This window comes from Mauremys mutica, chromosome 11 (assembly GCF_020497125.1).
Source record: "Mauremys mutica isolate MM-2020 ecotype Southern chromosome 11, ASM2049712v1, whole genome shotgun sequence".
In the NCBI taxonomy this organism is placed as follows: domain Eukaryota; kingdom Metazoa; phylum Chordata; order Testudines; family Geoemydidae; genus Mauremys; species Mauremys mutica.
In genome coordinates, this window is record NC_059082.1 from 69,998,559 (window position 1) to 70,575,274 (window position 576,716).

General features: G+C 42.9%; 18 protein-coding genes and 1 long non-coding RNA gene across 47 annotated transcripts; 11 read left to right on the forward strand and 8 right to left on the reverse strand.

The window, feature by feature from the left end:
• Positions 1-703: 703 nt before the first annotated feature.
• On the forward strand, positions 704-9,672 carry LOC123344651 (acyl-coenzyme A synthetase ACSM3, mitochondrial-like). Its single transcript, XM_044981079.1, has 7 exons — positions 704-801; positions 1,911-1,985; positions 2,794-2,917; positions 6,730-6,810; positions 6,886-6,987; positions 8,036-8,163; positions 8,613-9,672. The coding sequence occupies exons 1-7, from the start codon at positions 704-706 to the stop codon at positions 8,722-8,724; spliced, it is 720 nt and encodes a 239-aa protein (XP_044837014.1). The 3' UTR covers positions 8,725-9,672.
• Positions 9,673-14,144: 4,472 nt separating this feature from the next.
• On the forward strand, positions 14,145-38,588 carry LOC123343904 (acyl-coenzyme A synthetase ACSM3, mitochondrial-like). 3 transcript variants are annotated; one of them, XM_044979443.1, is made up of 17 exons: positions 14,145-14,276; positions 15,162-15,306; positions 19,267-19,383; positions 22,202-22,477; positions 24,609-24,822; positions 26,735-26,942; positions 27,544-27,687; positions 28,357-28,410; positions 28,642-28,798; positions 30,612-30,691; positions 30,934-31,057; positions 32,652-32,732; positions 32,879-32,980; positions 35,122-35,249; positions 35,335-35,434; positions 36,325-36,444; positions 37,982-38,588. In XM_044979443.1, exons 4-17 carry the CDS (start codon positions 22,280-22,282, stop codon positions 38,066-38,068), a joined length of 1,797 nt encoding a protein of 598 aa, XP_044835378.1. In that variant the 5' UTR covers positions 14,145-14,276; positions 15,162-15,306; positions 19,267-19,383; positions 22,202-22,279; the 3' UTR covers positions 38,069-38,588. The 3 variants fall into 3 exon arrangements, with proteins under 3 accessions (XP_044835378.1, XP_044835377.1, XP_044835379.1); XM_044979442.1 differs by having other exon boundaries at positions 14,148-14,540; XM_044979444.1 differs by lacking the exon at positions 28,357-28,410 and having other exon boundaries at positions 14,149-14,540.
• Positions 38,589-52,895: 14,307 nt separating this feature from the next.
• Positions 52,896-58,892, reverse strand: LOC123344464. Of its 2 annotated transcripts, XR_006572561.1 has the most exons (4): positions 58,691-58,892; positions 55,266-55,313; positions 54,496-55,169; positions 52,896-53,890 (listed from the first exon to the last, which is right to left on the reverse strand). It is a non-coding gene; the product is annotated as an uncharacterized LOC123344464 (long non-coding RNA). The 2 variants fall into 2 exon arrangements; XR_006572560.1 differs by having other exon boundaries at positions 52,896-55,169.
• A 13,181-nt stretch (positions 58,893-72,073) lies between these two features.
• Positions 72,074-111,382, reverse strand: LOC123344587 (ERI1 exoribonuclease 2-like). 6 transcript variants are annotated; one of them, XM_044980969.1, is made up of 12 exons: positions 111,238-111,375; positions 110,257-110,327; positions 110,087-110,170; positions 109,352-109,479; positions 108,996-109,152; positions 107,357-107,457; positions 106,491-106,572; positions 105,801-105,889; positions 80,105-80,191; positions 75,370-75,544; positions 74,466-74,714; positions 72,074-73,842 (listed from the first exon to the last, which is right to left on the reverse strand). In XM_044980969.1, exons 1-12 carry the CDS (start codon positions 111,258-111,260, stop codon positions 73,523-73,525), a joined length of 1,566 nt encoding a protein of 521 aa, XP_044836904.1. In that variant the 5' UTR covers positions 111,261-111,375; the 3' UTR covers positions 72,074-73,522. The 6 variants fall into 6 exon arrangements, with proteins under 6 accessions (XP_044836904.1, XP_044836905.1, XP_044836899.1 ...); XM_044980970.1 differs by lacking the exon at positions 80,105-80,191; XM_044980964.1 differs by lacking the exons at positions 72,074-73,842; positions 74,466-74,714; positions 75,370-75,544; positions 80,105-80,191 and adding an exon at positions 103,963-105,592 and having other exon boundaries at positions 111,238-111,382.
• ACSM3 (acyl-CoA synthetase medium chain family member 3) lies at positions 82,036-102,591 on the forward strand. Of its 3 annotated transcripts, XM_044980971.1 has the most exons (14): positions 82,070-82,195; positions 85,598-85,873; positions 89,198-89,408; positions 90,761-90,968; positions 92,209-92,352; positions 93,227-93,383; positions 94,211-94,290; positions 95,736-95,859; positions 96,393-96,473; positions 97,998-98,099; positions 99,377-99,504; positions 99,642-99,741; positions 100,314-100,433; positions 102,445-102,591. In XM_044980971.1, exons 2-14 carry the CDS (start codon positions 85,652-85,654, stop codon positions 102,529-102,531), a joined length of 1,764 nt encoding a protein of 587 aa, XP_044836906.1. In that variant the 5' UTR covers positions 82,070-82,195; positions 85,598-85,651; the 3' UTR covers positions 102,532-102,591. The 3 variants fall into 3 exon arrangements, 2 of the variants coding, with proteins under 2 accessions (XP_044836906.1, XP_044836907.1); XR_006572585.1 differs by lacking the exons at positions 99,377-99,504; positions 102,445-102,591 and having other exon boundaries at positions 82,036-82,195; positions 100,314-100,431; XM_044980972.1 differs by lacking the exons at positions 82,070-82,195; positions 85,598-85,873; positions 90,761-90,968 and having other exon boundaries at positions 89,359-89,408.
• On the forward strand, positions 110,954-136,511 carry REXO5 (RNA exonuclease 5). Of its 3 annotated transcripts, none has more exons than XM_044980961.1 (21): positions 110,954-111,540; positions 113,380-113,486; positions 118,309-118,474; positions 120,400-120,521; positions 120,960-121,086; positions 122,563-122,650; positions 124,417-124,566; positions 124,778-124,866; positions 125,764-125,879; positions 126,509-126,647; positions 127,417-127,511; positions 128,869-128,971; positions 129,640-129,779; positions 130,120-130,228; positions 130,613-130,723; positions 130,834-130,971; positions 131,491-131,583; positions 132,778-132,997; positions 133,681-133,883; positions 134,689-134,798; positions 136,315-136,511. In XM_044980961.1, the coding sequence occupies exons 3-21, from the start codon at positions 118,328-118,330 to the stop codon at positions 136,382-136,384; spliced, it is 2,370 nt and encodes a 789-aa protein (XP_044836896.1). In that variant the 5' UTR covers positions 110,954-111,540; positions 113,380-113,486; positions 118,309-118,327; the 3' UTR covers positions 136,385-136,511. The 3 variants fall into 3 exon arrangements, with proteins under 3 accessions (XP_044836896.1, XP_044836897.1, XP_044836898.1); XM_044980962.1 differs by lacking the exon at positions 110,954-111,540 and adding an exon at positions 111,906-112,149; XM_044980963.1 differs by lacking the exon at positions 110,954-111,540 and adding an exon at positions 112,818-112,836.
• Positions 136,512-137,877: 1,366 nt separating this feature from the next.
• DCUN1D3 (defective in cullin neddylation 1 domain containing 3) lies at positions 137,878-171,049 on the reverse strand. 3 transcript variants are annotated; one of them, XM_044979984.1, is made up of 4 exons: positions 170,846-171,049; positions 155,993-156,066; positions 149,734-150,266; positions 137,878-146,732 (listed from the first exon to the last, which is right to left on the reverse strand). In XM_044979984.1, the coding sequence occupies exons 3-4, from the start codon at positions 150,162-150,164 to the stop codon at positions 146,249-146,251; spliced, it is 915 nt and encodes a 304-aa protein (XP_044835919.1). In that variant the 5' UTR covers positions 150,165-150,266; positions 155,993-156,066; positions 170,846-171,049; the 3' UTR covers positions 137,878-146,248. The 3 variants fall into 3 exon arrangements, with proteins under 3 accessions (XP_044835919.1, XP_044835921.1, XP_044835920.1); XM_044979986.1 differs by lacking the exon at positions 170,846-171,049 and adding an exon at positions 170,768-170,802; XM_044979985.1 differs by lacking the exon at positions 170,846-171,049 and adding an exon at positions 169,849-169,952.
• Positions 170,898-187,695, forward strand: LYRM1 (LYR motif containing 1). Of its 8 annotated transcripts, none has more exons than XM_044979991.1 (5): positions 170,940-171,115; positions 172,735-172,804; positions 179,806-179,964; positions 182,423-182,515; positions 185,363-185,849. In XM_044979991.1, the coding sequence occupies exons 3-5, from the start codon at positions 179,806-179,808 to the stop codon at positions 185,477-185,479; spliced, it is 369 nt and encodes a 122-aa protein (XP_044835926.1). In that variant the 5' UTR covers positions 170,940-171,115; positions 172,735-172,804; the 3' UTR covers positions 185,480-185,849. The 8 variants fall into 8 exon arrangements, with proteins under 8 accessions (XP_044835927.1, XP_044835929.1, XP_044835926.1 ...); XM_044979989.1 differs by lacking the exon at positions 172,735-172,804 and adding an exon at positions 172,203-172,446 and having other exon boundaries at positions 170,942-171,115; positions 185,363-185,847; XM_044979988.1 differs by lacking the exon at positions 172,735-172,804 and adding an exon at positions 172,293-172,446 and having other exon boundaries at positions 170,942-171,115; positions 185,363-185,847.
• Positions 187,696-196,017: 8,322 nt separating this feature from the next.
• On the reverse strand, positions 196,018-304,605 carry DNAH3 (dynein axonemal heavy chain 3). The gene is made up of 62 exons (XM_044981127.1): positions 304,562-304,605; positions 303,834-303,956; positions 301,477-301,578; positions 296,628-296,853; positions 295,148-295,217; positions 293,051-293,240; positions 292,263-292,452; positions 284,316-284,511; positions 283,161-283,286; positions 279,473-279,668; positions 278,271-278,450; positions 277,260-277,396; positions 277,007-277,112; positions 275,967-276,145; positions 274,612-274,796; positions 272,598-272,721; positions 269,569-269,722; positions 268,346-268,490; positions 267,617-267,828; positions 267,253-267,344; positions 265,304-265,418; positions 264,552-264,668; positions 262,309-262,488; positions 260,849-260,985; positions 259,877-260,078; positions 258,356-258,448; positions 257,920-258,030; positions 256,065-256,179; positions 248,199-248,397; positions 244,251-244,359; positions 243,164-243,277; positions 242,072-242,248; positions 235,482-235,573; positions 234,550-234,769; positions 233,137-233,271; positions 232,021-232,132; positions 231,102-231,343; positions 230,592-230,692; positions 230,392-230,497; positions 228,328-228,457; positions 227,591-227,827; positions 227,023-227,126; positions 225,652-225,946; positions 224,585-224,764; positions 221,113-221,236; positions 220,837-220,993; positions 218,891-219,034; positions 217,644-218,310; positions 217,391-217,556; positions 215,406-215,622; positions 214,219-214,401; positions 212,002-212,200; positions 208,686-210,827; positions 207,926-208,151; positions 207,373-207,617; positions 205,627-205,743; positions 202,591-202,745; positions 201,685-201,852; positions 200,545-200,687; positions 199,774-199,978; positions 199,245-199,382; positions 196,018-196,390 (listed from the first exon to the last, which is right to left on the reverse strand). The coding sequence occupies exons 2-62, from the start codon at positions 303,864-303,866 to the stop codon at positions 196,037-196,039; spliced, it is 12,216 nt and encodes a 4,071-aa protein (XP_044837062.1). The 5' UTR covers positions 303,867-303,956; positions 304,562-304,605; the 3' UTR covers positions 196,018-196,036.
• A 4,508-nt stretch (positions 304,606-309,113) lies between these two features.
• On the forward strand, positions 309,114-319,604 carry LDAF1 (lipid droplet assembly factor 1). 2 transcript variants are annotated; one of them, XM_044981147.1, is made up of 5 exons: positions 309,114-309,361; positions 312,104-312,241; positions 313,739-313,907; positions 315,785-315,923; positions 318,361-319,604. In XM_044981147.1, the coding sequence occupies exons 2-5, from the start codon at positions 312,170-312,172 to the stop codon at positions 318,455-318,457; spliced, it is 477 nt and encodes a 158-aa protein (XP_044837082.1). In that variant the 5' UTR covers positions 309,114-309,361; positions 312,104-312,169; the 3' UTR covers positions 318,458-319,604. The 2 variants fall into 2 exon arrangements, with proteins under 2 accessions (XP_044837082.1, XP_044837084.1); XM_044981149.1 differs by lacking the exon at positions 309,114-309,361 and adding an exon at positions 309,849-309,866.
• A 3,298-nt stretch (positions 319,605-322,902) lies between these two features.
• Positions 322,903-324,756, forward strand: MCHR1 (melanin concentrating hormone receptor 1). Its single transcript, XM_044980987.1, has 2 exons — positions 322,903-323,027; positions 323,714-324,756. The coding sequence occupies exons 1-2, from the start codon at positions 322,943-322,945 to the stop codon at positions 324,709-324,711; spliced, it is 1,083 nt and encodes a 360-aa protein (XP_044836922.1). The 5' UTR covers positions 322,903-322,942; the 3' UTR covers positions 324,712-324,756.
• Positions 324,757-339,540: 14,784 nt separating this feature from the next.
• LOC123344698 (zona pellucida sperm-binding protein 2-like) lies at positions 339,541-348,737 on the reverse strand. The gene is made up of 18 exons (XM_044981145.1): positions 348,597-348,737; positions 348,437-348,513; positions 348,146-348,229; positions 347,975-348,069; positions 347,335-347,496; positions 346,365-346,409; positions 345,957-346,121; positions 345,047-345,143; positions 344,773-344,954; positions 343,405-343,534; positions 342,237-342,418; positions 342,069-342,160; positions 341,856-341,980; positions 341,263-341,452; positions 340,597-340,732; positions 340,422-340,518; positions 339,817-339,903; positions 339,541-339,709 (listed from the first exon to the last, which is right to left on the reverse strand). The coding sequence occupies exons 1-18, from the start codon at positions 348,641-348,643 to the stop codon at positions 339,561-339,563; spliced, it is 2,142 nt and encodes a 713-aa protein (XP_044837080.1). The 5' UTR covers positions 348,644-348,737; the 3' UTR covers positions 339,541-339,560.
• A 6,483-nt stretch (positions 348,738-355,220) lies between these two features.
• On the reverse strand, positions 355,221-364,843 carry LOC123344699 (zona pellucida sperm-binding protein 2-like). The gene is made up of 18 exons (XM_044981146.1): positions 364,719-364,843; positions 364,560-364,636; positions 364,119-364,202; positions 363,948-364,042; positions 363,292-363,453; positions 362,669-362,713; positions 361,409-361,573; positions 360,819-360,915; positions 360,546-360,727; positions 359,382-359,511; positions 358,173-358,354; positions 358,005-358,096; positions 357,792-357,916; positions 357,208-357,397; positions 356,312-356,447; positions 356,140-356,236; positions 355,505-355,588; positions 355,221-355,399 (listed from the first exon to the last, which is right to left on the reverse strand). The coding sequence occupies exons 1-18, from the start codon at positions 364,787-364,789 to the stop codon at positions 355,302-355,304; spliced, it is 2,112 nt and encodes a 703-aa protein (XP_044837081.1). The 5' UTR covers positions 364,790-364,843; the 3' UTR covers positions 355,221-355,301.
• A 7,512-nt stretch (positions 364,844-372,355) lies between these two features.
• Positions 372,356-377,759, forward strand: ANKS4B (ankyrin repeat and sterile alpha motif domain containing 4B). The gene is made up of 2 exons (XM_044979378.1): positions 372,356-372,556; positions 376,429-377,759. The coding sequence occupies exons 1-2, from the start codon at positions 372,393-372,395 to the stop codon at positions 377,513-377,515; spliced, it is 1,251 nt and encodes a 416-aa protein (XP_044835313.1). The 5' UTR covers positions 372,356-372,392; the 3' UTR covers positions 377,516-377,759.
• An 11,167-nt stretch (positions 377,760-388,926) lies between these two features.
• Positions 388,927-407,975, reverse strand: CRYM (crystallin mu). Of its 3 annotated transcripts, none has more exons than XM_044979382.1 (9): positions 407,818-407,975; positions 406,872-407,182; positions 405,936-406,086; positions 404,879-404,941; positions 396,759-396,860; positions 396,008-396,191; positions 392,756-392,877; positions 391,966-392,050; positions 388,927-391,284 (listed from the first exon to the last, which is right to left on the reverse strand). In XM_044979382.1, the coding sequence occupies exons 2-9, from the start codon at positions 407,042-407,044 to the stop codon at positions 391,220-391,222; spliced, it is 945 nt and encodes a 314-aa protein (XP_044835317.1). In that variant the 5' UTR covers positions 407,045-407,182; positions 407,818-407,975; the 3' UTR covers positions 388,927-391,219. The 3 variants fall into 3 exon arrangements, with proteins under 3 accessions (XP_044835317.1, XP_044835318.1, XP_044835319.1); XM_044979383.1 differs by having other exon boundaries at positions 407,664-407,975; XM_044979384.1 differs by lacking the exons at positions 406,872-407,182; positions 407,818-407,975 and adding an exon at positions 406,486-406,635.
• An 83-nt stretch (positions 407,976-408,058) lies between these two features.
• On the forward strand, positions 408,059-428,827 carry LOC123343879 (cytochrome b-c1 complex subunit 2, mitochondrial). Its single transcript, XM_044979377.1, has 14 exons — positions 408,059-408,240; positions 414,940-415,032; positions 415,167-415,316; positions 416,190-416,254; positions 417,203-417,259; positions 417,605-417,729; positions 419,991-420,088; positions 421,530-421,587; positions 421,781-421,876; positions 423,107-423,306; positions 423,613-423,693; positions 424,357-424,433; positions 427,309-427,462; positions 428,572-428,827. The coding sequence occupies exons 1-14, from the start codon at positions 408,205-408,207 to the stop codon at positions 428,653-428,655; spliced, it is 1,374 nt and encodes a 457-aa protein (XP_044835312.1). The 5' UTR covers positions 408,059-408,204; the 3' UTR covers positions 428,656-428,827.
• Positions 428,828-429,061: 234 nt separating this feature from the next.
• Positions 429,062-442,046, reverse strand: PDZD9 (PDZ domain containing 9). 2 transcript variants are annotated; one of them, XM_044979379.1, is made up of 6 exons: positions 442,003-442,046; positions 439,970-440,085; positions 439,447-439,503; positions 437,330-437,506; positions 434,763-434,955; positions 429,062-429,838 (listed from the first exon to the last, which is right to left on the reverse strand). In XM_044979379.1, exons 1-6 carry the CDS (start codon positions 442,029-442,031, stop codon positions 429,457-429,459), a joined length of 954 nt encoding a protein of 317 aa, XP_044835314.1. In that variant the 5' UTR covers positions 442,032-442,046; the 3' UTR covers positions 429,062-429,456. The 2 variants fall into 2 exon arrangements, with proteins under 2 accessions (XP_044835314.1, XP_044835315.1); XM_044979380.1 differs by lacking the exon at positions 442,003-442,046 and having other exon boundaries at positions 437,330-437,501; positions 439,970-440,077.
• A 1,990-nt stretch (positions 442,047-444,036) lies between these two features.
• MOSMO (modulator of smoothened) lies at positions 444,037-495,415 on the forward strand. Its single transcript, XM_044981131.1, has 3 exons — positions 444,037-444,300; positions 476,516-476,728; positions 492,086-495,415. Exons 1-3 carry the CDS (start codon positions 444,195-444,197, stop codon positions 492,268-492,270), a joined length of 504 nt encoding a protein of 167 aa, XP_044837066.1. The 5' UTR covers positions 444,037-444,194; the 3' UTR covers positions 492,271-495,415.
• A 1,017-nt stretch (positions 495,416-496,432) lies between these two features.
• Positions 496,433-561,589, forward strand: VWA3A (von Willebrand factor A domain containing 3A). Of its 4 annotated transcripts, none has more exons than XM_044980897.1 (34): positions 496,433-496,719; positions 497,602-497,692; positions 497,962-498,088; positions 500,461-500,585; positions 500,661-500,735; positions 502,239-502,293; positions 503,495-503,593; positions 505,080-505,186; positions 505,481-505,606; positions 508,386-508,494; positions 508,947-509,012; positions 510,040-510,165; positions 514,943-515,081; positions 515,172-515,275; positions 519,723-519,803; positions 530,936-531,030; positions 536,636-536,755; positions 537,566-537,640; positions 538,534-538,678; positions 539,328-539,523; positions 540,784-540,854; positions 543,757-543,915; positions 545,826-545,916; positions 546,460-546,570; positions 547,107-547,204; positions 547,377-547,529; positions 548,333-548,441; positions 553,126-553,270; positions 554,427-554,571; positions 556,068-556,219; positions 558,174-558,300; positions 558,961-559,058; positions 560,379-560,442; positions 561,127-561,589. In XM_044980897.1, exons 2-34 carry the CDS (start codon positions 497,628-497,630, stop codon positions 561,136-561,138), a joined length of 3,570 nt encoding a protein of 1,189 aa, XP_044836832.1. In that variant the 5' UTR covers positions 496,433-496,719; positions 497,602-497,627; the 3' UTR covers positions 561,139-561,589. The 4 variants fall into 4 exon arrangements, with proteins under 4 accessions (XP_044836832.1, XP_044836833.1, XP_044836835.1 ...); XM_044980898.1 differs by having other exon boundaries at positions 496,433-496,626; XM_044980899.1 differs by having other exon boundaries at positions 496,434-496,719; positions 561,442-561,589.
• The last annotated feature ends 15,127 nt before the right edge of the window (positions 561,590-576,716 follow it).

Genomic DNA, 576,716 nt, shown 5'->3' on the forward strand with positions numbered 1-576,716 from the left:
ATCTACCAGCACCAATACATACTGAAACCCCGCGGTGCTTTTTGGGAGGGGCCCCACCAGGTCCATGGCCACACGTTCTTAGGGCATTTCAACAATGGGCATGGGGACCAACGGGGCCTTAGGTGTCCACAGGGGTGCAGCTAGCTGGCACTCTGGACAGGAGTTACAATAGTCCCTTACTTCCCGATGCACGCCGGGCCAGAAGAAGCGTGTCAGTATCCGGGCTAGAGTCTTCTTGTGGCCCAAGTGCCCAGCAGCTGGGATAGTCGATCCTGCCACAGTTCAAAAGGAGGCCACTGCTTTGTCCGGTGCAGGTCAATTACGGCCCCATTGACCATGGCTAGTCGCTCGTAAGTGTGACTGAGGGTGGGATCTGCCCTCTGGTCATGACAAAAGTCAGTGTGAAGCAGGGGCTCAGCAGCAACCCCTGGAGGGGGGGTCCACGGGTTCTTCTTCCAGTCGACTGGGGTCTGGTGCCTCCCCCCCCCTGTGGTTCTCAGGGCCCCCCCCTTCCAGTACTGGGATACCTGCGGCACACTCATCGGCCTGTGAGCGGAGGACTTTCGGGAAGTCAGGCCAGTCCTGTCCCAGGATCACCCGGTAGGCAAGCCTAGGAGCCAGGCCAACCACCATCAACCGCCTGACCCCATCCACGGTCAGCCGGACTTGGACACTGGGGTAGGGTCGTTAACGTTGTAGGCCGATGGCGAAGGACCAAGACCCTCCCTCGCGATGGGAGTATATGGACAAATTGCTCCAGAATAATTTGTTCAATGAGCTCATCCGGGGTTCGCCCTTTGGGTTATAGCCACCAGTTGCAGGCTTCCCTCAAGTCTTGCACTACCATCCGGGGTCGGGCCCTCGTAGGGTAGACCAGGCTCCAGAACCGCTGTCGAAAGGTCTCCGGACTAACATCCAAGGCACATAAGATGGCCGCCTTTACCCAGGTGTAGTCCCATGGCGCATCCGTGGGCAGGCCCCGATATACAGTTTGGGCGGTGCTGGTCAGGTACAGGGCCAAGATAGTAGCTCATTGGTCGTGGGCCTAGCCTGAAACTAACACCACCCTTTCGAAAGCCACAAGAAAGGCTTCTGGGTCATCATTGTGGCCCATCTTGGTCAATGGGATGGGAGGTGCTAGGCTGGGTGGTCCAGTGGCACCCGCAGGCTGGGGCTCCGCAGGACGGAGCAGTAAGGTTGCCAACTGCTGTAGGCATTGCTGCTGGTGGTCCCGGATCTGGTGTCCCAGCTCCAAAATCAGCTGTTGCTGTTGGGTCCCAAGCTGCTGGACCAGCTGCTGCTGCTGCTGGAGCTGAGCAGCTGCCTGCTGCTGCTGCTGCTGCTGCTGGAGCTGGGCGGCCTGCTGTTGCTGTTGGCTTTCGGCTAAGAACTTTATAAGCTTGTCCATATGCATGGTCGCTCGGGCCCACTCCACCACAGATCCCTTCTCACAAGGATCGGGGATCATGACCACATTCTCCACCACGTGTACGGATTCGGCCGGGGCTCTCCCTCCACCTCCCCGGTGTGGCTGGGAACCAGACCACTTCAATACTTGGGTCCAGTGAATCGGGGGAATTAGCCTGGCTGGGCGGCAAACAGTCACCAGCTCAGGTCCTCAGGCAGGGGCTGAGCAAACAGTTCAATAATAGGCCCAAGCCCTGGGTCAGGGCTGGGCAGCAAACAGTCAGGAGCTCAGGCGCTTAGGCAGGCGCTGAGCAAACAGTTCAATAATAGGCCCAAGCCCTGGGTCAGGGCTGGGCAGCAAACAGTCAGGAACTCGGGAACTGTTTTTAGCAGAGAAGGGGGAACTTTTTCCCCCACACACTCTCCCATACTCCCTTAGCTAATGTAATCTTTGCTGCAGTTCACATATAAACTTTGTTCATCTTGCTGTTTTATTTCACTAGCCTCTCTCAAGATTTCAGCACTATCTTTGGTGCTCCGACTTTGTTCCGCATGCTGGTGCAGCATGATCTTACCAGGTACTTCAGGAGAGAGAAGACTTACTAAATTTTCATGAAATCACAGTTCTAGGTGCTTGGCACAATATATTGAGTTTCATCAGTATAACCAGCATTTTCTGAAAAGATAGTTATGAGAAATGTGTGGGTTTTTCATAGTTTCATTATGAAAGATAAAGTATACACAGGATTTTGCACTGTTTCTCTCCAAAATGTTGGGGTCAAAGCTGACATTCTTAGCAAAGCTCAAAGGGGGTGAAGCCAAGTGCATCAAACCCAGAAAAAGTGTTCTCATGAACCCATTTAGAGGTGCTCAGATTCCATGGCGATGGGTGACCTTCTGCCATGACTTCAGTGCTGGGAATACAACCCTCCAAAGATGGTCCTTCTGCACATGCGGTGGCAGGACTCACGAGTACTCTTTTGTAGGAAACTGCTAAATACTAGCAAAATTCTCTACCATACATTTCAGTTACCAAAGGATTTTGTTTTTCATACCTTAGCGATGTGTTTTTCATATTGGCCCATTCATGTGACTGTAACTGAGTAGGAATGTGAGCTGATTTCAGTGGGACTACTGGACAGAGTTTAGCACAGGCATGTGTCCTTGCAGAATCAGGAGCTAAAGTAGCTGAAATCTCTTCCTCTGATTTCTGTACTCGAGTGAATTTAGCTCTTTCAACCAAGAGCTTTCCATTATTGTTTGTTGCCATTTGCAAGCCCTTTAGCTGCTGTGCTTATCACCAATAGCCACTGGAATCCAGCAACAGGCCCCTTTGCCCTCAATGGCCTTTCAGTGACTCTCATGATTTTTTAAATCCTTATTAAGTTCCAAGTTCATGAATCTGCAGCACTGTGTGAGTGGAGGGGAGCCACTCAACCCAGAAGTGATGGAGCAGTGGAAAAGGACGACTGGCCTGACTATCTGTGAAGTATATGGACAAACAGAAACAGTACGTTCAAATGGGTTAATAATGTGTTAGTTTTAATTTGGTTTGCTTTTTTGAGTTGTATGGTTAAAAAAAACCAAGAGGAAACCATTTGTTACTTACTTGAAATGTCAAGGAAGAGTCCATTAAAATACAGTAACTTATACATTTATGACAGGTTTCAGAGTAGCAGCCGTGTTAGTCTGTATCCGCAAAAAAAACAGGAGTACTTGTGGCACCTTAAAGACTAACAAATTTATTTAAGCATGAGCTTTCGTGAGCTACAGCTCACTTCTTCGGATGCATAGAATGGAACACACAGACAGGAGATATTTATACATACAGAGAACATGAAAAGGTGGAAGTATGCATACCAACAGGCAGAGTCTAATCAATTGAGATGAGCTATCGTTAGCAGGAGGAAAAAAACTTTTTGAAGTGATAATTAAGATGGCCCATAGAAGGTGTGAGGAGAACTTAACATAGGGAAATAGATTCAATTGGTGTAATGACCCAACCATTCCCAGTCTTTATTTAGACCACAGTTAATGGTATCTAGTTTGCATATTAATTCAAGTTCAGCAGTCTCTCTTTGGAGTCTGTTTTTGAAGTTTTTTTGTTGCAAAATTGCCACCTTCAAGTCTGTCACTGAGTGGTTAGGAAGGTTGAAGTGTTCTCCCACTGGTTTTTGAATGTTATGATTCCTGATGTCAGATTTGTGTCCATTTATTCTTTTGCGTAGAGACTGTCCGGTTTGGCCAATGTACATGGCAGAGGGGCATTGCTGGCACATGATGGCATATATCACGTTGGTAGATGTGCAGGTGTACGAGCCCCTGATGGTGTGTCTGATGTGATTAGGTCCTGTGATGGTGTCACTTGAATGGATATGTGGACAGAGCTGGCATCGGGCTTTATTGCAAGGATAGGTTCCTGGGTTAGTGTTTATGTTGTATGGTGTGCGGTTGCTGGTGAGTATTTGCTTCAGGTTGGGAGGCTGTCTATAAGCAAGGACTGGCCTGTCTCCCAAGATCTGTGAGAGTGAGGGATCATCTTTAAGGATAGGTTGTAAATCTTTGATGATGCGCTGGAGAGGTTTTAGTTGGGGGCTGTAGGTGATGGCTAGAGGTGTTCTGTTATTTTCTTTTTTAGGCCTGTCCTGTAGTAGGTGGCTTCTGGGTACTCTTCTGGCTCTGTCAATCTGTTTTTTCACTTCAGCAGGTGGGTATTGTAGGTTTAAGAATGCTTGATAGAGATCTTGTAGGTGTTTATCTCTGTCCGAGGGATTGGAGCAAATACGGTTGTATCTTAGAGCTTGGCTGTAGACAATGGATCGTGTGGTGTGTCCGGGATGGAAGCTGGAGGCATGTAAGTAAGTATAGCGGTCAGTGGGTTTCCGGTATAGGGTGGTATTTATGTGACCATCGTTTATTAGCACAGTAGTGTCTAGGAAATGGACCACTTGTGTGGATTGGTCTAGGCTGAGGTTGATGGTGGGATGGAAATTGTTAAAATCTCGGTGGAATTCCTCGAGGGCTTCTTTTCCATGAGTCCAGATGATGAAGATGTCATCAATGTAGCGCAAGTAGAGTAGGGGTGTTAGGGAACGAGAGTTAAGGAAGCGTTGTTCTAAGTCAGCCATAAAGATGTTGGCATACTGAGGGGCCATGCGGGTACCCATAGCAGTGCCACTGACTTGAAGATATATATTGTCCCCAAATGTGAAATAGTTGTGGGTGAGGACAAAGTCACAAAGTTCAGCCACCAGGTTAGCCGTGATATTATCGGGGATACTGTTCCTGATGGCTTGTAGTCCATCTTCGTGTGGAATGTTAGTGTAGAGGGCTTCCACATCCATAGTGGCCAGAATGGTGTTTTCTGGAAGATCATTGATGGATTGTAGTTTCCTCAGGAAGTCAGTGGTGTCTCGAAGATAGCTGGGAGTGCTGGTAGCATAGGGCTACCAGCACTGATTACATCAGGAATCATAACATTCAAAAACCAGTGGGAGAACACTTCAACCTTCCTAACCACTCAGTGACAGACTTGAAGGTGGCAATTTTGCAACAAAAAAACTTCAAAAACAGACTCCAAAGAGAGACTGCTGAACTTGAATTAATATGCAAACTAGATACCATTAACTGTGGTCTAAATAAAGACTGGGAATGGTTGGGTCATTACACCAATTGAATCTATTTCCCTATGTTAAGTTCTCCTCACACCTTCTATGGGCCATCTTAATTATCACTTCAAAAAGTTTTTTTTCCTCCTGCTAACGATAGCTCATCTCAATTGATTAGACTCTGCCTGTTGGTATGCATACTTCCACCTTTTCGTGTTCTCTGTATGTATAAATATCTCCTGTCTGTGTGTTCCATTCTATGCATCCGAAGAAGTGAGCTTTAGCTCACGAAAGCTCATGCTACAATAAATTTGTTAGTCTTTAAGGTGCCACAAGTACTCCTGTTTTTTTTGCGGATACAGACTAACACGGCTGCTACTCTGAAACCCACAGTTAATAGTATCTAGTTTGCATATTAATTCAAGTTCAGCAGTTTCTCTTTGGAGTCTGTTTTTGAAGTTTTTTTGTTGCAAAATTGCCACCTTCAAGTCTGTCACTGAGTGGTTAGAGAGGTTGAAGTGTTCTCCCACTGGTTTTTGAATGTTATGATTCCTGATGTCAGATTTGTGTCCATTTATTCTTTTGCGTAGAGACTGTCCGGTTTGGCCAATGTACATGGCAGAGGGGCATTGCTGGCACATGATGGCATATATCACGTTGGTAGACGTGCAGGTGTACGAGCCCCTGATGGGGCTAATCACATCAGACACGCCATCAGGGGCTCGTACACCTGCACATCTACCAACGTGATATATGCCATCATGTGCCAGCAATGCCCCTCTGCCATGTACATTGGCCAAACCGGACAGTCTCTACGCAAAAGAATAAATGGACACAAATCTGACATCAGGAATCATAACATTCAAAAACCAGTGGGAGAACACTTCAACCTCTCTAACCACTCAGTGACAGACTTGAAGGTGGCAATTTTGCAACAAAAAAACTTCAAAAACAGACTCCAAAGAGAAACTGCTGAACTTGAATTAATATGCAAACTAGATACTATTAACTGTGGGTTAAACAAAGACTGGGAATGGTTGGGTCATTACACCAATTGAATCTATTTCCCTATGTTAAGTTCTCCTCACACCTTCTATGGGCCATCTTAATTATCACTTCAAAAAGTTTTTTTCCTCCTGCTAACGATAGCTCATCTCAATTGATTAGACTCTGCCTGTTGGTATGCATACTTCCACCTTTTCATGTTCTCTGTATGTATAAATATCTCCTGTCTGTGTGTTCCATTCTATTCATCCGAAGAAGTGAGCTTTAGCTCACGAAAGCTCATGCTTAAATAAATTTGTTAGTCTTTAAGGTGCCACAAGTACTCCTGTTTTTTTTATACATTTATGGTGATTTGAAAACATGGCTTTCTTGTAGAGCTCAGGGAAAAGGTGGAGTTTTTGTGCTTTCATCTTTCCGTAAAGATTTCTGAGAAAATCCTGAGTGAAGTGATAGGGAAGAAGGAGGATGTTGTTGCTAAGATATAGGACTGGGGGTCAAGATAACTGGATTCTTTTACAGGTTGTTTCACAGACTTGCTGTGTGACCTCTTGCAAGTTACTCCACCGTCCCAATCTTTAAAATACCTGCCTAGCCCACAGGGGTTTTGTAACCCTTAATTCATAGCAGTTTGGAACTGGAAAATTAATGGCTGTAGAACCTGACTGAATATCTGTAATATTTCTGCAGAAATAAAATTCTCTTTTTACAGGGAATAGTTTGTTCCGTTTTCAAAGGGATGAAGATTAAACCAGGATCAATGGGAAAGGCAGTTCCCCTTTATGATGTTCAGGTTTGTTAATACAACTTCCTGTCTTATATCAGTTTAAGTTATTTGCTTTACTGAAGTAGGTTTTTCTTCTTCTAGATCATAGATGAGAATGCTAATGTTCTGCCTCCTGGACAAGAAGGGGAAATTGCCATCAGAATCAAACCTAAAAGGCCACTTGGTCTTTTCTCTAAGTACATAGTAAGGAACTTGTTTTACCACCCTAGGAAACCCCTATAATTCCATACTAGATACAAAGACCCAGATTTTCATCAGATTTTATGCCTATTCACCAATCTCAAGGTCACTCACTGGACTAACAGTCCTCCCAACTAAGGAGAATCTGAAGGAACTCTCTTCAAAGTAGAGATGGGACCAGGTTAAAAGAATCTAGATCCAGATTCTGAACCTCTGTCTGAACCTTTCCCCGTCAATGAAGTGGAGTTTACAATACCCACCATTGTACAAAACTCTTTGAGATTCTATTACCAAAGGTGCTATTTAAAGACAAAGGATTGTTATTTATTTCTCTTTCATTGCTATACATTAATATGCTTTACAGGTCTCAAATATCAGAGGGGTTGCCGTATTAGTCTGGTTCTGTAGAAGCAGCAAAGAATCCTGTGGCACCTTATAGACTAACAGACGTCTATATACTATGTACATCGGCCAAACTGGACAGTCTCTAAGGAAAAGGATAAATGGACACAAATCAGACATTAGGAATGGCAATATACAAAAACCTGTAGGAGAACACTTCAACCTCCCTGGCCACACAATAGCAGATCTTAAGGTGGCCATCCTACAGCAAAAAAACTTTAGGACCAGACTTCAAAGAGAAACTGCTGAGCTCCAGTTCATCTGCAAATTTGACACCATCAGCTCAGGACTAAACAAAGACTGTGAATGGCTTGCCAATTACAGAACCAGTTTCTCCTCCCTTGGTTTTCACACCTCAACTGCTAGAACAGGGCCTCATCCACCCTGATTGATCTAACCTCGTTATCTCTAGCTTGCTTCTTGCTTGCTTATATATACCTGCCCCAGGAAATTTCCACCACTTGCATCTGAAGAAGTGGGTATTCACCCACGATAGCTCATGCTGCAAAATGTCTGTTAGTCTATAAGGTGCCACAGGATTCTTTGCTGCCTATACAGGTCTGATCACTTTACAGTTGTGTGTAAAACAGGAGAATTTATGATAATACTACACTAAAGATTTTAATTGTCATTTGTGAAATGTTATCAGGATAACCCTGAGAAAACCGCTTCATCAGAACGTGGAAATTATTTTGTCACGGGAGACAGAGGGACTATGGATGAAGAAGGATATTTCTGGTTTCTTGGAAGATCTGATGATGTCATCAATTCTTCAGGGTTAGTTTGTTTTACTGGATTTTCAAGATTTGTATAGTTCTAGCATAATATAACATAAGATTTATAAGAGAGAAACTGGTGATGAGTTTTTTGCATGAAGTAACTTACAATGGGACTTACAAGAATTCAAATGAATCAGACATAGTCTTATTTTGGCAGCATGGTTCAATGACTAGTGCATTAGACTAGGACTCAGGAGAGCTGGATTCTATCCTTGGCTCTGCCACTGTCCTGCTGTGTAACCTTGGTCAAGTCAGTTGCTGCCTTTGTTTCTCCTGACACCCTTTGTCTGTTGGAGGAGGGAGTTTTTTGCAGCACACTTAGCACAACATGGGTCTGATTTTGGTTGGGTCCTTAGGCAATAATCAGTTCTTTCGTACCCCAGTACTGGTTAAAAGACATATTCACAGCAGATCAGTATAATTACATACCTCCTTTTCCTCTCCTAGGTATCGTATTGGACCATCTGAAGTAGAGAATGCCTTGATAGAGCACCCGGCTGTAGTAGAATCCGCTTCAAGCATTTTATTGATAGGGGCCAGCAGCAGAGTTCCGAGCTAAACCTGAACTTTCCCAAACTCCATTGTGTTCAGATCTAGGATCTGGCTGTGTTGCATCTATGTCCTGGAGAGTATTTGAGATCAATGAGACAGTGTTGCAAACTGCATAAAAATACAGAGATGTCCTTTAGAAGTTATAATGATTTACCTTATCCAAACTATAGACCAATACACCCAGCCATGTGAAAACGGAAAGGCCTGCTCAACTGATAACACCTCCAGATACCACACTTTAATATAGGCACAGCTGACAATGTGGGCCATCTGATCCAGCTGATACCATGGCCACGCTTTATCAACAAGCGCTACCCAATACAGAGGAAATCAGCCTAGATTTAGCTCCCCAGCCTCACTTCTAATCTTGGCCAGGAGTAGAGAAAATACTTGCATCACCTCTGCAAGTCACTGACAGAAAGGTCTGAACGGCTTGCTGTTGGACAGGTGAAACCCAGTCAGGTAGAACAAACCCAGGTTCTCTGCCATTTTACCCACATGTGGCAGGACAAGCCCACCAGTGGGCTCCTTTAATGCAATAGTCATCTAGATTGTATTACGGGTCAATGAACAGACTTTCTGAATGTCCTACATGGCTTACTACCTGGCCCCATGTTCCTATAACGTTGTGTCTGTGGGCATATGGCCACAGTTTGTTACAGTAGCATGTGCTGTAGAGTGCTGAGTTCTAAGGATGTACCAATTCTTAACTCTTCATCACCAAGTGTTGCACTTCGCCCACTCAAGAAAGCTTAATTTTCTGGCCTGTGATCTTTCACTAGCTCACAAAATGTCTTTGACAATCAGCTGTCCTTCTCCATTCACTAAACAGCAAGACATTTTTAGAGAGCAGCACCTTCTTGGGAGCTGAGAGAAAAGCTTTTACACTCAGCATCCCTAGAAGTGTGTGTCACACCCCTCTGCAGCTGGGTTTTTGTTGTGATTATAAACCAAGATTTGGAATGTGACTATGTTGAGCAATGAAAAACAACATTTATTTGCTAGGAATAACACCTGTCTATGCCAATGAAATAATTTCTGTGCTAAAGACTGTTGCAATGAATGCAAAAGAAGTTCAATAAACACAATATTTACCTTGCACCCTGTTTTGGTGATGGTTTATTTTTTAAATGTACATCAGTGTGTCACAAAGATTTTAAAATACTGTTCAGTTATCTTGCTCCGATAGCATTTCAGATACATATGTTACAGCCATTCAGTCAAACTAATCATTCCTCTCAACTACCCAATCTTCTTCCTTTCCCTTTTTCTCCAGGTGCCTTGAATGCCTCAAACTCCCTTCTCTACTCCCAGCTGAATCCCCTGGAATCTAGATTCTGAGGCTTGTGTAGTCCCAGACCATCTTTAACCGAGGTCACCTTCTCCTGGTTAAGTGCCAGGACTCCTCCTTGATCTGTCTGCCACTTTCAACACAACTTATCACTCCCTCCGCAATTCTAGCTTCTCTCTCTCTCTCTCTCTCTCCTTACTGATGCAAAGCCTCCTTCAACATTTTCAATGGTTCCACCTCCTTCCCCCTTTTTGGCATCTTGCAAATCTCTCCACTCAGTTCTCTTCTCTTTTTCTCTGACACTTTATCACTGGGTGACATCAGCTGCACTCATGGTTGATGACTCCCAAACCTACCTCTCAATGCTCCTCCTTTCCTCCTCTGTGCAATCTCATGTAGACAAGACACGCACTAGCTCTGCTCGAGCTACAATGCTAAAAATAGCAGCGTGGCAGCAGCAGCATAGGCGGCAGCTCAGGCTAGCTGCCCTAGTATGCACGCACGGAATCAGGCAGGATTGTACTTGAGGGAGGCTAGCTCAAACCACCGCCCTTGCCACTGTGGCCAGTGCTATTTTTAGTGCACTAACTCAGTCAGAGCTAGCAGATGTCTCTCTAGGAGTGCGGGGAAGCACCCTCCCAGCTGGTATGTAGATATACCCTCTACCTGCCAAAATCAATCTCCCCATCTTCCCCTTCAAACTGGCTCCTCTCCTTCCAGTCTCCATAACCACAACAAACTCCACCGGTCTCCCCCTCAGCTTTTATCTTTGGTGCTGCAATCAGGAAGGGTCACTCTCTCTCAATTCCAGGGATATTCTAGGAGCCAGCCCCTTGTACCCCACAATATGTGCACACATGCACACAGAGCGGTAGGCGTAGGAAACATTCTCTTTCTCTCTGCAATGGCTCTGCACTAAGCTGCAGGGGAACACCCCATGAGGCCTAGCACAATAGCTAGGGACCCCCTAACTGCATTAGGAAGTGGAAAACCCTAATTCCTAGATTCCCCCAGGGAAACCTTGGGATTGGAGAGGGTAGTAGCCCTGCTCAACATGCCTGCTGACAGCACAATGGCTTCTCTTCTCCTCTCCCCTCCCCATCCCGTGGGTCTTCTGGGGGCACCAGCTGGCTGTTCTCCTCCTCCCCTACTGACGTCAATGGGAGTTTTGCAGTCAACTTCAGTGAAGGCAGGATTCATTTAGTTTGCTGTTTTTCCAGACTCTAATCCAGTCTGTTAAATATAAAGAGCTTTAATTTTATTTTTTGCAAGCTTGAACTATGGAACTGCCCCAACTATTACCCCTTGTCAAACTGGCCACAGAAGATGCACCACGTGATTTTCCCTTTAGCTCCTGCTCTTTGTACCTTCAGCCAACTCAGCTGAAAAAGTGGGTAAAAGTCAAGAGACCTGTCCGCATGATTCATTCTACAGTAGAACACGGATCATTCTCCTTGCTCACTGTCCTTGTGTGGAATACTGCATTAGACCACACCAGTTATGGGGAGGGATAGCTCAGTGGTTTGAGCCTTGGCCTGCTAAACCTAGGGTTGTGAGTTCAATCATTGAGGGGGCCATTTAGGGAACTGGGGTAAAAATCTGTCTGGGGATTGGTCCTGCTTTGAGCAGGGGGTTGGACTAGATGATCTCCTGAGGTCCCTTCCAGCCTTGATATTCTATGATGATCTCATTATTGTTTATAACAAACTCATGCCTAATGTTCAAATTGGATGACTCATTAATTCAAAACTGTAAATTCTTCCCCTCTCCCCAACTTCGAAGTATTGATGATGGTTGCTGTCCGCTCCATTTGGAATCATTTCTGAAATACACAGAAGCAAAATACGGTTGTCAAGCTCAACTTTCTTTCTGAGCGATAAAGATGGAACTTGGTTAAATGTAACCCTCTCATAAAAAACAGAAAGCATCATTTTGAATACAATGACCTTCCACTTTCCCCCCCATCGGGTCCCAAAGTCATCTTGATATTATTCTCAGAGGCAACAGGAAATCAATTATGGTAATAGATAGAAATGTTTATATCAAAGGTAATTTTTCTTTAAAAATAAATGTTTCCTGTGAACGTAAGGTTTGACCTGCAGCCAGTGCAGTTTCATTTGCTCTTCTCCTGTGTGTGAGAAACAGAGAGAGATTTTTCTAAAATAATGGACCATTATTACGCTGGGGGTTGCAAAAGTAGTAAAACCTTGCAGATATCAATTATGTTAAGGAAAACATGTAGTTGCACTAACCTTTCTAAAAAAACTGCATTCTCCCCTCCCCATATGTGTGAGGCATTAATGCTAGCAGGGCTTTGTATAAATGGAAGGGAGCAAGAGGAGGCTGGGTGGAGGGAGATCGTCCTCACAGACCTCTATAGCCAGTTCTGGGTTTACAATGGCACCAGTGGTGCTGTGACTCTGTACCCACACTGGGAAGGGGCTCATTATGGATCCGGCTAACCCATCCACACAGCCAGGTCTGGCTGCCCTTGCCCAGGGCAGTCCAGCACCCAGGCCTTGCTGGGTGAGTGGCTCCCAGCCAGCAGGTCCCGCTCGCCTGTAGGAGGCTCGCTGTCCTGCAGCTGGGCTTTGCCATGTGAGGGTTGCTGGCCATGGTGTTATAAGAAGCACACGGGATCTTTATAGAGGAGAAGGCAAAAACGCCGCATTTATTGAGAATACAGCAGTTAGCATATGCTTTTTAGTACACACACACACACACACCATACACCCAGTCCTGCCAGTTGATGTTTATAGTTACCAGTCCAGAGTCTGGATCAATCTAGTGGGGAGCCAGGCTCTGTCGGTCACAATCCGATGTTCCTGGAGTGTGGCAAGACGAACCCAAAGTCCCATGGCAAAGCACCCTGTTCTTATAGTCTTTTTTTGTTGTTGAAGTTTATGGATTTTGCTGTGTCAGTCTCTGTTATCTTCTGATGTAAACATTCCAATACACCTCCGAGAGGGTCATTCTGTTCTGGTTTTGATTCAATTAATTTGTTTTGTCCTTAGGGGTGCCAAACTTACCTCAATCTGCCCTTCCTTCATTATGGATGCACGTTGATAATTCTTTGGCGTCGGTAAGTCTCTTCACTCCTCCTTCCGTGACCATTTGGCTATAACAATGGCCTTCACACCTTAGCTGTTCCTGATGCAGACATTCCTCATTTACACAAACAATTTTTTACAGAGCCCTTTAAAGGTATACAGCAGTTTTTATGTTGAGCAAGAAAAGGCATTGTAAATTAAGCCTTCCTAAATCTTATAAGCAAAACAATTTACACTGGGGCCCAGGCCTTTAAGGTTCCTTTAATCTCCTTAACAGAGACACAATACAAGAGCCTGTCTCTTACTTTCTAAACCTTAAAACAAAGAAATGTATATTTAACTAGAGTGCCTAATTTGTAATATATGTAGGAAACCGTAGTAGACATTATAACTTATCCTAAAACAAAAGGGTGACCATAATCAGTCATAAGGATTGTTCTGGTCTGTCATGCCTTTCTGCTGTTCAAAAAGGGTGGCTGGCATGATGAAATCAAATCACACTTTAATTCTCACAGTACGATTATAAAATCCTGCTCCTACATGGGGCTGCCCCGGCTGCCATGTTCCATTGCCCACGGCCAGCCCCTCACTCTGGGAATCGCCCCTCTCCCCCCGCACCATGCCCCATTGCTCCCATGGGGACCCACAAAAAGTTAATCCGGTCCTGTCTATAGCCTTGCTACCTGGGCATCAGCAAGTAATTAGCTCATTGTCTCTGTGTTGTATAAAACAGGTGGCAGCTGCCCTGAACATTTTCCTCAAGGAACTCGCCTGAGGAAACTGGACAGTTTCAATAGCTGTAGTGCTCTTGTGGGGTATTTGAATGTATTAAGAAGTAAACCCTAATATCAGAATTAATCATTAGAAAAGACCAATATATTTAGAGGTGTAGGGGGCTGTTGGCCCCTTGCTGAAGCTTAGCTGGTTGACCCTCTCCCAGTACCAGGAAAAAAGGAGATGGGCCACAGAGGATCCTGAGACTGATAGGTCCCCAGGGCCAATGGGAGAGAGGCCAACACATCATTCAGCCAGATTGACAGGAAGGCAGGCCAATGGGAGAGTCAAGAGCCCAGGTCCCACCCTCCGTGTGAGCTGGGGCTGCCAGGGCAGAGTATGGGCAGCAGGTGAAGCTGGGCTGGGGTGAGAGCGGCAGCAGGCCAGAACCAGAGCAGGAGCCAGGGCCGGGAGCTGGAGCAGCGGAGACCAGCCCGGCTGACGGTGAGCCAGGGCCGAGCTACAGGGGCCGCCGCGGGGTCAGAGCCGGGATAGTGGATGCTAGCCAGGCCTCAAGTAGTACTGGAACCAAGAGAGGCAGGGGAGAGCAAGGGGCCTGGGCGGAGAGCGCCCAGCAGAAGGAGCCATCGCCAGAGAAGAGGGCCTCGTAGGCCGGACTCTGAGGGGGGGACATGACCCCAACAGGAGGCCTGACGCTGGGGAGAAGGGTCCTGCCAGGCAGCCTGAGGGCCTGAAGCCACCAGCAGAGTGAGTGTCTTTCCTGCAGTATCCTTGCAGCAAAGCCAGGGCCTGGGAAGGACGCCTGGGCAGTGTAAGGAACAGACTGTGAATCTTCTCAAGTCCCAGAGACTGTTGTTTGCGGTGTCCCTGTGCCCATCGGGCAGGATTCCTGGATCCGTTAACTTTTTCCATTTTCCCCTTATTTGTGTACAGTTGTCATTTAATAAATTGCATGTGGTTTAAACTCAATATAGCGATCAGTGGGTCAGGGAAGTGGCCGGTGAGACGAGAGCATGTTGGAGTGGGGACATCCTAGCCCCTGTCCCCAGTGACCCACAATAAGACTGGGGGTTAAGCCCCCAGGGATCCTGGGCCCAGTCTTATCGGGGTCACTAGGACTCTAGGGGAAAGTGGAAACGAAGTCCTCAAGGTCATGCAAACATCTAGGTAAAGGAGTTGTGGCCAGGACTTAGATCCTTTCACCAGCCAATTCCACCAGGGTAGTATAGAAGCCAGGAAAATTTCTCACAGTAGCGGGACCATTTCCCCACATACAGAGGCATTACAAAGTGAGAAGAAACATAAAAGGAACAAAAAAATTCTTACATTTTAACTTTAACTTGTATTTTACGATTTACAATTTTTCAGGGCTTCTTTGGACAGTAAACTAATAACTGGCATCACCTTCATCTGGTCATATGGGTACAAGGATGGCCTCATCAAGAACAGCAAGCGGCACTGATTGATAAACCCTCAGAACCTGTGGCAGTCTGCATCAAACCGTTCTGGCAAGGTAATTTCTGGACCACATTCCTGCTATTGGAGGGAGGCATTCTCTAGCTGCAGCTGGACAATTTGGTTCTGGAGGGTCTAGAACAGGGACTCTATCTCAAGGAGGAAGAGGGGTGTGCAGCACTCAAATGTTCCATCAAAGCCCTGCAGTACAATACAGTGGTCTATGCAAACTGTCAGGCGCTGACTCCCCATAGTTAGGCCTGGTGGTTAGAGTGGAGATCAAAGTCAGATGTAGAATCAGGATTGGGCTGAGGGTAATGCTGGAACCAAGATCCGGGGACAGGCTTGGGTCAGAACTGAGATCAGAGTCTGAAAACAAGCCAAAAGCAGTACTATAGCTAGAATCCAAGTGCAGGCCAAAGGTCAAATCTTCATGGTCAGAGTCTGAGGGGGGCAGGAGGCAGAGGCAAGACTGATGCACGGTTCATTAACAAAATTGGAGCAAAGTCCAACTAGGGCAAGGACATGACTGGAACAGGTCTCAGGCAAGGCTGGGGAAGGAACAGGTACTAGATCAGGAGCTGCTTGGGAGTCTATAAAGTCTAATACACTGCGAGGCAGCAGGAGGTTTCCTGGTTGGGTAATGCTATTGCACAGGCTGATCTACATCTCTGGTGGGGTGTGAGAAATACCTGACCCTGGGGATCATCTAATCCAGGGATACGCTACTGCCGCATGCCGGAAGGCTGAGTGATTGCAGCCTCTGAGAAAAGGGTAAATACGTGCAGTGAGATGTTGCTGCAAGCCTGAGTGGTAATTCACAGTGGCTCTGTAAGAGGGGCAGCTGAGAGTAGCCCTGGTTTGGCTGCAGGTTTGGCTCACATAAACCAAGAAAGCCACCAAAACCAAACCAGTATTGATGGAGGCAGTTGCTGAGTTTAGCTACAAATATCGGCATTGCTTTAGCCTTATCATGCCCATAATAGGTGCAGCTGACCAAGACAACGAGAATCAAAACCATTAATCCATTGCCTTTCAGCCTTCCTCAGCATCCACATTTCACTGTTTTGAATGCATGTTGCTAATCTTCCAAGGAGTCCCAAGCAGGGAAATTCCCAAAACAAAGTCAAGAAGAAAAACGATTTTTTAAAATTGTGAGGCAGTTTTTGTACATTATAAAGGAAAAGTAAAGTACACAAACAAAATGTTTACTTGCTGGTATTTGTCAGATGAAATCCAGAGGATTAAGTCAAACTCATAACATTCATATTTATTAAACACTATTCAGCAATATAGATAAACACACAGGACCAGGTTTTCTGTTGGTGCAATCCAGTTAAAGTGAATGGAGTGAGAGCAGCAGTTAATTTGGCTCAAAAAAGCTCTAAATGAGATCTAAACACAAAATGCTATTCAAGATTCTAATCTGTATTATCAGCAGGGCCGCCCAGAGGTGGGGGCAAGTGGGGCAATTTGCCCCAGGCCCCGGGTTCCACAGGGGCCCCCACAAGAATGGCTGAGGCTCCCTCCCCGGCCCCAATCCGACCCGACCCCGCCTCCGCCTCTCTCCCGGAGCCTCAGTGCATCCATGAGCTTCCTGGGACAGTGGCAGCGTTGTTCCGGCAGGGCCCCTGAGCTCCACCCCGCTGAGAGCCACGTGGTAAGGGGGCGGGGCTGCGAGCTCCAGGCTGAGCTCAGCTCCCTCCGGTCGGCCTGGAGTTTACCACGCAGCTCTCAGCAGGGAGGGGCTCAGGCCCCACCAGAGCCACGCTGCCTCTGTCAAGGAAAGCTCCTGGATGCGCTGAGGCTCCGGGTGATGGGGGAGCTGGGGGTAAAGGGCCGGGGGGGTTGGCAAAGGGGCAGGAAGTCCTGGGGACAGTCAGGGCACAGGGAGGGGGCAGAGGTTGGGGGGGCGGTCAGGGCACAGAGAATGGGGGGGTTGGATTGTGGGCCTTCTGGGGGTCTGGTCAGGACCCAGCGGGGGTGTGGATAGGGGTCGGGGCAGTCGGGACAGGGAGCAGGGGTGGGGTCCCAGGTGGTGGGGGGGGGGTCTCTGGTGGACGGTGAGGGGAAAAGGAGCAGGATGGGTTGGGGATTCTGAGGGGGGGCGGGCAGTCGGGGGCAGGAAGTGGGTGGGGGTCAGATAGGGGGCAGGGCCAGGCTGTTTGGGAGGCACAGCCTTCCCTACCCTAAAGCTCATTCAGCAGTTTGAGGCTTGCAGAAGAGCCAAGCTGTTAGCTTTTCCATTAGGGCTACCATCCCTTTCACTTCTCAAATGCCAAATTATAATCTATATTTAATTTCAGTGCCATAGGGAGATTCATGTCAGGGGAGGGGAGCTTCATTTAAAATTAGCCACTGAGGGAGGGTTCACATGAGAAGAGCAATATCCTTCCCAACCCTACCAAGGGAGACCCCCCCCCCGCCCCTGCATTCCCTGAGGCTTCAGAGGGGTTAATTCAGTGGTTCTCAAACTTTTATACTGGTGACCCCTTTCACATAGCAAACCAGTGAGTGTGATCCCCCCCCTTATAAATTAAAAACACTGTTTTATATATTTAACACTATTATAAATGCTGGAGGCAAAGCGGGTTTGAGGTGGAGGCTGACAGCTCGCGACCCCCCAGTAATAACCTTGTGACCCCCTGAGGGGTCCTGACCCCCCGTTTGAGAACCCCTGAGTTAATTTAATTTTAGCACCCTGTGTCCATTCACATGCATGTGCTATTTTGAGCATTTGAGTTTTCACAACATAGGCTCATCCCAGATTCTGGAACAAGCTCAAATGCTCAGTTCGTGGAGTATGTACATAGTCTATACTAAAGACAAACCCACAGTAACCATCTCCAGTTTGTGAAGGACCCCGTGGAGCCAGTCTCTAGGAAACAGATAAATGCATGGAGGTTAAGTCCATTAATGGCTATTAGCCAGGATAGGTAAGGAATGGTGTCCTTAGCCTCTGTTTGTCAGAGGGTGGAGATGGATGGCAGGAGAGAGATCATTTGATCATTACCTGTTAGGTTTACTCCCTCTGGGGCACTTGGGATTGGCCATTGTCAGTAGACAGGATACTGGGCTGGATGAACCTTTGGTTTCACCCAGTATGGCTGTTCTTATATTCTAACCTAAATGAACCCAAAGTTATGGAGACAGATATGAGTCAAGGAAGCCAGCAGAGTATCAGAAACCTGGAAAAATCTCTGACTGGATGGGCTCAGGCGTTTGGTCACAAGCTGAGGTGGTTCAAAAGTTTTGGATTTTTTTTTAGGCAGAATTTTTTATTGTTTCTTTAAACAATCAAACACAGCAAGCAGCAAATATTTGGCCACACACTTCTGAAACCCCAAACCATATTCAGGTTTTGGCAGCCTAATTTCAGCTTTTCAATGAAAAAAACCACAACAAATTTTGAAGGAAAGCAGACATTGTCCGTGATTTTTTTCTGCTTTTTAAAAGCCCCTAGTTTTCGATCCAGAAAAAGTTTTGACGGAAAATATTTGTCCAACCCTTTTAATGAGCTTTAGTGCCTTTTAGCACTAGCTGATGCTGAGAACCAGTGATACTTGTAAAGAAGTTTTCTCAAAACTGGGTTTGTGCCGAGATGCAGAAGGTTTATTTTTCCCAGGGCCGCCTGTGGGTGCGGAGCAAGTGGGGCAATTTGCGCCAGTCCCTGCAGGGGCTCCCACGAGAATATAGAATTGCAATTTTTTTTATGGAAGGAGCCCCCGAAATTGCTTTGCCCCAGGCCCCCTGAATCCTCTGGGTGGCCATGATTATCAGCAATATTTCCTCTGTCTGATACCCACATAAGGTGAGAGAGAAAATATATGTAGAGAACTTTACCTGCTTTAGAACACTGAGAAATGCCCTGTTCACTTATTTAAAAACAGCATTTAGAACAAACTTTATTTTAGCAATAAAGTCCTTGTGTTTCAGAGTGAAAGTTAATATTTACTTCTATGTTCTGAAATCCTTAAGAGGTCCTGCAAGGAGCTCTCTGTGACTTTGTTCTCCCCAGTGTGTTACAGTTCAGCCTGTGGGATGTGAGGAGCTGGCAATTGATCTGCAATTCAACATCTTACCTAAATTCCAGAAAATCAGGAAGAAGATATTACAAAACTGGAGTCACCATTAGGTGAGTTTTTGGTTGCCTGCTCAGTTGGTTGCATTTTTTTTATTTGTTTATAAAACTTTAAAAATCATTGAACCTAAACACGGGACATAAAATAGATAGACTACTATGCTATCTAATTTAAGCCTAATTAGTTCACCTATAAAATAAGTTGTTAAAAAGAGGCAAAGAATCATGTGGCACCTTATAGACTAACAGACGTTTTGCAGCATGAGCTTTCGTGGGTGAATACCCACTTCTTCGGATGCAAGTATTCACTTCTTGCATCCGAAGAAGTGGGTATTCACCCACGATAGCTCATGCTGCAAAACGTCTGTTAGTCTATAAGGTGCCACAGGATTCTTTGCTGCTTTTACAGATCCAGACTAACACGGCTACCCCTCTGATACTTGTTAAAAGGATAAAAAGACAATTCAGTCTTACAAAACGGGAAAGCTGTAAGTAGACCCATGTTAGAAGGATTTCATTATTGAGATGATCAGTTGGAGAAGAGACAGATGAGGATGGGAGAACCTGGTTTGCCAAATTTAGACCTCACTTGTAGCTTGGGGGTCCTAGATTTAGAACAGGAGTAGGCAATCTATGGCACGCATGCCGAAGGTGGCACACGAGCTGATTTTCAGTGACACTCACACTGCCCAGGTCCTGGCCACCGGTTCGGGGGACTCTGCATTTTAATTTAATTTTAAATAAAGCTTCTTAAACATTTAAAAACCTTATTTACTTTACTTGCAATAGTTTACCGTATATACTCGTTCATAAGCCGAATTTTTTTAGTAAAAAAGGGAAGCACCAGAGAAGGGGGTTGGCCTATGAATGGGTATAGAGAGGGAGAGGTGGGACACAGCCCCTCTCCCCAACAGAGGGAGCAAGGAGAGGCAGCAGAGCCAGAAGGGAAGAGGTGGGGCCAGAGTCATTCCGCTTCTGGCCACGCAGAAGCAGCTGCAGCTCTGGGCCTGGCAGGCTGCAGCCGTGCCGCTCGGCCCTGCCCCCCAGAACAGGCTGTGGCCATGCTGCCGGAGCAGCCTGCTGGAGCAGCTCCAGCCAGGCCAGAGACATCCTTCCCTAGCCCTCCCCAGATAAAGTGGGAAGGGATGGGATGGGGAGAGTGTGGGGGTCCCAGGCTAGGGTCAGGGGCGGCAGCTTATATGGGCTCGAGGTGCTCAAGCATCAGGAATATTCAAAGCTGGGGGCTGTGCTCCACCAATATTTGGAGCTGGGTTTCTCCCCTGCCCCCGGCTCGGAGCTTCCCTGCCTGAAAGAAAACAGCCATTGCCTCTCTCCTTTGTGCTGCTTTTGCCTAAGGCTATAGAGATCAGTGGCAGGCAGCCTCTTGGAGCACCGGGGGAGGGGAAGAGGGAGAGAGGAGGGAGAAGGAGGCACACACATGCTTGGGAGCTCTCTTCCCCGCCCCCCGGCACCCAGGGGCAGCAGCAGGGGTGGGGAGGCCACACATGATGGCAACCCCCCGCCCCGGTATCCATCATAGGGGAGGCGAGTGGGCTTTCTGGACCTGAGAGAGTCCCTAGGAGCATGTGCAGTGACCGTGGTGCAGAGTGAGTGTGCTGCAGTGGGGCGGGGGGGGGAGGGGGAGAGGAGGGGTCCCTCCCCTGGAGCTTGCTTCTGCCAGTAAGGATATTGAAGCAGGCAAGTGCTGCTTCTGACTTTCCACTTTTAATTGACCCTTGTAATCTTGTGGTGCCAACGCATTGTAACTTCATTTTATATCGGCTTTCAGAGCCAGAGCCGGGGGGGGGCGGGGGCGGACACCACCATTTTGGGCACCACCAAAAATTATACAAACCTGCCGCCTATGGCTAGGGGTGGGGTCATGTGGGGGGTGGTCACAGGGGTTACTCCCCTGACTCCCAGCTTCTCCCCCCCCAAAAAAATTTTCCCCACCTGTTGCTGTCCCAGCCCATCAGGATAAGCAGCTGGCGCGCCCGGACACTTTGTTTACTTAGGTTTACCTCTGTGCCTGCGGATGCTTGAGGTAAACAGACTATCTCGGCCCACCAGCGGCTTATCCTGATGGCCCGGGAGCCAAAGTTTGCTGTCCCCTGAATTATAGGGTTGGCTAATGAATGGGTTATAAAATTTTTCCATTTTTACTTATCCATCTGGGGAGGGGGTCGGCTTATGAACGAAACAGCTTATGATCGAGTATATATGGTAGTTATAAACTTATAGAAAGAGACCTTCTAACAACATTCAAATGTATTACTAGGACGCGAAACCAAATTAGAGTGCATAAATGAAGACTCAGCACACCACTTCTGAAAGGTTGCCGACCCCTGCTTTAGAACAAAAGTTGAAATTCTAGCATCTTAGTTTCTTTTGGCACCAGCAGAACAAATTCCAAGCTGCTGAATATTTTCTCTTTGATTCTGTTATTGTCCTAGATCAGGGGTGAGCAAACTTTTTGGCTCAATGGCCACATCTAAGTATAGAAATTATATGGCAGGCCATGAGTGCTCACGAAATTGGGGTTGGGGTACAGGAGGGGGTGAGAGCTCTGGCTGGGGGTTTGGGCTCCAGAGTGGGGCCAGAAATGAGGAGTTCAGGGTGCAGACATGGGCTTCGGGCTGGGGGTGCAAGCTCTGGAGTGGGGCTGAGGGGGCTTTCCTCTGGGGCCAGGATTTGGGTCTGTGGGAAACATCATGGCGTTAAGCACACTCCTACTTTTGCCACGTACACCAGTGAGACAAGAATCAGACCTTTGGCATAGTTCATGTAACTGATTTGTATTACTTTGGTCCATCAATATTTGTTTTTTCAGGCAGTTCTCAGTGTAAAGTTTATGTAAATAATTTCATTTCAGGTCAAAAGCACTTCAAAGAATATTCTTCTTAGATGTTTATATAATCTAAACCAGGAACTCTGACAAGGTTTTTGTGCCATGAAGCTTTTATTTAAACTCCAGATTTTTAACTCAATTTGGACTCTGAAGTCACCTTGTAGATTCTTCAGTTTATGTTGCCGAGGATTTGCCCCTCAAAATATCTCTGGCTATGAATCCCCGAGCCTCTATAAAGATTTGCCAGAGCACTTTAATTTTGCAAGTGACGTTTTGGACAAATGGAGTCAAATGGAAAAGGTAACAGGTTTTGTCTCCTTAGTTCCAATATTTTCTTTCATTTTTGTCAGGTGTTATGTTATAGATACTGGTTCCAAAACATGTGATCTCTGTAATGATTCTTTCATAGTAGATGATAACTATTTTGCTGCTATAGGATACTTTCAAGGGTGTCAGATAAATAACTGATCTGTCTGGAAAAACTTTTGTCCCAAGTTTTCCATCTGAAAAATGTTGTTTTGATTAAACCAAAAAATTGCACAAAATCATATCAATGTTGATGAAATTTCCATTAAAATTAAAATTAAAAGTTTCATTTTGAAAAAAATTTAAATTTAATTTCTAAATTAAATTTTGATTTTATGCAGTCTAGTTGTAGCTGTGTCAGTCCCACAGTGTTAGAGAGGCAAGGTGGGTAAGGTAAAATCTTTTATTGGTCCAGCTTCTGTTTGTGAGAGAGAAAGCTTGTCTCTCTCAAAAACTGAAGTTGGTCCAATAAAAGATCTTATCTCACCCACCTTGTCTCTCTCTTTCGATTTTGTCATTTTATATGACATTTATTAATTTTACATTAATACACAGAATCTTATATTATGCACTACTACTGCTCACACGCTGTTATTCAGAATGAAAACAAATTATAGAATGTTGAAATGTGCTATGAAATGGAAATTCCAAATTTCAACCAGCTTTAGTGAATAGTCAAAATGCCACTAAGAGTATTTGCTGCTTCACATGCCAACATATGATCATATTTAGGATCAGGGCATAAGTAGAAAAGACTGAGAAGGGAAATAGTAGTAGTCCCATTTTATTGATAGAGAACTAAGACACAGAGAGATTAAATGACTTGCCCAAGGTCACAACAGAAGTTTGTTGCAGAGCTGGGAAATAAACCTACATTATCGCCTTCATCCCAATCCTCTGATTTAACCACAAGCTTAGCCTTCTGCTCGTGGGCCCTGGGTCAGGAAAGCATCTCTATTCAGGAAAGCACTTACATCCCATTTAAGTCAAATGGCTGAAAATTAAGCATGTATTTAAGAGCTTTCCTGAATTCATGCCTTACCGCCTGATTCTGCAAACATTGACACATGTGCTTAACTTTACACACGGTAGGTAGTGAAATCAGTGGGACTATCATGTTCTTAAAGTTATGCACATGCCTAAGTGTTTTGCAGGATCATTCTACATTTTTTATTCTTAATGATGGTCAATAAATGGAATCAATTAAAGCATTCAGAAAATGTCTGAATTCAGTATTTTTAGCAGGGGATAATATTTAAGAGAAGTAATATATTTAGCTATTTTGCATAAAAATAGATACACGGGGAACTTAGGTTTAAAAATGTCAAAAGAATAATTAATTGTATGTTTTCAATAGGAGAAGCTAAAACCATCATAATTTATGTTAGAAACTTTTTTTGTGCTTTCACTAAGCCTAATCCTGCAGTCACTGACAGTCTTATCTACACAGGGAGTCCGTGATTGGACCTGCTGTACATTTTCACCTGCGTATGTTACTTGTAATGGTCTGTTGTTTAAAGAATCATTATATTTCTTATTAACTTCTCAGTGCAATTTTATATGATGATCATTTCTTGTTTACCAATAAGAGAACTATGGGTTCATCTCACCACTGTGTTGAGTACAGTAGTTCTAAACGCTACTGTAATAGAAATAACAATCATCTTCATTATGCATTCTGGACCATGTTTAAAGGAAGCAGAATAAGGACCTTGTACACTTGGAGTTATACTAATAACATAAAGAGCTCGACAGTTCTTTTCCCATAACCATAATTGTAATCTATGGCAAAACATGTTCACAGGTAAACCTGCCCACAGGCTGGCCTAAACCTGCACATTTCATATGGTAACAAGGCATCGTTATGCATAGCTTGGGCAGCTCAGAAGATGCGAAGCAAATTCTCCAATGTACTTGATTAACAAGTACATATTATATTTGGGATGTAAGCCCACAAGCCTATAAATACTTACACACATGCTTACCTTAAACCACAGGGTTAGTCCTGCTGAAGTCAAGGAGACTGCACCTCTGCTTGAAGTTAAGCAATTGTGTGTTTGAAGCATTGGTCTCCTCTTCATTATTGCATTATTTACACATTTTCCAAATTTCTTGTCTTTGCCAGAATGGAGAGAGAGACTCCTCCATCCCAGCCCTCTGGTGGGTAGGTGATCAAGGCAATGAGGTAAGGTGGAGTTTTGAGGAGCTGGGATTTCTGTCCAGGAAAGCAGCCAATGTACTCTCTGATGCATGTGGTCTGAAAAAGGGAGACAGAGTTATAGTGATGCTACCCCGGATACCAGAATGGTGGTCGATAACAGTGGGCTGCATAAGAACAGGTCAGTACAAAGAATAATAAATGACTAAATTTATTTGTATTTTGGTAATGCTTATAGACCCCAACTGAATTCCAGGCCCCATTAAACTAGGCACTGTACCAACACAGCAAGAAACAGTCTATTGTGGGTGTCCTCCATTCTTATACCTTTCTCCCCTCTTTGAGGATTCTCTCCAGCAGGGGTTCAGGCAACAGCCAGTCTGTTTAAATGGAAACTCCAGCCATTTTCACTGCCAATATGTAAAGTTCTCACTCACACCCTTGTTCTTGCCACAGAATAATCACTTAACTAAGTGATAGCCATTTGACTTTGTTGATAGCTGGCTGAGGTGCCAATATGTCTTTGTCTCTGAAATACTGGTTTAGGCCTGCTTTTCTGACTCTGGAGCATGCTACAGCAATGCTATACCGTAGAATCTTATAACTTTATATACTATGTTGATACACATATTTTACCAGGACAATAATGTTCAGCAGATTATGACATTTCAAATGAGGCATAATTTGTACAAAATTTATCACAGTCTTGTAAAAGTGGTGACTATAATAATATAGATTGTCACAGTGAGGTAATATCTTTTATTGAACCATCTTCTGCTGGTGAGAGAAACAAGCTTTCAAGTTTACCCATAGCTGAAGAAGAGCTCTGTGTAAGCTCAAAAGTTTGTCTCTTTTGCCAACAGAAGTTGGTCCAATACAAGATACTGTCTCACCCACCTTGTCACTCTAAAGGAAGTGTTGTTATTTCCATTTTACAGGTAGGGATCTAAGGCACAGAGAGATTAAATGACTTGTCCAGGGTCACACTTGGAGCTTCTGGTAGACCTGGGAATTGAACCTAGATCATCTTTTTTTTTTAAATGACTTTTCATTTAGAAATTTCCGTCAATGTTTTAAAATTAAAAACATAAAAAATGCTTGAAATCAAGACAGGAGTTTTGTTTTGAATTGAATTAAATGTTTCATTTGACGTGAAGCAATTTTTTTCCATCTTTATGATTTACCGAAACTTTTGAAAATTTTTGGTTTTGGTTTGATCCTAAACAATCTTTTCAGTTTTTCAAATTCCCAGGAAACTGAAAAATGCATTACCCAGATAGCTCTGCTTAAGAGCTTTCCTGAATCTCTGCCTTAGCCCCTGATCCTGCAAACGTTTAGACACATTCTTACTCAGTCCCAGTGAAATCAGTGGGACTATTCATGTGCTTAAAGTTAAGCACAGCTTAAGTGCTTTCAGGATCAGAGTCAATAAGTGACATCAATTAAAGCATTCAAACTATTTCCAAACTTAGTATTTTTATCAGGAGATAATATTTCAGAGGAGTAGTATATTGAGCCATTTTACATTAAAAGATGTTTTGACATTTAAATATTGTATTGATTGTTTATTATTTAAACAAATTCATGACAAAATATTAATAAAAGAGCCCATTTGACAAAGGAGAAAGCTGAGGCACACAGTTTAAATGATATGCAAGCCTCGTGGGGCCACAGGAGGGGGCATCCCCCAGACAGTGTGGCCTTAGTAGTGGCAGCAAAATAACGGTATCTCCCAGAAGATTTTTCTGCAAAGATAAAAAAGGAAGAACCAAGGGTGAAGGATTAGGTTGGGATTTCTGATTCATAATGATGCTTTACTTCAGTCTGATGTAGCTTAACGCTACTCCTGGTAATAGGCTACCACTACGAATAAATCTGAAGAGGCAGTTGCGTGGGAATTAATTCTCAAAGGCTGTGGAAGATAACAGCAGCAGAAGGCATAGCACAGAAGGATAAGTACAAGGGGCCAGATGTCCAACTAATGTAAATTGGCACAGCTCTGTTGAAGCCAATGGCCTTACACTGGCTAGAATCTGGCCCAAATATTTTAAAATGTTCAGCTACCTTTAAACTTCCATTTATTGCACTTCTAGGAATTATCTATATTCCAGCAACAACCCAGCTGACAGCTAATGACATTTTCTATAGACTCCAGGCTTCTAAGGCCAAATGCATCATTACCAATGATACACTGGCACCTGTAGTGGACTCAGTTGTGTCCAAGTGCCAGTTTCTAAAAATCAGGCTAATGGTATCTGAAGGCAGCAGGGATGGCTGGCTGGACTTCAAGGAACTACTCAAGTGAGTATGTCTTGCCTCAGTGAGCTAATCATCCAAATGGAAATTCAGGCATTTCCAGCTTTGTATTGTACCCCTCCTTGTTTAAAAAGCAGTTTCAGAACTGAGATAACTCATATATTCTACGTGTTTTGGGGGAGCCAGCTCTTGCCTCATTTACCTGACAAGTCTGCATTCCAACACTAAATTAAATACAAGTATAAAAAGTTAACGGGGATGGGAGAGGAGATATGCAAATACATTTGGCTTTAAATATATAGAGGGTGAGGGTCAACAGAACAGGGTCATTCTGCTGAAAAAGTGTGCTGAACTCTAGCTTCAGATACACACATAGGGCCATTGAAGTCAACATTGATTTCAATGAGCACTGGATCAGGCCCTTAGCTCCCATTGAATGCAAAGGGAGTTTTGTGTGTATTTCCAAGGCCAGAATTTGGCCTAATAAATCTTACTGGCCAGTGACCATTAAGAATGAGACCATAGGCAGTTTAATTTGGGAAGAGAAAAGGAATGCCTGCACTAGAGCTGTAAACTAGATAGGGATTGAAGTTTCCTTTGTTGGATAGCTTATCCACTCTGATGTACTCTTGTCTTTATTTTGAAGAGCTGCACATGGTGATCATAACCCTGTTAAGACAAAGAGTCAAGAAGCAATGACTATCTACTTTACTAGTGGAACCACAGGTTACCCCAAAATGGTGGAACATTCTCACAGTAGTTTTGGTATTGGAATGACCTCGACTGGAAGGTATGTACTGAAAATATTTTGTCGCTCTGATAATTCATGGTTACAAAATGAATATGTAAAAAATACTGAATATATGATTATTTGTCTGAAAATTCTTACCAGGAATGGATTGATCAATGGATTGTAGAGATGATCAAACCACAGAATTTCTGTTCTGTGGGAAATTCTGATATCCTGAATTGGATGAAAAGTCAAAATATCTAAACTTTTTGTGGGACAAAGTTCCAAAATAATTTGATTTGGCAATTTCTCAATATTTCATTTTTTCACATTTTCAGTTGAAAAAAATGTTTCAACATTCTCAAATCAACATATTTAATGCTGGAGGACATTAATCTCTCCATCTGCCTTCACCACCAGAGTGCCACATGGGAATGTAGTTTCGGGTCTTTCATGTCCCCATTCTTCCCTGGATGGACTACATCTTCCATGATGCACTGCAGGCCCTCCCTGTGGTTGAGGGGCTGCAGCAGATCATGGGTCTCCCAAATAAAAATATTTCATTTGTTTTCCTGATGGAAAATTCAGCCAAAATCGATTCTGCCAAAATAAATCCCTACAGAAAATTTTTAGTTTGATGAAACTCCTTTTCCTGATGAGAAATGTTTCATTCAAAATATTTTGACCAGCTTATTCACTATTTAATATGTCTAGTTACTTTTTAAACAGGAGAATAAGAAATATCTGTTCTCCCATCAAGAAGCTGAAACAAAACCAGGTGAGGTGAGCAATCACACAAGTATAAAGAATAATGAATAGATGTTAGCATTCAACTAATCACAGTATAATTCTGACTAATGAATCCCTCACAGGAATCAGGATTAGTTCATGAACAGAAAAAAGAGCCATGTTCATTCACAACAAATAATTCCATCCACTCCCCATTTGTACATTCATTTTTGTTTTTCTATTCAGTGTTTTTCCATTATGATTTTTTTTTGTCATTACCACCAGGTTTTGGTTGGATTTGAATCCCTCTGACATATTGTGGGGCCTGTCTGACCCAGGCTGGGTAAAATTTGCCTATGGCTGTTTCTTTTCTCCATGGATTCAGGGAGCATGTATCTTTACACACAGCATGCTGCAGTTTGAGGCAACAACCATCCTGAATGTAAGAATAAAAACATCATGATGTGGTTTCGGCCATAACTGATATTTGTAAAGCAGATGGTCAAAAAGGATAGTATCAAAAGTAACTTTAAAATATCATAAAAATCATGAGACTATGAGGGGAGGCAATGTTGTCTAGTAGTGTCATACCTGGGTAGGCTGCCTCTTTTGAGACTTTGTTTCCCCCAAGTGCACCCCTTTCAAGTGACAGGCCTGTGCCTCCACTCCTGTTTGGGGGTGGGACCCCATGATCCAACTAGTCTCTACTGGGTCTCTGGGTTACATCCCCCGGTTGTCAACCGAGATACCTAGCAGTCCCAACAGGGTTGGCACCTGAAAGAGTTTCCCTTCAGGAGCCTGGGGTGGTAAAAGCAGCTTCTTCAATATATAGTATACCTTATTTACCAAAAGGTGCACAGCACTCAGAAAAATTGATTTAAAATAACAGAGATCTATGTGCATACTGTTTTACCTACACTTAGGAGTCCGGTGGCACCTTAAAGGCTAACAGATTTATTTGGGCATAAGTTTTCGTGGGTAAAAAAAACCCTTGTTCGGATGCATGGAGGGAAAATTACAGATGCTGGCATTATATTATTGACACATGAAGAGAAGGGAGTTACCTCACAAGTGGAGAACCAGTGTTGGCAGGGTCAATTCAATCAGGGTGGATGTAGTCCACTCCCAATAACTGATGAGGAGGTGTCAATTCCAGGAGAGGCAAAGTTGCTTTTGTAGTGAGCCAGCCACTCCCAGGTCCTATTCAAGCCCAAAGTAATGGTGTTAAATTTGCAAATGAATTTTAGTTCTGAAGTTTCTCTTTGAAGTCTGTTTCTGAAGTTTTTTTGTTCAAGTATGGCTACTTTTAAATCTGTTCTAGAATGTCTAGGAAGATTGAAATGTTCTCCTACTGGCTTTTGTATGTTACCATTCCTGATGTCCGATTTGTGTCCATTTATTCTTTTACGTAGAGACTGTCTGGTTTGGCCAATGTACATGGCAGAGGGGCATTGCTGGCACATGATGGCATATATCACATTAATAGATGTGCGGGTAAATGAGTTCCTGATAGTGTGGTTGATGTGGTTGGGTCCTCTGATGGTGTCGCTAGTGTAGATATGGGGACAGAGTAGGCAATGAGGTTTGTTACGGGGATTGCGTTAGTGTTTCTGTGGTGTGGTAGCAAGTCACTCATCATAAACGAACACACAAAAGCATGCACCATATTCACAAAAAGTAATACAGCTATTTTCCAGTTCTCTACATAAAGGCAGTGGACTGGGAGTCAGGAAACATAGTTCTGCTCTCAGCTCTATCACTGAGCTTCTGGGTGACCTCGAGCAAGTCACATCTTCTCCCTATCCCACAGTTTCCCCATCTGTAAAGGGACGATAATAAAACTTTACCCTCTTTTGTAAAGTGTATTGAGATCTCTGAGTAGAAAGTGTTAAGAAGTGTTAAATATTTTTATTACTTTCTCTTCACTTGTGCCTTTCACTGTGGGGTTGCATTTGTCTGTCACTGTTGGAGGAAAATGCTTAACTCCAGAACATAAGCAAGTTAACTTTCAAATAAATATAGATAAAAAGAAAGGAACAAGAACTCTTAATAGCCGCGCCAGACCTAGCCCAAGACATTATTCTAGCCCTGTGCCTTTTTAGTATAATGTATTCACTTTATTTATTGTTTGTATTGTGATGATGCCTAGGGCCCATATCATAGACCAGAGCCCAAATGTGCTTGGCACTGTACAACAACCAAAAGACTGTGCCCAAAGGAACTAACAATGTAAATAACTTTTCTTTCATTCATAGTGTCTGTCCAGATTTCCTATAACCTCTTTCTGTGGTACACCAACTGTTTATCGCATGCTGGCGCACCATGATCTTACCAGGTACATCTAGATTGCTTACTAACCATCCCAACTGAACCATGTTCTAGCAGAATCACAGCCCTCGATTTTTCCTTTGCCAGGTTGTATTCTAACAAAATAACCATTTCAGAGGTTGAAATTCTAGTTGAACTCACTCTGTAAGTTCTTTACCAGTTACAGCTGCAGTGAATGAAGCCCAGAACCTAAGTCTCTATAGTAATGTGCATTAGTCATCCTAATCATTGTTTTAAACACTTATTAAGCTACAAGTTCAAGAGCCTGAAGCACTGTCTAAGTGGGGGTGAGCCACTCAACCCTGAAGTGATGGAGAAATGGAAAAGCAAAACAGGGATGGATATCTATGAAGGATACGGCCAGACTGAAACAGTACGTTTGCATTCAATCACACACCTAATAAACTTAATTCTAACTCAAGCTAATGAGGAAAGATATCAAATCCATATGGTAGGTTTCTTGCTTTTTCCAGGAAAACAGGCCCCAAATTTTCAAATATAGGCAACTAACACCAGGCTACTAAATCCATACGTAGGCCCCTGAATAAAAGTAGTCTGATTTTCAAAGGAGCTAAGCACCTGCAGCCCCAATGACTTCATTTGGAGTTTTGGGTTCTCAGCATCTCTGAAAATCAGGCTATATTTATTTATTATTTATCTACACATAGATTTAGGTGTCTAAGTTTGAACATTTTGGCCTAGGAATTTAATTTGGCAGCATGTTTTCCTTCAGCCAAACATCTCAGCAGCAGATTTTAAAGGGGCCATTAGCTATGCAATTAACTCATTAAATGTGTTCCAAAAACACAATAAGGGTGTATCTTGCCACTGAGTGCAGGGGACCCAAAGTGGCCAATCTGGCTGGAGGGAGGGGGCAGTAAGGAGGGCATACTGGCTACACAGCAACATTCCCTTCTTCCTCCAACCCTGTGCAAACTCAGCTGGGAGGAAACAAACCAGGCCAGGTCTGGGAGATAATCATTTTGTGTGACATCATTCCCTCTCAACTCTAGGGGGTTTCAGGTGTAGATAAATGCTGATCCTGACAGTGAACCCCACTCCACAGGTGGGGATGCAATGAGCCAGACCTATGGGCTGGGCTGGGCTGGGGCATGAGGAAGCAGGACAGAGGCACACAGCCTCTGCACTGATGGCCCTGGCTTCAGGTGTGTATTCAGAGATCCATGAGTTTCCAGGGATGAGTCCCAGTCAGTTCTCTGTGGTAGACAATCCTATCTGCCTAATGGAACAACTGGCAGGAAGTTCCATGTGCCTAATTCTGACGTCACACCAGTTTGTTTTTGTTTTTACAGTGACTTAACTCTGTTGATATCAGTGGAGTCGCTTCAGATCTACGCAGGTTTAAGTGAGAGGACACCTAAGCCCCATGTGTCTAAACTTGTAGAATCACCAGCACTCTTGTAGGAAAAATTTGTGCAAGGGAAGATTTGGACATACAGGAATAAAGTCTCCAATTGTATATGCTCACAATCATTATAATGTAGCCAATAGTAAATATCAGCTGCTGGGCCAAATTCTTCTCTCAGGCTGATATTTCTTTGAAGCTAATGGATACTTCTCTCACACAGACATACTTCTTTGTAATTAATGGAGTTAAAGTGGTGTAAAACAAATGCAAATGAGAGAAGGTTGAGGTCCAAGGGATTTAATCTGGATTTTTTCCACTAGTATATTTGAGAGCAGACTTTATCCCACTGAGCCAGATCTTCAGTTGGTGTAAGTTAGGATAACTCCATTGACTTCTTTTGAACAATATTGATTTACACCAACTGAAGATCATGCCTGTTGTGTTTAAAATCACAATTTTTCATTTTTCAAATGAATATTTCTACAAAATGTTTACTAGTAAAATAGATCATGCAAAACGTTTTCAGTTACAAATGTTCATATCTAAATAAAACATCAAGCACTGTATTTTGTTGCACACATACAATTTTATTTTACAGGTTTTGATATGTTCAGTTTGCAAAGGCATGAAAATTAAACCTGGTGCTATGGGAAAGGCATCTCCACCTTATGATGTTCAGGTATTTTCATACTCCTGGTCACTTTCAATCTGAAGAAAGAAAGTTCCCACACAACATAAGATTCTCTCTCAACATTTAATTCAGTACATCTCTCTGTTTAACAGAAAGACATTAAATCATCCAGGAGGGGTTCTCTCTCATTCTAGGTAATAGATGAAAATGCTAACATTCTGCCTCCTGGGAAAGAAGGAGATATTGCCATCAGAATCAAACCAACAAGGCCATTTTGTCTTTTCTCTCACTATGTGGTAAGGAAACTTTGTATGAAATTAATCAGATTTTGAGGCCACATCTTAAATATATGGATAACTTTTTAAAGTATCTTGCTGTGGGTGTCTATATCCTTCCAAAGACAATAGCTCATGTGTCTCATAAACAGGACTTCCACTGCTGCAACCAGAGGCAGAAAGTGTACTTGTGGGTGAGGTTCAGACAGAAAGCCTCTGCAATATTTCCTCCACTGGGGGACTAAGGATATGTCTCTACAGCAGGGGTTGGCAACCTTTCAGAAGTGGTGTGACGAGTCTTCATTTATTCACTCTGATTTAAGGTCTTGTGTGCCAGTAATACACTTTAACCTTTTTAGAAGGTCTCTTTCTATAAGTCTACAATATATAACTAAACTATTGGTGTATGTAAAGTAAATAAGGTTTCAAAATGTTTAAGAAGCTTCATTTAAAATTAAAATGAAATGCAGAGCTCCCTGGACTGGTGGCCAGGACCCGGGCAGTGTGAGTGCCACTGAAAATCAGCTCGCGTGCCGCCTTCGGCACACGTGCCATAGGTTGCCTACCCCTGCTCTACAGCAATCATACAGTGTGACTGTAGCCCAAGTATACATACCTGAGCTAGCTTTAATATAGCTATCTCGGGTCCCAGAGCAGTGAAGCCGGGGCGGCATGAGCTTCAGCGCAGGTTGTACAAACCTGTCTGAAACCCTGGGTAATTACTTGAGGGTATAGCCTGTGCTGAAACCACTGCTGGCACAGCTTCACTCTTCCAGGACCTGAGCTAACTAGACTAAAGCTAGCTTCGGTATGTTGGCTCGAGCTGCAGTCACACTAAGTGACTGCATTCTAGCCACACTCCAAGAAGCAGGTGACTATGGCCAGGGATGCATTGATCCAACTCGGCCTCAACTGATAGGGCTCCTGTGGAAAGCCTGGCAGATTTTTAATACTCTCTCCCCCATGAGATATCTAAGGGAGGTCACACAGCAGGACTGCTGCCTGCCCTTCCTCCAGTGCATATCCTTGGATGGGGGTGGGGCAGGCTGGCCCTGGAAAGTGTGAGTAAAAGCGAGTGTGGCCCAGAGTTCAATGTTTTTAATGGTTCGTTGCAAGGAGGTACATTTAATGAAGAACACAGTTCTCTCATTCTTTGTCTCCTCCTCCACCTCAGTCAGGGGTGGCTCCAGGCCCCAGCACGCCAAGCGCATGCTTGGGGCGGCAAGCCACAGGGGGGCACTCTGCCGGCGCCGTGAGGGTGGCAGGCAGGCTGCCTCCGCGGTTTGCCTGCGGAGGGTCTGCAGGCAAGCTGCGGAAGGCAGCCTGCCTGCTGTGCTTGGGGCGGCAAAATTCCTAGAGCCGCCCCTGACCTCAGTCTTCCAACTTGATTTTTGAATCATGCTATTATGAAGGTGGATTTAAGGGCTGACTTTTCAAAGGAGCAGACGGTGGGAGTGCCCACAAAAATATACATGCCCCTTTTGTATCTGCAAAAGCTGGCTAAAAGGGTAGGTAATGTGTAAAGATATATGCCAGATGTGTTTAACTGACTTTCTTGCACGCGTGATTGCCACCTTCTGACTTGCCTCATGCAGCCTGTCCCAGTGAAGCAGGCTTGAAATGGAGAGACTACGAGCAAGTGCCTGGAAAAGCCTGTGGGCACCTAGCTGGAGCAAAAAGAAATTTGCAAAATGCTTCTGTTGGCATATGGCAAAGATAAATCACTGCTGGTTCACAGGCAAGTTAGACACGTTAGGGCTGCATGCCAGTACTCCTGCAGCTCAAGTGTAATCATTTGCACAGCTCTAATACAAAGTCCCTTGATCTCAGAAATACAGAATGTATTCATAGTAGATTAGATCATGCTAGACTTGTATGAACGACAGCAAGACTGAAAAGGTTCAAAATAAGAAGTTATGAAAAGTTTTGAAAGTTTTAAAAAATCATCTTGTATAAAGATAGGTGAGTTCTCATGAAACCTTTCCTGACAGAGTAACTATGGCCTTCTTCTGTTAAGTAACAATTTATGGTTAAACACCACTGAGGTCCTGATCTGTCTCCCATTGAAGTCTATTGGGATTTTTTCCATTGACTTCAGTGGGAGTTGGATTGGATCCTAAGGGTTCATTACCATTTGTGAGATGTTCCTTTGTTGTTGTCAGGATGATCCAGAGAAAACTGCTGCATCAGAACGTGGGGATTTTTATATCACAGGAGACAGGGGCATTGTGGATGAAGATGGATACTTCTGGTTTGTTGGAAGAGCTGATGATGTCATTTTATCTTCTGGGTAAGTTTGTTTCTATGGGGTTTCCATACTAAGCCGCCAGACATTGAACAGTTTGTAAATACCACGCTCTTATTTCCTCTCCTAGGTATCGTATTGGACCATTTGAAGTAGAAAATGCCTTGATTGAGCACCCGGCAGTAGCAGAAGCAGCTGTTGTCAGCAGCCCAGATCCCATCAGAGGAGAGGTAATAAGGTTGATATTAGTGGTTATGCAAAAACACCTACTGTATATACTTGTTTAGAAATAAACTATAGCTGTCAAGGAAATCTAGGCATGCTAAAGGCCATATTTTCAAATGTATTTAATCACTTAAAAATGCAGAGAGTTGCCTAGTGGGATTTTCAAAAAGCCTAAGCAAGTTAAGGTGGCTAACTCCCATTGATTTTAAAGGGAGTTAGGTGCCTACACAGATTAAGTGCTTTGAAAAAATCTGACCCTACGTTCTAGGGAAAACTGACTAGTGTTATGTTATTTGTTTTGCTGTTTAAAAATAAATTGATTAATTCTACTCCCATATACAACCAAGCAACCACAGTGATTTTGGTGAATTCCAGTGGGTTCCACAGGTGAAACAAATCAGACCCACTGACTTTAATGGGATATTTTGCAAAACAGGCCCTTAGCTGAAAACTGCTTGATGTTTATGCATAGGCATATACTTATAAACAGATAGGGCTCAATCCTTAGTTGTGCTGCAGCATGCCTAAGAGCAGCCACAGGGCTGCTCTAAGTTCCACTAACTTGAAACAGTGCCCTAGAGCTGTTGTGCTAGCCAGGAACCATTGAAGAGCATTGTGCTCAAGCCACACCCCTCCTACCTCCACCTGTGCTGCGTGTTAAGAAGAGGTGTTAAAAAGCTGGCATAGTTGACTGGATGAATCCTCAGATGCCTACTTGGGGCAGTTTTAAAGCCCTGAATGGCACAAAGAGCCTTACTGTATGCCAGCATCTGGCCCATAATCTTATACTCCTCTCTTGAAAGCAATTTTAATGTTGCAAATTATCTTTTTCAGTTTGATCATTGTAAACGTGATTAAATGTTAGATGTTGGCGACATCTGACTATGTCTTATAGGTGGTGAAAGCCTTTGTTATTCTGTCTCCTGACGTTGCATCACATGATCCAGAAAAATTAACTAAGGAGCTGCAAGAGCATGTCAAAAAGGTTACTGCACCATACAAGTATCCCAGAAAGGCAAGTACCTCCAAGTGCTGAATATAAGAGTAACTATTGACAGTGTACCCCAAAATTAAAACTGTTCTGATCAAAACTAGAGTTCAGATTAGAAATGTAAACAGATTTTACTTTTTAGTAAGCAAATATTTTCCTCTGTTTTTCTTCTATTATCCCCACTACCTTTTAGTCAGGTCTTCAATGTAATTTTGAAACATACGACCAGATCTTTAGCTGGCGTAAATCAGTGTAGCTCTGTTGAAGACTATGGAATTATGATATTTTCACCAGGTGGGGATCTGGCCTGTTAGGTGTTTTTATTTTGGAATAGTAGAGACAAATCTTTCTCAGATTTCAGTGGAACTATTCATGGGAGAAAGATAAGCTGCATTCATCATTTAATCAAATTTTATATATGAACCTAAAATTAATCCGATTTTATAGATTAAATATAATTTCACAATATATAATGAAATTCTAAAAACTATTTTCAGGAATTTTCAATAATATAATAGAGAAGAGAAGATGCTTCATGTGGTAGAATAACAAAATGACTGTAATACTGTACATAATGGACCAAGCTCACAGCTGCCGTAAATTGGTGGTTTTCCATTGACTTCAATAATGCTATATTAGTTTCCCCCAGCTGCGGATCAGGTTTAGGGATTATGCTGGGTGGGTGCTGCAGAGTCAAAAAGAGATTGTATCATACTGATCATTATTGATGTATGCAGAATTTATACACATCAAGCTTAGTATTAAGGTTTTTATAGGGAAACTAGAGATAAGAACTAGAATCTACCATCAGTGTCTCTAGGCTGGTATCATCAGTGGAATTTGGTTCTTATCTTTTAGCTTACCTATGAAAAACTTAATACTAAGCTTGGTATGTATAAATTGCTTCCACCCACTGTTCACAGGGCTCTTAGTCCAAACACTGGGCCTGATTCACTACTGCATTACTTCAGTTTACACTGGTGTCATTACATTGGTATCGGCTGTTAGACTTGCATAAAACTGGATAACAGTGCATCAAGCTCACAGTTTATAACTGAAGGGCTTTACATTTCCATTTGGTGTTTGAGTGGGTACTCCAACGTCGGGTGGTTCGTCAGTAGCACTTTACTTAGCTGTTATAGCCATATAGACACCCACTGAAGGCAGGGCAGAGTCTCATTGAAGTCCTAACAGAAGGAAAAGTCTGTACTATCAAATCCCATTGCAGGATCAGGGCCGTAACTGGGACATATCTCTCTCTCATCTATTCAGTTAGTATGTGCTCTGAAAAAGAAACCTCACTTCAGTGGATTACAGGTCCAGTCCTGCTCCCATTGAAGTTAATGGCAAAATTCCCCTAGCTTTCAAGTGAGCAACTGGCTGGTCCATTTCCCTAGCAAGGAGCTCATTCTTTTATGAATGCTGGTGGACTTTCGCTGTGGTTTACCTTGAAGGAATCCCTAACCTTTACAATAGAAGTTTTGTTCCAGAAAGCAAGACAGCACCAAACCACATTTAATTTGCTATTTTTTCATTATTATTTTTATTTTTTATAAATTAGGTGGAATTTGTTCAACAGCTACCAAAGACAATCTCTGGGAAAATCCAAAGGAAGGAATTAAGGAAGAAAGAGTGGGAGAGAATTTAGCTTTGTTGTGGAGTTAAGAGCATACATTTTTATTTCTGCTATAATCATTCATTGCTTCTTCAGGCTATGACCTGTTCTCTGTTGATGTGAGAAGGAGCTAGATAGTATTTGTGATGAGGAGCAGGCATTGTCACTGTTTGCTGTAATTTGCAATGTTCTGGGGCTTTGGGATGGTTATGAAACTCAGTGGACTTGATTCTCCTACTTTTTACACTGATGTAAATCAAGAGAAACTTCGTTGAAGGCAATACTGTGAGAGGAGAATCAGACCCTAAACTCCTCTTTATCTTTCTGTTTGATTATTTTCCATCTATGCCTTATCATTCAATACTGACTGTTACACTGCTGGCAAATGTTGTTTTGTGAAAATATTGTACAATTATTTTTAATGGTCAAATTAGCTTTATAGAATACTAGATAAGTTTTTGAGGTGGTAATTATTGCTATATTGTCTTCTATCAGCCACCATCTTTTTGTGTATGTTAGTTTAAAAAAATAAAAGATTTCCTGGGTTGTGAAATTGTTAGGTCACAAAATGTTGCTGTAACAACCAGATTTTCCTCTCCAGTATTCAAGCTATGATCTACATCAGCATCTTCATTAGTCATTATTAGGAGTTTGGGCCCAGTGCTTGCAGCCATTAATATTATCCTACTGAGTTCCACGGTAGTAGACACTATTCTTGCTCGCAGCATCAGGTCTCACTGCTTCCCTGACATGGTACAAACCACCTTTGAGGTCAATGTTACTTGTGCTCTGTGGGGGAGTACTCTGATTCCAAGATTGCACAGTACTGTATATTAAGAGTAAACCGCATGCTGAAGACACTGTGATATGCTTTTTTTATTACTCTTTTAAAAGAACATGAAAGACAACTGAGCTTTGTGACTAAAGCAGGTTACATGTAGAGGTAATATAAAAACACTGGTAAACCAGCAAGTACAAGAAAAGTGTTATTTTATCTCAGAATCTCTGGTTCTGCTGTGAACTCTCTCTAATTAAGGCTCCATGTCTGTCACGGAGGTCACGGAAGTTACAGATTCTGTGACTTTCCATGACCTCCGTGACTTCTGGAGCAGCCAGTATGGCTGGCTCCGGGGCTGCCCGAGCAGATCAGGCAGCCCCTGGGCCAGTCGCACCAGCCACTTCTGGGGCAGTTTAGGTGGGGAAGGGGGCTCAGAGGTGGGGGTTGGGGAGCAGGGCAGTGCTTACCTCAGGGGAGAGGGGCTCCCTGAAAATGGCCAGCACATCCCTGCAGCTCCTAGGCAGAGGGGTCTGGGGGCTCTGCCCCCCTCTGGCACCACCCCACAGCTCCCATTGGCTGCGGTTCCTGGCCAATGGGAGCTGTGCAGCCAATGGGATCTGCAGAGCCAGAGTTCGAGCTCCTGGCAGGGGTAGCGCGTGGAGTCCCCCTGGCCTTCCCTCCCCCTAGGAGCTACAGGGACATACCGGCTACTTCCGGGGAGCTGCGCGCAGCCCAGTAGGAAGCCTGCCAGCACCACCAACTTTCCTCCTTCTGCCCTCCTCCATTACCCCCCAGCACTAGCAGGGGTCCCAGGACACATGCTGCCCCACCTCCCAGCACCAGTGGGAGTCCTGGGCCACCCCCCACAGTACTTGCAGCACCTCTGGACACCTCCCCAGAGCACCTGTGGCCCAGCCCAAGTTTTAGTCAGGGGTATATAGTACCGGTCATGGACAGGTCACAGGCCATGAATTTTTGTTTATTGCCCATGACCTGTCCAGGACTTTTACTAAAAATACCCGTGCCTAAAATGTAGCCTTAGCTATAATATGGCACTCATGAGCACATCTGTGGTAGTGCTGAGGGCCTGGGAAAATAGCAAATGGTTTATGTAAAGCTGTTGATTACCTTTCAGTAGAATTAATTCAGTTACTAATTGGCAAAGAAACACCGATCCCAGCATAGTCTGTGCCAAGAGGTTTTCTGCAGGTGGAGCTAACCACTTAAACATCCTCAGGCTTTCAAATGTATATTGCTTTGCTTTACTACTAAGTACTTAATTACCACTGGTGGAATACAAAGGACTATTCTCCCCTCACTATATCAGTGTAGATATACACTCTAATGAAGGGCCTGATGCTGCATGATTGAAGCCAATGGGAGTTTTAACATTAACGTCAATGGGAGCAAAATCAGACAGCAAATGAAGACAGACTTGCAAAATATTTACATGCTGTAATCACTACAGTTGTTACAGAAATGGGGGTGAAGCATTTCTGGCAGAGACTAACTGACAAGGAAAGGGGGCTTTCTTTATTAATGAGTCCCTTGGAGTTGTTACATACTCCCCAGATAAGATGTTTGCTGCCTAGCCTGCCACTTATCCAAAGACACTGTATTTTAAGTAAGCAACACAAATGACAGATTTGGAAGCTTCAGCTGCATGGGGCTGTAACATGCACTCAATAGCAGCCCTGTAAAATCCTACTTACCAAGGTCAATAATTATGTTTCAATGAGCAAATTAAAAAACTGTTTCATTATCACAATCATGTCAATAGAGTCTGTGCATGTGCCAGCAAATATTGATGGCAGTTTTACAAAGCTGATGTAGAATGCTCAGTCCAACACCAGGATCATGTTTTTGGTTTTAACTCTTTGGAACAGTGACTGTCTCTTCCTATATGTGTCTGCAGCACATAGCACATTTTGCACTATTGTACTAGTCAGTGAATAAGCATTAATATTTCCTAAATATCACAGCTGGGGTGTGTGTCTCAAAATTTACTTGTCCAATGAAGTGAGGGTCACACAGGTTCTGGTCAATGGACCTTCATGCAACCCCCTGAAAATTATTACAAATCTAACCAATGCCACTCTGGGGATGGAGGCAGGGCAAAGACATAGCTTCCTAAATCCATACTCACTCACGATTTTCAAACACTCCAAGCTGGTTTTGATTCCTGATTTCCACACTATTGCATTTTTATATGTTAGGTATTTCAAGTGGCATGTGAGTGCTTGTGTTACAGCTCAGAATTCACTTAAAGCAACCACTGGGCAGACCCGCTGCAACACACAGTGTGTAGTCTGAAGCAAGTAGGGGACAGAAGAGCAAGAAGATGTGTTTACCCTTTTATGTGGGCATGCGATTCCAGGGGAAGTTTCTCTACCTTATTGTGTTGAGCTAGCCCCTTGAGATCAGCTCCATCTGGATCTCAGAGCACCCTCTCGCCTAATCCAGGCAGGAAACAGAGTCTTTGCATTTAAAGAGCTGGTGCTCATACAATATATTGTTCCAGGCTTTAATTGAATCACAAGATCATCATCTAATATATTTTAATTTCTTTGAAGTCTGTGCCCAAGGGCCTCTAAGCACCTTAACCAAAGTGCTAAAACATAATTAACCTAACTAGGCATCTTGCCCAAATAATGTCAAGAGCAAAAGCAGAACCAATAAAATACACCAGTCAAGCCAAACAATGGGATAATTCACCTTTTCCTTAAGCCAGTTTAACACCAATGTAACTCCAGTGATGCAGCAGAGGTGATTGTGATTTGAACCAGTTTAAGTGAGAGGAGAGTCAGATCTGATATCTTTAGATATGATGAGTCTATAGTTTACTGTAATATTGGATGTACGGAGTTCTCAGAATAAGTATGTCTCATTGGTACTGGCTTTGTGATGAGTTAAAGGGCATAGGAAGAGTCCAAGAGTCATGCCTTACTTGTGCACTTACCTCCTGACATTTTTCAGGTAACATTGTCAAAAGCTTTCATGCCTAAGGGGGCTTGGCTACACTTGAAAGTTGCAGCGCTGGGAGTTACAGCGCTGGTCGTGCAGCTGTGTAGGGACAGCGCTGGTGTGTGGCCACACTGACAGCTAACAGCACTGCAGTGTGGCCACACTTGCAGCATTTGCAGCGCTGTATTGAGAGGTGCATTGTGGGCAGCTATCCCACAGAGCACCTCGTCCCATTTTGGCGCTGTGGGTTGTGGGAAGGGGACGGAAGGGTGTGGGTCATTCCGCTTCCTGTCCCAACGCCCCGTGGTGCATCGCTTCACATCCCAGCAGTCACAGTTTTTCCGGCCACGTTTGGCGCCATTGTGAGTCTCTTGCTGTGTTTTACTATCTCGCTGTGAATCGCGATTTCTGTGGGAAATGGAGCCCGAGCTGCTGAGGACTGTGCTGATGAGTGTCGTCAGCACAACACATTTGGCAGTTGAGCTCTTCCTTCAGCTCCAAAGTGACAGTGAGGAGTCCGACGATGATATCGAGTCGCCTGCCGCATGTGACACTACATTGCTTGTGGCATTCACGGAAATGCCCAGCACTGTGGAACGCCGCTTTTGGGCTCGGGAAACAAGCACTGAGTGGTGGGATCACATTGTCATGGAAGTCTGGGATGACGAGCAGTGGCTGCAGAACTTTCGCATGAGAAAAGCCACTTTCATGGGACTGTGTGCTGAGCTCGCCCCCACCGTGCGGCGCAAGGACACAAGATTGAGAGCTGCCCTGATGGTGGAAAAGCGGGTGGCTATGGCAATCTGGAAGCTGGCAACTCCAGACAGCTACCGGTCAGTCGGGAACCAGTTTGGAGTGGAAAAGTCGACCGTTGGCATCGTGTTGATGCAAGTTTGCAGGGCCATTAATCGCATCCTGCTAAGAAGAACCGTGACTCTGGGGAACGTGCAGGACATTGTGAATGGCTTTGCACAAATGGGTTTCCCTAACTGTGGAGGGGCGATAGATGGGATGCATATTCCTATTCTGGCACCCCCCCACCTAGCATCCGAGTATGTTAATCAGAAGGGGTATTTCTCTATGGTTCTCCAGGCGCTTGTGGATCACCGTGGGCGTTTCATTGACATTTACACAGGCTGGCCTGGAAAGGTGCATGATGCACGCATCTTTCGGAACAGTGGCCTGTTCAGGAAGATGCAGGCAGGGATTTTTTTCCCAGACAGGAAGATCACAGTAGGGGACGTCGAAATGCCCATTGTGATCCTTGGAGACCCCGCTTACCCGTTACTGCCTTGGCTCATGAAACCCTATACAGGGAAGCTTGACAGGAGCAAGGACCGGTTCAACTACAGGCTGAGCCGGTGCCGAATGACTGTGGAGTGTGCTTTTGGCCGTTTAAAAGCTCGCTGGAGATCTCTGTATGGGAAGCTAGACTTGGGGGAAAGCAGCATCCCCGCGGTTATATCCGCATGCTTTACCCTCCATAATATTTGTGAAGGGAAGGGTGAAACATTCAGTCAGGCATGGACCACCGAAGTTCAAGTCCTGGAGGCTGAATTTGCACAGCCAGAGAGCAGGGCTACTAGAGAGGCCCAGCACAGGGCTACAAGGATTAGGGATGCCTTGAGGGAAGAATTTGAGGCTGAAAGCCAACAGTAATGTTTGCTGCCTTGCATGGGAGTGAAGTGCAGTGGTTACACTGTTAGGATTCTATTATCCCTAAAATGATTTGCAGTGCCTGTTTCTTTACTGAGCTAAGGTATCTTTCACTATCTGCAATAATAAAGACTGTTTTCAAAGCCAAGAATTCTTTTATTGAAAATAAAAAAACTTCCTTGACAGACACACAACATTTCAGGAACCTAAAAAAGCAGGGGGTGGTTTGGTGAACTGTACAGTCACAGGTTTGCATATGTCCTGTCTGGAGTGCTGTGCAATGACTGCTGCACTTCAGGGTGCATATACTGCATGGTGATGGGGGTTGAGTGCAGAGGGTAAGGGTCGTAGTTCTCAGGGCTGGTTGGTGAACGTACAGGTGTTGGAGGCAGCTGGTGGTGGTAAGAACCAGGATGCTGGGGAAGGGGGTTTTGAGCTGACATTGGGGCACAAGGGACAAAGCTTTGGGACAGGGCAGGGGAGTAGCACGGTAGTGCTCTGCCTGCATGGCTACGAGTGACTGGATAGAGTCCGCTTGGTGCGCCAGGATGCATAGCAGCTGCTTTGTGCTTTTCCTCCTGGCCACTGCGTTTCTCTGGCGGATCCTGCTTTCCCTTTCTCTCCAGTCCTGCAGGTTTTTACTCTCTCTAGCAGAGTGATCAATAACTGTTTTCAGCATGTCTTCCTCGGTTTTTCGCGGCTTCTTCCTGAGATTTTGTAGTCTCTGTGCAGTGGTGGAGATGGGCAGTCCAGCAGTCAAGGTCGCTTTTGGAAAGGCAAAAATGGCAACAGTTAACAGGTAGCATTGTTCATTATCTCATCCAGACAGTAATTCCCACACACTGAAGGAGTTTACAGTCTTCACTTTAGCATACTTTTCCCATACCCAAACAGAGCACACATAACCCAACAGGAGCCACGAAATGGTGAGTAAAGGGGACGGATTGCTTCAGGGCTGTGCAGGGGTTTCTGTGCATTGGGGACAGCAAACAGCTACAGGGGGGATCTGCACTGAACAGTCTCCCAACATTTTCCACAGGAGTTACTCCTGGAAGATATCTCGCTGCTGCGGGTCACTAGGGAAGAGCGGGAAGATCTTCTACAGCAATGCGGATTCTGCCCTGGCCCCTATGCAGCTTGCCTGTGTGCAGCAATGGTCCCCCCACCCCTCGCGGCACAGTGGCGCGGACGCGTTAGCCTGACTGGGACAAGGACCACAGTGGCTCTCCCTATAAACCTGCGCAGGCACATTGCCCACGCTCTGGCTGAAACTTTTGAGGAGATTACTGCAGCCGATTACCGCGACGTGATAGACCACATCAATGGGCTATTCCACATCTAGGCATGCATGCATGCAGCCCTAACCCCCCCTCCTTTCCCGAAACATTTCCACCCTGAAAATAAAAGCCGCTTACCAGTAACCTGCTCCTCTGCTTGTCCTTCACCAAGTGCTGGCTGCTGCGATTGGCTACCTTCCGCCTGGCTTGAGAAGAGCTCCTGGCTGCATGCCTCCTGGGACTCTGGGGTGTCTTCCCCCAGCCCAGTAGCTTCACTCTCGGTTTCCTCCACCCCCCCCGCTCCTCCTCCTCCTGCTCCTGTCCCCCACCCTGCTCAGAAGTGTCCATCGTGGTCGTCGGATTGGCAGTGGGGTCACCCCCAAGTATCGCATCCATCTCCCTGTAAAAACGGCAGGTCGTGGGGGCAGCGCCGGAGCGGCGGTTTCCCTCGCGGGCTTTGTAATAGGCACTCCGCAGCTCCTTTACTTTAACCCTGCATTGCAGCGCGTCCCGGTCATGGCCCCTATCCAGCATGGACCTTGATACCTGCCCAAAGGTATCATAATTCCTACGGCTGGAGCGCAGCTGGGACTGCACAGCTTCCTCCCCCCAAACACTAATGAGGTCCAGCAACTCGCCATTGCTCCATGCTGGGGCTCGTTTGCCGCATGGAGGCATGGTCACCTGGAAAGATTAACTGATTGCACTCCACACCTTGCTGAGCAAACAGGAAGGGGATTTTTAAAATTCCTGGGGCATTTAAAGGGCGGGTCACCTGAGGCCAGAGCAGTAGAGTGCAAACTGATGAGCAGAGTGGCTGAACAGGAATTCTGGGATATCTCCTAATACCCTGGAGGCCAATAACAGCGCTGGTGTGTGTCCACACCTGACGAGCAGCGCTGGATCACCAGCGCTGCACTCGCTACACCCCAAGCAGACCAGGTGTTCAGCCAGCGCTGCAGCCAGGGAGTTGCAGCGCTGGATGTGCCTTGCAGGTGTGGACGGTTACTAAGTTGCAGCGCTGGAAAGCCTCCACCAGCGCTGCAACTCTCAAGTGTAGCCAAGCCTTAAGCACTTGGCTTACAAGGAAACCGAGGCTCCTACGTGTCTACATCATGTTTGAAAATGAGATTTCACCTCCTTAGGGGCTTTTCAGAATTTGTACCTAGGATCCTTTCAACTAACTATTGAATGAGCCAGTCATCCAGTGTCTAGATGCTGGGTCTCACAAGAACTAGTTAATATATTTGGTTTTTCTAGGGAAATACAGCACTAAGGTCAAGTAGCAAGCCATTTCAGTGACTGCTAATCTTATTAAAAAAACACGAGTACTTGTGGCACCTTAGAGACTAACAAATTTATTTCAGCATAAGCTTTCGTGGGATACAGCTCACTTCTTCGGATGCATAGAATGGAACACACAGACAGGAGATATTTATACATACAGAGAACATGAAAAGATGGAAGTACGCATACCAACTGTAAGAGTCCAATCAATTGAGATGAGCTATCATCAGCAGGACAAAAAAAACTTTTGAAATGATAATTGAGATGACCCATAGAAGGTGTGAGGAGAACTTAACATAGGGAAATAGATTCAATTAGTATAATGACCCAACCATTCCCGGTCTCTGTTTAAACCTAAGTTAATTGTATCTAATTTGCATATTAATTTGAGTTCAGCAGTCTCTCTTTGGAGTCTGTTTTTGAAGTTTTTTTGTTGCAAAATTGCCACCTTCAAGTCTGTCACTGAGTGGTTAGAGAGGTTGAAGTGTTCTCCTACTGGTTTTTGAATATTATGATTCCTGATGTCAGATTTGTGTCCATTTATTCTTTTGCGTAGAGACTGTCCGGTTTGGCCAATGTACATGGCAGAGGGGCATTGCTGGCACATGATGGCATATATCACATTGGTAAAATTGTTAAGCCTGGTCTACACTAGGCGTTTAAATCGGTTTTAGGAGCGTAAAACCGATTTAACGCCACAACCGTCCACACTAGGAGGCACCTTATATCGATTTTAATGGCTCTTTAAATCGGTTTCTGTACTCCTGCCCGACGAGAGGAGTAGCGCTAATATCGGTATTAACATATCGGAATAGGGTTAGTGTGGCCGCAATCGACGGTATTGGCCTCCGGGTGGTATCCCACAGTGCACCACTGACCGCTCTGGACAGCATTCTCAACTCGAATGCACTGGCCAGGTAGACAGGAAAAGCCCCGCGAACTTTTGAAATTCATTTCCTGCTTCCCCAGCGTGGAGAGCTCATCATCACAGGTGACCACGCACAGCTCATCAGCACAGTTAACAATGCAGTCTCCTGAGAATCGAAAAAGAGCCCCAGCATGGACCGCTCGGGAGGTACTGGATCTGATCGCTATATGGGGAGAGGATTCAGTGCTAACAGAACTGCGTTCCAAAAGACGAAATGAAAAAGTATTTGAAAGAATTTCTAAGGCTATGACGGATAAAGGCCACAGCAGGGACTCCGTGCAGTGCAGAGTGAAAGTTAAGGAGCTCAGACAAGCCTACCAGAAAACCAAAGAAGCAAACGGAAGGTCCGGGGCAGGTCGAAAAACATGCCGCTTCTATGATGAGCTGCATGCAATTTTAGGGGGCTGCGCCACAAGTACCCCACCCCTGACCGTGGATTCCGAGGTGGGGGTTGTAATCTCTGCCATGTCTGAGGATTATGCAGACGGGGAAGATGAAGAGGAAGACCTAGCAGAGAGCACACAGCACTCCGTGACCCCCAGCAGCCAGGAGCTTTTTATCACACTGACGGAATTACCCTGCTCCCAGCCCTCACAAGCAACTATTCCAGAGAATGACGCCATGGAAGGGAGCTCTGGTGAGTGTACCTTTGCAAATAGCAAACAGTGTTTTTTAAGCAAGCCTTTTTTAATGATTGATTTGCCCTGAGGACTTGGGATGCATTCGCAGACAGTATAGTTACTTAGAAAAGTTTGTTAACATGTCCGGGGATTGAGAGGAAATCCTCCAGGGACATCTCGATGAAGCGCTCCTGTAGGTACTCCAGAAGCCTTTGCAGAAGGTTTCTGGGCAAGGCATCCTTGTTCCGCCCACCATGGTAGGACACTTTACCATGCCATGCATGTAGCAAGTAATCAGGGATCATTGTGTGGCAAAGCATAGCAGCGTATGGTCCCGGTGACTGCTGGCATTCAAGAAGCATCCGCTCTTTATCTTGTTCTGTTATCCTCAGCAAAGTGATATCGTTCAGGATAACCTGGTTAAAAATCAGGAATTTAAGTAAGGGGGGTGGCCATTTTTCTACTGGGTTCGTGGAATGCAGCAGCTTAAAAAAAACACTTTCCTGCACGTAGCGAAGCGGGGGGAGGGGAGGAGTGAAATGCCGATGATCTTTTCTGTTTGGTCACCGGCGAGGCGATCTTCCCCAAGCTACCGGACAAGCAGTGGGTGGGGGGGAGGGGGAAGGTTGTTGATTAGCAGGGAGCTAGCGTGGTATTAGCCATGCGTTGGGGGGGAGGGGTAAATCACTGAGACAGTGGCTTACCATGGCCGCATGCAAGCTGAATTCTGATGCCTGGACCTGATGTGTCTGTGAGATCTGTAACCCCAGAGCTGCAAGCAGTCACTATTAAGTTGAAAAATGCGACCTTGTAGGGAAATCACATGTGCTAGGTGAATAGTGATGTTCACTGTGAAACAGTATAACCATTGTTCTGTAAAATGTATCTTTCTAAATATTTATCTCCCTCATGCAGCTGCAAATTTTTCAACCATCCCTCCTCCATCCCAAAGGCTAGCACAGATAAGGCGGAGGAAAAAGAAGACGCGAGATGAGATGTTCTCGGATATTATGGAAGTTACACGCAATGAAAGAGCTCATCTGAATGAGTGGAAGGACGTGGTTTCAAATTACAGGAAAGAGGCCAGTGAACGTGAGGACAGGAGGGACAACCGAGATGAGAGGTGGCAGCAGGAAGACCGGCAGGAAAATCAGCGGTTGCGGCAGGAAGATCAGCGGTGGCGGGATGCAACTCTGGGGCTGCTGCGTGATCAAACTGACATGCTCCGGCGTCTTGTGGAGCTTCAGGAACGGCAGCAGGATCACAGAGTGCCGCTGCAGCCCCTGTATAACCACCCTCCCCCCTCACCATGTTCCTTAGCCTCCTCACCCAGACGTGTAAGAACGCGTGGGGGGAGGCTCCGTGCACCCGCCCACTCCACCCCCGTGGACAGCCCAACCAGAAGGATGCCGTTACTCTGAATTTTTTTTTAATGGCCTTCTCCATCCCTCCTTTCCTCCTCCCAAAGCACACCCTTACTTCTCTCCCTCTTTTTATAATGAATCAATAAAGAATTCATGCTTTTTAAATGAGTGACTTTATTTGCATAAGTAAGCTGTACTCGAAGGGGGAGGGGGAGTTGCTTACAGGGACTGAGTCAATCAAGGGGGTTGGGTGTTCATCAACAAACACAGCAGTCACACTGTACCCTGGCCATTGATGAAGCTCGTTTTCAAAGCTTCTCTGATGCGCACCGCTTCCTGGTGTGCTCTTCTAATCTCCCTGGTGTCTGGCTGCGCGTAATCAGCGGCCAGGTGATTTGCCTCAGCCTCCCACCCCGCCATAAAGGTCTCCCCCTTACTCTCACAGAGATTGTGGAGAATACAGCAAGCAGCAATAACATAGGGGACATTGGTTTGGCTGAGGTCTGAGCGAGTCAGTAATGTGCGCCAGCGCGCCTTTAAACGGCCAAATGCACATTCCACCACCATTCTGCACTTGCTCAGCCTGTAATTGAACAGATCCTGACCACTGTCCAGGCTGCCTGTGTATGGCTTCATGAGCCATGGCATCAAGGGGTAGGCTGGGTCCCCCAGGATAACGACAGGCATTTCAACATCCCCAACTGTTATTTTCTGGTCTGGGAAGTAATTCCCTTGCTGCAGCCGTTTAAACAGAGTAGTGCTTCTGAATACGCGAGCGTCATGAACCCTCCCTGGCCATCCCACGTGGATGTTTGTGAAACGTCCCTTGTGATCCACCAGTGCTTGCAGCACCATTGAAAAGTACCCCTTCCGGTTTACGTACTGGGTGCCCTGGTGCTGCGGTGCCAAGATAGGGATATGGGTTCCATCTATCGCCCCCCCACAGTTAGGGAATCCCATTGCAGCAAAGCCATCCACTATGGCCTGCACGTTTCCCAGAGTCACAACCTTTCGTAGCAGCAGCTTAGTGATTGCTTTGGCTACTTGCATCACAGCAGCCCCCACAGTAGATTTTCCAACTCCAAATTGATTCCCGACTGACCGGTAGCTGTCTGGTGTTGCAAGCTTCCACAGGGCTATCGCCACTCGCTTCTCTACTGTGAGGGCTGCTCTCATCTTGGTATTATGGCGTTTCAGGGCAGGGGCAAGCAAGTCACAAAGTTCCATGAAAGTGCCCTTACGCATGCGAAAGTTTCGCAGCCACTGGGAATCGTCCCACACCTGCAACACAATGCGGTCCCATCAGTCAGTGCTTGTTTCCCGGGCCCAAAATCGGCGTTCAATGGATAGAATCTGCCCCATTACCATCAGGATCTCCAAAGCGCCGGGGCCCGCGGTTTGAGAGAATTCTGTGTCTACGTCCTCATCACTGTCATCGCCGCGCTGCCGTATCCGCCTCTTACTCGCCTCGGTTCGAAGGTCCTGGTTCAGCATATACTGCACGAGAGTGCGCGAGGTGTTTAAAACATCCACGATTGCGGTATGGAGCTGAACAGGGTCCATGCTTGCTGTGCTATGGCGTCTGCACGGTTCACCAAGCAAAAAAGGCGCGAAACGGTTGTCTGCCGCTTTCAGGGAGGGAGGGAGGGGTGAGGCTGTACCCAGAACCACCCGCGAAAATGATTTTTGCCCCATCAGGCACTGGGATCTCAACCCGGAAATGCCAAGGGGCGGGGGAGGCTGCGGGAACTATGGGATAGCTACGGGATAGCTACCCACAGTGCAACGCTCCAGAAATCGACGCTAGCCTCGGACCATGGACGCACAACACCGATTTAATGTGTTTAGTGTGGCCGCGCGCACTCGATTTTATAAAATCTGTTTTACAAAACCGGTTTATGCAAATTCGGAATAGTCCCGTAGTGTAGACGTACCCTTAGTCTCTAAGGTGCCACAAGTACTCCTGTTCTTTTTGCGGATACAGACTAACATGGCTGTTACTCTGAAACCTGCTAATATTATTGTGAGCACAATTGCAGCACCGTGCGAGTCATACTGGGTGGCTAGAGCAACATTATCTTTACTCAGGTAGTTTACAGTGCATGATAGACAATGCAAGATGTGGCTGTAAGAAAGCCAATCTCATGTAGTGAGTCTTGCATTCTCAGTCAGCTCATGTTAATATGTCTGAAACTCAAAACTGATCAAACTCAAGGGGCTGGTTCTTGGTTAAAAATAATCACAATCAGTAAATCTCAGACATTTACTGTTACTACTGGAAGGATCATAATTATCTTGGTGCCTGCTTTTCAGGAGAGACAGATCCCCTTAAGAATTAACCAAAGCTTGCGCCTCATTCACAAACTCCCTTAGATTTACAGTGCAATGAGGCTGCTGGGCTCACCAGATTAGTCACTGAAAGGCTTTTGGTATCTTAAAAATGTACCTAAATTGGCTTGATGAGTAGCATATTATCGAATTGTTGTTCTACTGTAAAGTAAGATGTCCCTGACAAATAGCAACTTACAGTACACTGGCACCCATCATGGTATATCTGTACTCGAAAAGACAGGCATCAGTTTAGCAACCATTTGCATAATCCTCAGAATCTGAATGCAGTCTCTTGCAAAGTAAACTGAATGCAAACAGGTTCCAGCTCTGCAAAGCATTTAAGTATATTCTTGAATTAAAAGTGCTATGTTGAGATGGTTTGCTGACTCATGACCACAGAGAAGAAGTCAGAATATTAAATAATGGAGCAATATTTTTAAGGTTAATATACAAACAATAGGCCAGGTTCTGATCTCACTTCCACCAGTGTAAATCTCATGCTGCTGAGGCATATGCTACCTACAGCAATCCTACACACCATTTGGCACATCCAACACCTCATTCAGGGCCTCTGTATGAATATAGGCCATTGATATCTTGTGTTGCTGTACTTGTTATACCAATATAATAAAAACCAGCAGGATCTTAGTAAGAGGGATAAGGCAAAGATGCCACATTTATTGTAAATATAATAGTAAAGCAAAAGACAAAAGCAAACAATGTTGTTTTACTACTTATTTCTTATACACACACATATATTCATTTACACAATCATTCATTCAAGTTCTGTATAGGTGTTATAGTTACCAGCCTAGACGTTGCTCATGCCAAGTTACTGGCCAGGTATCTTGGTCATGAGGATGGAGCCGAGTCTGTGTCAGATGCATCTGATGCTCCTGGAGGCTGGCAGCAGAACCATAGACTCAAAGTCCTCAGTCTTCAGAGTCCAGTTTTATAGGAATTTATTCCTATGTCAGTCCATGAGAGTTGCTTCATTCTGCTGTTGCTAAATCAATCAGCAGGTGGCTGGCTCCATGTTATCAGATGTTTGTTTTTCCTTCCTTTGAGGTGTGGTGGGGTGGATTCCAGTTTGCCCTCCGGGGGGGGTCATCTGGTTGATCCCACTTGACACCTTCTTCAGCCGACACTGAATTCTTCAGGCTGGTAACTTCCTAACCATTCATTCATTATTTAAACTAGGCACTCATTCACATACATTCTCTATCTTAATCACATCTATTTTACTATCTCTTTACCTTTCGGGGTGTTACCAATTTATGTGAGACTCTGTCTTTTAACAATTAAAAATAAAGTGAGATGAAAACTTACAGAGGGTGGGAGGTCTCTATCTATATACTATAACAGACACTGTTTTGGCTTACTTAGAGTTAATTAATGTTTAACAAGTTTTATACAAAGTATTTCTTTGAGCAGGCTTCACACAGACACAGCTGGTGGCTTGCAGGTTAGAGGCTAAATCTTGGTAATCACATTTACTTCTAATATAAACCTTCAATTATAAAGTATCAATTAACAATAAATCATTTCTAACAATAAATTATTTTTCATATAAACCATGTCTAATATTAAACCTTCTTTAATATCCCTACATAATTATGTCCTCTAAATTCATATCCAGCAATTCTTAACACTGGTCTGCAAATTTCTCTCCCTCCAACCTCTCCCCCGACCTCAGGATCATTACACAATCGTGCCTTTCTCACTTACTTAAACACCTAGAGAAATGAGAGCTTTGGGCATAATAGTTAGATTATTTAAGCTTCTCTGGAGTGAAAGAGCACTTCTTGCCTTCTGGTAACATACAAAAAAGTACCCTATAGAAACCATCCCCCTTCCTTATGACTTGGCACATTTATGAAGGATTTAGGGATACTGGGGAGACGCTGTAGTTTTATGTTTGATGAATAGAACACAAGTGGCTTCTCTACAGGTTAATCTAGTCTACGATGTGATGCTCAGCTCAACAGAGGAGGTTAAAAAAAATCAATTTTTAATGAGAATTTATGGTGTGGTCTGAAAGTGAGTTTTGCTGCCTGATTTGTGTGGAACTGAAATAAGAAGCAATATGTTAAGATGATCACACAATTACAAAAAAAGGATAGATTTTTTTTTAAACGTCTAAGGCTGAATGCATAATGTCTCCCATGCTTTCATCCATAGTCACTGCTCTAATTCAATTCATTCTTTGCAACCTGCTTTGAGGAGAACTTGCGTATGAAAGATGACTTATGAAATCAAATTCACCTGTATATTTAGTGCTAAGTGCAGATGTGGCAAAAGCACTAATTCAGTAAGCAAAGAGAAGACATGGAAAAACACCCAAGAGTTATTCATGATACCTTGTCATTGGACAAATAAAATACAGCAAGCATTCGAGGGTCACAGCCTTTTCTTCAGGCCATGCAAAAACAGTGCCAGGGAAAACATGAACTTCTAAATACATTCCCAATTATAACATAATTCACCTTTATAAATGATGCCAGTAACAATAATTATAAGATTCATTTAAATTATATTTATTATTTCTATTTCTGTAGTGCCCAAAGGCTCCAGTCAGGATCAGGGCTCCATTGTACAAAACACTGTACCACCACATAAGATCCAGTCCCTGTCCTGAAGAGTTTTCCACCTATTTAAAGACAAGAGACAATAAAGTAAGTGTAACAAACAATGGGAGGAGATGGGGTCTGGGAGGTGTGGGAACAGTAACAAGACTATGGGGTTTCTCAGGCTAGCTAAGGCCTGGTCTACACCTAAAACTTAGGCTGACCTAGCTACATTGCCCAGGGCTGTGACTAATTCTGCACCTTGTGTGATGTGGTTAGGTCAACCTAACCACCACTGTAGACACAGCTTGGTAGATAGAAGAACTCTTGCCTCAACCCAGCTATGGCCTCTCGGCGAGGTGGATTACCTATGTCAATGGGAAAACTCCTTCCCTCAATGTGGGATGTGTCTACACTACAGTGCTATAGTGGCACCACTGCAGTGCTGTAGCCGTGCCACTGTAGCTGCTATAATGTAGAAGACAGCCCCTAAGTTCACAACTAGATGATTCCAGATCAATTGAACATTTTTTTCTCTTATGAATAATCAAATAGTTTGAGGGCAGTGACCATTTTTTGGTCCATCTTGGTACAGCACCTAGCACACTGAGGGCCAGTCCATGACCGGGGCTCCTAGGTGCTACCACAATACAAATAATAAATACTAAAATTAATAACTTAACGATACCAGCTCTTCCCACGGATGCTCAGTCTAGCTGCAGTCAGCTAGCTACTTTTTTGCCGCCATCACAAAAGCAGTGGGCTAGGTGGAGACATTTGAAGCAGGAGAGGGCAGTATCTATACAGACGAGCTCAGAAAGGCATTCATGCCTAAGGGGCAGCATGAGAGGAAGCACTGGAACATTTGTGGAGGAAGCAGACAAAGGTGAAAGCATTGTACAAATACTAGTAAATTATCTTCACAACCCTTCTGGGAAGCAGGTAAATATTATTATCCTTATTTTACAAATGAGGACACTGACAGATTAAATGCCCTGATCTTGTGCATGTGCTTAATTTTATGCATGTGATGTCAGGGGGCCCACTCACATGTAAAATCAACATTTCAATGCATGTTTGTGCACTCAAGGGCTAAGCGAACTGTTCAAGTCAGTTAACAGAGGCAGGACTGGAACGCTGAACTCTGGGCTCTCAATCCTGTGTCTTTAACACAATTGCATCCTTTCTCCTCTCAAATCTTTGGAGAGACAGTCCTTCTGGAAGCAGATTGCTCTAAGAATCTTAGTTTTCTGTGCAGGGATTTGAAGCATTAGTGCCCATAACAAATTACGTTTCTTTAGCTTGAAGTGAAAAGTTGCAGTCCTCGAATGTGCTGAGCTGTATTGTACTTCATATTGGTGCCTGTAATTTAAATGAGGGATAATGGCAATTTAGCCAATGCATGTCATCCTCCTTTTGTGGGAAGTGAATACAAAGTTTTCAGGAGAAGTTCATTACCTAGTTGGAGTGCAAATCTCTCATTTAAATCTCCTCCTTATTCATAACCTGAAAGCAAAAAACAGCTGGACTTGTCTCAAGCGGAAAACCATTCTGATCTTAGAAATAGCAATATAACAATGTTGCTGCAGGCTTAGCTATTGGAATAACTGTTTTGTTAAACTTCAAAGAGGAAGGAAAGAAAAGTTCATGATTTGTTAATGTGTTGTTCCTTCTGTTTTGGACTTAGTGGTTTGGTACCAATCTTTGTATTGAAGATTTATTAGTACTAGGCAGAAGGAGAGTATAAGGGTTATGGATGGGGCTGCTCAAAGTGATTAAAAATATTCTGAGAAAATCTAAGAGTTTCTTTTAGAGTAATTTCAACTGAAAGACCATAATGTGGGTAATAGAAAATACATGCAGTCAATGTGGTACATGGAGTTTCTGTTCTCATTATCAGTAGGAGCATTCACAGAAATCAGAGGATCTAAGGGGCTGACAATCCGATTGGAACAGAACTGTATTTCAGTTTAAATTGTTAACTCCTGCCCTTAACCCATGGAACTGGGATTTCTCAACACGGACAGAAAATTAGAGGTGCAAATAGAAATCCAAACCATAAACCCAATCTAAAACCACCAAACTCTTATTTAATAGCCATAGAAATATTCATCATTTTACCTAATCCTGTCTTTTTATGCTTCATTCTGTCCAGGGCAGCCAAGTTATTGAGACTTTTGCACCAATTCTCAGTTTTCTATATAAGGGAAGATTGCCACTCCTGGGCTATCCTTGTATGAGGAAGGGGAGCAGCTTTGGCCAGTTATTATTTGATCTTTTTTCAACAGGAAAATTTAACACACAACCTGAGGAACTCATTGCCACAATGTGTCATTGAATTTCATAGGATTCAACAAGGAATTACCCATATATATGGATAATAAGGACATACATTAGATTACATAGACCATAAATCATTTTTCCCCTTAAGAAATTTATAACTCCTTACACTCCAGGGCATAAACCAATCACTACTAAGTGTGTATTAGGGAAAAGTTCCCCTATTGGCAAGTTATTTCATAATTGTCCATGGCTTTATTTCTTCCACCTTTCTCTGAAGCATCAGAGACAGGACACTGGTCTGATCTGGGGATGGCTGCTCCTGCGTTATTAGTGCTGTGGCTACTTTGGATGTTTGTTTTCTCACTTTTCAACTGCTGTTAGTACAGATTCTAACAGACTTTCAGGGATGATCTGTATAGAATTGAAAGGTCATCAGTGCATCAGAACACTTGTATTTCAATGTCTGTGTACAAACTGGCCTTAAAGCTTAACCATATATTAGGACAACTTTAAGCTTTTTAATGCACATCTGAATCATATCAGTTTTCTTCATGTGTAGCTCTCTTTTAGAACAGTCTCCATCTGCTATTACATTGTATCATAAAACAAGACATCAAAAGTAGCTCTGGAAATTAAAACTCCTTTGTCTCTTGAGTACCTGCCTCCAAGCCCGCTGCATGCCACCATAACCTTTAGTGTGCCCCCTCACTATCAGCAGTTACCTGTGACTGAGTGCTGTAAGAGAAGAGAAAAGGGCCGGTAGGAGTGAGGAATAAGATGGAAGATCAACAGCAGTGCTGGGCTGTGTCTGGGTAAGGAGCTGAAGGATGCCATGCGGGAAAAGGAGTGGGAGAAGGAAAAAAAATGCAGAGGAAGGATAGGTACAGCAAAGACGAGGAAGATGCAAGTACAGGGTCACCCAGAGGGGGGGAGCAAGTGGGGCAATTTGCCCCAGGCCCCCACGAGAATATAGTATTCTATAGCATTGCAACCTTTTCTTATGGAAGGGCCCCCCCAAATTGCTTTGCCCCAGGCCCCCTGAATCCTCTGGGCGGCCCTGTGCAGGAAGGAAAAGTCTTTGCAAATCATAGACGCCAACTCCATGGGTGCATCAGGGGGAAAAAATGGTAGGTGCTCAGCATCCACGGGAAGCCCTGCGGATCAGTGCCTTCCCCTCCCCCCACTGCCCAGCAGCCCTGCCAATCAGCTGCTCCCCCTCCCTCTCAGCACCTCCAGCCCACCACAGATCAGCTGTTTAGCGGTGTGCAGGAGGCACTGGTGGGGAGGGGGTGGAGCAAGGGCCGGGCACATGCAGGGGAGGGGATAGAACTGGGAAAAGGCAGCGTGGGGCTTGTGGGAAGGGGTGAAGTGGGGGTGGGGTCTGGGGTGGAGCAGAGGGTTGAGTACCCCCCCCCAGGAGTGCAGGAACTTGGTGCCTATGTTGCAAATAATGTAGCTTTGTACATCAAATACAGAGCAAAATCTTAGGAAGTGAGGTTTAATCAGAAGTTTCAGGTGATAAGGACCAAGAAAAAAGATGGGATGGAGAAAATGGATTACAATGAAAAGTTTATGTGAATTATCAGAATACAATGTAGAGTTGACATAGTGACCACTTGACTTCCATGAGTTTATCCTTGAAACAGCAAACAAGTAGCAAAATTCAAATGCACAGGTGCAAAGTTTATTAACATTCTTAACTTCAAAAATCTAAACTAACATTCTTTAACCTCTAGCTTGTGTTTGTAAGTCTCCGTGTAATCTACAAAACAAGCCAAATTTGAATCTTCTAGTTCAAGGTTTTTTTTGAATAATCCAACCTCAGTATTACCAATCAAAATATTTGTGAAGTGTCCTTGTTTGGTGAAGGTGGTTTTCAGTGTGTTAAGGTGTACATCCCAGACTTTCTCCTCAGAGCACAGATATCCAGGGTTTAAATTCTCAAAGAGTATTTCCCAGAGCCGTGGGACTTGGGGCTTCAACCCTACGGGGAGCGCCGGGGCTCAGGGCTTCTTCCCCACAGGTTTGAAAATATTTACCAGCGTTCTGATCCGGACCGTTTGGGCTGAATGTAAGCCCAGGTGATATCTGAGCACCTGGTTGTAGCTAACAAATATCTTGGTGTGTTTGGGGTGGTTACTGAATGTATTAAGGTAGCTGTAGTGATCTGTGGATTTCTTGTATACAGCTATACATACACACACACAATTATATATATAGTGACAAAACTCCGACCTTCTCTCAGGGGCCCTGCGCTTCCTGTCGGATTACGCTAGCCTCAGGGCTCACTGTGACCCTCCACGTAGCCCTTCTCCCTCTAAAGACAAGGGTCACAGCCTACTGCGTCATTTTCATCATAAGCCAGCAAGGGAGACGAGAAGTTATCCTTCCTCACACAGTCTCTGTTGTCTCTCAGTCTCAGTGATTAGTCAGGGAGGGAAGGGGGGAGTCCGGGCCCACCCTCTACTCTGGGCTCCAGCCCATGGACCCTGGTAGTAGCAGCTCTTGGTAGCTGACTTTTTGGAACCAGGACGAGTACAATTTCCTGGGCCACTTCCCCACAGCAGCCCCCACTTCCTCAATAGCTTCATCACCCTTACCTCAGGGCCTCCTTTCTTATGCCTGATAATGTTTGTACTGCTCCATTTCTCCAGGAGCAGCATGGCTTTCTTCTACAGCTCCACGGACGGACAGACAGGTGGAGGTGCACACACACACATACCACCTGACTAAGTGGGAGGCTTTTAACTAGTTTCAGCCAGCCCCTGATTGGCTTCAGGTGTCCCAATCAACTTAGCTGTCTCCACTGCTTTCTGGAAGGATCTTAATTGGCCCCAGGTGTCTTGATGAACCTGGAGCAACTGCCATTTGGTTACCATGGTAACGGGGATTTGTTTAACCTGGGGCTAACATACCTGTTTTTCACTACTTTCCTATAGCCGTCTGGCCTTGCCCCGTCACACTATATATTCACCAAACAAAGGACACTGTACTAGACAAGAAGGTGACATCATGTAATGGGCCATCCAAATACCCCAAGAGAACCTGCTTCAATACAATAAAACCCTCTCTGACCACACACCCATGTTGTCACCTACCACACCACACTGGAACCCATATGGGATATTATCAAACAACTACAACCCATACTCGATGGGAACCCCACTCTGAAAGAAATCTTCCCTGAACCCTGACGTCTGGTCTTCAGACAACCCTCCAGCCTCTCCAAGCGCATCATCAAACACAAGCTCCCTACAGACCAGGACACACCAACTGAAAGCAGCACCAGATCCTGCCAGAACAACAGGTGTAAAACCTGGAGACATATCTCCACTGCTACAGTGATCAGCCCCTCCTCCCCAAGCCCCACAAACACACCTTTGGAGATGTGTGGGTCCTACACATCCTATTACAACATGTGATGTACCTCATCCAGTGCACTAAATGCCCCAATAACAATTATGTGGGTGAAACCAGACAATCACTCGGCTCTTGAATGAACTCATGGAGGAAAATGATAAAAAACAAAAAATACCCTGTCACTGTGGGTGAACACTTTTCACAGAAAGGGTAAGCAGGGTCTCCAAGGATCACAATGGGCCTTTCGACTTCCCCTACAGTGATCATCTGGTCTAGGAAAAAAGTCCAGGCTTGCAGCTTCCTGAACAGGCCAGTGTTCCGAAAGATGCGTGCGTCATGCATCTTTCTGAGCCAGCCTGCATTAATATCAATGAAACGCCCACGGTGCTCCACAAGCGCTTGACGAACCATAGAGAAATACCTCTTCCAATTAACATACTCGGAGGCTAGGTGGGCTGGTGCCAGAATTGGAATATGCGTCCCATCTATCGCCCCTCCGCAGTTAGGGAAACCCATTTTTGCAAAGCCAGCCACAATGTCATGCACACTACCCAGAGTCACGGGTCTTCTGAGCAGGATGCGATTAATGGCCCTGCAAACTTGCATCAACACGATTCCAACGGTCGACTTTCCCACTCCAAACTGGTTAGCGATTGATCGGTAGCTGTCTGGAGTTGCCAGCTTCCAGACTGCAATAGCCACCCGCTTCTCCACCGGCAGGGCAGCTCTGAATCTTGTGTCCTTGTGCCACAGGGTGGGGGCGAGCTCAGCACACAGTCCCATGAAAGTGGCTTTTCTCATCCGAAAGTTCTGCAGCCACTGCTCGTCATCCCAGACTTGCATGACGATGTGCTCCCCCCCCCCACTCAGTGCTTGTTTCTCGAGCCCGAAAGCGGTGTTCCACGGTGCTGAGCATGTCTGTGAATGCCATAAGCAATCTCGTGTCGTATGAGTTACTCGAATCGATATCGTCGTCGGAGTCCTCACTGTCAGGTTGGCTCTTAAGGAGTAACTCGACTGCCAAGCGTGACGTGCTGGTGAGACTCGTCAGCATATTCCTCAGCAGTTCGGGCTTCATTCCCGCACACCAAAAGGGAAGACAGAGCACACAGTACAAAAACCATTGAAATGTGGACGGAAGCACAGGGATTGCTGGGATGCGAACCAATGCATCATGGGACATTGGGACAGAACCCCGTATGCCCTGCAGCCCCCACCCTCTTCCCACAAGCCACAGCGCCAGAATGGGAAGAGGTGCTCTGTGGGACATCTGCCCATAAGGCACCGCTCCCAATGTCGCTGCAAGTGCCGCAAATGTGGCCACGCCAGTGCGCTTGCAGCTGTCAGTGTGGACAGACTGCAGTGCTTTCCCTACTGCGCGCTCCGAAGGCTGGTTTAACTGAAAGCACTCTACAACTGCAAGTGGAGCCATGCCCTTTGAGAGTTTCCCAGACCTGAAGAAGAGCTCTGTCCAAGCTTGAAAGCTTGTCTCGCTCACCAACAGAGGTTGGGCCAATAAAAGGTATAATCTCAACACCTTCTCTCGCTACTATCCTGAGTCCAGCATGGCTACAACAACACTGCATATAAATATTAATAAGCAAGTGAACGTTTCTGACACACATGCAGCTATTCCATTGCTGGCTGACAGCTTTCCTTGGGTATTGTACTTTCTATTATAACGACTGATTTTATACTCATTTCTCTCCTGGCAGGAGGAGGAGCCAAAAAGAATATTTTTGCTTCATCTCCAAAAGCCTGATACACCTTTCTATGAGCTATGATGATTTTACTCAAATTTCAAATGCCAAGGTCCATTTGGAACCCCAAATCATTCTGCAGATTATTCCACAAAGATCACAGAGTTTTTTCCCCCCTCTGAATCTTTCAGATTATGAAGCCATTAATGGAAGTGAACAGGAATTGCCAGAGTACTTTAATTTTACAAGTGACATGCTGGACATATGGCTTTAAAAGGAAAAGGTAGCTTTTCTTTCACTTTATAGACTAAATATTTTGGGTGAAATCATGGTCCCATTAAGTCAAAGGTAAAACTCTCATTGACTTCAGTGGGGTCAGGATTTCTCCCTTTCGTTTTTAAGTCATTTTCGCTTTAGCAATTGGCTGCAGCTTTGGATGTGCTGAGACATAGCAGAGAAGGCAGTTCTTGTCCTATTACCAGGCCGAACACAAGCAGGAAGCCCTAAGACGTGGGTTCATTAGACTAATGTCCCTTTACAGCACGCTGGCAATGTAAAGGGCTCTTAGTGTAACTGCAAATGAGGCTCTAGGGAAAAAGCCAGATCTCAAAAGAGTTCAACCATTTTGTAGAACTAGGAAATTTGCACAGATCAAAAAGTCCTCCAGACTCAGGGCCGTCCCTAGGGGGGGTGCGAGGCCCGGGACAAATCAGCCTGGATGGGGCCCCCTTAACATTTTTTATACAGGTGAAATCTGGTGTGGGGCGGGGACACCAGTGCTGTGGGGCGAGGGATGATAGAGCATCACAGGGTGGCTCCTGTGCTAGGGGCAAGTGGGTGCCCTGTGCTGGGGGTCCTGGAAAAGGGAGGGGTCCGGGGAGCAAGAAAAAGAAATACAACGCGCGCTTCCTGCTGGTGAGAGCAGGATAACCACTGCTGCTGGCACCAGGTCCCCCACTAACCCTCAGGCCAGTCTGGCCCCCCAAACCTTCAGGTAGATGAAGGTTACTATCAAATCCCCCCTCACTCTTCTCTTTTGCAGACTAAATAAGCCCACATCCCTAGCCAAGTTCCCAGCCCCGTTTGTGGAAAAATACAGGTACCAAAATGGAGTTTAGTATCATGTGATCTGGTCACATGTCCTTGCGTGCCCCCAATGAGTCATAGCAGGTGTAGCCACATTTGAAATACAGATAGTCAATATTCATAATTTCAGATACAAAAATGATACATGAATACAAATAGGATAATCATATTCAGCAAATCATAACTTTTTCACGACATATCTTGTAAAAGATGCATCATAATCAGACCACTATAATGAATATGGGATGCAGTATTACAGTGGGATTATGAGCAACATTCCTTTGCATGTAAGTTGCAAGACCTCTTTTCAGGGTGCAGCTCGCTGGCTGGTGTATAGGGGCATGGAACCATGACTCCAGCTTTCCTTGCCTTGCTCATTCACTTGCTTGTGGGAGGGAGTATTGGGTAAACAGTCCTTCCTTTCCCACTATGCCCCATCCATGAGTCAGGTAACCCTAATACAGACATGGCAGGAGCTGCCTCAGGGCTAGTCAAAATCTAGCCCAAAAACTTTTATACATATTGAACGTAATGAGAAACACAAAGCATATCTCCTTCTGCAGCATAGCTTTATGTGTCTATACTCTACCAGCAAAAAGTAAATGACAAATAATGGTTGATGAACTAAACTAAATGACAAAGTTCATATCTGAATTTCCCCAAAGTTTGTGGATTGGTCAGATCTGGGTTTTTGTCTATGCCCATCATTAATAATGAAAATCCCTGTCTTGAAATATTGAATTAAAAGTGTTTAGCGTGCAAAGGAGGGTGGAATGGGTAGAAGACAGCTATAACCTAATCCAGATTTCTGTAACCTGAACTACACCTCCGACACTCAAAGAGGGTGTATTCACAAATACCACAATATGCAAGACAAGAGGAGTGGCTGACTCAGGAGCCTGGTAACAGAATAATGACTCTTCCAACTCTAAATTGCCCATTCAAATCCAACCCTTACATTGGGGATAGTATGGCTGTAGAAATGGAAGAACCTGGAGCTGGGAAATGGGTTCTCTCCCTGCGTCTGCCATTGACCTGCTGCGTGACTTTGGATTCTATTCCTGGCTCTATTCATTTTCCCTCCCTGAAAAAAACAGAAATAAGCACTTTCTGATCTTCAGATTTGAACTGATGGTTAAGTGCAAGTGGTGGTGTTTGATGAGCTGCGGATGCCTGTAGATCTATATCTGTGCCAGCTAGACAGTATGGCTTTTCAAAGCCTAATACACTTTTATAACTAGTTAAGAAAAATAAACATTTTTAGGGAAGGCAAGAGCGCTTTAGAAAAGTTGAAAAAATGTATTTCTCTTAAGAAAACAGTGCAACCAATAGCTCGGGTAAGAGACTGGTTGACTCAATATATGGATATCTTATTATGCAAATTTTGTTTTGAAAAGCTTACATTTTGTTTCCCTATGATACATTTAACCAAGCTATAGGGGGATTAGATGTGACAATTCTGGAACCATTTATGTGAAATGAGTAGGTGGTCTCACTCCAGGCATCCATACCACTCTCCATATCACCAATAGACACCAGCCAATTGGCACTTTAGTCTCCAGCCCCATTCATGGCTCTTTCCTTCACATGGGGATGGGACTTGGACCATGCTGGCACTATTGGTTCTGGTCCAAATGCACAAAACTATGGATGTGCTCACCAGGGGCGGCTCTAGACATTTCACCACCCCAAGCACAGCGGCATGCCGCGGGGGGCACTCTGCCGGTCGCCAGTCCCGCGGCTTCGGTGGACCTCCCGCAGGCGTGCCTGCGGAGGGTCCGCTGGTCCCGCAGCTTCGGTGGAGCCGCAGGACCAGTGGACCCTCCACAGGCACGCCTGCGGGCGGTCCACCGGAGCCACGGGACCAGCGGACCCTCCGCAGGCATGCCGCCAAAGGCTGCCTGCCTGCCAGCCTCCTGGCAACCGGCAGAGCGTCCCCCGTGGCATGCCGCCCCAAGCACGCGCTTGGCGTGCTGGAGCCTGGAGCCACCCCTGGTGCTCACATGCTGGCGGTTTCATGCCACCAGTACTAAAACATCCTTAGATTTTTCTAAATATTACAGTTGACAACTTCCTAACTCACAAACCATTCCAACCAACACAGGGGAAGTCTATATTAGACCTAGTCCTTACAGATTAACAGGAACTGATCACAGAACTAACATTAGGGTATAAGTGATCATGACTTATAATGTACAAACAGAGTCAAGTCCAGACCAGTAGTGTATATACAGGGTGCTTCACAAGGGCCAGTTTCACAAAGCTAGAAACAATTATGAGCTAAATCAGTTGGGAGGACAACTTTAATCAGACAAATGTAAATGCAATTGGGAATTGTTTAAGACCACTTTACTAGATGTCCAAAAAGCCACACTCAAAGAAGGCTGGATTGATTTAAAAACAAACAAACAACAACAACCTGGGTTTGAGGGGAAGTAGAGGCAGCTATACTATAAACACACAAGGGGAACTTGGTAATATAAATCAAAAGCTAGGCATTATAGAAAATTGATAAGGAAAACAAAGGAACGCAAGGAGAAATCTAGGACTAGCAATGTTAACGACAATAAAGAGGAGGGTTTTTTTAAGTAAACAAAAAGAATCCTGACACTGAATCCCATATGAGATGGCAATGGTAGAATTATCAACAATAATACAGAACAGGCAGAAGAATTCAATAAATAAATCCGTTTTCTAGTTGGGAAAAAAACAGATGTTGGCTCATGATAACACTTTTTTCCACTTCACCAGTCACTCGGGAGGCGCTTAATCAACAGCTACTAAAGTTAGACATTTTAAAAACAGCTGGTTCACATAACTTTCATCCAGGAGTTTTTAAAGAGCTAGTTGAGGAGCTTGCTGAACCGTTAATGTTGTGTTTCAATACGTCTCGGAGCACTGAGCACACTAAGTTCAAGAACACTAGAAAAAAGCTCATGTGACAATTTTTTAAAAAAGTAAACAAGAGGATCCAGATAATGCTAGGTCTGTCAGTCTGACCTTGATCCTGGGCAAGATTATACAAGGCATTGGTGGGACCTCATCTGGAATATCTTGTGCGATTCTCCCATGTTTAAGAAAGATGACTTTAAACTGGAACATGTGTAGAGAAGGGCTATTAGGATGATCAGAGGAATGGAAAAATCTACCTTATGAATAGAGCCTGAAAGCATTTGGCTTGTTTCGCCTAACCAAATGAAGGCTAAGGGGAGCTATGCTTGCTCTCTGTAAATACATCAGAGGGATAAATGCCAGGGAGAGGAGTTATTTAAGTTAGGCACCAATGGTGCCACAAGGACAAAGGGATATAAACTGGCCATCAACATGAAATTAGACAAAGGTTTGAAACCATCAAGAGGAGCGACAGTCTGGAACAGCCTTCCAAGGGGAGCAGCGGGGGCAAAAAAAACCCTAATTGGCTTCAAGACTGAGCTTCGTAAATTTATGGAGGGGATGGTACGATGAGACACTGGCATGTGGCCCATCTACAGCCACTAGTAGTGAATATCACCAATGGCTGGTGATGGGATGCTAGATCAGGAAGAGTCTGACTTCTACAGAGGCTTCTTTCCCAGGTGTTTGTTTGGTGGGTCTTGCCCACATGCTGTCACACCCCAATGACCCCCCTCCCTCAGGGAGTCCCTGGGGAAGGGAGATTAGTATTGTATGTGGTTAATGCTGTTGCAAGCATCGCAAAGCATTTTGGGGAGGGTCAAAGGTGTGTGAGTGGGGAATGGAAGATTCCTTTGCAGGAGTATGAGAAACCAAGAGATGGGGAGAAGAAAGCAGAGAACGGGTTAACTCAACACTGCAGCTAGCAAGCTCAGTCCGAAAATAAGATGCTGGCCCCCGCCCAAGAACACTGCTCACAGCTGAGACTTGGCTGACAGCCGAGAAAGATGGGGACTTGAATGTGCCCGAGCGGCCGTGCAAAGAACTAAGTGAACCACAGAGCTGCAAAGATAACAGTGAGACCAGTGAAGGCCAAGACAGAAAAGAAAACAGTCTCCGGAGCCGGAATGTTTTGGGAAAGGGAAAGAGACAACATAAAGTGGCTTGGACTGGCACAAAGAACACCAGGAACAGAGGTCGTGGAATGGAACACCTCACAAAGGAGCTCAGGACTTAAAACCCTCCTGAGAGCTGGAGCAATTTGGAGATTACAGCGGATCCCCCGGACGACCTGGGACCAGAGCAAGAAGTCCCTTCCCCTCTTCTTCTTACATTACACCCAGGCCTGGCCAGCTTTGGGTAGTGCATGTGTGAGTATGAAAGTGGGTTAGGGCTTGAGGCTCTAATGCTTTCTTTCTTCCCCTGAGTGACATGGGAGCATTCCCAGCACTCTCTGCTGTATTTTTTTATTAATAAAGCTTTAAAATTTGAACACTTGGTGTGTTACGTCATCTCCTCACCAAACAATCCTGCAGCGTCAGCCTGATCACCTGACACTCCAGGCAGATTAGTAACGAAAATCTGTCACAATGCTGAGGCTATAACTGATCACCATATTTGGGGGTCAGGAAGGAATTTTTCCACGAGTCAGATTGGCAGAGACCTTGGGGAACATTGGAAGTTGGAAACACCAACAACTAGATTATCAGGTACAGCAATGAAGAAGCTAGACAGTGCTAATGGCCCAGCAATAAGGACAATGGACTGTGGAAAAGGTTTGGCCTCACCTGGGAATGTTTCAGCCAGCCTATGAATAATGGCTGCTATGACTCAGCAAGGAACGCAAGGGCATGTGACAGCCCACACGATACTGACCTCCATTTTGGTACCTGTACTTTTCCACAAACTGGGCTGGGAGCCTGGCTTGGAACAAAGGGCTCCCCCATTTTGGAAAAACTATATAAGGGGGAAGTGACTTCATGACTGGAACTCACTCCCCTAGAACACCTGGAAACACCAGAGAAATAAAGACTGAACTGGGGAGAGGGTCCCAGGTAGGAAAGAAGCCCTGCCTGTGTAATGAAGCTAAAACTTGCTTGTATCATCAGTCAGGGTGAGCTATTGCTGATTCAAATCCTATGTAGTTTGTGTGAGACTGAGGGTCTGTCTACACTGGAAACTTTCAAAGTGCCTCCATGAAAACGCTCCCGCGGCAGCGCTTTGAAGTGTGAGTGTGGTCGCGCGCAAGCGCTGGGAGAGAGCTCTCCCAGTGCTCCTGGTATTCCACCTCCACGCGGGGATTAGCTCTGGGACCAGTGCTCAGAGCCTGTCTATACTAGCGCTTTAAAGCGCTCAGACTTGCTGCACTCGGGGGTGATTTTTCACCCCCCTGAACCAGCAAGTTAGAGCACTATAAAATATAAGTGTAGACAAGCCCCTAGACTGCAATTTTGTTTAATTTCCTAGGTAATCTGCTTTGATCTGTTTGCTATCACTTAAAATGTATCTGTCTGTAGTTAATAAACTTATTTTATGTTTTATCTTAACCAAGAAGTTTAAGCTTTGTTGTAACGTGCGTTGTTTGCCTGGACTGCTCAAGCCCTGAATGCTTGTGTAGGAGGAACTCTTTGAGTTGGCTTCTTAAATACCTTCATGCTGTTTCACATGAAACATAGGAGCCTTGTCTTATAACAGGCTCAGTCAAAGCGATACAAGCTACGAACGTGAGATCTTGGAAGAGTGTTGCTGTTTTCATAATGTAATAAAAATACTGCAATGATAAATAAATAAATAGTGTGTAATAAGCATGTTGTTAAAAACAAATTTCCAAGATCACTGCTTTTATCATTTATAGTCAGGTAAAGGAGACAATCCCTGGAAATATTCATTTTTAGGAGGGGGGGTTCATGAGATTTGACATTTTAGTGAAAGTTTGGGAACCACTGGTTTGGGGGCACAGTGGTTCCAATGGCTTCCAGACTTCCCTCCAGGGGTGACAACCCGTCACAGTCTGCATGGATCATTTACTGGCTTAATCTAGTGTAAATGGTGGTTTCTCTGTAACCTGAAGTCTTTAAATCATGATTTGAGGACTTCAGTAACTCTGCTGGAGGTTATGGATCTATTACAGAAGTGGGTGGGGAGGTTCTGGCACTTGCCATGCCCACGTGGTCAGATTAGATGCTCACAATGGTCCCTTCTGGCCTTAAAGCTAATGAGTCTAAGATAATGAAGCAGCTGATACAGGATTCAATTAAAGGAGTATAATATAATTAATTCTGATCAACATGGATTTCTGCAAAATATATCCTGTCAAACTAATTTGATCTTTTTAATAAGATTACAAATTTGGTTGATAAAGGTAATCTCGTTGATATAATATACTTTGACTTTGTACTATGACATTTTGATTAAAAAAACTAGAATATAAAATCAATGTGGCACACATTTAAGTGGATTAAAAACTGGCTAATTGATAGGTATCATATTGTAAATGTCAACAGTGAATCAGTGTCAAGTGGGTGTTTCTAGCAAGGGATCCCTTCTAAGCCCTATGCTATTCAACAGTTTTATCAATGACCTGGAAGGAAACAAAATCATTACTGATAAAGTTCACAGCTGACACAAAAACTGGGGAAGTGGTAACGAAGAGGGAGAAGTTACTAATACAGAGCCGTCTGGATCACTTGGTAAACTGAGTGTAAGCAATGTATATTTTAGTACAGCTAAATGTATGTTTATAGGAACAAAGCATGTAGAGCAGGCTAACAGGATGGATGGGGAGGCTCTATTCTGGAAAGCAGCAATTCTAGAAAAAGACTTGGGGTGGGGGGGATGACACATAGATAATCAGCCTAACATGAGCTCCCAGTGGGAAACTGTGGTCAAAAGGACTAGGATGATCTATAGATGCATAAATTGGGGAATCTTAAGTAGGAGTGGAGAGGTTATTTTACCTCTGTATTTGGCATTGCTGTAACTGCTGCTGGAATACCGCGTCCCGTTCTGGTGTCATAGAGTATCAGGGTTGGAAGAGACCTCAGGAGGTCATGTAGTCCAACCCCCTGCTCAAAGCAGGACCAAGCCCCAACTAAATCATCCGAGCCAGTGGATGGGAACCTGGTAGGCAAGGGTCAAGCCTGACCTTAAAAACCACTAAGGAGATTCCACCACTTCCCTAGGTAACCCATTCCAGTGCTTCACCACTCTCTGAGTGAAAAAGTTTTTCCTAATATCCAACCTAAACCTCCCCCACTACAACTTGAGACCATTACTCCTTGTTCTGTCATCTGGTACCACTGAGAACAGTCTAGATCCATCCTCTTTGGAACCCCCTTTCAGGTAGTTGAAAACAGCTATCAAATTCCCCCTCATTCTTCACTTCTGCAGACTAAACAATCCCAGTTCCCTCAGCCTCTCCTCATAAGTCATGTGCTCCAGCCCCCTAATCATTTTTGTTGCCCTCTGCAACAAGGTCTGGGAGCTGACCTTGTTCGTGAAGACAGAGGCAAAAAAAGCATCGACTAAATTAGCTTTCTCCACATCCTCTGTCACTAGGTTGCCTCCCCTATTCAGTAAGGGGCCCACTTTCCTTGACCTTCTTCTTGTTGCTAAAATACCTGAAGAAACCCTTCTTGTTACTCTTAACATCCCTTGCTAGCTGCAACTCCAAGTGTGATTTGGCCTTCCTAATTTCACTCCTGCATGCCTGAGCAATATTTTTATACTACTCCCTGGTCATTTGCCCAGTCTTCCACTTCTTGTAAGCTTCTTTTTTGTGTTTAACATCAGCAAGGATTTCACTGTTAAGCGAAGCTGGTCGCCTGCCATATTTACTATTCTTTCTACACATTGGGATGGTTTGTTTCTGCAACCTCAATAAGGATTAAGAACATAAGAATGGCCATACTGGGTCAGACCAAAGGTCCAGCCAGCCCAGTATCCTGTCTGCCAACAGTTGGCAATGCCAGATGCCCCAGAGGGAGTGAACCTAACAGGTAATGATCAAGTGATCTCTCTCCTGCCATCCATGTCCACCCTCTAACAAACAGAGGCTAGGGACACCATTCCTTACCCATCCTGGCTAATAGCCATTTATGAACTTAATCTCCATGAATTTATCTAATTCTCTTTTAAACCTTGTTATAGTTCTAGCCTTCACAATCTCCTCAGGCAAGGAGTTCCATAGGTTGACTGTGCGCTGTGTGAAGAACTTCCTTTTGTTTTAAACCTGCTGCCCATTATTTTGTTTGATGGCTCCTAGTTCTTATATTATGGGAACAAGTACATAACTTTTCCGTATTCACTTTCTGTACAACACTGCTCTATAACAGTGGTCCCCAACCTTTTCATCTGGTGGGCGCCAGACGAAGGACCATGGCAGGGGTCGAGCATCCACCAAAATGCCGCCGATGCTCGACCGCTGGCCAGGATGTGGGCGGCGCCCACAGGCACCGTATTGGGGACCCCTGCTCTATCATATTTCCCCCCCATCTCTTTTCCAAGCTGAAAAGTATTAGCCTCTTTAATCTCCCCTCATATGGGACCCGTTCCAAACCCCTAATCATTTTAGTTGCCCTTCTCTGAACCTTTTCAGATTTCTTTAAAATCCAGCTCTCCTGGACTCCTTTCCCCCTCATGTTATTCTCTCAGGGGGATCCTGCCCATCAGTTCCCTGAGAGAGTCAGTCTGCTTTTCTGAAGTCCAGGGTCCGTATTCTGCTGCTCTCCTTTCTTCATGTCAGAATCCTGAACTCAACCATCTCATGGTCACGGCTGCCCAGGTTCCCATCCACTTTTGCTTCCCCTACTAACTCTTCCCTGTTTGTGAGCAGCAGGTCAAGAAATGCTCTGCCCCTAGGTGGTTCCTCCAGCACTTGCACCAGGAAATTGTCCCCTACACTTTCCAAAAACTTCCTGGATTGTCTGTGCCCTGCTGTATTGCTCTCCCAGCAGATATCCGGCTGATTGAAGTCCCCCATGGCTACCAGGGCCTGATCTTGTAACTTCTTTTAGTTGCCTGACGAAAGCCTCGTCCGCCTCATCCCACTGGTCTGGTGGTCTATAGCAGACTCTCCCCACTACGTCACCCTTGTTGCTCACACTTCTAAACTTAATCCAGAGAGAGACAGGTTTTTCTGCAGTTTCATACTAGAGCTCTGAGCAGTCATACTGCTCTCTTACATACAGTGCAACTCCCCCACCTTTTCTGCCCTGACTGTCCTTCCTGAACAGCTTATATCCATCCATGACACTACTCCAGTCATGTGAGTTATCCCATCAAGTCTCTGTTATTCCAATTACATCATAATTCCTTGACTGTGCCAGGACTTCCAGTTCTCCCTGCTCGTTTCCCAAGCTTCTTGCATTTGTCCACAATTCAAGAAGGATTTTGATAAACTGGAGAGGGTTGTGTCACAAAAATGATTAAAGGTTTAGAAAACATGCCTTGTAGTGACAGACTCAAGGAGCTCACTCTACGTAGCAAACAAAATATTAAGGGGTGACTTGACTGAAGTGTCTCAGTATCTAAACTGGGAACAAATATTTAATAATAGGCCTCCCACAATAAAACAATCCCCATTCAATCTATCAAAGAAAGATATAACACAATTCAATGGCTAGAAGTTGAAGCCTAGACCGGTTCAGACTGGAAATAATGCATACAATTTGCAAAGTGAGAGCAATTAACCACTGGAACAATTTCCCAAGGGTCATGGTAGGTTCTCCACCATGTTAATTTTTTAAATCAAGATTGGAGGTTTTTCTAAAAGATTTGCTCTAGGAATTATTTTGGGGAAGTTCTATGGCCTATTATACAGGACGTCAGACTAGATGATCACAATGGTCCCTTCAGGCCTTGGAATCTATATTCACATATCAGAAGAACAGCACTGGCTGTGAGAAAGCAGAGCTTAAGTCAGTCAGGATGAGGTGGGGAAAGAAACACAGGACTAGGGAAGGATTTATTTTAATTTTCAAACTTAAAACAGTTTTACAAACACTAGAGATCATAAAACAAAACTCATAAGAGGCTCACCCATGTCCTTTTTTATTAAATCACAATCAAGCCCGCTGGTGTTATGTGGAGCAAATGCTTTTCCATTAGTGACACCAACAGGTTTAAGTTGTAAGTGCATCATGAAACACCTAAGCCATACACTTGAACAAAAAGTGTACAGGAACAATACTATTGGAAAACAAGCTATAGCTGCACTATATTAAAATAGGGGTTTTTTTTAATCTGGGTTTCTAGTCTTTGTAAAAATGATACTATAACTTATCAATGAGACATACTCTTCAAATGTTATAGCAAGAGAAAAAATTCAGATGCTATTTTCAAACTGAGGGAGAACACTCATTTTGTAAAATTGAAACCAGAAAAAGTTTAACTTTTTGTATATTAGATGTTGTGTAATACAGAGAGCCGCTTTCACATGAAGTTTAAAAACCAACTCAAACATGAGCACAGCTAATAAAAAACCAATGAATGAGACTATTTAATAAAAACATCAAACTTAAATAAAGGAGTGCCTTTGGAATAAGTATCCTTAGAAATGGGTTCTTCTCAGATAGTTAATAGATAACTATATATGCTCCTGTCCACTATGTACATTGCTCTTCTTGAGAGACATACCACAGGGTGCTTTTGCCAAGATTATACACGACTTCTGCACTGGCATCTGTCTGTTCTAGAAAATTACAGGACTTTGAGGGAGAAGGGTGAGGGAGAGGTTTGCTCATAATACTGAGCTATTTTGATGGTGGCAATTCCTCTCCCCCCACATATTTCAAAGACATGTTAATATGTTCTAAACTAGACTTTGTAGACATCTGAACAACATACAGAAAATCGGGTGCTTATGGCTCATTCTGTATTTAATAAGACGAGGTTTACATAGTATGTAAAGTCATGTCACCAAAACAAAATGGCACTGTTTTTTTTTTTCAAATAACCCCCCTTTTCCAGACCTCTCAATCCTGCCTCTGCCATTGGCTTCTCAGAATGTCTAGAGGCAAAGGAGTTGAGTCTGCCCAGCACCCTATGGTAGTTATTTACATGTGGTAAGTGGGTGTAAAATGCTACCAGATCAGACTGGTAACAGTTTACATACACGTTGCACAGCTCTATGACCACACAAGATGGAAGGCATTGGAGAATCAGGCTGAAGAGTTAAGTGATAAATATCACCATTCTCTCTGACACTCCGTGCTGCAACATTGACTCCTATAGCAAAGACAGGATGGAGCATTACATTTTTTCTTTTTCTTTTTTAAATACTTGGATATTTAAAATAAAAAATTAAGCTCTCCTTTAAATGTCCATTTCAAAACTCTAAGCCAGTCTATTTTTACAGTGATCTTTAGTGTTTGTCTTCCCCTTCCATCACATTCTCTATGCCTGCTGACTGTCGCTCTCATTGGGCTTAGATTCCTCTTCACTCTGACCTTTGTCTTCCGGTTTCACTTCTTTAGAGTCCTCTTCTGCCAGGTTTATTTCTTTCAACTTCTCCTCCTGTGAAGCACTCAACAGGTTTTGCTGTACCAGCTCTTCCTTGTTGCTCTTCACCACCTCTTGTAGATTATATTTTCTGAACAAAACATAGTCTTTCACCACGCTCAAGCAACAGACATTTTTTATTATTTCTACCACAATGGTATACTGGGGGTTATTAAGATCCACTTTGTTTTCTGGATTTAGGCTGCCCACTATTCCTACAAAATAAAAGGAAACGGTCTGAGAATTGAAACTGGAGGAAATGTTTTTCATAGGAAAGAATGTAAATGAGGTGTCACATTCATCAGTTGAGCCCTCACTTAAAGTGCAAGGACTTTTAATAAGATGGAAATACCGCAAATCAGATAGAGGGGATAAACTTACTGCCAAACAATGAGAGAAACCTGCTGTTGTAGCAACAAGCCAAAATAAGCACCAATTTCACAAGAAAACTGTTTCCAAAACTATTCTGAACACTCAGTTCTGGAAATAAAATCTCAGAGCACAAACTGCACCACAAAGCAGGGGAAAACAAGGCACCTTACTTTAGCTATGGCAACTGCAATCAAGAATTTTCAGTCACTGAATTGGTCAAAATAGCAGGACAGATTGGGACTCTTAGAAACACTCTCTCGAACCAAAGGGCTATTCCACAGCAACTTTCAAGGAGAAAGCTGCCAAGTGAATTTAGAGTTGTTTCATTAAGGCCACGTCTATGCTACAAAACTAAGTTGACCTGATTTACGTTGGCATACAGCTGCCACAGTAATTACATCTCTTGTGCAGTCTTAGGTAGCTTATACACTTGTCTACAATCATGCTGGGTCAGATAAGTACATACCTGCCAATTCTTTGATTACTTCTTCCCTACTCATGTGACTGTTATTACGAGCTTTGTAAACAATCTGAAAAGTACCCTTATTAGGGGCTTTAAACCAAGGCTCAAAGAAGGTCTCTGAATACTTTTTCATATCTTCCACAAAAGCCTTGCAGGTTCCAGAAATGGGCAACATGCGCAGAATCACTCTTGTTTTCTTCTTTTTAGTAGTGTGCAAGTCCTTTAATATATGATGCACAAGGTTCTCAGGTTCTACAAGACAAGAAAACAGAGTAAGAGCAACAAATAGAAAGAATTTCCTTTTAAAAAAGCAATACAGCATCAAATCTTACTTGCTTACAAGTACAAAGAAACTGAATCATCAAATTCTACAGCACCCTACTAAATTCTATAGGGTTCTTACAAAAGGGTAGGGCGTTTGAAAGCATGGAGAGAGTATTTCCACAATTCTGGCTTATGAAGCACAAGAGAGTAGGTGCAACACTGGAGGTCTACTTCTGAAGTTTTTTACTCAGGCAACAGGAGTTTTGCCTGAGCAAGGACTGAAAGATCAGACCCTACTCATGTCTACTGGACTGTCAATACACCGGCTGTTCTTCCAGCTCGTATTTGTTTTTTCACGACAAGGCTGAGGATCTGGGAACATCAGCCTTTTTGCACGCTTTCCAAGTTCAGCAAAATACCAAGCCCTTTTACATTTACAAGGGTCAGATTGGTTCTGCTTGGGCAAAATAACTACCTGGCTGTAGTCACTAGAGTGTTCAATGGGAAAGCCAAAGGAAAAGAGGAAGGTTGCATGAACATTCAGCATGCTTCACTTCTTTGGCAGTCACACCATGACACAGTCTAACAAACTGCAAAGCAGCTAGTGTGTGTTGCATTATGCAGCAGTTATTTCAATACACACCTACACCCAGCGTTCTAATAAAGACCACATTGTTAGCTCCACTCTCCACTGACTGGAATCTTCTCAGCTTCTGTTCAGTCGAAGTGCGAATCTGATCAACTTCTTTCTTTAAGGCAGCTTCAACATCATCTTCCTCCTCTTCACTTCCTGACAACCTGCCATCTTGATCTGTAAACTGTTGGAACAAGAGGATGCATCTTAAATGAGATGTTAGCGAAGGGTTAAGAAATCTCATCTAATGCTCAATAAATGAAAGTCACAACCACCACTATACCCCGGCCTAAAAAACCCAGAATTCAAGCAGTGATACTGTAGACAGTTAATAAGGCATTTTAGGAGTAGGCACACTGCGTTAAGACAAGCACCAGAAATTATTGCAGTGGGAATCATCATTTCATTTTCTCTATCTCTGTGGTGATTTAATTTTAAAGCACGTTACATAAAATTTGTCTCTTGCACCATTAGGTAACAGGTGGATGATCAATCATCTTTAAAAAAAAACAAACCCAAACTCACCACCAGTTTGGAAAGCAAACTTTTCAAGATTATTACCTATAGCAATTTATAAATGGGAGCAGCGAGTAACAGGCAAACCTTAGGCCTGGTCTATACTAGGAAATTAGGTTGGTATAACTACATCACTCAGGGGTGAAACTGACCTAACCCCCAATGTAGACAGCACTAAGTCAATGGAAAAATTCTCCCATCAACCCATTTACCATCTCTCAGGGAGGTGGAGTACCTACACCAACAGAAGAAGCTCTCCTGTTGGCATAGGTAGCATCTTCAGTGAAGCATTAAGTGTAGACAAGCCCTTAATCTGTAGGCAAAAACTTAGAGCAATAAACAGGCCAGCTATGTTAACCAGAAGGAGTTATTTAACCAAGTGTGTATCCATCACTGAAAGAAACACTTATACTGATTTGCAGAGCACTTTAACATTAATTCACTTCTTGCTCTAAAATATCCACAAACCAGAACATTAACATGTTGCCTTTTTTTGTTGCTTAACATCGTTATTTTGGCCAAGAGAGACGCCCAAATTATCCAGCACGGCCATTCTTGGGCATCCTTTAAGGGCGCCAGATCTCAGCAGTGCAGCGCGCAGGAACCACAGCCAATGGCAGGCCTCTGCTGCTTTGGGGTTCACTTTGGTGGGGCCACAAACAAACTGCTTACAGATGACTCTGCCACCACAGGAGCCTGTAAGCTGCTCGGGGCAGGACTAGATTTCTGGTGCGTGCCCAGGGATCAGGAGGGGGGTCCCGAAGTACCATGTTAATAATCGGGCCCCCTGCTGCTGTAGCAGCCCCCGCGGAACGCACCGGGCAGCAGAGCCAGGCCAGCGGCACCCAGCCCCGGAGGGGCCCCGGCCGGCCGGCCGGCCGCACGCACCTTCTCGGGCCCGTAGAGCAGGTCCCCGTACTCGTTGAGCAGGCTGTAGGCCTCCCCCACGCACTTGCGCTCGTTCATGTTGCAGGTGATGAGGATGCCCTGCATGCCGAGCTCCAGCTGCCGCGGCCCGCCGCCGCCGCCCCGGGGCCGCTTGGCCTGCTGCCCCGGCACGTACTGCGCCTTGTGCCGCCGCTTCATCGCCGCAGCCGGCTGCTCCGAGGCGGCCATGGAGGCAGCTGAGCCACGAGTCCGGCCTCCACGCGGGCGCTAGAACCACGCGTTACCTCGCCGACGTGCGGCGCGAGGCGATGACGCCACAGCAGCGCGACGGAAAGGGAGCTGGTCCCAGCAAGTCCGAAGGGCTTTCCGGGTCCTAAAGCCCGGCGGATACAGCGGCTCTCCCGGGTCCTAAAGTCACCCCCGTGCCTGCCGCGTGCCGCCTGTCCCCGTAGCACCGCGCTGCTCGTGCCGCGCCAGCCAGCTCCGGGAGAGGCGCGACCCGGGCCCTGCGTGCGAAATCCCAGTTGTAGCCGATGCCCCGGTGTGTTGTAACGTTTGGCAAAGAGCGGCCACTGGGGTAGAGAGAGAGCCGGGCGGTCAGCCACAGCCACGCAGGGGTGAGCCAGAGCTGGCTGTGTTCACACTAGCGCCTTTACCAGCCCTTATTTATCTGTCGCACTAAAACTTTACCCCCGCCCAAGCAAAGCAGGTAGACAAGAGGGTCCATTTGGTTTAGCCTACAACTTTAGATGACTTTGGGTCAGGGACTGTGTGTTTCATTATTATATAGAGGGAAAATTGCCAACTCCCACATTCAGAAATCGCATCAGGCCTCAAAAATCCTGAGACTAATTCAAAAATCCTGATTTTCCCCCCCCTCAAAATAATATTTTTTGGGGGGAAGGGTGCAATGCTCCCTGGGGTACACAGGCTTGTGAAAAACCTCATCACCATCTGCCTTCACTATGAAACAGTTTTGCCTCATATCTGCTTTACCTCAGCTCCCTGAAACCAACAGCCTCTGGCCATAGATAGACATTGACTTAACTTCCTGGTTTCTGCAGCCCTCATCTTTGTGATACAGGCCAGGGCCGCCCAGAGGATTCCGGGGGCCCGGGGTCTTCGGCGGCGGGGGGCCCTTCCGTTCCTGGACCTGCCGCCGAAGTGCCCCGAAGACCCACGGCGGGCCCCCCCCCCCCGCCAAATTACCGCCGAAGCGGGACCCGCCGCCGAAGCGCAGCCCGGTCTTCGGCGGTAATTCGGCGGAGGGGGGGCCCCGCCGCGGGTCTTCAGGGCACTTCCGCGGCGGGTCCCGGAACGGAAGGGCCCCCCGCCGCCGAATTACCGCCAAAGACCGGGCTGCGCTTCGGCGGCAGGTCCCCCTCCGTCTTCGGCGGTAATTCGCCAGCGGGGGGTCCTTCCGCCCCGGAGCGGAAGGACCCCCCGCCGGTGAAGACCGGGAGCGGCAGAAGCTCCTGCGCCCGGCCCCGCACAAGAGTTTGTCGGGCCCCCCGGAGCGAGTGAGGGACCCCGCTCCAGGGGCCCCGAAAAACTCTGGTGGGGGCCCCCGTGGGGCTCGGGGCCTGGGGCAAATTGCCCCTCTTCCCCCCCCCTCTGGGCGGCCCTGATACAGGCTACTAATAAACACACAGCAACCTCCAAGGATAGGTTGCGATGGTCACGTAAACACCACACTATACCGAAAACCTACTGACTGCTACACTTGCCTCCAGCTTTCATCCAGACCACACCACACAATCCATGTCTACAGCCAGTCTCTATAAAACCGATTTGCTCCAATCCCTCAGACAGAAACAAATACCTACATGATCTCTATCAAGCATTCTTAAAACTACAATACCCATCAGCTGAAGTGAAGAAACAGATTGACAGAGCCAGAAGAATACCCAGAAGCCACCTACTCCAGGACAGGCCCAACAAAGAAAATAACAGAACGCCACTAGTTGTCACCCTCAGCCCCCAACTAAAACCTTTCCAGCGCATCATCAAGGATCTACAACCTAACCTGAAGGACGATCCCTCACTTTCACAGATCTTCGGAGACAGGCCAGTCCTCGCTTATAGACAGCCCCCCCAACCTGAAGCAAATACTTACCAGCAACCACACACCACAGAACAAAAACACTAACCTAGGAACCTATCCTTGCAACAAAGCCCGTTGCCAACTCTGTCCACATATCTATTCACCATCATAGGATACCATCATAGGACCTAATCACATCAGCCACGCCATCCGGGGCTCGTTCACTGGCACATCTACCAATGTGATATATGCCATCATGTGCCAGCAATGCCCCCTGCCATGTACATTGGCCAAACCGGACAGTCTCTCTATGCAAAAGAATAATGGACAGAAATCAGACGTCAAGAATTATAACATTCAAAAACCTGTCAGAGAACACTTCAACCACCCTGGTCACTCAATTACAGACCTAAAAGTTGCAATTCTTCAACAACAAAAAAATTAAAAAACAGACTCCAACGAGAAACTGCAGAGCTGGAATTAATTTGCAAACTGGACACCATTAAATTAGGCTTGAATAAAGACTGGGAGTGGATGGGTCATTACACAAAGTAAAAACTATTTCCCCATGTGAGCAAGACACGAGAAGTCATTCTTCCTCTCTACTCTGTGCTGGCCTCAGCTGGAATATCGTGTCCAGTTCTGGGCACCGCATTTCAAGAAAGATGTGGAGAAATTGGAGAGGGTCCAGAGAAGAGCAACAAGAATGATTAAAGGTCTAGAGAACATGACCTATGAAGGTGTTACTCACACCTTCTTGTCAACTGTTTGAAATGGGCCATCCTGATTATCACTACAAACGTTTTTTTTAATCCTGCTGATAATAGCCCACCTTAATTGATTAGTGTTGTTAGAGTTGATATGGCAACACCCATTTTTTCATGTTCTCTGTGTATCTCTATCTTCCTACTGTATTTTCCACTGCATGCATCCAATGAAGTGGGTTTTAGCCCACAAAAGCTTATGCCCAAATACATTTGTTAGTCTCTAAGGATGCCACAAGTATTCCTCGTTCTTTTTGCTGATACAGACTAACACAGCTACCACTCTGAAATCTTACAGAACAGTGAACACTTTGGCAGTTGGTATTGAGGAGTTCTTAAGGTAACAGGGAGGATTTACCTTCTGGTTTCTGAGCCTTTGGGGTGCGTGCATGTCACATTTTCAAGCTTTTCTCTGCCACCATGGAGGCTAGAAACTCACTTTAAAAAAACCCCAAAAACCTGAGATTCTGAAGTAATCACCAGGCTACAAAGCTAGGACTTTCAGACAAATATTAAATATCAAGATACTCACAATACATCTGTGGCAGTTGGCAATACTTCCTATCTGTAGCGTGTCTAGCACAATGAAGCCGTGCTCCCTGACTGGAGCCTGTATACACTGTAGCAGCACAAATAGTAAATAACAATAATAATTAATAATAGACCTGGCTTCTCTAGGCTTTAGGCTAAACTTATATACACAAGCAAGTGTCTGTTGTAAAAAAAACAAACCCAAGAACCCTTCTCTTATTGATATGAAAAATATTAGGAGAGAAATTGGTCTTTAAAATAGTGATTGATCTGACTATTAATAGTTTGGTCTGAATGTAAAATACTTTATCCTGCTATAGTGATCTGAACACAAAGTGAATTGGCGTTCTGAGAGATTAGAATCTTGTTGATTTATGCTTTTGTAGAACTTTGGCTCTCAGAATTAAAGGTCCAGAATTTGAGTTAATAAATTGCAGAACATAAAGAGAAGCTAACTTGGGGCCTGATCCAAAGCCCATTGAAGTAAATGGAAAGATTCCTAATTGTGCCCATTGGACAGTCTGTATTTTAAAGGCACTTACAAGTAGCCCCATACTACTCAGTGTAAGGATTGCAGAATCAGGCTCTTGGTTTGGAATGTATCCTTATTTTCCTAATTAATCACTTAAAACATTACTAATTTACATTTACAGAGAGGACAAATAGACTTTCTCTATGGTACAGGTACTTTGGGGTATAAAATAAAGGCCATCCCTTGTCAGAAGAAGCAGATGAGCTGTATGATATTTGTGATCGGTTAGGATTGCAGGATCAAGGCCTTAACACGATGCAGCTGTCAAAATGCTGCTATTGCAAGGATTTCAAATGTGCTTAACTTTAAGCATGTGAGTAATCCCCTTGAAGGCAACCAGACTACTCATAGTGCATAAAGTAAAGCAGGTATGTAAGTGTTTGCAAGACAGGTTTTTAATAAAGGAAACGCTTCACTCTGTATCGAAATGCAGCAGCCAGCTACCTCTGGAGTGAATGGTGATAGATGTCTTCTTAGAGCACATAGTAACATTACAAAACAATTGAAAAACACAAAGCGAAGAATAATTTCTCCAGATGCTGCTGCTTGGTGAGTTTTAGGTAGGCAGAATTGAATTAGCCAATCTGAATTTAACTAGGACACTGGGATTCAGGGCCCTACTCTTGTGAAAAGTGCCATGAGATTTCAAAATGACAACATGTAGCCCGGAAACCAGCTTTATGCCTCATCTAAAAGAACGATGCACAGAAACAATTTAAAAGAGATTAGGTTGTCACAGAGAGTATAATTTTATTCCTGAACCATAAAAGCTTCTCATCCAAGTGTTCTCAGCACATTTGCTGACCATGTTGTCAAAAAAAACAAAAAAGAGTTTCTCCATCATTTTCTATTAACTTTCATGCATCTTTTGTGGCAATTTAATCTTTCATTTGAGGATTCCTTAGGACAAAACTTCTATGCCTCCTCAGATGAAGGATTTTTCTGAGTATATTTCAAAGAAACATGTAAAATCTCATTTATGCAGACCTGCTGCATGTCTCACTAACTGTGAGGGAGAGAGCAACTCCCTTATTTGGAGGAATCTTTCTAGAGCCGTTTCTTTTAGACACTGTGGAGGTTTCCGTGCGACAGTTAACATCTATTCTCCCCTGATGCAGGTTGCCCCAGTCTGGCATGGTCAAAAAGCAGGGCAGCTGATAGTTCTTGTGGAGAAAGCACATGACATAAATGCTAAAATGTATAAAAGCGACATCAGTTTTCTTTCCATGTATCCTGCAACCACAGAATCAGACAATCCAAATATTTCTGATGAGTGTTTCTTCACCACTTGGGGGCTGAGGGTTGATCGTCCAGCAGCAGGAGGAGTTTGCAAACCCTGTGTACTCCCTGGGGCTGAAGCGAGAGGCTGTGAGTGCTCCAAGCAGACCAGAGAGGGTGTCCCTTGGCTCTTAGCCGTGCTTTATCAGTGCACAGCCGGAGTCCCTCTGGAGTTGTTGCGTGGGAGGGAACAGGATATCCTGCACTTTCCAGCGCGCTTCGGAGTTGTGCAGAAAAACATCAGCTTCTTTCCTGTGTGTGCAGGATTTGGCAGCCCTTCATGTGAGTCTGGAGCATTCGTGCCACGTTCAGTGTTAGCAGCGCACTGTTATCCATGTGTCTCTGAGGGACATGGTGCGTAGCAGGGACCCCAAACAAGGTGCACTAGGCACAGTAACACAGTATCACACTGTGTCTGATGTTGCGGGAGTCATTACTTTAGCACAGTCAGTGTGGTCTATTACATTAAGTCTAGTTAAAGGCTGATATGGTCTAGTTAAGGTTTCTAATGGAGGTCAGCTAGGACAGCTCTGAGAGGCCCCTCCAACTGTGTGAGGCAGTGGGGCATTTGGGTCTGAAATGACGGGTGTCTCTTATAATGAGGATGATTGAAAGAGGTGCAGATCAGGTTTGGTTCTGGGGATGGCAAAGGGGGACTGAACCCCCTGGGGAGCTGCCAGGGACATTTTTGGTGTAGTGCCAGTATTAGTTTTCCTCTCATCTGTGTTTCTCTGCCTCATTCATGTCGGTCCTCTTTCTCCGGCTATCCCACTCTTTTACATAGGTGTCTCTCTCCTCTGTCTCTTTGTAGCTCAGATTGAACGCCGCAGATCAGTTTTGTCCCAAACCGCTTCCTTTTCCTTAGTTGGTGCCTGTTTATTCAGTACAAACATCATTGAACAAACTTGGCATTGCATACTGTGTTTAGCCGTTGGGTAAATATTTATCCAATTAGAAGCTTATTTCCAGATTTATTGTTAGGTTTTGCTCTTTGGATATTGGCAAGTCCTTCACTTTGGATCGATTATCAGGAAGTTTTTAAAACTTCTCCCTCTTGTGAGGATGAATTTTGCTGCATGTGTTTCAAGGAGACATTTAAATTCTCATTGCTTGACATCTCTGCTGGCCTCATTGAGGAGTTGTGTCCATCAGAAGCATGGCCAAATGTTATTATGCTGTGCCTGGCAAATGGGACAATGCTTCTCCTTGCAGAATACAGGAAAGTTACTAAACATATTGCTGTACCAGGTAATGTTCTGGCTAGGCGGTAACTCACACAAGACTGTTGGTGCACTCTGCAGAACAATGTGTTCCCTGTTATTTTTCAATCTCTTACATTCTGGCTTTGCATTGTCTATTATTTATTCAGATTACACTCAGCCAAAAGCCATGGTTAATGTGACTGGGCTGTAAAGTATGTTCATGCATTTGCAAGAGCATAGCAATACCAGTGCCTCTCGATTATACATTGCAATTGAAATATTAGCAGCTGGAGTATGTTTTTTTAAATGTGAATATTAATACCCATGAATGGTGCCACATTGACAGCTCTGGAGACTAGAGTTTCAGTGCTCAAGGGATGCAGAATCAGGTCCTCAAATGCAAATTCACCAATGAGTATAAACGACTCCTAGACAGTTTTGTATCCAAGGTTTAAACACGTGGTTGTTTCAGATTTTTCATGCTGATATTTTCCTTCTGTCTCTGTATACTGGTCTTTATTAGTCTCTCTGTGATGGTGTCCCATGGGTCCAGGATTTACAAGACACTGCTGTAGCAATCCCAAGGGTGGAGCATGACTATCTCCAGACTGTGCAGCAGACATAAATGAATTAAAAAGTGCATCCTCTGTGGCTAGTCCCCTCTCCCCATTCTAATTCCTTCCTTCTACCTGGTGGTAGAATTGTTTTCATGTGCACGTTGAATCCCCTAATCTATTGCTAGGCATTTTTATTGTGGTTTTCAATTCTAAAGCAGAACCAGAGTTTTCTCTTATCACCACTTTGATTCCAAGTGCAGGGCTTCAAATATATAGACCAGGGGTCGGCAACCTTTTGGAAGTGGTGTGCCGAGTCTTCATTTATTCACTCTGATTTAAGGTTTCGCGTGCCAGTAATACATTTTAACATTTTTAGTAGGTCTCTTTCTATAAGTTTATAATATATAACTAAACTATTGTTGTATGTAAAGTAAATAAGATTTTTTAAATGTTCAAGAAGCTTCGTTTAAAATTAAATTAAAATGCAGAGCCCCAGACCGGTGGCCAGGACCCAGGCAGTGTGAGTGCCACTGAAAATCAGCTCACGTGCTGCCTTCGGCACACATGCCATAGGTTGCCTGCCCCTGATATAGACACATAGCACAATCTAGGGGCAGAGAGAAAGAATGACCACAAGTGACAGATGTTAGTAACATTGCTTACTGCAATACTGGAAGGTGCACTTAGCTACTACAGTGATGAGGGCAGTATATGAACCTGTTTAGAATAGATTTGTTACTTAGTTCTGCTTTCCATGAATAGCTACTTCAGCTTGTGAAATACACCTCTACCCTGATATAACGCCACCCGATACAACACAAATTCGGATATAACGTGGTAAAGCAGCACTCCTGGGGAGGCAGGGCTGCACGCTCTGGTGGATCAAAGCAAGTTCGATATAATACGGTTTCACCTATAACACGGTAAGATTTTTTGGCTCCCGAGGACAGCGTTATATCAGGGTAGAGGTGTACTAAAAAGAACAGTCATTATAGCAAGGATGCATTGATCTTTTTGAGTCATTCCACCTCTAGACACAGGCTGGGGACTGAACACTGATCACATTTATCCTGGAAAGAAGATAGTATTCCAAAATCTTCCCCACTCCACCTGATTTTGTGCTCACTTACACGAGTTTCCCAACAGTGCAGTTACTCATGTACCCTGGTGTGAGATGAAACAGTCCCTCTATTGCTAAAACCTCTTACAAGTGCCATCTTTACTTGAGGTGCCGCTGCCTATGCATTGGGGGTTTTGCCATGACCATATATTCTTCTTGACTCTGAAATACCTATGAATACATGGTTCATTGAGGGGTTACAGGTGTTTTATATAGGTGGCAATGATTTAACCCCTGCTTTGGTGACTAATGCAGAATGCTACTTTATGAATCTTCTCCCACTAAACACTGACACACTTTTTAAACACAACCAGTGCGGTAGGGGGTGGCAGTTATCATGGACAGCTAGAGCCTGTGATAGGTGATCTTCAGCCCTACTTGTTTTCTGGTTGTAGTGAAGCAGAACAGTTGCAGTAAAAGACCCTCATAGCACAACCAGATCATACATTTGTAACAATATTTTAACAGTTCAAAGAGAGGAGCACATGCTAATCCAGGGTTTTTTTAATTAAGAGAGTGCATTATAATGTCCAATTACACCACTACCTCGATATAACGCTACCCGACATAACACGCATTTGGATATAACGCGGTAAAGCAGCGCTCCGGGGGGGCGGGGCTGCGCACTCCCGTGGATCAAAGCAAGTTTGATATAACGCAGTTTCACCTATAACACGGTAAGATTTTTTGGCTCCCAAGGACAGTGTTATATCGAGGTAGAGATGTATTTTATAGCTGACCTATAAGGACATTTTCATTCTATTTTGAAACCACATGGCAATTGTTTATTCTGTGTGTATTTCAGATAGCTGGTCCACAAAGACTATCCTGAATACAGAATAACCCGAAAGGACCCATTATGGCTTGTGCTGTCATGCAGTTTTTACGGAAAACCCAAAGCTTTAAGTTCCTGTGGATTCCCTTGACCACATCCTTCCGATTCTCTAAAAAAGGCTACAGGATATTAGCCCCTCAGAATTTTTTAAACTATGAATCCTTAAAACAACAGTACAAACCAGAAGTGCCAGAGTACTTCAATTTTGCAACCGATGTGCTGGACAAATGGACTGAAATGGAAAAGGTAACATTCCTTTAACTTTCTTCTGTTAAGATTTTCAGGTTGGGTATCAGAGGAAAAACATAGTTGGCAGAAGCAAGTGATATTATTTTCTGGCTACAGATTGGTAACCCTCTCAGTTCAGAGAGGCAATGCCATTGGAGTATAGGACTAACAGCCAGGAATCCCCAAGTTATAAATGCTCCACTGCTTTTGGGCCCACTCATAGCTCTTGCTTACTTGAATAGCCTCCCTGAGTGCAATGAGACTGTGAGCATGAGTAACAGAAGAAAGAGGGTCTTGTGACTGCAACACTGCCCTGAGACTCAGAAGATCTGAGCTCTGACACTGTCTTCCTGTGTGAGTTTGAGTAAATCACAGAGGGCTTGTTGACACTTACAGGCCTGCGCCAGGGCAGCTGCACCGCTGTAGCACTTAGTGAAGATGCTACCTACACTGATGGGATTACTTCTTCTGTCAGCATAGGCACTCCACCTCCCTGAGAGGCGGTAGCTATGTTGACGGGAGAAGACCTCCTGTCAACATAGTGCTGTCCACACCATGAGATAGGTCGGTATAACTGCATCACTCAGGAATCCACACCCCTGAGTGACACACTTATACTAACATAAGTTGGTAGTGTAGACCAAGCCCTAACCTCTCTGTGCCTCAATTCCCATCTGCAAATTTCACTTGCTACCCTTCATCTTTCTTGTCTACTTAGAATGTAAACTCTTCAAGTCAGGAATTATCTCTATGGGTATGTCTACACTACGAAATTAGGTCAATTTTATAGATGTCGATATTTTTAGAATTTGATTTTATACAGTCTATTGCATATGTCCACACTAAGCACATTAAGTCGGCGGAGTGTGTCCTCACTACTGCAGCTAGCATCGACTTACAGAGCGGTGCACTGTGGGTAGCTATCCCACAGTTCCCGCAGTCTCTGCTGCCCATTGGACTTCTGGGTTAAGCTCCCAATGCCTGATGGGGCAAAAACTTTGTCACGGGTGGTTTTGGGTACACGTCGTCAGGCCCCCTCCCTCCCTCCTTCCATGAAAGCAACGGCAGACAATCGTTTTGCACCTTTTTTCCAGGTCCCGTCCTCTGGACCCGCTCAGCCCGCTGCCTGCCTGGATGATCGGAACCCCAGGCAGGCAGTGGGCTGAGCAGAGCTGGCAGACAGAGCCCCAGACTGGCAGGAATGTTTTCTCTAGCTACAGAAGTTACCTAATGCAATGTCTATATCTATGGCCTTCCTGCTCACAAAGCGGTCATGCCCCCGCCCAAGGCTGACACAGCGTGGAGTGCATGTGACACAGTGACCTGCCTTGGGCAGGATCACTAGCAAGGCATGATACTTTTGCCGTTAAGCAAACACAGCAATTCTTTCCTGGCCTCTGCCACTGAATGCCTCCCTGCATTACGCTGTGCCCTATCAGTGCGGGAGAACTGCATGAGCTCGGAAAACAGGTCATCGCGAGTGCGTTTTTTTCACCTTCTAATCTGCGATAACCTCAGGGACGGAGATGATAGGGGGAGCGTAGAAACATTCTAGGGGGACTGCATGGTCACCTGTGCTGCTGAGTTCGCCATGCTGGCCAAACAGGAAATGAAATGCAAAAGTTCCGGGGCTTTTCCTGTGTACCTGGCTAGTGTATCTGAATTCAAAGTGCTGTCCAGAGCGGTCACAATGGAGCACTCTGGGATAGCTCCAGGAGGCCAATACCGTCAAATTGCACCCACACTACTGCAAATTCGACCCGGTGATGTCGATGTCAGCGCTAATCCCCTCATCAGGGAGGAGTACAAAATCGATTTTAAGAGCCCTTTAAGTCGACAAAAATGTCATTGTGTGGATGGGTGCAGGGTTGAATCGATCTAATGTTGCTAAATTCGACCTAAACTCGTAGTGTATACCAGGGCTGTGTGTATGTACAACACCTAGCACAGAAGAACCTCAGTGTGGATTGGGGACATGACTATAATACAGATATTAGTAATAGGTAGAAGAGATGCCGGATTAGACCCATAGACACATCACAAATTGTGTCTCAGTCTTTCTGTCGGAAAAATGGGGGTGAATCATCACTATTGCATAATATGAGGTTATCATTCTTGGGCAGAAAAGACAACTTTTTACAGGATGCAAGCAAAATTTTCAAGGCTCAACATCTGAAGAAAAGGTCTGTGGCCAAGGAAGGAGGCGCAGGATTTCTCCTTAAAATGCACAAATAAAAATCTACTCACCTTGTTACCAGTGCCTGACGATTACACATTATATTGCTTTGAAATGGAACTTGTTCTTAATATGTACAGATCTCTGTCACACCAGTGAAGATCTCAACTAGCATGCTACGCATTACCTACACTCTATTCATAAATAACACTTGGTCCCTCATTACACTAATTGAATCTATTTCCCTATGTTAAGTTCTCCTCACACCTTCTATGGGCCATCTTAATTATCACTTCAAAAAGTTTTTTTTCCTCCTGCTGACGATAGCTCATCTCAATTGATTAGACTTTTCCTGTTGGTATGCATACTTCCACCTATTCATGTTCTCTGTATGTATAAATATCTCCTGTGTGTTCCATTCTATGCATCCGAAGAAGTGAGCTGCAGCTCACGAAAGCTCATGCTAAAATAAATTTGTTAGTCTTTAAGGTGCCACAAGTACTCCTGTTCTTTTTACTTGGTCCCTCAATAGCAAGTTTTAGCCAAGGATTTCAATGCACCTTAGAAGCATCAGTTAATTTATCCACACAACACCCCAACACACACAGTAACCTCTGCTGACAAATGGAGCGTCAGACTCAGAGAGGTTTAGATCTGCATTTTCAAAAGGCGTTTCTGATTTTGGGTGTTTAGATTTTTGGACCTTTGGTCTAATTTTAAGAAGTGCTGAGCACCTCCCACTGCAATTGAAGACAGTATGAACTGCAGGTATTCCACCCGTCTGAAACCCAGGCTGCAGGTATCTATCTGGGTACAACCCCCCAAACTTTGAGGCATCCAAAAATACAGGGCACTTTGGAAAATATAGGCATGGCCGGAGCCAAAGTGACCCTCAGTTTTCTGCCCTAGCCATTGTGCAGCATTTTCTCATTATCTAATGTGTTAGCTTCAGGAAAGGAACTTGACATCTATAGACTATTCTAAATCTGGGGTGAAATCCCAGCTCCGTTGAAGTCAATGGCAAAACTCTACAGATTTCAGTGGGGTGAGGATTTCTGCCTTTGTGTATAAGTAATGAACATTCCTCTGTCTTGGAAAGTTGGACTTGAGGGACGGTTACATGCATATCAAGCTAAGCACTTACAACATACCGTGTCGTTCATTAGGAAGGAAAGAGACCTACAAGGCTAGCCCTGTGGTGGGTAAACGATAAAGGCGATGAGGTGAGGTGGAACTTTGAGGAGCTTGGATTCCACTCCAGAAAAGTGGCCAATGTACTCTCTGAGGTATGTGGTCTGCAGAAAGGAGACAGAGTTATGCTGATGCTACCCCGGATACCAGAATGGTGGCTAATAAATGTGGCTTGTATGCGAACAGGTTAGTAAAAATAATAGGAATTATGAATGAAATCATGAATAATCAATAATTAATGAGATCAAAACTACAAACACATCCATGATGAGAAACACCAATGCTGTACTGCTAAAAAATGCTTGTAACATCAAGATGTGTCTTCATTTGTACTATTGGATTTTCAGCCACACTTTACTTCTCCCATTAACAAAAACCTACTATCCCATGTGCCTGTATCACTGTCCTTCTCCACTGCTCATGACAAACTGCAAATGTACCCGTCATCTGCTTGCAAGAGCAATAGCACACATTTAAATTTGTTTGTCTGGCCAAGTTTTTGCCAATGGGATTTGTTAGATATTTAGGCTTTTCTAAGTCTGAATATTTAATAAAAGCCAAAGTATCTCAGTGCCTCATGGACATAAATAACTTAGCCTCACAACACCTCTGTGAGGCAGAGAAGTAGTATCCATATTTTACAGATGAGGAAGTGGGACACAGAGAGTTTAATTATATCAGTGGGAGGCATGGGTGCTCAGAAAATCAGACCCTAAGTGACTTGCCTAAGGTCATAGAGAAAATCTGTGCTAGAACTGAGGTCTTGTCTACACTACAGGGGAAATTCAATTTAAGTTACACAATTTGAGTTATGTGAATAGTGTAACTTTGTCTGCAGTCAATTTAGTGCGTCTTTACTAGACCCACTAAATCGACCGCCAATGCATTGATTGCCACTCGTTGATCCCCCAGTAAGTGTAGACAAGCCCATCGGATCTCCTGAGTCCAAGGCCAGACCGTTATCCACAAGTCCATCCTCCCTCTCTAGTACAACCAATCATATATCTAATAATCTGTATATATATATACACATATAGACACATGCTGCTTGTAGAATAGGGTCTTTTATATAGGATTTGAAGTTTTCTTATGTTGCTAATTGGCTCCCATAGTAAAACATGAGATATATGATGAAGAGTAGGAATGGAAGCAAGAGACTGTTTGAAGGAGGAAGGTGAAGCTATCAAACTCCTAAGAGACATTAACCCATCGACTCTTATTAATAAATATTCAACCCATCATTCTTACAAGTATATCACTTCCATATGAGAGAAATCTTTCTCTTACTAGTTTCTCTTATCCCACTACGCTAAAGACATTTTGTGTGATAGTACTTGCTAATTTATATTGATCTTAATTTATAATTCAGTCTGTGAAAAAGCAATATATGTACAAACACAGACCCAAAACCTATTCATTTATTCACAAACATAACTTCTGAAGCCAGTGGATCTATTAGTAAGAGTGAGGTGGGAAGAATTTAGTAAATAGATTTGTACAATCCTATTATTAAATTTTAAAGCTGGCTCCTCCTTTAGGAACTATCCTTATTCCTGGGACAACACAGTTGACAGCAAAAGATATTCTCCATAGAGTACAAACATCAAAGGCAAAGTGTATTATCACTGATGATGTTTTGGCACCAGCTGTAGATTGCATTGTGTCCGAATGCCAGTCTTTGAAATTCAAGCTAATTGTGTCAGAGGACCAGAGGGAAGGATGGCTGAACTTTAAAGACCTATTTAGGTGAGTAGCTGCCACTGTCAAAGTGCTGCAGTAACATGAAAGAAAAGCCGGGTGGCTGGTTTGTTAATAATAAGTGTTAATGTCGAATATGGTGAAACATTTTCATCTCTTTAGAAGGGGGAGAAATGAACATTGGAAAAAATACCAATGAGCATGTAATTCTATTGACTGTTAGGAACCAGAAACAGGCCAGTGCCCGTTTTGTTTGTATTTAATGTGTACGAACTAGTATTTAACCACAAAATACATGTTCAGGCAGCATTTCCCCAGGGGTGGAGCACCCCCCCCATGGAGGATGCAAGGGACTAGCTGGGGGTTGTTGACAAAGAACATTGGCAATGCTAGTTTTCCCCATGCTGCCCTGCTAACATAGTGGGGCTAAAATGGGGGCACGATTGGTTTTATTTTCCTAAAAGGGTGGGGCTCGGTTATTAAAGGCTTGGGAAATGCTGTGGTCAGATAATAACATTGATTCCGCGGTCCCAGTTCACAAAGGTGTGAACATACTGATCAAAGGTTCACACTCAGTTCTTCATAATTAGGCTAACGCTTTCCCTGGTATAGCTCACTGCCCCAGCTCAGCTGTGCTTACTGGTGTTGTGGGTGGCTGGAGCCAAGGTACTCTCCCACTTATTTCCTTGGCATATGGCCAGACTCACTACTGGGTGTGTGATCCCCAGCTTGAGGACACATAATCGCGCTAGCTTTCGTCAAGCTAGAGTGCTAAAAATAGAACGCAGCCACTGAGGGACAAGCAGTGAGATGGGCTACCTATCCTAAATAAGTGCTCATCAGAAACCTTAGACACATACTCAGGGCAGCTAGCCTAAAATTCTATTTTTAATTCACAGAGCTGGGAATCACACCCCTAATTCCAAATGTAGACACCCCTTGTAGTTGATTACTATCCCAAGATTTTCTTTTAATGTAGAATTTTAACTGCAGATGGTGAGAGAAAGAAAAAAGTGGAAAATTGAAATGTAAAGTTTGCAGATTGTTTTTTTTTTAAGCCAGATCTCATGCCCTCTGACCTGTTAATATGCAGCCAAGTTCTGCATATTATCCGTGATATGTAGTCACACTTCTCTCAAGATAAACCTGGGAAAAAGCTACTTCCTTCAGTGCAGATAAGCACCGTCTCTTGTAACTCTGCAAGAGTTTTTTTTATTTGATCATCATCTGGGATCCATAAGTTATATTTTTTTTACTTACTTTATTCACCATCTTGTATTTTTTAAAGAAACGCTAATGCTGATCACAGTTGTGTGACCACAAGGAATCAAGATCCAATGACCATCTTTTTTACCAGTGGAACAACAGGGTCTCCAAAAATGACTGAACATTCCCACAGTAGTTATGGCATTGGACTGACTGTAAATGGAAGGTATGGCTCATAACTGCTTTAAACCACATGGGTATTTCTTCAAAATGGTCACATGGCAGAAGTGAAGGAAGCATAGCACTTCACTAATATCCCTCTGTTTCAATAGCTTAGAAAATATCAAAGTTCCATTTAATTCATGACAAGATTATTTTTCCAGGAGACAAGAATTAATTTGAGTAATTCCACTAGCCAGTTATGGTTACCGTGAATCAGAGCACTGGTATGTAGTTGCTTTTCTTATCCTAAAAAAAAAAATCCAACACTCTCTATTAAGAAGGGAACCAACCTCTCCTACTGGATATTCAAAGAAGATCAGATGATTTATAAAGCATCTGTAAGGACCTTTATAAAGAGGTTTTATAAGGTTTATAAAGGCATGGGTTTATCACAGCATATGAGAAATGCACTGAACCCCTCCCACAAAAACAAGATAACTTTATGAAAGCTCAGATTTGCAAATGGGATATTTTATCTTGGGAAAATAACATTGATACTATAGTACATTCCACTATGACTGGCAAGTAATCATAGATAAGAGAACACCAAATAAAAGTAAAGTAAAATGAGAAACTCTTACCCCCTAAAAAGCAAACTAAACAAAATCGCCTCCAAATTCACAAATATGAATTCAAGATGCTCTGTTTTGAGACATCATAAGCCTTTGTACTGGTACAATATTTTAATGATAAAATGCAAAGCTAATCTATAATAATGACACAGTGGCCATGTTTGGTGGCTTACTCTTGTTTGGGGTTTCAGCTGTTCGCTAATCTCAAGACAAGATAGTGACTGTTTGTCCCAGTAATATTTTTGCTGTCATCATTTTTATATTCATTCTGTTTAAAAAAATTGTTCACAGATTTTTCTTTACCAGGTACTGGCTGGATTTAACCTCCTCCGACATACTCTGGAATGCATCAGACACAGGCTGGGCAAAGTCAGCTTGGAGTAGCGTTTTTGCACCCTGGATTCAGGGGGCATGTGTGTTTGTACATAGCATGCCACGTTTTGACCCAACCACTGTCCTAGATGTAAGTTACAAGAACAATGGCATTTTCCTAACAGCCTGGTTTGCCTCCCTTGCTGCTCTAGCCCAGATGTTCACCTCTCCCACTGCACAGCAGATAACATGCTGCAGCTCTTCACTTTAGGATCCTCTGCACGTTTATTATTACACAGTGAACAATAGTAGTGGCTACATGAGCATCTTGTATAGCATTTCAGTCAGGAACTGCAATATTTCAACACTGAAGAGGGAGATGATACAAGACTGAGTTTTTTAACCTTATAAATTGGCATTGGTATTATATTTTATAATATCCTGCACATACAACTTTGGATGCTATGAGAAACAGCCACGCATCATTCACTTTACATGGGATATTCCACATCCCTACTACTATGGTTTCCTTACTGAAGCTACACTTACAAGGTAGCATCCTTAACATTGCATATCCTTTTGTTAATCTGATTGCTGGAAAACACTAGCTAGTGTCAGAATATTTGGGGAATGTTTTACGGATGATACTTTTGTTTCCAATTGTTTTCTGAGTAATAAGAGCTTTAACTGTAAGGAAATGCTTTGAGAATGCAAACCCTTCTGTGACAAGACGCTTGGAATGTGACGCTAACTATAAAAGCTATTTAAAGATGAAAAAATACTTATGACTTCAACACTAGCTGTATTTTCAAGGCTAGTCAACATAATGTTCATGTGTTTCATAAATTGGTTGGAGCCATTACATTCATAAATACATAAATATCTTACATTTAGGTTTCCTTGGGAGTAAAATAACTGTGGGAAACATTGTTATTTTTGGTTGCAACATTTAGACGGTTTTTAATTTAAATTCTTTAGACTCTGTCCAGATTTCCCATCACAACCTTCTGTTCTGCTCCAACTGCTTATCGAATGCTTGTGCAGCATAATCTGACCAGGTAAACAATGATCAAAATATTTTATCATATTAGATCATCGTATTTTACCAAACCAGTAGCCAAATTCTGCTTTTAGTTTGGTTAAGTTACTCAAGGTTTACAATGGTACAACAGAAATTTGGCTGTGTATTTCTCAATGTCTTGAATTTTACGTATTAGAAATAAAGTCAGAGTTCCATAATATGATACACGGGGATAATATAAATCCCACAAATTTAGCAAATTACAGTGAAATGGAGTAAGACTTTGAAAAGCAGTTTAGCAGCACTGACAGTACTTTGAGTTTTAGTATTGGAAATATACTTTTATAATCAGATCTTAAGCTTTGTTTTATAGTCCGAGTTTACAGAAAGACCACTTTGGTAGGGCAATCAAAATATTTTTCCCCATTACTGGTGTTCCTGGAATACAATAACTACAAGGGTATTTTTGTATCAAATCAGTTTGACTGAAATGTACAAGGATTGGTGATTATGACAATGCTACTATGGCATGAATAAGCTTTTGATAATATCATTAGGGCTGAATGCCAATACTCTTCTGTGTTTTAAGATCCTACTGAAAGCTTAGAATAAGACTATTTTACCTTTAACATCTTGTAAAATATGGAACTTGCAGTTTTATGTGCATTCTTTCACAATGAGCCAAATTTATCTTCAGTTTAACTTCATGCAATTACATTAAAATGAACTGGGCTCAATAAATATTTTATGTATATTCTGTAGGAAGGAGACATGATAAAGGGATACAATAGTGAATGGACAAAAAAGGTAGATCAGCTAATTCTAGTTACCCTTTCTAGAAATACAAGACCAAGAAGCCATTTCACGAAACTGGAAGGCAGCAAATTGAGATTCTGATCATGTAGGTGATTCCACACAAGTGCTACACCAACATGGACCCCTACTGACTTCAGAAAAGCTGTGTGTGGGTTTAGGGGTCTGCGTACACAGCTCCAGTGAAGTCAGTGTGGCTCTGCATAGGCACAGGAGTCTGCTCATGTGGAGTCACTTGCAGGACTGGACCATTAAAACTAACAACAGGAACTACTTTTCATGCAGTGAACAATTAGCCTGTGGAACTTATTGCCACAAGGTATCACTGAGGCCAAGCGAAGGAAAAAAAAAAGACTTTATATTGCTATGGATATGAGAGGCTCCACAGCTACAGTAGTGAGGATTTAAAACACACACACAAACAAGAGTTCTGGAAGGATATAAATCCTCATGCTTCAGGGCATAAGCCAACTCAGCAACTCATGTCATTTAAGATCTGATTATTCTCCCCCCGCCCACTCTCAATTCCTCTGCAGAATCAACTCCTTTTGACACATTTCTACTAAAAGAGACACAAAGAATCTAATCTGCCTTTTATATGTATTTTCTTACTGTGGCAGTTTTAACCCCTTTAAAACTCTGATCATCCTTTTTCCCTTTCATGCAAAGCTATAAATTCAAGAGCCTGAAGCACTGTGTGAGTGCAGGGGAGCCAATGAACCCGCAAGTGATGGAGCAGTGGAAAAAGCAAACCGGGCTGGATATCTATGAAGGTTATGGCCAGACAGAAACGGTACAGTCAAATGCTTTAAAAAACACAGAAGTAAATTCCATTCAGACTGCTAAGAAAATACCTTTGAAAAAATAATATACAGTCATGTCATCTTTCAGAGGGAAAAATAAATTGTAATAATAAATGATGATGGAAAAATCTAGTTTTAATAAGTCACTCAGAACACTAAGGCCTTTATCAGAAACCCTTTAAATCAGTGGAAGAACTCCCACTTCAGTGGGCTTTGGATTGGGACTTAATACAGCAGAAGCATATTCCTCTTTATCACAGGTGAAATTCTGCCTGTTAAAGATTTACATTCACAACTCACATTCACTTCAATTGGAGCTATAAGCACAATTCTGAGGGCAGAATTTGGTCCCTAGAAGTTTACTCAGTGAATGTATGATTATAATGAAGCATTCATTGTTGTTTCTCAGAGAAGTTGCTATATACTGTAACTTATTTGTCAGACTAGTTGAGTATATTAAATATAAATTAAAAACTGAATACATGAGATTGCAGAGTTTACTTTTAAAAACCTTTTGGTGTAGGTGCTGGTTTGCGGAACATTCAAGGGAATGAAAATTAAACCAGGTTCAATGGGAATGCCGTCTCCAGCATATGACGTTAAGGTATTGTGCATCAGATCTATCAGTCCTATGGGACCTTTTTCTCCAAGCAAGAAGGTTACTGATTTCTCCTCAGGGAGGCTCAAGAAAGCTTAGGGTAGACAAAGAGAGGATTTCCCCCCCGCTGCTGAATCATTTTCAGTTTAGCTCTCCAGAAAGTCAGATTCCTCTTACATTATACAAATTTTCATTAGATAGTTTGTGAAATTTCTTGCTGGGTCCCAGGTAGAGATAAGTAGGGGAAGATAAGATCAATAGGGGAAACAAAAAACAAAAACAAGCCCAGGCTGCATTCAGTAGTTACATCATAGGGAAGGATGATATGACAATGACTGAGAAACTCTCTCTAGAAAATTGCATACATTGATTGATTGATACATTGAACTCTATATATGTTATCTGAGTGATTCTACTACATCCCTACACTAGTGGTTCTTAACTAGGGGTATGCACCCCTGGAGGTACGCAGAGGTCTTCTAGTGCAGGGGTCCCCAACCTTTTTAGGTCCAGGGACCGGTTTCGTTTGCCGGACCCTCCGCAGGCATGCCTGCGGGAGGTCCAGCTGAGCCGCGGGACGAGCGCTCCCTCCGCAGTCGTGCCTGCGGGAGGTCCGCTGCTCCCGGGGCTCAGCTGGAGCTTCCGCAGGCACGCCTGCGGGAGGTCCACCGGCTCCAGTGGAGCTTCCGCAGGCGTGCCTGCGGAAGCTCCAGCTGAGCCCAGGGAGCAGCGGACCTCCCGCAGGCACGACTGCGGAGGGAGCGCTCGTCCCGCGGCTCAGCTGGACCTCCCGCAGGCATGCCTGCGGAAGCTGCACTGGGTCGGTTCGCGGCCCGGTTTCTAAGAGGCCGCGGACCGGTACCGGGCCGCGGACCGGGGGTTGGGGACCCCTGTTCTAGTGGATACATCAACTCATCTAGATATTTGTCTAGTTTTACAATAGGCTACATAAAGGCACTAGCAAGGTCAGTACAAACATACGACTTGTTTATACTGCTCTATATACTACACACTGAAATGTAAGTACAATATTTATATTCTAGTTGATTTATTTTATAGTTATATGATAGAAATGAGAAAGTAATGAATTTTTCAGTAAACAAGACAAATCAGCCTCCTGAAAAGGGTACAGTAGTCTGGAAAGGTTGAGAGTCACTGCCCTACACCAGTCTCAGTGGAAGAGTTAGTTAGAGGATATTGGAAAGGACTTGCTAATGCAGGCAAATCTTTGGGCAACTTTCTGCACTTCAGTTTTCCCACCCGGTCAATTGCTATATATCTTTTTGCTCAGTTGGGTGTTACTAAGCTTAATTAATGTTTGTATAGTGCTTTGGAATCTTCAGGTGAAAATTTATTCTTTTCTGTTTCATTTAGGAAGGGAAGCTTCTCTTGATGGTTACAGTTACTTCTATTATTGACTTTTTAAATTCAGTATTTCCAAATAAATATGCAGGTTTTATTAGTTTAATGAAAATTATGGCTTAAATTAAACACCAAGGTAACACCACTCTGTATTTTGTCGGGGTTTAGATTATAGATGAACACGGCAATATTCTGCCTCCTGGAGAAGAAGGAAATATCGCCATCAAAGCAAAACCTACGAGACCTTTTTGTCTTTTCACTCAATATATAGTAAGGAACTTCACAAACTTAAATTGCACACTTGTTAAATTCCTTATAAACACACAAAAATTATAAAATTCAATTACTATTCAGCCGCTGAAACTAAACATTATTATTTGTATTGTGGTAACACCTAGAGATTCCATCCCCATTATGCACGGTGCTGTACTAACACATAACAGAACGATGATCCCCGCCTGAAGGAGTTTACAATCTAAATGCCTGCAAAGTCTCTGTAGTACAGACCACACCCCACAAGTTTACAAAGCTAAATACCAGAACTAAATGGATAATAGCAAAAGATGGAAACTAAGATGAATTGGCAAGGGAGATTTGTTTTCAGACCAGATTTTCACTAAAGTGAAAAGCTACAGAAAGGCTGTTACAGATGGCAGGTGCTGCAAAAGTGAAGGCTGTCACACTAACAGAGCCCACACTCTAGAAAAAGTGAATATGATTCATTATATGGTTGAAAGGAAAGTAATACTAGATAAGAAGCAATGCACATGTACTTCCTCTTTACTACTATTGCAGACTAAATTAAAGCTAATAAGTCTTTTCTTTTATTAAAACCAACTGTGACCATGCCATCCCAACAGTGCAATGAGGGAGGGACAGGAAACATCAATGTTTAAATTACCCCCTCTAGCCAATCCAGGAGTCAGTTTAGTTAGCTTTAGAGGGAGCTACATACACCCCCTTTCTTAGCTAGGATTGGTCAACCCAAACACATCTTTTTTTTTTTTTTTTGACAACTAGGGGGTGGAGGGAAAGGGAACAGCAGAGACAAAAAGGAAAATAAGAGCTGGGAAATCTTCCCCCAAATAAACTTAATACTACATAACATAGACATCTCAGCCCATAATCCTCAAAGGTTCCTAATACGATGGGCCAAGATACATATTTTGGGTAGTTCATTATGATTAAAAACAAGTCTAAAACCTAGTCAAAGACATAACCCACAACAACTATATTAACTCCACATCTGTTGAGTTTTGCTGTGTTTATTTCATACATTATGGGCTTTGTATTCAATCCACAATTATGAATATGAACAATGTTTGAAAAAATGTTTTCCATTCATGTTGTTCATATCTGCTGGTATTTTATTATGCATCACTATGATATGGACTACTCAGCAAGGCTGAATTTTTGCATGCTAAATTATGTTGTAATATAAATTAAATGCTGGAATAAAATGAGATCAGTTTCTTGCATACATTAGAGTATAATCTTTTATTTGCAGAAAGGTTAATGTTTGTCAAATACAATTTAATGTTTACTAGGATGATCCAGAGAGAACTGACTCAACATTACAAGGGAATTTCTATATCACTGGGGACAGGGGGATTGTAGATGAAGATGGATACTTCTGGTTTGTTGGAAGAGATGATGATGTCATCAATTCTGCTGGGTAACAATTTATGTGTGCATTCATTACAATGTTAGGACTCAAAAAATGCAGATGATGCCAACACACCGTTGTTTTATATGCACACTTCACCAACTAATAGATGTATATAACAATAAAAGACTTTTCTTCATTTAAAGATATCGTATTGGACCATTTGAAGTAGAAAGTGCACTGATAGAGCACCCAGCAGTAGTAGAATCAGCTGTTGTCAGCAGCCCAGACCCCATCAGAGGAGAGGTAAAGGACTTAAGATATCTTATGTGCTTGGATTTTTTATAGAAATATGTATTTTAAAAAAGCCTTAAACAGAATCCTGAGGCAGCTGGCTACTCCAAACGGTTGTTGAAACATTCCATTCACATCAAAGCCCTCAGCAAATTCTTAATGGTCATCTAGACATAGGGGTGGCTGAAGTGGGGCCATCGCTGCATTGCAAAGTAACTGCAATCTTCGCTACAATGAATATAGAGGTGCAGCCCACAGAGGCCCCACATTCCAACATGCCATATCTTCATTTGAGCATCCATACTGCTTATATAATTTTTCATACTGGGACTTGTTGTCCCTATAGGTTGACATTGCAAATTAAAAGATAAGGATGGCTGCAATTTACTCCACTTTCTGCATATTACACACATAAGCAGCTGCTGGACTCAAATTGGTAATGGGGCATTCACCTTGGTGAAGTTTTTTGTACCTGCACTGTAAATTAGTTACTTTGTAATGGGCCAGCAAGTGAATTTTGTTAAACATTAAGACCTTGTACTGTATTATGTGCATTTTGTTTCATCAGCATTTAATCTTTTAAGGTCGTGAAAGCCTTTGTTGTTTTGGCATCTGATTATGTTTCACATGATCCAGAAAAACTGATTGAAGAGCTACAGGACCACGTTAAAAAGGTCACTGCTCCATACAAGTATCCTAGAAAAGTAAGTGATTAACCATAAGTATTTTAGATAATTACATTACATTTAGTCAACAAGTGGCATAAGAGAACTTTCATGTACAAAAGCTTTATTATACCACCCTCCTCCATACAACTCATAAGCAGGCTTGAGAGGTTTAGATTTGTCGGTAAATGTCAGTAAACACTGATTTTACCGTACACATAAACCAAACCAAAACCAAAATATTTTCCAATGAAAATAATCTAAATTTAAAGACCGGCAAAGAAAGAAAAATGCTGCTTGAGAACGAGTTTGATTTAAGCATATTTATTTTGTATATTTTGACATGTGATGTTGACAGTTTGTTCTTAAGTTATAAAGCTTTAACTTTTTGAATCTCAACATCTACTGTCACTAAATATTGTCCAATCCCCCATTAGTTCCCACAGCTGTGAAAAATGTAAAAAGAAAAAGCTTAAAACCAATACTCTTGTGCCCTGTGAAAACTGAAATTGATAAATATTGAAAAAATGCTTAAAACTAAGCATTGATATTACGTCAAAATTATAAAAAATACAAATAAAATTCTGCCATGATTAATCATAAGAATCTAACAGAGGACAGGTGAATAAATATAATTATTCTAACATCTCACATTTTCAATGTTTATTTTTTGCAAACATATGATGTACTCTTTGAAGATGTTCATATACCAGAGTGATGAGGATAGTACAGAAACCCAGAAAAATGGATAGGAGATGAAGGGAATTGAGAGCAGTAGGACACACAACCCTGAAAAAATATACACTTACTTGGGAGCTGTGGTTTCAATGTTGCCTCAGAATGCATTTCTATCTTAAATAGGTTCTCTTCAAATTATCCTTTTGTCTTCTCCAGACTCACAAGATTTCATTTTTGCTCTACTGTAAGGGCCAATGGATGTTTGAAATAGAAATCCTTGCTCTTTGCCCTCTCTGCTACATTTAATAGCAAGTGAACAGCAAATATGTTTGTTTGAATTTCATAGCTCTACGTGTCTCCACTTTATATTAAAGAATTTATAGCAATGCTAAATTTGATTCTATGATATGGAAATAGTGCAGAGAAACCCTGTGCTCGAATCTTACTTTTCCTGCAGTGTGCATAAGGCTCATCCTTTAGCATTTCTGTTGCATGGAAGGGGCAGAACACTGAAAGCCCACAAAGATTTGCCAAGACTCCTGGATGGTGGCATCAAGTGATCTGTCATAATACAGACTCCCCAACCACAGATGCAGAGAAGCTGCAGAGGTTACTGAAACCTGAGGCTGAAAAGCAGCTATACAATGGCCCACACTGACACTCAGTGACTTGCAGTGGCTAGAAAGAGATCCTGTCCCAAAGAGCTTCCCAACACAAAGTTTAGTTATTCCCTGTACTGAGCCAGAATAAGAGTTGCCCCTCAAAGAGCAAATTACTAAACAAGGAACATTTATAGTAACAGTGTCAGAAAGATGCATAAACTAATTATTTCAAGATGCACTGAAATATAACTGGTTGATGTTTTATAACTATAAAATCTACCGATTGTTAATCCAGTTTTGGAATTTCTTCAAAAAAATTTTCTATGCAAACTATACATTTTTCTATGGTGGAGAACCATCTAGCAAAATGTTTCCAGCATAAAGAATATGACATTGAGAAATTAAGGAACAGAATCTTTAAGAGTTTGACACTAAAGTTTCAGTACATCATGAACATCAGTTTATTTCTCATAGCGATGGGCCTACAGCAGATTTTTAAAAGATAAAGTCAAGGATTTTTAATAATCCAAAAAGAATCTATTTATCCAAAAAGAATGTTTTTCCTTTGCTAAACTTTCTGTTGCTGATACTTTTATCCATTTAAACTCCTTACAATAGATCTCATGGAAAATGTCTTCCTTTTCCATAACTGGATTGATTTAATGTCTTCCATGTCTGTACAAGAGAGCAAATATTGTACACACGTAGAGCAGATTATCTACCTCTTACTATATATTCTATTAGTTGTAATTTCTTCTCTTTTCCAATAGGTGGAGTTTGTTCAACAGTTGCCAAAGACAGTCAGTGGGAAGATCAGAAGAAATGAATTGCGCAAGCAGGAGTGGGGAAAAGCTTAGAGTTATCTAGTGTTTATTTTCCATAATTTGTTCATCCAAAAATATTATATATTACTGATATATGGTGCAATTTTTTGTTCTCTTGACCTATTATACATATTACAAATTTAGAGCATCATCGTGCATTGTATGCACAGCTAAAACTTCATGGACTTTAGTGAACATTTTGGCTATGCAAGCAATGCAGGGTTAGATCCTCAAAGTGCTTATTAAACACTGAAACTTGCTATTCAAGCTAGTCCACATTTCCAGGCCAGGTCACTAAACATGTTAAGTTCTGACAGGATGATACCAGGATCCATGATTGCATGTCTGGCCTAAATCCTACTCCTGTTTAAAAATTACTATCTGTGGTAGTGGCTGGATATAAGAATTTAATAGCAAAGTTTGTGTGTTCTTGTGCATTTCAATATCCAAGATGCTCCTCCAGCTCAGTTATTCAACAGGGTTCATGTCCAAGCTCCTGGAGCAAACAAATTTGAGTGTACTTGCCTGCATTCAGTTCCTCCTGTGTTCTGGGCAATCAAGTGTGGTGCAAGGCTTTCCTCAGTTTAAGTGTTAATATATTTATTAAAAAAAAAATCAAAGAAAATTAACCCGCATAAGTAGTTTTCCGTATCTGTTAGTTTTAAATAATACACATGCAATAAGCATCTCTACTCACCGTTTGCATACTCCTGGTTCACAGCTCTCAGATGTTTTTTGGTTCATCCTTTCCACTACAACCGTTTCTCTTTCTATCATACATTTTTAATGTACCCATAACCCTGGTAAATTGGTAATCTAGGGCTTACGCATAAATTTTCAAGTCAATGACTATGCTTTTGCTTCTCAGCATTCATATTTATGTTCACAGTAAGCAGTGGTTGGAACTGATATATAAAAATATTTTCCCTAAAATTTCCTTTTAGGATAGGAAAATCTTCCCAAAATTGAGTTTTCACTTATGAAAATCCTGGAATTTAAGTATTCATTTTGTGAAAGTGGGTGGAGTTACAAGGTAGTCTCTGTTATTAAATGAAGTACAGGTATCTAAATATCCGCCTTGACACAACATTTGACTGTCCCAGACACTGTGTAATGAACATGGTGTGAGAATAGAGATAGACTGATAGAAAAATAAATGTTACATCAACTGAAGGGTTAACATTTTTGCTATGGTACTTTTAAGTTTATTTACTCAAAATGTCACAGGAATTTACGTTTATCTTTATTTCATTTCAGTAATGAAGACTATATAAAATAATTTTAAAACCATCATTACTGCTTCAAGTATAATTTCTTAGACAGAAAGGGTTAAAGATATATGCATACATTGTAAAGAGTTAGTTACATACAGATGTATTTTTAGAAAAACGTAGTCGCAAACAAAATTTGTATCACTAACACTGATATTTAAGGATTGGGCCGGTAAAAAAATCTAAAATACCTGATAAGAGAATAAAAATATTAAAACTTGAGATACTAGCTGCTTATACTTTTATGTTAGTCATGCTAACCTCTTCAAATTTTCTCAAGTTATTAATGTCTGTCTCCACTTATGCTTCATGAGTTCCATTTTGATTTGAAGTAAGCCCAGCAATGTCACTTATGCCCAATCCTCATAAGTGGAATCTGTGGCATCATTTGCTTAATTTTTTTTTGTAGTATCAGTGAACACTTAGCATATGTTAAGATTGGGACAAAAATTAACTAACATTCAAGTTCTCATAGAAGGTCTGAGACCCGGATATTTCCTGTGAGAATTTCCTGAAGAATCTGAGTTTATTCCAGGAGATGTTAAACCAGCTGCAGTGGGGGAAAGAGTAGAAATAGCATTAGTGGATTTTTCCTTTAGAAGTACATGCTCCCACTTGAAATATCCACAGCCTCTCTTCTTTCCTTCATGTTTTCCAACAGGACAACTGTAGAACACTTTGCCATGATTTGGACCAGCACTGGACACATTTAGTCTTTTAGCCCTTCGACCACAGTTACATAAGGGTGGAGTCAGTTTGTCACTTTTCACAGCTTTTAAAGATTGGTTCAGGCTGACTGTGGAGTTTAAGAGAACAGTAGGCACTTTGTATGAACTTGAATTTCTCAAAGATAGGGGCTGATCAGAAGATGCAGCTTCATCTTCATGTACAGTGAATGGCTGTTTTTTTGATGGAGGTAAACTTTTTGGACTAGACGGTTTCCTCTTAGGAGTCTGAGAGAAAGGGGTGGAATGATTTGCAGTTGAAACTGTACTTGATAAAGTAGCATTTACCTTCGCAGACGGTAACTTAAAAGCAGAACAATTTAAGGCCTGCTTTTGGGCTATTCCTACATCATAGATAGTAGTATTAGGACTTCTGTACACAATAGACTTAGAAGCCTCCAAACGTTCATTATGTTGCGCCAAACATTCAAAGTCTGAATTCTTCATAGCTGGTTCTTTCAAAACCATCCCTTCTCCAAAGACTGATGAAGTCTTTGCATTTGGGTCATCTTTAAGCTTCATAGAGTCTGTATTTTCTTCATGCTGTGATTCTGGTATTAAAGCTACATCTTCCCAATCAGTCAACATAGATAAACAATCAGAACTGGTACTTATATCTACATTAGAGATATTAACAGAGGAAATAGTAGTGGAGACAAGCACTAGCCCTGAACCAAGTACTGAAGAGCTATACTTGGAAGTAGAAATAAGATGTCCATTATTTAATCCATTCTGGATGCCTGGCAGTAAATTACAATGAGAAGCCTGTAGTTGTCCAAAGGGAACAGGAAGTCTGCCAATATGTGGAGATAAGGAGCTTTCGGTTTGACCACATCCATCAATCTTTGTGCAGATTCTAGACCCAACATGGACATTTGCAGAGGAACTTGTAGAACTGGACTCTTGCTGGTCTTTTCCCTTTACACTGGAGTTTATATCCATTTTATCAAGTTTATTGTGTTCATTCTCAGCTGGACAGCTGCTGTTGCAAATTCTATCTTTATCTGAAGTTTCAGCACCATCATCACTTCCCAGTGGATTCTCTTCAGTGGGGTTCACATTCAAAGACCTGGACACTGAATTCTTCTTTGGCTGTACCTAGGGATTCCATAAGCAAATCCAAGATTTTGAAAATTGGATGTCAACAGGTTTTAGAAATCAATGTATGAGACAAATGAGAGAGTCTGCGAAGGATGCTTTAACTCAAATTCAAGTTTAAAGTGTTTGTTTTTTCAGTGAACTCACCTTTTGTCTGTGCTCTGGGACTTGAGGCAAGAAGAAAGGAAGATATGAAGAAGTCACTAACCTTATCCAAAGATCTAGTAATTTTCATCACACATCCATCACAGATCATCCTCCAAGCAAGACGGGCAGTATTCCGAGAATCATCCAACCCTTCAGAAGACATGTTATCATAAACTCTTCGTTATTTTAATGTACTACTGGCAACAGTAATGAAAAGTAGCCTAACTTAGGGGAGAGTTACGAGAATGTAGTGCTTGTTAAAAGGGATACAGACAACATTGAAAAACATTCATTCACAGGATGGCAGTTCAAGCTCCTCTACATGACACTATGAGAGTTACAATCTGTGTGGGTGGAAACTTCCATGATTATTCAAATCTTTGGGGATCTCTCTACTGAGCCATTTATCATGATCAAACAATGCTAATAGTTTTTGTGATGTGTATTAACTGCTACCAGATGGCACCAACTTTTGGTTCTTTTTTGCACAAGTAACTTAGAGCCCAATCTTATAAAGTCCTCTACACAAAGCACTGCGATTGACTTCACTGAGAGTTCTGTGCCTGGAGAACTTGCAGAATCAGATCTTAGAAATGAAAAACCCAGTGTCCTGAATCATCCAGTCCCTCTTATTCAGATTTTTTTGTAATGCAGAACATTACATAACATGGAAATAATTAGGGTTATAATTGCTGTTTCATGAAGCTAATCAAAATACACTCTCCAACAAGAACTGTCATGTTGTACTCACCAGAATGTTCCCGTCCTGCAAATTCTATCCCCAGATCCTGTAAAGCACCATTTAGCCCTTTTGGCTTTCTAGTGTAGAAGAGCTAAGGAAAAGAAAAACATTTCTAAAATGTTACAGTATATTAACCAATTCACTGTTGCTGCCTTACCCTGTCAAATTCTTCAGTTACATATGTACAGTTTGCATCTAAGACAGAAGTAACTGAATAGCCTATTGGGATTACAACTATAAATTGCATCATACTGTTCATTTAAATTGTAGTATGTGATGTAAATTCCTTTTAAATGGAACACAGAGAAAGTATTCCAAGAAACACCGAATATTTCTTGTTTGCTGAGAAACACAGAATATGCATTTTGCTATGGTAAATGAAAAGTGACTCTATTCAAATAATTTTAGACAAGTCAAGAGTATTTTATCGTCATTCATTTTTACAATACCAGTTGTGCTATTTAGAATGCACTAACTGGGAAAACCCCAATTCTTGCGCTAAATTCAGAAGTGCTATCTATGCAGAGGAAGTTTACTGTGTTTTAGCTAAGGAGGGAAAGCAGTAATGGAAGCATGAAAGACCAGAAAGGGAAGACAGAAGGAAGAGCAAGAGATAGAAGGCAAGTCAAAACAGCTGGAAAATTTCTCATAGCAAGTGATACAGATACAGATTTTGTCTGTAAAATCAAGCCTTCTAGAATTAAAATGTGTATAGTTCTGAAGGATACATTGTTCTTTTCTATCCATCAATAAAATGTGTGTGAATGTATACAAGGAACAAATAGGTAACCCTAGTTTCTTGTACATTCACTATTCTTAATCCTTTGAGGTGGAGGTGAAACATTTTTACCCATATAATCTATTAATTCTCTCACCTTGTATGTTGCTCTGAGATCAATCCAGGAGTTTAAAATATCAGGTTTTCGCAGCTGCTTCCTTTTGCACTCATACTGCAAACAAACCCCCAGATCCCAGTCTGCACAAGAGAGAAAAACAACAAACTTTTCACTCTTTATTTTCATGATTACTAAGTATTGATCAAATAAGAATAAACTAGAATTTGATAAAAGCAATAGATCAGCAAAATAAACTAACCACAATGGTTTACAAAATAATCACTGCAGGCAGAATGCTTCGCTTTCTTTACAGGGGGAACTGATTGGCCAAGTAATTGAAGGCACTAAATCAGGGGTGAGCAAACTTTTTGGCCCAAGGGCCACATCTGGGAATAGAAATTGCATGGCGGGCCATGAATGCTCACAAAATTGGGGTTGGGGTACAGGAGGGGGTGCGGGCTCCAGCTGGGGGTGCGGGCTGTAGGATGAGGGTGGGGATGAGGAGTTTGGGGTGTAGGAGGTGCTCCAGGCTGGGACCGAGAGGTTTGGAGGGTGGGAGAGTGATCAGGGCTGGGGCAGGGGGTTGGAGTGTGGAGGGAGGCTCAGGGATGCTGGCTCCAGGCAGCGCTTACCTTGACGCTGCTTCCGGAAGCAGCGTCATGTCCCTTCTCTGTTTCCTATGTGGAGGCGCATCCAGGCAGCTCCGCATGCTGCCCCGTCCGCAGGCACTGCCCCTCCAGCTCCCATTGGCTGCGGCTCCCGCGGCCAATGGGAGCTGCAGGGGCGGCACTTGGGGCAGGGGCAGCATGCAGAGCAGAGTCCCCTGGCTGCCCCTACATGTAGGAGCCGGAGAGGGGGCCATGCTGCTGCTTCCAGGAGCTGTGGAGAGTGGCCCCCAACCCTGCTCCCAGGCCGTAGTTTGCCCACCACTTGTAGTGATGACTCAAAAGGGATGGAATACTGTGACATTTCTGTACCTGGATCATAGTCACTTTTAAAAACTAGCTGAATTTGATTCTACTAAACTAAATATATCTGTCGAGAACTAGCTTCAAAGTTGACTTAAATCATATGTAAATAGGACATAACACTGGCCTGTTAGTAGTGTCTTGCAGTCCCATGAAAGAAATACAAACTAAACTGTTAATGTGTAGTCTTGTTTTTAGTCCAAGGTATTAGGATTGCTGCAACTTGGCATCAGAGAAAACAAGTGATGTATGTCACTTCACAATGACTTGATTAAAGAATCATATTGGATAGGTTCTGAAGGACCTCCCAGCCAGTTGTCTTAACCTAGAAGTATGGTGACATGCCATGGTGAATATAAAGCAAAGGAAATGTGGAATGAACCTCAGAGCCTGGAAACAAAGACACAGCATAAATAATCACAAATTAAATGGACTTTTTTGGTCTAGTCCCAACAATATATATTGTCATCACAGACACACAGCAACAGGGTACAGATCAGAAATATATGCTCCCAGAGACTCTCTAGAGACAGCACGGTTGATGTACAACTGAGGCCTGAAGTTAGGACTGTGACACACTGCAGAGCTGTGGTACAAAAGTTTGCATTTACACCTGCCTATACTATGCCAGAGTCTAACCCACACCATCAGTGTTTCACTTTTATGAACACTAAATTCAAGCAAAAAAACAAAGAAAAACTGTTCTTTACCTGACCAAGTAACAAAGGTACTTGATTTTGCTTCAGAAACAGAATGGCTTGAAACATCTGAATTGAAAATAATTTTCTTCTCCTTTTGTATCTTTTGAATCCACTTAGAAAATTGTGATAAGCAAATATTTAGAGGAACCCCTTCATCAACTTGATTCTTGATAGGATAGAACAAAAAGTACATATAAACACCTGTTAGTGAGCTCATCTCATGTTTAAACAATATATGCACTTTTAGACTGTCCGAAAAAATATCTTTCTGCACAACTGTAAACAGGACTGTTTCCAAAATTAAGATCCTAAAAATTCTTAACTAAATTATAAGCCTCCTGTAATGTATAGTATAAAGATTTTACCTGCTTTATGCCAGTTAGTTCAGTACAAAATTCAGAAAGAATTGGATGTTCCTGAGGCTGGACGTACATGTGGAATTCAGATTCAATCTCTCCAGTTGAAGTGTTTAACAAAACTGCTGGAAATTCAACTAGATTAAAAAAAGGTTATTTGTATAAATGATTCAATTTGATTTATATTAGGATTTAAATTACATGACTGTTAAGCAAACGTAGATACCATACATAAGGCAGACTGTGCCCCCAGATAGTGATTTTATATTAATGGAAAATTTCTCCATTTCGTATGTATCATAAAATATACAATTCTGAACAATACTTATTTCAATATATCAGAGCACGAATGTTATTTCAGAGCAAACAAAGTGTATTCTAGCAGAGTGTTAAACTATTATATCAAAGAACACTTACTTATAAAAACATAAGATTAAATGATTTAATCTGCAAACTAATATCAGTGCAATTGATGGCCCTATCTAATTTTAATGCAGCTGGCTATATATATAGCATTCCGTGATATAGCATGACATTTAATAATCTATATTTCAAGTTGCAAAAGGCTGATAGTTTGGATATACGGTTTCTGACACTTCATAAAGTGAATAATGACACTTCTTTCCTGTTTTCCTTTTAAGTAAAAAATTCTGCACTTAAATTATTCCTATTTTACTTTTAACTAAATAAGCCAAACTTTTTTTAGATGCAATTGCTATCAGACATTATTACATTTCCACTTACTTATTTCCTGGCTGTAATGACGTTTACCATCTTTCCAACATGTAGACTCAAAGTCAATAATAATTAAATAGTCAAACAACTGCCCTGCAACACATAAAAGCACCTTGTAAATCTGTATCACTGTTTATAAAATTAAAAGATTTACATTAAGAAGGAAACATACCACTTACTTGACTTGGTTCTAGTCTGATTCTTGCCACTTGAGGAAGTTATGGAACTTTTTCTAATTAATCCAAGTTGCCTTAAAAACAAAGAGAATCATGAATAAATTAGCTATTACAATTGAACCCAACAACGTACAAGATGAACTGTTTCAACTGATGAACTATCCATCAGTCGGTGGGATTGGAATCTCTAATCACACTCAAATACAAATAAATTTTCTTTTAAGGGCTGATCTCCTTGGGATTTCTCTCCCTGTCAAGGTGCACCAAAATGTATGTATTAGAGTAACAAAAACATGCACACATTTACTTAAGCTTCTGGGTACATTTGCAAACCAAAACCACAAAAACTGACTGTAATGGCAGCATCAATTCATCTCTACGTTGGCTGCATCTCAAAAATCTTTAGGGACAGTCTCAACAATGCATTTCCATTGTAATCTTAGCTGTATATTGTTACTACATTTAATGCCTCACACTCACCCCCCTCCCCGCCCCCTTCCAGGCGGCAGGCTGACAAGGGGGATTAGTGGTTTAGCTCAGTTACATGTTTGTGTTTTATGTGTATTTTGTTAACAGTTTTGGGGACACAAAACAATGACGTCATAGTGGTGAATGTACCATTTTCAGTTACATTCTAATCAGCGTCAGGAACAGTTCGCCCCAATCAAACCATGGCATGAAGCATAAGGAGCTTCTCAAACAGAAGTGTTTAAAAATTGGGCTCAATAAAGCGGACCCCCTGCAGCAACCTTCCCTAGCCACATCCCTCCACACACAGTCCCTCATTTCCCTTCACACAGAGGTGCTGGGGGGGCTGCCACACCCCCCTGGTTTCCAGCACATCCGGGGTTTACAGTTTGTTCAATGGCTCTGAGCCCCCCACTCTACCCACTGCTGCAGCACCCCCCAACCGCCCTCCAATTCCCTCCCCGGCGCCTTCCTCCCATTACCCCCCGCCCCCAGTGCCGCCTGTAGGGTCCGCACCGGGCCAGCTGCTTGGTCGCCATCTCTGCCCTCAGCACCGGGCAGGAAGGAGCCGCCTGCCCCGGCCGCTCCAGGGCGCGGAGCAGCGCCAGCGCTTCCGGCCATTTCAAACCTCCCTCCGCCTGCCAAGAAGAGCCGTTACCGCCCCCCCATCGATGCTATCGGCAAATCTACTGCTCCGGTCTGGCCCCGAAGTCGCAGTTGCCCGCCCCTGGGGAGCCGGGCCTTTCCGCTAGGGCCCAGGAAGAACGAGTCGATAGCCGAGGAAACGGTTGAGCGAGCAGCTGACACTCGCTGAACTGGGTGAGACCCTGGGGCAGCTGTGGGAGGCCTCCTTCCTCCCCGACGGCTACGGAGGGGGCATCCCGGGGAACCCCCCTTCCGCCAGTGGGGCATCCTGGGGAACCTCCTCCAGTGGGGCCGGGAGGATCCCGCCCCTCCCCTCGTGTGGGGCACGTGGGCGGGCATCGTGGGCAACCCGCCCCTCTAGCATGGTACCCCTCGAGAAGGGCCATGTTTTTAACCAGCGTGGTTGCCAAGGTGTAAACCTGTTCTCTTTTCCTGAGTCTGCAGCCAGCTGGTACCAGTGCCTCTGCTGCTGCTCTGGGCTTTGCCACACGGTAGCTGAGTAAAATTAATATAACCTCAGTCTGTTTCACAGCTGCTCTTCCCAACCTTATCGGCAGCAGTGAGCCTGCCAAAAATAATCCTGTTTTCATTCTGCTGCTGCTTGGGAAGCAGCTGTAACTATTACAGGAGAAGGGTATTTAACAAAACAAAGTATGAGGTTGGAGTAGTGGAAACACCCCCAGGTCCTCCAGCAGCCAGGAGGCTGTGATGGAATCCTCCCTTCCTACAAAAACCAGGAGGCTTTGCTGTGGAAGCTTCAAAGAAAGAAGCCAGATACAGATGGTGTGAGAGAAGGCTTCATGTTTTTCTGACTCACTGGCTGATATAAAAGATGGAGCCTCTGAGTGGAGTGTAAGCAGGGCCGGCTCTAGGTTTTTTGCCACCCCAAGCAAAAAATTTGCCGCACCAATCTCTGAGAGTGCAACTGCCCAAGCAAAAAAAAAAAAAAAATGGCCGGCATACCACCCCTGGAATTGTGCTGCCCCAAGCACATGCTTGGTTTGCTGGTGCCTAGAGCCGGCCCTGAGTCTAAGAACAAAGCTCTAGAAGAAATTCCACAAACTGAAGCAGGCTGGTATGGGTGGCCCGTATCACACAGACCAGGGGAGGCTGAGCCTCCCCAAACAACCCAGCATGGCCCCGCCCGCACTCCATCCCCAGACTGCCTCCTGCCTGTTTCCAATTCCCACTCTTCCCCCACGGCCCTGGCTGAGGCTGGCAGGCCTGCAGCTGGGACTTGGGGCAGCTGTGGCCGGTGCTCACTTCTGCCCAGCATTCCGGTGCTGAGGCCGTCTGCCTGGTGCTCCAGCGGAGGAGAGGGGGCGGAAAGGGTGGAGGATGGGTAGAAGAGGGGTGGGGGGACTGGCCTCCCCCAGCAGAAGGTTCACGTGCTGCCCATGGGCTGGCATTTCACCAGACTGTTGCCATCTGCCCTCACTCATCTTTTGACCTCTGGGCAGTAGGAGTCTGGTAAAGTTTCCAAGCCTGAAGATAATCTTGCACTGGGAGGAGGAGTGTGGACTAGATCAGTGGTTCTCAGCCAGGGGTACATGTAGTCCTGGGGGTACGCAGAGGTCTTCCAGCGGGTACATCAACTCATCTAGATATTTGCCTAGGCTTACATACATGTTTGTTTAATTTTAAAGTATTGATAACAGGCTTACATAAAAAGCACTAGTGAAGTCAGTATAAACTAAAATTTCATACAATGACTTGCTTATACTGCTCTATATACTATAAATTAAAATGTAAATACAATATTTATATTCCAGCTGATTTATAATTATCTGGCAAAAATGAGAAAGTCAGCAATTTTTCAGTAATAGTGTTCTGTGACACTTTTGTATTTTTATGTCTGATTTTGTAAGCAAGTAGTTTTTAAGTGAGGTGAAACTTGGGGGTACTCAAGACAAATCAGACTCCTGAAAGGTGTAGTAGTCTGGAAAGGTTGAGAGCTACTGGACTAGATGGTATAGCAGAATTATTGTTTTTTATATATTCAAATTTTTGCAGTTCACCTCTTCTGTGCAATAGCTGGAGGAAAGTCACTAAACAAGAGCAGCAGGGTTATGTGACTGAAGTACTGACAGGCAAATTTTAGTACCATCACCAGTTAAAAGGTAAGGAATAAGCTCCTGCACCCTGAGATGCTGTGTGAGGTTGTGACAGGATCCCTGGGGTGCAGCCTGGGACCGTGTGACCCCTATTACACTGGGCAACATCTAGATTAAGCAGTTTTTCTCACCCCACTGGATATTGCAGTCCTTAATATACAGGTATGTGTGTCCCTTAAATGTGGGCCAGTCCCCTGTGTTGGAGTCTTCTGAGTGTCTTTGTTGCTTGCAGCATAGGTGGGGGCAGGAGAAAGTGGCCATGTGCTGGGCCTGTGTTCTGTTTTATACCCTTGGCCTTAGTCCATGTCTGGTGAGTCCCCAGGCAAGGTTGAGCAATTCCCCTGGTGTGGCCTTATGCAGATGAGTCATTGAATTGTAGCTCCCTTGCTTGACAATGGCTGGTAATGGTGGTTTGATACCTGCCCAGATGTTGATTACTTTCCTTGGCATTGTCTCTGGAGAACTAGTATTTTGGCGCTTCCCAAACCCACAGCATATTTTAGTGACAACCAGGACATAGAATCATAGAATATCAAGGTTGGAGGGGACCTCAGGAGGTCATCTAGTCCAACCCCCTGCTCAAAGCAGGACCAATCTCCAGTCATATTTTTACCCCAGTTCCCTAAATGGACCCCTTAAGGATTGAACTCACAACCCTGGGTTTAGCAGGCCAATGCTCAAACCACGGAGCTATCCCTCCCCCCATACAACACAACACAATTCTTATAACTTCATATGCATTAATGATATACGTATTTCGATAGAACAGTGACTTTCAGCAGATCATAACCTTTCTCCTGATACCTCATAAGGCCTGCTTCATATGCAATATCATAATTATATATAAATGAGGAATATGGGGGTTACCGGGTGCTCCCCCAAGGTATAGAATGTCGCAGAGGTCAGTACAGGAGTTTAAATAGAAGTTAGGGTTTTCAGAAAGGTGGAATAAGAAACCATTTCTGTTTGAGTTCATCATCATAGCTTGTCCATCCAAAATTGCAGCCAAGACCTAGTGGTGTCAATTACCTTTAATAGTTCCTCAGAATTACAGAATGTGTTTGCCTAGGCTCTCAACAATCACATTTGGGTTCATTCTTCAGCTTCCACTTGGTCACATTGTCACCAGTCTTTGCCACTCTAGCTCTCTCTCCATTTAGAGCACATCAGTATTGTCATTTGAAGCCTGTGTCTGGGGGAGTTGTTCTGAAGAAACCGGATTCCCCAACATGATCAGCATTTCCTGCCATTTTGTTAGACCATAGCCTTCCACAGTAGTATTTTGGGGTAAGGGACTTACAGAGGCAAAGCTCTTTCTGGACTTAAGCCTCTTGCATGGTGAAATGTGTCTATGCAGTATATGTTGTGGGGAGACAACCAGGTGCATGATCCTTTTTATTGAAGGCATCCCACTTCACTGATGATGGTGCAGTCCCTGCAAGGGTAGTATAGCGACAGTGTGGGAGTTGGTTTCAAAGTTCCTGTGATAATCCTACAGGATTAATTGAGTTGAGTATCAATTTGGTGTGCATGGTTTGAGTGTAACTAGGCTGGGGCACAGTACTCTGCATTTGAGTAACAGGATGAAACAGATTGCTCGGAGTGTTTTGTGATCAGCTCCTCATTTTATGATGGCTAGTTTCTGGAGAATACAATTTCGGGAGTTTACTTTCTTTTTCAGTTTCTTGATGTGCTCTTTGAATCTCAGTATTTGGTCTAATGCAGTGGTTCTCAGCCCCTGGGCTGCTTGCAGCCCAATCAGCACACAACTGCGGCCCATGTGACAACCTCAGGGCCATATAGGTAGTATATATATTGTGTGAATGCGGCCCACATAACACATAGAGAGCTCAATATGCTGCCCACAATGGCAAATAGGTTGGGAACCACTGGTCTAATGTGACCCCAAGATACACCAGATGTTCATAGTGCTCAAGGATTGTACCATCCCACAATATCTGGAGTTTTTGTTTGGCTTGACGGTGTTTTGGGTGAAAGGTGCACACCTGTGAAAGGTGCTAGGGTTGGCGTTCAGGAACCATGAGCAATAGTATTTTTCAATGGAGACAGAATGCATTCAGTATCCTCAAATCTTTCCATTTGGGTGGCAATACAAAGATCATCCGCATAAGTAAATCTTTGCATGTTGGGGAATTCTAGCTGGTCATTTGTGTAGACATTTAACAGCAAGGGTGATAGCGTTGAACCTTGGGGCAATCCATTCCATTGAGTACGCCATCGACTTTTCTGCCATCCATCTTGGCAAGAACATCAGTTTGAGAGTAAGGAGATGACTGTACTATCTTGTTATTTCTCAGAATTCTTGCCAATTCAGTAGATGTGCATAACGGTTCCCAGTGTCATAAGCAGCTGATAGCTCAACAAACACAGCCGCCGTAATTTAGCAAATTTTGAAGCCATTTTTGATGTATTGAATTAGGTTTGCAACTTGGCTGCAGCATGAACGTTGTGGGTAGAAAACTGGCTTAATCTTCAGTCAGTTACCCTTCCACTATTGTATGCTATTCTGCCCATTATCATCTGCTCCTATAGCTCGTAGGTTGAGCAGAGTAAGGATATTGGGAGGTAACTCTTTGCAGAGTGAGGGTCTTTATGTAGTTTAAGTAGTGCAACCACTTTGGCCTGTCTCCACATCCTGGGTATATGCATTATCCCCATCCAAGAGTTTAAGTCAAGCAGCCATTTCTGTACTCTCGTCCTGAAGTGCGTGTAGTAATAATAGTTCATTAGCTATACCATCGAGTCAAGCTCTCTTTCTACATTTCAGGGTTTTCATGGCTATTGTCAACTCCTCAGTGTTGAGCCGCTCATTGTGGACTTTGCTGTCTCTGAGGAGCGAGCAAAGTTCCTGCTTGACTTGTGTCATTCTGCACCTTGCTTTGTGGCCTGGTTTACCATTTAGGATGAGCTGGTGTGCCACTTAGTTGGGAGACACTGTGGCGATGTGCTTTGCTTGTTGTCCATCAGGGTTCAGCTAGCAAATGGTAGCCTATGCTTTTTAGTTATTATGTCACAGGTTTGTTATTTCACTCCATTCCCTCCAACGGTTGCGTCGCTTCTCTCCAATCTCTCTCATAAGCATTTCCCCAAGCCCAGTGGTTTCTTCACCATTCTGAATATTTCTTATATTATTGACTTGTCTTTTCTGAAAGCCCAGGTAAATATAATGTCCAACATCCCCTAGGGCTGTGCTTTTGGGCAGTCTTCCGCATCAAGGGGACAAATTCTCCATGGTGCTCGTGTGCTGGAGTAACACTACATATGGATTCATCCAATCCAGAGAGAAAACCTTCCCAGTCAGCCTTTCTGACGTTGAATCTCGGCAGATTTTCTGTTCAAGCTGAAAAGCAAGAGTCATGGACAAAACCTCTCCATTAGTAGCAGCAGTGCAATGAAATTGAGTTTTGAAAATCAGGCTGCTGCACAGTTTGCTTCTTGCTGATCCAATCCATTGTTGTGCTTAACCCAAGAAATATCAATGTTTAAATGGGAACCAAGGCATGCTTACAACAATGCTATACTCTGTGACGGTTTTTGGGGTACCCAGGACTGTGAGTTACCTTGTTTCCCCCTGCCCCCAGTGTGAGAGGAACTTGCCTGTAGTTAGAGTGTTTTGTCCCTGCACCCACCAGCCTGTTAGCCACCCAAGCACTCTCCTCTGGGCAATACTGGCCCTTATTTTGCTTTGTAGGTTAATAGCGGGTACACCCCAGTCTTTGAGTCTCTTTGAAGCATTCCCCTGTAGTGCCCAGCCTCTTATCCATAGAAATACCAGATCTGCTGTCCCCAAAGGAACAGTGTATGCACCAGCTTGTATGATTCAGCTCAAGATCAGTAACTAACTTAATACTACAGCACTGAGATAAAGTGAAACCAAGGATAAGTTTATTACCAAAGATTCAAGGGGTAGTTAATAAGAATATTGGAAACAAATGGGTACATATAAAACAAAATCATAACATGCTCTCTAGAGGCTAAATTTAGCTAGGAGTTTAATGCCCTGTCTAAAGAAATTTATCTCACCCCAAAGTCCTCTGCAGCATTTCAAGCAAGGCTGGCTGAGATTTCATATTCATGAATGTAAACGCAGTGCCTGTTTAATTCCTAGGTGCTGAATAAGGGGATGTCTTCTTTGCCTTTTCAGAGAGGTTATCATAGAATATCAGGGTTGGAAGGGACCTCAGGAGGTCATCTAGTCCAACCCCCTGCTCAAAGCAGGACCAATCCCCTTTTACTTATACTCCCCAAAGTTTATTGTCTGAACTCAAGAAAGGATAACCACCAGTGGCTTATTTTTCCTGCATGCTGCTTCCCTATGGACTACACATCTCTTTTTTGATTTGGTATATACACATAGGTTTCCATTGTGTTAGCTTACAATGCTTAATTTACATCCTGACAGAGACACAAGTGAATAAATGTCTCTTGTCTGACACAAATCTGTTGTTTTATCCTCTGCTGGTGACTCATACCTTGATACAGATGCAAAGAACATATTATCAGTATATATGCATAACTCCCTACCTAGTAGCTATACATACATTGCACAATGATTTTAATGACCATTGTGACCCTGGCTTTTATTTAAAAACCCTATTGAACAGCTGTAGTGTAGCTGTTCACACAATATTCTTTGGTGAACCAGAATGTATGTACCAGAATCAGAACATTCCAGCTGGCATAAACAAGTTCTTAGGTCACACAGTTAAATTCACATCATATTACAAATGAAATTATGACTGGACTTGTTTTTAACTGTAAAACCCATTATCAAGAGTATGACTGATTTCTGTTTTTTTAAATGTAGGTACAGTCTGTTCTAAGCAATGTTTGCAAATGAAATGGGTGAGGCAACCTGCATAATTGGACACAAAAGGTCCCATGAATGTAATGAAGAAGTGGAAGAACCCCAGAAAACTAAAAAGAAAAGGAAGGTAGATGAAGACACTTGCCAAAAGCAGCACCAACGTAAGGTAATCAGTGGAATCAATAATTTGTTATATTACACATGTATGTAGGTGGAGGTCCATCATAGTTATATCTATTAGCTCATTTTCAACTCATGATCGCTTCCTTCTGAAGAGGTGTTTTTGCTTTTATTCCTCATGAATGGTGTGGCAAAAGTCAAACTCCCTGCTATTATATATTCCATATTATATATGACTCTGTACAGATCTTTTTTACAATTACTAGTCCAGCGTGTATAATTCCTCTCTACTCTCCTGCTCCTGGTTTCTCTCAGGATGAGCCTGCAGATGAGACCTTTGAAAGTGGAGCGGGAGGAGGGATAAGAAGGTTTAAGAATTTAGGAGAAAAAAGCACACAGCTCTCCTCCCCCCCCTTGAAAATACCTATCCTGTTTTCTTTTCAAGAGTCACATCCCTTTTCTCCTAAGATGTTGCATGTTCCTTTCCCTTCTCACCTAGCTGCTTTAGGTGGCCTGATCCGCAAGCTCTGTTTGAGAGAACCCAGGAGTAGGCTAGGTGGCTCTAGCCAAGGCCCCAGCCCAGCCTGCCTCCAAAACTCATATCTCCGTATCAGTCAGTCAGTCACATCTGCATCTCTCAGCCTTTTCTCAGCACATGCACAATACATGCTAAACTCGTGGAAAGTTTGAATTCCACATTTTTCAGGGAGATTTGTAATTTTTCACATCTCTGCCAGCTGTGAAATAACACAGCTGTTCAAAAGTTATGAGTTTTTGAAGAGGGTTGAGGGTTTGTTTTGTAGAATGATGATATGATAGATGCAGGTGGCTGGCTGTTCGAAATGATTATTTTAATGCTGCTGAGATTTTATTGTATTACTAATTTCTTGTTAGGGCACCGAGAGCCTTGTATAGGCATTTTAGTAGTAGTAGTAGTAGTAAGAATTGACTATAATAATAATAAAGTATGTGTTGTATATTATTAGTTGTAGATGTAATAATAAATTTTGTTCCTGCTGCAAAAACTTGAAACCTTGAATCTCCACTTTAAAATCTTCTGCTAGAAAATACGAATGTTTTTAAGAAAGTTTCATAAAAAATAAATATGATCCACACCGAACAACTATATGCTTTTTAAAGAAAAGTACATCTTTGAGCAGCGTTGCATCAGATTACATCAGTAAATTTACATCTGATGGAACATAGCACAAGGTCATATGACACAAGTCAGCCCAAAGCAATTATTGCACAAAAATACATTAGATACTCAAGCGTAGTATCTACTCTGGGGAAATTATAAGCATATCAGACGTGAGCTAAGTCTTACTTGCACCTGATTAGAGACTGAAGTGTCTAAATACCTGCTAGTTGCCAGGTAGACTTCGTTAATGGAAACTGCTGCTGGACTATTTTGTAGCTCTTTCATTAGGGTTCATTAAAAGTGTCATTACATATTTGCCCAACCTAGCATGATAGATGAGAAACTATTATTATGAGCCATAATAACTATTATTATGAGAAAGGTTTAAACAAGTAAACCTGCATGAAAGGGACACAGATTTAGCCCTGGTTTACATGGGCACAACTCCACTGATGGAAATGAGAGGTGTGTAGAGAGGGCAGAATACCGCAACTGAGTTAACCTAGATTGCGTGCTCTGTTGAGCAGGGAAAGTTTCTTAATTGTATATTTATCCAGAGCTAGACAGCAGAGTCCCTGACTGGGGCACGTAAGCTACTGTAACTAGTAACTAATATTAATACCATGTGATCCGAAAGGAGACTGTTGCCTAATGATTTAGGGAAACCTAGCGATAGGAAATAGTGTTTTAAATGTTCTTGGTCCTATCACCCCAATAGCATTAAGATTCCCTTTTGCAATACAATTGCCTTCATTTTTTCCACTGAACCTCTACATTATTTACTTAGTAGGGCATGTAAATGGTTCTTTGCTTGCACTCACTTTTTGCAGGAGAAGAAATCCCGCTTGTCAGCTGGGTTGTTTGGTGAAGATTGTGAAATCAGCCATGAACAGGTATATGAGTTCCTAAAGTACGCAGCTTTGGGAAAACGTCACAATGCAGCTCAACCCAGGTATAGTATTTGTTTATATTCTGGACACAATCACGTCCCATGCTACTGTACATATGCTAACCTACCTAAAGGCATATAAGTACTGTTTTTAAATATCCTCTGATTATTTTTGCAACATAGATGGCCAATATGGTGACAACTATATAGATAATTAAATTAAATAGCTAGATTTTGATTGTGTACTCATTTTGATGAACATGTTCATGAGGCAGGCTATGGGGATGAATACTACAGTAAAGCTCAGAGCTCTGTCTTCCCCATGTACGTTGTTTACATGATGATGTGCTTGTATGGACCAATACATAAGATAAAGGGCTAGATTCTGTTCTTACGGAAGTCAGTGGGAGCTTTGCCAGTGACTTACATGGGAACAGAACTGGTCCTATGTTTGTTTAATTTTAAAGTATTGATAATTATATTGCTTTGTTTCTAATGCAGCTGGTGCCGTATTTATCACCGAAGACACCTGGCTAAGGTTGTGGTTATTGTTCTTCAGGAAGTCAGCCAGCTCTATTTCTACAGGTTCTATGTGCAGTTCAAACATCTCAGAAGGGCATTTCAACATGTAAGTCCCCAAACTGTTGCTACCAAGTAAGCTTTTTCAGCCAACAGTGCTCCAGTGGTTTAACTGCTACAGTGAACTTATTCTCCTCCCAGTGGGAAGTGGACATCCCTGAATCCCAAGGGGCAATATGAGAGATTCCCTCCCTTCCTACCTGCTGTTAGCCCAGGACAAAGGATCAAGCTCTGATATTAGAAGCAGAGTGATTAAAGATTTGCAGTTTTTGAAGTCATAAAATGTGAAATAAAATACATCAACAGTTCCACACTACATGTATAATAATTTCTGCATCTTCAAGAGGGTGAGGATATTCTAAATATATCTCAGTAGACTTAGGACTTGCTGTCAGCGGGTATAAATTGGCAGAGGTTCACCAGCTGAGGATCTGTCCCTTAGTGTTTGCAAACAATGCTGTGTTTTATGGTAACAATTCCTCCTGTTCCTTGAAGAGATTATTGCTGAGGCAGGATGTAGTAAAGTTCTTTTAATTTGCCCAGCTACATTTAATCCCCTTTATATGTCTTATTTATTTTAACAGTGTGCTTTGAATCAGTAAAATCTTAGGAAATTCTCCCTTAGCTGCAGCAAACATATGTTTCTAATTTAGAGCAGTTTCCTAACTTTCCAGGAACAAGGAACCATCAGTTCTGCTTCTGCCAATGAGATGCTGCACTGATTGCCTCTGGAAAGTCAAGGCTATAATATGATAATTGAGTAGCTAGAAGAGAGTCCTGTATTATTCAGCTAAATCATTGTGATGTTCCCTTGAAAATGTATTGTTCTTCATAAATGATGGGAGAAACCCAGAAATAAGTGAATAATGAGACAGCAGTATTTCTCGGCAGTAGAGGGAAAGGGGTGGTCCATCTGGAACAGAGGTGGAAGCTTGTGACAGGAAGATTGGGTGGGATCAGGCAGCTGCAAAGCTAATTATGATTATATTTTTTTAATAAAGGTCACTTTAGTTTTCACTGCTGCTTGTTCCTTAACTCTTACTGCTTTAACAATTAACAGCATTTTACTTAAGAATATGGTGTGCAGATTGTGGATTTATGGAGCATCATGTCATGAGGAAAAACAACGAGGAGTCTTTGTAGCACCTTAGAGACTAACAAATTTCTCTAAGGTGCCAGAAGGACTAACACGGCTACCCCTCTGAAACATGTCATGAGCAGTTTCTCAAGAAGTTAGTTAAAGTGAAAGAAGTTAGTTGCAAATCATATTGACTTAAACACAAAAAATTGCATTGAACCACTGAGCCCCCTCTATCTCTAACTTAAGTTAGTCTTGTATACTTACCCTTCTTTGACTTGAGTGGAATTACACTAGTGGCAAATTTGGCATGGGGAAAGATAAAGTGTCAGAATTTCCATAGTAGTAGGAGTACTGTTCCTTACTTGTTAATTTAATTTTGAAATATTTTACTTTTGTTTGTGCAGCAAAGTCCTTTAACATGTTTTCTTTTTTGTTCGATAACAGAGATTCAGTTTACCACCTACTTCAGCTAATTTTATAGCTAGTGTGTGTGGAGAAGGCATAAGTATGAAACATCAGAACAGCATACCAGGTACCTCCCTTTGCACTGTCAGTTTCAATAATTGTTTACCCATTTCAGAGGATGTTTTGAGTCTGTTTGTATCCTATGCAATCAATTTTAAACTAAATATAGTTTATGCAGGATTACAAGATACAACTAATCACTGGTTTAACTCTGAAATAAATGTCTCTAGCTAATTTCTATTAGTCTGTTTTGCTTATTATCAAAAGTAAATGTGAAGGAAGTTTACAACAACAAAATTGTGAAAGGGATATTAAAGCTGCAGATTTTTCTCTTCTGAAGCTGTTGTAAGTTTACTCTATCATTCTAAAATGTATTTTATAAGAGAAAGATCTCTGAAATAGATTCAGGCTCGTTAGGTATTCATTTCTTGACTTCTGCATTAGTCTCAGTAATAATTCTATGTTATGCTGGACAGTGAAGTAGATAAACTACAGTGTGTTGACAGCTGGCTTCTCATTATTTATATTCCTTGTGATCCTAACTGTAATTTTATGGATCGGTCTTGCACTGTTTGCACACTCAAAACTTCACTTAAAGTCAGTGCAAAGTGAAATTCTCAGTGCAAAGAATACTGAATCGGGCCCTGAACGGATGAATTAGCAAGTTTTACTTTGTAATGTATTAATAGATAAAGTTTTCTAAAATCTGGACAATAAGCTATAGTCACAGACTGGAGTTTCAGATAAGTTTTTCCTGAAGTTATGTTTCTTTATGTGACTTCAAACATAATGACAGAAAGGCTTGTTTTAGTCTGGTAATCTGGGGACTGGACGGGGTGTCAGGAGACCTAGGTTCAGTCCTAATTTACAGGCTTCCTCTGTGACCTTGGGCAAGTCATTTAACTTACCCTGTGCCTCCATTCCCCTTTAAAAGGGGCAAATACCGCCTTATTTCCCAGGGGGATTGTGTGGATAAAATCCATTCTGTTTGTCACGTACTATGACAATGGATAAAAAATAACTTGGATAGTTCAATAGACACTGTAACAAACACCTTTGTTAGAACTTGTATTTTCCTAGTGTAACACGTATCCTTAGTATCACCTAGTGGAGTTATCCCCAAACTGGGGTGCACAGGAACTTTGGGAGTGGCGGGGGAGAGGTGGTAGGGCCGGGGCCAGTCCCCTCAGGGGCGGGAAGGGACCACCATGTTTCCAGCCTCAGTCCTCCCCAGAACCTGTTCATCCTCCCAGTCCTGCTCTGCCCTCACTCCTTCTCCGCTCCGGCCCCAGTTGCAGCTCCACTCCACCCCTTGCCTGGCTCCGCCCTCATTCCTTCTCCATCTCTAGCTCCAGCTCCACCTTCAGCACAAGCTCCGCCACTGAGGAAGCCTTGGCTGTGCACTAATGGAGGAGCGGAGGCGACTGAAACAGTTTGAGCACCACTGACTTAGTGGAAAGAGCTCTCTTTCTGCTTGCTTTGAGGAGTTAATAGCAACAATAATTTCTCACAGATAAGATGAAATTTTAAATAATTAGAATACTTAGCATGTATCAAAGCAGGGCAGGATCATTATCCCTATGTTAGAGATAGTAAACTGATGCAGAGATAGAAGAAGCAACTTGCCTAAGGTTACCTAGCAAGTCAGTGGCAGAGCCATGAATAGAACCCAGGTCATCTGAGTCCAGTCCAGTGCTCTGTCCGCTAGTCAAGTCTGCCACCCCTCAAAGTGAAATGTGATAGTGTGCATGTTAAGTACAGTAGCTTATCCACTCTTAAAAAATACTGTATGAACTTGTTGGCAGCTTTTAAAAGTGCAATTTCTTATTATAGGTTCAGCTTCTGCCTCTAGTGGACATATTTCTAAGAACTCAGACCTGCAAAAAGATCCGATCATTGAGAAATACGGCGAGGAAAAGCATGGTCTGACCAGCTATATTCTAACCTTGGAAGAGATGAGAAAATACAATTATCCTTTAGAAGGTCAGGCCATATACATTTTGGTAAAAATCCCAGCCTAAAACATTTAAAAAAGTCAATCAATCCTATTGGATTTCACTGGGAGTTTTAGTTGCACAAGGCAGGCTCTTTACCAAAGTCATTTGAGGCTTTCATTCTCCTCATCTATACCTGCTGAGTCACACGAGACAGATTTCTTCTTCTTCTTCTCAGATGTCTCTATTTTTCTTTCTAGGATCCCCTGGGTGTGAGAATTATATCCACACACAATGCGAGAGCCCGAGGACAGACAGCAGCCCCCTCTTTGGGCTGGATTGTGAAATGGTATAAAAAAATACTTCTTGTCTTAAAGAAGGATAGGAAATGAGTTGTACAACCTCCGCTGGCTCCAAAAATAAAGCCAGCCACCCTCTGTGTGTTTTAGAGCATTTCTACCAAAAAAACACAGTTGTAAAGACACCAGCTGGCCATCTGCACCAGCAATTCTTCTGTCAGTAGCACGAGGGCAGCCTCTCCAGTGAGAGAGTTCTCAAAAAAAAATACAGCATAGCCAAGACGTATGCGTTAATGCTCCCAGCACGACACTCAGCTCCGCAGTGGTTCCCTACATATCATGCAGGAGGCAGGACAGGCGGATCCACTGCTATGCAGAATGGACATGAGGAGGATCATGGGGGCTGTTGCAGCCTTTGCACACTAGAGATGGGGAAGGAGGAGGATTCCTTCTCCTTACGCATTTCCCCAACACCAACACAGTTGTTCAGGCTCTGTGCTGAGCTGAGGATTGCCCCTTCATGCACTTTAGTCCTTGAAGAAGGGCCTTGTTTTGGCATCACCTGCGCCCTTTTTAAATAGGTGGGCCCATCTCTTGCTTTAGCACTTCTTGGCAGAGCAGTTGCAAAATTCAATCAGTTGTGGCGCTCTGGGTGTAAAGTATGAAGTTATTCTGAGATCAGTTCTTCCTCTTAAAGATTAACTGTGTGTTACAATTACATGTGCACCTGCTACATTTGTAATGGGCGTCAAATATTAATCAGAACTGTCTGCACTATTAAAAACTAGTAATAGATGGTAAATCTTCCAGGTTAGTAACATTTTTAGTGGTGATTGCAATTATTGTAATCAAAGCAGATTTTAATCTGCTGGTACTTTGAGACAACCGATTGGCAATAAACCCAGTGCTGATTTCTGATCTGACTTTTCTCTTTTTATTTTTGCTAGTGCCTCACTGAGAAAGGAAATGAAGTAACTCGAGTCTCACTGGTGGATGCAGAAGGTCGGTGCATCATGGATGAGCTTATAAAACCTGAAACCCAGATACTGAACTACCTCACCAGGTATCCGGCCTATATACTTCCTCCATGCCTCTCCTGTAAAAGTGAGAGCCATTCAGACTGAGTCTGGTCCATGTGGCCTTTCAAGAATGTCTGATGCACTTAGCTTTCTGCACTGTTCCAAGAAAAGCCTGGATTACAGGTTAATGATTCAGCACAGGTTACTCTTTTACAGCTTGTTATAGAAGACATGGTGTAGTAAGAGCATGAGATAGCAATCCAGGCCTGTGCTCTATAAAATGAGTATATCATTTCACTAACTTTCAGAGGTACCAAGAGCCGAGCTATGAGGAACTTTCATAATGAAACCAGGCAAAATTCAAGCTACATTTCATCCCCAAAATTTTAAGATTGGGCCCAATTTCATGCATTTGCACATCTGGAAAATCCCTTCTGCTACGTTCAGCAGCCTTCTTTCACCCAGCAGGCCCCAAAACATTTCCTTACCAGTTTAATAAATCCCCCTGTGCTATGTCCTCCTCACAGCAGAATAATTTATACAGGAAGCCACAGTTATAATTCGGACATGGTCACATTTGTAATCTATGTATTTTATGTGTCTTGCTTGAAATGATCTCTAGTAAATGAAGTTGCTAATATGTTGGTTTATATTTGCCATTTTTGTTTTGAAGATACTCAGGAATCACAAGGAAGATTCTTCTTCCAGTGAAAACAAAACTCCCAGAGATTCAGGACAAGCTAAAGAAATTGCTTCCCCGTGATGCGGTATTAGTGGGTCACTCTTTAAATGCCGACCTCCACGCTTTACAAGTGAGCATGCTCTTACGAGGATTTCCCCCAGCCCTGTTGGACCTGTTTGGTCTGGTGCTTTTCATACTTGAACCAAAATAATTCTGGTTCATTTATTTACCAGGCTTTTCTTGAGATGGCCTAAGGGTGTAAAAATGTGTAAATTTAAAACATGAGGACTTCTTAAAAAAACCCACAGAAGTCAAGAAGTAAGAAGGCTGTAAAAGTCTTCACCAGCAGCCTTAGCTCTATATCCTCCTTTCCCTTCAGTCATTGCTGGGTACACCTAATTGTGTTGTGGTAAAGACAAATCTTTCGTATGGTAAATTTAAATGACCATAATGTATCATCCTACAACTGAAGAGCATAATCTGTGGCCATTTTGCCAGTTTATATTAAGTAGAGGGGGATTTCAGACCTGTCTTGTGGTAATGTGTAGGGTATTTTGTTGGGCACCTATGGCCTGTATGTACATGATGAACATGCAAAAAGCTGACCTCTTATGTCTGGAATCTGGGCCAATAGTCAGAGGGTCTGTGAGGAAACAACTGGGGAACCCAGCACATAGGAGGATTTACCTCTGCATTTGCAACCTGTTCTCCTTGTATTTCACTACATGGAATTTTGTCAATTCTTCCTTATCCCCCAGGGAACATAAGAGGCCATCACGGGGTTAAGAATGGGCTTTTCATGGAAAGCCCATCACAGTGTTAACTGTGGTGTTACTACCCCAATTCCATAATACTGATGTTCTTTACTCATATTATTGGTGATGTTCTCTCTTCTCCAGATGATACACCCCAGTGTTATTGACACCTCATTGCTTTTTGCCAGACACAAAGGTCGACGGTTCAAGCTGAAATTCTTAGCAAAAGCTGTTTTAGGGTACGTTTTTTTACCGTGTTGTCATAGTTTATGCCAATGGATAACCAGTACTACTATGTAATATTTTACCAATCACGATTATTACACCAGGTGCATGAGTGTTTATCTAAAACGTAATATGTTTTGGAAAAATCAGATTATATAATGTACATGAAATAACACATGTAATGTGAATTATAATAGTAGTAGGTGATGTATGTATTCACAGTAAAGGTATGTCTACATTGCACGCTCCTTATGGCAGTGTGCTGAGTACAGGCATTACAAGCCCCCCAAGCACAGGTATAGATAGCAGTGTAGATGGTGAGGCACTGCTTAGGCGAATCGAGTATATCATACCCTACATGGCTCTCTCCACACCCAAGCAGTGCCTGCTGCTATTTTAGCAGTGTAGTGACCCACTGCCTCCCTGCTGCTGCAGCCTCTCTCTGGTGTGGAGAAAGGCTCTGGCAGAGGGGAGGCAGTGGGGAAAGACTCCACATACCCTACATGTTGCTGCCAGTGAGGGTACAGTGTAGATTTACCTTAAGAGTCCTGCCCTGAACATTAAACAGTTGAAGTGGACAGGGATTACTATCTCCATGTTACAGGTAGGGGAATGGTAGCAGAGAGGTTAAGTGACTTGCCTAAATCATACAGTGACTATGGAGCCTAGCTAGAATTGAACCCAGATCTCCTAACTCCCAGTCCAGTGCCTCAACTACAAGACCATGCGTCCTCTAATTCTGTTAATTGTGAGCTGCTGAATCTTTCATCTAAGAGGCCAGGATACTCTTTTTCAACACTTTGGTGTGTCTAATTCACACACATGACTAGGAGACTCATTTCAAATTAGCAAGAAAGTGAATACAGCAAGTAAGGGTAATGTTTCAGAAATTGTGCTTCGACAAGTTTATTTTGAGTTTTTAATGATATTCCATAGCATGCCAGCAAACATTCTATAGTATGTTTTGTAGACATAATGTATTCTTTAGTAGTAATGGTTTGGTGAGATGAGAGGAGAGACTGCTGTACTACATGCAAATTATGAGAGGGGAAACTAGCCGAGTGTAGCTGGTTGAAGATAAGGATGGCTAAGGTCTGTCAAAGCACAATATAGTCCAAGGCATCTATGAAATCTTTAACAGTTATAAGCAATATTGAACATTGCAGAAATTCTTTATATATTTCAATGGCTTTTGGAACATTTCAGAAGAACACAGTTTCAAAGATAATTGAAATACAACAGTCTTTGAGCACAGGGATAAATATACCACCTGAAAAGAACAAGCTACGAGGTTTCTGAAAAACTAAGTACTATATCATTTAGGGTGTGAAAACTGGTACCCTTTGTGTATGTTTTACTTTGACATTTTAGGAAGGAAATTCAGTGTGAAAATAAAGTTGGTCATGATCCAACAGAAGATGCTGAAGCTGCAGTTGAATTGCTTCAATACTTTATTGACCAGGGACCCAGAAAGGTATGTAACTTTGTAAGATATTAATGTATTTTCATTAGTTTTTATTAAAAAAGAACTTAAAGCTCAATATATATAGTTTGTAGCCCTCCTAAGGGGAAAAAAAAGTTGATTGTTTCATCGTTTCTTTTTATTAGGATAATTGTGCACTTGGGCCCTGATCCAGGAAGATAATTATGCTTTAAGCATGTAAGCATCCTATTGACTTTAGCGGGACCATTGATGTGCTTAGAGTCAGGCACATGTTAACGTGCTTTGCTGAATCAGGACTCTGGGAGCTGCATTCCCTACTTGTGGAGTGTACAGGGACACTATCAATCTTGGTAGAAATTGGCTGATCTTCAGGAATGCTCCAAAATATATCCTGGGTGGTTTTTTTTAATCCCTCTAGTTTCTCTATTATGCTCATGTTATTGGTCTTTGCCCTGTTTTCAATATTACCCATTTTGGTTCCAGTTCTTTTTCCATGTCTTTTGCTAATTTAAGGCACTTGTACGCTTTCACAGTTGCAGGGGATTGGCTGTTATGCACAAGTCTATCTCCCAAATCCTTGGCTTCCAATTCTAAATCAGAGATGACTTTATGGAGACACATTGCTAGATTGATGCCCATGAATGCTGTGTGCTTGAAAAGTACCTTGAAAAGGAATTAGTGTGTTTTTGTCTTTCTAGGTAGTAGAACTAAATTTGGAGACGGTGCTGTCAGCCCCAAATCTGATGGAGTTATCACAGCAAAAATCTGCATTACAACTGCAACAGAATGGAATCCAGAAACAGTCAAGTGAACCTCCAAGCATACCCCAACCATGGCGGTAGGACTTCCTAATGCATACAGAGCCATTTCATTGGCGTCAGTTCTTTGTGACTCAAAATATATTACTTGCTATTGAGTTACACCTAATCTAACCATTTTTAAAAATTAAAAGGCTTAGATTACTTCAGCAGTGAATTTTATGTGATTCTCTTTTTTTAAAATATATTCAGGACACAAGATGAGTATTTTCAGGCAGTGGAAAGTTTGTTAGTTTTAAAAATTCTCTTCCAAGGAGAACTAGCATTTAAAAAAAAAAATACTTTCTCAAAGGTTTCTGATTCAGTCTAAACTAAAAGTTAGTTTTAAAGATGAGTTGATATTTACCATGACTCTGTTAGTTTTTTAGACCATTTGAATGCTACTGGCCAAAAAACTCTCCTTTTGAGCAGAAAGGAACTAGCCTCTTCTGGCTTGTGTCAGAACAGTCTGAGCACTTCAAACAAACAGGTAAGTGAACTTAGAACAGATTGTTCTAAATATGTATCTAAGAAATAGAAGTTCTACACATTCTTGAGTGGGTTTTTTGCATTTAAAAAAGTTGAGTAACCTAAAATGGTAAGTTTCAGCAACAGTCTTAATGCTTCCTTGGATGAATCGGTTTTGTCATCTTTGAAAATACATTTTGATCCTGTATTGTCCTGAAATATGCCCATTTTATGGGCAAGTAAATAGGAACTACAAATAGATGAAGTGACTTGCCCACAGTCACCTACAGAATGAGAGGCAAAGTTGGGAATTAGAAGCTAAAAGTTCTCATTTGCAGTCCCCTGCTTTAACCACTTGACTGCACACCTTGACCATCATGACTGTGTGAATTTTTTCCCCCTGTAGATACTTAAAAGAGCTATACAAGAAGTTCCTCTGTCCTCATTCAGTATCATTCAGTTCGCTTTGCGTTCAGAGCATGTTGCACCAGACCTTGTTGCTGAAGTTTGTGAAAAGGTAACAAAGCTATATCCTAGAATATTCTTTAAAGCTGAGCTTGGAGAGGGACCCAGCACTTTTCAGATTCTTTGTTTGTAAAATCCCAGCATTAACTTGTATTCCTACAGATGAGAATCAAGCTAGCTGATATGCTGACTGTCTATGCAGGTCCATTTGATAAAGACTTTTGCCTGAAGTCTTTAAGAAGAGAATTTAAGAAGTGTGGTCCTATCCACTCACTCACTGTGCTCACTGAAACACACCAGGTGAATAACAGAGAGAATCCTTTTAACTATGTTAACTTGCTGACATACAAAGTCACTGTTTAGTTTTACTAGGTGATGGGTTCAATGGAGGGGTGGAGATGGTACAGTTTAAACATTGATTGCTCATTTGGCAGTGCGGTCAGCACCGCCAAGAACTCATTGTGGAAAAGCTATGGTAAACAGCCAGTATGGTGTAACTCTACCCTTGTGCTACTAGCTCAAACAGTGGTCTTTCAAAGAAACTGTCCAGGATAAGAAGCCTTATACTGGGGCAATGGAAATTTTCTCTCCTTAGTGGAGGGAAGAGTATTAAGGCCCTTAATGGCAAAACAATGGGTTGTGAGTTAAGTTAAAGCAATGAAACATCCTATTTAATGCTGTGTCTTTAATGTATTACATATAGAATATAAAAGGCTTCTTAGGATATCTTCCAACAACCTGTTAAATACTTATTTGTGAAAGGAGAGGGGTACTGTCATTGTAATAGAAGACTCAGCTTAATATTCTTCCTTTTAAAAGCCCCACATCTGTATCCAGTATGAAGTATTAGAAGCTGCTCAACTTGCTATGGAAAGTCTGAATGGAGCTGATGTTGCAGGGTCCTGCATTAAGGTATTATAAGCATGTGCTAAAAGCCTGAATTATATTCAACGTAAGACAAAATATGGACATGAAGTACTTTTATAGCCTCTTTCATCTGAGGATCTCAAAGAACATTACCAGCATTAATGAACTAGGCCTCACACCACCTGTAAAGTTTACAGAAGTAATTAAAACCATTTTACAGATGGAGAGATTTGGTTGCGACTTCCCCCAGATTGTACAGCAAGTCAATGTAAGAACCAGGAATCCTGGCTCCCAGTCTTATGTTCTGAATGTAAACCCTCCTTAGGGTTCAGGGTTACTAGATGTCCTCAATGACTATTAGTTAAGGTTGCCAGGGCACCCGGGTCTCACTCTTTCTATGTCTAGATCTGGCCATCTATCAAGATGGTATATAGTCAGTAATTCTTTGTACTAGATTCTTACCATCTAATTATAAGTGATGCATTTAAGATTATCTGCCCCTCATGGGGTCCACTCACTGTTAAGGATGATGCCTCCTGGCTGCTCTGGGGGATTAGCTCCTTTCTGGTGCTACGTGCTGCTTTGGTGGTCGCTCAACCTGTCTCTGCAACACTAGCTGCTCCTTCTTCATAATGTGGACCTCTGGGAAGGTCACTATGCATGTTCCCCCCTTCTGGGGTATCAAAATCTTCAGCACAAACTGTCCCAGGCAGTCTGCTCTCCACTGCCTGGTCTTTGCCACTTCCCCAGTGACCTAGGCCTGCTCTCTACTCTGGATTCCAGTCCCAGGGCCCTCTCATCAGCAGCCAAGGTCTGCCCTAACCCATAGCCTTTCCATGGCTCTCTCCCCCTCTCCAGCCCAAACTCCCTCCTTCCAGGAAGTAACTGTGCACTACCCTCTATAGTGCCAAACACCCTCCCTTCTCCCAGGGTTTGACTGTATTCTACTTCTCTGCAGCCCCTGGATTTTGTTCAGGCCCTTTCTGTTCCCATCCAGCTGAGCCTCATCTAATTAATCCCTGGCTCCTCCTCCAGGTGCAGCTGGGGAGTTGATTGGCTCAGCTAGCCCAAGGAATGTTTAGAGAGCAGCAGACACACTCATTTTCTTTAGACAAACTTGTCTGTCAGATTTCTGGGGGAAAATGGAATTTGTAAGTCGAAGGTAGAATTCCTGAGACCCATAGTCCCTAAAACAGCTCAGACTGGCACATTACGTGTATTTCCATTTGATACACCCAGGTTCAGAGACCCGTCACTGTGATGATGCTAGACTGTGACATGCTGATAAAAGAGCTAGAAATGGATATTGAAAACGAAGGTGTGATTTATGTGGCGGGGCTGAAGAAAACCCTAACTGAGACAGACTTGCATGAGAAATTCAGTCATTTGAAAGACCTGCAAGCTCTTTTCTGGCCTAGGGATCTCAAAAGAGGGAAGCACAGAAATTACTGTTTCCTGAGTAAGTAAATGTAGCACACAACACCCAATAAGCCTAATTTTGCAGAAACTCCTCACTTGGGCCTCCCATTGAAGTTAGTGGAGATTATACTCCCTGTAGCTCAGAGTAAGGTGACACTATGCGTTGTCATTGGATTGTTTCTAGCCAGCTGCCTAATCCTGGTCACCCATGTAGCTACATTTTGCTTTAAACATACAGGAGTTTGTAAAAAATTAATACTACTTCAGATATTAATAGCTTCTGCATCGAGGGGAGTTTCGAAGTGCTTCACAAACTATGTACCCACTTCAGCACTGAAATTCCCTGGGGGTGGAAGATGGCTGCCATGCAGGCTGCAGTCTGACGAAGTGCCATGGCTTGTTTGTCAGGAACTCTGTTTCTGGTCTCATCTAAAAAGACATCCAGCCAGTAAGCTGTGTAGAATTCAGCTGCCCTATCCCGGGATGGCTGAAATGCCGAACAGACTCCACTGGAATTTGGACCTGTGGCTTTACAGAGACCGATGCTTAGATTGAAGCAGAAGACGATGATCCCCTTATGAGGCTGTGCTACGACAGCGACACTAGGCCTAGTCTCCCATATGCCATAGCTTTGCCCTCAGGGTGCTGAGAATGCAGAGTCACTTTCTGAACTACGACTGCTGACCGAGGGTACTTGTGTTGGTTTTTTTCTTTTCTTTTAAGAGTTTCAAACCTCAGAAAGTGCCCTAGAGGCTCTTCAAGATATAAACAGGCAAGGAGCTGAAGGCAGCCGACTGCAAAGTAGAAAAGCTCTCACTCCTAGCCACCTCCACAGATGGATTTGTCATATGGCCCATAACGATGGGAAGCCTATTCAGCTGGCACATCACATCCTACATGTGAAAAAGGAACAACTATCTACCTCTGTGAGTTAAATCCCTTTGTCATAGTAAATCATAAGGCAAGGTAAAGTGGAATGAATACAGCTCTGGGAGCTGGGAAACCAGACTTTCCAATCATAGGTCAGACACTGACCTTCTATGGCTTTGGACAAAATGTTTAACTTCAGATTCCTGTCTATAGAATGGGTTTACCTTATTCTGGGGGCAGAGGGGTGGCTAAGAAGGAATTAATATTTGTAAAGCAGCTTGAAGATGGAATGTATTACATGTTTTGGTATAGAATCTGCTGAACAGACAAATTCAAAAGACCAGTGCAACTGGTTTCAGCAGAATACAATGCTACACAGGAATCAGAGATCTACATTTTTCAAAAGCAAAAAGACCCAGTGTTAAAATAAAATATATGGGGAGAAACATGAGAAGGAGGAGGTCACACGTTAATAAAGAGTGTAGATTGATGGGGATCTCCATGGTTGGAGATCCCCAAAGGAAAGGACAAGAACTCAAAGGAAAGAACAAATAATCTTTACTGGATAAAATTTCAAATCAGTTTGCAACAGTCCTGTGATTCCCCACAGCTTCCCAGTCACCATGCTTCAACTCCAGCCTGGAGAGACCCCCTAGGAATGACAAGATAAAGTACCAACCATCTATCCTGGTCACAGAGACTGCCAACAAAAGATTGCTAGTTTGCATGTTGTACATTCACATCCAGTAAGAACGGTAGTGAGTCCAACTGCTTTTAAGGCCGCAGTCATACCTGGATTGCTGATAAAACCTAGGACAATAGGATCTAATAGTAGTACCATTCTGTTCCTATTCTACCCAGGAGCAAGACCTAAGGAAAAAGCTGAAGAAGTTAGACCACGGTATCAAAAAGCTCTATAGAAGTCTGGAGAATAATACACTTTGTGTCGTTCTGTTGCCAGGTGTGAACAGGTAATATTTACAAATAGTTTTCAAAGTGGTTAGAGAACAACGTATTGCCAAGCAAGTTAGTATTTCCTGCATTACAATGAAATTTAACACTGGACAAGGGGGGTGAAGGGGAGTCTTCATAGAATCATAGCTTGTAAGGCCAGAAGGGACTATGAGGCTCATCTAGTTTGACTTCTTGCATAACATGCATGCTGAATAAAATTGTATCCAGTAAACACTGCATCAGGCCTATAACTTCTAGTTGAGCCAGAGCATTGAAACCGATTGGGATATGATGGAGGCTCAGATTAGGCCTCCATACCTCAATTTGCTAAAAACTGCCAAGGAAATTCTTCTCATTTCAGTTGTCACCCTTCCCTTGCCTTCCTGTCTTCAATACAGATTTCTTCCCACACCCCCTCCTATTTTAAATGAATGTAGTTTCAAGCACTCACATAAAGGAGCAGGTTGGCACTAGAGGGGCCAAGTGACCTCTGAAACTGTAGTTTTGCATTTATACATATAACAGCTACAGCCCAGGCAGCAGGTGTGCGCACTTCCTTACTTATATGCTTCATCTTTGACTTGAGACCACATCTGGTGAGAAGAGGAGGGTGATAAATTGTTCTCCTTAACTACCACGGATAGGACAAGAAGCAACAAGCTTAAATTGCAGCAAGGAAGATTTAGGTCAGAGTAGACATTAGGAAAAACGTACTAGTTAAGCACTGGAACAAATTACCTATAGAGGCTGTGGAATCTCTGTCACTGGAGATTTTTAAGAACAGGTTAGACAAACTCCTGTCAGGGATGATTTAGATAAAATGTAGTCCTGCCTCAGAGAAGGGGACTGGACTAGATGACATCATAAGGTCCCTTCCAGTACATTTCTGTGATTTTATAACCAGTGTATTCTTCCTAAGCCATTGAATACCCATCGAGTGGTAACGGGACTTACTGAACTTGAAAGGCTCCATGTGTTCTCAAAGCCGGTTTGTTGGATGCTGTTAGATGATGGATTTTCAGCATTCTAAACAGGCTATGTAATTTCAAACTACTTAAAATGGTAACTTGATATTATGAATTAGAAAAATTCAGGTGCATTCAAACTTCACTTTTGTTAGCCAGAGACCTTGCCCTTGGCTATGTACTTATTTCAGTTAAATCTTCCCTCTACTCCAGAGCTAATTCAGCAGCCTCCCTATTCCATTCAGATAGAGATTGGATCATTTGGTTCAGTTATGTTCTTGGCTTTCGTTCATCTTCCAAAGGCATGATCATTTCATGGAGATGCAGAGAACATTTAATATTTACCTTTTCTTGTATAAGAAAAAAGGGCATAAGGTGAAATTAAATGTGTTAGAGGCTTCTCTGAATGAGCTCTTGCCTGACCACGCCTGCTCTTTGCCATCTGTGAAAGGGGTTTTGGAAGTAAAGAGATCGGTGTGCTGTCAATGGTGATTAGCTGCTAACTTACTGCAACTGACCATTTGCTCTGAAGAACGGAAGTAACAGATTTCTCTTCTTTATGTTGCAGTGTTCATGGATCATTCTCTGGCCTTGGTCTGATGGGAATAAAGGAAGAAAGCAGGAGTAGTGCCTGTTAGACTGCCAGGTTTTAGAAAAAAGTCTTAAGATTTTTTAAAATTAATTCTATACCCCAAGAACAAGAGGCTCTGCCGGTGTACTTTAACATTTAAAAATAAAAACAATTCAAAACTGTTAGTGCAGCAACCCCTTCTTCTATTAACACTTCTAGCTTTGGTGCTTTTGGCTGGCTCGTAGCCAGCTCAGAGTTTAGGGAGCTGTGTGTGTGCGCGCAGAGACTGCTAAGGCAAAACCGGTAAGCTAGGGTGGTCAATTTTTCTAGAAGCTGAATGGTCCCTATCTAGAGGGGGCTTAAGTATCCTTACAAGCCCTTTACAGACTTGTCAGCTGGGCTGCGTTCACTTGGCCAATCCTTGACAGACAGACTATGCAAAATTAACGTACATCTGTCCCCCAAGAAAGCTGCTTTGAGGTTGTAGGAACTCTACACCGGTGTTGTGGAGTCTCTGGAAATTGGGCCTGAATTAACATTTCATGTAAAGTCTGTTATAGACGGTGTGTTATGCTTTTCAGTGTCAATGAAGTAGCTGTGCACTTCATAGAAAAGCACTTTACTTTGCCCTGGGGAAGATGGAATTGCGATTCACATCTTGGGCCATTTCCACTTTTTTCCTCATAAGAGGAAAAATTACAACTCAAGCTGCAGCAAGAGCAAAGAAAAAAGTACCTAACCGGTGAAATTCACACAGACATAATGATGAAGTTGCACGGAGCATAAGATAGGAAACCAGGATCTCACACCTACATAAAGAGCAGCAGACTTCCTTTCCCAGGCAGGAGGAGCAGCAGCATTGTAACCTTTTGGGTTAGGCCCAGTTTCGGAGGTAGGTTTCACATCCAAGAGCAGAGGATGTTGGTGTCTTTAGCAGGATACAAATAATTTGTCTCATCCCTTGCCCCCCCATCAGGGCTTGCTTTATGTCCTCACAGGTTAACTAGGCGCTGCTAACTGTTAGTAAATCAGGACCCCCGGAAAACTAAACAAGCTCTCATTGGATAGTGAGACCGTAATGCTCCAGTTGAGAAAGAGGAACATTTTTTCCAGTAAGAGAAGGCGGTTCTAGAAAGAGGACAATTAATCAGACTGAACTATCTCGCAGTCCTGAGAAGAGGCATTCAGTTGTAAAGCAATGATTAAGGACAGGCCAAAATAATCAGTGGAGATATTAGAACACCCCCCCACCACCACCACCACATCCCACTTACCATTTTCCCACAGGGATAAAGGAATTCAAATTACTCATCTGGTGAGTTACACTCTACCTTGAGCCATCCAAGGAAGTTCCCAACAAAAAAAATAAAGAGCCATTGTCTGTGCTAAGGGGCGGGAAAAGCAAGATTCCCACTGTCCATTAAGCAGCTTAGCCCCCTTCTGGCTATGCAGTGCTTTTATTGGTGGAACTCCTGTGGGTCAGCTGAAAGCATTCATACCACAGAACTATAAGTGAAGATACCTGGGATGTCAGACATACAGACAGGATTTGTTGAAGGAAAGAGAGCGGTGGCCTAAAGGGGAAGCAATACTGAACGTGACAAAGGTATCAAATAAACAGCAACAAGTTTAATTACGACAAAGACCGTACTGTCCTTAGTCTCTATTACAAAGCTCTCACTAATGTCAGTGGGAGATCCGCTGTGGATTGAAGGGACTATGACCTCCTGAAATATAGCCCAGCCTAAGGACCATAATTGAACATGGAACGCATCCCTCCTCTCCAAATGAGTTGCAGCCCCAGGCTGCCAACACTACACATCTAGATGAACACACAGATTTACACCAGGGCAGCGGCAGCATGAGAATCAGATGGCTGGAACTGGCTCCCTGCCTGGGATCCCATCCCCCACTCCAAGCAGACCTTGGCCCAGCTTCTCTGCTGCATCATATTTTAATACAGGAGGGGAAGACGATGCTAGGTGACCAATCTGTGAACGACTGGTCCAGCTCCCACTGAGATCAACAGCAAGATTCTGACTTCAATGGGAGTTGGACTGAACTCTTTGGAAGTAGAAGCCCCACTGATGGCTGGCTGTACCCAGCACACCTCCTTGCTTTGGTGTATGTCGACAATGCAGCTAGGATAGTGCTTCCTAGCACAGGTAGACATACACACACTAGCTGCCCGAGTACAAAGTGGCCCAACCCATTGGGTATGTACTCGGGCAGCTAGCCTGAGCCACTGCCTGTCCCACTGCGGCCTCACTGCAGTTTCAGCTCTGCTCGAGCTAGCGTGCTAACGCCTGGTCTTGCTACTTGCACTGGAAAGTGCCCTCCCAGCTGCAGTGTGGACGTAGCCTTTGATTCCTGCACTGCAAAGTAAAGGGCTTGTTTCCCCATCATGCGATTAAATTCAAGCAGTGAAGACGATGTTTAGTTGGTAAACGTCCAGGATCCTGTTTGAAAAAAAGTTATGGAGGTGACAAATAATGCTGGCAACAATCCTAGTTATAGTCATTAAAAAAATAATTAAAGTTTCCCCTTTTAATTGAAAATTTATGTAAAAAGGACTTCAGCTTTAAATAAGACATTTGTACAAAGCTTTAACACAAAAACAGTGAACACCAACCAAAATGTGCATTATGTAAACACCAAAATGTTCTTCATTTGTTCAGTAATGCACAGAACAATGCTGCAAATTCCCTTTCCAGTGGATTGAATTTCTGTAGCTATCCCCCCCACGAATCTTACTGGAATACAGGAAATCCAGAAGCTTTGAAACATTTACAGAGCTACAGTAGTCAAAATACATTGTAACTAAAGGATTTTTTAAGGGATAGTTTAAATACAGAAATATTTTTACAGTCTCACAGGTAAATGAACGGCAGATCAGATTAGAAAAAAAAGCACCAAAATATTTAATATACATCTGGCACAAGGTCTACAAGAAGTCGGTAATGGACAAACCAATCCCTTGCTTTTTAGAGAAAGGAAAAACCGGACTGCATTTAATGCTCTTATTTAGTAAGGGGGAACAGCTTAAAAACAAACAAATCACACCCAAGACTACTATAACCAAATAGAATCTTAGTTTGTTTGTTTTGTGCTTTTGACAGCACTTCGTAGAGCACATTCACTGTTTCCCCTCTGGGGGACTTGCACACAGTAACAACTCGTGAGAAAAAGTGTTACTGTAAAACCACAAATATTGGCAAGGGGACTCAAAGAAGCAGGTATAGTACCTGGAACTAAATGTTATAAAAAGTTTCAAATGGGCTCTATCCCTTTAAAAAAAAAAAAAGGAACAGGATGCACCCCGACCAATTTCAAGCATTGAAATTGCAGAGCACATCTGATACTGTTACATGTATAAGAGAAAGCATGGCCCTGTGGAGACACGACACATTAGTATTTTCCAGCACTGAGAAGACTGTTGGATGGGGCATTGGGCATCTTTTAGGTAAATCCAAAAGGCAAAACATGAATCCTAGGACTATTCCCAGCTGTGTAACTATGGTGGAGTGGTCTCCTCTGACAAGGTTTTTCTCTCTCCCTGCCCCCAGCTGGTTTCAAGCAGGAATGCCTCTTCAGAGAATCAAGTGCACTGACTTGTTACATAGATACTGGACAATATTAAGCCAATTGTGTTCACATACGCTTGAGTGAAAGCCACGTGAAGTTGTCCAAAGCTGAACAGATCTAGGTTAGCTTTAGTTCTTTCTCTGGGGATATATAAGATATATAAAAATGATTCCTCCTGTCACGGGCAAATTAAGACTAAGCTGGACTCAGATCCATCCAAAGATTAAGTGTTACAAGCACAAACCTTGCTCTCCTCAAACTATTTTACTCTCAGCAGTCCACTTCCAGACAATATTCCTTGATCTTGCCCTCACACACTCAGTGACTCACTGGTGCTACAGCCCCTCACGTCAGCCATCATGGATCCCACATATCCAGCCTTAGGAGTCAATCCTGCAAGCTGCAGCAACTTCTCCAGGACCTGAAGAAGCCCAGCAACAAGCAGGATTAGGTCCTTAATCTCCTGCCTCCCTTTTTTCCTTTCATTCATCATCTGATAGTTAAAATATCCTTTAAAGAGCAAACACTCTTTTCAGATCACTGTTTACAGATACTCTAGAAACTGTAGCCTTAAAATATTAAGCACTATGCTGTAAAGTCCTCTAATGCTCATACTGTATTCCCACAAGTGTAACAGCAGCCAGCCTTGAGCTCTGCTGGAATTTCATGCAGATCTGTCGTTTCTGTCATGCATGACTTGTCCTGTTTAGTAAATCAGGGACAGAAAAACAAGTTTCACTGCAGGTTCTGCATAAATGGCAATATTCAAGTAAACATGTATTCCACAGCAGGTAACCTTCAGCTCCAGAAGTATAATTTAAGGAAAAATAAAGTTATAGCATAAACAGAGACAAAATGCTTTTCTGCCTGTGTATCTACAAATATCCAGAGGGGGCTTATTTGAAGAGTGCAACTATGCAAAAGGTAGGAGCTTAAATTGTACAACCTCCAAAAACAGTTAGGCTTATATAAAACTAAAGACAGAAAGGTTGATTACTGTACCGGAGAGGAACTGCTATAAATTCCATCGATCATTTAAGGCAAGCTGTTTGCAGAACTAGTCTGTTCAAGCCTGTTGCTTCACAAATTCCCAATTTTTTATTTTATTTTGCTTCTGCACAGATAGTGCAAGAGGTCAAATGAATTACATACTAGCAGGAAAAACCCACCACAGCTCTGAGTTTGGAAGAATGGTCTTACAGCTGCACTCGCTGCTGTGTAGCATATACACATCAGGCTTACACAGACAGTAATTTTGCTGTGCATTTTGAATGGGAAGGAAGAAATGGCTCATGAAGACAATACTCAAACGGATTCAAAGAAAGCAAGAGTTAAACTGGCATGCCACCATCTCTAACAGTTTAAGAACTTCTTAGCTTTTCTTTGAACATAAAGTTACGCATTGATCTTGAGAGGCAGGAGAGAATGGACACAGCTACTGAAGCTGAATTGGTCCAAACAAATGCAAGGTACAAAACTGATTAAAATGCTACAGTTACAGCCTAACATGGAAGGAGGGCAATGAAACATGCAAACATTTCTCATGGTACTGCATTGGATAGGTTCTTAATACATTCTAAGAAACAAAATTGAATAGGCCACCCTGTTCACTCATAAGGAATGGTTTTTTGATCTCCCAGGGAAGGTCTGTTTGTTACTGATATACTCTAGCTCAAATGTGGGGGGGGGGGGGGGCGCGAGACGGGACCCCCAACACCACAAGAGTGACTTTGTATTTCTCCTACATTGTAGGATAGCTAACATCCTGAATGACCTAAACTTGTTCAGCAGTTTGACATGGTTCTGGGTTTTTTAGATACATTGGAATGGTCCATTATAAGATTCAATGAAGCTGCGCGCACATTATTAGCAGTACTTTGAAGACTGCTGTGAATTTAAGGAGACAGATAATATAATGAAGTAGATTAGTTATCCAGATATAAAATCCTGGAAGGAAAGAATGGTGACACTTAACCACTGAGTAAATCTAAGAACAGATCAACCACCAGGTATTATATGGTGAATGAATTAAAGCCGCCTGTCTTACAGTGTGATGTGTTTTATTGCGGTTATAGAGTGAAATTTGAATTTCTGGATTCATACTGTCAGTAGTTTGGAGAGAGAAAGATTATTACATACACGCATGTGTGCGCCTGACTACAATAAAATTAAGCAGACACTTAACTTGAAACATATACAGCAATTTAGAGTACATATTCTTCAGTATGTGTGTGTGTTTGGTCTTTTAATGAAATACTAAACTGAAGAATTTTTTAAAGACACTTTAGGTAGTGTCTGAGATTCATTTTTAAACATGAAGGGCTAAATTCTGCCCTCAGACATGCACCCCTTTCCATGAAACTCAGCCCAAGAGTAGAGTCTGGTACCTAATTAATTAAGGCTGTCTGACATCATACTGTCGAACACACAGCTGCAAGACCTGGAAATTTACAAGGTATGCCATGAATGAGGAGGATATAATTTCAGCTGCCAACCATGATATCAGAGCTGAAGTGACTTTAATCACCAGAGACTAGAGATGGAGTTTCCTTGTTCAACACTGTTTCATAAATTGTTTATAAACTAAGAGGCTAGTTTTATTTATATTATATAAATAAAATGAAAAGGATATTCATACTGAGGCTGTCTCATGTCAATACCAAGGACTATTCTCTTGGTGTTATATCCATTTCCCAGAACATGTGTGATAAGCTGAGTTATTGTTTCTAGTTTTATTTTCCTGTGGTTTGTGTAGCAGAATTGCACAATATTAAAGCTGTAATTTTCCATTTAGAATAGCACCTGAAGCCAATGGACTCACATATTCAACATTAGTCTCCTTTAATGTATTCTCAGTCACGTTTCTGACTACCATCCAATGTGCGTGAGCCTGCAAAGGATCCTTTACTTGCGAGACTAGTCCCATTTGACCTCAATAGCAGTACTCACATGAATAAGGAATTTGCAGGATGGAGCTCCAATTAATCTGGGATACTAAATTTTAAAAGTGTTGTGAGCCACAATACTACGTAGTTGTCTAACACTCAGTGTTTTCATGAGTCACATTCTTTAGGTGTAGAAAGGAAGACAATAAAATGACACGAAGCTTGGATATCAGACCATTTCCCCCAGTAGATGATAAACTGGTGCAATGCATATCTACAGCTACTTACCCCAAGATGTAGCAGTTTCACTACATCATCGAGTTTTAGCTATAGTTCTTTAAAAATCAGCACCACAAAAGAATTCTAATGGTTTCAAGAATCTCATCAGCATCATGCCCATTTATAATCCCTTGATCTACACTTTAAAGATTTTATATATCTGAAAAATGTGAATATATTCGGCCTATTCCGTGGAAGTTCACAGTTCAACCATTAAATAAGGACTTCTCAGAGGCTCCAGGATTAATAAAGATTTCCCAGAAACATGTACAAAACTCCAAGCCCATGACCAATATAGTGAGCATTAAAAAGCAAGCTATATTTGATGTTTAGGATCATCAAAATATCAGGCAATCCAGAATAAGTACCGTCACTGTCTGTCACTCACATAGTTGTGAAAAGTTGCACAACTCAAGCAAAGAACAGATTGTTAGACTTTGCAGTCCCTGGTTTGCATCAATTTTAAAATCACAAACTTGACTTTTCGCATTGTTTCTCTTTTGTAATCCAAAAGTGACATTTAGTATAGAACAAAAAGAAACGGCTTTTTTTCAAGACAGATTTGGCTAGCATTATAAGTGTTTGGTATCCAATAGGCTGGAATGATTCCTGGTAGAGTAAATAACTATAGAACAGGGCTTTCCTTCTGTTACAACAGCATGGCACGAAGCCACCCAGGTCTGCATTTTTTTTCAACCGGAATTTCCTCTTTCACACAACTACCGCCACCATCCTGCCTTGGCAAACCACCCTGCATTACACCTAATGGCTAACGCTTTGCGCTGTAGAAGTTTCCTCTGTACCCCAATCCCTATTCAGATCAGACCTTAAAAAACACTCTTCAGTTTCTAGCCATAATCCTTTGTAGCCATTACAGTCTATTAAGTAACGACTGTCACCATTTAGTACTTACGTGCATGCAATAAGTATACACCGAGCAACCATTTTTCAAACTTTGGGCATTTTAAGTTCTTTTTAGGAGGAAGTGAAATGATTTAACAAAAAAAATACAGGATACTAGCTCATTAACAGAATACACATGTAGCCTTAAAGTTATTAATAAAGAGCCTCTCCATTTATGCTCAGGCCAAATCTACACTTAAAGGTTTTGCTGGCATAGAAATGTTGCTTTGAGGTGCGATTTCTCACATCACCACCCCCAACCATAGCTGTGTGTTACCAAAGGGCCTAGGATAGGTAACAGCTTTACTGTCAAAAAAAAAGTACTCTTGCTTAATTTGCTTGCCGAACCAGAATGCCTATACCAGCAAGAGCACCTGTTTGCTGGTATAACTGTGTACACTAAGACAATTTTGCCAGTATACAGACAAAATGTACACAAAGCTTCAGCATATATTTAATAACCAGGAACCAAGTCCTAAATTTTGTGTTTCTCCTGCAAGTTGACAACCTGTTAGGCTTGAAACGGGAGCAACGTTAGTTTTCCGTACTTTTTACACATCCCTAATGCACGCAGAACATCGACCTCTCCTCATGGTGAGAAGATGTAATTTGAGCACATCTTCTTAAACAGATACGTACTTTAGTTTAATTACACAAGCACTGTTAATGATGCAGGATCTCAAAACTGAGCTCTTGCCACTGGATTTGCTAGCATGCAGTGACCATTGTGAGAGTCCGTGCGGGCACCTGCCTGGGCACTGGGATGCAAGGTAGCAATCTACAGGAAGCATCGGACAATAGGAACTGATTGCTCACCAGTTTCATTTTTAAATTTAAGCCATTTTATGATCCTGAATTACAACTCTGAAAATAAAGTTGTATAATAGAAATGTATCAAATATACGGAGCCAATGCTTAGCTTAATAGAAAGCCTCAGCCATTATTATCCCTTTTACCAAGAAGTATAAAAAAAGCTGATATACTAAAATTTTAAAAGGTAGCATCAATAACCAAAAAAATTCAACCAGTGTTAATAAAACTCCCTTTTTAGGTCATAATAGGCAAATAATCCCAGTACAGGTAATTTAAAAACAATAAATTGAGTTCTATTTAAACATTATTAAATCAGCCTAAAAATGAATGGTTTACAGTGTTGTCATTAAGAACACATTGAAGAACTCACTTTTCCATTGGGTGCCAATGTTGTTGCTGCCCCAGAAAATTTGGAGGGATGTAATTATGCTTTAGCAATTAAGTATAAAGTTAAAAAACTGGCTTGTCAACATTAATGCAAGAGATCCCTACACAGGTGTACTGCACTTGCCAGACAAGGAAGTTGATAATACAAATCAAGTGTAAATTAAAGCAGATTTACATACCCCAGTTTCCCTCGAAAGCAGCTTTTTTGCTCCTGTTAATGTTTACCAGCCATAAGAAGCAGAACCTTTGGCTCCAAAGTATTTTCACATAGTCATAAAAATATGAATGATTTCTTCAGCTGAAAGGAAAATTCATCAAGGAAGTCTACTTCCAGTAAAACTGAGGTAGCGCTGCTCTTTTGCACGTGATGCTTAAGTAATTTAGACACAAAGTGTTAACTACAATTCAGTTGACTGACAGGTACAGTATGTTTTCATAAATAAAATCCAACATTTAGTTCAACACTCCAAAAAAAGAATGACCTGAACTCATGTTTTTTGAGAGTTAGCTTAAAAGGGGATTGAGACATATTACAAAAAGCAGTCACTTACATTGTTTTTAGAGCCTTATTATCTGGGAATTAATGCATTTGTAGTTAGCAGTTAACACTGCTATTCATATTGGTATAAAACCTTAAAATTAATATAACCTAAAATTTCAACAATGTAAACAGCACTACACACAGTACAGACCTGCCCTGATAAATGTAGGATACAAAACTCGAATCTGGCACTGTATAATTTAGCAATGTTAATTTAAACCTAACAAAAAGATCTACATTGTGCAAGAAATGTCAGACTTAATACTAATCTGAAATCTTTTTTAAAAAAAAAAAGAAAAAACAACAACTGTTTTTAACTTGTAGCCAGGGTCAAATGTTTCAGGGCAAGAGTTAAAGGTATAACCAAAATTAAGAAAGTGCCTAAACCATGATACAGCATTTTAGAGCCCTTTCAAATACAAGGCAGAGAAAGGTGTAAAGTAGAAAAATCTGGAGCCTCAGTAATTTCCAGAAAGGTCCAGAGTTTACATTTAATGAAGGGCAACAGGTTATTTCCATCACTGCTGCTTAAATGCTGTTAAGTCTGTTCTTCTCTACCCGGACCCGCTGTGTCTGAACATGTAATACATTTGGTTTCCTCTTCTTTTCTCCTTCGTTCCATTTCCCATTCCACAAAGGTATCAAAGAGACTAGGCCAGGCCTCATCTTCACTGTAGTTGCTAAGGTCTGGTCCAATCACCTGAGTAAAATTTAGAAACATGTTCCATGTGTCCCGGGAGATTCCCTTGATTCCTGAGGGGTTCTCAATTAGGAAGTTTAACCACTGGTCCAATATAGGGGGGTTATTTTGGGTGAAGACTAACTTCCAAAGGGCAATGGCTATTTCCCGATGTAGAGACCTCTGTCCTTCCTCAGAGTCCAGGCCAAACTGAAAGGTGAAACGATAGAGATCCTTGAATTTATCTTCTTGTTTGGCTTCATTTAAGAGGCTGGGGAACCTAGAACAAATGCCATCAATGCTGTCCGCATTTATTGCTTTGCAGCCCTCAAAGAACTCCTTCCTATTAGCAAAAGAAAAACCATCTGTTAGTACCTTCACACAGGCAGACTATAAAACCCTATCTGCATATAGCTAGTTAGAGCCAAAAATGGACCTCCTTTGATAAGACTAGTAAGGCTAAGTACTGCAAAAATCAGCACACCCTCACCTTTCATCTGAAGTATTTACATGTCAGCAGTGAGAGCTGCTAAGTAGCCTGTTCAGGATGAAATTTGAATTTTAAAATATTGTAATTACTTTTGAATCCAAATTTGCAGCACTGTTAATGGCACCCCAGGAGTGTAATTTAACATTTGAAAGGGATTATTGTGTGTGGCCTGCACTACTGCCTGAACGGGCAATGCTTTGTGTTCCTCTTATCTTTACGTTTAAGTGACTTTAACACTGGAGTGATGCCAGATTGGCAGGCTTGAAGGCTCCCTCTTTCCCCCCCCCCCCACCAAAGCATAGTACAGGCAACATCAATGCAAGCTACCCTGGGTGCCTGTCCTAAATAATGCTTTGGGGACACCACTCTCAAGGGGCAACTTCAAATGCAGTGATCCTTCAATATCTGGTCCCTCTGCCAAGACTGCAAAATGAGGGTTCTGGCTGTGATAGTCAATGATCAGGCACCTGCTCACCGGGCACTGAACAGAGATCAACTCAATTTACATAGGCTACTGAACAGTTGTATACAAATGGTCTTCAGTTCCTACAATCTAGGGGCATTTTTAACCTGACAATCTACAGGTAGAAAGCTCTGTTCTACTACTAGCTCTATGACCCATCCAGTTCCTATGGTTAGGTTTCATACGATAATGAGCAGATTGTGGACTTTTCTTTGTGGGCAGAGAAAAGACAGCAATGAGATCTTGGATTTCTCTGTTTAGAGAAAAAAACAGAAATCGTGCTTTGAGAAACAATCCACACAATGCAAGCCAGACTGCCTGAAACCTACTGCTACATATGGTAGCTATTCTACTGGTGAAAGGATGTCACTCTGACAGTCTGCAGCAGGAGGAGCATTATATTGGCGCAGAATGGAGCCAGCCTAATAGTTGTGCAGTATCATGCACAAGACTTGATATACCAACTCCTTTATTTCCCAGCGGACATGGCTAGTAGTCATGAGGCAACCACACAAAAACAGAAAAGTTATTGGGCACTGTAATTTCCTAGGACAAAAGTGCAATAATCCTGGAGACTCTTGTTGGTAGTGTAGTACTGGAAAGCCCAACCTCCAGCATCTAATGTGAGGCTACCCATTAGTGTGCTATGCAATTAGTTTTACTTAAATCTTTTGAAATTATGACCACTAGCTATTTGATTAAAGCTACTACAGATCTAAATATTCAGAAGAGAGGATCTGTCTCCTCTGACTGGGCATTGAAAAAACTCAGGATTTTGGTTGGTTTGGTTTTTGTTAAGTATACTTGTGGGGAAATTCTGCACCACTGCCTGGGCACAGAATTCACATCATCTGCAGATTTCTTTGCTTCCCTGCAGAAAAATGACTTTTTCCCTAAGCAACGGAAAGCTGCAAGAGCAGTCATGTGTCTCCCCCTTCCCCCCCCCCCACCAAAGCTGGTGCATGTTTTTGGGTGCCCAGAGCAGCCAGCGCAGAAGTAAATCAAAGGGTGGAGGGAGCTGGGGATGCCCTAGCCTGTGCCGGTCAGACCCATCCCATGTCCGCCCAACCCCCATGCATCCAGACTCCTTATAGCCAGACCCCCCCACTGAGCCTCACCCCCCCTCACTCCCAGAATCCCCCCACACACCCAAAATGCCCCTGCCAAGCTCCCCCAGCCCCACCTGGGGCTGGAGACGCCCCAGCTCATGGCTCCTACCCTGCACTGGGCTCACCTGCTGCTCACGGCTGGGCTGAGGGTTGGGGAGGGGAGAGGCCAGGGCCGGGTCAGACCCACCCCCAGAAACCTTTCCCGGCTCTGCCCCCTGCCCCCATCGCTCTTAAGGCGTGGGGGGAGAGGTCGCCCATCAGCCCAACCCCATGCATCCAGACTCCCCCACACCCAGACCTCCCTGCTGAGCTTCCCCACTTCAGAGAGTGCAGAGAGACAGGGCCCCAGGGTGTTTCTGGGGCAAGCCTGGCCCTTGCACTGCATCAGGTTTGGGTGCAGCCTCACTGCCGAGTCTGTTTCCAGGGGGAAGAGGGGAGGAGACTGCAGGGTGATCTTCCACCTCTGCGTAGCCAGCCTCCACATTTTACTGACAAAATTTGCAGAATTTTAAAATATAGTGCACAGAAATTTTTTTTTGGCACAGAATTCCCTCAGGAGTATAAGTAGGAGTTTGCCCCAGTGTCCTTGAGGGAAGTTTCCCTTCTCCCCAATACTGTGAAATGTGCTAAAAGGCAACTGGTTGCCACCTTCCACCTCAGAGAAAGCTACATTTCAGTGGTGCTGTAAATATATAGTGTTTAAAAGCATTGCTGCTGACCAGCGTGAAAGACACTATACAAAAATGTAAAAACATTTTGGCCTCTGGTTCCTAGAATGCACAAATGCCACGTACAACACTGGCAGTCTGGGAACCTTGTACAGGAGATGAATTTACTTAGTATGCTGTTTTATCAGAATGGTAATGGAAAGTAAATAAGTGCAGTGGATTACACAGATGTTAGTAGCTAACTTTACGTTACATTTCTCTTATTTGCATTAAAGTAGAAATCAGTTTCAGCAGGATCTAACATTACTATCAAGTTGGTACTCGAGAGGATAAGACTGATTGTGATATGTCAGCGTTATACTGAAGTTTGGAGATTTCTAACGCACTTTTCCCCGTAGGCAGTATAATTTCTGAAGTGTGCCTTCAAGCACAGAAGACTGAGGTGTTGCAGAAAATGAATGGCATTTCCTTTCATAACTAATTTTTTTGCTTAAGTTCAATCAAATTATATGAAAAAGGAATGAGCATGCAAAGTTAACAGGGCTTCTCACCAGTGTATAGAAGATAAATATATTTGAACATATAAAATATTTACAAGTGCTGTAGGAACTAACCTTGTAAATTTGCACATGGTAGCTGCCTGGAATTTCCAAGCCAAGACTAGCACTTTAAATTCAGTGGGGTCAACACAGAGATCATTACAAAACCGTTCCATGCCTTCTTCTAGTATGGCATCTTCTCGTTCGTCCTTGTATCTCCTAAACAATTCCCCAATCCTTTGAACTGAAGATTCCTCTGCGCCGGAAACAGGCTCTTTCTTTGCATCCCCAGAGAAAGCTGGAGGTTGACTAGAATCTAAAGCAGGATCCGTTTTCTTTGTCCCATTGACAAGGATGTCGCCAGAGGATTTCGCACACACCGAGGTATGTTCTTCTTTGTGAACTGCGCTTCTTTTGCCATGAGACTTGCTGCTAGATTCTCTATCTCCATTTTTGCTGCCAAGGGTGGAAGAAGGATTCTTGCACTTAGTGACACACTGGCCCATGTTGTTGCAAGCCCAGCTTTTAGCGCAGTCCCCTTCTGATCCCACGCCCTCTCAGCTGCTGTTCAATGAACTTCAACATGCCATCAGCGGGAGTCGACTAACCTGGAAATAAGGTTTAAAATCAAATCACTGTTTCCCCACGGAGACCATATGAAGTAGTTAAGTAACATTCCCAGAAGAACAAACAAGAGACTAATTTCAGGAGTTTAAGCTTTGCTTACTGAAGAGGAATAATGTACAGAAAGTTAGTGTATGCCATAAATACAGGCAATTTCAACTAAGGTCCGTTGCTTTACCTAGAAATCAATGCAGCTCACTCAGCAGCTGCAGTATACTAACGGGTCCTAATAAAGGAAATTCCTAAAATTCTTACTGTAACATAGGTTACAAAGAGGTTGATTCATGTGCAGAATTCATCAAGACTGACTACTCCAACCCAGAAATATTTTAGAGGAAATCATTTAAAAAAACCATGATACACTTAACATATAGAATACAAGACTGTGAAACAAAGCAACCTGAGCTAAGGACACTATGTTCTGTCGGAAACTCCAGCTCTAACTTTGGCTTTTTGTTGGCTTTGGTCAGTTTCTGACCAACATCTGAAATCAAGTTTTTTGTTTTCACGTATGTATGCATGCTGCATGTTTACAGAGAGGGAAGGTGGTTAAAAGGGAACACGCATCTTTCCTGGAAGAGTATAATATGTATTTAATAGAAGGGCTATTCATGGTTTCAAGTACCTATCCTAATCCCTTGGGAGAGAAGGAGTATGAGGGACTGCAGGGGGATTTTTCAATGAAAGTTTCACATACATACTAAGGAGTTAATACTCCCAATTTCAGTTTATAAATTTAAACCAAAAACCATAATTTCTTTCGTAGCCATTTCATTCAAATCAAATTATGAAAGTTATAACTTTTTTATAGCGCATATTTTACCCACGCAAAAAGATTCAGATTCAAACTAAAAGAAATCCTTTGACAACGATCATGCCAAGGGGCAGCAGTTTTAGGGCTTAAACATTTAGGAAAATCAGAGTAACTCAAAGAACAGAATTGTAGATCTTATTTCTCCTCCTCCAGTCCACCAGTCATAACTATTGGCTTGTATCTTGCCTCTGTCAATTAAGCAACAGCCTCCAATGAGAAACTGAACTTTTAGTGCCTTTTCATTACAGCTTCCCTGTTACTTTACTTCCACAACCTGGAACCAATGAGAGATGAGAAAAGGAAGAGTAAGTAACCAAGGTAAAATACAAAAAAGGCAAATAGAGAAAGATGCGTTATTCCTTCCTGCCCTTTGTTCAGGCTGTAAGTGCTTCAGGACTTGGATCTGTAATTCTATTGGGTTTCCGGGAAACGGGGCGGGCTAACGGATCCCCCCCCAGCCTAAGGGGAGGTTCCACAGGGCCTCAGAAACCCACTAATTGCAGGGGACAACTAATAAAAGAACAGGGACAGGAGTGTGGTCAAAGGGTCATAAGAAGGGAGCCTGACGGGGACACCGAGCAGAGAACCCCGGACAGTGCCCACTGCTCCTCGAAGGCATCAAGGGAGCCAGCGGACTCCGCCCAGAGGAACTCCGCTCAGAGACGTGAACGGACTTGTAAGGCAGTTGCCAGTTACCACTACCAGAAGTGGTACCAAGGGCAAATGATTGCTTCAGAAACTAAGGGTATGTTTACACTGCAATCAGAAGTGTGACTGCAGCACATTAGTTATTGGAGCTAGCTTTAGTCTAGCTAGCACTGGTACCAATAGCAGTGGCGCACAAACAGCAGTGCTTGCTAGCCGCCCAAATACGTACCCAGCGTATCAGGCAGGCTTGCACAGCCTGTACAGAAGCCTGTGCTGCTGCGGCTTCATTGTTCTAGGTACCGGCACTAACTAGATTAAAGCTAGCTGGGGTATGTCTACATGTACTGCAATCAATCAATCACACACACCCTGTCCCCGCAGTGCAGTGGAGACATTCCCTTAGAATAGATCCTCTTCCTCTAGAGGGGTCTTTAATAGGGAATGAATATAAACTCCAGAAAACTAATTCAACAGAGGAGGCCATTTTGAGCCCTCAGGTAAGCAACAGCAATCAATATATTTTCTCTCATCCCACAAGCAATAAATTCATATATGTTTATCTTGCTTTGACCATTTGTTCCGATGGTGGGAGGTAAGGCTGTTAGTTTCACAGTTCACACAATAACTGTAAGTCAGCCATTACGGCTCTATTTTCCCCCCTCTAAAAAAAAATTGTTTTCCCTCATTATCCCATTCAGTTTGCTAGACTCTAGAGATGGAAGAGACTTCTTAGACACTGGACATGACAAGGAGCAGGCATCCTGTAGTTTCCAACATTCCAAATCCTTGACATCTTTTAGGTAATCTGCATCGTTTGACATACCATTTGTATATGGGGGCAAGTATCCATTTAATGTTTGGAAAGACCAGCTCTGATCTAACAGTGCTATCTATATTAGTTCATATTTTTAAGGGTTCACTTAGTCGTTTTTATTTTCTCCCCATTATTATAAAGGGCTGCTTGTTTAAAAAGCCAAACGCTACTTGACATTACTGTTATAGCTCTTTGATAATTAAACACGCAATCTGTCTGGTTCCATTGCTCCCATCTGCCTGCGGGTCCACTTTGCCACTTCCCCCAGCAGTTTGCATCACAGTAATTGCACTCTACTAAAAGTCAATCAGTTGTGAATGGAACACTACTGTACTGAAGGCAAATTCCAGGATACCAACTCCCTCCCGGATTTACTTAAATTGATCGGAGTCTGAATCTCAATTGACTTGTGAATGGATGGCTAACAGCTCTATCACCTTCCAGAAGTAATACGCAGTATTTAGGTAACTGAATAATGTAGCTACCACAGATTAAGTTTTTGGTTTTAAGTAAAGCATGCAAGAGAAACTGAGAAAAATGAAAATCCAGCGTTATAGCAAATATTTTTTTAGAAAGGCAGGCTTTTGGCAGGGTATAAATCATCATGCATATGGCTATAAGACAACCTCTAGCTGTTGGGGGTTAGGAAAACTTTCCCTCTGGGCAAAATATCCCATAACTGCCTACTAGTGCAGGCAGTGGCCCAAGCCAGAGGCAGGATACTGGATGGGTCACTACCTGGGTCACTGATCTGATCCAATATGGCAATTCTTATGTTCCTGTATATCTAGAAAGAAGAGAAGAAAGTTCACATTGCATGATGGTAATTTACATAATCAAGCTGTACGTGTGATTTTTGTTCTCCTGCTTCCTAAGTAACAATTGGTTTCACCACAGAAAAAGAATTCTGATATTTTTAAGTCTGGTCATGTCATTTTTTACATTACGACAATGTTGATCTCATTACTACTTTTCCTAATGACAGTGATTATATTACATAGCATGAAGGTTTCAGTCAGTCAATGTTATTAACAGACACTGTAGGTGAGAAGATCTTATCGTCATGGTAGTTTCAGAAAATGCTGTCAGAAGTTAGTTTTAGGTTAACCTATATTGTGCAAATTAACCAAGTCTATTGTTTCAAATAAGCGCCTACCCACGCACCTCTCCTCTTCAGAAAGGATTTTCCTATATTCCAATCCATCTGTCTTTTATTATGAGACTAGCTGTCTGTTAGCAGTGCTTTACTAATAATAGCACAACACCCACACCAGCAGAGCCCAGACAGCGTCAGCTATTTGTCCAGTAGTGGAACATCTCCCTTCCTTCTACTGAGTAGCTGTTCCAAAACATAATCCTACCTACTACAAGCAGACATCAGAAGAGATTTAAAGTACCACTGTTGTAATTCCTCACTTCTCTTGTAGTATAGGAAACCTGAGGCAACATTCCAATTCTTTTGAAGTACTCTTGCTCCAAAAATAGCAAAACCAGCTTTAAAAAAAAGTGTCCAGCTACCTCCACAGTCAATTTCTCCACATATCTTGTTCTGCAACTTTCTGGTTGTTTTCCAGTGTTGCTTCAGTGTGGGAATGCTGTTCTCACACTGCTGGATCCACTCCACTTGCTTGCTAGTCTTTTTTGCTTCCCATTCCACTCGTGTTTCAAAAGTGGGAGATGCAACAGAATGGGATGGAGAAAAGAAAATTGTGCACATGGGGAATAATATTTCTTATTGGGAGAGAAGAGATCCAATTGCAGCATCAGGAGCTATGGTGAGAGTTCAGACTTTAGTGGGGATCAGAAGAAAATTGCTTCTGATTATAAAATGAGTATAGGAAATAAGCAACATGATCTCAAAGTGATTTAGCTCATCTAGTATGACCAAGCAAGCACACCTGAAACTTGAGGAGATGATTCTTAGTTAGAATGTTAATATGAATGGGTACGTTCAGATGTATCCAAATATTAAGATCTTTGTATTAGAAGGCAGTGTAATTGCCAGAAGCCATAAGGATAGAGTAAAAATATACACTAAACATTTATAAATAAGTGAGTTGCAATTTGATAAAAACATCAGGACAAGTAAATAATGACTAGAGGAAAAAGTTGCAGATACCACTAGTAATAGACTACTACTACTAGAGAATAAAATCTGGGACCAAAATCTGAGGAAATCAAAGCCACAGGATACTGTACGCCTGAAGGATTTTGACTACTCAGCCAGCTGTTGAGCAATAATTTACAGTATGAATCATCTAGAGATGTCTATGTTACATGGAAGACAGGCTCATGAACCAGAAAGTGGAGAATCCAGAGAACCATTGTGAATCTACTTTTTCCAAACCAGAAGGAAGCAACTGAGAACCCAGTAGCTAGTAGTCACTACCAATAAGTAAAAGCCCACCACTAAGAATAAGATTTGCAGACCTCAATATTACACATGAAATAAAATTAAAGAGGTAGAAACCACTAGGAAGATCTTATTAATACAGCCATTAATTTTAAAAAGTGTGTAAGAAAATAATTGGGGGGAAAAGTGGGTAAGAAAGTAACGGAAGGGAATAAAACTGATGAACTGACTCCTTCATAGCAATTATTTTTGAAGTCAAAGAAATAGGAACATTCCATAAGAATGGCAAAAAGCCAGCAGGTTTGGGGGTGTTGTTAGGCAATGCCTTAAGTTTAACTGCAACCACTAATATAATGGAACCAAGAGTGAGACAAGAATCCATTAACACCTGAAGAATAATTAAGTTATGAGCAATAAACAGCATAGGTTTATAGAAGAAAAATAGCACCAGAATTTTTTAAATTTAAATTAAAACTTACAAAATTCAAAGGAGAGCAACAGGACAAAATGGCAGGAGGTGTCGGGGGAAACCCAAAACAGATCTCCCTTTGTTGCATGAAAGAAACAAAAAGTTTAGGGATTCCCACTACAAATGGAAGTTCAGCCGCGCTAATTGGTATATCCCCTTCCATCGTAACCCAGGGAGTATACTCCATGGTGACAGCATTGCTGATGTTCTGCAGGATTTCCTCACTGTCTCAGCATCTCCCAGCAAATCCATAAAGTTTCCAACAGAAATTAATCCAGACTCCTACAGAATCCTGGATGTATGGCATGACAATATAGTATCCAGAGGAGCAGAGGCTGAGGAGAGACTATTGGGCGTAGCCTGGATGTTCCAGCTCTATTCAGATGCTCCAGAATGCGTAGAATTTCTTAGGATACATCTAAGAGGGTATTACACTGCTACCTCTTCAGGCTCTTTCACTTTTCCTCCTACCCATCCAAGGTTTCCACCTTGGAAACTTTACAGATATCAACTCTAGTTATCTTACTCTGAGAGGGGAATGGTCAAGCTGCTCTAATAGCAGTTTTACCTTCTCAAATGTCTATTAAGGGTCACAAAAAGTTTAATACTTACATAATCTCAAATCCACGGGGGATCATTTCTTTTTTTTAAGTTTCCTTCAGGCTTCCAGGTCTCCACATGGAATGCTGTAAAACAAGAGGACTACTCAGAAATCTTTACACTTTAAAAGCAGACTGCAATAACTGTAAAATGCACCTTTAAAAATACAACCAACTACTACTATACATGAGAACACCTGATGAATTTGCAATTTTCTTTACACAACTGAAATCTATTTGTTGTAATAGCAACATTTCTACAAACTAGGTAGCCTTTCAATTAGTAAGTGATTAGAGCGATATTAGCCGGCATTAGCTCAGTTTCAGAGATAATTTACATCAGACTACTATATTGTTATTTGTACCCAGAATATAATTAAAGTATCGGATACAGCAACACTATTTTATCTCAATGGAAGTTTCAACTTACAGCCATTTCAGTAGACTGCGCTTTTATGACTTTTGGCAAGGTGCTTCATTTCTTGCATTCAAGACAAGTTTGAGTGCATACTCTAGTATATGCACCAACCAGCAATTAGTAGTAAGTAAGAGGATATCCAATCCCTAGGAGAACCAAATAAATACCACTTTGAGTGTACCTCTACTCTGAAAAGGGACCACCCCCCAAAAGAGCATTGTAAACTTCCACGTTTATTGTGCCTCATGGACTTCCAGATAAAACACAGGCAGGGGATGTCTAGACTAGAGCTGGAAAGTGTGAATTGCTGCTGTAGGCAACATACACGCTCTAGCTCAGCATTAACACACAAAAATACAAGTATAGCCGCAGCAGTGCAAGCAGGCAGGCAGGAGGCACTAGATGATGCCCTGAGTAAGATCCTGTCCAAGACCACAGGTACTTACTGGGTGTGGTTAGCCTCTCCCGCCAGTTGCACTGCCACAGTTATACCCGCACTACCATTTTTGGCGCGTTAGTTCTGATCAAGCTTGTGCAAGTATGTCTCCCTGAGCTGGAATTTACACCTTCCAGCTCTAGTGCAGACATAACTGTCTTTCTTGGTAAACTGAAGGTTTTCTTAACTCCCAGCCCTGCAAATTCAACCCCAAATCTGAAAACCAGGCTGGGTTCTCTCCGGCTTATGCAACAGAAGTTCTGACTGCAGAACCTACTCAACAACTGTGTTCACGCACAAGTTAGAAAAAGAATCTCAGCTCACTCTTCTGGAGTTGCATCGGCTCTGCAGTACTAGTAAGAGTAGTAAAGAAGCACATATGGCTGAGTACATTCAGGGAGCAGAATCAGTTGATTGAGAGGTGCCACTTCTTGGTTCGCTGTTTAGATTGGAACGGCTTGTTAAGAAACAAGCTGGAGACTTGCTCATACCCACAGAGCTTTTCCAATTGAAAGCAATAGGGAGTGGATGGGGAATGACAGCCCATGTTTCCTTGAACGGCTTTTGACCCCCATATCCATGCTGCTCCAAGTACACCAAAAAGAGAACCAGTTCAGGGTAAAGCAGCTTCAAACGACAGTTTGAATAGTGTGAGTTCAAGGAATTGGGCATCTGGGAGCATCTAAAAAAAATATCTCTGAAGTTGTCAGGTGGTTTTTTTACTCACTCAAAACAGAAAAAAAAATAAAAAGAAAGAAAGAAAAGGAAAATATTCATTTCATTACTGAAGTGCTTTTACCCATCCTCTCGGAAAAACAGCACAGAGACAACATTTTAACAGTTTTTATATATATTCCACGTTTATAACAAACTACTTTAAGCAATTTGATGGGGGAAAAAAAAAAGACTGCTTTTTCAGGGAAGGGCTATACCATTCAATACTTATCTGAAAATATCATGAGTCTGGGCCATCAAATCTATGTCTCCAGTTAACTACCGTACAAAATGCAAAGAGTAAATTTAGTTCTGGAAAGACCAAAGACTGATGTAATTCAGGCCTAGCTAGTGAAAGCCAAATGTTTTCCAGGGTATCGTGAAGTAGTTTCCACCTTGGCTGACCTGTGGATACGTCCTATTAGTGCCAGATGCCAGCAATTTTAATGTCTGTTAAAAGAGTCATCTCCAACCTTTCCCTGCTTATTTTTAATTCAGTTGTGTTGCACATTGCTGGGTTCAAACTGCATAGCAAGTACCCTGACGCTTGTATCAATCTCTAAATAGCTCCAAACATCAAGGGATAGTTGGTTTCAGAACGACAAAGCTGGTAATTTTTTAACAGAAGTTCTTACCACTGGTTTGCTAAACTTGTAAGGTTAGACTTACCACACCTCACAACGCTAACGTGTGGGATTCAAAATAAAGAATAAGCTTGAGCTAGTAGTTAGGGAAGTCCTAGTTACTCGAGTATATATTTAAAGGTCCTCCAGAAGATCAGAGGTGAGGGAGCAACGTACACTTTAATTAGGTCCCCAGGTCAAGGCTACAAAGTTATAGTGGCCATGTGCTACTGTCAGTTCATAGCGTCTTCCTCACTGGTGTCAACAGACATTTTTCACCAAGGCCATTTAGAAGATGGCCCTTAACTTTTCAGTTGTTTAGTACTCTGTGGAAATAAGATTATGCAAAAAGCGATCAAGAGCACCAAATCTTCCCTCACTTTTCCTCCCCTTCTGCTGGATATCATGCAGTGGTTTTAAGATTTTTTGGCATCTCCTTCTGGCTTCCTATACTTCCCCATTTTGGTACCTTGGCACTCTTGAACTCTGCAAGAAAGGGATTGTTTTAATATGGAAAGGCTGCAGAGGCAGAATAACTAGTGTTCTAGTCACTTTCCTTCCAGGTGTAAGAGCTTCTGCAGTTGAGACGGAAACAGTTATCTTTGCAAGGAAAACAACAGTAGTATGATCATACTCTTTTTGCCCTCTTCAGCAGGCTTTATATACAAACAGATAGAGGCGGACAGAAATGGACTTGGGCCACGTTTCCACTTGGAAGGCTTTGCCAGTACAGGTATACCAGCAAAACACTCCTACTGTGGAAAAAAGCTTATACTTGCGAAGGTGCACTTTTGTCAGCATAGCGTATCCAGCCCCAGTCCTCCTCTCTCCTCCCATCAAGCGAAATAAGATAAGCTAAACTGGCATATAATCCGTCTACACTAGGGGCTTTTGCCAGCTCAGCTACATTGGTCAGGGATCACACGTCTTCACATCCCTGCCGGACATAGCTATGCCTAAAGAAGTCTGTTGTGTACAACTGGCCTTAGTCCCGTCCACTGCAGAAGTAGATCTGTGTGAAATATTTCACAAGGAAGCCTGAAAACAGGAAAGGTTTTCCAGGTTTTGTGGTAATTGAGGAGCTCTAATCAGGTATGCTGAGGTTAAAGAACCTGTCAGTGAACCCGAGAAATGTTATGAATGTGAATGAAACCGCTCAAGTTCTGGTTTTGCACAAATTCAAGCCAAACAAAAGGAAGCAAAATTCTAATGTCAGATGAATTTTGCTTTGAGTTTTGGGTCCAAACCCAGGGGATGTGAACCCAGATGAATCAAAACTGGAAAAAATTGCACAAACTTCCGCAAACAGAAATATTTTATTTTAGGGTGCGGGATTACTACACACATACACACACCCTGTGCATGAGACCTATTAAAAGAGAAAAGTGATTAGGCTCACACCTAGTTTGTCCCTAGTTTGTCTTTGCAGCCGGCTCTGTATGAAAGTGACTGAGTACAATTTTGGCTGCTGCTGCTTGTGGGCGAAATTATAGTGTAATCAAGCGATGGAAGAGCTGAACACCACATTGCTCAATCAGCAGGCGAGTTGGAATTTTGAAGCCCACAAACTGTTAGGATCTGCTGAGGTGAAGCTCTCTCAAGGGAATCCTCAATTTAAGTAAGAAAAATCATTTTCAAGTTGACCTAGATAGGGAAAGGAAGTGTGGAATCAGGGGACAACCCCCCCGCCCCCTTTGAAATGTCATCCTATATTTCTAGAAGCCAGTTTACAGCAGGTCCAGAAACTCACTACAACTGCAGCCCATATTTTTTTGGGCCAATTAGCTATGCCAAGAATCAGAATTGCAGACACTTCGTAGTAGCATGAACTGCGACCGTCTTCCAACATCCATAGCTACCCTGCAACAAGTCCCATAATAGCTGGGAAGTAGTTAAGAATTTGTTAAATGATCATGTCTAGACATTGTGTTAGCAAAAGAAGTAGTCTAGGAATGTACCATTAAAGAAAGTTTTCCTTCCATGTGCTCCGCACAGAAGACACCTATTCTGCTATGTTCTTTATCCAAATGCATACTATGAAAGGGAAAGAGCAATACTATAAAACGTCAAATGCTTCCAAATTACAATAAATACAGTCTAAAAAAAATTACAAGTAGGTGTTTCAGCCCATCATGCTGTGTTAATTTTAGAACAAGGCTAGCTGAAGAAAACAGACTGAGGAACAAAGTGAAACATGATACGACTTCTATCTAAAAGACTGGAGTGAAAGCACTGACACATTCTGTACCTTGGGGGAGCACCCTGTAACCTCCCATATTCCTCATCTGTATATAATTGTGATATTACATACAAAGCATGCCTTATAAGGAATCAGGGGAAGAATAGGATCTGCCGAAAGTCATTTCTCTATCCATATATGTATATCATTAATGCATAGGAAGTTATGAGAATTGTGTTGTATGGTTGTCACTAAAACATGCTGTAAGTTGGGGAATCAGCCAGAGGCAACAGCAAGGAAAGTAACCAAAACCCCGGCGGGGTGTCAAACAACCCATCAACAACCACTGTCCAGCAAGGGAGCTACAATTCAATGACTCGCCTGCATGAGACCACACCAGGGGAATTGCTCAACCTTGTCTGGAGACTCAGCAATGCCCCCAGACATGCTTGGACTTGTGCCCCGCCCCAGAGGATATAAAACAGACCCAGTGACCACAGGCTGGGCCTTTCTCCTTCACCCACCTCTGCTGCAAGTAACAAGGACACTCTGAAAACGCCAACTGAGGGGACTGGCCCAGATTTCAAGGATGAAATCTGTGTACTATGAACTGCAATATCCAGTAGGGTGAGAAAAACTGCTTAGTCTAGTTGTTGCCCAGTCTAATAGGGTTGAGAGTTTAGACTACATGCTTGTATTTTAATTTCTTTTGGTAACCAATTAAATTTTTGCCTATCACATTAAAATCTATCTTTTGTAGTCAATACATTTGTTTTACTGTTTATCTTTACCAGAGAGTCTGCCTGAAGTGTGTGGTAAATCTGCTCAGGTTTTGCAAAGGCTGGTATATAACCACTTTCCATTGATGAAGGGGTGAACCAATTAATAAATCTGCATTGCTCATCTTGAGTAGTGCAAGATGGTATATCCCTGAGGTGTAAGGCTGGGAGCAGGGGGAATTTGGGCTCTGGTGCCTTTCTCTGTGAGATTCATGAGTGGCTCTGGGAGCATTCATGCAATATAGCTGGGTGTGGGGTTCTCCACATGCGGTCATGCTGAGTGATAACAGCACCTGGAGGGGTTTGCTGCTGGTCACTAGCAGGCTGGAGAGAGTTCAGGGGGCACAGTGGTCCCACAGTCCCAGGTTGCATCCTGGGGATCCCGTCACAGGTACTCACAACTAGTTTTGTTCTTTAGAAGACCCATTGCTTGAAGTTGCTTTTGGATCCCTTTGCTTTTTCAGCAAAGGCAGCCCGTCACACTATCCTTGCATTGTTTCTTGGATGTTTTCCTCCTTACAAACCTCTATCTTTTATGGCCAGAACTACAAAGTAACCACAGAGTCTGTTACTTTTCATTTTCTATTTCTACTGAACATCGTTTTTTAAAAGTTTATAAATCCTTTAGACACAGGTACAACATCATGGGCTATATCCTGTACTTGTAGGTGGTGAGCTGATGATTTCTTTGGTCTTCTCCATACAAGCTATAATCCTAAGAAGCCCGTCATGCAAACCCAGAAGCCTGCTTAGCACACTAGCTTTTCTCATTATGTATACTACAGTTGCCCCCAGAGGCTCCATCTGAGACCGAGCTAGGCTCAATACAATCACATAGTGTGAAACAGACTTTGCTTTGAAGAGTTTATACAACCAAAATAAATGGACAATGGGTGAAGGGAACCAAGCCACAGCCAGATGAAGTGACCACTCAAAAGGTATGGAGTCTGTTAGTGGCAGAGCGTGAACCAGAACCTGAGTCTCCTGCCTCCCAGGCCAGTTCCTATCCTGTAGATACTTTAAAACAACAAAATTTTAACAAGTAAATTAATATTTCTTTTGCTGCATGATACTCAGATTTGTTCCTCTTTGCTTCAGAAGCAAAGATGTTTTTACTGATAGCACTAGTCATCTCCAGCTATTTAAAGATTAAAGGTCTAATTTTTGTAATTCCTTATTGGCTTCACTGGCAACTCTGGATCCTTAGCCACTCTGAAAAGTCAAGCCATAAGCCTATTGATTTTTTAAATGCTAAAATACTAATAGCCAAGTATGTTATTTCCAGAGTTCATTATAGGCTTTAGCATAATTTCACTGTTACTTGAGGTTTCTAATACAGAAGTTATGAATAACCAAAGTAGCACACCAGCACAGCCACTAGCAAAATTAGCAAGTAGTTGAAACAGGCTAAGCCGTGATGCCATCATATTGCACAAGCGAAAGGCAATAAGGCTGCAGGGTAAATGACAAGGTTTTTGATACTGATGTGCAGAATCCTAGATTCACAGATTCTAAGGCCAGAAGGTACAACTCTGATCATCTAGTCTGACCTCCTGTATAACAAAGGCCAGGGAACTTTCCCCAAAAAATTCCTACAGGAGATTTTAGAAAAACATAATTGTAATTTAAAAATCTCCAGTGATGGAAGATCCAAAAATTTTGGTAAATAGTCCCAATGGTTAATTACCCTCATTTAAAAAAAAATTAACCCTATTTCCAGTCTGAATTTGTCCTGCTTCAACTTCCAGCCGACGGGTTTGGAAGTAGCTGGCCTGGAAGCACTCACTGAACATTATCGATTTGCCCAGGACAAAATAGAATCTGTAGAAAACTCTGCCCAGACTCTAGTCAAATCAACTTGAGTAGGAGACAACTCCCCGCTCACTCCCAGCAATAAGCAAATGTAATTGTAAGACTAATTTTTTAGACTGCAGTGTGAATTAAACATGTTTGTGGGACTTAACCTGTCTTACTTTCCTTACGAATTCTTAGAAGCTGTGAGACTGCTTCCATTTTATAAGAAAATGTAATCTAGTTTTAGTCAAAGCCAAGTAGGTCTGTCAATGTAAATATATTTAATTTGTTCCTATATGAAGAAAATAAGAGTACCGGAAAGCAAACAACTGCCGAGTCATATTGAAAATTGAACTTTTCTCCCCAAAAGCAAATTCCCTGCTTCGGCTGATTAATAGTGGGACATCTAGGCACGAGTGGGAAAGCCCCAAACGGTAGGGTAGTAACTTTGGCAACTTGTTGGACAAGGTGTAAAAGTCTAAAATGAGGAAGATGCCAAAATACTTAATGAAGTCAGGTTTTAGAATTCAGATGCTCAGAGAAAGTTTACAAAAACTTTGCTATCCACCCTAATATTTTCATTATTACATTGTAATTTACATGTTAGCACCACACAAGAATTATTTGTCCTGAGCACAGTCAACTCCGAAGGAATTTCCTACATTGGCCTGGGGACAGTATTTAAGGTACGTATACGGGATTGTTTTAAATAAAATCTTAAGGTACATGAAAGTGATTAAGAATAAAAATTTAACGAGAGTATATTTGGACTTCTATACAGTTTGTTTATTTTTAAAACAGAACCTAAGAACAGCCATACTGGGTCAGACCAAAGGTCTATCTAGCCCAGTATCCTGTCTTCTGACAGTGGCCAATGCCAGATGCCCTAGAGGGAATGACCAGAACAGGTAATCATCAAGTGATCCATCCCCTGTCGCCCATTCCCAGCTTCTGGCTAACAGAGGCTATGGATACCCTCTCTGCCCATCCCAGCTAATAGCCATTGATGGACCTATCCTCCATGAATTTATCTAGTTCTTTTTTTGGTAAGTAAAGGAGAAACTAATATTAAACTACCTGCAAAGGACTGATTTCCAAGTTCTGCTTTCTGTATTACTGTTAGCAGCATAAGGAATACAACCTCTGACTCTTTAGAAGTTAGCAAAATCACCTTCAATAGCTACACCAGAAATATAGAACCCTTGAGTGCCTGAACTCAGGTTATAACCAATAACAAAGTCTTTTAGTTCTCCTTTAGAAGGATTTGTTTGGTTGGTTGGTTGTTTTTGTGTTTTTTTAATAGCTTGAGACAGCACAGGCATTCTGATAGTAGCTTGGCACTTAAAAAAAAGCAGCTTTCACTTCATCTTTGAATTCATTAGATGATTGTTCACTTTTGAAAAATTAAAATGTACCAACCATACTAGCCACACTCTTTATTAATGCACAGAAGGCATAAACAACATACAATTTCAGATACAGATAGTTATATATGAAGCTTGGATACTTTATGCATTTTTATCTTCAGCATTTCTAAAGCATCTATTACAGTAGTGTCTAAATACTGAACAAGCATACTGTGAGGCCTTCTTCTATTGAAAATTCTGTAATGCAAACATTTAATATTCAGCTTGGGAATAGTACCACTGTATACAATTACCCACAAACTAAAGGAGGTTTGGATTCAAACTTGTTTGCTTGAACCCATCACTAGAAGACAAACACACATTCTTGATTTTTTTATAGTAATCTCTAATGTTTGTCTGAAGAGACTGGCCTTTTCCCCTCCCCACAAGGCTAACAAAGGGTCAGACTGAGGCTTAGATACATGAAAGCAAAAAGAAATTAGATTGTAAAAGCTAGGAAATCCAGAGTAAAAATTGCTGCTCATCCACTTTTGTGCACAAATTAAAAAAACAGAATCTGTGTATCACACACTCCTGTTGAGCTCTGTTTAATATTTATGGCCAATGACACATGAACAGCAGCATGACAGCCTTAGCTATCAATTTGCTCACTTTTTCAGCTTAACTGTTTAGCTATAATGGAAAAACTGACAGAAGTTCAATAGTAGCACTACTGGTTACTATAAAGTTTGCCTGCTCTAAAGCACATATTACAGAAGTGATGGTGCTATTTAGAACTATTCTGTGAAATGTTGGTAAAGTATCACAGCTAGGCCCCTACCAAATTCAGGGTCCATTTTGGTCAATTTCACAGTCATGGGATTTTAAAAATTGTAAATGTCATGATTTCACCTATTTAAATCTGAAATTTTACGGTGTTGTAATTGTAGGGGTCCTGACCCAAAAAGGAGCTGTGAGGGGGTCGCAAGGTTATTGTAGGGGGGTTGCGGTACTGCTACCCTTACTTCTTCGCTGCTGCTGGAGAGCAGCAGCTGCTGGCTGGGAGCCCAGCTCTGAAGGCAGAGCTGCCCCCAGCAGCGCACAGAAGTAAGGATGACATGGTATGATATTGCCACCCTTACTTCTGCGCTGCTGCTGCCTGCAGAGCTGGGCCTCAGTCAGCAGCCATCACTCTAGGGCCCCCTAGCTCTGAAGGCAGCAGCGCAGAAGTAAGGGTGGCATGGTATGGTATTGCCACGTTACTTCTGCACTGCTACTGGTGGAGCACTGCCTTCAGAGCTGGGCACCCAGGCAACAGACACCGCTTTCCGACCACCCAGCTCTGAAGGCAGCACAGAAGTAACAGTGGCAATACTGTGACCCCCCTGCGACTCCCTTTTGGGTTAGGACCCCCAATTTGAGAAACGCTGATTTCCCTTGTGAAATCTGTAGAGGATAGGGCAAAAGCACACAAAAGACAAGATTTCACAGTCCATGATGCCACGGTCACAGCCATGAATTTGATAGGGCCCTAATCATAGCTCATGCTTTAATCTAGTCTGACTTCCCTACATTTTGTTCAGTTCTCTGCAGTATTCCTACAAATGGCCAAAGAGTTCTTGACTATATCTGAGCAAGAGTGCCTCAAGCACCATTCTTCCACTGCCCAAATGCTCCCATTAAAGAAAACTTTTCTAATATCTACCCTAATTTTTTCCTTCAAGATATCAGTTCTTCTTCCATCACTTCCACAATTAAACAAGTCTCTAAATAATTCCCATTCATGTATCTATCTTGAAGGCATTTATAGACAACATGAGTATGTTGGATTCTCTATTCTACAGAAGCGTAGCTCCCTCAGACTCTCTTCAGGTCTTAGCCTCCAGTTCTTGGATCACTTTTATTGCCCTGGTTTGTAATTCTTCTATCATATTTGAACTGTGAAGTTCAGAACCTCACACAGAATGTCAAGCGAGAGGTATATAAGGCTATACAAATACCTCTCCTGTTCTACGGGTGATCCTTTACGTAGGCATAACACCACATACTGGTTATATTTGCCATGGCATCAGAGCTGCAATTTCATATTTGGTTTTCCAACTATCATCCTCCCTAGTGCTCTCAGACTCTCTGAATAATGGAGTTGCCACTGCTAAGCAGTTCCCAAGACACTATGTCATGGCAGGATGAAGTTACAGTAGATGTCAGCTAAAGGATTATAGTTAGCACTCTTGGGTTTACTGACCTTAATTTGTAACTATTTAACATTCTAGCATTATAAGTATTTGACTCTTCTGAGACTTCTAGACAAGATAAGACGACTCTTGTCTGCCAAGATAACTCAGTTGTATAGAAGGCTGCCTAGCATTTGTACACACTCTTCAAGAGAACTAGTATATTCAGTTTACTAGGATCTGTTTAGAGGGTAAATTGCAGTTGGCTCTTTGCCAGAAGCCAGCACATGCTAACCTAGTTACTATGCAATTACCATTGTTTCAAGTTGAGTTACTGTGTCATTACTGCAGAATAACCTACAGTCAAGTATACAATTAATCCTTGTCACTAGTGAAGATAATCCACAAAACATTAAAGCCATTTAAGATAGTGTTTGAAAAAACTGCTAGACACCCAACAGCCAGAGGACAAAGCCTGCCAGTCGGGGCAAATAAAGATGAAGGAGACCGAAAGATAAGAGGCAACCCCTTAATGAGAAACCCAGCTGCACAGAAGGCGGCAGGTTTTGGGATTCCTAGCGGGCTTGCTACAGGGCTCCTTTGTATGCAATGGCTAGTAAGTCTCTAATAAGAAGGCCTCAATGCAGTGCCTGCAGGCGCCATGGCGCCCGCCGGGGCGTCTAAATGCGCCCACGTACTGGCCAGCAGACAAGCATCCACCAAAATGCCGCCGACAAGCAGTGTCATCCAGAGGCATCGACGCCAAAATGCTGCTGATTTTCGGCAACATTTTGGCAGCAACGCCTCTCGATGACGCTGCTGGTCAGCGGCGATGCCTATTGACGTTGCCACTTGTCGGTGGCATTTCAGCAGATGCTCGTCTGCCGCCACGGTCCTCCATGGCTCGTCTGGCACCCACCAGATGAAAAAGGTTGGGGACCACTGTTCTAATATGTCTAAAGTATATTCCATCATCCCATCAGGATCCAGGATAGGAAAGTTCTTTCCTCAGCCTTAGTTTTTGGAGTGGGAAGAATCTCCGTTACTCTAACAATTCCCAGCCTCCACTTTTGTATCCTTCCATCCCAGCCAACAAAAACATACTTAAATATTTCTAGACTACTCATTACAACAGTACCAAAATGCCTAATAGACAGGCTCAATTGTTTCTGCTGTTTGTACTTTTTACAAACACAGCAGAATGAAAGTGTGTCAGTTTCACCACTACCCACAGGGTTTTCAATAATAGTAGTGACACTAACCAATACCTCCCACATCAACAACAGCGAAAACCACCAAGACTGCTGGAACGTGGGGCAACAGAGGCACTGACATTGTTTGCAGAGTCCAGAAGACAGCACTGGACCAGTTTACACTGGATTCACTTTTGGAATGTTATATTCACAGCTATAGAGGCTAAGATTCTTTTTAAAGTGATAACTCAGAATATTACTTTCCCATCTATCCTCCCCATCCATACACATATTCATGGAACACAAGGTACAGGATTCTATCTATCTCCTACATAGGGCTGCAAGGAAGAAGCAGGCAGAGTTCTCTTCATTACCCTCACTGACATATATAGAAAAGAGGTCAGAACGTGGGCCTTTGAATTTGAAGCCTGTCAGAGAGTCTGGCAGCCTCTATCCTTTGGACAGTGCTCCTCCCAGCAATCTTTTTTCCAGGCTTACAGAAGAAGCTGCCCTAGATTTTGTTGCCCAAATCACCCTTTCATCCTGTTATTGATACTGTTGCCCTCCTTCCTGTTAAATGCTTAAGATCATAGCACTGAAGTGCTATTACAAAAATTTATAAAAGCCAACGAGTTATAGAAACTACTGCTATGATCACAGACTGAACACATCAGCCAAGTTTATCAGGAACAAGGCAACACTCATCTAAGAGCTAAAGCAAATCACTGCATTCTGAAGGCCAAACCAAACCCCATTTCTGGGATCTAGGGGCAAATTAGCAATCATACAGGTTATCAGTCTCAAGACTAAAGGAATCACAAGAGCATCAAATTGAGCTGTCAAGGAGTATTACTGCTACGAGTACACCCTTAGTATCTCAGAAATCTTTAAACAAATTGATGAATGCTGAGCTCTATCTCATCATTGGCTATTATGAAATAATTAAAATTAAAAAAATACTGTATATCCCGAACCCTCCAACAAGTTTCTAACACCAGTTGCACTGGAATTAAACCGAGTTTATCAACACAAATCAAGAACTCTACCACCTCTGCAGCTCCTTCCCTTCCACCTGTGCTAATACTGATACTTAGTTGCATACTGCATGTTGCCTTTAATCTGAGGAGCTATAAAAGCTCTTCACAGACCATTAATTAAGCCTTACAGCACACTTGTGAGGCAGTTTTTTTTTAAACAAATAAGAAAACAGAGCCAAGAACAGATCTCATGACTCCCAGCCCTATGTTTTAGCCAAGAGACCATCCTTCTGCTCCTGATAAGTACCTGGAAAGTGAGTGATCAGAGACCCAGCAAAGTCTTTATTAGAGTTCAGGCACACTCCAAGAAGCACAAATGTTCAACATTACTTCTTTCCACTGTTAGTCCAAGTCAAATATTAACAACAACTACTAGCCACATATTATATGTTTAACTAGATACTAGAAATTTGTATTTAGAAAAGGTATCTTCTGACCATTCTAGTCAACTGCTTCCCCAAATTTAGAGGCAGAATAAGTAGTTTACACTGGAACAATCCTGAAGTTGAAAGGTTGATCACAAGAATATTAGGAGCCTTCAGAAAATATAGTACTGGCTTAACCTGATGTTCTTCCTTAAGAGCCAAATATCAAGTATTGGAATGTGGTACTCTCTAGCAACTGTGAGGTTAAAAAAAAACAAAACAAAAAAAACAACAACAAAACCATTGTTACAACCCATACCACTGCCTAAAAGGTGGAATAATTAATTTAGAAAAATGTTCTGAAAAACAGGCAAATTGCCACAGAAATCAAAGGTATCCATGTATTTTATAAAACATAGCATTAATCGTTTTAGCTATGCTGCGTAAAGAAATCCAAGTATTCCTTTCAATAATCATAGTAGGAAAGAAATAGTCTTTCGAATTAATGTTTGCTTCAACATTGTTTACCCAAGTTACTCCCAAATTGTTATTAATATTACTTATAATAATGTCTATATAACCTAAACAATATGAGTGATTAGGGCTCATTTGCCGCTTCCATGGTCAATATAAATACACACATGATGTATATGGGACTCTAAAAACCTGGCTGGGTGAGGTCAGCATTTTCAAATAATGGAAACAAGAATAACTTCACCCACACATACTTTCTGAAACATACTATGAACGCATATATATACACACACATCATTTAGCATTAGATTATTGCTAAATATTTCTAAAAGAATACCTTTGTGGAGTGTGTTTATGAGCCAGCTGGTGGCCACCCTTCACCCTAAAAGTGGTTGTATTTCAATAACGATGTTGATAATTTATAGAAAGACATTTTAGCATCTTTGTACATAGCACCACAAACAAAATATGATCATCACTTCAACAGATACTATGAGTTAATCACTAATCCCCTTGGGGCCAGGGAACTAAACTTCTCTTAAGCTACTTAAATGGCCTTCAAGTAGGAAGATCATATAAATAAAAGAGGTGAAAAAAAGCACACTGGACTGGAACGTTAGATTACAGCACCACATTTCCTAGGTATGAAACAAAACTAAATCCTCGCACCCTTTACTTAACATACATTAATACCGTGGGGTTCTCTCTATCACCCCAGGTCCTGATAACCTCCAATAGCGCCAGAGGAAGTGTCTGTTTCTGTTTAAGGTCTAACCCTGAAACCGCTGTACCCTATACCTCTAAGAGGGGGATGTGGTGGGGAGAAGGAGATAGGCAGAGGAACTATTTTTAATCAGAGCGCTAGCGGTAGTTATTGTTTCAGGGACTTTAGGATACAGGACCCTAGAAACCACCCCCATTCAGATGGCAAAGGGACAGACACAGACCCACCCTCTCCCCACCGCGGTCCATCGTTAAGAGCTACAGATACACCCCCCCCCCACACACACACACACACATCCCTGTAAGAGGAACAGAGATCCCACAACTTCCCCCCACTCTCCCACTCGGGGGGAAGGGCAGAGACCCCACAGCCTCCCCACGTCTGGGGACAGAGCAATGGGCAAAGACCCTCCCCCACACAGGGGGCTGGAGAGCCTGGTTCCTGAACTGGGGCACTTAGGGATGATTCCGGTGGATGATGCTTCTTCCCAGCCCTATTATCTCCTTCCCCCAACCCCATACAGCCCACCTACCCCTCCCGGCCCCCACAGCCCAGCACAGGCAAAGCCTCCCTAAAACGGACGGGAAGAGATAGGGTCCAATTCACTCACCCTCAGCAGCTCCCAGCCAGACTCAGCTTCGACCCCCTCCCTCCCCTGCATCACTTCCGGGGGTGAAGCGTCAGCTGGCTACGTGCGGCGGCAGCACGCAGCAGAGCGTCCCGACGTGCCTGACGCTGCACGTACAGTGAGGGAAAGAGAGGGCAAGAAAGCTACCCCACCCCCGGCCGCGGTGAGTGGGGACTCTATGCTGGAGCGAACCACTGCGTGAGGAAGGGGGGAATCGTGAGGAGGAGGGCTATAAGGCGCTTGGTCCTGAAGGTAAATAACGAAGGGAAGATAGAAGGGAAAGAGATCGATGCTGGGATGAAGACAAGGCCTAAATTGGTATTTTGTGAGCAGGTGTTGCCAATTCCCCCCCAGCCTCTTACATTGGTACAGTCCAGCCTGAAGGCGCCCGGGGGAGTAATCAGTGGGGTGCTGCCCTCTCCGCCTCGGGGCGCTGAGGGGGGGCCGGGACCGGCTCCCGGCGGGCGGGGAGAGGGACCGGCGCAGAGCAGGAGAAGGGGGCTCGGGGATGGACGGCGCTGCCTCTTTGCTAGTGTCACAGAAAGGGCCCGCGCTGGCCCTGCTGGGTCCTGTGAAGCTGTGGTGCGCAGCCAGGGGGGCGGGACCCCCTGAGGGGCCACGAGCAGGTTTCAGGGGGGCGCCAAGTAGGGCCAGCGTTAGCCTCGCTGGGGCTCAGGGCAGAAACCTCATGAGCCCTGCCACCCAGGGCTGAAGCCAAAGCCTGAGCAACTTAGCTTTGTGGGGCAGACACCAGGCAATTGCCCTGCTTGCTACCCCCTAATGCTGGCCCAGGCTTTTATAAGCAGAAAACCAGTTGTTGTGGCACAGCTGGGCCATAGAGTTTGTATAGCATGGGGGGGCAGAAAGTAAAAGGTTGAGAGCCCCTGGTGTGAAGGCTCCCCACGCTCTCCTGCACCCAGTGGCCTCTCTAGCTCCAGGCAAGCTGGGCAGCTGCCCCAGGCGGCCACTTTGGCCCAACTTTCCCTCAAGTCCTGGCAGAACTTGGGCCAGGCCAGCTCCAAGCAGTGCCTATGTGCACCATGTCCAATGCCATGCTTTCAAATGCAGGATTGTCCTGGAGTCTCCAGGAATTAAAGATTGATTTTTAAATTAAAGATTGTCATGTGATGAAGTCTCTAGGAATTTGTCCAACCAAAGTTGGCAACCCTAATCAAATTACCTCCTGTCATAGCAAAGTAGGCCCTCACCTGCCTATGGGTCTCCATGCAGACAGGGTAATGTGTGCCCCATGTGCCTAGAGAGACTCCCATCATAGAGAAGCATCCAAGAACCGGCTTCCTACAAACATCAAAATGGGGCTTCCTCATCTCGTCCCCAGCCCAGGGGCTCATGGTTCTGCCCTGTCGACCTCGCTGCTTGCACTGGTGGAGGGTCCCTGTGCAGGGCCTCCTTGTCCTGTTTTCTCCAGGTTGGGGACCATGAGGCTAGCAGATACCCTGGAAACAGAGGTTCTTGCAACCTCCCCGCATGGATAAAATTACACCCACTTGAAGTCCTACTTCCAGTGCGGATCCCAAGAACTATTTCGTGGGCCAGCTCTGAAGAGTTCAGTATAAATGAAAGTGAGGACTTTTTTTTTTTTTAAAAACATTAAAACTGAATGCATATATTTAAGCTTTTTAAAACATTCTCTAGTGCTGTGGTTCTCTTATTGTGGCGCATGAGCCAACAGTAGGCTGCAGAGCAAATCCTGGAAACATTTTGAGAACCAAGCACTGGGGAGGATGAGAGGGGAGGTAATGTATGAAAGAAGCTCACTTATTAAATGAGCCACAGAATAAAAAAAGTCAGAATCATTACTCTATGGCATTAATATTTATACCTGTTCTTGTGTTTGGGAACTGTTCCAGTGTTAGGAAATCTACTTATTTCTCTTCATGCATTCAGTTGCCTTCGGCTTCGAGCCAAGAAACGAATAAGGTGCATAAATCTATACGTTACTTCATGTTCACATTCTCATATTTTATATGCCTTTATTAGATAAGTAAGGTTATACAAGGATACTTGAGATTTTATTCCCTTGCCTAAATTTGCCACATAAGCATTAAAACTCTCTTCTCTGATTGTGATAACTGTTAAGAACCAAACAAAATAGGGGGTGGGGGGTGACATTAAAAGTCAAGAAAACAAGCCCAGGCCATTTTTTAATTGGTAGCAAAGTTAAATCAATATTGCCCTTGACTGATTATGACCACTGTACGTTTTCAGTGTCAGGAGAGGTTTAAAAATATTTGAAGCAATAAAATTCCTTCCCCTATAATAGCCTGGATAAGGATTTTTCTCTTCAGTGTTTCACTTTTATTAGAAAATACAGGGTAGGACGCAGGATCCACCTGTGCTAGTTAGACTGGACAAACCATTAACAATCCTGAAGTGTCAAACTCAAAGCTATTTGACTTTCCATTTATTCACATGTAGTGCTGCATCAGTACTATATTATAGTGTGGCTACTGTTACATGTTGTGGAGAATCAATTCTTGGTTCTTTCCATTTGGGTGAACTTGTATAGAAAGCTAGTGATAAAATCTAAGCCATTGATTTAGTATTTGAGTTGCATTCTTCTTGCTTTCAGTGTTCCTTATGCTTTCTGGTCAAGGGATTATTCAATACTTAGTGAAAGTTTAAAGCAACAGTTTGATCTCAAAGGGCTCAATACTGGATGTGGCCCCCCTTCCCCCTTTAGAATTCCCACTAAAGTCAATGGGCGTTCCAAGTGCAGAGAGTCTGAGTGACTCAGAAGTGTTGAGTAACACTTGGGTCACATCTGTTTTAAAGCTGAAACTTCTAAAACAGAATTCAAAACCAGGCAAAACTTCCTGTGTTCCAGTTTTCATTACAAACTGGTTACTTAGGCCATTTTCACAAAAAAAGTACACAAATTTATTATTGTAGATGGAAACAATGAGAAACATTTGGGTCAAATTCATCCTTAGAGTAACCCCACTGAAGTCAACAGGGTTATACCATTGATAAAATCAGTGGGGTTACACTAGGGGTGGATTTAGGTCTCTGGTTTTGTTTGGCTTTCACCCAGCACTAGGCAGAACTTGGTGGCTTTGAATTTTGCTATAAATTTGGAGCTTGGCTGAAAACAAAAAAATTGAAGGAGTGAGACCTTTCAAAAGTGAAAACCCATCTGAGTTGCCAGCTGAATGCATTGTTTTTACCCAGCTGATGCAGCCACTTACAGGGTAGCTATTCTACAATGTTTGTAATGCAAAAGATGAGATGGGAGAACCTAAATCAGTTTGATTTTTATGAGAAGAAAGGTATTAAGTGAATGCTGGATTTTGAGATTTTAATATTATTGGGGAATGCCATCTTCTCAGTCATCCCAAGAATCCTTGATCTCTCCTCTTCTCACAGGAGCTAACTGTTACCGCTGTTGTCCCTAATGGAAATTATGAGCCCAATTCGACTATTGTGTAAATCCAGGGGCTTTACTTCAATATGCTTACACCAAGGATGAATTTGTTTTAGTGACTTAGTTACCATGGATAGCTGTGAAATGGAGTGAATGATTGCATGTCACATCTACCAGCTGGAGAGAAATTGTGGGTTGCCACTTAGCTAAGTGTTATCACTTAGCTCTAAAATAAAAAGCTTGATACACAGTTCTTGCATTTTTAAACTAACAATAGCCCAAGAGTGGTATTAAAAATACAGTAGTACAAGAAGCCGTCGCATTCAACCTGGATAGAAACAATGTTGTATAGGTTGTTGAAGTAAATTATTTATTTCCATCATAGACATCTGATCAATTTTGATCCAATAGACTGTCAAATAATTTGTCATCATATTCAGAACTCCTTGCCAGCAGCAAACAGTCAAATAGCTGATGATGTGAAAGAAGCTATGCTGCTTTTAAATGTAAACATTATATTTGACAATATCAAAACTGTTGTTTTAAACTGTTTCCTACAGAGTTATACTTTTTCCTCCAAATAAATAGTGTCAGCACCAAATCAGTGTTTGTGCAATATTAATCAGCATCCAGGTTTAAAAGGATGTAGAAGAGATCCATTGTTAAAGTTTCTATTTCCTCTTATTAAAATACTACTTAACACCCTTCCTTTCTTAAAATCCTAGGTATATGTTGATAGATTTGATACTTAAAGTCAGTAGATGATCTTTGACTTGATAAGGATGGACAGAAGTAAACAGATTTACAGCTAAATTATGGCTGTCTTAACACAGGTGCATTGTGGGGAGTAGGAAGATGCAGAGCATCTTCTCCCTCCAAGCATGTTACCCAGGAGGCAGTTGTAATTTGGCTGCTTGCATTTGAGAGGCCTCACTCATCACTGCACCTCTTCCCTAGCCCCTAGTGTGGCTCAGGCTCTATGCAATAGGGGCAATACAAGGACAGGGTTTTTACATGTATTTATATAAAAACACATTATCTAAATTCCATGGCATTCTACACATGGCAAAACTTTGAAGGTTTCACTATGTTATTTAATGTTGGACCTTAGGGTCAACTGTACTAAACCCTCAAAGGAATCTATTTGTTTTTGAAAGATATATTCTTAGGTTAAGATCTACAAGATTTGTTTTAATTGCCAACACAAAAGTTTACATTTTCAGCATCCAGTAATTCATTAACTACTCAAGGTTTCTTTGCAGTTTTGGTTTCAGAGTGGTAGCCCTGTTAGTCTGTATCAGCAAAAACAATGAGGAGTCCTTGTGGCACCTTAGAGACTAACAAATTTATTCGGGCATAAGCTTTCGTGTGCTAAAACCCACTTCATCAGATTCATGGAGTGAAAAATACAATAAGCAGTATATATATACAGCACATAAAAAGATGGGAGTTGCAGTTTTGGCTACAATGGACCATGTCATGCCCCTGATCTGCCCGCTGATAATGGGAGTTTGCATACTGATTAAAGGCATGATATGGCCCAATATCTTACAAGATTGTTTTCAAAACTGCTAGCCACAGCACCCAATAAACACTTTCTTGAAACTGCAGGCTGACTCATTTGGTGCATCTCCAAAGACACAGAAAAAAACAGAATCAGAACGGTCTGGCCTGCAACTCAACATTTCACTAGTGATTCTCTCTCTCTCTCTCTCACACACACACTCACTCACACTCACACCCCTTTGACCTTTTCCTGCTTCTTTTTTTGTGAACACCACCTGAGATTTGTATTGCTATTATAAAGTTCAGCCAAAACAACAAGGGGCCATAAACTTTGAAAACGCATGCCTGTAGTTAACCTTTATGGGCCACATTCTCCAAAGAAATAAATGGTGTATAAGTTAAACAGTGGATTTAACTATCACAAAAGGTGTGTGATTGGTACAGTGGTGTTACCACCTCCCACTTGGCATACAGTGGGTGTGCAAAACACTTCTGACTTACACACCAAGGAGACAAGTAGCAGTTAAGTAGCAACTAACAAACAGGAAGTGTAAGATAAGGTATCAAGTATCAGAGGGGTAGCGTGTTTGTCTGGAACTGTAAAAAGTGACACAGAGTCCTGTGGCACCTTATAGACTAACAGACATATTGGAGCATGAGCTATCGTGGGTGAATACCCACTTCGTCAGATGCAAGATAAGGTAGGGTCCCCTTACCTCACCCACCTAGTCAGAGTAAGATATTACATGTCCTTATTGGAGCAACTTCTGTTGGTAAAAGAGACAAGCTCATCTTCAGCTCTGTGTAGCTGGAAAGCTTGTCTCTCATCAACAGAAGTTGGTCCAATAAAAGATATTACCTCACCCACCTTGCCTCTCTAATATCCTGGGATCAACATGGTTATAACACTACAAACAATTATCTTACACTCTCCTGTTAGAGAGAAATACCAGGAATACCACTATTTACTCAGTGTATAACAAATGTACTTTGCACATCCACTGAATCCTACATCAGTGCAAGTTACATTACTTGACCACTTGCTCTTAGTTTTTGACCAAATTACACCCATCATTAACAGACTTTCATAAGTGTTTGACCCTCTTACACCTGAGACTAGATTCTGGGGTGATTTACAGTGGTGTAAATTCAGTTTAACTCTGTTGACATCATGGAGTTACTTCAGATTTACATTGGTGTTACTCAAATCAGAATCCAGCCATAGTTTGGATTTTGATGTATTTGTTCTTATAAGTTCTCTGGGAAGTGGGAGAGCTTCCTTGTACAGTATCTGCTTCCTCTTTTGTGCATCTCTGCAGGAGCTGTGTGCAATCTGGCTGTTACTGTTGTTAGAAACTTGCTTAAGATGAACAGTGGGAGCTACTGATTAATGACCATTTTTGAAAATCTGGCCACTGACTTTTACAGAACACCCATATTCCTACCCTCCTCTGTCTGCTTCATTGCACATGTCAACACAGCCTACTTCTACTCCAACAATGCATAAACAAGGAAATAAGTAGAACAGTGTTAACTCCCAGGGAAACAGAAAGGAGAAAAAATTCAATGTTTGTTAAATGAAAAAAAGTTAGCATCAGTGGGAAGAGAAATTAGTTTGTAAACAGCTAAGAGATTTCCCAACTTGGTAGTACACTAAAACCAAAACTACAATGTGCAAAAAAAATAGCTGGCAGGGCTAGATTACAGCATATGTACTAAAGGTACATGCCTACGTCCCAGCTTCTGGAGTCACATGAGGAAATTAGACAACTTCTCCCTCCGCCTCCCTGCCCTTCCCCCACCTGCCCCCCCCCCAAAGTATGTTTCTAGCCCTCATGCTAAGATACACTCGGATCAGGTTGTCAGAGGTTATCTATTACAATGATAGGCCTACACAGCCTGCCAATAGCTCTTGCATGGGTGGCCCCTGCAGCTACCTACAAGCAGAGATGAGGCCATGGGGCCACAGCGCAGGGGCTCCCATCTGGGATGAGCCTATGGCTCTGGATTGCCTTCATGCACTACGGGTAACTGGTCTTTTCATGTTCTATGTAAACTAATACAAACTACAGTCTAAGAACGGCCATACTAGGTCAGACCAAAGGTCCATCTAGCCAGTATCCTGTCTTCTGACAGTGGCCAATGCCAGGTGCCCCAGAGAGAATGAACAGAACAGGTAATCACCAAGTGATTCATCCCCTGTTGCCCATGTCCAGCTTCTGGCAAAGAGAGGCTAGGCACACCATCTGTGCTTCCATTAACTGAAATGGAACTATTGATGTGCATAAAGCTAAGCATGTATGCAAGTGTTTACAGAATTGAGGCCTATAGTCTGTGTTCTTGCAGATGTTTGTTTTCTAGAATCAGCATAAACACATATTTAGCGAGACCTTATATGAAAAATGTTTAGTTGTGCACAAAGAATCATTTTTCTCTCTAACCAAAGAGAATGACTAGTTAAACATTTTACATCTGTTCCTTTAAAAAAAAAAAAAGGTAGTAGCATCTAGTAAAAAGCAAGAACATTAGAAAGACTGTATTCCTGAGAATCCCGGACGAGTCATGAAACAAAAAAGTTAGTCTTTAGTTCACAGAAATGGTCAGCATAAACAGAAAGCACTGGGCAACAGTACCCGGGGGTGAAATTCTGCTTTCTGATTAATGTGTGCAGCTCCCATTGATTTCAGTGAGAGAGAGCTCAGTAAGTGCGTGTTTGAGGACACAGTTTGGCTGCACTGGAAAATTGTTGATAAAGTCTAGTTGACAGTGTAGCTAATATTCATGTAGAGAGCTCAACTACTTCAGATCTCGTGGGCAAGGGAAAGTAATTCAGAATATCCTCATGCTTTCCAAAATACCAGTCATTGTCACACATGCTGGGAACATACTCAGAGTGTAGGTCTCTGACTTCAGGGTAGAGTCAGTCACAGAAACTAGAGCTACCTGGTCGTCAAATGTATCCCGAGATGCTAACAGTTAATGTCTCCCCACTGATAGTGGGTTTTCCATGTATTCATCATAAACCTTTGCTTTCACATACTAATTTCATCATGTTGCAGCATTTTACATTTTTGGACAGTAAAGTGTCTGCCAGTTTTGCAACTCAGAGGTTTGGAATTCATGACGCTGAAGTCTTATTACTGAAGATCTGGTCAGCAGTGGATTTGGCTCAGGGAAGTTAATGGCCTGGGGTGAAATGTGGGCCCTGTTCAAGTCAATGGCAAAACTCCCATTGACCTCAGCGGGGCTAGGAATTCAGCCCTGATTTCTAACAGTCCTGAGCAGCTGCACATTCTGTTCAGTTCAATGGGCAGCATGGCTGCTTAGCCATTTGACAATCAGGTCATCATTGACTTGTCAGAGTCCACAGAGGGAGCCGTGGCAGAGCCAGGATTAGAACACAGAAGTTTCTAGCTTCTAGTCCAGTGCTCACGCCATGCTACCTCTGTTATCTTTAATTATTGCCACACTAATACATCATCAGAAATGGTGTTATGAACATGTGAGAAACATCTTGCCTTCCACAACATTAATACTTTTTCATGTGTAGTCTCAAGATGCTTTGCAAAGGTGGGTAAGCATTATTATACCCATTTTACAGAGAGGACTTGGATGAGAGTTTAAGTGACTTGTCCAAAGTAAGACCCAAGAATAGAACCCAGGTGTCCTGGATCTAAGACCCTGATTTAGCAAAGCACTTAGGCAAATCTTAACTTTAAGCACATGTATAAATCCTGTTGATGTCAATGGGAGTTAAGCATGTGCTTAAGCTCTTTGCTGAATAGGGATAGGCTTAAATGCTCTGCTGGATTGGGACATTAGAGAGTAGGCATTTTTCCTTTCTTATATAAAGTGTGAATGTTCCCAAGGGTTGGCAGGTAACCATTGTTTACAGCTACTCCACTTCATTTCACATTACTCAGCAGATCTCAGAGAGAGGAAATATTTGTAAAACTAATTAAAGATTGTGTGAAAAATGTACATATGTTTGGTGGTCTTTTATAAACCCAAATGTTTACGCATATGTTTCTGCTCTGTTTTTTTCCCTAAGATGACACCAGTTGCACGACAAGAAGTTCTTGGCCTTTACCGCAGGATATTCAGAATAGCCAAAAAATGGCAGTCTGCATCAGGACAGATGGAAGACACTATTAAAGAGAAACAGTACATTATAAATGAAGCCAAAACCTTATTCCAAAAAAACAAAGATGTAAGTGCATCCCTGTCTGGATTTCAGAGTTAGTCTGTGATTCATTCTTTGCACCCCGTTTTGTTTCAGTGGTTGGAAAAACGTTCACAAGAAAGTTGAGTTCCCAAAATTGTCTCCAGTTTGGAAATTTATAGAAATGTAGGGCTAGAAGGACCGTCGCAGATTCAAGACACCCACTTAAGGTTTCAGGCTCCCAGCAGTCACCAGAGAGAACATATAAAAAACAAGTTCCTATACACATGCTAAAAGCTTACCAGAGGTCACCCATCAGTCTTATGGGGTCCTGATAACTCCTTCCAATCCTTCTGTAAAGGTTGGGAACCCACCTTGACACAGGGTCCTGTTCACTTACTGAATCAGTGTCAATTTATACTCAGCTTTTTTATACAAAAAGGCCTTTCTTTGTCTGTTGGTCTCTGAAAACCCAGTCTGAACCAGTATGTGCAAGCCTCCCCAAGGGTGGTACCTCTGGAGGTATTTACAGTCTGAGTGATGCACCTTAATCCTCCCACCCCCATTATTATTTCTTGGAGGAGCTGTGGTAACCTTCCTCCCAACAACTTAATACAATGTAGTCCCCTAGATATTGCATGTAGTGTCAATATTCGTCACAAGGACCTTCAGAGGTCATCTAGTGGAGCCCCCTGCAGGACTAGATGCACACCTAGACCATCCCTCTCAGGTGTTTGTCTAACCTGTTCTTAAAAGCCTCCAGTGATGGGGATTCCACAACTCCCTTGATAATCTAGTCCACTACTTAACTATCTATCTAGTTAGAAAATGTTTCCTGATATCTAACCTAAATCCCTCCTGCTGTAAATTAAGCCAGTTACTTCTTGTCCTTCAGTGGGCGTGCAGGTCAGTTCACTGTCCTCTTTATAACAGCCCCTAACATATTTGAAGAGAGTTATCAGGTCCCCCCACCCCAGTCTTCTATCAAGACTAAACATACCCAGGTTTTTTTTTTTTAACCTTTCCTTGTAGATGAGGATTTCTAAACCTTTTAACCTTTTTGTAGCTCTCCTCTGGACTCTCCAGTTTGTCCACATCTTTCCTAAAGTGTGGTACCCGAAACTCAACATCGTACTCCATCCGAGGCCACACCAGTGCCAAGTAAAACAATTTCCTCCTATGTCTTACATATGGCATGCCAGTTAATACAACCCAGAATGATATTAGCCTTTTCTTGCACTGTTGGCTTATATACAATTTGTGATCTTCTGTAACCCCCAGATCCTCTTTTGCAGTACTGCTGCATAGCCAGTATTCCCCATTTTGTAGCTGTGCATTTGATTTTGCCTTCCCAAGTGTAGTACTTTGTACTCATCTTTGTTGAATTTCATCATGCAAGATCTTCAACTCCTTATCTGGATATAATGTAATTTAAACCTCCTCAAAGAAGAAACCTTGAATCCTTCTAGTTTTCTTCATTAGTTACTTTAGGAAGTTAGAAGGATCTAGAGATCTTACTAGAAATTGCCAAGGAGGAGGAAAAAAGTTAGCTGCAAATATACTGCCTGTGGAATTGTTGTCTAAAGCAGTTTTGGATCTTTACTGATGCTTTTGTCTACCTTTCTGAACTGCCTTGATGGCAGGTAGAATTCTGTAGCTCCTTCACCTGCTGATTTTGCTGATAATACAGTAATTATTGGCACTTACTTTAAAAGGTTTTTTTCTATAGAAAGTGTGCACAAAGTTTTTAAACAATATAGTATTTAGAATTTAAAACCTCTCCTTTCTTGCACACAGAGCACAAACATGCAGACTTCAATGGTTAGCAATGATGCTTTTTTGCCTTCAACATATTAGAGTCCCATATGGGAATTGATACCACTTGCATTCACTTTCTAGATCTTGTTTAGGGATATATTTTACTATTGAACTTTTTATACAACACATTTATTGGCTTCAAAGGAAGTTGTACTCATGGAATGATGGCAGGCCATGGCCTAAATGTTTTATATTTTTCTCCATCTCCTATATAGATATATGTAAATGGATCAATTTTTGACCACTAATGTTCTTTCCATAAGTGTATTAATTTACATGTGCATCTTTCTACAGATGACACTTAATTAAAATGTTAGAGTGAAAATCTCCTCAGATCCTCTCAATAAATCTAAGCTCTGATATCTTGCTCTTCCTTAAGGCTCCTAGCTGTCAACAGTAGTTAAACGGCTGGATGGATCTGAGGGGAATTTTACCTTTAATTACTTCTCTGGATATGAAGATAAGTCAATGCATGCACAGGCTTTCCCAAATTGTTGGGATTGTCCCATGATCTCTGGGAATGGTGTGACATGGCAATGAACTGGAGAATCATTCTAGCTATATTGCTAGGGACAAGGAAATTCCTGTCCTACTTTTAAAAATAAAAACAAAACAAAAAAGTAAATCATGTAGATGTGCATCATTTACACCTGAATTCACAAGTACTAATTTCTACACTTTCCCTTAGCTAACAGATCCAGAGCTGATTAAACAGTGTATAGAAGAATGCAAGGCAAGAGTAGAAATCGGACTTCACTATCACATTCCCTACCCAAGACCTGTGAGTGTGAATCCAGACACAATGTCTACAACAGTGTGTATTTAGTCCCTTATTCAGCAAGCAGTGGGTGTTTTAGTTAAGACGATTTTGACTTCAGATGAGTGTTGGTAAAGCTGGTAATGACAACAAATCTAGTGTGTGCAGTGTAGTTGTAGCCATGTGGGTCCCAGGACATTAGAGACAAGGTGGGTGACGTAATATATTTTATTAGAACCACAGAGGGCTCTTCTACATGTCTGGGAAAGGTACTCTGAGTGTCGCAACTAAATGCAAGGAAAAGACAAGCCTGGGAGGTTACATTCGTAACTCTGCTAGACACTAAAAATCGTGGACTGATTAGACACACTGGATTTATGGCTTATTACAACAGTCAGTAACCCACTAATTTCTTTTTGTCTTATGACTGCAGAGGTGTTAACGGGCCATTCTGCCTTGAATGGTCCCTTAGAATGTGCACCAAACAATCTGTTCCACCTTGTGACCCCCACAGGACCTTTCCCAGACCGGTGGAAGGCTCTGTGTGGTTGAAAAGCTTCTCTCTCTCTCTCTCTCTCTCTCTCTCACTAACAGAAGTTGGTCCCATAAAAGAGATTACCTCATCCATCTTGTCTGTCTAACAAATCTAGTGGTTCAAATTGTTTCCAGATGAGAGTTTAGAAATAATTGGCCTATCAACTTTTGAGCAAATGCATAAATATCATCATAGGGGTTTTTTGTTTGTTTGTTTTGTAGCCTGTTGTGAATCCTAGTTATATTAGATCAAGTCTGGTTTTGGGGAGGTGGGGTGTATTTGTGGGTCCTTTTCCACTCCTCCTCCCACTCTTATGGAAATCATACATTAATGTAAGTGACTTGTTTAAACATTGAGGTTGCTTGTTGCTTGTTAGGAGTTGTAGCAGGGTCCTGTGTTTTGTTTCCCTGTCCAACGCTGTTTCATTTATTTCAGGTGTGCTGGCCTTCCTTCTTCCCTTTGTCATTCACAGAGACTTCCCCTCTATTCCTATTCATTACATTTCACCTTCATAGGTCTCTTTCCTTTCAAGCAGATCCTAATATAAACCTTTTTAGCTGAACCTTGGAAGGGTTTTGAAATTTATATTCTCTAGGGGCTCAAACACCTTGCAGGATCAAGCACTAGAAAAGCCCTGATACATATAGATTAGAGGATCTTTAGTGTGTGTTTAAATTTTAAGAATATTGCTGCTTCGCTGAGTGATTTTACTGATATTTGCATTTTAATAGCTATCTTTAAATCGGTCATACTCGGAGACAACCTCTTCCAATCGTTATGGGGGCAGGGGATTAGCTGTATGGTTCCCACTAGCAATTTTATACTTAACCTATGAGGTACAAAGACTTTCAAAACTACAAGTTTGTCACCCATTTCTCTGTTTGTAGACTCTGACTAATGGGCTTTTCATACGGTGTGTATTATCACTATAGACCCGGTATCAGCATAAGCCAGGAGACTGAATATGTACAGCTTGGGGTTGGTTTGTTGCTTGCTACGTGGTTAGCAACAAAACACAACCACTTAACCACCTTTATTGTTTTTACTCAGGAATTTATGGCATAAATCTTACTTCCTTCTCTATCGGTTTGTGATCCTATACTTTGGTCCCAACTCTTCTGATAAAACTGTAAATCTGGATCCTGTAAAACCATTTTATTGGAATATCCTATTCAATACTATTTCAGCAAATGATGTATCATTATAGTTTGATGATAAACTATAAAACACAATGCTAATTTAAAGGACTAGGTTGGGTACCCAGCTATTGTATACATAGGGTCCTACCAAATTCTCAGCCATGAAAAACGCATCACAGACAGTGAAATCGAGTCTTCTGCCCCCTGCCCGTCCCCCGTGAAACATGGTCTTTTGTGTGCTTTTACCCTATACTATACAGATTTTATGGGGGGAGACCAGCACTTCTCAAATTGGGGGTCTTGACCCAAAAGGGACTTTCAGGGGGATCACAAGGTTATTTTAGGGGGGTTGTGGTATTGCCACCCTTACTTCTGTGCTGCCTTCAGAGCTGGATGGCCACCGAACAGCAACTGTTGGTCAAGCACCCAGCTCTGAAGGCAGCACCCTGCCAGCAGCAGCGCAGAATTAAGGGTGGCAATACTATACCATACCACCCTTACTTCTACGCTGATGGTGGCAGCTCTGTCTTCAGAGCTGGGCGGCCAGAGAGTGGCAGCTGCTGACTGAGGGCCCAACTCTGCAGGCAGCAATGCAGAAGTAAGGGTGGCAATACCATACCATGCCATCCTTCCTTCTGTGCTGCTTCTGGTGGTGGCTCTGCCTTCCGAGTTGGGCTCTCGGCCTGCAGCAGCTGCCCAGCTCTGAAGGCAGCGCCACTGCCAGCAGCAGCACAGAAGGAAGGGTAGCAGTACCACAACCCCTCTTACAATAACTTTGCAAACCCCCCTCCCCCCAAACTCCTTCTTTTTGGGTCAGGACTCCTACAATTACAACACCATGAAATTTCAGATTTAAATAACAAATAATGAAATTTATGATTTTTTTAAAATCATATGACTATGAAATTGACCAAAATAGACCGTGAATTTGGTAAGGCCCTACGTATACAATAAACACATAGGGCTTGAAAGTTAAATGTAATTGTAATCAACTGGGAAATAGGCTCTTCTGATAGAAATACAAGTAAGTAACCTGGTGGGTAGGTATCTATTCTCTCCAACGTGGGAGGAAATGGTTTCCAAGTGTGAGTGAAAACATTGCAAGAGTCCCGCTATCAGAACGTCTCCTGATCTCAGAGTGGGGTTTCAGTTTATTAGTCTGCACAAGAACTTTTAGCTTTATTTTTGTGTGTATAGATTCATCTGCCTCCTCTGGGTCTCGCCCCACAACGTGGTCGTGCATTTCGAAACCAAGAAAAGCTGAGGAAGCTTTCCAAGCCGGCCTACTTGAGATCCTACGACGAAGTTTCATAACACACTGTCAAAGCTTGGTGCATATTATCACGAACTGCAAGGCAAATGTGTCTCATGTATGCAACTGTGAATGAAACTGTGTGCTTGATAGTCGCTTACACTCTTCCTGACGCCACCAGCCTAGCTGATTCAGCATGTACGATGGATAGGGATGTATGGAAACTGTCTTGTATTTAAGATTCAACCACTGACATCAATAAAAATAACATCTTTTAAGGAGTGAGATCTGACATGAAGATTACTTTGTGAAGTCAGGACGAATTCATAACGGGGTACAATGGAGATTGGCAGGCAGGTTATAAATGCTCAGTTGCATCTTTAAAGCACTGCCCTGCACCAGAGTCATCCCAGGAGAACCAGGCAGGCACAATGTCTCTTGAATACAGAGGGAGCTTGGCCACCACACCAGCCTGTGTTAAGCTGCAGCATGCAGTATTTCCAGCACCTGGCTAGGACTGGTGGCTGGTGTGGAAGTAAGGCAGGGCCTGGCCCTGCTCTCCCCACCCTCTCCGGAGAGACTAGTGGCACAGTGGGTGCAAGCCTCATGCCATCCTTATGCTCAAGCAGCCCAGGGCTTGTTGTTGCACTGGGTTGCTACATCTTGAGGGAGGGGTGTGGCGGGGAAGAGACCTTTTGCCTTCTCCCCACTTCCCTTTACAAAATGCACAGTATCTGAACACAATATGGCCCATCACCTGGTTCATTATATCCTATTTCTGCAAGGCTGTACAATGGCTGGCGTTTACTCTGAATTATGGAAAACATTCTAGTGTCTGTGCTTCCTGCTGAAATTAAATTGATGCTTATAGAGGGGAAAAAACAAAATCACAGTTCTTTTTTCCCCAGAGCCTCACTACAGGGGCAGCATGAAGGTTGTTTGGGTTTAATTTAATTTTAATTTAATTGGGCATTTTCATGCTTTCAAACATTTGAGTCTCTTCCATTTGCTTTAATTCTGCATTTCCTGGGCTGCTAATGCATGTTTTCCCAATCGTTACTACATTCTTGCAGTGTAGTTAACTCTTAACATACAGTTGGGGGTGCAGCTCAGTAACTATCTTGAGAGCTTTTCATCTGGGATTTTAATTTTGGCTTGTTTTTTTACTCTTGGGAATATTTATGCCCCATGCAGGAGGGAAGGAGTTCTTCATTCCCTGGATGTTCTCTCCTCCCTGCACCCCCTGTGTGCCTTCTTGGCTCTTCAAACTTATGTCTTGCCAGGCTATTCAGAGGACTGAAGAGTTAGAGTTGTGGAGGCAAATAAGTGGAATCAGAGACCAGGGAACGGGGGAAGGCAGGATTAGCAGAAGGTTCAGCCCTCAAGCCCCCACTTCATTTTCCTTTTGACAGACCAAGTTCTCCTCATCAGCCCTGCATTATCCTTCCTCCCTTCCCTGCTCCTGAAGGCCTTCTATAGTAGCAACAGACAGGGTACTCCTCAGGATCACAAAACTGGCTTGGATAGCCCGATTCCTTCCTACGCTCTCTGGCTCTAGTCCATAAGGACAGTTATTCCTCAGTAATGATTAGCTGGGAAATGCCCCACAGCTGGTGCCAAGTATGTAAAAAACCATCTGCTGCTGGGAACATGTGGGGTGAAAACCCATGACACACAGGGACAGGGGGCAGAATATTACAGAAATGAATCAGAGAACAGACTGTGAAATAACATTGTGGGATGGGTTTGTTTCTGAAGTTCATCCAACAAAGGCAGATTCACATCGATGAGTGTAGCAAAATGCACTGCCCTGAAGTGGCCCTTCATGATGCAGTGGGGTGTGGTGGCAGTTCTGCCTCAGTTTCCCCTTGGTGTTCCGCAACTCCACCTAGCTACCAATGCTGAACAGGCTGCTGCGGTGACTTGGCCCTATGCCTAAGTCCACCCCTTGTGGGAGGGGTATTGCTCCTGTCTTCCCTCCTGCTTCAAGCGCTCTTCTGCTCTCCCTGTGGGCTCAGCTTTTGCCCTTCCCAGGCTCTCTCTCATCTCTTCCCTCAGCAGTGACAGATTAGCCACTGGGCTGATGGGGCCCGTGCGCCTAGAAAAATGGGCACCCACAAGCCCCAGCCCCCAGCAGAAGCACCAGGTGGGGCGGACAGGGGGGCCGGGCAGAAGTGCAGGCAGTCCCAGCACCTGGACTCCAACTACGGCCCTGGGGCTGGAGGAGCTCTAGCTCCCTGCTGTGGCCTCAGGGCTGAGGGAGCTCTCACTCCCTGATGTGGCCCTGGGCCATGGTGGCGGAATGAGGGGGGAACAGAGCTTCTCCAGTCTTGGGGCCACAGTGGGTGGGGGCAGAAAGCAAACGAGTTGCAGGGTGGCAGTGGCGGGGGTGGAATGGGGCAGACCATGGGAGGAACAGGGCGGGGGAATGGGTAGAATGGAGTGGGGCCGCAGGCAGAAGGGGTGGGGAGAGCCCCCCCCCACTTGCTCTGGCCCAGGGCCCCACAAAACCTTGTGCTCTCCTCTCCAGTCAGCCCTTCCCTGCTGGACTTCCTTCCTCTTAGGTCAACCCTGTACAGGCATAGTGAGGGCAGACTAAGCGCCAAAGGCCTTTGGTGCTTAAAGGAGTAGAACACTCCTACAAGGGGGAAAACAAATATGTAAAACAGTGGTTATGTGGAGCAAAGTCATATTGATGACAATCCTACTCATTTGACTGAAAGTCCCATAATGCAAACTGAATTATGACCATGAAGTCATTCAGATGTGTTTTAAGATGCTAAATGGTTATGAATTTGGTATTTCCTTGCCAAATACCTGTGACGTCTAGTGAGAGCTACATCCCCTCTCACAGTCAGCACTGTGGCTGGTGTCAGCCTGACCCATATGGCATCACTCTGGTTGGGAGGTGAAACTAGCAAACGTCAGTCCCATTGGGAAATTCTAGAATTTCCTTATTGCGATTTTCTCCCTTGGGTAGAGGCAGGCTCCCTATAGCCTCATGTTTTTAGCTCTTCTCACTTCACTCTGGTCTCAACAGTATCTACCCAGGTCTGATCCAGTTCCCATTACAGTCAATGGAATGACTCCCATTGACTTGAACAGTAGCTGGATGACACTCTTGAACAGAAACAGCTAGATTCATCCCTGACAACTCCTTCAAAGGCAGCATCAGTAGATTTACACCAGGGATAAATTAGTCTCAAGTCTCCAGATTTGTGGTTTTTCCCTGTATTATAATGATGCCCCAGTATTTCTAGCACTGTGATCCCTCACCCAGTTCTCTCAGTTGGCATGTTGAGACAGCAGGAATATGATCTCATTAAAAGAGCTCCAGCCACCCCCATTGCATTAATACTGCCAGTTACTGAGAACTTATGTCTCAATAAAGTGCTTTTCAAAACTTGGAGGTTTTGCTTTGTGTCATTTTTCAGGTGCATTTCCCACTCTCTCTGTGGAAGTTTATCAGCCCCCTTTTCCCAGGATCAGATTCTGTTACTAGAACAGTCTTGCAAGGTGTTGCGTGACCGCAGCTCCCATCAGGCCCTTTGTCCTCTCCAGATTGGACACACATTTTGTAGTTCTAAAGCCCAGAGTTTTCTTTCAAAGTACAATATAGAGTTCTTTGTCAAGACATGCATAGACTGGTACAATGTTATTCCTATAGAGTGGTGGTTTTCAGCCTGTTGTCTGCAGACCTCTCGGGGTCCACAAACTATGTCTAAGGGGTCTGTGAAAGGTTGTTGTTACCATAGTGGTTTTCAGCTTGTGGTCCATGGACCCCTGGGGGTCTGCAAAGTATGTCTAAGATTGCCCAAGGGGTCTGCATCTCCATTAGAAAATTTTAGGGGTCCACAAATTTAAAAAGGTTGAAAAATCACTGCTATACAGTCTCCCTTGGACAGCTTCTTCATAAGTTTAATTAAAGCATCCTGAGTTTTCAATAGAGTTTGCACTGCACTGGACACAGCCAATCAGCACACATCGCTTCCTTAATTTTCTGTGACTTCCTTCAAGTAAAGGCTGACGCTTTTCAGTTGATCACAGCCTTCAGGAGATGAATTAGAACAGAAAAGCCCCTGCCAGAGTAATTTGACACGCTTTCAAATAAGGACCTGAATCAGCTGCCTGAATACACTGATGAGTTAACTTATGGGCACTGCAGTGGCAATTTGTTTGCATGACATTTGCCCTTGAATGTCCAGTAACATCCTCTACACTGGTTATTCCTTTACCTCCATCACTCCTAGGGTTATAACTTATGACATATGAAACTAAATTCATTCCTTTTGTAAGTGGGTGCTACACCATATAAGCACGCACTTACAGTATATGGCCAGTTACATTTTTATGTATGAAGAACTCCTATTAAGCTTCAGTAATGGCCTCACCTGTTCCAGGGAGAGAGTCAGAGGTCTGTTCTACACTAATGAGGTAAGTCGATCTAAGTTACACTAGTAACGTTACGTGAGATTTGTTACTTAAGTAGAAATAGCTTATATCTACTTACAGCGGTGTCTACACCACGCTATATCAATGGGAGATGCTCTCCCATCAGCCTGTCACGTCTTCACCAGACCCTAAATCGATGCCTGCTGGATCAATCGCAGCAGCACCAATTTAGCCCATAGCAATAAGAGATGGAAATGATTTATTAGGTCATTTGATCTATCCTCCTGCTAAGGCAAGATTTTTCCCCAAACTACCTTTGTAGAATCAGGGAAAAATAAAGGTGATTTCAACACTCTCTGGGACATATTTTTAAAATTGAACTCAACCTAAACTCTAAGTTTGTACTCTCAAATTTTTGGCCACACAATTTTGTGCACACATTTTTGTAAAACTTGGATCTGCATAAGGAGATTGGGCCATTTCAAATCACATACCTCAGTTTTGTGACACACATAAAACTAATGAAGACTTGAACTAAATGCCAGTGGGACAAACTGCTATGCATAAACTGAAAGTTTACTTTATTTCCATATATCTATGATCTCACCTGCAAGAATGTTAACAACAGGATTTACTAAGCAAAGGCTCCAGCGTATTATCCATAGACAGAAGCAGCCCCTTGCAATTTAACATTAGGTACTTCACTTCAGAAAGAACCTCCATTACATTTTCACTTTTGTGCATGGGAATTTAGTCTTTTAGCAGCCCAATAAACAGTTTGGAGAGCAACAATGATGGCACTTCATTTTGGAAATTACCTTTTACACTGATTAGAAATTGGTAGGTTTAGTTTTCAGCTGCTGACAGCTGCTGGCCCTGCCTGGCTTTCGGAACACTAGCTTGGAAATCACCAAAAATGGCAGAGATGAAGGCATCGCTACTCCTTGAGTTTTCGATAGTGTACTTCTCATTTAATTTTCATCTGCTTTGAAATGCATCCAAGAACGATCACTAGGGCTGGGCATCTGTGTTCTGCAGTAATTACAGGCATTTCTTTGTGGTTTGTTTAATGTAAGTCTGACTGAGAAATGGAAGATCTGGACGTGGTCTGAGGAATAGTCCCAACACCAAACACATTAGTATTAATCAATAATATTATTACTAGGAACTTGATATATCTGCAGATATTTCTTGTCCTGACTTAACCACAGAAATAAATCCTGCCCGGCTAACAGTGGTGATATTTACATTTGCCAAGAAGCCATGCCAAACTGTCATTCTCAAAGCAGCTCTAGATAGTGCTGACATAGATAAGTCACAGCTCACAAAAGAAGGATGCAAAGCAGAATTTCAGAATATCATAGAAAATGTCTCACAGGCAGATATCCCCCAAAGGGGAATTTCATCACCTCCTCCCTAACAGGAAGAGAAACCCAATGTAAAGTCATCACATGCTTCTTTAGTAACCTAGTAATCACCAACAAAATTAACTCAGCCATTCCCAATCTCTGGTGAAGGGAATGTTGCAAGGAACACAGTCACACACACACACACCCCTTTAGGGAATTACTACATAGACAAACATTTTGGTCACACTTGTATAAAAGTTTACAGAAAACTTTGAAATACATCTAGTTCAAAACCAAGTTTAATCTTTTCTAGGAGAGGCCTCCTCCCACCGATCAACTAAGATCACTATCTATTTAGAATATTAATAGAAGCGAGGAAGTTGTTCACAAGGAATAGCAGGAAAGAAATGTTAGCGCTCACAAGAGATTACACTATGGCTAAATTAAATGTATATTAAAAAACTGGATACAAAACACTAAACAAGAAACCTCAAAGAGGAAAACTACCTGCAATGCTTGTAATGATTTGAAGATTTGTGATATCAGCCTTAAGTCACATATTTAATTTTAACCTTTAAGAACAGATTCACTACTACACTAGAGCATTGGAAAGCAGGCAGAGCATACTGACCAGTTAAGCTGGGTTGAGTTACTTTGCATCTCCAAAGAAGGAGAAAGTATCTGACGCGTACTGGCAAATCTAGCTCTTAGTCTGCAATGGACTTACTGATTTGGGTTGTGTTAGTGAGCCTGGCGCTATCTAAAAGGGGCTGGGGAAGCCCAGTCATTGGGTCCCAATGTCTATGTTTTAAGGGTTCTTGCTGTACTCCATCCAGCTCATTTCCCCTGGCAGTGCTGCCCTGCTATGCACTGGAGTCACTGCAGTTGTGCCACAGGAAGCATTTCGAGCCCCACCCCACATGCAACTACAGACTCTAAAGCACAGTGACAGCTGAGCCAACTAATCCATACGTGAGAATTCTCAACGCATGGGTCCAGTTTCCCTCATGCTACTGACTTATTACAACCCATAGCATTGTTGCTTGCAAATTACTGTAGAGGAAGGGTGGTGACTGGTTATGTTACCTCTGGTATCACAATGTCCCACTAAGTGTTACCTGAGCGGTTTACTTAATAGTGTTTGTGGCCTATAATCATAACAATTAGGTTATTAATAATTATTTTATCTAACTGCAACCTAATTTATTCAAATATAGTCTGCGCACAAAATTTCCGTTAATTTTAACCAAATGAACAGTTCAAAGAGCCTGTGTTATTTCATTACTAAGGTCATCTAGGACAAAGAAAAGACTGATAAAGATAGTAAGTTTCTTAAAAGGACCCAGGTTTTAGTTAAAGTCATATCAATTCATTGCTTTATTTATAATCCTCAGAAATGTAGTTCTGTACACAAAGAGAGTGTGTGTGTGTTAAGTTTCAAAAATACAGTGCATCTTCCCCACCCTGCCTCAAGTGCAAAATTGAACTCCAGTCTTAACTATGAAGTCATGACCAGTGTCTCCATAATACTGAATAAAAAGCACTTACCTAAACATGCGTATTTGATGTATTTCAAATTCACAACCATGAAAAACGCGTCACAGACCATGAAATCTGGTCTCCCTCCATGAAATCTGGTCTTTTGTGTGCTTTAACCCTCTACTATACAGATTTCACATGGGAGACCTGCGTTTCTCAAATTGGGGGTCCTGACCCAAAAGGGAGTTGCAGGGGGATCACAAGGTTATTTTAGGGGGGGTCGCAGTATTGCCACCCTCACTTCTATGCTGCCTTCAGAGCTGGGCAGCTGGCAAGCAGCAGCTGTTGGCCAGGTGCCCAGCTCTGAAGGCAGCGCCCCCCCAACAGCAGCAGCACAGAAGTAAGGTGGCAATACCATACCATGCCTTTACATCTGCACTGCTGCCTTCAGAGCTGGGGGGGGGAAGGGCAGAGAGTGGCAGCTTCTGACTGAGGGCACAGCTCTGCAGGCAGCAATGCAGAAGTAAGGATGGCAATACCATACCATGCCATCCTTATTTCTGTGCTGCTGCTGGCAGTGGTTCTGCCTTTAGAGCTGGGCTTCCAGTCAGCAGCCGCTGCTCTCCAGCTGCCCAGCTCTGAAGGCAGTGCTGTTGCCAGCAGCAGCACAGAAGTAAGGGTAGCAGTACTGGGCCCCCCCACAACTCCTTTTTGGGTTAGGACTCCTACAATTACAACACCGTGAAATTTCAGATTTAAATAGCTAAAATCATGAAATTTACAATTTTTAAAATTCTATGACCATGAAATTCACCAAAAATGGACTGGGAATTTGGTAGTGCCCTACCCATGTTCCTACTTGTAGATCTATCAACATGTAATAATAATGTACCAAATACCTGTATGCTTACTGTATATTATGTACCAAATACTTGGGTATAATGATACTGCATCAAGTACCTGTGGCTATTTTTATAGAGAACATTATACAAAGTGCCAGTTACTTCACTTACCGGTATAGATCATATCACACTTAAAATATGTGCATTTTACATTTAAATATTCCTATAACAGTTAATAAAATGATAATAGGCAATGTTTTATGCTGTTTTCTATACTATCTAGGCACAATGGGCAAATTCTTGCTATAAGACATGGCGAGACTTAATTACCCAAGACAGCATCATCTAATCATAGAATCATAGAATATCAGGGTTGGAGACATGAAACTAGGGGCTAGGAACATCTGAATTATCACTCCAGTTCTGACATTAACTCACTACCTGGCCTCAATTAAGTCATTTAGGTGCCAAAAGTAGGGCAGCCAAAAAATTAAGAGTCAGAAAATTAGCGAATGCCTTTGAGAATATTAGCTCTGCTCTCTGACTTCTGTTTCCCCTAAGTCTAATACGAGCCTCATGATCTGTAAGCGTACAACTCACCAGTCAGCACACCCTGTGGGGGCTGGGCATGGCATATCCGGAGTGCCTCCCTTAGTACTTCCTGCCGAACTGCTGTTCTGGCCCAGTGGTGTTGCTTGTTGCCACTCAGCCCTTCAGCCAGGTCACAGAGTCCCACACGTACTGGGTATACTACTGGGGTACCAGTAGTCCTACAAATAATAGTCTCTCAACTTCACATGGAACCATCAGTCCAAGTTCTCATTAGTTCTTACCCCTGTATTACAGTGGTGGTGGTGGGGTGTGTGTGTGTGTGGGTGGGGGGGGCTTACAGTAGTCCTTACTCCTTGTCAGCAGGGGTTTCTGCTCCTCCTTCCTCAGCAGTCTGGTAGAGGCACTCAGGCCTCCTTCTCTACTGGGTTCCAGGCCACAGACCCTTGAATAGGCAGACAAGGCCCAACTGCACAAGCCCTCTCAGACCACTTCCTTGCTCTACCTTGGGCTTTTGCCTCAGTCTCTTCATGGGTTCTCAGCATGTCAGTTCCAAACATACCTTCCTTTAGAGAGGCTCCATCTCCCAGCTATCCCGCTCAGCTCAGGCTTCTCCCACTGAGCAAGAACCAACGATCTGCTCTCCTTCCTGAGTAGGGCCTAACTGAGCCAGCCACTCCTTCCTCCAGGCTTAACACCTACTGCAGGCTGATTGCACCCACAGGCCCTCATTAACCCCTTCTGGCCCAGTGTGGGGTTGGTACACACCCATCACACATCCCCTGTCTATCTCAGCAGGGTGTTGTGGGGCGTAATTAGTTAATGACTGTGTAGCTCTATGAAGATGCACAGCACTATTTTATTTTTAATTAGTTTGCAAAGTACTTTGAGTTCCTTTGATGAGAGGCTCTAAACAAACACCATAGATAATCAGGTTATGAATTAAACATAGGAGAGGGTGGGCTGAGGAGGTAAGGCCTAGCTGGCACAGGGAGAAATTCTACTGCCTTTCTCTCAGGCACACAGAATGTGTATGGTCGGGTAAGACAAAGAGAAAATGGAACAGCACTCTGAATGATACTTATAAATGATATTGAAACAGAAAATTTTAACATGCTGAAGCAAGCATATGCCTCGGGCATGCTGAAAACCATGCACATGCTGTCTGAGAGACACAGAGGCTTGTTCTGAAATTCTGGGGCCTATCATCATCTGGTGTAAATGATCATAGTTCCACAATGCAGCTATGACAATTTACACCACCGGAGGGCTTGTTCTGTTTGGGGCAGACTCTAGCCCTGTCTCTTCTCTCCCCAACCTCCACATCCCTAGGGCATACAAGGACATGCAGGCAAAGGGAAGACAGGCTATAGGGAGCCCACACAGCAGTAGGCAGATCCAGTAAGGGCAGCCTATTTTCACGAGTAACGGTTACTGGAGGAGAGCATCTAAATCTCTTTCAGATTAAGCAGCCTCCTAGGCCCCGATCCTACTCTCATTTCAAATCAATGACAAAGCCCCATTCGGCAGGTCTGGGCCCCTAGTTCATAAGTGGGGAATAGGGTTGCCAATTTTGGTTGAATGTATTCCTGGATATATTCACATCACATAATCTTTCATTAAAGATTTATTTTTAAATTCCTGGAGACTCCAGGACAATCCTTGAGGGTTGGCAACCCTAGTAAGGGGGAGCTAAGCAAACTGCATGAAGGTTCGTGTTTATCAGGATTTCACAAGCTCAGAATGATGTGGATCATACAAGGAATATTTTCTCTGGGAATTCTGCCCACTTTGATCTACAGCACAGTGAGGCCCAAGTCTTTGTAACAGAGTTTTGTTTTAATCAGTCCTCCCCCTACTAATGCAAAATGGCTGAAAAGCAAAAGAAATAGGAAGCAGAAATGTTTAAAAATCAGCAAGAAATGTTGATGTAAAACAGAAGTGCAGCTACAGGAGCATGAAGTATGTCTTTTAATTATAAAATGCAGGTATCTTGACATACATTAAGTTAATCATCTAACTGGCATAGTGCTGCCACACCACGATTTATCCAGTGTTTCTGGGGCTGGTCTGAAGGGAGCTCTATTGGGAGAACATAGTTAGTTGAATGGCCTGTAGTGGACAAGGTACCTCTTCTTGCACTTGTCTTGTAAACAGGGCATGAGTAAATGTTCTCATGCAGAAATGCTGAACTTTCTCCAGGTTTCAGCCAAATTACAGGCATAGAATCATAAAGGATTTTTGGAAGTGATTCTCCAATCTGCATGGTTTCTCTGTCCCAACGGGCACCTTCTAAAAACAGTCCTTTCACATATGCCCCATCTTCTGGCATTTCCTCCATGCTGTGTTCCTGTCTGGTCACCTGGAATGATTAAATAATTGGCTTTGGTCTCCTTTTATATCCAGAATATATTTACTTGTGGAATCATAATATCTGCAGTGCTCAGATAGCTGATTGAGGGCCTGATCCAAAGCCCAATGAAGTCAATGGGAGATTTTCTTTGACTTCAATGGATTTAGGATCAAGCCCTACATGCTTCTTTGGTGTCTCCGTCCTGCAATTCTTAAGGAGACCCAATCTATCTTTTGTTCATACTACTGGCAAATATGCCAAAAAATCATATGTATTATTGAGTTCGCCATCATTTTAGTGGCATTTGTATAGTTGTATGCACAGGGGGTGAACTTCACCTTTGTATAGAGGACTGCACACTAGTTAAATGCCACTTAAGCCCTCAGAATAGGATTTAAGTGGTGCATAGGTCTTGTGCTGGCTCTCTGCAGAGGGATGAATTTTACTCAGAGACCTTATGATAAGAATGAATTAATTAAACAAAAAGATGCCTTGGTGATCACACAATTAAGATACCAAAGGAAAATTAACAAAATATAAAAGAAGAAATTAATGGCACTTAACCCGCACAGGGCCCAGGCTAAATACTCCTGCAACAAAAGTAGGGAGGCACACAACAAAAAAACCAGTATGCTCAATTATGTGCATCCTCTGCTACTAAAGGGAGCTCCTTCAACCACTGGTGGCTACTTTCCTCGTAGAGAAGCGATTGTAATAAATCCCCCTTGCCGCACACAAGATATATGACTGATAGATACATCTTCTCATTTGTGCTTCTCTTGGTTTGTTTTCAGAGCATTCACTAAGATGGTTTTTAAGACCATTTTTCTAGCATGTGGCAAGTCTCATAAACACAGGCATTGATCGTGTACCATTGCAGTCAAGGGGAGCTCTGCCAACTGACTTCAGTGAGCATAGTAGGATCAAAACCATGGAGAATCCACAACAATACTTCTAAAGATAATGTATTTTTCTATGCCCTCGTGTTTCACAGTCTGCTCATTATGGTATATAAGTGTTTAATGGTCTTTGGCCTCATTATTAAGGGGGTAGAGATAGCTCAGTGGTTTGAGCATTAGCCTGTTAAACCCAGGATTATGAGTTCAATCCTCAAAGGGGCCACTTAGTGATCTGGGGCAAAATCAGCAGTTGGTCCTGCTAGTGAAGGCAGGGGGCTGGACTCAATGACCTTTCAGCATCTCTTCCAGTTCTATGAGATATGTATATCTCTTTCTGTGCAAATCACTGACTTAAACTATTACCAGTTTATCTCTCCAAGATCCTGTTTTTTCCATTCAGTATTCATTCTTCCCACTAGTTCTCTAATATTTTTCAGACCAGTGTCTCCTAGCCAAGGGATCAATTAAGTAGAAAAATAACCTCTGGCACTTCTAGCCTCTAAAAGCTCTGTAGGGACCCCGGCCTCTGCAGCCTCAGAATCTATTTCTGATTGTTCAAGAAAAGCATCCCCTCTTCAACAAGGACCCAGTTCTGCAGCATCCACATCAGTTTCCAACTCCCCAGACAAAAGTCTCCTACTCCAGCCAGTATGGTCACAGAATTGATGATGACAGCAGTAAGAATGGGGCCCTCAGGCTGTAAGCTCACCAGGGCTGAGATGCTGGGCCAGGAACAGCAGCACAGGAGCCAGCAAACAGAACTGGAAACAGGGGAGTTTGAATAGGTGTTTGTAAGAGAAGTTTGGGGAAGGGAGTAGGGTTGTGTTGTAGATTTTTGGAGGGGTGTGTGTGTCTTTTTTTCTTGAGAGGAGCTTAGGCAGGAAGGCTATGACAGCTACTGAGGCAGCAGTGGTAGTGACCCAAGGAATGGAAGAGACAATGAAGATGATTGGATGTAGAAGTTGCAGAATGTACATTATCGTGGAGCAGGTACATGAAAAGTGCTTTGTTTGAATGAAGTGCCACAGCTGATGGAAGAGAAGATCCAAGGTTTGGAGATGCAAGTAGAAACCAAGGTTGAGTTTCAAAGGGGATTCGAACGATGATGGAGGGAAGGTGAGAAGAGGCTCAAGGGAAAACTCAAGACTCGCAGACAAGTTATTTAAGTTAAGCGCCAATGTTGACACAAGAAAAAAAATGGATAACTGGCCATCAGCAAGTTTAGGCTTGAAATTAGACAAAGGTTTCCAAAAATCAGAGGAGTGAAGTTCTGGAACAGTCTTTCAAGGGGAGCAAAAAACCTAACTGGCTTCAAGACTGAGCTTGATAAATTTATGGAGGGGATGGTATGATGAGATTGCTACAATGATATGTGGTTCATCTGCAACTGCTAGTAGCAAAAATCCCCAACGGCTGGAGATGGGGCACTAGATGGGGAGGGCGCTGAGTTACTACAGATAATTCTTTCCTAGGTGGTCTTGCTGACGTGCTCAGGGTTCAACCAATCACCATACTTGGGATTGGTAAGGAATTTTCCCCCAGGTCAGATTGGCTGAGACCCTTGGGTGTTTTTGCCATCTTCTAAAGCATGAGTCACATACCACTTGCTGGTTTAAACTAGAATAAATGGTGGATTCTCTGTAACTTGAAGTCTTTAAATCATGATTTGAGGACTTCAGTAACTCAAGACAGAGGTTATGGGTCTAATGCTGGAGGGGCTGGGTGAGGTTGTGGCCTGCAATGTGCCGGAAGTCAGACTAGATGATCACGATGGTCCCTTCTGGCCTTAAAGTCTATGAGTCTATGAGATTCCAATTTCTGTTACACTGGTGTAAATCTAGAATGACTCAGGTTCACACTGACACCCTAACATGTCCCCACTGTAAAGTGCAGTTTGTTTTTGTTCTTTTCGTATAACACATGAAAATGGTTTGTATAAATTAAATTCCTCCACATATTTTTACCTCAAATTCAAATCCAATATGATCAATTGGGATGGTGTATTTTCTAGCATAGTTCTGTGAAACACCTGTTAAGAAGGACTGAGTAAAGTAGAATCCCGATATCCAAAATACGTTGGGTGGCCCTTCGTTGATCCACTCCTGAATATGAAAAAAAAAACCCAATATATTTATTAGCAAAAACCCAAAACATTTATTTCTTTAGATTGTAAAAACTCTTCAACCCTATCTTGCTGCTGAACACGATGTAAAACATTTCTCCTTACTGAAAAGTCTGAAGTAAAAAGCTGGGAACTGTACATTGTCACTACAGAGTAAGGGCCAGATTGTGAAGTCCTTACTCACACTTTTGAGCAGTTACTCACGTGGATAATTCCAAGAGGACTGTTCATGAGTAACTGCTTGTGAATGTGTGTAAGAAGTTCACAAACTGGCTCTATTTGGGAATTAAGTGACCCTAACTGAAGTCAATCCTCTCGTTCAGCTTTCACACGTTGGACCCTGAGATGGATCCAAACCAGTTTTAGTATACCTGGAAGAAGGCCAAACGTGTAAGAAGATCAGACACATAGCTGCCCAGGGGTTTCAGCGAAGGATAGGATTTGGCTGCCCACATTGGTGGTACTTTGCCTCCGAGCATGCTGTTGAAAACATCCTCAAGTTCAGACGACATCAACACTTGACCTTTGATAGCTTTGCCTAAATTGACAAGACTGCTCCGAACAACTTCTGTAAGCCTGCAGATAAAGGGGAGATTGCCATTTCGTTACTCACTAAACCTCTGGTCCAAAGCCAACTGAATTCTATGGACTGACTGCCATTGACTGAAAGCCCTGGAAAGTATTGAGACATTTCTCACCGTATCTGTAAATACCAAAACCATTCTTTGGCTATTAACTTCTGGTAAAAACTTACAATAGACCAAGGAAATTAATTAACAATAGCTTTAAACTTTAGATATGAGTTGAAATATTGTCATATGCTGGGAATATGGGGGACTGAATGACTCAGAGGATTCGTAATAGGATATGTAGTCTTTCACCTCATCATCACTCATTCACATGTGGTCCAGGTTAGCAGTGACTAAATGTTGTTACTATCAGATAACTGACCATCAGGATTCAGGAAGTCATTTGCTGCAGCTTTCAAGTATTTTGAATCTGTTCTCAAATAGCTTTTGTAAATGAAGTTTATTACAAAATGCTTGCAATTGTCTAAAGCTTGTGACCTGGTGCTGATCATGAACACAAACATTTTAGCATCTTTCAGCTTTTGTAAAGTTAAAGAAAACAGGCTGCCCCACCTGTTGAATCTGATAAGTTCTTGCCTAAGAACCGTATTCATGGACTCCTCATAAAGCACTGGGTATTTCTTCATTACTGCTTCCAGGTTAAAGTCATTTGGTAATTTGGACAGGATGTCCCGTGCCAAATCTTCAACAGTTTCCTGAAATCAAGAATGTGCAGAGAATGGGGATTTTTTTCAAATGGCCTTTTTTGGTTATTGTTACTTTTTACAAAACAGATTTCCTCAAATGTTATTGTTTTATATGCTTTTGCTTCAATGGATATTTATATAGCTATTTATAGATAATATACAAAGGCCCTGTTCCCCACATTATTGAGGAGCTATGAGCTGGCCTGACTGATCTGAGGGACTCTCGGCACAGAGCAGAAGAGAGTGTGAAAGGGGCTCCCTGGCTCCTCCATGATCATGGCCTGTGGAGCTGCAGAAGGGGGTGGGGAGTGGATTAAATGACTCATCTTTCCTAAGCTTGCCTTCTGTGGATTCTGGCCCCTGTTTTATCTTCACCACAGGAGTCACCCAGCCTACTGCAGCCCTGAGACTGCAGCAACTCCTATGGAGCAGCCAAAGGGAAGCACAGCTGACAATCTGTATCCTAGCGGTTAAGAACCTTGAGGACAGCCATGTGTTTGTGTTGAGGGGAGGATGCGAGGAGAGGAAAGACCTGCTACAACATCTTGATTTCTGGGGGAAGGAGACCTTCAGCCCTAATGGGCCTATGTTGCCTGACTGATCGTCCTTGAGGTCACTTCCCAGAACCATGGGCTCTGTGCCCAGGGCAAGTCTGAGCAGAGATCCTGCTGAAGGAGATTTGACTAGTGCTGTGTGGGTGAGGAGCCCAGGTCAGAGCATAAACCTCCAGGATCAGTATTTGCTCAATGAAAATAAATTCCATATTTTGAAACTGCCTTGGAATCTGAATCCAGGAGCATAATCAATTGTATGTTTCAATTATCACTGTCACAGTTGCAATGTGGTGATGATTGAATCCATAAGGAGTCACTCAAACCCATTCCCGGCCCAGTAGTCATAGGTGGAGGTGGCTAACTCCTCTAAACTATAAGGGATGATGCACTAAGAATGCCTCTCTAAGATGCTTCCTTGACAGGGGATTGTTTGGATCCCCATTCCCCATTACCTGTGGGGACTTGCCACCTCCACCCACTTGTCTAGGCAGAGTCAAAAGCACTCCACTGAAAAGCTGGTTGGTCTCCTGATTATCTTTAGTGATGTCTGCATTCTCATGAAGCCCAAACACTTCCGGATGTGTTGCAATTGGTAAGCTTCTTAAGTAGTCAATGTAAGACTGCAAGGAAAACATGTAGTTACCAAAAATGTGTATTTAATAACATTTTTTATCCATCAGTAAGTACAACCCAGCTTTAATGGACCATAATGAGAATGTAATACACAGCTGGTCATGTTCAACATATGAATTCCCAACTAAAAAATCATTGCTTTACATAATCCAAGCAAACAAATACAAAAGCTTTGAAGATTTCAGAAACTAATTCAGGACCTGATCTTGCAGTCCTCATATAAGTATTGAGTTTATCTAATTTTCTATACTAGCTAATAAACTCCCCAGCCTTACTCAGATTATGCTGTTGAAAGCAGGAGCCAGGTGCAATATTTTCAAATATCAAAAGAGCTAGACCTGGGCAAACCATGCTGTCATGGCAAAAAGGGCCTGCGGGAGGTGTAGAGTCCCCCTGCAACCTGACCCTTCCCAGCTTTGCAGCACCATAATGGTCCCAAAGTAGAAAACCTGCACAAATGTGGCATCATTTTCACTCATAGGAAACAGAACATTGTAAGATCATCGCATCTCTCATCAAGTTGCATCGGAACATTAAGTGCCGGTTCAAGACTGGTGAGTCTGTGCATACAGAGATACATTCTGACACTCTTTATGATCTTACATTTTTTTTGTTTCCTGTACACAAGTAATACACAGCAATGTACTCTGAGAATATTATTCTTAAAAGTTCACATATAAACTCAATGACTTCTTAGAAGGAATTTCTGTCCTTTAGTTCCCTACCTGGTATGGTCCATGTGGTGGTATATAATAGTCATCCCCAGGTGAAAGTTTATACTTCTCTTGTTCTATATCTTTATTATAGACTATGGAAAGAAGTGACAGGAGAAGACGCCTGTCTTTGTCGTCTGTTACTCTCCCACCATAGTTACATTCCCCTGGGAGATTAAACAGAAAACAAGGCTGAAAGATAGAATGGTTATTTATAAAGACGTAATAAAAATGGCTTACATTAAAGAATTCCTCTGGTAAGCTGAAAACCGTGACAGGAACTAACTAACCCGGTGTTGCTCAAGCTGTGATCTCTTGGTCATAAATGGTATGGGGGGCACTTCCAGCTGCTCTGGGAAACTCTTTCCCTCACAATGATGAATCATGTCATGCTTCAAGCAGTAATACTTCCTGCTAATTGAAACCCATCTTTGGGGCTCTTTTGGCCTTTCCATTTCCCACAGGCTTTATCTGACCAGCTAAACTCCAAAAACTAAACACTTCTCTAAGCCCTATATAACTTCTTCCTGTCTTTGGTATAAACTCAACCCTGACTATATTTGTTCACGATGGCAAAACTGTAGAGACATAAACAAGCAAGACGACAAAACCACTCTGCAAAAGGACCTGGAGAGATTAGAACAGTGGGCGCTGAAGGCAATGAAGAGAGATTTGGTTCTAAGGGTATGTCTACACTATGAAATTAAGTCGATTTTATAGATGTCGATTTCTTAGAATTCGATTTGATTCAGTCTATTGCATATGTCCACACTAAGCGCATTAAGTCAGTGGAATGCGTCCTCATTACTGCGGCTAGCATCGACTTACAGAGCAGTGCACTGTGGGTGACTATCCTACAGTTCCCGCAGTCTCCGCTGCCCATTGGAATTCTAGGTTAAGCTCCCAATGCCTGATTGGGCAAAAACTTTGTTGCGGGTGGTTTTGGGTATATGTTGTCAGGTCCCCCTCCCTCCCTCCTTCCATGAAAGCAATGGTAGACAATTGTTTTGCACCTTTTTTCCGGGGTCCCGTCTGCCAGACCTGCTCAGCCCGCTGCCTGCCTGGATGACCAGAACCCCAGGCAGGCAGCAGACTGAGTGGGTCCAGTGGACGGGACCCCAGACCGGCAGCAGGCTGAGCGGCTCAGCCCGCTGCTGGTCTGGGGCTCCATCCGCCAGCTCCTGCTCAGCCGGCAGACCTTGGTGAGGTTGATCAGGGATGCCTGGACAGACATGGTTATCCTCCTCTTAGAGCACTGAATGGGAGTGACTACAGGTCATTCTCTTCTTTAAGCTTCGTCTCATGGAGATTCAGTCCTGCCTGGAATATCATGCGAGATGGAGGCTTCTGCCTCAGGCTGCTATCCCAGCCGGCAGCACCATGCAATCACACCTACCCCAGCCTGCCTCTTGCTCCCATGGCTCATGAAGCCTGGACAGTAGTAAGGAGCAGTTCAACTTGTGGAATGACAAATCCAGAACGAAGGATTGCACGCTATGGGCCACATTAAGATTATTTCAGAGTCCTAGATAGCATTTAGTCCCTATAAAAGGCTTCATTAAAATTTTCCCTTGCCCCTAACAAAAATGTTAATTTATCAGAGCAGCTGAAAGGGTAAGGAACCCAGGAGTATAAGTTAGAGAGAGCTTCCATATTATTTAACTCATAATTGATATAATTCAAAGTAAAATTTCACAGCTCTGGCTGTTCTAAGACTAAAAATGCAGGAGGGGAGTCAGAAAAAGGAACAATGACCTGTTTCCGAACTGGGGACGTTTCACATGTTAGGTGAACGTGATCACCACTACACTATGGGGCTTCTCTTTTTTTGCCAAAGACTCTGCCGAATGCACAGGAATGTTTTCTCTAGCTACAGAAGTTACCTAATGCAATGTCTATGGCCATCCTGCTCACAAAGCGGTCATGCCCCCGCCCAAGGCTGACACAGCGTGGAGTGCATGTGACACAGTGACCTGCCTCGGGCAGGATTGCTAGCGAGGCATGATATTTTTGCTGTTAAGCAAACATAGCAATTCTTTCCTGGTCTCTGCCACTGAATGCCTCCCTGCATTACGCTGTGCCCTATCAGTGAGGGAGGACTGCATGAGCTCGGAAAACATGTCATCACGAGTGCGGTTTTTTTGCCTTCTAATCTGCAATAACCTCAGGGACAGAGATGATAGGGGAAGCATAGAAACATTCTGGGGGGACTGCATGGTCACCTGTGCTGCTGAGTGCTGCTGAGTTCACCACACTGGCCAAACAGGAAATTAAATTCAAAAGCTCCCGGGGCTTTTCCTGTCTACCTGGCTACTGCATCTGAGTTCAAAGTGCTGACCTAAACTCGTAGTGTAGACCAGGGCTAAGAGAATAGAAACTTTTATACCAGGTAAGAGGAAATAACAGCCTAGGCACAAAGTGGGGAAACATAGCCAAGCAGTCACACCAGTTACATTAAACAAGTTTATTTTCATATTTTCTCTCCACAATACTATCCCAATATTACTTTTCATGTAACTAAATTCTCTATTCACTACAAAGAAGCATGAAATCATGTTTTGGAGGTTGTGAGGGGAGGTATCCATGAGCAGGCCTCTAGCTGAAGAATGAGCAACGTCTAGGTGACTGTGACTACCAGGAAATATTATATCCACTATTTACAAGGCACAGAGCAATCCCCAATACTTTACAAGGGAGGGGGATTATCACCCTCCCTGGCAAATCTCTAGCACTGAATATGACATGCTCTGATGTATTGGTCAGCCAAGGTGACAGAGATGCCATTGATGCTTTCGTTTGACAAATGTTAATCAAAGCCCAGGAGTTTTTCTGGACCATGAGTAACATTTCTAGCTATGCAAACTACAACAATGATCTAGTTACTCAAATCTTATGCCTGGAGGCATACGCTGCTTGGCTGGGGGGAGGGAGGAGGGCAAGAAAGAATAACTAAATGGAATCTATCCCATTTATCATTCATCACCTGAAGTTATTTTTATAAAATACCCATGGCCAGTCTATGTACATTACAGAGTGCAACTTCTATACCTGTTAGATAGGTCAGAGCTTCAAATGGGATTTCTTCATATTCATTCAGAAACATCTGGATCTGTCGCATACTGATTCTAAGATCAGATTCATTGAATTCATATGGAATATTCCAACCTGTTCAATTAAAAAAAAATGTGATGCAGTGGTATATTGTCCTGATAACTGTGCTTAGGAAATAATGACACTGGTATGAAGTTGTTATTACAGAATAACAGTCTCCTGCCACTAGATAACTATGCAGTGAAGCTTAGGCATTTGCCTGAGTGTTTACTGCCCAAGTTCGAGATAGCTACCCTTAACAACATTCTATCCCAGTGCAACATTATATACTTACTTACTGAATTCCAAATAATTAAAGATGTGCCCATAGGTCCTGACATTTTGACACTGCTCACAACTGAAAAGCTGTATTCTAATAGATGTACAATGCTTTAGCTGATCTGAAATCAGCTGGATAGCAAGACCATAGGAATTCTGACTGATTTCAATTTTTTAACCTTTGTGACTGACTGAACTTATACTTTTTACTTTCTATCAATAAACAAATATCCTCCTTCTAGCAATCTAACTGCTGTGCATTTAAATGGGTACAATGGTTGCTACTAAAAAGATAATGTTTAACAAGAATTACTACATATCACATAGTGGTATCAAAGATATGGAAGTTATTTCATATCCTAAGTATAGGAAAATGGTAACATGTAAGATAAACTCTTGGCAGATGTTGTCTTTTTAATGGTGATCATTGTGACATGTATTTTGAATAATTCTTATCTGAATAAAACATAGTCCATATGTTACTATATATCAAACCAACCTTGCAAAACTGTACCCGCTTAGTCATCTAGGACAGGTATCTTTCTCTGACAGACAAGTCAAATATTTTTCTTTTATCATCAGCTGCATGATCAGGTGGGTGAGTAGATTGTGTGTATAGAATGATTAATTTGTACGATAAGTTAGCAATGCTGTGTTACGCATACAATGTGCATGCCAAGTTCAGACTTGGTGTAAGCGGGCAGAACTCCATGTAAGTCAATGGAGTATATGACATCTGAGTTTGTCCCTAAATATTTTTAAAAACAACTTTTAATTCCACACCATATTTGCTGGTCATGTAAGACTTATTTACAAAAAATGAAACACAACTCAAATTCTTATATATGTTATGCTTTTGGAAATTTTCATTGTACGGCCAATTAATTTCAGCTAAATAAATTCAAATGCTACACTAAAGAAACACGTGTACTAGCTTTGTTCGATAAAAAAAGTAAAAAAAAAATCTGAGTAAAATTCAATTTTTATTAATAAAAAAGGTAAATCATTTAAAATAAAAACTTGAATAGGAGTTGTTTTTGACAAATAGTTTTTATGTAGAAATGTAATAAAATAATAATAACAATAACACAGCAATTTATGACAACATAAATACATGCTATGTTTACTTTGCAAGCTCCCAGTGACTTCCATAGCAGTTTTGTCTGAATAAGACCCTCAGGAGTGGAACCTGTGTGTATTTATACAGCCCAAAACCTCAAAATAGCTTTTCAATGTTGCTTCACTATATTCTATCAATGCTGACACACATAAAAATTCCCAGCCATCATCAGATAACATGACCATCCTCTTGTCACAATGCTGGAGGTAATGCTTCTGGCTGGCGTTCTGGAGGCAAGACTGAAATAACATATTGCAAAACTGCTAATGCTTTTTAGAAAGTCTGTAAAATGATCCAAATCTTACCCAACGGACCAAAATTTTTCCTTTCTTGAACCAGGGCATGGAAAAAACAAAGTCCAAAGAGCAATTTTTGCCACATTTCTTGTTTTTGGCAACTAGTAAAGAATGCAGGATCAGACACTGGGTCATTGAGGTACGATCGTAGGAGGTTTGCTCTAACCCCTTTAGGAGGTTCATTGGTCATTTTGATGCCATTCTGAAGAATACTGACAGGAAACTTTTCTGATGGATAACTGGTTAACCATAATCTGAACAGGGTAAAGACAGAAACATATTTGATTACATATCCTCAGTTTTGAACTGCATCAGTTTTAAACTTTATTAATATGAGTCATTTGCAATTTAAATATATTTTTAGAAACAGATGTGGATTAGATAAATTGAATATCTACATAGAAAAGATGGTGTCTCGATTACATATTGCTATTTTCTCAACGATCTTTAAATATTCTAATGTGATAATTATTCATATAACCTTTTTGTTCCTTTTTACTAGCAATCCTAATTTATATTGGAAGTAATCACAAAGAAAATGGAAGAATATTAAAGCTTCTACCTGAATTTTTCATGGGTATTCTCAGGCACTATCATTTCTTCACAGATTTTCTCCAAAGCAGGCATCCAGCTGGTTGCAAGATGGCAGTTTTGTAACACTACCCAAGTTCCATCAATGATAGCCTGACATATCATTTTTGCTGCTATTGGACCCTGGCCCTGGCCAAGTGAAATAGTCTGAATGCTTGTACCTCCCATGCCAAGATCATCAGCAAACTTTAGCAAACCTATTATAGAAAATATAACGCACACAAAATCTTTTAGCAAATAGATCCATGTTGCGTATGTCATTTATATAATCAGAAACACAATTAAAGGTACAAATGTTAATCTGATTCTAGTCAAGTAAAAAAGAAAGAAAGGTAAAAGTAGTCAGGTGGTATGTGTGACTGAATCTCCCAGACAGCTGCTGTTTTTAGATGTAAATTACTCCCGATTTAAAGAGTGGTGTAAAAGGGCCTTAGTATAAATGAGAATCTGGCTTGGAATCTAAATCTTGTTAACCCCCCAAAGATTGGAGATTTCTTCATTTAATCAGCATTATAATTATAATTTATTTTCCCCAGTTTCTGCCCCTATTTTGGTGTGTTTCCATGAGGTGTTTTTACAAGCTAAAGGACACATGGAAGGATAAGAATGTTTGAAATACGAAGCTACTACTACTACAATTAATTTATTGTACTGTAAAGGGACTATTTAAATGAAGGACCCCATATGTTATCATGCAAAGATTTCAATTTAAAATCTTTTTTTAACCTCACCTGCCATAGGATCAGCACCTGGTGATAATACAAAAATCAAAGGTGCACAGCAATTGGAATCATTGTAACTTCCCACAAGGTCAAAAGTGGGTGGTTCTATATAAGTTCTTCCCGTATTTTCTGTGATGAAATCCTGCGTTGCTGGAATGATTTTATCAGGTCTTAAACACCTTAGAATGATCATACGATCTAGCCCTACTAATGTCTTCCATACATCTGGGAATGCCTCTTCCTGGGGCTTTGCAGAGTCATAAATCATTTTCCACTTTGAAACATTCTCCCTTACATGATCCCTCAGTCCATGAAAGTTTTTTAGACTGGATGCACGTACAATCTCAGCCCATGATTTATCAGTCAACCACTCTGGGGCTGGGTTGAGGTAAGGGTTATCAAGAGCAACACCCCCTGTCAATAGGAACCGCCAAACCTCATCATCTATTTTATCTTCTCCTTTCATTATTCCTATAGTCAGGAGGAGGGAGAATAGCAGTTTATCCTTCTCAAATAGTGAACGGCAGACATTATTGTAGATGCTTACTGTGAAATGTTCAATTATATTCTCAATTCTCTCCTTTAGATCATCACTCTTTTTGCTATTAGCAATGGATTGAATGTACAAGTTAATGAACCAAATTAATGAATACTGGTACATAGGTTCAATGTTTGCCAGATCAGAGATGCAGAAGAAGAGAGTTGCTGAATGAACAGCTACTGGCTTGTAACCCATTCGAGTAGCATCTATCTGCATTTCAGTTACAGATGCAATTTCCTGCTTTTCAGAGATTTCTTCAGATAGCTCTTTGGATGAAGATAAAACCTTAATTGCTGTTTCATCTTCTAAGATATTTCCTTCTGACTTGGAAAGAACCTCAAGGATTTTATCTTCTATCTCCTTCAGCTGTTTCTTGTTGGCCGCACTTTCTATGATCAGTTTATTTTTCTTTTCTTCCAGCTCAGGCTTTTCCTTTGCAGCTACAATTCCAAGAAGTTGGTCCTGAAGACCTAGTGGTGTAATCATGAAGTTGAGTAGACAAACTTTCACAGCCACTTCAGGAAAATAATGAGGATTCCTTAAGCGAGTTGTCATGTAAAACTTGAAGTCTCTTGAGTATTCAATTATATTTTCACCTAACCTCATGTATTCCACACCCTGTTGCTTGAATGTTAGCTTTAGCAATATAGGCTCTATGAAAGCATCTAGTTCTTCACCAATATTTTCAAGCAAGACTGGTGTTCCAAACTGGATAGCATTTTCCAGTATCCTCACATAGTTTGTATCAGACAGTTTGATAACTGAAAGCTTGTTAGCTTTCTCCATATTTTTTACCCACTTGTTGGCTTGCCTTTGAGGATCAATCATTAAAGCCCATCTTCTTGAGTTAGAAACAATTATACCATTATCAATTGAAAATGAATCAATTGGCAATCCAGCAATCTGCCAGGCACGGATTTTGACAGGATCCCCTAAAGTATTACTGAGGCTAAAATCATTGGAACATGGTACGTGCTTCTCCTTGCATAGGACCTGCCATTGCTTTTGGCATTCAAGGCGATAGTCTACAGTGAAGGCTCCCAAATAAGCCACTGTTCCTGAAGATAGCAAAACATCACCAGTAAGATCTGTGTATCGGATTCCCAACAATCGTGCAGCTTCTGTCCACCTATCTTTCTCTCCTCCAAGTCCACTAATCAGCTTTTCAGCTCTTACCAGCTTTTGTGAACAGATTTCAATGTTGTTTTCTAATTCTTTCTTCCGATTATTCATGGTTTCAAATTCATCGTTCAAAGCTTGGAGACGGTCCATTACATCCTTAAGTTCGGCACGCTTTGTATTTAGCTTTTTCATTTGAATTTCAAGTAAACCTTCCGCCTCCCTAAGACGCTCACGTTTTGGAGCAACCACTTTAGCTACACGGTCATACACCTCCATGGCTCTCACCCATTTGCATAAGCCTTCACAGGCTGATGACACATTTTTTATGACAGCCGGCTGAAAATCTGGATGCTCAATAAACCTCTCTCGGATCCTCTTCATTACAGCAGGAGGAATATTCTCCTTGTCGTATGTCTTTAAGCTTTCAAGGAATTTCAGATCTCCTAGAAGCTTTCTAGAGATTCCCCAATAATCTTCTACCATTTTACCTGTATTGCACATAAATCAAATCAGGCTTAAATCAGAGGTATTCAAAATTAAAATACTTTAAACACTGATACCAAAAAGCTAATACTAATTATCTTGCTGTAGGTTTGTGCCATACAGATGCAGTTAACAAATTTTAGAAAAATGATTACATATTACAATTCAAATAAGGACACAGCATCATTAATCTGTGTTGAACTGAAATTTAGTAGGCATGTACATTAACGATATAACAGTTTTAATTTTAATCTGCCAAAAGCAAAGGGAGAGAGAAACAAATGGTTATAAAAGTTTTTGTGGTTGACTTTTATTAAATAAATCCTATTCTGAGGATTTCCTTCCTAATTTACATAATAAAAGCAATATTTATACTATTAATTCCTAATTATTAAGGGGTAAACTGTGGGTGCACTAAGTAGGGGAGAAGGTGGTAAAAGGCATCTTTTCCCCTCTTCCATCCAGTATGCTTATGTGTGACACAATACTAATCCTATTAATCCCCCTGTGCAAAAGGCTGGCTAGCATGACTAGTGATGCTCCACAGGTCCAACAGGAGTGGTTATCTAGAAGTATGGCATAGCCTGGATTCTGCCTCCCCTACACGCTTGGCAGTGTTTGGCAGGTGGTGCTGGAGGGGTGCATGCAGGTGTAAGGTACAATAGTGCAGCATGCTCCACCAGAGCTCTCTGAGGCATCCTTCCTGCCAGGGCGGGCTTTAGGATGTGCAGGGCCCAATTCGAACAGTTTTGATGGGGCCCCGGCAGGGATGACTATATAAAAAAAAAATGTAAAAAAATACATGGGGTTTGTACTCACCAGGCGGTGCTCCGAGTCTTCAGCAGTGGGTCCTTCACTCGCTCCAGGTCTTCGGCGGCACTGAAGGACCCGCCGCCGAAGTTCCGCCCAAGACCCCGAGCAAGCGAAGGACCCACCGCCGAAGTGCTGCCGAAGACCCGGAGCGCTGCTGGGTGAGTAAAAATTAAAAAGGCACCTCTAGCCAGGGAAGAGATTCTCACTGGGTGCTGGGCCCTCTTAGGCACGGGGCTAAAGCTGGCCCTGCTTCCTGCAGCTGCAAATCTTAGCTTGGTGTGAATGTAAAGCAGAATAGGTGACTGTGTCTCAGCTAGGACACAGATTACACAAACAGTCCCTAAACTTTCACAATGGTATTATTACCGCTGCCACTTGGATCAGGCTTCCTCTCTGGTTTCATTCCTTTCATTACACAGATACTCTCCATAACGAGCTTGACAGGGCCTGGTGGATTCTGCATGGCTTTGACAAGTGAGATGTCTGAGGGGTTCAGGGTATCAAGAGCTGAGAGTGCAGCCTCTAGAGCTGGCATGGCCTCTGCAAGGTCCCCTTCACACTCTTCCTGCAAATACATTGAACAGAATGCTTTAACCCTTTGAGTTGCACAGTCTATTGTAAACTGACTGGCATGAGCTGAGAAATGCTAATGAGGCATTAGTGAACCATTTGCAGTTATAATTAACTAGGAAAAATGTACATAGCAGTACATTTCAAGCAGAGATAACTATTTTAATAATCTGTCCTGACAGTTTAGTGTATTACTCTATACACAGTCATTTTAACTGCATCTCACCACCATGTTTCTTTTTACAGTTGAAGGCCCAAGGGATATCTCCATTTCACTATTTAAACATCTTCAAAATGCTTCTGCTGACTAGTTGCAGGTGAGAAATGGGGGGTGAGGGTGGAGAAGAGTAATAGATTGATGGGACATCAAATGAGCAGCTCATTTCTTTTACCATGTGCATGTTACTATTACAGCAGAATGCAGCATATAGCAATAACTTCAGAGATAACCCCAAGTACCAGCAGTTGTATATGTTTTGCATTTCTGCAATAGTTGAGACAGTGCTGGAGATTCTCATAATCTCTCATGGAGGTCTCTGTGTCACCAACATCTGGTCATAGAGATATTCCCTCTGAAGCTGTTTGGTCCTGGCCCATAACTGAGGCTCCTGGGTTACTATCATAATATAAATAATAATAATTTTTTCATGACCATCTCATTCCCCACCCCAATAGTATGGATACAGGGTTCTGGATTAATGACTTGCAACTCCTGGCCTATATACAGGAATGTCACACACAAAGCACTGCAGGACAGTTTCCAACCTGATGATGGGATACTATGTTGGGACACCTCATCTCCTAGTGTCTAAGACTTAATCTCATCCTTGTAAAGCACACATCTGGGCAACACTGTAACAAGACAACATGTTTTGTGGGCCTGTCTGCTATCACCAAGGGTATGTCTATACCGCAATTAAAAAGCTGCGGCTGGCCTGAGTCAGCTGACTTGGGCTTGTCGTGCTCAGGCTAAGGGGCTGTCTAATTGCAGTGTAGATGTTTGTGCCTGGGCTGAAGCCTGGGCTCTATGATCCTGTGAGGTCGGAAGGCCCCAGAGTTCAGGCTGCAGCCGGAGCTCGAACATCTGCACCACAATTAAACAGCCTCATACCGCAAGCCATATGAGCCTGAGTCGGTGGGCACGGGCCAGCTGGTGTCTAACTGCATTGTAGACATAGTCAAGAAACTAAGGGTGAAATTCTAGGGTCTGTAGAAGGCCCCAATGCTTTGGAGCTACTGCAGTCCCAGTGCATGGGAAATGGAGGTCTGAGAAGCTACTCCTACATGCTATAGAACTCAGGAACACCAGCACAGAGTGGGGAGTGGGGCTATGGATTGGCTGACAGAGTGACATGGCATAGTAATGTGTCCACAAACTGAAAATACCATAAGACCACAAGCCCCACATAAAGTAGTGGGGTTGGCAGACCATAACCTGCTGCTCCAGCTTAGAGGCTATGGCTCCTGTCTGCATATAGCAGCCACAGAGTAACTGCACTATGCCCCACATCAGCTGTGGGGAAGAGATATCTCCATTCCCCTCAAACCCTTTATAGGGCCTCTATATAAAACCTGTTTACTGGGGCTTTATGCAGAGTATGAGACTTATTCCAGATAAATAACAATCCTGGAAACATACCCCGCCCATGTAATTAGGTCCATCTCTTTCTTTACTCAGCTGCATAAGGGGACTAATTTTCTCTTTCAGGAAGATCTGAGATGCACCTTGAATAACGTGTGCAAGATGCATGTTAAAGTCAGGACTGGAAAAAGGAATTCTGGGAGCACTGTAGAATTAGTATCCGGCCATCACTAAATATAGCCAGGGTAACATTTGTTAACATTATTAACATCTCAATCATCATCTCTCAAGTTTTTGTTTTTTTAATTACATTGTTAGGAACTTGGGCCTCACCAGTAAAGTACTTTGCATCTATCTCCGCAACCCCCATTTACTTTGATGGGAGTTGAGACAGATTCAGTACCTCACAGGGACAGGCCCTTGTAAACTACCTTAATAGCTTTGGAAACAGCCGCAGCATCATTAGCCTCCTTTTCATCTGCAGATACTAGCTCCTTCTTTGCATCTACTTGGATCGTTTCTTTTTCTATCTGGATCATCATTTTCTCTGTTTCTGCAGAGGTTTGAATTAGTTCAGGCTGAAGGGCAGTCAGCTCCTTCTGCATTTCTGCAACCTAGTGAAGATATCAAGTGAGAGAAATCCTGGTAATTTGCATGTGTATTTCCTGTCTCAGTGTGATAGGTAGAAAATGGTAAAGATGTTATCACACGTAGTACAATTTAAAAAAGGACACTCAGCATACAAATCACATTTTAAAAAGTAGCCTTCTTGCCTATTTTACTGAGATCTCCTCCTGTTAAAACTGAAGCAGATTTTTAAAATCTAATGTGTTTTTCATATTTGTAATGTCTTTAGTTTTTGCAATTCACTCAGCCTGGACACTGAAAATAAACTGATCAGTTTTGATTTTCTTATAGTCAGCTGGTGGACCCCAATGCTTCCCTCCATTTACATCCATGGATGAGAATGAAATCCAGCATAAACCAGGCAAGGGTTACAGAAGTGGGAATAGCAGCAGATCCTTGGGGTGCTCTGCTCTCCTCTACTAGGGAAGTGCACAGAAGTCGGAAGCCCCTTTGTTTTGCCAGGGTCTGTTCCAGGAGCAGCAGGGAGATGAGCTGGGAAGCTGGGAAGTTGAGGGCTTGGTGGATTTCCTAGTGCAAATCTCCTCAAAAGGTAATGCTCATTCATGCAACAGGAACTCCCTTTCTGCATCTTCTTCCCAATTGGAAAGGAGGAATAGGCATAGGCATGCACAGCCAATGTCACGAAAGCTCTTGAAGAAACTATGCTGCCAGAAATTCTTCAACTGGGGCTCTGAGAAAACTATAATGTTACTTGAACTTAGCAAAGTTTTTCTAACATGTTTGGTTAAATAGCATTGACTCCATTCAATCTTAGATTAGGAGATCTACTCTGAAGTTACATGCCACAGTTTCTTAAAATAGCTAAGCAAGAATCTCAGATTTGCTGGTGGCTTTTAAGAGGAAAATTATTAACACAACAGTGAACAGAGAATTAAACTTGCAACTCTTATTAGCATTAGCAGACGCTGTGTGCTAAATTAACCATATGCTATGTTAAAAAATATTCTTCAAGTTTTCTGTCTAAACTTACTTGTGAAGATGCAAATTCAAGTTTTTGAAGACCCACAAGATAACGATTTCTCATCATGTCAACTTCTTGCCTCTTGCTATTTAGTAGAGTCTTAAAGGTGAGAATCAGTTCCAGATAAGATGTTGGTGTTACATAGTTGTGTCTTCGCAGTGTGCTGTAATAGCTGACAGAGAGCTCTCTCACACTTTCTTGGAAATATTTGCACATTGACACAACCCTATGGAAAATCTTACATATTAATATGAATGAAAATATCTCTTTATATTAATCCTGGCAATTTTGGGTCCTACTAACTGTTTGGTTATTTCTATTAGCATCTAAAATAATGGAATCAAAGTTTGCTCTTGGTTACTCCAATGTAAATCCAAAATAACTACACAGAAGTCAATGAAATTATATTGGTGTTACTGAGAGCAAAATTTAGCCCATTATTTAAAATATACTGAGCTAAATTCTCTTCTCAGAGAGGATTTTAAGAGGCACTGAATATACATAGTTCACACTAAAGTCAAAGGGAGCTTCAGGTATTGAGCACCAATAAAAATTGGGCCATAAACCCACACAGACCCAAACTGACTATTGTCCTAGGGTGGCTCCCAACTGGGGTGCCCACCAGCATCTGGCAGCAGCATCACTGGTGTGCCTGCCCCAGTTTCCCCTTCAGTAGTTCCCAGAAATAGTCTAAGCAGTCTTTCTGAATATACACCTCTACCTCGATATAACGCTGTCCTCGGGAGCCAAAAAATCTTACCGCATTATAGGTGAAACCGCGTTCTATCAAACTTGCTTTGATCCACCGGAGTGCACAGCCCCGTCCCCCTGGAGCGCTGCTTTGCCGCGTTATATCCGAATTTGTGTTATATCGGGGCGCGTTATATCGGGGTAGAGGTGTATATAGCACTTGCAGGGTTAATTTCTTACAAAATACAGCCCTGTATGTATAAACCATAATAAACCGAGTCCCCAACAGTCTATCAGCATCCCACCTCATCTCAGTGTCTCCCATCATGCTTACCTCTCAGGTATTGCTCTGGCATCTCTCAGCAGACCTCACCCCAGCCTTCAACCCTCTCTGGCCCTGGCTCTCTGGCTCAGGAAGGTCAACAAAGTCTGCTGGCTTCCAGGCAATTCCTCCCTCTGCAGATTTCCCCCAGGCAACTCTCTGGCATAGGCAGATTTCCCCCAGGCAACTCTCTGGCATAGGTGCCGACTTTCTAAGTTTACCGGGGGTGCTCGACCCCTGCTTGCACCAGGCCCCACCCCCACTCCACCCCTTCCCCCAAGTCCCACCACTGGCTCTTCCCACCCTCGCCCCACCTCTTCCTATGGCCGCCATGCCTCTTCCCACCCTGTTCCACCCCTTTCCCCGAGCGCACCCTGCCCTTGCTCTGCCCCTCCCCCTGGCACCTCCTGCATGCCACCGAACAGCTGATCTGCAGTGGGCAGGAGACGCTGGGAGGGAGCGGGAGGAGCTGATCGGTGGGGCCACCAGTGGGTGCTGAACACCCGCTATTTTTTTCCCATGGGTGTTCCAGCACCGGAGCACTCATGGAGTCAGCACCTATGCTCTCTGGTTCTCCTTCTGTCTCTCCTCTGTTCCCAGGCAGCTCTCACCCAGGCCTTCCTGTCTTCTTTCAGAGACCCCTCAGGCAGCTCTCACCTGCCCTTTTCCTGACTGACTCCATCTGCACTCTAGGGCAATTCTGACTCACCAGGTCTATCTCCCTTTGGCTCTAGAGCCCAGGTGTTCTCTTTTAAGCCCCATCTATGGGTGAAATGACCAATCTTACAGGGCCAGTGTCATCCTGTGAAAACATCAGTGGAGTTGCACTCTTGTAACTAAGGGTATGTTGACACTTTGAGCTGAAGCTGATAACCACATCTTCAGCTGAAGCATCACATAGCTGTGATGTTATCCTTATATGATGCTTCAGCTGGAGATGTGATTATCAGCTTCAGAACCCTCTTGACAAATAAACACATACGCTTTTCTAATTTCATCTTCGAGTTCGACATCCTCCAAAAACTTGTTTGCAACCATTTCCAAAGCATCAGTGGGCCAGGTCTGGAACCAGTCAATGGTGCAGCAGTTTATCAGTGAAGGGAACATTCGTAGTCGATTCCGGAATGCATCTCCAATTGGACTCATTGCTGGAAAGAACGTATATTGTTCTTAAGTCCACCAACAGTTAAGAGGCAGAAAGATTTAGAATAAGACATTGTGTGTTATATACAGACCTAAGACAATATGTAAATTTTTCTTCACTCTTTCAATAAAGAAATTGTACATAGCAAGCGGAGTAGCCTCAATTTTCCTGCCTTCCGTCCTTGCTGCAGCCTGCATTTTCTCAACAATGTCAGCCTTCTCATCCGCTGCAAAGATATTAGGCACATCACCTGTATTTAAAAGCATGTTAACATCCTCCACAAATGACTCGTCCTTTATTTGATTGTCACAGAACAAAAAAGACAAATTTTTGTTACTGACGCCAGTCTGCAGCATAATTCGTTTCACATCCTCCTTCCATTCATTGTTGCCATAGGACTTCGTGATTTCAATCTGAAAAAGCTCAAAAGCATTCATGAAGGTGGCCAGCTTGGTAGCACTTTGTCGCCCACTCCCACCTATTCCCACCAAAAGCAAATGACCATTGTCTTGTTTCAGTACTCTGCATATCCTTGAGATATGCTCGATGGCAAACTTAAACATGACCAAGGACATTGGTGCCTTGCTGATATTGTTGTACTCATCAAGGTAATATTCCATCACAGTTGTCAGTTGTTTTAAGTCTGTGATTTCATCGTAAGCTTTTACATCACTGTCTGGTTTAAAGTAGTCTCCAAAGAAGAGGCTGCGGATATTATTATCGGTGATCTTGCCAGTAGGTGACAGATGACTCAGTACCTATGCAAAAGACAAGATTCAACTGATAATTCAGACTATTTTTTCTCTAAAGAAATACTCATCCATATCCACATAGTAGTAGGTCCTACACTACTGTGGAAATGCTATCTTCCAACTGTTCCAGTATATTATTTTAGACCACAAAAACCAAAACAATGTATGCTGAAATGTTGTTTTTCAGATATGCATACCTCAAAATATGGGCATTCTGCTTTCAATGTCCAGTATATGTCCAAGTTTCCAAAAAGCCTAATAATATACCCACAGCACGTATGGACCCTTCCAAATAGGCACAACTCAAATAACAGCATGACTAACTACCTCAGCCTCAATCCTGCCAGTTACTCATTCCAGGTGATCTCCTGCCCCTGGAGAGAGCCCCTCTGAAGTCAGGAGTCCACCTGCAAAAAGTAATTTGCAGGATGAGATCCCTAACTTGCATATTGAGGATGCACCAATGGAGACAGTTCAAATTGTTTTCTAATATTGCTACAGTATATCTGAAATGTTGAATTAGTTTAGTAAATTTGTCAGTCCCATCTACCTGCCCAAACTGTTCTCAGTGTATAAGCCAGTGTACCTTATCAACGCTCTGCTTGAAGTTGTTTGATGTTGTTTCTTTTACCATCTTAAAGAACATCTCCCTATCGTCATTGTCAATTAAGCGGTCATAGAAAACTCGATAAACTTCATGGATCCAAAGTCTGATCAGCTTATCCCCATCCTGTAAAAGTAGATATAAATGAATAGATCAACATTTAAAAGGCAGGACTTGTTTCATAACAAAGTAATCAGATCTCTATTTGAGGCCTGATCCACCTCTCACTAAAGTCAATGGGAGTATTTCAGTTGTGAGAGTGCAAGCAAATGGATCAACTGGCTTCCTCAATACATAATGATTGTGTCATATCTTTCCTGCCAATACAGTCTTGGCCTCTGCTCACAAAGCACTTAACTATTGTTACATCAAAGGTGTTTATCTTTGGGGCACTTTATGATGATTTTTTCATATTTTAGAATAATACCAGTGGCAATGAACAAAGGACATGTGACTCATGACATGGGTGTTTAGGAGCAATCCTTCCATAGAGCAATAAAGAATGGGGGTGAAATCCATGCCCCTCTGAAAGCGGTTTAGTCCTGAGTACATTCTCATCTCAAGGAATAAGGATTAACACGCATAACTCCCACCCCTGTAGTAACATTAATAAAGGTCCGCACTGACAAACCCCTCCTGCCTCAATAGGCCTGCCCCTGGCATGCCTGCTATATCAAAGCTGGCACAGAGATCCTCAGAGGACAGCTGCAGCTGTCTGCCTCAGTTCCTGCACTAGAGGAATTCTCCCCTGGATAGATCAAGGGTTTTTATGGCCACTTGTAGTAGGGCAGCAACCACGCTCTTAGAGAAAAGACTAGGCTGATTGGGGAAGCAGCCACAGCTGGGGCCACACCCCAATCAGGCCACAGCTGGCCCTATAAAAGGGCTGTGAGCCAGGGGCTAATGCAGTCTCTCTCTAGCTGTAGAGAGAGAAGGACCTGGCTGCCTGGGAGAGAAGGGGACCTGACTAGAGTAGTGCTGAGGAATAGGGCAAAGGAGCTGGGGAGCTCCAGCCTGGCAACTCCCCAGGCTGCAGGTCCTGTGCAAGGTCTACAGAGGTATAGCCTGGGGTTAGGCAAAGGCAGCAGGTCCAACACCCTCCTGTCAGTGATGAGTGGTCTGCTCCATTGAGCGGGGGCTAGGTGATGACTGGCAGTAGCCACTGAGGCAAGGTGGGGATAGGGGGTTGGGGGTTCCCCTGGGAGGGGAGACCCAGAGCAAGGGTACTATGGAGAGCAGAACCCCAGGGAAAGGGCCCCAGGGCCCAGGAGGGACATGGGGCTAGTGGCAGGCGAGACACCAGCCTGCAGAGGGTGCTCCAGGCTGGAAAAAAGCTAATTCCCAGGACGACCAGCAGGAGGCACTGCTGGTGGTGAGTCTCGCTTCACTACATCACTTTATGCCACTCCAACCCTTTTATCCAGTGTAAAGGGATGAGAATGTTCCCTAACTTGCTTAATAGCTTTGTTTGACTTTTTTATATTACATAGAAACTTCCATCATCAGCTAATAGCAAGATACATTTTTGGGGGCCAAGCCATTCAACCTCTTTGTGCATCAGTTCCCTCATCTGTAAAATGGGGATAATAATCCTTCTTTTCTCTCTTCTTCCTTTGTCTTGTCTATTTAGGTAACAAGTTCAGGGGCAGTGACTGTCTCCTACTATGGATATTATAGGGCCTAACACATCAGGGCCCTGATCTAACAGTTACTGTAATACAAGCAAATAAATAATAACAATATCTGAATATGTTTTCTTCATCAAGAGGGAGGAGGAAAGTGCACAGCAAAATATTCAGGCCCAATCCTGCTCTCAGTTATATGCGTGCAAACCTATTAAAATTACAGCGCATGTTAGTGAAGAGAATTTAGCTTTAATACTTTATTTGTTTAACTATCGTTTTATGAACAGTTAAACAGCAGCCTACTTGTAAATGGGTGTGTGGACACAACAGCACTCCTCTAACAACACGGGAGAAATCACGCAGATTAAAGACGTAATGGGATTTTGAAGGAGTTGGAAGAAAATTCTCGACAGCCATTTTATAAATAGCCATTGTAGCTTGGATTGTCATCTTGCCAAGCCTTAAAAAATAAATAAATAAAAAGAAGAGAAAGGTGAATTTAATTGTGAGGCATGCAAATGAAAGATCTGAGACAATATATTCTCTGTAAAATAGTCTCGGGAAACATATCACCATTACCTTGTAAATACAGCTTCAAATCCTTTGCTGAAATGCCAGTCAACAATCGAAGAGAAAATCTTGGTTAAAATGTCATCATCAAAAGCATTGATGGAAATAATATTCAAGTGTCGTGTGAAACGCCCTGTAATACACAGTGAACAACACAGTCATGTCCAGTATCGTACAACTTTCTTTCCACCTTACACCTACCATTTGTCTAGCAGTGACCGTCTTATTAGCAATAAAATCAAGCTGCAAAATTTGGATCTGGATCTGGTTCTGGGGTTTTCTTTCAGAAACATTTCTACATCTTAATAAAATGACAACATCACTAGGTGAGACTGATATGAAATTATAAACTGGGTTATAATTTGCTTCAGTACTGTGCATAGCTCTTAAAAGAATGTCAGTGTTTAACATGAAGGGCCTGATTCTCATTTAAACTAAGGCTGCTTTATACTGCTGTAACTCTGGGCTCAGATCGGTCCGCATGTTGTGGCACAGCATACTGGTACATCTCTCAAGCAGCAATATTGATCTCCTGAATCGAAGCTTTCATAAAAACAAAACAATACAAAAAAGTAATGCCTTGCCTACACTTAAAAGTTTTGCTGCTTTTAAGTATACTAGTACAATGAATGCAGGCCCATCCACCCCAGTGTAGACACAATTATATCTGTATAAAAGTGCTTATACTAGTACAACCTATTCCGGTTCTGCAAAGTGAAATAAACTGTAGCAGCATAGAGTACCTTACACCAGTATAACTGTGTCTTCACTAGAGCTTTCAGCAGCATACTAATGTCAGCAAAAAATTATACTCCTACTGGTGAAACTTTTCAAGTTTGTAGACCAGTCCTCAAACTCTAAGGCCTTGTCTTCTCTAAGAAAAAGGCTGTGACAATCAGGGTCCAGACACTCCAAGGGGAGACCAAAAGGCTTAAACCCCAAAAATGAGATATGTATACAGACCATGGTTATCAAAGGCACCAACTCCGTGGAGCACCCATGGAGAAAAATTAGCGGGTGCTCAACACCCACTAACAGCCAAGCTCCCCGGTCTCCTCCTTGCCCCCCAGAGCCTCTCCCCCTCCAGCAACCTCACTGATCACTCCTCCTCCTCCCTCCCAGTGCCTTCTGCCCGCCGCGAACAGCTGTTTTGCGGGGTGCAGGTCAGCTCCAGGAGGGAAGGGAAGGAACGGGGAGAGGGTGCACGAGGGGGTGGGAAGAGGCAGGGCAGGGGCAGAGGTGAGGCAGTGGCTTGGGGAAGGGGTGGAGTGGGGGTGGGGCCTGGTCGGACAGGGGTTAGGGGTCGAGAACCCACTGGGTAGAAAGGAAGTTGGTGCCTGTGATGGTTATGAATTTATATATTTGTGTCTATAGAAAACTGTGCTCATAAACAGTGGTGCAATTTCAGCTCTACCTCACAGTAGGGCAGTGAGCAGTCAGGCAGGTAGAGACACCTTACACAAACCTGGCTTCAAGTAAGTATCCATTGTCCAGCCCAGGAAAGGACAATGGTAGACTGTTGGGGTTAATGGAAAGACATGGATGCAACTCTACAATGAAAAGAACATTCCGGCTCGGAACATCAAGTCAGGAGGAAATATCCCCATTCTGAATTACCATGAGTCACCATGGACTGGAGAGGGCGGGGAAAAAGCCCTTTTCAAATCAGGCTTGGAACTGAGGTATTTCCTCCGGAATTTGGGAGACAGTCTCGAGGCAGAAGGCAATCTGTGAATGCTGGATCCCACCTATGGCTAGGGGGTACATTGTTTTAAGGCAATATGTGACTTTTATTAGAAAAGAGATTTTATCTAATATGAAAGTGCAAAGCCAGAGGTTGCGTCTCTATGTTTGGTTTCTGTGTAACTCATATACATTTGCTTTCCCCTTACTATTCCATCTTGGAATCTGCGGTTTTTCTATTAAATACACTTTTTGTATATTTTAATCCCAAACAGCTCTCTGGTGTACAAACTGTGTGGAGTGTGTATGCCAAAGTGAGTTGATAACTGGGGCACTAATTTCATGCCTTGAAGTTCAGAGTTGAGGAACCAGAGGGGAATGGTCACAGTGTCTGCTAATTAAGAATTCAGGGAGGATGTATCTGGGGAGACTCAGGACTTGAAAGGGCTGTTCGTGTCACTCTGTAAAGAGTAACTGGATTGGTCAGAGCCGGGATGAGACCTTGTGCTTGTGGGATCTGAACCATAGCCACACAGCACCAAGACCAGGCCAGGTTACAGGGCAGATGATGCCAGAACCCCTTGCTAGTCTGGGTGGACCCCAAAATATCACAAAGGCATGTTCTTACCTCATGGTAACTAAGGGTATACCTACACTTTGATCTGGGGATGTGATTCCCAGCTTGAGTAGACTTACTTGTGCTAGCTCTAATAGAGTTAGTGTGCTAAAAATAGAAGTATAGCAGTAGCAGCAGGCGTGGTGGGAAGGGCTAACTTCCCTCAGTACAAACCCAACATCTCTAATGGGCACACACTCAAGGCTGTTAGTCCTCTCACTATTTGCGCTGCCATGGCTACATTCTACTTCTAGTGCATTAGCTCAGTGAGGAGCTAGCACAAGTTTGTCTACTCAAGCTGGGAATCATACCCTCAAGTCGAAATGCGGACATACCCTGAGATGAGCTAAAATTCTGGTGCATGCAAGACAATCTGTAGTTTTCAAACAAGTTAGCAAGTTAAGATAAACCTTAGATTCACCCTAGTTTTCACCTTGACCTGGTAACATGTCCAAAAGCTACAAACTGCCTTGTCTACACTAGGATTTTACTGTGTTAGTCAGCATTTGTTATCTAACATATGATAAGAACATACCTGTTCCTAAGTGTTTGGTATTATTTTCAGGCTTTGTATCTTCTGTTGATTATTAAACCCACCCGGAGGAAACAGATGCGGATTAAACTTGAGTCATCATCAATCATCACCACTATCATCATCATCATTCTTCCCATACCATCAGGTGAGGCAGAAGTCAAACAACGTCAATCATCCTTATCCTGGGCTCATTTTTCCAGCTCCTTTATATTCAGATGTAATAATAAATGTGTGTATGTGGACTTTATTTGGAATGGCCCAGCTGGTGAATCTACACACTGGCTTACAATTTGAATACAAACACAGCACTTGCCTACACAAAGATTTAGCTACAGACTAACTGTCCATGTGGACAGTTCATTAGTGCACTTTAATCTAGTCCCATTTCAAAGAGGACTGGATCAAAGCACATTGAGAAACTGTTAATATGCATCATCAGGGTCCACATGGACAGTGATCCTGCAGCATGCTAGTGCAGGGTAGACTTATACCCCAGCTTGCCGCAAACTAATTATTCCAGTAGACAAGCTCAGAGTCTTCTATTTGAATAACATTAGGTAAGCCAGGCTTCCCTCTATAACCTCAGTCAATTAGACAATGGGTTGTTGTAGTGATGTATTTCTATATTATATTATATTATTTCCTACCTGTAATATCATTCCTTCCTCCACCAGGAGGGCCCATTGCTGAAACAATTAAGACATCTATGATATCAAGCCTGGTTGTATCCTTCTTGTCATACCAGTGACCATGATCAATCCACTGTCTAAGAAGCTCAATAGGTGGCTGGGCTCCGTACACCTCCTTTGCAGGCATGTTTAGGTCATCTAAAAAGAACGTTCATATCTTAAGAAATAAATCAAAGCACAGATACCTATTATTTCTCTTAACAAGGAAAAGGTTACCTTTCATTATTATTATTTCTCTTTGATGCAACAACTGAATCTAATGTAATTATACCATGCAGGGGTAATTTTTTTTTAAAGTTAAAGATATTGGTTTAATTTTGTTTGGCTGATGGGCTGTTTTTTTGTTTTGTGTTTACTTAAGATCACAAATTGCAAAATAAGGTACCAAACTGAACAGATTTAAAGTAAGGGAGAAAACCATCTTAAAGACAAGCACCACTTCAATGCAGTGGCACTGGACCACTTTTTACAATGGAGGGTGTTGAAAGCCAAAGGTCCCCAACTTTTTACCTCGCACCCTCTCCCCAGAGCTGGGGCCAGGACTGGAGTATGGCTCTGGGAGGTAGGGGGGAAGTGGACAGGGGTAAGGGGGCTGAGGCTGGGACCACAGCTGTGGGAGGGAGCAGAGTCCCAGGTGTGGGTCCTGTAGCCGGGAGCCTGGATGTCGGGCCAGGAGCAAAGCCCTGGACATAGATCCTGCATCTGGGACCCTGGGTGCGGGACCAGGAGTGGATTCCTGGGTGCGGGACCAGCAGCAGCGGGACCCTGGGTGCTGGGCCATCGGCTGGGACCTCATGCAAAACATAGGGGTGCTGTAGCACCCCCTACACCACTAGTTCTCACACCTGTGCTTCAATGTATGTAAATTTTCCAGCAGGGGACAATACTAATCCTTTCACAGATGCCTTTAAAGAAAAAAAAAAAGCAAGTAGCGTGGTAGTATATAATTACCAGATCAATGAAGCACTTAGTTCTCCTGAAGCCTGAATTTACACGAAGAAATAAGAACACACAAGTTGTCTTACCTACAAATATTACAGCTTTTTTCCCCACAGGAGGTCCAAATAGTCCCTTTCTTCTTCTGTCCAGCTTTGACATAATAATATCCTGGGTCTGGTTAGCTGAAGTTCTTGCAGAGAAGTTGATGCAGTTAGGGACGTATTTAAGCTTTGGAAGTTGCAGCAGAAAGCTGTTGGTAATCGCAGATTTTCCTGTGCCAGTGGGGCCCACAAACAGCAAGGGGATGTTATGTTCCACATATGTTTTTAGAAAAAAAGTTTGCCTGGCTGTTTCCATTGTTGGAATTATAAGCTCGGACACCTATTATATGGAAGATTAAAATACCATGTGGAAAACAAATATCTAACACTGTAATCAATACTGAGGTTTGAAATCAACTTACTGCAATGAGTTTATTGCCCAAAAAGGAGTTTTTAAAAATTACTTCTATATGTAAATAAAGGTTCTGACAAGTTTCTTGTAGATACTGTAAATGGTACGTAAGGAGCTGCTTTTGTTCTGTGTTTGTACAGCACCTAGCACAATGGAGCCTAAGTCATGCATGACTAGGGCTCCTAGGCATTGTGACAATTCAAAGCAAAAATGGGAGCATTGGATAATTCCTAATCTGGGGCTCAATTCTGCCCTTCACTGTGCAAAGGGAAGGGGTAAAATGTCACAGGGAGTCTCTTCTCCCCCCACATCAGTGGGGTAGCTATGTGCTGTGTACTTAAAAGTTATTTTTAAATGATAAAATAAAGATTCATCCTTCTTGTTTCCACATATGTCGTGTAGATGCTAGCTGTACTGATATCTAGCATGTCAATGAGGAATAGTGGTAATGAGGCAATGGTTAACAACATTTTGAACTTCTTAAAGATTTATAATAAATAATAATAATAATTGGAGATATACCTATCTCCTAGAACTGGAAGGGACCTTGAAAGGTCATCGAGTCCAGCCTCCCCATCCTAAGGAAGCTGTGAGTCAATTCAGGTAGAAGTGCTGATTAATTCATATTATATTACACTAGGTCTCAGCCTGAACACCCAAAAACAGACACCAAAAATCAGAGGCTACTTCTCGGTTAAGTGATTTGCCCAAGGTCATACAAGGATTCTGTAACAAAGCCAGGAATTGAGCCCAGATCTTTCACCACAAGATCATCCTTATGCTCCATATTTACCTTTTGTACTGAGATTTAAATATAGGTCTGACATCAGAACCAAGGTTTAAGTAGGGGAGAGCCCATACAGCTTAAGACATTCATAGTAAGCAGAAAGAAGTCATATATAAATTAATCAGAGCTACCAAATGTAACTGACTTGTAGTGCTGTCATTTCACAACATTGTTTTTATCACTGAGTTCTTTTCTATAATGAAAAAAAAAAGTTAACCTTTGCACCAGCAGGGATATTTTGCTCCTCCCTAGTGATGTAATCAGTCCATATGTTCCATTGCCCACTGGCTTGCTTGTGAAAATAGAAGTCATACACACTCCCTGTTAAACAAAACACAGACTATAGGAAAACTGACTGAATAGACAATCAAAATAATGTCATGTCCCTTTAGCCTCTAAAGTATTTCCCCCTAGTTCTTTCTAGTACAAGGGTAGAAATGATCAAATGAAAGAATTTTCCTGATTTGTCAGTTCTTCACATGGCCTGTGTGGCAATGAATGCCTCCTAAATACCACTGAATATCCTCTTCTCCCATTGAACCTCACTGTCAGGAAGTTGTTAGCTGCAACAGATTTCACCATTTAGGTCAATTTGGGGCACATGCTCCTCTTGTTTAGAGCAACAAAAAAGAGCTCCCCACTGTGTATCTTTCAGACCTGGCTGCAGGATTTCTGCAGCAAAGGAGAAGTGCCAGACACCCCAGTCTGTCCGGCAGTGCTAGACAGGATTTGGCAGGGTTTGTAAAGCAAGACTAAGCAATACAAATACAGTTATGTAGAAACACCTTTTTCTGGAAAGATATTGTTTTTGGTGAGCTTCACGCTTTTGGGGCGTGGGTTCTCATCATCCATTCCCATTAGCAAGTTACGGAAAAACAGATCAAATTTCTTTCTGCTGTCTGCATTGACGGTCCCACCGATTGTCCAAACCAATGCGAAAAGGAAAAGCCCCTGTAGCCATAAGATGATCTGCTGACTAGACATGGTTTCACCTTCTTCTTCACCCGATTTCCTTATTTCATCTAAAAAATGCATTCAAATCTTGGTTAAATGATCAAAATCTGCTTTCGTAAAAAAATCATTCTAAGCCAGATCCTAAGCATTGCCTTCAATGGCGCTACATCAATTTTCACCAAGTGAGACTCTGGCCCTGTTTTGATAGTGCAATATATTGTTTTCAATTAAAAATGAATGAGTGGGAAATATTTAAAGGAGTTCTAAATATTTTATTAGGATGCTAGCAAACAGCATGCCAAACATCTAAGGGCATGCCCACGGGGCCTTACTCAGGCCTGTAAAGTACTTTGAGATCCTGAGTTGAGAGGCGCGATACAAGGTGCAAAGGACTATTGTTATTACTAGGTCAGTGAAAAAGACCTATGGCATATGATCCACACCCCAAAACACTTGCTTCATTCAAAATGAAGTCTTCTAGCATTAAGTTGTCTCTAGTGGCCTGGATTTTCTATTGTTATGACGTATCAGGAAAAAATAAGAGGATGAAGCATTAAAAGATACTGACCAAGCAGACTGGTATAGAGTTTCATCATGCTATAGGTTAGATGGATAGCGGATGTCTGTACTATGATTTTGCAATGAAGGCGAACAAATTCCAAGCAAGGCTGGACTAGCCACATAAACATGTCATCAATCTGCAAGCAGAACAGGAAACAGTTTTAAAACAGTGTAGGAGTGGCATCATTTTCCTTACTTACCTAGTCCTGTATCAAAGGTTTATTTGACTTAGCTGTTCAATAAAAGTGGATCCTTAAGGCACCAATAATTCTGCCTGGGTTGGTGGAGGGGGAGATTGGGGAGTGGCCTTGACAAGGCACTATGGGAGTTGCCACAGAGCCATGGAACCTGCCTGCCAGTGGAAAGAAGCTGCTTTTGTCACAAGCAAATAAATGGTTTGGAATAGGAAGTTTGTTCTCCTCTTATTAAGCCAGACAGCAGAAGGACCTTTCCACCTTGGGGAGCTGTTACTCCACCCAGCCACAGGGACTAAATATGGGAAGATCGCATTTCACTGAGGTTTACAGGATAATCTGAGAGAATAAATCCAAGGCCTAGTAAGCATACAGCAGAAGGAACAAAGACCAGGGTTCCATCAGACCATTAAGGGCACTGGGGGGTAGTGCATAGTCACCTCATCCCATTGTGAAATGCCTTCTAGAGCTCCCTGGTATGCAGGGAGAGTGTGACCACTGCTGTAAGTGAAGCATCATCGCTTTCCCTCTATGGCAAGCCAGCTCTGCTGACTTATGCAGGGTGCAGGAAGTCATGGCCCAACCTCTCCTCTGCCTCTATCTTGGCCTTTTCCAAGGGTATTTCAGATAGTTTATAAAGGGACAGAGATTGCTTCTTAACCAACAGCAGGCAGCATTCCTCCATCCCTAAGCACTTTTCTGAATTTGGTCCCAACTCCTGTTTGCTCTTCCATTGAATAGTGAAGAAGGGGGCTGGCAGATCACAGAAAACTATGGCTTCATCCAGCTCTAGGCCCAACACAGAAAAGTGTGTTTGGCCTTTTAATGCCTGATCCTCCTCCCACTGAACTCAATGTTTAATGCTTAGATAACCTTCAGAACCTATTCCTGCAAACCCTCAGTCTCATTTGTAAGTGCACTACATGAACGTGAGCACCACTGATCCATCTGAGTTGTTCTACTCAGTAAGAACTACTCTAGTGAGTAAGGGTTTGCAAAAGAAGACCCTGAATGATAAGAATGTTATTAATATATGCATTTCTCATGCTAGGATCTGACTGCCCCAAACAGGTGAAGATGCATTTTTAATGCACATTTCTCACCCCCCTTCTCCTGGGCCTGGCTCACATAATCTCCACCTATCATGCACTAGGACTCTGTTAGTGATGTCTCAAACATCACTAAACCACATGTAATATTGGATATAATTTTCAAAAGTGGAATGGAGCCCAGGGGTTAGAGACTGCTAGGAGAGTGAGAAGGTTCTAGCAGAGAGTCCTGGAAGTTAGGACTGAGACTCTGACCAGGCAGGACCTGGGAGTGGCCTGCCAAAGCAGAAAAGATGACAGGCAGGAAGGCCTGGGAGGAGGAAGAGAAACCTTTGCCTTGTGTGGGCTTTTGGATAGAAAGATGGGAAACTGGGGAAAGTGAGGCAGACTGCCTGTGGAGCCCCTTGAGATTCAGGGTATGTCTTCATTGAGATCAGAGGTGTGACTGCAGCACATGTAGACGTACGCAAACTAGCTTTGTTCTGTTGCAGTCCATGGTAGCAAAAGTGGCAGCATAGAACGTACAAGCTCATCTGGGATGCTAGGCATGTACTTGGCCGGCTAGCCTGTGTTGCCTCCCATGCTACCACAGCTTCACTGGTATAGTTATTCAAGCTAGTTAGAGCAAAGCTAGTGTGGTTATGTCTACATGTGCTGCAGTCTGATTGCAATGTAGACATACCCTTTGTGTCCTGATTCACTGAGGTGCTTTTGAAAACATTACCCAATGTGCCTACCTGGAAGCCCATAGGACATACTAGGACACAGTGGGCAGATTACCTTTAAAGTAAAAGTTATAAGGCTGACATATAAAAAAAAGTCTCGCACCAGTTCTCTGTGCTCCTGTTGCAGATTTGGGGGCAGCGTGTCCATGTAGGAATCCTTCAGAGGCTTCCAACCTAACTGATTAGGATCCATATAGATCATACCACACCTGGAAAAGTAAGTAGTCATGGTGCAATAAGGTATCTGAAATGCATCAGGTACATTGTGTGAGGTAGTTCAAACTTTGGGTGTGTTACTGTTACCTGCTGACAGTTGCTGGAGATGCCTCCTCCAAGTCAGCTGGCTCGAAGATTAAACTCATTTTGGAACTCATCTGAATTATTTCCCCGCTCATTAAACACAGCTGGAAAGCAAACATGGCGTAAACATGGTTTAATCGTATCATAGCTGAACATTCACTTATAGCAGTGTTTGTCATAAAACCACTGAACAGCCATCCCATTTAGTGTCAGTTCTTATTCATTCATTCATTCATGTTCCCATAGTATGTGATATTTCTAGAATTCTGTCTTAGAGAGCCCTCCATTTGTTATTGCCAAGTCTTGCAGACTTGGGAGAAAATGAAGCATTAGCCAGCTCTTTATATATTCCACAATAAAAAGCAATCCTTTTTCTTTTAGCAATTTAAGATCATTATAATTCATGTATTTCAATTTACTTAAAAGGGTCAGATCACTAGCTGCAATAACCAAACAACTTCAATTAATTATGTGCATTCACACGCTAAAGTAACAGGCAAAAATGATGGCTACCTTCTTATTATCATCTAGCACAGTGTTCATGTTCTCTATCCAAACTGCATCCACTGGTCCATCAAATATAATCCACTTCCTGTCTTCTGTGGTTGAAGATGCTTGTTGTCTGAAGGTGTTTGCAAGGACTCCATCTGTCCATTCATGGCTCACAGGGTCAAAACACCCATACAGCTGTCCCATTGTAATAGCTTTGGGATTAATAATTCTGTACTCAACAGCAAACTCATCCATGGAATTTGCTAGGTAGGAATTAAAAATAGATTACATTGATTAGCTAGATAGAAGGCAAAAGTTCTTTAAAAATATTTTTAACTAATGAAGTTTGGAAGTGGAACATTCCTGATAGAATCCCAGTGTAGCCACCCAATAGACCTTACATGTGGAAGCTACCTAGCAGTAAGTAACAACCTCCTTTACTTACACATAGAGTTTATTGCTGCACAAGGCAGGTCCAGAGTGTTGTGTGCAAAAGCACAAGGTAAAAAATGAGGAACAGGACAGAAGCACAATGGAAACTGATTGTGCATTAATGAGAGAGCTTCACAAAATCTCTCCCAGGGAATAGATCTGTTGAGCAAAGAGGTGCCATTTTTGCAGTCATTTTCCAGAGAAGTACCATACATTAAGAGATTTGTTTGATGCGACTATTGCTGCTAGTTTTGCATGACTACTGTGCACAAATATACTGCTTAACAAAACATGTAACTGACTTTTTTGCATATTTGTGTGATCAGTTTAAAAGAATGATATTTCTGACTGAGTTTTTCCAATCTTATTCCTGCATATCCAAATTCTCTTCTATTCTGCAACCCATTAACAGCAGAATTAGCAACCTGAACTTATATTTGTACAGCAAATTCATTGGTCATAGAATTCATTTCTTATGAGAAGTCTTCAGTAGGCTTTTTCGTTTTACCTGTGTACAAATCACCAAGGGCTGCGGCTAGCACTTTGTAAGCACAGGTCTTTCCACCCAAAGCATCTCCAACAATCATGTATCCATGGCGCACCAGCATCATTTCATAAATCTGTATTAGTGACATGAGTTTTATACTTAAATATATTAAAGAACGGAATGTAATGTGTGTGAAACTACGTCTCTCTTGCACTCCTACATTGTGTGAAAGAGCAGATCAGCCAATCTAGACACAAAACACCTGCCCTTAAGGATCCTAAGGCCAAACTCAGACGTGAGTCTAAGACAGCATAATTACACTTCCTGCCTCCTCAGAGTGTAAATTACTCCAACCCAGGCCTTGTTTTCATTAGAAATTTGCACTGGTTTAACTTAAATTTGTTTTTAAACTGATTTAAACTAGTGCAACCCCCTGGTAGACATTCTTATTTTAGCTTAAGAGGGCCTTTTTTTAGTTTAGCTTTATCCAATTGCTAACTGACTCAAGCTACACCAAAATAAGTCTGGTTTAAACCAGAACAAGAGTGTCCACCAAACTGTTTGTACCTGTTTAACTAACTTGGTTTCAAATCAGCAAAAGCAACTAATAAAAGGGTGAAAGTTAAAGCAGTGGGAGTAATAAAAGCACAACACATGAGTGGTGGTAATAACAGTACCGAGATCTCAAAACACTTTACAAAGATAGTCAGTATCATTATTGCCATTTTACAGATGGGGAAACTGAGGTATAGAGTGATGAACTGACTTGCTCAAGGTCACTCAGCAGTCAGTAGCAGAGCCAGGAACAGAACATAGGTCTTATGAGTCTTAGTCCAGTGCTCTCAGTGCTAAGGCACATTGGCTCCTCTAGTAAGACTGAACTTCATTTGCTGGCTCCAGTCATGTGACCTGAGACATGGAAGGGGGCAATATCTACTGACCAACTCATACTTACTGTTATAGAGAATGGAGTTTTTTTCTGGCATATCAATGTCTGTACATTTTGTGGTTTTCACTTTGTATAGATAAGCTTTCTGTAATGCTCTGCTAGCTACTAATTTAGGCCCTGATTCAGCCAGGTACTTTAATGGTTTATATTATCTTTATTCAGATGTGATGAATATTTTCTTTAAATACCTGAATAATTTTTCCAATAAACCAAGGAACTGGTTGAAGATTCATTTTTGTAATATTGTCAGTCAGTGCCTGCACAAACAGCCCATAGTCTGGTTTAGGAAGAATCACTCCAGGAAACAGATCAGATATGATACCCTGTTAATGAAAAAAACAGGATACTATTAAAAAGACCAGATCTCCATTTTGCTAGGCACCATACAGACTAACAAAAACAAAGGCAGAACTTATGAGTGTTAAGAAATATATAGAAAATGGTAGGAAATAGGACTTTAAGGGGGAATGTATTCAGCTGGACTGAGTCCTAATTTACAGGCACTAATTGCGCCCACATTTTTGGACCTGCAAAATTAACTGCAGGTGCAAACCTCAGTAGCTGGGCCTTTAATTGACTCACTTGTACCCACAATCAGATAGAGCTGAAGGCACTCTGTTTTGCACTCACAAATGAATGAATGTCACAAATGATACAGGCATGAATTGCTCCTGCAAAACAAACGTAAAACTGCTGAAAATCTGCCTTTAAATGTACTGAGGGAGGGGAGAGATTAAATGACTAATGGGGAGATCTGTGTTCTTTTACTTCACAGCAGTGACTTTTTTTCAAAAGTCCAGATCTTAGGTCTTTATAATTAATACAGATGGCTTTGAAGCCTGATACATTGATTATCCTCCTTCTATGGAAGCATAACATTAGCAACAACATCATGGTTTTCACTCTGACTTTCAAAGAAAATATTTTCTATTGCTTGCAATTTAACTTTCCCCAACTCCTTCACAGGCTGGCCTACACTTAAAAGTTAGGTCGATGTAGCTACATTGGTCAGCGGTGTGAAAAATCCACACACCCGAGTGCCACAGCCATGCTGACTTAACCCCCAGCAGAGATGCAACTATATTGATGGAAGAATGCTTCCATCGACATAGCTACTGTACCTAAGGAAGGCGGTGTTCCTACAGTGGGGAAAAAACCTTTCCGTTGGTGTAGACTACGCCCTGTCTACACTACAGGGTTATGCTGACATAGCTACAGAAACTTAGCAATGCCTATATAGTCTCCATAGTGTAGACACATCCTTATATACAAAATTAGCAAAGAATGGTTTTCATTGGCATGAGTTAATGGAGTTACAAGAGATCATGTCAATGGCATGCAACATATCATAAGGTAACTCAAAAGGTAACGCCTATCATTGCTATAAGTTCATTTTTCAAAACAATACTAAGAGCCAAATTATGCCCACAATTAGACTGGTGCAACCCCACTGACTTCAGTAGTAATGATGAAAGAATTTGGACAAAACTGTTTTAAATTAAACAATGGTCTGTTTTCTTAGTTTATCATGGCAGTCCCATCTATCTGTCTTTCTAGGTTCTTATAACTTAGTATTTTAATGCAACTACCTGTTATCTTACCTGAAAGAGAGGAACATCTTGTGCCAAGAATTTAGCTAAGTTAACATCCAGCAGAGCTCGAAGTAACAATACACTTTCATCTTCTTCTGGGTACTTTAGTTTTAAGTTTCCTGCTGCTGTCAGGACAGATTTAACAGCACGCATTCCATAGTCATAGTGATGCTGAGATGATAACTGCTCAGAGCAAAGACGGTACGTCGCAACAATTTTCTGGGCAAGACTATGGATGTTAAAATATGGTGTGTGAAATGCAAATATAATGCCAAATATCTCCGATATTTGCATATTTAAAACCCAGATCTTTGAAGTAAATGGAGTGATGTCAGTTTACATCTGAGGACATGCCTCAAAATGTATAGAACTCTAAATGACAGATTTCTCCATTGTTTTGGGTTTTGTAAAACAGTAACAGCTCAAATGCTGTTTCCCTGTTCACGTGCCTCAAACATATATAAAACTTCATTCACACAGAGTGACAATTCACCTCTGTGCCAAGTTCCAGAAGAAGGTTTACGCACTACTTATGGAGGCTTAAGTAAGCCTTAAGTAAAGTGTAACCTTGTGCTTCCCTCCACCTACGGGTACATTTCACCTATGGTAGCCAAGGTACATATCAAAGGTTTGTTGTGTGCTTTTGTTGTTTTACAAACTTGAATCAATTAATATCATGCAGCTCTTTTGAGATGGATTATCAGGAAATACCCATTAAGGTGTTCATTTTCAAAGCAATGCATATGGATTTAATCACGTGATTTTAACTGAACAGAACAGTTGCCTGGATAAATATTTACACAACACTTGGAAAATTTAGTCCAAATTATCAGTAGAAACAACACCACACATATTCCCCACCCTCCGCCCCACACACAGAGTGGTTAGCCTCCTGAGGAATTTCAGACCCAGCTGTAAGTGGAAAATTGAATATGACTCACCTTCTAGAATCAAGAAATCCCATTGAATAAAGTGAAATTTCACCAATCAAAGCATAATCTGGAACCATCATGGCAACTGTTCGGAATAGTGCCTATGGGAGAAAAAATTAACATCTAAAAGAACGCAGACCCAAGAATAGAGAATAAAGCAATAACTTGAATTAGTTTTATAGGTGTAGTGTTCCTCTGTAAATTCACAGACTTTTGTCATTTGCCTTCCATGCTGTCATAAACAGATAGTTAAGGGTTAATGTCTCTTTTACCTGTAAAGGGTTAAGAAGCTCAGTAAACCTGGCTGACACCTGACCAGAGGACCAATGAAGGGACAAGATACTTTCAAATCTTGTTGGAGGGAAGTCTTTGTTTGTGTTCTTTGTTTGGGGGTTGTTCGCTCTCGGGACATGAGAGGGACCAGACGTCCATACAGGCTCTCCAAATCTTTCTAAATCAGTCTCATGTTTTAAATTTGTAAGTACCCAGTCAGGAAGCGTGTTAGTCTTATGTTTGTTTTCTCAACCTGTAAATGTTTCTTTTGCTGGAAGGATTTTTTTACCTCTGTTTGCTGTAACTTTGAAACTTAGAAGGGGGAAGGAAGTCCCTCTAGGTTATATGAACTGAATACCCTGTAAACATTTTTCCATCCTGATTTTACAGAGATAAATTTTACTTTTTTTCTTTTTCTTTAATTAAAAGCTTTCTTTTTAAGAACCTGATTAATTTTTCTTTGTTTTAAGATCTAGGAAATTGGGTCTGGGCTCACCAGGAATTGGGGGGCGGGAAGGAGGGGGGATAGTGAATTCCTCTTTGTTTTTTTTTAGATCCAAGGAGTTGGGATCAGTGTAGCCTCTCAGGGTAACCAAGGGAGGAAAAGTCTGGGAAGGGAAAGGTGGGGGAATGGTTTATTTCCCCTTGTGTTAAGACCAAGGGGTTTGTGTCTTGGGTTCCCCAGGGAAGTTTGGGGGGAATGAAAAGTGTACCAAAACACTATATTTTTAGTTGGTGGCAGCGCTATCAGATCTAAGCTAGGAATTAAGCTTAGAATGGTACATGCAGGTCCCCACCTTTTGGACGCTAAAGTTCAGAGTGGGGAACAAACCTATGACACATGCATATGACTTTAGGAATCAAACTGAGGTCAGGGGGAGTCCGTTATTATCGTTATTCTTGATTATTTGCATTATGGTATTGCCAAAAGGCTTTAACCAAGACCAGATCTCCATTTTGCTAGGCACCATACAGACACAGCAAGAGACATTCACTACTCTGAAAATTTCACGATCTAAATAGATAAGACAAAGGAAGTATTATTACCCCATTTTACATATGGGCAAACTGACACATGGAGGAGAGATTGTATGCGGTGTAGTTGTAGCTGTGTCGTGAGCAGGACCGGTGTAATCACTAGGCGAACTAGGCGGCCGCCTAGGGCGCCAAGTTTTGGGGGTGCCGAAAAGTGATGTCCAACATTTTTTTTTTTTACACAACAGTGGAGTCACATCTTATGCAGGGATTAGGTTCTAAGGCAGGGGTCGGCAACCTTTCAGAAGTGCTGTGCCGAGTCTTCATTTATTCACTCTAATTTAAGGTTTCACGTGCCAGTAATAAATTTTAACGTCTTTAGACGGTCTCTTTCTCCAAGTCTATAATATATAACTAAACTATTGTTGTATGTAAAGTAAATAAGGTTTTTAAAATGTTTAAGAAGCTTCATTTAAAATTACATTAAAATGCAGAGCCCACCAGACCGGTGGCCAGGACCCAGGCAGTGGGGGTGCCACTGAAAGTCAGCTCGCGTGCTGCCTTCGGCACACGTGCCATAGGTTGCCTACCCCTGTTCTAAGGTCAACGCGTAAGTGGAAAATCGCATATAGTGAAAAGTACCATAAAGTACAGTACACACAGTATACACAGTATACGCGGTATACACTAGAACAGTGGTCCGCAACCTACAGTTTGGCATGCGAGACGATTTTTTTTTTTAATGGCAGGCTGTGGATCCCAGTTGCCACTGAGCCTGTTGCCGGCCTGTGGTTCCGTTCACTCAGCCGGCAGCGGGCTGAGTGGGGCCAGCAGCGGGCTGAGCAGGCCGGTGGCCAGGACCCCGGCTGCCAGGACCGGCGGATGGACCACCCCCCAGACCGGCAGCAGGCTCAGCCCACTGCCAGTCTGGGGTTCCGTCCACTGGCTCCTGCCAGCCGGGGTCCCAGCCACCGGCCCTACTCAGCCCACTGCCAGCCAGGGTTCCAGCCGGCGGCTCCGCTCAGCCTCCTGCCAGCCAGGGTCCCAGCCGCCAGCCCTGCTCAGCCCGCTGCCAGCCAGGGTCCCAGCCGGTGGCTCCGCTCAGCCTCCTGCCAGCCTGGGTGAACAGTCTGGGGTTCCGTTCACCCAGGCTGGCAGGAGGCTGAGCAGAGCCAGTGGCTGGGACCCTGACTGGCAGCAGGCTGAGGTCCCAGCCGCCACCCTGCTCAGCCCACTGCAGGTCTGTCTAAGCAGCTGTCAGCCCTTTGCCAGTCGGGGTCTCAGCTGCCATCCCCGCTCAGCCTCCTGCCAGCCTGGGCTAATGGAACCCCAGACCATCAGCAGGCTGAGTGGGGCCAGCAGTCTGGGGTTCCATCCACTGGTTCCTGGCAGCTGGGATCCCAGCCACTGGCCCTGCTCAGCCTGCTGCTGGCCCCTCTCAGCCAGCTGCCGGCTGAATGAATGGAACCCCAGACCGGCAACAGGCTCAGAGGTGGTCGGGACCCACAGCCTGCCATTAAAAAAAAAATTGGCTCGTGTGTCACCTTTGGCATGCGTGCCGTAGGTTGAGGACCCCTGTTCTAGTGTATACCGTGTATACTGTATATACTACGTGTACTGTACTTTATGGTAATTTTTACTATATGCGATTTTCCTCTTACGCACTGACCTTAGACCCTAACCCCCACGTAAGATGTGACTCCACTGTATTCATTTTTTAAAGTTTATAATAAGCGATGCTCCGAAGGGGGTGGAGGGAGGAGGCGCAAGTTGGAAGTTTCGCCTAGCGCGCAAAATATCCTTGCAGCGGCCCTGGTATTATATTACTTAACCAAGGTCACACAGGGAATCTATGGCAAAGCTGGGAATTGAACTCAGATTTCCTGAGTCCCAGTCCAGTGCCTACAACTATTTTCCTTACTGATACAAGAACATTTGTTATACTTTGAGGCTGAGATTTGCAAAACTGTTTAGGGGATTTTAATTATAATTAATTTTAATGAGAATTGGGCATCCAAATCCCTCGGGTAGTCTGAAGACTGCAACCTGAATTGTCATTGTACTCCACAATAGAAGGTTTTAAGCAGGCAGTTTATCTGTGACAAGTAGAATCTGACTCTCAGTAGATTTTCCAGTTTTAACTAAATATTTCAAATATTAAATAACCTACAGGTAAAATGAATGTCACAACTTTTTTATTCCCAAAACCAAGTCAAAAGCTCTGCATTTCTCCTGTAACAGCTGCCATCATTTGCACCTATAACAGACCAAGAAACTACATTTCTTGTGCTGTTTATGGTTTTAGGTTTCAGAGTGGTAGCCGCGTTAGTCTGTTAGCAAAAACAACGAGGAGTCCTTGTGGCACCTTAGAGACTAACAAATTTATTTGGTCATAAGCTTTAGTGAGATGCCTGTGATCATAGGCCGTGGGTATAACTGCCCAGGCACTGCCGCTTACCCGCCGCCAGACACCTGGACTGCGGTGGCCCCATCCCTTCCCCGAGGCCCCCACTGTCTGCTCCTGCTGCTTGCCTGCCTGCCTGCCATATCTCCTCTACTCTATCCCCACTCCAAAGGTCCCTGCTGCTCACTCTGTCCCTCCTCCTCAGGGATGGGGGAGTGAGGAGGGATGCAGAGAGCCAGCAGCAAGTGGGGGAGTGAGGAGGCTTGGCCGGGTGCTGGGGCTGGCGGCTGAGCCTTCAGGGGCGGGAGGGTCTGGAGTTCGGCGGGCTGGCCCAGCACTGGCAGTGGGGGCCACTGGCTTGGCCAGGAGAGGGCCTTCAGGGGTTGGAGGGCCAGCAGCTCAGCTGGGGGGCTGTTGGGGGGATGGTGGCTCAGCCTGGTGCTGGGGCTGGCCTGGTGCCTAGGGGGAGCCAGTGGCTTGGACTAGCATTAGCCAGGGTGGGGGGCGGCGACTTGGCTGGGGAGACCATCGGGGCAGGGGGGCCAGTGGCTCGACCCGGTGTGGCTGGGACGGGCTAGCCGGGGCTCCTCGGGTTACGGGGGGCGCCACAGGACTTCTCCTGTTAGGGAGGGGCTTGGGGCTCCAGCGTGCAGAAGGGGCAGGGCCAGTGAGCTAGCCTCCCCAAAGTGGGGGTTCACCCACCGCCCATGTCTGTGACCATAGGCAGCAGGTTTGTATAATTTTTGGTGGGGCCCAAAATGGTGGTGCCCCCCCCACTCCCGCCCTGTAAGCCGATATAAAATGAAGCTACAACGCGTCAGTGCCACAAGATTACAAGGTTGGAGAAGAGGTAGGGGGTTCCAGGGGCCAGTCAAGGGACAAGAAGCAGGGGGGGTTGGATGGGGCAGAGGTTCGGAGGGGCAGTCAGGGGACAGGCAGCAACTGGATAGGCATGGGAGTCCAGGGGGTTTATCAGGGGACAGGTAGGGGGTGGGGTCCTGGGGGGAAGTTGGGTGGGGTCTCAGGAGGGGGCAGTTGGGGACAAGGAGAAGGGAGGCTTAGATAGGGGCTGGGGTCCCAAGGGGCAGTTAGGGGCAGTTGTCTCGGGAGTGGGTAACGGGGGACAAGGACCAGTGGTGCTTAGATAGGGGGTGGGGGTCCTGGGGGGCAGTTGGGGCAGGGGTCTGGGGAGGGGGCAATCAGCAGCCAGGGGCTGGGATTCAAAGGGCTCTGAGCTGCTAGCAGCCGCGGGGAGCCCTGAGCCCTTTAAATCCCAGCCGCCGCGGCTGGGATTCAAAGGGCTCTGGGCTCTCTGCCCCTGCGGGCAGCCCAGAGCCCTCCGATTCCCAGCCGCGGCTGAGATTTAAAAGGCTCTGGGCTCCCCGCAGCAGCGGGCAGCCCAGAGCCCTCTGATTCCCTGCCGCGGCTGGGATTTAAAAGGCTCTGGGCTCCCCACAGCAGCGGGCAGCCCAGAGCCCTCTGATTCCCGGCCGCGGCTGGGATTTAAAGGGGCGAAACCTAGCTCCAAATATTGGTGGAGCAGAGCCCCTGATTTTGAATATTCCTGGGGCTTTAGCTCCACGAGCCCATATAAGTTGGCGCCCATGTCTGTGACACATATTGCAACATTCAGTATCTTTGGGGACTATATTGTATTGCGTTTATCAATGTTTTATCTATCATTGTGGGCAGGGGACTGTGTGCAACTCCAAGGAGGGAAAATTACTAGGGGGTGATTACTATAGTCCCTGATTTAAGGCGGTCCCAGAGCAGAGGCAAGGAACTGAGAAAGAACTTGGGATATAAAAGGCTGGGTCTTTCTTTTGATTCAGCAAACAGACAGGACCATTGATCCTAGGGGGCCCCCCACACTTGCTGTAGTGTAGGAGGCTTTTGGCTTAGCAGGGCACCATAGGACTGGTGGACAATGTTTGGAGTGTTTTGCAAGCATGTAGAACCTTTGATTGTTTTTATATGTTTCCTCTGTATGCACTTTATCCTGAATAATGCACTCTGCTGAGAAAGAGCTGCATGGTGACATGTTACTGCTGGCATACACTGTTCATAACTCTTGGAGAGAAAGCAAAGCACAGGTGCTGGCCTTTAGACAGACTAGCTTGCTGGGGATATCACAGTGAATTCTAGGGAGCTATAACCTAAAAGAGAGAAGGGAGTAGCACACAGGGACCTACCCAGAGAGAGGTGAAGGCCAGAGGCCTTAAACCTCAGAGGCATTCCTGAAGTGGACCATGGACGGGGGTTAAAGGTGTGGTTACCCTGAAACTGTGGCAATACCATCACATATTACAAGAGAAGCACAGACCCTTAAACTCTGGTCTTGGCTGATAAAAGCAAAAGGAAATTGCCTTCAATTTAAACACAAATGCATTGATTTGTAATGTGTAAGTGTATAGATGTGAGACCAAATTTTGCACCTTCCTACACCCTGTGCAATTCTATTGATTTCAACAGGATTACTGGGATAGTGAATCAGCATAGAATAAGGCCCATATTATTTTAATGATTAAGGATCTTAAACAATGTTATTTATTGAAGTAAATTGGATTCCAATGTGAGCATTCCTTACTCATATCAGTACTCCCATTGACTACCACAAGACTACTCACAAAAATAGAGATTCAGAGGATGGGGCCTGATTCCAGGCTCACTTACACCAGTGTAATTCAGGAGTAACTCAATGGACGTCAATAGTGTTGACTAGTGTAAAACTGATGTAAGTGAGATCAGATTCAGGCCTATTGTCTATTCATTTTGAGCAACATTAAACACATTATTAAAGCTTAACCACTAATGAACCAGAATGAGAACACCTAACTGGAATTATGCCCTTATATTACACAGTTGCTTTTGCACTATCCATACTACATTGGAATCAAAACTGTAAATTGTGTTTCATTCCTACTAGAAATCAGAACTCCAGAATTACCTTTAGATTATCAGGAAGTTCTGCCCGTCCAGCATATCCAGGATTCATAGTGATGAAGACAGCGCAGGTTGGATTAAGAGAGATCTCTGTGCCTTCAAAGAGGAATGTTTTCAGATTTCGCACAGTAGCCTGTTGTATACTGAGTATCTGTTGTGCAACTACAGACAACACTTCAACCTAATAATAAAGAAACAAATTAGAAAACATCCAATACATGGAATCAACATAAAAGCAGCATTTCTGGCCTAAATAGTTTTTTTTTAAATATAGCTTAATGACTTTATGTTGAAGTCCTAGAGATGGAAATTGCCTTGAAGTACCAGAATAAAAGAATTTTAGAAAATTAAAATGCTGGCTTTCAGCTTTGCTGGGGTACAGGCTAACAAAATCTAATGTAATGGAACAATGAATGTGATAGAATAGACTATAAAGAATACACAAAACACTATAATATACAGAACAGACAGATTATGGATGGTATTTTCAAAAGTATTTAGCATTGGCCTAATTTTGCTTCCAGTGAAGTCAGTGGTGAAAGTCACAGAAGTTAGGCCAATGGTGAGTGCATTTAAAAATCCCATGTATTGGAAGAAGAGAAGGTACAGAGAGATTATGTGTCAATAGCTCTTAAAACTAGATTTTCTTAATGTCTATGTGTCAATAGCTCTTAAAACTAGGACCCAGATTTTCACAGCTAATAATACCTAGTCTTATCCAGTATCAGTAGATGTAAAAGTGCTTTACAGGGAGGTGAGTATAATTATCCCCGTTTTACAGATGCGGAAGCTGAGACACAGAGAAGTGAAGTGACTTGCCCAAGGTCACCCAACAGGCTAGTGGCAGAGCCAGGGTTTGAACCCACTCCAGAGTTCCAGTGCTCTATCTACCCAGACCACACTGCCCCTGTCAAAATGTGTGCATGCACTATGGCAGCTGTGTATGCATGTAATTATGAAAACCTGGGCCTAGGTTACAAGCTGTGCTAAAAGTAGGAAATTAATGGTACTACATATTCATGTCTACTTTTAAAGCTATTCTTTACATTTTTTAACTACATTTTTGTTGTTTTAAATACTTTGGTTAAAAAGTTACCTCAATTCTGTTGAACTCATCAAAGCAAGCCCAAGCTCCAGATTGTGCCAGTCCCTTAAAGAATTTACCCATGGCTTTGTAATCAAGACCATCAGAGCAATTAAAGACAACACACTATATTAAAAAAAAAAAAAAACCCACAACAGCATTCAGTATTAAAATTTATTACAAAAATGTTGGCATCTATAAACAGAAGGGGATTATTATTGCAATGGTAACTGGTAAATTAGAAAACTATATATATCTAAATATCTAGCTAATGGATCTAGTCATGATATTAATATTAATATGTTGGTAGTGAAGTACCTGTTGAGTATTTACTCACTACAAGGATTCAGATTAGTTTTATGTGACATAACACACTACTGTACATTGGATGTGTGGAGACATCTCAAAGATTTTGCAAGCCTGAGAAATTCAAAACAATACTCATTTATCTCTTGGCTTAGGTGAAAATGTATATTAACTTAAATTAAAGATCACAATTCAGCATTTTTCTAAGCTGCTTGTCAAAAAAGAAAATCTCTGGTAAAGGAATACTTCCTAAAAGGCAAATCCCGCTTCCTTCTTCTGGATGTGTAAGTGTCCAAACACAACTGAAATATCATGTTTCTACTACACAATTGAGACCCATACAAAGAGAACCTGCCCCCACACTGAGTCATTGACTAAGCTCTGTGAAAGCTTCCTATACACAGGAACATGGAAAGGGGATTTTAGGTGGGCCAGGATGCAGTATGGCAGTCAGCAGTGGGCCAGGCCTATTAATTGCTCCGGTACCCTGAAGGAGCAGCTGCAGTTTAGGTACATACTGGCTACTGCAGACTGGAGCTGAGGAGTCCATTATTCATCCCCATACCTAATGGAAACATTTCATGGCATGCACACAGCCTGTTCACTCAGACTGTGTGCTTTTCGCCAGGATTTTGTCCTAATTTTGAGCTTTCCATTAGCAATCTCCATAAATGGATAATAGGCGAAGGGCACCAACACTCTCGTGAGAAAGAACTCCAGAGAAGACCTGCATCTCCAAACATAAAACAATGTGATGCAACAATGCACTGCAACATTTCATTAATTTTGTTACCTGCTTAGCCAGTGCTTTTGCTAGATCTTTTGTAGTTTCGGTTTTGCCAGTCCCCGCAGGTCCTTCTGGAGCACCACCAAGATTTAATTTCAAAGCCCCCATTAATGTTCTACATAATGAAAAATAAATAACATATGAATCATAGCCCAGCTCCTCAGCAGCTGTAAGTTAGCACAGACCCATAGGCACAGCAATGATTTACACTTGCTAAGGGATCTGGCCCTGCATTGTTATCAGGAATTCATTTTTTTAATTGTTTGGCCATCTCCACCCATCAAACTGGCATGTCCTCAGCATGGACTCCTGGAGTTGGAAGCCATTTCAAACATCCAAAATAAAGGCCCAAATCCAAACATGGTGAAAGTAGGTGCAATATCATTTATTTCATTGTCTGACCTTGGTTTACTATATGTGCTTGTACCTGAGCACATGCATTCAGCACCTATGTCCTCATGTGCGGGACTCAAGTGTCATGAACAAGTCAGGACAGTTGTAAGCATAAGCCCAAGGCAAAACAGTTAGTAGATGCTAAACCTTTTGATAGGTAGGCTGGAACTGTATCCATTCAGAGCCACAATGTCAACTGCAGCAGTTAGAAAACTGGAGTTTGCTTGATGGGAACCTTGACAAAGAAAATTAATCTTGGAAGTGCTTAAAGAGGATGGAGGTTGTTCCTAAAAACCTGAGAATCACCTATCTTCCTTCTATGGGGAATAGCTTGGCAGTGTTCATACTAATATGTTGCTGCCCCTTAAAGAGTAGGTCCATCAACAGGGGCGGCTCTAGCCATTTCGCCGCCCCAAGCACAGTGGCATGCCACGGGGGGCGCTCTGCCGGTCGCCGGTCCCGCGGCTCCGGTGGACCTCCCGCAGACGTGCCTGCGGAGGGTCTGCTGGTCCCGCGGCTCTGGTGGTCCTCCCGCAGGCATGCCTGCGGATGCTCCACCGAAACCGCGGGACCAGTGGACCCTCCGCAGGGATGCCTGCGGGAGGTCCACCAGAGCCGCCTGCCGCCCTCCCGGCGACCGGCAGAGCGCCCCCCGTGGCATGCCGCCCCAAGCACGCACTTGGCATGCTGGGGCCTGGAGCCGCCCCTGTCCATCAAACACCTTATCTTAGAAGTTCTGGGTCCATGAAGGCCCCCTGAAGTCTTCTCTACACTAGGAAAACAACGTTTTGTGAACTGTTTTTTTTTAAAATGTTGCTAAGTATGGTTTGTCCTGCTCTATACTTGCAATTAAATAGAGTTCGGCACCCAGTCAGTAGTGGGTAATTTCCCTCATGTCAGCAGGGCCCATGAGTGACACATGCAGCCATATTTATAGCTACTACATCAGTCACATGGGTCTATTCTGCTCCGCCGCAAGACCCACAGACTTCAAGGTCAGAAGCAGACATGAAAGTAAGCCGGTACGGGCGGGTACGGAGGACCGGTAAGAAAAGGAGACTGCCTGAGGGAGGGAGAAGCCTGCCCCCTGCATAAGAATAGTTTAAACTCAGCTGTTCCCTGAGTGGTTCAGCCCCCGGGGGGTTAGGAGTGGTTTCTGGCATCCTTGTTAATTTCACTCACAGTATCTGGGGGGAGGGTGTGTTTGACCATGGCAGGGGCAGTCCTTTTCTGCTCCTGGGATGAGGGGATCTCTCCAATACACAACAAATACAAGCATTTGGCTGCACAGCTTAAATCCAGAGCTAATAAAAGCAGGTGGAAGGGGAAAACTCACTGTCACATTGGTTTCTCGTCTCCTCCCTTCCCCTCCTCCAGCCAGGCTGCAGAAAAGGCTCTGCATTCCCCACACACACACACACACACAGAGCAGGGGTTCTCCTCTAGGCTCTAGCTTGCAGTAGGGAGACTGGCTGAAATGCCTGCTGCTGCTGCCTGCATAAGAACAGTTTAAACTCAGCTGTTCCCTGCGCAGTTCAATCCCCAGACTTAGGTGCCATTTCTGGCATCCTTGTTAATTTCATTCCCAGTTGTTGTTGGGTGGGAGGGTGTGTGTGACTATGGCAGGGGCAGTTCTTTTCTGCCCCAGGGATGAGGGGGATTTCCTATATACAAAAAACACAATCAAAATCAGGAATCATTTCCAAGTTCAAATCTATCCCATTCCCTCCCCAGCAGAGGATCATGGTTGTGATGTCCAAACTGCTTGCAGATCCTCTTTGAAATGTTACTGAACTGCGCAGGGAACAGCTGAGTTTAAACTGTTCTTATGCAGGAGGCAGGCTTCTCCCTCCCTTAGCCAGTCTCCTTGCTGCAAGCTAAAGGGAAGCCCCTGCAGCTGCTGCTCAGTGCCAGGCAGGGAGAAGCACGGAGCCTAGTGTCCGCAGCCTGGCTGGAGGAGGAGGGAAGACACGGAGAAAAATGTGACAGTGAGTTTTCACTTTTTCAGGCTTATTCCAATAGTAAAGTTTTATTACAGACAGTACTGGTAGTAGTAACAGTAGCTTTATTTCCTCTATCTATGTCATGCAATGGGAGGGATCCATGAAGTACGTAGGAGAGGTGGGTTGCTTGCAATTGGACCATATGGGTAAGAAATGTAAATTACTTTCGCCCCTGCCCAAACCCCAGGGCTCCCAGCCGCCTCTGCAGCTGGTAGCTCCGAGGGTGATTTAAATGGCCTTGCTCCTAGCTTCAGCCAAATCCCAGGGCCCTTTAAATCTTGATTTAAAAGCCCCGGGATTTAAAGGCCCCACCTCTTCCGATAGAGGCCACGCCTCTTATGGTTGAGCCCCTCCCCCTCTGCAGGACTCTGGAGTACCGGCAAGTCCTTTAAGTTACTTTCACCCCTGGTCAGAAGGGACCATCATGATCATCTAGTCTGACCTCCTGCACATTACAAGAAACACAACCTCACCCACCCACTCCTGAAACAGACTCCTAACCTCTGGCTGAGTTACTGAAGACCTCAAATCATGGTTTAAAGACTTCAAGTTACAGAGAACTCACCATTTTCACTAGTTTAAACCTGCAAGGGACCCATGACCCATGCCCCATGCTGCAGAGGAAGGTGAAAAACCCCCAAGGTCTCAGCCAATCTGACTCGGGGGAAAATTCCTTCTCGACCCCAAATATGGTGATTAATTAGACCCTGAGCATGTGGGCAAGACCCACTGGGCAGACACCTGGGAAAGAATTCTCTGTAGTAACTCAGAGCTCTCCCCATCTAGTGTCCCATCTCCAACAGTTGGGGATATTTGCTACTGGCAGTCACAGATGGGCCACATGCAACCTACAGACCTAAACTTAACTGCTGAGATGGCTTCTGGCTCCTGGGCAAGCTAAAAACGAAATACCAAATCCCCCCGGAGTATTTCCATTTCAGCCTCTTGCAAGCAAGTAGAGGAATTAGAAGCTAACTGCAGTCAGACATCTGTGAATAGCTCCATAATTGCCTCATTTATTTAAAAGTCAGATACACCCTGCATATATATTTTATTTCAAAGAAATTAATTGACTAGTTCAACTACACACAGTCTTCCACAATTCCATTAAATGGAGCTGCTAAGGTTTTTTTTTTTAGAAGCACATTCTTGGATGCAGAAGAAGAAATTACAGTAGAGGCTTAGGAATCTGCACATTGTAAATATTCTACCATGTTTGGGCATAAATACATCTAAGAGCTGATCTACACTTAAAAATTAGAGGGATCTAGCTATGTCACTCAGGGCTGTGAAAGATTACATGCCCTGAGCTCTGTAGTTAGGTCGACCTAGCTCTGGCCTCTCAGAGAGGTGGATTAACTACATTGATGGAAAAACCCCTTCCAACACTATAGAAAATGTCCACACTGTGGCACTACAGCGGAACATAAAAAAAACAGGGAGAGGAGGAAAGAAAATTAATGATTGAGGCTCTTTGCATTAGCAACTGTTACAATATGTATTAAATACAAGTCAGATGGAAAGTGAATGCTACAGTCATAGAGAATATGAATTTTACCTATAGCATCGATCAGTCAGTGGAGTTATAACCAGACGTAGAGAATTGCCAAGGTACTCATAGCCATATTTGGCTTCTGTCGTAATCATTCGCACCATCACATCTCCTTTTTCCCAGTAATATCTCAACTGAGAAATCCACTGGAAATCATTCTGATCTGTGATTTTGTCCTCAACCAATTTTGCAACCACATCACGAGCTGCAGGAACAAAAACAGCTCATAAAATACCTAATAAACAGTAAGCTAACATTTACAGCTGTAGCTCAGCTTTCATTTTTCAAAAGGAAACTGCATCCATTTTGCTTAATGAACCATCTTTATTCAACTGGGCAAAATCCTAGACCCCAGTGCCCAGCATGAGTAGCCAGACCAGGTGCTGGGGAGCTGTGCAGGGTGGAGGAGTACAATCACTCTACAAAGGCCATTTAAGACCAGTGGCTGAACAAACCTATATAGGACACTTGCATCCCCCAAACCCAGGAAATATGCAAGGATCTGTGCAGTGACAGGTCTCTTTCACCCCTCCCCCAGTTCACCCATGCCCTGCTGCCTCCTGTAAATGAGAATGCTTGCTCACAGCAGGGCTCTGTACCACACAGGAGACATACACCTGCTCCACAGCTCCCTATTCTCCAGCCCCCATTTTTTGCACGACAGAATGCCACTGTGGCCCTCTATAGCCACAAAGGAGGAGGTTAGATTTGCCCCTGGATACAGGGCCGGCGCTTCCATTAGGCGACCCTAGGCGGTCGCCTAGGGCGCCCGGATTTGGGGGGCGGCATTTTGTGCACTCCCTATGGGGCGCGCAGGAGCTTCCGGTTCCGCTCCCATCGCGCCCCCGAAGAAGGACCTTCTGCCGACGTGCCGCAGAAAACAGCGGCAGGCAATTGAGCAGCTCAATGGCTGCCGCTGTCGCCTGTGGCATTTCAGCGGAGGGTCCTTCTTCGGCGGCGTGATGGGAGTGGAACCGGAAGCTCCCGCGCACCCCACGGGGAGCACACAAAATGCCACCCCCCAAATTCTGCCTAGGGTGCCAGAAACCCTGGCACCGCTCCTGCCTGGATATAAAGCTCTTCCTTTGTTGGCATGTTATCCACAAATTCAAAAAGAGTCAACTGTATCTGAAAATAATGGCTCTTGTAAACTCCACTCATTCTGCACTTGGAACTCCTACTGGCATCACATATTATTACATATATACAATCATTAGGTTTCCTTACATTTCTGGGTCTCTGCTAGCAACTATACTGCTGAAAAGCAACATTGTGTGTCACATAGTCTACTTGCAGAGCAATATCAGAAACTGTAAACTGGTTTTTACCTAGCTTTGCCTAGGGTTAGCAATCAGAAGCACAGTATTTTTTAATGACAGAATCCTAGAAATGTAGAATTGGAAGGAACATTGAGAGGTCATCTAGTCCAGTCCCTTGCATTAAGTCAGGACTAAATAAACCTAGAACGGGGTTTCGGCAACCTTTCAGCAGTGGTGTGCCGAGTCTACATTTATTCACTCTAATTTAAGATTTCGTGTGCCAGTAATACATTTTAACCTTTTTAGAAGGTCTCTTTCTATAAGTCTATAATACATAACTAAACTATTGTTGTATATAAAGTAAATAAGGTTTTTTAAATGTTTAAGAAGCTTCATTTAAAATTAAATTAAAATGCAGAGTCCCCCAGACCAGTGGCCAGGACCCAGGCAGAGTGAGTGCCACTGAAAATCCGCTCGCGTGCCACCTTTGGCACACGTGCCATAGGTTGCCTACCCTTGACCTAGACCATCCCTTACAAGTATCTGTCTAATCTGTTTTTAAAAACCTCCAGTGATGGGGATTCCACAACTTCCTTTGGAAGCCTATTCCACTGCTTAATTATCCGTATAGTTTGAATTTTTTTCCTAAGATCTAACCTAAATTTCCCTTGCTGCATATTACTGATTACTTCCTGTCCTACCTTCAGTGGATATGGAGAAAAATTGATCACCATCCTCTTTATAACAGCCCTTAACATATTAGAAGACTGTTATGAGGTCCCTCCTCAGTCTTCTTTTCCCAAGACTAAAGATACCCAGTTTTTTAACTTTCCATTATGTCAGGTTTTCTAAATCTTTTATCATTTTTGTTTGATTTCCTCTGGACTCTCTCCAATTTGTCCATATCTTTCTAAAAGTGGGGCACCCAAAACTGGACATAATACTCCAGCTGAGGCCTTACCAGCTAAGTAAAGCAGGACAATTACCTCCTGTGTCTTAGATATGACACTCTTGACAATACACCCCAGAATGACTCTCACCTTTTTTACAACTGCATCACATTGTTGACTCAAATTTAATTTGTGATCCACTATAACCCTGATTCTTTACTGCAGTATTACTGCCTAGCCAGTTATCCCCCATTTTGTAGTTGTGCATTTAATTTTTGCTTCCTAAGTGTTTTTTCTGAATTTCATCTTGTTAATTTCAGACCAAGTCTCCAATTTGCCAAGGTCATTTTGAAGTCTAATCCTGTCTTCCAAAGGGCTTGCAGCCTCTCTGAGATTGGTGTCATCCACAGATTTTATAAGCATACTCTCCTCTCCATTATCCAATTCATTAATGAAAATATTAAATAGTACTGGACCCAGGACAGACCCCTGCAGAACCCCATTAGATACATCCCTCCATACTTCCCCCCAGGTTGATAGCAAACCATTGATAACTACCCTTTGAGTATGCTCTTTCAATTAGTTGTATACCCACTTTATAGTAATTTCATCTAGACCAAACTTCCCCAGTTTGCTTATGAAAATGTCATGTGGACCTGTGTCAAAAGCCTTACTATAATCAAGATATTTTATATCTACAACTTTCCTCGCTATCCAGTAGGCTAGTAACCCTGTCAAAGAAGAAAATGAGGTTGGTTTGGGATGATTTGTACTTGATGAATCCATGCTGGCTATTTCTTCTATGCCTATAATCCTCTAGGTGTTTGCAAACTGATTGTTTAATAATTTGTTCCAGTATCTGTCCAGATATTGACATTAGGTAGACTGGTCTATAATTCCCTAAGTCCTCTTTGTTCCCCTTTTTAAAGATAGTATGCCCTTTGCTAGTCCTCTGGGACTTCACTCATTCTCTGAGTTCTCAAAAATAATTGCTCACAGTTCCAAGATTGCTTCAGTTAGTTCCTTATGTAACCTAAGGTGAATTCCATCAGGCCGTGCCAACTTGAATACGTCTAAATTATCTAAATACTCTTTAACCTGGACTTTCCCTATTTTGGCTTGCGTTCCTTCCCCCTTGTTGTTATATTAATGGTTATGCATCTAGCCATAATTAACCTACTTAGTGAGAATGAAGCAAAATAGGCATTAAACACCTCACCCTTCTTGATGTTTGTTATTAGTTCTCCTTCCTCCACTAAGCAGAGAACCTATGCTTTCTCTCCTCTTTCTCTTGATCCTAATGTTTTTATAGAACCTCTTCTTATTCTCTTTTATGTCCCTTGCTAGATGTAACTCATCTGGTGCCTCAGGTTTCTGATTTTATCCCTACATGCTTATGTTATTCTATGATGAAACCAGGTGGGCATGAGTATTGTAAAGTCACACCAAAAGCAGTGCCCGAGGTTACATGCAAGATGTTAGGGTCAAAATCCTAACTAAAGGCTGATTCCTGCTATGACCTATAAGCCAGGCAAGTCCAGAATTTTCCCCTAAAAGTATGGGGATGTTATAAACTGGCAGAGTTCCATTAACTTTGGTGTTTAAATAGTAATTTTAAGAACTTGATTCTTGTTGCTCTCCATTTCCTTGTATGTAGCAATAACACAATAAACAAGTTTAGTAGGTCAAAGTTACATTGAGCTGAGTAATTGAAGAGAATTTCAGCAGAGGTTGCAAGCATCCAAGAATAAAGGTACTTAGTTGTTTTCCAACTCAATATAGTCTTAACATTATTTGTTAATTTAAAAAGTGAAGTGATTGCTATTTTACTGTAGGAGATGGTCTAGCAACATAAACAGAAATTTTATGGAGTTAAAAGAATATTTTTATGGAAGAACACATAGCACAGAATTAGGCTGCAATCTTTTTCAATTACAGCTGTAATATCACATTTAGCAATACTATATTTCTCAACAGCTGTGCTGCATTTCTTTCTTGGAATCCAGTTCAAATTTATCCTTGGGCAAAGAGAAAAAAGAATTAGTACCAGCGTTTAGGCCAGAATCTCAAAATGGAAAAAAAAAACCATAAAAAATTGGACAGGCACCATACTGTAGAGTTGGTAGACTGAACAGTGAAATAGCAACCAATGATTAACAGCTAACCCAAGCCACACCTTACTGTTGAACTATGCATGTCGTCACCAGGGATCCTAGTCTTCTGTGATAAAAAAATCAAAATTCTCCGATAAAAAAACATAAAAATCCATGTTTTTCCACAATTAAAATGAAACGCTGAACTTTAGTTTTCCTAGCCATAATATAAAACTAAAGATACTCTGTAAAAATGCAAATTCCGCATTTTTCCATGCCAAGTGTATTTCTGGGATTCCTGGTCATCACTATAATACTTGTTTATACATATCTATCAATGTATTTATAACTGTAACATTTCACTGGGACCAGCCTTACCCTTTCTGGGTCCCCTGGACCAGAGCTCCACTTAGTACAGACGTGAGGGTAGGAGCCATCAGGGAGCCAATTGCAGCTCCCTTATTCTGCACTACCTAAGGAGGTGCTCTGACGTATGCTGGTGAAGGATGGGTGTAGCAGAGTTCTACTCCAGCATACCCTCTTCCAGCCCCCACAGAGCCACCTCCTTTTCCCTACACCACCAGAGGTAGGAGGGCAACTAGTACAGAAGGCAGCTATGCTGCTTCCACCAGTCTGACACCAGTGGAGAATTCCCACATGCAAAGGGAATTCTCAACTGGACACCTCCGGACAGAATACAATCACTCTGCCCCACTTCAATAGTGCATGGTAGCACACTGGACTGTTCCCCCTGAAGCTGAGTTGCCTCCTGCATCAGCAGGGCTGGCTTTATGAACTGTGAGGCCCAATTAGAATACCTGGCGGCGGTCCGGGGCTTCAGCGGCACTTCGGCGGCAGGGGGCCCGCTCCGGGTCTTCCACAGCACCGAAAGACCCCCTGCCGCTGAAATGCCGCCAAAGATCTGGAGCGGACACACACACACACCCCGCCAAAATGCCGCCGAAGACCCAGAGCGGATCGGGTGAGTATAAATAAATAAATAAATAAATTTAAAAGGCGCCTAAGGCGCGGAGCCCTCTTAGGCGTGGGTGCGGGGCCCTGTTAGGCATGGGGCCCGATTCTGGGGAATCAGGGGAATCGGCCTAAAGCCAGCCCTGCATCAGTTCTGCTGTTGGAAGGGGAAGAGAGATTGGTCTAAGAAAGAGGGACGCCATTTGGGGGGGGGCATGGCAGGGATCTAGGCCCCCCACCCCTGAGTTTTATAGGGGAGGTCTACTCATCCTAGCCCCAGACCGAGTGTGATATGTGATGAGTTTGGAAGCTGGGAGCAGCACAGCCTTTGTGGCAGGGAGTTTGTTTATAAACAGAGGCAAGGTGATTAAGATAACTAAAGGCTTATCATTAAAGTAAATTAAGGATCATTAGATGATGCTGAAAGCACTGCCAGGCACTTCAGTTAAAAAATATGAAACAAAGGGTAGAAATAAAAGGTGAGAATGGAGAGAGGTAAATAGTGATGTCCCTCAGGGGTCTGTACTGGGACCAGTCCTATTCAACATATTCATATATGATCTGGGAAAAGGGGTACTCAGTGATGTGGTAAAATTTGCAGATAATACAAAATTACTCAAGATAGTTAAGTCCAAAGCAGACTCCGAAGAATTACAAAGGGATCTCACAAAACTGGGCAAGTGGGCAACAAAATGGCAGAAAGTATCAGAGGGGTAGCCGTGTTAGTCTGGTTCTGTAGAAGCAGCAAAAAATCCTGTGGCACCTTATAGACTAACAGACGTTTTGCAGCATGAGCTTTCGTGGGTGAATACCCACTTCTTCGGATGCAAGTAGTGGAAATTTCCAGGGACAGGTATATATAAGCAAGCAAGAAGCAAGCTAGAGATAAGAAATTCAATGTTGATAAATGCAAAGTAATGCACTTGGCAAAATATAATCCCAATTACACATATAAAATGATGGGGTCTAAATTAGCTGAACCCATCAATAAAGAGATCTTGGAGTCATTGTGTATAGTTCTCTGAAAATATCTGCTCAATGTGCAGTTGCAATTTAAAAAAATCAAATAAAATATTGGAAATAATTAGGAAAGGGACAGATAATAAGAAAAAAATATCATATTACCTCTATATAAAGCCACAATGTGCCAACATATTGAATAGAGCGTGAAGATTTGGTCACCCCATCTCAAAAAAGATATATTGGATTTGAAAAGGTACAGAGAAGGGCAACAGAAATGATTAGGGGTATAGAAACACCTTCTGCATGAGGAGAGATTAAAAAGACTGGAGTTTTCAGCTTGGAAAAGAGATGACTAAGGGGGGGATATGATAGAGGTTTATAAAATCATGACTATTGTGGAGAAAGTAAATAAGGAAGCGTTATTTACGCCTTCACATAACACAAGAACTAGGGGTCACCAAATGAAATTAATAGGCAGCAGATTTAAATCAAACAAAAAAAAGTATTTCTTCACAGTCAACATGTGGAACTCTTTGCCAGGGTATGTTGTGAAGGCCAAAACTATAACAGGGTTCCAATAAGAATTAGATAAGTTCATAGAGCATAGGTCCAGCAATGGCTATTAGCCAGGGTGGCCAGGGATCCAATACCATGTTCCGCATGTTCCTCGCCTCTATTTTCCAGAAGCTGGGAGTGGACAACAGGGCAACTTGATGATTACCTGTTCTGTTCATTTCCCCCGGGGCATCTGGCATTGGCCACTGCTGGAAGAACCGAATACTGGGCTAGATGGACCATTACCCAATATGGCCATTCTGATGTTCTTATATAGAACCCAGATGTATCTGCTCCCCATTGTTTTCCACTAGACCAGTGGGTCTCAAACTTTTTTACTGGCAAAGCCTTTCACACAGCAAGCCTCTGAGTGGGACCCACCTAATAAATTAAACACACTTTTTAATATATTTAACACCATTATAAATGCTGGAGGCAAGCGGGGTTTGGGATTGAGGCTGACAGCTCGTGACCCCCCATGTAATAACCTCGCAACCCCCTCAGGGGTCCCAACCCCCAGTTTGAGAACCCCCACTCTCCTCTCAGAGCTGGGATAGGAGCCAGCAGTCCTGATGGGATCTCTCTCTCCACAGAGTTAGTAATAAAGTAAGAATATACATTAACATTTTAAACCTAACCAACATCGCTTAAGTGACTTGCCACAAGATGTCAGAACATGTTATTAGAGCTGAGTGGGTCTAATATTTATTGAATTTTATAAAGGAATTAGATACAGGGCTCCTGTCAGCTAATTGCTAAGTTATCTGCCAAAAAAAACTAGAGTTTTCAAGTGCCTAAGTAGCCCCAGGAATCATGGTTAAAGTTGCCCCTCCCTACCAAAATCTGAAATGGCGACCCCTGCTAAGAGGCGCTGAAATTAGGCATCCCATAAAGTTTGCTCAGGCTACATGCTCAAACCATTAGTTATCTTGCTCATGCCTAAGGCTGGCATTTTCAACTAGCTTTTGTCTCATGTGAATTAGCAAATGAAAATAATTAATATAATCCTTTAACTAATTCTCCAGGACTTAACTTTAGCTTGGGGAAGCATCCCAGCTGCCTGTTGCAGATAATTTGCCTCAGTTAATGGTAGCAGTTCTGCCTGGAATGTAATGAGAGAGGTAATAATCATGCATTTACCGTGCACATCGATGACAGTGAGAGCCCCAAGAGTCAGACGGGCACCGCTGGACAACTTTCCTCTCACTAACTGAACAATTTCTCCAATTTGTAGGTTGCTCTTCTCCAAGAATTCCTGTTACGGAAAAAAATGTGAATATTAATGGCAAGCTGTAGCAAATAGCTCCTAAGCTCCCAGAGCAGTCATTAGAACAAACTCTTCCAACAAAATGAGGCAGTTCAGTAATGTCTTCCTGGCACTATGCAAACATTTAAGAGTCTCCTTCATATAGTGCTGTTTTATTTCATCATAACTACTCAGAAGGGTTTTGTAGTCTGAAATGGAAGCCTTTTATTTCTCCCTAAATCAAATGTGAGGTCTCTGTACCAAGAGATATGGATGCGCTCTCTATTGTCTAAAGCTGGATGAATTTTTTGTAATAAATAGTTATTCAGCAAATGTAATATTTTCCTGAATTTACTCTTTATTTTAAATTATTTTTCCCAAGTTTCTACTAATAATTTTGATCCATGGATCACTGATGATGATTTTTTTGCAAACATTTTAAATTCAGCCTGTTTTGACTGGGCACATGGGTTCAGATCCTCAACTGCAGTAAATCAGCATAGCTTAACTGAAGCCAGGGGCGGCTCCAGGCCCCAGCACGCCAAGCACGTGCTTGGGGCGGCATGCCACGGGGGGCGCTCTGCCGGTCGCTGGGAGGGCAGCAGGCGGCTCCGGTGGACCTCCTGTAGAGGCTCCGCTGGTCCTGCTGGTTCGGTGGACCATCCGCAGGCACGTCTGCGGGAGGTCCACCGGAGCCGCAGGACCGGCGACCAGCAGAGCGCCCTCCGCGGCGTGCTGCCATGCTTGGGGTGGTGAAATGGCTAGAGCCGCCCCTGACTGAAGCCAAGGTACTTTCTATGTCCTGAGTGGATGAGTACAAGCATCAGAATCTGGTCTCTGCTGCAGTAACTATTTAAAATTTTTCTGTTTTCACGAAAATCCCTGCCAGTAGACTCATTTGCTAGAGCAGCTCCAGAAAGCGAACAAAGAAGTGGCACACGGTTGAAGCAAATTCCTTTAAAAATTCATGTAAATAATCACAGGACAAAAATGTTGCAGTATTCACCCAACTCTACTAGGGTCCAATCAAAAGCCCATTAAAGTTAACGGGAGGTCTTTCCATTATTTAGTGTGCTTTAGATCAGTCCCCAATGGGGTAATACACAAGACCATGGGATGATGGATGAATTGCAAACACTTGTGGGAAGAATAACATTCAACTACCAAACCTAGTTGATGCATCTTTATTCTACAGAGAAGCTAGCAGCCACAAGAGCTGTGTAATCACCTGATCCTGCAAACAGCTACTCCTGTGTGTAGTTCCCATGAGACTAGGCATATACGCATACTAGCGGGGTAAGCATACATAGAGGAGTAACTATTTATAAGATCTGGTCATAGTTTGCAACTTTTGTTTGATTCTTCTATTCACAGTTGCAAAGCTCTATGACACAAGAATAAGAGTCCACAACTTGCTTCAGTGGAGTTAATCCTGATTTACACCAGGGTAAGTGAAATCAAAATCCGCGTCCATAATGATAGAGAAATAGTTGCTGCTGAGACGTAAGACAAATATACAACATGACTGAATGCAAAGTAAAAAGAGAAAACAACGCAGACGAATGACAAAAGTGAATAGCAAGAAAAGTGGAAATTGCAAAGCACTCTGAGTTAAATTCTGCCATGATTTAACTTAAGTAGAAAAGTCAGAATTTATGCTTTCAGAAATGCACGTCACTTCGTTAGAGTTCTTCGTAATATCATAATTTAGTCTTTGGTTAATTGAAAGAATTTACAAGAAAACCTTACAGGTAAAGTTCCTGATTGCATAGCTTCAGACACTTCCTTTGTCCAGTAGATGGATGAAACACAAATAACCACCTGTCCAGGCCACTGAAGTACCCACTTATTTCGGGGAACCTTTAAAAAAAAATCACACTTGAGTTAGAGAAAATGATGTGTATGCACTAGGCTTTGTCAATAATAAAATCTATTTTCCCTAATGCTTTTAACTCTGATTTATAAAATAAACAGCACTCGGCACTGAGAACTTCATTAATTTTCTTTCAAGGAAATTAGATATGAGACTTTTAATGGATGCTGCTGAATTGGCACGAGAGGATTCTACTTAGTTTAAAACCTAACATTGTGGTAAAGGAGAGTTTGGGCCCTGTACATGTGCAGGTTACTTTATGTTAATTACTTTATTCTGTAATGTATTGATACAGAAGAGATGAATAATTACTTGAACATATCCTCCAATGCCATCTTGAATAACTTGTCTTATGCTGGCCAACATCATTTCCTCTACTTGCAAAAGCCATTTCTCTACCATGCCCTTAAAACAAGAAAAAGAGAGAAGAGTGAAAATACAGCAAATAAAATTTGTGATTAAATGGCATTTAAAGAGCAAATTTCACACTGGAGTAAACCTTTGACTATATTAGGCTTAAAGCATAAAGGCTGACTCATGCCTTTTTCTGCTCTGGTGGGTAAGGAAGAAAATGGGTGGACAGCCTCCAAATAGGTGCACAAGCACTGGTGTACACAATGAAGGCATGACTGCAGCATAACAGTGCATACAGACAAATAAGCCATGTGAACTGCATGAGCAGTGCATCTGAAGGGGCAGCATGGTGTCCATACATCCAGGTAGTGTAAATGCAGCTCTGGGAGGTCAAAGCAACATGGCCACAATACCAGTGAACACATTGTTCCTGAAAGATGTGGTTAAAAGGTTGCTACATAAAATATCCCCTATCTTTCAAACCCCACCTTTTACCCCTGTTCATGGCTGCCACATAGGAATTCAGCTCCATACAATTTAGTGGGGCATGGCCGTGGAGAGGCAGAGGAATCAGCCACTCATTATGGCAAGTTTCTACAAAATCTACAGATTCATAGATTGTAAGGCCAGAAGAGACCATTAGATCATCTAGTCCTACCTCCAGTCCTAGATAACACAGGTCAGGAAATTTCATCCATCTAATTCATATTATAACAGCACACCTTATTACATAGTTTATAGTGTAAGTTACTGTTGCTCTTGGCAACAACAGTAACTCCTCTCAGTCTATCACCTCCCGCCATCCACAAAAGTGCTGTGGCCACACACGCAGATGAGGAGAGCAGCTAATGACAAGGCATCTCTTTGAGCCACACTGCTATTGTTGTGGGGAAGGCACAGCCATGATGAGGGATAGTCTTAGATCCACAAGGCCTTCCCTGTGTTTTCATGCCATTCTCCACACTGGCCGTGCCTCCCTCCTGTTTCACTTAGGACTTAGCCTTTGGCCACCTCTAGCCCCCAAGGGACAATGCAGCAGAGCAGTAGTGTGCTCTGTACTCTGGCCTCATGTGTGGCTTCCTGCCCTGAGGAAGGCACAGTGTTTCTTCAACTTGTTACATGCTGCTACCTCCACTATGCCACCTTTTAACCAAAAAGCTAGACTGTAATCCTATACTAGTACCTTTAATATTTTCATTCATTCCTTGTTTCATCTGTGATGTGGTATCTTAGTTATGTTCTAAGGGCCAAATTGTTAAAGGTATTTAGATGCTTGAAGATGCAGATAGGCACCTACAGAATTTTCAACACCGCCCAAGTGCCTAACTCCATTTTAAAACTCCCAGTAGGCACCTATCTGCATTTTTAAATAACTAAATACCTTTAAAAATCTGGTCTTAGTATTTTAAAACTCATTTCCCCAGAAGCACATCCTTTACCACCAGCTATTCATGTAATGTCATAAGAGAAAAAAATTACTTTTGCTTTCACTGGGTAGATTTTCTGTATGAAAGGAACAGTTTCTTTCTCTGAACTGATCATTCCTGTGATCTCCAGATCTTCTGTAAACTCTAATTTAGAGATTCCCTCAAAACACTTCTTTAAATGTGGCTGTACTCGAAGGGGATCTTTGGTTTCTGACAAAATCTCAAGCAGCTCATCGTTAGACAGGAAAAAGAACCTATTGAAAAGACAATGCACATGCAGTTTTCAGACATGAAACTCATCATCTGAGAAGCTATTATATGCTAGGAGTGTGGATTTTCTCTAACTCTTAAAGTAAGAAAGACTTATCACAAAAGGGAAGTTACCTGCTCTGATTTGGGGAATGCACTATTCTCAAGAACTTCTGGGTTCATGTGAGTCTTTGATCATTGGACTTAAAAGTTTTAAAAGTTATAAAACTATTATACCTTTTTACATTCTGGTTGTCACATTGATCCCCTTGTGCAAAACGGAGGGGAGAAAGAAATCTAAACAGGTTTGGGGGACAGCCATGCACACTGTAAAGGTAGCACATAGCCTGTTCTCCACCATCACCTAGTCATCTTTAGACTCTCTGGGGCAATTATTTGGGACTTCACCTCTGTGCAGCTGAGTAGGGCATGGCTTAGGGTGTGATAGGTGGGGGTGAGGGGTGTGCAATCAACTGCTGAAGATGGCATGTTCCCTGTAACTGATGATGTATTTTCCACTGCAAGTTCCTGCTGCACTAAGACACCTTTGCCTCCCCACTCCCTCAAATCTTGGGCCAAGCATAGCTCAGCTGGATCAGGGAATCTGGGCTACATTTCTAGAAAGGGAAATAGGTTGTCATTTTTTGTTGCATAGAACTGTGTTCTGTGACAATTACAAGTCACCCATCTCAATAAAAATTATTTCAAACAAAGAGAACATTAGAATCTTTTTATGGTTCTTGCTGCTCTAAGTTGAACCTGTTAATCAATTTACCGTGAGAAAAATAATCTTTTCTTCTCCAAATAAGTATTCAGCCCCTTCTGGATATCATCTAAGAGAACATTTGCTTCCTGAAGCCTCTCCAACATCCTGGGTTGCTCAGTTGCTACAAGTACCCTGGTGTCTTTCACCTTTATAAAAAGAAACACAGTGTAGAAACTGCTAAAAAGTTCACATTTGGTTTGTCAGTTTGTTTCATTTTATTTTTATTTCATGACAAGGACGGCTACAGAATATGTTACAGAGCATGGAAAGTTAGAAACTGTTTTGTTGAATGTCCTCACATGAGGAAAATATATATGCAGTATTTGACAGTTATTGCTGTTTAAGATCATTGCTTTGTCCAGATTAAACAGTACCAACAATACTGTAACCTGTGAAAAAATGTGCAGGATCACATCCATAGGTATACTGATTAGGAGAGAAAATTGCTATTTCTATGGATATTCACCTGTGCCTAGGGTTTGCAGCACTCACAGATTCATAGACATTAAGGTCAGAAGAAACCATTGTGATCATCTAGTTTGACCTCCTGCACATTGCAGGCCACAGAACCTCACTCACTCCTGAAACAGACCCCTAGCCTCCGGATGAGTTACTCAAATCATGGTTTAAAGACTTCAAGTTATAGAAAATTCACCATTTACAGTACAAGTGACACATGCCCCACGTTGCAGAGGAAGGTGAAAAATTCCCAGGGTCTCAGCCAATCTGACCTGGGGAAAATTCCTTCCTGACCCCAAATATGGCAATCAGTTAGACCCTGAGCACGTGGGCAAGACACACCAGGCAGATACCTGGGAAAGAATTCTCTGTAGTAACTCAGAGCCCTCCCCATCTAGTGTCCTGTCTCCAGCAATTGGTGATTTGTGCTACTGGCAGTTGCCAATGGACCATATACCATCGTAGGCAGTCCCATCATATCATCCCCTCCATAAACTTATCAAGCTCAGTCTTGAAGCCAGTTAGGTTTTTTTGCCCTCACTGTTTCCCTTGGAAGGCTGTTTCAGAACTTCACTCCTCTGATGGTTAGAAACTTTTGTCTAATTTCAAGCCTAAGGATAGGCAGTTTATAGTCATTTGTTCATTCACAAACAGGAGTACAGTGCAAGTCCTATGAAATGCACCTGTAGCACCCTACATTTATCCTCTTCTGTATCTCCTCAGAGTTGTGTTTGCTCTCTGCTATTACACTCCTTCTAATGTGAAAATATCAGCTGTAATTTATTCTGTGATGTCTAGATTCTACAGAAATCTCAAAAGGGTAGATAATCTTACCTACAATTTTTGCTAAAAGACTAGGCATTAACGGTGTTTTGGACTCTCTGTTCTATGTTCCAAGGACCAAAATCTGAGTCTCTGACTCTGGATAAGCAGACAAATTATCTTACTTAAAACTAATTTGATGAAATATAAATAAATATATTTTCACGTTATTAAATGCAAATACTTACTGTTTGTATCATGATGTCTTTCCAGTAAGCATCTACTATTCCAAACTTTCTGCCCTCTTCTGGCATTTGAGCTATAATGTCTTCTGAACTAAAAATTGGTTCCAGGTAAAGCCATGTGGCCTGACATTTTAACCAGCTATCTAAAATATCTTGCATTGAAACAAGCTTCTCTTCCCATGCCTGTAAACAGAACATTTAACACATATGGTCTGCAAACAATGGTTTTTAATTGTACATTGAGTAGCAAAATAAACAGAGGGTAAAATATCAGATAATTACTTATTTTAATGCAACATTTCCTGTTATAGTTCTCTGTTATCAGTATATGTGAGATTGAAAAGAAACCACCCTAAGAGCTTTTCCTATAATATTATACTCTTGCCTGAAAGAACTACTTAAAAAACAAAAAAAAATCATGGACTGATCATGCATCTTTCACTCATGTGTTTATTACTTATTCACATGAGCAGTCCCACTGGCACTACTTGTGTGAAGAACTACTCATGTAAGTAAGGTCACAAGATTGGACTTTTTGTCTGTTTGACTGTAAATTAGTTCATTTCAGGAGATAAACACCACCGTTTCAAAACTCTGGATGAATGCATTGTTCTTAGTCATGAGTGATTGCCTCTGGACATGTTCAGAGATACTCTCTATAAATGGACTCTTTTTGGTTGTGCAACATACCTCTGTTTTTGCCCTTATTAGGCAGCCAAGTTAAAGTTTAGTCAAATCCTTTAAGTAGCAAATACCGTATACTTACAAAAAGAACTCAACGGCCACATCAAAGGAGGCATATGAGTTTTCCAGGGCAATCTTTCGGATACTGTATTTCCAATAAAAGATGGTCCAATAAAAGATACTATTTCACCCACCTCGTCTCTCTCATATCCTGGGACCAGCATGGCTATGACAACATTGCAAGCTACAATGAAATTGTAACTTAAGGACTAAAATCCCTTTGTTTGTTGCAAAAATAATCAGTCTCTTGCATCAGATAAAACCCCCTGAAATAATTTTGACAATGAAATGACACAAGCCATGTGGGCAGAGTAGCACATTATTTTACACCCTCAAAATTAGTCTTTATAAAAATAAAACAATGATGTGATTTAAAAAGAATGGAGAAACACAGAGATCTTCTGAACTTTACTCCAGACACACGATAAATATCTGAATATTCATTAACTTTGACCCAATATTATACTGCTGACAGCCAAATTGTCCACTGAAGTCAATGGGTGCATTGCCTGAGTAAGAAGAGGAGGACTGGGCCCTCTTTCCTTGCCAAACCGTCTCACAGATCCCTTTGTAAGGGGTATGCCAGGTATGTATTATAGGAAGAGGTATAGCCAGACTGTATTGTGTTTCAGCAATCGCCAGCTGCCATACAGCCCCTTGGGGACTGTTACAGGTGGCTATAAATTAAAGTAGCATTTGCTCCCACTGCCCTCAACTCTTGATAGGATCGGCGCCAAGGTCCTAAGGAATGGATGGAATTAAGGGTTTAGAAGTGTTGACAAGTCATGACAATTAGGTTAGAAAAGCCTTCAAATTATCATCAAATATTGATGGGAAAAGTCTGTTTTCTGTGGAAGCTTCCTTTAGGGAAATCATTATATTTAACTCTTCTTTCCATCAATGAATTACTTGTAGGAGGGCTTTGTTTCATCAAAACAACAAGGAGTCTGGTGGCACCTTAAAGACTAACAGATTTATTTGGACATACCCAAATAAATCTGTTAGTCTTTAAGTTGCCACCAGACTCCTTGTTGTTTTTGTGGATACAGACTAACACGGCTACCTCCTGATATTTGTTTCATCAGCTTACCACGAAATCATATCTGTATGGAGTGGCGGACCAACAGCTAGAATGACTTTGAAAATCTTATGGTAATGCTAAAAGATTACAAATATATTATTTCTCACAAATGACAGAGCTGCATCTCATTCCACAACTTAGCAGAATTTGTTTAAAGCAACTGACCTATTCCCAAAACACATGCACCAAATGGCTTGTCTATGCAATTACGGTTTCCTTCAGCGTACTAGCAAGCTTTGCATATGCTTCTTTGGAAACCAGTAGCTCAGTGCTCTTTGAAAATACAATATGAATATTTGAGTTCTTTAGAAACAGCTCAAGTTTATATTTTAACATCTTCTCATGCCAAAATACCACAAAGCACTTGAGAAAAGTGTATTATGAGAGACATATTAACTCAATCGAACCAGCTTCCTCTTACCCGGCATTCAGTTTCTATCGGTTTGATGAACGGAGAACCGCACATTGTCTGTGTTTTAACAATGTGATCATCGAGCAAAAGCTGGATATCATCAATTGCTGACAGGATACTGGTATTCTGTAAACATATCAGACTTTGTTAAGGCAAATGACATTATTCTGATTCATTGATCTTAAACTATTTTACTCCTAAAAATTTAGCCTGTAATTCCCAGTCTCTCTAAGGTATGGATGGAAGCAAATGAGCGCCTGTAACATATCAGAAGAGATGGAATGTATCTCTGCTGTATGCCCCCATTTCCAAAATGTCTACAGAGACTCTACCTTAGTTGGGAAAGAAGGATGGTCCAGTGGTTGGGGTGTAAGCCTGGGACTCGGAGAGAGTCGGATTCAGTTCCCTGCTCTACCATAGATTTCCTTTACATCCTTGAGCAAGTCACTTAATCTCTCTTCGCCTCAGTTCCCCATCTGTAAAATAGGGATAACACCACTTCCCTACCTCCTAAGGATGCCGTGAGGATAAATATGTCAAAGACTATGAAATACTCAGATACTATGATATTGGAGGCCATATAAGTACCTAAAATAGATAGTCTGGTAACTTCACATGGTCTGTTGGGCCTGATTCTCCTCCTCTCAGTTAGTTATACCACTGTAAATCAGGAATAATTCCACTATTTTGCTGAATCAGTGTGAGGCAGACTTAGACCCATTCTCCTTAACAACACATTTTTTAGTTTGATGTATACTCACAGTGTCCCTGTACTTCACAAAACTGAAGCTTATATTGGCCCATTCCAATTTCATTTTGTCCATGGATTTCTCTAGGGAATATTCTTTACTGGCTGCTGCTCCAATAGGCTCCAGTCTAGATTAAAATGAAATTTGGTTTAGCTACATTGCAAAAAAAACCCAAACTCAACACTCTAAAGAGAAAAAGGAAAAGATTTTGAATAAATAAATAAATATCATTTAGAGCAGTGATACTCAGACTGAAACTCATGAGCTACAACTGGCTCATTAATGTGTCTCCTGTGGCTCTTTGCAGCACATGATATTAAACACTTTGTGGTTTAATTATTAACTAATCTAAGTTATTAACCAATCAGGATGCTTTTACTATGTTATTAACCAATTGTAGTTGATAAAATAATGCTTGGTCAATCATTTTGCTGTGAATGAAACAATGGATTCACAGTATTGTGGCTCTTTTGGGTAATGTTGATTGCTAACATGACTCCTGAACCACTGAGGTCTGAGTTTTAGAGTAAGATGCAGATCTGTAAAGCAGCAGTGGCTTCTGTTTTTTCTTATGGCTCTGAAACCTGGGCCATCACAGAGAACTGCAAATGCACCAGTTGGATGCTTTCAACATGAAAGAGCAATGACGTATTGAAGGCATATGATTGTTTCATCGCATTACGAATGAGGATGTCAGGCACCAGACCAACCAGCCTCTAGTGTCTTCCCAAGTTATTCAATAATGGCTCAGATAGCTTGGCTATCTGCTATGTGTGTTTGATCCAACACAAGCTGAAAGGGGAAGACATTGTGGATGGCTTTGCCGAAATGCTGGAGGGATGTCATGGCTTCTGACCTCACCTGCCTCAGCCTTAAAAAAAGAGCAAACTGCAATATTGGCAGGAAACTGGGCTCTCTGGAAATGGGGGCTAAAGTACTCTATACTCCACAAGCAGGAGAATGAATGAATGAATGTAATCTTCCAGTGAAGGAAGGAAAAAGGCAAGTAGGTGAGAAAACATGAGAAAAATTACAGATTTTCACATGCCTTTGAAGTATTTGTGCATTACAGCCCAGTATTTGCATACAAAAGTGGTCAGTTAAATGCATGTTTCACATATATTTGTTAATTCATAATAAAAAATATCATATATATTATGGCAGTGCCTAAAGACCAGGATCCCATTGTGCTCGGTGTTATACAAACACAGAAGAAAAACACAGCCTCTGCCCAAAAGAGCCTACAATCTAAGTTAAATTAAGCATATACCCAATGTTGGTAACTGCATGCTTATTATTCTAGAAAACAGGCCCATAATTCCTGAAAGATGGACACTGGATATCAAGGTACCTGACTTCAGAGACAAAGATACAGAAGTGTAATAAAAAATAGTACCAAAAATATGTTTTAAAATTGTCTAAAAGAGTTTTACTGTAAAATATGTGGCAAAGACAAATATATGACAGTGTGGTGAATGTTTTATTGTCTCTTCTTAGGGATTACCTGCATAATTCATTCATAGCCTAGAAGTTTTCTGGGCATTCCAGAATCACTGCTCCATCTGCTGCTGTTCCTCCACAGTGCATATGCATATATTTCAAGGATTTTTTATTTATATATTCAAACTAATCAAGTTATTGCTGGTAATCACTATGATATAATGCTGCTGCTTGGTTGTAAATTAAAGCTTTGTAGAGATTGGGTGGGGGTTGTGAAGTGAAGTAATCTCATTGTTTTCCAATGGGGCTTGTGCTCTTTAGGCACTTTTGAAAGTGCCATCCTTAGTGGCTAAAGTTCAGCAGTGAAAATTTGAAAGGCCTTGAAAACTCTAAAATAATAAATAATAATAATAATAATAATCCAATACGCCTCAATGCACTAGAATTTGGTATCTGATTATGAAAGCATATAAAATATATTGGTTGCTTTTAAGGAATTAGATTTAGGATGTATTTCTTACTTTTCAATGTACTTTGATAATCCATATTCCAACATGTTTAGAAGGCAAGTAGTTTCATCAGGTCTTATTTCATACCCTACTATTTCACTGATCTGAAAATAAGTGAAAAAATAAGCACCATCATCACATAAATTTGTAACCAAGGTTTATCAAGTAGCTGGTAAGATATAAAAATTAAAGAAATACCAACATAATTTCCCCCAGTTCTGTAGTTTTACTCGCAGGCCAAACTCCCACTTTGTCACAGGAAGTTTTGCCTGCACCCTTAAAGATTTCAATATTAAACCATCATGCGGTAAATTTTGAGTGGATTTCCTTATTGTGGTAGAGTGTTTTCATTGTTTAAAATGTATTTCTATGGCACCTGCTCCCAATGTCTGTCCTTCATTCCACGATTGCAGGCAATAGACAGGATGGGAAGATGCTGCTTAAACTTGTCAAGTTTAAATTTCACATTTTCTGCTAAGCGTCTAGGTCCAGGCAGGTCTGCAAAAGTCTTAGTTAGTTTATACATCGTCCGCCACATATTTCCAATTTCCTCAGTAATTTCTTCAGAATTCAAGTCCTGGATAGATCCTGCATGTATAATTAGAAAAGAGCAGCAAGAAGATCTCAGTGCCAAGTTATTACTAAAAAGATTCATTTATAGGCATTTGTTACCATTCTCCCGTAAGGAAAATGTGCAAACAAATTAAATTCCTGAAAACCACCTTAAAATAACACCAGGTCCAGGCCCACAATTATAATTAGCACTTATATACAGTGCTTTACCTCTTCAAAATGTTTTATACACAGCCACTAATTAATCTTTGCAATATCTGCATGAGCACAGTAAGTAAGTAATAGCATTCTCATTTTATAGATAGGGACATGGAGATACAGAGCAGTTAAGTGACTTGCCTAGACCACACAGCAAATCAGTATCACAAACCGATTCAATCTCAGGAACTTGGGGACTTGGTCCCAACTGCTTCTCAAGACATCGCTGGCTGTAATTCTATAGAATTCTACAGAAGTTCAGCCAACTCAAATATGGTAAATTTCATCATATACGCTTTTTGTGAGAAATATTTCATCCAGTTCTTGTCCTCACCATTCATCCATTCCTCAGACTTAGTATGGAAATTGTAAGCTGTTACCCAAACTTGCTCAAAGGGTTGTTTATTTACAATAATAGTTTGCAATAAAGGAAACTGGCTCTTCTCCCGCTCAAGTAACTCCTCTTCTTTATTAATAGCCTTTAAGAAAAAAAAAAGTCCATTAAGAAGTCCAATTGTTATGTAAGAATCCTATTATGGACCATTGAGTAACATTTTCAATAGGGCTTAAGTGTCAGATATTTAAAGGTATTTAGATACCTAAAGGGAGTTAGGCACCAAGGGGCTTTTGAAAATCCCATTAGGCAACTATCAGCATCTTTAGGTGCCTAAATACATTTGAAAAATCTGACCCTAATAACTTTAAATCCCATTTTCAAAAATGACGTAGACATTTAGGATCCCAAGTATCACTGACTTTCAATGAGACAGAGGAGCCTAACTCCCATTTTCAGAAGTGACGTGCATACTTAGGACCCTATGTCATTTAAGCACATTGGTAAATTTTATCCATTATGATTATTATTTTCATTAATTTGCATTACAATAGCACTCAAAGTCTCCAAGTAAGACCAGATGGTAGGTGCTGTACATGTACACAGTAAGAGACCATAAACTTGCCCCAAAGAGCTTACAAGCAACATAAACAAGAGAGAGAAAGGCTGGGAGAAAATAAGTACTGTTATCTCCATTTTATAGATGGGGGAACTGAAGCACAAGGAGATTAAATGACTTACCCAAGGTCACACAGGAAGTCTGTGGCAGAGTCAGAAACTGAACCTAGAACTTTTGAGTCCCACCCCTGAGCTTTAGAGGCCATGTTCAGAGATAAGAGCCATCTCTGCACTGATTTCTCCTCCTATTCCTAGACACTGAGGAACCCTTCACAAGGACCCAGATTTGTGAGTAGAGAGGATGATGCAGGTATAGAAAATAATTAAAATTCAAAATTTTGACAAAAAAACCAAAATAAATTAATTTCTGATGAATTTTTTTGTCGAGTGTCCAGTTTTTCAAACCAACTTTAATAAACAGCAATAGTAATGGAAATGGCAGGATATTGGCAATAGATGTCTGAGAACTTGGGGAAATTATTCAAAGCCAACTCCAATATATGTGCCTATAACTGTGAAAAAACAGGAAATGAACCTAAGCACCTATCTTACCTAACACACATTACAAATAAACTTTTCACTTAAGCCAGGTGATAATTACTTGCCTCGAATTCCACTAGTGCATTATCCAGATTCTTATCCAACTCATTAAATTTCTCAACATTATTCTTCATTTCTTCCATGGTCATGACATCCCGTTTCTTGTAACTTTCTATTTCTTTGAAATAACTTTCAAGTAATGCCTCAAACTGGGCGCACCTAATTAGAGTCAAAGACAGCTCAGTAATATTACATTTTTCAGGTTTTTGGTTATTTTTTAAATTACAAAGGGCATAATCAAGTGAAATCTAACCTCAACATTTAGGATTTGTAAGTAAAGATGCCCCGCAAACATACATTAATTAATCCTTACAACAACCCTATGAGGTTCCCATTTCACAGATGAGGACACTGAGACACAAAGGTTAATTAATTTGCCCATATCCATGCAGTAAATTAGTGCTAGAGACAGTATTAGAACTCAGGACTGTGCTAGGATTTTCATAATTTCATCCCATTATTCCTCATTACACCCCCATATACTATGCTAAAATCTTATGTTCTCTCCTTGTTGTTTGTACCTTTCATACATCTTGCTGCCTTTTACAGATGTATGAAAGGTACAAACAACAAGGAGAGAAGAGAAGATTTTAGCATAGTATATGGGGGTGTAATGAGGAATAATGGGATGAAATTATGAAAATCCTAGCACCATCCTTCCTTCCATCCTTTAGACCTATTCAGGGATAGGGAAAAAATCTAGCCCATCTGGCTTAGAGATATTTTTCTGAAACATGGTTTAAAACCCCACAGTACTAGAAGACAGATTTTCCTCCCACTAGCAGTTCCATTGACTTGACAATACATCCCTTTTTGTTGGTCCAAAGTCTTTTCATTTCTCTTGCTTAATTAAGTTTAAACTCCTAGTTCAAGGGAATGTCCTAAGCCTGGTCTACACTAGGCGTTTAAATCGGTTTTAGGAGCGTAAAACCGATTTAACGCCACAACCGTCCACACTAGGAGGCACCTTATATCGATTTTAATGGCTCTTTAAACCGGTTTCTGTACTCCTCCCTAACGAGAGGAGTAGCGCTAGTATCGGTATTACCATATCGGATTAGGGTTAGTGTGGCCGCTGATCGACGGTATTGGCCTCCGGGCGGTATCACACAGTGCACCACTGACCGCTCTGGACAGCAATCTGAACTCGGATGCAGTGTCCAGGTAGACAGGAAAAGCCCCGCGAACTTTTGAATATTTCCTGTTTGCCCAGCATGGAGCTCCGATCAGCACGTGTGGCGATGCAGTTAAAATCAAAATAAAGAAAGAGCTCCCGCATGGACCATGCGGACGTGATCGCTGTAAGGGCAGGCAAATCCGTTCTATCACCGCTCCGTTACAGAAGACGAAATTCAAAATCATTTTTTTTAAATCTCCAGACAGACGCCATAGCAGGGGCTCAGCGCACTGCTGCGTGACAAGCGTAACGGAAAGCCAAAGAATCAAATGGACGCTCATGGACTGGAGGACTCAAGCTATCCCACAGTTCCTGCAGTCTCCGAAAAGCATTTGCATTCTTGGCTGAGCTCCAAATGCTTCTAGGGTCAAACACCGTGTCCGCGGTGGGTCAGGGCATAGCTCGGCAATTTACGCACCCCCCCACCTACCCCCAGAAGTGAAAGGGAAAACAATCCTCTCTTGACCCTTTTACATGTCACCCTATCTTTACTGAATGCTGCAGATAGACGCGATGCTGCAGCCGTCAACACTAACATCCTCACTCCCCCCCCCCGCCATGGGTGGCTGATGGTGCAATACGACTGATACCCGTCCTCGTCATCAGTCTATTGGCACATGGGGCAGTGCAAAAGGGCTGGTAACCATGCCGACTAGCATCAGTGAGATCAATCAAGGGCGCCTGGCCCTAATTTTTCCTTGTAGATGGTGCAGTATGGCTGGTAACCATCCTCATAATAGCAACAGGGGGCTGAGCTCCATCAGCCCCCACCCTTCATGTGTAAAGAAAAGATTCAATTGCCCCTGGACTAGCAGAGGGATGCTGGGCTCCTCTTCTCCACACTCCTTACTGTCCTGTCTGGACTATCATAGCAGCTGGAAGCTGCCTTCCACTCATTTCTCACTAACAAGTCACTGTGTCTTCTTCCTGCATTCTTTATTAATTCATCACACAAGTGGGGGTGCAATGCTATGGTAGCCCAGGAAGGCTGGGGGAAGAACGGAATCAACAGGTGGGGTTGTTGCAGGAGCACCCCCTGTGAATAGCATACAGCTCATAATTTCTGTGGGATCTGACACAGAGCAGCTGTGCTCTCTGGCTCTATGATACAGTGGTTCTCTAGTACACTTGCCCATATTCTAGGCAGGACTGATTCTATTTTTAGATACCAAAAAGGAGGGATTGACTCAGGGAGTCATTCCCAATTTTGGCTTTTGCGCCCCTGGCTGATCGGCCAGGGGCACTTATGACAGCAGCAAATGGCACAGTGCAAAAGGACTGGTAACCATGACCATCTTATTACCAATTTATGGTATGGTAGATGGTGCAGTATGGCTAGTAACCATCTCTGCTATCATGCAAAAGCAAAAGCATGCTTCTGTGTAGCGCTGCTGAATCGCCTCTGTGAGCGGCATCTATTACACATACGGTGACAGTCACAAAAGGCAAAACAGGCTCAATGATTGCCATGCTATGGCATCTGCCAGGGCAATCCAGGGAAAAAAGCCGCGAAATGCTTGTCTGCCGTTGCTTTCCCAGAGGAAGGAGTGACTGACGACATTTACCCAGAACCACCCGCGACAATGATTTTTGCCCCATCAGGCACTGGGATCTCAACCCGGAAGTTCCAAGGGGCGGGGGAGGCTGCGGGAACTATGGGATAGCTACGGAATAGCTACCCACAGTGCAACGCTCCAGAAATCGACACTAGCCTCGAACCGTGGACGCACACCACCGATTTAATGTGTTTAGTGTGGCCGCGCGCACTCGATTTTATAAAATCTGTTTTACAAAACCGGTTTATGCAAATTCGGAATAGTCCCGTAGTGTAGACGTACCCCTAGTTTAATAGCATACCTTTTAACCAGAGAAACCTCTGCATGATCTCTCCTGCTAAACAACTGGGCTCTACTATTTTCAAAGATTATCTCAATCTGTTCCGGCCAGTGAAAAACAGTACTATTCAGCTTTATGTCCTCAGCTATAATTAAAAAAAAAACATTTTAGAAATTATCCTTTGAGCCGTGATGTACAAGTAGTCATTATGAAGAGTAAGCAAAACAGTTCAGATTACAGTTAGGAAAAAGTGACACATCTTTAAAAAAGTGGCATCCATATTTTTGTGAGTGGAATGTTGCAAGCACAAATAATCTAGGGTGTTATTTTGCATTTGCAATTGTTTTCACTTGTAATTTTGTGGAGTAAAACTGCAGACCAAGTTGGTCTCAAAATCAGGCCTAGCATGATCCTCATGCAGAGGTGAAAGTAAGCTGGTCCGGTCCGGTATGGAGTACCAGTATGCCGTGCCGGACCAGATCGGCTTCCCCAGGCTGGCACTTTAAAGGGTCCAGTGCTCCCTACAGCAGCTGGAGCCCTGGGCCCTTTAAATTGCCTCCTGAGCCCCAGGACTCCAGCAGCTGGGCTCAGGTGGCAATTTAAAGGGCCTGGGGCTCCTGCCACTGCGGGGAGCCCTGGAGCTCTGCTGCAGTAGAGGCGGCCAGAGCCCTGGGCCATTTAAATCGCCCCTTAGACCCGGGGCTCCCAGCCACCTCTGCAGCTGGTAGCTCTGAGGGTGATTTAAAAGCCCTGAGGCTCCCAGCCACAGCCAGACCGGGGCCTTTAAATCTTCATTTAAAGGTCCCGCCTCTTCAGGTTGAGGCCATGTCTCTTCCAGTTGAGGCCACATCCCCGCTCAGAACTACAGGTAAGTCCTTTAAGTTACATTCACCCCTGCCCTCATGTAAAATTATTAGAGTTGGTTGACAAACTGTGAGTCTGTTTCTACCTTCATTTATGCCAGTGCTACCCCAATTTGCTCTTCCGTGTTCCAAAAGAGACAGATAATTTGAAAAGGATAAAATTCAAATACGGCAAAACAAAAACAAAGCCAGTATCATCAAAATGTGAGCCAGTGCTACTCAGTTTTTATTCAACCCTTCGCTGGAAATTTTTCCTGAGTAAGGGTTATGTAAAAGATAAGTACCAGTAAGTACCTCAAATATAGCCTATTAAAAGATGTGGCCTGGGAAGTTCAAGGGTACTTAACTCTCCTAGATACCTTTGAACATCCCAGATGTGGATTTAGCTGTTTAGCTTTGTTTCCTTAAATAGTTTAGTATGATCACAAAATACTGACATCAGCTCAGAAATATTGCATTATCTGCATGAAGCCTTGACTACCTGGGTGAAATTGACCAGCATAGCTATTCCAAATAACAATTCTGCTATAGCTATTCAGTATTATTTAGCTAAGTGGAATAGCTAAACCAGAGAAGGGCATTCTTATCCCAGAATAAGTGTGTTCTAAATATCCAGGCATAGACAAGCCCTTACAGGTGCACTGATTTTCATTTCTAAACTATTTTCAGATTACCCTCAAAACCCTTGCAGCAATTTATTAAACGGACAGAAATATCTTTAATAAATAACATGCCAGGCTACTTGATTTTGCCAGTACAGTGGTGAAGAATGTTAGTTGAATCACTGCACATACTATAAAAATGCTCAGAAAGAGTTCTCAGTTCATAGATCTCTCAGAGAGAGATCACAGAGAAGGAAGAATGTGTGGGCAGAGCAGAGGAGAGGGGAATCTTCCTTTTTTACACATCTTTTCCGTCTAGAGAATCGTTTTGTCTTGCCATTTGCCTCTTTTTGAAACCTTTCATTAGCGTAGTAGAAGTTGTACAATTTATCTAGCTTCCTTTGATAAATAATAAATAGAAGCCCTAATTTTGTGTGTGTGTGTGTGTGTGTGTGTGTGTGTGTGTGTGTGTGTGTGTGTGTGTGTGTGTGTGTGTGTGTGTGTGTGTGTACAGATACATATACACATTTTTGCCAGGGACACTTTTCTATACCATATTTTTAAACATACAAGGCAGATCAGCATAGTCCATCAAGAATTCCAGTCTGTAGGCTGCTTCAGAGATCTCACGTCTCAGTTTAAAAACGGTAACTTCACTGGCTTTTTTTAAGTATGCCGTAAGCTCTACCAGCTCTTCAGTGTTCAAAGGCACCTCACTGACTTTGTCTGCAATTATGTTGTATTGATTGCAAATGCTACAACAAAAAAGAAAGTAGACACATAATTACGATTATTATTATTCATGAAGAGTGGTGCAGGATCTCATGAATGCAGATTGCGTGTCAAAGGATACTAATGCATCTTTACAAACAAGATATTCTCATTAATACACATAACAGACATGGAATAATTAAGGGCATTCAATTCCAACATCCTACCACTCTTTCAAGGACTGAAGTATCCATACAGTAGAATGCTTGTTAAATTGGCATTAAATTGCCACTGCTAACACACTAAGTTAACTGCTCCCTCCCACAGATTTAGAATGTTCTGTTTCAAGAGCTGAACTCTTACATACAGAGGCATCCTTAAGTGCAGAAATCAGCAGCTCATTTATTCTCCTGACATCTACAGAACTAAGCATCCTGCATGAAATTTAGGCAAAAAGATAACATTTACCCCCAGATCCTCAAACTAACCCCCCCCTCAAAATGAACATGGACAAAAAATGGAAAAAATACAGACGCAAAAAAGACATCCATTACATATCATTTCCCAGCAATGTGTTTTCTTGTTTGAGGTTTGGACTAAGCACTTTTGTTATCCATACATGCACAGTACTCAAGTACAACCCAATTCCAAGAGTAACCATCCATATTTACTCAGGAGAAAAGGAATTTCTTTCAAGTGAAGCACAATTATACCAGTAGATTAAAGCTAAATTCATTGTAAAGTAAACTTTTCACTGGCTAAAACTGGAGTTCAAGGCCTGTGTCTTTCTTGCAGAAGACATCTCGGACATCTCGATATGAAGAACAGGGAACTACGATTCTTACCCTGCTTTAGGTGGGCATTAGTTCTCGCAGGGGAAACACAGAACCCTCAACTTAACTTCTAGCAAATCAGTAAAAAAGGAAATAATTGTCAAATATTTTCATTGTGATTTTCAGATCTATCCAGGTAGAACCTAACTCAGGAACTTTTAAAAAAAAATATTTATTTAAAGAACATTTCAGGTCAACTTTACATACACAACATGGAGTCCTTGCAAACCAGTGAAATGCTGTGTTAATTTACAGAAGCCTGTGGATATACCTGTACAAATCCAGCAGATAATAAAATTATCTCAGCAATGTACACAGGCACTAATATACGGCATCAACGCACAAATCTAGTGATAGCCATGCATTCTCACATATGTGTACCTCTTATTTAACTCCCTGTTTTCATCCACTTCAAACTCAATCAGCTTATTTTTAAGTTTTTGGGCCCGATTGCAAAGCTCCTCATTCAGCTTTAAAGCATCCAGGCAGAACATGGCGAGAGGGACAGTGACATGCATGGAGGCTATTTCTTTTTTCAGTTTTGTTAAACAGTCAATCTTCTACAAAAGGGAAAAGAATAATCCTATTAGTTTCCTTAGACTCTACAGATGGGAAATGCTACATGAGGGCAAAGAATTATCTGTCAGCCACCAGGTGGATAATATATTTTAAACAGAAATAACAATCCATGTTTCCCCATTTAGGGTTCAAATCACCCTCAACCCCGGAACCCCGGGAGGCCCCCGACAATGAAAAGTCCACATGGATGCCATGGCACAAGTGCCTGCAAAAACTGCACTCAGCCCAGCAGGAGCAGCATAGAAAGCGGGTGGGCTTGACTAAGGAGACAGGAGCGGAGGGATAAAGAGAGGATGTGCTGATCAGGACACATTCTGGACAGCCTCCTCTAGTGGGGTTCTGCATGGAACATAGCTTTGCCCTCCCCAGCATAACCTGGCACATAACCTGGCCCCCCTACAGGCAGGGGGGGATGTAAATTGTCCCCACTCCTCTTTACCTACAAGGGTGAATCATGCCCTTAGACCAAGGCGGCTCTAGCTTTTTTCCTGCCCCAAGCACGGCAGGCAGGCTGCCTTCGGGGGCTTGCCTGCAGGAGGTCCCCAGTCCCCCAGCGTCAGCGTACTCGCCGCCAAATTGCCGCTGAATCCACGAGACTGGCGGACCTCCCGCAGGCAAGTGGCCGAAGGCTCCCTGACTGCCGCCCTCACAGGGACCGGCAGGGCACCCCCCGCGGCTTGTCACTCCAGGCACGTGCTTGGAACGCTGGTGCCTGGAGCTGCCGCTGCCTTAGACTAGAAAGCATGGGGTGGAAAACTTGTAGTGATCTGTGTCTGTAAACTGCCATGTAAATGTTGACTGTTGTATGAGTGATTAGTAATAATAATACGGTTAGATGTTACCTTAGTGAAATCATCTAGAGAATGGCTTTCCTTCAAAAAATCAGTAATGTCTTGTTCTGCACTGTTGTTCAAAAGATCACTGTATTTCTTGTACACGTTTAAGTACCTTAAACACAGAAGAATGTAAATCAAACACAAGCTCCCAAAATTAGGCTTCATGGCAATGGGAAGTAAACATGCAAAAATGACACTGACGCTGCCTTAACATGCTGGTGGATCCAGATAAGCATCAAAGTTAAAAGCAAAAACTTACTTCTGTGGACCAACCACGTTGCTGTCAAATATCCTGGCAGTTTTGTTCACATATTCTGAAACCAAAGATTCATCCACTTTCACTGTACGAAGAGTGGGGTCATCTTTTTTTAATTCTGGAAAGAGTTGCATTTCTACCTAGAAGGAACCCCACAACACAAATACAGCATACTACAGGAAAAGCAAGGGCATTTCACACCATGGCTAGAAGTGTAGAATTCTACCTATCTAGTGATCTGGCAGAAACAGCATCCTGCACTACACTGCCCTGCTTCCGCGAAGCAATTAAACATGCACTTTAGGAATATGCTTTGATGCTTTGCTGAAACAGGACAATAGTCAGGAGTAAGCTCAACTAGGCCACTGGAGTTAAAATACCACATATTTAGACACTTGAGCAGGCATTCAGTGGCATCCAATATGCTTTTAGGCATTGGTATTTGCATTCCTAAATACTGATTTGAGCACTCAAATGCAAGATTCTGATGCTCTGTTGGAGCCTATGTTTAAAAATTGGGCCTACTTTATGAACATTTTACTTCGGGACATTAAAGAATCCCAGAGGACACTTTTATATAATAGAATGGAATAAATGGGAAAATATAATCAGATCATTTGCACTTTTCCAATTGTCATGAAAGATAAAGTGTTCCCACTTAGAATAGTTGTACAAAAATCTGTTATTGTAAGAAAAGTAGCAGAGAGCAGAGGTAATAATTAATTGTACTCTTGGAATAGCTTTCACTTGACAATTATTCCTTGTTTGTGAACAGTACGTGAGATTAAACCAAAGCAATAAAGCAGCTTGGATGTGAGCAGGAATCCTTTCTATGTTCTCTACTATAATCACTAAGGCTTCCCCAGCTACTGATACATAACTCTATTTGTCTTCTGTATCGGAGTTTTTATACCACACTCAGCACTTTATTAGCTGAAGGCTGACTTATAGGTTTCATTCTGCATGCAGCATTCTCTGCACAATACAGCCCATCTCCCTTCTTTTACCCTGTACCTTCGGAAGTCCCTCCGAACTCCGCAGGATCTCCATGAAGCAGTGGTAGATTAAATTCCAACAATCTTCCCAAAGGGGTTGAAACACAATTCTGGGTTCCTCCACATTGAGTTTGATTATTAGTATTTGAGGGACAAAGAACTGCATTTCTTGATATGGTTCTCCAAAGTCATTCCCATCCTCAAGGGAAAAAAACACAAAAACAACAAATGCTGAACTAATTGAGTATAACATGCACAACTCAAAAGTCATTTAAAATGACTTAAAATCACATATATAAACTGAGATCTTTTTAATACACTGCACCACGAGTATCTTCATCCTGAGCTGGAGCCTGATCTTTCAAGGTACTGAGCACCCTCAGTCCTCACTGATTCAATGGAAGTAGAGCCCTGACCACCTCACAGAATCAAACCCCTAATGAGTGATAATCGTTTTTAATTATTTAGTTTTTAATTATTTTGTTTGCATTCCAATTGTTTGCACAGCACCTGGCACAATGTCTGGGGGCCTGATCTAGGAGCTACCGCAGAACAAATCATAAATCATCATCATCCAGATGCAGCACTTAGCACAAGGCAGGTGCAGCTCCACATTTTGTCAATATGCTTCTGTGGTTATTTGCCACAATCCAGCCAAATTTGTGCTATTTACAAATGTTTTGCGTAGTGGATTATAGCAGATCCTGTGTGATACTTAACTACTGACACAACCATGTTACTGAAGGGAAGAAATGATAGGACTTATGTGCTGGAGTCATAGCACCACATATATTAATAAGTAGTTATTGCCTATACACACACATGATTTTATGGGACAGAATTAGCACCGTACTTAAGCACTTTTGACTTCAATGGGATTACTTACATGCTTAAAGTTAAACATGTGCTAAAGTACTTTGCTAGATCAGGGCCTATCTAAACAGCAACACTACAGCAATGCACATCAATAGCTGAAAACTTTTAGAACTTGCTAACTATGGTCTTAATCCTGCAAACTCTTACACAAGTGAATAGCTCTTGATCACACAAGAAATCCTACTGAATACCAGCAAGGGTTACAGAATCGGGCCATATGTTTGGAAGGCAGGAGGAATCCTGGGCATATACCCATGAAAAGGTATTTGATTTGAAGAATGTATCGATTCCTATTTCTACATCACAATGAAAAGAAATAGCAGCAGCTCACTTCATTCCATATACCTTGTGTATCATAAAAAATGCCAGGAGGTCTTCCAAAGAGTTAATAACCATCTCGCGTAGCTGTAATGACATGAGATTTGCAACAGAAGCAAAATACTCTTCAATTTGCTTCGGGGAATCATAGTCACTCTGGGGTGCCAAATGAAGCCACCTCTCCTTCTGATCAATAAAGAGAGATGCACAAGTTGGGATCCACCTACAATAAAATACAAAGCACATTTAAAAACCCTATAGACCTAATGTGCTGTATGTAATGAAACCGGCACTAAGCAGTCACCCAAGGGACCAGCAAAACTCAGCTGTGTAGAAGAGACTGGTCTTTACCTAAAGATCAAACAAAGTTGGACCAAAAACCTTGAAGATACTGATTGCTTGAGTTGGGGATGCCTACTTGTGTGGGGGGGTCCATAGTACTGGCTTCAACATATAATGATAGTGCTTAGTCTATCAACACAAAACCAAATAACTAGAGTTTGGTCTAGCATGACAATTTTCAGTGTGATACAGTTTTCAATCCCCTCAGCTGGATTTTTATAAATATTATATTATTTTTAGAGTATCCAAAAAGCTAATTTAATTTAAACCCATAAAAACCATGATGGCAAATTCATGGCACTCCTGTGTGAAATGGCTCTTGACACCAATTCCACTGGCCTACACCTGGAGCCTTAGTGGAGGTGGGGGAGCCGATACAGGTGTCTGTGACATGACGCATCCCAAGGGATGGGAGGACTTTTTTGGGTGACTGCAGTAGAATAGGAACAGAGGACGCAGTCTGAAAGGGAGATGAATAGGGAGCTAAGGAATGAAAGAGATAGAACAAAGGGGAAGGAAGAAAGATAGAAAGGGAAGAGAATGTGGGAAAGAAGAGGCAGGATAAGGCTCTGTCTTCAGCTGAATTTACAACCAGTGTTTGACAACAGGTATCAAGACTCAGGTCCCTCTACCTCTTCCCTTGGGTCTTGAGTCAAATTTCAGGGGGCTGCACATGTAGTTAAAGTTAAGCACCCGCTCAAGTGCTGTGCTGGATCTGGACAGAGCTGCCCAGAGGATTCAGGGAGCCTGGGGCAAAGCAATTTTGGGGGCCCCTTCCATAAAAAAAAGTTGTAATACTATAGAATACTATATTCTCATGGGGGCCCCTGCAGGGCCTGGGGTAAATTGCCCCCCCCCCCCCCCCGCTCTGGGCAGCCCTGGATCTGGAGCTTTACCATTGCTGAACTTGGTGGTCCTGTGGGCTTGGTCAAGGTCATCCAAGTTTAACACTTGTTGTTAATAAGCTGCCCAGACCCTCTATAATTTTTAAAAATTTTAAATGAATTTAAAAACCTCAAACACTAGAGGCTCTGGGACTTGTGGAGTCTGAGCTGCTCAATATCTTTCCTGTGAACTTTTTGAAAAGTACAGGGCTCAAGCAGGATTTGTAGAAAACTGAAGATAGAAATAAGCAGTTTTCAAAGAAAGACATTTCTATTCTATTCACATCAAGCTCTGCGTTCAAACTCCTCTGTGAGCAGAATAAAACCTTCAGTCCAAGCCCTGCTGATTTCAAACACTTCACATAGGGGAGGCCAAATGACTTAGGCTAATGCTACCAGTTTCAGAAAAAAAGTTCTGAAGCTCAAAACACCTGAAGATCCCAGGGCCTCCAAGATTTATTTCTTTAATTCATTCTGAATGAATTGAAGTAAATAAGATTATTAGCCTGCTTTTAAAAAAAAAACATTCCTGGATGAAAAGCTCTAGAAGAGACTGATGCAGCCAACAAATCCTGTTAGGATGGATGCCCACATTCCTAAAGGTTGGAAATTTTCATTAGTCAGATGGCTTCCTTTCTCTAGGTTAGTTTGTGAACGCTTACAATACTACAGGTTTAAAACAATCTTGCCACGCAATCAATGTCACTTGCCTGAAAGATAAATGCCTTGGCTCTGTCTCAACATTTTCCATATAGCAAATGCCACAGGACGTAGGGCCTGATCCAAAACCCACTGAAGCCCATGAGAGGTATTCCACTGATGACATGGGCTTTGGATCAGACCTTTAGGGCTTGGCTACACTTGCAGGTGTGCAGCGCTGGGAGTTACAGCTGTCTTCGTACAGCTGTGTAGGGAAAGCGCTGGAGTGTGGCCACACTGACAGCTACCAGCGCTGCAGTGTGGCCACATTTGCAGCATTTGCAGCGGTGTTGGGAGTGGTGCATTATGGGCAGCTATCCCAGTGTTCAAGTTGCTGCAACGTGCTTTTCAAAAGAGGGGGGTGGGGTGGAGTGTGACAGGGAGCGTGGGGGAGAGAGAGAGAGTGGATTTTTGGAGCCGACACTGTCAGCTCCCTGCCTTGCAAATTCTGACCACTTCCCCAACCCCTCATTCACTCTTAAATGCAAATAGCCTGCAGACCAGATAAGCAGCTGCTCCGATGGACTCCCTTCCCCTCCTCCCGCCGTGCTGTTTCTCTCCTCAAGCAAACACTAGGCTGTAGACATTCATCCCCCTGCCTGCCTCATTCACAGCAAACAGGAGCTGTGTTTGTTTTTTAGATAAGCAGCTCCGGAAGCCCCGAGTTCACAACAAAACAAAGAGAGGCATCATAAGAAAACAAAGAGAGTTCTTTAGTTAAAAGCATTATGGGAAAATTCTGGAGGTCAGTTACAGCGTAGTAAGATTAATCACTGTTTACACTGGCACCCCAGCGCTGCAGCACCAGCGCTGCAGTCATTATTCCCCAGGCAGACATGGAGTACAGCCAGCGCGGTAGCCAGGGAGATACAGCGCTGTATGTGCCTTGCAAGTGTGGACGGTGAGTGAGTTGCAGTGCTGTAAAGGCACCACCAGCGCTGCAACTCTCCAGTGTAGCCAAGCCCTTAGGGACTAACTGTGCACCACTGAAGTCAATGGGAATTAAACCATTTATTGATTCATTTCACTGAGATCAGGATTGGGCCCTTATGTAGCAACTGGGGATCATTAGTCTGCAACTAAATTCTGTATCATGGATTTTGCATCTGAAATCTGGCCCCTCTGAAGCAGTGGGGGCAGGATTTCAACTGTCTTTTAAAAACTAAATATTTTATGTATTATACTATAATAACAGCACATGAGTATTACAGGACAAAATTCTGCAGTGCTCCCTCCTTGACTACACAATTTGGCCTATCAAGTTTAGCTTAGGGTGATCAACTAAAACAGCAACAGTTTGTAAATACTGCTAATATCAAAACTAATACAAATATGATAATGTATAAGGCTTCATTCTGGAATTTAGGATCAATTTTTCAAATGTGGGCACAGTTGCAAGTGTGCGTGCATACCTTTTGGATAAGCAAACCCAGTAAATTGTGCATCAGACTATTATTCTGTGCATGCAGCTAGTGACAATAATATAATAATATTATTATTGATAATATAATAATATAATGGGCCACATAATGTAGTCCCTACTCTAGCAAAATTACCATCGCTTTCCTGGGGTGTTTCATTAAAAAAAAAATCTCAATTTTGTTTGCATGAAGACAGAAGGAGATGAGTCAGTGATAATACTTAGCACTTATATAATTGCACATGCAAACATTGAGTTTTGTAGGAACAAATGAAGATTCACATTTTTGTGCATTCCCCCATTGCAGTTACCTGTACAAATCTACTCTAAGAATATTCTATTAATCTAGATTCTTATATACAGTACTGACTTGTTCTGAAGAATGTCATGTGCTTCCATACAATGTCTTCGAACTAAATCTTCAAATTCACTGGGCAGCAGTGGCAGGTCACCTGACAGCATTTCTTTTGTACGAACAAACCTTAGGTCACTAAACCTTGGGAAAATAAAGCAGAACTCAGATAGCTGTGATTAATGGGATACAATCAGGAGGCTCTTATAAGTAATTAAAAATGTGAATACTCTTTTTCACTGATGCAACTTGTTTCTTTCCTAAGTTACCCTACATATTTCTGATTCATTTTTACTATCAGCAAACTTTCAGAGCTGAACCGAGTGAATTTCATTTTGTATTTGTCTTTTTCATATCACAATTGTTTTTTCCTAAAATGATTTGTTTCATTTCATTGTCAGATTCATTTTTCCACTCAGCCAAAGATGAACATGTAGAGTGACAGAGTTTCTTCTCTTCCTATGCTCTCTAACAGAAGTACATATAAGTGTCCATTTTGGCTAAACTGTGGGAAGAAAAAATCAAAATCTGGTCTGCTTTTGCACACTGAGGTTCAGTGCCTAACATGATACACATCCCAATTTGCAATGGTCTGTAAGTCACAAATCAACAGATTAGATTCCTGACCACAAAGTCCAGTGTTACTTAATAGCATACAAATCTGACATAACCCCACAAGGAGGCCCATGATTTTCAAAAGTGGCTAGTGATTTTGCATCACCAACCTGAGACATCTTAAAGGGGTCTGATTTTCAGAAGAGCGGAGTGCCCACTCTCTGCAAATCAGGCCCCGTTCATTTGTCAAGTTGAGAACCCAAAAATTTAAGCACCAAAATCACTAGTCACGTTTGAAAAATCTTGACTAGGAGTTCTAAGTTAAGGGTGGAGTGTTTTACCATAGGGACTGATCGAGCTAGCATGCTAAAAAGGGAAGTGTCGCTGCAGCAACCCCAGCAGCAGGAAGGATTAACCACCCAAGCATGTACCTAGGGTCTCAAATGGTGTCTTACAATGAAAAGAAACAATACATTTATTGCTGACTCAGTGTTTCTTGTTTTTAATGTAATGTCTTGTGTCTAGATGACACAGCAATGCAAGAACTAAAAAATCATTAAAATAAATAATGGTACAAAGAATTACTCTAACCAATCTACAGTAAGCAAGACATCTTACTCAGTAAACCAGAGGTGTTGTAACATAAGCATCATTGGATTCACTGTGAACAGATGGTTTTCATTCCAGCTTTTTATTTCTTGGTAAACACTATGCCATGGGACTGGTGCACGAATCACTCTCTGAGGAAAAGAGCGTGGGATATTTCCAATAAAGAGTCTCTCTCTCTCAGCTGGATCCATCAAGATGTAATCAACTACAACAAATCATATAAATGATTGTAAGACTGAATGCTCTGCTAATAACCACACATATAGATAATGGCACACTGGTGCCAGAGCAAACGTGTCATTACACAATATAATTTGGTTACTCTTACATGTATTTAAAATTAAATTAACATAACACGGTAATAAAATTTTATCTGAGACTATTATTAACTACCTATGTCAGCAAACTAAGAGAAGAACAATGGTCCTCTGGTTGGTAAGGCCCTACGCCTGGGACTCTGATGATCTGAGTTCTGGTCTTAGCTCTTCCACAGACTACCTGTAGACAGTTGTGAATCTATCTCCACAGGCATCCTTCTGGGTTGCGCTTTGTAGGGGGGCACTGTGGTCTGTGTACACTGTGCTTTCTGTACCTACTAAATAGGGGTGATAGGCCTTGAGAGCCTCCACAATAGCCAGACGCTCCAGTTCTGCAGCTGAATACTTGGTTTCCCTCTCATTTATCTTGCGACTTCTACAGGCCACCAGTCTGCACTTACTAAACTTGTCAATTTGTTCACAAGCATGTCCAAAAGCAACCTTTGAAGCATCACAGGATACTGTGAATGGATGAGATGGATCTGGGAATTTAAACACAGCATGGATTAGAAGTCCTTCCTTCAGTGACTCAAAGACTTTTTGGCATTCCTCCATCCAGAAAAAGTTGCTTTCACATAGCTGATATAATGGCGCTGCCTGGGCTGTGAATTTTTTTACAAATCTCCCATAGAATCTGCAGAGGCCTACAAACTGCTGCATCTCCTCCAGGTTTGTAGGAACCTTCCAGTCCTTTATAAGGTTCAGTTTCTGAGGTTGGGGCTCCAACCCATTCTCACTGACTACATGTCCTAAGAAGGTGATGCGACTCCTTGCAAACTGGTATTTATTTTCCACATGTTTAAATCCTAACTCCTTAAAAAGCTTTAGAATCCTTTCCACTCCTCCCAAATATTCCTCCCATGTTTTATATGGAGATATACCTATCTCATAGAACTGGAAGGTCATTGAGTCCAGCCCCGTGCCTTCACTAGCAGGACCAAGTACTGATTTTGCCCCAGATCCCTAAGTGGCCCCCTGGAGGATTCAACTCATAATGCTGGGTTTAGTAGGCCAATGCTCAAACCACTGAGCTATCCCTTACCCGAAACAAATGGAAACAAAATGAAGTCATCTAAATATGTGAAGATGTGTTCAGTTCTCAAAATGTGGGTTAGATCATTTAATACCCTTTGAAACATCCATGGTGCATGCAGGAGTCTTAAAAGCATTCTGAGGAATTGAAACAGCATCTTTTTCACTGCAACCTCATATACCAAGGGTATCTGATATGGGGGCTGCCTCACAGGAGCTCTCCTTGGCTTAAACACAATCTGACATTGCACCCAATCATATCGCCCAAGTTCTTCATTATTTCTGGAGAACACACTAGCATATCATAAGATCAGCTGTTCTAATCACTTTCTTTCATTTCCTTCCACAGCTGCTTCTGTCAAGACAACTCCTAGCTCTTTGCCTGACTGGACTACTTCACAGCTCTTGATCTCTGCCCCGTGAGAGGCTTTGAGACACCAGCTACGTCACTGTCCCCATCAACTTCTTTTTCACCAGCTGCACTTCCTGGTCAGTCAGATTAATTGCTCTTGGCCAGAACTCCCCATTGTGCAGCTGGAAACAGAAGTCTGCTAAACAACAATCATCACTGGATATTGGTAGTTTCAAACACTCCTACAGGTTCACTGAAGCTGTGGGTATTATTGAATAATGACCCGACTTCACCACAACTCTGTTCAGGGAGCAGTTCATCTCTGTCCCACTATAGGCATGGTAGAGACATCTCTAAGGCATCAAGAGTTGCTCCACATTCAGCAGGGACATCTGAATATTGTCCAGGGACAAGTGTGTTCTATTAACACCCCAAGAGTTCCCGTGATGCCCTCAGGTTAAATCCACTCCCTATATAACAGTCCTAGAAATACTGGTGACCACAAGAAAAGTCTACTTAGTATGCAGTCCCAAGTTCAGCACGAGCTGGGTTTCTCCTGTTTGCAGTAGCTGATGGTTAATAGTCACCAATTCAACTCCTGAAATATATATTTTTTTCCATTTCGGCACTGGCTGTTCATCACGGATCAGATTTATTATAGACCCTGAGTCCAATAGCATTGTGATTTTCCAGCCAGTGATGTCTCCAGACATAAAGTAACAGGTATCTGGGCAGCTCCTCAGATGGGCCATTCTAATAGTTGCTAGTCCTACTGCATCCTTAACTTTTTGTTTCCCTTATTGTGGCTTCCCTCTGCTTAGGGCAATTCCATCTCCAGTGGCCTTTGCTTTCACAATTCCTGCAAATGTCACCTGGACTGAGACCCACTTGGGAAACCGTGTCTCTTCTGACCCCTGGGACACCTGTGAATGGCTTGCACTTGGGCCTCCTCCAATTTTTTAGCCATTTAGCTAGCAATCATTTCTTGAAGTGCTGCATCAGTATAAAGGTGTCACCTTGAGGCTGGGAATTAACAGCCAATACCTTTAAGGAAACACCAATTTCTTCTTCCATATTTTGAACTCTGTATATAATCCGGTCCATAGATTTATCCAGTATGTTATCCTCCTTCACCAGCAGGTTATGAAATGTCCCTGTTAAACCATTTATAAACTGACTTTTCACATATGATCTTCCCATAGCATGCCACTGGGCATATGCCCTTCTGCATTGCCAGTTCCAGATGGGGTGCAGTAGGTTCCACTTCACTTGAGCCATCTCCCAGATGCAAAGAAAGCCCTATCGAACAGTCTCCTTAGTGCGCACATATAACTATTTAGGGTAGTGGTAGGCAACCTATGGCACTCACACTTCCTGGGTCCTGGCCACCAGTCCGGGGGGCTCTGCATTTTAATTTAATTTTAAATGAAGCCTCTTAAACATTTTTAAAACCTTATTTACTTTACATACAACAATAGTTTAGTTATATATTATAGACTTATAGACCTTCTAAAAATGTTAAAATGTATTACTGGCACGTGAAACCTTAAATTAGAGTGAATAAATGAAGACTCGGCACACCACTTCTGAAAGGCTGCTGACCTCCTCCTGGCTTGCCATTCCTTTCTATATTTGAAAACGGCCAATCCCCCTTCACAGTTGTTGTATATCTGATTGTATGACTGTCTATAAGATCCATGAACCGCACTGGAAAGCTGCCAAAGTATTTACCAGCACCACCATCCAAAAACACTGCTAGGTACTATGCTGCTCCCTCCTCAGTCCACTCATTCACAGAGAGCAACATCTCAAAGTCTGTCAAGTACTTACAGAGTCCAGCCTTCTCTGTATGATCAGTAAATTTCTTCTTTTGCCATCTTGAAGCCACCATTTGTAATACTTGCTTATAGAATCAGAGATGTATTGGGACAATGCAAGTACCAACTCCAGTCACACAGGCAGGACTGAACTTCGTGCTAGCTTCCCACCTCCTGGTCAGATCAACAACATCATAACATACACAACAACACTAAGATACAGTGCCCATCAGCTGTTGAGATGGAGTCTACACTAATCGTTACAGATCACTGAATCGTCCTCCAATCTACCATCGAAGTCTGATTATCACATCAATTTTATACTTCGGTGGAGTTACTTCTGAGGTTATCAAGTATCAGAGGGGTAGCCATGTTAGTCTGGATCTGTAAAAAGCAACAAAGAGTCCTGGGGCACCTTATAGACTAACAGAGGTATTCAGTGATGAGCTGCCAAAATCTTAGGAACCGGTTCCCTACTGGGTCTTCGGCGGCACGGCTCCGGCGGCTGAAGGACCCACCACCGAAGACCCGGTAGGGAACCGCCCAGTGAGTACACCCCCCACCCACGTCCTGCCCCCCCTCAGAAACCACAACCCCCCCTGCCCTGCTCCTTGTCCCCTGACCACTCCTTCCCAAGACCCCCAACCCTAACTCCCCCCCAGGACCCCACCCCCTGCCAAACTTGCCCCGCTCCCTGTCCCCTGACTGCCCCGACTCCATCCACCACCATCCCAACAGACCCCAGGAACTCCCACGCGGCGCCTACCCAACCCCCCCTTCCCCATCCCCTGTCTGCCCCCCCAGAACCTCTGCCCGATCCAACCCCTCCTCCCCCGCCCCAGTCCCGGCCCTGGCCCTGGCCTCTTACCCTGCCGGGGTCGGTGCCAGGGTTGGAGCCGCACCGTGCGGCCGGAGTTGGGGCCGGGGCCGGGCAGTGGCTGGAGCAGGGCCGGGCGGCGCCTGGAGTCCTCATCGCGCCCCACCCTGTCCCAGCTCACCTGCAGGAAGCTTCCCCCTGGCTTCTCCTCCCACCGCGCCTCCTGGCCGCACCCGGCCAGGAACCGCGCCGCCCGGCCGGACCCGGCCAGGAACTGCGCCACCCGGACCCGGGCAGGAACCGCGCCGCCCGGCCAGACCCGGGGGCCGGACCCGGGCAGGAGCCGTGCTGCCCGGCCGAGGTCGCAGCTGGACCCTGGGGGCAGGAGCCCAGCCGCCCGACCCCAGAGTCTCGCTACGACCTCCCGAGCAGCGCGCCGCCTGGAGCCCTCCTCCCGCTGGCACCCCCGGCCCCAGCTCACCTGGTGGAAGTGCTGCTTGCTTCTCAGCCCTCCCAGCTTCCCGCGCGAACAGCTGATTCGCGGGAAACTGGGGAGGGGGAGGAGAAGCCGGAGGAGCTTCAGCAGAGGAGGCGGAGTGAGGTGAGTTGGGGCTGGGGGAAGGGTAGGGAGCTGCTAGAGCTTTAGTTAAATTTAAAAGCCCTTTTGGAACTAGTTGTCCCTCCAGGAACAACCGGTTCTAAAGCGGGCTTCTAAATTTAACAACCAGTTCACGGGATCCGGTGCGAACCGGCTGCAGCTCACCACCGGAGGTATTGGAGCATAAGCTTTCGTGGGTGAATACCCACTTCGTCAGATGCAGTATTTTGCGTCTGACGAAGTGGGTATTCACCCACGAAAGTTTATGCTCCAATACCTCTGTTAGTCTATAAGGTGCCACAGGACTCTTTGTTGCTTTCTAAGGTTATGTCTAGAGTTAAACAGTTACAACGGCACAGCTGCAGTGCTGAAACTGTGCTGCTGTAGCACTTCAGTGTAGACACTCACTACAGCCACAGGAGGGGTTCCCCTGTCACTGTAGTGAATCCACCTCCCTGAAAGGCAGTAGCTAGATCGACAGAAGAACTGGATTAGGTCAGCTGAACTACGTTGTTCAATGGTGTGGATTTTTCACAGCTCTGAGTGCCATAGCAGAGTCAACTTAACTTTTTAGTACAGACCTGGCTTGATTTACAACCACATACATTTACAACTAGGTTCAAAAGCCTTCAGGCTACCCAGTTCCCCTGAACAAGGAGCAGTTTTGTTGCACTCTGTAACTCAAGCTGTATCTACACTACCACTTATGTTGGTATAACTTATGTCGCTCAGAGGTGTGAATAAATAAGCCACTCCGCTGAGTAACATAAGTTACACTGACCTAAGCATCGGTGTGGACAGAGCTATGTTGGCGGAAGAGCTTCTCCCATAGATATAGCTGGTGCCACTCATTGGGAGTGGATTAATTAAGTCGATGGAAGAGCTCTCTCCTGTTAGCTTAGAGTGGCTACAATAGAGAACTTACAGCAGCTGTACCACTGTAAGCCCTCTAGTGTAGCCATAGCCTCAAATACTTTCTTTCAACTTCCCATACTGTAGCCCTTGGCATCCATGTTCTGAGGCTCAGGTAAATCAAACTGATTAAGTTGCCCCATTTCCCCTTTTAAAATGGATTTTCTCCCTTGAAAGAGATCTTTCAATTACTAGGTGCTCCATACTGGGGAAAACCCATCATGCCAATATCCCAAACTGTGGAGTCATTCCTGCTGCACTTTATGCAAACCAGCCATGCTGCTCACACTGCTTGATCTATTAGTTAGTAATGCAGGCTCTCACTGCTTTTCCTTGAGGGAGCACAGAAAGGGATAAGTACTTATTTCAATTTATCTAAATTCTGTAATGGCAATCTGGTTCTGATTCTTACACAGATATAAGCTCCTTCCCAGCCGCCCCTTAGTAACTCATAAGAACATGTGTGCGTACCTATCTCATAAAAAGTATTTCAGCCCTGGCACAACACCAACATTTCTGTGCCAGAACAAGATCTGTGGTGGTGAAGCAAATGCTCTACTGACAGTTCAGTTCCCAGACCTGTTTGAAGGGAGTAAACAATTGGTTCAGTACCTTTAGGATTACAGAAAGAGTGTGAAGGCTTATCCACATGGGAGATTTTTCCAGTTATACTGGTTTAATTATACCGGTATAACGGCAATTGTGAATCCTCTTATTCTGGAATAAGACTGACTTTTGGGGGGGGGGAGGGGTTTTAGCTTTAACCACCACCAAAGCCACATAAGCTAAACCAGAGAAAGGCACTCTTATTCCTGAATAAAATTGTCCACTCCAGGGGTTATACTGGATAACTATCGTGGTTTAAAGTTGTATTGCTATAATATTCTCATGTGACAAGCCCTTAAATTGGGATATGCTGGCCATCATTAAGATTGGAAAAGAAACATAAGTAAACATAGTACTTTAGTGACATATATAGCTGAAAGATGGGAAGATCTCTGTCCTGGAGAACTTACAATGTAACTTATTCAAATAACAGTAATTAACATTAGCAAGATATAGAATGTAAGGAAAGCCTAGGTGGAAATTCCAGTTGAATATTTTGAACTGGTCCCCACTCAGCAGCTACATTTGGAAAAGAGCAACAAGTCTATTGGCTCCTGGGGCTACCAACCAAAGTCCAGCTGGAAAATTATAATAAATCTACTGGGGAAAAAAGAGAAGGGAAGAGAAAGCTACACTTGAGAGGTCATTGTTTTATCAGAATCATATCCCTCACACTCAATCTCCTGGAACTGAACATTAGTGAATTTCAATACTTCTAATCTTCTGTATTAGCTCTTTCATTTTTCTATTTGTCGAACATGCTCAAATGTAAAAGCACCTTAACCCTGTAATTATTTCCTATTTCAGTTCCATGTGTTCCATTCTCATTAATCCTGTAATGATTTAAATGAAAACCTTTAACTCATGACATTTATGGATCCTGGTGTAAAAGCACTGGAATTCAGTGGAGCCATGTAAGAGATGAATTTGTCTCATTGAATGATATTGTCAGGTTATGCAGAACTATGCTTTCTTAATATGATTTGAGCCTGCATTAGGAATGGGAAACTGCATGTGAACGGGGTGCCCAGAGACTACATGTCTACCAAAAGCAGCAAAGAGTCCTGTGGCACCATATAGACTAACAGACATATTGGAGCATGAGCTTTCGTGGGTGAATACCCACTTTGTCGGCTGCATCCGACAAAGTGGGTATTCACCCACGAAAGCTCATGCTCCAATACGTCTGTTAGTCTGTAAGGTGCCCCAGGACTCTTTGCTGCTTTTACAGATCTAGACTAACACAGCTACCCCTCTGATACTTGTCTACCGAAGTTTACTCTATATTAATTGAAGTCTTATGGTGCTTAGTAAATAAGGATACTTGATGAAACTGGAATTAAATGTTGCATTATCATGGATTGCATCTTCATGGAAATCTAGAGTGATTCCACTGACCTCAAAGGAGTAAGCCACGTGGAGCTGAGAGAAAAATGAGGCCCTTTGTTTTTGGACTGAAAAAATCACTGCATCTGCCAAAACTACTGAGACGTTTGCCCTCTTACCAATGTTTTTCATGAGGCTGATGTGGTAGTCATCCTGAATCTCTTCTGTTAAACTATGAAGCAATGTCTCCAGATTTGGGTTGGTAAGAAAATGATTTGGAATATGCTTTAAAATCATGTCTTTCACTTCTTTACCCTGGGGTGCCAGCATGTCTTTCCGTATTCCATTATGTATGTAATAACAATATCTCTGTAAAAATAAAAATATCCTTATTATATTGACTTTTAAGACAGGCAACTGACTATGATGAAATATCTTCCAGGTTTGTTTGGTTTTTTTTAATCTCCTCAACCCTTTTCACAGGTAGAAGGCACTTGGACTATCATGTGCCTTGGTTATTTCAAACTTGAGTTCCTTTTAAACCAGTACAAATTTCTGATGTAATTTTTTAAAGTAGTTCCATCTGCTTAGATATATTGTTCTGGGCTGGACCAACTAAAATGTAGTAAAATGCTGCTATTTGAAGTGCGAGGCAATAATATGAGTGGTTACGAATTTGGTTAGATGCGCTTAGATGCAACCCACTGGCCTGGAGAACAGACTGAGGAGTGAGAAACTATTAAAAGAAAAAGGAAACAATTGGGAAGGAAACAGAGGCAGATTAGGGTTAAAGAAAGATTTAAACACGGTTTGTTGTATTTAGTTTTTATACATGCTTTGTCTGGTGCATAGAAATTTTCTTCTTTTCCCAATTTATGGCCAATTTAGGTGGGCATAACTGTACATATTCATACTCCTGATTATGATTATCATCATTTGTCTCAACTTAAAAAAGTGAAGTTAATACCTCTATATCACTTTCCGAAGGTGACTCTTCTTGCTTATGTATCTCCTCCTCGTGTTGGAGCATGACAACAAACTGTTCTTCTGGAGTCAATGGCTGGGTGTCTGAATAATATATGATGCCTAATTCTGGACTATGTCTATCTGAATGTAATGAATTTGAATCTATACTGTACAGTTGGGTTGGTGTGGTTCTGAAACAAAAGGGCACCAGTTTAGTATACTTACAACCAGAGATGCATTCTCATAACATTCTGGCCAAATTCATACCCTGTTTTCCAGTGGCATTATGCTGAGGATGAGCATGGCCTATTCTACAGTACTCAACTATTCATGAAGATGTAGTAAAGCCATACACCAAATTGCTTCATTGTAAACAATATACATGCTGCCTTATATTGTAATATGAAAACTAGCCAGTATATTACAGGAAATGGCAATGTATTTTACAATATATATACACAATCCCCCAGTTTGAAATAGTCCAAATTTGGTGACCTTCTGGTCATGCTGCAAAAGGTATCTGTTTGATGGGGCGTTCAGAGAGGGCTGGCTGATCATTTTAATGCTGCGGACTTTTAAATTGCATTGTTAATGTGTGTTGGGGCACCTAGTGTCTTGGATAGGCATCTTTTAAGTTATTTTTAAATCAAAATAAACAAAACATAAAAATATGTTTGGGTAATTATAATGACAGAGGTGGGTAATGTTATTGTAGGCAAACTGGTAGCACCACCTATTATTAAGGTTGACTGACATTTTACATCAGATCCATTTCAGTTGCGTATAATTTTGCCAAACTTTAACCATTTAGGTTGAAATTTTCCATGCCAGATGTCTACCTGAGGTTGAATACTTGTGGATAATTAAAGTCAAAGTGGTTCAGCCATTTCCAAGAATGAGACTACAGAAAAATATGTTTTGTGGGGTTTTTTTACTCATGTTACAATCTGGTAATCTTTTCTTTGAACAGTTCTAGTGCCCCCAGGCGTGGAGCAGGGTTTGAAATGTGGTACACGGTGGCCTCTGTGTCAGAGATGTCCCCTTTTTGCTGTCCCCATTAAAATCTGCCTATATTTAGCCAAGTTATAAGTCACTGAAAAATCGCAGTTTAGCCAGTAAACTTCTTAGATTTTAGAAGATAAATTCCACAAAGATTCCATCCGCCTTGGGCATGTTCCAGCCAGGGGCTGAATAGAACGTTCCCTGCAATTGCAGCTCTGGGCTCCTGATGGCCATTCTGGTAATTCCAGGCACCTGAACTGAGAACAGGGAGTCTATCTCTCTTGTTCTTTCAATGACCTCCCCAGCTCGCACACACACTTGCAGGCGCCTGTACTGAATGCAGAGGGAAGATCTGTGGGGGGAGGAGAGGGAGAAGATGGAGAGAGGTAGACTGGGGACAAGGGTCCCAGATGAGGAAGACTGAGACTGGGCCTGGAGGCTGACAGCAGGGGAGTGGAGAGAAAAACTGGAACTGGATGGGCAAGCGCACTGGGACTAGGAGCCAGGGAAGAAGATTGTGATTGGGAGTGAGTAGGGACAGGGAACATGGGCAAAGGGTTGGGAGAAACGGGAACCCACTGGAGCCCAGGGCATGGGAGACAGATCAGATGAGGAGTCAGGGGAAAGTGGGAACAGGTAATGTCTGGGCATGGGGATGAATTGGGAGAAAAGAAACCAGTATTTTCCCACTGTCCAAAAGTACTGTATCTTTGAAAAACTGATAGTGTAATTAGAGCATATTTCTAGTTGTCTTGTGACTACTGCCTGTGAATATATCATCTATCTGTGCACACCCCAGGGAAATAGTTCAGTATCACAATTCTTTAAATGTGCCATCTTATATGCTAGAAGTGAAATTCATCCCTCTGCAAAGGACCAGCAAAAAGTGCCACATGAGCTTTCTGCTGGCCCTGTCTGCTCAGGCAGGAATTTCACAAACAGATTTTATAAAAAACATAAAATGTTATTGTAACTACATCCAAACGAAGAGAAAAATTAAAGCAACAAGATACTGTAAGTGTGTCAAACTGCAGAGCTCTAACTCTGATACTTATTTCAGCACTCCGTATCTTTATGATCAACTATGGTACATTACCTATCAGATTCACATTTACTTCTTTGTGTAAGTTTGAGCCTCTTCTCAGAAGGTGCAAATTCGTTTGAAGCTATAAGTATCAGTCAAGAAAATAATTTGTAATAAGGTTATTTCAAGTTATTGCAAAGCAGAGATACATGAATTAACTACGACAGAGAAATAACAGAAAAATATAATCTGCACATAGACGGCTAGGGTCCTGATTCAGCAACGTACTTAAAAATCATGCTGAAGTACCTTGCTGAACTGAGGTTCAGGAAAGCATTCAGCATGTGTTTAACCTTAAGCATGTGCTTAAGTTCCATTGACGTCAATGTTTAAGTGTTTTCCTCAATAGGAATGCTTAAGTGAAATAGAACCTATATTTCTAACTTTTACATCTAGATAGTGCAATGTAATATCTAAAGGTAGTGTGATAAAATATGAAGTTATAACAAATTCACTATATATGACTAATTTGTGGACAAGAGGCTGTTATGACAGCCTTTTCAGCCATATAAATAATCAATCGCCATATAATGCCTTTTCTCCAAGGAAACAGACCCTGATTATGACTGCATTCCATTTCACATACCTTTATTCATTTGAAATGCACGTGAATCCAAGAAAACAGGTGAAGAAACAATGGTAAGAGGCTTAGTAACCAAAACAAAGCCTACTTAAGTAGTGTGCAGAGAACAAAGTGGACACTGAAACTCTTTTGTCAAATTCCCAATCATTTGCCAAGATAAAAAGAAAGGAAGCAACGGCCTGGATTAACAGACAACAGCTTTAGACAAATAAAGTAAGCAATGGGAAGTTAGCATACTACATTATAGCAATCTTTCACCAATAGCAGTGGTTTATGATGAGATGCTAGAATCCTCAGAAGAAAGTTCACAAATTAAAAAGTAGATTTTAAATTGTTGTGACCTTGTGTTTGCATACCATACAAGGCTCTTCTCTAGGAAGGAGAGCTTATGTGAATGTAAGGATTCTGTTGCCCCTGCACATTATGAAAGAATCAGTCCACTGTTGATACTGACTACGACCTGCTGGAAAATAAGAATTTTGGTCTGTGAAAAACGTTGACATTTTAAAATTTGATTTCGGTCCACACTGAAATGAAAACAAGACATTCAGAACTTTTTAATGATAAAACATGATACCACCCTGCCTCAGAATAACCAATAGCCTGGTGATTAGGATATAGGACATGGAGGTTCAAGGCCCAGTGTCTGAACGTGGGTCTCTGACATCCCAGATAAGTGCTCTAATCACAGAGCTATTAGCTAATCTGGCATGGGTCTCTTTCTTGCTCAAGTTGTATGGGCTAAACCTCTGACTAAACCTCTGGCCATTTTATAACCAAACTTCACCCAAGAAAGATTAACAGGAGAGAATGGTCACGTTCAGTGACTGCAGATTTGTACTGCTAATTAAATATGCAGAGATCAAATGAACCATTAGGCAATGTGCTAATATATGCAAGTATGGATACACGGTGAGACTGCTCTCTGCTTCGCTGAACCCAATGTTGCTCTCGCCATTGCAGGGGGCACCATTTTATGCAGATCTTTCAGTTTTAGATCACGTGCAGTAAGTGTGTAGTTATTAGCTATGGAATCACTCGGGCTTCGATAATAACGCTGTTCTTTAAATGGAACCGCCAAAGTCCATGACACTCTTTGCATCAAAGGGGGATAATAGCTGTTCTTAAGGACAAGCTGAAATTGAAAAATAGTAATATTATTAAGTCATTGGGCTATCTAAGAAGAGTCTTCCTGTAGCTAGCGCAAGAAAGAATAATTGCTATTTCTTAGCCTGAAGTCAGCCTAAAACTCTTGGCTCTACCACATCACAAACACCAGTTCACATTTTGCACTGACTGATATTTTAAAAAATCTGTATGTTTATATAATGCTCATGAAAAGTTCCAGATTGACAGGCCTGAAGAATGAAGTTAGAGACGAGCGACAGCGCAGGCAGCAGTACTGCAAGCTTCCCCACACAGCCCTGACAGTGAGCAGGGCCAGTGCAACCACTTAGGCAAACGAGGTGGCCGCCTAGGGCGCCCTGTGGTTGAGGGCGCCTAAAAGCCCACTCAGGTGTGGAGGTGGAGTGGAGGTGAGCTGGGGAGGGGGGGACCGGGGAGGGCCTCCCGCAGTAACGGGGGGGGGCTTTACAGGGGAATCTCTCCCTGCCCCAGATCACCTCCACTTTGCCTCCTCTGCTGAGCACACAGCCCCCACTCTAAGTCTCCTCCAATCGGCGCCACAAGCCTGGGAGGGGAGGAGAATTAGAGCGACGGCGGCGTGCTCAGAGGAGGAGGCGGAGCCGAGGTGAGCTGGGGCAGGCTCCCCAGGCGGGGTTAGCTTCCGCGGGAGGGGAGCTCCCTGGCCGGGGCTAGCTGCCGCGTGGGGGGGCTCCCCAGGAGGGGTTAGCTTCCACGGGGTGGGGGGGCTCCCTGGACGGGGTTAGCTGCAGGGGGAGTAGCTGCTGTGGGGGGGCTCCACGGGCGGGGGGGTGGCAGGCTCCCTGGGTGGGGGGCTCCCCGGGTGGGGGGCTGGGTTAGCTGCCGCAGGGGGCTCCACTGGTGGGGGGGCGGGGGGCATGGTTAGCTGCCATGGGGGGGCAGGATTAGCTGGGTGGGGGGGGTGGCGCAAGGTGGAAGTTTCGCCTAGTGTGCAAAACTTCCTTGCACCGGCCCTGCCAGTGAGCCTCACCCTTGAGCAGGGAAAAACAAGGGCACATCACTCTCCACAACCATATGATCCCTTGGCCATTCTGCTGAACCAGCCACCCAGAGAGTTGGCCAGTGTCAGTTCCAGTGGTGTTTCCTATGATGTGGATTTTTTGTCGCTGAGAAACACTAAACTTATTTCATGCAGGCCACTTGAGAGGGCCACTTAGGGATCTGGGGCAAAATCAGTACTTGGTCCTGCTAGTGAAGGCAGGGGGCTGGACACAATGACCTTGCAGGGTCCCTTCCAGTTCTATGAGATAGGTATATCTCCATATATTATATTATTAACCCATGTAAAAAATACATCTAGTTGATTTTTATCTTCAAGTATATATTTTATATCCTCATTGGTTTGATTTATAGCCAGCATAGTGATGCTCTTACATTTATTCCAGCTTTGTCTTGATGTATAATATATTCTAACAATGGCAATTTAGAATGAACAGCTCATTTGTCATATGACTGTATATGGTAATATTCTTGAAAAACAAATGGTGTTCTTAACTTATTTCAGTCATTATTGGAAATTCATTGAATAATTTGAAAATGTGTCTGAAATGTAGACTGTTGTGGAAAAAATAAATGATGTCGGGCTTAGGCAGCAGAAAAAAGCCTCTACAGCTTGTGACCCCTGAAGAACTGACTACTGGCCTTCTGAGCTACTGTATCAAACATGAAAGCTGCGCTTTACTTAGAGGAAGAAACAGTCCCCCTGCTGGCAGCCAGGAAATGCCACATTAGACATCACGTAGCTGTATCTAGCTGCCCCCTTCTGAGGAACACCATCTATCACTTTACACAGCCTGACTAGCATATATAGCAAACAAGCCAATCTGGTTCATGGGAATGACAGTTGGGGACAGAAGTGGTGATTTTTATTTTTCCCAGTGTGTGCTCCACCACCGCTCCGCCTGAGCTCTGCCTCTCCCCTGAGACCCCACCCTCTCCACCTCTTCCCACCCCTGCTCCGCCCCCTCTCCGAAGGCCAAGCCCTCAGTCTGCTTCTTCCCGCCCCCACTCCGGCCCCTCCACCAAAGCCCCCCACCTGCCTGCTGCTCGCTGCTTTCCACCCTCCTCTGAGCATCTCTGCCAGCTGCCAAACAGCTGATCAGTGGCCCCCGCCGAACTGCTGTGGCTGGTGAGTGCTGAGCACCACCTATTTTTTTTTCCCCGTGGGTGCTTGAGCCCTGGAGCACCCACGGAGTCAGCACTTATGGTTGGGGAGACATTGTCTCTACCTCTCATAACATCCTTCTGATCCTGTATCACTCTTAGAGCCTGATCCTGCATACACTTACACACGAGTAACTTTACATGTCTTCAATGAGGTCTTATCAATCAATAAATGTATCAACAAATTATTTAATAGTCTTTAATCTTACCCCATCTCCATTTCATTTCTTCTTTTTTTTCCTACATTTTTGTAACTGAATTTTTCCTCATCCTCCCCACTTCTCTATCCCTTCAAGCCCTCTTCAAGCAGTGCTATAAAGGGATCTACTCTGTTAATCAGCTGAAAGAAGAGGAAATGTTTGCAACGCTTATGCCTAAATGCTTGTGTAACACTGACAGACCCCGGTCGTCAGTGGGTGGGATCAAACTTGGGACTTATAGAGCTTAGTGCATGAGCCTCTACTGCATGAGCTAAAAGCCATACGGCCAGTGATGAGCTGCCAAAATCTTAACAACCGGTTCCCTATAAAAAGTTCTGATTTAAGGGGGGAGCGGGGGAGGGGCCGGGGTAGAGGGAAACATGCCCGGGGGCCCCTGCAGGGCCTGGGGCAAATTGCCCCACTTGCCCCCCGGCAACCCTAGAACTTACAGCCCCCTCCCCCCTTACCTTGCCGGCAGCTCAAAGCAGCAGGACAACTCAGGAGCTCAGCTGAGCTGCCCAGCTGCTGGCCATGCTGCAGCTCTGCGGGGGGGATGGGGGGGGGATGGGGGAGACATCCTCGTGGGACCAGGGGCCCGGGGCAAATTGCTCCACTTGCCCTGCCCCCCCACGGCCCCGGAGTTTGCAGCCCCCTTACCTTGCCAGCAGCCCAGAGCTCAGCTGAGCTGCTCAGCTGAGCTGGCCATGCTGCTGCTCTTCAGGGTGGGGGAAGCGGGGGAGGTCCTGGGGGAGACATCCTCGTGGGGCCAGGGGCCCCTGCAGGGCCCGGGCCAATTGCCCCACTTGCCCCCTCCCATCCCCTCTGGCCAGCCCTGGAGCTTGCAGCAGGACCCCCCACACCTTGCCGGACCTCTCAAAAAGCGGCAGCAGGACGACTCCAGAGCTCAGCTGAGCTGCCCAGCTGGTGCGGGTGGCTGGCCACGCTGCAGCTGGGGAGAAGCGGGGGAAGGGCCGGGGGAGCTTCAGCCTCCCCAGCTGGGAATCCTGGGAGCAACAGGATGGTCCGGCCCACGGACAGGAGTTCTTTGCCCACCCCCTGGCCCTTTAACAACTGGTTCTCCACGGAGGTCTAATTTTAGCAACCGGTTCTTGGGAACCTGCTCCAGCTCACCACTGCATACGGCCCTTAGCTAAGGCTGTAGAGCAGACTCATTAATCTCTCTCTCTGTGATCTTGGTGCCACTAGATGGGAGAGAACACCACACCTAGCTTGTTCCATCTGTTAAACTTTATGTCCTGTAGTCCCAACTTTAATAGGACAGCTCACATATATAAAGGCCATGGGATGGGATCAGGTAGTAGATTCCTTACAGAAATATTTTCATACCCAGAGCGAGGAAATGCACATGACTATACAGCATGAATGTTCTTCAGATCATGGTTTCTGTAGCTCCCATTTTAAACGCATATTCCACTTTCTTCTCACATTTCATCCCACTTAACCTTTCCTCACCTAATAAAATAATGCAATGAAAACATAGCTACTTGCTTTTTCACCTCTCTTTGCAAGACATCATTACTAGCATCAAGTTTTTAATAATTTAAAATAGCTTTTTTTAATAGGCTATTGACATCCTGCCTTCCATTTCCTCACTTCTCTTTTCATTCCTTCAGGAGCTGCAATTAAATGTGTCTGCTCAGCTGGCCATCACCAGATGACCTCTGGAAAGGCAGAGTATTAAGACATAAAATAACTTCCTTCCATTTGTGTTACTGATGCAACTTTTTTTCTTCCCCAGTCTATCATGAGCTTTAGTAAAAAACGATAATGATACAGTTGGCCAATTTAAAATAGATGATAAAACCAGATTACAACTCCTGCTGTGGGTTTTTCTTATGATCGATGTGGCTAATCTTATCAGTAAGGAAACAGGCATTCATACTGCTATTAAAGTGCGCTCATACTCCCTAAAGTCACATTTGAAAGTTCATAGGCACTATTCTGTTCAGTTTCTTATACCTCGCCCATCACATGGTATCTGAGAGCTTTCCAAAAGAGTTTTCAGTAATGTAACTAGCATAGGTAACTAGGCTCTTGTATAATTCTATAACATTTGGAAAGGGGGAGAGTTAGATAAATCTAAAACCTGATTAGCAGCCTAGGCTGCCCTTTTACCTCATCATCTGCTTAAAAGCTAAAAATATACAATGCCTGCAGGTATTCCAGAACTCGACTTAAAAGTTTTATATCGGAGAAAAGATGACACATACCTTATACAGTTCTGAGGGTTCTGTTGTGGTTGCCGCCGGCAGAGGTGGTAACTCTGGTATCCCTTTGGAATGACTCATATTATACACAGAATTATTTTGGGACTAGAGAGAATAAAAATGTGTTTTACAAAAAGATATTGAACTGCATTACTTGACAAAGGACTTTATTCATGAAGGATGGAGTCACTTGATTTTCTTAGAAGAACAGTATGTAGCAACTATTCAAACATAAGAGAAAACTGATATTCTTACTCAGAGCAAATCAGGTTTTCTGGCAGCACTGTCATCTTTGACCTCTTCACAGCCCTATGACAAATGTGTCTATTTCAAAGAAAAACCTGACTTTGAAGGCATCTTTCACTCGTGGATAAAGACTCTGGAGCAAAAGCTGATATTCCAAAATTTAGGTTTAATAAAAAAAAAAGTGCTGTTAGAAAAAAAAATTAAAATGTTTATCAAAGTCTGCCTCAAAACACAGATGGCTCACACAGTTAGGAGTAGACAAAAGGACCACAAGGAAGTAACGTGGCCAGCATGATTTCCAACCTCTATTGATTTCCCTGTGCATCAGGGACCCATTTTGTAGATAGGTGAACTGCAAGCAGCATTTCACTGTCAGATCAAACAAGACTCAAACCCACACCCTTCAGGATCCTGGCTAGCACCTTAACCAGTCAGTCACCACACCTGTTTTGCTTTAAATATTTGCTCTAGCAGGTTTGGAATGAACTAAATATTGCAGCATTGTAACAGTTAATGCATACCCGAAAGTGAAACTGACTAATCCTTGTCTAAGCTGAGTGAAATGCAAAAAGTAAATACAGGGCTTTTACTGAGCAAAGGAAATTAGAGTTCAAAAATTATTTCAATTTCAGTTCAGGGACGGGCTGATGTGCTGAGATAGCTTTCTGGGATTCTATGTGGAGTTTTCTCAATACATTTCCCCCTTTTATAATTTCTTCTTTGTGTGTAGGGTTCAGGAGGTGCCCAAGGAAATTATATAAAGTGACACTAGCAGCAAAGAATGGTGGACTTGCAGACTCTAAAATTTTACATTGTTTTATTTTTGAATGTAGGGGTTTTTTTTACATAATTCTACATTTGTAAGTTCAACTTTCATGATAAAGAGATTGCACTATAGCACTTGTATTTGGTAAATTGAAAAATTATTTTTTGTTTGTTTTTTTACAGTGCAAATACTTGTAATCAAAAATAAAAATAAAGTGACACTGTACACTTTGTATTCTGTGTTGTAATTGAAATCAATATATTTGAAAATGTAGAAAACACCCAAAAATATTTAAATAAATGGGATTCTATTATTGTTTCACAATGCGATTAATCGTGATTAATTTTTTTTAATCGCTTGACAGCCCTAATATATATATATGTATATAAAAAAACCCAGGTAACATTCCATATGGAGCTACAAAGCACATTACAGGATCACAGAAAGCTATAGTACCATACTGCAACAACTATTGTTTGGAATCTTCCAAGTCTATATCCATTAATAGAGCCATAAATCCCAACTACAGCAGATGGGTAAGTGATGGCAGAAATGTGTAACATTTAAGTGCACAGTATTTGAAGGCCAGTGCATTAAATCACGATCAAAAGGGCAGGTATTATCAGTTGTAATTACACTTCCAGAATGTATTCTTATTTCGATAGGATGTTTCTTTGATACATTTTGTAGCAAGAGGCTATTGACTCTTGATCCATGTGGCCATAGCAGAGAAGACAGTCCAAACTGTATTCAGCCAATCAAATTCCTTCTTTTTTGATACCCAGTGAAGAGCTCATTTATAAATGGGATTTATAAAAGAAGGAATCTGATTGGGCTCCATAGACTATTCTCCAGCACACTAATATACAAGATAAATCATAGTTTTGGACCATACCATGGTCCTTTATCAAGCAAAACTCCACTGAAGTCATCAGGAATTTCGCTTGATTAAAGACTGCAGAATTTACTGGTGTTTTTTGTTTGTTTTTAAAGTGAACAAACAATAGAGTTTATTAGGTGCTTGTTCTTCCTTAAAGTTCCAGGAGTTGGTAAGAAAGTGAATATTCCTGCTAAGGCAGCTCTTGACATGCTATAAAAGCAATTCCAAAAATTAATATCCTTTTAACTTAGCGTGCTTGAGCTATATTACCTTTTCAGAGGGAATACTTTACAGAGGCTAACGTGTGATTAATATTTAACCGCGTGGAGCTTCTTTGAACACGCTGCTCTGTAAACCAGGAGTAAAGATCATGAAGAATCCTTAACGATAAAGTGCCAATTGTGTTCAAGGTTTTCAAATTTCATCGTGAATACTTCACAGAGCCCCAACAATAAATCACTCACTTACCCTCAGGGGCCTTGGAGTCTGTGTTGGCTTCATTGTAAACTTTGGTCAAATTGTTTCTTGATGGTTAAAATGTATAGATTAGGTCAATATTTTTCTTAAAATAAATAAGCTCGTATTAGCTACCTGCATACAGAAAATTAGGGAAATAGTTTCAGGACATAGTTTCCATTCAGGAGACTAGAGAAAGTGTTATAATAGATGCCTGCTTTCCGGACACCCCAGCAGCTGGAAGGAAACAGCTCTCTTGAAACTCCCTCCACCTGTCTCTTCCTCAAGTTGTCTTCTCCCTCTCCCATGCTGGCCGCACTAAGACCTCTTCTCTCTGCTACTCATGCTCTCTTCCTTTTCTACCCCACTTCAAGCTCACTTTTTCCCTGCATCTCATCTCAAACTCTCGTCTATCCTCCTCCAGCTGTCCCAAGGTTTCTTCCACCCACCTCCTTCCCCAAGCTCTCTAGCTTTCTTTGCTCCCATCCCCAGCTCTTTTCTCTGCCTCCTTCCATGCTCCTTTCTCCCCAAACCCCATATTCTCTTCCCTTCCCTTTCCCACTGCCTCCCACTCACTCCTTTTCGAATGCCCCAAATTTGTGGTTTTAAGTAAACAATTTCACACACATTTATTGCTGTGAAAAGTGAACAAACATCAAAGTGTGAAGGAGACAGACAATGCCCACTAAGCCTCTTCCTAATGTAGTTTATTGGGGCGGGAGGCAGGGGAGGTTTGCTACCTGCTGTTGCCCTTCTTAACCACCTCCTTGCCTGGCTGCAGCTCCTAGCGCAAGTGAACTTCTCTGACACTATGCCTTTCATTTCTCAGCCTGGTAGCCAAGGTGACAGCATTTTCGTTGCTAGGAGACATAAGAATGACTCCTTTTCCCCCTCCCTGCTTTCCCACTCCTCCACAATGGCTGAAGAAAAACTCCACCCAGTGTAATCTTATGTTAGGGTGACCAGATGTCCAGATTTTATAGGGACAGTCCTGATTTTGGGGTCTTTTTCTTATATAGGCTCCTATTACCACCCACCCCCTGTCCTGATTTTTCACATTTGCTGTCTGGTCAACCTATCTTATGTACTGCTGTAGCCAGGGAGGAATGGTTCAGGAATGGGTCTGTCATTGCTACGGGCTTGTTTACTATTATACTGCTGAAAATTACAGGGATGTTTTGGGACAGATTATGGTTACCTGGGGTAAGGCTGGGGAAGCCACCCATCCAGCAGAGGAGAGGCAAATAAAAAACCTCAGGTCTGAAAGGGAAAAAACACAGGGATTCAAATCCCTGAATCCAAACTGCTCTAGGCACTTTTGATTATGGTTCTGAACCAAAACCCATGGGGTCCCAGAACTTTAGGTTCAGATGTGGGTGCTTAAACCCCCATGCTGCCCCAGCAGATTCATCCTGCTCCCCCCTCAGATCCACCTCCCGAATCCACTTGTCTTTCACCATCTTCAGAGAGAGAGAATCCTGGTATCCTGACTCTCTTCACCATCCAAGTTATTCACAGGCTCCAGGGTGGCCACTACCCCACACTCAGCCTGGTACCTCTCCCCTTGCAACCCCCTCAAGAGGGCTCTGGCAACTACACACCTCCCAGTGAGTCTTCTGCAAATGATAAAAGACAAAAACACCACATTACCTGTGGGCAGGGCCGCCCAGAGGATTCCGGGGACCTGGGGTCTTCGGCGGCGGGGGGCCCTTCCGTTCCGGGACCCGCCGCCGAAGTGCCCCGAAGACCCGTGGCGGCCCCCCCCACCGCCGAATTACCGCCGAAGCCGGACCCGCCGCCGAAGTGCAGCCCAGTCTTTGGTGGTAATTCGGCGGAGGGGGGTCCCCGCCGCAGGTCTTCAGGGCACTTCGGCGGCGGGTCCCGGAACGGAAGGGCCCCCCGCCGCCAAATTACCACCGAAGACCGAGCTGAACTTCGGCGGCGGGTCCCGCTCCGTCTTCGGCGGTAATTCGCCAGCGGGGGGTCCTTCCGCCCCGGAGCGGAAGGACCCCCCACCGGCGAAGACCGAGAGCGAAGAAGCTCCTGCGCCCGGCCCCGCAAGAGTTTTCCGGGCCCCCCGGAGCGAGTGAGGGACCTCGCTCCAGGGGCCCCGAAAAACTCTCGTGGGGGCCCCTGTGGGGCTCGGGGCCTGGGGCAAATTGCCCCTCTTGCCCCCCCCCCCCCCCCCCGGGCGGCCCTGCCTGTGGGTGAACATTTTTCACAAAACATTCCCTCTATATGCGACCTCTCAGTCCTCATCCTCAAAGGAAACCTACATACCTTCAAAAGATGAGCCTGGATGTTTAAATTCATAACTTTGCTAGACAGTAAAAATCATGGACTGAATAGAGTCACTGAATTTATTACAAGAATCTACAACCCCTCCCTCCCCCATGACTGGAGAGATGTTAACAGGCCACTTCACCTTGAATGATCCCTTGAAATATGTGTTAACTACTTACGTTAAACAATCTGTTCCACCTTGTATTTAACTGTGACATTTCCCAGACCTGAAAAAAGCTCTGTGTAAGCTCGAAAGCTTGTCTCGCTCACCAACAGAAGTTGGCCCAATAAATGGTATTAGTTGCTGACCCACCTTGTATCTCTACTATTCTGGAGAACCAACATGGCTCCAACAACACTGCATACCCTTTAATAATGTCAGATATGAATATTTTTAGTAGTCTTAGAAAAACACTCTTACCTTTCTCTCTCTCTCTCACTCCTGTCTTTGAGTATTTCTTTTTTGCTGTGCATCTTTGAGTCCAGAGCCTAATATAGGCAGTGGAGCAAATTTTGAGCTGATTTGGGGCCCCATCCTTCAGTTTAATAAATGGACAGATCCTTACACCTGTACAGTCCAACTGAAGTCAATAGGTCTCTTCAAGGGCACAGGGTTCCATTGTCCCATTGAGTCTGTTAAAGCAGCTCATTCATAAAGCTTCATTTTACTTTAAAAAGACTGTTGCAGAATTTATACAGAATATTCAAGGGAACTTGGAAGGATTCCCCCCTCCCTCAACAATATAGAGTGCATGTTAAAAGGGCAGTATATGCTGATATATCTTTTTTAAAAAAGTTTTCATCTATGTTACTAACCACCTTTGATTACTAAAGCCCCAATCCTCTGTGAAGCTCCTTGCAGTATCAGGGTGCAAAATGGAAACAATTTTAAAAACCAAATTTATTTTTCACGAGCTGGGGTATTTACTTTTTTCATTTCATTTAGCTGGGACAGTTAAACTAGATTGGTCAGTTTCACTCTCGTGAGCAATCAGTGTCATGGTCAGGTTCCCATGCCCTAACAGAACTCTGCGATGTTTTGGTTACAAACACTATTGAAGAATTTTTAAATCTAATAAAAAAAATTTCTATTTTCATTGACAATTTTTTAAAAAATAGTGAAACCAATTATTTTCAGTTTTGTAACAGTCTTAATGATGACTAAAAAGTACTAATCAGAAACTTGAATAATTTGCACATTTCTGAACATACTTAGCATTAAAACTTCAATACAGCAAAAGGAACTAATAAAGTAAAATTGGGCCGTTCGGATCCTGCATCTGCCACCAGTGTAATGAATCCATAAACATCCAACAACTTCCATTTCACTATACTTCATACTAAACCACTCAGAAATTCACAGCAGCATTGGGAAAACCATCAACTACTCCTACTCTGAAGGCAGGATTAGTTCAACAGTTCCAAGAGCATCCAGTAACAGGCAGTGATACATCCTTATGCTAGCCCGTTCATTACAACACCCTATCAAGTTCCTTACCAAAATTCTTCCCACTCTATACCGTGTTTTGCCAACTTGCACGATTTTATCAGGAGTCTCATGATGTTTGGTGACCTTCTTAAAGCCCCAGTTCCTGGAGTAAAGAGGGATTACATGAGACGCTCTGCTTTTATTTATTATTTTAAAGTAACATTATATCTCTCGTTTTTTTTTTTAAATTGAAAATGTAGTCAAAGTGTACTGAAAGCAAATAAAGCAAAAAGCAAATAAAATAAACCCCAGTTTTAGAAAAAATCATGATTTTTAGAAAACTGATTTTTTTAAAAAAGGTTCTGACATGGTTTTTTAATGCTTGGGCACCGTACTGTACACTTCTGTTATGGAGTGTGATGTCTGTCATTGACAGGCTGCTATCATCCACCCCCGTTTCCTTTATTTCAGGAGTGAAGCTGTATCCCACATTAGGGATCTTTCCCTAGAATCATAGAATATCTAGGTTGGAAGGGACCTCAGGAGATCATCTGGTCTAACCCCCTGCTCGAAGCAAGACCAATCCCCAGACAGATTTTTGCCCAGATCCCTGGGTGGCCCCCTCAAGGATTAAACACACAACCCTGGGTTTAGGAGGCCAATGTTCAAATCACTGAGCTACCCCTACTTCTCTGCAAGCCAAAAGTCATCTCCTGCAAGCTTTCCACAGTTTGCTCTCCTCCCCACTTGCTGCCTGGGCTATGTTGCTCCAGCCTATTATGCAATCTGCACAGATTTCCAAATGAAACGTACATTTTTCCATGTGCCAACAGCCAAAACATAATGTGGCTGGATAGGATGAGGTGGGCATTTTACAAATACAGTAGTTTACACAAAGTAAAATAACAAGGTGCACTTTTGATTGATTGGAGAGATCAGAGCTGCTGTCATGAGCTAAAAATCTTTCATAAAGGCACATGCCTATCAATGCATGAAAGCTAAAACCAGGAACATTTAGGGGGGACAGAACAGGAGACACTGTCAGTACTGATCTAACATGCACACATACAAGGCATTTACATGGGTCTGGCATGTCCATATATGTGGCACTGATGTGCCCACACATGTGGTACTGGGGTGTCCCTATAGGTAGCACTGGAAAGGACTTGGTATGCTGTCATACATGGCACTTGTGTGCTCCATATGTGACATTGTCATGGGCTTAAAATAAATAAATAATTGGCGATATACCAATCTCCTAGAACTGGAAGGGACCGTGAAAGGGCTTGATATGTTTCCACACATGGCACTGACATGGGCTTAGCAAGAAGTTTGCATTTTGTGTATCCGATTCCCCCCCCCCCCCACGCCCTCTGATCCTGCCAGCAGTGTGCAGCCCCCACCCCGCCCCTTCCCACACTGTGGCAGACACTGTTCTGTGGAGACACAGCAGTGCCGCATGTGTGGGTGCAACAGCGCCACGTTGTATGTGAACATGCCAGGCCCATGGACGTGCCTTGTACGTGATGGGCCTGCTAGACCAGCACCGCCAGTGTCTCCTCAGGTCCCGCGCCCCCCATGTCCTTGTTTTAGCTTTCACGCGTAGGCAGGAGGCATGTGCCTCGGGGGAGGCCCGTCCCACATGACAGCAGCTGCGCCTCCCAACCCAGCAGCAGCCCCGCCCCGGCCCGCCACAGCCGGCTGCTGCCTGCAGGCCTGGGCAGGTTGCTGCCCCAGTCCCAGGCGCAGCATCCGCCAGCCAGGGGCGGAGGCTGGAGGGGGCGCGGAGGCGGCTGCCCGCCGCTGGAATGGGGAGCCAGGCTCTGAGGTAAGGGGAGCAGCGCCGTCTCGGCCGCGCGCCGCTGGCTGGGGGCTTCGCGTGGAGCCTCCTCGCCCGGAGGCGGGAATCCGCCCGGCCCCTGGCATCAGGGACCCCCCCCCCCCCCCGTGCCCGCAGAGCCGCTGGGAGAGGCCGGCCCGCCTGGTCCCCAGGCAGCGGCTTGTCCCACGGTGGCCCGCCGAGCTTGGGGCCCAGCCCGGTTCCCTCTTCTCTGCTCCAAGCTCCGGGGAACTCCCCCTCCCTGGCGCCCCTCCTCGGCGGGGCAGAGCGCTCGGGCTGCCCTGCGGAGAAGGGGGAGGGGCTGTCTGGGTTTTGCGCCCCGAGCCGTTCTCCCCACTCCCGCCGCACGGCAAGAGAGCCTCGTCCCCAGCGGGGCCTCCTGGCTGGGCCTGTTCCTGTCTCTTCTGCTGGACACCCCCCCCCTCCCGCACTGTGGGCCCCCTACGAATCAGCCCACGCTGCCCACTAAGCTTGAGCTGCACTTAAGATTTAGGTCATTACAGCTACGGCATTTAGGGGGGGTGAAAAATCCACGGCAGAGTGCCACAGCCATGCCAGTCAAAGCCTCCGTGTAGCATTGCCCACCAAACCCTCACTCTATACACATGGCAATCAAAGGATGCTTTCCCTAGACCCAGCTCTGTTACTCACATATGGGGGTGTTCCTCAGGGCCGCCTAGAGGATTCAGGGGGCCTGGGGCAAATGCGGGGAGCTGCAGCCCTTGTACTCACCCAGCAGCGGTCCGGGTCTTTGGTGGCATTTCGGCTGGGGGTAGGGAAGGCTTCAGTTGCTCACGTCTTCGGCAGCACTGAAGGGCCCCCACCGCCGAAGATCTGGTCTGCCACCCGGCCAGGGCTCGCAGGGCATTTCAGCGGTGGGGGGGCCCTTCAGTCACTCTGCGTCTTCAGCAGCACTGAAGGGCCCCCCACCCGCCGCCGAAATGCTGCCGAAGACCCGGATTGCCACCAGGCCAGGGCTCGCGGGACTCCTGTGGGGCCTGGGGCAAATTGCCCCACTTGCCCCCCCTCTGGGCGTCCCTGGTGTTTCTACAGCAGAAAAACTTGTGTCTGTGCTACAGTGTTAGGCTTTGTCTACACTGGCAACTGAACGACAAAACTTGTGTGTTTCAGAGGTGTTAAAAAAACACCACACCCCGAAAGACAAACGTTTTGCTGCTGACAAGCACCTGTGTGACCAGCACTTTGGCGGCAGGAGCGCTCTCCTGCCAACAAAGCAAACGCCACTCGTTGGGGGCAGAAGTTTTTTGTCGGCAGAAGAGCTCTCTCTCCTGCCAACAAACCCTTTTACCAATACGTCTGTAGCAACACAGCCATGTCGCTAAAAGGTGCATAGTGTAGACATAGCCTTATCCGGGGCACCATAGCTATGCCACTATAGTCACTGTAGTGTAGACATGGCTTAACTTGAATGCTGAAATAGAGATACATTTCCTCCTACAGACCATATCAATACATGCATCTTTGAGCCTCTCATCACTGCTATATTTTGTTCAAACTACAGATCGTTGGTTTCATTCTAGATAGAATAAGTCTCTGAAGACTCTCAGACAATACTTAATAAGGATTATTTGTCAGGGCTTGTAGGCAGTGTTTGTAATAGTACCTGGTAGGTTTCCCCTCTTACCATTAACAACTAGGATAATAGAATTTAGAGCCACACTTCTACTAATTATTGAATACGTAATTTTATAACTTCCCATTTTAACTGCATCCGCCCTGATAATATTTTTGAATTCATGATTTGTCAGTAAAAGTAATATTGTACTTTGATTTTAAATTTCAAAGGAAACGTGATTTTGGAAGACACTGGCTATATTTTAAATTTAATCAACTGGTAAACCCCATTTGAAACCTCACTTGGAACAGCGCTAATTGTGTAATTTTAAAAAAATGAACATGCAATGAGATAGTCAATTTGAAATCTAGTCAATTCAAAGATTAAAAGTAGTTTCATGTACTACACCCACCCTTGAGTCCCTTTGCCAAGTTTTACATCTTCCACTTTACAAGTTTTTTCTCTTGTTGCTGTGGGAAAGGCTTATACAAACAAGAGGAAACTGATTATGGTGAAATTGATTATAGACAAAGTGATATAAAATTACAAGGTAAACTTTCAGAAAACTAAAGGTAAAATGTTTTCTAATCTTTCAATTATAGTGTTCCTTGCAGCAATAATAGGATAAACTTTCAGATAAGCAATTTTAAGTTGATGCTGCCCTTTTAAGTTTCAGGAGCATATAATGTACGTTCAAACTGTTTGAAAGCAGCTTACCTCTGCTCTACACATTGATTTGTAATGTTGAACAGTGTTTGATTTTAGCAATAGATATGCAGGTGAATATAGCCTTATTAATGTAACCTTTGGAAATTATTGGCTGTTCAGGCAGAAATGAATGTGGTATAATACCTAAAGAGATAGAACTGAGTTCCTACTGGGTATATTATTACTGTTAAGTACAGGATTTATTATATAAATTAAGGTCAGAGACATTTTATATTTATGATACTTGAACAATGAGAAATAATTTTTCTGGACTTGAGGATGTCTCAGGAGAGTTGTCAGGAATTTAGACTACTACATTACATTTTATATGTTTTACATGTAACATTAAAATCTATAATCAACTAAATATTTCTGTTTCAAACAAGAGAAATTTTTACATAATCATGCCTAAGCCTGTCAGTAATTTTATCTTAACTTTTAAATAGGGTGGATGGCTAAAAAAGCATTAAGTCTCCAGAAGAGGATTCAAGATCAACACTGAAGGCTCCAAAATGTCAAAAGAAATGCAAGAACTACAGAAACAATGGCACTCCATGATGCAAACCATCCACACCAACTCCAATGTGGGTTTTGCATTATTTTATAATTTTACAGAGCATTATTTATAGAATACTTCTCCTTTTATCATTGCTGGAACATCATGCCCAATTTTATTTTATGGTTGTATGATAATGAAATTTAATTATAAAACTAATATTGAATTTCCAAAGAGAAAATTAGTTCCTTCTTTTAATAAGAGGACTCAAAAGGAATTAAAAAAAAAATAGGGGCATTTCTGTGGTACTTATTACTGTAGCATCTGGATGCTTCACAAATAGTAAGGTTCACAACAGCTCAGTAAAATAGGTGGCAAATATTATCCCCATTTTACAGATAAGGAAACTGGAGCATAGATTAAGTGATCTGGAACCGATTTTCTTATTCTTAATAGTATGCCATTACCTCTCTGGTGCATTCACACCAAAACACAGCATAAAGAAATTGATGTTTTACCTAAGGCCTGGGCTACGCTAGCGGTGGGCTGAAGTCGAAGTATCTTAGTTCGACTTATCTGGCCATCCTCACGGCGGCGAGTCGACTGGCGCGGCTCCCCCATCGACTCCACTTACTCCTCCTGCTGAGGTGGAGTACAGGCATCGATTAATGAATCGAGTTATTGCGTCCAAATGAGACGCGATAAATCGATCCACGATACATCAAACACTACCCGCCTATCTGGTGGGTAGTATAGACGTACCCTAAGAGGGCTATACCTTTTTAACTATACTGGTATAATTAAAGCAGTACAACTTTCTAATGTAGATGAGCTTGCAGTGTTCTTACATGTAGAGGAGGGGAAGTTTGCAAGTTTATAGGTGAGGCAGGATCCCTGAAAAGATCATTTATGCCCCTTAATTTAGAAGCTTTGAAAAAATGTCATCTAGATACTTCTCCTACTAACAGGATTTTCAGATTTTTAAACAAATATAGGTAATTGGATCAAAATAGTAGCTGGTAAAACTCCACTGAAATCAGTTGTGTTATACCGTGGACTTTTATGTTTTATTTGCCATTTTGGCTTTTGATACTTATTTTATTATGCACATGTTGAAGTTTATCAGTATCACAATGAACTGGATACTCCTTGTAAATTATTTTAAGCTATTGCTGAGGAATCTTCACCTCCAATTGATCTCTCTTCATTGTTTTCACTTCACTATCAAGTTTTTAAAGATGCTAAAATACATGATCTGCCTTGCTAAATCCATTGTGATCTCTGCCTTTGTTTCAACATGTGTTGGAGAAACTTTTCTTTGATGTGTTCACTATAGAATTTTTGAAGCATTCAGACATGATGTTGATGAGTGCCCTAGAAGTACCTAGACAGACAGATGCTCATACTTCTGAAAAGGATGGCCACTGCCTCTGACATTAATTCATCAACTTATGTACTTATGAAATGTTTGTACCCAAAATGTCACTAAAATGGTTTTGACCCCTTTCTTAGGTAATACAGACTTTAAAAAAATTAAAATTCAAATCTGATCTAATTCTACTTTTCTTCCTTCAATCGTTTACAGGTTGTTTCTTTTATGAACTCTCGAGTTGGCCAGTACTTAGATGATCATCCTTTTGTCACCCTGTCACTGCTGGTGTTTATTGCAGTATCTGCTATTCCTGTTGCATTCTTTCTGATATTTGTGATTTCAACAACCGTAGTGGCCTGTATGGGGGTTATCGTCATTGAAGGTATTTTCTTTATCTATTTATTTCCTTACTACAAAGATTAGTAACATTTAGGACAAAGTTATTTATTTAAAGGATTTTCCTTTCTCTTATCTCTGACCTGCAGAAGTTCCTGGTGCAAGCAAATTGTAGTGATCTTTTTGTGCGTGTGTCTACTTTCAGAAACAGCAACAGTCTTTTAATTCCTGAATACCTAATTAAAAAGGGAGAAGGGATTATCTGCGCTCAAGACAGGAAAATCCTAACGCTGTACACTGTTAATCCATTTATCTTTGCCATGGATAACTTTCATCTCTGGCCTTCAAAGAGATTTAGCAAGAGCACATTTAGAAGAGCAAATAGTTTTGTTTTTTCTTCTGGACTGTAACAAATGTCATGTATTAAAATTGCTTTTATCAAGGATACTTCCAGATCTCTTGTCCACCACCAAATAAACTTTGGGCCTGATTATTCCTCTCCCAGGCTCCCCCATGGAAAGCTCTCTGTGAGCCAGGGGATCCACTTGGAAGAGAAGGGACAGACCATGGTCTGACTTGGGACAGGATGCACATTGCTTGCTAATCAGCCCTGTGGAGCTCAGAGCAGGAAGATGATGTATTATCTTTCTGTGGTGGGGAACCCCTGTAAAAACAGCCATTAGGGGAGGTCATGGCAGTGTAGCCCCGGTGGAGTTATTCTCCACAGCCAAATTGTGACCAGAGCTGCTGGGGTGGCACAGAGCTTCTGTGCAGCAGATCCTAGCCCCCCCTTTGCCCCCAATCCTTTGGGATCTGCACAGAGCCTAGAAGATGAGTGAAATTTGGGGGCTGGCCCCACAGGCTACTCCACAGGGAGATAAGTATCACCCTATGAGACTCATCAGGGGAAAACTCTGCAAAGAGAACCTCATGGAGATTTCCTCCCCTTTAGCCCTGTCATAGTTAGTTAGTTAAGGGTTAAGTTTCCACCTGTAAAGGGTTAACACATAGTACCTGGTGAACACCTGACCTGAGGACCAATCAGGGAAGAGAATTTAAAATTCCTAGGAGGGAACTTTTTCTCTCTGTTCTTGTGTGTGTTGTTCTTAGCCGTTTGGAGTTACAAGGGTCCAGATGTTTAATCAAGTCTTCTACAAGTTTCCATCTTTCTGAACTAATTTCTTCTAGTCAAGATAGTGAGTATTAGAAAGGTACTTTGTGTCCCCATCTAATAATCCTATGTTTGCAATTCTGTGTGTTTGTTATTGATTATTCTTAATTCTGCCTGTATTGTTTGTACTGAGAAGGAGAGAAGATTCTCTCCAGAAATTAGTAAGGTTATACCCTATGAATGTCCAGCTTGGATTCATAGAGACTGTATTTTCTTGTTTTCCTTTTAATAAATTCTTTCTATAAAGATTTGATTAAATCCCTTCTACTGTGGATACAGGGGGAGGGGGCTATGAAACTATCTCTCGGTGGTGAGACAAGCTTATCTCCGGGCAGAGAGGGGAGGGAGGAGACGGGAAGGTTTCTCCCTCTGTGAGTTGATCTGTGTTTCCCCAGGGAACGCCTTTGGAAAGAGGAGGGGGGAAAACAGGGGTGTCCCGGCCCACGTAAATTGACCGGGTGGTGGCGGCAAAAAGGGGACCTACCCTAGGATTTTAGGGTGGGGGAATACATGCTGGTCCTCAACTTGAAACCCCCCAGTTTCAAGTGAGGGTGAAACCATGACAAGCCCACAGGATTTCCTGTGGATGGGGACTATCAGGCCTTCAACTACTACCCTGTGAACAGATCAGCTAGTTGTTATGCTACACCATTTTCACTGATCATTTGAATTTGGGATGGCATAGATCTCCTGGACCTGGTGTGTATACTTGTATATGTATTTGTGCAAATAAACTAATTCTCTCTTACTAGGTGTTATAATATCAGTAGGTGGCATAGCCCTTCTTTGTGTGCTGAGTGGCCTGGGCGTCCTTTCATTGGCAGTTTCTGGAGTACTGAGTATTTGCTACATAGCTCTTTCAACTCTAATCAACTACTGCCATACTCCAAAGTAAGCATTAACATAGTGATCTATACTGTAATGTCAAACTGCAGCTCTGGCTCGTCATTGATTACCGTTTGGTTAACTTCGGATAATAAACTTGTCATTCTTGGTCAGTATAGCATGTTACTCTAACCATTAATATGCAGCAGATATCTGTCCAGCCACTAATATTAATGTATATTTTAGTAGGAATTAATATAGGGACCTCTGGCTCTGTTTGAGTTGCTAGGGTAAAAATGTTCCGAAGAGCCGTGCACGCGCGGCGCGCACACCTAACTGGAATGCATAGGAGCAATCACCCGAAGAAGAAGAAATAGTTATATGCAATTATACAATGCACTTTTGATATTAATGTAGCCTCTTGTCAAACAGGTAAAATTATTCAACTTTTAAAACACTGCAACAAATTAACAGGGTTATGTGGCTGCTTTAAATATTAAGGGCTTGAACGTACCAAATAGAAACACATGGTCTGGGAATGCTTTTAAAATCCTGACTGTTCATGCTTTTCATCTTTTCCCTCCCCTTTATTAAATGAGTCTCTTGTAGAACTTTAGCCATGGTTTGGGTTTCAGCCATTTGATTCCTGTGGTATTCTTGATCATTATGTAACTGTTAGTAATTCTTTAGATTACTAAATTGAAAGAACTTTAACAATTTTATTTCCTCTTACCTATGCACTGTGTGTGTTCACTTTAACTTGGAAGAAGAAAATAGAATAATTTTACTTTTATAGCCATTTTCCAGTCAATTTACTTTCTGGTTCTCCTGCATTATCACAATTATGCAAAGCTTTTGTAGCAAACATTGCAAATAAATATCTATTTTAAAAGCAAAACAAGAAAACCTTTTAAAAATTGTGGAAATATTTCTGTTAGTGTTAGGTTTTGTAAAAGCTTGTTTTATAAAACCTTGCATCTGAAGAAGTGGGTATTCACCCACGAAAGCTCATGCTGCAAAACGTCTGTTAGTCTATAAGGTGCCACAGGACTCTTTGCTGCTTCTACAGAACCAGACTAACACGGCTACCCCTCTGATACTTATAAAACCTGTAACTTATGCTTTGGTTAGATATGACACAACAGTGTTTTTTAATTACACAACCACCTTTCTCCAAGGGCAAGTCTAAACTTAAAAATGCTGTATCGGCACAGCTGTATCACTGTAGCACTTTAATGAAGACACTAAGACAACAGGAGAGAGCTTCTCCCATCATCTTAGCTACTGCCTCTCACGGAGATGGATTAACTATGTCAGCAGGAGAAGCTCTCCCACTGACATAGCGCTGTCTACACTGGCGCTTCGGTTGATGTAACTATGTCGCTTGGGTGTCAATTATTCACATCCCTGAATGACATAGTTATACCAAAGTAATTCTGTAGTGTAGACCAGGGCTAAGATGCAAGAAGCCTTGGGGCTCCTCTACAATGCAACTAAGTCAGGACACCTGGTTACAATACTGTTCCATTTTGTAGTGCAGACGGGACCTTGACTGTGTTCCATAACTAAGCTAAAGCCTTGTCCACTCTGCAGAATACAGTTAAGGTCCTGTCTATATTACAGATTGGAAGCATATTTTAACTGGGTCAGGAACAACTGTATTATAAATGGTCCAGCGGACTAGAATGTATTAGTATTGTAAATGATGGCCTAAGTCACACTGTTACATGTGCATTCTGTGAGTGTAAAAGGAGCTAAAGAGGATTAAGCTGGAGTGCCACCTATAGTCTGCTTCTATTACTACTAGGACCTAGCTCTATCCAGTAGCACTACTTTCCAGGGTCCAAATCACCCGTGAAGCAGAAGGCAGACCTGTAGGGAATAAAACTGAGGGCTCCATCAGAGGATTTTTCTCAGATTTTGCATCTGCAGGGCAGTGTCCCTTCCATATCCAAGGACAAACAGAGCCACCTGTTTCAGAGTAGCAGCCGTGTTCGTCTGTATCCGCAAAAAGAACAGGAGTACTAGTACCTGTGGATCCTAAGGGATTTGCCAAAACATAGGGTTATCAGGCAGAAGCCCTGTTTTTGCGCTGGCTCCAAAGCTCCCTGCCACTCCTGCTCTCCAGCAGCATGGCTTCAGTGGAATCATTCTACTAGGTCTGCTATCACCTGATGCTCCCAAAAATTTCCCCTCTTTCCTCCACATGAGAGTTGTTCCACATTATACAGCCAAAGCTAAAAAAAAAAATCATCATATTCATTGCAGATCTTTCAGGGTAAGTGGACAACATGCATCAAGCCCATCCCCGTACATGGATCCCTGGCTCCAGTGAGATAATCGCTGGGAGAGCATCCAGATAATTCAATAATAGTTGCTCTAGAAATGCTAGATAATAGGTTTGTCAACCCCCATACTGCGCAACTTTCTTTGTGTTGGGTAAGATCTCAACAATCTACTGTGAAAGCATAACCCAGTAAATTTGACCATTCTCATTATACAGCAGCCTGGTAAAGAAGCAAGAAGCTAATGAAAACAGTTTGCTACAGAGTAGTCCTCCTGTCTTGGACCCTTCTAACAAGAACACGAAGAGCGAATGAACAGGACTTTCCCAGCTTCCTGTCTTCCTTGATATGCACTTACTTGTACTGTTCTGAATTGTAACTTTGTGTTTACCTGTCAAATACTCAAGCTTTGTGCGTTGTTTACGGAAGTTGAGACTCAATATGCCTCTTTGGTTGTCACTGTAAAATGAATAGGAACAGTATCTTAACCTTTAGTCAATTCACTGTCATACTAAGTGTACAGGGCATGGTGAGAAATCTTCCAAATACACTACACCGTCCAATCCTGTTGGGGCAGTTTTGTGCAAGAAGGAAGTGTGTGTTTGAGATTATAACTGTTGGTGTTAGAATTCTAATCTTAGATGGGGAATCAAAGTGGAACAACCTGACTGCTGCAGTTGGATGGTTTTGCACTTGGGAAATGGCAAAGCACAGCAACACAAGGTGACACCTGTTTGAATACTGGAAAAATATTTGTAAGCCTTAACAGTGGTTATCAAAATATCTGTGTGGTAAAGAACTAAGCCTGCACCATCTTAAATATATATGTTGTTGGAAAAGCAAGTTAAAGCAAAGTTTACTATGTATAATATTTAATAGCCTAAACCAGTGGTCTCCAAACTGGGGGGGGCGGACTCCCTAAAGGGTTGGGGAGGAACATTAGGGGGGGACACAGCAGGGCCCGAGCCAGCCCCCGGCGGGGGGGGGCAGGGAGGGAGCACCATTCAGCTCCACTCCTGGCCCCAACCACGGCCCCAGCTGCAGCACTGGCTTCACTCCTGACCGTGGTGCCGAGCCCCAGCTCTGTCCCCGCTCCTGGCCACAGCTTCCAGGGTGGGTGGATGGGGTTTGCGGATCAGATAAGGGGTGGGGGGGGGATGAGCAAAAAAGCTTGGGGACCACTGGTCTAAACTCTTGCATGTTCTGATAAGTTATTCAGAAGGGGATACCTTCCTCATTCTCCTTCCATCCCACGAGAGGATGGAAGGAGCTTAGGGGCTTAGTGTTTTGCCTTATGTGTCTGAGTGATTTTGAAAGTCTATTTTGCTGACCAGTTTTCACTCTTTGAATATGTAACTTCTGTGAACTTTTTCTGGGAGAGGGCAAATACTAAACATCTTTGCTTAAGCAGTAACCTTGTGTATCTCAAAGATGCTTAGTTTAATAAAGTACTATTTGTTTATCTGGGTTGTCTTTTTGCTGTTACTCTGTTTATCCTTGCTAAAATAAGAAAAACAAGTTTTCAAAACTTAAACCGTAATGAACATTACTTAGAACTAGATTTCAGTTTTTACAAGCTCTCTCTTCGTTTTGTATTAACCCAAACACGTCACCTTGTGAGTTATTGCTAAATAAATTTCACTGCCACAAGCTGTCGCCAGTTGGGCATTATTTGGGGATATTCAGCCCTCCTTGTCTTTAAATGGGCAGCAGCATTCTTGGTCCTCAGCTGGTATAATGTTGCAACATTGCATGAACTGGTACACTGTTTGTTTCTAAACTGAAGTTATATTTCAAATGATCCCTCAAAACAAATATGCCCCTTAGTGTAGACCCAAATTTACTCCTGTCTCGCACAAAGCTGCTGTGTGACTGTAACTTAAATCAGGAATGCTCTAACCTAAACCTAAAAGATTTGGCTTTAAACACCTCCACAGAGACTCTTGTGTTAAATGAACTTAAGGTAATATACCTCTTATGTTCTTTGAGTCCTTCCTTTCCAAATCTTTCACATTTCAAATTTTATTTAAGCCATGACAAGTTCAGAGTATTGGCTTCAGTCTTTACTACTTGATGACCACACTTTTTCAGATGAATCTATTCTGCTTAATGAAACTGCAGTCCAAGACACAAAGTTCACTTTAATTTTTCACTGTGCTGGTAAATTTGTCACGTGCATATGTGCAGTGAGACCCATCTTTGGCTGTGCACCATATTACATACATTAGGGCTCCATCCTGCAATGTGCTCAGTGCACTGGTCCTTTCAATACAGCACTTTCACACTTAACTCTAAGAGAAGTGTGAAGTGTTTGCCTCTGGGTAGTACATTATGAAGAGAATTTCCTCATTATGGACCCCAATCCTGCAAAGAGTGTTTCCTCCTCCACACTTCATAACATGGTCAAATCAAAATTCATACACCTTTTTACCTCCTGTCATTTGAGCTAAAGAGCTGTTTTAAAGTTTAAAATGAGCAATTTTTTTTCTCCACATTCCTCATACTAGGGAAAAAAACAGCAGAAATTATAGTATTTTGCTTAAACTTAAAAAAAAAAAAACCCCACCACCTTAATCTTTGGACTGAGTGAAAGCATACAACATTTCATCCCAAAAGGTGAAATAACGATCTTACACTGGAAGTGTTTATGCAACTTTCACAATTGCTGCTACTTCCAGTTTTCGACCACATCCTCAGCTGGTGTAAATCAGCACAGCTCCACAGTGGAGCTATGTCGATATCAATCAGCCAAGGATTTGTATGGAAAAACATTGTAACATTGAAGCAGAATGCTGCACTTTTATTCATGTTCAGTGCTGACCAAGAAGAATTCACATCACAGATGTAGTTAGTACAGCCCATCAGCAAGTTTTTATGATGTACGCTTCTGCCATCTGTGTGAGTAGTCTTACCTGCCAGCTTCCAAAAGGAAAGTGCGTTCATGAGTGAAGCTTTCCACAGTGGCTGCTATATCTACAAGTGTGTTGGCTTTCAATTGTTGCAATAAAACAAACACTTCCCTTTGCACCTAGAAGAATTGCAGACCCAAGGTAAGGCAAGAGCATTGTAATGAAAATCTTGATAAGCAGTCATTGCTTTGCACTTGTGTGTGAAGAAACTCATGTCATTGCAATTACGGTGACTCCAATTTTTAAGAGAAGTCTAGTATCAGAGGGCTAGCCGTGTTAGTCTGGATCTGTAAAAGCAGCAAAGAGTCTTGTGGCACCTAATAGACTAACAGACGTTTTGGAGCATGAGCTTTCGTGGGTGAATACCCACTTCGTCGGATGCATGCCAAGTGAAGTCTGTTTCTTCATACATTTCCCTTGCTGACATTGATGCTAATGGCACAAACTTGTGCATAACAATTTTCCCCTTATCTCAAAAGCAAGAGAGGAGATGGTTAAGTCCTATTTTCTGAAACGAGTATAAAGCATGCCCCAAGAAAAGCAGCAAGGAAAAATCCGGAATGACTGGAAGTCAACACTTATACTTTTCCTTTCAACCAATCTTATTTCCCTGTGCAGATACCAGACTGGACCAGAACTGCAATGACCCAGTTCAGAAAGCAGTTTGCAAATTAAAGGGACTCCTGAGGGGCAGTGTGACCCAAAGGGTTGTGATGCTGAAAGCATCCTGCCCCATCTGGTAAATTAAATGAATTTTTCCCTGCACTGTTAGACCTTAAAATGGTCACTGGTCGATGAACCACCAGGATAGAAATTATTTCTAAGTACTAAGAATCATTGTGGTTAGCAAGAAATGGGACTTGAAATCACATCACGGTGATTATCAGCCTGCCTTTCCTTGCATTACTGCCTACTGTCCACTCTCACTAGAACTATTATCCCAAGTATGTAATCTCATCTTCCAAAGTGACTTATATCAATGAGTCTACAGTTCATGCGTGCACTGGCTGCTAAGATTATGTTGTAATTTAAGTTATGGGAGAAGCAAGACTAATTTAAATGAAAGCCTGGGTCCCACCTCATTTATTTAGTTTTTCCAATATTGTATTTATTACATGTAAATTCTATAAAACTTCAACAGTTTCACACAAACCTTGAAAAGAAATCTCCTGATTGGTTCCCCTCTTCTCCAAGCAGTGCCTGCCTGTGTTGACCATAAGCAGCCCTTGCTTCCATAGTCCAGAGATGCTTCAGTGGTTCACTGGAGTAAAATGTGGAAAATATTGGGGAAGGGGGAGAGAGAGAGGGAAAGATGAGGTCCTTCATTGCGCTGCAACTCAGCAGGTTTATCAGCAAATTAATAGCATATACAACTGAAGTTTAATTGTTGGCTCTTCAGATTAACTCTTTTCAGGCTGATAGTGTTATTGACTTGCTTATATGAGTCCTGACTGCTACAGCTGCCCTGTATGTTGAATGCATGTGTGTAATGTATTTCAATTTACTTAGCGCAAGTCCCACTGTCTTTTTATAGAACATTGGTGGATTGAGAAATAAACCTATGGAGCCCAGTCGCTGCCTTCTGCACTACATAAATGAGCTCTGCTACTCTGTTCTCTCCCCCAGTGTGTTAATAGGCATTCGGCTGACAGCCTGCTGATAGGCACTTTGCTTCTGGTGTCAGTTTCACCTGGCATTGGTGCAGGAGCAGGGGATTCAGAGCTTTACAACAGCTGCTTTTTGACCAACACAGCAGCCTCTCCTGATTCTCAAAGCAGCAGGTTTGAGTATCATCACAGGATCTCCCAGGAGCTGGCCACCTTTCTTCTACATTAAACATCAGCACTGCGACATCTTCAAACTATTGATCAGATCCAATTACTGCCAAAGGATGGATTTTAAAATGAATCATACGGAGCGCTTGAACGGCTGCACTGCTAACATCACCAAGGCTGTGCAAAACTTTTCCCTGCCTGGTAAGTAAATGAGTAGGTGAAAATATATATTTGTGTATACTGTCAGGAGGTCTTATATACAGGGATAATTGCTGATCACTTTTCTCAAAGCTAAAAGTGATGCGACTGGGGCTATTATGAGTCTACTGTATAACTAAGGAGTATGTGCATTATATATACGCACACACGTGTATTTATATATGCATGCATCTGGTGTGTGTGCATATACACAGACTCCTACATACATAGATATACACACGTACATATATTGTACACAAGGTGATACATGCATGTGTACCCACAAAAACAGATATGCTGTATCCAAACAAACCTAGATGTGCATATTCATGTGTATACTGTATCTATATGTATGTTTGTGTGTGCGTGTACACATAAGTGCATATATATGTATAACTAAGTTTGCTGTATATAGTATATATCACTGTATGTGTACATACAGATACAAATGCACCTCTGTCTATGTGTGAGTGTAAATAGATTTGTACATATGTGTATAGGCATGTGTATGATATTAACACACCCACCACCTTATGTATGTGTGGAAAATACATTATTTTTATGTTCCTATAAGCATATTATCATTGTTTTATTAGAAACCGGGATGTCCAGTCTGTAAAGCCCCCCATCTTCCCCTGCCCACGGCACACATGCCCTGATCTTTCTCTGCCTATGCTCTGTCTCTGCAGGTGAGCCCAGCACAGTAAGCTATGCTGACTTCTTCATGCCTGCCCTGTTTGGCATCATCTTCTTCCTAGGCATCATTGGTAACAGCCTGGTGATCTGCACAGTCTTTAAGAAATCCAGACCCAGGAGCAGTGTCCCAGATATCTTCATCATCAGCCTCTCCATGGTGGACCTGCTCTTCCTCTTGGGCATGCCCTTCCTCATTCACCAGCTGCTGGGCAATGGAGCCTGGCACTTTGGGGAAACCATGTGCACCATTATCACTGCTCTGGATGCCAACAGCCAGTTCACTAGCACCTACATTCTCACTGCCATGTCCATTGACCGCTACCTGGCCACCGTGTACCCTTTCACCTCCACTCGCTTCAGGAAGCCATTTGTGGCCATCCTGGTGATCTGCATGCTCTGGGCTCTCTCCTTCCTCAGCATCACCCCAGTGTGGATGTATGCCCGGCTCATCCCTCTGCCTGGGGGGCTGCTGGGCTGCGGGATTCAGCTTCCAGACCCGCAGAATGACATCTACTGGTATACTCTCTATCAGTTCTTCCTCGTCTTTGCCGTCCCCTTTACTCTCATCACTGTGGCCTACAGGAGGATTCTTCTCAGGATGGCCAAGTCCTCAGAGGCACTTACTGGCCAGAGGTGCACCAGGACCTGCACCAGGAAAGTGACACGTGTGGCCATTGCCATCTGCCTGGCCTTCTTCATCTGCTGGGCGCCTTACCATGTGCTACAGCTGGTGCAGTTAACCATGCACCACCCCACCCTGCCATTCTACTATGCCTACAACGTGGCCATCAGCATGGGCTATGCCAATAGCTGCCTCAACCCCTTCATCTACATCCTGCTAGGGCAGACCGTCCGCAGGAGGCTGCTGGTTTCCGTCAGGCCGGCTGCTGCAGGGGAAGAGGCTTCCCAGAATGGGGGCAATAGCGCACAGGGGGACCCCAGCGAGTCAGGACAGCCACTGCTGCACCTGGTGTCTGTCTCTGGCAGGTAAAGAGATCGGCAGCAGGTGGGAGATTCCCACACAGCCCAGAAAAGCCCTGGTGGTCTCATGTACTAACTATAGACATTCCCCACCAACACACACACAGATGTTTGGCTGAGTACCAATGGCTGTCTGTGGTGGGAGTGGTTCTTCTGCCCAGCTGATCTCTTGTGGCTGGAAACAGATTTCTGCAGTGTCAACATTTGGGCTGGGTTCTGTCTGGCACTGAACCAGTTCACGTTTGTCCTCTAAATTCTTCTTGGCTAGACGTGAATTACTTTCCCCCTGGCATATGAAAGACTTTTGCGCTCTTCATATATTCTCAATGGAAGGCCCAAGCACCAAAAATTTTAGTGTTGGCGTTAAATTCCATACAAGCAATGAGCCACAGCTTGGCTGAGAGGCACTTCCATTGGATCACGCTTGGCATGAATTTCAACTTGTTTTAAGTGTGTGAAGAATGAAGATGCCTTTAGATGAGCTCTGATCCTTCTCCCCTTGGGGGGCAGATCAGGAATCTAATACATTTTAAAGTAATTCAACAATAGCATTTTCACTTCTCTATTTATATCGTTCCATCTGCATGCAATCATTAACCATGGCCAATATTGTAATCATTTTCTAGTGATCAAAGCCAGCTTTCTGCCAGCAACATCAGCTGTCCCAGAGCCAGAAGAATAATTTCAAATGCATTTAAAATTAAATCTATGGATTGAAAATAGACAAAGAATGACTGTTCTGAACCGTATTATTATAGTACACCCACCAACATGACTTGAATGAATAGTTGTCACCAGGTCATCAAACCATTTCACAGTGGAAAATAATGATTGGACTCTATGCACATCATTACACAGAAATGTTTGCTGACACTGGCAGCACATCATGTCCACTTTCCTATCACCATAAAATTTCTCCAGCAGCAGGTAGCAATGCTTTGATGAACATAGATTTCCAAAGCATTAGGCCCAGGACTTTCAAACATTCTTTTGGGTGACTCTGTTTTTGGTGCCTAATGTGAGACACCTTAAAGGAACCCAATTTTTAGAAACTTCTAAAAAAGATCAGGCCTCTTAGGTATCTCAAGTTGGGCACCCAAAATCACTAGTTTTATTTTAATATTGGCCATTTTTATTATTAAAGCAGTAATGAATGTCTATGTCCATAGATATATGAGTGAATGGAAAAGACGGTAGTAACAGCAAAGTTTCCATAACACTCATTATTCCTATCATTGATCATCAGAAGACAGCTTTTCATAGTTTAAAAAACTCTTTGCTTTTTTTAAAAAATATGATGGTGGGTCCATAAACTCAGTACAAGGCAAAATAATTTACTTTAAAGACTCACACACTAAATCAGAATTTATCCTCATGTTTTATTAAGAACTTTACAGTATACACAATCCTCTGTCATGTGCCATAGCTCTTTATTTTCAAATGAACAACTACGATTTCTTGTTTGTCTATATTGTGTTCTATTCAGGTTCCTAAATAGTGCCCTGGACTATGATATTCAAGTACCTACGTGCTAACTGAAAAAAAATGTGTTTTCGGTTATTTTATATGTACTGTGTAATTTCTGAATTTCCCAGCCTCTTATTCTAATCTATCTATCTTTAAGCCTCTTCATCTATGAGCTGTCCATTTAGCCACCTGTATGCAGAATGAATACACCATGTAACTGCTCACTGGAGACATGCTACCAGGAACTCTCCCAGGCGGTGGCTGTTTCTGGAAGCCCCAAGAGGGAGCGCCACAGATGAGAGACTAAAACCCTCAGGCAGTATTGTCTTCTTAGAGTGAACCTCTAAGAGGCTAGAGAGGATATTTGTCTCCACCCTGCATGAACATGAGACCCACAGAGAGTCCCCAAAGGAAGTGAGGAGCACTGCCACAGCAGCTGGTATGCACATGCACACACACTTCTGCATGGGAAGAGGGAGATCTGGACACATGGAGAGTACCCTCCAAGTCCATTTTAAAGCCCAGTGAAGTCAATGGACAGTTTCCCATTGGTTTCACTAAGTTTTGATTAGGGCTCTTGTGCAAACTTGAAGGGGTGACCTGCCCCAGGAGTCTATGCTTTTCCTATATATTCTCGGGTTTACATGCCTCCATTTGTCTGCACAGTTGAATGTTCAGCATTTACTCTCTGCTATACTTTTACCTTCTCTTTCTCCACAGAAACGATTAATTAGACCATGTCATTTAAGACTTTGTCACTCAACTTTGACAGCTGCTAAAACAGTGGTCCGACTGCTTTCTCCAATAACAATGCATGGGTATATTCCACACCTGCACAGAACCTCACACATCATGATCCCACACATCACATGGCAGAGGGCACTATTAGCAATAAAAAAGGTTTATCCTTTCCTCTTAACTTTCCCTTCAAGGTCCTGAAGCTCAGCTAGTGTAATTTCCATTGAAGCCAATGAAGCTATGTTGATTTATACCAGCTGGGGATCTGGCCCTAAATGATCTATTTACTTGTGCCTTTTAAACTGATTTTTCATCCTGAATACTTGATGCAAGTCAAAATAACGAGTTTTAACTTTGACTGCAGATGCTAACCATACATGGATTAATTTCACGCTAACATTCTTATGATTCTGGCCTCTGACAATTCATGAGAGCCACTATCATTTTAAAACTCTCTGCTGGTGTTTTTCGTTTGTTTGTTTTAAATGTCACCGTATCATCAGTACCGTATCATCACTAAGATTAACATAATGTCTGACCTGGGAAAGTTAGAGTGCTGATGGCTGGTACAGCTCAGGCCAGGTGTGCCTTGATTATTACTAGAAAGTATAATCCTTCAGATTGCTCTATGATAGAGTTCAGTAAGTAAAACAAATACCCTTTTGTAACAGAAAAGAACACTGCTATTTGAATGTTGCACTGTTTGTGAGACTAGATGATCACAATGGTCCCCTCTGCCATGAAATATCTGAAAACCAACTCATGGCCCTATTAGACACTGTTTTCAAAGGTCAGATTGTTTTAAAGCACTTGGAGTATTTACCATATCCCAGGGCCGCCCAGAGGGGGAGGCAAATGGGGCAATTTGCCCCAGGCCCTGGGCCCCACAGGTGCCCCCACGAGAATATAATATTCTATAGTTTTGCAGCTTTTTTTTATGGAAGGGGCCCTCGAAATTGCTTTGCCCCCGGCCCCCTGAATCCTCTGGGCGGCCCTGCCGTATCCATCCTATTTCAGTGGCATTAGATTGGTTCAATTAATTAACCAGGTATACAGTCACATAACCATTACTTGTAACGAGTGAAAGTAGGTGGCTATATCAGGAGGTGGGGGGAGAGGCACATTCTTGCAAGTAGACATCAGTGACTGTCCAGTTGCATGTTTATAAAATGTTCAAAAGTGACTTTGCCATCCAGATTATCCAGTCTTTACTCTCCCCTCCATGACAGCTGTTTTGTGGTACAGCACACAGTTAAACAGCAAGATGATGGCTATATTCTGCATCAGGTAATACAAGGAGCAGCATTATGAACATCAGCTTCCTTGCACTGTTTTCCCAAAGTCTGTTCGGTAAGAAAACTCCTTGGGGGAGAAAGTGTCCCAACATGCTCATGAAAGGCAGAATCAGAGATTAGGTGTATCCCTGCACTGCCGGGTGTGACTCATGTCCAGGCTTGGGTGCATGTGAACCCACGTGAGCATCCACAGTGCAGAGCCACACACAACCCATACCTGTGCAACCATGTCCATGCTGGCGCTGCAGTTACATGGGGGCTAGGGTTTCTGGGGGAGCATATCCCAGGATGCTGAGTGCTTCGCTAATTGGAGCCATTCTAGGAATTGCTTTGCAATATATTGTGGGAGAAGTTGCCTGTCCTTCCCAGGTCTCTGTGCAGAAGTGTTCTTAGCTCTCCTCATTTCTGTCCATTCCAGCTGGAACCACACTGTGGATTTAGCACCAGTGGGTGAGACATTATTGCAGAGTACAGACAGAGGCATGGAAGAGTGGGAGGATATTTCAGTAGCAGTTTCTGACTCTTGGAAGGTGGTGGCTCATATCAGGAGAGTTCATTTATGGCACACTGGAGACACCTGTTATATGCTGCAGTAGCTCAGGATTGCCCATGTGTAGCTCAGCATGGTGGGGTCACATGGTCATGCAGACCTGGGATGACTAGCAATGGCTCCAGACCTTCATAGAGCAGTGTGAAGAGCTTGCACCTACTTCTCGCTGTCAGGACACACACAGGAGGAAGGCTGTACCAGTACAGAAGCAGGTTGCTATTTGCATCTGGAAACTGGCTGTGTCAGGATCCCTGCAGTGCAGCCTGGGACTGTGGGACCACTGTGCCCCCTTAACTCTCCAGCCTGGGCTGTCTCTCACAATGCTCTGCTAGTGACGACCTCCAGGTGTTGTCACTCAGCACAACAGCATGTGGAGCCCCGTATCCAGCTATATTGCATGAATGCTCCCAGATCCACTCATGAATTACACTGAGAAAGGCACCAGCCAAATCTCCCCAGGTCCCAGCCTTGTACCTCACAAATATACCATCTTGCACTGCTCAAGATGAGCAATACATATTTATTGATTGGTTCACCACTTCATTGATGTAAAGTGGATATACACTAGCCTTTGCAAACCTGAGCAAACACCCTTACCAAACACTTCAGGCAAACTCACTGGTAAAGATAAACAGTTAAACAAATGTATTGACTACAAAAGATAGATTTTAAGTGATTATAAATGATAGGCAAAAAGTCAGAGTTAGCTACCAAAATAAAATATAAGCACACAGTCTAAACTCTATTAGACTAGGCAACAACTAGATTAAGCAGTTTTTCCTCACCCTGCTGGATATTCCAGTCCTTAATATACGGGTTTATCCCTTAAACCTGGGCCAGTCTCCTCTGTTGGAGTCTTCAGTGTCCTTGCTGCTTGCAGCATAGGTGGGGAAGGAGAAAGGCCTGGCATGTAGCCACTGTGTTCTGTTTTATACCCTTAGTCCATGTGCTTGGAGAACACAAGTCCAGGCATGCCTGGTGGGCATTGCTGAGTCACAAGGTGAAGCAATACCCCAGTGTGTCTCCTGAGAGAAAGTCTTTGAATTGTAACTCCTCTGCTGGACAATGGCTGGTGATGCCTGTTCAGCACCCAATCAGGCATTGGTTACCTCACTTGTCATTGTCTCTGGAGAGCTAGTATCTGGGTGCTTCCCCAACCCACCACATATTTTAGTAACAGCCATACAACACAATTCTCACAACTTCATATGCCCTACAGCCCTTGATTGACGACAAAGGCAGGTTCGTGAGCAACAGCATGAGGTACTAGAAAGGTGCACATGATGCTGCAGTGCTCAGGATATCTATTTGGACAAGCAGGGACCTTATTCCCTCCAAATAACACAGTTATCAATGTAGTGTCTGTGTCCACTGTCATTTTAGGGGACCCTGCTTACCCCCTACTGGTCTGACTCATGAAACTGTACCCTGATCACAAAGCACGTAGCAGAAGAAGGTGTAATTACACAGTTAGATGCTTCTCCGAAGCATCTTCCTAATCCCCAGCATCATGTATCAACTGGGAGGCACTTTTTACACCACGACTTTATTTCAGCTTTGGAATGCTGTCTGCAAAGACCTAAATGAATATAGCATTTGATTCCTCAACTGTGCAGCTGCAGCACAGCGAGAAGGCAGACACTTTTAACAGCAGCCACTGGGAAAGTTGCCCACACAGGAGGCACTGATGTAATTTTTTTTAAATGTAATTGACTAGACCTGTATTTGCAAATAAAGGTATTTGACATTAATTTAGAGTAGGAAACCCCATGCACACTCTGACAGGAATACCACTACGGTTGAGAAATTAAACCCAGAAAGTCAATTCTGGTTCCAACAGCAACCCTTCCTCCCCAGCTTTAGTCACATGTATGCAGATAGCGGTTTAGTAGCCTATAGTGATGTGACAAACATGACCAGAAGCCTGGACAGACTTCCCTGTGAGGAGGTGAATGAGAGTGAACATGATAAAGTTAAATAGCGAATGGTACAGAAATGCTATCCTGCGCCTTCCTATTTCCCTTTTCATAGGGGAAGAACAATAGGACAGACAATTAAATTGAAAGGCTATGAGTACAACGTGAATTCAATTAAATACTGGTTTTTTACACAATGCATAGTTAGCCCGTGGAACTCATTGCAACAAAGGCCAAGAAACTAGTAGAACTGAAAACAGATTAGACATTTCTATAGAAAAACAAAAGCATCCACAAGTACATTAGATGGGCTAGATCAATCATTTTTAAAGAAGGGTTAAGCCCAAGCCTTCATGTTTCAGGGCCTCCAATGGTCAAACATTGACTGGGAAACAGTGTGGCCCAGTAGATAAAACTCTAGCCTGGGACTCAGGAAAGATTTGGGTTTATTCCCAGTTCTACCTCTGGTTTGGTGGGTGACCATGGGCAAGCACCATTACCACTATGTGCCGCAGTTTCCCCAGCTCTTGGATGCAAACCTCTTTCATAGCACACTTGGAGATTTACAGATGATGAGGGCTATATAAGAGCTAGATGGGATTAGTAGTAGTATTAACTGAGAAGCTTGAAAAGAAACTTCCCCTATGGGCATATTATTCCATGTGTGTTCATTATCTGGAGTCAGTGCACTAAAATCAATATTATTCACAGGCTGTGTACCTAGGAGCAGAGGCTGCTCTATTGGGTTTTGTTTGAAGAGTGACATGCTTGGTTTCATGATCAATTATTGGAATAATCTCAAGTAAGAGACTGCTGCTGGTCTATGAAAAAAACTGCAAAAATTAAGCACATACAACAGTGATCCTCTAATATGCTACCAGTGACAGTGCATCTGTGAACCTCAGGGCCAGAACTCCAGAGACAGATGATGACCAAACAACAGATACAGCTAATAACCAGAGCAGAAAAGAAGGTAGTGATGGATTATATGGCACATTTCCAGAATGAAATACTTGGTTCAACATGGACAGTAACTGATGATTAACTAATTAAAGACAAAGTTGGACTTTTGATATTCAGTATTAGATCAGAGCATCACAAGCTACAGGATGCATAAAAAAAACTATTCAAATATATCAAACAAGATGCATGTGAAATAAACAGTATATACTACTTACTCTCTGCTCTCCATGGGAAAACCACTGCTCAGGAGCAGAGTTCTCCTCCCACATGCTTTTTCCCACACCATGTCCCTCACACATCTTGTTATTCTGCTCTGATCCTGCCTTAATTAGATAATAAACTACTCAGGGCAAGGACTGTGGGGTTTTTAAATGCTTACAAGGCATCTTACAAATCTACTGCAAGTGAGGAAAGAGTAATCATAATAACATAATTGTTCCCTGCATTTAACTCTTCTTCTAGTCATTCATCTTTACCTACCAGATACTTGTTTTACCATTATACCTTTCTCAAGCATACCGAAAAAGAGGTTTTTCCAGCACATATTCACTAACATTGAGTCACACATTTCTGATTAGTTATTTTAAAGGCATTTTAAAAGTGCTTAATTGTAATGGAACTTGGGCATTCAAATCCCATAGGCAGCTTTGAAAATCTCAGCCTTTTTGTCTAGAGGAAGCACAGGGCTGGAATCCAGGAACTCTTCAGCTATAGCTGAACAGGCAAAGCACAACTTATCTGCCTTAGTTTCCTCATCTGTAAAATGGGGACAATCATAGTACATCGTTACTTACCTCAAAGGGGTGTTAGAAAGATTAGCTCCTGTTTGCACATCGCTCTGAAAATGGAAAGTGCTATAAGAGCTAAGTATTATTAAAGCCCATTATTACTTCTGAGGGTTGCAGGGGGATATGGATACAGATTTGATATGGATTTCTCAATTGTCAGGGTCTCAGAAAGCCCAGGGTACAGCTAAGCAACCAGGGGAGGCACTCTCCTCCCCAGACAGCCTCCCCTTCCCCATGAGACACCTTCACTTACCTGCAGCTGCCATCTTAGGGGAGGTGCACTAGCCTGTCGTCCTTACCCAGCACCTAGCAGGCCCATTCCTCTTTCTGTATCTTCAGAGGGATTCTTCCACCCTCTGTCCATTAAGATTGGCCAGCATAGGGGATCTCCTGCATTCTCTCTCCACCAAGGGGCTTCCAGTTTTCTCTCCCATTTGTCCTTCTCCTGAAAGCTGGGAGAGGTTTAGGTTTTTTCCATCTCTTTAGGGTCCCTGCTGTGATTCCCCTCCCCCCCAGTGCATTTGTTCTCCTCCTGGTCTTCAGTCAAATCCTCCATCAAAGTTCAGGCCAGGCAAACTAACTCCACTTCCTCCTGCACATGACCAACAATCTCCAGCTTCACCAGAGGAAGAGGGACTGCCCCTACATCCCTGAGAGCAGGGCTGCATCTTTTGTCCTGTTCCCAGGGTTACTAGCACCATCTTGGGGGGAGGGAAGGGAAGAGTATCTCGGGATACTTCCTACTCCAGCAGGCTTGAGAGGGGAATGGAGACCAGGGTGGCCCATGCCCTGCTGTGCACAAGGCTGCAACGGTGGGAGGTGTCCCTGCACAGACCCTGGCATACTGGCCAAGTCTGTGACCACCCAGGAGGGGTTTGAAAAGCCTGGAACAGTTCTGGTCTGATTGTGACTTTTGGCAGCTGTGTATGCAGTAGAGTCATATAGGTACATAAATAACTTTAATGTGAACAGTCTCCAGACAGCAAAGCAAACTGCAATTCCAGATTAGTAATAGGGGGTGGGAATAAGAGTTCCACCAACCTTAATAATGTCAAGAGAAGAATAGTGTGTGGTTTAATGGTGAACTGGATGCTCTAAAAGCTCAGGTCAGGTCAATGTGACCAATAGCACTGTGGGTAAAATAGAGAACATTTTTTAAGGGTGCTCTTCTATCGTTGAGTGAAAATGTTTTCAAGACCACTTCTGTTCATGCAGGATATAGATATAACAGGACATATGCCACCACAGATGTTTCAGCACTATACCACATCAATTCCACTAGGGAATGATGCTTAAAAATCAATGGCCTGATATAGCCCAATATTTTATGCTCTCTGCTCTTATACAGCCAGCAGAGGGAGCACAAGTTTCCTAGTAAACAACTCCCGGAGCAGGGGCAGGTGCCAACAAGAAAGTCTATGAAAAGTCTCATTAATTTTAAGATCCACTAAAAACATTGGGTAGCTGGGGGAAGGGAGGATTATATGTATGCCAAATGGAAAAGGGCATAGTTATTATGGAAGGCAATTTTGTGTTTTCTTAGAGTAGTTAGAAATAATGGAGAATAAACTAAAGCTACTGAAAACATCTGACTTTTTACAAAAATGTCTATTTTTGTTGTTGTTACCATGCAATCCTGAGATCATTCTGCTGACTGGAATATTAAGTGCAGCTGTACTTGGAAAAGCGACTCTGTAAAAATGGCACATGTTTAACTCTCAGTAATCCCTACAGTAAATGTGCTTGGTTTACAAGTATAAAGATTTTTTTTCTAACTTCTAGGCCTGTAAACTCAACTTGTAAATTAAATTTGGCCTGGGTTCTTTCCTTTCCATGCAGCAGCACCTGTACTAAAGGTCAAATCCTGTCCTCGGTAACATCTGGGCAAGTTCACCAACTTCAGATTCTGCTGTCAATGCACAATGCCTTCCTGGGTTGGAAACAAATTAGAGACTAACAAATTTATTTCAGCATAAGCTTTCGTGGGCTACAGCTCACTTCTTCAGTCCCTTCTTAGTCTGTGGATCTGCTCCTTGTGTGTCACCAGATAGATATCTTCTCATTTCAGTGTCAATATTTTTACTATTTTTAATTCCTGTTAGCCATGCAGGGCCAACACAGCTATGGGACAGTGAGCTGGAGTCTGTTCTTCCTTGTGTCTCATCATTAAGTTCAAATTACAGGGCTAAGGTGCCACAAGTACTCCTGTTCTTTTTGTTTTTACAGAGTCATTTTTCAGAATAGTCCTGAATCTTAAAGGCAGTTTTAGGGGTGCTGGATGAGTTGGAATTACTAGTTAACATGAAGAAATGGATTGCAGTAACTATTCTAATGGCCAAAAGAGTTATTTTGAGAAAATGGAAATCTGCAATTCCTCTCTCATACAGACTGACCGAGTGAGTTCTTACTACTGCATTAATAGATGTGCTTAGAAAAAATACCAGGAAGTCTGGTCACACATGAAACTATTGTATACCTTTGCAGTTTATTATATATTAGTCCCTGATACTCATAGACTATGTTCTCACTTATTTATCTATTTAGTCACTTCAATAATTAATGCCTTGCATGACCTTTACAGGTGCGGGGGGGGGGAGAGGGAGGAGGTTCAGGTTTTGCAAATAATGAACATTGAACTTTATTATTTATGTATTTTAATGTTTTTATACTTATATTTTACATAAAAACAAAGTTAAAAGGGCAGTTTTAGATGCCTATTCTAATCACCATTCTTGACTTTTAGATGTATAATGCTCACACGTGTTAAGGAAATACCCCTTAGAAGATGTCACCTTGTACTACTGCAAGCAAGAGCTTTCTACTGGTGAGGACTAATGTATCAAAAGCCCAAAATGAAGTACACAAGACCAAATGATAGAAGAGGGAGCTGGAAATTATGTGGGATTAATTTCTTTGATATGCATAAAGTTTACATCACCTCAGTGTCATGATTCAGTATTTCCAAATCCAGTAATTTATTGTAATAATCTAGGAGTATATGGGGGTCAAATGTGATCCCTCAAAACATATAACAGTCACTTTCTTGTGTAATCCTAGGCAGGACAAAGTTGGTCAGCCGCACTGTTCATTGCTGGTAAACAATCAACTCAATTTATCTGTCAATATACATTTTGGAGCAAACATCCTAGCTTGGTGCAGTCATTCTTGTTTTTAAATATTTATGTAGGCAAGTTAAAAGTGTGCTCAAGGCTCCTGGCAATTTCCCCCTGGTCATGAAAGCTAGGCACCCTGTAATAACTCATGAGATAATGCTATGAATGTATATAGAACAGGGGAAATGCAGCTGTTGGGTGAACAATGTACAGTATAATGCTGTGCAGACGATAGGTATGAAACATCCAGTGCTTCTGGCTGGCCTGGCCATATCGCAGCAGTAGCCATGTTTGCTTTTCAGCATTGCCAGCTTGTGGGAGTCTACTCACTCTTCTAAATGTGAACTTTGCCATGGGGAGGCTGAATTAATGTAATGCACTCTAGCTAGGGACATAGGTGCTGGAATTAGGGGTGCTGAAGCACCCCTTGGCTTGAAGTGGTTTCCATCATGTCCAGGGTTTACAGTTTGATTCAATGGCTCTCAGCACCCCCACTATACAAATGGTTCCAGTACCCATGGTTGGGGCTCAGAAACCACACCAACCACAGAATACTGTGACCTGTTTGTTCAAGGGTATTTCCTTCAGCCCTGCATGAGGCACCAGTCTGCTCCAGTGTTGTTTTGATCTACAGTTATGTCCTGAATACCTCAGGGACCACCTCTCTGCCTGCATAGTACAAGATCAGTTAAAGCTGGGAATTGATATACCAAATCAGATGAGTAATTCACATACTCTAAAACAACAAAGAGTCCTGGGGCACCTTGTAGATTAATAGATGTATTAGAGCAGGGGTAGGCAATGTATGGCACAGGTGCCAAAGGTGGCACGAGCTAGTTTTCAGTGGCACTCACATGGCCTGGGTCCTGGCCACCAGTCTGGGGGGCTCTGCATTTTAAATGAAGCTTCTTAAACATTCTGGAACCTTATTTATTTTATAACTAAACTATTGTTGTATGTATATTATAGACTTTTACAGAGAGGCCTTCTAAAAATATATTACTGGCACATGAAACCTTAAATTAGAGTGAATAAATGAAGACTTGGCACACCACTTCTGAAAGGTTGCCAACCCCTGTATTAGAGCATAAGCTTTTCATGGGTGAATACCCACAAAGTTTATATTCCAGTACAGCTGTTAGTCTATAAGGTGTCCCAGGCCTCTTTGTTGCTTTTTACAGATCCAGTCTAACACAGCTACCCCTCTGATACTTGGCACAGTCTAGTATCCTGTCCCTCACAGTGGGAAGAATGCAGGTGATTGACTTATGGCATAATTTGCTCATAGGTGAAGTTTCTTCCTAATGTTGGACAGTCAGTGATTGGCTTATGCCCTCAGTCATGAGGGTTTGTATTCCTTCCAAAAATGTGGTCTAGCCTCTCTAATGCAACAGCTGATGTTCATTACCTGCAGCACTGCTCAATGCTTTTCTGAAGGCTACTAAGCTTTTGGCCTCACTGATAGTGCTACAAGCTAAGTTCCACAGATTAATTATGAACTGTGTAAAAAAAGCCATTTACTTTTCAGTTTTAAACCTGTTACTTTAGTTTCACTACATATCCCTATCTCCTGCTATTAGGTACTGCTATTCACCCTGTCTCATGATTTACTTTTTCTATACCATCTGTTATTGTGGAGTTGCTCTAGCATGTCTTTTCTCTAAACAACCCCAGCTTTTTCAGTCTCCCCTCCTTTTCTCTAAAATTGTGAGATCACCCATCACCAGCTGAGATGGTCAAAGGCAACTAAATTGCCATCCAGCTGGTTTCATTACAAGGGAACTGAAGTCAGGACATCTCTGGTGAGCAGCTCTTCAGCTACAGTATGCACTTTCTTCTTATTTCAGCAGAGCCCTCCCCTCAGCCCTAGCAGAGGCTTGAAGAACATTCAACTATTCTTATTATATTTGCTTGTATTGTGCTCTCATACCTCATCTCAAACTTTGTCCAAAAGCTCCCCTTTTAAAAAGATACACATGCTGTGAAAATGAGCTTGAGGCCATAGGTGCTAGTAATAATGAACTTTTTCCCCCTCTAGTTGTCTTTTTTAAAAGAGTAGGCTGTAGTACACCAGAAATTGATTACAAAAACTTCCAACCCTGGGTCAGTGCCCTAAATCAAACATCAGTTTGAAATAACCACCTTGAAATGTTTCAAGTTCTTGATCTGCCATGTGTAATACTGGCATCTTGTTTGTGTAGTATAAAAGTTACTAAAAACAAGCCTAAAACTTCAAGTGACTGTCAGTTACAGATAATCTTTATCTTGCTTCAAAATAAAGCCTCATACCTCAGCTGCTGCTAGCCCATACTCTAGTCCCTGCCTTGCCTCCCTGCTTAATGTCAAGTTCAGATGATGCTTGATGTACAAAGCAGTAAAGAGTCCTGTGGCATCTTATAAAGAGACATTTTGGAGCATGAGCTTTTGTGGGTGAATACATCTGACAAAGTGGGTATTCAGCCATGAAAGCTCATGCTCCAAAATATCTGTTAGTCTATAAGGTGCCACAGGACTCTGCTGCTTTTACAGATCCAGATTAACACAGCTACCCCTCTGATAACTTGATACATCAAGTTTGTTCCAGAACTCAGTGGTTTTAGAGGGTATTCTGATACATCTGTGGAAACTAAGATGTTAAGAATAAACTAAAGTTAGTGTAATATTAAAGATTTACTGATTGGAATTTCTTCAATTCCATATTCAAAAATAAGCTATTTGATCCTAATAAGTCACTAGCACGACTTGGGTTTAGAGCTTACTTATTTTATCCTCCTCATGTCCTTTAAGTTTGACATGCTGTTTTATACTTTAGTAGTGCTGTGCATAGCATGCTGGAAGTAGTAATACAGTATTGATTTAATGCTAGAATATTCATGGTGGCAAATTATGTATTCCTCCAGCTTCACTATAGAAATAAAGTACAATCACTATAACACTATTGATTGCCCTACTTTGTGCAAGTACAAATTTTGTCTACTGGTATTAGGAAAGACACAGAAAGTATTAAGCTCAAACACAAGACTGTTAATTCTAGTGTAGTATACAAGACTCCTACAGCATAACATACTGTACATATGTACAGACAGACTGTCTGCCCCTGCAGATGACTTGTCATAATCACATCCATCTATACCCTGTCCATTAGAGCACATGGAATTAACTACATGGCAGTCTGCTGGACTTCTAGAAGCAAAGTCATGTGCTGAAAGCAATGGCAGGGCCACTTCTGGTTATGAACTGCAAAGAGTAGCATTTGCGCTATGGTTAATAGCCTTGCTGGATTCCAACATCTGTGTCTCACCATTATCACTTAAAATGGTATGATCTCCTAAAGGAGAGTGGAGGACTGATCAGTGCTGTTTGCTTGCTACCATCTCTTTCCACCCTCCCCCTGCACTGCTGTAGGCCACAGGTGGATAATACAGCAACAGCATTTAGGACCAGCTGCTGTGATTCTTTGAGAAAAGGAAACGGAGAAGAGGGGAAAAACCTTAGTGGAAGCCCCCCCCCCCCCCCAATCATTTTGCCAGCAGAATAGCCCAGACTCTTCCTGTAGAAGCTATCTATAGTGAAGCCAAGCAGTGAGGAAAGAGTAGGAGAAAAAGTAAGTGAAGTCTTAGTGAAAATCCCTGACTGCCTCTACATTATGTTAAACTAGCATGTTACAATCCAGTGTAGGAATCTGATTTGGATTTTTCAGTGTAGCAAAAAAAATATGAGTCAGTTGCGACAGCTTGATTGAACATGTGAAATAGAGGATGCCTCCATGCCACTTAATCAGATAGTAGGGGGCATCTGTAGGGTAGAAGAGTAAATACTTATGACAATTAAGGAGCATCATTAGGGACAGTTACCATTCTCATGTAGCATGGTCCTGAGAGATTTTACTGCCTAGGCTATGACATCTCCCCCAATCCAGGCTTTAGATGCTCATGGCTGGTTTCAGTTGGAGGATCATGATAGGAAAAAAGTTAATAATTTTCAGAATAAGATTCCACTATGAACTAATGCATGTTGCAGTTTATTTCATCACAAGTCATTTAGTCTGTTTACCATTACAGCTTTTGTCCTCTTCAGATTAAGGAGAGCCACTGACAGCAATGAAGTGGCCATCAGGCAAAGGATCACAGTAGCTGCTATTGCAACAGTGGTCCATGCTTCTCTCAGTTGAGTCTCTTCTATAGAGAGGTAGAACCACACGTTAATGACCAGAATATTTTTTTCTATAAGCTTGAATTAGCACTAACATGCAGTTAGGTAAGGGAGAGGAACATTTGTTCCATACCTTGGGTTGAAGGCCATTCATCTGCTACAATGATAACAGGACCAGGTAAGCTTGCTACACCAGAGTTCTTTGCTTGCATCACAACATCTGAAAGAGATCAGTCACCACAGATGATTATAGTCAGTTAGCTTAGTACATGGAAATCCATTACTCAAGAGACTCAAGTTCTGTCCAGAGACCAGAAATTAAAGGTCTACAAAATGTGACTGACAAAATAAAATACTGGGTTTAGTTGTGGGGGTGGCAAGACAATTGAGGGGGTACAGAACAAGACAGCCTTATACAACCTGAAGACTGTTTAGAGAGACCAATAAGTCATGGGTGTCAATGGAAGCCAGGAGTTTTTAAATTAGACATTGGGGGGGGGGGGAAGAGAAGGAGACTCCAATAAGGATAGCTAAGCATTGAAACTAGTTACTTGGAGGGTTTGCAGAATCTGTCCCTGGTGGTTTAAGGATGGTCAAGATAATAGTTTGTCCTGCCTCAGTACAGGGGACTGGACTAGATGGCCTACTGAGGTCCCCTCCAATGCTACCTTTTGTAATTGTGATTGTCTGACCATGGTGATTGGACAATAACATTCTAGTTCAGTGATTGGATCCCACCTCGTTTGTTTCTAGCCGAGACAGGACATCTTGGTGAACACAGAGGGGAATCCAGATGAAGTCTGTTACAGAGTAGAACACTGCAGTGGAAGTATACCTAGAGCAAAGGTGCAGGAGAGACATTTAGCACATAGGAAGCCCTAGCATTTGCTAGTGCAAGAGGGACTGCACTTACTAGGCTAGAGAGAGCCTTGTCACCCGCTACAAAGGCAAAGGTCTTCACTTCAAATCTCTGGCGATAGTTGGGATAGCTGACTGCCAGGCCCACTGGATGAAATGCAGTTCTGTAGTTATCCAGTTCATAGTCACAGCTACAAGAGATACATGTAGAAAGTCATGGGGGAGGGGATGAGAGGAAGGCAACTTCTTAAGTCAGGTATAAGTTAGACCCTTGGAAGGTTTGCTTCATTAACAGTCAAGTTTAATATTTAGTCTGTTGCCTGAGAGATCCTCTGTACTGTTTCAGAGATCTGTCTGAACTTGCAAGCCTGCATTAGGACAGCAACTCATTCCTAGTCAAGACATTTAGAGGGTTTGAGTCACTCAATTGTGAGCCATTATTTGAGTTAGTTGGAATTTACACTTTGGTCATTGAGCATGCGTGCACTCAAATGTAGCATTAGGTCAAGCTAGACAATGACCTACACTTTTCTGATCAGATCTTAGCCAGGTAGCAACACTTGGTGCCTAGGTCCATGTACTGGCAGGCTCCTTACAAGTCACATTGCTCTCATAGCTCCAACAAGCCTTTGCATGGTATTTCAGGGAAATGCATTTCTTCCCAACACACTGCAGTAAGGCTGGCCTGCTCATGTTCCTGCAGCACTTGTATTATACCTACCCATCCACCACAATGTTCCACCGGGGCAGAGAGCTTGGATCTTGGGATGCTGTTGCCCAACAGTCATCCAATACCAGTTTGATGTTGGGGTCGTTGCGGTTCAGAACTTGCACTTCCAAGAAGATTGGTTGCTGCAGATATTTCACAATAGGATACTGGTTATCACTGTAGGGCTGCAAGTAGGAGCCATCTGAAAAACCAAAGTATGGTAGAGTTAGAAAGCCCAGTACACAACAGGTAGTAATTCTCGCAGGAATAAGCCAGCTACATAAAGGAAGTCTGGTGTATACATAGAAGGCCACAACTAGTGAGTGGAGTGATTTAGTTGAACTCCTTGCATGTAGAGGAGTAAGCCTCCTAAGTTACTAGATAGCACCACTAGATTCCTCTATAGCAAGAGGCTCTATTTGACACAGACCTGGCAGACTGGGTTTATGTCAGAGACCAGCAGTGAAGGATTCATGGCATCCCCAGGAGACTTGCTATCCAGGTCTACTTCTTTGGATAGTAGGGACTGAAGAGCTCCTTTAACTGTGGAAGGAGTCACTTTGTTCTGCCCTGGCCATAAATTTGCTGCTAGATGCAAGCTTTACCTGGATAGATCAGCAGGATCAAGGAGAGAGGACCCTGGTTTATTGAAGAAACTGGAGGAGGGAGACTGCTTATCCTCATGTTCAGTGATTCACCACCACTTTTGTAGGTGCACACTACAGTCATCCTGAAAGACAGAATGCTCAGCATCTCAGCACAAGGTTAGCTGGCAATTTGAACAGTCACTTTGCTTAGTGGCTGAGTTGCGGACTGACCTGAATTCACTGTCCCTAGAAATCCTGCGTGGTGGTAGATCTGCCCACAAGGCATGCACTTCATTCTCATAAATTGTCCTCTCGCCTTCAAACTATAGGAGATACAGGAGTGTTAACAACTGCCCTGCCACAGGAGCTCTGTTAGCACTCACTGTCCTGGACACTTACCCTCTGCCTTGTCCCACACTTGTTCAGTGGGACATGAAACCGAACCATGTCATTTGAGGGAGACTTGAAGACTGGTTTGCATGTAGGATCTCTTAGCCTGACGGTATCCAAGTCTAGGGCTGGTTTGGTCCTCTCACTGAGTACTTCAAAGTCCATGTAGCCATCTTGAGTGCATACAGCAGCTGAAACATTCAAGGAGGTTGGCATGGGTTGCTGTAGGGTGACTAGTACATGACACTGGCAGGTCCTGCCTCAGTTCAGTGAGGAACTAGTCTTTTAGCCGAGCTGTGTGCGTGTAAGGGCCCTGACTACCCTAAGTTGTACTGCACCTAACTGGATTGTTCCTGGTCTCCATTTTGTATAGCATGATCTGGAGGGCAAAGATCCTGCAACAGCTCATGCCAGGAAGCTCAAGGACCCAGAACTGCTTACAAAGCACTGCTCTATGGCTTGCATGAGTCAGAACCAAGAAACTGAGGCTAGGCTGGAAACCATCCCATTAGGAGTTGTTTGGGACAGGCCAGGTAGGAGAAGCTAGTATGGTGCCAGGTCAGGATTAGTGGCTCTGTAGGTCAGAGGGACAGCTAATGAAGTGGGGGGGGGAGGAGAGAGAGCATGTGCACAGCTGCTGGGGAGCTAGGAACTATGAAAAAAGCTTCTGAAATGTTCAGTTGTAGTATGTGGAGCTGCCTGCCACATTGCAAGGGGAGGGGAGGAGGAGGAGGAGAGCAACATGATCAGACATGAAGACTCCCTCCCACCTCCAAGCAGTAGGTGTCCAGAAACCCAAATATGTAACCAAAGACATAGGCCTGAGACTCCCCACCAGCTAGGGAGGGGCATCCATTTTAGATAGAATTAATGTAACTTGGCAACTTTATACTGGATGCCATTAGTTGCTGAGAACCACCCTACATGGTAATTTTTGCTTGCCAGCTATTAGTTTACACCAAATATAGCTATACTTTTAGCTGTATGTTGCTCAAGATGGTGGTAGTTTGCAGTGTTTTGGTGTCCAACTCATGTTCTCCTGTACTGAAGTGGGTGACATCCATCCTCAGTATTTCACATGCCAAGCATTGGATCCCTATGAAGTCTCATTTCTAGGCCAGTACTTCAGGGATAGCTGAACCACCACAGAATAACCTGACAGATGCACATGTCTTACCTATTGGTGCATGTTGCTCACAGGGACACTCTGGATAAGTCACCATTGACACCATTTCTCCATGGAAGTTGAAAGTTAGCCTTAGAGATGCCATGTATGACTGAAGTCCTAAACAGTTCTCCTCATATGGCTGGAAGAGAGGGAGGCAGGCCACAACATGGTGTTATCTAAGATAGTGAAACTCAAAGGCAATTTTAGTTATGTTTGCCATTATGTCACCTTACAGGTGAAAGCAGCCTTTTGCTTCAGCTCTGACAGTCATTTAGCCTAGACTAGTCTAGCCAGAAATATTTTGCCTTTAATCTTCTGGAGTAAGTAGGAATTTGTAAAGTTTTAAGTCAGTTTGATTTAAAGTGTCATCTTCAGGAAATTGATTTTTGGACAAGGTCTAAATCTCAATCTTTAAGTATATATTTGGGTCTGTAGACTCAGACTAACCAGTCCAGCAGCCTGGGTTCTTGTGACCAACTCATTTGTCAGCATCAGAATACAGCATGCTAGGTTCTGTCCTCAGAGCCATCCCTGACCCAGAGATATCACATAAGCAGGCACCAAATGAAGGACTGTGGCAGTGATCGAGTATCTGCTGAAATTCGTCAGCAATGCCTCTCGATGACATTGCTTGCCACCAACAAGTGTGGTCATCAAGAGGTGTTGCCACTGAAGTGCTGCTGAATTTTGGTGGCATTTCTGCAAATGCTTGACTGCCAGCGAGGATGTGGGTACATTTAGATGCCTCTGTGGGCACCATGGCACCTATGGGCACTGCATTGAGAACTGCTGTATTAGACTAAACACCTCTCACTCTATTGGGGTATTCTAATTACTTGGGAAGAGCAAGATCATTCTAGGGATAATTGCCAGCACAGTATTGTGGGAGTAGCAGACAAACTGTCCAGGCTAGCATAAATGGCAGAGCTGGTGTCATGTCACCAAAACAAGGGCCAAAACAAGTAGCCCAAGTTTGATGCAGTAGCAAGGGGTAGTTTGTCAGGAAACATTGCTTGAATGTTAAGCAAGGAGGGTTTTAGGCAGATACATTTGGAAAGGGCTGGTAGAGAGGAGACTTGTATTGCAGTAATGGAGATCAGACGAGTGCCTGTTCTCATATGAAGGTTACTCTGAATATTTAGAGATGGCCTGGTTGAGAGAGTTAAAGAACAAACGAAAAAGAAAGTCAGATGGCAGCCAAATGATAGCAGCACAGAAACCTACAGTCTAGTCCTATGGCTTGGAATGGACCCTGCTGATAGGACAGCAAACCTGATTTTTTAGTTAAGCCTTTTCTATTGAATCTGTTTGTATCTCAGTTACAATTATGACTATGCCTAAAAGGAGTCAAATCTCACTACAAACTAGTAGTCTTACTCTGGACTTCAGGATTCTTCTGTTGATGTGCAGCTTCACTCCCCTTCTTGCATCTAGAAGAATTCCATTTGCTTGGAGTTGGTTCATGGGAATGTTTCTGTTTTCTATGCTCACAGCTGAGAGGATCCCTGGGAAAGCTGGGATGGCAACAGTCATGTGTGTGGAGTTACAGGTTGCTGGGCCTACGAGAATAGCTCTGTTAGTTTCCATAGAAGTTTTAAGGTACAAATCCCTCTAGGTCAGAGGGGCCAGCTTCCTCTGTAAAAGGTTTTACCTGGTGCACAGATCATTCTTGATTCTACAGTTAGTCGCTGGTCAGGAGGCCCATATGAAAGCTTGAGTGCCACAGTATATAGCATCTGGTTGTCTTGCTGCAGAGGACAGACATGGTTGAGAACAGCAGGTTATTCACAGTGAGGTTCCCAGTGCCAGGTATATTAAAAAAAATATACATGAGCTAGGCAACTTATGGCACAGGTGCTGAAGGCAGCACATGAGCTGCTTTTCAGTGGCACTCTCACTGCCTGGGTCCTGGCCACAGGTCCAGGGGGCTCTGCATTTTAATTTTAAATTAAGCTTCCTAAACATTTTAGAAATCTTACTTTACATACAATAGTTTAGTTATATATTATAGACTTATAGAAAGAGACCTTCTAAAATGTTAGAATGTATTCCTGGCACGTGAAACATTAAATTAGAGTGACTAAATGAAGACTCAGCACAGCACTTCTGAAAGGTTGCCAACCCCTGAGCTAGGCTGCAGTTCTGAAGAGAACTCAGATGTTATGAGAAGTCTTGCAGGACACAGCCATTTAAATTGCGGTTGAGGCAGAAAGCCACAGGAGTAACACACTAGCCATCTCACAATACACTACACAGAGGAGTTCTTCGGAAGGATGTACAAACTCCATTCTAGGGAATCATGTACCACATGGTGTCAGCCAGAAATCAAGCTGCAGCTGTTGTCAGTAGGCATTTGAGATCTCATATTACATGAAGTCTGTTATCCCATCTGAAAATGGGCTAATGGTCTGCACGTAGAGTTAGACTAATCACTCCCAATAGCTCAAGAATTGTGAGCCTCAAGTGCCAGATCTCTTATCATGGTTTCCATTTATAAACACCATTATTTGCCTACAGCAAGTTTTGCCTTTTGGCCTCCAGAAGGCCTCTTGTGCACCTACCTTGTAAGAGGTGACTCCAGTAGCACCAAAAGAAACCTGGAAGATTAGGTTGTTGCTGTCAGCTAGGAATGTGTATCCTTGCTGCATGGCTTGCCGAAGGCTTAGCCTGTGTGTTCTTGTTCCATCATCTATGGACAGTATCCAGGCCATCTGAGACTCTGTAGTCTGCAATTTGAGACTTCTGGTTAGTCAGGCATAACATTTTCCATTATGGAGCAAGGGGGGCTATTGTTCTTGTAGTATTAAGACTGCTGTGAGTGGCAGCTTGGCAAACCAACCCTAGAGAGATACATAAGGGTCCAGCTTGCTATTTTAGCAAGCATCACCAATGTTGCAGTTTCTACATGCAGCAGTTTAGAGGCATGTTACTTTGAACACCCAGCCCCCATTTTGACAGACATTCCATACCGTGTATTCATCAGCAAAACCAGGAAGTAGTCTTGGAAATACAACCTGAAAGAGAATGTGACAGCAGCTGAATGCAAAGCACAGTTCAAGGAGATGATGCCAAGCAAGCTTTCCATGGTGAATGTTACAAGGCGCCTCTGACCACTCACAGGAATGGAAGCTTTAGGAGAGTCTGAGGAAGTGTGCTGCAGTGGCTAGAGGCCTGGTTTGTTTCTGGAGGGACAAGGGGGAAGCAGCAAAGGTTTAGTGCACCTGTGCCTAGGTTGCAGGGCTGGCTCCAGGGTTTTTGCCACCCCAAGCAGCAAAAAGTGCTCTTGCTCTCAGGCAGAGGGCAGGAGCAGCACATGGGGCGGGGGGGAAAAAAGAGAAAGAGACAGCTGCAATTTCTAGCCTGCTGGGCAGCTGCTGCACAGGGAACTTAAGGGAGCGAGGAGCTGATATGGGGGCTGCCGGTTCACCCTGGTTCCAAGCCCCCCACCAGCTAGCTGCAATGGGCTGCTCTTCCTGCAAGCAGTGGACAAAGCAGGCGGCTGCCAAACGATGTTAGAAGGGAGCATTGCACAACTTTAAATGAGCATATTCCCTAATTGATCAGCCACAGAACAATGTTAACCAGGACAACTTTAAGTGAGGAGTTACTGTACTGATTAGCCAATAGAGAGTCTATATAATTCAGTCAGCTGTGCCAAGCCCAGCCAGGGAAGCCATTAGAAGTACACAAAGGATGAGGTAAAGGTAATGGCAAGAGGTTTCACAAATAAGACTAGACTAGTTTTCAATCTGAGTCTTCCCAGAGATCAGGAAGGGGAAAATCCACTATCACCCTGCTAGTCAGTTTTAATTCCTTACACTCACCACCCAAAGAAGAGAGTCTGAAGACATATCTAAGATTTGAGCGGAGATGCCACTGAGTTGTCAGACTCATCTCTACAGCTGAGCTTCCAAGGGATTGTTAAACTGCCCCACTTACTGCCATGAAGTCTTTAGTACAGTTTGTAGAGCCTGTAAATATAGTAGGGACAACTTCATCTGCTGGAAGAGCATCACAGCCAATACTGTAGGTTACATTCTTGTCTCTTCCAATGGTCTCGTTGAGTAGCAGCAGCTCTAGTCTCAGCTGGTGTTGGTCATGCTATAGCAACAGAACACATTGGTCAGAGTAAGATACAGTGGAAGTTTTACATTGCTAATCTGAGGCAAAAATCTAGTAGTTAGAGCCAGCCTTTACAAAGGCCACATGTTCCAGCTGAAGCAAATCTTCAGCTGAAGTTGCAGTCTTAGAAGTTACAGGGTTAGTTTTAAAAAGTTACTGATTTGCCTCCTTACTCAAGGCATTTGATTTGTTGGGAGCCATTTTGATTAGTCATTATATACAAGAACCAACTCAGTGGGTGCTCTGGTGCTGGAACACCCATGGGGGGGAGGGGGGGAGGAGAAGAGATGAAATGGTGGGGTCAGGAAAGAAAGTCTCCCAGGAAAGATAGTACAGTACATACCCAACTATCTACATCATTGCATCACTTTATTTTCTGATCACACTGCACTGGTAATAGCTGTCATGTTAGAGCCTATATCAAGTGTCTGTTCCCAAAGCAGAGGGACAGTTTTACCTCTAGTCTGGTGCAATTCACATACAGAGCAGTTAGAGTCAGCCTCTCATGATCCACCATGTAGTCACAGTCAACAATCTCTTCACCACTTGCATCTAGAGAGAAGAAACTGGTCAGCTATGCTGCTAGAAGTCACCCTGAGAACCCAGCTAGACATGCAGCAATACATACCAACTACATGGACCTGCCAGAAGTTGCTTCCAAGCTCTCTGGGAAACCCAATCAACATTTTGTCATTGTGACAAGACACTGTCCCTACAAGAGGAAATGCACAGTTGGATATCAACTCCTTGCAACACAGAATAGTAGACAGTATACAGACCATTAGTATGATAAAACCTACTCATTCCAGCAAATGGAGAGGAGTCAGTTATGAGTACACCCCAGGGTCATTAAAACTATCAGATCAGCCTAGAGATAAGTCAACCACCCCCACCATATTTAGGAAAATGCCCTGGTTACCTGGGAAGTCTAGAGCCATGGAGCTAGTAACACTAGCTGTCAAGGGCACTATAAAGCAACCAAGCAAAAGAAGCAGCCTGCAAACAAAAGAGAAAATGCTCAGAAGCCAGCACAGCAAACAGAACCCACCCCATACACAACCCTAATCCCCCTCCCTTACCACATGCTGCAAAAGGACCAGCCTGGCTGCAATACAGGCAACCTCATGGCTGAGACACCAGCACAGCTCACCTCATACTGAGATGCAGGGGTTATATAGGAGGGGCTGCAGCCCCAGCACAGGAGCAGCTCTTGGAAAACACCTGGGCTGCTTTCCTCATCCCCTGCTAGCAGCTGACTCTGAGCCTGATGGTTTGCACCTGGCCCTGCTCTGTGCTGCAATCAGTGAGGAGGGGGTGGGTTAGGGACAAAGCTCCTCTTTCAAGGGGATTTTATGCCCCTTGGCACAATTTGCTGTTTCCCTTCACTTTTAACATTATTTCCATTATATCCACTTTTCCTTTCACCCTGCTCTTCCACGGCCTTTCTCCCTCTGCTGGAAGATGGGGCAAAGTAGCTGATGAGCTAGAAACAGATGAACACTTTGTGTTGCAGCCTTAAGCTCCCCTGGCCCTTTGCCCCTTACCCAGGAGAACACTTGGCATTGCTGGGCTCTTCTGCCCACTAAAACAGCCTTGTGCTCAGCCAGGGGGTTTGCAGGGCATCCCGCACTTGGGAACTATCCTCAGTAGCCCCTGCTCGGGAAATCTACATTGCCAGGGTAGTTCTCTTCAGAAGGGAGTTTGCCCAATATCTAGTTTGCCATAACTGTCACCAGTGTGAATGAATCCTCCCAACCCTCGGGGAAGTAGAGGAATGGTTGTAGGATGGAATGGCCTAGAAACACATTGTTAAACCCCGTTCTAGAGATGGGGAAAAGTGAGACAGAAAGAGGTCACGTGATTTGCCCAAAACGACTTTTTAATTAGCATTTGCTTTATGGTACCACTTTGTCATCCCCCCACCCTGTGATCAGGGCCCCATTGTACTAAGTGACGTTGAATGCAGTGAGAAACAGTCCTGGCCCAAAGACTTCAGAGTCTAACTAGACAACACAGAAGAAGGGTGGGAGAAAGGAAGGATTATTATCCCCATTTACACAGACAGGGAGCTATGTTACAGAGTGATTAATGCTAAGGTCACACAGGAAGCTGAGAGAAGAGCTAGTACCTGAACCCAGGTACTTTACTTGGCAGATTGGGCCACAAGTCAGTGGCAGACTCACAGAGATATCCAGGGTCCTGTTATCTAGTTACCTCCGCTGACCACTAGACCAATATTGAATGCCGTCCCAGTTCTACAATTATTATTTATTTGTATTACCATAGTGCCTTGAAGCCCTCCTCAGGGACTGGGACCCCACTGTGCTAAGCACTGTACAAACAGAACCAAAAGGCAGCTCCTGCCCCAGGAAGCTGACAGCCTACAGTATAAGACAGGAGACAACAGAAAGGCACAGACAATCAAACAGGTGAATACAAGGAAACAGTATCTCCCAGCATGGTAGGCCGGGGTCTCAGCTCTCCAGCAGCCTAAGTGTAGTTGAGTCTTTTATAGGCATCACAGCAAAGGAGATTTTGAGGAGAGATTTGAAGGTGAATAATGAGATGACTTTGTGATGTTTATGGGGAGCTCCTTGCAGGTGCGAGGGGCAGCATGGGAGAAATCACAAAGGTTCTTGTTTCAAAATGTAGGAGGCACATTTTGATAGTGAACTCCATAAAGCAGCTCCAACACCAGTTTGACAAGGTATATCTCTGCTCCAAAACTAACACAGAGAATGTAGGAAAATTCAAAGTTAAGGCTGGCATCTCTTTCGCAAGGCAGGATGGCCCAGAACCTCAAAGGTAATTCCCATTGAAAGAAATGGGAGTTAGACACCTAAATATCTTTGAGGATCTGGGCCTCTCTCTCTATCTTAGCTTTGAATGTCGTGACTTTGTTCCCCAAGAAGAAGAAGAAAAAGAAAAAGGATTTGTAAGGAAATGCCAACAGACCTTTAACTGCTGTGGTAGGAACAATGCTACTATAGAAATCCTTCAAATATCCATCTTCCTAAAAGGTAGCTTTGAAAATGCACAATTTCTAGTGCCTCATTTTTATACAGAAACCAATGAGTCCGGATAGACTTAGTTTAATTCTGCTGCTAATAGCGCATTCGTTGTCCAGCCCACTTCCCTACAGAAATGAATTATGTGCCTGGCTGCTCCCATGATGTTCTTCACCAAGGGACAGGTCCTGCAACTTGCTGCCACCCCTTAGCAGTTACTGGCTTTATCAGGCATTGAGGGTACTCGGTTACTTGCAGAGCTGGTTCCTAGCGTGTCTGTACTGCTTATTAATCAGATAGAGCAGCACTTTTCAACCTGTGGTCCATGGACCCCTGGGAGTCTGCAGTAGGGTGACCAGATGTCCTGATTTTATAGGGACAGTCCCGATTTATGGAGCTTTTTCTTATATAGGCACCTATTACCCCACACAGGGCCAGCGCCAGGCACCAGCCGACCAAGCATGTGCTTGGGGCAGCACTCAGGGGTTTTTTTTGTTTTGGTTCATCAGGGCAGCGCTGGGAGTTTTTTATTTTGTTTCAGTGGCGCGGAGCTTGGGGAGGGTGGGGCTGCGGGCAGCGCAGCGCTCGGGTGGTGCTCGGGGGGAGGCGGGGCTTTGGGTGGCGTGGCACTCGGAGGGGCAGGGGCTTTGGGCAGTGCTGTGCTGGGGGGCAGGGGCTTGCGTGGTGCAGTGCTCGGAGGGGGATCAGGGGCTTGGCACGGTGCTTGGGGGGCTGGGGCTTCGGGCAGTGCAGCACTGGGGGTGTCAGGGGCTTGCATGGTGCTCGGGGGGTGGGGCTTCAGGTGGTGTGGTGCTCAGGGGGGCAGGGGTTTCAACGGCACGGCGCTGGGGGGGGGGTGTTCAGCAGGGCAGCACTCTTCTTTTTTGCTTGGGGCATCAAAAAAGTTAAAGTCGGCCCTGACCCCCAACCTCCTGTCTTGATTTTTCACACTTGCTTTCTGGTCACCCTAGTCTGCAGACTACATCTAAGGGGTCCAGGAAAGGTGACAATAAAAAGTTTCAGATCCCAGAAAAGGCATTCTGTTTTTCTGATCAATCAAAAGTATGCAAGTACATCTGCCTACAAGTCAAAACCTGGAAGTGTTGTCATTACCACAGATACCCACAGTTTAGTGCCCTTTCTCATGCTGTGCTAAGCATGTGCAACAATTATAGCTAAATTCTGTTCAGTTTTCATTCTAAGACATCTATAGTAGGGGTCTGCAGACCACAGGGTGAATTTCATTCACCTCCATTTGAAAAATTTTAGGGGTCCACAAATGAAGAAAGTCTGAAAACCACTGAGCTATAGGAAATGAAGCTTTACTAGTAAGGGCAGTAGTGAAGGGGATTAGAAAATTCCTCCACTAGCTGTGCAGCTGTTTACAAGATACGCATTTGTAGTTTTGGAGATAGACATTGGGCTGGATTAATGCTGGAGCAGGGGAGAAAAGCTAATGAGGAAACAAAAGGAGATTGTTAGCTTTCATTGCTCCCCATGCATTTCCTTGTGACTGAGGTGCAGTCTCCTAAGTATGCCAGTTTATTTCCCACTGGAGAAAAGGCCCATGACAATTGAATTGTTTCTACAGCACAGGAATATATGAGCCAATACACAGGCAGAGGACTCCACCTGCTTCATCCAGAAATTTGTTTTCCTCTGGTTGCTCACTAGAACAGTCCTTGTGGGGCTGAACCTGTATTCACACACACACCCTGCATAAATGACATGGGGCAGTTGTGTAATCCTGTAATTTGTACTAATCTGCACACCACTCCTCCCCCACCCCCACCCAAAGCAGTCTTGCTAAGAACTACCATGTTATACAGTACTGATTGCTTGGGTACTGTATAAAGAAAACCCAGCAATGAACTCATCCATTCACACACATGGTAAGGCTAGGTGGAAGCCATGCAGATTGGTTTTGACCAGATACTAGGAGAATCACCTGAGGGGTGCCAGCCTCTTCAGCTGCCACATGCCTTCCTTCCACTACCCCGGCAGCAGGATCCTACCATTCCCTTCCCACCTTTTACAGTATTAGAATGGCACATTGACATCCTTGCCAGAACTCCTACTGCCAAGTGCTTTGGCCAAGAGAGGAGGCTGTGCTTGTTTATGTAGCTTCCATACAACTGTAAGCAGAGCTGTAGTTTATATGGACAGACTACCTCGAGGGAAGAAAGGGCAGTGTTGATTCCTTAACTGTCATTGAGTTTAATGCTACACCAGTAGAATAGCAGAGGGTATCCTGCTTTTAGAGATGGGTGCTGTCATATACCAAGAACACTAGGTCTGATCATTATCTGTACAATAGTACTCTTTGCAAGCATAATGCAAACACTGCAGTTGAAATTTGCCTATATGACACTAGCATTAGTCTCCTTCCCCCCCCCCCCATGCTATTTCAAAGTTATATGCAGAGCTTTGAAAGTGCATTTGTTCACTGTCATCTTTGCACAGTGTGACTAATATAGAGAAGTACCTACAGGACCAGGCCTCCTACTGCAGTTCTTAGAGGAAGGAAGGTGATTTGTCCAGAGAGGTAGTGTAGGAAAAAAACCTCAGTGGAAGCCCTCTCAGATTCTGCCAGAACTCTAACTGTGCTTTCTCACTGCTATTACTTGAGCTTCCCTTGGTATACAAACATGAGAAATGAGGAAGGTTAGGTGATTGGAATGAGTGACTATTCCAACAACAGATCTTTGGAAGAGGAAGAGTCTGTTTTTCTCATCATAAAAAGGTAGCTATAGTAATGCTAAAGGATTGTGTGAGGTGAGGAAAGCAGGAAGCAATGAGATATTTAGTTATTCATGGAGAAAAATCACAAGTCAGACAATTTATTGAATTAAATTCTAATTTATTAGGAGGGAAAAAGCCCTTAGGAATGTTTTTTGGAGGAAAATGTAAGCGTTTAGTTCCATGGAACTAGATATCTTAGCAATTTTGCACACATAGGAAAGCAGCAGGTGTGAAGAATACAATCACCTTATAGTTATACTAGCCTCTAATTCTATTAGACACCAGGATTAAGCTACTGTCCCGCCCCAGAGAAGAGGGCCCTCAAGTTAATGCTGCAATTGTCAGGTGATTTGGTTTTCAGCTGTCCTAAAAAAAAAAGTTACTCAGCCTTGAATGGGGTGTAGATTTCCTTAATGTGAACTCATCACCAGGCTGTCTAATTATGATGGCTCTATTCTTTATGGAGGTACCTTCACTGGTTTTATGCTTGAAGGTCTAAGGCCAGGGTAGAGGAGGAGGGAATAAATAGGTGCCTTTAAATTTCAGTTAGATTGTGCTGTGCCACTGTTGCCAACTTTCATGTGGTAAATAAGCCCCCTGATTTTCACAATAAGCCCAAAAAACTAATCCCATTTCCAAACAAGGCCAAAATAAGCCAATCCCTAAAACCTCTAACACTATGTGATTTGATCCCCCTGGTGCGCAGTCTGGGACTGTGACAGACCTGCTGTGTACTCAACTCTTCCCCCACATGCCAGGGGGATGATAAAAAGCAGCAACAAGCCAAAAAAAGCTAGCTAACAAGCAACTCAAGCCACTTAAGCCAAAAAAAGCTCAATCTCTGCATTTCCCCTTTCATTTGGCATGAAACTGCACATTCCTGATCAATTGTCACTTTCCATGTTTACTATAGATACCTCAGCTTGTGTGTAGTTGTCAAAGACTAAGGTAGAGAAGTGATAGGGTTAATTTTAGCAACATCTTGTGGTGGAGGAGTCTACTTTTCTAGGTCCATGACTGTTGTGTGGCTCTATGTTGAGTTCAGGGCAATTATTTCCAACATTGGAATTGGCTACAGTTTGTTTGCTCCTGCTGCATCTTTGGAAGCTTGTGTTCACAGAAGGCCACAGCTATGGATGACAGATTTATGAAACCCCTATTGCTGGCCTAAGTTTAAGCCTACTCTGCAAGGGTCACCACCACTATGCCATGACACTTGAGCCACACTGCAGCGCTAGACCCCAGCCATGCAACTGCTTGGGTGAGCTAGAAGAGTAGCAGAGAAGGTTTACAGACAGCACAACATTTACTAGAAGATAGTTGTCTCTTCAAAAAAAATGCCAGTGTCTAGTGCAGAGTCCATTTGCTTTTGTAATATGCACTATGACCTGTTAGTGATAGGCATGATGCTGTTGGTATCAAGAACACAATCTCCTAAAATTTAGTGCTAGTACTCAGCCTCTTGCAGGTCTACTCTGCTGCTACTACTTGTAGTCATAAGCACTAACTTCTAGTAATGGTGTTATGGATGGGATTAGAGGAAATTTGGAGCCCTTAAGATTGAGACCAAGTTCCCAGAGTTGTCACCTTAACTATGACAAGTCCCTGTAGGTAAGTTTTGAGATTGCACCAAGGAGAGATAGGGGATCTAAAGTGATCCCCTTTTTCTGTAGGTAAGGCTGGCAACAATACAAGTGCCTTTACTCTACTACATTAACTAATGTAGTAAGGAGCAGCTGTATAGTAGAATAGGTACTTATGACAATTAAGCAATAAAATTAGGACAATTGTCAGGCTAGTGCCGTTATGCTAGTTAAAACTTTGTACCATGGAACCTGCTGGTTGTTTTGTCTGGACTTGAGATGAGCCAAGTCTGACTTGCTTCTGTTAATACCAAACTAGAAGTTTGGTATTAAACTAGCCACTTCTGAAATAAGGAAGCTCCACCATGAACTAGTGCATCCAGCAGTTTATTTTGTCACAAGTCATTTAGTGTCTCACTTTACCATTACAGCTTTTGTCCTCTTCAGATTTTTAAAGAGCCACTGACCCTAGTGCAGTGACCATCAGGCCAAGGATCACAGTAGCTGCTGCTACAGTGGTCCATGCCCCATCTGTCAGTTGATTTTCTTCTGTAGGGAGGAAAAAAGTGAAGTCATAAATTAGTGGCCACATTATGCAATAAACTTGAATTAGTAACATCAGCTAGGTAAAGGAGAAGAGCATTTGTTCCATACCTTGGGTTGAAGGCCATTCATCTGCTACAAAGATAACAGGACCAGGTAAGCTTGCCACACCAGAATTCTCTGCTTGTGTCACATCTGCAAGAGATCAGTCACCACATGATTCTGAGTAACTGGAGTCATGGAAATCCACTAATCTAGCAAGCTAACTGACTATTTTCAAGTTCTGTCCAAGAGAACAGAATGATTCAAGGTCTAGAAAACCATGTCCTACAAAAAGGTTGTAGAGTGGGTTGTTTAGTTCAGAAAAGACAACTGAGGGGTACCTTACTTTTAAGGTACTTTAGACCTCCTTACTGATAACAGGGCTGGGTCACCTTTAAGGGAGACTAAATCAGGGGCTTCAATCACAGCAAGGAATGTTTAGGTTAGACATTAGGCAAGCTTTCCTAACTGTAGGGGTAGTTAGGCACTGAAACAAGTTACCTAGATGGTTTGCAGAATCTGTCACTGGTTAAAGAAAAAAAGCCAGAGGTAGATTAGCTAGTACTGCACTGAACCAGGACTAAGGAGACTGGCCTAGAAGACCTAGCAAGTTCCCTTCCACACCTACATTTTATGGTTCTGCTGTGGTGTGTGACTGCATGTTTTCTGTGACATTCTAGTTGCCAGCAGTGATTAGATCCTACCTCGTTTGCTTCTGCCTGACTGAGGACATCTTGGTGAACACAGAGGGGAATCCAGATGAAGTTTGTCACAGAGTAGACCACTGCAGTGGAAGTACACCTAGAGCGAAGAGGAGACATTTGGTGCATAGGAAGGCCCCTAGCATTTAGCTAGCGCAAGAGGGATTGCACTTACTGGGCTAGTGAGAGCCTTGTCACCTGACACAAAGGCAAAGGTCTTCACTTGAAATCTCTGGCGATAGTTGGGATAGCTGACTGCTAGGCCCACTGGATGAAATGCAGTTCTGTAGTTGTCCAGTTCATAGTCACACCTACAGGAGATACATGTTGAAAGTCATGAGGGGAAGAGAGGAAGGCAGTTTTAGATAGGTCGGAGTTGAAATCAGGTAGAGAAGAGAGTCTTTGAATGTTTGCTTCATTAACATTAAATGTTTATTTAGTCCACTGCCCAAGAGAGACCCTCAATACTGTTTCCAAGAGGTCTGCCAGAGCTTGCAGGCCTGCATTAGGACAGCAATTCCTTGAGGGTTTGATTCACTCAGTTGTGAATTATTTGAGTTAGTTGGAATTTGCACTTGAGCACATGCACTCAAGGCCTGGTCTACAGGGGCAGGGGTGGTGGAAATTGACCTAAGATATGCAACTTCAGCTATGAGAATAGCGTAGCTGAAGTAGACATTAGGTCATCTTACCTCACGTCCTCAGTGCTGGGTCAATTACTGCACCCCCCCCCCCCCCCATCAACTTTGCTTCTGTGTCTTGCAGAGCTGAAGTTAAGCAGTTGATGGGAGAGTGATCAGGGATTGGTTTTATCATGTGTAGTGTAGATGTGATAATCTATCCCTGATTGATTGCTACCCTCCAAGACATACCGACCTAATGCTACGACCTATGCTTTTGTGATCAGATCTTAGAGACAGCAACCCTTTGCTCCTACATCCATGCAGGGAGCCTGATAGTACAAAGTCACATTGCTCTCACAGCTCCAGCAAGCTTTTGCATGGTATTTCAGGGAAACACTTAGGTGAGGCTAGCCTGCTTGTGTTCCTGCTGCACTTGTATTATACCTACCCATCCACCACAATGTTCCACCGGGGCAGAGAGCTTGGATCTTGGGATGTGGTTGCCCAACAGTCATCCAATACCAGTTTGATGTTGGGGTCATTGCGGTTCAGAACTTGTACTTCCAAGAAGATTGGTTGCCGCAGATATTTCACAATAGGATACTGGTCATCACTGTAGGGCTGCAAGTAGGAGCCATCTGAAAAACCAAAGTATGGTAGAGTTAGAAAGCCCAGTACACAACAGGTAGTAGTTGTTGCAGTAATCTCAATCTAGAGACAAGAATAAACCAACTATGTAAGAAGTCTAGTACTGTATGTGCATAGGACAGTGAGTGGGTTCTTTAGCTGAACTCCTTACATAGAGAATAATAAGCCTCCTAACCTGACATCCCCACTGGATTCCCCCAGAGCAAGCAGCTCTATTAAAAACCTTAGTCTGCCAGCTCTAGGTCACAGACCAGCTGTGAAGGATTCATGCCATTCATTTTGCTATCCATTTTAGATAGTAGGGACAGAATTGTTCCTTTGGCTATGGAGGGAGTCACTTCATTTCTGCCCTGGCCATGATTTGCCACTAGATGCAAGCTTTACCTGGATAGATCAGCAGGATCAAGGAGAGAGGACCCTGGTTTATTGAAGAAACTGGAGGAGGGAGACTGCTTATCCTCATGTTCAATGATTCATCACCACTTTTGTAGGTACACACTACTGTCAGCCTGAAAGACAGAATGCTCAGCATCTCAGCACAAGGTTAGCTGGCAGTTTGAACAGTCACTTTGCTTAGTGGCTGAGTTGTGGACTGACCTGAATTCACTGTCCCTAGAAATCCTGCGTGGTGGTAGATCTGCCCACAAGGCACGCACTTCATTCTCATAAATTGTCCTCTCGCCTTCAAACTACAGGGGATACAGGAGTGTTAGCAACTGCCCTGCCACAGGAGCTCTGTTAGCACTCACTGTCCTGGACACTTACCCTCTGCCTTGTCCCACACTTGTTCAGTGGGACATGAAACCGAACCATGTCATTTGAGGGAGACTTGAAGACTGGTTTGCATGTAGGATCTCTTAGCCTGATGGTATCCAAGTCTAGGGCTGGTTTGGTCCTCTCACTGAGTACTTCAAAGTCCATGTAGCCATCCTGAGTGCATACAGCAGCTGAAAAACATTCAAGGAGGTTGGCATGGGTTGCTGTAAGGTGACTCCAGTACATGGCACTATGGCAGGTCCTGCCTCAGTTCAGTGAGGAACTAGTCTTTTAGCTGAGCTGTGTGTGCACAAGGGCCCTGACTACCCTAAGTTTTACTGCACCTAACTGGATTGTTCCTGGTCTCCATTTTGTATAGCATGATCTGGAGGGCAAAGATCCTACAACAGCTCATGCCAGGAAGCTCAAGGACCCAGAACTGCTTACAAAGCACTGCTCTATGGGTCAGTGAGGAAGAATCAGATTGAAGCATAGGCTGGAGTCTACCCATTAGCCTGCCTTAATCCGCTCAGACAGGGGAACCTGGTGTATGCCTCTAGTTGTTTACCTGCCCTATGGGATAAAGGGCTGGGTGTCTCAGTGCCAGAGCCAATGCTTAAGGGAGTATAAGGGGGATGAGCAGGGAAGAACAAAGCCCTCTAGTAGCTGCTGACAGGCTGAACAGAGAGGTGAGGAGAAGAGGGAAAGTCCTCAGAGATGGAGTTGTGATCTGTTGTGCTTTCTGCCATCCCCATGAAAAAGGAGCTGTCATTACTATGTGGACTGTCAGGGGAGCTAGGTGATCACCAAGTAGTGGGTCATGTCCAGATCACCCAAATGTTAAAGAAAAAACTGTCCTCACCAGCAAAGGAAGGGCATCTATATAGACCCAGGAACCATGACTGCAACTAAATGGGCTCCAAGACAGAGGTGCAGAGTCCCTACATAGGAAGTTTTGCTTGCCAGCCACTAGGAGCTTGCACCAGACATATCTGCACTTCTAGCCACAGGTTGAGCTCAACTCTTATGTTCCTATCAAAGAAAGAAGGCCCAGATTCATAGAGTAATGTGCTGGGGGTTTACTCTGTCTCCTGCATTAAGGAAATTCATCTCAGGGAGCCACTGACTTACAACACCATCAATCTGTAGATCAGTACTTCAGGGACAGCTGAAGCTACACTGCTACAGAAAGTTCCCAGGAAGAATGGGCTGTCTTACCTATTGGTGCATGCTGGTCACAGGGACACTCTGGATAAGTCACCATTGACACCATTTCTCCATGGAAGTTGAAAGTTAGCCTTAGAGATGCCATGTATGACTGAAGTCCTAAGCAACTCTCCTCATACAGCTGAAAGAGAAGGAGGCCATGACATTTTGTATCCAAGTAGTTGTGTTTGCTGCAAAGTTAGCACTTTGCCTCTGAATCTGACAGTGATTTCAACTGGACTAATCTAGCCAGCAATTAGTGTTTCAGAAAGATGCTTCTCAGCAATTTAATATGTCCCCTCGATCAAGTAGTAGGGATTTAGAGAGTTTAAATCAGTAACAGACTAGATCTCAAGTGGCTGTTCATTGAACTATGCCTGTTAGACCTAGATTGAAGTTCCAAGTGGGCCATTCAAGTGTACTTTTGACCCTGCAGAGTCAGCATGTGGTCCATTTTCTTTCAACTTGAACTCTTACTTAGGGGACATCAAATTGCAGCATGCTATGTTCTGTCCTGACAGCCATTCTGACCCAGAACAGACAATATCAGCAGAACATAGAATGGTATTCCCTCCCCTTCATATCTAAGGATTAGGCCAGCTTCCCCTTGTCCTTGCCTCTCATCTAGCCATTAGGGATGATCTATATCTTTATGGAGACTTTCAGGAGGGTGCTCCATGATTAGCAAGTAGCAGACATGAAGCCTGTCCAGGTGATCACAGGGGTTGAGCTACTGGCATGACAAGACAAGGGAAGAACTATTGATGCTAGAGCCAGCAGCCTGAATTTGAGGTAGTAAGGGGTAGTTTGTTGACGGGAGACACTGCTAGAATGGTCAGCAAGGGAGATTTTTAGTAGATGTATCTGAGAGGGCTGGTAGAGATGGGGCTTGTGTGGGTATCAGGAAGGAGGTTGCCATAATGGAGACAGTTTTAGCTGTATTAGAGGTTATGCTTAGGAAGATTGAGGTGGTCTGTGTGGGGGTAGTCAGAGGGAGGTTCAGACAGCTGCCAAGTGATGGCATGAGAAGGACTGACCATCTAGTCAGTGCCTTGGTATTTACCCCAGATGTCTGTCTGATTTTGTAACTAAGTCCTTCTCTACTCCATCTTTAAAAAAAAAAAGACAATTGTGATCTTTCCTAAAGGAGATACTACTAGTTTGTAGTGATCTTACTCTGGACTTCAGGATTCTTCTGTTGATGTGCAGTTTCACTCCTCTTTGTGTGTCCAGAGCAATTCCATTTGCTTGGAGTTCATTCATGGGAATGTTTCTGTTTTCTATACTCACAGCTGAGAGGATCCCTGGGAAAGCTGGGATGGCAACAGTCATGTGTGTGGAGTTACAGGTTGCTGGGCCTACGAGAATAGCTCTGTTAGTGTCTATAGAAGACAGAAGTCCCTCTAGGTCAGCAGAGGGGCCAGCTTCTGTGAAGAGGGGAATTTTTACCTGGTGCACAGATCATTCTTGATTCTACAGTTAGTCGCTGGTCAGGAGGCCCATATGAAAGCTTAAGTGCCACAGTATATAGCATCTGGTTGTCTTGCTGCAGAGGACAGATGTGGTTGAGAACAGCATTATTCAGTGATGTTTCCAGTGTCAGCATAAAAAAGCAGTCTATTAGGATTCAGTAAGCTAGGCTGCAGTTCTGGAGAGAGACTTCAGATGTTATGAGAAGTCTTGCAGGCCACATTGGCCATTTAAGTAGCCGCTGGAGTAACTCTAGCTGTTTGTTACTCCTATGCAGAGCAGCTCTTGGAAAGGGTGAACAAGCTCCATTCTAGGGCCTCATGCACCACATTGTGTCATAGCCAGAAGTCAAGCTACAGCTGTTATGGACAGCATTGAAATCTCTACTGCTGACTCACATGACAAGATGGGCCAAGCTACTTATGTTACCATGGGTCATTGTTAAGATGCTTATGTCATTAGGATGGTCCTGCACCATTTAATTTACAAGTATTATACAAACCCACTTCTCTACATATGAAATATTTTGCCTTTTTGGTAGCTTCCTAGTTCTCCTCTAGAACTCCTACCTTGTAAGAGGTGACTCCAGTAGCACCAAAAGAAACCTGGAAGATTAGGTTGTTGCTGTCAGCTAAGAATGTGTATCCTTGCTGCATGGCTTGCCAAAGGCTTAGCCTATGTGTTCTTGTTCCATCATCTATGGACAGTATCCAGGCCATCTGAGATTCTGTAGTCTGCAATTTGAGACTTCTGGTTAGTCAGACAAGGCCTTAGCGAGCAGTATGGTCATTGTTCTTATCCTTAAGACTGAGACTAGGGTGGATTGATTTAGATTGAAGTCACTAGTTTTTAAAACCTAGTTGATCAGAATCTCCTGTTTGTTTTCATAATTGACTTTAGAATCTAATGCAAAACAAGATTTAATGGTTATACTACTGAGAATACTTTAAGTGGTGCTGATTTGCACTGTGGCAGCCTTCATACTACATGCAATAATTTTTGGTATTCAGGAGGATACCTATACATATTTGAGTAATTGCATAGCTTTGATTTATAGTTTACTGTGTTTGTTAGTAGATAATGCTGAATGATGAGTTTGCTAGGTGATTAGTCAAGTTAATTGACTTCTAGTTTCTATTCAAAGGTGTTCATTAGTTAAACTACCTTGAGCATTCTTGATATACAAAAAAGTTTATGAAAATGGTTTGTATTTCAAGTTAATGGCTATTAAAACACAGAATCATGAACTTTAGTGACCTGAACAGATTGTTAAAGGACATAACCAGAAACTTTTTTGAACTAGCAGGACTCATCCTCATACCTCAGATTGCAAGGGGGTCACGGGGAGAGAAGAGGAGACCATGATTTCCTGTTTATTTCCCAGTGATCTTCTTAACTTTGAAGAAGCTGACATAGCTAAACAGAAGCAGGCACAAAGCTGGTTTGGCACTTTGGAATTCTGGTTCCAGGTGCTTAGGCAGTGACTGTCACCAACTCAGTTGTTTGAGTTTCTTTAGAATTTCAAGCTTCTACTCTTCCTTACTTAAGTGATTTTAATAGATTAAAAGCAATCTTAGGCCTTAATAAAAATTATAACTTGGTTTAAGTTTTAAATTGTTAAACTATTTTGAATTTAGTAAAAATCTATCCACACTGGTTAAGGCTTTAGTAGTTGCAGCTTTGCTATCCAACCCTAGAAATATACTTGGTCAAGACTCTGGTCAAGCTACTTTCGTAAGCAACAGAAGTTGTTTCTGCTGGCAAAACATTAGTTTAGCAGCATGCTATTTTGGACACCCCAACCCCCCATTTTGACAGAAGTTTCATACCATATGTTCATCAGCAAAGCTGGGAATGAGTCTTGGAAATACAACCTGAAAGGGAATGAGACAGCAGCTGAGTGCAAGGCACAAAGTTCTAACAGGTTTTTTTGTTTGTTTGTTTAAAGAGTCTGGCAACAGAGACTAGGAACCTCCAATCCATTACAGTAATGGAAGCTTGGGGTGTTGCATTATTCTCAAAGCAAGTGTGCTGTATCTGGCCTCTAGCCACTGCATTTGTGGGAGAACAGAGGGAAAACAGCATCAATACAGCTTTCCCTTGTAGATCTAGTATACTTATGTTCCTTGCTTCTAATCAGTAGCCAGTGGAGAGGTCCACATACACTGGATATGCTTGACACAGCCTAACCTGAATATAAACAAAAGACAGTCAAAGGTAACCAGCAAGGTTTTACAGACAATAAAACTCCAGTTACTAATTTGAGTCTCCCAGAGACCAGAAAGGGGAAATCCACCACAAGTCTTCTTCCCTCACACTTATTGCCTACAGAAGAGAATCTACAGGCATATCATCTTTAAGGCTTGATTTGAGAAGCCATTGAGTTATCAACCTCATCTCTACAGGTAAGAGCAGTTAGATTTCCAAGGGATTATCAAACTGCTCCACTTACTGCCATGAAGTCTTTAGTACAGTTTGTAGCTCCTGTAAAAGTAGTAGGGGCAACTTCATCTGCTTGAAGATCACCACAGCCAATACTGTAGGTTACATTCTTGTTCCTTCCAACTGTCTCGTTGAGCAGCAGCAGCTTTATTCTCAGCTGGTGTTGGTCATGCTAGAGCAACAGAACACACTGGTCAGAGTAAGATACAGTAGCATATTTTTACATTGCTAGATGTTGCCTCAGATCAGCAATTAAATCTTATCTTCACATATGGTAGAAGAGGCAAACTTTAAGTTTGCCTCAACTGACAGTGGATGTTGTCTATAGAAGGTGCAAGGTTAGTCATAACAAGGCAGGCACAGCAGTATTTATACTTAATCAGGTAAGCCATTTGGGTTGCCCAACACCTTTGATTAGTACATTAAGTCACACCACACGAGACTATCTCTGTACTAATACTTGGACAGTAGTATGCAACAGAAGTTGCCTGGGGAAGTCTTTCACTGGCTATTTTATGGTTTCACCTTAAAGTGGAAAGGTTTCATATCATGCATAGTCCAAGTATTGCACCACTTGGTCCAGTTTTCATGAATCCCATCAACCTCATGCTCACTTCAGAGCCTGTATCAAGTGAACATGTTCCCAAAGCAGAGGGACAGTTTTACCTCTAGTCTGGTGCAATTCACATACAGAGCAGTTAGAGTCAGCCTCTCATGATCCACCATGTAGTCACAGTCAACAATCTCTTCACCACTTGCATCTAGAGAGAAGAAACTGGTCAGCTATGCTGCTAGAAGTCACCCTGAGAACCCAGCTAGACATGCAGCAATACATACCAACTACATGGACCTTCCAGAAGTTGCTTCCAAGCTCTCTGGGAAACCCAATCAACATTTTGTCATTGTGACAAGACACTGTCCCTACAAGAGGAAATGCACAGTTGGATATCAACTCCTTGCAACACAAACAATGGAGGAGTCCTTGTGGCACCTTGGAGACTAACAAATTTGTTTGGGCATAAGCTTTTGTGGGCTAGAACCCACTTCATCAGATGCAAGGACTCCTCATTGTTTTTGCTGATACAGCCTACACTCTGAAACTTGCAATACAGAGAGCACTAGACAATTAACATACAAACTGTTAATATGATAAAGCTTTTCTCTCACTCCCCTGAATGAAGAGAGGGGTCATTAGTTCTGAGTACACCCCAGGGTCAGTAAGATTATCTGATCAGCCTAGAGACAAGTCCACCATGCTTAGGAGAATGCCCTGGTTACCTGGGAAGTCTAGAGCCATGGAACTATTAACACCAGTTGTCAAGGGCACTCTAAGGCAACCCAGTAAAAGAAGCAGCCTGCAAACAAGAGAGAAAATGCTCAGAAGCCAGCACAGCAAACAGAACCCACCCCATATACATCCCTAATCCCCTCCCTTACCACATCCTGCAAAAGGACCAGCCTGGCTGCAATACAGGCAACCTCATGGCCAAGACACAAACCACCCACATGAAGACACCAGCACAGCTCACCTCATACTGAGATGCAGGGGTTATATAGGAGGGGCTGCAGCCCCAGCACAGGAGCAGCTCTTGGAAAACACCTGGGCTGCTTTCCTCATCCCCTGCTAGCAGCTGACTCTGAGCATGATGGTTTGCACCTGGCCCTGCTCTGTGCTGCAATCAGTGAGGAGGGGGTGGGTTAGGGACAAAGCTCCTCTTTCAAGGGGATTTTATGCCCCTTGGCACAATTTGCTGTTTCCCTTCACTTTTAACATTATTTCCATTATATCCACTTTTCCTTTCACCCTGCTCTTCCACGGCCTTTCTCCCTCTGCTGGAAGATGGGGCAAAGTAGCTGATGAGCTAGAAACAGATGAACACTTTGTGTTGCAGCCTTAAGCTCCGCTGGCCCTTTGCCCCTTACCCAGGAGAACACTTGGCATTGCTGGGCTCTTCTGCCCACTAAAACAGCCTTGTGCTCAGCCAGGGGATTTGCAGGGCATCCCGCACTTGGGAACTATTCTCAGTAGCCCCTGCTTGGGAAATCTACATTGCCAGGGTAGTTCTCTTCAGGAGGGAGTTTGCCCAATATCTAGTTTGCCATAACTGTCACCAGTGTGAATGAATCCTCCCAACCCTCGGGGAAGTAGAGGAATGGTTGTAGTCAGTATTAATCCGTATGATGGAAAGGCCTAGAAATACTTTGTTAAATGCCATTCTGTAGATGAAGAAAAGTGAGACACAGAGATCAAGCAATTTGCCCAAAGCCACTTATTAATTAGCACTTGCTTTATGGTAGCATCTCAAATGCCCCTCTTTGTGCTGGGTGCTGTATGAATGGAGCGAGAGACAGTCCCTGGCATGAAGAGTTTACAATCTAAATGGAGAGTGCAGAAGAAGGGTTATTAGCCCCATTTATACAGACAAGATTTACATTACAGAGTGATTAGAGTTAATGTCAGACAGGGGGCACTAGTACTTGAACTTGGATCTTGTGATGCTTAGACTAGGTCCTTAACCACACACCTATTCATTCTCTTACATGGGCTATGTGGAGGCTAATCCTGTTCCCATTGAAGTCAGTGGGTTTTTTGCCATTAACTTTACTGGAGGGATTGAGTCACAAGTCAGTGGCAGAGCTCCAGAGAGGATCCAGGATAGTCCTGCTATCTAGTTACCTGCAGTGATCACTAGACCAATATTGATTGCCACCTTCTTTCTACAAGCCTCTCTGAGTTATTTATTTTATCTTCCAGCTTTACTGATGTTCTCAAATTCACCACGACTTCTCAGAGATCAGAAAATTGAGAGATTCCTTGTAGGAACTGTAGAAAATTTTAAGATTAGAGATGGTAATTAGTGAGTGGGATGTTAAATTGGTGCATGGGGGAATTGTGCAGTATTTTGTTCAAGGTCTAAGTATCTTTAGACATCTATGTAGCTTTCTTTCTGCAGTTTATATAATCATACTCAGAGCTGATCTTAAGGACTTGTAACCTGCAGCCACATATGGCATGCCCTCACCCTCTGATACGGCTAGGGTGACCAGATGTCCTGATTTTATAGGGTCCTGATATTTGGGGCTTTGTCTTATATAGGCGCCTATTACCCCCCACCGCCTGTCCTGATTTTTCACACTTGCTGTCTGGTCACCCTAGAGACGGCATTATGGGTAGGAACAACAGTTTGAAAAGGAAGAAAGAGCTGTAGTCCCAGACGCTGATGGAGACCAAAGTGTTGGTCACTAGGATAATAAACGATAGCAGGCGGCTGGCAGTGTGTTTGCTTGTCACCAATGTTTTGCATAGAAGAGCTGGTATAGCACCAGCACACGGTGATACTGTAGCTAGTTTGGGAACCTACATTATCTGACAATGTTCCTTTAAAGTAATTGTTCATTGTCTATATGAAATAATGGGAAACTCGGAGTTAACACTGTCACACACCACTATGTCAAGTGGGCATGGAAAGGCGACACAGAACGTAGGGTGCCTAGATTACCCACTACATATTATGGCAATGGGTACTATCTAAAATCCTAAAATAGATTAGATCAGATACAGGCTAATCTTAGTAGCAATAAAGTAAATGGGAATGTGCTATTGACATCGGTGGGACTAGCATTTGGCCCATTTTTGGTAAGAAGTAAACTTTTTGGAGATCCCTGGAATGGTAAGTCACAAAAGGTGAGACAGATTTGCCACCTTGTCTCTGAATTACATATCTGATATTTCCAGTTTAGGGCCAAATTGTACACGGTTACACTCACTCGATTCCCCAGGGCCTGACTCGAAGTCCCTGGAAGCTGATGGCGAGACTGGGCTAGGAGGAGAGCTAGCAGGTTGAAGCTCAATCTAGGTAAGACAAAGGTGATGCTGGTATTTTGGGGGGGAACAACAGGAAGAGGCGGTGGAGATGAATGATCCTGATCCTTTAACTGAGGGACATGCCTTCCTTTTACTGCTACATTTCACAACCTAGGGATCTTATTGGATCTGAGTGGCTTCTGGATGTCTAGCAGCAGGTTATAAACCGAACAGAAAGCTCATGTTAGCTTAGGGCAGGGCTGGACCAGTCAATGTATAAGAAGAACAGAAGGAAAGAAATATAACCTAGAGGGACCTGCAGCACCAGAAGCTCATTGTCTCAGCCTTTTAGCTTATGAGTTTTTAGAAGACGATTAACCAACAATATGGTAAGATAATCAATAGTTGCTTTATTATATTTCTGTATTTAAAATGTGCTACTTAAACTACAGAAAACAACCACCATTCCTCTTCTCAGGAAATTAAATTCAACCCACTAGGATTGTAGAAACATGAAAGAATAATTAGGTTCTGAACTCAGTAGGAAAAATAATTAATTCAGGATTTAAACTATATAAATATTTGACATCTAGTTTAGGGTCTTCTGTAGTGTTCATCCCTGCAGTATCTAAGCACTGTTGTTATCTGATGGGCCAGCTTTAAGCCGATTCTCCCGATTCCCCGGAATCGGGCCCCGCGCCTAAGAGGCCCCCGTGCCTGCGCTTAAGAGGGCCCTGCGCCTTAGGCGCTTTTTAAATTTTGTTTACATACCCGGCGGCGCATTGCAGAAGACTGGCACATCTCCCACTCTCCAGCTTTTGTCTTTTTCGCTTTGATTTTCTGACTTTGGAAAAAATGTCATTGTCCAAGGCTAGCCCTGACCACCTGAACTCACTGAGGCAGTGAATTAGCAATATGGGAAACTCAGCTCCTCTGAGCATGGGCACAGTTTTCTGTGGGCCTTGAATGTCAGTTTATGTCAGACATTAATAGGAGGCTAGAATTTCAGATGGCAAGAAGGGCAGCGTTCTCCTTCTATTCAGTGCTGTTTCCACTACTGGAGTTATCGGGGGGGAAATGAATCTGGTGAGTGGGGTTGAAATTCAGGAGTGCAAAAAGCAAAAGAACAGATCATGTCCTTTGCTCCTAAGTACTAGCAGCAGGAACAAATATCGCTGGTTGGAGGGAAGATAAATCTAAGTGGGATCACACTCCTCCATTCCCTCTGGCTCTACAAAAGCCCCTGTGTATGCTCTTGTGAGTATCAGGACCACGGATGAGTACAAAATGGATGGGGCTTTGTGAGTGCTGGCATCAGCTCCCGCAATCCTGCAATGAGCTGTGCACAAGCAGACCCCTGTGCCTGCATAGAGCCCCACTGACTTCACTGAAGTGGAGATCATTGCAGGAGGAGGCCGTGGTCCACATGTCCACATTCTTCTGCTCTATGCTTTCAAACCCTTCAGTGGGAGCCCAGAGGGGAGATGGTGGGGAGGGGACTGACCCAGGCACCAACTGAGGCACCATTAAAAGTTCATTTGGGACTGCAGTGGGAGTTTTGCTTGTGTAAGGACTGGACAACTGAGCGCTTGCTGTTGTTAGCAGCTGCTGTTGTCATGGTCAAATCGTGTAGCTGCAATTACCCAGGGTGATTGGATTCATTCATCTCTGAGCCTATTAGTAGCAGTGCATTTCATTAGACAAGCAGAGGGGACACACTTGCTTCCCCCTCCTATAGTTTTACCATACTGCAGATACCATTCATAAAAGGTGCAGTCAGGAAATGGTGTGCTAGATAATAGCTCATGCAAAACAGATGGCACAACAGTGCTGTCTTTCTCTGAGGCATAAAGAAAAACAGGGCTCTGAATTGTCTGGAACTGTTGTGAACAAAATTACTAACAAATCGTTCTGTGGTCTTAAAATCCGAACAGTGTGTCTATCTGCCTATATTTTATTTAAACCCTGACCTTGGAAGAAAATAGGAGAACAATAATCGTGGATGTTGAGAAATCCAATCACAGATTAAAACTGCTAGTTAAATAATCCATTAGTTTACAACGACACGTACAACAGCAGCAGAGTTTCTCCTGCGCCTGGTAAGACATTTCAATTTGAAGTGGAAAGGTTTGGAACTTCCTTTCAGCACAAAAAGAAAAGCTTCATTCTAATTGTTCAGGAGGCTTAAAATGTTCACAGTTTTGAGCTCTCCTCTCAGAAGAAAAATCTCCTTGCAGGCTGAAAAAATCAGCTCATTTGACACTGAATCATTTATTACATTTTAAGCTGAAGTTTTTAGAAGGGCGACAAAAGTAAAGACTACCAAACATCAGGGTTTTAGTACTAAATGAAGTTTTTGTTTGATTTTTTTGTGCTGCCTGTTTCTGTGACGTAAATAACTATAAGGCTTGTGAAGTCCTGTAGTTTCTTTCTTTTTGAAGCAGGTTTTGCTTTGCCTCCAATTAAAATTTGCAACAAAAACCCTGTTTCGTTGGAAGGATTAACATTCTAAACCAAACTGGGTCTTTTCATTCTGAGAGATTACTCAGAGATCAGTGTTTTGTGCTATAGGAGCCACTACATTTATCTTTATAATAGAAACTAATAATTTTGGAGAGCCGTACAGAAAATATTATTTTGTAACTCCCTAGTTTTAAGGCAACAAAGGGATACAGCTAACAATTTAAAATTCAGGCCCACACTAGACAGTGCCTCATCTCTCATACTGTGCATTTACTGTATACCTGGATCAGGGCACTACAAGGTTCATCCAGCCCTAGCTCAGAACACAATTCCACTTGCATGGGCAGCCCCTGTCTCAGTCTTCATGGGCAAATAACATCATCACCAGCAATAGTTTTCTCACCAGATACTTTACATAAATTTATTTCATTTGCCAGTGGCTGTGTCCACTGCTTCCCCTGCTTCTGAACTAAATATGGAAAAGACAAATCATAGCTGTATGAACCCATATGCCATATATGCCACAGTACGTAATTTTAATGTTTGGCATCAACATTTCTTGAGACGGGTCAATTTTTTTTCTTCACTGGATACTGCTGGCTCTTTTTATCTATGAATGATCCAGTAAGCATAGGATCATCGAATCAAAGAACTGGAAGAGACCTCAAGAGGTCATCTAGTCCAGTCCCCTGCACTCATGGCAGGGCTATTATCTAGACCATCCCTGACAAGTGTTTGTCTAACCTGCTCTTACAAATCTCCAGTGATGGAGATTCTACAACCTCCCTAGGCAATTTATTCCAGTGCTTAACCACCCTGACAATGGCTGAGATATCCCTGGAGATCTAGGGAAAGGTCAGATGGAAAAAGGGTTGGTGGTGTGGATAGGTGTCCCGATCCAGTACTCTCAGGGGTGGATTGGACCCCCTTCAGTAAGAAAGTAGGCATCCAGAGCCCATGGAAGAAGGGAAGCGAGCTACCACAGAATATAGAGAAATGGCTCGAAGTAGGGGAGTTGGCGAACCCTAGATGACAGGATACAAAACAGGGGGTGAAAGAGGGGAATGAACATTCCTGAGGAGAAAGTGGAGAAAAGGAAGAACTGGCCGAGCAGGCATCAGAGGAAAAGAAAACCGGAAAGTATTGGAGGAGGGCAGGCTGTCCACAGAATGTTCACTACCAGGGCCTTGAGAGGAGGAACCCCAAGATACATTGGTAGGACTAGGAGACTGACGGGCCATAGGGAAATGAGATGATGAAGGGCTAGGACTTGCCCTGCCCCAAAAGAATGAGGGCAAAGGGGAGGAAACTAGATCCCTGAATTGCCCCTGGTGTGAAGACCAGTGATCTGAAACAGAATTACGGGCACATCCCCCACCCATAAAGTGTGAGTTCAGTGGGTGGAGGCAGGATAACCACCCTGAGGGCAAACACAGGAAAAAAGAACCTGGTGCCTCCTCTAAAGAAGAGCAGGTGCCAGGGAAAAGGAACCTCAGCATTCAGCAAGCGAGGGAGGGAGGTGTGTGGCAGAGTGCTGGGAGCTAACAGTGACCCAGCACTCTGATTTTTAGGCACCAAGCAGTTCTCCCAGAGAAGGCTGATTGGGGATATACAGTTAATTAGCTGATCAGGCTGGGAGGGCTGATGAATCAGTTAGCCATCAGCCGAGAGGTATAAAAGAAGACACAGGAAGGGAGTGAGGACCTTAGCTAGCTGAATCTAGTAAGTGCTAATATATTGAAAAAGGGAGACTGCAGTTCCTCCCTGGCCCTGTGGGAAAGAGCAAGAAGTTCTGTAAATCCTTTGCTGCATGACTGTATGGGTGGTAGTGATATAAATAAATTCACACAAAGTTGCCACTTACTGGAGTCTGAGAGGTTTCTGGGGCACCAGAGGATGGACCATGCCCTTACAGGATCAATCTGGTCCAACTCTCTTTCTCCGTATAGGAAAACATATGAAAAGTTAATCTCTTGAAGATCTCCTAACCAGCATCTGAAAAAAAACCAACAACCTGTGTAGAGGCCTCACTGGATTATGTGGTATGCATTGTGGGAAATGAATGAGGGTTTACTGCAGTCAGTAATTACGCTCCTCACTCACCTAAAATGCCAGGTTTGTAATTGCTACCACTACTCTTCCTGGGAACATAATAAATAGTAAAAGGCTCACTGTGTCAAATACTGTTGTTCCTAATTATTGCATTTGGATTCTGTCAAGTGCAAATTAAATATAGAAAACAGTAAGGGGAGAAAATACGTCAAATGGCAGGTGTGTTGATCATGACCAGGATAGATGATAAGGAGGCATTTTATTACTCAATCTTCTTTTAGTTCTCCTCAGCTTCTGCTACAAAATGGTAATGGCAAATGCTGCCCAGTTTAAGGTATGCTTCTTCCTCCAGTATTTCACCTGTCAAAATCGGGATTCGTCTTAACACCAATGGTGAAAGCCTGGCCCCATGTAAGTCAATGGCAAAGTTTCCTTTAACTTCAGCGTAGTCAGAATTTCACTCCATATGTATAAAAAAGGAAGTAGAGACAATGGTAGATGAACGAAACCCAGATGTCTTTCAGATGTAGAATACTAAAGTTAATGGCAAATGGCACAGTCATCCTTTTGGAAAACCAAGACACCTATTTGTACAGCTGCTGCATTAACTATGCAGAGATCTGGACAAGTTCTATGGGGATGAACTTTGCCTTCTCATTTCTATCCTGCTGAAGCTGACGTCTCAGCTTGTAATTATTAATTAACTATCCTGGTAGCGGAAGTGCAGCTGTGCATCTCAGCTGTAATTCAGAGTGAGAGACACGGCCTCAGGGACCTGGGAGCTATTGGAAATGTCGACCAGGTATCACAAAGCAGCCGCGGATGGCAACCTGGATCTGTTGAAAGAAGCCACCAGAAAAGATCTCAATACCTCAGATGAAGATGGAATGACACCCACCCTCCTGGCAGCTTACCATGGGTACCTGGAGGCAGTGGAAGTCATATGTAGGAGAGGGTAAGCATAGCAGTGCTTAGTCTCCCAAAGCCTGCCAGACAAAATTATAGCTAGTAGTTGGCTTCCATTAATGCAAATTGTGGAGCAAACAGATCATTCCTTCTTCTCTAATTGACTTGAATGTGACGCTGGGGTTATGGTGGTGGTGGGAATGGGACTTAACATTTAAACCAATATTTGTAGTTTGTTTTATACCTGGTTTCAGTAGCTTCTTCATTTCAGTTACGCTGCCTTAGGCCCTGATCCTGTAAATTGCTCTGGGTGAACAGACCCCTGTATTCCTGTTGAGCCCCATTGAAGTCAATGGGGCTACAGGCGGCTGCCTTCATGGAGCAGCTTCCACAATGAACACTTCAAAACAATAGGAGATTGGCCATTGACTTCAGTGGTGGGGGTCACACCCTTTGTTTTAATAATCCTTCAAAACTGGCTCAGCAAAGAAATGCCTCCTTGACAAGTCAACAGCAGCAAACAATACAGTTTATCAAAATGTTAATGCCCCTTGTTTCCAAAGTACAGATATTTTGTAAATGTAAATACCTAACAACCTCACAGTGATTTTCAGAAGGAAACCAGAATTGTGTGTTAGAGGACTGAACACAAAATTATGATTTCTCTGCTGTTCGTAGTATTAGAAACAGTCGTAATGCCTGGACAGCATTCAGAGCTGTTGTTGGAGTTTTAGTTAGGCTTCCTGCAGACTTAAAAGGAATTAAATATAGAGTATTCCTCCAGGAGCTTTCTCTACTTCGGTACTTGGTAGCAGTAATATTTCTAATTCTAATTACTAAATGTACAAATAGTGAAAAATAACATAAAAAGTCACTCCCTCCTCTAGAATATCCACTGTATTCTGTCTCCTCTGAGTCTGTCTTTTAGGCTTTGATCCTGCAATAAGGTTCACCAGAGGATGTTTTTTTTTTCCTGTGCTGGGTCCCATTGAAACAAATGTTCTTTCTAGTATGAGATGGAAATTAAACCATTTGGTTCTTTCATATGGGGTACAATAAACCAGAGGGAAGATCAGAAAACCAATGAAAAATTAATGGTTGTTTAGACGTGTTTTGTCTTTTTCTTAAAGACAGAATGTAAACTATAGAATGCAAATGGGTTCTGTGCATGGTAAAGCGTAACAGTTAGAGGTTCCTCTTTGCTCATTGATCTTAGGTGTGGCAGTAGTAATTACTTTATTACCCATAAAGGAGACCTATAAACTGTGTGGTTACTGCTATTACCTTAGGAGAAGCATAAATAGATCCTGAGCTGCTGTATATTGACATAGCTCTGTTGAAGTTACTGAAGTCAGCAGAGCTACATCAGTTTACAGCAGCTGAATTTTTGACCCACAATGTTTAGAAGATAGACGAGAAGGAGCAACTAACAGAGAAAAAGAAGATAAGATAATATTTTCCTAGGTTCCAATGTCCCATGTATGATGTGTAAGTTAGGGCATGTGTCTCAGAGCATCCAAACTCCCACAAGACTGTTTTCTCTCTTCATTTTTAATCTGATATCTTTTTCATTCAAATTAGCTTGAGACAGGACAACTTTGGGATGCTGTTGCCATTGAGAGCCTCAAACAGTAGTTACAGCTTTCAGGAACTCATCATCCATTTTAACCTGAGATTCCCTGACTTTGTAGGTAGTCCACGGTGACTCACAGAGACACTATTCTAGTCTGAAAAATGTCCATTTGGGTCTCTGGGAGATGCTGCATTTTGGAAGGTTTTAAAACGAGGCTCCAGTCAGATGGCATTTTCTTGGTAGCTATTATTTTTAATAAAATCCTCTTATCCTCGAAGCAGAGCAGCTTTCTACGGTTTCCTGACAAAGACACTCACATACAGTGGAAGTTTTTCCTCAGAATGGCTGCAGATTTTCAGGCTCTGAAGCTTGGAACATATTCATTCTAATGTAAAACAAAACCGCAGTAATAAGGAGCCATTGTCATCTACATTGCACTTTGCCCTCACAGTCACGAAGGGCCAGATTGTGCCTGGCCTCTGTGTACTGCACAAGGGGAGGAGAAAGCAAGAAAGCTTTCCCCCTATTTGCAACCCCAGTGACTGGGAGAATCAGCTTCCTTTGAGTTATCAGGCCTGCTGCTTCCTCGTGCCCAGGAGTGCAAGAGAACCCAAAGAGGGCAAACCCATAAACACGTGCCTAATGTTATCCATTGTCCCATTGAGCTGAGTTAGAATCAGCACCTAGTTTGCAAAGTGCTTTGAGATGCTAGGATGGAAGGCATTAGAAGGGAAAATAATTACAAATGATTGACAGCTAAAATTATGGACATAGGCAACCACCTTTTTAATACACATCACAATGAGAGAAAGGATGGCCTAGTAAGGATGCTAGCCTTACTGGGTTTAATTCCCTACTTCACCTCATGCTTCCCTTGGGACAAAGGGCAAGTCATTTAGTCTCTCTGTGCTCCAGTTCCCCCGCTGTAAAATGGGGGTGGTAACACTGTCCTACGTCACAGGGTTGTGAGGATACACTAGAAGTTGTGAGGTGCTCAGATACCATGGTAATGGGGGCTGAATAAATAACTTAGAATTAATGGTGAATCATTTAAAGCATCTCTTCCAGTGACATTTGATGCCAGAGATTGATGCCTGCTGGAGATTTTGTGATGATACGATCTCTTTCATTCACATTAGGTGAACCAGGCTCTGAACTTTAAAATCTGTGAAAAAGTGTGACCACGCTGGTAAAAGGACGCACAAAATTGAGTTATCTTTTGAGCCCACTGATAATATCATTTAAGTCTGCCTAATATGAGAGAAAAGATTCCAGTTTATTCTAATCTATAGACATCAGGATTGTGTGAAATTAATGCAAGAGGGAGAGAGAAACTATACTTCTCACTGGCTTTAAATTAAAAGGAATGGATATGACAATTTTATTTTCAAATGAGTTTCTGCTTTTAAAAACCCAGGGGCAAAAACAGTTTAAGAAGAACAAAGGAGTTGAAGAAAAAGGATAGCTTCTCTCTGAACTATATTTAATTGCAGAGAAGACAAATGTCTAGCATCAGGGCTTTGCTCCTAATAATTTACCTATTAATTATCAATCAAGTTGCTTCCATGGAGACTGTAAGTATTTACTGAGGCAGTGGAATACAGTAGTCTCCACCCATTGTGCCTGCATCTTACATTCAAAAGGAAAGGCTCATCAATAATTCTTAAAAACATTTTGAGTGAAATCCTGGTCTCATTGAATTCAATGAAAATTTTGCCATTGACTTCAATGGGGCTAGGATTTCACTGAATCTAGGGTCTGATCCTCCTCCCATTGAAGTCAATGGTAAAACTTTCTGAGGTGCCCATCTGAAACACCATTCCTGAACAGCTTCTCTTTGGCTGGAGAGGGAGATGGTAATTTGTTGTTGGCCTATATGAGGCATGACAGCCCCTCAGTCATACTAGCTGGCTTGTTGGCAGGTGCAGCATGCCCTCACCCACTTCCCACCCCTCTGCTCCAGGGGGGTTAGTGAACAAGTATGGAATGCCTGCAGTGAAGATCTGGGTACCCCATGCCAGGGTACAAAGGACGGTTCTTATGTCTATGTGGGCCCGTAGTCCACATCATGTTCTAGCCCTAAGAGTTTGTTCAGCACCACAGAGGAAGTTGGTGTTAGCGCTGGGATTAGAGCTCAGGCCACACATCCAGCCATGTTCAGCTCTGGACTAAGCAGGTGCAACACCATTAAAGACAGTGGAGTTGCACCCACTTGTCTTCAGTAGAGCTGCATCCAGTTACAGCAGGACTGAATATTGGCCCTGGATCACAGTTCATTCCCATTGCGTTGAGTGCTATGTTTGAGCTGTGTTTTGACATGCCCACCTTATTCCTATTTTGCTTTTCAGCGGTGACCCTGATAAATGTGACATCTGGGGGAACACACCTCTCCATCATGCGGCTTCTAATGGTCACATTCACTGTGTCTCATTCTTGATTAACTTCGGTGCCAATATATTTGCCCTGGATAATGATCTGCGCACTCCTCTTGATGCAGCTGCCAGCAGGGACCAGCATGAATGTGTCAGAATCCTAGACAAAGCTGCTACCGAACAGAGTGTAATGAATCCCAAAAGAGTCGCCAAACTCAAAGCCCAGGCCCCGAGGAACGCTGAGAAACAAATCAAAGAATGTGAAAAGCGCCAAGAGAAACACCAACACGAAATGACCAGGAATTTTAACAAAGAAAAGTTTGGATCAATGAGTTCTACCAGTGCGACAGCCTCCAGGACAAAGGTGTCCAATTTCTTTATTCCAAATACATTGGGCTCTTTCCCCAAAAATCTGAAGGACACCTTCAGGATGAAGGCAAAAAAGAAAGATGAAAACGCAGGCGATCAGGAAGCACTAAGCAATGGCCAAGAAGATGATAGGGCTGGGCGAACTACCGTGATGGATGTATTCAGTGAAAAAGATGAGGATGAATTATGTAATGACTTTAAAGGGAAAAATATTTCCGAAGATGATAGCGAGCAGGAGCATGTGTCCATTTTCAAACGGCCAGGTCTCGGCAATATTGTGTTTAGACGGAATTTGTCTGCAGGGATAAATGCTGAAGAGATGTTCTCTGAGAAAGAAGAAATAAGTTTTAAAATGCCAACTGAGCTTTTTCGGCATGAAAGGGCTGAGAGCGCAAGCGAGCTAGATACTGAAAATGATTTTGATGTCCCTTGGAATGAGGATGAAATTGGATGGGATGATGATGAAGCTGAGAGCACCCCTCTTGAGGTATTTCTGGCATCACAGAATCTGAATGAGTTTGTTCCTGTCTTCATGAGAGAAAAGATTGATTTAGATGCCCTCATGCTATGCTCCGATGAAGACCTACTGAGCATACAAATGCAGCTGGGCCCAAGGAAGAAAGTCCTCAATGCAGCAGATAGAAGAAAGCAGGCACTGGAGAAACCTGGAAAGCTTGTAGATACTCGCTTATAAATAAATGTTCCTGTTGCAATAACTATGCATTAATTCATCATCCTTTTGCTATTTTCAAGCCATGTATGGTTCTTTTCAGGCATCTTCCATGGGAAAAGACAAAGGGGTTTCCAGCTGATTAAGAGTGCACAATGGGACCAATAAAGAACATCAGTTTGAATGGAGGACCTTTAGATCCTGACAAAAAGAAAGAGTATGCAGATAGGTAAAGAAAGAGCCAGAAGATGTTGAAAGGCCAAGACTATAACAGGGTTCAAAAAAGAACTAGATAAGTTCATGGAGGATAGGTCCATCAATGGCTATTAGCCAGGATGAGCAGGTATGGTGACCCATAGAATGTCAGGGTTTAGAAAGGACCTCAGGAGGTCATCTAGTCCAACCCCTCTACTCAAAGCAGGACCAATCCCCAGACAGATTTTTGACCCAGATCCCTAAATGGTCCCCTCAAGGATCGAGCTCACAATGCTGAATTTAGCAGGCCAATGCTCAAACCACTAAGCTATCTCTCCCCTGTGTTTGCCAGAAACTGGGAATGGGTGACAGGGGATGGATCACTTGATGATTACCTGTTCTGTTCATTCCTTCTGAAGAACTTGGCATTGGCCTCTATCGGACGACCGGATACTGGGCTAGATGGATCTTTGATCTGACCCAGTATGGCCATTCTTATGTTATTACATTCTTATGTAAAAGAAATAGTTCCATAGATGAATCCTTCCCACCTAAAGATCATGCTAGGCATATCTTCTTTTTACAATCTTAATGATTTAAAATATTACTGACAGCCAGTTACATAAAAGTCTTCCCTGCACTCTATAAGCAATGTGCCACAAGGCATTTCCAACCACCAGAGATCTTTGATTTTCTGTACCACAAAATAAGATAATTTTCAGAATCTGAATAGATTGCTGCAAGGTGTCTTCATTGACACTATTTGAGAACTGGGTGATTGATCTTGATTTTGACTATATCCCATTGACTCTCTAATAGGCTCTGAATGAATGAATGAACTCTTTGTGCCAATAAGTTTCATATTGTTGTCATTCATGTTTTCTCACTGTTCAAGAGATGTTCCTTAGTTTTTTTAAAAAGTGAAACTCCTGACAGAGCCACATTTAGTTTGAGTTGTATGTTCTTCTTTCTTGTCACATTAGTTGCAAAAGTTGTTGTTTGATAATGGATACAAGGGCCTTTAATTACAAGAAGATGTAGGGTGGTTTTTATTGGGGCGGGGGGGTTGGCTAGCATTTGTATCAGTTTCATTTGACATGCCCTTTGCTTGGTCTCTAAAGAAATGCATTTAACCTGCAGAGTTCTGGAAATTAGGGCCCTAGCATTTCTAATGGAATTTGTAATACTTATGCCCAGTATTTTCTACTGGTCACTCATGGTCTCAACTTGGAAGCTGTATGTGACAGGCTGTATATACCCATGGGGAGGAAGGAAAAATAACTATCCTAGACAGAGGCATGCACAGCTGGCCTCACCTCATTAAGGAAGCAGGCCTTCAAAACAAAGTGATGGCACTATGCAGGAGGGCCTTGGTTCCAAGGAGGACCAGCCTCTTCCCAGTTGCTGGATTGAGAAGACCTCTGCCTACAAGATGTGATTGCTCAGAGGGTTAGATCCTCTGTAGGACTGCTGGTGCAGTGTCCCCTAGAGAGCCAAGGCTGTGTGATGGGAGTTAATCCCTCCTCTTAACTCGTGTTGCACTTGTTGGGTCTCGCTCTGTGAGCCCTGAAGTCAACAGGACCCTAAGCTGATGGGAGAGGTAGATAGGCTGGAGGGTAGGGATAGGGTCCAGAGTGACCTAGACAAATTGGATGATTGGGCCAAAAGAAATCTGATGAGGTTCAACAAGGACAAAGTGCAGAGTCCTGCACTTAGGACGAAAGAATCCCATGCACTGCTATAGGCTGGGGATTGACTGGCTAGGCAGCAGTTCTTCAGAAAAGGACCTGGGGATTACAGTGGATGAGAAGCTGGGTATGAGCCAGCACTGTGACCTTGTTGCCAAGAAGGCTAATGACATATTGGGCTGCATTAGTAAGAGTATTGCCAGCAGATTGAGGGAAGTGGTTATTCCCCTCTATTTGGCACTAGTGGGGCCACATCTGGAGTACTGCATCCAGTTTGGGGCCCCCACTACTGAAAGGATGTGGACAAATTGGAGGGAGTCCAGCGGAGGGCAATGAAAATGATCAGGGGCCTGGGGCACATGACTTACGAGGAGAGGTTGAGGGAACTGGGCTTGTTTAGTCTGCAGAAGACAAGAGTGAGGGGGGATTTGATAGCAGCCTTCAACTATCTGAAGGGGGGTTCCAAAGAGGATGAAGCTCAGCTGTTCTCAGTGATGACAGATTACAGAACAAGGAGCAATGGTCTCAAGTTGCAGTGGGGGAGTTCTAGGTTGGATATTAGGAAACACTATTACACTAGGAGGGTGGTGAAGCACTGGAATGGGTTACCTAGGGAGGTGATGGAATCTCCATCCTTAGAGGTTTTTAGGGCCCGGCTTGACAAAGCCCTGGCTGGGATGATTTAGTGGTGTTGGTCCTGCTTTGAGCAGAGGGTTGGACTAGATGACCTCCTGAGGTCTCTTCCAATCCTAATTGTCTATGATTCTATGATCCAATGACTTTGCTGGAGCTACCACAGTCTGATAGATTCTCAAAGCCAAATAGAGTGCTTAGAGGCTGCATTACTCATTAATGGGAGCTGGGCCTCTAAATCCCCTATATGCCTTTGAAAATCTCAGCCTATACATACAGGATTTGTGCTGTTGCTCAGCTGTGATCCTAGAAAGTACATTAAGAACAGCCATACTGCTCAGACCAATGGTTCATCTAGCCTGGTATCCTGCTTTCTGACAGTGGTCAATGCCACATGCTTCATATGGAATGAACAGAACAGGGCAATGATCAGGTGATCCATCCCATCATCCAGTCCCCGTTTCTGGTAATCAAGAGAATTAGGGACATCCAGAGCATGGAGTTGCATCTCTGATCATCTTGGCTAATATCCACTGATGGACCTATCCATGAACTTGTCTAATTCTTTTTTGAATACAGTTATACTTTTACATTGCCTTTGTGGACACTGGCACCAGTTTTTAATCTATTTAACACTTTTCATGATCCACTCTTTTTGCTCCTTCCTCCTGTTCCTTAGTTTGTTGAAACAACATATCTCCTTGCCTCAACCAGACTTTACACTGTTCATTTTCCTCCACAGAAGGCAATGTATTGATGCGTCAACACTTCTTTCCATTAGACAGTTGTTCTGGAGTCCCATGCTGGGAAACTTACAATAGCTGCAGGGCTCGGAACATTAATTAAACCAGACAGCATTTTTTTCCACATAAAAAACCCCAGTAGATAATTAACTAAATGTTTAAGAAAGAAAGAAAAAGGATCTTGAAAATATTTATGTGCTTGAAGGCATCCTGGCTGAGCCCTTTGACAAGAGGCTCGCCAAGGGACAAATCCTGTCATCCTTGGTCAGGCAAATTGATTTAAAAACTCAGTGGGTTTTGCCTGAGTACAGACTGTTGGACTGGGCCCATGATTACCCTCCTGGTCCTTATTTACCTGCTAAATGCCACCTGCATTGACTTTTTCATAGGGCTGGAATCCAATTACAATTTGCAATCTCCCCTCACCCCTGGCTCCTCCCACACGTTACCAGTGTTTATTTAGGACTCTCTCACCACATCATCAACCCATCTGTGAATGAAGCTACTGAAGATGGAACTGCTACATGGAAACCTTTACCACAGAACAGTCATAGGTAATTTGATGCTGATTTGTTGCCTGTTTTGACTGGAGTCTCAGTAGAAATAAATAACCAATCTCTGTACTGTGTTGTACAGTTAAAATATAGCCAACAAGAAATTGGACCAGAGTACAATGTAATAGGTATAAAATGGCTCTTTGTACCAAAGTTTTAAAGGTATGCAGACACCTAAAGATGCAGATAGTCACCTAATGGGATTTTCAGAAGCATTTATCTGCATCTTTAGGCATATAAATACCTTTTAAAATCTGACCCTTTGTGTTTCCACTTGTAAATCTACTTTATTGATACCAACTTTGAGAATCAGCCATACCTCCTAATGGTGCAGACAGCAAAACCCTACGTGGGGGCTGACTGCCTGGATGCACATGATAAAGTTCCTTCATTTTAAATGATAAACAAAACAAAACAAAAAACGTTTCTTGAAGCAATTCCCTTGAAGAACGACATCGTTAATAAGCGGCTCCTACTGTAGAACAGCCCTCTGGCCAACTGTTAATATGCTACAATTGGGAGGGATGCATTTGTTCTTCATTTATGAAATCTGCAGTGTCATTTCCTGAAGCTCTTTCATAAGCAGCTCTCCTTGTTTAAACAAACCCTCTGCCCACTCACAAGTCTGTATAATTGGCCCAAAATTCGACCCATTCGTAATAATGGCCTACATTTATACGGTGCCTTTCATCTAGAAGGACTTTATACACTGTGGGTAAAAGCATCCAGTCAAATCTATGCCCGCATAATTACTTGTTGAGCCCCACTGGTGTGCTCAGCCCTGTATAGCATACAGAAGCAGTAGCCACTTCCCCATGGAGCTTACAGTCTAAACTGGACAGGCAGCACAGTGAAAACAAAATGTGCTGCATTACCTGAAGCCTGGTCTACACTAGGCGTTTAAATCGGTTTTAGGAGCGTAAAACCAATTTAACGCCACAACCGTCCACACTAGGAGGCACCTTATATCGATTTTAATGGCTCTTTAAACCGGTTTCTGTACTCCTCCCTAACGAGAGGAGTAACGCTAGTATCGGTATTACCATATCGGATTAGGGTTAGTGTGGCCGCTGATCGACAGTATTGGCCTCCGGGCGGTATCCCACAGTGCACCAGTGACCGCTCTGGACAGCATTCTGAACTCGGATGCACTGGCCAGGTAGACAGGAAAAGCCCCGCGAAGTTTTGAAATTCATTTCCTGCTTCCCCAGCGTGGAGATCTCATCAGCACAGGTGACCACGCACAGCTCATCAGCACAGTTAACAATGCAGTCTCCTGAGAATCGTAAAAGAGCCCCAGCATGGACTGCACGGGAGGTACTGGATCTGATCGCTATCTGGGGAGAGGATTCAGTGCTAACAGAACTGCGTTCCAAAAGACGAAATGAAAAAGTATTTGAAAGAATTTCTAAGGCTATGACGGATAAAGGCCACAGCAGGGACTCAGTGCAGTGCAGAGTGAAAGTTAAGGAGCTCAGACAAGCCTACCAGAAAACCAAAGAAGCAAACGGAAGGTCCGGGGCAGGTCGAAAAAGATGCCGCTTCTATGCTGAGCTGAATGCAATTTTAGGGGGCTGCGCCACAAGTACCCCACCCCTGATCGTGGATTCCGAGGTGGGGGTTGTAATCTCTGCCATGGCTGAGGATTATGCAGAAGGGGAAGATGAAGATGAAGAAGAGGAGGAAGACCTAGCAGAGAGCACACAGCACTCCGTGAGCCCCAGCAGCCAGGAGCTTTTTCTCACCCTGACGGAATTACCGTCCTCCCAGCCCTCACAAGCCACTATCCCAGACAATGATGCCATGGAAGGGAGCTCTGGTGAGTGTACCTTTGAAAATAGCAAACATTGTTTTTTAAGCAAACCTTTTTTAATGATTGATTTGCCCTGAGGACTTGGGATGCATTCGCAGACAGTATAGTTACTTAGAAAAGTTTGTTAACATGTCCGGGGATTGAGAGGAAATCCTCCAGGGACATCTCGATGAAGCTCTCCTGTAGGTACTCCAGAAGCCTTTGCAGAAGGTTTCTGGGCAAGGCAGCCTTGTTCCGCCCACCATGGTAGGACACTTTACCACGCCATGCATGTAGCAAGTAATCAGGTATCATTGCGTGGCAAAGCATAGCAGCGTATGGTCCCAGTGACTGCTGGCATTCAAGAAGCATCCGCTCTTTATCTTGTTCTGTTATCCTCAGCAAAGTGATATCGTTCAGGATAACCTGGTTAAAAATCAGGAATTTAAGTAAGGGGGGTGGCCATTTTTCTACTGGGTTCGTGGACTGCAGCAGCTTAAAAAAAAAACTTTCCTGCACGTAGCGAAGCGGGGGGAGGGGAGGAGTGAAATGCCGATGATCTTTTCTGTGTTTGGTCACCGGCGATCTTCCCCAAGCTACCAGACACGCAGTGGGTGGGGGGGTGGGAAGGTTGTTGATTAGCAGGGAGCTAGCGTGGTATTAGCCATGCGTTGGGGGGGAGGGGTAAATCACTACAGAAGCCGAAAGACAGTGGCTTACCATGGCCGCATGCAAGCTGAATTCTGATGCCTGGACCTGTGTCTGTGAGATCTGTAACTCCAGAGCTGCAAGCACTCACTATTAAGATGAAAAATGCAACCTTGTAGGGAAATCACATGTGCTAGGTGAATAGTGCTGTTCACTGTGAAAGAGTATAACCATTGTTCTGTAAAATGTATCTTTCTAAATATTTATCTCCCTCATGCAGCTGCAAATTTTTCAACCATCCCTCCTCCATCCCAAAGGCTAGCACAGATAAGGCGGAGGAAAAAGAAGACGCGAGATGAGATGTTCTCGGATATTATGGAAGTTACACGCAATGAAAGAGCTCATCTGAATGAGTGGAAGGACGTGGTATCAAATTACAGGAAAGAGGCCAGTGAATGTGAGGACAGGAGGGATGAACGTGAGGACAGGAGGGACAACCGAGATGAGAGGTGGCGGCAGGAAGACCGGCAGGAAAATCAGCGGTGGCGGCAGGAAGATCAGCGGTGGCGGGATGCAACTCGGGGGCTGCTGCGTGATCAAACTGACATGCTCCGGCGTCTTGTGGAGCTTCAGGAACGGCAGCAGGATCACAGAGTGCCGCTGCAGCCCCTGTATAACCACCTTCAACCCTCACCATGTTCCTCCTCACCCAGACGTATAAGAACGCGTGGGGGGAGGCTCCGTGCACCCGCCCACTCCACCCCCGTGGACAGCCCAACCAGAAGGATGTCGTTACTGTGAATTTTTTTTAATGGCCTTCTCCATCCCTCCTATCCTCCTCCCAAACCACACCCTTACTTCTCTCCCTCTTTTTATAATGAATCAATAAAGAATTCATGCTTTTTAAATGAGAGTGACTTTATTTGCATAAGTAAGCTGTACTCGAAGGGGGAGGGGGAGTTGCTTACAGGGACTGAGTCAATCAAGGGGGTTGGGTGTTCATCAACAAACACAGCAGTCACACTGTACCCTGGCCATTGATGAAGCTCGTTTTCAAAGCTTCTCTGATGCGCACCGCTTCCTGGTGTGCTCTTCTAATCTCCCTGGTGTCTGGCTGCGCGTAATCAGCGGCCAGGTGATTTGCCTCAGCCTCCCACCCCGCCATAAAGGTCTCCCCCTTACTCTCACAGAGATTGTGGAGAATACAGCAAGCAGTAATAACATAGGGGACATTGGTTTGGCTGAGGTCTGAGCGAGTCAGTAATGTCCGCCAGCGCGCCTTTAAACGGCCAAATGCACATTCCACCACCATTCTGCACTTGCTCAGCCTGTAATTGAACAGATCCTGACCACTGTCCAGGCTGCCTGTGTATGGCTTCATTAGCCATGGCATCAAGGGGTAGGCTGGGTCCCCCAGGATAACGACAGGTATTTCAACATCCCCAACTGTTATTTTCTGGTCTGGGAAGTAATTCCCTTGCTGCAGCCGTTTAAACAGAGTAGTGCTTCTGAAGACGCGAGCGTCATGAACCCTCCCTGGCCATCCCACGTGGATGTTTGTGAAACGTCCCTTGTGATCTACCAGTGCTTGCAGCACCATTGAAAAGTACCCCTTCCGGTTTACGTACTGGGTGCCCTGGTGCTGCGGTGCCAAGATAGGGATATGGGTTCCATCTATCGCCCCCCCACAGTTAGGAAATCCCAGTGCAGCAAAGCCATCCACTATGGCCTGCACGTTTCCCAGAGTCACAACCTTTCGTAGCAGCAGCTTAGTGATTGCTTTGGCTACTTGCATCACAGCAGCCCCCACAGTAGATTTTCCAACTCCAAATTGATTCCCGACTGACCGGTAGCTGTCTGGCGTTGCAAGCTTCCACAGGGCTATCGCCACTCGCTTCTCTACTGTGAGGGCTGCTCTCATCTTGGTATTATGGCGTGTCAGGGCAGGGCCAAGCAAGTCACAAAGTTCCATGAAAGTGCCCTTACGCATGCGAAAGTTTCGCAGCCACTGGGAATCGTCCCACACCTGCAACACAATGCGGTCCCACCAGTCAGTGCTTGTTTCCCGGGCCCAAAATCGGCGTTCAATGGATAGAATCTGCCCCATTACCATCAGGATCTCCAAAGCGCAGGGGCCCGCGGTTTGAGAGAATTCTGTGTCTACGTCCTCATCACTGTCATCGCCGCGCTGCCGTATCCACCTCCTCCTCGCCTCGGATTGAAGGTCCTGGTTCACCATAGACTGCACGAGAGTGCGCGAGGTGTTTAAAACATTCACGATTGCGGTATTGAGCTGAGCAGGGTCCATGCTTGCTGTGCTATGGCGTCTGCACAGTTCACCAAGCAAAAAAGGCGCGAAACGGTTGTCTGCTGCTCAGGGAGGGAGGGGTGAGGCTGTACCCAGAACCACCCACAACAATGATTTTTGCCCCATCAGGCACTGGGATCTCAACCCGGAAATGCCAAGGGGCGGGGGAGGCTGCGGGAACTATGGGATAGCTACGGGATAGCTACCCACAGTGCAACGCTCCAGAAATCGACGCTAGCCTCGGACCATGGACGCACACCACCGATTTAATGTGTTTAGTGTGGCCGCGCGCACTCGATTTTATAAAATCTGTTTTACAAAACCGGTTTATGCAAATTCGGAATAGTCCCATAGTGTAGACGTACCCAGAGACTGGAAAGACCAGTCTCAAGAGTGAGGCAGAGCTGGCTTGTTTTCTTTTCCATCAGCAAGTCATTTACTACAAGGGACATCCATGTTAATACTTGCAGTGCTAAAAATCACAGGAAGATGCAGCACAAATTAGACAGAAAAAGTTGTTTTAATTGTCTAAAAAAGAGTTTTAACAAATAATGGACAATAAAATGAAAGATTACAAAGAATAAAAATGTTTCCCTTTCATTTTAACTTACATGTCTGTTGCACATGATATTCATCCTGAGGCTGTACCACTGGGATTTGTGAAAGAAGAAAAAATATATAGATCTAGGCTGGAATTTGCAAAGGAAGCTAAGGGTACGTCTACACTACGGGACTATTCTGAATTTGCATACACCGGTTTTGTAAAACAGATTGTATAAAATCGAGTGCGCGCGGCCACACTAAACACATTAAATCGGTGGTGTGCGTCCACGGTCCGAGGCTAGCGTCGATTTCTGGAGCATTGCACTGTGGGTAGCTATTCCGTAGCTATCCCATAGTTCCCGCAGCCTCCCCCGCCCCTTGGAATTTCCGGGTTGAGATCCCAGTGCCTGATGGGGCAAAAATCATTGTCGCGGGTGGTTCTGGGTAAATGTCGTCAGTCACTCCTTCCTCTGGGAAAGCAACGGCAGACAAGCATTTCGCAGCTTTTTTCCCTGGATTGCCCTGGCAGATGCAGTGCCCAGATGCCGCTGACAGAGGCGATTCAGCAGCGCTACACAGCAGCATGCTTTTGCATGACAGCAGAGATGGTTACCAGCCGTACTGTACCATCTACCAATCCATAAATTGGTAAAAAGATGATCATGGTTACCAATCCTTTTGCACTGCACCATCTGTTGCTGTCATAAGTGCCCCTGGCTGCTCTTAGCCAGGGGCGCAAAAGCCAAAATTGGGAATGACTCCCTGAGTCAATCCCTCCTTTTTGGTATCTAAAAATAGAATCAGTCCTGTCTAGAATTTGGGCAAGTGTACTAGAGAACCACTGTATCATAGAACCAGAGAGCACAGCTGCTCTGTGTCAGATCCAGCAGAAATTATGAGCTGTATGCTATTCACAGGGGGTGCTCCTGCAACAACCCCACCTGTTGATTCCGTTCTTCCCCCAGCCTTCCTGGGCTACCGTAGCATTGTCCCCCCACTTGTGTGATAAAGTAATAAAGAATGCAGGAAGAAGACACAGTGACTTGTTAGTGAGAAATGTGTGGAAGGCAGCCTCCAGCTGCTATGATAGTCCAGACAGGACAGTAAGGAGTGTGGAGGAGAGGAGTCCAGCATCCCTCTGCTAGTCCAGGGGCAATTGAATCTTTTCTTTACACATGAAGGGTGGGGGCTGATGGAGCTCAGCCCCCTGTTGCTATGATGACGATGGTTATCAGCCATACTGTACCATCTACCAGGAAAAATTAGGACCAGGCGCCCTTGATTGACCTTACCGATGCTAGTCGGCATGGTTACCAGTCCTTTTGCACTGCCCCATGTGCCAATAGGCTGATGATGAGGACGGGTACCAGTCGTTTTGTACCATCAGCCACTCATGGCGGGTGGGGGAGCAAGGATGTTGGTGTTCAGTGCTGCAGCATCGTGTCTATCTGCAGCATTCAGTAAAGATAGGGTGACATGTAAAAGAGTCAAGAGAGGATTGTTTTCCCTTTCACTTCTGGGGGTGGGTGGAGGGGTGCGTAGATTGCTGAGCTATGCCCTGACCCACCGCGGACACTGTGTTTGACCCTAGAAGCATTTGGAGCTCAGCCAAGAATGCAAATACTTTTCGGAGACTGCAGGAACTGTGGGATAGCTGGAGTCCTCCAGTCCATGAGCGTCCATTTGATTCTTTGGCTTTCCATTACGCTTGTCACGCACCAGTGCGCTGAGCCCCTGCTATGGCGTCTGTCTGGAGATTTTTTTAAAATGATTTTGAATTTCGTCTTCTGTAACGGAGCGCTGATAGAACAGATTTGCCTGCCCTTACAGCGATCACATCCGCATGGTCCATGCGGGAGCTCTTTCTTTATTTTGATTTTTAACTGCATCGCCACCCGTGCTGATCGGAGCTCCACGCTGGGCAAACAGGAAATATTCAAAAGTTCGCGGGGCTTTTCCTGTCTACCTGGCCACTGCATCCGAGTTCAGATTGCTGTCCAGAGCGGTCAGTGGTGCACTGTGGGATACCGCCTGGAGGCCAATACCGTCGATCTGCGGCCACACTAACCCTAATCCGATATGGTAATACCGATATTAGTGCTACTCCTCTCGTTAAGGAGGAGTACAGAAACCGGTTTAAAGAGCCCTTTATACCGATATAAAGGGCCTCTCAGTGTGGACGGGTGTGGCGTTAAATCGGTTTTACGCTCCTAAAACCGGTTTAAACGCCTAGTGTAGACCAGGCTTAAGGGAGCAAGGCGTACAACTCCACTGAAGTTCACTGGGCACTTAACGTCCCTAGGCTCCTTTGGAAATCCCGTCGAAACGTGCTGCAATTTTGCTACAATTAAATGGCCCCCCGCAGTCTGGTATTGGAAATGCTAATAGAAAATATGGAGAGAAATGTCAAGTCTGAAAGTGAACCATCTGATACAGCACCTTGATAACCACCACATTTTGGCAACTATTTAACATAATACCCAAATGGAAAATGACCAAGAATTATTTTTATTAGAGATGGGACCAAGATGTAATGTTCAGATTCAGCTCTGAATGTTTACAAAGTTGGGGGGCATTTGGATCTGAGTATTTAGTTTGGTTTATGAAAACTGGATCCAGAGTTCAGTCCAAACTTCCCAAAAGTTTAGAAATGGCCAGTTGTGGAGTTTTGGAGCCTGGCTCTAAGCACCTGCTTTTCCCACTGAAGCCAGTGGAAGTTCCAGGTGGTCAGGATCAAGTCCTTCAATTGGATCCATCTCATTTTTTATTTTCAAACATCAATATAAAACACTGGGCAGTGAATTAGTGCATAATTCAGAGAACGAAACACAAAGGCTGGCTTATTTCACATGAGGAAATGAACCATTTGGTGTTCTCATTTCACTCCCCATTGGTGCCCCACCTCAAAACGTTACTCAGTCTGGCCAGAACTGCAATCCTTGTTCAAGAGAGGCATAGCACTGGGATAGCAGTTTTGCTAGATGGTATTGCTGTTTTGCCAGAGTTATGTGTGGAAACTTGCTCTGGCAGTCCACGTTATACTTGGATTATCCCAGTGTTGTTAGTCCGTCACTGCTAAATAAATGCACACATTTGAAAATATTGAGTACATTAAATGTGATTTTTTTTCATAACAGAATTTCTAAGGTCACATAATTACAACTTAAAAATGCAAAGGTTAAGAGGACAAATTCTTCATTCACTTATGCCAGTGGAAAATCAGTGGAGTTACTCTGGATTTTGCATCCATGTAAAAGAGACCATCGTTTGACCCAAAAGATTTAAGGGTTTGTTACCCCTCAATGCTAAATCTATGCAAATTACACTACTATGCAATTTACTCCCATTTTCTGACTAGTTTACAAAAGGCTTGTAACTTACAAACAAATTATGTCACCTGTGACTTTCGCCCATAATTATCTTTATAAATTTACTCATGCACCACCTACAGATTTAACAATAAATTCTACTGTACCTCCTGTCTATTGCTTCTCTATACTGTATTAGCAGCATTACAAATGACTGTGCTATATACGTTCCCATGGAATGAAGAAATATTTAATTACCTGCATGGTATAAAATGTAGATACAATTTTATAAGGCACAAATGCAGCCCCAAACTCGGTACGCTTTCCCAAGGCAAGAGCCATCTATTAACAGATGTGCAGTCTATGCAAAACAATTGGGTTACTAGCACAGAACAGGAACTTTTCCTTACCAAGCATGTCACCCCGGCTCCTTTAAAGCAGTGCTCATATGGCTAAAAGCATGATTACCAGTCCACTCACCCACTCAAGACACAAACAAACCTCAGCACTGAAAAGGTTTGTCTTTACACTGGGAAGAAGTTTATCCCACTGGAATAAGTCAGCATGGCTCTAACCTAAGAGAGCCTTAGTAGAGAATTTATGAACATATTAAATCAGGAAATCTCCCAATAGAATACGTGCAATATTATCTTTTTATTTTTAAAGAAAAAATTGTTTAATGCTGAAGTTTTGGGTGTAATCTCATGACGATCAGAAACCGATAATACTAAGTCCCAGCATAGCAAGGCACTGAACATGATTAACTATTTAGCCTTTTTGATTAACACACTCTAACTGCAATCTACAGCATTTCTGGCATTCCAGATTCAGACCTTTCTAGAGACCAGATGGATAGATGTCTGAATGAGGATGGTTTCATCATGCTGAGAACTATCCCATTGGGATTTCAAGTGAGCCAGCTATCACTAGTGACATGACACCAGATTTAAACTGCAGTCTCCACACTAGTGCATTTTACCACAGTAACAATTAGCTCTCCACAGACATGAAATCTGCACACAGTTCTTCTGATAACTATGGTACATTAGTGAGCAAAAGTGGTTTATTCCAAATGATATCAAAATGCACAGAAATACATTTGTTAGTAACTTTACAAACATTAGATATCTGACATTAAAGAATAAAAGTAAATGCTGTATATGTTGTAATTTTAATATTGGCTATTGAAAGTTATAAAGTACTATATTCCCTATGGAATTACTTCCTTTTCTTATAAAGAAATGGTACAAGAAAACTAAGTGGGAACCATTTTCTTTATCTTATTTTGTCCTTCTTAGCATTGCAGGCTCTTCGTTTTAGTTACCAGCTGACCAGGAATCATAAACTAATTTTGCTGCCACAGTGTCTTCAATTGCAATCCCTGAAATATATAAGAGAATTAAAATCACCTACAACCAATACTTTGGTTGAATGAAATAATTTAATTTCACAGGGAAATAGAATGACTAGACAATGGACTAGAGAATCTTTCACACCACAATCTAGGACCCCAGTCTGGTAATGACAAGAAGTTATCACCATCAGATAGCTGTTAGGTGCCATGTGTAAAAGGAGTTTATTGGTTTCAATCCAATTCCCACTGGACATGTATCCATGCTGTAAAAGCTACCACAACTGGAACCAATGGATCCTTGCTAACAGGACATTCAACCTCGACCATGGTAATCCAGTCTTCTGATCACTTCCAATACCGTACTTCTTTGTCACATCACCTTCAAGTCAAACAGACTTCAGGGGCATCAGAGTAGGACATTCAGCTTGGCGCTATGTTAGTAAACCAATGTAGTCATGACTTGAGTAAATGGAACTTAAACAAAATGGACAATGTATTTTTCTAGCATGTTTCCTTTTCTTTCAATTTAGATTTGATGAGTCTTGCTACATTGAGAAAAGAGGGAAAATACACATCTTATATTGTAGCTACTGTCCTCTGTAGAGTGTGTTGGGACAGTAACTTTGAAGATCATCGACTTTCCCATGCAAGAGGGACTTAATAAATAACAAGCCATTGTTCCTCCACATAGGAGGGGGTTGTTCTTACCCAGTGATTTGAACACTGTTGTTTTCTCAGGCAAAGCTGGTTTCGTCCCTTTCACTACCTCTCCCAGCTCAGCAAAAATCTCTGCCTGTGAAACAAATGCACATTTAGGCTTGATATCCATGACAGCCATCAAGAGAAATAAACTGGTTTTTGAGTGATTTTAAAAGAAAGAGAAGAAAAAAATTGGAAAGGTTCTGTTACTGGTAAAACAGATCATTGTTAGGTCAAGTAATATAGAAACTAGACAGAAATTCCAGAAGAATAACATGGCTTTCAGAGAAAAATATCTGCCTGAATTTCATTACTCAAAATGATCGACCTGTTACCTTGCTGACAAAGATAAATTGACTTCCATGTAGTTTACAGTTTGTTGGTTTCGCAGATGGAACCTTAAAAATGAAAGCCCTCTCTGTTATGCATGGACATTAAAAAAAATCCTATGGCACTTTGTGTAAGGGCATGACAAAAGGTCCCCTCTCCTCAATTTTGTGCAGTGTGACAGCCATCTGTTTGGCTGCTGGCCTCCACACATTAGAGGCAGTTCCAATTTAATGATGCTGAAATGTGTATCATAAGGATACATAGGTGCAACAGAGCAGAATTTGTCCCATCATGTATAAATTGCTTTAGGATCTTCTGGGATGAAAGTGAAAGATTTGGAATAATTTTTGAAACATTAAACATTTTTAAGTGTAGATCTAATAAAGGATGGATCTGAAAGCAATGAGAAATGGTGCAGTGCAAAAGTAGCACTCGAGAGGAGAAGCTCTAGCATTTAAGAAAGACTTACCCTTGATAATATAACATCTCCTGATTCATTCAGAGCAGCCTCTCGAGAATCCACATATAGGACAGACTTCTTCATCACTTCATCATCCAGCTCTCTCCAGTCTGGTCTGCTTGCCCCAATCGCTAAAAGATAAGTGATTAACTTCAGAGTGAAATATTTAAAATGGATTTAACAGAAACACATTTCTCGTTCAACAGAGGTGAATAATGTCTTTCCACAGCAATGTCATCACTTATGCACAAACAGTCTGAAATTAACCTTGAGGACAAGTTCATTGATACAGAACAAGAACAGCTTGATAGACTAGGGAAAGTCCTGAGCTGTTCTCCATTCAGACTGAGCTGTACATTGTGCATCTAGGGCTTGATCCTGCTAAGCACCTTCTACTCCCATTGATGTCAAAGCAGGATTGAGCCCTTAGGGTCCAATCCTCCAAAGTGCTGTTCCTGTTATGCCTGCTGAGCACCCTCAGCCCTCATTGGGTCTAATCTTGCTCCCACTGAAATCCTTGTATTCAGTGAAAACACGACCAGGACCACTAAAATCAATTAGTTCCCTTGTAACAGGGGTGGCCAACCTGTGGCTCCGGAGCCGCATGAGGCTCTTCAGAAGTTAATATGTGGCTGCTTGTACAGGTGCTGACTCCGGGGCTAGAGCTACAGGTGCCAACTTTCCGCTGCTCAACCCCAGGCCCTGCCCCCACTCCACCCCACCCCTTATCCCAAGGCCCCTGCCCCTTCCTGCCCCCTCCTCTGAGCCTGCTGCACCCTTGCTTCTCCTCCCTCCATCCCAGAGCCTCCTGTACATTGCGAAACAGCTGATTGCGGCAGGCAGGAGGAGGGAGAGGTGCTGATTGGCAGGGCTGCCGGTGAGCAGGAGGTGGCCGGGGGGGAGGGGTTGATGGGGGGCTACTGATGTATTACTCTCGCTCTTTGGCAATGTACAGTAGTAAATTCTGGCTCCTTCTCAGGCTCAGGTTGGCCAACCCTGTCTTGTAGGATCAGGCTGCTAGCAGTAAAATAAAACTCATGTGGGAGCAAATCCACAATGGCAGGGTGAACTCACAAGGGGAGCAGGATTCTTTGTTAGCATTTGTCGTTAGACAGCCTTTTCCTCTTAGGCTTGGTCCTCTTGCTTACATCTCTACGCCTCTGGAAGGCTTAGCCAAAGAGGAGAGGTCATAGTGGAGGCAGAGAAAGGGAGGTAGTGCTCTGCAGAGCATTTACAAAGTAATCACAGTGAAATATCTGTCAATAAACCTGAAACTCCTTGAGCAAAATATGTTATTTGTTACACAGGCGCATTCCCCAGTTTGGCCTAAGAGCTTTACCCATGTCCAGCTTGTTCCCATTCTCACAGTGTCCGCCCGCCCATCTCACACCAGTCAAAGACATTAACAAACTAATGCAAAACCAGACAAGCCAAGTGCCTGGTTAGCACCAAGGATGGATGTACAACAACTACCCTTTCGCCCTTTAGGGCAAGTCTGACAAGGCAAGGCAAGGCAAGGGACACTCACCCTGTCACTGCCTATGCTGTATCTCTGCTACAGATAATAAAAGTACTTAGTGCTCATATAGTGCTTTTCATCATAAATCACAGACCTTCAGTCTCAAAGACTGCCAAGCCCAGTCCTTTCTCGAATAACAAGCGTATTTATAAAGTTGTTTAACAAACAACCACACTGCACTATAGTTTGGTATCCTGTCCAAGAACAGGCTTGGCTGGTGCTATGCTGCTCTATCATATCCTCTCTTAGTCTATCAGCCCCTCCTTCTGTTCTTCACCCTCTTCCTGCTGCTCCTGACAAAGCCCTGCTGGATGTTGTGATTGTAACATCCTCCTCAGCGGGATGTAGATATCTAAAGTAAATGACCCAATCACCCCCTTTTCCTATTATCTCTTGCCCCTCACCACTTCCCTCTCCTCCATTCATTTGCAAAAGCCTTGAACTTCATAATTCTTTTTTATTAAGTGTTTTTGATCCAGACTGTCTTGATGTTACGTGCCTATAGAGAGAAATGCAATTAAAAGATCCCTCACTTATCCTTATCAGATCAGAACCAAAGAAGCAGTTTGCTGCAGGGAACTGTACGTGCAGACCGATGACTGAACATTATTATCTGGGATTTCTAAACCTGCAGTTTCCATTCTTTTCTTGTGACTTTGTAAGCAGTACAATTGGAACCCATTTATAGATCTTTACTTACCGAAACAGTTTTGTGAACAAAGGCTTATCGTTAAAAAAAAATGTAAAACTCCTAGTATTAGCAACTTCTTTTGTACAGATAAACACAAATAATATTGAACTGAATGGTAAAACAATTTGCCTATACAACTTTACAGACAGTAGGGATGTGAGAACTCCAGGGTTGTCTGAATGCCTACTCATGCAGTAGGAATGCCTCTGGGGACAAAACCAGGAGAGGTGGTCTTTGTGTATGTGTTGCCTCAGCAAATGAAGACACTAATTGATCCTGGTTGAACGCACGGCTTTCATGCTGTGAGACAGCACAGATAACAATGTCACCGGCAAAGAATTAAAGAGTTTGAAAAATTGGTGGGAACTTCCTTTAAATTGTTCCCTCTTACAAGTTGCCTTTGTCTCATTACCAGACCACTTGGAAAGTTCACACGGTCATCTGAACCAGCTCCAAATTAAATAACGTAAATAAATGCCAAGGAGCTCAGGGACTCTGTATGCTAGGGCAGCAACAACATCACCAGAAAACACAATTTAAAAAAAGAACACGGCAAAGGGACCAAACCCTGGGGTTCTCTCCATTTTTACGCAGTTCTTAACTCAGGCAAAATTCCCACTGAGATCAAAGGGATTCAGAAGAAAGAAGAAATAAAGGAGTTTGCAAAACAGGGCAGAAGAAAAGATGATAAACACCAGGGAAACAGAAGTACTACTAAAAAATCACTTTGGGAACATGTTTCTAGGATGTTGTTCAAGTCTAAGATGAAATGGACATCAAGGCCACACCTTGTTGGCCACCATAGCAAAGATGAGATTACCTGCTGCTCAAACATACAATAGCAGAATCCCTAAATAGCACTGAATACAGACACCCTGCAAGACTGTGCTCAAAGAGGAGAAGTGATTATTCTGAGAAATCTAGACCATTCTGGGCAGAAACCGACTTTGTGAGTATTATACAGCACAGCATTGAGCACATTAGAGCTAAATAAAATAATAATATAAATAATAGCAGAGAAACCCCCCTAATCAATGAGAGTCTGGCATACCGTTGATATGGGCACCTGGTTTTATCCACTCTCCAAATAAAATTGGCTTTGTTGCCATAGTGACTGTTATAATCACATCAGCTCCGGTGACAGCCTCCTGAGCAGAGGAGCAAACCTGCACTGGACCCTTAACTGAGCGAGCAAATTTCAAAGCATTCTCCTTAGTGCGATTCCATATCCTGACCTGCAAAGCAACATGGAAAGCACGTAGAGATTATATAATATGAGTAACCCATCCTTGCAAAATTCCCAAACAAGCGCTTATTTTAAAAATGCTCAATGAGTTTTCTTCATTATCATTACTCATCCTGGCAAAGAGCAGGTGAGTAGATTTTGTGTCTGGGCTAGTACATCTTCATGATTATCTTCCAATGCTAGGATAACAGTTCATGGCATCTTTATATTTATAAAATACATTTTAAATAGAAAATCTGAACTGATCGAGGCTGCAGGAAGCTTGTCCAAGAAACTTATATACGGTAGGATTTTCTCAAATAGAGAAATGAGTAAGTCTACTTGACTTTGTTTCCAGCATGCGTTATTAAAATGCTTTGAGATGGGAGGAGGAAAGGCTATAGAAGTGCAATGTCTAGGACATTTTGTTGAAATATGCTGAAGCCATTAGGTCTGTGATTTATGATGAAAAGCACTAACTTTATTGGTTATTATATACGTTATTTGTTATTGGTGTTACTGAAAAAATAATTGAAAAAAATAAATCTTCTCCTTTGAGATGCATTCCTTGGCTTACCTCTTTAAATGAGAACTGCTCTGTGAAGACCTCATAATGGCTATGGGCTTGAACACCAGCTCCTAGAATGCACAGCACTTCTGAATCAGCTGGCATTAAGAACTAAAATATATCAAGTTAGAAAATAAATCAGTGACAGTAGTCATGGAAAAAACACAGTTGTGATGATGATCCACTACTTAAATTAAAACCCCTCAATCTTAGGCACATTTACATGGGAGAGGCATATTTACACTAGAGCGATTATTTTTAAACTTTGTACAGAGGGGTCATTGATTCCTAAGAGAAACTTTTGTGGGCTTGATTCAATTTGCACTTTTGCATTTGTATTGATGTAGCTACATCTATGTAGTTACACCAGTATAAACCCCCAGTGCAGAAATGCTGCACTAGGGGTGAAACAGGGCTTACACCAGTGCAGAGCATTGGCACAGAGGGATTGCACCTACATCAGGGTAGCTATAAGAGAATAAATATCCCCAGGATAGACAGGATCTCATTTACTGGCGTGCAATTCCATTGACACCACCAGTGGCGCGGGTATACTAGGGCAAAATGTAGCCCTATAAGTTACAACCCTTATCCCACAAAATTTTGCAGACTATACATTGTTGTTGCAGACACCACTCAAAGAAAGGATGAAATGCCTTTTATTTAGCAATCCTGTAGGACAGGATGTGCATCCCAAAACTGGGATAATGGGCTTGGAAGAAGTGCCATGCCCCCAGACAGTAACCAGCTAATCTAGCCTCAGTCCGAGTGTTTGTTTAAAGAGTTGTTTATCTGCTCTTTAAAAAAAAAGGAGGAAGAGGAAGAAGAAGAAAAATACTAGAATTGAAGCTTCCTACTTGTCACTTGTTCATATCCCTTTTTAAACTGAGTCAAATTGCTGAAAATGGTACTAGTCTGGGACAATTATTTTTCCTTCTAAGCAAGAGAGATTACATTTCAGCCCTGGCCAGGTATGGCCCATGTCTGACATCCCTGATTTAGAACACTCCAGAGAGATGAACTTCGCTAAGAACAGGATATGTGTCCACCAGTCAGTTTTTACAAACAAGGGTGGCTTGAGGCTCAAGACTTAAAATTCACTCCTCTGGTAGCTCTGAATTTCCCTGTTTAATCATCCTCTGTGGTTCACCAGGAACTAGGAAGGGAAAAGAAGGGATGTTTGAACCTAGCCCCAGCCACCTGCATTTCTTGTTTGTGCATTTGCTATGGCCACTCTTGTACTTGGAGCCTTTGAACTATATGGGCTTTCAATGCCTGTTGAATTGACTCTGCTGCAAAGAAATAAAAAAAATCTCATCTAACAGATTTATCAAAGCTAAGAGCTCATTTTGATTCTTGTTACACAGACTCTGTAGCATTGATTTCAAAAGTTCTGTACACAAAAGTATTGGCTTATTGAAGAGGAACTGCCATAAAGAGGACAAGATGACAACTGAAAGCTGGGCTCAAAGAGTCCTGAAAATCTCACAGAGCAGCAGGTGACAGATAAGGGTCTGATCTGGAAGTTCTAATACAGGCACAGCTCCTTTGAAGTCACTGCATCTGAAGAAGTGAGGTTTTTTACCCGTGAAAGCTTATGCCCAAATAAATCTGTTAGTTTTTAAGGTGTCACCGGACTCCTTGTTGTTTTTGTGGAGCTTTGCTTGTGTAAAGTCTTCAGAATCTGGTTTTAAGGGGGGAAGGTCTGAGCTGAGAGTAGCCCTACAGTTTAACATCTCAGGAATTCATTGTGTGATGCATGGCTAGAAAGTGTTAGCAGCAAAGAGTCTTGTGGCACCTTATAGACTAACAGACGTTTTGGAGCATGAGCTTTTGTGGGTGAATACCCACTTCGTCGGATGCATGGGTATTCACCCACGAAAGCTCATGCTCCAAAACGTCTGTTAGTCTATAAGGTGCCACAAGACTCTTTGCTGCTTTTACAGATCCAGACTAACACGGCTACCCCTCTGATAGAAAGTGTTAAACATCCTGCAAAATAAATAACCCTCAAAAGACATATAGGGAGATAATGTTTGTGTTTTTGTGTATTTACATATGTATGAGTAGGGTCCACAATGTAATCAACAGTCCCTGTCTATGCTGTATTCGGATATCATTTAAATGAATTGTGAACATCTCTCTTTGAAATGTACTGTGAATGGTGAGGGAAAAAGCAAATGGCCTTATGTTAATTCATATAGTTAAGTACCGGTGATGGACCTCCTTCAAAGTCATCCTAATTACCTTTTGTTCCTTGAGGAATTCCAACTTGTCAAAAGACATGAAATTGTACAAAAGATCCTTGGGTCCTGATTCTGTCATCTCAGATCTGCTTAAGCTTCTTCGGGGGAAGTTTGAGTTGCAAGATTGAGGTCTCAGTTATGCTGATACGCCTTGAATGTGATATTTGGACATTGGACTATAAACTAAGAACTATTTCTGAAAGGTTTCAGAGTAGCAGTCGTGTTAGTCTGTATCTGCATAAAGAACAGGAGTACTTGTGGTACCTTAGAGACTAGTCCAGTCAATATTTACTAGTCTCTAAGGTGCCACAAGTACTCCTGTTCTTATTTCTGAAAGAACTCTTTGCAACTATGAAGCTCACCATCTCTGCTGTGAATCCGTACCTAAATGAATTGAACTCATGTCTGTATGTATATTGACCTTTTCACCATATTCTCTCTCTTTTGTTTTTTAATAAATTTTAGTTTAGTTAATAAGAATAGGCTGTAGTGTGTATTTGGGTAAGATCTGATACATTCATTAACCTGGGAGGTAATGTGTCCGATCCTTTGGGATTGGTAGAACCTTTTCTATAATGAAATAAGATTTACAGAAATGTTCATCATATTTGACGTGGGTACCTGGATGGAGGCCCGAGGCTGGATGACTTTAAGGGAACTGTGTTGTTTGGACTTCTGAGTAACCAGTAAGGTAATAAAGAAACTGTTCTATGCTGGCTTGGTAAATCTAAGTATTGGAATATCCACCAGCTTTTGTGGGTTTGGCTGCCCCATTCTTTGCAGTTCACCCTAATTGAGTGACCACAGCTGGCTCCCCACTAGGACCCCGGTCACCCATTGTTCGCCCCTTCTCCACTCCAAATGGAGTGGCTCTTGGGGATAGATACTTCACGTCTGTGTTGGCTGTAACTCCATTGATTTGGGTGGAATTACATCAGCATAAGACTGATGTACCAGAGAAGAGAATCTGGTCGTCAGTCTAAAGCAGGAGAGTTAGTGGGCCAGGAAACATAGCACTTATCAAATCTGCCCATCTTCATTTTATCATTCTTGCGCTTGGAAGCCTAAAACTTTCCTTCCAACTGATGGCCTCGGAAGGGTTAGCTGCTTTATTCCCAGCATTAACAGACCAGCCAAATATTTTTAAATTAGTATTTGAAGATTTATTTGTATTAATATTCCTACTTTGAATTGGAAGTTATGTGGAGTAGCAGAGTGGCCAGACTGGGGAAGACGCTGTGTAGTCTAATCAGTTTTAATTTATCACCGCACTTACCCAAAGCCCTGTAGGTGCATACATAAGGCAACAAACAAATCACCGAGCAAAACTACTCCAATATATTCTCAGAACAGTTCACAGAGTGAATCGCTGCCATATCACATACAATACAAGCATGAATACCTTTTCTTTGACAAAATAACTGATTTTTTTAAACAAGGAAAATGAAGTAGAGCTAATCTATCTGGCCTTCAGTAAGGAATTTCATACACACAGGAAATTAGTAATTCAGATGAAGAAGATGGGGATTAGGGTAAGAACTGTAAGGAGGTTAAGAAACCGGCAAAAGGGGAGAAGACAAATGGTTGTGCTGAAAGAAGAACAACTGGGCTGAAGGGAGGTTACTAGCGGAGTTCCTAAAGGATCAGACGTGGGACTTCTGACTTTGGCACCAAAGTAGGAAGGTGCTAGTAAAATTTACTGATGACATGAAGTTGGGAGGCATTGTCAATACACAGGAGGAATGGAATTTTATACAGGAAGAACTGGATGACACTGATGACCTGGAGTAATAGAAATGAGATGAAATTTAAAAGTGCAAGGTCATGAACATAAGAACTAATAATAAGAATTTCTGCTATCAGCTGGGGACTCATCAGTTGAAAATGACAGAGGAGGAGAGATACCTGGTTGTGTTAGTTGATGTGCCGTGAACGTGATACAACTGTGAAATAGGCAAATGTTGTCCTAGGATATATCAGGTGAGGCATTTCCAGTCTCTCTCACAGGCATGTATGGCATCTGCAGAGCAACATTTTATAGATGCAGTTGTAGGTCCATAAGCCATTTCAAGGCCTCCTCTGTGACACTGTGGATATCATCCAATTCATCTTTGAATCCATATTTGGATTTGGATGTTCTCACTGCAGTCACTGCAGTCACATGAAACAGAGTCTTTGATTTTCCACTTGTGCATCAAGTAGCTGCATCTTCCACTATTTCTTTGGATGTGGGTCAATGTGGTCCCAAGTCTGTGTGGCAGGTCGAAACCGAGGAGGCATTTGTTGGGTCAGTAATAATGTGCTTGTTTGGAACAGCAGAGGAGGTCCAGACACTTCGCCATTCCCTCGCCAGATCCAGAGACTAGAAGTGATCAAGTGTGGTCCATAGTAGCTTTCTCGATTTCAGGTGTGATGGGGGTATGTTATCCATATCCTGCCAGATGGGAGGTTCTGCATAGTCTTCGGCACATTTAAATTCTTGTGCTGTGGCTATACAGGTCTCTCGCAACTTACGCGCATTTAACATGCGCAATTTCAGCTTTACGCTGAAAGGCCTGGAGTCCAGGAGGGGGCGTGGCCTCAGGTAGAAGAGGCGTGGCCTCAAGATTTAAGGTCCTGGGGCACCAGCTGTGGCTGGGAGTCCCAGAGCCTTTAAATCACCCAGGGGGCTCCCAGCTGCAGAGGTGGCTGGTAGCCCCTGGGGTGAACTAAAGGGCCCGAGGCTCCAGCCACTGTGGAGCTCCGGGCCCTTTAAACGCCAGGGCCAACCCGTCTGTCAAAGCTGCGGGCGGGATTTAAAGGGCTCCTCCGGGCTCCCCACCGCAGCGGGAAGCCCCGTGGAGCCCTTTAAATCCCACCCGAAGCTCTGGCGGCAGGACCGGGGAGGGGCATTTAAAGGGCTCCACCGGGCTCCCCGCGGCGAGGAGCCCGGTGGAGCCCTTTAAATGCTCCCCCCCTCCAGCCCCGCCGTCAGAGCTGCGGGCGGGATTTAAAGGGCTTGGGGTTTTGACTATTTGTGGTTTTCGCTTTACGCGATAACCGTGGAACGGAACCCCCGCTTAAGATGCGACAGACCTGTATCTCAACAGACAGTTGGAGGTTTAATGTTTGTTAATACCGAAAGCCACAGTAGAGGTGTTGATTTTAAAGTTTCCGTGATGATTTGCATAGTCTGATTCAGCTGCCTCTCCACAAGCTGAGTATAGCAGCTTCTTATCCACACCAGGGCACAATACTCTGCAACTGAGTACACAAGGGCCAAGGCCAATGTTCCTAGAACCAGGACAGTCGATCCCCAGCTTGTTCCCACTAACTTTTAAATAATGTTGATATGAGTTTTTGCTTTCAAGGCTACTTTCTTGAGGTGGTCATGAAAGGTCAGTGTGCAGTGAAGAATGCCACCAAAATATGTTGGCTTTGGGTTGTAATGCACAGTTTCACCATGAAACTTGACAGTTAAGAGTGTTTTGTGCAATTCTATTGTCAAAGTGGAAAGTAGAGACTACCGATTTGCTTGGAGTTGGTCTCAGCTTTTGGAAGTATTTTTCCATGAGCTTAAGGTCAGATCTAAGGGTCACTTCAAGTTCTTTAAAGCTACATGCCTAAGTGGCGAGTGCCAAACCATCAGCATACGCAAACTTCTGCACTATCATTTCAGGCATATCGTTCGTGTATACACTGAAGAGTATTTCCAGTAAAGATAGAGAAGTATTAATAAGAACAGGAGTACTTGTGGCACCTTAAAGACTAACCACAAGTACTCCTGTTCTTTTTGCGGATACAGACTAACACGGCTGCTACTCTGGAAGAAGTATTAATGTAACTGTACAAGGCACTAGTAAGACCTAATTTGGAATGCTGTGTACAAATCTGATTAATCATGTTCAAAAAAGATGACCTCAAACTGGAACAGGTGCAGAGAAAAGCTGCTAGGTGATCAGGGGCATGGAGGACCTATCTTCTGAGAGGACACTGGAAGAGCATGGCTTGTTTAGCCTAGCAAAATGAAGGATGAGAAAGGATATGATTACTCTCTATGAAGACATTGGGAGATAAACAAGAGGTAGGGAGAAGAGCTATTTAAGTTAAAGGAAAATGTTGGCACAAGAATAAATGGGTACAAACTGGCCATGACTGAATTTAGGATGGAAGTTAGAAGAAAGTTTGTAGTCATCTGAGGAATGAGGTTTTGGAACAGCCTTCCAGTAGAAGTTGTTCGGGTAAACAACCTAATTAGTCTGAAGATAGAGCTTGATAAATTTTTGAGTGGGACTATATAATGGAGTTGCATGCAGTGATGGGGGTTGGGCTTCATGGCAAAGGGGGTCCCTTCCAGTCTTATGTCTGATGTTCCTAAATCTCATGAGGCAGGGCTTCAGTTGGTCACCTGTAGGGGTTAGGAAGGATTTTTTCCCTGTTGTATTCTGGGGAGTGGTTCTCCTTCCTCTAAAGCATTGGAGATGGCCACAGATGGCATCACCAGACCGGGTGGGATCGTGCTCTGATGTGGTACAGAAAAATTCTCTCTCAGATGCTTGGCTGGTGGGTCTTTCTCACATGCTCAAGGTCATACCAACTGCTATTTTAAGGTTGGGAAGAAATTTTCCCCAGGTCATATTGGCAGGGACCTTGGGGCTTACTTGCCTTTCTCTGCGACATGTGACTTACAAGGATCATCTTGGATATCTCACCTAATCAATTCCCTGCTATTGCAGAGGGCTAGGTCATTGGTTCACATTGGTCCCTCCTATTCACTGTTTATGGTAAACAATAGTTTAGTCTATTTCAAGTTATTGAGTTATTGGGCTCAATACTGGGTTAACTGGGCAGATCTAGTGGCCTGTGATATGCAAGAGATCTGACTAGATGATCTGGTGGTCCCTTCTGGCCTTAAACTATATTACTCTACACAACTCCCTTGGAATTAAAATAGAAACAACCAAATTTTAGGCTTTTCTTTGAGGATTGAACATTGTCATAAATCTAGTACCTATGATTAAAGAGAACTGGCATGGACTGAAAGCCTCAGATGCGAATGCGATCTAAGACCTCTAAACTATTTTACATGACACCATGTCACAGGGACAATTGGCCCAGCTCTCCTGTTCCAATTCAGGTGTGCCCTAGTTTGGTGTTATGAGGAGGGAGGGACTGCCCCTGGGAATTATGAGAGACAGCCCAAAGGCAAGAGAGAGTCCAGAGGCTGAGAGAGAGCTGGCCCTGAAGGAAGGAGCTGTGAGTTCCATGTTGAGCAGTGCGCCAGATCAAGCCAGTGAAAGTGGAAGGCAGTTGAGGAATCACATACAAGTTTATCCCAGGCCAGAGAACCATGGATAGAGAGGGCTGAAGGCTGCGAGCGGCAGAAGGAGACATCTGCTGGCTGAAAGACCAGAGAGGGCTCAAGGCTGGCAGACGATGTAGGGGTGAGCTTGCTGATGTCTTCAGGTGAGAGCCAGAGCCAGACTTGAGAATGAAACAGGGCAGAGAAGCAACCCAGGTTGAGGGGCTGGGGTGAGGCATGGTGAGAGATGCCAGAGCTGTACCCAAGAGCCTGAGCATGGTGAGAGACATCAGAACTATACTTGGTGTGTTCATGGGCTGTTGTGACTTGAAAGATTGGATGTACTGTGGAATTGGGGAATGTGAACTGTGTTGAGGAATTCTGGATTACAATTTTGGGACTCTTGTAATAAATAAATGCTGGAAAGGGTATTGGTACATGGAAAGATTACCTGGAGTTACTGGGGACTCTGGATGAAAGGGGTAACTGCGGCAGTTTCCTGGGTTGTGCAGTGGCATTCTGCGGGAGGGCACTCGAGGAAGAGTTGCCTTGTCACATACCAATAATCTACTTCAACCCATTTTATAAAGCATAAGACCTACCTTGGTAGCTATCGCGGAAACTGCAGCAGTTCGTTTTGCTGTAATGACACTGCCATCCATGACCTTTTAAAGAAGAAAATCAAACAGACTGAAATGAACACTGAAAACATAACGCCAGATGCTTTCTCCATGTGTGAATTAGTGCTTAACAACTGATATATCATGTGAAGGGACAAGGAAACCCCGAGAGAAGATGATTATTAATGCAACACTTGCAAATATATTCTAAATTGGCAGATTCTCTTCCCTGCTCCACTGCTTTCATGACACTCAGGCAGCACAAAGCGAGTGGAAATTGGCCATCATCACAGTGTCATTGACCCAACATAACCATTTCTACACCATACTTCCTGGAGACCCCAGTACCGGGGGTGTTTCAGGGCAATGAAGGCATGGCCAGAACACACTGCACTCTGGCTAGCATTGGGGACCATTGCAAGCAAGTATATGATGGAGCAGCCCTTAGGCTGCTCTAACCTGTGCCAGGGCCCAGGCAGAGAATCATGGAGCCATAATCAGGTGCCCCCCTACCTTATGCTTCACTCAGGGTGGGCACTGGCTCTATATATTCAATTATCATATGAAAATGGATTGTGGAGCCTCACTGAGAAACAGACACTTTCACTGTTCTGGCCCTTCTGAAACCATTATCCTCATTTTTAATTAAGAAAGATAATATCCCAAAATTCCTACTATAGCCCCCCAGCCCCATCCTCACAGAGGCCAACAGCAAAACTCGCATTGCCTTTAACAGTTCAGAATATTTGGCAGTTTATTCTTTCCCCCTAAAATATCAACTAAACATGGTGTCAGGGGATTTCTTCAAATAAACTGTTTCACTTCAAATCACCAGTTTCGGAAAACAAAGAAAGAAGTACAGATTAAAAAGAATGAAACAGACAAGACTGAGGGCCAGATTCTCAGCTGACACAAATCGCCATAACTCCACTGACATGAATGGAGTGATGGTGATTTACACCAGCTATGTCATCTAAAATCGAAATATGATTTTGACAGACTTAACAAAACAGAATGCATCAATGCACACTGAACTTACAGCTTTTAAAGAGCCATTTCTTGGGTCAAAGAGTAATATAGTTGCTTGGTGAGAGGGAACAGAAGAATCCTTTTTGTGTTCATAGAAGGTTACCAGTTTAGTTGTTAGAGCATCGTCCTTTGCACTGTAAGCAGGCATGACCCCTAAAAATCTTTGAAAGAGAAAAAAATATACATTTAACATCAAATTTTGTAATTTGTTAGCTAACTAGCAAGAAGTTAATAAGCAACTGCTTTTGATCTCTAATGTAATATAGCCCTCTCTACAGCCCTAATTTTTCTCTTCTCCACTTCTAAATTGCATGACATTTTTTAGGCTATTTAAATATGTGTTTTCTAAAGAAGGATCTAATCTGCCCCCAGTGGGAGTTCTGCCATTGACTTCAGTTTATTTTGGTACTGCAGAGGGCGGGCCGATGGGCACACTTTATAACAGCCTGGATGGCTGATCTTCACCATAGATTTTAAAAGACAAAAAGCACTTTCCCCATTCCCTTTGCAGCCAGCCAGAGAACTCGTTTGAAGAAAGCATCAGCCAGGGCCGTCCTTACCCATACGAAAACTACGCAGCTGCATAAGGCACCAGGAAATTTGGGGCACCTGCCTGCTGCTCCAGCCTGGAAGGGCACTTCAGAGACTGTAGCGGTTTGCAGAGTGCTCGCCAGGAGTAGACGGGGACAGGGGACACGACAGGAGAGGGGAAAGCTCGCTGCGCTCTGCCTGCCTTGTTGCTCTCATTGCAGTATCCGAGCTGGAAATCTCCCTAACCAGACACAGCCGGGGAATATCACAGCAGCTGCCCAAGGGCCAGCCAAGGAAGCCCTCACCGTGGGGAGGGACTGAGAAAGGGATCCCTCCCTCTCCCCACTCTGGCTCAGGACGAGAGGGGCGCCCGTGATGGGGATCCCTGGAGTGTGCACCCCTCCTCCCTACTTACCCGCTGTACTTCTGCACCGGCACCACCGTGCGCATGGGCTGCACGACGCCGCCCTCCGCGCCGCTGGAGAAATTGGCCAGGGCAGCTTTCAGCGAAGGGATCAGGAGGCTGGCGCGGTGCAAGTGCTTCTCCACCACCTCGGAGCCCAGGAAAACCGGCGGCGCAGCGCTCATGGTGACCAGCGCACGGGCCGGACGGGAGCACAGACTCTCGTGCGCCTCCGGCTGCAGCCTCTTGTGCCCGCTTGGCTGTAAGTTCTGTCCGGGACCCCCGCGGCCACCCTCCTTGCCAGGCTGCTGCAACTGCGCCACCTAGTGGGTGCACAAGACAGGGCCGGGAGGTGACCCCGCTGCCACGTCCCAATCGCTATGGACGGAGCCCCCTTATCTTGGGAAGGGGGGAATCGGCGCGGGGGGATCTCAGGGCTACACGTCACGGGGGAGCGGGCGGCTCATTTTTCTCGTTATTGTAAGGAACGCGCTCTCATGGGGAACTCCCCCCACTGTGCGGCTCTCAGCCGTTATTATCCCTTACTGTGGGGTGTCCCGCTCGCTGCGGAGGGAGGTCACCCGCCGCGGGGAGAGGGTAAACCCACGGGGCGCGTGGGCAGGGGGATAACGGAATGCCTCAGGGAGGGAGCCTCCGTGGTGGGAACTGTCCCCGTCTGAGCCCAGCCCTGCAGCCCGCTTGTTCCACGTGGGTGACACGCTCTGGGCACGGGCAGTGCATTTCCCATACAGGGGCACATTGGTTCCCACGGGATCCCAGTTTTTGCAACGTCTCTTCACTAACCCCACGCCCTGTGCTGTGGAGTCACCACTCCTGCCCCAGCGACGGAGGGAGCCTACGAAATCTCCGGGTACGAGCGCAGCTATGAAAGGGGAGAATGCGGGACTTGTGGTGGCTATTTATTTAACCGTGGGGCACAGGGCCTCGAACCGCTCACCCGTGCGCCGCCCAATCCGCCCAAAGAAGAACTGATCACTGGGCACAGCGCACACACGGCCCTGGCGGGCACCCCACCAGGGGCGCGCCTCAAGAGACGGCAGGGACCAATGGCGAGCCGTGGGAATTACTAGCGGGAGTGGGAGGGGCTTTGCGCCGCCACGCAGGCGCGCGCCGCACACCATTCGGCCGCACGGACCGAGCTGTGAAAGAGGACCGTCTGGGTGTCTCGTCCAATCCCGAGCAGGGAGCAGTAGAGGCTGGTTGCCTACAGCTAGAAGGTCAAAGCGACGCGGTGTATGCTGGGAAGGCAGAGTCATCCTCCAGTGGCGCCATCTTGTTTCTCTCAGCGGACGCCGGGGACAGCTGCGGGAGCGGCACGGAGAGGATGAAGGGGATCCCGACGATCGCTCGTTCCCTCTCGGTGAGTGCGGCGGGATGGGGGGCAGAGCGAGGAGTCCCTGCACCCGGAAGGGGGCTGGGGCTGGGGCTGGGGCTGGGCCAGGCGGGGTTGACCCTGGCCTTGTTGTCGGGTAAGGGGACCAAGGGCAGCCCCCTTCCCTGCTGAGGTGAGGAGCTGAGACCGAGGGAGGGGCGTGTGGGAGAGTGGAGCGGAACCCGCGGCGGTGCCGGGTGTCCGGGGCAGGGAGCGGGGCTGAGCGTCTGAAGGTCACCTCGGCCCAGTGATGAGCTGCCAAAATCTTAACAACGGGTTCCCTATAAAAAGTTCTGATTTAATAACGGGTTCCCTATAAAAAGTTCTGATTTAAGGGATGTGCGACAGCATGTATTTTTTTGTACCAATAGGGTTACCATAAGAACATAGAACATAAGAAAGGCCATACCGGGTCAGACCAAAGGTCCATCTAGCCCAGTATCTGTCTACTGACAGTGGCCAATGCCAGGTGCCCCTGAGGGAGTGAACCTAACAGGCAATGATCAAGTGATCTCTCTCCTGCCATCCATCTCCATCCTCTGACGAACAGAGGCTAGGGACACCATTCTTACCCATCCTGGCTAATAGCCATTTATGGACTTAGCCACCATGAATTTATCCAGTCCCCTTTTAAACATTGTTATAGTCCTAGCCTTCACAACCTCCTCAGGTAAGGAGTTCCACAAGTTGACTGTGCGCTGCGTGAAGAAGAACTTCCTTTTATTTGTTTTAAACCTGCTGCCTATTAATTTCATTTGGTGACCCCTAGTTCTTGTATTATGGGAATAAGTAAATAACTTTTCCTTATCCACTTTCTCAACATCACTCATGATTTTATATACCTCTATCATGTCCCCCCTTAGTCTCCTCTTTTCCAAACTGAAGAGTCCTAGCCTCTTTAATCTTTCCTCATATGGGACCCTCTCTAAACCCCTAATCATTTTAGTTGCTCTTTTCTGAACCTTTTCTAGTGCTAGAATATCTTTTTTGAGGTGAGGAGACCACATCTGTACACAGTATTCGAGATGTGGGCGTACCATGGATTTATATAAGGGCAATAATATATTCTCAGTCTTATTCTCTATACCCTTTTTAATGATTCCTAACATCCTGTTTGCTTTTTTGACCGCCTCTGCACACTGCGTGGACATCTTCAGAGAACTATCCACGATAACTCCAAGATCTTTTTCCTGACTCGTTGTAGCTAAATTAGCCCCCATCATGTTGTATGTATAGTTGGGGTTATTTTTTCCAATGTGCATTACTTTACATTTATCCACATTAAATTTCATTTGCCATTTTGTTGCCCAATCACTTAGTTTTGTGAGATCTTTTTGAAGTTCTTCACAATCTGCTTTGGTCTTAACTATCTTGAGTAGTTTAGTATCATCTGCAAACTTTGCCACCTCACTGTTTACCCCTTTCTCCAGATCATTTATGAATAAATTGAATAGGATTGGTCCTAGGACTGACCCTTGGGGAACACCACTAGTTACCCCTCTCCATTCTGAGAATTTACCATTAATTCCTACCCTTTGTTCCCTGTCCATTAACCAGTTCTCAATCCATGAAAGGACCTTTCCTTTTATCCCATGACAGCTTAATTTACGTAAGAGCCTTTGGTGAGGGACCTTGTCAAAGGCTTTCTGGAAATCTAAGTACACTATGTCCACCGGATCCCCCTTGTCCACATGTTTGTTGACCCCTTCAAAGAACTCTAATAGATTAGTAAGACACGATTTCCCTTTACAGAAACCATGTTGACTATTGCTCAAGAGTTTATGTTTTTCTATGTGTCTGACAATTTTATTCTTTACTATTGTTTCAACTAATTTGCCCGGTACCGACGTTAGACTTACCGGTCTGTAATTGCCGGGATCACCCCTAGAGCCCTTTTTAAATATTGGCGTTACATTAGCTAACTTCCAGTCATTGGGTACCGAAGCCGATTTAAAGGACAGGTTACAAACCTTAGTTAATAGTTCCGCAACTTCACATTTGAGTTCTTTCAGAACTCTTGGGTGAATGCCATCTGGTCCCGGTGACTTGTTAATGTTGAGTTTATCAATTAATTCCAAAACCTCCTCTAGTGACACTTCAATCTGTGACAGTTCCTCAGATTTGTCACCTACAAAAGCCAGCTCAGGTTTGGGAATCTCCCTAACATCCTCAGCTGTGAAGACTGAAGCAAAGAATCCATTTAGTTTCTCTGCAATGACTTTATCATCTTTAAGCGCTCCTTTTGAATTTTGATCATCAAGGGGCCCCACTGGTTGTTTAGCAGGCTTCCTGCTTCTGATGTACTTAAAAAACATTTTATTACCTTTGGAGTTTTTGGCTAGCCGTTCTTCAAACTCCTCTTTGGCTTTTCTTATTACACTCTTGCACTTAAGTTGGCAGTGTTTGTGCTCCTTTCTATTTGCCTCACTAGGATTTGACTTCCACTTTTTAAAGGAAGTCTTTTTATCTCTCACTGCTTCTTTTACATGGTTGTTAAGCCACGGTGGCTCTTTTTTAGTTCTTTTACTGTTTTTCTTAATTTGGGGTATACATTGAAGTTGGGCCTCTATTATGGTGTCTTTAAAAAGGGCCCATGCAACTTGCAGGGATTTCACTTTAGTCACTGTACCTTTTAACTTTTGTCTAACTAACCCCCTCATTTTTGTATAGTTCCCCCTTTTGAAATTAAAGGCCACAGTGTTGGGCAGTTGAGATGTTCTTCCCACCACAGGGATGTTGAATGCTATTGTATTATGGTCACTATTTCGAAGCGGTCCTGCTATAGTTACCTCTTGGACCAGCTCCTGCGCTCCACTCAGGATTAAATCTAGAGTCGCCTCTCCCCTTGTGGGTTCCCGTACCAGCTGCTCCATGAAGCAGTCATTTAAAGTATCGAGAAATTTTATCTCTGCATTTCGTCCTGAAGTGAAATGTTCCCAGTCAATATGGGGCTAATTGAAATCCCCCACTATTATTGGGTTCTTAATTTTGATAGCCTCTCTAATTTCCCTTAGCATTTCATCATCACTATTACTGTCCTGGTCAGGTGGTCGATAATAGATCCCTACTGTTATATTTTTACTAGAGCATGAAATTTCTATCTATAGAGACTCTATGGAACCTGTGGATTCGCTTAAGATTTTTACTTCATTTGAATCTACACTTTCTTTAACATATAGTGCCACTCCTCTCCCTGCACGGCCTGTTCTGTCCTTCCGATATATTTTGTACCCCGGAATGATTGTGTCCCATTGATTGCTCTCAGTCCACCAGGTTTCTGTGATGCCTATTATATCTATATCCTCCTTTATCACAAGACACTCTAGTTCACCCATCTTATTATTTAGACTTCTGGCATTTGTGTACAAGCACTTTAAAAACTTGTCCCTGTTTATTAGCCTACCTTTTTCTGATGTGCCAGATTCTTTTTTATGTGACTGTTTATCATCTGATCCGGCCCTTACATTATACTTCTCATTCCTCTGCTCCTGGCTATAACCTGGAGATTCTCTATCATCAGACTCTCCCCTAAGAGAGTTCTGTGTCCGATCCACACGCTCCTCTGCAGCAGTCGGCTTTCCCCCATACGTCCATATTTTCCCAGGAGGTGATTAAGAACCAAAAAGCCTGACATGTCCAGGAAAATACAGATGTATTTTAACCCTACCTAAAGTTCTTTTTTAAAAAGATGGGGCTGAACTAGAAATGAGCTCCGTTTCACATGTGTGGGTGGTGATCAGGGACAGTCTCAATTTTTGGGTCTTTTTCTTATATAGGCTCATATTACCTCTCACCCCAGTCCCGATTTTTCACACTTGCTGTCTGGTCACTCTAGGGTGTGCACATGTGTGGGTCCCAGCTGCTCCCTGCCCCCCCTCATTAAAGCAGGTGTGCAGGGTTACTGCCCTGGGAACTGCAGGGCACCAGTGGATGTGGGGCTGGCTGCAGATAGGGGCGTGGGGCAGGGCTAGCTGGAGGCAGGGAGTGACACGGGCTGGCTGTGGGCAGGTGATGCAGATGGGCGGGCTGCGGGTGGCCGTGGGCAGGGGGTGGCTGCAGGCGGCTGTGGGCAGAGGCTGGCTGCAGGCAGGGGGTGGCTGTGGCAGGGGCTGCGGGCAGAGGCTGGCTGCGGGCAGAGGGTGGCTGTGGCAAGGGCTGGCTGTGGGCAGAGGGCGGCTGTGGGCAGGGGCTGGCTGCGAGTGGCTGTGGGCAGGGGGTGGGGCAGGGGGCTGGCTGTGGGCAGGGGGCTGGCTGTGGGCAGGGGCTGGCTGTGGCTGGCTGGGGGCAGGGGCTGGCTGGGGGCAGGGGCTGGCTGCGGGTGGCTGTGGGCAGGGGGTGGGGCAGGGGGCTGGCTGCGGGCAGGGGGCTGGCTGTGGGTGGCTGGGGGCAGGGGGCGGCTGGGGGCAGGGAAGGCGGGGGAGGGGCGCAGATACTCACACGGGGGAGCGGCTGGGAGCAGCAGGACGCAGCCGGGGACTCACCAGGCAGCAGCAGGAGCCCCAGGGCCAGAGGTCCAAAGAGCAGGAGTAGCAACAGGGCCAGGAGGCAGCTCACATGGCTCTCGCAGCACAGCGCAGCGCCCCCCGGCGGCCGGGAGGAGGAATTACAGGCTTCCCAGGCAGAGCCCATCAAAGCTTCCCTCGCAGGGAAGCTAGTTAACAAGCGGTTCTAAAACTGCTTCTAAATTTAACAACGGGTTCGTGCGAACCGGCTCCAGCTCACCCCTGCCTCGGCCCCAGCCTGACACTTGCTCGGCGGGTGGGTGTCCGCGCCTGTCCCCGGCCAGAGCAGCTTCCCTCGGGCTCCCGTAGGGACCCGCTACCTGCCCTTCTCCCTACCTCCCGGAGACGAGCAGTCTGTTCCCTGCTGGGGGAGGCCGGGCTGGATAGCCTGGGCCGCCACTCCGAGTTCCCGTGGGAGCCGCGCGGTGAACAGGTGTGGGAGGAGTCCCTCGGGAGGCAGGTGGACGGGATCTCCTTCCCTTGCCAGCGTTATTCCCTGCAGGGCTCTTGAACCTGCATCCTCCCCTTGTTAGTGCCTTAGCCTGCCCCGTTTGCTCTTGGATTTGACTTGTCAGGCACGCACTGGAGAAACTCTAAGCATTATTGCGGGCCTACTGGGAAAGGTGCCTTCTCTGTTGCAGATAGTGGCACAGGTAGGCTAATACATATCTTGGGAGCCCTAGTATTTTTCTGTATAAATTGTAGATATGTCTGTACTGCTGACTCAAAGTGGGGAAAGAGTCTGGAGATTAAGTAATTATCACCTTTGTGGTGATAAAACCTATATTGAGATACTAGTAGCTTCAAAATATATTAACCAGACCTGTCACTAAGTGAAAAGCATGTAATAGCGTAACCATAAAGACATGGTAACTTAATAGGGTAACTTATGTTAATGGCCTAAAGATCAACAACATGTCTGATTGGTTCATTTCTTTATGTCACTTAATTTTTACTTGTTACTCTCAGGTTTTGGGGAGAAAGTGAGTCTTTAGATGAAAAGTAGACTTAATATGTGAGGAAGTGAGTAATAATGTTTCACACTTGAAGTTTGATTATATTTCTTGGTTTGGGGAATTTTAGGCTGTGTGAGATGCTCTTATGTCATTGTCTGTCTCTTCAGTTTGGAGGCCTTCCATTTCTGACTTTTGACTACTGCTGTATTTTCTTTGCTGTCCTGAGTCTAACCCAGAGGTGCACAAGCAGTGGGATGCGCTCCCCAGGGGGAGGGGACACCACAAGACTATTAAGGGTGCAAGAACCTGACAGAGTGTGCTGAAGGGCCAGGGTCAGGAGGGGCTCTGTCCATGGCTCCCTGCTCTTCTTGCTGTGGAACAGCAGATATCTTTCTCTGCTGGAGAGGCTACCCGGCCCCCCACGCTACCCCGGACTACTGGCTCTGCTGGACAGAACCCTCTCCTGACCAGCAGCACAGAGCCCTGTCTGCTTTCCTTACCAGACAGGCCCCGTGCTAGGGAAGCCGTGGGGGCTGACAAGGCCACTGCAGGGAATAGAAGGCTTTCTTGACTGCCATATGGTGACTAGCCCCCCGGATATATGGGATGTGGAGTGGGGGTGGTATATATAGGAAATGAATTTCCAAAGGGGAGGCTCAGTTAAAAAAGTTTGAGACTGTTTGGTTCAAAGTCAATATGTCATCTATGCAGTTATTAGTGAAGTTGAGTCAATTTGCTGGTCGGTGCTGCTCTAAGGGTAGGGACACTTATACCAAGGAGTTAAGAGCATCACTTTCACATGTTATGTTAGATTTTAGTTAAATTCCATGTGATTAATTGTTTGGTGAGTTGAAGTAGTGACCACAGAGTATGCTATATAATTTTCATGTAACTAAATATTTAATACAACAGTGCAATATGGAATCTGTGATAATAATCGAGCTCCCAGGTAGTCTGAGACTGTAGAATTAATTTTGTAATTCTTAAATTTGTAGTTCTTCACCTGTCATTTTTGAATGGGCTCCTACAGGAATGTGAAACTGCTCAGATTAAAACCTCAGATAGTAAATGATGTGGTAGCTATCCTGTCATACAGTTTTGAAATACATTAACCATTGTATGTTATGAATCATTGCTTAATGTGTTCCGTTAGATACTGTAGTGATATATAATTTGAAAGTAAAAATACGTACCTCTTGAATCTATCCTGATGTTGTTTTCTGTTTTAGAAGAGGTTTTATTCTCTCAGCGTTGCTCCCAAAGTTAAAGCATCAGCAACTGCAGAGCAAGGAAAGTTACGTCTACAGCCACAGGATCTCGAGGTCAGTGCAAATGGATTTTTAACTTTTTTTTTTTTGTATTGGACTGAACCAGATCACAAAGGAATAGTGTGGTGACCCTGATCTTCAATGGACCACTAAACCGTAATAGGTCTTTATTTTTCTTTATAATACAGATCACAAAATTACCAAATGGTTTAGTGATTGCATCTCTGGAAAACTATTCCCCTGCTTCAAGAATTGGTGTGTTCATTAAAGCAGGTAGCAGATATGAAACCACCAGCAATTTGGGAACCTCCCATTTGCTCCGTCTTGCATCAAACTTGGTAGGTATCTTTCCTCTATTTAATTCTTTGAAGACAGGTAAAATGCTGAAATGCTTGAGATCTTTTAGAGAAACCCACGTAATTAAAATTAATCTATGGGTACTGGATTGCTTAAGTGAATGATAATGATGCATCATTCCACCTCTGATTTCTTGGTTCATATAGAACACAGGTGGCTAGTGAAAAAACTGTTACCATATGATGACATTAGTTGTCTGGGAGAAATGAATCGATGACCCATACTTTCTAGTAGTCAGAAATTTGTCACAAACAGCCAGAACCATTGATACATTAATTCAGTGTTGCTCTGTACGAAATTGAGTTATTGCACCAATCTCTTAATGAGGCTACACACAGAATGCAGTAAAAGATAAATTGAATGTTTAATAGGTATTTACTATTTTATTTGGAAGTCAATTAAGTTTTTCTTACTGATAAGAAAATCTTAAACTCCGGGGTGCCTTATGAGGTCTTACTGAGTTCAGTTTCACTCCCCGGTGAACTGATTAGTGAATAGGCATATCTGTGGTTGTAGATGAAACCATCTTTTTAGATACTGACCTGGTTATTAATTATAGTTATAGACTTAATACTGCCCATGCTGTTTTAGCTGTCTCCCGCTGCTTAAGTGTGTTCGATAAAACTGATATCTTGATCTTTTTAACAGCATGTTAATTTTAGTTATTTGGCTAAAAATTCAAGATTATGAAAACATGTTAGTACACACAAGAAAATGAAAAAATATTTCTTGGTAAACAGACTGGAAATATCTTATTTTAATGTTGTGCCTAGGATTATATTTAATAACTTGATGCAAAAAAAATTGTTCTTGGAGTACCTAAAAGTGTGTAAACAACTTCTGTGTTTTTATAGACTACTAAGGGAGCCTCTTCCTTCAAAATTACTCGTGGCATTGAAGCTGTTGGAGGTAACCTAAGGTTTGTAACTATTATTTAAAGATAATCTGTATTGCTGAGAAAACAATGGAAACTGCAGGTAGTATGGCTAAAACTTCCATGTGCAAAATGACCCAAAGTGCCCAAAAAATGAATGAATGAATAAACAGACATGCCCGAGGAACATTATACTACATAGACAGATCTGCCTGATGTGATTATATGTAAACTGTGATGCATGCATCTTCTTTTCATGCGTCAAAAATTATCTGTAATAGACAAAAAATAACTTGTTCTCTACTCCTTTATAATAATAGAGCAAAACATTTAAAGACCAATTATTCAGAGTCTTACAAATGAAAAATTTGAAAGAGAATACAAGTGTACATGAATTTTAGCAGCTTTTGTAATTGGTGGGGAATTTAAAGTACAAAAAGTAACACTTAGAAATACAGAAGACATTGCTGATTTTTTTGAATGCATTCTTGTATGTATTCTATTACAATATATATTAAAGTTGCTCAGTGGATATTAAGTTGAAGGTACAGCCTTTGACCCCAAAGGGGATATGTTTATACTTTAAGTATTTATATAAGGTGGCTTGGTTTTTATTGAATATGAACAGAAAGACAAAAGTGAAATACACTTCTCTCTTTTGGCAAGTTTTCTGGGCAATTCTACCTAAATTCTGTTCAGATTGCAATTTAAAAATGTAACGATAAAATGTCAAATTGTACCTGAATTACAGATGCCTCATAGCTATTGGCATTTTTCAGAATTTGTGTAGAGGTGGGAGATGTTTTTACATTAGCACTTTTTTTATCCATTTGAATGTTTAAAAGACCAGTACAGTCTTTTTTTAAATAATGGAGTTTTTGCATTCTGGTCCAGAATTTGGGCAAGGGAATTTACATCAATACGGAACATATGTTCAAATCCAGTATTTTCAACTTAACTTTCTGAAATGGATCTATATTTCTTCTCACTTAGTGTAACCTCCACAAGAGAAAACATGATTTATTCTGTTGAATGCCTACGTGACTATGTGTAAGTATCCAGATGTAACAATTGAGTTTACGGTATATTCTGCAAGAAACCACAGTAGTTAAGCTACAGAATACCATTATTTTAAGGGGAAGGAACAACATCACTTATGCCCTTATTGTTTACTTTATCAAAGTATTAATGGTTTGACACTGTACTTGATTATGTACAGTTTTGCAGTGTTCACGTGGGTGCTTTGTAGCATGAAATTGGACTCTTACTAATGTACACAATGGTCTATCAATACAGTATATCTTGGATATGTTTGGATATGTGCTGCTTTATATTCACTTTTATTTAAAGAAATCTTTAACTAGATTCCTTCATAACTTTGCCTTTTTGTTTCAGTGATACAGTAATGGAGTACCTAATCAATGTCACTACAGCTCCAGAATTCAGATCTTGGGAAGTAACAGAGCTTCAGGCACAACTGAAAGTTGATAAAGCAGTTGCCTTTCAAAATCCACAAGTTAGTAAGTATGCTTTCCAATGACCAGCTATGACAGTTTCACAAGAATATTTTTACACACACGATTAGGGAAAATTAACTGGAGTGGTCAAATTGCTCAAAGCTAAGTGAAGAATCCTCTTTACATTTGTGATATATATATCACAAATGTAAAGAGGATTCTTCACTTAACTTTGAGCAATTTGACCACTTCAGTTAATTTTCCCTAATCAGAAATGAATAGGGAGATACAGCACAGTAAGCCCATTTTATAAATGAAGCCATTTGCATTATAAAAACTTTCTTATGAGAAAGCTATTCAAGAAGCCATTTATCCATTCAATCTTAAAGTTCTCTGGAATTTTACTACCTATGCTGTATAAAACAAACATTTTCAATAAACTAATCTAAATTGCAATCTAGTCTTATATCAATATGTTAGTAATAACCCAACTAAGATGTGAGCTTGCTCCAGGGTAACTTAGAGATCTTGAGACTTCAGCCCTATCATCTAAGTAATGCTAGTATTCCTGTATGACACTCATTGTTTTGGATCATTTTAGTCATATTGAAGTCTCCAAACTTTCATGCCCTGTTGATTTCTGAAGTTCTGTTCCAGTCTCTGGGAAACTGGTAGCTTATTTTGAAGCACAGCCACTTTTCCTAAAACTCCAACACACTGAAGAACAGGTGATGTTCAAATAAGTATTTTTTAAATGATAAAATTGAATCATGTTAGTTTCTTTAAGCTTATCTGACAATAGGTGGTTTGTCTGCAAGCCATACTCCTGATATTTTGATGAAACTCTTTTCTGACCAAGATATTGAACTATTAAAAGCTGAGTATTTTTATACAATATTATTCATAAGGAGTAGTTAAGATAATTTATAAAAATATATATGTAATGTTTATTGTGCAAATATACAATTATTACTTTTGAGGAAACATTACAGCTTCTTCTGTAAAAGTACTAAACTGCGTAAACACTCCTGTTTTTTAAAAGGGTTTGTAAGCATGATCTACCATGTCAGTTCTTAAAGGACATCTTTAAAAGAAAAAACAATTGGGTTTAAGTAATATAGATGTAACACCAAAAGCAAGAAAATATAAAGTTAAAGAGGCACTGTTCTTAAACCCATCCTATTTGTATCTAGCTATTGGAGAGCGGGTTTCAGATCTATATGTTGTTTGCTATTACATGTTGTATTACTGTGTATGTAATACTTAGGCATAAGACCATTGAGGGCTGAATGTCAGCTTTATCAAGAAGTGAAAATTCAGAACAGTTAAGCTCTGAAAGGGTTCAGAGAAATGTAATAAGTGATAAAGAAGAAACTGGGATTGTTTGCTTTACAAAGGAGTTGTATGAGGGGGAACATAAGTACACAAATTATTAGTATTATAAAAGGTAAACAGGAAGTGTCTGTTCTCCCGGTCTCAGAACATGAGAACAAGGGACACTCAATGAAATCAAGTGACAGGAAATCCAAAGAAAATCCGAAGAAAATACTTTTTAACACAACGCATAATGACTTCAGTTTAATTGCCACACTGTGCTGTTTAGGTGAAGAACTGAGATTCAAAGAGGGATTGGAGTTCTCTATGGATAATAATATCCAGATTCGTTAAAATTTAATGCTAAATATCCTTTTTTTTTTTAAGTGATGCTTTAGGGTTTAAGACAATTTTCTAATTTGTAGGGATAAAGTTGAGACCTGTGGATTATTCCACCTCTGCCTAATACAGAATTTCTTGTGATTTCCTCTGAAGCATGTGATGTTGAATGGGTACTAGATGAAACAGACCACAATGCTGATCCATTTTCGCAATTCCTGTGTTCATCCCATCTCTACTCTACAGTGAAAGTAGCTATTGTCACGGAGTGTGGGGAGTCCGGCCCTGCACCCTTGTTCCTGGGACTCTCAGTGACTCTCAGCCAGCCAGTAAAGCAGAAGGTTTATTGGACAACAGGAACACAGGCTACAGCAAAATCAGGACCCCTCAATCGGGTCCTTCTGGGGTTCAGGGAGCTTGGTTCCCAGCGTGGGATTCCCTGAACTCTCCCCCCAAGCCCCAAACCGAAAACTGACCTCACCCTCTCCACTCAGTTCCTATCCTTTGTCTAGCTCCCCTCCCCCCTCCTAGCTCATGTTTCAGGCTGACTACCTGTCTCTCACCTAAACTGCTCTCTGGCTCTCCCATCTCCCACACAGACAGCCCCTGCTCCATCACAGCTATTAAACTACATTTTAGTAAGTCTGTTTCTTCTGTTCTTTTTTTTTTAGGTGTTCTTGAAAACTTGCATGCTGCAGCTTATCGGAATGCTCTTGCTAACTCCTTGTACTGTCCGGATTATGCAGTTGGGAAAATTACACCGGAGCAGGTATGAATATATATTTCATATTGTAGCCACAGTATAAAGAGTCACACCTAATCTGCCACTCTAGTTTCTTTTGTAAAACTATTCTCTCATGACACTAGCAATCACTTAAAGCTGCATGCTTGGCTTATTCAATTCTCCCAAAGCGAGACTCCTGTATAGATTTGTCATGCGTCCCCATCTCAAATGTTAGTCTGCTGCTGAAGTAAAGTCAGTCTTTTTCTGACTGTAAATTCAGTTATTGGGTATAAAATTCTCTTGTCACTCTTAAGAACTGTGATTCCAAAGCCTTTGAAAAGGCTACGTTGTATTATGTGTCTGGCTTTCTATTACTTATCAGTAGGACCTGCACTGAAGTGCAGATATCCATGTACAAAGAGCTAGTGACTTCCACATAGTGACATTAGTGTGCTGCTACCACTATGGGGAGAGTCCATAAAACAGTCTGTCCTGTAAGCAACTGCTGTTAGAAGCATCAGGACTTGCTGCATTCTGAATTACAACATTTGAACAATGGATACAGCTACTTACGGAACTGCAGTGAAAATTACCAGCAGTTTAACAGCTAAAACTGCAGTTCTCTCGAGGGCACTCAGAATAAATAAACTAAATAAAAAATCAGGTGGGTCTGGCTCTTTCCAGCTTATGATTTGTGTGCATATATATGTTTTGGAGTTGTTTTAAGTTTATGTATTTGGGGAAATATGTTTAGAATTTCTCTTGCAGAGATTGATGCACAGAATTTCCCATTAAGATTAGAGCATAATTTCCTTTTTTTTTAAAAAGTATCTGTGCCCCTAAATTCTGTGTAACTGGCAACTGTTGTCACTTTTACAGTGACAAGAAGTGCTGGTGCAAGATCAAACTTTATTCAAAGCTTGAGGTTTTTTTCATGGTTTTCATAAAAATTGAACTAGTTCTGTAGATGACCTGATTCCTGGTCAACTTTGGAAATATTTAAACAGCACTCATTTGAGTCAAGGCAATTGTAAATACCATCTTTTTCAAACTTCCTTATTGACCTAAGACATTGGAGCTCCAATTCTATTTGTAACAGCTCTTTCATGCTAGTAGCAACCACCACCTTTGCTCTGTGAAAGAGCCTTTAAAGCAGTGGTCACCAGCTGGTAGATCGCAATCGCCTGGTCGATCACTGAGCCTCTGCCAGTCGATCGCAGTCTCCGTCCACTAAAAGTCTGGTGGCGCAGCAAGGCTAGGGCAGGCTCCCTGCATGACCTGGCCCCACTCCGCTCCTGGAAGTGGCTAGCACCCCTCTGTGTGGGGGAGGGAGTTTCTGCACTGCTCCTGCCTGTAGGCGCCACTCCCACAGCTCCCATTGGCCGGGAACTCATTTGAAAAACTTCAAATGAGTAACCTGACACATGGTTGTTGCCTTTTTTTTATTTGTGGAAATAACCTAACACGCACAACATTATTGTTGCAGCTGCACCAGTTTGTACAGAACAACTTCACAAGTGCAAGAATGGCTCTAGTGGGACTAGGTATGTGTGTTTAATTAGTGTCTTATGTATCATACTGTGCATTAAAAGAAAACTATAGAAGTAATCAAACTTCATCTATACAAGTAGAACTCTTAAAGTACATCTAAAGTACTTATTGTTAGCCATCCCTAGTTAATTTTCTAATACTGTTAATTTACAAGCGATTCTTTTTAATATAAATATTATATTGCAGGTGTAAGCCATTCTGAACTAAAACAAGTTGGAGAGCAATTTCTAAATATCAGGAGTGGGGCTGGTTCTTCTGGTGTTAAGGCCCAATATCGTGGAGGTAAACTCAGTCTGTGTGTGTGTGAGAGGTGGGGTTTTTTGATAACTACAAGTTTTGTGCTGGTCTTTTCTATTAATACTTAAGTATGACATAAATACTCCAATTGAGATTGATCCTCCATTGTACTGTGTACTTTGAAAACTGTCTCTCTTCCTGTGTTTGTAATGTAACTAGACAGGGCCATCCTTCCACTATACTCAATAAAATGAAAACACAAAATCTAGTGGCACAATACCAGAATTTGTGTACTTGAAACAGTAAAGTGTCTAGGGTGTGTGGAAGGTAACAAAGGGATACCTGGGAGTATTGAAAAAGTGGCCTTCCTGGAAAGTAAGCTAACTCTATCAGATATTTCATAACAAACTTTGAGCATCAGTTCAGGTCTTTTGATGCAGTATCTTGGACTAATATTGATACAGTTTCATTCTGCATAACAATCGGGTTACTTCTGCAGCCAGCTGAAAACAGTGTTAAGCCAGAAAATTAGGAGATAGTTTAAGTAATAGAGATAACTGGACTACATTTGGGTTGGCTAAAACATGGAATAGGTAGTCTTCCAGACAGTCAAAATGCAGCTATTGAGTGAGAAATTGTTACCTTGGGGCAGATAGTCAATGGATTTCTTAGCTTTTCCAATAGGGGATCTAAGGGCTTGTCTATACGGTGATTTAGTGCATAAGAAGCTAGCATGTAAATCTACAGTGCACTAGCCTGCCGTGCACTAAATGACTGTATGAATGCTGCAGCCATGCTTTAAGTCCATAAGTGCGCTTTGACATACTGCAAACTTGTTAGTGCAGCAGCGTGGTGCCCCTGGCCAGTTAGTGCATGGCAGGCTGGTGCACTGTAGAGTTATACCCTAGCTTGCCATGCACTAAATCACCATACAGACAAGCCCTTAGACCATATGCAGACCTGGAATACGCAAGAATATCTCCACTGAATTTGGCCCTTTGTGATTGTGGGAAAGTTGTGAACAAGTAAGGTTTACACCATTTTTCTGTTTTTATAAAACAAGGGGATTATTTTTCTTGAACAGTCAATGCTGGTGTCCACTGTCAGTATTTGGAACAAGATCCTGTGAACTTAATATTACAACTAAACTACATTAATGGCTTTTCTTATTTACTGACTAGAAATCACTGTTGGAGGTATATGATAGCAGCTAATTCACATATTAAGTTTAATACATTATATTTTTAACTATAATTTCTTTGTTTTTATTTTCAGGTGAAATCAGGGAACAGAATGGTGAAAGCCTTGTCCATGCTGCCATAGTAGCAGAAGGAGTTGCTACTGGAAGTGCAGAAGCAAATGCGTTCAGTGCCCTTCAGCATATTCTAGGTGCAGGGCCTCTTATTAAAAGGGGAAGCAATATTTCCAGCAAACTGTTCCAAGCTATCGCTAAGGCAGCTAGTCAACCATTTGATGTAAGCATAATGGTTTATTGCAACTTTTCTTCCCAAGAAAAAACAAATGCAATAGAAAAAATATAGCAAACCATTCTTGTCCTTTGAGAGATTAAAGCCCCCAATGCTAGAATCTTTCTTTTAATCATTAGCGCACACACATATTTTATGGAATGTCTTCTACCCAAATTGGTTTAATTTCAACAGAAGGAAATCATCTTTCTAAATTCTAGCATACTGGGTACCACCAGTAGCTGTTTTGGTGAGGGAGAGAGTGAGTATCCAATCTTCATTATTGGAACAGTAACTGAAAATCTTGTTTCACAGGCTGCAGCATTTAATGTTAATTACTCTGATTCTGGACTCTTTGGGATTTATACTATATCCCAGGCTTCTGATGCTGGGGAGGTAAGTTGCTGATTAAAATTTGTTGGTTTGATCAAATACATTGGTTTATTAAATTCTAGTTATTAGTGTAACTATCTAGTAGTTTGATCAAGAGTTTGAAATGTTTCTTTTGACTAGGATTTAAACTAGCATTGTATTATTGATACAAGATTTAACTCCTCAAAGCAGGGAATAGGGCTTGTTTTCAGAAAAGTACAACTACAAAAATAAAGTAGCAGTAGTGAATGCATTCTTGAGATTGCTGAATTAAGTGGGTAAATGTATCCATTTTTAAGTGGATTCTAATGAACTAGGCTACTGGCAGGTTAACTAATAGAAATCTGGCTGAATTGATCATCTATGAGAGCTGGGTTTGAATCTAATGAAGAAGAGAGTGTGATCACATTTTATTTAGTATAAGGACTTGGGATTATTTTAGAGGCAATAAGAGATTCAAAGCACAGACTAAACTTTGTTGTTAGCTCACCTGACTGAATACAGTGTACATTATGATGAGGTTGAGAAGAAGAATGATCTAATAAAATGGAATGTGAAACAGGTGAAGCAGCCTTTCAAACTTAGTGTCTTTTGTTTCTGCTCAGTAAAGAGAAGACTCCTTGTGGATTGGGAATGATCAAGCCATTAGTGCCAAATTTTTAAAAAACTGCTTAACTTTTGTCCTAGGTCATTAAGGCTGCTTTGAACCAGGTAAAGGCAATTGCTCAGGGCAGTATCACTGATGAAGATGTCACAAGGGCTAAGTAAGTTGGTACAAAAAATGTCTAATAAACACTTTACCTCAGTGATACTCAGACTGAGGCTTTCAAGCCACAAATGACTCTTTAATGAATCTCCTGGGGCTCTTTGCAGCAGTTGATATTAAAACACTGATTTAATTAACAACCAATCAGGATGCTTTTTCTGATATTAACCAATTGTAATTGATAAAATAATACTTGGTCAGTCATTTTTCTGTGAGAATTTATATATAAACATACTGTTTAAATATGAATATATAGTACTATAGTAAATGAAACAGTTAATTCACACTACTGTAACTCTTTTAGGTAATGTTGATCGCTAGTTTGGCTCTGAGGTCTGTGCATCACTGCTTTAATTTGTTATAAAAGTGGAGTTATAATATCACATGCTCAGCTTCCTGTCAGTAAGCATTTATAAAGAGGCTTCTGTAGGGCAACAGTTTCAACTGTGTAGGTGTGCAGTATAACTGCCTAGGTCGAGACTCATTGCTCTGTAATTATACCTAGCAAAAGCACGCAGGGATGGGAATGATACACACTGCCTACCCAATTAAAGTACTACTGTTGCTGTTAGGAAAATTACAGTAAATTCTATGCTAGCAGCAATTCCCATAGAAACATGTTAAATCAGCAAAAAGTGTTGAATAACTACTTCATTAGATGTAAATGACAGCTGTCAGGAGAAGATGTGATTCAATTATAGCACATAAGAGTGTACGATTCCAGTTTAAATACTTCTCTCAATTGCTTTATTTAGGAAATTCCCTACAAGATAACATTGAGATGATTCCCCAACCAGCAATATTTAGTATGCAGTTACATCTTCAAAACACTAATAGTGAGGCCCTGCAAATAGTATTTTTAAAATGTTTTGAAAATGTAAAGCATTAAATTGGTGGTGTTGTGTTATCCAAGGACATTAAGTATCTAATCTTGAAAGCCATATAAAGTAGGAAAGTAATATATTGCCACTTCTCTGATGGCAAAACTAACAGTTTTAGACGTTCCTGATTTGCAGGCCTGCAAACACAATAGCTACCTAATAATACAGTGGGGTGCAACTGTAATAATTAAGGTGCAGTTAATCTTTGGGATTGTATTGTGAATGTTTCTAAATTAAAGCAGTAAAATTCAACTACTATCCCAAGTTATAGGGTATATCTATATTGCAATTAAAAACCTGCAGCTGAACCTGTGCCAGCTGACTTGGGCTAAGGGTCTGTTTCATTGCTGTGTACATGTTCAGGCTTGGGCTGCAGCCCAAATTCTGGGACCTTCCCAACTCACAGGATCATAGTGCCTAAGCCTGAATGTCTATACCACAATTAAACAGCCCCTTTGCCTGAGCCCATGTCAGCTGGCACGAGCCAGCCAAGGGTGTCTAATTGCAGTGTAGGCATTCCCATAGAGTTTAAGGCCAGAAGAAACTACCAGATCATCTAATCTGACCTTCTGTATATAATGGCCACCACTACCACCCAGCACCTGCACAGTAAACCCAACATCCAAAATTAGGCCCACGTATTACAGCCCACAGTAGATTCAGCCGCAGGCAGTGAATAGGAGTCACTGAGTCTTGCATATATAAAATCTATTTATTATAAGGCTGTGTGTAGAACTTAAAGAAAATTGGTATTACACTTTGCATGATTGCATACAAAACATGATAAACAAATTATCGTATCCTTTCTCATCAGCCAGTTAAATCTTCTGCCTGTTTATAGTACTGAATACAAATCTTCCTAATATATATAGCTAGATAAATGTCACTACTTTTTTTCTTCTGCAGTGTTTTCCTCCATATCTTCCTTGGAGTATGTTGCTAATTTTTCCTGTAGTTGGGGAGGAGTTTAAAAAAAAGAAAGTAATTACTGTTTGATGCAAATATTAGTGGCCCTAGTTGAATTCAGTCATAACATTAACGTTACTTCTCAATTATACTATGCGCCACAGATCACTATTTTGGATTAAACTGTTACTATTCTACTTTTAAAAATAAAATAAACACTGACTTTCATAAACTAGATTGAGACTAGCAGTGGGAACCTGCTTGAGGCAAATAAATAATATAAGGGAACAAAAAGTATTATGCTACAATTCTTTAAACAAAGCACTAACCTATTGTACAGAAAAGTGTTAGTCATTTTATGGCAAGGTGTAAACAATTGTCTGTACTTTTCTAGATGAGACCTGATGATTAGTTTTAAACCTAAAACCAGAAATCTCTCATTTTTCAAAAAACAGCCAAAGCTAAAACTTGAACATCTATGGCTAGAAAATACTGAAATGATCACATTTTTTAAATTTATTTGAAAGTAGCCCAACAAAGCTTGAAATACTCACATTCCAGCTAGAAGCTTTTAAAAAAAAATAAAAAAAATCCCTAGCTACTGGGGAAACAGGGTAGTGTGCTGAAATCCCTATCTTGGACCCTGCTTGAGGGTTCCATCTTTTATGTCTGCCTCTAGTTGGTATCTGACCCTTGAAAGTCTTTCCAGAGCTTTCTGATCATTGCAGGGGTGGGAGGTCCCCTGCCACATTACCTCTCAGCTTTCTGGAATTTGTCCTTTTGAATAGGTCTAGTGCCTCTTTGGCCGATCATATGTTTTAGGCTCCCATGCTCAAAAGAGAAAGCTTCTGTTTTGACACAGCAGGAGACTTTAAATCATTGGGCTGAAGAGCCATAAAAATATCCCAATATCACAGGGTGCTCATCCCCAGAATGCTACGGCTTCAGAGGAGGGCATTAAAGCAAAAGTGAAGTTAAGAACCCTAAGTTGCACAAAACTACACAACTGGGAGTTCTAATTTAGTCTATAACTACTGAGTAACATTGGAAGATTTACTTACTCAGATATTCTCAACACTTTGGCAGAAATCATCTGAAAGCCACATACTTGATGTTAGTTGAGACCTCAGATGGATTACTTGATGAAATCGGTTCCGAGGCATTGGCATTTGGTATATACACATCACCAACAGCTGTAATTCAAAACATTGACTCCATAGCCACTGCTGATATTGTGAATGTAAGTAAATGTGTCCATATGCATTGTTTACAGAATGATTTCATAGAAGCTTTGCTATGCACAATTATGACTAACATACTCTTCTGGGTGTATAGAATATATATACAGGGACCTGTAAAAAGTGGTTCTATGATGCTTACAAATCTCTGCTAGCTATGCCTTTTGAGTTGTCTGCTTCGTTTACTGATGGGAACAATCTTTAATATTATATATGGCAAAGTCAATATAGCTGTGAGAATTTAGCTGAATTCTGCCATTATAAGTAAGTGTAGAAAAAATTCCAGCTATTTCCCTAATCATACAAAGTTACAGTCAGGAGTTCTCCCACTGATGTCAGTAGGGAATACTCCACCTGATCAAGGTTATGGAAGATTCAGCTTTAGGGAGTGATTGTAAGAAGCAAAATGAATACCTCACAGTATTTTATTGAGACGCCAAGTAATGGTAATGACAATTCTAATAATCTGGATTTCTGAACTGAACAAATTTCCATCTGGAAATCTAGTGGGGAAAACAAACTTGAACATCAAAATCTCTTTACAAAGCTGTTACTCATTTGAATGACAGTAGTGCCTGGGGGCCTCCATTGTGCTCCGAACTGTATAAACATATAGTAAGAGATGGTCCCTACCCCAAAGAGCTTATTATATAAATAGACAAGACAGACAAACAGTGGGAGGGGCATAGAGTTCATAGAGCACCAAAGTGACTTGCCCAGGTCATACAGGAGGTCACTGGTAGAACTGGGACTAGAACCCAGGTCTCCTGACTCTCACTTCAGTGATTGATACACTGGACCTTTCTGCTGCTTTTCTGACCTGAATAGAAAATATTTTCTATTAAGCATATGTATGACCACTTCAGAGAGCTGGGAAAAGTTGCTACTTTTCTACATTCCTCAGGCTGATATCATCAGTCTGTCAAACTGAGTCAGTTTAGACAGCTTATTAAAAATCATCACTGTAAGGAATGATACCACATTGCTGATTCCATAAATCAGTTGAAGCTGGGACTCTGAAGCAATGAGACAAGCCTAATGTTCAGTGTGCCTAATGAAATCTAAGTGTGATTGTTTCCTTAATGTCCAATTTTTATTTATTTCTTTTCAGGCTGCAAAGAAGTTTGTTGATGGGAAGAAATCAATGGCAGCTAGCGGGAACTTGGGAAATACCCCTTTTGTTGATGAGTTGTAGTAGGAAACAAAACTAAGGCAGATTCAAAGTGGACTCTTCTCACTGTATGCCAATTATATTATACATAAGTTACAATCAACCTGTCTTTGAACTCAAATGTCAAGAATATTAATCTAGATAATTAATTTGTGGGCTTGCATATATTGAATAAAGTGCTGAGTTCATATCCTTAGTTTTTGTTAATATATTTATCTACTGAAAGTAAGGTATGTGTAAGTATGGAAACATTGAACATTATCGATTAAAAATACTTAAATATAGTGAAACAATGAGTTGGCATTTAGGTGTGTGCCTTGCAAAAACTACCGGAGATGATTAATAGTCTAACTACATTCTTGATGCAGATTAAATTTGTAATTGCCACAGTTAATATCCTAGCTATATATCCTCAACACATTCAAGAACAGTTGTTGATAAAATTGCCATTTGCACCATATCTACCTTAAGTAAATTATCAAACTTACCTTTAAAAGCTGAAAGCAATATACTGCAGCTCTACCACTTGCCTGCTGTACCTTGATCACTGGACTCACCGAAGCAGCATGTTTAATGTTCCCTTCACAGGTAGGATTGATGGAGATTTTAGCAGGTTTTTTCTTAAGATCTGGAAGTGTGGCTTTGGATAGCAGCTATCATCTTAGAATCTAGATTTCCAAGTATCCTAGGCAGTCAAGGCATGCTATGCTAAATCTTCAATTTAGCTAATTTCAAAATCAATATTTTGAAAGTGAACCTTCAGATGATGAAGTGCTTCAGAAAAATCCAATTTCTGAAGGTTTAAAATTGGATGTGACCATTCAGTTATTCCAAAATACTGGCAAACTCTTCAAGCCAAAATGCATCTGATATAGAGGAAGAGGATGATGATGATTCGCTGTCCTGTGTTTCCATAGTCCAGTATGAAGGAGATCTAATGCCATCAGTAGCAAAGTCAGAACTATACCATGCATCAAAATCTTTATGAATTATAATATCACATCCAATGTCAGCACCTACAGTAAATGTGTGTGTTTTTCTTTTAAATGCATGCCACGTTTTTGATATTGATGGCAATTCTTTGGTCGAATCATAACAAAATGATTGTGTAGTTTTGTATCTAAAACTTCTGTCCGAGTCTACGTCTTCATAATCATCACTACTTGTCCACGTGTCGTCTTTTGTCTCACTGTCTTTACTTGAAATGCTAAAAACGTACAACGGTTATAGCTTTAATTACAAATTCTTTACTTTACAAAATTGAAATTTGATTTGTGCATTTTTTGTGTGTATTCTTCTGTTTGGACTTAACATAATCCGACAACATCCCGGTTTTAAACAACAAAGAGGAATGTCAATTTAAGTATCTTTCAGTAAAATAAAAACAAAGCTATCCTTGCTCTGTTCATTCAGAATACTAAAGAATTTGACTTACTGAGTTAGTTGCAACTAGGGCTGTCAAGTGATTAATCTGTTTAATCACACAATTAAACAATAAAATACCACTTATTTAAATATTTTTGGATGCTTTCTACATTTTAAAATACATTGATTTCAATTACAACACAGACTACAAAGTGTACAGTACTCACTTTATATATTTTTACAAATATTTGCACTGTTAACATTCACTTAATATAAGTACTGTAGTGCAATCTCTTTATCATGAAAGTTGAACTTACAAGTGTAGAATTATGTACAAAAAATAACTGCATTCAAAAATAAAACACAGTAAAACTTTAGAGCTTACAAGTCCACTCAGTCCTACTTCTTGTTCAGCTAATCACTCAGACAAACAAGTTTAGTTACAATTTGCAAGAGATAATGCTGCCCATTTCTTGTTTACAAGGAAAGTGAGAAAAGACATTCACATGGCGCTGTTTGTAGCCGATGTCGCAAGATATTTACATGCCAGGTGTGATAAAGATTCATATATCCTTCAGGCTTCAACCACCGTTCCAGAGGACATGCATCCATGCTGATGACAAGTTCTGCTCAATAACAATCCATAGCAGAGCGGACTGATGCATGTTCATTTTCATCATCTGAGTCAGATGCCACCAGCGGAAGGTTAATTTTCTTTTTTGGTGGTTCGAGTTCTGTAGTTTCTTCCACATTGGAGTGTTGCTCTTTTAAGACTTCTGAAAGCATGCTCCACATCTCATCCCTCTCAGATTTTGGACGGCACTTCAGATACTGAAACATGGGGTCGAATACTGTAGTTACTTTTAGAAATCTCACATTGGTACATTCTTTGCATTTTGGCAAATCTGCTGTGAAAGTGTTCTTAAAATGAACATGTGCTGGGTCATCATCCGAGACTGTTATAACATGAAATATATGGCAGAATGCAGATAAAATAGAGCAGGAGACCTACAATTCTCCCCAAAGGAGTTGTCACAAATTTAATTAACACTTTTTTTTTTAAATGAATATCATCAGCATGGAAGCATGTCCTCTGGAATGGTGGCCGAAGCATGAAGAGGCATACAAATGTTTAGCATATCAGACACCATATGCAAGGCCAACTACAAAAGTGTCATGTGAATGCCTGTTCTCAGTTTCTGGTGACATTGTAAATAAGAAGCGGGCAGCATTATCTCCTGTAAATGTAAACAAACTTGTTTGTCTTAGCAATTGGCTGAACAAGTAGGACTGAGTGGACTTGTAGGCTCTGAAGTTTTACATTGTTTTTGAGTGTGGTTATGTAATAAAAAGGACAGAGTAGGCCCATTACTCAATGAGAGGGGGAAGATAATAGCAGAATGTGGTAATAGGAGAGGTGCTTAATGACTTCTTTGTTTCAGTTTTCACCAAGAAGGTTGGTGGTGAGTGGGCATTTAACATAGTGAATGCCAATGAAAATGAGGTAGGATCAGAGCCTAAAATAGGGAAAGAACAAGTCAAAAATTACTTAAGACAAGTTAGATGTCTTCAAATCACCAGGGTCTGATGAAATGTATCCTAGAATACTCAAGGAGCTGACTGAGGAGATATGAGCCATTAGTAATTTTCTTTGAAAAGTCATAGAAGACAGGAGACACTCCAGAAGACTGAAAAAGGGCAAACATAGTGCCCATCTATAAAAAGAGAAAGAAGGACAACCTGGGGAACTACAGACCAGTCAGTTTAACTTCTGTACCCAGAAAGATAATGGAGCAAATAACCAATCAATTTGCAAAAGCCTAGAAGATAAGGTTGTAAATAATAGTCAGCATGGATTTGTCAAGAACAAATTGCGTCAAATCAACCTGATAGCTTTCTTTGACAGAGTAACAAGCCTTGTGGATAGGGAGGAAGCAGTAGATGTGGTATATCTTGACTTTAGTAAGGCTTTTGATACTGTCTTGCATGACCTCATAAACAAACTTAGGGAAATACAACCTCGATGGAGCTACTATAAGGTGGGTGTATAACTGGTTGGAAAATCATTCCCAGATAGTAGTTATCAGTGGTTCACAGTCATGCTGGAAGGGCATAACGAGTAGGGTCCTGCAGGGACTGGTTCTGGGTCGGGTTCTGTTCAATATCTTTGATCATTTAGATAATGGCATAGAGAGTACACTTATAAAGTTTGTGGATGACACCAAACTAAGAGGCCTTGGCAAGTGCTTTGGAAAATAGGATTAAAATTCAAAATGATCTGGACAAACTGGAGAAATGGTCTGAAGTAAATAGGATGAAATTCAGTAAGGACAAATGCAAAATACTCCACTTAGAAAGGACCAATCAGTTGCACACATACAAAATAGGAAGTGACTGCCTAGGAAGGAGTACTGCAGAAAGGGAGCTGGGGGTCATAGTGGATCACAAGCTAAATATGAGTCAACAGTGTAACACTGTTGCCAAAAAAGCAAATATCATTCTGGGATGTATTAGTAGGAGTATTGTAAGCAAGAAATGAGAAGTAATTCTTCCGCTCTACTCCACACTGATTAGGCCTCAACTGGAGTATTGTGTCCAGTTCTGGGTGCCACATTTCAGAAAAGATGTGGACAAATTGGAGAAAGTTCAGAGAAGAGCCACAAAAATGATTAAAGGTCTAGAAAACATGACCTATGAGGGAAGATTGAAAAAATTGGGTTTAGACTGGAGAAGAGAAGACAGAGAGGGGACATAACAGCTTTCAAGTACATAAAAGGTTGTTACAAGGAGGAGGGGAAAAAATTGTTAACTTCTGTGCATAGGACAAGAAGCAATGGGCTCAAATTGCAGCAAAGGTGGTTTAGGTTGGACGTTAGGAAAAACTTCCTAACTGTCAGAGTGGTTAAGCACTGGAATAAATTGCCTAGGGAGGGTGTGAAATCATCATTGTGGATTTTAAGAGCAGGTTGGACAAACACCTGTCAGGGATGGTCTAGATAATACTTAGTCCTGCCTTAAATATAGGGGACTGGATTAGATGACCTCTCGAGGTCCCTTCCAGTTCTTAAAAAAAAAAAAAAAATCTACATGTGTAAGTTATATTTTCACAATAAAGAGATTGCACTACAGTACTTCTATGAGGTGAATTGAAAAATACTATTGTTTTGCTTATTTTTACAGTGCAACTATTTGTAATAAAAAATATCGTGTGAACAGTGTACACTTTATATTCTGTCTTGTAATAGAAATCAATATATTTGAAAATGTAGAAAAACATCCAAAAATATTTAATAAATTTCAATTGATACTCTATTGTTTAACAGTGCAGTTAATTTTTTTGAGTTAATCACGTGAGTTAACTGCGATTAATCAACATCCCTAGTTGATATATATGTTTAAAGAACTAGCTTTCCAGACAGCCCCCTTCCTATTCTTATTGCCTGAACTTCCTCCTTCATTATCACTCTTGTGCCCTAATCAGATGCTTTTGAATTTCTCATTCCCAGCTACCTTCTCCACTGTAACTCCCTCATCTTCTTTCCTGTTCCTGAGCTTTAGTCTTCCCTCCTTACTAGAACATCTGTCCACCGGCCTTAGAAAAACTTTTACACCCTAATGTCCCACCTAGCATCAATTATTACTTGTTGTGAAGCTTATTTTTAGGAGATGAGAATTTGACCTTTTTTTTAAAAAGGCCTCATAATACTTGTCTTTACAGAAACTGAGCATAATACTACACAGCTATATAAACATTTCTAGAAAGGTCAATTAAGAGGTCATGAGGACTAAACATAGTAAGCCATGGCCTCATTGTTAATATGGTTGAATGACTAGTGAGCCATTGAACTGTTTATCTGTTTACAGGTCTCTGGTTACCGGCATTTTGGTAACATCAGGTCCTCAACTGCTGTAAACAGGCATAGCTGCATTTAAGTCAAGGAAGCTATGCCAGCTTATGCAAGATGAGGTGCTCTCCCAATGACAGTTGCCCTTTGAGGATGGGAAAAGTCTGAAATTGAAATTTGGTGTTTTATCTTAGTACTTTTGAACAATGTATAGGCAACAACCACTGGAAGACCTGTTGGCTTTTCCAGGTAGGTATGTTTCTAGGTAGCTGCACTTCCTTCAAGATCAGTGGTCCCCAATCTTTTTGGCTGGCAGGCGCCAGCCGAAGGACCACTGCAACAGTGTAGCACCCGCTGAAATGCCGCCGAATTTCGGCAGCATTTCGGCGGCGATGCCTCTTGATGATGCCACTCGCTGGTGACAAGCGACGTCATCAGGAGGCGTCCTCGCTGAAATTCAGGAGCGACGCCTCTCGATGACGTCACTTGTCGACGGCAAGCGGCATCAGCGAGAGGTGTCCCCGCTGAAATTCGGGGGCGACGCTCTCGATGACGTCACTTGTCGGCGACAAGCTTTGTCATCGAGAGGCGTCCCCGCCGAAATGCTGCTGAAATTCAGCAGCATTTCGGCGGGTGCTCTCCCGGGGGCCAGGACGTGGGCACATTAAGATGCCACCGCGGGCGCCATGGCACCCGTGGGCACCGCGTTGGGGACCACTGTTCAAGATATTTCTAAGAGTAGGAGACGATTACATTGGAAAGAAGTACATTTTTAAAAGAACTCTACCTTTTATACTTGATTAGTAATTAAATTAAAACCAGAATGCTACCACATCATTGCCCTGTCTTGCTCAGTAGACTAGTATAACTAAACTATATATTGTGAAAAAAAACCCATTGAAAATAGCATTTGTTTCTTACTCTGTCTTCACAGGAGGCTTTACTTCAGGAACTAATTCAAGTGCATTTTGCCAGTGCTGAGGTACTTCAACAAAATCTCTGTAAACCCTGATCTGTAGAACTGTTCCTATGGGAATATTGTGCAAAAGTTGCCAAAGCTCTCGCAGTGTCCATCCTAAAACGTTAGCGTGTCCAATTTTAATCAAAATATCACCTGCCAGGGGAAAAATTCAAGAGTATTCAGTATAAAAATCCCAACTCTATACAGTAACTCCTCACTTAGTCATCCCGGTTAACGTTGTTTCATTGTTACGTTGCTGAGCAATTAGAGAACATGCTCGTGTAAAAGTTGTACAATGCTCCCTTATAACGGTGTTTGGCAGCTGCCTGCTTTGTCCACTGCTTGCAGAAAGAGCAGCCCGTTGGAGCTAGCTGGTAGGGGCTTGGAACCAGCGTGGACTGGCAGCCCCCTACCCCCCGCTTCCCTAAGTTTCCTGTGCAGCAGCCACCCAGCAGGCTATCAATTGCGAGGCAGTTCAGCTGTCCCTCCCCCCACAGTGGTGTGCTGCTCCTGCCCTTTGCCTTGGAGCTGCTCCCGGGAGCTTCCTGCTTGCTGTACAGATGGGGGGAAAAGAGGGGTGCTAATGTCAGGGTGTCCCCCTAGCCCCCGCTCCTTTACCCCATCTCCACAGAGCAGGGGGGGGACACAGGGCTCAGGACGGAGGGAGCTTGCTGACAGCAGCTGCTTCTCAACTTGCTGATCTACTTAAAAAGGCAATGTACTTAAAGTGGGGACAGCGTACTTAAAGGCGAAATGTGCATCTCTCTCACATACACGGTGTGTGTCTCTGTCTCTCTCTCTGCCATGCTTTCTCCCCTCCCTCCATTCGTGCTGCCTTGTAGAGTGTGAGGCTACATTAACAACAACGTGTTAACCCTTGAGGGCTCAGCCAAGTGCTAGTTCATCATTTAGCAGTAAGGCATTCCCTGGGAAATATTCCACCACCTCAACCAAGCTTCACAATCATCATTGCTGTGTACAATATTAAATTGTTTGTTTAAAACTTGTACTCTGTGTGTGTATATGTATATATATAGTCTTTTATCTGGCAAAAAAAATTTCCCTGGAACCTAAACCTCCCTATTTACATTAATTCTTATCGGGAAATTGGATTCGCTTAACATCATTTCACTTAAACTAGCATTTTTCAGGAATGTAACTACAACATTAAGCGAGGAGTTACTGTAAATCTTCTGTTCACAGACCATAATTTAAAATGGCTGCATGAATTTGATACCCCTGATTAAACAGTACCCTTATTCTCCTTTTGTCAAACTGTCCTAAGATATTTTCACTTTAGTGAAATGTTAACTATAATCAGGCTATTACTCAGATGACCAAAGAACTATTACATTTGTTCCAAGAGGCAGCATATGATGACAATCCTAATTTATGCAGACATTAATTTATTGTTTTGAAAGTTTTATGTCAAGACTTCTGACAAAATGAAGAACAATTATTTGGTAAAAGCTGTCAGCTGTGAAAGCGCATCCACTGTCCAGAAACGAGAAATTTTATCTACAGTAGAACCCTTTTATAGTGAAGTATCATTTTCCCATTCCTGTGCACAAGCAAATGTTCATTAGAATAGGAGAGGGTCTACCTTTAAAAAAAAAATCCCCATTTCAGCAGAGGACCTCTCTTCATGAACTTCAGTTATTGGGGTCCAAGAACCAGGAATAATAATAAAGTAAACTATCAAAAGACGTTCACAAGGCATAAGGACCAGGAGAACTGGAGGCTGCCAAGTTCAGCTGCAGTAGTGAGGTTACTGACATTTGCTGCACCCTGGTTCTCTTACTATCCTCAAGACATCAGGGCAGTAAGAGGGGAAAAAGGTGACTATGCCGAAACATCCAATTTTGTTCGCTAAACCGCTAGGCAATCCACCCTCTTCTGCCAAAGAAAGTATGGATAACCTAGTCTAGGGGAAACAAATGACCTACTACACGTCTTTTCCATTGTTAATTTTTATGACAACCTAAGCTGGGCTTGGAGTGATTCTTTTTTGTTCTTTAATCCCTTCAGATTTCTTTATATTAATTATTTTATAGTAAAACATGTTTATAGATAGAGTGTAAGAAAACTGCACATTACAGTGCAACTATGAAATATTAGTATGAAACACAAGTAAGCAATTTGTTTTGGTCTTGAATACTTAAAGTAAGATGCATAACACATTATTCCAATCCCGTTTATATTATATATATAAAAGTGTGTGCAATTTAGATATGCTTTTTTCTTAATCTAATACGGAAATAGTCACCTCTATCAGCCAATCTTAATAGGAATTTTAATATAAAACTGGACTGGCTTCATTTATCAGTTGGATATTTCTGAGACATTGAGCCTGACTCTCGTATTGCTTGTACCAGTTCTATGCCACTGTAATTCCACTGATTTAAGCAATATTACTCCTGATTTACATCAGCATAAATGAGGTCAAAAGCAGGGCAACAAAGTATAAACTCTGGAATGGAACACAGCTATGAAATTCTGAAGATTAGGGTTGTGGTATTTTTTTTACCTGGTTTGAGTCTTCCATTCTTAGCTGCAGAGCCTTTCTCAACAAGACTTGTCATCTGAAGATATGGTCCATTCTGAATTACTATAAGACCTAATCCTTGTTCTCCCATCTTAATATTGGTCTTTAATGTAGCACTCAAAGTATGTTCAGAGATCTTTTCCAGTGCTGGAAACTGCCCTTTGAAAAGTGAGAGGGACATTTTAATACTTGAAATTATGATATTGTGATTTTCTTACTCCACCATCACAAGCCCTAATTCAGCAAAGCATGTAAGCAGGTACTTAAATCCATTCCATCAGCAAAGCACTTAAGTCTCACATGCTTAAAGTTCAACATATGCTTAAGTGCCTTTCAGAATAGGGATGGGCTGCTGAATTGGTGCCAGAAAACACACCTATGTAAAAGTTATGCTGTGTATTCCATAAATGATCTAAAAAGAAATATTTCTAAAATAGCGCTTTCTCAACACACTCAGAAGCCTGTTTCTAAAAGTTCACACACTGTATTGAGCAAAACAAACAAATATTGCTTACATTGTATATTACTTTAGATTAATTTTAAATGGCTGTATGCATTCAGGGAAAGAAGAGAACAAGGTAGAGAAATGACAGCATAGCGAGGCCACCAACTGTTAGAGCTTTCAAGAAAGCTTTAAATTCATATGAGAAAATTAATTTCCTGTGTCAATATTTTTGGATAAGATTCATATCCAAATTTCCAGCAGATGGGTTTTACACACTACTGCTTGCATGAAGGAAGGGACTGGTGCTTGGCAAATGTATTTCATTTCTTTAGGTGCTAGATTCTGGGCATTCACTATCCATTAAAATGTGTAATATAAATAGTACACAATAAAGGACAGCTCATTCTAACTTGACTCCAGCAGCAAATATAATGAAGATCACAAAATGAATCCTCCAACCTTCAGCTTGCCTCTGGACCAAAAGCCCGGAAAATGATGAGACTGCAGCAAAAGTATATTAAAACAAGCTTTCTTGTGTTAAAGCTGATTTATCTGGAGTACCCTGTTTTAAGAAGATGTAAACTTTGGGCTGCTATGACAGTGTGGCAGAAATACTACTCCTACTTTAAACTTACACAGCACTTTCTCTCCAATGATTTCAAAGCATTTTATGAAAGTACCTAAGGATTACCACCATTTTATAGATGGAGGAGGGTAAAGCACAGAAAGATTAAAGGCATAATTTAAAATCCACTGAAGTCAATAGGAGTCTATTCATTGACTTCAGTGGGCTTGTGATCAGGCCTGAAGGGTATGTCTACACCTCAGCTGGGAGAGTACTTCCCAGCCTGGACAGACAGACTCACATTATCTCCGCACGAACGAATACACTAAAATTAATGTCGACGTTGTGGCACAGGCTAGCTCTCCAAGTATGAGTCCACCTAGCTCCGAGCTCAGGTGGCTAATCTGTGCCGCCACCCATGCCACAATGTCCACACTGCAATTTTAGTGCACTATTTCAAGCAGAACTAGCTTATGTCTGTCTACTCACACAGGGAGACATGCTCCCGGCTAGTGTAAACATACCCTAAATGATTTGCTCAAAATCATAGAATATTAGGGTTGGAAGGGACCTCAGGAGGTCATCTAGTCCAACTCCCTGCTCAAAGCAGGACCAATTCCCAGACAGATTTTTGCCCCAGATCCCTAAATGACCCCCTCAAGGATTGAACTCACAATCCAAATCACATAGAAAGTCTGTACTATAATGAGGATTAGAATCCAAGTTTCCTGATTTCTGGCTCTGTATTCACTACACTAGATTACCCTGCAGCACATGACAGGAACAATAAAAGCATAAAATAAGAGAGGGCCTGAGCCAAAGCCCATTGAAATGAATGGAAAGACCTGCCCATTAGGTAATAATTGGAGACATACCAATCTCCTAGAACTGGAAGAGATACTAAAAGGTCATTGAGTCCAGCCCCCTAGCTTCACTAGCAGGACCAATTTTTGCCCCAGATCCTTAAATGGCCTCCTCAAGGATTGAACTCACAACCCTGGGTTTAGCAAGTTAATGCTCAAACCACTGAGCTATCCCTCCCCATTGACTCCAGTGGGCTTTGGACCACGCTCTTGATTCTATCGTCACCTGATATTGGTCCATTTCCATAATCTCCAGGGAAAGTGTCTGGATTTCTTTTTTGTTCTGTAGGGAGAGAAAATCGGAAACTTTACAAACCTTACCCTGCAGCACCCCTGCATTTCTCATAAAGCTCTGCAAGGCCAACCCTAAATTATGCAGCTCTTCTGAATGAAGTAATATCCAGCTTTCTTCCCCTGAAGTGACATTCTCTCCTCTGGCCATGTGCCCTGTATCCCACTCCAGATATTATGAGAATGCAATATGTATCAAACTACTCAACCGTCCACCCCTCCAAAAGAAGAGGTGTCTCTGGATGCTGAGAAGTGGGGTTACAAAGGTCTAGGAAGGAGACAAGTAATCTGGTCATGGGTATAGTGGTAACAAGAGGATGCCCAAAGCTTGGAACCCCTTCAAATGCAGAGTTTGGGGCTTTTCCTGAAGTACTGGGGTGATGGTGAGAAGATGGGAGAACAGGAAAGGAGGCAACAGGTTGAGAGGGAATTAAAACTCATTCTGGTTTCATTCTCACCAGCTGGTGTATCAGAAGCTTCTGCCCCTTCCATGGATCCCAGACTATAAGAGAAAATCAAATGGACAAATGTCTCAGGCGTGTCTCTTTGAAAGCAGCTGCCTCCCCATGGTGGCCTGTGGGGGAAGAACAGAGCAGCAGGTGAGGAGGAGTTTTCAAACACCCAGTAACTGTTTAGAATCCTAGGGCAGTCAAGTTCTGAGTCTCCCACAGACCCCAGCTAGGGGAGACCAGAAAAGCCTCACCATGCAGCAGGAGTAGGCAACCTATGGCATGTGTGCCGAAGGAAGCACACAAGCTGATTTTCAGTGGCACTCACACTGCCCGAGTCCTGGCCACCGGTCCGGGAGCTCTGTATTTTAATTTAATTTTAAATTAAGTTGCTTAAACATTTTAAAAACCTTATTTACTTTACATACAACAATAGTTTAGTTATATATTATAGACTTATAGAAAGAGACCTTCTAAAAATGTTAAAATGTATTACTGGCATGCAAAACCTTAAATTAGAGTGAATAAATGAAGACTCAGCACACCACTGCTGAAAGGTTGCCGACCCCTGCAGTAAACACACACATACACCGTGGCCAGGACTCAAGCTTTCAATATTCCCTTGCTTGGTGACAGATGTGGGGGAAGTTTTAGGTTTGGCTAGGTATGTGTTGCTGATTGCTGTATTGGCTGGATTACTTCAGCCTCACACAGCAGCTTTGCCAATGGCTGCAGTTCAAACTCTCTAATCTAATCTCTCCAATCCTGCCTAAACTCTTATGCACATATGAGCCACACAGAGTATCACTTCTGTACCACATTGTTGAATCCCCACATATTCTTGGGCATGTATTCTTCTTTCAGTAATCCTCAATTAAAAAATTATTGTCCATTATGATAATTTGTGAACTATGAAAAGACAGTACTGGGAAACAATTTATCTTAAAGATTGCCGAATCATATTGTTAGTACATCATTTTAAATCCTTAGCTCTCCCATCTCTGCCACATACCAACTATTCCTACTCAGAAGGAACAATTCCAGGGTTTTTTTTTCAACAAATACATTATTATTTTCAATCCCTCTTAAATATCTGTTCAGAGCAGGGTGTTTCAACAGAAGCTGAAGATAGGTCCTATCCTCCTACCGTGGTCTGAAAAAAAACAACAGAAAACAAAACAAACAACCCCTGCCCCCAATTTATTGCTTTTGAACACTGTTTAGATGTTTTTAGTAGTATCTTTGTTATTGCTTGCTACCTTCCATATGGCAAGTGACTTGACCACAGGTGATTCTATTATTTTCTGGTTACATAAGAGATTAACATAATAGGCAACTGGATAACCACTTGCTTGGAGTTTGTATGCCAGCTATACTTTGTATAGGCCAGGATTATGGCTTCTCTGTAAAGCTGGGAGGGTGTTTTAAGATAGGCATTGTCAGGAAGGGGTATTGCTAGTATTTTCAGCATTTTTTAAAGCTACCTGTGGATTTTGGGGCTGCTCGACTTTAGAATTTACAATAGCAATAATTGTACAACATTCTCACATCACTGGGAGCAAGACTAAGGCACAGAGTTATAATTTTGATAACCAGTAGGACCAAGGGTGGGATGAATGCTCAGTTGTTCCAAGCATTCTCTTTTAGATGGAGTTACTTACTGGAAAAAGCATGTAATCAATAGTCACTGTATTTGGATTAGTTTTCCAGATAAGGTTAATTAGATTTGCTTCCAGACACCTACTAATACAGATAATAATAATTAGCACTTTGATAGCACTTTATATTTTCAAAGTGCTACAGAAACATGAATTAATCAATCCTGACAATGCCCCAATTTTTATCCTTATTTTGCAACTGTAACTCTTTGAAATTAAGCAACTTGCCCAAGGTCACAATGTTTGACAGTGGTCAAAACTTGAATTAGAACCCAAGAGAAAGGGTGGTGGTGTGTTTAAAGCACTGGTCTGTGATTCAGCAGATCAGAGTTTGATTTCTGACTTTTCTATAGCATTCCTATACAACTTGAGCAAGTCACTTACTTTAGTCTCTCTGCACTTTGATTCCCCATGCATAAAATAGAGACAATATTTCTCTTACTTCATAAGGGTGTTGTGAGGATGTCTATTAATGTTGTGAAGTGCTCACATACTACAGTAATGGAGGTCATACAGGTAGACAGACATATAGATTTTCTATCTCATGAGTCAGTAGCTGTGGTAGATGAAAGCTCAATCCCCCCTAGACCACACTGCCTTCAGTTAAGAAGTACTTAACACTTTCAGGACATTACTGCACAGTGGAGCAAGCCAGGCAACAGTGCCTTGGTATTTACATATTTAGGATGCCTCCAATTCTTTGATCATTGGGTACCAATCTCCACATCCAAGTTTAAAGGATTATGACATGCCTGCCGACAGTGGGGAGCAAAGGGGGCAATTGCCCTGAGGCCCAGGCGATTTAAAAGGCCCTGGGGGCCCCAAGCCATCACCACTGGCAGCGCAGCAGGGCTAAGACAGGCTTCCTGCCCGCCTTCACTCCATGCCGCTCCCAGAAGCAGGCAGAATGGCCCGATGGCCCCTGGAGGGGAGTGCAGGGGGTCTCCATGTGCTACTCCCACCCCGAGCGCCGATTCCGCAGCTCCCATTGGCCAGGCAGCAGCGAGCGGAGACTGAGGTCCCCCGCCTAGGAGCCACTTCCAGAGGGGTTTGCCGGTCACTTTCGGGAGCTGCCTGAGGTAAGCGCCGAACTCCTGACCCTACTCCTGCACCCCAACCCCCGTGTCCCAGCCTAGAGACCACACCTCACAACTAAACTCTCTCAGAGCCCACCCTCTTCCACACCCAAACTCCCTCCCAGAGCCCATACCCCGCACTCCCTCCTGCACCCAAACTCTCTCCTGCAACCCCTCCTGCACCCTGCACCCAAACTCTCTCCCAGAGCCCAATCCCTCACCCCCTTCCACACCCAAACTCCCTCCCAGAGCCTGCACCTTCTCCTGCAGCCCAACCCTCTACCCCAGTCTGGTGAGAGTGAGTGAGGGTAGAGGAAAGTGAGCGACAGAAGGAGGGGGGATGAAGTGAGAAGGGGCAGGGTAGGAGTGTGGCCTCAGGGAAGGGGCAGAGCAGGTGTGGGGCGAGGGTCTTTGGGTTTGTGCAATTAGACAGTTGGCAGCCCTACTGGGCGGGCATGTGGAAACCCTGGCTGTGCCAGAAGAGCGTGCCCAGCAGCACAGCCGGCAGCTCACTGGGCACCAGCTAGCACAGATGCAGCACAGCCCAAATGTCAGGTGGATAACATCCACCTGGGAGCAGCTTGTGCATGCATGGGGGCCCATTAACTGTTCTGCCCTGTGGCTTGAAATTGCCCTGAAGGCCTGGATTATGGGGTACATTGCCTTAATTTCTGCAGCAAGGCCCCAGACCCCCCCCCCCCCAAGGGAGGAATTTGCCCCTTCAGCATGAGAGTCCTTTGCTCCCAAAACAGGAGGGAGTCTCCTCACCCGAAAATGAGACCCTCCCCCTAAAACAGGGAGTCTCCCCACACAAATAAGAGCCCCCCCAAAAACCCTGAAGGACTCTTCCCTCCCCAAATATGAACCCCCTTCTAAGAACGCCACCTTCCAAATGAGAGCCCTCCCCACACCAAAACGCCTCCATTCCCCAGCATGAATGGACTCTCCAGGCTCTGGCCCCATAATCTGGCCCCTCCTGTACTACACCACAGGGGGGGGGCAGCCAGACTCCTATGGGCTGGCTGACAGCACCTCTTAGAGGGGCCCTGCCCCACACCCGTTAGAAACGCCTCGTCCCCCCTCTCCATGTCTACACACCCGTTGGAGAAGCCCTGCCCCTCGCTTGATACCCGCCCCGCCCATTTTCAAAAGCCACGCCCACTACACTATCCGCTCGGCCCCCTCCTCCCTAGAGAAGGCTGGTCTAGTCTCATGGGATCCCCGCCCCGTCTCCGTGGAGGCTCCGCCCCCTCATGGAAGCCCTGCCCCGTCTGGGGAAAATGTGAAGGAGAGTGGGTTTCACTTCCGGAGCACTTTGTCCACCCCCGGGTTCACTTCCGGTGTTGTCGGGGAAGGGGGGGTCCCCGTTCTTGGTAGTGCTGCCGGAGGGAGGGTGGGAGTTGAGGTCTCATGGAGCCGTAGCTGTGAGGAGTCCCCGGCCCGGGCCCGGTGTGGGAGCCGGGCGGAGGCCGGACACGGGAGCCGCCGGAGCCGGAGGAGATGGACAAACTGACCATCATCTCAGGATGCCTCTTTCTGGCCGCCGACATCTTCGCCATCGCGAGCCTGGCGAACCCGGACTGGATCAACACCGGGGAGTCCGCGGGTGAGGGGCTGAGCGGATCAACAGCGAGGGGTCAGGGTGCAGCCGCCGGGGGTCGGGGGTGGAGTGGATCAAAACCAGGGCTCCGGGGAGTGGTGAGGGGGCCCGGACTGGCTCAGCAGCTGGGCAAGCTGGATCGCTCCTTACTGGGGAGTCAGTGGGTGAGGGGGCTGGGGGACTTGGGCTGGAACTGGGAACACGCGTCGGGAGCTGGCGCAGGGCCACTGGGAGTGGGTCAGCACCACAGAGCCTATGGCTGGGGGGCGACGGGCACAGCCCGAATTGACACCAGGAGCCTTCGGATGAGGAAGCTGAGGGACGGGGAATAAGTCACAGGGAGCAGTCAAGGTGAGGGTGTGGGGGGACCTTGCTTAAATGAATGTGTGGGGAGTTCCCAGGTGAAGGAGGCTGGTAGTTCTGCATATTGGTGGAACCTGGACTAGATAATCTTTGGGAGTCTGAGATGAGAGGGGATTGGCCTGAGGGGTACTGCAGAGTCTGAGCTGAGAAGTTGATACTCTAGCTGGTTGAGACAGGATATATTCTGGTGGAAATCTATAGAAGGGCTCGAGGGACATGGGGCAGGTGAGTCTGGCCAACACGGGTCTAAATCAATGGGAGTAGTCTATGGATTGGGTGAGATATTCTGCGAGAGGAAAATCTGCAGGTGAGAGATTCTAGGGCACTGCCTGGCCAATTTGAACTGGATCAGTATTGGGGGAAATCTGTGTGCGTAGCTAGGCAACCATATTGGATTAAAATGGTGAGAGATGTGGATAAGAAGCCAGTTTGGTTTGGATCAGTGCTGGACTATCTCTTGATGAGTTCTCCAGTGGGATCAATCCTGGGTAGTCCATAATAAGAGAGTGCAGATGGTTCAGCCTCACCAGCCCAGACTGAGTCAAGACCAGGTTGAGGAGTCACAGAGAATACCAGCCTGGCTGAATTGGACTGGAGTAATAATAGTAAGTTCACATTGAGAAAACCCTGGGATAAGGGGCAAGATGGAGCCTGATCTGTCAACCCATTCTGACTGGAATATTCTGGGTATCTGTCTTCTCCTATATAGCTGTACACAGGTACAGAAACTCTTTGAAAAGTCTGTTAATACTACCTGTGTAGCAAAAGCAAAATAAACCAAATTGAAACTCTTGCAAGCTAAACGGGCAGATAGGACCACTGCTTGTTTCCGCACTGAATTTTAGTCACCTTGGACAGTGAATTTAGAAGAGTCAGTTTTTCTCTTTATAATTGGTTTCACTTTTTGGGTCTTTGCTGTTATGTTTGTATTTTTAATGTTGGAAGTGAGCTTTAGATCTCATTTTCCCTCCTCCCTATTTCAAAATGTTCTTTGCATCATGTTTTTTAATCTACTTTTAGGCTTAAACCTAAACCCTTTAGGCTAAACCCTTTAAAGGAGTACTTTTCAAGTGTTAATATTTTGCTAATATTGCAATTGCTTTTGTCTATAAATAAATACATAGTTTTATTTACAATTCATCTTGGCTATTTGATGGGGCTGGGTTTGCCCTGATGAAATGGGCAGGAACACTATAGAAGGGTTTTTCTTTGATCTTGCACCCAAATGAGCCTAGAAGCTCCTTGTCAGGGAAGGAAGCTGTAATGCTATTCTTGCTAGACCCCACCAGCTGAATATGGGCAAAGCAACCTAAACTGATCTCTCATTGACATTCCAATCTCCTGGCTGTTCCCACGGGAAAGATATAGAATTGTTAAGAACATAAGAATGGCCATACTAGTTCTGACCAGTAGTCCATCAAGCCCAGTATTCTGTCTTCCAAAAGTGGCCTGTGGCAGATGCTTCAGAGGGAGTGAACAGAAAAGGTCAATGTATTGAGAGATTCATACCCTGTCCTCCAGTACCAGCTTCTAACAGTCACAGATTTAGGAACACCCAGAGCATGGGGTTGCATCCCTGATCATCTTGGCTAATAGCTATCGATGGACCCGTTCTCCATGAACTTATCTAATTCATTTTGAACCCAGTTATACTTTTGGCCTTCACAAGATCCCCTGGCAACAGGGTCCACAGGTTGACTGTGCATTGTGTGAAGAAATATTTCCTTATTTTTGGTTTAATCCTGCTGCTTATTAATTTAATTCGGTGACCCCTGATTCATGTTTTGTGAAAGGGTAAATAACACTTCCTTATTCACTTTCTCCACGCCATTCATGATTTTATAGACCTCTGTCATATCCCTTATCATTTGTCTCTTTTCCAAGCTGAACAGTCCCAGTTTTTTTAATCTCTCTTTATGTGGAAGCAGTTCCCAACCCTTAATCATTTTTGTTGCACTTCTCTGTGCTTTTTCCCATTCTAATATATCTTTTTTTTTAATTGGGCAACCAGAACTGCATGCAGTAGTCAAGCTATGAGTGTATCATGGATTTATATAAAGGCATTATGATATTCTCTGTCTTATTATCTATCCTTTTCCTAATGGTTCCTAACATTCTGCTAGCTTTTTTGACTTCTGCACATTTATCAGATGTTTTCAGAGAACTATCCATGATGACGCCAAGATCTCTTTCTTGAGTGGTAACAGTTAATGTAGACCCCATCATTTTGTATGTATAATTAGGATTATGTTTTCCAACGTGCATTACTTTGCATTTATCAATGATGAATTTCATCTGCCATTTTCTTGCCCGGTCACATAGTTTTGTGAGATCTCTTTGCAACTCTTTGAAGTCTGCTTTGGACTTAACTACCCTGAGTAATTTTGTATTGTCTGAAAACTTTGCCACCTCACTGTTTACCCTTCTTTTTTTCCAGATCATTTATGGATAACTTTGATCAGCTGTGGTCCCAGTACAGATTCTTGGGCATTCTGCTATTTATCTCTATCCACTGTAAAAACTGGCCACTTATTCCTAGCTATTGTATCTTTTCACTAGTTACTGATCCGTGAGAGCAGTCATGGGATAAGGTCCTTACTTTGCTTAAGAGCCTTTGGTGAGAAACCTTGTCAAAGACTTTCTGAAAGACCAAATACACTATGTCCACTGGATCACTTCTGTCCACATGTTTGTTGACACCTTCAAATAATTCTGATACATTGGTGAGGCATGATTTCCCTTTACAAAAGCTGTGTTGATTCTTCCCAACTTATTGTGTTCAGCTTCAGTTTCAACCAATTTGTCTAGTACTGAAGGCAGGCTTACTGGCCTGTAATTGTCAAGATTGCCTCTGTAGCCTTTTTTAAAAAATTAGTGTCACATTAGCTATCCACCAGTCATCTGGTACAGATACTGATTTAAGTGATAGATTGTATACCACAGTTAGTAGTTTCATATTTGAGTTCCTTCAAAACTCTTGGCTGAATGCTATCTGGTCCTGGTGATTTATAACTGTTTAAATTTAATGTTCTGATTTAATGCTTCTGTGCTGGACTTTGCTGCCTTTGCCATCCTATCTCTGATCGCGGTGGCTGCTGGTTCAGAGATGTTGCTGTGCATAATGCATAGCGCAGAGATAGCTGGACAGCAGTTTTTAGAAGAAAAGAGGATTTAAAATAGGTTACTCTCAGCATCTGTGTTATAAGTTTGTGCTGAGATTCTCTTTTGATTTTTCCCCTGCCCCCACACAAGTTTCACATCTTCACTGCTTGATGTTTAGGCCCTGCTAGAGGGTTTAAATAAACTCATTGAAATGTAGACTATTCATGACCAGTGGTGGTTCATAGGTTTCTAATTTTGGTGTAGGAAGGCAATTAGAAACAAGTCAGCTATTAGGAGTTGATTGATGTTTAGCCATAGGAGTGCCCAGTCATTCAATATGGGAGTTTGTGTGGCTTTTTAGGTGCCCGTCTATTGTTATGGGAACTCTTTTGCCCCTTGTTAATGGCACTGAGAAGAGTAGCCCATTTCCCCCTTCCAGAGTTAAGCATGCAGGACCTCCTAGCTGATTACAGCACTTTTCCTATAGCTAGTTGTGATTATCTCCCTTATGTCTGCGGGTCAGTACTCCTCTGTTATAACTCTGCTACTACGCGGAACTCTAGGTAGTGAGCTGTTGTGCAGGGATTTTTAAATCTAATAAAGTTGAGTATGTTTAAAATATGTAGATAGAATAACATGAGCAGTGATTTACAAAAAAAATCCTATCACACAGACCTGGAAGGGCTCAACAGGCTTTTGTTTGTTTCCTATCACACTGGACTCATGTGCTCTTAAGCTTTTCTTGATCTGAGTAGACTGCAGCCCTGTCTTTTTCTTTTGCTTCTCTGACACACTTCCTTGACACAGGCTCTGTCTGTTACCCCTTCATGGAGATGGTGCCCCAAGACCCAGCTGGCTTAGGCCTCCAGGACTAGTGCTCCCAAGTAGCTTAAGCATACCCTTTCCCAGAGCTCCAACCTTGTGGGTGCTCTTCAGGGACACATAATAGTAGGGGGCAGGGTGGATGGGAAACAGACACAGACTTTGTAAGGGATCCCAAAACCCAATCATACTACTTTAGATAGCACAAAAGATATACAGACCTAGGCAAAACAATAAAACATCTATATGCATTTGCTTGTCTTAGCTTTCTCTCTGCTTTTAGGTGTTCTTTGGATTCCAGTCAGATTCGTCTAAGGCAATGGTTCTCAACCAGGGGTATGCATACCACTGGGGGTACGCAGAGATCTTCCAGGGGATACATCAACTCATCTAGATATTTGCCTAGTTTTATCACAGTCTACATAAAAAGCACTAGCAAAATCAGTACAAACTAAAATTTCATAAATTACTTTTTTATATTGCTCTATATGCTATACACTGAAATGTAAATACAATATTTATATTCCAATTGCTTTATTTTGTAATATGGTAAAATTATAATTTTTCAGTAATCATGTGCTGTGACACTTGAATTTTTATGTCTGATTTTTGTAAGCAAGTAGTTTTTAAGTGAGGTGAAACTTGGGAGTATGCAAGACAAATCAGCCTCCTGAGAGGGGTACAATAGTCTGGAAAGGTTGAGAACCACTGGTCTAAGGAGTCTAGGAACAGCCCCCTCCTGCACATGGCTTCTCCACCTAATCACCCAGTTGCCTTCTTGCTCTGCTGCTTTCACAGTTAAACAGGCTCCCCTGCTATGAAAGCCTGCCCCTCTCTCCTTCTTCCTCTTCCTGTCTGTGAGTTCCTTGAGTTTATAAGGGTTTGTCTGCATGTTGAGTTGCTGCGCAGCAAGCCAGAGTATGATGCTACAGCACACCAGCTTACTGTGCAGTAACTCACTGTATAGAAACGACTGCGGTGGCGTGTGGCTTAGTGCCATGCTCTGGGACTTTCACTGCGCTGTAGCAATTTCATGGCAAATTACTGGGTAGGAATCTGGTGTGCTGAAGATTCACACCTTGGCTTGTTCATTAACTTGCATGTAAATGACCCCTTAGTCCTGCCACTAACCCCTACTTCCTTTGTTCTGCTCCTATAGAAATTTTGCTGCTACAAACCCCAGCCCACTTAATGGAATCTGGAGAAAACTGGTTTCCACCAGACTTTAGCCATCTCATTTTCTCTGGGGCAGGTCTGTTCAGTAGTAGGAGGCCTTTAGGTAATAATAATAATAGGAGATATACCAATCTCCTAGAACTGGAAGGGACCTCGAAAGGTCATCGAGTCCAGCCCCCTGCCTTCACTAGTAGGACCAATTTTTGCCCCAGATCCCTAAGTGGCCTCTTCAAGGATTGAACTCACAACCCTGAGTTTAGCAGGCCAATGCTCAAACCACTGAGCTATCCCGTTACTGTATCTTTCAGAGACCGACTTTGGACAGGGAACATGAGTTAAGAATATGGTAAATGGCTTAAGTATACAGAGTTCATAATATCAAACAAATTCCTTAATTGCACATACACAGATTCCCTCAAATTGTCACCTCGTCACTTTCTGTAGGACCTAAAAATGTTTTTACTTTCTCTGCTTGTGTGGAAACAGGATAACAGACACTGCTTCCAAACTCTTATGGAAACACAAATGAGCAAAGATCATGTGGATATAAAGGTGCTGCATACAGTACACTAAAGTTCTTGTTAAAGAAACAAGCTTTATCACATCTCTATATAATGTAAAAATCCGTACTTGAACTGTTCTGCTGGGCAGTCATTAAATAGTAATTATATTAGTTTATTACCTAAGGATCAGATGCCATTTCCATTCTAAATCTCCTTTAGAGGTGCAAGTAAAACAGTCTTCATTAAGCTAAAGCTTGGCAAACCTTGGGAGTGCATGGATTTTTCTAACGCACTAGACCATTCAGGTAATGTTTTGACAGACTGAGATTTCTTTTGTCTGGTGGTGCCAAAGAAGCTGCTAGTAGATACAATCTTAAAAGAAAGCTGTTAGTTCTTTTCCTAATAAGAACGTTTCATAGATTTGTATCAACATGAAAAATAACATATTGTTACAATGTAAAACTTTATTTTTAAAATATTTTTTGTACTAAAAAAATAAAACATTCCAAAATAAGCATTTCATCTAAACTGATAGCTTAAGGGAAAAAAGAACTAAGGTGTCCATTATATCAAGGATTTCTTGGGCTTAGTACTGCACTTAGTACTCTTTAAGCACTATGATTACACCTGGAGGAATTTTGCACCACTGCGCATGTGCAGAATTTATGTCCCCCTGCAAATTTCTTTACTTTCCCACAGAAAAATGACTTTCTGACAGGGAAGTAAAGGGAAACCACAAGAGCGGTCATGCGACCCTCCTCAGCAGGATGTTTCAGGTGCCCAGGGCAGCCAGCAGAGAGGTAAATCACTGTGGGGCAGGTGGCGGGACTGGGGAAGACCCAGCTGGTGGCTCCTACCCTATGCCAGGCTTAGCTGCTAGTCCCGGGTGGGCTGGGGAGGACGGGACTTCATTTTCTCCTGCACGGCATCTGGGGCTATGTCAGACCCACCCCCAGATTTCTCCCCCAGCTGTAGGAAGATCTGCAGACTCCCCTCCCCTGCCCCTCATGCATCCTGCACCCATCGCTCCTCAGCTGCAGGGGGAAGGATCGTTGTACAGGGAGCTGCTCCTCCACCTGCCCAACCCCCGTGCATCCAGACCCCTCTCATACCCAGAGCATCCTGATGAGCGGAGCCTTCCCCTCCCCCCCCGCACTCAGACCCCCCTCCCCTGACAAGCCTCACTCCCCCTGCACCTGGACCACCCTGATGAGCCACCTGCACCCAGATATCCACCATACCGAGCCCTACTCCCCCAGCATCTGGACCCCACCACTGAGCCCCCCAAACCCCAACACACACACCCTGCTGAGCTCTATCTCCTCCACACCCAGACACAAACACCCCTGCTGAGCCACAACCACTTTCACCTGGACCCCCCTGCAGAGTCCCATCACCATTGCACCCAAAAATCCCCAATAAGCCCCTGTGCATCCAGTCGCCCCGCCCCACCCGTACCCATGTCAGGATTGGGTGCAGGTCACCGCTGAGTCTCTTTTGGGGGGAAGCTGCACAGTGATCTCCCACCTCTGTTTTAGGGCACTATAGTAGTAGTAATCATCATCATCATCAAATAGTAAGGCGTAGATGTGATGGAAAGCATTAATTATTTGCTTGTTTGAATTTCTGGTGTTTGGGCATATAGGAAGGACTGTTTTCTACATAGGCAGACTCTCCTAAAGGTAGATACCTGTTTCGGCCTAGTTATTTGACATAGCTAGAAGATGTATGAGAGCTCTGATCATCCTTTTCTGTTTGCCCTTTAATGGAGACCGTATTAATTCACGTTTTTTAAAGTAGCAATATATTTATTTCTGGCACACAAGGGTGCAAAATGTCATTCCTGTATTTCCAGCATCTTTGTTAAATTATTCAAACTCTAGTTGGTTTTACAGAATCTGACATCAGGCCATCATTTTTCATTAAGCACAGATCTGGAAGCCAGTAACTTGAGTTGTTACTCCAGCATTATTTTTAAAGTGCCATGAAGTACTAGCTTGCTTTATTTACCTTCCTTTTTGGGAGTAAAATTGTAATAAAAATTACAGGAAGGCTGGATGACCTTCTCCCAACTAAGTGTTTTAATTGCCTTTTTTTCTTTGTATCTAGTCCGTGTTTCTTCCTTCAGTATTCAGCTTACTCACAAACAGTAACATTTCCAAAAGCATTAAGCTCTGGTGAATTAGGTACTTTTGAAAATTTTATCTGGTCACAACACAGCTAAAATTGAGTTACATACAGTATCTGGGGAAGCTGCTTGTCTTTTCTTTCAATTCCCACTCCCCTCAAAATATGTTGAATTCTGAATCTGCTTTATGTGTACGCTACACATAGTGGAAAACGTATCTTGCTAGCATTTTAATTTTGTGGTTCTACTGGTCTTTCGCTGTTCACCAGTCAAAAAACTGGATTTTTCACTTTAGAAGAATCTAGCTACTATTGATACAATATGGTACGGATTAAAGCCTTTCTAATTCTAACATGTGATTTATTTAGGTATATAGTTATTAAAAGTAAAGCTTTTGCTTAATATGTGCCAGACAGCTAGGATGCTTTACTATCAGCAGTGTCAAAGCAACATCCCAGGACGATTCTCAGGAAGGAGAGAGATTAGTATCTTCAAAGTTTCTTCCTAATGGCCCATCAAGGCTGATGGTCTGCTGTCTGGTAGGTGTTTCCCAAGTACACACCCAGTTGTAATTGTTACATAGTCAATATTCCTAACTTTAGATACAGAAATTATACATTTAGTAAATCATAACCTTTCCAATTATATCTCACATGACCCATCTTGCATAAAATATAACTGTTATGCCATATTCATATTTTAACAATATTTCTAAGAAGATTATGGGGTATAACATCACACCTTGAATACATGCTTTTGGGAGAAGGAATATGAACGCAGAGGTTGGACAGGCAAAGCTTTGTGTATGATGAGTTAGGCAAGTATTTAGAGAAAAATAAAAAGTACTATACAATTTCTGTGAGAAAGAAAAGAGGTCTCGATATACTTCCTCACTTCTTCTCTTTACACCGAATCTTTTCTTGATGACAGCCTCTTAGCGTAAATGATTTATAATCATTTATATTTTAAATATTAGTCCAGTTGAATAGTGCTCACTTTAGGGCTTGAACTCCAGCACCAACATCTTTTCCTGCAGATGCATGAATGCTACATTAGCAATGCTGGGCTGTCCTAGTACTCGGTGTTTCAAATAGTTTTAGTTAATAATAAATATTACCATTAGTCACTGACAGCCAAAAGGTACGAACGACCATGTTTATAGAAAGCAAATACAAGCAGTCTAGCTTTGTGATGCACATCATGAAGATGACGCGCTACTTCTCTTCCTATTTTGTTTCATAGTTTTCTTCTTACAATGGTTCCCTCTCCTTCTCAATCACTCTGTTCTCCCTTCCCAAGCTTTCTTGCCTTGTTTACCCTCCATACAGTGCTGCTCCACTTGCTGTTGCTGAGCAATCCCTGCCCATAATGGTGGCACACAGCTAGGGTGACCATATGTCCTGTTTTGGCCTTTTTTTAAGCCCTGTCCTGACCCTCCTGACTTTTTTCCAAAAGGAGGCATTTGTCATGTTTGCTCTTGCTGACATGATCAGTTGGCAAGAGCAAACAGGACAAATGCACTTTTTGGGTGCAAAAAAAAAAAAGTGGGGTGCGGCCGAGAAGGGGCAAGTGGAGATGCCGGCTCCCTGCAGGGGGGAAGCAGGGCTGTGTGGGAGCGAGCAGCTTTCCAGCATGAGGGATCCCACAGAGTTCCAGCGACCCGGCAACAGCATGTGGGGGGTAGGGGGAGGAGCATCTGGCAAGCAGCTGGGGGTGTCCAATTTTCTCTTTGGGAAATATGGTAAGTATCCTACGCACAGCACTTTTCTCTTTCTCTTGTAGATGCTGTGAAGAGTATTGCGTAGTTCCATTTAGGGGAGAGGAGGGAGGGAAATGCAGAGGAAAAGGAGGAGAGCCATCATGCAGCCAGCAATGACCCTGCAGCTCTGAGACAGAAAAAGAGGCAGGCATCCTCTTTCCCAAGTGCTCCACTGCCAAGAAGCTGGGAATCCTGGGTTTTGATCATCAGTAATGGCACTGGGAGTTCACTGATTTGCACTCATTCTAAACTATCAGTGGATTGCCAGCTGACAGCTGCATAGTGGTATCTGTGAAATGAATTGGTGGTATCTGTGTAGTTCTTAGTGGAAAATGTCCACATCATAAACAACCTTCTTCCAGTTGACACTTGTTGGTAGTATCTAGAGCAGTGGTTCTTAACCAGGGGTCTGAGGCCCACTAGGGGGCCATGAGGAGGTTTCAGGAAGGCCACCAAGCAGGGCTGGCATTAGACTTGCTGGGGCCCAGGGCAGAAAACCATAGTCCCGCTGCCTGGGGCTGGGGCTGAAGCCAAAGGCTGAGCAACTTAGCTTCACAGGGCCCCCTGTGGCACAGGACCCCGGGTAATTGCCCTGCTTGCTATCCCCTAACGCTGGCCCGGGCTTTTATATGCAGAAAAATAGTTGCTGTGGCACAGACAGGCCGGGGAATTTTTATAGCATGTTGGGGAGCCTCAGAAAGAAAAAGGTTGAGAACCCCTGATGTAACCTGAGTCTGTCTTCTCAGGCCATGGTGAGATGCATGGGCGTGTGCTGTTAGTATCGTGATGGTAAACAGAGACTTCCATATGCAAACTTGCGATACAGAGGAGACTTTCAAAAGCACCAAGGGATTGAGAAGTACAATTTCCATTGACTTTCAGTGCAGAGTTTTGATTTCCCCCTGGAAATAACCTTTCCTTCCTAGGTGCCATCTGTAAGTGCCTACTGTTCAGTTATTCAAACAAAGCATAATGGCTTCCCATGGCATAGGGTTATACAGTAGTTAAATTATTAAAAAGTTATAGTGCAGACAGAACCAAGGAATATGCAGGTCCAAGAAAAATATTAATACCATATGTCTTTAAAGTATTATGAAAGTCGTCTTTTGACTAAAAATTAAAAGAATAAAAAAGCTGCAAAAGGAAATGGTTCTGTTTTTAAAAAGTAGACTTTCTAAGTCCATTGAATTGCACTAGTTACCTTACTTTGAAATATATCTGGGTGAAATTCACCTTTTTTGTGTGTGCAGTTTTTTTACCCCTCCTCTTATTCAGTTTTGATAATAAAAGTACTCTCTTTACTCAAAAAGGCCCCATTTTCACTCTGAAATAGGCCTGAGTTTCTGAAACAGGTTAATAGTTATGCTCAATGTAAACCAACAGCTTGTAAGCATGATCCTCCCTGTGCAGATAGGACCAAAGTGTTATAGCCAGGTTGAAATTGTGCTTTAAACTTGGTAAAGTCCATGTTTAACTGTTCTTGAGAAGTCATTTTCAGAGATGCATAGGCCTTTTTTTAAAAGCCTGCAGATTCTTCCTTCCACTTTTTGCATGTGACTGTTTTGGGAAGGGGAAGGAGGACAGAGAGAGAGCTTCCCTTGAAGGCAGCATCTGTTGGTAGGCTTCTGAAAACAAGGACTTACCCTGGAGAAAAGGATAACAATATGCTGGGAGAGTGAGACCACCCTTAAATTTGCTCCCTCACTTGCTCCTCTCCTTTGTCCTTAAGGTTCACCTTTGTTGGCAGAGGAGCAGTGATTAAATGCCTTGATGTGAAGATTGCTGCAGTACAGCGAACCAGTTGCAAAACTTCTGACGTTTTAAACTTCCATGGGAAACTTTCAACAACCTTTTATATATTATGGCCAGTTCCCTTTTAAAAAATCAAGTGGGAAATTATACTAATATATTGTCTGTCCTCAGGGTGAGATACAGCCAATAACATCTATAGGAATTAAGTATGTGTCCAAGGAAGAATATGCTCTCCTAGTGGTATTGTTTCACATTTTGTAAAATAGATGACAGCCAGCATTGAACTACTTCAACATGTATCATTAATTGCTATAAACAGGTTGTACACAGCTGTTCATCGACTCTTGGTTTTTATTGCTGTTGGCTGTTGTATTCAACTTGAACTCTTACCTTGATTGCTCTGAAATAGGGGAAGCCATATGACCTCAGACACTTTCTTTAATTGGCAGAGGCTTGATGCCTTAAAGGATCAGGAATGTTCTCCTATTGAATGTCGTCTGATGCTTCTTTATATTTTTTTTAACCTTATGTAGTATTTACTTATAACCAAGGTCCACTGTACTCCATGCCAAGCTGGGCCTAAATTCTGGGGAGGGGTCCTTAAACTGATAGAAATTTGGTGGCACCTCCAGTTATATTACCAAAATTGATTTGAAATATAAAAATGAGTAATAAAAACACAACAGTAGCAACTCGTATGTTTGTTTTTATATTAAATCTACTTTATTTTATGCTGTCCCCACATTTTGAGTCTTCAGTATGACACTGATTGTCTTTAGGTTTCAGTGAGTCCCATTCCATTAAGATGGAAGATAAGATACTTGTTCATAAGCCGAATATTTTTGGTAAAAAAGTGACGCCTCAAAGAGCAGGGGTTGGCTTATAAACGGGTCTACACCAAAATTTGATGATTTTAAACTCTATGGAATCATTGAATTGAATATCTAATACATTGTCATTTTGTTTACCTGGAGCGTTCACAGGCATGGAGCCCCTCAGCTCCCTGTGGCCACAGTTCGCCGTTCCCAGCCAATGTGATTATGAGAAACCAATGTAATGCCTCTTCATATTTCTAGAGTATATTTGTTCTTTAAAAAATAAATAAATAAATAAGCCAACAGAAAGGACAATTTTAAAGCAGGATTACAGTAGTTGATGTTACTTTATTAAGTCCATGTCCCTGAGTGGGTGGGATTTAGTTGTCTTTCTCCCCAAAAGAAAGCATAACTGATATTAAACTGATATTTCTTTGGATTTTTGACTAAGCTGAAGATGGTGCCCATACAGTAGTGTACTTCATCTTATTAAATTTTTTATGCCCCCTGTGGCACGGGACCCCGGGTAATTGCCCTGCTTGCTATCCCCTAATGCTGGCCCTGGCTTTTATATGCAGAAAAATAGTTGCTGTGGCACAGACAGGCCGGGGAATTTTTATAGCATGTTGGGGAGCCTCAGAAAGAAAAAGGTTGAGAACCCCTGATGTAACCTGAGTCTGTCTTCTCAGGCCATGGTGAGATGCATGGGCGTGTGCTGTTAGTATCGTGATGGTAAACAGAGACTTCCATATGCAAACTTGCGATACAGAGGAGACTTTCAAAAGCACCAAGGGATTGAGAAGTACAATTTCCATTGACTTTCAGTGCAGAGTTTTGATTTCCCCCTGGAAATAACCTTTCCTTCCTAGGTGCCATCTGTAAGTGCCTACTGTTCAGTTATTCAAACAAAGCATAATGGCTTCCCATGGCATAGGGTTATACAGTAGTTAAATTATTAAAAAGTTATAGTGCAGACAGAACCAAGGAATATGCAGGTCCAAGAAAAATATTAATACCATATGTCTTTAAAGTATTATGAAAGTCGTCTTTTGACTAAAAATTAAAAGAATAAAAAAGCTGCAAAAGGAAATGGTTCTGTTTTTAAAAAGTAGACTTTCTAAGTCCATTGAATTGCACTAGTTACCTTACTTTGAAATATATCTGGGTGAAATTCACCTTTTTTGTGTGTGCAGTTTTTTTACCCCTCCTCTTATTCAGTTTTGATAATAAAAGTACTCTCTTTACTCAAAAAGGCCCCATTTTCACTCTGAAATAGGCCTGAGTTTCTGAAACAGGTTAATAGTTATGCTCAATGTAAACCAACAGCTTGTAAGCATGATCCTCCCTGTGCAGATAGGACCAAAGTGTTATAGCCAGGTTGAAATTGTGCTTTAAACTTGGTAAAGTCCATGTTTAACTGTTCTTGAGAAGTCATTTTCAGAGATGCATAGGCCTTTTTTTAAAAGCCTGCAGATTCTTCCTTCCACTTTTTGCATGTGACTGTTTTGGGAAGGGGAAGGAGGACAGAGAGAGAGCTTCCCTTGAAGGCAGCATCTGTTGGTAGGCTTCTGAAAACAAGGACTTACCCTGGAGAAAAGGATAACAATATGCTGTGAGAGTGAGACCACCCTTAAATTTGCTCCCTCACTTGCTCCTCTCCTTTGTCCTTAAGGTTCACCTTTGTTGGCAGAGGAGCAGTGATTAAATGCCTTGATGTGAAGATTGCTGCAGTACAGCGAACCAGTTGCAAAACTTCTGACGTTTTAAACTTCCATGGGAAACTTTCAACAACCTTTTATATATTATGGCCAGTTCCCTTTTAAAAAATCAAGTGGGAAATTATACTAATATATTGTCTGTCCTCAGGGTGAGATACAGCCAATAACATCTATAGGAATTAAGTATGTGTCCAAGGAAGAATATGCTCTCCTAGTGGTATTGTTTCACATTTTGTAAAATAGATGACAGCCAGCATTGAACTACTTCAACATGTATCATTAATTGCTATAAACAGGTTGTACACAGCTGTTCATCGACTCTTGGTTTTTATTGCTGTTGGCTGTTGTATTCAACTTGAACTCTTACCTTGATTGCTCTGAAATAGGGGAAGCCATATGACCTCAGACACTTTCTTTAATTGGCAGAGGCTTGATGCCTTAAAGGATCAGGAATGTTCTCCTATTGAATGTCGTCTGATGCTTCTTTATATTTTTTTTAACCTTATGTAGTATTTACTTATAACCAAGGTCCACTGTACTCCATGCCAAGCTGGGCCTAAATTCTGGGGAGGGGTCCTTAAACTGATAGAAATTTGGTGGCACCTCCAGTTATATTACCAAAATTGATTTGAAATATAAAAATGAGTAATAAAAACACAACAGTAGCAACTCGTATGTTTGTTTTTATATTAAATCTACTTTATTTTATGCTGTCCCCACATTTTGAGTCTTCAGTATGACACTGATTGTCTTTAGGTTTCAGTGAGTCCCATTCCATTAAGATGGAAGATAAGATACTTGTTCATAAGCCGAATATTTTTGGTAAAAAAGTGACGCCTCAAAGAGCAGGGGTTGGCTTATAAACGGGTCTACACCAAAATTTGATGATTTTAAACTCTATGGAATCATTGAATTGAATATCTAATACATTGTCATTTTGTTTACCTGGAGCGTTCACAGGCATGGAGCCCCTCAGCTCCCTGTGGCCACAGTTCGCCGTTCCCAGCCAATGTGATTATGAGAAACCAATGTAATGCCTCTTCATATTTCTAGAGTATATTTGTTCTTTAAAAAATAAATAAATAAATAAGCCAACAGAAAGGACAATTTTAAAGCAGGATTACAGTAGTTGATGTTACTTTATTAAGTCCATGTCCCTGAGTGGGTGGGATTTAGTTGTCTTTCTCCCCAAAAGAAAGCATAACTGATATTAAACTGATATTTCTTTGGATTTTTGACTAAGCTGAAGATGGTGCCCATACAGTAGTGTACTTCATCTTATTAAATTTTTTATGCAAGTTCCTTGAACAGTTACCAAGTTAAAACAAAGAGGAGAAATTGAGTAGTCTGTGCAAGTGATATTTTCAGATGATATGGAAAATCAGCTAGAATCAGCACTTTCTGAAACCTAGTCATTAATCCAGGAGTAGGCCAGAGTAAGACAGCATTCCTTGTATGTGAGGTCATCCCATCCTCAGTCTGGACCCCGATAGTGCTCTGCCTCTTTTGGCTGAACTGAACTTTGTTCATGCTATATATTGGAGTGTTGTGCTACCATGTGACTAGACTATGACGTAGGTCATATCATGTCATTGTCTGATGTGAAAATTGAACAGATTTGAACAGTAACTTAGTAGTAGTGAGACTGAAATAATTAACAGGACTTCATCATCATTCTTTCTGAGAAGCCCCCGGTGGTACGTTAATATCTGATCTTTTGAGGAGTGTCATTTTACATTCCTATCTGAAGCCAAATATAACTCATCAGAAGTTAAATGGCAGAACAGCTGTAGTATCATAGCTTCTGGCTTCCCTTCCAAAAGTGAGGAACAAAACTGCTGCAGTTGAGGGCTTGGCTACACTTACAAATTTGCAGCGCTGCAGCAGGGTGTGAAAACACACCCTCTCCAGCGCTGCAAATTGCGGCGCTGCAAAGCGCCAGTGTAGTCAAAGCCCCAGCGCTGGGAGCGCGGCTCCCAGCGCTGTCCATTATTCCCCACAGGGAGGTGGAGTACGGACAGCGCTGGGAGAGCTTTCTCCCAGCGCTGGCGCTTTGACTACACTTAGCGCTTCAAAGCGCTGCCACGGCAGCGCTTTGAAGTGTAAGTGTAGCCAAAGCCTAAATATTGGATACTGGTGTAGTAAATATATCAATGTAGTTGCATTTAGGCACTTTGCAATCAAGCTGTCAGTTTTCAAGGTGCATGGGTTTGGGTGTTTTACCAAACTTTATGTTCAATGTGCAAGAAGAAAGTTCTTGTTCTTTCAGCCCAGTCACACTTTAAAATTTCTAAAGGTTCTAGTTCTCATTGACATCCTCTTATTGTGGCAATGCTTATAATGTCAAAATAAACCACCAGAAGGATGTGAATTTTTAGAGATCCTGATTACGCACGTTTTAAAAAACGCTGTGCTATAAACTAGGAAAGATTACTGTTAGCATGGGCTGATTTCTTGGCTCTGGTATGTAAGAGCACAGAAGAGTCTTTGTTTTGTTCTTGGGAGAGCTATTTCTGTGTTGTTGCCTGAGGATAAGTTTCTCAACATGTGGTGGTCCATCTTGTCTAAAAATACATAAATAAACTCCAATACCTGTGTGGCACTGGAAACCCAGAATGTTGGAATTAGAAAATAGACTAGCCTTAACTGGATCATGTCCTCTTATTTTTAAGCTGAGTTCAATTAAAAATATTTTATGTGGGGCTCATGCATTTAAATGTCTGTTACTTGTAGAGGAGGAGTTTAAAGCTGGTCCTAATGTCTCTGCTGCAGTGATCATTTATCTTTCTCACTTTTTAGTGTGGTTTGGTTTTTTGGTCTGAATTTAGCACTGATGCAAGGTCCTGCATCAAGAACTCTTAAGACCTAAGTTGTTGTCATAGCCACAGTATAGACACAGCATGGAGAGCAGCAGCAGGGCAAGCTTTCCTGCCTTGGTCTGCTAACATGCATCAACCCTAACTTGGAGGCTGACTTAGAATAGTTCAGTTTCAGGACTCATCAGTTCTTGATACATCTCCTCAGAGTGCCAAGAAGGATCCAGTCAATGCCACTGTGATTGTTTTTGTGATGTGGACTCTGAGATGGTGGTCCATCCAGACAACTTGCTTCATTATTGACTACTGAATAGTAATCTGAGTAACCACTTTTGGTCACTACCTTTGTGGACTGAGTTTGAACTAGTGACATAGTGTCCTATTCTGAGTGTCCTAAGATGTCCTATTCTGATACCACAGACACAGGATCTTAAGAGTTTTTGAGCATCTCTGTGGGAGGAAGGGGGCATTCTGTCATTAAGTGAAAGAATATCTTATCTCCCTTCTGTATAAAGGCTAGTCTCTGTGAATTGGCTTCAGTGGGAGAGTGGTTATTCCCTCACCTCCAAAGTCAAAATTCAGAGTGGAAGGGAAATGGTGGCTTTCGTAGCACAATCAATCTCTGTGTGTGCTTAATATTGATTTAACATAAGTTATTCTTAAAAAGATACACTCTGTTCTTAAAGATGACTTTTCAAGCAAACCTAAAGTCTTTGCCTTGTCTGAATCTCTCAAAATTCTTTGAATATTTTAAAACTATTTTTTTCTCTTACTCTGTGACTAAGTGAACATCTTATCTGGCCTTTCTGAAGTCTTAGCTCCACTTTCTTTGCTGGTTTACATTCTATGTATCCTAATTTTATGGACACCTATAGTTTCTCTTAAGACACAGTAGAAATAAAATCAAGCACTACAAGCTCCCAATGTTGTCAGTGGGAGTCTTTTGTGTAACAGTTATAGTCTTGGGCCCTTAAGGTGTGTCTGCACTGCAATTCAACATCCGTGGCTGGCCTGTGTCTGCTGACTCAGGCTCATGGGGCTATTTAATTGAGATGTAGACCCTCTCCCCTCACAGGGTCCCAGAGCCTGGGCTCTGGCCCAACCCTGAACACCTACATCTCAATTAAATAGCCCCATGAGCCCAAGTCGGCTGACATAGCTCAGCTGCATATGTTGAATTGCAGTGTAGATGTACTCTTGGTCACCTAAATTTTAATTCTAGTTCATTGTTTTTTACATAAAATTGAAAGATAAATAGTATAACTGTATTCATCAGCAAAAACAACGAGGAGTCTTTGTGGCACCTTAGAGACTAACCATTTTATTTGAGCATAAGCTTTCGTGGGCTAAAACCACTTTCGTTGTTTTTGCTGATACAGACTAACATGGCTACCACTCTGAAACCTATATTAATCAGTGGAATTGATGCGATGCATAATGTAGAGTGTTGGCCTAGTTTGTTTGAAACTATTTTGGCAAAGCTTCCTTCAAAAACTGTCTTAGCAGTAGAATGAGATGTGATATCTCAGTGCTTCTCATAATGAGCTCCATGAACTGAGACTTGAAGGGACACTTTCTAAAGAGTTCTTCCAGAAAGGAAAATATTATGGGCAAACCCTCTGTAAACGTGACATGTTAACAGAAGACTGTAGTCAATTAGAAACCTCTGCTTTTATGACCATAGCATATTCTTACAGGAACATATGGTTTCTCAGGCCTTTGGCTTTGTCCTATTGGTGGGGTGTGGATCAATACTGCAGCTGGACAGTCCATAGAATACTAGCCTACTTCAAAGTGAGACTGCTAGGCTTTTGGACCATAGTTACAGTAATTGCCAGATAATTAAGGAGGAAAGACCAGAATGCTAAAAGGAAATAGTTTGCATCTTAAAGACAGGAAAGGTAATTATTCTAAACTCACATAAACATCATTTTGAGCTCCTGTACTTCCTCAGCATTTGCAGTAAATGGTTAGTCCTCTGTTTTGCAACACATTTATCACCATCCGAATTCAGCCTCCTGCATTCATAAATCTTATTTCAACAAGTCCAGACTTGTTCACCTTTCAGTCTGCAGACTGAACAACAGGCTTAGTATCTGTGCAGTAGAAAGCAAATCTATTGTGCTTCTTTCTGAATATTTGGATAAGAAAAGTGAAGTCCTTTAGAGGCTTAAACACTAAATTACTCCCGTCAGACCTAACCTGTGAAGAAAATCCTTGTTTAAAAACAATAGCAAATAAACTACCTTGTGCTTTACTGGAAATGTTGTTTGCATCCAGATGACTCTAGCCAGTTTGTTAAATCAGTGTGCTACCTCCCTCTACCTTACCATAGTGCTAATTATTCAGAGGTAAATTATTGTAGGGCTAAATTGTCACATGGCTTCATAGGTTAATTGATTCTTGGTTGAAATCCATAGTCTCCTCATCAGACAGTATTTTAATAATTAAAGAGAAGTTCCCACAGGTCTTGCATGCTGATGTGGGGTTGTGTTCAGGGATAAAGTGACAGTGAATGTATGTATGGAAAGAGGAGGAATTGTTATATTGAGGAGACTTATTTTAAACTACTGTGAAACAATTTAGGAATGGAGGCCTAGAACAGGTTACGTATGTCTTTTATCAATAGACAGAGCCAGGGAAAAATCACTTGCTTTGGGAGAAGTGAGTCAGGAATCTTTATGTTGGGAACCTCTCTGTATTAATTACAAATATTTACTCTAACGTGCCTTTTAGACAAAAATTAGATCCTTAATTCTCCACAACTATAGATCCATCAATGATAGAAGCTGGACTTACACTGTGGTGGTGTATACAGCTCAAATTTTCAATTGTAGGCACTGAAAGTCTCTATACCTTTCTTGTTGCAAAGCCTTCCCCAAAAAGAACATTTGCCCTGTTACATCATCCATACAGAGAACAATGTTCAAGCAGTAATAACAGAAGTGTGAACTGCTGTATACTCCCCCACACACTCTGCCCGCAGGCTCCTCAATGGTTATATGTATACTAGGATATTTGGACCCGTAACCAGGGCCGCCCAGAGGGGGGGGCAAAGGGGGCAATTTGCCCCGGGCTCCGCAGGGGCCCCCAAGAGAAGAGCGGAGGCTCCCGCCTCCGCCCCTCTCCTGGAGCCTCGGCGCATCAAGCGCCGAGACTCCGGCTGAGCCCCGCCCCGATCCGCATGGTGAGCGGGGCGGGGCTGGGAGCTCCAACGGGGCCTGAGCCCCGCCCCGCTCAGAGCGGCGTGGGGAGGGGGCGGGGCAGCTGCCTCCGCTCGGCATGGAGCTCACAGCCCCGCCCCCTCACCACGCGGCTCTGAGCGGGACGGAGCTCAGGCCCTGCCGGCGACGCGCTCGGTAAGGGGCCGGGGTCGGGGAGAAGCCGGGGCCGGGCGGGGGGGGGGGGGTGAGAAGCGGCGGCCGGGACCGGGCGGGGGGGGGGGGGGTGAGAAGCAGGACCTGCCGCTGTCGAAGCGCAGCCCGGTCGTCGGCAGCGGGGGGCCCCTTCTGTTCCGGGACCCGCCGCCGAAGTGCCCCGAAGGCCCGCGGCGGGGACTGCCCCCCCCCGCCACCGAATTACCGCCGAAGACCGGGCGGCGGGTCCCGCTTCGGCGGTAATTCGGCGGCGGGGGCCTCCCGCCGCGGGTCTTTGGGGCACTTCGGCGGCGGGTCCCGGAACGGAAGGGGCCCCCCGCCGCCGAAGACCCCGGGCCCCCGGAATCCTCTGGGCGGCCCTGCCCGTAACTACTACCAAGTGCAACTTCATTGGTATAGTTTGGAGTTGGTAGCACTGTGGTACACTTTAATGTAGTCAGAGCTTGTGCATTTTTACTGCCAGGTTGTAGGGTAGGGATAGTATGGTGTAGCAAGTCTGACCGCTAAGCTACGAGTAGAGCTGTAGCAGCTGGGAATTACGGGTCTGAAAATCCTGCAGTAGACAAGGCCAATAAGGTTGAACTTTAAAGCTTTCCTGTGATTAGTTAGTGTTAACACACTTCATGAACTGGCAGGTGATAAAATTGTGCTTTAATTGTGCAGGATAACCTATACCGATCTATCACTGTAATTTTGTAGGTATAATTCAGGTTTGTTTTTGTTGTCATGCTGTATGTAGTGAAGCAATGAAGTGAGAAAATAGGGGGTTGTCTGGTTTCCTTGTGAATCATTAATTATGTGTATATATGAGTCTTTCTGGAAAATGTCTTGATGGCACTGCATATGGCTACGTAAATGTTTTTAAGCTAGGTCTATAACTCAATGGTCTAAGCATCAGATTTGGAATAACTAGATTCCCTTTAACCATAGACTCAAATCCTGATCTTTCTGAGATACAGAAGAATACCATGCAGTTTACTTTACTTTACAGGCATCTTTTGGTAAGACCTTAAATACAAATATTCTGCAACCTGTGAAGTTATATAAAAAGTCAGGGGTGTATTTTGTAAGCAGAAGAGGCTGTCCCAGTACCTTTAACCAAAATTCTTTTCCCTCCCTTTCCAGTTTTGTCGTTCTCTACCATTTGCTCATCAGGTTGCTTTCCCTTTGCTACACCCACCCATATATGGCTTCCAAAATGGGTACAAATGCTGCAAAAAATAGGAATACTGCAAAAGCAGGGTTTTACTCTCTATTCTGGCCTTCTCAAAAGCGCTTGCATAATGTCCTGTATGGCAGAGTTTATAGGGTTTGAAGTTTGGATGGGTTATACACTAAAATGCATGGAGCTTGATAATCCCATGCCCAGAAACACCCTCTCTGACTATGGCAGCAGTGAATCTGTAATGTAAATTCCATGGAGTTTTGGGAAAGGCCAGAGTGACACACACACTGCAGCTTCCTGGCTATGGAATTTTGTTCTTCTGCTTAGATGAAGCTCATGCCTTGAATATGGCTCCATGTGTGTACATTTATTAAAAGGCAAAGTACACCAAGATATACTTAGAGAAGTAAATGCCTCATTTTACCCTTTTATAGCTGCAGCTGCACCACTTGAAACAGCATATCACATGAAAAATCCTTATAAATAGCATTGGAAGTATCCCGCTAAATAGCTGCCAAAGTCCTTGGACAACTTTGAAATATACTCTTTCAAAACAGCTTCTGCTTATTCTGTACTAAGGGGGGGTTACATTAGAACTACTGTAGTCTAGTCTAAAATCTGAATTAGTCCTATTTATCCCCCACCAGAAGTCCTCATCTGTGCATCGACTGGCTGATGGAAGCCTCCATGAGAGGCATGACTGCAGGTGGGAAGCAAGCAGACATGCTTAAGGCTAGGTTGGCTAAAGTAAGCCCTATGGTTATCCTTAACGTTTAATGGAGAGCATCAGTCCACACCGTGCTCCATCTTGATTCTTGGGGTCTTCACATGGGTCAAATAACATAGAGTGTTGGAACTTTTTGCCTCTGCAGGCCACCACTATTAAAAAGAGAGCGAGCTGAAATCTGTACCTCCTATACAGTGGGTCTGGACCTTGCTCCTTTCCAGTTATGAGTTGGGTAGAGTTTAGACACACTTGACTTTCAACATTTACAAGTCAAAGATTTTATTGTGTAATCTGGATATCAGGTGACTCTATCTAGATCTTTAACCACATTTGAGGAGTTGACCCAGGAGCAGGCTGGAACAAAAGGTTTAATTTCTAATATATATATATATATATAGATGGATAGATGGATATATATATAGATATATAGTTTTGATTGAAAAAGATCTTGATAAGAAAACAACCCAGATGAAAAGATGGGAAAGGGATTTGGACCAAAAAATGGATCTGGATGAATGGGTCTCTAAATATAGGAAAGGGACTATGCATCTTAAGTTTGTGTAGGTCATAACATTTTATAAATTGCCATAGAGATTACATTTAACTCCAGTTGAGATCATCATCATTTTTGCTACTAGGAAGGTGCTCTTTTGGTGGGGCTGTAGGGAAAGGGGAACATTATTACATATGTGGTGGCTGTGTTCAGGAATTAAACACTATTGAGAGGAAACTCTTAGAGATTCATTTTATGACAAAATGCTGCTTCCTGGAGATCTCCGAACTACTTACTTAATGCTCCAGTAAAGGAGCTGCGTTTTAAACAGAAAGATAGAAATTAATTTCTTTCTTTTTGTTAGCAGCTATACCCTGTATTGCACATTATTGTATACGTATGATCCCCTCCTACTGAATTTGGGCATAGTAAAATGGGGACTGTTCTTGTAATGGAAGGCGTTGACACTAAGCTCATATACAAGAGAAGCACAAAAGAAGAGAGATCTAGACGTTTGGTTCCCCTTTCCAGTATATGAAGAGGAAGAGAGCTCTGGTCACAAGACAGAATTTTTAGCCAGGTTTTTTTAATATTTACTTGTCCGGGTAATATGCTAACATTTTATTGTAACCTTGCCTTCATAAAAAGTGCCTTCTCACCACCAATGAACAACCCTCCGCAGCTCTTTTCTTTTCCTCTGCTCAAAAAAAAAAAAAAAGTGTGTCTGGAGGAGGGCGGAAGTCTTAGCGGATCTGTTCCACTATTTATATACAAAAAGCTATCCTGCATGTGTGGCATTAGAAAACCACAATTCTTTTTTTTCCCTATTTTTATTTAAAGTGCCCAATTAGCCTGGGCTCATCTACTTAAATCATTATTAAAACACACTAAACCTAAGTGTTTTATATCAATGGCATCTGAGGGTATGTCTACACTATGAAATTAAATCATTTTATAGAAGTCGACTTTTAGAAATCGATTTTATACAGTCGATTGTGTATGTCCCCACTAAGCGTATTAAGTCGGCGGAGTGTGTCCTCACTACTGTGGCTAGCATGGACTTTTGGAGCAGTGCACTGTGGATAGCTATCCCACAGTTCCCGCAGTCTCCGCCGCCCATTGGAATTCTGGGTTAAGCTCCCAATGCCTGATGGGGCAAAAACATTGTCGCGGGTGGTTTTGGGTACATGTCGTCAGTTGCCCCTCCCTCCATGAAAGCAATGGCTGTCAATGGTTTTGCGCCTTTTTTCCTGGGTTACCCATGCAGACGCCATACCATGGCAAGCATGGAGCCCACTCAGCTCACCATCACGCACTTTAAAAGCTCGCTGGCACTGTTTGCTGACTACGTCAGACCTCAGCGCAACCAACATTCCCATTGTTATTGCTGCTTGCTGTTTGCTCCATAATATCTGTGAGAGTAAGGGGGAGACATTTATGGTGGGGTGGGAGGTTTAGGCAAATCGCCTGGTGTCCAATTTTGAGCAGCCAGACACCAGGGTGATTAGAAGAGCACAGCAAGGCGTGCTGTGCATCAGAGAGGCTTTGAAAACCAGTTTCATGACTGGCCAGGCTACGGTGTGACAGTTGTGTGTGTTTCTCCTTGATGCAAACCCGCCCCCTTTGTTGATTTTAATTCCCTGTAAGCCAACCACCCTCCGCCCTTCGAAATAAAGTAACTATTGTTTTGAAACCATGCATTCTTTCTTTATTAATTTAAAAAAAAAATGAGATAATGGACAAGGTAGCCTGGGTGAGGTGGGGGAGGAGGGAAGGATGTGGCCACATTGCTTATTGTAGTCACACTAAAAATCAAACTGTTTGAATGACAACCTTCTGTTGCTTGGGCCAGCCTCTGGAATGGAGTGGCTGGGTGCCCGGAGCTTCCCCCCTGAGTTCTTGGGCATCTGGGTGAGGAGGCTATGGAACATGGGGAGGAGGGTAGGCAGTTATACAGTGGATGCAGCGGGGGTCTGTGCTCTTGCTGGCTTTCCTCAGCATCGTGTCCTGCCTCCGCTCTTTGTGCTCACTTAATTCTCTCCTGGCCTCTGCTTCCATGCATTAAGCTGTGCCCTATCAGTGCAGGAGGACTGCATGAGCTTGGAAAACATGTCATCATGAGTGCGTTTTTTTTCGCCTTCTAATCTGCGATAACCTCAGGGACAGAGATGATAGGTGGAGCGTAGAAACATTCTATGCTCTATGATTCTGGGGGGACTGCATGGTCACCTGTGCTGCTGAGTTCGCCACACTGACCAAACAGGAAATGAAATTCAAAAGTTGCTGGAGCTTTTCCTGTGTACCTGGCTAGTGCATCGGAGTTCAAAGTGCTGTCCAGAGCGGTCACATTGGAGCACTCTGAGATAACTCCCAGAGGCCAGTACTGTCAATTTGTGCCCGCACTACCCCAAATTCAACCCAGCAATGTCGATTTTAGCGCTTATTCCCTCGTCAGGAGAGGAGTACAGAAGTCGATTTTAAGAGCCCTTTAAGTCGACGGAACGAAGTTGCTTGTGTGGACACATTCATTTTAAAATCGACCTAATGCGGCTAAATTCGACCTAACTCCATAGTGTAAACCAGGCCTAAGTTATGTGCCACAATCAGCAATAAGCCAAAATTTTACCTACCATCACCCTATTAAGCAAAATCCAGAGTAAACAGAATGGCTCTACACTGAGTCTTGTGACTGAAGATGTGGGTTCTGTCAGACTGTGGAACCTGCTTCACCTGTTTGTTTAAGAAAAATGCTCTGCCAGCTTTCCCCACCACCCCACTCCCCTGGTGATCAAATCCAGGGACTTTTAGCACAAGTGGCTGGGTGGGCGGGGAGCAAGCTAAGTATATGTAGACTGTAAATAGATGACAGTTGGTTAGTTTTACCTCCTCTGTAAGGGTAACAGTATTGTGTCTGATGTTAGTAGTGAGCATTTGTGCCAAGGAAGTGGTTGACTTTTGGGAGGTAGGAGTGTAATGAGACTGGAATAGAGGCTGTGGCTAGGGAAGATGTGGTGAATAGAAGTTGATGCCTTTAAATATAGTAGTTTGTTGGTTATTTTAAATAGAAACAGGAAAATGTAACAGGTTCAGTAGCAATGGGTGATAGGTGAGGACTGAGGATGAGCGGGTATCAAGGTGAAGAGGTAAGAGATTTAAGAACAAAGGAAATATCTCAAATAGACTTATGGGCCATGTGACCTTTTATTGTACTTCTGACTTGGTATCCCCACTCCACCCTCACCCTCTTTTGTGTCTGTTTCTTATTGGGTTGTAAGCTCTTCAGGGCAGGAACAGTCTTTCTGTGGCCATACATTACATGGGTAATTTTGGATGCTGCTACAAGCAAATAATGAAGAACAGTAATAATCTGCTGTTATAATGTGCATTTCATATGTCACGGTGTCTCAGTCCTGGTATCATTGTGACACTTTTAATAATTCATAGGTGTTAGGGAGGGAAATAGCTGCAACAGTCTTTGTTTCTTTCCATCACTATATGGATTTCCTTCTTGGTAGCTCTGTTGGTTACCTAGGAAACAGGAGTAGGATGGCATTTGATTGGCTGTGTTGGAAGAGTTGAAGTTTGGTGGTTTTGAGCAGCAGACAGATATATCTACACAAATATGAAATGCTTTATTTTTTTGAGACTGGTAAAACTGCATTGAATTATTAGTCAAGCTATCCTCTCGAAAATGTTTGCAAAGGAGTATTTTTGTAAGTGGTTCAGGTGGATGTTTTGGCATAAATATGCTGTGTTTAAAAATGACAATATTTTTGTTGGACTGGATGACTTGGGGGCAATGCAAGGGGTAGGGAAAGGGTTATGAAACCTTTCATCTCTAGGTTACTGGTTTAAATTGAGCCCGTCAGTAGAGACTGACTTGTTAACTTCTGAAGGCTGTTTGAGCTATGTGAAAGGAATTGGCAGTTTGAATCCAGTTCCTAGTGGACCAGATATCTGTATCTTATACTGCTTCCAGGACTGGCACTAGTTGACGCCCTTGCTGGCAGTCTCAGCAGAGAGCCTGGGGTTAGACATGGTGTGGAAACAGAGATTATTTCTCATACCTTCAAGTGGTCCCTCTAGTTCAGGGTGTCTTAGTTACTCCTGGGGGAATTCTGCACCACTATGTGCGCATAATAAATGAGCTGTGTATATTTTTATTTTTTTGTGCAAAAAAAGGCTTCTGCTGAAAAGTTGCTGCAGTTCTGCCTTTTGCCACCAGAGGGCACTGTGGCAGTAGAACAGAGCAGCAGCTCCCAGCAGAACATAACTTTCTGCAGTTCTGCCTTTTGCCCACCAGAGGGCACTGTGCTGATAGACCACAGCAGCTGCTCCCAGCCAGCTAGGGAAGAGAAAGAGCCTGCCTTCTTCGCAGTTCCTGCCAGGCCAGGTCAGGAGATGGGCTTTGGGGAGACAGACCGTGTGGGGTGCTAGTGGGAGGGTCAGACAGGGGCTCATAAGGACTAGTGGGGAAGGACAGACTGGGGCAGGGGCTGAGTGGAGTGGAGGCAGAGAACCACGGGGGGGAAGGAGGGGCATGGCCACATGGTGATAGGGGAGGGGGTGCAGAGCTACATAGAGATGGGGGTGGCTGGGTGGGGACACAGACACATGGGGACGGGGAGGAGGTACAGGGACACATAGGGACAGGGGAGTGGCTGGGTGGGGGCACAGACACATGTGGACAGGGGCACGTGTGCCTGACTGAATGGGAGAGACTAGGGGTCAGATAGGGTCTGGTGGGGGAAGCTCCCTAACGGTCTCCCCCCACCCCTCCCCAAAAAACCTGTTCCATACTTTTCCCACCCATACCCAACAACCCTCCAAGTTCACACCCAGGCCCCTTCTCACCAATTTACTTCCCTCTCCCTCAGCTCCTCCGTTACCCCTGACTCCCGCAAGGCTTTGCAGTACTTCTGTGGGGGTGCAGGAAATATGATTGTGTATTGTAGTTTAAATGAATCATTACTCAGAGTTCTCTATTAATATGCCTAGTAAATAATCGATTTAAAAAACATTTTCTGAATCTTTTTTGTTATCTGTATTGTTACAGACATTCTTGCTAACAGGTATTTTGAAATAAATGTCAAAAAATAATTGAAACTGGTGTGATTATATTGTGCTATTTTGACAAATAAAATATGCAGAATTTTGCAGAATTTGAAAATACTGTGTGCAGAATTTTTATTTTTTTGTTGCAGAATTTCCCCAGGAGTAGTTGTGTCGGCACTGTGAGGATGGAGGGACCTGTTCCTGTGCTGTGGCTAAAAAGTGTTTCTGTTTCCACAGCTGTTTAATCCAGCACCTTTGAACATTTACTGAATTTTCAGCTATTGTGCTATAATTGTTACTCTCTGAGTGACAAATGCCTTTTCATTCTATACATTAGATAGAACTTGATGACTCCCAAATAGTGAAGCAGTGGCTGTTTTCTAGCTACACGTCCAGTGTCCTGCAGATATTGGTGTAAAACTACATCTGGTCCAGTATTTTTGCCTTGTCTTCTCCCACATCTCGTCAGTGGGCTATGAAAGGCTAATTGAGATTTCCTTTGCTGAGTTAGTGTGTCAGGCAGCTGCTGGGTATCAATTTGCCTGTTTGCATTAGGCACACGGCTGAAATGATTGAACGCAACATGTAGAAATGTTTGTGTTGAATTCTTTGACAAATATTCAGTGTTGTCCTTTGGCATGTGCATGCATATGTAAATCAGTTGCAATAGTGATTGCACATGAGATAGAATTTACAAGACTCTAAGGCAGGGGTTCTCAAACTGGGGGTTGGGACCCCTCAGGGTTTGTAAGGTTATTACATGGGGTGTCACAAGCTGTCAGCCTCCACCCCAAACCCCAATTTGCCTCCAGCATTTATAATGGCGTTAAATTAAAAACACATTTTTATACATTTACCGGGGGGGGGGGGTCACACTCAGAGGCTTGCTGTGTGAAAGGGGTCACCAGCACAAAAGTTTGAGAACCACTGAACTAGAGCACTCTTGTGCTCCCAGCCCCTCCCCTCAACGTCACCGACGTTCTGAGGACAAGTCTATATAAAGGGCAGAATGCCCTGGCCACCTCTGTTATTTTCAGCCATATGCCTGGACAGACATGAACCTCTCCAGGCTCTTTGAAACTAGAGCTGCTTTTTTCTCAGTTAGCATTAGCCAGGGTGGATTTGCTGCCATTACAGGTTTTCCCTTCTAGTGAGAGAATGGTATGGCAGATTTCAAATTAATGAAGGCTACACTCATAAAGACCTCTAAAATTCTGGAATATGCTGCTCAAACAGTTCCACTTTTGTTCTTATTGCCTGTCCCTCCCTTCTCACATTTATCTCCAGACTTCTTCTCCTTGTCCAGATCTATTCTGCCCCGAACAATCTTCTATTCATTGAACTTTTTGAAACTTTGCACTTTTAGAGAGAGGTAAGGGATTGACTGTGTGTACACAAATTTGCAGAGGGACAGTAGGGTTGAGGTCTGTTATTTCTCACCTCTGTATATTTATTTCTTTAAAAACATTTTTGCTGTTAACAAGCATGTTATCTCTGGAGATGCAAATCCACAGTTTGAGAACAGCAAAACTAAGCATCTCTGATGGTATCTTCTAGACTGAGCACTAGTCTCATTGGGTAGGTAGAAAAATTAACGTAAATAATCTATACAGAAGCCCCTGGAACTCCATAAAATCAGGTCCTTAATCCATGAACTATTGAAACTCATTTACAAAACTTTTCTTAAACATTACATGACTATATTGTCTCATACTATAGAATTTTAATTTATAATCCCTATTCCATGATGAGATGGCTTTGCGCTATAATGTATCTTAATTAAAACTATCTTTAAATAGGTTTTTTCCTCAGAAAGCATTTTATCAAAAAAAATCTGATTTTTTTAAAATATATTTTTTAAAAATAATTGATTTTTATCCACCCTGGCGTTAGCAGTTAGTTTAGTCAGTTGGTGATTCTCTTTCAGTTCTGTGTGATGGCAGAACTGAAAAAGCAGAAGAGCCTGGGGTTAAAATATGCACTTCCTGCCCAGGTGTCTTCCCGGCATACTACAGCCACATACGGTGCCTCAAGTGCCTGGAGAGGGACATTCACCTTCTGGGTGTTTGATCTTCTGCATTCGCTCCCAGAACCCACAAGGATAAAGACACTTTCCTGCCAGGGCCAGCGTAGGACTCAATGGGGCCCAGGGCAGAAACTGCTTGGCATTGCCATGCCCCTTCCCAACATTCCTCTGTGCCCTCTGGGGGGTGCCCCACACTTTGAAAACCTCTGCTTTAGTCTGATTTATTTCCACTTTTAGAGTTTAAATTACTGTAATACTCGTATTACATTTACCCACAGTGACTCTGTAGATGTGATGTAACTTAGCTTTGCAGGGCCCCCTGTGGCTTGGGGCCCCAGGCAATTGCCCTGTTTGCTACCCGCTAACACCAACCCTGTCTCCTGCAGCTCCTCGTCCGGAAGGGAGCCCTCCAAGTGAGACCCTCTGGAAGATTGCTCAGATCCAGTCCAAGATCTATAAGGCCTATCTTAGCCCCTGTGGCTCTCAGCAGCAAAAGACTGAGGAGTCCAAAGTTCTTGCAAAGACTAGAGCCATGTCCTACGTATGTAGGTACAGTGCAAACTTCCTTGTGTAACTCTGCCAGTATTCTCCTTAATCCTGACCTACATCAATCCTACTGTTACACATCTCTATATGTTTGAGCAGAAACTACTAATTTTCCCAAGATATGGAATAATCTTGTTGCTGTAGCTTCCTTGGTTGTAGGTTTGTTTGCAGGGTTGTCTTAACAAGAGAGAAGTCAACCTGTCTGCATGTTTTTGTTTAAAAAAAAAAAATGTAACTAAAGGGACATATTTGAACAGAGTCCACAACCTGAACAAAGATTCCAGAATTGGTTGAACAGATTTGGTTCAGAACTTGCTTATTCCTAATTCTGCTCTTGTTTTTAAAATATTCCAGCAGAAAGAGAAAATCTGACCTGGTACACTACCTTATTACTCAAAAATAACGACCTGCGTTTGTTTTGATTCTGCTGGGCATGAGTGCTGGGAGCATAAGCAGGCAGTCTGTGTGCACTCACAAAAGGCACTTGTGCCTATTTCTGGCCCTGGCATCCTGGAGGGTAGGTGTAAACACCAGCCGTTGTTCCGGTCAGTGAGTTGAGTGTTTTGGTTTGCATATTTTCTCTTTTGGAAAAGCATTAAGAATAGGATACAGAAATCTTTTCTACTCCTGAATAGCTCACAGAACTTCAATTTCCCAGTTCCATTTTTAAAGTGTGCTTTTAAGTATAGCAACACTTGTTTACAGTGTCTAATATTTGGGGGAGGGGGTTGATTTTTTTTACTAACGTAAGATAAACTCAGCAGTGCATGGTACTATCTTTGATTTGGCTGTAGGAAATCATCTTTACATGTGAAAAGGATTTGTGAATAGGGGTGGAATTGATTGTACCACAAAATGCAGGATTCAAGATTTTAGAGACATTGGCAGACGGTCTCTTTGAATCTCATGTTATGTCTGGGCTCAAATTTTCCAGTAAATTAAGTTTTGCAGTTAGTATTGGACCGTAAAAACTTCTTTGTGCATCTTAAAAGTTGTTGCAATGTCACTGCTTTCATAGTGGGGGTGCTGAAAGCCATTGAACAAAACTGTAAATATGATGGAAACCCTGCCGCACCTCCAACACCCCTAATTCCAGCAGCCGTGCTTGAAAGCAGTAAATTTAAACTTAAAATCAAAACTATTTGGGTTTAATGGAAAGTACCTAATCTTGTGCCACTTACAAAACTCTGTGCATTGCATTATTGTCTTTCCTATATTCTGTGTGTTAAATGACTCTTCCATTACTAAACTGGAAGTAAACTATAACTTTTTAATTACCTTAGTTTCTTTTTCCTATAGGCTGCAGGTTGTGGCACAACCTTAGAATATTTGTAATAATTAGACCCATTCTCTTGCATCCTGTGTACTGAATGGATTAAAGTGACCTTTAAATCTGGTAACATAGAAACCCTAGTATGTATTAACTTGCCTGTTTAACTATCAGAAGAACCAACCTAGCCCTCTTGGATGAAAGAATTCTGAAAGGGATATTCTCAAGTGCATCCTTCAAAAGACACATTCTAGCTATGATCTAGACACACACGTGTTGTGCCTTACAGCAGTAAATTTGTATTTACAGGTGTGGAGAAACAATTTATTTGTGTTACCTTTCCGAATACTGTGCTGAGCAAAATGGGTGCAGCGCTAGACCCAGTTGACTCACCCTCCCTCTTCTCCGCCCCGACCCCCCCCCCCATATCACCACTTCAGCTGACATTGAATGACATTGACAGACTCCATAGGAGAGCCACATCCACCCTCTCTGGCTAGACTGAGTCTTGGTATGACACTGAGCCTTCAATGGGGAAGATGAGGACATCTCAGAATAGTACTTTGGAAAAGTAGATCCTGCTAAGACTTACCTCTCTGTATTTTCAGGTGCACTCACAGTTGGCCTTGTGCGACAGTGTCAAACCATCCATGGACGTGACAGGACCTGTATTCCTCCACGGCTGCCTCCTGAGTGGGTCACCACATTATTTTTCATCATTATGGGAATCATTTCACTGACTGTCACGTGTGGTTTGCTAGTGGCTTCCCACTGGCGAAGAGAAGCTACTAAATATGCCCGCTGGATAGCATTCACTGGAAGTAAGTGACTTCAGCTACAAAATAAGCCTGTCTGAAGGATTAACTGGTAGATTTTTTTTTTTTTTTTTAAACAAATCTGGGTGGGGGTTGTTGCCAGAGACCAGTGGTAAAACTCTGCCCTGATCAGACAGAATGCTTTTCCTTTTAAATTCCTGCTTTGTGGAAATAATCCTCTTCTTTAAAATCAGGGGTTTGGTATCCAGAAGTGGCTGAGAATCAAGGGAAGATCTTTGGGATCCTGGCTTTATAGTCACAGTGCTGATCACCTGCTGCAGCCCCAGGGTAGAGGAAGAAAGAAGTACACCTCCGGACCATGGTAGCTTCCAGCCCCTCTCCCCACAGGAACGTCACAAAGTGGCCCAAGGAAATGGGTCTGCAGGAGTGGGGAAGGTTAGGCTGTTCCTGAGTCATGTGAACTCTTAATTTGGCCGGTGTGGCTGGTACTCACTGCTGGCTGGAATAATGGAATGGTTGTAGCCTTTTTTTACCCAAATGTGGAGGAGGGTGTTGGTGGACCTTGGTCTCATTATTGTCCTGAAATCAGTCCTGTTGAAGTATCCTCCTGTAAACTTTTGATGCAGGGTTGATTCTAACTCTGTTTTGTAACAATTCTCATGAAAGTTGTTCTGTCTTATTTGTAATGAGGTCCACAGATCCATGACATTGGTGACATGTACCCCTGAGGGTACACAGAGGTCTTCCAGAGGGCATGTCAACTCATCTAAATATGTTCTTAGTTTTACAGCAGGCTACTTGAAAAGCACTAGTGAAAATTTTATACAGACAAGTGACTTGTTTATACTGCTCTATAGACTATATTAGAGTTTCTCGACCTGGGGATGGTTTTAGGGGGGTGGCAAGCAGGGCCCCCGCAAAGCTAAGATACATGCCGGAGCCAAAGCCCCACCGCCTGGAGCTGAAATCAGACACTTGGATGGGGTACAGTAGTCTGGAAAGGTTGAGAACCACTGCTCTAGGCAGCCTTGGAGGCAGACCAAACCTGTCAATCAGAGGCAATGGAGGTGTGGCTTCACCTCTGAGAAAATGCCAGTTTCTATTTGCATTTCCAGCTGCAGGCAGGCAGACCAGCTTGTCCCTGCTTCAGAGGAAATTTAGTGAGAAAGAAAAGGGAAAAAAATGGCATAATCTCTCCAAGCTGTCGGGATCTGCTTTTATTGACAGAGAGGATTCCCTTTCTCTTCAGTCACTGGAGGACTCTGTATTCCCTGCGCGCGCACCCACCTGTAGTGCAGCATGGCAGAGAAGAAAACTCTGACATTGTGTCTCCTTGCACCAGCCCTCTGATTAGGTGCCTGCATGGAGATCATTGCCTGTTCTGTGAAGATCCAAGCTTCTCAAGTGCTCAGGAAGGGGCAGGGTTTCCTTCAGTCTCCCTCCCCAATCAGGAAAGCTTCCTGGAAGCAATGGCAGCAGCTTATCTACAAAAACCCCTGAACCTGATACACGTGACAGGGGATAGCATTTGCCCCGGCATCAGCAAGTGGCAACTCCTCCTCTGTTCCCTTCTCCCCCCGTAACTTGGGGTGAGTGTAGGTTGAAGCACAATATCAGAGGGCCAGGGAAGTTTCCCACCCAGCCACCGGAGCCCACATTCACAGCCGTGTCTGGTGACCATGGAGAAGCTTTGGAACCCCATCCAGCACAAAACCCCTCTCTCAGAGCTACTCAAGAGGTAACCAGAAGGTTCGCGCCCATCCAAACCATCAGTCTAAAATGTCTCTCCCCTTTTGATGAGGATTAAGGGTAGGCATAAGAAAGATGTTCAGACCCCTCTAGTCAACCCAACATCAAACACACAACCCCCACCCCTTCATTTTCTAAGGCCTGGGCTACACTAGCGGGGCGGGGGTCGAACTAAGATACGCAACTTCAGCTATGCTATTCGCATAGCTGAAGTCGAAGTATCTTAGTTCGACTTACCTGGCTGTCCTCACAGCGGCGAGTCAACTGCCGCAGCTCCCCCGTCGACTCCGCTTACTCCTTCTGCCGAGGTGGAGTATGGGCGTCCAGACGAGATGCAATAAATCAATTCCCCATACATCGAACACTAGCTGCCGATCCAGCTGGTAGTATAAACATACCCTAAGAGTCTGATTTAGGGGATTACTCTAGGGGGCACTCTAAAAGGCATAAAGTGAAATCAGTTTCCCTCAAACTGCATAAATTTGCAGAATGCAGCAGGACAGATAATCCTTAGTGTCTGGTTCCTCTGCTCACTATCATGGAGTACAGCAAGGCAGAAATCCTAGGCACTTAGTTCCCCAGATCACCCTCACAGAGCCCAGCTCAGGGGATAGTCAGTGTTGGGTTCCCCTCTTCTCACTCAGAGTGCAGCATGGCAAGTCTGTGCACACTTTGGAATGCACATTTTCCCGTAGCCATGCATACACACAACCCCACAAAGGGAGTTCTCTCTCCTTATGAGAGGAAGGCCAGTACTCCAAATCATAGCTAATGACTCAAATAATAAAATTATTAAAATAAACACCACTCAGAGAATAGACTTTGATAAAAAGTGTACCGAGGATCTTCTTCCTCTTATTCACTCCCAGTGGAGCATAAGGCGTCAACCATTCTCCTCCATTCATTTCGTTCTTGAGCGAGGCAGCAAATTTCATCCCACTTCATTCCCATGCCTTTCATTTCCTCTTCAATGGTCCTTCGCCACGTCCCCAATGGTCCACCTCTCCTCCTCCTTCCTTGTGGTGTCCATCGTAGGGCAATATGAGGGTGTCTATCAGCACCCATTCTCAACACATGCCCCAACCATCTCCATCTTTGTTGTTTGGCTTCATCCACTATGTTGTTAATGCCCGTTAATCGGCTCACTTCAACATTGGTGATACGCTGCGGCCAGTGTGTGTTAAGAATTCGCCTAAGACACCTTCCTTCAAAACCCCGAAGCCGACTTTCTATCTTCTTGTTGGTCCTCCATGTTTCCGCCGCATAAAGCAACACAGAGCGGACGTTCGACCTGTAGATCTCTATCTTGGTTTTCATTTGCAAGATGGCCGACCTCCAAATGTTCTGAAGTCTATAGAATGCAGTTGCTGCAAGACCGATTCTGGTAGATATCTCCTTCTGAATATTACCATCAGCCGATATGTAACTACCAAGATATTTAAAATCGTTCACCTCCTCCAATTCTACGTCACATACTACTGTCGTCGTCGAGCTGGCTGTTTTTACTTTCATTATTTTGCTCTTACCGGCGTGGATATTAAGTCCCGCGCACCTTGCTGCTCTACCTACTCTATCAGTCTTCTCTTGGAGGTCCATCTGAGAGCTTGAAATCAGGGCGATGTCATCTGCAAAGTCACAATCTTCAATATGACCAGAGGGTCCCCATGCGATCCCTCTTGGCCTATCTTCGGTGGCTTTCCGCATCACCCAGTCTATAACCACAAGAAATAGGATGGGCGAAATAACACATCCTTGTCTAACTCCCGTTCTCACATGGAACCACTCGCTCCGCTGTCCTTCATGGCGAACACAACACTTATTATCGGCACCGAGTATGGTGACCTACAATTATGAGGTTTGTCGATACGTCAGACAAGCTATAGCTATATATCCCTCCTTATGCCTCCTTTGAGTGTGTGATAGTGGGGTAAGGATTTTCCTAACACACCTAAAGACTGGGAAAGTATTTGGCTGTTCTCCTCAGCTCCCCTGTGAGTTTCCATATCTTCCAGAAGGTTCCTTGGTATACACCAGTCAAAACAGCATTGCAAGTATTTACAAAAGTGCTGATAGTGTTAATATCTGCTCTCAGACAGGAAAGGGTCTATGTCTACCCATTCCTGGGTGACTTCTTTACCAAGCCTCATTGATTGTACCACCAAAGCAATAAGGATGCTTCAGAGCCAAGGTTTTGTGAAAAAAAATCAGCTAAGTCTCAGTGTATTTCCAGTCTCTGAGTGGGAACAGTCACTGCCCTCTACAAAGTTGTTTATTGCAGCAAAGACGCAAGAAGCAGAGAACTCTATCAAAATAGTCAACGTCTCAAGGGAAGTACTAATTCATACTCTTTTGGGATCAGTGATCTCTTCTGTGGTTATTCTTAGAGATCCAATGCTCACATGAGGTTGCTACAGAGCTTTCTCTTATTTCTCAGCTGTCTCTTATCTGCACCTCAGTGAAGGTGTCTCACCCCAGGAGGATTCTCATGGGCTCAAGGACTGCCCAAGGGGTCTAGTCCAAACAAGAGAGAAAGCACAGCATAAAGTGGTGAGAGCTCAGGACAATTTAGTATGGGTTCAAAGCTCTGCTCCCTCATCCGAATTTACCTAATGCACTGACCATGATAGACAACACCTCAGCCATGTCATACATCAACAGACAAAAGGAACAAGGTCTATAGTCCTTCAAAGAGAAGCTCACCTCCTGATGAGGTGGGCAAAGAAGAATCTACAATCAACTTATTACCTTCACATCCAAGGCAGAATTGAATGTTATGGCTGATTGGCTCAGCTGACAAAACTTAGATCCTCCAGAATGGGACCTACACTTATCTCCTGATAAAGATATTTAGTATCTCAGCTATAGATCTGTTTACTTCTCACCTGAATCACAAGGTTTCAGTGTTGTTCTCTTGCCAGTGGGATCACAGAGCCAAGACAAGAGATGCCTTGTTGCAAAGATAGCCAAAAGGGATTCTTATGTCTTAACTCCCTTTTTCTCTTCACACCAGAATGCTACAGACTATTAGGAGAGAAGCAGCACTGATAATTCTAGTATCCCCATTCTGACCAAAGAGGCTTTGGTTCTACAATCTCCTTGATATGATACAAAGACCTCCCACATGATTTCCATTCAGAAGAGATATGCTATTACAAGGGCCAATCAGAATTCAGACAGTCTGAGCCCAGCTGCCTGGTTCTTGAACCAGAGCCTCTTAAGCCAAATAGGTTATTTAGCGATCTAATACTCACAATTTTCACTTCCAGAAATAAATCTATTAACTCAGCCTATTCAAGGGCCTGGTTGAGTTTTAACCATTGGGGCTAGCACCAGGGTTTCACCCCCACATTTGCATTGGGACCACAGATCCTCTAATTTCTTCAAATGGATTCGGGTTAGGCCTGACAGTTCAGACTCTCCAAGGTCTAGTTGCTGTCTGTCTTGCATCATTAGTGAAATGGACAGGTAGTGAATTTAATCTTACCTAGATATCCAGCATTTTTCTGAGGAGAGCAGCATCTCTTCTACATCTTTCTGGTGTGCATAATGGGTTTTTGTTGTTGTTTGATTTTTGGCTCTTAGCTGGTTCTCAGCAGGGCCACCCCGGGGGGGTGGGGGGGAGCAAGTGAGGCAATTTGCCCAGACCCCGGAGGGGCCCCACAAGAATATATATCTTATAGTATTGCAACTTTTTTTTATGGAAGGGGCCCCCGAAATTGCTTTGCCCCAAGCCCCCTGAATCCTCTGGGCGGCCCTGGTTCTCAGTGCCATTAGAAGCCCTCACTTTGAACAATTCATGAAGGCGTCTCATTACTTTCTAACCATTAAAATGGCCTTTTTGAATGACAGTCATTTTTCGGGTTTCAAAGGGGTAGCCGTGTTAGTCTGTATCAGGAAAAAAAAAAAAAAAAAAAAAAAAGAATCCTTGTGGCATCTTAGAGACTAACAGATTTACTTGGGCATAAGCTTTTGTGGGCTAAAACCGACTTCATCAGATGAAGTGGGTTATAGCCCACAAAAGCTTATGCCCAAATAAAGTCATGTTTCTGTGCAGGGTGTCTGAGTTAGGAGCTCTTTTTCTGGAACGTCAATACTGCATGTTCATAAGCTAAAGGGGTATTCAAACTGACCCTGAATTCAGATTAAAGATTAACTCCAGATTCCATAGAACACAGGAAATTGTTTTTCCATCCTCCTGTCCAGATCCATTGCACTCCAGAGAGAAATTGTGGCATACTTTGGATGACTGCAGAGCTCTCAAAGTATATATTTACCACACAGATCGGGTCAGAAAGACAAATGCTTTGTTTGTGCTCTATTATCCAGTGTCAAAGGGAAAGAGAGCCTCAAAATCATCCATTTCCAGGGGGCTGAGATATTGCATCTCAGAAGCATGCAAGTCAAAAAGCCTAACTTCATCTTCAAATATCAGAGCTAACTCCCTCAATGCTGTAGCAGCTTCATGGGCAGATAGATCATATCATACAAGAAAATCTTGTATGTCACATGGGTCATCAGGTTACAGCACCTTCAGATGCTATACACTGGACATCCAGTTGTCATCTGATGCTACCTTCCGTAAGTGGGTGCTCATTGCTGTAGTATTCTAGTTTCTATTAGGAAAGGGTTATCTGTACTTAACTGTATATAGTTCCTTCGTGCCACCAAGTGGACACTGCTATAAAAATCCTAATGTCCTAGATCTGTGGACCTCATTATGAATAAGAATAGGAAAATGTATCTGTCTTACCTGAAAATTTCCTTTCTTGGGGTCATGAGGTCCACAGATCCAAGCCACCCTGAATTGGCTGTTAATTGGGAAAAGACGAATTATTAATCGGTGCTCAGTTGATTATTCATTGAATTGCTTGCTCTGCATGAGGATTGTTCTGTTTAGTCTTACTGCTTAAGTTCCCTTATAGAGAGTGCTTAGTTTTTCCTAGGCTTTGGAAGTGTTGACTGGTGGTTTTAGGCCCTGGTCTACACTATGAGTTTAGGTCGAATTTAGCAGCGTTAGATCGATTTAATCCTGCACCCGTCCACACGACAAAGCCATTTTTGTGGACTTAAAGGGCTCTTAAAATCGATTTCTGTACTCTTCCTCGACGAGGGGATTAGTGCTGAAATTGACCTTGCTGGGTCGAATTTGGGGTAGTGTGGATGCAATTAGACAGTGTTGGCCTCCTGGAGCTATTCCAGAGTGCTCCATTGTGACCGCTCTGGACAGCACTCTCAACTCAGATGCACTGGCCAGATAGACAAGAAAAGGCCTGCGAACTTTTGAATTTCATTTCCTGTTTGGCCATCGTAGCGAGCTCAGAGGTGACCGTGCAGATCTCATCAGCAGAGGTGACCGTGGAGTCCCAGAATAGCAAAAGAGCTCCAGCATGGACTGAACAGGAGGTACTGGATCTGATCACTGTATGGGGAGAGGAATCTGTGCTATCAGAACTCCATTCCAAAAGATGAAATGCCCAAATATTTGAAAAAAATCTAAGGGCATGAAGGACAGAGGCTATAACAGGAACCCAGAGCAGTGCTGCATGAAACTTAAGGAGCTCAGGCAAGCCTACCAAAGAACCAGAGAGGCAACGGCTTTTAAACATCCAAATGCATATTTTATCACCATTCTGCACTTGCTCAGCCTGTAGTTGGACAGCTCCTGACTACTGTCCAGGGTGCCTGTGTATGACTTCATGAGCCATGGCATTAAGGGGTAGGCTGGGTGCCCAAGGATAACTATAGGGATTTCAACATCCCCAACAGTTGTCTGCCATTGCTTTCACGGAGGGAGGGGTGACTGATGACATGGATTACAGGGTTGGCTTACAGGGAATTAAAATCAACAAAGGGGGCGGGTTTGCATCAAGGAGAAACGCACACAACTGTCACACCAAAGCCTGGCCAGTCATGAAACTGGTTTTCAAAGCCTCTGTGATGCGCAGCGCGCCTTGCAGTGCTCTTCTATTCGCAAACAGCCTAGTCAGCAAACAGCGCCAGCGAGCTTTTAAACATCCAAAGGCACATTCTACCACCATTCTGCACTTGCCCAGCCTATAGTTAAACTGCTCCTTACTACTGTCCAGGCTTCATGAGCCATGGGAACAAGGGGTAGGCTGGGGTGCTGCCAGCTGGGAGAGCAGCCTGAAGCAGAAGCCTCCAGCTCGCATAATATTCCAGGCAGGACTGAATCTCCATGAGACGAAACTTAAAGAAGAGACCACTCATCGAGGTCTGCCAGGAGCACCCATGTCTGCCCAGGCAGCCCTGACCGACCTCACCGAGGTTGGCCAGGAGATGACGATGACAGCAGTCGTACTGCACCATCTGCTACCGCGAAGGCAAGGAGCCACTGCTGTCTAGCAATGCAGTACCACATCTGCCAGCAGCAACCAGGAGACGTATGGTGACAGTGAGCTGAGCGGGCTCCATGCTTGCCATGGTATGTCGTCTGCACAGGTAACCTAGGAAAAAAGGCGAGAAATGATTGTTTGCCGTTGCTTTCACGGAGGGAGGGGGGCCTGATGACATGTACCCAAAACCACCCGTGACAATGTTTTTGCCCCATCAGGCATTAGAAGCTCAACACAGAATTCCAATGGGCAGTGGAGACTGCAGGAACTGTGGGATAGCTACCCACAGTGCAACACTCCGAAAGTCGACATTAGCCTCAGTACTGTGGACGCACTCTGCCAACTTAATGTGCTTAGTGGGGACACACACAATCGACTGTATAAAATCTATTTCTAAGAAAAAAAAAATTGTCCTAATTTCATATTGTAGACATACCCTTAGAGGTGGCGCCACACCTCTAATATATTTGGTCTGCCTCCAAGGCTGTATGGAGTCCCAGTCTTATGGATCTATGGTCCTCTTTACTCCAAGAAAGGAAATTTTCAGGTAAGACATGGATACTTTTTTTAAAATCGATTTTTTTATTAAGAAACAGCGCAACCACATCTTAGTAGAAGGCGTTCCCACTGCAGAGCACCTACTCTGGCTCGTAGTTCCAAGGCTCTTCCTTTCCTGGTGACCCATAGCAGGTCCCTTAGCAGGAGAGTCAGCAAAGAAGCACTAATGTTTTCCTTCCTTCTCCTCTCCTGCAGTTTTGAACTGCTCTTTAGCATGGCCAACTCTGCTCATAGTAGCTCATACTGAACCTCCCTTAAGGGACTTGCAACCACTTGTTTTGGTGCAGAGAAGCACGTCCCAGGGAGACATTTACGCCTGTAAGGAGGGGCATGTGCCTCTCCCCTTCTGACAGGGTGGGAGGCTGTGCCTCCTTGCTGTTTCTCAAGCAGAGTGTAGCTCCAAGCTGGTGAGTCCACCTGGTGATTAATCCAAGTAGTAGTTAGTCCCTCTGCCCAATCCCTCAATCAGGGCAGTGAGCAGTTAGCAAGCCTGGCCGACAATCAGCCCTGGCCTTTAATTAGTCTTTCTGCCCCAGTCCCTCAATCAGGGTAATTCGCACTTTATAGCTCAGGCTGAGTTCGTGCAATACAGCCCAGCAGTTCAAGGTGGGGAATTAGCTCTTAACTGGAAGCAACAGTAAATTCACCTGGCACCCTAGCTCCGACAGGCACCAGACCAATTCAGGCCTCTTGGCCTCTGAGTGGGGAAGTGGTCACTCTCCACAGGTGGGGTACCAGGGGTAGGGGGATGCAGGCCCTCCCACTCCACTGCGTCCCAGCCCAGAACCATATTAGTGGTGGGGTAGTTCACCATTAGGTCAGCCCACAATACACTGGCCAGTTCACAATAATTCCACAGTCAAACTCTATTCGGCGTCCCTGGGCTCCTTCCTACCCTCCCCAGTTTGAGGCACCTGGGCTCCAGGTTCATCCTCAGCCTCTCTGGGGTAAACAGCCAATGGCAGCCCCAGCAGTTCATCAGCGTTGCTGGTCTCCGACAATTCTGGTAAATCCGCTGGTCAGGCAGCCGTCTCCTTCAGCTCCAGGTCTCGGCAGCAAGGAAGAGACGTCCTGCTCCTCTGGCAGCCCTCTCCCTACTGAGCTAGGAGGCTGGCCTTTTACAGTCCAGCTTCCTGTCCCACCCCTCTGCTTCCGGCGGGATGGCCACAGGTGGCCTAGTTGTGCCCACCAGGGGGCGAGCTCGGGTCTTTCCCCTTCTGACAGGGCGGGAGGCCGTGTCTCCTCACTACAGTGCCTGGGGAGCAGACAGATAAAGGAAACCAGTTATAACCAGTAAATGGAATAAAATTGTTCAGACTACCTTTTTTTGGTGTTTGTTACAGGATTAACTTGGCTATGAAATTAAGTCCTGGTGTTTTGATGGCAGTTATAAGAGGCCTGAAAAAACCATAGAATTTGAGGTGGGGGAGGGACGGTGTGGAAATAAGACTGAGAGATTTTAAATGAGCCTGAATTCTGAAAACTAACTGAAGGGAGTATGAAAATTACCTAGTAAATTCAAGTTTATGCTCCTCACTGAAACAAACAGGTTTGGCAGGGACTTAGTGTTTATAGATTTAAACCTGCTGTGTGTAAAAACTCAACTTTAACTGGTGGTACTCCACAAAGGAACCTCCATAATTAAAGCCATCACCCCTGACTTCTTTAGTATATCACATATTAAATGTAGATGTGGCTGTTGCATACTGTGGGCTAATTATTTTATACTCAACTCCATTGTGATTGACTCTTCTTCTGTTTCTACAATGAACAGTGTGAAATATCAGAAATCATTACTCTTGCAGTATTGCTATTTACTCTAGCCCACTCTTCACTAGATTCTTCCTTTGTCTAGCTGATTGGTCTGTTTTTGTCTAATATAGACTATAAACTCTTCAGGGTAGGGATCACGTCTCTCTAAACTCAAAACACCATCTCAAACATTACCAAAATGTTTATGATGAGCTGGGTTCCAAACTCTAAGGTAAAGGATTATCTTTTTCATTTATTTGATGTTCTTTTTTTAACTTCTGTGGCTTGTATTATTGATTCTAAATATTTTAATTTTTAAAATATCTCCACCTTCTAAGTAGTCATTGTTTCAGCTGTAATGTGTGTTGTCCTGAAAGCTGTTTTATCTTTAGATTCCTCTTACCATAAAGCTTGAGGTGTGCCAGTGTTTTTTAAAAAGAGTGACATCAGAAGAGAAATTTCAAAGATCTATTCTCCATTCACTCTGACTTTCTGCTGTGAGCTGTTTTTTAAAGTGGGAAGAATATTGATTAAAGATTTTTTTAATTTGTTTTATTCCAAATAACCAAACTTATTTGTCATGCTATTAAGATATTATTGGAATTCTTAGGTTTTAGTAACACAATTTCTTGCGATTAAGACCAAGAGCTGGGGGATGAAGGGAAGAGACGGGATTGGGACAGGAACAGGTTTTGAGAGGACAGGGCAAAAGGGGTCACGTTTGAGGGCAGAGGTATGCAGAAGAGCGTGTGCCCACTAGAGCACACTGAACACCTTATAATTTCCTCAACAAATGAGGTAGGGTTTTACAGACAAGTCTCCTTCACTGCACGAAGCTGATTGATTCCCAGAGCGGCTCCATTCAGTGCACTGAATGAGACAGGGTCCTGTGAAAAAATAGCATATGATACAAGTTTTAATTACATGATCATAATGCATATGCACAAGGGTCCTGAATTAAGGTGATTCTCTGAGTAGCTTCTCTATGGGTGCTCCATTTCAGTATGAGATTTTTGTCAGCTGTGTCCATGGATCTACACCTGTGCTCTAGATATCCTCTTGCTCTGGTAGGAGGGTGTATGTGGGGAGGGAAAGGCAGAGCTGCTGCCAGTTCATACTCAATTGCCTGTGACTTGAGATGGAACACCAGAGTCTCCTTTGTTCCCTGTAAGCTGTGTGCTTGCGTGGCCGCCCAGGAGAAATTCAAATGCTGCCCAGCTGATTAGCAGAGCGCACACAGCTGGCAGCATGTGTTCAGGTGCCCCTCGTCCCATGCCAGAGTTTATGCTCCTTTCTATTTTCCTCATTAGGATTTAACTTCCACTTTTTAAAGGATGTCTTTTTGCCTCTCACTGCTTCTTATACTTTGTTGTTTAGCCATGGTGGCTCTTTTTTTGGTTCTCTCTGTTTTTTAATTTGGGGTATACACTTAAGTTGAGCCTCTATTATGGTGTCTGTAAAAAGTTTCCATGCAGCTTGCAGGGATTTTACTTTTGGTGTTGTACCTTTTAATTTCTGTTTAATTAACCTCTTCATTTTTGGGTAGTTCCCCTTTCTGAAATTAAATGTTCCAGTGTTGGGCCACTGTGGTGTTTTCCCCACCACAGGGATGTTAAATTTAATTATATTATGGTCACTATTACCAAGCAGTCCAGCTATATTCACCTCTTGGACCTGATTCTGTGCTCCATTTAGGAATAAATCAAGAATTGCCTCTCCTCTTGTGGGTTCCAGGACTGGCTGCTCCAAGCAGCAGTCATTTAAGTTGTCAAGAAACTTTATCTCTGCATCCTTTCCTGAGGTGATATGTACCCAGTCAATATGGGGATAGCTGAAATCCCCCATTATTATTGAATTTTTTATTTTAATAGCCTCTCTAATCTCCCTGAGCATTTCACAGTCACTATCACCATCCTGGACAGGTGGTCTGTAATATATCCCTACTGCTATATTCTTATTATTCAAGCATAGAATTGCTATCCATAGAGAGTCTATGGTACAGTTTGGTTCATTTAAGATTTTTACTTCATTTGATTCTACGCTTTCTTTCAACCTTATAGATTCTTTCACAAAGGTTTTCTACTTTCCCATTCCAGCCTCCCTCCCTTGAGATGCACTCTGAAGAAGCAGCATCCTGACAACCCTGGCAAGGGCATCCTTCCTTTATGGCCCACCTCAGTGAGCTTTTTGGAATCGATGGGCTCCTTATGGCGCCCAGCTCTACCAAGTTTCATAAGGGGACATGTCAAAAGCAACATCTGCTTTTATGTTTATCAGGTCTATTCAAACAGCATATATCCAAGAATCACTTCCATAGTCCAGTTATGGAAAACATACAGCTAAAAATGGGGAACTCGTTCTTGGTTTTTTTGTGAAAGAATCTATAAGGGTCAAAGCCCCTTCCTTCCTATCGCAAAATAAAGTTCTGACAATTATTAATAGAAGGTATAGGCTCCCTCTAGTGGCTAATTTGTCTTTTGAATATTAAATATTGTCCTCTTTTAGTTTTGAGAGACAGATTCTAATGCAGCTAGTCATCATGCAGGCAGGTGCTTTGTAAGCTGCTTCACATGTCTAGTCTCATCCTTTTTTCATTTGCAGACCCCTACAAATTTTTGAATTTAGGTGCCTACTTCTTTGGAAATTTTTGAATGGAGGTGCAGACCTCTTTGGAAATCTATTGTCTGTATATATAATTGAATTCTGTTGAGTCAGTTTTCAGGCTAAGTCTTTCACGGACATATTCCGCAGACCCCCAGAGGTCCACAGACCACAGGTTGAGAACCATCGTGATAGTGCATGTCAGTCCTGACATGAAATGCAGATGCTGCTGTAGTCTTGGTCTGAATATGCTAAATTAGCCTATTGTGTTATGCACAAATACTTGGGCAATAGTTTTAAGTCATTGTACATATGACCTAAACTAGAATTTAAAGGCTATTCTATAAAAACACACTAACAAATCTTTTCTTCAGTGATGCGCCATGAACTTAGCATTCATAGTTTTATGAAGAGACATTTGAGGTCTAAAGAGATGCAATAAAATGTGTGCCTTGAATACATATAAGGTTCATAGAGAGTGGGGGATTTTTTTCAACATTTGTATGTCAAGAAACAGACAGGAAGCAATAAATCTGGACAAACTGAAGCTTTGTAAGTGTATTAAAGCTGGTATAGCTAATGTAAATATAACTTTCCTCAGTGTTGTACAAGCCCATCACTGGCTCATCTAGAGAGACTAGAGCTCTTGCCCAGTTGTGGGCTAATTGGGAAAGGGGAACTGCGGTTTTGTCTCTGGAGGCTGGGGAAGCAGAGCAGCCAAGGCACCTTTTTCAGGAGGGAGCAGAGCAGCTGGAGCCCACACGTTTTTCACAAGATGGGAAGGTGAGGTAAGGAGTGTAGAGCTTCCCTGGAGCTGCAGCTCTTTCCACCAGCTGGGGGTGGAGTGTGGTGTAGAGAACCCTGGTACAGGACTTTCTGTACTCTGCAGAGAAGTAAGGCCCAGCATTAATTGATTAATGCAAGCTCCTCCCTCCTGCCACAATCAATTACTCTTATTCAGGTGGAGGCAGAATTGATTGGTGGTTAAACTGATTTTTGAGTTGGCTAGGTTTTAGAGTTGAGTTACGAAGGAGGGAAGATGATTTGGTGTAAGTTAGGCTTAGTTTTTGTGGGGGCAATGCAGGTTTATTTTTTATTTTTTTCCCACCCAAAGTAGCAGGCTTAGTTGTTGGGTCAGTGGGTATTGGAAATTCTTAACGTTAAATCACAACGAATAATTGTATTTCAAGATAAAGCATAAAAGTTGATTTGCAGAAGCATAAAGAGCCTAATAGTTGCCTTGTATGACTCTACCACTTAAAATTCTGTATCTGCCCGATACTATTTTTCACCTATTTATATAGTCGTAAATACAGCATCAAAACAATCAACATCTGATCTTTTTATCATGAAGAAAATCATGTTGCTTCGTAGAAAAGCCATGTCGGGACATCATTTTATGCCTTGGTCAAGATCTTAGTATCCTGCAGACTCTCATTGTCAATACTAAATAGATTATTTATGCCATAAGCACTTACAGAAAAACAGAGGATGTCAGCAGAGCTAGATAATATTGGATGCCGTGTAGTGGATTTGGGTAGAGTATTAAAATGTATTGCAAGGAATGTCAGCCCATATTAGTATCTGAAGGAGTGAAATCACTTATGTAGTTTTAATAAGTGGCTTTTATTGTGACTGGCACTTTGTGTGCACACAATGTGATATGTGTTGTAAGCAACACCAACTATGCATATTAACATAACTGTGCAAGTGAAATAAAAAAAATCCAATTGCTTGGTGCTCTGTATTTGTGTAGTCTGAACTTGGAGCCTTTTACAGAGGAGGTTAGATTTCAACAGAATGTTTTATTTGTGCTCTAGGCTGAGTGTCTCAGCATTTAGAAAACAATGGTTTATTTTAATTAATCTAAAGGAAACTGTAGTGGCACGTGTTTTCTATTGTTAGCAAAATATGTACAGAAAATGTGTAAAGCATTTGTGTGACAGAATAGGAGAGGGCAACTACATTTGGGGAAAAGGCAATTCTTTAATAATGAAAAGTGAGTTTCTTCAATGTTAAACGTTAGTCCACATTGACTTTTTGGGGGAATGACTACCTGTAAAATGCTCTGAGGCATAATGATCGGATTAGATTCATGACTGGTGGAAGAATGTGTCCTCCAAAATTCATCTTTCTTTAACAGTGATTCTTGCTCTTCTGAACATAGTTCAAATGATTAATAAACTGGAGTTGAGGAATGAACTTTGTGCCATTGCATACTGACAGGAACTTTCACCTTCCTCTGGAACAGAGAGCTGGGATCTGTTAAGATCAGAGTATGTCCCACATGATCGGTTTCCTGTGAGTTAGGCATTGGTGCCCTACAAACTGGCAAACATTTTGACTTTCAACAAGATGCTAACTTTGATTTTGTTTGTTTGTTTTGCAGTGATCCTATTCTGCATGGCAGCCCTAATATTTCCAATAGGATTTTACATCAATGAAGTTGGAGGTCAACCATATAAATTGCCCAACAATACAGTGGTTGGGTCCTCGTATGTACTGTTTGTCTTATCCATTTTCTTTACAATAGTGGGACTTCTATTTGCTGGCAAAGTTTGTTTACCTGGCTGATGAATATCTGAACTTCATGAGTTTGTTTCGGAGGAGAGCAAGATATCAGAGTTGCATTCTCAGGAGAAAGCCTAGATCAGACTATCAAATGCTTACTGAAAAGAGGAATGCTTTGACTTGTTCTCACTATGCACTTTGGATTAAAAAAGAAAGAGAGAGAGAGCCTTTCCCATAACCAAATACAGACATCGTTGACTAATCTCCTGAGCATATTAATGCAGTCAGGTCTGCACTGTGATAGGGACTAGTGAAGAAGAATGCTTTACACTGAGAAGCATATTGCCCCATGTTACTGTATCTGTTTTTAACGTCTAACAATTTGAAAATCAAAGTATTTATGAACCTTGTGGTAGACCAGAGGGTTTCAAAGGAGTTCAAGTGAGGCTGGCCTCACAATTTAGGAGATTAGCATTTTACATCTTCTTTCTGATGGGCAAAGTCTTTGGCACCAAAATGAATCCATCTTGCATTACTGCACCAAGAAGCCAATAGATCAAAATATGTTCTTTACAATGCATGTAACAACAAAAATGACATACATCCCCCTTCAGCTGTAGAAAAACACTAAAACTTTGTTTTTGGGGGGGGCGGGGAGGGCTTTATATTTATATACATACACACTATATGATGCAGTATACTGTGTGTGTGTGTGTACGTACACACACACACACACACACACAGTTCCTGGAAGATAACTCAGATAACAAAGATAACTTTGCTAGCAGAACACTGTGGTGTGCAAAACTAGAACTCAATAGAAAAAAGCCATTTCTCTGAAGGCCACATAGCTGAGAGTCTTCAGTTTACCTCATTCTTTGTAGCAGCCCTTGATTTTAACAGGTTTTTGTAATAGGTACAAACAATCCCATGCCTTTCTAGGTGCAATTTTAAGTTAAGCTAAAATTCTTTGTATGGTAATTTATTTGTATATGAGGGTAGAAGGTGAGATCACAGACCTTAAAGTTAAAATCCTAATTTTGGGAAACTGACACTATTTAAATTATTAGCAACTGTTGTACAGGGAGTCTCTTTTCTACTGCTTTGTTTGTTACATTAACAATGAATTTATTTATACATGTTCAAGCACAGCAATTTACCATAGGTAAATTTCTCTAATGCATATAACATTCAGTGTTTTAGGTCAACCGGTAAAAAAAACTATTCTGTAGTAAAGTTCGATGAATTTATTTTCACTTGTGAGTATTAAGTTAATTCATCTTCTTTACCAAAAAAGAGCAATATAACTGTTTTTAATGTCCATATGCCTTGTTTACTAAAGCTGAAGATAAGTGTGGGCATAAGGACCATCTGAATTCAGAGTGTAAGTTTTCCCCTGAAATCAACATTCTTTAAATACAAGAGCTGTATAAACCTTGGATCCATGGATAGTGCTGTATAGTTCAATATTCACTTAAAATCTGACCTTTATTAGCACAAAACTTTGATTGATGTGCCAGGAAGCTTGCTTGCAGGATCAAGCCCTTATTCCCCAGTTAATATTTAATTTTTTTGTGGGGAAGTATTGACAAACGTATCTCTTGACAACAAAGTGTCTGCCCAAATGTACTTATGAAAAGAGCTGCATTACTTAAACTTATGCTTTTATAAGGCATAAGTGAAACAGTGCATTTTTCTGTAAGAATGATGATTATATTGCTTCTGAAATGTATTTATAGTTATTTTGGAAAAAACAGCTATTATGGCAGAAACAAGTGTTAGAAATGAGATACCTTATACAATTATATTGAACTGTATGCCATTAGAAGTATATTAGTGAGGAAAAATTACCTGATTGATGTATTGGATCATTTTCTCTTGGTTGTAGAAAAATCTCTTATCAGTTCACTCACAGGCTGAAGGAAACTTTCACATTAAAGTCTCTTTAAATTTTTCTGAAGTATAAGAATATACAGCCAGATTCTCATCTGGAACTGCTAGTTCAGATTTGATTGGTTTTTAATTCAGATTCTGATCTTGCCGTCATAGCTGCACAGGCAATCCAGAGCTTCACTAATATCAATGGAGCTCTGTATATGGATGCAATCTGGGTAGATCCAATTGCAGGACAGGGGTCTAAATGTTTTCAGCAGTGTTATAAGACTGGTGGTATAGCCTGATATAAAGTGTTAACAATGAATCATAGCTCACTAATTAATTTGATAAGCTAATAGCTTTTTTTTCCTCTCAGAAATGTCAGTCTTATTGTAAATAGTTCCAAACAATATTTTAACTGGATCACCGACATGGGGGCGGGGGAAGAGTTTCTCAGCTGCTAAGAATTTTCCCCCATGTTTACTTATTTCAATTAGTGACATCTTGTATAATAATAATCATCATTTAAGCTTATATTTAAAATGTATTACCATTTAATTAAAAAAAAAACTTATCATGAAGCATATCCAGTCCATGAATGGGTGGCTAGAACCTTAGCGGGTTAGCCAATGCTATGACTCATTGAAAGACAGTATCGCTTCAGCTAGCAGGCTGTTTTAGTTAATATTTGGGCATTTAAGTCTACAACTAGATGGATCCATTTGCATTAAAAATGTCCCTGTAAGTGAAAAGAGACAGCTGTCAATAGTTGCTTTTTAATAAGGTCACTAAGTACTATATAGTACAGTATTAATTTATAGCAGAAAATCATATCTTGTAAACTGTATATAAAACACTGTTCTATGGTGCAATCATTTGTCAAATTTATGTCTGTTACTTTTGTTTTAAAGTTGTGTGCATTCTTTTCATACCTAAGAGCATCACTGTAAAATCTGCTGAATACTATTTATAGGTTTTATTTGCACAAGGATTAGTTTTTAAACTACAGGAAGTTCCTGTTGAACATGCCTAAACATCTGTAGACTTTCAACTCATTAAAGCAAATGTTTCAGTATGAATCTTCTCCAAAGGTAATAATCCATGTTACATGTTGTTGTTTACGTAAACTTTTCAGACTCTGCCAGCCATTTTATATATTTTGAAGGACGGTTTATTCTATTATAGGTCACAGCACACTCTTGTGTAGTCTTCATTTCATTATCACCTGAAAGGTTTAATGTCACAGCATAATGCAATTTATGTATGCATTTTGTAGTTTTATCTGTTAACCTCAAGTCCTAATCAGAAACTTAAAATATTTTAAAAAGGAAAATTGTAAATGTGTCTGTATAACGCTTCTTGAAGACAGAAGGAATAACTCACTAGAAGCTTTTTTAGTTTCTCTGTTGGGCAGTGTGATTCTCTGAAAGCATTTACAAACCCATTCACCATTTGACTTCCATTGCTGAGCCTCTAGGCATTTAACAACTGGTCCAAAATGCTGGTATTGTGTAACAACTCTAGACTTAATCCTGCTCCTGCCTTTACTCAAGCAGAACTCTCTCTTTGGGTTCGTTTCAATGGGCGTTTCTCTTGAGTGACACGCTCAGCTGCAGGATTAGCCCCCCCCCCCCCCCCCCCCGACTCCATGGACCGGTACTGCTGTTTCAGAGCCTCTGTGTAAGCATTGCAGCCCATCCCTGGACATGCCCATTCACCGGGAAGCCTGGCTACACTCCAGGCTGCCCTCTGCAAACGGTGCGAAGGATGGAAAAGATGAAGGCAAGCGGTGTCTGCCACTCGCTCGTCCGGCCTCGGCGTTCCCGGGCGGCGGGAAAAGCCGCGTTGCAGCGGTCTCCTCCCCCAGCCCAGGACACTCTTCAGGCGCTGAGGGCCAGGCACCTGCCACTACGGACTGTGCAAACGAACAGACTTTTCTTCACTTGTATTTTTGTTATCGAGCAAGTTTATCAAAATAAAGTGTCTACGACAGGCCTGGCCCCGTCTGCACTGATTGCGAGGCGCGCCTGCTGCAGCCCCCGCCGGAGGCGGCCCTGGAGAGCCGCCCCCTGCCCGCCCCGGCTGGGCTGGGCAGCGGCATAGCAGGCCTCCTACGCGCCCACCCCGGCCGGCTTGCAGCGCCGCCCCCTCGGACCGTACCACTTCCTGGCATGGGGGGGGGGGAGAAGGACACCGATCCCCTTCCGGGCGGGGAATAGTTCCTCCCGTTTCTATTAGCGACGCGGTAACACACGGCTGGGCCGGAGGCCGCTACTCCCCTGCCGAGTGCCGGCTGCCCCGCTCCGGCCGCGTGGGGGGTGGGGGGCTCGAACGGGCTCGCGCCTGCCGGCCGAGGTTCAAATACTTCAGCCCCCTGCGGCTGCGCAGCTCCCGAGTCCCTTCAGAGGCGCCTGGGCTTCCCCGGGCCGGACCCGGCGCCTTTTGAGCGCCCTCCGCTCCCGCTGACGGCGCTGAGGGTGTCAGGCCCCTGCGGCTCGGGTCTTTGCTCAGAAGAAGGAGATGTCAGCTCAGATCTAATGCAGAGTCAGTGGCGTGCATGGCTGCAAAGTAACTGACCGTTAAATTGTATGAAGGGTGGGCGTGGCTGTGAGGGTCCCAGGATAGGAGAGAGAGAAGGTGAGTAATAAGGGAATATCTGTTGGTGAGAGAGACACAAGCTTCCCAGCTCCTCTTCAGGGCTGGGAAATTTACTCACAGCTAAATACAAGGTGGAACAGAGAGTTTAGCATAAGTAGTTAACACATTTCAAGGGACCATTCAAGGTGAAGTGGCCCATTAACACCTGTCCCTGATCATAGGGAAGAAAGGAAGGGGAGAATTAGCTGGTCGGGGGTTCTTAGTAGGTTATTTTACCCACGAAAGCTTATGCCCAAATAAATCTGTGGTGCCACCGCATTCCTTGTTGTTTTTATAGATTGTTATAATAAGCATAAGTAGCTACTGGATTTATGGTTTATCAATCTGTTCCAACTTTGTATTAAGTTACAACATGCCGAGTAAGTTTCCCAGACCTGAAGAAGAGCTCTGTGTAAGCTTGTCTCTTTCACCAACAGAAGTTGGTCAAATAAAAGATGTTACCTCACCCAACTTGTCTCGAGTAGCTAAATTGCCATTATTATTGAAGTACACGGGACAGTCCAACCAAAAGATAAACCCAAAGTACACATGGCTAGTGTGCTGCCTTGGGTGTCTGGTGACATACAAGACATTTTAAAAATTGCATTTGTGCTTCATACTGGCAGGGTACCCTTGGTGAATGACTTCTAGCAAAATGGTTTCCAAGTATATTATGTAATAATAATAAACAATAACTTCCACTTTTTTAAATTTTCTTGATCACAGGCGATGCATGCAATGTAATTAAGTATACGGTTTCTCTCGATTTGTATCTATGGGACTATAAGGAAAGTGATATCTTGTATCAAGCATTTATATATAGCTTTTATTCTTGATATTCTAAACTTCCCCTCTTTAATGCTATGTCTCTTTTTTTTAAAGAAGGGTAAGTCTTTGGTCATAATACAATGGATGCACAAACCAGAAAAATGGCTCAGTTATTGGACAATGATCAGTTCTTGGAAAAAGTAGGGTAAGGATGTTGTTGCAAAATCCTTAGGGGAAATGCTTAAATGGAAATGAAATATACATCTCTGGTGATGCAAACTACATTTTTCGATGCATATGTATATTGGGATACTTAAAATGGAGCATAAGAGTTCTTAGTTGTTCAACAGATACCAGAATGTTTAATTCTTATGGGTAATGATGAACAGTTTTATAAATGGACTATTTGACAGTGCAACAGCACTCTCAGTGATGCAAACAACTGCCCAATTTTTGAAATGCCTTATTTTGTAGGGTAAGCACGGGATCTGACACAGTTCCGGTGAAAGGCCGACCATCCTGGCATGATATTACAATAACAGATTTGGAGCCTGATAACGGATTACTGGTTACACACATCAACCAGACACAAGACCTGCTGGTAAGCAAATATGCAGTAATTCCTCAGATGATGTATACTTGCATTAAATTTATAGAAGGGAATACATGAGGAGATAGAAAATTAATTTTCTATCACTATTACCTATGCAGTCACAAAAAAGAACACAGTAATTGTTATCACTAAAGCCACAATGAATATAGGCAACTTTTCTTGAGGAGATCTGTGTACCAGCAGGTATATCTCTTGAGGCTAAGTTGCCTGAGAGCCTGTAAGTAAGGTAAAATTATAAATGTTTAGATCCATGAACTTTTTGTTCATGTTAAATTTTCATTCCCCCCCACACACACCCAAATTCCCCAACTTTGAAATCAATGAATCAGGCTAAGGAAATTTAAGTCTTCCTGTCCTTCTATAAAATACATAATGAACTTCTTCCATGTTGAGCTCTTTATTTTCTATCCCCTCTCTGCCCTCCTATCCATTCTCCGTCACCATTGACAAAATCATTAATCTTTCCATCGCTCAAGCCCACAATCTTGGTGTTTCCAGGACTCCTTCCTCTCACTTTCCCCCCACGTCCAAGCTATGTCTGATTCCTTCTGCCTTTTTTCTCCACAACATCTCTAAAATCTGGCTTTCTCTTTCCATCTCTTATTAAAGCTCTCATTGTATCTAATCTTGGTTACTGCAGCATCCTCTTCTCTAACATCCACATCACTCTTCTCAAATCTGTTCAAAGAGCTGCTGTTAAAATTATTTTCTTTGTCCGTTGTTCTGATCATGTTATGTCCTCACCTCTAAATCCCTCCACTGATGATTCTTCTCCCCCCACATGTAAAATTTAAGCTTCTTATCCAATGTTTCAAAGCCATGCATAACTAATTATGTACCTTTGTCTTGTTTTGAATTGTCCCCCTAGCCCTCTACTCCACCAGCAATGCCAGCTTCACCCACCCATTGTTTAGTTTCTTCAATAAACATCTCCATGCCTTCTTCCACACTATACCCATGCATGGAATGCGCTTGCTCAGCTCATTGACAAGGGCTCTACTCTCTCTGCATTAAAATCCCTCCTAAAGACCCAATTCTACTGTGATGTTTATAGGGAAATTGGTAGACTTATAAGTATACATTCCAGAAGTAATTAAAATGATCTGCCTTTTTAATTTAAAATCCTGTTAACCTTATTGTGGTGACATGGCCAATCACCACCTTGACCACTCTACTAATTAGTTGTACTCCTTACTCTTACACCCTCTGTTTAGATTGTGAGCTCCTTAAGGCAGGCACCATTACTTCTTCTCTGACTAGAAAATGCCTTGCACATTGTGGTACTACTGGAAGCAAACAAGTTTTCCATTTTCCTTATTGAGATTTGTACAGATATGATCATTACCAGCCCTATGAACTGTCCAGTGTCTGAAATAATATAGGTTCTTCAGTTAATGGCAGTCTCTGGACCAGCTAGATCAACCATTATAATAATTGTTTTCATTTACATGCTGCTGCTTTTATCAGCTGTTCCTGTGTTGTCTTAAATTCACAAAATAAGATTATTCTGACTGAAATTTCCACCTACCGTTATGCTCCGTGATGTGCTTTTTCCCATGTTGCTGGGTTTATATTGAGAAGGAAATGAGAGCAAATACTATCGAGTATCTAATTTTCTGTATTTTAGGTATCAACTTTCATGAGTATCAGTGCTTTACATCAGCAAATGTATATATTATACACAATAAAATCAGCTCCAGTGTCCTTAATGGTTATTCTCTTCTCCATGTAGCAATAGAACTCTTGCATTTTCCTACCTTTTTGTTGGTTATTTCTTAAAACATAATAAAGAAAAGAAAGAGAGGAATAGCTTATGGTTCTTTTTGATTCTATGGATAATTAAGCTATTATGAAACAGGAAAATGAAGAGGGACCATGACCTCTAGTGGCATCACATTGATTTATTTGTTGAATTACATGTACAGTAGATGCTTGTTTGCAGCAACACCTTGTAAGTGCAACTACTGCTTACGAGCAACATTTCCCCGGAGAACAGTTTCCATACTGTGAATTGTTGACACTCCCAATAACAGCAACAGCTGCTTAGGAGCAACATAGCAAAAGGGCACTAATATGTTGCTACTAATAAGTGTCTAATGTATTATGTTCCAAGAGGAAATAACAGACTATAATGCCTATTGAAACTATGTAGCAGGCACCTTCTTTGGCGTCTGCTATAATACACTCCAGGCAGCATTCCTTCTGTTCCAGATCCCTACTTGCTGCAAGCAGATATGTGTCAGTGGTTAAATGACTAAATAATACCTCTTTCCTGCCATCCCTCAGCACTGGCTACGTTTGAACAAGACTTGCTGTTTCCTAGCACTATCTTTAACTTTTCTCCTGGTTCTGATCTACAGAGAGTGCAAAAGAGGAAAATGCGATCCAGTGAGGTGCAAACCACAGAAGAATGGCTAAGAAACCACAGTTTAGAATCCATGCAATTAACATTAGAAGAGCTCCTAAAGAAAGGCAATGTTGTTTTGTGAGTACAATGCCATCCCTTCTTAATCAATCAGTTTGCTTATATTAGTCATGTTAAATATATACTTCGTTCTAGGAATGCAAGAAATGCCACAGAACAGATAGAGTTTGCTGCCAAGACAGTTGTTAATTTTGAATCCAAGCTGTCTGAGTAAGTATATAATATGTGCTACAGTTTCAAAGTACAAGAGTGATTTCCTTCCTCCAAACTTAGATAGTTGTAAAATGAGTTTTTTTTCATATCTGATGTTGGGCTGGGTCAACCCCGGAGATGCAACAAATGAAACATAAACAGCAACTTTGAAAGCTTCCCACATGCTGCCTTTCTAGTGTACCTCAGTACTGAAAGGCAATCTTGAGGGAATACGGGTTTGCTCGGTGTCCATGAGAACCCCCGGTGGTGGTGGTTTTTGTGATGATACCTGTCAAGTAGGATCTTAACAATCAGCTCATCTCAGAGAGTTTCTTAATATCTGTCAGCTGAGTAATGACTTTTATTTGCTATTGGCCTGGATTTGTTTCAGACTGATGACCTAACAGTGAAAGGCTGTATAGCCTAGGCCTGGTATGCTAAAAAAAGTGTGTGTGTTTCGGGGAGGGAGGAAGAAACCTTTTTTGAGGTTTGAGGTGTGAGCTTTTTCTACATAAACCTCTGCTCTTTTACAGTTTATAATCAACAAGAACAGCAGTAAAGTCACTAAAATTGTGAGACAAACCCCCAAAATCAAGGACATTTACGTTTAAAGAACAGGTCTGATAAATATGCTCAGTATACTGCAGAATAATATTACAGTAATCCTCTCAATCTTCCATAAATACATCTGTCTGCTAGTTCCTAGGTCTACTGCCATGTATCAGATACAGAGACCCAGATTCTTCAGGATGCCCCTTTTCAGGACTCACTATCTGTGTATTGTGAATGAGCTGCCTGCAAAGTTTTGGTAAAAAATAATTAAAAATAGGCTTGCATTCCAGGGAAGTAAAGAGCTTTTTCATAAAAATCCCTTCTTTTAACTTTTTCTCAGTTCTAAAACCATGAGCATGGTGTTGAAATGCAAGTTATTTAAAAGTAATTCTGAAACAGTTTGTTCTAGGGCTGGGACAGCAAATGCTAAGTTTCACCCCAATTATAAATCCTTTAAATTCGGTTACATAATTAAAAAAGATTTGTAATAGAATCACCAAAACATTTTTCAACACTGATAAATTTGCTCCTTTTGTCCCACAATCAAGAGACTATCGTTTAAAAAAAATCAGTTTGTATGGTTTGGATTAAATAAATCTCCAGCCAATAAGCTAAATAGATAGGATGAATTGACTTGACTTTTGGCTGAACTTTCCTTTATCTATACACACATATCACACACTTTAGCCAAACACAACTAATTAAAGAGCATTCTGCTGATCTTATTTTTTTTCCAGGCAATTAGATATTTAAATAATTAAACAAGTTCAGAGGAAGAAGTATTAAAATAATTAACACTGCAGCCACTAGTGCTGTATCACAATTGAGAACGCTGTAAATAGAATATTTGTAAAAGATGGTTGTGCTTCTGATGGAAAACTTGGCCGATGATAAAAACAGATCTGAACTTAAATTGACGTACCATTCAAGAGAATACATTATTGAAATGTGTGCACTGTATTTTGTCAGAGCAATTGAACTTTATCACCAGCGAATTCAGTGGCTGTTGGAGGACAGCAGAAAGGTAATGTTAACTTTTTAATATGCTTTTAAAGGGGAACCTGCATATGGTGTTAAAGGATAAATTAACTCTTTAATAGTTGTCTAGAATCCCACCCAGAAAGCTTTTTTGTATTTTTCCCATATTGTGAGTAACTAGAGCACAATGGAGCAATATTTTGTCTTCTCAATTGATTGATGTTTCATTTAAGATATTTTATGAGCCTTTATTCAGATGGCTGTTTTACTTTTTAAACATATTCCCTAACTTTCTGACTGTTACCTCCAAAAATTATATAAGCAGGGATTGCACATTGGCAGTATCCAAAAAGCTAGCACCCTTGACTGGCCTGATGGGTGAGTAGGGTGACCAGATATCCCATTTTTAAAGGGACAGCCCCGTTTTGGGGGACTTTTTCTTATATAGGCGCCTATTACCTCCCATCCCTTGTCCAGTTTTTTCACAGTTGCTATCTGGTCACCCTAATGGGATACTATGGAACTGAAAAAGCAGCAAAGAGTTCTGTGGCACCTTATAGACTAACAAACGTATTAGAGCATGAGCTATCGTGGGTGAATACCCACTTTGTCAGATGCATCTAGTGGAAATTTCCAGAGGCAGGTATAAATATGCAAGCAAGAATCAGGCTAGGGATAACAAGGTTAGTTCAATCAGGGAGGATGAGGCTCTCTTCTAGCAGTTGAGATGTGAACACCAAGGGAGGAGAAACTGCTTTGCCGTTGGCTAGCCATTCACAGTCTCTGTTTAATCCTGAGCTGCTGGTGTCAAATTTGCAGATGAACTGAAGCTCAGCAGTTTCTCTTTGAAGTCTGGTCCTGAAGTTTTTTTGCTGCAGGATGGCTACCTTTAAATTTGCTATTGTGTGTCCAGGGAGACTGAAGTGTTCTCCTACAGGTTTTTGTATATTGCCATTCCTAATATCTGATTTGTGTTCATTTAAAATGAGTAACCCTTCATTTTCTCAAGTAACAAACATGTCATCTTGGGGTAGAGGGAGTATTGCCCAGTCAGAACAGAAGCTAGAATTCAAAACTCCTATCTCTTTCTCTTTGCTCTGTCCTTGTCTCTTTTTTTTATGCTTAAAAAGTAACAGTGACAATAAATATGTAATATTTTAAATGAAAATGGCAGCATAAAGAGGTACATACTGAAATTTAAAGTTAGATCAGCACAAAATATTTAAATGAACATTTCATATGTTTAGGTGTTCGGCCTTATAAAAGGGAACAAAGTTGGACTCCTGGTTGATGTATCTGATATAAGTTGCGGACCTCGACTATTTGAGTTCCAGAAAGACCTTTTGGTAAATAATTCTGAAAGAGACTCTGACTCTTAAAGTAAGTTAAATGAGACTCTCTGAGTGCAGGGGAGAAAGTAAGTGTAATAATCACTTGTTTACATATTACTCTAAGTATGAACAGTTAATTTTCTGGAGGTGTATAGATTTACCTTAATCACTTTTAAAGTGTAAATTATTTGTTTAATATCGAGATTCAAAAATTTTAAGCATCTGCTACAATAATAAAAATTGAAGACCTGATTTCAAATATTAATCAGCCTCAGACATATGTGCTTCCAAAGCATCTGCTTCAGCAGCGGTTCTCAACCAGAGGTCCGGGAGCCCCTAGGGGGCTGCCAAGCAGGGCTAGTGTTAGACTTCATGGGGCCAAGGTCAGAAAGCTGAAGCCTCGCAGTGTGGGGCTGAAGCCCAGGGCTCCCAGACCTGCCATCTGGAGCTGAAGCTGAAGCCTGAGCAACTTAGCTTTGTGGGGACCCCTGTGGCATGCGGACCTGGGGCAGTTGCCCTGCTTGCTACCGCCTAATCCTGGCCCTGGCTTTAATATGTAGAAAAACAGTTGTTGTGACACTGGTGGACTGTGGAGTTTTTATACATGTTGGGGGGAGGCCTCAGAAAGAAAAAGGTTAAGAACCCCTGTGCTAGAGTAATGTACATAATAGAAATAAAGTTCATAGTACCAGAGAGCCAAGTTGTACATTCAGTACTATGCCTATAAAGAATAGGATGCAGTTGTGCTTATGTACTTCGATGCAGCAAAGTGTGCTTTTTGTTGGGTCAGGACCTCGCTGACTTAGTCTCTTCTCCAACTTCCAAAAGAAACAAAATTGTGTTTTTCTGCTGTTCTTTATTTTTACGAAGTGTTTCTAGTGGGGATTATTAAAAGTAGACACTATAATCTCACAATAACAATTCTATTTTCTGTTTTTGAAGTTTTCTCTGTACAATCTTTCTTCATATACTAGTGAAGGTTACTTAAAATTGATTGGCACCTACTTCTTTGTTAATTCGTGCAGCATAATTAAAGATACACTCTCCAGTTGACAGGGGCCTAGAATGCCCTAACTAAGGGATAGCCCTAGAAGTGAAAGCTACTTTTATCTGGCAACCTATCATAGCTGCTTCATTCTTTTTCAGTTGCTCGTATGATCACAGCTCAATAGGTGCTTTCTGAATCAATAGCATTTCTCTCTCATTTGCTTGCCTATTAAAGGGTGCTGATGAAATTAACACAGTATGTATTTTCCTCATTTAACTGACTGAATGGGAATACTATGTCAGCATGGTGCACAAGGACTAGGTTAAGTTGCTGTATCTCAGTATGCCAAACTAAAACTAAATATGTGTCACTTCCGTTCTGAGCCTAGTTTTCCTCTATCATAGCTCAGAATACTACAGTCTGAACTGACATTAGCAAATCGCAATTTTTTTTCTTGTACGTGATAACTCCAGTGATAGCAGGGATATTAACTCACTAACATTTTTTATTAAGTGTCTAATAGATGAACAGCTGTGTTATAAGAAGCAATTATATTTCCTCTCCTTTGGTACTGAGATTTCATCTCTATGGGAGAATCCAACAAACATCAATGTGCGCGTGTAAGTATGTTTCCTAGTTTATAACAATGGGTTTTCAAACACTGCCTCCTTTTAATTAGGAGCAGTTTTGTTCTTTTAATGAATTGTAGCTGTAGTTTTATGTCTTCAGTGATTTTCCAGAAAAAATACAGAAATGAATTGTGCGTGCAATGCAAGTGAGTCTGCTCATTCATACAGGTAAATCACACAGGAGATCTTAGCCATCAACCACGGGGTATGTGTTCTTGATGCTGAATAAAAAGGCCATATACTGTTTAAGTGTACAATAACTTTTTTAATTTTCTGTCTTCCTAGCCTAGATGAAGCAAGACAGTGGGTGCAGGAGCTGCAACCCAGTGGAGGCTGCAATTTTCTGAAAGCTTTAAAGAAGGTCCTTACAATGAGGGAACTGAATTCATTGGTTCTTATTGTAGGAAGCTGGTAGGTCCTCTATCTAAACTGGCAATAACCGTTAACTTGCATACAGAATTAAATGCTTCAAACTTATACTTTCCACCTAATTGTAAATTAGACTAGATTTTTATCTTTTAAAGAGATATTATTGACATCCCCCTTTCTTCAGTTCTTCCCTTATTTACATGTGTGCTATTTTTTCTATTTTAACCCTTATTACTTGCTAATCCTGTCCGTAACAATATGAAAATAGTTTTCCCTTCCAAATTTGTCCTCTTGTTGATTAATAGACTGTCTAACATAGTATTATGTCAATAAAAATCCATTAGCATCACTGAAGATTTCAGTGGGAATGTGCATGGCTCTGGAATTACTCATTGACTTCTGTAAAGTAGCATTGTGTGTTCATACTAATCTGCTTTCTGTGATCATGAGCAGTGGAGCTGATGGAATGGTTTAAAAAACAGAATCCATAATGCTTTGGCCAGCAGCCAGTATTGAGCTGACACAAATTTTGGACTTAAATTCCGCAGTCCATGGTGTCTATTTTAAAGTTTGCACAATTTAAATGAATGAATACAAGAAAAGGATAATATATAAAGGACTCTGTTGAGTGCACAGGTAACCAACGTGGACTAATTCCATTATATTTACTTATTAAATTTATTTTAAAGGTTCATTGAGGAGACTGTTGGCTTTGCTAAAGTGACATTTGGGGTAGTCAGGATCCAAATTCCATTTTGACTGAGCCACCAACACTTAGGAGATTCAAACAAAGGTTTCCAGATTTGGCTCAGGTCTGATTTATTTTGGTTTTGCAGTAGTCCCACAACAGCAGAGAAGGGGTTAAGGAGAACTTGTGGGCCCAGCTAGCCCCATCCTGCTATGCCTGCAGCCAGTGCCAAGCCTGGAGGGGAGTTAAAAGGAGGGAGCCTGGCACAGTTCAGGCCTGACTGGCCAGGAAAGAAGATGGAGCTCTCTGCCTGAAGGGAGTTTTGCCTGCAGAGTTGCATAGAGCGGGGCCTGCTAATTGGAGCAGCAGCTGGGAGGAGAAGTTAGACTCTAGGGAGCGAACCACACACGAGTAAGAGACTGTTTGTTTGGCAACCAAACCCAAAGGAAAGGGCCTGGACACCCCATGGAAAGAATGGCAGATGGCCCAATGTTGAGTTGGATTTGCTTTTTGTTTCAGAACATTTTGGAGCTATACTTCTCCCACCCCCGACCCTCCCCTGGAAGGGGATAGGACTGAAGGGATAGTTAGCCAGTGGGCCAAAGCCTGCCTCGGGGTGCCTGGAAGTTCCACAGTGGGGTGCTCCCCCAACCACACCAGTACACACAATCAGAGTTATGGTTGCGCTGTAACTTTCTGTTTTACAGGGTGTGCATCTCAGTGTCTTGCCATTTTTAAAACTCTCTTTTTTTCTAAACATGTTATGGAGAATTTGAACCAACGGTCAGGCACTAATTCATATGTGTATGGAATGATGATGATTTTTAGGAAATTTGAGGAAACTGGAGTACTGGAAAAGCCTGATTCCTTCCCTCTCCCCCATCCCCAACACACACACAGTACATACACGTTTCTCCCTGCTGGTGCTTGAGCAGGAACATTATGACATCAGCCATGCATCACTCTCTCACTCCAGTTTATTTGGGTTGTCATGACAATGGCTGTCTTGGATAACTGGTTTACCTCAGACTCCCATAATATTCTTACAAAGAAGAGTCCCAGGCAGAGTTGTAAGGAAAGCACACTGAGTTTGAATACACTTCTGGTGTTCCCCTTTCTGGGGAAAGTTGTACTATTTCTTCTCTTACTGCTTGTTCCATTCCTCAGAAAGGATTATATGAAAACAAGATGCAAAAGTCAGCTCCTTTTCATGTAGATTGTTTATCTGCTTCTTATAAATTGGGGGGGTGGGGGGTGGCTTTCTGAATGTTTACCTTTAAAAAAGGGAGAAATTGTAGCTGAGAGTCCCTAATCAGTTTTCTGGTACAATTTAGAAGTTTTAGTAAAATTGAAGTTGCATTTAAAAAAAGTTAAGTTTGAATACAGTTTAATTAAACTACTTTCAATGTCAACATGCTATTGAGTGGTGAAATATGGAGCTTCACAATGATCATTAGCAATAAAAATGGTAGTCTGAGGTAAACTCATTGAAGACAAGCTATGTGTAAGCACTTTATTAATTAAATAGCACAGATATAAAAGATTTTATTTCTATTAAAGAACTAAGGAAATTCAAAGACAAAAAAATCATTTAAAGTTGCTCTAATAAATTAAACTACAAAAAATTAGGAAATACAAAGTTAAGGCTTAAGAACATTAAAAGTTTGCAAAGTCAAGCACTCTCAAATTAGGAAATGCCAGAATGAACATTGCCCAGGCAGACCCAGTTTGGACCCTTTGTGTATATGCATTATGATACAGCCTTTAATTACATGCGGAAGTGAATACATGTGAAAATGTTGTTGTATGTGGCTTGCCCAGCATCACACAGGAACTAGTAAACCAAGCATATTTGATCCAGAAGTCATTACAGACAAATATGGAATCCTATGAAACTATTTTAGAACTTGCTTTTCAGAGTAGAACCACACTAGAGGAACTGTTAAAAATGGAGCAGATACACAAATGTATGAAAAGTTACAAAATGGCAGGTACCCCTTTTTGGCTAATGCTTAAACTATGTTCCTGCAATTTGATATTTCTCCTCCACCCCTGCCACATGCACATCAGTTTTATCAGCATGACCTTTTCTACTCTTTGGTTGATGGAATTGTGGATGTCATTTTTCATCAGCCCTGATCAGTCTTCGGAAATATTGTGTGACTATATTCAGCAATGTACCTTGGGGAGAAAGCTTCTGATACACACCATTACATATGAGTGTAGCAGTCATGTTCCTCCTGTAAGTAATCATTCTTTGTATGTGTCTTAAAAATGACCTGTCATTTGTTTCCTTTTAAGCTGTAGTTAAGATATTTTGTACATTAACAGATTTACAGAAGTGTTAAATTAAATATTTGAAAACATATTGTGGGACCTCAAATAGTGAGTTCTGTGAAATATTTCCCCTTTAGAAGGAAGAGGTTTAACTATGGCATTTTAATACAGAGGTGAAGCCTATCTGTGACCAATCTTGTCACCTGTTATCAATCTCTTCAAGCTATGTTAGTTGTTTTCCTATTCCTAAGTATAACAGCCTAGAAAAGATTACAGCATCTTAAAATTGTTTGCAGCCCTTGCTACACACAGCTAAGGGTGCTACTCTGTTCATTTTAGAGAACCGATTAGCACAAGAAATCCTATACATTGGGATGCCCAACTCTTAAGTAACTTTTCTTCTCTTCATATACGTAGGCTGTTTTAAAGAACCTTGCGGAAGTTGTTGGAGGCCGTTATCACTGCTATTCTTCAAAGAATGAGGTAGGTTTAGGCTAGCAGTACACAGAACAAGTTTTTCTTTTGTTTGTTTGATTTGTTTATTTTCATGCAGTCATTCTTGGTGAAATAGGTTCTCATCTTTGTAGCAATTTATAGTAAAAAGAATTGGTAACTAACGTCTTTGTTCAGGAAAGCACTTAACAGCTTGCTTAAAATTAAATATATTCCTAAATGCTTTCAAGAATCAGGAATGCTCTCCTAAGGGTGCAGGAGACTTCTGCAGATACAGTGGGACCAGGAACAGGGCTGCGGCTGCGGGGGGAATGACACCGACAAGGGTAAGGGGGCCAAGGCCGGAGCTGCAGCTGGGGGTGGGTCTGGGACCGGACCGCAATGGGGCCTGGCAGTGGGGTCTGAGGCTGGGGACGGGGCCAAAGCAGAGCTAGGGGTGAAGCGGGGCTGGGTGGCGCTCCCTCCCTGCCCCCTGGGGATTGTACTGGCCCTGCTGTGCCCCATGAACGTTCTTCTGTGCCACCCTACGAGGACACACTCCACTGATTGGGGATCACTGGTCTAATTTCTAAGCAGCATGAAAACTATGGGCTTTATCATTGAAGACTAATTCAAATATTTCTTGTTCACTAAATAATGGGAGAAAGTTCTGTACACAATCTTAATAGATACAACTACATTTACTCTGTTCTGCGAGGCAGCATCATTGGTAATGCCATAAAATAACTGATAAACCAGTGTCAGAAGAGGTGGCATTTTGCTTGATGTTTTACTATGAAGCATAGAAAGACAAGGTGGATGAGGTAATATCTTTTATTGGACTAACTTCTGTTAGTGAGAGAGACAAGTTTTCAAGCCACACACAGCTGAAGAAGAGCTCTGTGCATCTCAAAAGCTTGTCTCTCTCGCCAACAGAAGTTGGTCCAATAAAAGATATTACCTTACCCATATTGTCTCTCTAAAAACTTGGGACCGACACAGCTACAACTACACTGAATACAACATAGGAATTATAGACTCCTTTTGACCATTTTTTCCTCCTCTTGTTGCATAACAGAATTACGATAGTAGTGATGTTTATCTGCTACTTTGTGAATCCCAAAAAGCTAAGAACGTTCTCAGCAGCATCAAAGAAATTTTCCAGGGAAGGATTGGTGATTCAGTTATTGGTAGAGTACAAGATGTAAGTACAGTATTTGTTTTGTTTTCAGGTAATCTTTGTATAGCACAGACATGCAGAACTCTGTATTAATTATCAGAATAGGGAAAACATACTATACTAACAGAACACAATGATAAATTTAAATGCTATTTACTGGCTGTACTTTGTAAGATCAGATAAATACTAACAAATGATAAGGGAAAGCTTTGAATGGATCCTCAATGGATTCATTCTAGGTACGATTATTTTGGTAAACTGAAATACTTACCAAAAAAGAGAGCAGCAGGGAAAATATTTTTTTAAACATAGGGTGTGGCCATAATGGACACCAAAACAAATGCTGGCCTACCTAAAAGCTAGCCTCATTAACTTTTATTTCCATTTCCAAACTCCCCATGCCCTTGGTGAAGTTGGGAAAAAGAAAAAGGATATTTTCCTGGGCCTTTCTCTCCTTCTGTAAAGCACCTGAAGAATTTTCTGCACTGCTTTATTCAGATGGAAATGCCTCTTGATCACATCTTTCTGTTGGCTTTGATTTGCGTAGAAGGAGCTATGTTGTCTTTTATTCCACATCTTTTTCTTTGCCACATACACCAGCCATCATGTACTTGCTGGGGGCCTGACAACCTAGAAACAGTTTAATAACTCATCTGTGCTTACCAACCTTAATGTAAACGAGCTTAACAGCTCTCTTTTTTTTAAAATTTAGATGCATAGAAGATTTTTTTTTTAAAAACAACAAAGTAAGCTTTTCTGTCTCGCAGGTAAAAGGGGCAGTGCTGTGCAGGTGATTGGGTCCTCTCCTCCAGGGGATTTGGAGGCAGTTAAAGAGGACTTCCACCAGGTGTCACTAGGACTGTCTCATGGACTCTAGAGATGCCTGTCTCTAAGGCAAGGGAAAACACCAGCTGATAGGAGCTTCTGCTTGCATTTCTTTCTCTAGATATGTTTAACATCTCCCAGAATAGGATTTTTGACAAAATTTAACTCCCTCCTTTGTAAGGAGATAACACTTGAGCATTTTATAGGCATAATAAGTGCTATGACAGCACTAGGGCACAGCAGCTGCAGTACATATTTCTGCCAGCTCTGTAATTACCAAGTGGAAACAAACCCACACTGTAGTATCTTTGAAGGCTATGCTTCTCCAAACTAGTTCCAGTGTCAGTCCAGAAACTTGTTGGCCAGACAAGCTTCATCAGGGAACCATCTGCATGATCTGTTCTCCATAAGTTCTCGTGTGCTCTGTAAAATTAGGATATTTATCCCTTTTTGAAAATTTATTTATATGTAATCCTTCTGCCAGTCAAAACCAGCAGCAACCAGGGCCAGGTTCAATATCTAGGGGTTCCTTTCCATCAATACAACACAGAACCAGCTCGAGCCCCCACCCAGTAACCTGGGAAAATTCCACACTCCTGAGAGGCAATACTTCACCACTCACAAACACAGAGTCTGAGTGTAGAAAAGAAACTTTTAATAAAGGAGGAAAGTAACTTGGCGTTAATTTGGGAAAACACTGCAAACAGGGTTCACAAACGTACACCATGTGCAAAAGACCCACCCCAAGTAAGTTGGGCACTGTCCTTTTCCCCTCAGGTTCTTAAGTCCAGCAACCCAAAAGTCCCTTTAACGTGCCTGTCCCTTTTCTGCACCCCTCTCACAGTTGCTGTCCTTGGTCAGTGCAGACCCAGAGTTTAGAGGTACATCTGCACAGTTTACCTCCCACCCCAGGTGAAGGTAAGGAGGCACCTTACGTGCTCCACTGCCCGGGCACTCACCCACTGCCCCTCTCCGCCAGCTGCCCTGCTGGCCACTTGCTCTGCTCACCACCTCACCAACCACTTGTTCATCAGCCAACTGTCAGTCACCTTCTGCTATCACCTGCCTCTCTGCTGTGACCTCTGCAAATCAGTTTCTTAGTGTTTTTCAGCTCTTTGCAGGCTGGGCAGAAACACTGCCCCATCTCAAGTGATTTCAACTCTGGGAAGAAACAGTCCCAGCACAACTGATTTCAGCTCTGATTGAGCATTTAAAATAAGAAAAGAAGCTCCTAATGAAGCCTATTTAGCTCTTTCTTTGAACAGCGGGGAGGAACAGATCAAACCATTCTGGGGACTCCTAGGGAGAGTCTACACACCACCTGGCTGGCACACCTGTCCCCACCCCTCTTACTTTCACAGGGTTCCGGCATTCGAGCCCCTGGCCTAACGAGGTCCTTTCAGCTGAGGGTGACCCCTCTCATTTGGGACAGCTTAAGCATTGTGTATTCCTACAATAATTACATTGTTAACAGCATTTCACTACCCCTGCATTCAGTACTAACGTGATTTGTAACCCTACACCAGCCAAAGTTAATTACTTTGAGCAAAACGCCACTCTAATTGCTGGATATCTCAGCAGAGCAGGAAAAACTGTATTTACATAAACACACACAAAGTCTCCCCCTTCCAGCTAGCTGACGGGGAAGCACTCATTCAGACGTGTGTGTGTGTGTGTGTGTGTGTGTTTTCAGATAACACCTGGGAGCCCCTATCCTGGATCAGGGCCCCATTGAGGCTGTTGAGCTTAAAGTGACAGCTGAATAGCCACAATGGAAATGTTAGAAAGGCTGAGATTTTAATTTGGATAGAAGAAAACAGTAGAAAGGTAGATCTGTGTTTGTTCAGCATTGAAATGATAGTTGCAGAGGTGTTTTATTAATGTGATTACCCAGTGATAAATTGGAGAGGGAGATGAGAAAGGGGACCCAGGACAGAGCCCTTTAGGACCCCAAAGAAAGTTGAAGGGATAGGATGAGGAGGATTCTCCAGATGAGACACTGGAAAAGCAATTGGAGAGGTAGGAGGAGAACCAGGAAAGGACAGAGTCAAAAAAGCTGAAGGAGGATAAAACTTCAAGAGAAAAAAGCATGAGTTAAAGTAAGCTGACATATTGAGGAGTATGAGTATGAAGTATTGGTCTTGAGCTTTGGCCCGGAAGAGGTCACTAGAGTGAGAGACTGATCAGAGGAGTGCAAGGGGCAGTAGCCAGACTGGAGAGGGTCCAGGATGGAGTAGAGGAGAGGAACTCTAGAAAGAAGTTGCAGACAATGCATTCAGTGAGCTTAGAGATGGAAAAGAGAAGGAGGGCTAGTTGGAGAGGCAAGTGGGGTCAAGGGAGGTTGATGAGAGAAAATACATATTTCTGGTGCAAAGGGAATAAACTTAACCTAAATTAAACCAAAAGCCTACTTCTTTTCTGTAGTGTAAATAAATGCATGGAGACTCGGTTTAAGTGAAATGATGTACTTTGTTTGCAAGAAAATATTATCTGGGTGTGTTTTTTAACCACAACCATTTCTGTTTGACCAAAGAGTGTCAGATGTAGCAGTAGTGGAAACACATCTCAACATAGTTGAGAGGAAATCACTGGTCAGCAGCCAGAGGAGAAAATAATGTTGAGAAATTTAACTGTAATTTTGTTTCAATTTTTATAGAACAGTAACATTTTAATAAGCATACGGGGGCAAAACTCTGTCTCACAGAGAACAAATCCAAATGGCTCTCTATTGTTGTAGAATTGGCCAGCAGGCACACTGGTCCTTGGACTGACATCTGGTCTATTTTGAAGAAGCATTACTTTCTACACTACTTCACAGTGAGGGGCACTACTTCTGCTCCTTTTATATCTTTTGTACAGCCCTTGATAATTATGGAGTTGTTAAGAACATGTAGAACAGTTTTTGAGCCCTAGTGCTGCAGTAATAATGTGCAATCCCATTGAAGTCCACAGGTTTGCAAAGTGCCTAACACAATGTATGCAGTGGAATGCTGTACTCCAAAAGCTATTTTAAAAGGGATTATTGGAAACATTATCTATGTTCAAAATATTTTACAGCATTCTGCCAGTTTTTAGTTAGCTGTGCAACTGGTACCTCACATTTTATGTAAAACTGCTATGGCAAAATTATCTTGATACATTGAAGAATTGATCTCAAATCAACAAGATTAAATTCAATAAAGACAAGTGCTACGTTTAGGAAGGAAAAGTTGATGCACAAATACAAACTGGGGAAAAAACTGGCTTGGGAGTAGTAATGCTGAAAAGGATCTGGGGGTTGTAGTGGATCACAAATTGAACATGAGCCAGCAATGTGATACAGTTGTGAAAAAGGCTGTTATTATTCTGGAGTCTATTAACAGGAGCATTGTGTGTAAGACACAAGAGGTAAATGCACCACTTGTACTCCGCACTGGTGAGGCCTTAGCTGGAGTATTGTGTCCAGTTTTCGGCACCACACTTTAAGAAAGATGTGGACAAATTGAAGAGTCCAGAGAAGGGCAACAAAAATAATAAAAGGTTTAGAAAACCTAACCTATGAGGAAAGGTTTAAAAAACTGTCCATATGTTGAGTCTCAAGGAAAGAAGGCTGAAAAGACCTGAGAAGTCTTGGCGGACAGTGGTCAATTGTTCTTCATGTCCACTGGAGATAGGACAAGAAGTAGTTAGTTTAAACTGCAGCAAGGGAGATTTAGGTTAGATATTAGGAAAAACTTTCTCACTATAAGCATAATTAAGTATTGGAACTGGTTATCAACAGAGGTTGTGGAATCTTCATCACTGGAGGTTTTTAAGAACAGGTTAGACAAACATCTGTCAGGGATGGTTTAAGTATATTTGGTCCTGCCTCAGTGCAGGGGACTTGGACTACATGACCCCGCAAGGTCCCTTCCACCCCTACATTTCTATGCTTCTATGTTTTAAAATTGAGAAAACAAATATTGATATTTACATAAAGCATTTTTTAAATCTCTAGATTTCCACAGTATTTACCAAGTTGACGCCTGCTAGTTTCCTACCCAAGCCTCCAAACCATGAAGGACCTCTTGTTGTTCAAATGCCAAGCTTCCTGGCCAAAACCTCTGCATGCTGGTTAAAGACAAATGGATTGAAAGGTATTGCATATAAAAGAGCTTAATGTGATATGAAGCATGGATTACAAAATCAGTATATATTTCATTTAGCATTTTCCTTGCTTGCTATAGCCAAGAAGTTAAGCCTTTATCAAGTTTTGGCTCCTAATGCTTTTTCACCTGTGGAAGAATTTGTGCCTATTCTTCAGAAAACTGTGTCATCAACTCTGCATGAGGTAAATAATTGACCTGTTCCTCCTCCTCCATGTTCCTTTATCTGTTGCACAAGATAGTGATGACTCATTTTAATGTATGTTCACTTTCACAAAGCTGCAGCTCTTTCCTCTCTGGAGCCCACTTTATTAATCAAGTGCTCTTTGCTTTTTAAATGTCCTTAGATAAAACCATTGACTGAAAAGTCAGCCTGGTGTCTGTTAGCCAGATATTATTCACAAATGTGTGGTAATTGTCTAAACCTCAGGCATTACATTGTGGGAAGAGTTAAGGCAACTGGCTGAACTAGTGCAATTGCAAGGTTTGTAGCTTCCTGTGCAGACTAGGAGTAAATAATTGTAGACTGCACTGGTTCACCCGGATCTGAGCTAAAGACCTCATCCAGGTTGTTGCAACCAACACTTTCATAAAGTGCGTGGTAAGCTGTTTTTGTGGAGACAAGTTATTATACGTGTGTTGCAAACAACATCTTTCCAAGTTGGCCTCCACATATTCCCATTGTTGGGAAACATGCCCTTAGCACTATCTACCTTTTCCAGCATTGTGACTATACAGAGCCAGTGCCCCTCAATTGCATTTAATATTACCAGGAAGCTCTCTTTGCAGTATGGCTCAGTCAGTTGCTCCAGTTATATGTGGGAGAGAAGAGCAGACATCTAAGACCATGACTCCAAACCTATCACCATCCTCAGTATAGTCTAAGAGGAAGTCAAAGAGTTATCATACATCTGACCTGCACCTCAGTTCTACTCTATCAAAAGAGGTGCACTTTTCAGCCCCACACTACTATTTGAGCTCAGTTGCCAACCCTCCTCTATCAATACTGACTACAGTGGTTCTGTCAGTTCCAGAAACCTTGGTACCACATAGAGAAATGAGATCTGCATCGATCCCCATAGTATTGGAGCCTTCAATACCACCTCCTTCAGAGCAATCAACCTCTGCTCTGGCTACATTTGCAACATCTGGATTTACCTGTTGCACTGGAACTGGAACCTAACCTTCCAAACATGACACCATTACCAACATCTACAAAGCTTCTGTCAGTACTTACGGTACTGATAAGGAAGATTTAACTTTGTCCAGCCTCATCAGCATCCAATATCTATATCTCAGGGAGAATTGTCTAGAACCCCCAAAGTTCTTCAGAGATCACCTTTTCTCTAGAGGAAGTTTATTCTTCTGAATCTTTTTCATTAGCTTATAGCAGAAACTCACTGCCTGAGTAAATCCATGAGCAGGAATCAAAGAAGGTCACATCATCTAGCTGTGAGAGACATAGATCGGGCAAAGTGCAGACTCCCTGGATTCCTCCACCATGATCTCATAGGCCATATCCTTATGGTATGCCGTCTTGGTCTTATGAAATCCTCAACCTCATTATTTAGGACCATATTTTTTGAGCATGCCTCCACCTCATCCAGGAATAGATGGTCTCCTGCAGTTGAGCTTCCCAAATCAATGCAACATCCTCAACAGCATGGCCTTTGTGATCTCAAATAAGATGTACAGAGTACTGATCATCATCATCTGGAGGAACGTGTGACCCCCTTCTGCATCTTTGGCAATTATTTCATCCTCCCCAGAGGAAGCAGTTAATCCTTCATTACCAGCTAAAGCTGACAATTTTATGACACGCCTGTTAATACACCCCAGTATGCTATTATCCTCTTTCACAACTGCATCACATTGTTGACTCTCAGCTTGTGAATCCATTATAACCCAAAGAACCTTTTCAGCAGTACTACCACCGAGTCAGTTACTCTCCATTTTATAGTTACGCCTTTGATTTTTTTTCTTCCTATGTGAAGTATTTTTTCACTTGTCATTATTGAATTTTATCTTGTTGAATTCAGACCAATTCTCCAATTTGTCACGGTCATTTTGGATTCTAATCCTGTCCTCCTAAATTCTTGCAACCCCTCCCAGCTTTCAATGTTTCTACTAGGCCGTCTGAGTGCCAAGGGTAGTTTACCAGCATATAAGAAGGGCACACTAATTTTTTGTAGTTCTCCTGTATTCTATAAGCTTCCTTATCAGTGTCTGTTAGCCTCCTGGTTACAGCAGGGGACTGAGGGTAGAGGTAGGGCATTTTCAGTGAGGAGACATCAGCTCTGAAACTTCTGTTGGGCTGCCAGAAACCAATTTTTTAAATTGTGTTTTATGCTCTGATGACATTGTAAAGTTTATTCTCCAGAGTGGGATCTTGGTGGGGGGTGGTTGTTTTTTTTGAGGGGGAAAGGTTTGTTGATAGGTTTGATATGGGTTTTTTTTGTGGGGTGGAGGAAGGGGTTGTCTCCTTGGGTGAATATAATCAGAATATGTATCCAAATCTCTTTGTTGTTTTCATATTACCTGAAGTCATCGTACGCTGATGGAAAAATGCGGTAAAGTATTAGTTTTCAATTGTGTAGCATTGCTGCCACAGAGAGCAGTATTCCTAGTTGTATGACCCTAAATAACTTCTCTGGACTGGCCTTGTGAGATTCTAAATACTCTCAGCTTCCTTGAACTTCACTGGAGTTGTGAATACTCTTGCAGGAGTACCTTGCAGCACTGGCTCCAAATAAAAAACTTTTTAAAAAAAGTATAATGCCTCATTGTATGGCCTGCTCAGAAAGCTTTCATCCTGTATAGAATATCCAGTCCAAAGAGGTTGTCTGATAGATTTTTATCTGAAAAAGTAGTATTTATTTGAAAGTATGATGCCTAATCAGTGCAGGTTTAAATATCCTTCTGTGTTCTGCCTCTTAGGCTCACAGAATCAAATTCAGCCCTGATGTAAGCAGGTGAAACTCCATAGACTGAGTTTTCTTACATTTATGGATTTAAGTCAGACATATAATGTCATTAACTATAGTCTATGTATTTCTTCATTAATAAACTCAATGGAAAGAATAGGAGTACTTGTGGCACCTTAAAGACTAACAAATTTATTTTAGCATGAGCTTTCGTGAGCTACAGCTCACTTCTTCGGATGCATAGAATGGAACACACAGACAGGAGATATTTATACATACAGAGAACATGAAAAGGTGGAAGTATGCATAACAACAGGAAAAGTCTAATCAATTGAGATGAGCTATCATCAGCAGGAGGAAAGAAAACTTTTTGAAGTGATAATTAAGATGGCCCATAGAAGGTGTGAGGAGAACTTAACATAGGGAAATAGATTCAATTAGTGTAATGACCCAACCATTCCCAGTCTCTGTTTAGGCCAGAGTTAATTGTATCTAATTTGCATATTAATTCGAGTTCAGCAGTTTCTCTTTGGAGTCTGTTTTTTGAAGTTTTTTTGTTGCAAAATTGCCACCTTCAGGTCTGTCACTGAGTGGTTAGAGAGGTTGAAGTGTTCTCCCACTGGTTTTTGAATGTTATGATTCCTGATGTCAGATTTGTGTCCATTTATTCTTTTGCGTAGAGACTGTCCGGTTTGGCCAATGTACATGGCAGAGGGGCATTGCTGGCACATGATGGCATATATCACGTTGGTAGATGTGCAGGTGTACGAGCCCCTGATGGCGTGTCTGATGTGATTAGGTCCTATGATGGTGTCACTTGAATGGATATGTGGACAGAGCTGGCATCAGGCTTTGTTGCAAGGATAGGTTCCTGGGTTAGCGTATATGTTGTATGATGTGCGGTTGCTGGTGAGTATTTGCTTCAGGTTGGGAGGCTGTCTATAAGCGAGGGCTGGCCAGTCTCCCAAGATCTGTGAGAGTGAGGGATCATCTTTAAGGATAGGTTGTAGATCTTTGATGATGCGCTGGAGAGGTTTTAGTTGCGGGCTGTAGGTGATGGCTAGTGGCGTTCTGTTATTTTCCTTTTTTAGGCCTGTCCTGTAGTAGGTGGCTTCTGGGTACTCTTCTGGCTCTGTCAATCTGTTTTTTCACTTCAGCAGGTGGGTATTGTAGTTTTAAGAATGCTTGATAGAGATCTTGTAGGTGTTTATCTCTGTCTGAGGGATTGGAGCAAATACGGTTGTATCTTAGAGCTTGGCTGTAGACAATGGATCGTGTGGTGTGTCCGGGATGGAAGCTGAAGGCATGTAAGTAAGTATAGTGGTCAGTGGGTTTCCGGTATAGGGTGGTATTTATGTGACCATCGCTTATTAGCACAGTAGTGTCTAGGAAATAGACCGCTTGTGTGGATTGCTTTAGGCTGAGGTTGATGGTGGGATGGAAATTGTTAAAATCACGGTGGCATTCCTCGAGGGCTTCTTTTCCATGAGTCCAGATGATGAAGATGTCATCAATGTAGTGCAAGTAGAGTAGGGGTGTTAGGGAACGAGAGCTAAGGAAGCGTTGTTCTAAGTCAGCCATAAAGATGTTGGCATACTGAGGGGCCATGCGGGTACCCATAGCAGTGCCACTGACTTGAAGATATATATTATGTAACTTACAACATACATGTTGCTTTAAACAGCTGAGTGTTTTCTCATCCTTTCAGAAAGCAATGATGCAGTTTGAATGGCATGATGGGACTGTGAAAAATGTCCACGTGGACCCACCAATATTATATGACTATCAGGTGAGTTACTAATATTTGTCTAGTTGGTCCTGCCATCCAGTACTATCCATGCACACCTAGTTATTCCATCTCAGTCATTATCCTGCTCTGAGAAAAGGCCAGCAACAGAGTGGGTTCACAGGCACAGTTGGTTACAAGACGAGATGTTTACAGCTGTCATTGAGTGTATCTGCAGCATACAGGAGCCAGTAACCTGGTTGGATATATGAGCAGATTAATCTAACAATGAAAAATTCTAAACAAGAGGAACAGGTCTGTCAGGAGCACTGCTGGACTAGTGCCAAACATGCTTTGTTGTCCAGCAGCAAGTTATTGTGAACACATAGTAATTATTCCATCCTATTCTGGTGTTACAGTATTAAAAGTAGTAACTCCCAAACCCACCCTAATACAATCCTCTCCTATAATTTCATATCTTAATTACGACTGTGTCCCCATTCTATTCAGTCTGAGAAGTAAACAAGTCCAATAAAGCAGAATGCCTAGCAGTCATTAGTCAGACAAAAAATTAAAACTAGGTCATACATTGGGCATTTTAGCAAGCAAAGCACTCACAAGCTCCGACAACTGCTGTGTGATATGGCACCCGTCTATATGCTGGAATATTTTTGTTTCAGGTGTACGCTGTTACACCTAAAAAGAAGCAGTATTGTCAGGTGATAGGAGAGTAGACAGACAGGAGTCAGGAGACATAGGCAAAATTCAAAATATAGTCTGATTTCCCATGTGACCTGAAAATTACTTACCCTTTCTGTGCCTCAGTTTCTCCTCCATCAGTGAATCACGGTAATTCTTACCTACCATTGTAAAGCAATGTGAGATTAATGGATGAAAAGTTCTGTATAAGTGCTAAGTGTTAATAATCATCAAAGGGCCATCATAGAAATGTTCACTTTATAGTCCTTAGTAGCTCTGCATATCATATATGTGAGTCGCATTTTAACCTCAGATTTGGATGATCATTCCCACAATAGCCTTTCCATGTGTTTGGATGAAATGTAATTTATGTAACCATAAATGCTAGGGCTCACATCTGTTAAAGAATAGAAAACAGGGAACTCTTGTCTCCTGACAATACATCTTCCCTCCCCCCCCCACCCCCTCACCCTCCCAGATGCACTGGTTTGCCTTATATGTGCAATTCAGGGTACTGTGTAATTCAGGTTTTAGAATGCCCTAAGGTCTTATGTACTCTAGAAATTTTGAACAGGAAAAGTGTTGCCAGCATAGTGCAATTATTTCAGAAGAGTTCATTCATGCTTCATTGTTTGTGCTGGTCCATCATGTCCATGCAGCATCAGGTTAGACCAGCAAAAGGTATGTTGTACTGTGGATAAGCATTTCAGTGTCCTCCATGCTGCCTTCAGGAACACTGCCTCGTGGGAAATTGTCACTGTGCATTATGAGGCAGCTGCTGTATGTTGTGGGATACCTCATTCCTCTCAGGAAATTTTGGGAATTTGGGTTAAATGCACACAATTCGTTCTGTTCCACCACATAATCTACTGCTCTCATGCGCCATTTTCAAACTCATAACAACATGGATGTGACACAGAGAAGAAACTTTGTTGTATTTTCAAGGCTGCACCACTCAGGCTCAGCTGAAAATAAGTGAACAGTGAATGTAGTGGCTAGGTTATTACAGGTTTCAGAGTAGCAGCCGTGTTAGTCTGTATCCGCAAAAAGAACAGGAGTACTTGTGGCACCTTAAAGACTAACAAATTTATTTTAGCATGAGCTTTCGTGAGCTACAGCTCACTTCTTCAGATGCATAGAATGGAACACACAGACAGGAGATATTTATACATACAGAGAACATGAAAAGGTGGAAGTATGCATAACAGGAAAAGTCTAATTAATTGAGATGAGCTATCATCAGCAGGAGGAAAAAAAACTTTTTGAAGTGATAATTAAGATGGCCCATAGAAGGTGTGAGGAGAACTTAACATAGGGAAATAGATTCAATTAGTGTAATGACCCAACCATTTGTAATGGTTATTACAGCCATTCATACAACTGCCTGGTGTGCTCCAGTTCAGTGAGTACCAAGTGGCACAATTGGAATGTCATGCGAACCTACGTCAACTAGCACTGGGGTCCAGAACTTTCAGATGCAGAACTCCACATCCCTGCAGTTATGTGCTGAGCTCACTCGAGTCCTGCAGCACAGAAACACCAAGACGAGAATTGCCCTTACAAGACAGAAATTAATGGCAATCACCATATGGAAACTTACAACCCTGGAATGCTGTCAAGTAGTGAGGAATCAGTTTGGCATTGGAAAATCAACAATGAAGGCAGTCATCATTGAGGTATACAAGTCAATAAAGCATGTCCTGCTATATAGGGCAATAAGGCAGGGCAACATGCAGGAAATAATAGATGGATTCAACAACATGGGCTTCCTTAACTGCTGAGACAGTAGACTACGCATGTCCCCATTCTGTGCCCTCCCGACCACCAGCCTCCAAGTAAATAAAATGAGTGTTTCTTGATGTTTATGTAGTTGGGTGGATCACCAAGAATTGATGTACTGACAACACAAAGTTGGCTGGTCTGGAAAAATCCATGACACATGGATTTTTAGAAATACACGACTTTTTGACCAGCTGAAAGCTGGGACACTTTCCAGACATCCAATTGACTTTAACAGAGTTTCTATGCCAATTGTGATTCTTAGTGACTCTACCTTCCCTTTGCTTCCCTGGTTTATGAAGCCAAACATCAGCAACTTAGACAGAAGTAAGGGAAGGTTTAATTATCTCCTGTGCAGCTACAGAATGAACGTGAGTGTGTCTTTGGAAGACTGAAGGGCAGGTATTTCATGGCAAGATTCAAATTCAGCAAGGAATTTTTTCCCGCAGTTATTGCTGCATGCAGCAGATTGCATAACATCTGTGAGACCAAGGGTGAAACCCTAATGCCAGGGTAGATAAAGTGAGGTGGACAGACAGACTGTCGGCTAAATTCAAACAGCCTGAAAGTAAGCCAATTAATAGTGCCACCATTAGCACTGTGTGGGTGAAGGAAGCTTAAGCGTGTCCTCTGACAGTGAGTAGTAGCCTGACGTCTCATGGAATATGTACACTGACTGAGCCGGTCTTCGGATAATATGCATGAATATGACTTGTATTAGAAATTTTAATGAGGATTGCATAAAGGCAATTTTTTGTAGTGTACGTGAATTATTAGCTTTAATATCTTATTGAAATTTTTTATTGTGGTATAGAAGCCTTTCTGGTTATATGAAGTACTTTCTACCACCTCAGACAGCTCCGTAATGCCAAAAAAACACAATAAATGTGTGCAGTAACTTTCAACAACCTTGAACTCTATTTAAAACACAGTAAGGCGTGCCTCATAAACAACTTTGAATTTATTAACCACACACCATAAACTGTATACAATGAAGTTTAACATGCAGACTGAATGTCATGCATCACAGATTGCAGTGTCTAGTCAAAACATTTCTCTTTATTCCCTATGCTGTTTGTCTATTGGAGTTGAGTGTAATGGGAACTACTGCAAGAAAGGTGTGTGATTCAGGGGTGGAGAGGTGTACTATCCTTACCAGCAGCCAGTATTACTCATGCTTTAGAGTGGGTGGAACTGCTGCAGTATTATCCTTGATATATTCACTGTTCAGCAATGGTGTCTGCTGCTTCAGTAGCAGCAGCATGTCTTTCTGTGCCTGTCTTTCCACGTCTCCTCCAGCAGATTTCACACCACTCCCTAGCATTCCTCACATTTGCCTTGATCTCCTGAAAAATCTCTCAGCAAAGAATCCTGTGGCACCTTATAGACTAACAGACGTTTTGCAGCATGAGCTTTCGTGGGTAAATACCCACTTCGTCGGATGCAAGTAGTGGAAATTTCCAGGGGCAGTGTACCGGGCTGGCTACCCGCTCCTGCCCTTTGGGGCTTTAAAACAGCCCTGGGAAGGGGCTTTTGGCTGGGCTGATTGGGGAAATGGCGGCAGCTGGGGGCCACGCCCCAAACTGAGCCCAGGGCCTTATAAAAGGCCAGAGCAGCCAGGAAGCCAGAGAGTCTCTCTCTGTGGTTAGAGAGAGATGGGCCTGGCTGCTTAGACGTTAAGATAAGTACCTAGGGTGAAGCAGGACGGGGAAAAGGCTGAGGGGCTGGGGAAGCTCCAGCCTAGGAAAGCCCCAGGCCTGCGGCCTAGTACGGGGCTAAGAGGTACTGGGGTTTGCAGGGGGCAACCTAAGGATAGGCAAAGCAGCAGGTCCGAACCCCGTTGCCGGTGATGAGAAGGCTGACACTGCAGTCTGTCCCAGGATATGGGGCTCGATAGTGACTGAGCAGTAGCCATTCTGAGGCAAGTGGGGATAGCGTGGTGGGGGGGGTTCCCCTGAGAGGGGGAGACCCAGTTACAGTAAAAGGGGCACCGGGTCCAGGGAGGGACACGGGGCTGAGAGTAAAGCAGGTGGATCACCAGCCTGCAGAGGGCGCTCCGGACTGGAAAAAGAGCTAAGTTGCGGAGTAACCAGTAGGAGGCGCCGCAGGGGTGAGTCCCGACCCGTTTACAGGCAGGTATATATAAGCAAGCTAGAGATAACGAGGTTAGATCAATCAGGGAGGATGAGGCCCTGTTCTAGCAGTTGAGGTGTGAAAACCAAGGGAGGAGAAACTGGTTCTGTAGTCGAACTACAGAACCAGTTTCTCCTCCCTTGGTTTTCACACCTCAACTGCTAGAACAGGGCCTCAATCAAACTTCATTGTATACAGTTTATGGTGTGTGGTTAATAAATTCAAAGTTGTTTATGAGGCACGCCTTACTGTGTTTTAAATAGAGTTCAAGGTTGTTGAAAGTTACTGCACACATTATATGTACCTCATGTCCCGCCCCATCCCTATTTAAGTGACCTGGTTAAGTACCCCCCACATACTCACCATCCTGTATGGTCTAAAATGCCTACAATCCCCATATAATTCTGATGCTAACCCCAAATGTAGACTGCCCAAGATAAGAGCGTCTGAGTAGCTGGCATAGCTATCTACCATAGAATGCTAAATCCTCAAACCTAACAACTGCTATTTGTTTAATCTGTTTATCAGTGACCTTTGTGGGGAGAACTTCACCAACACCTACAGAACATCTGGTAACTATCAGAGCAACCCTCTTCTCTCCCCCCCCCCCCCCCACACACACAGGGGAGGACACATTTACAGAGATTTTTCAAGTATCAGAGGGGTAGCCGTGTTAGTCTGGTTCTGTAAAAGCAGCAAAGAATCCTGTGGCACCTTATAGACTAACAGACGTTTTGCAGCATGAGCTTTCGTGGGTGAATACCCACTTCGTCGGATGCAAGTAGTGGAAATTTCCAGGGGCAGGTATATATAAGCAAGCTAGAGATAACGAGGTTAGATCAATCATGGAGGATGAGGCCCTGTTCTAGCAGTTGAGGTGTGAAAACCAAAGGAGGAGAAACTGGTTCTGTAGTTCGACTACAGAACCAGTTTCTCCTCCCTTGGTTTTCACACCTCTAGCAGTTGAGCTGTGAAAACCAAGGGAGGAGAAACTGGTTCTGAACCAGTTTCTCCTCCCTTGGTTTTCACACCTCAACTGCTAGAACAGGGCCTCATCCTCCCTGATTGATCTAACCTCGTTATCTCTAGCTTGCTTCTTGCTTGCTTATATATACCTGCCCCTGGAAATTTCCACTACTTGCATCCGACGAAGTGGGTATTCACCCACGAAAGCTCATGCTGCAAAACGTCTGTTAGTCTATAAGGTGCCACAGGATTCTTTGCTGCTTTTACAGAACCAGACTAACACGGCTACCCCTCTGATACTTGAAAAATCTCTGTAAATGTCTCCTCCCCTATGTGTGTGTGTGGGGGGGGGAAGAGGGTTGCTCTGATAGTTACCAGATGTTCTGTAGGTGTTGGTGAAGTTCTCCCCACAAAGGTCACTGATAAACAGATTAAACAAATAGCAGTTGTTAGGTTTGAGGAATTAGCATTCTATGGTAGATAGCTATGCCAGCTACTCAGACGCTCTTATCTTGGGCAGTCTACATTTGGGGTTAGCATCAGAATTATAGGGGGATTGTAGGCATTTTAGACCATACAGGATGGTGAGTATGTGGGGGGGTACTTAACCAGGTCACTTAAATAGGGATGGGGCAGGACATGAGGTACATATAAGAATAGTATAGTAAAGACTGCTGAATGAATTTCGGCAGTTGTGAATCCTTGAGGATTTATCCATCAGATGGATAGTAAAGTGGCAGAGAAGGGAGGTGTGTAAGAGGCCCAGAGGCTGCCTGGGAGTGTATGTAGCCAAGTTGTTTTTCCCAGTGATCCACTCACAGAAGTAGCGCTGAAGCAGCAAGGGAATATGCCATACAGTGGTGGTCCAACCAAGGCAACTTGGCCTGACAATAACAGGGAAAAGATTAAATACCACTTGCTAATACGATGTTCTGTAAAATTGTGGCAGCATCCCAAATCTGTGTGCGTAAAGGTTAACCAGCTATTCAGCCAGCAGCCCAAGGAACTGTAACTGTCAGTTGGAGGTGTGCAAGTTCTGGCATGTCAAGTGTAAAAGCATAATAAGACAAGCCAAAAAACAATTTGAAGAGCATCTAGCAAAAGACTCAAAAGCTAATAGCAAAAAAAAAAAAATTAAGTATATCAGAAGCAGAAAGTACCAAAAAATGGGGACACTGGATGATCAAGATGATAAAGGTGCACTAGAGGAATACAAGGCTGTTGTGGAGAAGCTAAATGAATTCTTTGCATCAGTCTTCACTACAGAGGATGTAAGTGAGATTCCCACACCTGAGCCATTCTTTTTAGAAGACAAATCTGAGGAACTGTCTGAGAGCGAGGTGTCAGTAGAGGAAGATTTGGAACAAATGGATAAACTAAATAGTAATAAGTCACCAGGACCAGCTGGTAATCGCCCAAGAGTTGTGAATGAGCTCAGATATGAAATTGCATAACTACTGTATGTGGTATGTAACCTATCACTTCAATCAGCCTCTGTGCCAGATGACTGGCAGATAGCTAAAGTAACGTCAATATTTTTAAAATGCACCAGAGGCAGTCCTGGCAATTATAGGCTCATAAGCCTGACTTCAGTACCAGGCAAATAGGTAGAAACAGTAGTAAAGAACAGAATCATCAGACGCACAGATGAACAGGATATGTTGGAGAAGATTCAACAGGGCTTTGGTAATGCACGATTTCCTTTTTCAAATCTATTAGAATTCTTTCAGAGGGTCAACAAATGTGTGGGTCCTGTGGATATAGTGTGCTTAGACTTTCAGAAAGCCCTCACTAAATGTTCTTAAGCAAAGTAAGTAGTCATGTGATGAGGGAAGGTCCTCTCATGGATCAGTAACTGGTTAAAAGATAGGAAGCAAAGGAAGGAATAAATGGTCAGTTTTCACAGTGTAGAGAGAGAAATAGCGGGGTCCCCCAATGATCTGTATTGGGACCAGTGCTGTTCAACATATTCATAAATGATCTGGAAAAGGGGGTAAACAGTGAAGTGGAAAGGTTTGCAGATGATCCAAAATTACTCAAGATAGTTAAGTCCAAAGCAGACTGCAGAGAATTACAAAGGGGATCTCACAAAACTGAGTGACTAGGCAAGAAAATGGCAGATGAAATTCAGTGTGGATAAATGCTAAGTAATCATAGAATGATAGAACTGGAAGGGGCCTCGAGAGGTCATTTAGTCCAGTCCCCTGCACTCAAGGCAGGACTAAGTATTATCTAGACCAGTGGTTTCTCAAAGCCAGTCCGCCACTTGTTCAGGGAAAGCCCCTGGTGGGCCGGGACGGTTTGTTTACCTGCCGCGTCCGCAGGTTCGTCCGATCACGGCTCCCACTGGCCGCAGTTCGCTGCTCCAGGCCAATGGGGGCTGTGGGAAGGCAGCCAGCACATCCTTCGGCCCGCGCCGCTTCCTGCAGCCCCCATTGTCCTGAAGCGGCGAACCGTGGCCAGTGGGAGCCACAATTGGCCGAACCTGCGGACGCGGCAAGTAAACAAACCGGCCCGGCCCGCCAGGGACTTTCCCTGAACAAGCGGCGGACCAGCTTTGAGAACCACCGATCTAGACCATCCCTGACAGGTGTTTCTCTAACCTGTTCTTAAAAATCCCCAATGATCCCCAATCCCCAACCTCCCTAAGCAATTTATTCCAGTGCTTAACCACTCTGATAGGAAGTTTTTCCTAATGTCCAATCTAAACTGCCCTTGCTGCAATTTAAGTTAATTGATTCTTGTCCTATCCACAGAGGTTAAGGACAACAATTTTTCTCCCTCCTCTTTGTAACAGCCTTTCATGTACTTGAAAACTGTTATGTCCCCTCTCAGTCTTCTCTTCTCCAGACTAAACAAACCCAATTTTTTCAATCTTCCCTCATAGGTCATGTTTTCTAGAACTTTAATCATTTTTGTTGCTCTTCTCTGAACTTTCTCCAATTTGTCCACATCTTTCCTGAAATGTGGCACCCAGAACTGGACACAATACTGCAGCTGAGTCCTAATCAGCACAGAGTAGAGCGGAAGAATTACTTCTCGTGTCTTGCTTACAATACTCCTACTAATACATCCCAGAATGATGTTTGCTTTTTTTGCAACAGTGTTACACTGTTGACTCATATTTAGCTTGTGATCCACTATGACCCCTAGATTCCTTTTCACAGTACTCCTTCCTAGGCAGTCATTTCCCATTTTCCTTTGTGTTTGTGCTATGAATATGTTTGTGGATGTGGTTCTTGGTTTATGGTGCCTTGCCAAGTTGCAAGTAATAGCTTAAAAGCAGTGCTGTGTTACAGAAGTGCATAGGTATGCAAGTCATTGTATACATTCATTTTACATGTTGTGCTAGGTTTTGCTCTGAACATTGCCTAGTGCTGCTGTTGATGCAGTTCTGATCTTTATAGTAAAACTGCTGCTTAGAAACAGAAGTGCTTTACATGTATATGCTTGTCTGCCATTGTTATAGGGACAGAAGCAAAGGGGAGGTTTAATTATAACTTGGACATTAGATCTGGATTTGCCTTGGACCCCCGATGTAAATTGGGGTTGGGATGCGGGAGGGGGTGAGGGCTCTGGGACGGGGCCAGAAATGAGGAGTTCAGGATGCAGGAGGGGGCTCCAGGCTGAGGCAGAGGTGTGGGGCGGGCGGATGAGGGCTCCAGATGGGGGCTCCGGCTGGGGGGGCGGGCTCTGGGGTTGGGGCTGGGGATGAGGAGTTTGGGGTATAGGAGGGGGCTCTGGACTGGGACCAAGGGGTTCGGAGGGCAGGAGGAGGCTCAGGACTAGGGAAAGGAGTTGGGGGGTGGGGAAAGGTTCAGGGATGCAGGCTCCAGGCGGCGCTTACCTCAAATGGCTCCCGGAAGCAGCAGCATGTCCCTTGTCCAGCTTCTATGCAGAGGTACGGTCAGGCGGTTCTGCACACTACCCCATCTGCAGGCATCGCCCCTGCAGCTCCCATTGGCTGCAGTTCCTGGCCAATGGGAGCTGCAGAGGCAACGCTTGGGGCAGGGGCAGTGTGCAAAGCAGAGTCCCTTGGCTGCCCCTACACGTAGGAGCTGTAGGAGGGCCATGCTGCTGCTTCCGGGAGCCCCGTGGAGCAGCCCCCGACCCTGCTCCCCCGCTGGAGTGCCGGAGTGGGGCAAGCCCCAAATCCCGCTCCCCAGCGGAAGCTCAAGGGATTGAAACGGCTGGCGGGCTGGATGCAGCCTGCAGGCATAGTTTGCCCACCCCTGGTTTGTAGTAATAGCAGCTGAAGTTTGCAGATGTATGTGGGGGGTAGGGCTGTGGTAAGGCTCTATGGCTGGACATACTCTCTCTGGCTAATGTTAACATACAGGCATGCAATTATCAGACCCAATTATAGTATATTGAATATACCAGTATTGATAAATTGCAGCTACCAGATTCTCCCTCTTACTAGGATGGCACATGCATTGCCACAGGGCACTTGCACAGTTGTCTGGGATTCTGGTTGTATATCAAACAGCTCCTGGCTATTGCTCAGCTCACTGTAATCATCCTCATCACCATGCAATGCCAAGCACCTTTTCCTCATCCCACTGTGCAGGGAGGGATTCCTGGGCTCTGTGGGATGCTGAAGTGTCCGCAGTACATTTTAGAGGTGGAAGTAGGAAACCCTGCTTGATATAGCATCAAGCTATGCATACAGGGGCAGGGCTTGCGGGAAGCTCCAGACCTCCTCTTGTGCTCCTTGAACTTTTGGTAGACCTGTCTCCCTTCCTTTTCCTCTGACTAGCATTGGGTCTCATCTCTGGTGTTCTCCCTGGATTTGAATCACATTTGAAAGATTGGCATATATATCTTTCTTCCTATAATAGTGCCACAGTTGTGCCAGAACATGCTCCTTTCCCCAGAGCCCTAGAAATTCAAAGACCTAAATGCTAGTGTCCCTCCCTATGACTAAAATCAAGTACACTGCTATCTCGATATAACGCCACCCAATATAACACAAATTTGGATATAACGCAGTGAAGCAGTGCTCCAGGAGGGTGGGGCTGCACACTCTAGTGGATCAAAGCAAGTTCAATATAACATGGTTTCACCTATAATGTGGTAAGATTTTTTTGGCTCCCAAGAACAGCATTATATTGAGGTAGAGGTGTATTTTATATACTGTGGAGCAGCTTCGCCTCTGAGGAAGTTTTAAAGACTATGGAGTTATAGCCAAAATTATTGAAAAGTAATTGCATCAAGTGACGTTAACAGATGATGAACTAAAATGCACAAAGGCCAATTATGAGCAAGCTAAACTATCATCTGACATTCCTGTGGTCAGTGGAGATTGTGCGAGTCAGAGAACCACGGAGCCCTTTTAGTTTCTTCATCATTTTCTGTGTCTTATTTGCAGATGTCTTAACAGAATACATGAACTGTAAGGGTACTGGAAACTTTATCTACTTTACCATAACTGATCATTTCCATCAGTTTAAATACTTGGATTTTATTCACTAAAATGTGTATAGTTTGTAATAGTCAATTATCATATTTTTAGGTCAACAAATATTTGGAAATACAGATTTAGTCTGAAATAGAAACATGTTAATTTAGATTATTTTAAAAATCACCATTCATCAGTTGTCTATATTTGTTCACAGAAACAGCTTGATAGAATGGTGAGAACGTATGAGAGGCGAATAGACTGGCTTTCTGTCGCTAGCAGAAGAATATGGGGAACTGTTTGTGAACTGAGGTATTAATATTGGGCATTGGGGGTCCCTGTTGCACAAGTGGCATCCTAATTTGGCAGTGTTAACTTTGTGCCTGTAAATGAGCATAGAGAGACAGTACAGAAAATGTACACTCCTAAATGCATCATTTTCAGGTAAGTGATGTGTGCATGCAATTTAAGTATCCATTTTTGAAAATTGATATTGTACTGTTCAGCATGTAGGTATATATTTTTATTATTGATGATGGGGTGTTCATTGGACCATAAAGACACAAAGTTCAAATATACTAGAAAAGAAGCCATAGTTTCAGTGAGACCAGTTAAAATACACATTTAAATTTGAGTATCAGAGGGGTAGCCGTGTTAGTCTGGATCTGTAAAAGCAGCAAAGAGTCCTGTGGCACCTTATAGACTAACAGAAGTTTTGGAGCATGAGCTTTCGTGGGTGAATACCCACTTTGTCGGATGCATGTAGTGGAAATTTCCAGGGGCAGATATATATATATGCAAGCAAGAAGCAGGCTGGAGATAACGAGGTTAGTTCAATCAGGGAGGATGAGGCCCTCTTCTAGCAGTTGAGGTGTGAAAACCAAGGGAGGAGAAACTGGTTTTGTAGTTGGAAAGCCATTCACAGTCTTTGTTTAATCCTGAGCTGATGGTGTCAAATTTGCAGATGAACTGAAGCGTAGCAGTTTCTCTTTGAAGTCTGGTCCTGAAGTTTTTTTGCTGCAGGATGGCCACCTTAAGATCTGCTATTGTGTGGCCAGGGAGGTTGAAGTGTTCTCCTACAGGTTTTTGTATATTGCCATTCCTGATATCTGATTTGTGTCCATTTATCCTTTTCTATAGAGACTGTCAAGTTTGGCCGATGTACATAGCAGAGGGGCATTGCTGGCATATGATGGTGTATATTACATTGGTGGATGTGCAGGTGAATGAACCGGTGATGGTGTGGCAGATCTGGTTAGGTCCTGTGATGGTGTCGCTGGTGTAGATATGTGGGCAGAGTTTGCATCGAGGTTTGTTGCATGGATTGGTTCCTGAATTAGAAGTACTATGGTGCGGTGTGCAGTTACTGGTGAGAATATGCTTCAGGTTGGCAGGTTGTCTGTGGGCGAGGACTGGCCTGCAACCCAAGGCCTGTGAAAGTGTGGGATCATTGTCCAGGATGGGTTGTAGATCCCTGATGATGTGTTGGAGGGGTTTTAGCTGGGGACTGTATATGATGGCCAGTGGAGTCCTGTATGGGTTTGTCTTGCAGTAGTAGGCTTCTGGGTACATGTCTGGCTCTGTTGATCTTTTTCCTTATTTCCTCGTGCGGGTATTGTAGTTTTGAGAATGCTTGGTGGAGATTTTGTAGGTGTTGGTCTCTGTCTGAGGGGTTAGAGCAGATGCAGTTGTACCTCAGTGCTTAGCTGTAGACAATGGATCATGTGGTGTGCCCGGGATGGAAGCTGGAGGCATGAAGGTAGGCACAGAATTATGCCGACATATCTACACCAGAGACACCATCACAGGACCTAACCAGATCTGCCACACCATCACCGGTTCATTCACCTGCACATCCACCAATGTAATATACACCATCATATGCCAGCAATGCCCCTCTGCTATGTACATCGGCCAAACTGGACAGTCTCTACGAAAAAGGATAAATAGACACAAATCAGATATTAGGAATGGCAATATACAAAAACCTGTAGGAGAATACTTCAACCTCCCTAGCCACACAATAGCAGATCTTAAGGTGGCCATCCTGCAGCAAAAAAACTTCAGGACCAGACTTCAAAGAGAAACTGCTGAGCTTCAGATCATCTGCAAATTTGACACCATCAGCTCAGGATTAAACAAAGACTGTGAATGGCTTTCCAACTACAAAACCAGTTTCTCCTCCCTTGGTTTTCACACCTCAACTGCTAGAAGAGGGCCTCATCCTCCCTGATTGAACTAACCTCGTTATCTCTAGCTTGCTTCTTGCTTGCATATATATACCTGCCCCTGGAAATTTCCACTACATGCATCCAATGAAGTGGGTATTCACCCACGAAAGCTCATGCTCCAAAACTTCTGTTAGTCTGTAAGGTGCCACAGGACTCTTTGCTGCATTTAAATTTGAGGTATCTATGAAATGACCCTTTGGGAAATGTTCTGTCTTAAATCCCATGTAAACAGAGCCTGATGTGTATAGCCATAAAGGCTAAAACATTAAGACCCTTCGTGCAAAGCACGTTGGGCCATCTGTACACCTCTACCCCGATATAATGCAACCCAATATAACACAAATTTGGATATAACGCGGTAAAGCAGCGCTCTAGGGAAGCGGGGCTGCGCACTCCGGCAAATCAAAGCAAGTTTGATATAACGCGGTTTCACCTATAACGCAGTAAGATATTTTTGGCTCCCGAGGACAGCGTTATATCGGGGTGTACTTAGTGTTAAAGCTTCCTACTGTGAAGGCTCAGACAACAAATCTTCCATCCAGCCCCACTCATAGACTGAATCCTTTTTTCCCAAAAAACTGTATATGGAGTTATGAACCACAGTTAAAATGGTGGGAGACCACTCTACTCACCTTTTGAGCTGTATTGCATGGGTCAGGTCCAGCATTAGGGTAAAACAAAACACACTTAGTGTGGAATAAGTAAGGGCCCAATCCTGGAAACACTTACAGGGACTATTCATGTGATTAAAGTTAGGCATGTGCATTATTGTTTGCTGGATTGGGACCATAATACAGCTCAATCCCATTATGTTAGATAGTGATTATTTAAAATCAAACAGTCACTGACTAACAATGCTATAGAACAGTGATACTCAGACTGAGGTTTCCAAGCCGCAAATGACTCTTTAATATGTCTCTTGTGGCTCTTTGCAGCACATGATATTAAAACACTGTGATTTAATTATTAACCAATCAGAATGTTTTTACTATGTTATTAACCCATTGTAGTTGATACAATGATAATACTTGGTCAGTCATTTTTGCTGTGTGTGTGTGTGTGTGTGTGTGTGTAAGAGCTGCCAACTAATCGCAGTTAACTTGCAATTAACTCAAAAAAATTAATTGTGATTAAAAAAAATTAATTGCGATTAATCGCGATTAATCACACTTTTAAACAATAGAATACCAATTGAAATTTATTAAATATTTTTGATGTTTTTCTACATTTTCAAATATATTGATTTCTATTACAACACAGAATACAACTTGTACAGTAAAAAGAACAGGAGTACTTGCGGCACCTTAAAGACTAACAAATTTATTTTAGCATGAGCTTTCGTGAGCTGCAGCTCACTTCTTCGGATGCATCCAAAGAAGTGAGCTGCAGCTCACGAAAGCTCATGCTAAAATAAATTTGTTAGTCTTTAAGGTGCCACAAGTACTCCTGTTCTTTTTGCGGATACAGACTAACACGGCTGCTACTCTGAAACTTGTACAGTGCTCACTTTATATTATTTTTTATTACAAATATTTGCACTGTAACAATTCACCTCATACAAGTACTGTAGTGCGATCTCTTTATTGGGAAAGTGCAACTTACAAATGTTTGGTTTTTTTATTTTATTTTTGAGCGCAGTTATAACAAATAGGGCCTAAAGTTTTAAAAGTCCACTCAGTCTTACTACTTGTTCAGCCAATTGCTCAAACAAGTTTGCTTACATTTACAGGAGATAATGCTGCCCCATTTGCTTACAATGGCACTTGAAAGTGAGAACAGGTGCTCTCATGGCACTTTTGTAGCCGGCATTGCAAGTTTTATACTAGGGTTGTCAATTAATCGCAGTTAACTCAAAAAAATTAATCGTGATTAATTGCACTGTTAAACATTGAAATTTATTAAATATTTTGGATGTTTTTCTACATTTTCAAATATATTGATTTGTATTACAACATAGAATACAAAGTGTACAGTGCTCACTTTATATTTTTTATTATAAATATTTGCACTGTAAAATGATAAACAAAAGAAATAGTATTTTTCAGTTCACCTCATACGAGTTTTGTAGTGCAATCTCTTTATCATGAAACGGTATCTTACAAATGTAGATTTTTTTGTGTTACATAACTGCACTCAAAAACAAAACAATGTAAAACTTTAGAATCTACAAGTCCACTCAGTCCTACTCAGCCAATCGCTAAGACAAACAAGTTTGTTTACATTTACATACTGCTGCCTCCTTCTTATTTACAATGTCACCCGAAAGTGCGAACAGGCATTCGCATGGCACTTTTGTAGCTGGCATTGCAAGGTCTTTACGTGCCAAATACGCTAAACATTCGTGTGCCCCTTCATGCTTCCGCCACCATTCCAGAGGACATGCTTCCATGCTGATGATGCTCGTTTACAAAAATAGTGTGTTAATTAAATTTGTGACTGAACTCTTTGGGGGAGAATTGTATATCTCCTTTTCTGTTTTACCCACATTCTGCCATATATTTCATGTTATAGCACTCTCGGATGATGACCCAGCACATGTTGTTCGTTTTAAGAACACTTTCATTGCAGATCTGACAAAATGCAAAGAAAGTACCAATATGAGATTTGTAAAGATAGCTACAACACTCAACCCAAAGTTTAAGAATCTAAAGTGCCTTCCAAAAGCTGAGAGGATCGAAGAGTGGCAAATGCTTTCAAATGTCTTAAAAGAGCAACACTCCAGTGTGGAAACTACAGAACCCGAACCACCAAAAAAGAAAATCAACCTTCAGCTGGTGGCATCTAACTCAGATGATGAAAAGGAACATGCGTCAGTCCACACTACTTTGGAGGTTATCGAGCAGAACCCATTTTCAGCCTGGACGCATGTCCTCTGGAATGGTGGTTGAAGCATGAAGGGACATATGAATCTTTAGTGTATCTGGCACATAAATATCTTGCAAAGCTGGCTACAACAAAACAATGTAAAACTTTAGCGCCTACATGTCGACTCAGTCCTACTTCTTGTTTAGTCGATCGCTAAGAGAAACAAGTTTGTTTAAGTTTACAGGAGATAATGATGCCCGCTTCTTATTTACAGTCACCTGAAAGTGAGAACAGGCATTCGCATGTTTTGTTTTTGAGTTATTTAACCAAAAAAATCTATATTTGTAAGTTGCACTATCATGATAAAGAGATCACACTACAGTACTTGTTTGAGGTGAATTGAAAAATACTTTTCTTTATCTTTTTTACAGTGCAAATATTTGTAACCAAATATAATATAAAATGAACCCTGTACACTTTGTATTCTGTGTTGTAACTGAAATCAATATATTTGAAAATGTAGAAAAACATCAAAATATATTTATAATAAATTTCAATTGGTATTCTATTATTGTTCAACAGTGCGATTAACAATGCGATTAATCATGATTAATTTTTTTAATGGTTTGACAGCCCTATTAATCACATTAATTGTCCCTGTGTCTCCAGGATGTGGTCCTTGCTTATTCCATACTAAGCATGTTTTGTTTTACCCTAATCTGCGGGGGTGGGGATGGAAGAGATCTATTACTTCATAGATTTTTAAGGCCAAAACTTGAACAATAATTAGTTCAGTAGTGATTAAAATATCTAAACAGAGAGACAGAAATATTGTCTGTGATTTGGGTCTTTTTTAATTAAGGCATGTGTTCCTTGTTTAGGGTTGTTATACTTGTTGATATCTCAATAACAAATTCCTTGTACATCATTCATATCCAACATTCCTTGCGACTTTTACTTGAAGAACAAATGTCAAACAAGGATTTCTTCAATATTATAGCGTAAGTAACTGATCAAAAATATTTTTCTTTAAACGATTACCTATAACACATTGTGGGCAAGCGGTACACTGGTAGCTAAATAGAAAAATGACATGAAAGGTGGCTAACTAGCTATTGAAGATTGTCAATGTCTTATCTGATTTAGATGATATTTTACATATTTTTGTGATAGCCTATGAAAGCCACCCTAATTTGCCTATATCACTATTTTAAATAGTTTAAATATACAGTGGCCAGTCTGGTAATTAAGGATCATCATCTACTTTATGATGTTTATGCTGCATGATTTTGCACATTTCAAATAACAAATACTGTGCATATTATAGTATTGAGAACAATTGCAAAATTCAAGTGTCAAAAACATCACATTTTAAAAAATAATTGGGTTTCTCAGGTCCCTCCACTTCAAAATCCCTCTTGCAATTTACAAGAGTCATAAATAAAATAGTGTATGAACTTTGAATAGTATTTTTCCTAGTATACAACAATGCTAAAATTCCTTAATACGCAGGTAGGTGTGAAATGTTCCATGGTTTGAAACAGAAACTGATATCGGACGACAAACATCTGTAATGCTAGATTTTATCTAGGGAATTTACATTGTACCTCTTATCAGAGGGGTAGCCGTGTTAGTCTGGATCTGTAAAAAGCAACAGAGTCCTGTGGCACCTTTAAGACTAACAGATGTATTGGAGCATCAGATGTATTGGAGCTTTCGTGGGTGAATACCCACTTCGTCAGACGCATGACGAATTGTACCCTTGTGAGCTATAATTTGAAAATGTAACTGCTGTTTTGTTTTCTCCAAAGATTTGGAAGTGACATCAAGTCTTGGAAACCAGAAATGGTTCCTTGTAATCCAGAAAATTTACAAAGTGCCTGGAGGTACAATCAAATTATAACTTGCTTATATTTATGAATTTAGTGAAAGTACTTATCCTAGAATAAATGTAGCCTAGAACCAGATTTAACCAGAGAAGTGAACAATTTTGAAGATTTAAAAAGTTTAGTATGATGTGCTGTACTATGGTTTGTGTAGTTCTACTCTGAAAAATGACTTGTGAAAACATCATGATAGCATTTAATATTTAGTGTGTTGAAATTATTTCCATATCATATGTGCTCCATTTAGAAGTGTATATACTGGTACCACTCTGCATGCCAAATTATGCCCTCATTGACCCTATGCAGTCCCATTAATAAATAATAATAATAATAATAATAGGAGATATACCAATCTCTTAGAACTGGAAGGGACCTTGAAAGGTCATCAAGTCCAGCCCCTGCCTTCACTAGCAGGACCAATTTTTTGCCCCAGATTCCTAAGTGGCCCCCTCAAGGATTGAACTCAACCCTGGGTTTAGCAGGCCAATGCTCAAACCACTGAGCTATCCCTCCCCCCATTGTCTTCAGAAAACCTGCACAGATGTAACTGAATGGAATTTAGTAAACAGTTCTGTTGATTCATGAGTGTAGAATTATGAGTTAACATGGAATCTCATATTACAGCTTTCCTATATAATGTGCATTAATAATCCTTCTGCCTTAAAACTGTGCCTTGACCCTTTTCAGAGTGGCTAGTTTGCTGCTGTGGCTGCAGTACAAAAATTAGGTTAGTCCACTTGGGCCATTGTATCATTGGACTGTGCTGAGTGTCATAATTCAAAAGCCATTTCTATATTCCAGTGCATCACCGTGAGATTTTAGTTTGAGATGGTGGGTATAGTGACTTTTATTGCTTCTTTGCATTCTGATTATTAGTAAAACTCTCTTTCTAGATGGGTGTTGAGCCTGCAGTGCAAAGGCAGTAGAAATTTCATGAGTGCTCTAAGAAGAGCAGTGGAAGTAGACCTCAAAGATAAAGACAAACATGTATCTCAAGGACTTTATCTGCTTACCACTGGAGTTCCTGACCAGGAGATAGTGGGTATCAATACAAAATTTTGCATGTTCTTTGTAAATATTTATTGCTTATTCAGAATTAATCTCAAACTTTTTTCAGCTGCCTCCTGTAGTTTGGTGATAGAACACTTATCTTTCATATAAGTAAGCCCATCAACCATATCAGGATCTGTGACTTCACCTCCTGAAATTATTCATTCTTATATAACTCAAGGCAGGAAATATTGCTGGGTGAATCTCAAAAGGTTCTGTATGTTTTTCTGTGACCCACCCCGCAACACTCACTGGCACTGTAGATTCCTTTTCTAGTGACAGCAGGATCTTCCTTGCCCACTCCTGCCTTTATTTGGCAAATTTTCATCAACCCCCTCCCCCCCCCGCCCCTTCTGCAGGAGAAGAGAACAGTCCACTCCCTCTTCAGCCAGGCCACACATCCTTCTCCAGGCAGAAGAGGATTTAAATTATAAGGAGAAATCTCTCATCAGTTCTGTAGCTAATTCTAGAGTACATTTACTTAAAGTTAAGCTCTGAGGGTCAGATCCTCAGTGGGTATGAAGAGATACAGTGACTTCAGTGGAATGACATTGATTTACACCAGCTGGCCCTGCAGGTCAATAAAATAGTCACTCTTCTGAAGTTGATGGTGGTAGCCTTTCTTTTTGTCTTGTAGCATGCAGTTAGTACTTACGTGGCCGATGTCTGTGGCGGTTGTGATTTGCAGCTTCATGTCTGTCTGTTCAGTATAAATGGTTTTGACCCCAGTGGCATTATTCCATCTCGTTATGCCAGTCCAAATGAAACCGCCAGCACATTTAGAGAAATAGCACATGCTGCCAATGGAAGGTTTCATTGGTTTGGAGAAACAGGTATGTTTTTTAACTTTCATCTTAATACATTTCTCCTCTATTGGGCAAGTCTGTAATGCACTATTACATGCAACTGTTTCCTGAGATAAATATCTAAACACAATGTAAAGGAGAAGCTATTATACTGGCACTGAAATAGACAGAGTACTCATCCTAGCTAAGGCTTCTAGGTGCTACTGCAATATAAAAGTTTAATAATGATGCAGGATTTCTTTACTTGAGTATTTTAGAACCTACCATATATACTCGTTCATAAGCAGAAATTTTAGTAAAAAAGGGAAGCACTAGAGAAGGAGTGTTGACATATGAATGGGTATAGAGAGGGAGAGGTGGGACACAGCCCCTCCCTCCAACAGAGGGAGCAAGGAGAGGTAGCACAGCCAGCAGAGCCAGAAGGGAAGAGGTGGGGCCAGTGTCTCTCCGCTTCTGGCCACGCTGCTCTGCCCCCAGCCTCCGAAGCAGCTGTAGTTCCGGGGCTGGCAGGCTGCAGCCATCCCACCTGGCCCGCTAGAGCACTCTGCGGCTGTGCCGCCCGGCCCAGCCTGCTGGAACATGCTGCGGCCATGGCACCCGGTCTGGCCTGCCGAAGCAGGGTGCAGCAGCACTGCCTAGCCTGCCGGAGCAGGTCCAGCCAGCCCAGACACATCCTACCCAGATAAGATGGGAAGGGATGGGATGGGGAGAGTGTGGGGGTCCCGGGGTAGGGGTGGGGTCATGAGGGGGTGGTCATAGGGGTTACTCCTCTGACCCCCAGCTTCTCCCCCCAAAAAAATTTCCCCACCAGTTGCTGTCCCGGCCTGTCAGGGTAAGCAGCTGGCGCAACGGGACACTTTGTTTATTTGGGTTTACCTCCGTGCCTGCAGACACTTGAGGTAAACAAACCATCTCGGCCCGCCAGCGGCTTATCCTGATGGCCCGGGAGCCAAAGTTTGCTGACCCCTGAATTATAGGGTCGGTTTATGAATGAGTCATAAAAATTTTCCATTTTTACTTATCCATCTTGGGTGTGGGGGGGGTGTCTATATACTAATTAGAAACTAATGTAATCATAAGTCAATTCCGGATAGGCATTTCTAAAGACAAACATTTTGAAGTTTTTAATTACTTATGAAGTGTGGGCTAAATTATATCTAGCCCTTATGAAGTACACACTTTACTTTTTTGTTCTCTTTTTCTGTTGATTTCTTTGTGTGCTCTGCAAGTTGCAATATACTTTCATTAAAATAATTACCTATTGATAAGCATATGTTTAATTACCAGGCATTTATGAAAGTGATGATATCAGTATTATTGTGTCTGAAATGGAAAAAGCAGTCAACTACTCCCAAAAGGTATGCTTTAAAAAATACCATTTTAAATTTTCTTTAGAAAATAGCTCTACAATATTTATTCAATTGATGGTGTTCCGGCATTAGCTACACCAGGGGTAGGCAACCTATGGCACGTGTGCCGAAGGCGGCACGCGAGCTGATTTTCAGTGGCACTCACACTGCCCGAGTCCTGGCCACCAGTCCGGGAGCTCGGTATTTTAATTTAATTTTAAATTAAGTTGCTTAAACATTTTAAAAACCTTATTTACTTTACATACAACAATGGTTTAGTTATATATTATAGACTTATAGAAAGAGACCTTCTAAAAATGTTAAAATGTATTACTGGCACGCGAAACCTTAAATTAGAGTGAATAAATGAAGACTCGGCACACCACTGCTGAAAGGTTGCCGACCCCTGAGCTACACAATCAAAATAATTTGTAAGATAGTGCATGATTTAGGATAATGTAAAATAATGTTTAAAATAAAAATAGAGTTCTGCTCTGGAAAGCAACTATAAAACTGGCCTTGTGGTGTTCCATGTTTGTGTTTCAGTGATTCCATATCAAATATGATGAGTTTATAAGTAAAAGGATGCTCTTTTTATCTGCCAATCCTGTAAACTCAGCCTGGGCTTTGAGAGTCAACGTGGGTGTTTCTTGCACATCACCAGTAATAAAGATTCTGCAGCCAAATTATGCCCTTAATTATTTATGAACAACCCAAATGGAAATAGTAAATATAACTGTGGGCATAATTTGGCCTGCAGAATCTTTATTACTGGTGAAGATAAACAAAATGGTCAGAACTCTGCTGTGTAGTCTAATCAAGTTGTAGTTCAGTCTAGTGGATAAGGCACTGGGATTGGAAATCAGGAGGCCTGGGTTTCATTCCCCTCTCTGCCTTTGTCCTACTGTGTGATCCATGGGCCAGTCACTCCATCTCTCTACGCCTCTGTTTCCACTCCCATCTGTGTCTGTATTGTACATGTAGATTGTAAACTCTTTGTGGCAGAGACTGGCTCTTACTTTGTACAGTACCTAGCGGAATGGGGCATCTAGGCATGGCTGTAATACAAGTACCGTATTTTCCGCACTATAAGGCGCACCGGATTATAAGGCGCAGTCTCAATTACGGGATCTATTTCTATACTTAACCCATACATAAGGCGCACCGTATTATAAGGCGCATGCTAAAACATACGGTCTACAAAAAAAGGTAACGGTGTTCATAGTGTAGTAAAAAGGTAACGGAAGCAAAACAGTGAGTTTAGTTGAACTTTATTCTACTATTTAACAATACACTCACATTATTTTTTAATCAATCTTCTCCCACAAATCCATCAAAGTCATTGATGTTGAATTCTTTCGCAGCTGCTCTATTCCCATTTACAACCGCGTAACTGATAGCCTGTAGTTTGAATTGTGCCTCGTAAGCATGTCTCTTCACTGGTGCCATTTTCGGGGGTCCTTAGACAAACAAATGTTGTTTTGCAGCATACCGGTAGTATACCTACCGGAGGAGTAGAGAAGGTAAACGTACGTACTGTACGTATTACGTAATGTTCTCTGATTGGTTTATCGCTGCCAGCGTACGTAGTTTACGTATTACGTCCCTGTGTCAGCGAAAAATGGTCCGACAGTCAATCAAGCAAAGCGCTTACCAAAGTCGCACAACAACATTTTTACAGATTTTGGAACTCAGTGCACACATAAGGCGCACCGGATTATAAGACGCACGGCCAATTTTTGAGAAAATTTAAGGCTCTTAGGTGCGCCTTATAGTGCGGAAAAGACGGTAATAAAAAATTTATTCTTCCTACCTGGGTTGATTTTGCACTGCCATCAGTTTTACTTGTAAACTAAGCTAATATAATATGGAATCATTTATATGCAACAAAAATGGACATTTGATTTGTTCTCAAATTACATTCATCGTAGTGTCATGCATTTGATGTGCCTGTTTCTCTTGGAAATGGTTCTTCTGACTAATGCTAAAATTAGACACCTTGAGATAAATGTTCAAAAATCTATCTTCTCATCATCTGCCCCCCTTATTGAAAATCTACCTCATCAACTAAGGAAACATGTAACCTCTGTATGTAGGTTATTTGATTGTTTTTACTGTGTTTTTTTCCTGTAATGCTCTCTCCTTAAGAATAAATGTGCTTGCTTAGAAAGGTCTGTGTGGCAACTTATAAATGTTCACAGCCTCTGAGGAGATAACAAAACATAGATGCATGCCTGTTTAGGCAGTCTGGCTTGCCAGGGAACTCACACTATAGACAAGGAACTGTGCAGCCTGGAAAAAAACCAGTTAGGAGGGACAAGGACCTGGGTCTCCCCGCAAGAGATATGATGGCTCAGGAGCCAAGAAAGAAGCCTAGAGTGGGCTGGATCATGGAGCGGGTTGCAGATGCAGTTGTCCCAAGCTGTCACAGATATAATATAGGTACAGTTTAAAAGCTGAGTTTTTAATATATGGAAGACCCTGAGGAAGGTATATTGTATTCTGGTATCTTTGTTAGGCAAATGCAGAGGGAAGGAGATTCCATTGACAAAAACTAGGTAGATATTCAGGAGAGTCTTATGATATATGTCTTATTTATTGCTTGTATCATTTTAAATTAACCACCTCGTGTTCACATAGCTAATCTCTGTAAAACATTTCGTTGTTGGCTTTGTCCTCTCTATCCCACTCCGTCCTGTTTGTTACACCCACTTGTCTGTGCCTCGTTTTAAAGCAGATTGTGTACAAGAATTTTCTTTGTGTGTTTGTGCATAGCACAGTGGGGCTCCAATCCTAACTAAGACAGGTAGGTGATGCTATATTACAAATAAGGAATAGTACGGTGGCTGTATACTTAAATTGCCTGCAAAGGAACTGTTAACCTTAGCAAAAATCTGAATTTTCATTTCAGTGTGCCTTGCTGGTGGAATCCTTAAAGCAACGTTCAGGAACTCAGTTGGTTAATCAGTTTATCCCAGAAGAAGATTTAAAGATGCTCTTAAAAAAGGAGAGAACTAGAGTACAGAAATTGCTGCCTCCTAAACCTACAGCTCTCACTCTGGCTAGAATGGTTTGATTTCATTTATTTACCCATATTTTAAAGATATACAGTATATACTCGTTCAGAAGCCAAATTTTTTTAGTAAAAAAGGGAAGCACCAGAGAAGGGATGTCTGCTTATGAACGGGTATAGAGAGGGAGAGGTGGGACACAGCCCCTCCCCCTAACAGAGGGAGCAATGAGAGGCAGCAGAGCCAGAAGGGAAGAGGCGGGGCCAGAGTCTCTCCGCTTCTGGCCACGCTGCTCTCTCCCCAGCCTCCAAAGCAGCTGCAGCTCCAGGGCTGGCAGGCTGCAGCCGTGCCGCTTGGCCCCGCCCCGCAGAGCAGGCTGTGGCCATGCCGCCTGGCCCGCCGGAGCACGCTGTGGTCGTGCCGCCCAACCCAGCCCGCTGGAACGTGCTGCAGCCGTGCCGCCCGGTCTGGCCCACCGGAGCAGCTCCAGCCAGGCCAGACACATCCTCTCCTGGCCCTCCCCAGATAAGGTGGAAAGGGATGAGATGGGGAGAGGGTGGGGGTCCCAGGCTAGGGGTAGGGTCATGGGGGGGGTGGTCACAGGAGTTACTCCCCTGATCCCCAGCTTCTCCCCCCCCAAAAAAAATTTCCCCATCAGTTGCTGTCCCTGCCAATCAGGGTAAGCAGCTGGCGCGCTGGGACACTTTGTTTACTTAAGTTTACCTCTGTGTCTGCGGATGCTCGAGGTAAACAAACCATCTCGGCCCGCCAGGGGCTTATCCTGATGGCCCAGGAGCCAAAGTTTACTCACCCCTGAATTATAGGGTTGGCTTATGAATGAGTCATAAAAATTTTCCATTTTTACTTATCCATCTTGGGGGGTGGGGGGTTGGCTTATAAATGAACTGGCTTATGATCAAGTATATACGGTAATCTGTTTTAGAGAGTGACAATACACAAGAGGTCAGATGCTGCCCTTTAGAAGAGAAAAGGGTTTAAGATGGAAACTTTAGGGAATATCTTTTTGGTAAAATACCATAATAATACTCAGCAATTATATAGCACTTTATGTTGAGTGCTACATAAACATTATCAGTAAGTAATTCTCTTAACAACCATGTGAGGTAGGCATAGTGATACCTGCAGGGTGGTACAAGAGATCACGCTTGTAATGCAACCTCCTGGCCTAGGACACTGCACCAAAGTATATACAAATGTAGCAAGTACAATTTTGCATTGCCTCTGTTTTAAAAAAAAAATTCTGAATAGCCAGTTTTGCCAGTCCCTTGAGTGGCAACTTATGAGAGATGCTGCAATATATTTTTTCCATTTTATAAATGAGACTGAAGCAGAGAAGTGGCTTTCCCAAGACCACACAGTGAGTTAGGGTATCAGAACCACGATTAGAATTCAGGACTTTTTGCCTCCTGACCCTTTGCTGGAATAGTCTCAGTGGATAATCTCAACAATTGTTCCATGATAAATTATCCAAGACAGTATTTACCAAATATCCCATAAAAAATACAGGACAAATGTATAATACAAGACATGATATGAAGCGTTGTTGTATACTTAGAGATGTGAAAATCTTCACAGAATTCTCCATAGAAGTCTAGTGATCCTTTAATGTTCCCTTTATCCAGTAGTTAGGGTTTGTCAGCTAGAGGTGATCAGGTTTGTTATGCTGTTTGCTCCAGAATGTCCCTTGTATATTCAGTGGTATAGCAAAGGCTGACCCTGCTGTTGAAGCCAACAGGCGTTCAATGAGAAAATGCAGCATAGTGAATTAGTTGGGGTGGGATGCTCCTGGAAGTTAGCCTGTGCTAAAACTCATCTGCAAGTTTGTCCTTGGTACCAGAGTAAAAGGGAGATAGAAAATAGGGTCTAGTGTATTGAGTGTGAGAATTCTGTAACAAGATACAGTCAAAAGGAAATGTTTAGAAGATTCACTCATTATCTGTGCTTTTAGAATATCAAAGACAATCATGAGGGGGAAAAAAATGCTGCCTTAAAAGCTCTGACATGGCGTCCAACTAGTGCCAAAGCAGAAATCCCACCACGTATGTATAGATAAAGTTCATTATTTTATATCAAAAGCCACTGGAATGATTAGATTAGAACAAGTGTGTTTATCTTCACAAATACTTTCTAGAACCTGATTATACACTTCTTAACCAGACAGCTATGACAATTAGGAAACAGGACAATTGTTTTCAAAGTAAAGCTATTTTAGTTTAGAAAATCAGAATTGATTTGGTTCTAAATTCATATTCTGTCATTTCTTTAAGTTTCAGCCAGAGTGGAGTAATACATATTGTTACTTGCCTTCCCCAATTATTATGGTGTTAATCTCTCAACCTCAGACTCATAAATCTGTTCATTTTACCTCTTTGTAAGTGTCTACGCTTGATGATCCCCACTTGTATATGGAGAGCATGAGTGAATTAATAATATTTTACCATTTTTGTCTACATGTAAAATCTTTTAGGTATTTCAATGTGACAATGTAAAATTATGACATGAGTAGTACAGTGGAGTAACATTGCAAAAGCAGGCATGATTGTCCTACGTGAAACAATACAATATTTACTTTTATATTGTAGCTCAGCCGATAAAAGAATGGACTCAGACTTCTGTGAAGAAGAAATATAAATCAAGAAAACAGTCACAGATCTCCCTCTCAGTATTTTATATTGACAAAGGAAAAAATGTGGGTAAGTGCTCTCAGCATCTGACAGCTAAATATTTGTCCTTTTTACTTACAAAACTATTTAGATATTAATTCACTGAAAACCAGCAAGCTTTTTACACTGATTTTTATGCATAGGAGAAATGTATGGAAAATGGTTTGTCAAATGGTGAACAATACAACCAGTGATTTATTTTATGCTTTCATTGATTTCCTGCATGATGTTGGCCAAATCACTTCTCTCTACATCATTTCAGTATATGTACACTGAATGGAATAACATTTACCCACCTTTGTAAAGTTCTTTGAAATCATCTGCTCAAAGATATTAAAAGTCAATAGTATTATCATTGTCGTATGAGCCCATGGGGAAAAGTTTGGATCACAATGCTCCACAGCAAATACAAGTTTAAATGGGAAGTGACATTTTTTATATACAAAGTGTTTTAGAGAATCTTAGGCACATATATTATGCCAACTACAGAAAAGATCCCATTCACTTAAGCATGGCCATGATTTCACCCAGAGTGTCTAATTTCACTTTTTTTCTGCTCTGGCTAGGTGCAGTTTACAGAAAGTATCCAAAGAAAAAAAGTGTGAGGAGGTCTGTTCCTATTGCTACACTGCCAAAGGAAGAGGAAATATGTTCAAGCAAAGAGGTATTCAGTTATTTATTAATATAACCACCATCTTTATTAGACCACTTAAGAGAAATGAACATTGAAAATGAATATTTGTGACTTAGACAAATATAGTTTTGCATGTGGTTTTAATATTTGCTGTCGTATATCTAATTAAGTTAACAGAGTGCTCTGTTTTTTCTCTTAAAAGTGGTTGAACAAGTACAGTATAAAAAAGTTGAAGTTAGAGTTGCCCAGAATTATGTTTGGTCCCAACTGTGTTCACCAGAAGAAAACGGTGGAGTCTTTGCACAAGAAAGTGTCAGCAAAATACTGTACCATTTTCCCCAGTGTGGAAATCAATGTAAGTTGATGCAGCTATCATGAACCCTTGTATTTGAGGTGCATATCATAACATGGTTTTGTATTCATTTAACACAGTTCCAGTTGGTCTCTAATTGTGCCAAACCAGTGTTAAACTTACACTACGGGTTAGGTTATTATCTTTCCCACAGTATACAAAAACAACATGGGTCTATCTGTTAATAAGAAGTTGTATATTATTTTAAAATTATTGTGAGTAATATACAGTACACCTGTATGAATATATGTATGCACTTAATATCCCTAGACTAGTTCTAGATTAAGATCTCTTCTGCCCCTGCAATTTGAAAGGAAAAATAAATAATGGGCTAAATCTATCTGTTCTGACTCAAATAAATTTCCCACTGAAATCAGTAAGAGTTGTGTGTGAGTAGAAGCTGATGGATTTGGTTCAGGCTGTAAACATTTCCATATAATTAGTTAAAGTACAGATAATTCAACAATCTGAGGGAATCAGCAATTTACCCTAAGGTATTGATCAGTGGTCTGTCACCTAACAAAAGTGACACCATAAAAATACAAGAAATAAATGTATCCAGTCAAATTCTATCATATGCACCCTCGTTTGACCAGAGCCAGGTTTTCCTAATGTGGTTAAACCTACAACAGCCGCCAAAAGTGTAATATGGGAGCTCTCCTACATGACTGTCTTCAGCCACTATATCATGGGTGTTCTAGATGGTAACATTCATGTCCCTCAGCAGCTATACAGACTGACACGGCAGCATAGTACATGTCTGCTGAAATAAGACATTCTTCTACCAATGGTGTAAATTGTTCTAGGGTATTGTGAAACACCTACAATTTCAGCCTAAGGAACTAGAAGACTATGTTGAACAAATGGAGAGGGTGTTACGTTGCTATATACGAAGAATACAGTGGCTTCTTTCAGGTAGGCTTTACGTTTGGGATAGGGATGAGGTTATAATCCATTGTTGTGCAAGTGTAATCCAAGCATGATTAAAATATTTCCTTTTGCCTACTGCCATAAAATTTGGACCAAATAGTAAACATTAGGTCTGAATAAGGAGCAAGTGTATCTATTATTCCATGATGATTTAGCTGCACAATTTGCTGAAGGATCCACTCCCTCCTTGCTCCAGAATCTAAACTTTCATTTTTTTTAAATTAATGTTTATGATAAAGTCCTCATGGTTGTAAAGAAAACCTTGAAAGATGAACTAAGATATGTACGCTGCAATGAAAAACAGCTGGCCCATGTCCTCTGACTTGTGCTTACGCTGCAGGGCTGTTCCATTGCAGTGTAGGCTTTCTGGGCTCAGGGTGGAACCTGAGCTTTGGGACCCTCCCACCTTGCAAGGTCCTCCAGCCCAAACCCAGAAGTCTACACTGCAATGAAACAGCCCCACAGCCTGAGCCCCAGGAGCTTGAGTCAGCTGGCATGGGCCAGCTGCAGGTTTTTATTTGCAGTGTAGACATACCTTAAGTGCAAACTTGGCCTGCAGTATTCTCTTCCAGAATCTGCAGAGAGCTTGAAACACTAGTGTTGAGTGGTGGGAACTGCCCCTGTTAATCTCAATAGGGTATTAACCCTAAAACCCAAAGATTTCAAGGCAATCCAAGTAACTGTGTGGAATTTAGAAGAGTCCATCTTTAAACAGAAAGCTGTTCTAAACCTTAATTGCAGCATAGTTGGTACTCCGCTATAATCGGTTAAATATCAACACTAAATATTTCACTGCAGATCATTTTAATAAAAACATCTATTTAATGTGCTTATCCCACAAATCCAAATGATTTGTTGTGCCTCCTCAGTGCCAGAAGTCTTTATTGCCCTTATCTAGCTGCCAAAAGTGCCTGCTTTCCCACCGGACTTTTAGAATGCAGTTATCAGCTGCACAACCCAAAAAAGGCAATGTTGAAAATTGAAGATGTGGGGATAGTGTTAAATACATTAAATGTACTGTCAAAAAAATCACCCAAGGGCTACCATACTGCTTGTGGTATAGTGTTTATTTTTAAAAACTCAAAAAAATTAAAAGAAGTTGCAGTGGAATTTCCAATCAGCCACCCCAGAGTGCAGCAGAATCCAGGGACCTTGCAGCTGAATTTAGACCTTGTCTGCTATGGAATACATGGTGCCCTGCTCATACATTTTTTAGTGTTTGTGAAGAGTACCAGGTTGATATTCCTGGAAACAGAACATGGCCATAGCAATGCAAGCTTCCCCACATCCACCACTGCTAATGTGCCTCAATCTTGACATGGAGGGCCCATTCTAAGGGTGAAAGAATGGTTCAGTATCCAACCTGATTAAGTCATGGGCTTCATGTACAGCTATATCGCAGCACAGCTACACCACGGTAGCACTTTAGTGAAGACATTCCTGTGCCTACAGGAGAGCTTCTCCTATCAGCGTAGTTAATCTGCTTCCCCGAGAGGCAGTAGCTATGTCAGCAGGAAAAGCTCTCCCATTGACATAGTGCTGTTTCATGGGGGGTTAGGTCAGTATAATTTAGGGCTCTCAAGTGATTAAAAAAATTAATTGCAATTATTCGTGCTGTTAAACAATAATAGAATACCATTTATTTAAATATTTTTGGATGTTTTCTACATTTTCAAATATATTGATTTCAATTACAACACAGAATACAAAGTGTACAGTGATCACTATATATTTTATTACAAATATTTGCACTGTAATAAACAAAATAGTATTTTTCAGTTCACCTAATACAAGTACTGTAGTGCAATCTCTTTATAATGAAAGTTGAACTAACAAATGTAGAATTGTATACCAAAAATAAAACAATGTAAAACTTTAGAGCCTGCAAGTCCACTCAGTCCTACTTCAGCCAATCATTCTGACAAAGTTTGTTTAAGTTTTCAGGAGATAATGCTCCCTGCTTCTTGTTTTCAGTGTCACCTGAAAGTGAGAACGGGCGTTTGCATCGCACTGTTGTAGCCGGTGTCACAAGATATTTATGTGCCAGATGTGCTAAAGATTCATATGTCCCTTTGTGCTTCAACCACCATTCCAGAGGACATGTGTCCATGCTTCTGACAGGTTCTGCTTGATAACCATCCAAAGCAGTGCAGACCGACACGTTCATTTTCATCATCTGAGTCAGATGCCACCAGCACAAGGTTGATTTTCTTTTTTGATGGTTCGGGTTCTGTAGTTTCTTCTCATCAGAGTGTTGCTCTTTTAAGACTTCTGAAAGCATGCTCCACACTTCATCCCTCTCAAATTTTGGATGGTACTTCAGATACTTAAACCTGGGGTCGAGTACTCTAGCTATTTTTAGAAATTTCACATTGGTACCTTTTTTGCGTTTTGTCAAATCTGCTGTGAAAGTGTCCTTAAAACAAATATGTGCTGGGTCATCATCCAAGACTGCTATAACATGAAATATATGGCAGAATGTGGGTAAAACAAAAAGGAGATATACAATTCTCCCCCAAAGAGTTCAGTCACAAATTTAATTAGCACACTATTTTTGTAAACGAGCATCATCAGCATGGAAGCATGTCCTCTCGGATGGTGGCTGAAGCACGAAGGGGCATACGAATGTTTAGCATATGTGGCACATAAAGACTTTGCAATGCCTGCTACAAAAGTGCCATGCGAACGCCTGTTCTCGCTTTCAGATTACATTGTAAATAAGAAAGCAGCAGCAGTATGTAAATGTAAACAAACTTGTTTTTCTTAGTGATTGGTTGAACAAGTAGGTTCTAAAGTTTTACATTGTTTTGTTTTTGAGTGGTTATGTAACAAAAAAATCTACATTTGTAAGATTTGCACTTGATGAAGAGCTTGCACTACAAAACTTGTATGGGGTGAATTGAAAAATATGATTTCTGTTTATCATTTTTACAGTGCAAATATTTGTAATAAAAAGTAATAAAAAGTGAGCACTTTACACTTTGTATTCTATGTTATAATAGAAATCAATATATTTGAAAATGTAGAAAAACATCCAAAATATTTAATAAATTTCAATGGTATTGTTTAATAGTGCAATTAATCGTGATTCATTTTTTTGAGTTAACTGCGATTAATTGACAGCCCTAGTATAACTACATTGCTTAGACATGTGGACAAAGTTTTATACTGATATAGGTATTGTGACAAAGTTCCTCCTCTACCTTGGTGGTCCTGTGCTTATTGGCTGATTTGCTCGCCTCACAGATTCACCCTGTGGGTCAGGAAACAGCCCAGAGACCTTCCCCTCTGGTAGAAGCCACAGTCCAGGTCAATTCCTCCTGTGTTTGATCAGGAGTTGGGAGGTTTGGGGGGAACCCGGGCACACCCTCTACTCCAGGTTCCAGCCCAGGGCCCTGTGGACTGCAGCTGTCTAGAGTGCCTCCTGGTACAGTTGCACAACAGCTACAACTCCCTGGGCTACTTCCCCATGGCCTCCTCCCAACTCCTTCTTTGTCCTCGCCACCGGACCTTCCTCCTGATGTCTGATGATGCTTGTACTTCTCAGTCCTCCAGCAGTATGCTACTCACTCTCAGCTTCTTGCACACCTCTTGCTCTCTGTTCCTCACACACACACACTTCCTCTCCCTGGCTCCCCCTTGGCCTGACTGGAGCGAGCCCTTTTATAGCATCAGAGGGGCCTTTATTAGAGTTAGGTGCTTAACAGCCTCACCTGACTCTTAGCAGGTTAATTGGAGTCATGTGTTCTCATTGACCAGAGCAGGGGCTGCTCCAGGCTACTCAGGGAACAGAAAACTGCTTATCCAGTGGCCAGTATATCTCCCTTCTACTACTGTGCTGTTCCCAATTGGCCTGGGTCTATCACAGTATGTAATGTAGACCTGGCCTTTAAGCTGTACAGCATCTTCAAAAGACAAGCCTGGGTGCTTAAATTCACAACTTTGCTAGAAACTAAAAAACCTGGTCTTAAAGACACTGGATGTATGGGCTTATTACAACAATCTGTAACCCACTAACCCCCCTTTTTTGTCCAATCACAGAAGAGGTGTCAATGGGCCACTTCACCTTGAATGGTCCCTTAGAAGCTGTCTTAACTATGTATTGTAAACAATCTGTTCCGCCTTGTATGTAGCTGTGACACTCTGAGAGATGTCTACACTGCAATAGAAACCCGCGGCTGGCCTGTGCCAGCTGACTTGGGCTTATGGGCTCAGGCTCAAGGCTGTTTAACTGAGGTATAATGTTCTGACTCAGGCTGCAGCCCAAGCTCTGGGACCCTCCCATCTTGCAGTGTCCCAGAGCCCAGGCTTAAGCCTGACTGTCTACACTGCAGTTAAATAGCCCCTAAGCCTGAGCCCCACAAGCCAGAGTCAGCTGGCATGGGTCAGCTGCAGGTTTTTAATTGCATGTAGCTATACCATAAATGCCTTTCCCAGACCTGAAGAAGAGCTCTGTGTAGCTCAAAAGTTTGTCTCTTTCACCAACAGAAGTTGGTCCAATAAAAGATGTACCTCATCCACCTTCTCTTTCTAATATCCTGGGCCCAACACAACTACAACAGTGCTGCAAACAATGGAAAATTGAACTGATAATCTCAGTTGAAATGGTATATTTATAAAATGAGTCTATGAACTGATACTATGCTCTAAATCTCATGTTCTGGACTAGGAAGCCGGCGATTATTTGGCACCATTTTGGAGACAAAGGTATGCATCTTGATTGATACATCTGGTTCCATGGACCCTTATTTGCAACAGGTCACAAAAGAGCTTACCTCCCTCATCTGGGAACAGCTAAGAAAGAATAATGCTAGGTATGTGTGAAAAGCTGGTGCCTGAAAGCTGTACATTGGTAAATAGCTAATTAAATGGTATTGAAACACAATAGGAGCAGTTATTAGGAACTAGTACCGAAAACGTGTTTATTTTTTAAACCAGTAAGTATCTATTAAATCTTACATCTTTTCAAAGGATGTAAAGCATTACATCCTTGATTATTTGAATCTCATTTATCTGAAATGACCTCTTATCCAAAATAGTTTTGTCCCCCAGCAGCTGTTGTTTACAAAGATAATTTGATCAAAAACCTTGATTAGCCAAGCTTTTTTTTAAAAATCACCCATTCAGATAATAGAGGCTGAACAGGTCTCAGTATACAGAACATACACGGGCATTGCTTTTTAAAGCAGTGCTAGCATGACAGGTGCCTGTGCCTCAGAATAGACTTAGACAGTCCAGTTAGTTTACAATCTTTCAGATGGCACCATTTGAATAAGTATTGTGAGCTGTTCTCTGATGGAAGGAAAAACACAACTCAGGACTCATAAGAGAGCGAGAAGGGAGTACCCACCAGGAGACTCGGTGGAAAACATGTGCATGGGAAGCCCAACTCAATAAAGTGCAGTCCAGATGCTAGCTATCATCACGGGGAAACAGTGAAAATCTGTGGGCCAGCAAGATGGCAGCCATTGGGGACTGAAAGTAACAGTAACGTATAAGAACCATTCAGGTGGAATGAACTTCCAATGTATTTTTTTTTTTTTGTATTACAGTAGCAGCTAGCGGCCCCAAGTGAGTTCAGGGCCCCACTGCGCTAGGTACTTTGCAAACGCACTGTAAGAGATGATACCTGCACTAATATGCTGACAATCTAAATAGATTCTGAGAAAGGAAATATTGTAACACATAATTTGCAGAGATACATTTTGTAGGTGGGGAGAATTAAGGGATAAAGAGATTAAGTAATTTACCCATAGTCACATAGTGAGTCTGTGGCACAGATAGGAACTGAACTCAGGTCTTTTCAGTCCCAATCCTGTGCCTTTCCCACAAGAGTATTATTCCTTCCAAACTTAACCTAACTATAGAAAATAGAACACATAGATGCTGACATTTGACACTAAAATATAATTGTGTATTAGGATGCTGATATTGGCATTGTCAATAACAGAATTACATCTTTCTTGCCAGGTTTAACCTGCTGAGATTTGCAGAAGATATAGACACTTGGCAGGACTTTCTTGTAGAGGCTACAGATGAAACATGTCATGATGCTGTACAATGGGTGTCAAAATTCCAAGCTCATGGCAATACATGTGTCCTTAAGGCTTTGCAGGTTAGTTAACTGTATATCATATTGTGGCAAAATAATGTGTATTATGATAATAAAAACATTGCTCTACATAACCAAATTATTTTCCAGCATTAATGTCAGTTAAGTGCTAATTTAGCACAAAACTCTTGAAAAATGTGTAATATATTGAACAGATCTGGAATCAAGCCACATTTGGATCCAGTCCTTATCCCAAAATTCAGAGGTGTTTGGAACCATCATTAGTATTGGAGTCAGTAAAAACCTAAAATGTTTCATTCTTTTAGATTAATGCAGCTATCCACTAACCCTCTGCACATTCAACCAAAGTTTAGAAAAAAGGAGATAACATGCCCATAACTAGTTCTTCAAGATGAGAGCCCTTGTAACGCCACTTGTTTGGGATATTACATGTGCTCGGGGACAAGTCGGGGGGGAGGGATAGTTCAGTGGTTTGCGCATTGGCCTGCTAAACCCAGGGTTGTGAGTTCAATCCTTGAGGGGGCCATTTAGGGATCTGAGGCAAAAATCTGTTTTGGGATTGGGCCTGCTTTGAGCAGGGGTTGGACTAGATGACCTCCTGAGGTCCCTTCCAACCCTGATATTCTATGATTCGAACCCCCTGGAAAAGCAGGGTCATTGAGGCCATGTACATGCTCCTTTGTGGATTCAAACTGACACACCTGACAATACATAAAGTGCTATATCCAGTCCGCTTCCTTTTTCCACATAATAAAATATTCACCTAAAGGCTTCAAAGAAGTGGAAAAAGTAGATGAGAAGTGTGAATCTATATGGGCAGTCACTTGAAGTACGGTAACTAATAAGTATCCCTTCTTTCTCTTGTGAGAATTGCCAGAATACTATGGAAGATTAACTCTTAAGAGGCGAATATGTAGAGGGCTAATTAGGGATCTTACAATCCCTAATTTGGAATCAGTTCTAGAAAACAAGTCGAGAGTATTGCTGGCTAAATGTAAATCTAACTCCAGATAGCCTTACAAAACTCCCAGTTGGAGGCAATTCTTAGGTGAGGCCGCACTGGATCTAGTGGAATGTGATCTCAGTCCCATCGTCCCAGTACAAGTTTTCTTAGTGTACACAAAGCTTTAGATAGTGAAATACCTGCCAAGTCATAATACTCTGACTTTCAGAGGTTGAGTCCCTACAGGTTCAACTGAAGTCAATGAAGTCTTACTAGCTCAGCTCAAGTCAGCAGCTTTGAAAATCAGGACCAACTAGTCTGCCTACCTAGTCTAATTCACTGAGACAGTCTCAGAAAATTATCTTTCTCTGGGTTTATTGTCTTATGAACATTCTGTCAATTTAGAAAAAAGATGTATCCTTTCTAAACAGTAACTAAGATCCTTTCATATTCAATATAGTCATTTTCTATTCTGCAAATCTTGATATGATTTGTGTGTAGTTACCGAAGTAAACAGGATTTAGAAAACATTACAATAAAGTGAAAATGCTTTTTGTGGTACCCCAATGTTTAAATTCATTTTCTGCTTTTTCAGAAAGCTTTCTGTTTTCAAGATCTAGAGGCACTGTATGTTATGACCGATGGAAAGCCAGATACCAGCTGCAGTCTCATTCTAAAAGAAGTTGAAAAGATTAGAAAGAAACAAACTATTAAAATCCACACCATTTCTTTTAACTGTTCAGACAGGTATATATTACTTTACAGAAGAGTATGAAATTCATTAAAATACTAGTTTAGGTATTGTCATTGTAATGCTCCCAATGGTAACACAAAAGCATAAGTACCAACATCAGGATAGCTTGTTAAAAACCAGGGAACAAACTCCTAATTGGTGATGAGTTCTAAACTTAGATTTCATCAGCCAGCTGCAAATTCCTCAGGCACTTTAACAGTCTTAAATGGAGTCACAGACAGAGACTCCTTGCATACTCGGGTCTGTCCTGCCACCCAGGTGAGCATAGCTCTGTGATAGCTGGCCCTTTACACTAAGCACAGTAATATTCAGGTTACTCCTGATCCCAAAGGAATAGTCACCACAGGTCAATTGTGCTTTAGGTCTGACACCTACAGTGCTTGTAACTAATCCTAAAGTAAACTATATGAAGATTTATTAGCTAGGAAAAGGAAATTGGAGAGCTATTTATAAGCAAGCAAACAGACACACAAGTGAGTTACAGTCTTAGGTTTCACAAAGTAATAAAGGCTTCTGTAATAAGCAAGCTCTATTTGTCCTTTAGGACTAACCTAGGCTAAACAGCTAAGGATCTCTTGCTTATGCCTAGAAACACCTTGCACCCCCAGAGTCTAAGTAGCATAGAGATACCTAGTTCTTTTTGTTTGGGATTTTTATCCCCCTCCTGCCATGTGCTCTGAGCTGCCAACTCAGCTAATGGGAGTAGAGCAGAACAGTAATAAGTCTGCTGATGTGAGGGATTCTCTTATTGGTGTACATAATACACCTTCCCAAGAGGCGGTAGCTAGGTCTATGGAAGAATTTTTCTATTGACTTAGTGCTGTCTACTCTGGTGGTTAGGTCGGTTTAACTATGCACTTAGGTGTGTAGACTTTTCACATTCCTGAATAACATAGTTAAGCCAACTTAATTTTCTAGTGCAGACCAGACTATAATTAGTGTGAAATGATTCACAGTCATAGAGGCTCACAATGGAGTGTCAGATATTACATTACACTATGGAACACATATTAACAAGCAAGATTAATGGATGCAGCAACTCAAGCATTCAATAAAGTCCAAACACTAAACTCTTATGATTCTAATAACCTATTTTATCAATATTAACCCACAAGTGAGGCAGACAGATTCGAGTTATGTATCTGTTAGTGTCCAGTTGAGAATGAATACTGTAGAACTAGCTAGCACCTGGCCTGCCAGCATCACAGTCATGTTTTGCATTCCTTGTTTTCCTGACATTCTGGATATGGAACACTGTGTTCTGGAGACTTAACACATACCTTGATTTACAGATTCAGATAATAGGTTGAGCCAGCAATTATGGCTGTTTAAAAACAAATCTTGTATTGTAAACTGAGCAAGTCTCTTAATGTGTAACATATACTATTAATAAAGGACACATGTCATATTTAATATCACTTTTCTGACCCTAACTTGCACTGAAATTAAATCTCAGTGTCTTCCTTTTTGTTGTAGCTGTAGACTTCAGGGGCCAGCTCCTCAATTTGTGTAAATTGTCATAGCTCCATTGACTTCAATGTGAGTTATGACAATTTACACTCATAGAGGATCTGGCCCTAGAGATAGAGATCTATTACTTTATTGCCATTGTAAGTCATTTAAGTTACTTATCGTACCCATGATTATTTTCTCCAGTATATAAATCCACACATTTCTGCCTAGAAGTCTGGGTTCCAGTGCTTATTGCTATACTGTCCCTATAACTATTGGTTAAAAGTAACCAGCCTTTGGCGTTTATGATCACTAAGTATTATTATATAATTTATATATCCCCCCCATAGCTGGAAAAGACTCTAGAAATGATCTAGATATTTGTAAGCTTACTCACCAACTGCATGCTTAGAAATACAAGAGTCCCTGACAGAAAGGCTCTATTAATGCGCAAGAGCAATAATTACTGGTAATTTACTGCTTCATTGTCAACAGAAGAGCTAATGAATTTCTGAAGAAGCTGGCCTCTCAAACAGGAGGACGCTACCATCGCTGTATTGGAGATATGGATGGACAGTTAGCAGCACACAGAATGTTGACAGAAGGGTTTGATGATGATGATGTATGTTCAACAGTTATTTGGATTGTGTTTCTTTATGGAATGTATATTTTCCTCCATATCTAAAGTACATTTAAAAAAAATATATATATAAGACTCCCAATGTATCTTGTACTGAGATGTTTGGGATCCGAACAACAAAATTTAATATCTGGCTATACCTATTGCCCAGCCACACTGAGGAGGTGAATGAAGCCAGGGAAGGAGTGTAAGATGCAGAAGAATTTGGAAATGAGAGCAAATCAAAACCTTGGATCTGAATGCCCCTGAGTTTTATCAAAGTTCGGCTGTCCTCCTCACTACCATCTATTTATGTTTTAGCCATCTATTATGTCTTGGTTTTAGATTATAAAATGTTTGAGACAGGGACTGTCATTTACTGTGTTTTTACTGTGATTAGTATACTGTGGTTCCAACCTGATTGAGGCCTCCAGGCACTATTGCAATAGAAATGCTTAATAAAAATAAATACCAGATCCATCTCAAGTAGAATTTGGAGTTAAACACTCTGTTCTATCTCTTCATAAATAGAAGATCTTGTCTGGCCCTGATGAATGTGAAGTTCAGAAGTTTGGGTTCAATTATTTACATTTGTTTGCTGCCCTAAGATTTGTAAGCAATTGCAGTTGATTGTAGCAGCTACATTTTAATTTTATATTTTAGGATCCAGTTTTTCCTTTCTTCGAAGGAGATGATTTAAAGAAACTTGCTCAAGAAGTAGCAAAAGCCAGAAGCTTTTTAATGCAAGCAAAATCCTTTAGGTGAGTATCTATCCAGGATCTTTCAATAAATACTGCTTTTTTTCCCATAGAGGGAGCCAAGGAGGAAGTTACATGATGAAAGAATATCTGGCTACCAATTTCTGCTTCTTACAAAAGAATAATTTTATCTCCCCTAGATTTGTTTCTTGCACTCATGGCATTATTGATAAGTGTGAGGAAGGGACATCCATGCAGGCTGCCTCCTCTAGAGTTTCTGTTCATGTTCTTATACCACAGCCAATCACCAGTATCTGAGCATCTTCTAGAAGTGCACTGAGCTCCGTGACTAATATCTCTGTCTCTTGTGGGTGTCTCTCTCCCTTTTCCTAAGTGAAAAATTCTGTGAGGTTGATCTTTTTGTTCAGCTCTCCCCTACCAAACCAACATAGTGCTTGGTTCCTATCTTCTTCAAAGAGAAAAGTGACTTTATCTGATGTGAGCTTCCTCCTCCCTTTCACTCTCCGTCAGCCTGATTTCAGAATCTGAAGTATCAGTCCTACTCTTTCTCTGCCAACACCAGTACCTGCTCCCTCGGTCTCATCCTCTTGTGACTTCTGTGACCCTCTACCATCTTCTGCATAGTCTCTTGTTCTACTTGCAACTTTTCTTTCAGCATCTCCTATGGCTGCTCCACATTCTTTGCTTCCACATTCTGTCAGGGTCCCACAGGATTCAGTGCTGGCCCCTCATCACTTCTCTCTGTGTGCTTTAGATCAAGGCAGCCTAATCTATCCTCATGGTTTAAGTTATCACTGTGCCAGTGACTCCCAGACAATTTCTCTCTCCTCCCTGTCCTCTTCCCCTTCTGGATTTCCTGCCACCATTACAAGCTCTTATCACAGAAAGATATGGCACACAGGGAGAAGGGCATTACTTATACATAAATAGGTTTAATTTTTTAAATCAACAAACTTGCATAATTTTACAAACAACCTTGTAGTGCTCTGAAAAATATCATCTGTTCTTGTACCCAAGAAGTCCACAACAAATCAATTTCAGCAAGTACAGCTGAACTACAATTGATCCTTATGTTCCTACAATGTCATTCTGATGTCACCTAGAGCCAGGGCCAGTGCTTAAATTGTGCCAGGGCTTATCAGGGCTGAGCCCTGGCACCTCTAGGGTTGGCAATGCATAGCCCAACACCTCTGGGCTTGCTGCATAAGGTTAGGTAAAAAAGAATTGTTTGAAGTCCAGCACCTCTTTCATTACCAATTAAGCAATGCCAGAGCTAATAAGTAATAACTATATAACTAGATACCTTCCTTTAGGAAAAAATGCTGTCATAATTTTACATTCCTTATTTTTCCTTTTAAATAGGTTGCTATTAGAAAAATGGAATTTGGACCAAAAGGACAATTCTTTTTTTAAAAAAAATCCTCAGGTAACAAGTCATTGATTGTATATTTTTATAAGGATGTTATTTCAAATTAGAATCCCATATTTTCCAACTTTGGAGAGAGTCATTGCTTAATGTAAATAGCTATTCATTCCAGCCATTTTAGTGTTTAGCTCAGTTAGCTTAGCAGCACTTAACAAATACATGCGCAAGGAAGTTCACTGATTGTAATGTGTTTTGGGAGGATGAGAAGTGCTATACAGACGTATGTTTTTATTAATTAAGGGCTCCATGCTTCAGAAAGAATTAATAGCAAAGCTCTTTTGGAGGCGTAGTGACCAATATTACGTGTTTTTGCTGGAATAAAAAGAGATTCTAGTACATGTCTCTTGGTAACGTGACTATCAGGTTATAAAAACTTTGAATAGTAAAGCACAGTGTACATGGGTATCATCAGCATCCAGGTATAGCAGGGTTCAGACAAATGGATTCCAAGATAAAAATGAGAGCACTGTTTACCAAAATTTTAAATGAACCAAAGATGCACTGTTCAAGCATGTACTAACTTAGCTGCTTCAATGCAGCTCTTCCCTGCTTCATTTAATATACTATTTTAATAGGCATGCATTGAGTAAGGAAACCCTTCTTCACTTGATGTGACTTCAGTGGGACTACTCATATGTTAAAAGTTATGTACTATCTCTGTACTTAATTTGTGCATATGTTTAGGTGCTTTGCTAGGTCAGGGCTGTGACAGAGGTGAAGACTTTCTGCCAGTTGAAGCCTGCAGCCTGGACAGTAAATCAGGCCGAGAATGCACATACAGTTCAACCTTTGTAAGCATGGGGAAATAATAAGTTTGGATAATAAGGATTTTGAAAAATTAAGCAAATTTGCAATGTAATTAATAGATAAAATGGGGATACAACTGTTTATCCTAACTGAGGTCCAGAATGTTTTTTACACTGTATTATTGTAATAAGAATTGCTTCAATGAATTGGCATTGTATGTTGAGCCTCTTATTTGGTTTTGTTTTTTTACAGTCATTTTAAGACTCCAGATATTATCCTTGATGGGTAAAAGAGATGGACTATCATCCTAAAAAGAAAATTATTCCCAACGTCTTTATATAGTGATGTCAAGAAACAACTGTTTGCACAGAAAAAAAATAAAGCCTAAAGTTGAAGAGAATGCATTTGCCAAAAAGATTTTGCAAATAACCATTTTCACTTCTTGCTCTAAATTTTCTCTTTGCTGCCATCACAAGTAGGGAGGAAAGATTATTCTAGAAATCAGCAGATCCACAAGCAATTAATATCCTTTCACGCTGATAAAATCCAGCTGAATTCACGATGGGTCCAATTCAGCTGTCAGCTAAAACCAAGGGAGAGACTATCGCTGACATCAGTGGTAGTTTGTTCAGAATTCTTTGGTAACAGTTACAGAGAGACTGAACATGTGTTCACAGCAGTCTTGTGAGAAAATGCAATTCAAACTATCTGCACGGTTCTGAGAGATGCAGAATTTTCCAGCAATTACATAAAATATGCACTTCTAGCTAGCAAACCCAGGCACCAAGGACGGAATCCTGGCCTGACTGAAGTCAGTGGAAGTTTTGCCATTGCCTTTGGGGCCAAGATTTCACTCCAAAAATTTAACAGATGTAATATTCAGTAGAAATGGGCCAGAAATGTAAAGTCCAGATCGTGATCTGAGATTTCCCAAAGTCCAGGTGTCTACAGATCCCAGTGTTTTGTTTGGGCCCACCTCAAATACCAACTGTAAATGTACACATCAGGGAACAATGAATGTAGGACATACTTACAAGATGAAGGACTCTATCCTTGGAAGCAATGACTGCTCTTTTATTTGGGGGTTCTGGTGGTTAATCAGGTGATCATGGGCGCTCAGTGACAGTGTGATTCTGTGGCCAAAAGAGCTAGTGTGATCCTGGGATGCATGAACAGGAGATTTCCAGTAGGAGTAAAGAGGTTATTTTACCTCTGTATTGGGCACTGGTGTGACCATTGTTGGAATACTGTATCCAGTTCTGGTTTCCACAGTTCAAGAATTATGTTGATAAATTGGAGAGGGTTCAGAGAAGAGCCACAAGAATTAGTAAAAAATTAGAAGATATGCCTTATAGTGATAGACTCAAGGAGCTCAATCTATTTAGCTTAACAAAGAGAAGGTAAGGGGTGATTTGATTACAGTCTATTCATTCCTACATGGGGAACAAGAATTTAATAATGGGCTCAAAGATATAATATGATCCAATTGCTGGAAGTTGAAGCTAGACAAATTCAGACTGGAAATAAGATGTAAAGTTTTTTACGGTGAGCGTAATCATTGGAACACCAGGGTCATGGTGGATTCTCTATCATTAACAAGATTGAATGTTTTTCTAAAGGATCTGCTCTAGGAATTATTTTGGGGAAGTTCTATGGCCTCGGTTTTCTGGCCTTTGAATCTATGAGCTTCACTTTTATGCTAGCAAAAGACTGGAAAGGAACCAAAGTTTTTTGACCAGTGCCCACTGAAATTAGGGGGGTTACCTGTAACATGTGGGGTACCCTTGCCTCCCTTCACCCTTTATTCCTCTTTCCCAAAGAAATACACAGAAAAATAAATGGAAAACTATCTCCCATTGTCCAAGTGGTGAAAAACTTCAGTTTGATGCCTCTTCTGCAATAAAACAAGAAGTGTTTAATATTTTTATTCTGAGTTTTATGTTAATGCTCACATAACAGGTACTGTAATTTTAATCTGGTTACGTTTTTGCAATAGACAAAACTAAGCAACTCTTCCCATTGATAGTATAAAAATGATTGGTCCATGTCGGTTTGAAATAATCAGAACCCTATGTATGCTTTTTCTTACATTGCCATGTAGTCTGACATTGAATCCGTCACTACCCCACAATCACTGTTTTCCAGAGGCTAAGCTTCCTTTAAAATTCATTTAGTTATACCGAGCCTTACAAACATGACCCAAGACTAGTACAGTACAGTTTTGTCTTCCTGAGTCTGCAGGCAGTCTGAAACAATAACTCTGAGAAGTGTGAACTTGTCTCTGTTCAGCTCACTGGGGTCTGAACTCTGATACCAGTCACAGGTGACAGCATTGACATTTATTTCATGGCTTATTATTTTATTATAAACCTACCCAGGAGCTTAGAAGTATGAGTTGTCCCCTGTGCAGCTGGCAAAAGTTCTAGCTTCTCTCTGATGCAACTGAACTTATTGCATTTTCAACACAAAATTCTGTGATTGACCACTCAATCTCGTCCATGATTATAGGGGCCTTAAAACTACTGTGACAATGCTGGGCAGTGCCTTCATTTTCAGAGAGCTGCCATTGGTCATCTCTGACTCCCCAACTGTTAGATGACAAAGTATAAAAAAGGAGGGGTGTCTTTTGGCATCATTTCTTGTGATTTCACTCACGCTATATGTATATAATTTCTAAAGAACTTTGGGATGAGAGGCGCTATATAACGTATATTGTTATGAATGAATAGGACTAACTCTGTTAAAATGACAGACTATTTACATGTTAGATATGATAACTGAAAGGTGGAAACATTGATTTTTGTAGTAATAAATAGTGAATTGGGAAGACCACAGTGGGGAGTGGGTTTTTATTGATTGTTTTTTGGGGGGGGGGCAAGGAGTGGCTGGCTTTTTAAATCTGACTGTTGCCAAAAAGAGGATGTCATTCCTCCTTCACTGGTTTTAAAACAATGGATTTAAATTATGGGCTAGATTTTGACACCCTTACTAAGGGAGAGTGGAAATTTCCTTAGCAAATGGTCCCATTGAAATCAGTAGGGCTACTCTCAAAGTAAGATATTACGCAGTATGAATAAGAGTGTTTGAATCTGGATCTATATGACGCTGCAAATCCAGACTTCAGCGAGTTCTGTGTTAAATGGTGACTGACTCTTAAAGATTTAGAAGCATTTTCTCTCCTTTTTAAATGTTTCCTGTGTCATTTTTCAGCAAGACATTTCTTGCATGTTGTTTTTTGTAAGTTTGACTGATTCAAAATGTCCTTTGAGTGACAGCTCTGTACAGAGTAATCTTTACATTTTTCTGTAAAATTATGATTATTAATAGTTAATAGTACATTAAAGCTACTTGTAACTTGGCTCAGTACCCCTTTGTATGGACACCAGTACTAAAGATTGCTACTTGGAACATCAGACTATGATAGACAAAGACAATACGTCTTGATTTGAAAGAAGAACAGCTCTCCTTTCAAAAGAGCTCGCCCAGTATGATATTGACATTGCAACACTCAGTGAAACTAGTTTGGCAGATAAGAGCATTATTACATAATCGACTGGGAGTTTGGAAGGGGAAAGAACCACACAAAGATGGCAATTCCCACTCCATGGATTCTATCAAAACCAAACTCTGCAATGTCTTGAAGACTTCCCAATAGGCACCAAGAAACTCTGGTTACCGCTAAAAAAATCATGATTTGCTACCATCATCAGTGCATATGTCCCACCTTCACAAGCCCTGACGATGCTAAGGAATGGTTCTATCCCAGAGGTGGGCAAACTACAGCCCATGGGACCACCCTGTCTGGCCCCAGAGCTCCTGGCCCAGGAGGCTTGCCCCCAGCCCCTCCACTGCTGTTCCCACCTCCCCCACAGCCTCAGCTTGCCCCGCTGCCAGCGCAATGCTCTGGGTGGTGGTGCTACAAGCTCCTGGGGAAGCGCAGTTACAGAGCCTGGCCTGACCCAGTCTCTGTGCTGTGTGGCGGTGGTGTGGCCCGGCTCCAGCCGGGCAGTACAGCTGTAGCGCCACCAGCCACTTTTTTTAAACAAGAGACTTTCCTGTGTGTTTTTCAAAGGGGAATTTAAAATTCCCTATATTTTATTGTTCATAATTCTGCCTCATTCAAAATACACCCATATGAGACATAGCTTTGCTTGTACCATTTATATGTAGAATTGCAATATAAATAATAAATGTTATATTCATGCTACCTGTGGATCTCAACAGTGCATAAGCTAAGACCTTGATTCAGTGAGACCTGGCTGACAGAAGGAAGGCTGACAGAGGCTGCTTCCAGGGAGGGGAGTGAAATGAGCCCTGCCCTGCCTTCCAGCCAGATTCTAACTAGAGGTTAAAAGCCTTTCTCTCTTTTGAAATTATGGAGCAATATGAAGGACCTGAGCACACTTGGGAACATCAACATGCTGTTCTAAGGATTCCTGCTATCCTGGTGCTAGCTAATAAACATCCACAGAAGAGAGTTTTCACCCTCACGTTTACAAGGAAGAACCAGGACAATTACTAACTGTAAGTAGTAAGGTACTTTGTAGCTTTTCTGCATCTTTTGTTACCAGGATTGCAGTGGGGAAGCTAAAGATGAACCCACTGTATTTGGACCTAGTTAAACATAATCCTGAGCATATTTACATTCATTTTATACAAGTCTTGAGTGAGTCACTCAAAATAGCCTCTACAAATTGAAAGAAACAGAAAGAGTGATGTAATAGATAATGGAAACAAATTTCTGACTGGGATTTCCATACAGCACTTAAAATGCAGTGAGCATTTTCTAACACTGTCTGATGGTGATGAATGTACTGGTGCCAAAAGTGGTTTTAAAAACAGATTTTGTGTAATATCCTGCTTGTGAAAGAAAGTTTCTCGAGGAACTCTCCAGTTCCTTGGGGAACTGTTGCCTGTTTTGATCCAAGCAGCTAGTCAAAGTTTGGGGCCCTGAGGATGTTCCAGCTGGGAATAGAAGTTGGTAGCAGTCAGGTATTTCTTTGGACCAATCTTATTTATTTACAAGGAATGTACAAAACCCTGTGACTCTGAACGCAGCAGGAACCAAGAATGAAAGGAGCAATTTCTTAGCTTACCAAATGTCTTTAGCCAACATCAAACCCAAAAGCGTTCTCAAACTTTTTCCAGGGTCATGCTGTTCTTACAGGCTCCTGCTTGGCTTTCTTGCCTCTCCCTGTTCTTAGTTTCTGTGTTCTCTCCTACCCACTGTGACACTACTCCATATTCTTTGCAGTATTATTATTATGATATGATTATGACATAATCAAGGTCATGTGAGATATCATTGGAAAGGTTATGATTTACTGAATATGATTATCCTATTCCTATGCATGTATCGTTTTTGTATCTGAAGGTAGGACTAGTGACTATGGATCTGTATCACAAATCTGTTTACACCTGGGGAATACCCACTAGGCAAAAGATTGTCAGTCTAGATGGCTGGCTGAGAAGAGCCCATTCAGGCTACAGGGTCATTAGGAGAAAACAATAGGTCTTAGAAGAAGTTAATCTCTCACCAGGGAGTCTTCCTGAGGATGCTACAAACAGCCTCCGAGCAATGGCTGCTGTGGCATTATAGGGGCAATGTGACCAGGTCACCTGGTACTGGACTCCATCGTGGAATACCAGTGTTTTTCCACTGACTGGTGTGGGAACGAAGCTTGGAGACAAAGGGTTCCCACCATATGCAAAAGCTATTTAAGACAGGGGAGCGACATCATCGAGGTTCTTAAATGAATCCCCACCCAAAGAGACTCCTGCAAACACCTGAGGAACAAGGACTGAAGTGAGGGGAAGTGCTGGACTCAGGCTGAAAGGGAATTTTAGCCTGTGAAAGGAACACCTGGGGATTTTAAGCTGAAAGCAAGTGCAGCTTGTCCCTTAAGAGCCTGCAGCCTGCTTGAATCAACATTTAGGGTGAGAATTTGCTACTCATATCCAATCCCTTTAGTAGATTAAGCTTAGATTGCATTTTTGTTTATTTGCTAGGTAATCTGCTTTGATCTGGTTGTTATCCCTTGTGGGAATAGAATGTGAGATGCTGAGATTGTTTAGGCTTCTGGGTTGGGAACTGTGTGTGAAGGGCTGGCCTTGGGCTCATTCTCATTGGCCAGCTAATTGTAAATAGGATGATAAGTCAGACAGGTGTGTAGGATGATAATTACCCTATGGGTTACAGCTGTGGCTGTGTGGGTTTAATTAATTAATTAGCAATTGTGATTGCTTACCATATTGTATATAAGAGCATGCTGGGAATGAATAAACGCATATGCATACACACACACGTTTTCTCTCTCTGCTTGGGATCACATTGAATGCTGAACTTTGTTCCTGCTCTCTTGCGATGCAACAAATGGTGGAGAAGCTGCGGGCAATAGTATCGGTGGCCTGAAAAAAAAAAAAAAAAAAAAAAAGGAGACGCACCTGAGTCTCAGTGTCGAGCGGCTGGGAGCCGCAGGGCGTCCGAAAAGAAGGGCGCACCTGAGCTCAGTGTCGAGCAGCGGCCGCAGGGCGTCCGAAAAAGAAGGACGCACCTGAGTTCAGTGTTGAGCGGCAAGCTGCAGGGCGTCTGAAAAGGGAGGCACACCCGAACTTAGAGGTGAGCAGCTACCTGGGAACCGCTGTATTAGCGGAAGAAAGAACGGTGATATGCATCGCGGAGCAGGGCAGGCGGCGGAGGAGATCCGGCCTCGGCCCCTCATGTCCGAGCTGCTCCCCCGTGAGGGGGAGGCGAGGAGGAGGAGGAGCCGCGGTGGCGGTGGCGGCTGCACTGGTTGCTTTGCTGTTTGAAAATCTAAACTCTTGCGGTTGAGGCAGGAGTGCAGGCGGCCCTTTCTGAGCTCTGCCGCCCAACGCCCGGAATGTTTTTTGTGTTGCCGGTTAATAGAGTGCAGTGTCAATGTGTGCACTGTGTTATCACGTCCGACAGAGAGAATGTTACTGTGATAGCGGAGTTGCCTTTAATTGAGTCTCAGCAGAATACAACAGTCTGCACAATCAGGAAAGATTTGAAATTTTGTTATTTTGCTGCTGGAGAGATCAAAGTACAGGCTAGCGGAGCTAGAGAGTTTTTCGGTGGTTGGATATCGGCGAAGCGGGTCCGGCCTTGGCTGCGTCCTCGAGCGTGACAACAGGCAGGGTCAGACGAGCCACATGAGATGTGTCCGGACGCCGCGGAACCCGAGCCCCTGGAGGAGAACTGCTTGTTAGCTATGCCAGGATTTTCTCCTGTTTTGATTCTCTGTGACTGATTTATGTGTTTGAGATAATTTTGCTGTGCTTGTAAGAAATTTTGTGTTGGTTGCATAGCATTTAGTGTACCATGCAATTATTATTAAGATTTATGTTTTGTGTTTTTGTTTTGTGATGTCTTCTGGCCAGAACTGTTGTTGTTTTTTTAAGATTTTTATGTGGTTATGTATTTTCTCTAGGACCCCCCCTCCCTCAGTGTCAGTCTGATCACCTGACATCTGAGGGATGTTTCTATTGGGAAGGGGGGAATCCTGTAGAGTTTGCACTATTTATTTGTTGTGTTTTGTTTTTGTTTGGTGTTGTTGGGGTTATATGTTAAGGATTGCATGGTTATATGGGTTGGCTTTATAAAGTTTTAATTTTGGCTTGTGATAGATTGTGGTGTTATGTTGTTATAAGTTGGAAATGTTTGGTGAATGTTTTTATCTTGTTTTCCCTTTTCTTCTTCTTTTGATTGTGAATAAAGGGGGGAGATGTGGGAATAGAATGTGAGATGCTGAGATTGTTTAGGCTTCTGGGTTGGGAACTGTGTGTGAAGGGCTGGCCTTGGGCTCATTCTCATTGGCCAGCTAATTGTAAATAGGATGATAAGTCAGACAGGTGTGTTGGATGATAATTACCCTATGGGTTACAGCTGTGGCTGTGTGGGTTTAATTAATTAATTAGCAATTGTGTTTGCTTACCATATTGTATATAAGAGCATGCTGGGAATGAATAAACGCATATGCATACACACACACGTTTTCTCTCTCTGCTTGGGATCACATTGAATGCTGAACTTTGTTCCTGCTCTCTTGCGATGCAACAATCCCTTATAATTGCTTAAAATCTATCTTTTGTAGTTAATATACTTGTTTTTGTTTTTATCACAAACCAGTGTGTAGGGGTCATAACTTGGGGCAAAAAGCTGTTGTATATTTCCTCTTCGCATTGAGGGAGGTGGTGAATTTCATGAGCTTATGCTATACAGGTCTCTGTGCAGCCAGGGCCGGCACCAGACAACCAAGCACGTGCTTGGGGCGGCATCTTGTAAGGGGCGGCCAATCTTCGGGTGGCGGGGTGGCGCTCAGGTTTTTGTTTGGCTTTTTTTTTTGGTTCGGCGGGGCGGCGCTCGAGTCTTTTTGTTTGTTTGTTTCAGCCGGGCAGCACTTGGGGGTTGTTTTTGTTTCAGCAGGGTGGTGTGGCGCTCAGGGAGGGGTGTTAGGGTGGTGCGGTGCTCGGAGGAGTTGTTTGGGCAGGGCAGCGCTGGGGAGGTGGTTTCGGTGGGGCAGGGCGGCGCGGGGGGGTTGCTTGGGTGAGGTGGTACTGGGAGGGTCTGCTTCGGTGGGGCGGGGCAGCGCTTGGGGGGGGGGGTTGTTACGGCAGAGCAGCGCTTTTTTCTTGGGGCAGCAAAAAAGTTAGAGCCGGCCATGTGTGCAGCGCAAGATGGTACAATTTTGCATTTACACTCCAGAGGGGTGTGTGCACATGAACAGCTGGGCAGTTCCTTAGCTGTAGCCTCCCCACGCAGAGGTGATCACAGCATCTGTATGTACTGCAGCTGGGTGTGCTGTATGTGTATGTGTGCTGAAGCCTGAGAGAGGGCTTGGCCGGGTGGTCACAGCAGTGCAGTATAAAGGGAGCCCAAGCTGGTGGCTCAGGGGAGCTCAGTGGTACCCCAGTTCCAGGTGGCATCCCAGGGGGAACCCATCACACTCACACCCCCAGCCTGCTCACAATACCCAGTCAAATGCCCACCCACCTGGTGCTAGCTTCTGGGCTCACTCTATTAGACTTTGTTTGATGTGTGGCCCCTGAACTGTTTCTTACAACTGACTTAAATGGAGGACTCATTCACCCATCAGTTTAAAGAGGTTTTAGCTCAACTCATAACACCACCTCAAACCTCAGCTTTGTCCATCATCTCAATGAGGCCTAAAATGGTGAAACATGATGTTACCGAAATGTCGGGTCCGCCTAGCTGAGAGCCAATGACAGCCAGACAGGAATAAGGAAAGGTTGCTTTATTCTGCAGAAGAAAGAAGAGTTCTGTACCTTGGTACAAAAACTCTATTCCATACAAAAAACAGGAATCTTTTATACACACTCACACACAGGCTTCGGTCGTGTTAGCATTTGATTGGTGGTTAGCAAACCCTGCACTTCTGCAATCTGCTCAGCAAAAACCGGCTTAGGACCAGCTTCAACTGCCTCAAGACCGATAAGGGAAGACAGTTCAAAAGTTCAGGCTACTGTGTCCAATTTCCCTTAATGGTTGCCAGCTATTATAAGGCTACTAGCTATTAGGGGGTCGCTGCGGACTGTCACAATGATAACCCATCCCAAATAGAAAGAAAGAAAATAAATAATTTAACAAATTACAGTTGATACAAGCTTAACTATTTACATATCTACAGAGTCTCTCTCAGGGCAAAAAGAACAGGAGTACTTGTGGCACCTTAGAGACTAACACATTTATTTCAGCATAAGCTTTCGTGGGCTACAGTTCACTTCATTGGATGCATAGAATGGAACACACAGACGAGATATTTATACATACAGAGAACATGAAAAGGTGGAAGTATGCATACCAACTGGAAGAGTCCAATCAATTGAGATGAGCTATCGTCAGCAGTAACCCACGAAAGCTCTTTTTGTTCTTTTTGTGGATACAGACTAACACGACTGCTACTCTGAAATTTCTAAGGGTAGTTTCACGTTATCAACATGAAAAAAAAAATGCTGTGTGGCTTTTCTCTCCCTGGCTTTCCTTTCAGTGTTCTCTTGAGGCATGTCTATTGTTTCTGTGGAACTTGTTGGCTGTGACAGTTCCTGCCCATTTTGTTCAAGTGAGGGACTGGTTACTGTCACAGGTTTCCTAGCATCAGTATCCACAGTTACATGCTCAGATTTGGAGGGCAGCCATGCTGAAATCTCTCCCCCGCTGATACCACCTTACTTGGTCCTTGGATATCTTTTGGTTCTTCTTCGAGTGATTGCTCCAATGCATTCCAGTTAGGTGTGCGTGCCGCGCGTGCACGGCTCTTCGGAAGATTTTTACCCTAGCAACTCCGGCGGGCCGGCTGGGCGCCCCCTGGAGTGGCGCCGCTATAGCGCTGAATATATACCCCAGCCGGCCCGTCCGCTCCTCAGTTCCTTCTTCCCGCCCGTGACGGCAGTCGGAACTGTGGAGTGCTCAGTAGTCCTCCACATCCCTTGCTCTCTCTACTTGTTTTTGTATATAGTTCTTTACTGTTAGTATAGTTAGTTTTAGTGGTTAGTTAGTTTAGATAAGGATAGGGGGAGTACTTTCTCCCTCCCCCTCCCCGGTGCGGGCTCATGCCCAAGGCACCGGGCTTTAAGCCCTGTGCAGCGTGCCAGAGGCCTATGCCAGTGGGTGACCCTCACGGCTCCTGCCTCCGTTGCCTGGGCGAGGCACACCGTACAGATAAGTGTGCCATTTGTTCGGCTTTTATGCCGCGGACGCGTAAGGACAGAGACAGTCGACTCAAGCAGCTCCTTATGGAGGCGTCCCTCCAGCCCCCGGCACCGTCAGCGCCGGCACCGAGGGCTTCTTCGGTGCAGAGTGCACCCGCGGCACCGACCGGCGCCGGCACCGTGGCCACGGTACCTAAACCGCCGCCTAAGATGACCCGGCACCGCTCGCTCTCGCCTGCACGCAAGCAGAGACTGGCGAAGGCGGTAGCGAAGGCACGCACAGAGTCCGCCACGAGAGTGGCTGCGGCAGTGCGTAAAGCGGGCCCTGAGCCCTCGACTCCGGCTCCGCAAGCGCCGTCGAGTCCGGCACCGCCACGCTCCCCGGCACCGACCGAGGTTGAGCCAAGGCTGCCTTCAACGCCGGAGACATTCTCCTCTGCCAGAGACCTCATCAGGCTCATAGAGGCTCCGAGCCTCCGGCCCCCGGCACCACCGGTGCGGGCTGTTGTCTCTCTCGGCAAGCCAGCCAGGATGACAAGACCGCCCTCTGTTGACGAGCGGCGGGGAAGACGGTCGAGGTCCCGGTCCCGGTCCCGGTCCAGGTCCCGGCGCAGGTCCCCGTCCCGCCGCTCCGAGTCTCGTCGCCGCTCCTCTTCACGGCACCGAGCACCATCCCGACGCCGGTCTGAGTCCCGGTACCGCTCTCGATCTCGGTACCGGTCGCACTCCCGGCACCGATCCAGGTCACCGTACCGTCGGTACCGTCGGCGATCGTCTCGGCACCGCGACTCTCGGAGTCACTCCCGGCACCGCGGATCCCGGTCGAGCTCCCGGCGCCGGTCGAGCTCCCGGCACCGCCGGAGTCCACGCTCACGGTCACCGTCCCGTCGGCGCTCTGCGTATCGACCCTCGGTGCCGTCGGTGCAGGGCCTCCCGCCTTCAGCGGTGCAGTCCGTCGGCACTACAGCACCGCCTTGGCCATCCCGCACGGCTTCCGTAGCCTCCGGTGCCGATGATACTACCCACCGGTGGCCTACCCCACAAGGACTTCCGCATGAGCAGTGGGGCTACTGGGTCCCGTGGGGACAGCATGAAGGTCAGGGTATCCCGTTTCCCAGGAGGGATGTGACCACCAGCACCAGGGTCCCTGAAGCGACTGTTAGCCGGCTGCCTCCCTCTCCTCCGCACGAGCCATCTGCTCATCCGGTCCGCCAATCGCCCACGCTTCACGGTTCGGAGGAGGCTCACCCACCGGACGTAGAGCCGGAGCCGGTTCTGCAGGGTGCATCTTCGTCATCCTCGCCGGACGAGGCGGTGGCAGGGGCTGCGGCCAGCGAACCCCCGCCCATTGACCTCCGGGCCTTCCAAGACCTGCTTCGCAGGGTGGCGGCGTCCATGAATCTTCCCGTCGAGGAGGTCCAGGAGGATGAGGACCCAATCACCAATGTGGTGGGTGCGGATGCTCCTGTCCGCGTGGCGTTACCCTTCGTCCGGACCATTCAAAAGAACGCCACTACGCTCTGGCAGACCCCCGCTTCCATTCCTCCCACAGCACGCGGGGTCGAGCGGAAGTACTCAGCCCCACCATCAGGCTATGAGTACCGTTACTCCCACCCAACCCCGGACTCCCTCGTGGTCCAATCTGTTAACGACCGGGAGAGGCACGGCCAACCTGCCGCTGCGCCTAAGTCCAAGGACGCCAAGCGCATGGACTTGCTCGGCCGCAAGATCTACTCCGCCGGGGGTTTGCAGCTGAGGATCGCAAACATCATGGTCCTCCTCGCCAGGTACGTCTTTGACATTCTGACGTCCCTGGCGAAGTTCTCGGAGCTCCTGCCTTCCACATCACGCCAGGAATTCTCCGCCTTGCTGGACGAGGGGAAGAAGTCCTCTCGGTCATCTATTACGGCCGCCCTCGACGCCGCGGACTCCGGGGCTCGGACCTTGGCATCCGGCGTGACAATGAGGCGCATCTCCTGGCTGCAGTCCTCCACCCTGCCGCCGGAGGTGCAATATACACTCCAGGACCTCCCCTTCGACACCCAGGGTCTGTTTTCCGAGAAGACGGATGCTCGGATCCAGACCCTAAAGGACGGGCGTGTTGCCATCCACACGCTCGGAATGCACACGCCGGCGACGCAGCGCAGGCCCTTCCGGCCGCAGCCCTCCCGCTATCAACAGCGCTATCGCCCCTATACCAGCAGACGACCGACCCAAAATCGCCGTCGTCCGTCCGGCAACCGCCGCAACCAGGGCCAGGCCGCTTCCAAGACCCCTCAGGGGGCTAAGCAGGCCTTTTGATGGGACGATCGAGGACGGCCCATCACTCTCCCTACCGGATCCTTCCCCTTTATTTTACAACCGCCTTTCCCATTTCTTTTCGGCGTGGTCCCGCTTAACATCGGACAACTGGGTACTTCAAACAGTCCAGTCGGGATACCGCCTTCAATTTGTTTCGCCCCCGCCTTCCCACCCACCCTCCCTGTCCCTCTTCAGGGACCCCTCTCACGAGCAAGTCCTCTTGCAAGAGGTTCAGACTCTGTTGAGCGTGGGTGCCATAGAAGCAGTGCCTCAAGACAGGCGGGGCAGGGGATTCTACTCCCGTTATTTTCTCATCCCCAAGGCGAAAGGCGGGCTACGTCCTATCCTGGACCTTCGCGAGCTGAACAAATATCTGCTCAAGCCCAAGTTTCGTATGGTCACCCTGGGGACCATTATTCCTTCCCTGGATCCGGGAGACTGGTTTGCCGCCCTCGACATGAAGGACGCCTACTTCCATGTCGCAATCTATCCTCCTCATCGGCGTTACCTTCGGTTTGTGGTCAACAACGCCCACTACCAGTTCGCCGTGTTGCCATTCGGACTCTCCACGGCACCGAGGGTATTCACAAAATGCATGGCAGTCGTAGCAGCAGCCCTCCGCCGTCGTCAGATGCACGTCTACCCGTATCTCGACGACTGGCTGGTCCGAGCTCAGTCCCGTCAGCTCGTGATAGAACAGATGGCAGAAATTCTGTCTCTCTTTCAGCGGCTTGGTCTTCTCATCAACACCGAGAAGTCCACTTTGCTCCCAACGCAGCGGCTGGAGTTCATCGGAGCGGTTCTCGACTCCACGGTTGGCAGGGCCTCTCTTCCCCGCGCCCGGCACCAGACGATGGCCTCTATCATCCGGGATCTCGTCGCCTTCCCGACCACAACCGTGCGCTCCTGCCTACGCCTTCTGGGTCACATGGCCTCCTGCACATATGTCACTGCATATGCGCGGCTCCATCTTCGCCCCTTCCAGTCCTGGCTCGCGACGGTGTACCGGCCTCATCAAGACCCCATCGACATGGTGGTCACGGTCAATAGGACGGCCCTCGACTCCCTCCGCTGGTGGCTCACCCCGGAGGTCGTGTGTGCGGGGGTCCCGTTCCATCCTCCTCGCCCATCCGTTACGCTGACCACGGATGCCTCAGCGCTCGGTTGGGGGGCCCACCTGGGCAAGCTTCACACCCAAGGCCTTTGGTCGCCCCAGGAACTCACGCTACACATCAATGTACGCGAGCTCCGTGCCATCCGCCTCGCCTGCCGGACCTTCTGCTCCCACCTACAACGCCGTTGTGTAACAGTACTCACGGACAACACCGCTGCGATGTACTATGTAAACAAGCAGGGCGGAGCCCGCTCTTCTCCCCTCTGCGAGGAAGCGATCCTCCTGTGGGACTTCTGCGTGACCCACTCCATTCACCTAGAAGCGTCTTTTCTTCCGGGAGTGCAGAATACGCTGGCCGACCATCTCAGCAGGTCGTTTCTCTCCCACGAGTGGACCCTTCGTCCCGACGTTGCACATACGATTTTCCAGAGGTGGGGGTTTCCCCGGGTCGACCTCTTCGCCTCCAAGGCGAACAGGAAGTGCCTCCAGTTTTGCTCGTTCCGAGGTCACTCGCCGGGCTCTCTGTCGGACGCCTTCCTGTATCCCTGGCAGTCTCACCTCCTCTATGCCTTCCCTCCCTTTCCTCTCGTGCACAGAGTGCTCCAGAAGCTGCGGAGGGATCGAGCCACCGTCATACTCGTGGCTCCGGCCTGGCCGAGACAGCATTGGTACACCCTGCTGCTCGAGCTCTCCGTTCGGGATCCCATCCCCCTCCCGTTATGGCCGAACCTCATCACGCAGGACTTCGGCAGACTCCACCATCCGAACCTGCAGTCCCTCCATCTTACAGCCTGGTACCTACGTGGTTGACCCACGCAGAGAGGGACTGTTCGGCGGCCGTGCAGCAAGTCCTGCTTGAGAGCAGAAAGCCTTCCACTCGCTCCACCTACCTGGCGAAGTGGAAGAGGTTCGCCCTCTGGTGTGACCAACGAGGACTCAACCCTTTCGTCGTACCCGTCCCTACCATCTTGGACTACCTTTGGTATCTTAAGGAGCAAGGTCTGGCGGTCTCCTCCTTGCGGGTACACCTGGCAGCGGTGTCCGCCTTTCGTCCTTCTCTGGAAGGTCGCTCCATCTTTTCCAATCCGATGGTCTCCCGCTTCCTGAAAGGCCTGGACCGATTGTACCCGCCGGGGCGGCGTCCGGCCCCAACCTGGGATTTGAACCTCGTCCTGTCCAAACTCATGGGTCCGCCATTCGAACCGATGGCCACATGTTCTCTTCTTTACCTCTCCTGGAAGACGGCCTTTCTCGTCGCCATAACATCGGCTAGACGAGTCTCGGAGCTACGGGCGCTGACGGTAGGTCCGCCATACACTGTCTTCCACACAGACAAGGTGCAGCTTCGTCCGCATCCGGCCTTCCTGCCAAAAGTGGTCTCGGCTTTCCACCTCAATCAGGACATCTTTCTCCCGGTCTTCTT

Bases quoted from the DNA above. Each gene is read 5' to 3' on its own strand.
- LOC123344651 (XM_044981079.1), top strand. From the start codon at position 704: ATGGCGAAGGACCAAGACCCTCCCTCGCGATGGGAGTATATGGACAAA. The intron at 1,986-2,793 runs GTACTTCAGGAG...ATCCTTATTAAG, and splicing joins GTGCAGCATGATCTTACCAG to TTCCAAGTTCATGAATCTGC. The intron at 6,811-6,885 runs GTTTGTTAATAC...TTCTTCTTCTAG, and splicing joins TTCCCCTTTATGATGTTCAG to ATCATAGATGAGAATGCTAA.
- LOC123343904 (XM_044979443.1), top strand. From the start codon at position 22,280: ATGAAGCTTTTATTTAAACTCCAGATTTTTAACTCAATTTGGACTCTG. The intron at 24,823-26,734 runs GTCAGTACAAAG...TTGCACTTCTAG, and splicing joins AGTGGGCTGCATAAGAACAG to GAATTATCTATATTCCAGCA. The intron at 32,733-32,878 runs GTATTTTCATAC...CTCTCATTCTAG, and splicing joins CTCCACCTTATGATGTTCAG to GTAATAGATGAAAATGCTAA.
- ACSM3 (XM_044980971.1), top strand. From the start codon at position 85,652: ATGGCTTGTGCTGTCATGCAGTTTTTACGGAAAACCCAAAGCTTTAAG. The intron at 90,969-92,208 runs GTGAGTAGCTGC...TATTTTTTAAAG, and splicing joins AACTTTAAAGACCTATTTAG to AAACGCTAATGCTGATCACA. The intron at 98,100-99,376 runs GTAAGGAACTTC...AATGTTTACTAG, and splicing joins GTCTTTTCACTCAATATATA to GATGATCCAGAGAGAACTGA.
- LOC123344587 (XM_044980964.1), bottom strand. From the start codon at position 111,260: ATGGCGACCAAGCAGCTGGCCCG. The intron at 110,171-110,256 runs GTAAGTGGTATG...TATGTGTTGCAG, and splicing joins TCAGACTAGAACCAAGTCAA to GGCAGTTGTTTGACTATTTA. The intron at 105,890-106,490 runs GTGAGTACAACA...TGTCTTCTGAAG, and splicing joins TGCAGGACGGGAACATTCTG to GGTTGGATGATTCTCGGAAT.
- REXO5 (XM_044980961.1), top strand. From the start codon at position 118,328: ATGTTTGCAAATGAAATGGGTGAGGCAACCTGCATAATTGGACACAAA. The intron at 124,867-125,763 runs GTATAAAAAAAT...TATTTTTGCTAG, and splicing joins TTGGGCTGGATTGTGAAATG to TGCCTCACTGAGAAAGGAAA. The intron at 127,512-128,868 runs GTACGTTTTTTT...TTGACATTTTAG, and splicing joins TTAGCAAAAGCTGTTTTAGG to GAAGGAAATTCAGTGTGAAA.
- DCUN1D3 (XM_044979984.1), bottom strand. From the start codon at position 150,164: ATGGGCCAGTGTGTCACTAAGTGCAAGAATCCTTCTTCCACCCTTGGC. The intron at 146,733-149,733 runs GTTAGTTCCTAC...TTTTGCTAATAG, and splicing joins ACCATGTGCAAATTTACAAG to GAAGGAGTTCTTTGAGGGCT.
- LYRM1 (XM_044979987.1), top strand. From the start codon at position 171,161: ATGAAGACAAGGCCTAAATTG. The intron at 171,182-179,805 runs GTATTTTGTGAG...TTTTTCCCTAAG, and splicing joins TGAAGACAAGGCCTAAATTG to ATGACACCAGTTGCACGACA. The intron at 179,965-182,422 runs GTAAGTGCATCC...ACTTTCCCTTAG, and splicing joins TATTCCAAAAAAACAAAGAT to CTAACAGATCCAGAGCTGAT.
- DNAH3 (XM_044981127.1), bottom strand. From the start codon at position 303,866: ATGAAGCCAACACAGACTCCAAGGCCCCTGAGG. The intron at 267,829-268,345 runs GTGAGGACAAGA...TTATACATGCAG, and splicing joins GTCTGAGGAATGGATGAATG to GATCTATCCAGGACTTGAAT. The intron at 200,688-201,684 runs GTAATGGGGAAT...TCTTGATTTCAG, and splicing joins GAGGTGGCAAGTCCCCACAG to GAAACTGTTGAAGATTTGGC.
- LDAF1 (XM_044981147.1), top strand. From the start codon at position 312,170: ATGTCAAAAGAAATGCAAGAACTACAGAAACAATGGCACTCCATGATG. The intron at 312,242-313,738 runs GTGGGTTTTGCA...AATCGTTTACAG, and splicing joins CCATCCACACCAACTCCAAT to GTTGTTTCTTTTATGAACTC. The intron at 313,908-315,784 runs GTATTTTCTTTA...CTCTCTTACTAG, and splicing joins GGGGGTTATCGTCATTGAAG to GTGTTATAATATCAGTAGGT.
- MCHR1 (XM_044980987.1), top strand. From the start codon at position 322,943: ATGGATTTTAAAATGAATCATACGGAGCGCTTGAACGGCTGCACTGCT. The intron at 323,028-323,713 runs GTAAGTAAATGA...CTGTCTCTGCAG, and splicing joins GCAAAACTTTTCCCTGCCTG to GTGAGCCCAGCACAGTAAGC.
- LOC123344698 (XM_044981145.1), bottom strand. From the start codon at position 348,643: ATGAGGTTGCCTGTATTGCAGCCAGGCTGGTCCTTTTGCAGCATGTG. The intron at 340,519-340,596 runs GTAAGTGCAGTC...CCTTTGCTCTAG, and splicing joins ACAAGGCTCTCTCTAGCCTA to GTATACTTCCACTGCAGTGT. The intron at 339,710-339,816 runs GTATGGAACAAA...ACCTCTCTATAG, and splicing joins TGAATGGCCTTCAACCCAAG to AAGAGACTCAACTGAGAGAA.
- LOC123344699 (XM_044981146.1), bottom strand. From the start codon at position 364,789: ATGTGGGTGGTTTGTGTCTTGGCCATGAGGTTGCCTGTATTGCAGCCA. The intron at 356,448-357,207 runs GTAGGTATAATA...TATCTCCTGTAG, and splicing joins TGGAACATTGTGGTGGATGG to GTGTGACTATGAACTGGACA. The intron at 355,589-356,139 runs GTAGGATCTAAT...GATCTCTTGCAG, and splicing joins GTCAGGCAGAAGCAAACGAG to ATGTGACACAAGCAGAGAAT.
- ANKS4B (XM_044979378.1), top strand. From the start codon at position 372,393: ATGTCGACCAGGTATCACAAAGCAGCCGCGGATGGCAACCTGGATCTG. The intron at 372,557-376,428 runs GTAAGCATAGCA...TTTGCTTTTCAG, and splicing joins GAAGTCATATGTAGGAGAGG to CGGTGACCCTGATAAATGTG.
- CRYM (XM_044979382.1), bottom strand. From the start codon at position 407,044: ATGAGCGCTGCGCCGCCGGTTTTCCTGGGCTCCGAGGTGGTGGAGAAG. The intron at 396,861-404,878 runs GTAGGTCTTATG...GATATATTTTAG, and splicing joins TTTCCGCGATAGCTACCAAG to TTCTTAATGCCAGCTGATTC. The intron at 392,051-392,755 runs GTAAGTCTTTCT...TTTGTTTCACAG, and splicing joins GAGATGTTATATTATCAAGG to GCAGAGATTTTTGCTGAGCT.
- LOC123343879 (XM_044979377.1), top strand. From the start codon at position 408,205: ATGAAGGGGATCCCGACGATCGCTCGTTCCCTCTCG. The intron at 417,260-417,604 runs GTAAGTATCCAG...TTTTTGTTTCAG, and splicing joins GAATGCCTACGTGACTATGT to TGATACAGTAATGGAGTACC. The intron at 421,877-423,106 runs GTAAACTCAGTC...TTTTATTTTCAG, and splicing joins TAAGGCCCAATATCGTGGAG to GTGAAATCAGGGAACAGAAT.
- PDZD9 (XM_044979379.1), bottom strand. From the start codon at position 442,031: ATGGGGAATCAAAGTGCAGAGAGACTAAA. The intron at 439,504-439,969 runs GTGAGAATGAAA...CTCTCCCTACAG, and splicing joins AGCTTCTGATACACCAGCTG to AACAAAAAAGAAATCCAGAC. The intron at 434,956-437,329 runs GTAAAAAAAATA...TTCCCCTGGCAG, and splicing joins GAATGGAAGACTCAAACCAG to GTGATATTTTGATTAAAATT.
- MOSMO (XM_044981131.1), top strand. From the start codon at position 444,195: ATGGACAAACTGACCATCATCTCAGGATGCCTCTTTCTGGCCGCCGAC. The intron at 444,301-476,515 runs GTGAGGGGCTGA...CTGTATTTTCAG, and splicing joins CAACACCGGGGAGTCCGCGG to GTGCACTCACAGTTGGCCTT. The intron at 476,729-492,085 runs GTAAGTGACTTC...TTTGTTTTGCAG, and splicing joins CTGGATAGCATTCACTGGAA to TGATCCTATTCTGCATGGCA.
- VWA3A (XM_044980897.1), top strand. From the start codon at position 497,628: ATGGATGCACAAACCAGAAAAATGGCTCAGTTATTGGACAATGATCAG. The intron at 498,089-500,460 runs GTAAGCAAATAT...TCTGATCTACAG, and splicing joins ACCAGACACAAGACCTGCTG to AGAGTGCAAAAGAGGAAAAT. The intron at 508,495-508,946 runs GTAAGTAATCAT...TCATATACGTAG, and splicing joins GTAGCAGTCATGTTCCTCCT to GCTGTTTTAAAGAACCTTGC.